Source organism: Cupressus sempervirens, chromosome 11 (genome assembly GCF_028749045.1).
Source record: "Cupressus sempervirens isolate cs-2001-9-10 chromosome 11, ASM2874904v1, whole genome shotgun sequence".
NCBI classification, from domain to species: Eukaryota; Viridiplantae; Streptophyta; class Pinopsida; order Cupressales; family Cupressaceae; genus Cupressus; species Cupressus sempervirens.
Window position 1 is genome coordinate 568,755,072 of NC_143128.1, and position 492,928 is coordinate 569,247,999.

The following is a 492,928-nucleotide window of genomic DNA, read 5'->3' on the forward strand; positions in this document are numbered from 1 at the left end:
AACTCATTCAAGGTAAATTATCTACCTCTATCAGATCTCAAACATTTAATCTTCAATCCAAAATCATTTTTAGCTCTATTCCTAAACAACTTAAACCTCTCAAATGCTTCAAACTTTTCTTTAAGGAACACTACCCACATCATCTTAGTAAAGTCATCAAAATTAATAATCATGATGTACCTCTCACTACAGAATCCTCTTTTCTTTGTATGACAACTCAGATGTGTACAAACAATCTCCAATTTTGTTGTTGTAGTAAACTTCTTTCTAGGAAAAGAACTTTTCTTTTGTTTAGCCATAACACATTCCTTACACAGCACATTAGTAGGATTCACATTTTTTGGTAGATCTCTAACAACAAATGTACTACTTGCTTTGACAATATTATCAAAATTTTAATAGAAAACCATCTATGCCACAACCAACTATTAGCAACTTTAGTAACCAAACATATCATCTTTGTAGGGTTCATCTTAAAAACATTACCTCTAGATCTTGTACTAGTGCCAATCATCTTATCATTCTTGTCCTTGATAACGCATGTCCTCTTTGTGAACTATAATTGATATCCCTTATCAACCAATTGTACAACACTCAATAGGTTGTGTTTTAATCCATCAACAAAGTAAGCATCATATGTGTTAGTTTTCCTATCAAGAGTAATAGATCTTATTCCCTTGATATGACAAGTCGCATTGTTACCAACTCTAATAATTCCTCTAGTATGGTTGTTGAACTTAATAGATTTACTCATATCACCTGGCATATTATGTGAACAACCACTATCTATGATCCAATTATCTTTCTTGTCAACCTATGACACTAGAGCTTTCTCTTATTTTACTTCTTTTTTAGGATTCTCTTCTTTTATATCCACAAGTCCTAACTTGTCATCACTTTCACTCTAAACTCTCTCATCAAACTTCTCATCATCATTTGCATACAAACATTCTCTAGGCCTTCTAGACTTGAAATTATTTGGTATTTTTTCACTCTTCTAGGAATTTTAGAAGTATATTGACTAGATTCATCACAAATCCAATATTTAAAGATTTTCTTACCTTCTAGTTCTCTCCTCACAAGCAAGGCAATTCCTTCTTCAACATTTTTGTCTTCCTTAGATCTAGATCTACTGCTACTAGCATAATCTCCATTGGTGCCTGACTCCTTGATAAGGAAGGGTGAACACAATGTGCTAAAGGCAGACCCTACTCTAGGAAAATCTCCAAACTATTTCAAAGTTACTTTTGTTGCTTCCAATCTTCCAAGAAGAGTCTTTTTAGAAAATTTCTCTATAGAAGGTCTCACTTGCTCAATCATTTGCACTGTCTACTTGAATGGTGATGTCAAAGTCTTCAAGATCTTACATATGATCTCATATTCATCTTTTTCTCCATTACAAGACTTGATTCTTGCAACAATTTTTGATATTTTGCCAATATAACTTCTTACATATTCAACTTCCAACACTTTAGCCTCTTGAAATAAACATATCCAATTTTTCAATTTGATTCTCTTAGCATGCTTATCACCTTCAAAAGTAGATTCCAAAGCTATCCAATTTTCATGAGATAATCTTAGAGATTTTAACTAACTATACTCATTTTCAGGAAGAGTTGACCAAAGTGTTTCTCTGGAAAGCATGTTAGACATGAACAGCTTTCTTTCTTCAACTATTATCTTTCCACTCCTCGTAATCAGCCAATATTCTGGACCCATGCATAGCAAATGTTTCTTCACCTTCTCTTTTTAGCTGTCATAGTTAACTCCATCAAACTTTGGACTATCCTTTCTTAAATGAACCACCATTGATCTCCTTAAGTTGTTAACCTTTTCCTTCAAGGACATGATGCTCTGATACCAATTGTTAGAAAGTAAAGTCCACCAAGATAACTAAGAGGTGGGGGGGGGTTAGTGATTTGATTAATAAAAAATTTTATCAACCTTACTAAACTTTAAACATGTGATCAATAAAAATTGTAACCCTAAGAAGATACACATACACAATAACACCATATATATCAACAAGGAAAACATCAGTAGGGATGGTACCCACAAAATGATGTACTAATATATAAGTTCCTTGTAAGAGGATAGACTCTATTAGGATCTAATTATGAAATACATTCAGTACATATTAGTCCATGTTGGGAGACTTTGAATCCCTATGAGGAGATTCCAACCTTGTTAAGAGTTGTAGAAGGCAGATGGACCCACTATCCAAACAACTTGAGGGGCAAAACTGTTGAACTCACTATCCAACTAGCCTCTATATTATTCATTTTAGGATAATAGAAATGAAATTGATCTCAACAACTTTAACTCTTTCTCTGTCCTCTTATTGTGCCCATGCTATGTCAAATACTTCTTAGATCTCAATACTAGATCTTCAACTCCAATTACAATGATCCCTTTGATTGCTTACTTGCATTTACCAATCTTCACAAATCCAATACAATTTAATTACTACTCATACTATTCATCAAAAGGAAAATAAATTTCCTTTATACTATGTCCTCAAAATAATTCATTGAGTTAGCCTCGAGGCCTTCCCAATTAATTACAATAGGACCTCATTAAGATAATACAATTCATTACGTCCTTTCATAATAACAAACTATTGTCAGCTCACAGTCTTCACAACTTCTCACACGTGCAATCTTGACTTTGCACACTCATTGGCATCATGATCAAGATTCTTATGTCATTGTCTAATTGTACTCATCAAGATTCTATCCCTCTTAGGAGATACAATCCAAACACCAAAAATCACTTCTTAGGCACTCTGTTTGTACATTGTCTTCTTTAAATCACAAATAAATTTCACATGTCTTTGACTTCTTGCACGCACACCTATCCATGTCATTACGATACACTATAGAATATATCCTCAATTGCGCTTGACCTCATCAGCAATACTCGATCCATACAACCTCATTCTCTATCTACTACTTTATCAATCATCTTAGTATGTTGACATCAATGACAAACATAGTCATGAATGCAACACACAATCATGCTAACTATCTCTCCATTACTCCAATAATGCTAGAATACAACCCCCCCCCCCAAATAGGAATATCATTAGCATTCATGCTAATAGATTTTACACACACACACACACATATGTTGATTAGAAAGGAAATATTTCAATGGCAAGAAGAACACTAATGGAGAAGCATTTTTCTTAGGAAGAAAATTTGTCATTAGGGTACACTGCAAAATATATGCTCAATAGCATTTGACCTCATCATCAATACTCCATCTGTACAACCTCATTCTCTATATGCTACTCTTTCAATCATCTCAGTATGTTGACAGACATCAATGACAAACATAGTAAGTAATGCAATCATGCAAACTATCTCTCCATTGCTCCAATAATGCTAGAATACCCCCCATATGAATATCATTAGTATTCATATTAATAGATTTTACACTTCATCTTCTTGCCATTGAAATATTTCTTATCTAAACTATATATGTATGTATGTATGTATGTATGTATGTATGTATGTATGTATGTGTGTATGTATGTATGTATGTATATATGTATATGTATATAGATATATGTATATGTGTATTTATGTATATATATATATATATATATATATATATATATATATATATATATGTATATATATATATATATATACATACACACACACACACATATATGTATATGTATATTTATTTATTTACAGTATATATATATATGCACACACTATTTAGATAGAAAATATTTCAATGAAAGGAGAACACTAATGGAGAAGCATTTTTCTTAGGAAGAAAGTTTGTTTCTCGGTTGAGTAAAAAGTTGAATTATATTTTACAACCTATTGTTTAAGTTGAATATGTTATGTTTCTATTAACTATTAACAAGCTATTTAGATGCAGAAAATATTTAATGATATCAAAGTTGTCTATGTTGAACCTATTGCTATTCATTTTGATAGTTCCAATGTTATAAATATTTCAAATAATCATTTGTTTCATAAAAAATAAACCATATTTCAATCCAATATCATTTATTGAGAGAGAAGGTGAATGGGAAATAAGTGACATTAGAGTATGTGGCTCCTAAGGAACATATCACTGACATCTTTACAGAGCCCCTACTAAAGATTCCTTTGAATATCTCAAAGGTATGTTTTGGGTAATGGCCCCTCATTTCTAGAATTGATTGATGTAAGATGACATTATTCCAATGGTCTTAACTGGCATATCCTATCTATGGAGTTGATGTTTGAGAGTTTCTTCTAAGGGGGAGTAGTTGATGCAGTAAAGCTTGTATGTCTTAGGGTGAGTACTTTTTAGAGGAGCTATGTGAAGTTAAATCTAAACCTTTTCCATATATGTCAAAGGGGAAGAGAGAGCTATGTGAAAAAATAGATGAATTAGAAAGATATATGGGAGATATATTCTAGACAAAGATGTTGAAGACATTTTAGGATAATTATGTTGTTCACATCAAATGTTGTCATCAATGCCAAAGGGGGAGACTGTTGGATGTTGGAATAGATTATGTAAGGATTTTTTGTTGGCTATGGTTTCCATAAATATTTTTTAATTGATGCCAACAAATATATCTATTAGAAAGTGTTCATGTTGATGAACAATCTAGAGAGAGTTTAGGTGAACATACAGTTTGTTGAGCCTAAGGTAGCGAACTTTATGGGATGTTGTTTAGTGAATCTAGAACTATACTTGTCATTGCATGTTTTTCTTATTTTATTTAGAGAATTTACAAAGGTCTTACCAAATATTGGTTACATATAGTATTTATTGTGAAATACTTCAAACAGAGGTGTAATATACTCTTTAGTGAGTTTTGATGGAAGACAATTTTGGTCTACAATTACATATACATCACAAAGATGCTTATTTACATCTAGTTTTGGATTTGTTCATGGTTTAAAGATTCAAGAGTCAGTTTTCTCATTGGATAGTCAAAGGAAAATATTTTTTGGTGGACTCGATCAGGGAACACGTTGATTGGATTATTATGATTAATTGTTGGTTGGTAGTGTGGTATTTGATATTGTAATGTATTATATATGTGTTTTAGTTGGCACTCGTGGAATAACATTGGTTGATGTAATTTAACTTTTAAAATAGGTATCATTTTGATCTGGCCTAATAAGTGTTAGAGACTTGAGAAAAGAAGCAATGTCATTTGTAAATTTGTGTGTATGTGTGTTGATGAAGAGGATAATATAATGCAAAGCTAATTATGTGGATTTAGATTAGAGATAGAGATCAAAGAAAAATATCAGAGGTATGAGTGGAATATAATAATGTACTTCAAAGGAACTATATTGACATAGTTGATGCTTTCAATTGCTTCTTCATAGTAGATTGTAGTCCACTTGTTGAGTTGTTTCCCATCTCAAGGTTGTTAATTTTATTATAATTGGATTATAGTACAATTTGGGATGTTTCACTTGTAATTGAGTAGTGAGTTTTAGGTGAGTGCCTAAATGCATGTGCATTCCCCAATCAAACTTTAATAGGGTTTGATATGTGATAGTACATCATATATATGTTAGAAAGGCTAGGGTTACGTTGCATCAAAAGATTGACCTGTCAATGCCTAATACAACCAATAGCTTATAGAACCACATGAAGTGGTTAAGTCATGTCGTGAATCCTGCAAGAAATGTTGGCCCACTGCCAACACTATAGTGTGTTTGATCCCTACCATAGATTCTCTCGTAATATGGTTTCCACACAAACAAAAAAATCTAGTTTTATGTGTTATGGTGTTGTTTTCTTTGTATTGTACCACGTTCAAGATTTCAAGATCTAATATATAGTGAATGGTTTAATGTTTTAAATCAAACACAATTGGTTCAACACCCCCCCCCTCAATTTTTTTTGTGCATAATTTTTTTGAACATGGCCTTAACACAATTCCAATTGTACAACCAAACTTCTCACCTACAACACTTACACAAAAGCAATCTCTACAACTCTATAACATTGATCATCAACAAAATATTCTTTGATTGTGACACCATAGCTTGATCAAATCATCAAGTCAGTAACTCAAAACTTGGCATGAAGCATGTAGACAACCTCTACATCATCCCATGAGGTGTGCAACTCCTTATCTTCAATAACCTTTTGTCACCATTCATAAGGATATTTTGTGTTACTAGAAAAACAACATATTCGACAACTAAACTTCACAATAGAGATCAAAACCATAGGCTCTCTACATTAGACATCCAAAAAAACACAATATATATGTTGACATCAATGGCAATATATACAAATTTTCTTCAATTATTTCTTGTGGAGAATTTTTTTTTCCCATTGAATTGAGCTTTTGAGTGTTTAGTGCAAGGACATTTATTATCCATTTCATCTTAATCTTTAGACTAAATCATGTAAGAGGAAACAGTCTTTGTTTGATATGTCCATAATTTTGATAGTGATGCATTTTTCCTCTCTCAAGTTTATTGTGTGGCAAGAGGGCATAACCCACCTATTTTTTAGTGCGATCTACTCCTACATTTAAGACAAAATATTATTTCCTCTATTTGAATTTCTTTCTTTTTTCTTTTTTTAGTTTAGGATAAAGCTCTATTTTAATTTCTTAAACCCAAACCCATTTGATATGTTAACCTTATCAAATTTCATATTTCATTTATGAATATGATTTTCATATGCTCATATAATGTCAAATCACACTCTACTCCATATCAATTTCTTGGATTTGACCCAAATTAGTGCTACTATATTCTAAGCATGCCTCCAACCAAAATTGAAATGACATTTTATCATTGATATATATACTAAAACATCAGTATTAGGACTTGTTGGTATAAGTACTATTGCATTATTTAATGAGCTCTTAGTATTAACTAGTCATTAAAATAACTACTCTTCACCAATTCCAATTCAACATATTTTATATTTTTTTATAACTTATGTACTTTCCATAATATAAATGCTACTTTTTTAAGTTTAAAAATTACTTTTCAAGCATTTAATTTGTCAAATTTGTTTGAGCCTTATAAACTAATTTCTAAAAAACTTATACTATCATTTAATTACTTGTTCAATGTTGCATCAAATATGATTGCATAAAACATATTATTATTTGTTTATAACAAAATTCACAAAGCTGGTGATAAAATATTTTTAAAATGATGAACATAGCAAAAAAAAGTAGTCTTTATGAAAAATAAGATAACTATTAAAAAAGTAGATCATCACCCCGTAGTGAACATTCGTGATAAATTTTAGAACCCTATTCAGACTTTTAAACCTAGAAATTAGAGCTTAGTAGTATCCTACCCATTAAAGACCAATAACAACTTTGAAGTATTATCAATAGAATAGGAAGAAAATTAATTTAACAAATTAATAGCAAGAAAAAATGGATTTGAAGCCCTAGTCCGACTCCATGAAGCACAAAACATAGCAATCTCCAATAGCTAGAAGGACAATGGTGATCAAGAGTGAAATGATTGGCAGTAGATAGTAAATTAAAAAATCAAAAGATCAAGCAATACCCAAACAAAGGAAAAGTTAAGAAAACTTAGAAAAATAGAACCGAATCAACTGAAGAACCAAAAATATTTCTTTAGCAAGACAAAATATACAAAAAATGGGGATTGCAAAAAAAGTTATGCCTTACAGGAAAACATCCATATACAAACACTAAATATACAAAACATTCCCTGCCCTATAATCATCTTAGCGGTGAATAATATTCCTTTAGGTCCTCTTAAACCTAATCTCCCTCAACAATTTGATCAATCCAAAGGGAAGATTACTTTACCCTCTAGTTTTGTTAAACCCATTGTCTATTAACCCACCCCCCCCCCCCCAATAGAAAATGACAATTAAATCCTTTAAAAAATGGAGAAAATAGGAATACCCATCCTAAAGAAGAAAGTTATAATGATAAGTGTGACATTTTGATTACAAGTAATGAATCCAGTGAAAATAGATGGCATTGGAATGCTCCGCATTAGGAGTATATGTACTATGGAATGGGCTAGAAAATTGCAAAGCAAAACTAGTAAGAAATCTAGCAAAGATCTATGGTTCCCAGGTAAGTATCACTACTTATGCTAAATATTTAATTGTATCTTCATTGTCTAAATATTAAAATTAGGAATGAATTAGTTGGATTATCAAATTGTTTTTACAAAGGCTACCCAGTTAAATTCATGGCATGGGAACCAAATTTCAACAAAATCATCAACAAGAAATTGCAAATATCAAAGTGGCTTGAATGTGAAAACTTCCCACCAGAATTAAACAACATTGAAATCTTTAAAAAGATAGGGAATTCTTTAGGAAACCTTATAGGAATTGAATCAAACTTTAAAACTTCAAGTAAGATCAAATTCTTAATCAACACAGAGCTAGGTCAAACATAAATCAAATCTTAAAAAAATAGATTAATCTTTACTAATTACGAAGGAGTAATACAAGGAATAGTTGGAGCAAATATCAATTTAGAAAATATTGATAATAACCTCAAAGAAACCCTAAGGAATATCAATATATATGGGAAAAAGGCAGAAGATAGAAAGAAGGAAGGAAACCTAATAAGAAGGAAAAACCCATAAGCAAGACTAGAATTAAAAATGTAGAGGTGGGAAAGATATAAAAAAGTAGCAACACAAGATGATCAAATGGAATATATAAAGTGATCAGAAGAATCAACAATAGGATTGAAGAAAATTTAGGAAAATCAATACAAACTATCAAAATTTTAAAAATGTGAAGGATACAAAAGAGAGAAGGAAAGTCTAGAAGATATGAAAATCAATATGAACAACTTGATAAACTAACTCCTAAAGTCTTGCTTCTACAAAATTACATAGAGGGTCAAATAATAATAGAAGAGCAAAAATATAGGGAGCACAAAGGAAAAAACTAAAGGATCAAGAAGCAAAAAAGATGTTCAAAGAAGAAATAATAGAAGTAGAATGAGACTCATCATAATGTAAAGGTAATGCAGAGGCTGGCATCACAAAGAATCATGACATATCATAAAGGAACTAGGATCCAGAAGCAATCAAAAACAATAGTCTAGAATTAGAAACATATAACTCAGAGGGTAAGAAACAAATAGATATAGAAAAAGGAAAAAATTGAAATACAAGTAAAGCTAACGAAAATTCTGATGGCAACTTCAAAACATTGGAGTAATATCACAATCAAAAAAAAGCCAAAGAAGAAGAGTTATAAATTCTGGCAGACACCAACTAATGGCAAGGATTTATTTGAAATTAGAAGGGAAGAGGAACACCAGATTGAAAAGGATACCACAAAGGAGCCTTTAATACCTTTGGAGATAGAAACAATAATTAAAGAGTCAAATGTAAAGATTAGCCAAATAGGCAACCAAAGAGAAGATCAGGAAGACCAATCAAGCAACAACATGATATGGGAAGAGTTTAGAAGGATGGAGAAGATGAACCAAACCTATGAAGAAGAATAGAACATAGACTACTACAAAGAAGGTAAGGATCTAGAGAATGAAGAAATAGCATTAGCAGATCAAATGATTAGAGAATTACTAGAACAAGAAGAGCGTAAGGAAAAAGATGTAGATTTTACCAAAATAATCAAAGAGCATATATCCTTGGATAACCTAGGAATATCCAATAATTAGGAAGGACTTAAAAATCTGAATGTGGCAAACAAAAATAAAAAAGAGGAAGGAAATTACTAAAAAAATTAAGAGAGGCAGCAGGACAAGCAAAGGAGCAAACAAAGATCAGTGAAATCCTACATGCAGGGAAGGGGAAGATCCTTCCCAAGGACCAATGAGAATCACAACCTGGAATGTCAGGGGATTAAATTCCCCTAACAAGAAATGCTTGTTAAAGTGTAACCTCAAACTATTTGAATATGAAGTCATACTAATTCAAGAAACCAACTTATATACAGAAGAAGGGAACAAGTTAGGACTAAAACTAGGTTAATGGAAAATAGCATTGAAGGAATCAAATGGAGCTTCAGGAGGATTGGGAATTGTTTGGAACCCTTGAAAGACAAATACAAATATAATAACTATAAATAAAAATTGGATAGGGTGCAAATTCTTTAGTCTTAGACACAACCTCCAAATTATACTACTAAACATCTATGGAGCTACCCAAACAATAGACAAGGTCGTAGTTTGGAATGAAATTAGTTCTTTCCTAGGAAATTATCAGAATGAAAACATTTTTATTGGAGGAGATTTCAATGCAATACTAAAAAGAGAAGAAAAATTTGAGGGTGCATAGACAATTTCACAAGCTATTGTGGATTTCAAAAATTGGGCAGGTAAAAATACATTAATAGATATTGCAACCAATAATGAAATATTTGCATGGAAAAATACAAGGAAATATTTCACCTATATAGTAGAGAGACTGGATAGATTCTTCTTTAAAGGATACCTAACCAACAAAAATATGGAAATTAAAGTAGTTATCTTGCCCCTTACTAGATCTGATCACTTTCCCATAAAATTAGACTTAGTTGAACCAATCAAATCGATGAGAAATCCATTTAAATGCAAAAAAGTGTGGTTCTTAGATAAGAAATTTATGGAAAACATTAAAAATTGGTGGCAAGAAGGACAGAGGATAAAAAATGTTTTGTTTTGCTTTCAAACTAAAAATGATTAAAGAACAAATTCTAAAATGGAATAAATCGCATTTTAATAACATTTTCAAAGAAAAACTAAAAATTGAAGAAGATCTTAATACGTTAAACCAAGAAGTTATTAAAAAAGGAATGGACAATGAGAAATACACTAAAGAAAAGAACTGCTCACAAAATAAGAAGATATCTTAGCTAAGGAGGAAATGTTTTGGAAACAAAAATCAAGGGAGAAATGGTTGGTAGAAGGAGATCGAAATACAATTTTTTTCATAGTAGTACTCTACATCATAGAGAAATAAACAAAATCACAAAAATTAAAAATAAAGAGGCTAATATGGAAGAAAATCTTACCAAAATAATTGAGGTATTTGTAGATTATTTTGAGAATATCCTTCATAATTTTGAATCCTCAAATTGAGTAGCTCAAGATAAGATGTTAGAAGCAATTCCAAGAATTATTTCAGTAGAGGATAACAAGTCTCTCAATAAACCCTTTTCACTAATAGAAACTAAAACAACGCTTTTTAATATTAACCCTGACAAATCACTAGGATCAGATGGATTCCAGACTTTCTTCTTTCAAAAATGTTGGGAGATTATAGGGGAAGACTTATCGAAAGTAATAGAAACATCAAGAAATAGAGGTTTACTATTATCAGAAATTTATCATACATTCTTAACCCTAATTCTGAAAAAAAAAATGTGACGTTGAGGAACCTCACGAATTTAGACCGATAGCACTATGTAATACTATATATAAGATATTATCAAAATCTTTAACAAACCAACTTAATTTTTCTTCCCAAACTAATCTTAGAAGAAAAAATAGGGTTTGTGCCAAGTAGATCCATTTTAGATGGTATATCAATCATCCAAGAAACTATTCATTCAACATCAAGGAATAAGGAGACAATTATGTTGATGAAATTAGATATTCAGAAAGCATACGATATGGTGGATTGGAGATTCTTATGTAAATCTTTGGAAGCATTTGGATTTTCACATCAATGGATCAACATCATTCTTTAATGCATATCAACTCCTAAACTCTCACTTCTTATCAATGGAACCCTGAAAGGTTTCTTTAGTATATCTAGAGGCATTCAACAAGGAGACCTTATTTCACCCTTCCTCTTCATAATAATGACAGAAACCTTTAGGAGAACTATCAAACTAGTTCAAAATGATGTAAAAATTAATGGAATAATGGTCATAGAAAATATCACGAACATCACCCATCAACAGTTTGCAGATGACACAATCCTATCAGGGATTATGACAAAAGAAGAAGTTGAAAATTTTAAAAAGATTATAAATAACAACACAAAATCTTTAGGACAACAAATTAATGCTAAAAAATTAGAAATCTTCTTCCTCAATACACCATTAGAAATGGAATATTACATTTGTAATGAATTAGGTTATAAGAAAGGAACCTTTCCATGTAAGTACTTAGGGATCTATCTAGAAAATGGAGCAAAGAAGAATCAAGGTTGGGAAAAAATATTAGAAAGAATAGACTGTAATGCCCCACTCGGAAACCCAAAAGATATAAGCCTAATATGTTACAAAGTTTACTGGACTATTTATTTTTTTTAAGTTTAAACAAAATCATAGTAACAATAATGCAGAAGCAATATATACATACACATCAAATACACATAAGCAATTACAAATACAATTTCAATTCCTCAAGGGTGCCTTCACGCTAAGTCACATTTAAGAAAGTTTTATTAATAAGTTTTAAGTCTCAATTACAATGTCCATAATCATAAAATGAATAAACACATACATAGTCATATAAGCCAATGCATAAGTACAACTAATAATATGAAAGCACATCTAATGAACAGCGTCCACTGCACATGTCATATGGTATGTGAAAATAGATACAAGTACATCAATGTATAATACAATATCTTGTAGGATCTCAAAACACATGATACATAGATACATCAAATGAATAGAAGTCTTCAAGATAAGAGGAAGAATGATAATGGTACCACTAGATCAAGGAGCATCCAACATCTGTCAATCTAAGGTGGACCCAAATGGTAAGAATACACTATCTCCTGATCGCATAGTCACCTAATCAGGCTCCTACTCCCATCGTGCAGGAGAGATAATGTACGATCCATACATAGATAATCAAATCATAAAATAATTCTAGACAAGGAATCTTGATAGCCAAAACTACCTCAAGGGTAACACAAACTACTCAAGAAAAAGATACAATCAAAATCAAAAGGACACTCATTCCAATACTAACATCTCATACCTAGTCAACATACAAATACCAAGAAAAAAATATACAACCACCTTGAAATCAATGTTAAGTGTCACAAGAACAATGACCAACAGATAACAATTGTCATCAATAAAAGTAAACCACCAATCACTAAATCCAACAATAAAAACACCACCAATAAATAATTGATCATATATTAATAAAAGTTAACTGTCAAAAACAAATGACATCCAATAAATGAGTAACAACTCACAATAAATACACCATCAAATGTAGTATCCAACAAGTACAGCACTAGAGGCAAATATTAAAAAAAACCATAAAGGAGACTTAGGCTACATACTATGAAGTGTCATCACATGACCCAACTCTAAGGTTACCTTAGTAGTCTCTCAAGACCCCGGCCCCATAGTGACTATATGCGGAACTAGGATACCCTCTTGTGAAGATGAGGAAACTATGCATACCTCTCAAGGTATCATCTCCATTTCATCATTTTTCTATACAAGCACTCAAGGCATGGATGAGGAGAAATCTTTAACTGATCTTATTAACGTATCTTAAGGAAAAGGGCTAGGCTAGATATTTTAGCCGATAGGCTACGTGTGGGACCTTTGCTCCCTACATTTTAATTTTCCCCCAAAATTTTGTCAATTTCTAATAACTTTTGTTAGTTTCAATCTCCAGCAACTTTTATTAGTGAATTTGTCAATATTTCATAACTTATCAATTTTTGACCACTTATTAAAAGTATTCTTAATTTACATATTAAAAACTAGTAAGAAGTTGAACATGCCTTGAAATCTTGGAAAAAAGGATTACTACCACATGAAAAAATAAAATATCTAAAACTTTATAATTAAAATAACTGAGAGAGCAGAGATAATTCATTCATTTGCATTTCAAAGCTTTATCAAAATGTATGAGATTTAACTAGTTGATCTTTCTGTAATCTGGTAGTAGAGCTTAGGTTGAATAATTTTTCACATTTAATTAGGGTTTCTAATTCATAATAACTCTTAAAGAGGACCTCTTGGGATTTCTTCTTTTCAATCAAACAAAAAGGTCTGGAACACTATTTGTTGAGGTAAGGAAAATTGGGTTTTTCATCTGCATCACTCTGTTTGTTGTATGTTATTTGCTTTCTAAATTATCTCCAAAATTTTGTGTTTGTAGAGAACAATAATGGAATAAACCTTTCTTTGATTGCTTATGTAAAAGATTTGACGGGTTTTTTTGGAGAATCTTCTGAGGCAAGATCATAGATAGAGCACTTCACACCATTCTAGCCATGTTCTAGAACCGCAGGTAGCAATATTGGAATTATCAAATGGGTAGTCTAATTTGAAAAAGATGTATAGAATTATCAAATTAGCCCAAAAAGAAGGAATTAATATTTTAAGTTGACTACCTTGATCATTGTGGTTGATTTTTACAGCTTTAGAGATCCTTATTCTTCTTGCCTTTCCTATCTCCTTGGAGGCAGAGTATTGAGGCTTAAGGTCACTGCCATTCTTGCAATCAACCGTAAAACCATGTGCCAGGAAGCCACCTAACTCATCTTGGTTATTAAAAGAATTCTTCTCTGCAAGGTCATTTTTAGGCATACCCACATAGCCATGTTTAGCACTTAACCTGAACCCAATATCATCATGGATGCCATAACTCAAGAACCTATTCCTAAAGGATTCAATCTCACACTAGAAAGCCTTGATTTCCACATCTTTTCTGAATGCAAATCCTCATAATAGGTTAGAGTGGTCTCCGCGTGACTAATTTTCTCCTTAGCCTCTTTTTTAAATTGAGTCGCTTCTATTGCCAATCTCACCTTCTCATCCTGCAAACAAGAAATCATGAGCAAGGCATCATTGATGGAAGTAGCAGAAACACTTCTTTCAGCTTCCAGTTCGGCATAAACTTCTTGCAATGCATATATTTCTATACAAAATAGATTTAGTCAAATCTATAGTGATCTGATCAATAATAGAAAAGTTGGAAATGTGTTAGGAAACTTTTCTCTGAGGCTGGCCCAACAAAAGGAAAAAGGTTAGTATGTTGTAAGAAGTCAATGTGACAGAATCTCAAGCATGGAGGCAAACCCCTTGCACTGCTTCAGGGGTGCTCGGCTAGGAAGTGGGCTGAAAACGGTATCAATACCTTTCATGATATCTTCCCTCAATCTTCCCTCAATGCAAGCTAATCCCATGTGACAAATTTAATTCGGATCTGGATATCCCAAATTCCCAACGAAGAACATATTCCATCCTTTCAACCTCCCTTAACTGTCTTGGCCTCCATGATGGTTGTTGCTCCCTTGAGAGTTTTTCTTTCCTACAATTTTGGCCTGACAACACTCCTCTCCACCTTGTTAAACCCAGGTACATATAATACTCGCTTACTTTCAACCTAGAGATCATCTCACATGTCAATTTTAAATGGCTCCTTGATGTTCAGCAATCCGACTAGAACAAATATTTTTCCAACATTTGGACCAGACTTGTTGAACCCAAAATTTCTTGTTTCCTATGGAAATTCTTGCTATATAAACTGCCCTTTAAAAAGCTCAGGGGTGATCCTAATCCATGCTCAGTCTACAGATACCCTAAAACAGTGATGCATGTTTTTTAATTACTTAATTGCCTCTGAAATTTGGAAGATGTTCGGTCTCGCCTTCAACAAAAACTTCACAGCTTTAAATATTATCTCTAAACACATTAATAGCAGCAAATTCCACATTTTGGTCTATCCATTATTTACCTATATTGTGGATTATTTGGAAGGCTTAGAAAAATATTGTACTTGCAGGGAAGGCAAGGAACCTTACTGAGTCTCTCAGTAAGCTCGTTCATGTCGATGTTGCCTTGTGGGTTACTATGGTGATTAAGATGAAGGAAGCAAATTCTTGCAGGTCCTTCAGGAAGGAAAGAATACAATTGAGAAGGGGGACATTGCTTACAGATACAGCACAACAAAAGCTAAGGAGGAATTTGAGGTCACACTTGCAGAATTCATTCAGCAGCTGAAACAGCCAGGCCAATGGAGACAAAATGTTGAAACTTCAACTCTAAATACTAAGCAAGGATATAGAGATGATGAAGGCATTGGCTTCAAAACCATTTCTCCTAACTCCAATGATATAGATACTGATCAAAGTTTACCCTCAGATTTTGACGAGAATAATCTAGATGCTGTTGCATTTAAATAGCCTTAAAAATGATAGAATTTTTTAACCCGATATACTGCTTTGGGACAGTGAAACACTCGAAGATGTTATATTTTTTTATCTTTGAACTCTAATGTAACACCTCATAGGTTATTAATTGATATGCAACTGAAGAAGAAAAATGATGTAGAGCTCAGTCATTAGAAAGTAAAAAGTATAAGGCAAGCTGAAATGTATGAAGTAAGTCATCTAGCAATTGGCGCTCCTCTAAACCTTTGTAGAATCCAGAAGAAAATTAAAGCAATGATTGACCTGCATGTAGCTGGTTGGAACAAATCTTAATAGACCAAATCAAATTGTTGGAAGCTGCATGATAAAAATTGTTAACAAATATATATAGGGATAAATCTTGTCTATTTTACATAGTGCTCTATTAAGTTTTTCCTATTAAGTTTTAGGTCACTAAGTTCTAGCCAGACATTCCACTATTTTCTAAAGTAACTCACTAGTGTTGGTATTTATCATAACAATGTTAAGTTGTTAATTAGACCTGTCCTAAAATAATATTTTGATTAAAATGCCTTATGGGTCAACACATTGCTTATAGATTGAAATATTCTGGTGGGATTTATCAATTATGAATGCATTACTGTTACATAGCATGAATGGCTCATTTGGCAACTGGCAATTTGAGGAATTCCTTTCTGTCTTTATGGCTTATGTATCTATTTGCTTGAATATTATTTATTAGATTTAGGAATATGAGTCTTTTAGATAATGGGGAGTGGAAATGTTATGTGTCAAAAATTTTCCAGATGAAATATTTGTGTTATATTCTTTTTTAGAATGAATTTATTCTTTAGTTTCTAGCGGACCACACAAATTCCCAAGTAGACCACATGAATTGCCAGCAAGTTTCAAGTGTTATCATCGCTCCCATTTGACTATATTTTTTTTCCATCAATTTTACATGGAAATAGTCCATTCCATAACCATTGCATGTTCCAGTCATACATTTCTTAAACGACATCCATATTTGTTTCATACAATTGAACATTAAGAAATTAATCTTTTATTGTTCATAACTGTTGGTTTCATAGATTTTTTTAATTTGTAATCTTAAAAATTATATAGAAAATTAATTGATAGGTATTTTACCGTAATGAGATAATTTTTAATCTCATTTCAAATGTTGGCAACTAACTCTGTGATGATCACTTGTTATTTGCAAGTACACATTTTTCAAGTGTGTAATTTGATTGAGGTGGTGCAAGGCTCACTACATACTTATTTGGATGGAGAAAGATTGGTAAAAAAATGAAGCCTCACTTAACTTCTTTACAAATAAAATAAAATAGAAACATCATAATGAAATAACTAAATTTCCTTTTCCTAAAACACACTAGTGGTGGACTCTCTGAGTCATACCTCTATATTTGTTTCTAGAAGGTAAACTAAGAACATATATATCTCTGTTCAAAATTTTAACTTTGTTTAAGTAGAGCTTTATCTGTGGCAAGGTAGCCAAGCCTTTACTCCCACAGTGCCCATTTCCTTAATAGTGTCATCAATCAAGTCCTAAAAATCATTGTTTCAATGTCTACATAGCCCCTGCAATTTCATCTACATTATTAGCCCATGAATCTACATCCTTTAAAAAATCCTTTTTGAAATATTCTCAGTAAGGTTTCTCAAATTACTTCTGAATGAACAACGTGTGGCCTTTGAAACTCATCCCATTCTTCTTTTAAAAGTTGTTTTCCTGTGGGTCTTTTTCTCTGAGTCTTTTTGGCATAACAAATCCATGGATTGTTTTAGTTTGAGAAAGGTATGGAGAGTCTTCATCCAATGCTCAGCTTTAAAAATAATGCTTACATTTGGAGACAGAAACCTAGGTAATGTGAATTGTTGAGATGTAAACCTTACCGTTATCTCATTGTTTCAGTCATTACATTCAGTTCAGAATTTGTATCAATCAAATTTGGAACTACTTAAATTGCATATCTTGCAAGAGGTGATTTGAGGCTCTGAGGAGATATCACATAGGTTTATGCAATAAAACATAGCTATTAAAAGGTGTTATCTTGGCCTTTTTCTTTGATAGGGCAAAGATCATATTCAATCGATAACTAGTGCTAACAGTGTCTGCTCCTGTGCTATAGTGAGATCTGTAGGAGAAGCTAGCACAGAAAGGAGAGATAACTATTTTAGTTCTTTAATAATAAAAAATCTATTAATTATAAATAAATTTGATATAATTTTTAGTTATTTAATTTCTTCTTCATTTCAATAAATGATGAGTTTGAGTTTTATTTAAATAAATTTAGATAAATGTTACTATTAAGAAATTTATTTGATTTTGTGATAGATTGATTTGGTGATTAAACAATATTCTAATACAACTATATTCTCTTTCTTACCAATATGTGTTCCAACTAGAGAGGGGTTATTCTTCTATCAATAGATTTACATGTATTATATGTTATAATGAATCATCTTCCACTTCTACATATTTTAATTGTTTTTGGGGAAAAGCTTGACCTTCATACACCTAGAATACAAAAGGTTGGCAACGGCTAGAATACCAAAGGTTGGGAATGGGTTGGTGATGTTCCTACAGGGTCTTTGATCCTTACTTTATTTTTCCCCATTTATCTTACTGAATTTATTCTTTAGTACTTTGATGTGAAACCTTTGTTCATATTAAATGAATGAATGAAATTACAACTCAATTAACAAAACATTCCAAAATAGTTAGAAAAGAAAGCTGACAAATATTACAGCAATAGTTAGCATACTATATAAAACAATAAGAATAAGAAGGATAAACTTTGGCAATAAAATCAACACACAGCCTCCCCCGCTAGCTCCAGTCAACTTGGAGCATAATTTGTATTTTGAAGTCGTTGTAAGTATAGCTTCAATACAAGGATGACTGACACCCATACTCTGCAACAAGCCTTGATTCATCTCCACCAACTCTTCCAGATTTCCTTCCCATTTACTGTTCACTGATGGATATATCATCTAAAGCAGGTGCTTGAATAATCTCTGCCATCTCCTAATTGATGGCATTAATAGTAGAAAATGTTGCACTAATAGCTTTTGGATGCCTTTCAACAACGTAGACCTTCAACATAATGTTTTGGACTTCACCATCACTTCTTGGCTAAAACAAGGCTTTTGTCTCAAACATGGGCAGGAAGGTGCACAAAATAGGTTAACAACCTTAAAATGGTCTTACACAATTTTCCAACTCCTCAACACAAGTCCAATATATGGTTTCAACAAATTTTTCTCTATAGGCCAACCTTAATTAACCCTTGCTCCAAGAGGGTTATGACACATTACTATTGTACATATGGCATAGGCTCAATATGAGATGTTTTCTTGGCTCAATATGATAGTAAAGTTTGACAATATAGTCAGACCCTATATATAGCTACATTTGATCTTCAATCAATTTGTTATCCTCTATTTTTGAGGTATTTAAATATACATTCAATTGAATGTTCAGTTTGGTGATGAGTGTGTTTCGTTTGAATGTATATATGTTGTAGGCAATTGAGTTTCCCTATACACAATGCTTCCTTCATATGTAAATGAAACTATTACTATTCATTGACTTGTAGTGGTTTGTTACTAATATACATTTACACAGGATACCATGTTGACAAAAACAAGATCCAAAAATTCAAACAATGGACAAACCACAATTTCCAATAATGATGAAGGGATTAGAACTACTGTGAGTTATCACTCATTCCTCCTACAAATCATCATCCAGTTATTTTGAAAAATTATTTTACTACTATTCAAATGCTGGCTTTAATTTTTTTATATAGCATACTCACATACACACATAGATTATATTTAAATATATTTTTCTATTTAAGAAACTTAAATTGCCTATGTAAGTTTGTAACTAACACTCTGTCTGCCCAATTATGTTTCCCAAAATTTGCAGGATACTATGAGAAAGGAAATTAGGTCAACATGTTCAAACCTTGGAGAGAGCACTAATGGAGTAATTTATCATTTGTTACATTTTTTAAATTTCATTTATAAGCCTTCAACAAATATACTTCATGCACACAAAAGTTTTAGTATATCGCAATATATGTATGTATAAGTCTATATTTAGCAATTACCTTCTGTTGTCATTATTCTTCACTATATGCATATGTTTTTACATGCATATAATAATATGAAACTTTATAACAATATAACATGCATATAACAATATGAAATTATATGTAATAATGATTATTTTTATACATTTATTACAGTAATATACTAACAATTTCTCACCTTAACAAAAATTATATAACTCAAATTATTGGTTTTAGGAACCTATACTAGAAGCACTATTGACTACCAATGTGATTTTTTTGATCAATGCTAGAGATCTTGTTACAAATCCAATCTTCCAAATCTTATCATTCAAAAGGATTGTCATCCTTGAAGATCAAGATCGATACAAGATTGTCTTATCTGATGGCAAACACATGCAATCTGCAATTTTGCCACAAAAATCCAATGACTTGTTATTCTTTGGTATGCTGAAAATATAATCTATAGTATCATTGACAAATTATGTTTGTCAGGCAACAAGAGACTCTAGGTAGACATGAAAATTGTCAAACTTAACTTATATACACATTTTCATTTATTTACATATAATATATATAACTAATTCCTATATCATTGTAACCTCTTCAAATAGGACCATAATCATCTTTAGCCTACAAATCATCCAACAAGACAATCAAATCATTGGGAAACCAAGGTATCTATATAAGTCTCAAGAGGAACAAATGGTGGAAGAGAAAACAATTGTCTTGCCCAAGAAAAGAGCAAAACTTGGCATCCATACATCTTGCAAGGAACTACCAATACCTGACTGTATCAGCCCTATAAAGGATTTAAATCCATATCAAACCAGATGGACAATCAAAGGGAGGGTTACAACAAAAAAGAAACTTAGACAATTTAGTAACAACCGAGGTAGTGGCCAAGTTTTTAGCTTTGACATATTGGATAGTGAAGGCACAAAAACAAGAATAGTTTGCTTCAATGACATTACAGAATTGCACTATGAAAGAGTGCAAATAGGTGGCAACTATACAATTTCAAAAGGTTCAGTTGAAGAGCAAACAAGCAATACAACAAACTGAATAGCCACATGGAAATCACTCTTAACCATTCATCGATATTGAAATGTTGTGATGATGAGTTGGTTGTTGGGACTATTGAATACAATTTTAGGCCAATTAATGACATTGCAAACATAAAAAATAATACATTGTTTGATATTATTGGGGTTGTAGTCAATGTTGGAGATATCTCAATAATTCAACGAAAGGATGTAAGTAAGGTTCAATGTAGAAGTGTCACATTAATGGACATGTCACTAGCATCAATGGATGTCAATTTGTGGGAACCCATGTCTAAATGAGGGTGAAATAATAAGAAGTTTGAAAGATTCTATTAAGATTATTATCCTTGCTATAAGGAATGGGTGTATTTCTGAATTCAAGGGAAAGGTCATCCATACTACAGCAACAACCATATTGATAATAGATTTGTTCATACCAGAAGCTAAAGCCCTACGGTCCAAGATGGAAGGAGTAGAATTTGCAATACCATCATTGCCAATATTATTGACAAATAATAATACAACAAGTTCACTCACAATTGCAAGTGTCTTAGAGAACTGCATTCAAATGAAACAACCCTTGGAAACAATGATAAAAGCAATCGTCAAATTTATCAGGCAAGATACATTTTGTTACCCATCTTGCCCAATAATTGTGAATGGAAAAGAATGCAAGAAAAAAGTCATTGAAAATCTAGACAAGATATGGTTTTGTAAATGCGAGAAGATAATTCCAGACTACAAGTACAAATACCTCTTGTAGGTAAAATTCCAAGATCACACAACTAATATTTGGGCAGTTGCTTTTGATGAAGTAGCAGAAACCCTACTGCATATGCCTGCCACAAAGTTGTATATGCTGCAGTATGACACTGAAGTTGATTAAAGTGCTGAAGACATCATCAAAGTTGTGTTTTTTTAAAAGTTCAAATTCACTCTTTCAGTAATAAATGAAGTCTACAATTTTGAATCAAGATTTAAAACTACAATCACAAAGGCTTCAAAATTTGACTTCAAAAGTGAAATCGAATGTTTGGTTTCTGAAATTTCAAATATTGTTGCTTTGAGATAAAGCACATTATGAACTATCCTTGATTTTAGGCTAGAACTATTCATACAAATAACTACTTAAGAAATTTGGTACTCATTTCTTTTATGACCTATATTTGGAGAACAATGTAATCCATTTTTTTATCTTGAATGATATCTAATATAATGAACTTCAATTTTTCAAGGTAGCATTTCTATAATAATTCTATACATAGGGCATATGAGCTAACATTTTAATTTATTAGATGTTTTGTTTTCATTGTCATTTCTTGGAGAATTGATGAGTGAATACTTACATTATGCTTCAAGGGGTCAATGCTCGAGCAATTGTTATCTGAATTATTAACACTTGAATAATTAATTGCTGGTTTATTTAATTGTTTGCTTTATTCCAATTTAAGATTGATTAATAATTGAATACCTTCCTTTTATGGATTCATGACTGATGGTTTACAGATTGATGATTTGATGTATTGGTGGGACATGATTGAATGAATTATTTGGAATAAAGCTATTTTTATAACAAGGATTCATATGTATGTATAATTTTATTTAACACAAGGGAAGCATTAGATAACTGCTATTGGTATCAAGTTAGTCAATATTTAAGTCCAATTAATTTCCACAGTTGTTCTCCACTGTAAATCTTATAAGATAGTATTTGCTTGATGTTAATTTTTGCCTCTTTGTGTATTTTATTTTGTCTTATTGGTTGTTGAGGATATCCCTTACTGTTGGAATTAAAGATAAAGTAACTGAGAGGGGGGGTGAATCGGTTACTTATAAAAATTAATCCACAATTCCCTTAGATGTCTTAATGAACTAGTTACTGCAGGTACTTGGTAAACAAATGTTGTAACTCGGTAAATTAAGCTATTACTTATCTTTAAGCATTCATACATGTAACTAAAAAAAAAATGAACACAAGAGACATCAGATTTAACGTGGAAACCCAATATGAGAAAAACCACCAAGTAAGTAACACCAATTTTCACTCTTCTGAAGTGAGCCCTGTTAGGAGCCAACCCTGTTAAAGGTTACAATACACACTATTAGGTGTGACCTTGTTAGAGGATTTAATCACCCTATTAGGAGTGGCCTTGCTAGAGGTCTTTAGAACAATTCAACTGAACTGTCACCTTGTTAGAGGATTTACAAAATGGTTGTTAAACCAACTCTATTAAGAGATTTGGAATCACTGCTACAATGGTTAGAAAGAAATAATGAATTGACCTGAACAAGATGCAACTGAATTTGCTAGATACAGGTCTCCATTTAGCATCATTAGATCCTCCTTGATCAAATATGACTCTGTTGCTCCTTAATGATCTCTGATCATTCTTCAAATTCGCTTCCACAATAATCAGTCTTCATATCACATCAACTTCTCATATCTCCATTTCATGTTTTGAATTCGCAACTTGACTTCTTACTTATACCATTCAGGTTGTCAAGTCAGCCCATTTACATGTTATATTTACCAATGAACTATTCATCAGTCGGCTACAAATATTATTCTTAAACAAATAAATGTCCTTTACTGGCCGACCCTGCTCGGTAAATACTACTTCCAGGAATTTCCAGAGTTAACCTTCTTGACTCGGTTAATATTAAAAAATCTTAAAATCTTTTGGCTGCTGAGTTTACTCGGTAAGAACTACTTTTACCAAATTACCTTTGATGACCAAGTGAACTCGATAAGAACTGTTTCTGTCATATTTTCTTCAATTATCGAGTGAGCTCGGTAAGAACTGCTCTTATCATATTTTCTTTGATTACCGAGTGAGCTCAATAAGAACTAAATTTCTTTGATTACCTTGAAGGCTCGATAATTAGCTATCTACTCGGTAGACACTGCAAGCTATCTTTACTAACCTTTTGGGCTCAGTAGACACTGTCTATTGCCTTGTTGACCTTCTGAGCTTGGCAGACACTGTCTATTGCCTTGCTAACCTTCTGAGCTCGGTAGGCACTATCTGATGACTGATATGACATTTGTGTGACATCAAAGACAACATACAATTGAACAATTGTATCCAACAATCTCCCTCTTTGGCATTGATGGCAACACAACATGTCATAGCATAATGAAATTTGAAAACAGGTCTTTTTAATGACAAAAATCCCTCTTACATATAATCTCTCCCTCTTATAAAAAATCTTATTATTTGCAAATTTTAGAAATATATGACAAAATATATTCTCCCTCTTTGACAACACATGCTAAAGACAAAACAACTAAATAGCATTGTACCTGATGTACTAATTCATATGCAATCTCTTCATTGGTTTGCTACATCAACTAATAGATCTTCAATTCTGTCCCTGTTGATGCATCACTAAAACTGTATTTTAGTGAGCTTCAGATAGGGGAATGACCACTAACTTACCTCTTAGATACAAGAATGCATCCTTAGGTAAAGGCTTTGTGAATATGTCAGCAATTTGTTCCTTTGTATGCACATATTCCAATCTTATTTCCTTTTCTTGCACCAATTCTCTAAACAAGTGATACTTTATGGAAATATGTTTGGTTCATGAATGCATCACTAGATTCTTGGAGATGTTAATTGCACTGGTGTTATCACAAAACATAACAACTAGTTCTATGATTTATTGCTTCATACCTTTCAATAATTTTTTAAACCACACAATGTTTGAGCAATTTATTACTGCTGCAACATATTCAGCTTATGTTGTGGATTGAGATGTACAATTCTACTTTTTGCTTGTCCAAGAAACCAACCTTTTTTTGAGAAAGAAAGCTCCTCCACTTGTGCTCTTCCTGTCATCAATATTTCCTACCCAATTTGCATCAGTAAACACTTTTAAATCCAATTTTTCTCCGAATTTATACCATAATCCATATTCTTTAGTTCTTTTCAAGTATCTTATGATCCTTTTGATTGCCATCATGTGATTTTTTTTTGGTTTTGCTGAGAATCTTGCTACAATACCTACTGCAAGGGCAATGTTTGTTCTTGTGTGCATTACGTATTGCAACTTTCCAATCATAGATCTATACAATGTCTGATCCACTTCCTTTGATTCATCATCCTTGGTGAGTTTTAATCTAGTACACATAGGAGTCCCAACTGGTTTGCAATCTTCCATACCAAAATTTTCCAGTATCTCCTTGATGTATTTAGATTGAGTGATGTAGATGCCATTCTTATTCTATTGAATTTGAAGACCAACAAAGAATTTTATCTCACCAAACATTGACATTTCAAATTCCTTGTTCATTTGTTCTGAAAATTCTTTGCAAAGATCATCATTTTCTGTGAACAAAGCATCATCTACAAATATTTCTACCAAAACAGTCTTATTATCTAGTCCTTCCTTTATGTACAAACTGTTGTTGTCATTAGTTCTTTGAAAACCAATCTGAATAAGATAGTTATGTAATCTTTCATACCATGCTCTGGGGGCTTGTTTCAGACCATATAATGCTTTATGCAACTTGCAAACCATGTCCTTCTTATCTGGATCAACAAAACCTTCAGGCTGCTCAATGTAAACTTCTTCCTCCAATATGCCATTGAGAAATGCTGACTTGAAATCCATCTAATAAACTTTATATCCTTTGTATGTAGCATATGCAAGTAAGGTTCTGACACCTTCCAATCTTGCAACAAGAGTAAAAGTTTCTCCATAGTCTACACCTTCTTCTTGAGAGCATCCTTTGCATACTGGTTTAGCTTTGTTCCTTGATACCTTACCATTTTCATTTAGTTTATTTCTGAATACCCACTTTGTTCCAATCATATTCTTGTCTTTGGGTCTAGGTACAAGAGTCCATGTTTTGTTTTTCTCTATCTGTTATATCTTTTCATTCATAGCTTCAATCCAACTTTCATTGTCTAGTGCATCTTTGACATTTCTAGGTTCAAAATCAGCAAGTAAACAAGTGCCTTTCAACTTACTTCTTGTCATTGTTCCTTTTGATTTATCACCAATGATCTGATCTGGTGCATGATTCTTTCTGACATATTTGGCCAACACAAGCTCCTTGCCTTTTGAATGACTTGCATTGTTATCCTTCTGTCTCTCAACTTCCAGTTCTGATTCAGGTTGCTCGAGCTCAGTAGATGCTAACTTGGTAGCTTCTATTTGCAACTCGAGTTCTTGCAGCTCGATAGATGTTGACTCGGTTAATGAAGATTCTGGAGTTGAGAATTCCTGATTGATTGGTATACTTGGTATTGTATTAGATTCAATGTAAAAAAATCTTCTATAGTCTTTAGGTTCCTTCTTTCTTTCTTCTTATGTTCTTTCCGCAAACTCATCAACTTTCACATGTGCACTTTCTATGACTTTGTGAGTAGATAAGTTCAAACATTTATATGCTTTGTTTTTGCAAGAGTATCCCAAAAATATTCCTTCATCACCTTTTACATCAAATTTACCTTTTCTAGATTCCTTCAAAATGTAACATTTGCTTCCAAATACTTTTAGATAACTTACATTGGGTTTGTAGCCATACCACAACTCATAGGGTGTTTTGAATGAGTCCTTTTTCAGCTGTACTTGGTTCAAGGTATGAACTACAGTGCTGATAGCTTCCTTCCAGTATTTGATAGAAAAGCCCTTCTCAATCATTAAGATTCTTGCACAATCCATTATAGATTTGTTCCTTCTTTCTACTATTCCATTTTGTTCAGGAGTTCTAGGTTGTGAAACCTATCTTTTGATTCCTCTTTCAATGCAAAAGTTATTGAACTCATGTGAAATGAATTCACCACCTCTGTCAAACCTTAAGAATTTTAGTCTTTTGCCTATTTCTTTTTCTACTCTGGCCAAATACCATTTGAACTTTTCAAATGCTTATGATTTCTCTCTAAGGTACATGACAGTCATCATTCTTGAATAATCATCAACAAATAGAATGAAAAATTTTTCACCAATATAACTTTCAATGCCAATAGGTCCACACGAATCAGTATGCACAATTTCTAGAACTTCTTCAGTCTGATAGTTCTTGCTTTTAAAACTAGTCTTTCCCATTTTACCAATTTGACAATTCTTGAATAGACCAACCTCAAGTTTCTTTATGTCAGGAATACCTCTTACTTTTCTGAATTTACTGATCTTTATTAAGTTGTCAAAGTTTACATGACACAACCTCCTATGCCATAACCAATTTTTTTCAATTTGAGCAATGAAATATGAACATTCACCAAGTTCAAGATAAAATAAGTTACCTTTTGTTTGAGTGTCAGATCCAATTAGCTTTCCTTTGCCATCCAGCAATCTTGCTTTTCCATGCATGAATTCTACCTTGAATCCATTATTGAGTAGCTATACCACAATCAACAAATTATGTTTTAGTCATTCTACCCAATATGCATTATCACACACAAGTTTCTTGGTTAGAGAGATTCTTCCTTTTCCTCTTATACAACAAGGTTCATTGTTACCAAATCTTACACTACCACCATCATAGTTTTCAAAGTATTCAAACTTAGTTTATCACCAGTCATGTGATGAGAATAACCACTATCTATGATCCATGTATCATTTTTTCTCATATGGGAAATTAGTGTCATTTCCTCATCATTATTAGATTCATCTTTTACAGCAATGTAGACAATGTCATCTTCTTCTTCATTATCAGAATCATTTGAATTTTTAGCCATAAAGCATGTTTTCTTACCTTTATCCTTGAATGATTTGAAGTATTTCTTGCCATTTTACTTGTGACCTTTATTCTCATCTTTGTTTTGCTTATTTGGGCACCTAGCAGCAATATGTCCAATTTCTTCACAAGAGAAACAGATTAGAGGAACTTTACCTTTTTATTTTCCTTTGCCTCTTGAATATTTTCTTGCTAGTAGAACTTCAACCACTTCAAGATCATTGTCTAAACTTTTTTCTGATTCTTCATCACTTTCTGATTGTGGTTCCTTCATCTTTTTCCCTTTTTATTTGAGTGAAAGGTTGGCTTCAAATGTTGATTCAACATTCTTGGCAGCTAGAACATAGTTGTCATAGTTGTCTAGCTCAAATGCAGTCAATATTCCAACAATGGCATCTAAATTTATTTTATGATTTGCCTCACATCTCCTTTCTTGAATTACAAAGACTCTGATTGCATAAATGGGAAGTAGAGTTCAAAGAACTTTACTTATGACTGTCTCCTCCTTGATATATCCTCTAGATGCTTTGATTGCACTAACACATGCTTTGAATCTTTCAACATATTTTGCAATGTTTTCATCCTCTCTCATCCTCATTTGATCAAACTGTCCTCTCAGACTTTTTTCTTTGGCTCTTCTTACATTATCATCTCCTCCATAGATTTCTTTTAGCTTTTCCCACATTTCAAAGGTAGATTTGTAGTCCTTGATGTCATCAAATTCTTCATAACTCAAAGCAGATGCTATATCTATCATCATAATGTTGTGGGTCTTCTTTTCAGAAATATCATTGATAGATAGTGTATCAGCTGGTTTTGCATATTTTTCATCAAGGTATTTTAGTCTTGTGTCTCCAATAGAAGCTAGATGAAGTCTCATCAACCCTTGCCATGCTAAGAAGTTGTCCCTGTTAAGTCTTGGAATTTCCCTCTTATAAGACATCCTAATATTTAGCTTAGATCCTTAAAATATTTTCCTGTAAGCACCAAAAACTCTGATACCAATCGTTGGAATTAAAGATGAAGTAACTGAGAGGGGGGGTGAATCAGTTACAAAAATTAATCCACAATTCCCTTAGATGTCTTAATGAACTAGTTACTGTAGATACTTGGTAAACAAATGCTACAACTCGATAAATTAAGCTATTACTTATCTTTAAGCATTCATACATGTAATTGAAATTAAAATGAACACAAGAGACACCAAATTTAACATGAAAACCCAATATGGGAAAAACCACCAATTAACTAGTCACCAATTTTCACTCTTCTGAAGTGAGCCCTGTTAGGAGCCAACCCTGTTAAAGGTTACAATACACACGGTTAGATGTGACCTTGTTAGAGGATTTAATCACCCTGTTAGGAGTGGACTTGCTAGAGGTTTTTAGAACAATTCAACTGAATTGTCACCTTGTTAGAGGATTTACAAAATGGTTGTTAAACCAACTCTGTTAAGAGATTTGGAATCACTGTTACAATGGTTAGAAAGCAACAATGAATTGACCTAAACAAGATGCAACTAAATTTGTTGGATACGGGTCTTTGTTCAGCATCATTAGATCCTCCTTGATCAACTATGACTCTGATGCTCCTTAATGATCTCTGATCATTCTTCAAATTTGCTTCCACAATAATCAGTCTTCATATCACATCAACTTCTCATATCTCCATTTCATGTTTTGAATTCGCAACTTGACTTCTTATTTATACCATTCAGGTTGTTAAGTCAGCCCATTTACATGTTATATTTACCAATAAACTGTTCATCAATCGGCTATAGATATTATTCTGACTGGCCGACCCTGCTCGGTAAATACTGCTTCTAGGAATTTCCAGAGTTAACCTTCTTGACTCGGTTAACATTACAAAATCTTAAAATCTTTTGGCTGTTGAGTTTACTTGGTAAGAACTACTTTTACCAAATTACCTTTGATGACCGAGTGAACTCAGTAAGAATTGTTTCTTTCATATTTTCTTTGATTACCGAGTGAGCTCGGTAAGAACTGCTCTTATCATATTTTCTTCGATTACTAAGTGAGCTCGATAAGAACTAAATTTCTTTGATTACCTTGAAGGCTCGGTAATCAGTTGTCTACTCGATAGACATTGCAAGCTATCTTTACTAACCTTTTGGGCTCGGTAGACACTATCTATTGCCTTGCTGACCTTCTGAGCTTGGTAGACACTGTCTATTGCCTTGCTGACCTTTTGAACTTGGTAGGCACTATCTGATGATTGATATGACATTTGTGTGACATAAAAGACAACACACAATTGAACAATTGTATCCAACACTTACAAATTAAACAATTTAAATTGAATTTACACCAATAAGTTATTGGAGCTAAACCATACATTAAACGATTACAAATTTTACTTTGACCTTCTTTGTTTTTGGAACCTTGTACCCATGCTGTCATTTATCATACTAAATATTAGTGACAAGTATGACACTAAGAAATGAAGTTACATGCAACTCTTTATCCTTCCAATCCACATAACACATTGTACATGATATTCCTTCTTGAATATCATCTTTTGTTTGCAATTTTAGGACTGTTGAAATGCCATAACTACTAAGATTCTATAAATTGGTTTTGTATGAGGAATGTCGCTTCATGCAAACTTGGCATAATTATATAAGGGCAATCATGAACTATAATAACGTGTCTCAACCTGTGATGCCTCGCCCCGACCCATCCTAGCACCAATGATACATTATTATTTTGATACTCATGCCTTGTTATGTCAAAACATTATTTGATACACTGAACATTATTATGTTATTTTACGATGTGTGATGCTTTACTTCAGTTATTTGATTTTGTCATTTAATGCTTATAAATATGTATAATGATGAAGAAAATGTATGCAACACTAACACTTTTGGTTATGCAAGTCGAAGGGTTAGAAATATGAGTGGAATTAGATAAACAACTATTTATTAGAAAATGGATGCTTTAATTTATATAATTCTTCTGATACGTAATTCACATTATGCATGTGGTTTTTGGACCTACTGATGTGTGCAATGAGTGTGTAGGAAAATTAGCCGAGACAACTCAATGGAAAGGCGAAGCTAAATTACTTGTTAATTTTGTGCTAACTTTGTATTGTAATTCTTTAAAGGTTGTAATTTGGTCTTACTATTCTCCTAACTTTTAATTGTTCTTAATAAGACTTTAAAGGCCTAAAAACATTAAATTTAAGTACCCTATGGGTAAGGGTATGGGTGGGGAGTACTTTCCAACCCTTTAGCCTCCTTGGTTGACTTTTAGGGTCACTCAAAAACCCTATTTTAGGTTGATTTCGAAAATGGATTGTTCTTTACTTGAGTTCGTGAAACCAAACCTCCATCTTGAGTTTACTAGAAGTCTAGTTGAGTTAAGGATCATACTTAGAGGCATTTTTGGGTGGTTTTTGGTTTTGTCACCCAATCCTCTAGGTTTAGAGGAAGTTTGAAGATTGAAGGAAGAAAGGGAAGCTCTTCTCAAACCACCATTGCCATAACTCTTCTATGAAGGTAGGAGTTCTTCACTCCTTGAATGGTTCTTTATGTGTGTTCATGTTTGAATCTTGCTTGAATCATGTTTGAGGCATTGTGTAGTCTTACATTTCTTGCTTGTGTGTTGGGGGTGGATCTGGGAGGGATTTTATCTTGTTTTCTTTTGATGTTATTCATATGCTTGCTTGATGTTTTGTTTTGTTTTTTAGAGGTTTTCATGGGGATGGTTTTGGCAACACTCACCCTTGGATAGGGAAGAAGTGGCCATGTTTGGGGAAAGGGCCTTAGTTGGACCTCAATAGTGTAGAGTCTCCTCTCATGGTGAGAGGAAGGAAAAAGGGTGGGGTGTATGGGCCCCTACATGTCATCTCATACCTTGTTGTTATTGAGAATTCTTGAATATGGAAAAGAATGAAAATCTTTATGGATATAGCCTCGAAAGGGCCTTGTAAAAGAATGGAAGTTCTTGAAGTTTTCGTCCCAAAAGGGCTATGTGATGGTATGGTGATTGACTTCTCCTATTGAAAAAATCCACCTTTTCCCTATATTGGTTCATTGTTGGACCTATTGTGCAACCGGGTTGGGAATGCATGCTTAAATTGCTTATCTCCTTGTGTTGTTTACCTCCATGTTGGTTCATGTCTTTTCCATGTTTCCCTTGATGCAATGAAGACATTTGATAAAATTTCTCTTGTGAAAGCCTTGAAGAAGATTCATTGAATTGTAATATTATGTAAGTTGTAATTGAATTTGATGTAGTGGCAAAGACATCGGGTTTTCTTACTGGTTCTTTCTTGATGGAGCTTTGAACCAGGATGAATAATAGAGGAAAGAAAAGATTATGAAATTCTCCTTGCAATGCTCTCATGTGGTTCCAAATTTTGGCATATGTATGTGAGAAATTAGAATGATAGATAATGTCTTGAATTGGGAAATTCTAAGTTTTCAATTATGATAATGAAAGACAATTGATGTGTTGAAGTTTTCAATTTGATGTTTTGAATATTAACATGTAATAATAATCCTACATTGTGATCACCAAGTTAGCACATTCATTGTTAAGCTTCATTAGTAATACAATTAAATTTGATAAGAATTATTCATCACCTTTTTGAATTCTGAATATAGGATCATAATTCTTTGTTAAGTTTCATAAAGAACAAAATCAATTTGATTAAGAGGTTTTGAATTTCCTTGAATTTTAAAAAAAAGAGAGAACACATACCATGTTATATGATGACTATATAAAACATACATCCTTGTCTTAAGATGATTGAATTAACATGAGCTATAGTAGAAAAGAGGATTATAATCCTTTGCATACTTTTGTATTAGTGTGCTTGTTCATGGGAACTCCATATTACCTCTAGAAATGTTTAAACTCATCTTGCATAACAAAGAACTTTAGCAAGAAAACATGCCAGCACTTGGCAAAAAAAAATTGGTTTTCAAAATTGTGCATCTCCAGGTCAAAAAACCCTCTCTGGAAAATGTATGGAGAAGTCTTAAATTTCCCCATGTCATAGAGAATATTCCATGAGATATTCTTCTTTGAATTACAAATCAAAATTATTGCTAATTCTTTAAGCAAGGTAACTTAAATACAATAAAATATATTTATATATCTCCTAATGCATTGTGGGGACATTTCATACTGCCTTCCCTCAACCATATAACTTTATGCATTAACTCTCCTAGCCACCTAGTCTCCACTAAATCTAGTCTTCAAATCAACTCTGCCAATTTGGGCGCAGGTCTTTTACATCAATATTAACTGCTTTTGGCAAAGGGAAGAGTACTTACTTATGGTCTCAAATCTTGTCTCCTAATAAATCTTTTTTTTTTAAAAGGGGGAAGAGAAAATTTATATCTCACCCACTTATAATTTTTCCCACACATCCCCTTTACCCTCATCATGCAAGGGTAGGCATGGCCCCCACCAACCTCCTGCCACTTGCCTTACCAAACTCACGTGGGGTCATGTCTTGGCTTAAGGAAGTGGTGAAGTTTATTAAAACAAAATTTATAAAAAAACAACTCTGCACTTTTCACCGACCCCCCAACGCTTCCCTCTTCCTCAACGCATGATCCAATGCTTGGGGCATAAGGAAGGGACAGGTCTGCGTGCGCAAGCCCTTGGGTAGCGCACAAACTCTTGGGAAGTGGGGTCTAAGTCACGTCCACTTGGCATAGGGGGGGTTGTAGGATAGTTAGTTTAGGTCATTTGTATATTATATTAGTAAGTTTAGTTAGTAATTAGGTTAGTTGTGTAGTTTAGATTATTAGATTTTAGTTAGTTTAAGTTGTTTTAAATTTGAAGTTTAGTTAGAATAGTTTTAATTTTATTCGAATTAATTTAGTTGTTATATCTTTAGTTTAGTACTTTATTATGTTAGCTTAAAATTTAAATGTAAGTTAATTTATTTTAGTAGTATTTAATTAGTCAAGGTTCGTTCTAATTAATTATTATGTTTAGTTAGTTTTAGATGTATGTCTTATTTAAATTAGGATTAGCTTTAATTATTAAGTGGTGTGTGGATGTTAGAATACTAAGCTATTGTTTTTAATTTAAAAAGTTTTAAATATGAAATTAGAATATCTCAATTGGACAATTTTAACATTTTATTAATTTGTGTTATACTATTGTGTGCATATAGATCGATTTTAATAAGGATCTAAATTTATGATGGTTCAAATAAAGTTAGAATAAAATATAGATTTACTAAATTCATTCTTGTCATCAATTATAGTGGTAAACAATTAATTAATTATTTGGATGGTTATAGTATGTTGGACAAAATTTTAAGGCTAAGCTTAAATTTTGGATTAAGTTTTAAAAAGTAATTAGAATGAAATCGCTAGAAGCTAATTAACAAAATTAAGCCTGAAGTAAATCATTAGAATTGTAATGACGTTCAAGTTATCATTTTAATAAGAGGGCCTAGTTAATTAGATCGTCTTTAAGGTTGTAGTTATTTAAGTCATTGTGTCAATCTCTGTCAACCTTATTTTCTTTTGTATCTTAGTTTTTTTTTAAAAAATTGTGCATTTTTGCCCCTTATATTTTGGGCATGACACAACCACTCTATGATATCATCTTTCCTTCTATGGTTATTTGCAGATGGAATCGTAGAGTGAGCTTCTCTCTTTTGAAACTAAGATGCCCATTGAATGCATAATGTAGGACAATTTATTTACTTGATGGGTTTTTGCATATCTTTAATGCTTACCCCTTCTTATTCTATTCATATATTTTAGATTTTATAGTAGGATACTTTCATATTGATATCAGAGCTAGAATTGAGAGAGAGTTTCTGGTGTTCTCTATATTCATGCATTCAAGGGACAGCACTTAAAGAAGAATAGCAAGTGAATGATAGATTGATCTATAGAAAAGTACAGAGGCAAAAGGGTATGCTCAGCTAATATACAGACTAAAGTGAAGGAAATATCAACGGTAATATACTACCCAAAAATGAGAACATTTGTTCAGGAAACATTGAACTAATCTAGATTAGCACATAAATATTAGTTTAATTTTAAATTAAAGTTGGTGTCTCTTTGTGTAGTTTATAAATTGGATAATGCAAACTAGAACAAGAGTATTGCATTATTTCCCAGCTTCTTACTCAAGCTCAAAAATAAGAGTGATTGTAAATTTTTTATGAATTCTACTTCTTCAATGTGAGGCCTCGCCCCGACCCTTCGTAGCCTTAGTTGTTACTTTATCATTTTGATACTCATGAGTCAAGATGTTGAGACATTATCTGATACTTAGAACATATTATATTATTTCAAGCTGTGTGATGTTACTTTCAGATATTTGATGTTTGTCATTTAATGTTTTATGTATATGTATGTTGATGAAATCAGTAAATGTAGGATTGATACTTTGATTAAGAGATTTTAAATGGTTAAAAATTAAGTAGAATGAAGAAAACCTTATTGATGTATGTTTCAATTTATGTAAATTCTGATACGTATACATATATGTACATGTGATTTTACGGGACTACTAATGTGTGCAATGAGTGTGCAGATATTTTAGCCAAGAAACCCTATGGAGGAACATAACTGATCTCTATGTGCTAATTTTTGGAAACCTTGTTGTTCGTAATTCAAGTATTGTATTGTGAGATGTATGTATGTATCTTTCTGTGTTCAGTGAATGTTAGTGTTCATAACTATGTTCTTTTAGTGTCACTTGACACTCATAAATTGTTTATGTTCTTCAGTGTGCTGATTAGGGTTAGTTGTGACCTTTGGACCTAAGTTGGTTTAAGTTAGTGTCAGTTTGCTATTTGGTTCTTAATTGAGGTCAGTCATCCCTTAATCCAAATTAGTGCTTAATTTGCATTGTTAGAGTTGTTAGATTGGTCCTAATTTAATTCCTAGCTTTTGTTTGGCTCTAAACCTTTTTCTAAGGCTTAAAACATGAAATAATTATGCCCAAAGGGTATGGGTATGGGTTGGGGGTCTTTTCCAACCCCTAAGCCCCTTTTATTGACTTTTGAGGCCACTCAAAAAGTCTCTTTTTGCCTTTGTGCGAAAATTGACTATGGCTACCATGAGTTATCTCACCTTACCTCCACTTAGTGGTTAACCGTAGTATGGGTTGAGTTAGGAGCTTCTAGATTTGTAGGTGGGTGGGAGAAGTTATTGATCATTTTGGTGGTTAAGTTTGAGGCTTATTTAGAGGCCCTTCTTGGAGTAGTTTAGGTTGTTACCCAATCTCTACATTTAGAGAGGAGTCTTGGAAGATTGGAGCAAGGAAGGGAAAAGCTCTACTCAAACTTGTTCATTTGCAAATTACCTCTTTATGAAGGTAGGAGTTCTCATCTCCCTTGTTTAGATTTCATGTTTGTTTCATGCTTATGCTACCTTGTTGTTGTTTGAATCTTTGTATGTTTGTGGGTATGTTGGGAAGCTTTGAAAACCATGTTATTTTGAATGATTTCCTTTCATGTTTATGTTTGAATTTTGAGATGTTCTTGCATGGGTTTTTTGGCATTACTCACCCTTGGAGAGGGCAGAAGTGGCCAATTTTGGGAAAGGGCATTTTAGTTGGACTCCAACAATGTAGAGTCTCTTCTCAGGACGAGAAGAGGGAGAGAGGGTAGGGTGTTATGGGCCCCTACCTATCAGCACAAACCACGTATGAGTTTTGGCATGTAAGAATGGAAGAACAGAAGTTCTTGATTTATAACCCCGATTGGGCACCTGTTTTGGTGTTGTGTCTGACATCTCCTATTGGAAAAATCCACCTTTCCCTAGTTTTGATTCATTGTGAATCCTATTGTGAAAGCCTTGTATGAATATGCATGTTTGATTTGTTCTTGGTCATGCTTGTGGTCACCTGATCAGATTATGTTCCCTCCTCAGTTCGTAGAAATGTGTTGCAGAAATTGATATGGAACCCTTGATGAGGGTCATGAAGGAAATTTAATTTAAGTGTTGTAATTTAGGATTGAAATCCTATGTAATTTGTATCTCAAAACCTTGTTGTAATGGCAACGACGCTGGGTTTTCTTCCTGGTTCTTTCCCGGCTGAGCCTTTGAATCAGGTTTGCCAATAAAAATGGTGATTGAGTATAGTTGTTTATCATGTGATTCAATCGTAATTTTAAATTAGATGGATGCACATCAGAAATAAGGTGTTTTGATGATGGTTTAATTGAGCAAAAATTTCAAGTTTCCTTGTATGTTCAAAATGAAAATTTATGTTAAGGAAGGAAAAATGATTATAGTTGATAGTTCAATTCAGGATGTTTAGGAGATAAAATTAATCATGTATTTATGGAACACAAACTATTGTATCAATGTGTTTAATCTATTCAAAATAATAATAATAATAATAATAATACACCTTGAAAAAAAAATACATTGCCTTATAAATCTATACTTAGTAAAATTTTCAAAAAAAAATGTGTTTCAAGAGAGTAAAAACTCTCTGTCTTTTGTATGGGAAACCAAATTAATTTGCAATAGACAACAAAGAATATCCTCAAAAAGATTCTCCAAATATATATATATATATATATATGATATAATTCCCTTTATAGCTTCTTAATAATTTTTTTTAAAAAAAGAAAAGAAAATATAACTAAATATCCTAAACTTACCTAATAAACTTTATGAAATAAAAGTGTCACCATCTCCCCTTGGGCGTTACCTTGGAATTAGTTTTTTTTTTTTAAAGATTTTATAAAATGAGTGTTTGTGCAAAGTCAACAAATGATCATGGGGGGGTGACGTCACCCTGCCCCCATGTCCCATCCCCAGCTTCCTCATCCAATGTGAGTGCTCATCTCTCAAAGGGAGGAAAAAGGTAATTAAATTTTTTTTAAACAAAGTGCAATGACTTTGTTGTCCTCCTTTTATCCCTTGGCTGCAAGTTTTGAGGGGGGGGCTATGCTAGCGTTCCCTCGGGCAAAGCGTTGTCCCAAGGATATCGCTTGGGAAGCGCTTGCCCAAGGTTTAGTGGGGCATAGGGGGGTGTAGGGGGGAGTTAGGGTAGAGTAGAGTGTAGGGATAGTTAGTAGGTAGGTTTAGTTAGTAAGTTAGGTTAGTATATTATGATAGTTAGTTTTTGTGATAAATTTATTTATTAATTATTTTAGTTTGTAAGTTGTTTTAATAGTTAGTTTAATTAATTTAATTTGTAAGTTAGTTTAGATTTAGCATGTTAGTATTTAAGTTAGTTTAATTTATTAAAATTTTAAGTTAGTTATTGTTTTGTTATTTGCTAATTATTAATAATTTTTAGTTAATTGTTAAATAGGTTTGATTTATTGTTCATTGTTTTAAGTATTTGTTTTTAAATTTTATTATATATTTAGTAGTAAATTTGTTTTATACATTTAAAAGTTTTCGTAAATTTATTGTGGGCTATTATCCTGTTTGATTACGTGAGTATATGTTAGATTAATAGAAAACGTTAAAATTGATTTCTTTATCAACTAGTCAGATTTAAGTGTAATTTACATTGTTAATATCTTCATAAATGTTTTATTCTAAATAGTATTATGGGTTAAAATTAAAATTGAAATTTGAGTAAAACTAAATAAGTATATATATTTAGGCTTGGATAGATGTTTAAAAAAATGTTAATTAGTTCTTGATTTGATATACTCAAATTAATTTAAAACGAACTCTTTTAAAATGTTATTTAAATAATTTTCATATATTGTTATAGAGGAAATTTAAATCTATTGTTTTAAGATTAATTTGAAACAATTTAGACGTTGATATCAATCTAATAACAAGAGCTTCAAAATCTTAACAATGTATTCATCCACTAGAGTTTTTAAACTTAAGACGTAATGTAGAGAACCTATACTTAAAACTGTGATCATAACCTTATATTTTCTTAGAACATTTTAATTATAATATTTTTTTTTAAAAAAAAAAAATTGTGTGTTTTTGCCCTTGTAGTTTGGGCATGACATTCAGTTAGTTATTTTTCTTCATTTTTATTTCTCTAACCTATAAATTGAGTTTTTAGAATTTCAAATGATTATTCTTTTGTAGGCATTAACCTTAAACTTATTTGTCACAAACAACTTTCTAAAATTTCAGTTACAGATTTTAAACATTTCAATATTTGAAGTGGTGTTTATTTGTTTGCAGTTAACTTTTGATGTATTATTTTCTTTTGTGATATTCAATTTGATTATACCTTATGAAGTATTTTGATTGATTCTTGATCATTCCTTTTTTGAGCGTACATATTTTTATTCTACTATTTATTGATATATTTTTGTTCAGTTGTTTGATTATATTCCTTACTAGGTAATGCATGTCCTTGATTTTGTCTACCTTGATGCTTATATATTATTGGTGTGTCGTAATATGATTGTATATTTATATTGATGTTTATTATTTATGGCAATCACTGTGGATTTTTGCTGCTCACTACTTCCTTTTTATATCTGCTATATACACACCAAATCTAATATAATGTATTCATGGATTGTGCCTACAACGATTATGAGAAATCTCATATAAATTTTGACGATATGTGCAATGGTTGGGCCTATTTGTTTGGATTCAAACATTGATTATAATGGATAAATTATTTTATATAGGATACTATGTCGACAGAAACAAGATTTGAAAATTCCAACCATGGTCAAACCACAATTTCCAATGATGAAGGGTTCAAACTACTGTGAATTATCACTCATTCCTGCTATAAATTATCATCCAGTTACTTGAAAATTTATTTTACTACTATTCAAATTTTGGCTTTATTGTTTTTATATGGCATACTTGTAACGTCCTGATTTCCTAGGCCTAAATTAACAACTACCATGCTTAAAGAAATACAGTTACTACTTTGTTTCATAGGAAGATAGTTATTTCATTCATGTTCATGTGAATAAGATTTACCGTTAAAAATACTTAGACAAAATTTATTAACTTAAAAACATGAAGTACCATCAAATGAAAATTATTACAGAAATTAAAAACTACATACCTTGGAAAACTGAGATTGAAATCAACTAGGGATGCTTCTACAACCACCTGGGTTAGTCCACAAATACCTCCATAACAATACCACAAATGACTTCTATCCAATATTGTTAAACCAAAATCAAACGATGATTATCATTAAATACCATTATATAAATATTAGGGCATCTCATACCACTGTATCAATTAGAGCATTTTTTACCTTCAATTTATTTAGGGCTTTTGTTACCGCTATCTTACTTAGGGCTTCCAATACCACGAATTCAATTAGGGCTTCTGATACCATGGATTGAATTAGGGCTTCCAATACTACAGATTCAATTAGGGCTTCTAATACCACGGATTCAATTAGGGCTTATGATACCACTGTATCATTTAGGGTTCCAATTGTCACTCAATCAATTAGGGCTTCAAATTCCTTTTCTTCTAATTACTTAACTGTGACAGTAACTCAAGATCAGAAAATATACTTATATTCATTATTCATATGTATGAAAGTAAAATGACAGTAACAATGAAATAATTCAATTTAATCTTACCTCCTCATAAATAAAAATGATAATACCTATTTTCGATAAATAATTGTCTCTATTACTTATCTTTGTCTGACGCACGACTGAAATCTTGGGAAGAGGTGAAACATTGCTAGCAGCTTAACCACCCAACCTCGGACCACAACTTGTCCCCACACAATCTCTAACAAGAAAGGCCCTCCCTACCTAGAATTAGCAAGGATCGTCTCTTTCACCTCATCACCCTTTTTCTTGGCTACACAGTCGGGTGGATCCCAAGTGTTAGGAATTCTCAAAACAACTGGTTCTGTCAATTACACATGCATCCAACATTTCACTAACTGTGATTACATAATTATGTTCTTTAAAGATCTCAAATTTAATGTCTAATTAATTAACTCCACCTCTTCACCATATTGCCTAGTGAGTTCCATGGTGTTCGGATTCATGATAATATTTTCATCTTTGTATGGTATGAATGCATGTATAACATTCTAAGCTAAATTTAATTGTTCACAACTTTCATTGCATTTCAATCTCTTATATACATGATTGATACACTCCTATGAATTAAGATACATCTATGATATAAGAATGATTTCTAATAACAAGAAATCTATTACTATCCATCATGATTCAATCTGTGATTATAATAGTTCCAATACGTTGGATTTTTCATGATTTCATATTCATCACTAGATTGAGTATAAATGGAAGAACTTAAATTGTAAACTTCATTGCAATGATATTGAAAGAAAGTAGTCAACAGACTAGAAACACGACAAACTTCAATGATTAAGACTGGAAATATGCATACATTAATTTGTAACCATAAGGAAAATGACTTACTTGTATTAAAGTACAGTAATCTTATGTACTAAAGCGGGGTTTACTTTCCCATATTAAACAACTGGCTCAAGGATTAAGTTTTTCACAGTCATAACACCAAGGAAGGCATAAAAAAATTTACAAAAGTTAGATCAGCTTACGTGACTTTCTCTAAATCCAAATCCTGAGAAGAGCCCACACTAGTATCAACCTGTCTATCCTGGCTTAGTGATTGGGGGAACAATATCGATTTGATTCAAGGCAGAATTATAATCAGAGCCAAATCCAACCTCTGCAATAGCTATCATTGAATTCAGGAAGCCAAGAGAAAGGAAGCTGATGAATTACAGGAAAAGAATGTTTAAACACCATAAGAAATCCATAACATATAATGGGGCCAAACCTTTCATCTACCATCGATTACAAGATCATATTTGAAAGTTATACAAATTGGCTTAAAAGAAAAAGAAAGAATGGAGGGAAAAGGAAAGAAGATGAAAAGGTTTTAAATAATTAATATTATTTATTATTATTTTATTTTCTCAATTATGTTTATATGTACGTAATGGTAAGGTGGCATCGTTGGATTAGTTTTTTTAATATAATGGTGTCACTTTATTATTATTTAGATATGATCATATTTGAGAGTATAAAATAATATTTAAATGATATTAATATTTGATAATTCTTAAAGGGAAGAACTTATCTTTATTTTACATTTTTTTATTATAATGTTTTTACTTATAGCTCGTGTGGTTCCATAGATGTATCATGTTCCAAGTCGCTAGGTCCTCTACCCATCTGTCCAGTGATGGTGATGCTCCTGCCTAATTCTTTTCTAACAATGTTTCCAACCCACTAATAGGCTCCCTACAAGGAAATTCTCCATCGTATTATCATAATAAATTATTTAATTATAACAGTTAACCTTCATCTCAATTCCATGAATTTGTGATTAACAATCAACTAACATGTCATCTTCACTTGAAATCATAACAACTAACTATCTTAGCATTTTGCCAGATTGTAACAAAATAAACTACCAACTGACTTCATGTGAACCTCAATGGCTATATTTCAAGTTAGGTCAAAAATTGGGATGTAACATACTCACATACACGTCTCTCTCTCTCTCTCTCTCTCTCTCTCTCTCTCTCTCTCTCTCTCTCTCTCTCTCTCTCTCTCTCTCTGTGTGTGTGTGTGTGTGTGTGTGTGTGTGTGTGTGTGTTATTTGAGAAACTTAAACAGCCTATGTGACTTAACACTTTGTATACCCAATTATGTCGACAAAAATTTGCAGGATACTATGAGAAAGGAAATGATGTCAACATGTTCAAACCCTGGAGAGAGCACTAATGGAGTAAGTTATCATTTGTTATATTTTTAAATTTTCATTTATAAGTCTACAACAAATATACTTCATGCACACAAAAGTTTTAGTATATCACAATATATGTATGTATAAGTTTGTATTTCTCAATTACTTTCTCTTATCAATATCCTTCACTATATGCATATGTATCCACATATTAAAATCTACTTTTCTATCTTTTACAGTTATTGTGTTTAATTCTGCACATTATCATAGTTGCCTGTATTAATTTAAGGTTTGCATTATTGAAAGCTTTATAGATCTTGTATACTTATGACAAAAAATTGATATTTTATTATTTTCAAAAACTTTCAACAATGCAGCAACAACTTACAAATTCTAAAATTATCAAACAGAAGATGAGAGAGTATAATAAAAAACATTACTATAAAAAAAAACAAGAAATTTCTGCAAGACGTAGTCACAAAAGAATACATCAAAAGTCAACTACAAATAAAGAAACACCACTTCACATTTCACAAACTATAATAACAGAAAATAATGATATAGACTTCACACAATGCCAAACCACTACCTTTGGACAATATAGTGCCTCTACAATTAACCAACATAGATTAAATGAACTCAAAAGACAAAAAAAAATGGACTACCATTCTCACCACATTTAGACAACATTGAAAACTTCATCAACATGCAACAACCAACAACACCTATTGCTATGCCTAATCAAAAATTCACAGGAGAATTTTACAAATCAATGAGACAATTTCGAGAGCACATTGATGGATTATCAAAAGTTATAACATGTAGCAGTTGTAAGGAAAGGTATACAAGTATGTCAATAAAAAAGAATATTTCAAACAACATATGCTCAAGATGCTTCTCAAAAAAAGATATACATCTTTTCTCTCTAGCAAATAACTTAAACCCTGGAAAACAACCAAATGTCCTAAAAAACCTCACCCAAGTAGAAGAAATGCTAATTTCTAGATTAAACCCTATATAACAAGTTACACATGAAAGAGGAGGACAATATAAATATAGTGGACATACCATAAGTTTCCCCCAAGATATTTCAAGCATTGCACGTCTTCTACCAAGAAGGTTAGATGACCTTGAACTAATAATAATACGCCAAACAAATCTATTGTAAAACAATTATGATTGCTATGTCAAAAAAAAAAATGTTCAAAATGTATTACAATACAAAATAAAAAATGACCCATACTACAAAGACGTAGAAATCGATATTGATGCGCTAAACTTATTGCCTGAAATAACCACTGATATATCTGACAAGTTGCACTCCTATCAGATCGATCCTAAAGCCACTGAAACAACTAATGACATTGAAACAACATTAAACGTTGACATTGAATTACAACTTTCATCATCATTCATTCCACAATTACCTAATGGAGAACGTGAGCTACAAACCATTAAGTCTTTCCTAGGTTTGAACACCAATGCACCCGAAATCATACCATGGCCCACAATATATGTCTCACCAATAAATGAATACAACACTGAGGGCCTATTCAGCATGGCTTTCCCCACACTATTTCCAACTAGATGTGCACTCCCACTTCAACCAAGAACCAAACATATTCACATGCACAAATACACATTGCACCTAGTGAGGTACTACAACAACAAGTTTGGAAGCCATGTCCAATTTCGATATTACCTTTACAATTTAATTATGAGATATCATAGCAAACAAAAATTCATTGTTTTCCTCAAATCAAACATTCTAGAAAAAGTGCCAAAAACAATTGAAATGCTCTGCCACAACCTACAAAACATCCCAGACAATCAATTGGCCAATCAACTAATGCGCTTTGGAACTTCATTAAGAGGAACACAAGCTTATTGGAATAAAATTCAACTAAACAACTATGATACACCAACTAGGAACACTTACACTTTTCTTCACCTTGAGCTCAGCAAACACAAAGTGGGCAAACTTACATACTTTGTTCCCACAAAATACATTACAGATGTCAAGAAAATGCATGATAGAAAATATTGTTCAGAACCCACATATTACATCATTATACCTTCACCAAAGATTCACAATTTTTTGTGAAGTCATAGAAAAACTATTACACGCAACAAATTACTAGTATAGGTACAAGTGGTAACACAGAGGATTAGCTCATATACATGGCTTTATATGGCTTTCAAATGCACCTAACATGGGCATAATTAATTGGAATGATAAATTCAACATTGACCAAGCAAAAGCTTTCTTTGATAACTACTTCTCGGATGGAATCCATGTATACTACTAGAAAGACAAAACAAAACTCATCACGCAGCTAATGATGATCCTTGCCTACTTAACACTCCTCAAATATTATCAATAGATCCTCTCTTCGATTATGAACAGATATTGAATATTGTACAGAGACATACCAAATGGACAAATCAAACATGCTTACACAAACGAGGAAACACGTTAGAATACCGCTACAAAGCTCTGTGGAAAGAGCAACCAACATCTACATTAACATGTGATGATGAAAAAAATATTAATTACAATGCAACAAGAAATGATGATTTCCTAAACATCCACAACCCACAAATGCTTGCAGTTTAGTGAGCAAATGTTGATTGCCAACTTGTCACGTCAAGAAGAGTAGCAAAGGCTGAAAAAATCAAAAACCTACAATACCATATTACAAAACATAGCAAATACAATCGAAAACAAAGACAATGCTTTACTAGCATATCAAAAATTCATGATGGGAATCATTGCGGATCATCATATTGGAGCACAAGAGACATGCCACATGCTACAAAAATTGTCTCTTGTAATTTGTAGCAACTCCTTCATTCCATTGAATGTCAGCAAAACAGTACTACATCGACTCAACAATTTAGATAACAAAGAAGAATTAGGAAACACATATATCCAATTGTACATAGAACACCCCCCTAAAATAGAGTCTTTATCACTCATTCAAATAGCTCAAATGTACACTTACTCTAAGAATCAAAAGAAGAATCAATGGAAAAAGAGGAAAACCAATGCAATTGTCTTTGTATACCCACTTTTCAAGAGCATTCCTGAAGAAAGTTTTGATAACTTTGAAACATTTTTTTGGAGCAAACTGTTGCTTTACAAAAACTTTTGCAACATCCCAACAAACATTGCCATTACAAAAGAGGAAATAATATCAAATTGGAGAACAATAAAAACTAACAATTACTCTCCTTGGCACATTAATAGAATTATAAACATGCCCACAAATGAAGAAAGTGATGACACTGACAATGACAATGTTGAAGTCCAACAAAATATAGACCTATATGAATGGGAGCTACTCTCCCAAATGGGAGCCTCCAAAAACTTAACAATCAACAAACTTGACCTTCTTGGAAAATGAGACATTGATATTAATCACCAATGAAATACAAACAACATTTTTCATGCAATACATGAATCAACCACAAATTTCATATCTACAAGAAAATTACAAACAAATGAAAATACTTTCCATTCTAAAGTAACGCAAACAAACTACCTTCTTGCCCCCAAACAACAATTAGCTTTAGATCATAAAAAAACATTACATGATCCCATTCGAAAAAGAACCACTACAAATGATTATCCAAGGAACATTGAGAACTGGAAAGTCCTAGCTTATTGACTACATTAGGAAAACCATAAACATAACATAAAATAATAACAAGAAAATATTGATTGCACTAGCACCTACAGGAGTTGCAGCTTACAACATACAAGCATCAACAATCCACACATGCCTTTGAATCCCAATAAAAGAAATGCATATGTTACAAGGCCAATCATTAAAAAACCTCCAAGAAGATTTCAAACATATTGAATACATTCTTATAGATGAAATGAGCTTCTTAGGACCAAAACTCCTCATAAAAATTGACAATCGCTTATGTGAGGCCTTTCCACAAAGACAACAACAACCTTTTGGTGGGATTTTTATCATTCTCGTTGGTGACTTAGGCCAACTACCACTAGTAATTGATAACCCAATATATGCTTCAACCTCTATGGCCATAATGCTTTGGCAAATGTTCAATATTGCAATTACATTGGATACAATTTTTCATCAACAAGGGACAACAAAATCAGAACTACAATTTTGAAAAATCCTACATCATATTAGAAATGTTGAATCCCTGCAAGATGATTGGGAGACACTCATGACTCAAACAAAAAAATTCTTAAGCGTCAAACAAAGGGATGAATTTGACCTAGGAACCCATTTATTTGCTACCAATGAATTAGTGAAACTACATAATAAAAAAATGTTGAAACAATTGAACCTCCCAATAGCATTTTGTGTAGCTAGAGTTGTGGCACCGAGGTCAAATGAGCATAACGAAGATGATCAACTTCAGGTGGAGGTTCTCCTATGCATCAGCCAACAAATCATGTTAACAACAAACCTATGGATACAAGTTGGATTGGTAAATGGATCACTTGGAAAAATAATAGCAATGATCTACAACATAAATTCAAAACCTCCAGAACTACCCAAATATGTTATTTTCAATTTTAAAAATTACATTGGGCCACCATGGGATACACATAACTTGATGAATGTACCAATTACACCAATTACTCGAGGGAATCATACACAACTACCGCTGACTATGGCTTGGGAAATAACAATACACAAATCCTAGGGACACCCTAGAAAAGGCTGCAATAGACATTGGAAAAAGAGAACGTCAAGGATTGACATTTACAGCAATATCAAGAGTGAAATCTATTGATGACCTTCGAATACATCCACCATTCACTTTCAAAAGATATTGCAAAATGAAAAATAATTATTACATAGGTACCAGGAAGAAGGAAGAAGCACGGTTGCAGCTATTGTCACCCCTTCAACCATCAACACTAGCCTCCCAATGACAACATCAGCTTGCAAAGGTAACAATTACTTGGGTAAGATCTCATAATTCTTTTAGTTGAATGGTAACATTTTGGATGCAAATATAATCTAATGAAAATTCTTTTCACTTTTTACCAATCAATATGGAGCACCTCAAAATTATTCATCCATCTCAAGAGGAGTGTAGGGACATGTTAGCTTGTCTAGTCAATCACAAATCTAGTCATGGGCTCAAGCTGGTTATTCATCTTCAATGTCAACTTATTCAAACCAAAATGTGGGTGCTACTGGACCTGCATCATATTCAAACTAGAATGTGGGTGGAGCTAGACCTGCATCATATTTGAACCAACAACAACATGCATTTTCTCAAAACCAAGTGACATAATATTGATTATCAAGGGAGGGAGACATATCCATCTTGCCCTAATTATCAAATGATGGAGACATTTCAATCCCTTTCTTACTAAAGGAACAACAATCTACAAATGAAAACATCTCTTCTAGACAATTCAGGGGTCAGTGGACCACCTCTACAAATACACAGGCCCTTTTTTCAAACTCCACAAGGAGGAAATCCTAATCTTCACATGAATGGATATGGAGTAGTAACAACATTTTAGAATTGAGAACCAACTTTTCCAACTTCACAAGGACGGAATCCAAATCATGGTTTGAATGGATATGCACTAGCATCAACATCTAGGCAACATCAATCCACTCTTTGACTTCACAAGGAGGAAATCCAAATCATGGTCTAAATGGATATGTATCAACATCAGCAACTGAGCAAGAACAACCCTATTTTCAAACTTCACAAGGATGAAATCTTGATCTAAAATGTCAATAGATGTGGAGTACTATCAACATATGAGAATATATTGATGCATAGTAAGGGGATAATAATTGTTTTCTGTCCTAGCCTAGGAAGCAGACCTATTTGCCATTTGGAACCCCTTTTGGGTACAAGCATTTCAAGCATACACAAATTTAATTTAATTTCTCCATATCACTAGATCTATGTGTTTGAATTCTTCATGATCCTTGGTACTTGTATAGTGCATTGAGATAAATGCACGGATGAGCATAGCTTGTTATTTAATTTTACAAACTCTCTAGCATTTGGACAAAAGTTTGTAGCTCATCCTCTGTGATTTAGTTAAATATCATTTTACATAAATAGCTTGATATTAAGCTTGCAATACTGAAGTGGTCTATGATATTAGAAAAATATTTGCTTCTATTATATATTTTTAATGAGGATAGGCTCATAATTTATTTTTCTTGTCATCACAAAAGGATGCTTTAACCACATCAGAATTCTGGATAATGGGGTATTCCTAATTTTTCTTTGAAGATTTATGTTTGAAATCATAAAAGTCTCATCAATTGTTTGATTTATATTGGTTATGAAAAAATACTTTAATTTGTTTGGAGTAATCTCTATGAAGAAATGCTTATTAAAGCTCTTCAAAGAGAACATGATCATATTTTCAATCAGTCATCTATAAACTCTTATGAATATGTAGAGGCCATACATTTATAATCACTATCAGAAGAAAATGGAATTCTTCTATTTGTAAAGATGGCCTAATTTTTTAAGTATTGTGAATACCTCAATAGGAATTGGCTATGCAAAGATGCCTTCACTGATGGATTAATGAGCTCATGCTATTTTTATTCATTATCTTCTGATAGTAAGGGGGAAAGTGAAAAATGAAAAATGTGGTCAACATATAGTACATTTTTGGTCAAGTAGTAGCTGCATAATTCCAACACCCTTAATCCACATTGAATGTATGATTTCTAAATTGAACTGCTTCTCCATTTTATGTTAAAAAAATTGCACATTGTACATTTTGCTTAAAGAACTCCATGTTATCACTCGTTCCCTTATGAAATAAGCAGCAAGCAATTGCATGACACCATGAGTCTAGCCAATCTTTATTTCTTCATCGTTCCAAAATTTCAATTTGTTAAATGATTTTTAGTTTTAGCTACTCAAATGATCCAATCAAATTAATACCAAGATACATGATTCTAAAAACCAAGCATTCTCACTCAACATTTCATGAATTTGAATGTTTAAACTATGTATATTTTTCAATTGACATATTTAATCACAGTTATTGATTCATCTTCAAATTAAGAAGTATGCAACTTAAAATAATTTCAATCTGATATATTTAGTTTAATTGTTGCTTGTTCAATGATATGTTAACATAATATTGATGTGCTGATTAAATCAGTGTGTTATGTTCATTTCTTAGAAATTAATTTTATCATTTGTCACAGTTTAATCAAACTACAGTAAAATCAAAGGAGCCACACCTCTGCTCCTGCCAACATTAACACCATATCTAATTCCTCTAATCCTACAACTTGTATCTACAATTTGAAAACTAATTCTCATACTATAGAACATATATATCTTTACTTAGAATAAAATAAATTGCATGCAATCTCATAGCTATCTGATATCTCCATATATAGTAAGGAAAGGATGTACAAAAATATGTTTGCAATGGAACATGCTGCTTCGAATATTAAAACTCAAAAACCACCACCCAATTTTCAGCCAATTGTTTCTGTAAGAAATTCTATAAGAAAGGAGAATTTTTACCAATTTCTAAAATTTCTAAAAATTTAGCCAAAGTTGTTTCATTGGTTTATTTGTAGAATTTTTAATAGCTGATTGATAAAAGTGACAAGCTTGACATCTCTTTTATTTTCCATGGTTTTGAGCAGTGTTAGAAGTTATACCAAAAGTATGGAAGAAGCTATTTAAAATTTGATTAAGTCCAAACAAAATTTTAGTCTCTACCATTCTAAAAACATAGCACCATCTACTTTTTAAGAGACCATTCTTACGATTCCTTTTTTTATGTTTATGATTGAATTATTAGTTGTTGTTATTGTTTATCTTTTTCCTTTGATGTTATAAAGGGGGATGATTCAATGCCTCATGGGCTAAAGCTAACAATTGAAGATTATCCCTTTGCAGTGGATGGACTAAACACTACAAACTTAACTTCTTATCCATACTCAACATGATTAATGTTTCAATCATCTAATAGTTTCTTATATTAAATAAGTTATAAAGATCAGCTTCAGTATTCCATTGCCTTTTAAAGGAATCATGCAAGGAAAATTTTATGTTGAGCTTTATTCTTCTCAAACACTAGACCTATTGTCTATTGCATTTCTTGAACATGAGAGATCAATTAACACAAGCATAAAGTTGTTGCTCTTTTCATATTTATTCAACTATATTATGTTAGAATTCTTTCATGAATGCTCCACTTTAGATTTGGAATTGCTCTGCTCTTATATTATTATCATGATAATCATGCTTCTAAAATCTCATTAATTAATTTACTTCGTTTACTATATGTTATAAAAAAATATAAACATTGAAAATAAAATACTTCAATCACTTTAACAAATACTAACTATCGGCTAATCGTTGCACATACATAAACGTGCAACTACTAGTTTAATTATTATGCTATCACTTGTTACACAACTTGCAATGAGTTACCTTGGCAACCCCTTTGGGCCCTAGCCCCCATTGCAAGCCACTTCCATAGACATGCACCTAGACTACCTTCCCAAAAATCGTAAATCACAATAGTGTCTCATACCACAAAAAATAATATTGATTGAATTTGGTTCCTTAACTGACAATCCAAAAATAATATTGAGTCTCAAAACCCAAATTCTCATAAATGCTCAATAACATAAAGCTCAAAAAACATATATCTCAATTCAAATCATAAATATCATCATGACATCCAGTTCAACAATCATAAAAGAAATCTCAAAAATGCCTCTATTGCACATCCTAACTTGGCCAACTAAACAACCCACAAAGAAAAATCATCACAAAAATAAACATCACAAGACTATAAATAGAATATTATGAAATACATAGTTTTCAGCCATATGATTTAATTCCATCAATTTCTCTTGTTTAGTTTGGGTCATAAGGATGTGTTTAGAAATAAGGTAAGAATATACATGTTAATATAAATTGTTATGCTAATATACTTATTTAAAACAATACGTATTTAAATATCCAATTTTTTTGTGCATATAAAATATCATGCAGTATTATCATATTATTACCGACCAAAAAAATATATTATCATGTTATTAATTTAAATAATCTTAAATCATAAATGATTTAATTAATAACATAAAAGTATATTAATAGATTTAAATATTGATATCAATTTCAATTTCTAAAATATTAATATGACTTCTATTTAAGTCTAATATTAGTATTTACTTTTTCCTTTAATTCATAATACAACTAGAGACAAAATTATAAATTTAATTTAATTATTTACAATTTCTCTCATAAAGTCAAATAATTATTAACTAAATGATTACAAAGTGAACTCTACCACAACTTCTCTTAAAATATAATAAAATTATAAATATTTATTTATTAACTTCCCTTTTGCATTAATAATTATAAAATCATTTATATGTAACTAAGAGTTTAATTAGACTTAAATAATCACTAATACTAACATTCACTTTATAACTAAATGGATAATATTTATTTTATTTAGAAATTAATAAATTATTATTTTTAAAAAAATAAATAAATCTGAAAATTATATTATATTTTTATAAATAAAAATAAACATACAAATATTATTTTTACATGTCTTTGATCTCTCAAATCATGCAAGCATACTATACTTAGTTTTCTATTTTTAGCATAAATGTTTTCACATGCATGTAATCATACTATGCTTAGCTTTCTATTTTTAGCATATTTATTTTCACATGCATGTATGCATTTAGTTACAACGTGCTTTTCTCTCAATTAAACTTTTGCTTTCCAAAAAAAATTGCAATTAAATTATTTTAGATGTAAGAAGAATATTCATCTATATTTAGAAAATTCATGATAATCACATAGTTCTAATGACAAATTTAAAGTTGAAACCCTAATTGTTCAATTTATTATTTTCTTCTAATTTTCAATAATCAAATTTTCGTGATATTAGAAAGGGGCTTATAAGAATACAGTCACAATAAGTTTCTACAATTTTTCTATAATTTTGTTGAGTCAACTTTTCTTGATTAATAGATTTTCTTTTTTTCAAAATCTACAACATAATTCTTTATTCAACAATCAATACAGTAAGTTAATAAGCAATATGCAAACATGCAGGAAGACACGAAGTACACAAATCTTTCTATAAGATTTTACAATGAGTTTTCAAACCCTACCTCTTAACCACAGCTAAAATCTAAGACAATCTATGAATGCATGCAAATTTAAACCCTCTGAAACTTTCAACAATTCTTTTGATCCAATTCTGAATTTTTACTCTCAAAACCTCAAAACCACAGCTAAAATATGAGATAATCTGTGATGCATGCAAATCCCAAACCTTCTGAAACTCTCAACAATTCTTTAGATCCAAGTCTAAATTTTGCTCTCCAAAACTTGGGTGTAATTGCAAAATGAGCTCTAGATCTTTGATAAAGAGTTCTCCCCTAAATTGGGGCTATTGTGTAATCACAAGAGGGAACTCACTGATCAATTATTATTTATTACTTTATTACCTTTTACCTTTTCGTGCACAACTCTTTTAGATATTTTATTACAAAATATCTTAATTTAAATAATTAGTTTTCTCTCTTTAATTAATTTTTGAAGCATTTTTAATAATATATTTATTAATTTAATTAATAACATTATTTAGATTTTATTATTAAAATAAAACTTCTAAATAATTATCACTAAATTAAATAAATAAAACTATGCCATAATTAGAACTATAACTTTATCTTTAAATTTCATTCGTTTATATTTTATTTTTCTCTAGTGCAAGCACTCATTAAAGTATAGTTTATTATTTAAATTAATAATAATAATCAAAGCTCATTGTTTAAATGCAACTCTAATTTAATTATTATTAAATAAATAATTATAATAAAGCAATATTAAATCTTTAATATTTTAATATTTCAAAAAAAATTGTCCAACTTCTTAAATTAAACTTCTAAATTAAATATTTTAAACTGAAGTGTATATTGAATTGATTTATAATTAATTAAATATCATCATATTCTAATTTCTCTTTAACCAATTTTCTAAATTCAGACTTCTAAATTAAAGTACATATTTAATTAGTTTTTTAATTAATTAAATATTCTCATACTTTAATAATTTCTTTTTAATCAAATAATATTTAATAATTCTCAATATTATATGATCAACTAAAATATTATAATTAAATCATTTACCAAATAAATCACATAGCCAAATCCATATAAAAGCAACATTACCAAAACAAATCGAAACTCAAAATTAAACAACATAGACAAAGATAAACTCATAGGTTTTTAAAAAGGTGGAAAGTCAATTACAAGTCCTCCTTGCAAGACAAGTATTTAGGCTATGGCTGGCATTAGACCTAAACATTATCTCCTCATTCTTACCATTGAGTTATTGTGATAGGGCATGCTCATCTTGGCAATTCAGGGAAGTCAATACTCGGTACCTACAATCCTACATAAAAGACAAGCATGTACATGTATATAAATATATCTAAACTAAACAAGCAATGGCAGGAAGTGGTACATCGTGTAGATCCTAACTAGCAGGTGACTACGACTCCCTCTCTTAACCACATCAAACACAACAAATAGAAAGATAATACAAACACACGCACCATACACATGCAAGTATGGGGTAAGTACCATAATAATTATAAGTCAAACTTCAAATGCTCAAATAAAATAATGCATCATTATGGATATGAAGTAATCATCATTAAAGCATCATCTGACATTGCTATAAAAGAAATCACATTTATTAACTATGAATCATTAAAGCATCATTAATGCACTAGTAACCATAATCATTAACCAACACATGAAATATAGTCAACTAAGTAATCATCATTGATATATCTCTAGTCCAAGTTATGAAATAATATCCTTGAAACTAACACATCCATGAAATAGGATAAAAGAGTTTGGTAAATATAATGAAAAAAAAACTATGGATGGGCATTATATAGACAATCAGATGGAGACTTGGAAAGGAAAATGGATGACCAAAGCTGGTAGAAAAACAAAAAGTAAGGCAGTTCTTTTAGCAATACCCACATATCAAATGTCATGTCTCCAAATACTGAAAAATATCAACAAAAAACTAGAAATAAAGCTTAGGGAATTCTTCTGGAAAGAAACAGAAGATAAGAAGAAATCAGCTTTAATCTAATGGGAAAAGATTTGCAGGCCAAGAGAAGTAGGTGGATTAGGAATAAAAAATCTCACTTGGCAAAATGAAGCCCTGGGAGCTAAAAAGGTCTAGTAGATGTATTAAGAAAGCGATAGAAAATGGGATAAAATTCTATATAGTAAATATTTGAATGCAGATGATGCCTCATCACTCTTGAAAACAAAGAACCCCCCAAAAGGGTCAAAGGCTTGGAACTTTTTGCAAAAATGTTGCCCATTGATCTCTAGTTTCATTACTTGGGACCTAGGTAAAGGGGATGAAGCCTTATTCTAGGAAGATTCTTGGAATAGTTACCGCACCCCGCCCCCCCAGCCCCCCCAAATAAGTTGAACTTAACAACCATTACCAAAAACTTACTAACCTTTGAATGGGGAATTAAGGTAGTAGATTACATCCAAAGCACAACAACCAATGGAGAAGTAATTTGGAAATGGAAATCTTTGGACAATATAGAAATTTCACTAGAAGAAAAGGAGAAACTAGAGGCAGCACTAGGAGATCGTCTGATCAATTACATGGATAGGAAAGACAAACTAATTTTGGTAGCTTCAAAAGATGGAATATACAATGTAAAGAAAGGATACAATTTAATAATCAATTCCCAAATATGGGAAAACATAATCATGCCTTTAAATCTTTGCTAGGACCCAATAGGTTTACCAAAGGAAAGGTATCTTCTCATGGGAAGCTAATCAAAATAGAATCCTGACAACATATAGATTTAGGAAAATGGGATTTGAAGGCACCTCAAGATGTAACTTATGAAAAGAAAAATCTAAAACAGTAGAGCACTTATTTTACCAATATAATTATGCCAATGAATGTTGGAATTGGCTTAGGAAGAAACTAAATTAGACTGCTCCCCTTCTTGGGGATTTGAAAGACCATCTATCTAGATGGCCTAGAGGCACCAACAACAAAATTTATGGTAAACTTTGTAACACCACTCCTGTTATACTCATGTGAGAAATTTGGAAAGAAAGGAACAAACGAATATTTAAAGACATAGAACTTAGTGTATCCTCTCTCCTCAATAAGATAGAAGCTAGCATAATAGAAGTAATAAATAGAGAGTTAAGAAAAATAGTTAAAGAAGAAGGGACATTCATAGAATGGGATGCAGATATGAAGAAGAATTGGCAGCACTTAATTAACCAACTACTAACCTACAATAAAAATAAATAGAAAAGTCAGAAATGAATGTAGGTGGGAACCACCACCAATAGGATGGAAGAAACTAAATTTCTATGGAGCCTTAAAAGGAAACTTGGGGAAAGTAGATATTGGTTGCATAATCAAACCAGACTCTAAAGATTGGATCATGAAAAGAGCAAAGCCCTTGTGAATAGAAACAAACAACATTGTGAAACTAGAAGCTCTGCATGAAGGGCTATTACAAAGTCTTTGATTGAATATCAAAAGAATCATCATCGAACGGGATTCTCAAATTATTTTCAATTCTCTAAGAAAATAGAAAAATCCTAACTGGATCATAAATTCTAAACTTGAGAAAGTCCTCAATCTTATGGATAAGTTTGAAGAAGTAAGATTAAAACACATATATAGAGAAGGAAACTCATTAGCAAACCAGCTAGTAAATAGAGGAACAGATGAAGAGGATATATTCCAATTAGCTCTAGAACCTCCTTAAATTGAAATATCTTAACTTAAATTGACATATAGGTATTCCACATCTTTTTGTCAACCTCCTCAAGTATGGCATAATGAAATTTAAATATATAGTTAGTGACATTCTAAATACACTATGTCACATAAATTAGTAGTAATGAGAAAAGAATAAAATGGGTCGTATCGTGTAATAATGTTTCATACTCCTAGTTTTGCTCACATTATGTAATGATTAATAGATCACGTTTTTTCTCCCTTATTTCTACATTATTCCTAAGCCCTGAAATGAATATTTAATACTTGGCTCTAGGTCATTTTCAATCACTCTTGATTTATGGTTGATAGGGTTTAAAGTTGCTTAAGATTAAGTATGGATTCGACCATTTGTCTATATCATGCTCTAGAGGTATACATGATGGCTTTTAGGGGTAATGTCAAGCCGGAGAGATGGAACAGGATATTGAACCTGGTAGATGACATGACCAGGGTTTCCATTAGTCAATTTCTAGGTGAAGGGGTCTTCAATTACGACTACACTTGGAGAACTTATAGCAATATCCTAGGTACATTTTTCAGGTGTCTGGGAAGGGCCAAGATAGGAAAATGGGAGATCATCTGGCTCTGTCAGAACATTTTTGACCCAATATGGTTGGAGGGTTTAGAACATGTAGTCCTTAGTATTGATGATAAATTAAGGATTCCCCTACCTAAAATTTATATGTCCCACCCACCCGAGAGTTTGGAGTTAATTGTTGTTCCTAGGCATCCTTCCTTGATCATTCAGGAAAACATCCATTTCTACCAAGAATGGCTTAAGATGGAAGCAAGCATTCACTTCCTACTTCACTAGAGAGGAATTATGGAGGACCCAAACAAGGGATGGCTCCTTTATTATCTTTGGATTTTTTATGCCTACATTCAACCTGGAGTATTATTTGATAACCTTGATGTTTTGGATTTATGCTTGCCAAATTTGTACAAATCTAGCAAGGAAAAGGCAGTTGTCATCTTTCCACTAGGCTACAGGGAAAAAGATGTGGATGAAGCTACTGAAATCATCATGATGTCTTGGAAAATGGAAGGGGGAATCTGAATCTGGCACACTTCTGAGAAAGTTTCTTTTTGGATATCTAGACCTTGTCTCTATGTTTTGCTTTGTCTTTTGTTAACAACCCTATTTTTGGCAGGTGGGCTCTTCTTTCTTTGGACCACTCGTATTGGGATATTTTTTGGTTATCTTTTATGGCTCCTTGACTAGGTTGAGCCCGTATCTAGTAATGTATATAATATGAAGTATAATAGAAGATCATTTCTCAACACAATTCATGATCTCTATCACTTAATATTGTTTATCTTTTCTTGTTAGCTCTCATTTTAGAGCTTTGTATAAAAGGTTTTCTCTTCTAGTGCTAGGCATTGAAATATTATCTTTTTATTTTATTTTTTCTATCTTGTATGAATTATCTCTTAGGACATTGACAGCTTTAGTCTTTGCTAACAAGCTTGAGTCTTATTTTTGCCCTAGTTTGATCATTTGAATAGTTCATCACCTTTATTTTTTTCTAACATTTTGTGGCTTTGAATCAAGTAGATTCAGTGTTCCCCTATCAATTCAATTTTGACTCTTAAGATGCAATTTTTTTCTTTCGTTGTCTCTCCTTTTCTTTTTTCCCTTAGTTTTTTCATTTCTATTGAGCACTAATCACATGGATTCTTATGCAATTTGTCAAGATCTTTGTTTCTAATTGCTACAATTTTTTAAAAACAAACCCTAAACATTTTATGGACTTTGAGAACTAACCTTCAAAAGGAAGCTTGTTGTGGTTTGGAATGCAGATTATCAGAAAAGGAAACTCTCCCTAAGAATGTCAAACAAGTGCAAGGAGTTAAGGAACGAAAGCTTCTCACTGATCCTAAAAATATAGTAGCTCCAAGCATAAGTTCTTATAATTAGAAGGATAGCATAACATAATGATATATAAAATTAGAATTAAAAAGCTAAAAAGTTAAAACTAGGGTATGCCCATTTTACATTTGTAATTTATATAGGACCTAGGGGGCAAGACTGGAGGTTTTCTTACTCCGTTTTTTCCTGCTAGTGCCTGTTTGAATGAAGACTTTTGTAAGTTTCAATTATTTTATTAATGCAAAATACAAGGATTAGTATATATATATATATAACAATAATAAATAAATTTACAACTACAAAAGACCAATCATATTTATATTAGTTATATATTTATATATATATATATATAAATTAAAAATAGTATTCTATATATCATAACTATAACCTTTTTCTTTACAAATATTATAAGAAAACTAAAAACATATTATAGATAATATAACATTATTATATATTTATTCTTATTCATATATTTAACTTATTTATTTAAAATTTTATTACATCTTAATTATATATTAAAAGTATTTATCTTTAAAAGATATTATGAAATTTTATTTTTCTCACAAATATTATTTTATTTATTACCAAATACTATAATTTAAATTTAAATGTATTAAATAAACATTTAATTTTATTACAGTAATTTTATTTCTGAAAGGTTTTTTAAATTTACCTTAATTATAAAATAAATTATTTTATTAATTTTTAATATAGATTATTTAAGATAATATATATGTAACCTAACGTTTATATAAAAATATTTTAAATACATATTAATTAGTTGATAGGCTTCTATTGTGGGATTGCCCTTGTACTTTTTGATCAAATTTTTTGTCTCACATCGTGAAACTACTTTGAAAGTCACAAAACAACCTTTAGAAATCCATAAAACCATTTTGTAATGGTTGAAAAATTCATTTAATGTCCAATACTATATGTTTTTATTTTATTTGCAAAAACTCTTCTTATCTATTTTTTAATTAGATAATTATTACTAAATATCCTTTTAATTAATCAATTTGAAAATTAATATAAATAATAGCATTGTATAAAATAAAGACATAATGGATAAAATTAATTGTTCAAAACCTAAAAGTTATGTTTTTTTAAATTAAAAATATATATATGTTTTGTTGATAAATTATAGTATAACAAGTTTATTTCTTTTTTAATTTAATTATTCTTTTAGCAATAAAAGTAAAGAAATTAATTAAATTTTTAATTAATTAATATAAGTTTTCTTTTTTATTAATTAAACATAATAATAACCTTGAGTGAATAAAATAAAATAAAAGAGAATAAATGCAATGATAACATTTAAACTAAACAAATTTTAATGATATCTTCAAATTTTTAAATAGTAAATTTGAGATTATTTTTTATATTAAGAATTAATTAAATACTTTTTCTAAATTTTTATTCTTATAAAAAAACTATTATCTTTTTTATTAATTAAAACAAGCTTAGTCTATTAAAGTTGAAACATTTTTTCAATAGTTTTATTATCATAAAAAATAAATATAATGTATTTAATTAATTTTAGAAAACCTCCAAAAAAATGTTGTATTCTTAAAATAATGGTGAACTTCTCAAAAAATGTAAAAAGTCAACTTCCAATGCACATTCATTTCTCAGATTCGATAATAGGGGAAATAACCCTAATAACCTTAATTGTGTAGATATACATGTGCGAATTCTCAGAAGCTCGACGGTTTCATATTAGGGCAGAATACTACTAAAAACCTAACTTTTCAACACAAAAATAGTTTTGTAATTCTATCAACATTACACAAAGAGAAAGGGAATCAACTTGCAAAAGGAAAGAAAGGCAAAGACAACCAACAAGAATTGCCCCAAATCTCCATAAAGAAAGCATTATTTCTAGTAGGGACCAATCAATTGACAAACACCCACAACAATTCCATTTCAACCTTGGTTAGACTCCTTGAAATTAGAGTCAAAGAAGTTACAACTGCCTGAGGAGCAAATGAGGCAAATAACAAGGGCAAGTCACCACAAAAAACTAAAGCCACGAAATCAAAAGGGCTAGAAGAGGGTTGGATTTTGGTTCCTAAGCGAAAGAAAAGGCAAAGAAACTCAGCAAAACCCCAAAAAGCTATAGCAATAGATTGATTATAGAATCGAGCAAAACATTGTAAAAAAGGAGGAAGCTCAAATAAGGAAACAAATGGTGCATTTCTCCAATACTAAATATGAAATTAGACAAAGTTGTTAAATCCCAATCCCATCTAAACCTATCTTAAATAAGTTTTGTAGGAACCCTATTTTTAGTAATAACCATCCAAAAAATCTTGTTGAAACCAATAGCATACTTGTTGGATCCAAGTTGTCCCTTGTTGTTATAGATTGGAAAACCATTGAGGAGCCTAACAACCTTAATACCCTAAGAAGCACTAAGGCCTATGTTCCAACTCATAAGAAATTATTGGGAGTTGGTTTCAATTATCATAATGTAGGTTTAACCCATTGAAACCAAGAAGTAAGCCGGAAGAAGGAATGTTGTTAGCATATCACAATTCCCCTGGAGATATTCAAATTATTAGTAATGAATCTAGCAAGAGAAGGTGGTGGGAATGTCAAGAGCTAGGAGTGTACACTTACTGGAATGGTCATTTGGAAAAGATTCTGAAATTGGTAAGATGGTTAAAGGACATATATAGGGAACAAGTAAGTATTTCTACTTATTCTAATTGTTTGATACATTTACATTATCAAAATAAAAATATTAGGAATGAATTTATTTTAGTTTCCTATTATTTTTACAAGGGTCATTCGCTTAAATTTGTATGTTGGGTATCAAAGTGTAGTGAACAAAAGTTAGAAAATATTATAGCCCCCTCTTGATTTGAATGTAAAAATCTTCCTTTGGAATTGAACCAAATTCATATTATCAATAAAATAGGGAATGATTTATGCAATGTATTAGGCATTAGCTCTAACCACAACTCAACTATTACTATCGAGTTTCTTATAAATTTGAAAGTAGGGTAGAGTGATTTCAAAACTAAAAAGATCATCACAAATAGATAAATCTACAATATCACCTTAAATAGCTATGAAGGAAAATTTAATGGAATCACTGGTATAGATTCTAATAGGATTCCTCATTAGATAAACATAACCAAAAATCCTAAAGAGGTACTCAACAAAACTTATGCCTTGGGAAAGAGGTTAGATCAGGAGAAAGATGGAAAACCAAAAGAGACTAGAAATTCAACGTTAATAAAAAGTAGAAAGCAAGGAAACAACAAAGAAGCATTGGAAGAAGGAGAAATTAGATGCTAGTACTTAGAGGAAAAAATGATATATATAATTAACAAACAACTAGAAAATAGCAAGGAAGATATGGGGGAAAAAGATATTCTAGAAGAGAAAGAAAGGGGTAATAAGGTGTATGAAGATATTCAATAAAAAATAAATAGGTTTTACCAATGCACTCTATGTCAAAAAGAGAATGGATTACTAGAAGACCTAAACTCAGCCTAAAGATTTGTAGTAGACTAACACATGATCTTTCACTTGCTCAAAATGATATTTATGATCAAATTATTATAGGAGAATAGGTGTTTCTATTCAAAATCAAAAGCTTGAGAAAGAATATCTCCAAGTAATTATAGAAAAGGATGCTAGAACAAACGAAGTAAGAGTAACAGAGGGAACAATGCGTGAAATTGTTCACAGAAAGACACCAGAATGAGAAAGAAAATTTATAAATTAGGATAGAAATCTAAAATTCCATTTATATCAAAGGAAACAAACTTAGACTTGAGCTAGAAGCATTGAATCACAGGTTGGGTAAGAATAAAGAGTCAACATCAATTAAAAGAAAAGGACAAGAACAAAAAAAGGAGATAAATTACCACAAGAAGTCAAGCTGGGAAAGTTAAATAGTAAGGAAAAGGATAATGAAGAGGTAAACAAAGCTAAATCAAAATTAACAAACCAAAAAGAAAATAGAGGGGAAGATTGTATGACTGAGAATGACTTACATCAAAGGAAAAATGAGTCAGGAACACCATAAATAGATAATAGGCAAGAGTGGATAGAAACAGTAGCTCAAGCAGAAAGTCAAACACAAGAAACTAATATCCCCTCAGCAACATCCACACATTGGGGAGACATTACTAGTCAAAAAAAGCTAAAAAGAGATCACAAAAATTTTGGCAAACCCCAACAAATGGGGAAAACCCTTTTGAAGAAAGTGATAGTGGAGATGAACTAAAAAAGGTGGGTAAGGATAAGAAAGAGTTTCTCCTTATACAAATAGAAGTAGAAATATTTATAAATGAGATTACAGTTGAAAGGCAAGAAGAACTAGAAACTAGTAAGGAATTAGGAAAAATAAATGGAAAACAATTAGAAAATGGACAATAATGGGAAGATTTGGGAGTATAAAATATTGTAGAACAACTTATCGAGAAGGAAAAGACCAAAGAAATGGATCCTCAACATGAAGAGGAAAAGGAAATAGAAATGGATGGAATAGATATAGGGGATCAAACTATGCAAGAATTGGAAGAAGAAGAGGTGGCATCAGAGGAAGATAGATCATCACTGAGCACTAACAATGCCAAGAAGTACATAGATAAATTAGGTATCTCAATTAATCAAGAGGAATTAAAATCCCCTAGATGTGGCAAAAAAAAGATGGAGAGAGGAAGAAATATGTTGATAGAACTAAGCTATGCTATAGGGCAAGAAAAGAACCAAAAAAAGATTAGCGAAATATTGAATGTAGGGAAGGAGAAGTTCCTTCCCAGAGAACAATGAGGATAACAACCTAGAATGCTCAAGGACTTAATGCCCTTAGAAAAAAGCATTTACTAAAGCACAATTTAACCTTATTTGATTCAAAAATAATATTAATTCAAGAGACTAAATTAAACAAAGAAGGAATTGGATTAGAGAAGAAATTGGGTAGTTGGAAGACATAATTAGTAGAATCTAATGGAGCGTTAGGAGGTATCAGGATTATATGGAATCCCACAAAAATATTTTCAATAAACTAGCTTCAAACAATAACTGGATGGGTCGTAGAGTTCAAAGTTTTAGACATAATCTCCAATTAACCCTCATCAATGTATATGGACCCATCCAAACAAAAAATAAGAAAGAATTGTGGAATGAAATCAATACATATATGGAAGTAAATCATAATGATAATTTTCTCATAGGTGGCAACTTTAATGCGATCTTAAATTTGGAAGAAAAGTATGGTGGATCTTAGATTTTTACACCAATAGTAACATATTTTAGAGAATGGTTTGAAAGAAACAACTTAATGGATATCCCAACAAATAATAGAATATTCACATGGAATAATAGAATATCAGGCTTTTATCACATAGTGGAAAGACTAGATAGGTTTATATTTAAGGGGGGCCTAAGCACCATAGAGCTAGCATTCCATTCTTCTAACCTACCAAATGTTGGATTAGATCAATTCCCTATCAGGATGGAATTTTTTGAAACCAAGAAACCATCAAGATGTTCATTCAAATGTGAAAAAATGTGTTTCTTAGACAACAACTTTATGGAAAATACCTAACTGTGGTGGCAAGAGTGCTCTTTCCAGGGATCTAAGATGTACTGGTTTGTTTCCAAACTAAAAATACTTATAGAAAAATCCTAAAATAGAATAAAACATATTTTAATAATATATTTAAATTAGAAAAACTAGATAATGAAGAAGACCTATAGAAACTTAATGAAGAAATAATCAAAAAAGGCATGGATAATGAGAAATATAGTAAAGATAAGGAGTTATTAACAAAACAAGAAAATATATTAGCAAAAGAGGAAATGTTTTGGACATAAAAATCGAGGGAGGACTGGCTAGCTGAGGGGGACTGAAATATGAAGTATTTTCATAATAGTAAAATAAATAATAGAAACCTTAATAGAATCACCAAAATCATAAATAATGAGGGTCACTTAGAAGAAGACCTTACTAAAGTAGCAAAGGTTTTTGTGGATTATTATAGAAACGTCTTAATTTTGATAGTTCTAACTGGATAGCTCAAAAGAAAATGTTAAACGTAATCCCTAAACTAATCACAACTAATGACAATAAATTGCTAAATAAACCTTTCTCTATAGAAGAAGTCAAAAAAGCCCTTTTAGTATTTATCTGGATAAATCACTAGGACCAGATGGATTCCAAACATTTTTCTTTCAAAAGTGTTGGGATATCCTAGGGGAGGATCTATGGAAGGCAATAGAAGCTACTAGAAATGTAGGATCATTATTGATTGAGATTAATCACACCTTTATTACCTCCATCCCCCAAAAAAGGAATTATGATAAATCCTAGAAGCATTTAGTTTTTCACATCAATTGATAAACCTTGTATTTTGGTGTATCGCAACTCCTAAAATATCATTTCTCATCAATGGTTCACCAAAAGGTTTATTTAGTATATCTAGAGGATCAAACAAGGAGACCCAATTTTGCCTTTACTATTCATCATTATGGGTGAAGCATTTGGGAAATCAATCAAAAAATTCCAAAATAAAGGAAAAATCAAAGGGATAATTGTATCATAAAACATTATGAATGTTACCCATCAACAATTTGTGGATGATACAATTTTACCTAGGGAAAGTACAGTAGAAGAAGCATGAAACTTTTTTTTAAAAATACAAGAATATATGGAAGCATCAAGGAAAAAGGTGAATGCTCAAAAATAAGAAATATTTCATCTCAATACCTCAATATAAATGGAAAATAATATCTACAATAGTGTGGGTTTTAGGAAGGGTACATTTCCTTGTAAGTATCTAGGAATTTGTCTAGAAAAGCGAGTCAAAAATTCTAAAACATGGGATCTTATTTTGAAAAGAGTTGACAAAAAAATATAAAACTGGAAAGGGAAATGGTTAACCAAGGTAGGAAAAACTACAAAAATTAAAATGTTCCTATCAACCATTCCTACATATCAAATGTCATGTTTACCCCTACCCAAAGGGGTAAACAAGAAACTAGAGAGGAAACTAAGAATTTTTTTTGGAAAGGGATAGAAGAAAAAAAGAAATTATCCCCTATCAAATGGGAAAATATAAGTAAACCTAAAGAGCTAGGAAGTTTAGGTATCAAAAACTTTAGTTGACAAAATGAAGCACTAGGAGCAAAACTAGTCTAGAGATAATACCAAGAGAATGATACCAAATGGGCAAACCTTCTTTATCATAAATATTTGAATGAAGCAAATTGGATATCTTTATTTAGAATTAGGAACTCTTGAAAAGGTTCTAACTCTTGGAACTTTGTGTGACATGTGTGACAATGCCGCAATATCATTAGTGATTATGTCACATGGGACTTAGGGAAAGGGGAGGAAGATTTATTCTAGGGAAGAATCTTGGGATGGACTTCCCCCTCCTGATAATTTCAATATGTTTATAAATATGAAAAACACATAAGTTCACTTATGGCACAAAAAGGTAAAATATTATAAATAAGTCAAAAAGGAAAATGGGGAAGATTTCTAGACATGGAAATCATTAGAAGGAACTAAACTATCCACGAAAGAAAAAGAGGTTTTTACTAATTTCCTCAAGCAAAGACAACTCAACCTTAAAAATAGAAAAGATAAACTAATATGGGGGGCATCAAAGGATGGGAAATATAGTGTAAAGAAAGGAAATGAACTAATTATTAATTCACAAAGATGAGAGAAAATTATTATCCCCTTGAAACTTTGTTGGGATCCAGCTTGTCTGTCAAAGGTTGGGATTTTTTTATGGGCAACAATACATAAGAGAATTTTAACATCTAATGGATTCTTGAAGATGGGGTTCGAGGGACCCTCAAGATGTATGTTATGTAAAGAAACTTCAAACACAACCAAACACTTACTATTCCAATGTCCCTTTACAAGGGAATGTTGGTATTGCCTTTGTTAGAAACTAAACTAGGCAACACCCTTCACTGAGAACCTTGAACTTCTTCTAAATAGTTCACCTTATGGTGGAAATTCTAAAATCTATAGTAAATTATGGAATATTTTTCCCTCTATTCTCATGTATTAAATATGGAAGGAAAGGAACAGGCAAATTTTTAACAATTATAAAATGAACATTCCTTCCTTCCTCAACAAAGTAGAAGCTTGTATAATAGAAGTAATGAACAAAAATCTAAGAAGGACAATCAAAGAAGAAGGGTCATTCTCATATTAGGACACAAATATGTGAAAAAATGGACTAAACTTGTAAATCCACCATAGATATACCCTAAGAAAAATCAAAAAGCACGGGAGGAATGTAGATGGGAATCATCATTGAAAGACTAGACTAAATTGAGCTTTGATGGAGCATCCAGAGGTAACTTGAGCAAGGCAGGAATAGGATGTATCATATGTTCAGATAATGGGGACTAGATAGTTCAGTGAGCCAAGCTGATAGACATTACCATGAATAATATAGCAGAACTATAAGATTTAGGGGAATGACTCAAACTAAGTCTACAATTGGGAATAAAGAAACTAATTATTGAAGTAAACTCTCATATTATTTTGAGTGCATTAAGAAAATGGGGCACGCAAAATTGAATCATAAATTGTAAGCTCAAGACGGTATTGATTCTAATAGACAAGTTCAAGGAAATTAGAATCCAACATGTATATATCAAGAGGGGAACAAGGAAGCATATCAACTAGCAAATAGGGGAGTGGAGGGTGAGGATATCATCTTACAAGTATCTTAGACCCAACTCTGTCACGTAGATTTTTTTCCTTCGAACCCCTTACTTTTATCTTTTCATTTTCTTTATTGCAAATTTCTTCTTCAAGACTTCATAATCCATGTCTTAAAGATTTCTTGATTCTAACTTTCTACCCTTTGTCATTCTTCCCTTTTAGCCCCCAAAATGGGAAACTTAAAACTAGAGATTAAGTTATTTCATACAAGTTAACTTTATCGTGATAGATTTTCTTTACTTTAGTATAGGCCCCCCTAAACTCAATTGAGGGAATATACTATTAACATGGGAAATAAAAATATAAAATCAAATTCCCCATAGAACCATAAATAACAAGCATTAAGGTAGGAATAGTGATCCTTAACAAACCTCTATTGTTTTTACTAATCAAGGATTAAGTAGTACTCAACTTGGGATTATGTCCAATGAGTAGTACAATTAGTCTAGGAAGGATTAATTAAAACATTACCGGTGTCTTCCCCCTCACCTACGGTCTGGTATATTAATTTACTTTCCTTTAATTATCTAGGAAATGGTCATTCTAAAAAATAAGAACACTCAATCATGAAGATCCTCATTACTAGGCAACTTTTTTGTACATCTTCGATTAGCAGTCTCTTCCATCTTCTAGATCCTTCTAGAGGTTCTACCTATAAATATCTTCATTTTATTCACATTTGTCACCCTGGTCTTGTATTTTCACCAAGTGTCTTCTGATAACTGTGCTTCATGAACCTGGTATGGAATTTGCGATTAATGTGTTTCATGCTTTTGTAGTAAGAACCATGGCCTTTAGGGGTTCTATTAAACTAGAGCACTGGAATAGGATTCTAAATCTAGTTGATGATATGTCTAGGGTGGTTATTAATAGGCCCTTAGGGGAAAAGGCTTTTAACTATGATTGTGCATGGCATACCAATAGCTCGATAACAAGTTCTTTCATAGCTTATCTAGCTAGGGCTCAAATTGGCCATTGGGATATCTTCCAATTATGTAATAACTTATTTGACCCAACCTAGTTGAATGGGTTAGAGCACGCAGTCCTCAACGTGAATAGAAATCTAGAAATTCCATATGCAGAAGATTACATGTCTAGTGATCTGAGGAGCCTGTTGTAAGAAAATGTCCCTAGACGCCTTATTTTACAAATTAGAGATAATAATTTGTTCAATAGGGAGTGGTTAGAGATGAAGGAAAGTCTTAATTTCCTGCTTAGATGGAGAGACATTGTTGAAGACCAAAGTCAGGAATGGTTACTCAACTATCTCAGGATCTTTGATTCATATATCGAGCTAGGGGTGGAATTTTCTGATTTGAGCAAATTGGATTTTTCGTTACCCAAATTTTAAAAATCTAGCAAGGAGAAAATTGTTAGGATTAAACCATGGATAGAAATAACAATTTCATGCAAATATAACCAATAACAAAAAATAATAGATCACACAAAAAAGAACACAAGACACCAAGATTTAACGTGATTCACCTAATCCTTGGGCTACATCCACCAAACAACAAGTCCAATATTTTTTGATCTAGTGATTACAACTTGATTACAATCTGTAATCCCTTACAGCTCAATATCGCTGCAAGAACCAATTTTTGCATCACAACTATAAAACAATCCCTAACCCTAAGCCCTTTTATAAAAGTATTTTTACCGCTTTAGGGTTATAATTAATAATCACATGTCGGCCCAAAGAATTTATGAAGTATGTACAATACTTACCTGATCAATCACCACAATCCAAAAATCTCCCACGTGGGGACTGATCAGGCTCCACACTAAACAACAATCTTCCACTTGGAGACTGATCCTATAGCTATGTCGCTACTCCATGAGACTCCCACTGGATCAAACCACCCTGGACTCTATTGTTCTTTTATTCATGTTCAGTCTAGAAGACCAACTGAACCTGAAGAGGAATTTAGCTTCTCCCTTGTCACAACCTTTGTAAACATATCCATTGGATTATCATCTGTATGTATCTTGTCCAGCTTTAACTATCCATCATCCAAAACAGACCGAATGAAATGGTACCGCAACTGTATGTGTTTGTTCTTTGAATGCAAAGTTGAATTCTTTGCAAGATGAATGGTACTCTGACTATTTGTAAATGAATAATTATCCTTCTAAGGGTGTCTCAATTCTTCCACAAAAAACTAAAGCCATATCATCTCCTTGGCTACCTCTATAGTAGCAACATACTCTACCTCTGTAGTGGATAAAGCATTAACCTTTTGTAACCTAGAAACCCAGTTCACAGCTGCTCTGCCAATAGTAAAGACATAACCTATAGTACTCCGCCTGGTATCAATATCCCCTGCCAAATCTAAGTCAACATAGCCCTATAAATAAGTAGTAGAGCCCCCAAAGTGTAATCACTTATTGGATGTTCCCCATATATATGAGAATCCATTTGATTGCATTCCAATGCTCAATTCCTGGATGACTCATATACTTGCTAACGACTCCCACTGCACGTGCAATATCTGACCTTATACATACCATAGCATACATCAAACTTCCTATAGCTAAAGCATAGGGTACCTTGGACATCTTATCCTTCTCTTCTTGTGTCTTGGGACACATCTCCTTAGTCAAATTCAAATGACCAGGTAAAGGTGTGCTAACAGCTTTAGAATTCTCCATAGAGAAACATTGCTTCACCTTCTCAACATAATCAACTTGAGATAGCATCAATTTTATGTTCTTCCTATCTCTGCAAATCTTCATACTAAGGATGTTTTTTGCTTCCCCCAAATCCTTCATAGCAAATGCATGTGCTAATTGGCATTTTAGCCCCTTAATGTGATCCATGTTAGACCCAACTGCAAGCATATCATCAACATATAAACATAATATAATTTAGCTATCATCATCCAACCTCTTAAAATAAACACAATGATCTAAATGACACCTATTGTATCCATGCTCATGCATAAAATTGTCGAATTTTAGATACCATTGCCGAGGTGCTTGCTTCAAGCCATATAAACTTTTCTTCAATTTGCACACTAAGTTCTCCTTACCTGTGACCTCAAATCCTTGTGTTTGAGCCATACATATCTCTTCATCCAAATCACCATGAAGGAAGGTTGTTTTAACATCAAGCTACTCTAAATGCAAATCTTCATTAGCCACAATGCTTAAAATAGTACGGATAGAAGTCATCTTAACAACAGGAGAAAATATCTAACCAATTAATTCTTTTTTTTTTGTGCAAATCCTTTTACAACTAACTTGGCTTTAAATCTTTTCTTACCTCCATCCTCTTCTTTTAACCTATAAACCCACTTATTATGTAAAGTTGTTTTACCTGCAGGCAACTTGCATAAATCCTATGTCTTATTCTTTAGTAAAGAGTCCATTTTATTTTTCATTGCAAACTCCCACTAAATCTCACTATCCACCTGCACATCTTCCTCATAACATTTAAGTTCACTAGCATTAGTAAGTAAAATTGAATAAAAAGAGGGAGAAAATCTTTTTGGAGGTCTAATTTTCCTTTTTGACCGTCTAAGATTTACTAGTGTGTGTGGTATCTATTGTTGCAGTTGTTGCACATCATGAGGCATGGCTAGAATATCATCTTTTGGAGTATCATCCAGCACTACATAATCATCTTTTTTCTTCTCATGTTGATGCAATAGATCTTTGTACAACACTTTCTAATTGAATATGACATCCCTGTTTCTTACAATTTTATGATTTTCAAAATCTCAAAGCCTATAACCAAATTAATTAATGCCATATCCAAAAAATACACATTTCTTTGACTTAGCTTCTAGCTTGATTCTATTTTCAGAATCTATGTGAGCAAATGCTTCACAACTGAAGGTTTTGATAAAAGAATAAATCACCTTCTTAACAGTCCATGCTTCCTCTGGAATACCACAACCCAAGGGAGTAGAGGGACCTCTATTAATCAAATATATAATAGTATTGATAGCCTCTGCCCACATGTGTAAGGGCAACCCAGCATGTAGCCTCATGCTCCATTATAGTCCTGTTCATGCGTTCAGCCACTCCATTTTCGTGTGGAGTCCTTGGAATAGTTTTTTGTCTACGAATACCATTAGTGGAGCAATAATATTCAAATTCATGACTGCATACTCACCACCATTATTAGATTTGAGATATTTTAATTTCTTACCAGCCTCATTTTTAACCAAGCATTTCCATTTCTTAAAAGTTTGAAATACATCAGATTTTTGTTTAAGGAAATAAACCCATACCTTTCTAGTTGCATCATCAATAAATGTAACATAATAATGAGAGCCACCAAAGGAAGATACCTGAGCTGATCCACATATATCAATATGCACAAGCTCTAATTTCTCCTTTTTGTTTGTCTTCCCAGTCTTCACAAAACTCACTCTCTTTTGTTTTCCATAAACACAACTTTCACAGAAATCCATATTAACACGTTTCAAACCTAGTAGAATTTTCTTTGAATGAAGTACTTTCATACCTTTCTCACTTATGTGCCCAAGTCTATTGTGCCACAACACTATATTAGAAATTACAACAACTATTTGTTCTCCCTGCTCAACTATAGAAATTGTTCCTGAACAGTCATTTTTCTTTGAAACAATTAAAGTAGAAGAAACAATATGACCTATACAAAAATATAAAGTGCCTACTTTCACACCTTTTGCTACTGCAAGGGAACCTTTTGAAACCTTCCAATTTTTATCATTAAAAGTAATTACACAACCCTCATCACTGAGTTGCCCTGCTAAAATTAAATTCCTACTCAGTCTTGGAACATGTCTTACCTCATGTAGTAGCCAATGATTCCCATTCTACAACTTAAAATCTTAACTTTTCCCTTTCCAACAATCAGACAGGGTTCATTATCCCCCAAATAAACAAGTCCAAAATCCCCTTAGACATAATCAATGAAATAACCTCTATGAGGTGTAGCATGAAATGAAGCACTAGAATCTAAAATCCACGAATCATCAACACTTCCTAAAGACAGAAGTAAAGTATCCTCTTCATATTTGTTGCTTACCACATTTGCCTCCTTGTCTCCATCTAGTTTATCTCCTTCATTTTTCTTTCAATTCCAACAATCTTTATTTTTATGCCCTGGTTTCTCATAGTACCAGCAGTCATTTGGTCCTCTTGATTGAGACCTCCTCCCCTTTGATTTTCCTCTTGATTTTCCATGATTTGTGGAATTACTTTCTCTCTCATTTATTCTGCCTCTACTTTGTGTGTTCAAAGCACTTCCTAATGAAAATCCACCTAAGGATTTTCTACGAGTTTTAACACTGATCACATCATCATATTTTAGGGTACTAGATTCAAGAACAGAATTACTCACACTCATTACCAAGTCATTCCAGCTTTCAGGCAAAGAACACAAAATCAAGAGAGCCTTAATTTCTTCATCAAAATTGATACTCACAGAAGATAACTAACTAGTAATAGTATTAAACTCATTTAAATGATTTGCACAGATCCACCTGCTACCATTTTCATATTAAATAAATGCTTCATGAGAATTACCTTGTTTGAAGTGGAGGGCTTTTCATATAGTTTTGCTAGGGTTTGCATCAACTCTTCTATTGTCTTTGCTTTTGTAATATTAAATGCCACCAATGGTGCCAGGCATAATCAAATGTTTCCAAGTGCCTTTCTATCCAAAAGATCCCAGTAGTCATTTGACATAGATCCCTGATTCTTGGTTTTGCCTTCCAACAACTTCCATAAATCCCTCTGATAAAGATAGTCTTCCATTTGCATCTTCCATAACTGAAAGTTCTGCCCATTAAACTTATTAACCCTCAACTTATGCTCATCTGCCATCACTCCCACTCAACCATGAGACTTTCTTGTAGAGGATAACTAAAAAACAACCTCGCTCTGATACCACTTGTTAGGATTAAACCACAAATAGAAATAACAATTTCATGCAAATATAATGAATAACAGAAAATAATAGATCACACAAAAAAGAACACAAGACACCAAGATTTAACATGGTTCACCCAATTCTTGGGCTACATCCACCAAAAAGCAAGTCCAATATTTTTTGATCCAGTGATTACAACCTAATTACAATCTCTAATCCCTTACAACTCAATACCACTGCAAGAACCAATTTTTGCATCGCAACTATGAAACAATCCCTAACCCTAAGCCCTTTTAGACAAGTAATTTTACCGCTTTAGGGTTATAATTAATAATTACATGTCGACCCAAAGAATTTATGAAGTATGTACAGTACTTACCTGATCAATCACCACAATCTAACAAAAATTTCTTTTGTCTTATCACCGAGCTCGAGAGAAATCGATCTAGAGGAAGTGGAAGATCTCATTGTAGTATTCTAGAAAATAGACACATTAGCTTAAACTTGCAGAATCCTTTGTGTTTCTTTCTATTATGCTCTGTAGTATGGGTCTAGATCTTATGTACTGATTATGCTAGTTGGTTCTTTCGAGGTTTAGATTTTCTAGATTTAGGGACTTTTGTTATTTTTAGCCCTACACCCCCTCTCCCCCCCACCCCCATTTTAATCTTTCTTATGGATATGTTCTTGGTAGTGCTTTGGCTATGTTAATTTTGTCTTGCATGGAGCTAGCCTCTAATTTACCCCCTTGACACTAGGTTTTGTTGGTTATCGATTGTGCATGCCATTTTGACTGGTTTTTGCGTACATTTGATTATGGTGTTTTGGTTGATTAATAGCTATCGTACATTGATAGTATGGAAATATGAATGATATTATAAATTAAGCTAAAGTAATTCTCTATTATTTGCAATTTTTATATGTTCTAATGGTAATTTTATATTTTTTAAAGTAACAATAGACTCACAATATTCTAATTCTAGAAATTAGACCAAAGACAAGAGAGGCTATGATACATAAAGTAAATTTTTTTTTTTTTAAATATAGAATTAACATAGATGAAAAATATATAGTCAAATGGTAAATACTTATAACATTAGTGTTAATAATTCTAGCTACTAGATTGAACGTAGAAATAGTTAACATTCTAATGTACAAGTGGACTTGTGTGGACACTCTGATGTTATGTCATCCGTTAAATTTTATGAACAATTTTCAACAAAAGCTTCAAAGATCCTTTAGTGTTTAGACTATATCCTAGCCTAGTTCTGTCATATTTTTATCCATTATTAGAAGGGTTGAAGATATGTAAATTTTTCTATTAGTATATCTTTGGAAAGATAAACAATATCTTAGTAATCTAAATATGTATTAGTTGAGTTAAAGTACTAATAAGCAAAGTTGATAAATATCAAATAATATTTGCAAGCATGACAACATTCAGCACAGACATACAAAAACCTTTCAAAATGTTACCATTGATCTATTATAATGACTAAGGAACTGGTAGCAACCAATAGAACTTAACTTTGCCCTCTCTTATCTAGTTTCCCCTTTAATTTTGAAATAGTAATTTTCTGTGTATGCCATTGCTCATATTGATCCTTTTCTTAGTTTCCCTTTCTTAGGATAAACAATTTCCTCTTTTATATTTGGCATCTTATAATAATAGATTTGTCTAAAAAAGACTAGCAATCAAAGTAATAAGCAAAGAAGTACTGAAACTAGTAACAAATTACAAATATTTATCAATTATATCTAACCTCCATTGCATCCATCATTTTTTAGAATTTCATTGAGGATAGTAATAATGTGTCACTTATAACACAAGAAATCTCAAACAGTTGCAAATTCCTATAACTTCTTAGAACTAGTCACAACCTAAGAACTTGATGATATTTTATCATCAAATATAGTTTTAACTATTACTACCAACCTTTAGCTTATGCTAGCTTGTTATTAATCAAACTCTCCTTTGAACAACAAATATTCACAAAGCATCCTCATCTTCAGGCATCAAGAGAGGAGATCAAGGCTCCCCATCTTCTGTAGACTCTTCAGATTCCAAAATAGGAAGCTCTAGTAAATTAGGGGTGAAGATTTGATTAGTCTTCCATGCATCCAAATGGTCTTCCTTTATGTATTCTTCCATCCAATTGAGTCTAGTCGTGAGTTGAACATGAAAGAAGACTAGTAGGAAAGCAACATTCCCCCTTATTATTGGGAGCCACCTTATCAGTCTAGCAATGTAACGCCCCACCATGTGACCCAAAAGAAGTTAACCTAAAGTTTTAACAAGTTTGTCAAACATTATTTTATTTTTCTAAAGTTAAAGATAATAACTTAACAACAATAGTTATAACATAGTGGAAGCAATTAACATTCACATAAACACACATCATAAAACAAATTATAATTCTTAAGGGTCCCATGACGTTGGATCACATTTAAGTCTAATTAATAATATATCTAAAATATAATAAATCCATATCAAATAATAATATACTAGTATGAAACCATTTAAATAATATACAATTATATATGATGCCACTTGGCAATAAACAAAATGCACAATCATCATTGTACAAGTCACAGGGTATGAAAGGCTGAAATAATATACATCATGAAATAAATTACATCATCTCTTAAGATCTATGAAATCAAATACAATACACTAATTATAACCATCCATCATAGAAGTACAAGAACAGATACGAAGGAACATCTACACAAACACATCCAATAGCGGCATATGACGCTCAGATCTCAATGGTATAAGAAAAAGCACTACCATCCTACCTCGTGGAACCTAAATGGCCCATTCCCACCGTGTTGAGGAGACGGTCTCAAGTCTCAAATAGGATAACAAACTCAAAAGTCAAAAACCAACATCTAGGTTTAAGGAATCACCTGAAAGCAAACTATCTCAAAGGGTACCAAGACATAAGTATCAACTAATCCCATAGGCAAAATAGACACATAATAAATATACTATGCAAGTGAGCAAGTGTCATTGCATGAATCAATTCTAGAGTTACCCTAGTAGTCTAACTTGACCCTGACCCCCTAGTGACTCTATGCGGCACTAGTATCCTTTCATACTAACAAGGCATACTAACGATGCATGCTCGCAACCAAACATTCTCTCTACTCCCATCCTAGTCTATACTAGCACTCAAAGCATGGGCAAGAACATACAAAGACTCTTATTAGGTTCATTTTATTCTCATTTAGTGTAATGTTTTCACTTATTAAACAACTTACAATGGGTTACCCTGGTAGCCACTTTATGCCTTGGCATCCATTGCAAGCTATTTCTCGACATGACATATAGATAACCTACCCTACGCTCAACAAAATCAAAAGATCACAAAAGACCACATACCATACATTAGTTATTAAAAGAGCAACTGACAAGTATTGAAAAATCACTTATCATAATCACTGATTCTATCACTCCAATCATCCTAACAGGACTAATTGAAAATCAAGTACACATAAACCAATCCATGTCATAACATGACATCACCAAGAACAAATCATACAAAAACCTCAGTCCTATACAAGCGACTGAAAAGAAATCCAAATACAATTGATCGAAGACTCAGAGGTTATATCAAACAGGTCACACCATTCACCTTAGTTTCACATGAGAACACTGGAAAGCAATAACAATCAATGCATAAAAACATCTCATAGAGCATACTAGACACATTACTGTGGTTGAGTATAAAAGATCAAGATCAAAACATCATTATGAAATCACAAAATAGAACTCCTGAGCCTCTGGTAAACATCCTGACTAGCCAAAGCTAAGTCAAACTTGAAAACCCCAACACTAGTAAATCACACGTTACATAAGGTGCATACAAAAATGAATTTCATAATTCATTAGGTTTTGAAAACCCTAAAGTTCAATATTTACTAAAAGTTTTCAGATTTAATCATAGACAATTCTATAATGGAAATCAATTTTCTCAAATAAGAGTTTCAACCCAGAGAACTTCTGAAAATAGAAACAAAACAAACATGAAGAAGACAGGAATTAGAAGAATGAGCAACTATTGCACAAACCTACAAGATCCTACTTGAATCTAATGCTAAAAAATGAACTCACAAACACGCAAGAATCTTCCTTTTCCTTCGAAAAATCTCTTTTCGAAAATTGGCTCCTACAAACCTATGTATTAGAGCTTTAATTTCCTTAATAAAGAGGTTTTCCCCCAAATCAAGGCTTTGATCATGCAATCATGTGAAAAACCTTTGTGTTTAATTACTATATTTTAATTTTTATGCACACACTTTTATGCAATTTAATTAAAATAAACTTTATTAAATTAAATATTTCTCTCCCTTATTAAATCATGCGACATTTTTTATATAATATTTATTAATTTAACTAATAATATTATTTAGATTTTATTAAAAATAAAACTCCTAAATAAGTTATTATTAAATTAAATCAATATAAATATGCCTAAATTGGAACTTTAATCAAATCTTTTAAATTTAATTCTTTCATGCACATTTAAAGAACTTTTTAATTTAAAAAATCCCTTTATATTTTCTTTTCCTCCACTTATTAATTAGTGTAAGCACTATTTAAAGCATAATTTATTATTTAAATTAATAAGAATAATTAAAGCTCATTATTTAAATGCAACTCTAATTTAATAATTATTAACTAAATAATCATAATAAAATAATATTAAATTTTTAATCTTTTAATATTTTAATTCTATTTTTATCCAACTTAAATTAGGCTTTTAAAATAAATATTTTAAACTAAAGTACATATTTAATTAATTTCTAATTAATTAAATATCATATTCTAATCTTTCTTTAACCAATTTTCTAAATTTAGACCTCTAATTTTAGACTTCTAATTTTGGACATTTTATTTAAAGCATAAATTTAATTAGTTTTTAATTAATCAAATATTCACATATTTTAATATTTTCTTTTTAATCAAATAATATTTGTTACTCAACTAATAATATTATTCAGAGTTTATTATTAAAATAAAACTCTTAAATATTTATTATTAAATTAAATTAATATAAATTTACTAAAATTAGAACTTTAATTTAATCTTTTAAATTTAAATATTTTATTTAATTAATTTTTCAATTAATTAAATATAATTAAATATTGAGTTTTCTAAATACAATTTTCATGCAACAACTTTAAACAAATTAAATTAAAATATCTTTATTAAATTAATTTTCTTTCTCACTTTAATTAATCATGAGACATTTTAATATAATTTTTATTAATTTTACTAATAATATTATTTATAGTTTATTAATTAAAATAAAACCCTTAAATAAATTATTATTAAATTAAATAATTATAAATATGCCAAAATCAGAACTATAACTTTATCTTTAAATTTTATTCATTTATTCAAGTAATTCGTGAGAAGTTTTTAATAATATATTTATTAACTTAATTACTAACATTATTTAGAGTTTATTATTAAAATAAAACTCCTAAATAATTATCATTAAATTAAATAAATATAAATATGTCAAAAATAGAACTTTAATAAAATATTTAAATTTAATTCTTTTATTTAATTAATTTCTCAATTAATTAAATATCAAATTTCTTTATAAAATTCTCATTAAATTATCTTTTAATTTGATTTAATTATAACAAAAAATCACCACATACCCACAAAACCAAAATTGACAACTCAACTAAAGGCAAAGAACATAATCAAACTCTAGGGTCAAAATCACAAATTCATGTAACTTGATGAATTTGGATGGGTAAACTAACTCAGATACTTGTCCTATTTTCTAGGACAGTTGGCTTAAGGTTTAAGATTTGGACTCAAGAGTTATCTCCCCACTTATACCATTGAAATACTGCGATAGGGTATGATCATCCTAGCAATTCAGGGAAGTTGATACCCGGTACCTGCAATTTGCATAAAATCCACACATGTACAAACACAATATTCTAAACTAAATAGGTAATGGCAAGAAGTGGTTCATCGTGTATATCCTGACTAGCAGGTGACTATGACTCCCTTCCTCAACCACATCAAAAATGTCAAGCATAAAGAAAACATACGCACACACCATACACATGCAAGTATGGGGTAAGTATCCCCAGAAACCACATAAAATCATTCGTCTAACTAAACTCATTCAATAACTAAAATAACTGGCACTAAGTACCTCAACATATATATATCAACTGAATATGAAATATGACTAATCAATTCTGGTAATCCAACACCGCCAATCATAAAACATAATAATAGAACAGGCCTAAAAGAATTCAGTCAAAACAAATCAGAAACATCAAGTAGGGGTAGGCATTACAAGCAGTGTCAAATGTAGACACTAGAGGATAGAGGGATTGTACTAGCTATCTACTATCTGTGGGTAAGTCATAATGACAAGATCGACAAATATACATATCATTTCAAATATTGAAAAACACCTTATCTATATTTCCCAGATACTCTGGCTTAAATAGCTAGTTGCAAAGAGTATAGAGATTGGATTTACTAGGCTCGGCTAGGCAACTCATGGTTAACAACATTGAAGCAATATCACTAAGAACTATATACCATTCAAAATTATTAACAAATTCCTTGCCCAATATTCAGTATATAGCTCACAAGATCAAATATGGTATTCAAGAGAAAAACAAAGAGATGCAGGCTAGGAATGAGGTCATCAAAGGTCATTTGTGGAACCAATCCATTCAACTTTAAGATAGTGTTTATGTCAGAAGTCTTGTAGCAAGTAGAGCCAGAATATTCATAACAACTAACTATACAAGTTTTAGTAGGTCTTCCTCATGAACAAAGTAAGCCTTGAACATAAGCAGGATTATGACTGCTTTAAATAACCAGCAATCAAAACTTGGGTAGCTGTCGTGGGAACATGGGAGGTGAAAGGCCCCATGACTATTTATTTCCAATACGAAAATCCTCAAGTCTTAGACTATTGATATTTAATAGCTCAATAGGACTTCCTTAGAACCATATATCACTTTCTCAACCCCTCTTCTTTCCCTTATGTTTAAGAATATAGTTTCTCTTATGATATATAGGGTAGATTAGTGATATTTATTCAATTTTTCTTATTTAAGTAAAAGCTAACATGAATATTTCTATAAGAATCCTCAATCTTGGTATAGACAAGACCTAAGTGATATATCTCATATTTCTATAGGGAAATACACTGGAAATTTTTCATGGGTTATTATTATACTAATCTTTACCTAAAATATTTCTTTGAGTTTTGAATGTGTATTAGCATGCAAAACACAAGGGGAAGGAGGATATTAATAAGAAATATCTTAGTAAGCATCACCAAAAATGGATATAGAGATACAAGGGAGTGTATGGAACATTATAGGAAAGATTAAGAGTTAAATGGAACCACATGAGTTCTTGACAGTATGTAAGGGAAGGAATGCCCTCCTAATTTCATTAGTACCATAAAGCATAATGACATATAAGTCCTTCTAGTCAAAACTTATGTAGCAAGATATTAATAAATGTAATATTGGGGTATGCCCCTTTTACTCTTTTAATTTGTATAGGACCAATGTCTTGAGCAGTACTAGAGGTTTTCTTCTCTGTTATTTCCTACCAGTGCCTGTTTGAATGGAGACTAGTGTAAAAAAAATTATATTAATAAAAATGTATATAGCTTTGGCCTATTACCAATATTTTTTTTTAAAACTTCATTAAAAAATCATTTATAAAAAATATTTTTTTTTTTTTTAAATCAGTAAACAGTCGAAGCCTTTCATTATATTATTAAATAAATAAAAGAAATTACAAGTCCTTCGTTCAAATGGGCACTGGTAGGAAAGAACGGGAAAAGAAAACCTCCAATCTTGCCTAGGACATAGTCCTTTACTATATAGAATTTAAAGGGGCATTCTCCAGTTTATTGTTTACAATTTAGAATATCTTTGTGAGCTTGGGCTCATCAATATGTTAATGTTTTACATTGATTACATTATGCATTTCTACAAGTAACATAAATATAGTATTGAGGCCAATCGAAGCGGAGAAAGGGGAGAGAAGATCCTAGCCTCCACTTTGTTCCATTGAAAAATCTCTGCCCTGTACAACACCAAGTTGCCAATGAAAACCAGAACAAATCTTTTGCTGCTAGCACGGTTAGTAACATAAGACTAAAATTGTAGGAATTTGAATCAAAATAATTCTAAATCAAAAAAGCATCACAGACTTCCACTAGAACGTATCTTGATTAGGCCACCCAATCAACAACTAAAACTATTAATATATAATGCACAGTACTAAAAAAATATACAATACCAACATAGCTTATGAAATACTAAGAGTATAATCCAATCTTAAACCATTTAATCACTGGAAGTTAGAAGTGACTTAATTTAAAATTAGTCCACCTTGTGTAAATTAGATGACTCCTGACAAACGATAGATATATATCTAAAAGTTATGATGCAGTTGCAAGAGATAAATGCTAAACCCTTTATTGGCTAAATTATTTGTTAGATATAATTAAGTTATTATGAATAAAAGTTGCATTATCTAGTTTTGATTAATACTTAGACTCTTCAATTTATGCTTAAGTTAATTATGATTATAGATTAGGATATTTTCACCGTTAGCACCTAAAATTGCTAACTTATTTGTTGCTTTACTACCTTCCCAGAAAATATGGAGAATTTGTATATCTTCAAAGAGGTCCATGAGTTTTAGGATTTCTTCCAATTTAGAATTTAAAACCTAGTTTGGTGTTTCCCTATTTCTAATGGCATTCAGGACAATCTGTGAATCTCCTTTAATGATAAGTTTAGAGATACTTAACTTTTGGCACATTTGGAGGCCTTCTTGAAGAGCTTCTAGTTCAACAAGGTTATTAGTGGTTGATCCAATAAAGTTGTCTCTTTTAGCTATCCACTTGCCACAATCATTAGTAATGATGTATCCTTTTCTTGCCATACCAGGATTACCTCTCGAGGCCCCATCAAAATTTAATTTGGCCCACCCACTAGGGGGAGGAATTCATCTACACTTGTCCCTCGCATCTTTATTCTTTTTTATATATACATAAGTGGAGGATTAATAATATTTTCCTAGCTCTATTTCATTAGACCATCCCATTCTAAAAATGTTCCTTCCTCTTTTAGAGATTTCCTAAGGTGAGAGTTTAAGGTTTCCACAATACAGGCATCGATTTTATTAGTAAGCTCAAGAGCACTCAAGTCTTGATCATGAAATATTCTTTTATTTCTTTCTTTCCATATTTCCCAGGCAAGGATGGATGGACAAATATTCTAGAGTTTCCCATATATACTTCCATTCTTAATAGTTGGCCAACCCCTAAGAAGGTCATCCAGAGATTTTGGCAAAGGAGTTGTAGAACCCAACATATGGCACAGCCATTCCCAACAATATTGAGAATATGGGCATTTAAATAAGAGATAACCAACATCTTCACTGTCATGTTTACAAAGCACCATCTAAAAGGAACCTCAATGCCAAACTTTATGAGTCTGTCAGTAGATAAAATCCTATTCTGTGAGGCAATCCACATAAAGAATCCTACCTTTGGCATACAGGAAGAGTCCCAACAAAGTTTAAGGGGGATATTGTTGAGCTGTCATTTTACAGGATGCTAAATGGTAGGAATTCTTGTGAACTCCTCTCTTGAAAAGATGATTTTGTGAATCGACTCCAAGGTTCTAGGCGATCTTGCGACCTATTGGAATCTACTTAGTTGAAGATAAATGTGAATGTTCATGAGGAGGCCTTTGCTGGTTCATTTTGATTTTGGAAGAAATGAAGAATATGCACACTGTTTCAAAAACAATACTAAAAGAACTATGTTTTTGTATTTTTATTCTTTTTTTTTTTTATGAATGCAATCTAATAGTGCAACTAGTATGAAATCCTATTCTAACAAGGGGGTTAATAAAGAAAATAACAAGAACTTTAAAGCAAATAACATGAAATTGAAACCCTAATGGACATAAGCTACAAAAAATAGCATGTCTATGAGTTAAGCTTTCGAAGAGATCGGTAGGTAACCAATGAAAGTAGGAGCAACGCTTCCTCAATTCCACTGATGCAATCGTCGGTGAGAAACTTTAATGATCGTATGATATTTCACTCTTCATCAAATTGCAAGGCCATAGAAAGTGCGCTCATGCGAGACAGAGAGTTATGTAGGCCCAATTCGATGATTTCTTCTCAAGCTAGATACGTTAGTGAAATTCATCAAACTATAGCAAACACCAAAACTAAAAGATTGCACAACCAAAAACAAAGCAATAAACCTTTGGCTCAATCACAACTCCATGAACAAAAATTCAAAAAAATATGACACATTTAGGCAAGAATTACTACACTCCAAATGCGAGCACCAAAAGCATAATTTTATTGCAACATAATGGTGGCCCTCATTACATATTACAATGGGGTATTTATAAGAAATTGTCTCCTCAATTTGTGTCAAGAGTGAGAGATATTCTTCATGCAATAAAATGCTTTTAATCAACAAAATAAACTAATTATATACAAACTACAATCTAATCCGTGCTAAGTAGGACTCCATCCATATTTTCTCCATTGATTGGATGCATGAGCCTTTTACATATTTAAAACAAAGAAATATGAGAGAAGAAAGAATGAGGAAGCTCCGAGTCGAAGTGGAAGTGTCTGGGAATTCCAAAATTGGAAGTTGATCCTTCACAGGGCATTTTTCGGAGTTAAAATACCGTTGGAATGCATTCCCAATGCATGGAAAGCTCTATTTTTGGAACTAGCAATCAACTATCAATGAAACTTTTAAAAATGTGCACATGCAGAGTTGCACACTTGCACACCTCAAAATGGTCCAAAATCTCAAAATTTTATTGAGTGTCAAAATTGAAATTCTGGCATCTAGGTTTTATTCTTCTTCATCCCAAAGCTATGTTTGGATGTTTGCCCTTGAATTTCTCTATGATCTCAATAATTTTGGCTGCATCCAGTAAATCTAAGGCCTCATACTTGTCCTTGACCTTTTTCTTGTAATTGTGTACCTCAATTCGAGTGTCAGCAAAATCTCCGAGCTTGGTATCCAATTCTAATAAATCTTCTTCAATTCTGAAGGCTTGTCGGATATCTTCGTCATCAATTGCTTTCACCAAAATCTTCTTAAAATTCTCCACCACTGCCTCTATAGGTAATAACTTTTCTCATTCATCATCCTCAAAAATATCTAAACAAGCATCGCTATAATGCTTTTTTGCTTCCAAAATTCGCTCTCGGGCTTGGTCCTTGAGCCGATGAATCTTCACGTGTAATGTTTCCATCACTTTGTTACTATCCACAATTTTCTCTATCCAATCATCAATCAAATCTAATTCTTTAGCAATAAAAACATCTACCAAAATCCTATACCTCTGTCATTTTATTGTCTGCAAAATTTGTAAGTCCTTACTCTAGGCCCTTACTTCATCCACAATGCTAAAGTCTTGCTTCAAAATCACTGTCATTTTATTCACATTCTCCTATGTAGCATGCAGTAACTTTAGGTTCCCCTGAATAATCAAAATTCCTTTATCCTCAAAACTTTCCTACCATTGTTGGCAAGCTTTCAAAAATTGATCTGACTGTACACTCCCGCCTTCCTTGAGAAAGGTGTTCAATGTCTCCTCGGGGTGCTTAGGATCAAGAGGACCACCTACTTCAACTAAATATCATTTCATGATCTCATTTTTCCTTCAAAGTGCTTGGAGTTCAACCTCTTCCTGTTCCATGCTTTTGAAGATTTCCTTTATTCCCAAAGTCACCATCAATCAAGTTGTATCCCATGTAGGTCTCCTAATCATGGTCTCTTTCAATTGATAATCTTGGGGACCAAGGCTCTCCGCATCTGTGTCTTTGGGAGGTACAGCCACTTGCATAAACAATTCTTGGTTCCATGTATTGGTAGCAAAGTCTGACGGCCTTGCCTCATGCAATGGAGACTCAAGCTTATTTAAAATCTCTACAATCTCAAAAATGTCTTCTTCAGTAGCTTGAAATTGAGGTCTGGTACTCCTCATTACTTCTTTCTGGAGCCATCTTGGAATGTGATCAGCGAAAGACTTGCCTCTTGATGGTGAAGGAGTATGCTCTACTACCGCCTTTCTCTTATCACTCCTCCTCAGAGTTGTTTCCCTTTGTGAGGTTTCTTCTTTGGCAGTTTCTATTTCTGTAGACCCTACAGTTTGCACCTCAGTGTCTTGGGAAGGTGGTTGAGAATATTTGACCATTTGTCCCTCCCTCAACACTTCATTAGTCACCATTTGTTCTAGCTCTTCCCCATGTGATGGTTCCTGAACATATTCCTCTTCTGAACTTTGAGGCAAAGGAGTAATCGAGCCTTTATCTACCATCGTGACTTGTGGTGGAGATGGGGGAGTAAGATCAAGACCCTATGAATCTGGCAGCATCTACATCCAGTCTTCTTGTTGAGGTTCACCTGTAGGGGTATCCCTAATCTTATCTCTAACTAGCTTTGTACTGACAGACATAAAATCAAAATTTGACATCTTGAAAATGTCATCACCTTCTTCACCCTGCTCATCCACCCATTTTTGTACTTCATCTTCCAAAGAAGAAACTTTCAAGGGTCCTACTAGGGTGGATGGCAATACTCTTATGGTACTTCTTCTCTTTGCTTGCTCGGTGGCTCTAGCTAGCCAAGTTCTTCTCTGCGGGGGTAATTGTTCTTCTATATCTATCTCCTCTTCTTCCTCCTCTTCTTCTTCCTCCTCTCCTTTTGGAATAATCTCGAGAACAAATAGAAAAGGCACCATTCTCTTAGTCACCCTTTGTCTTTTCTTCATTTGGATCTTGATCCTCTTTTGTTCTATAGAGGTAGAAGGAGACACTAGCTCTTCTTGTGAAGGAGGAATAGAAACCTGCTAACTCTCTCCCTCTTCTGATTGGCTAGGCACAAAGGCAGGTAGTTGAGGTTCATCTTGGATTTGGGAAGCACCAGTATCCTCAGAACCTTGTACACTTTCTTCCTATTGTTGGGAAGGTGTTCATGCTTTGCCCTATTCTATTTGAATCCTTTGAGGGGAGGTCCTCTTCCCTTTCTTCTTTCCCTTCCTCTCTGGAGGATGATAGTATCCAATCGGGTGATCAAGTTGGTATACTATCTCTGGCCTGATGGGAGACTGGGCTGCAAAGGTAGGAATTGTGACCTTTCTCAAGGTGGGCTTGAGCATGAAGGACTATAGTATCAAGTATTGGATCAAGCCAAAAAGGCTTCTTGATCCAATCCTTAGTCATTTGGATTACATGCCTTACCTGATGATTAATATCATCACCTTCCTCCCTGTCAACCTCGACATTCATGATGGACCTCTCTCCTATTTTGTTCGAGTTGAACAAGGGATCCAACAGCTCCCGTGAATCTTGTTGCCTTATTTCTTCCAGGATATTCAGCTTGAGAGCCTTCTTTGCTAGATACAAATTCATCCTACAATAGTCCCTTATGCAAACATTGTAGTCATTTGTTGTATTCATCCAATGATCTTCAATGGCATCTTCATGGTGGAACTCCTTGCCAGCCAGACTCTCCACTCTCCTAATTTTATCAAAATAGAGCCTAGATGAATTGTACTCCTCAAGGGAATAATTTTCCCATTCCCACTCAAAGGATAGAATATCTTGCTTCTGTTTGACCTGGTATGCTCCTATGACTAGGGGCCATGTCCAGCAAGGTCTCCTTTGTCTCTTCACTCTCTCATATGTAAACTCAATCTGTTGGGCAATCTCCAATAACACCAGTTTGTCACTTGGATATCTGGGGAGCTTCTTGGGGTTGACAGTGGCACTAGCTACCCACAGATATGTGAATGTCTTGAATTGGATGAAGTAGGCCTCGAGAGTTGTTATCTGTGCTTTTGCCTCATCGAATAACCTCTTTACATAATCCCCCTCTATGAATCGGATGACTGCAAAAATGAATACGTCATTCACGATTCTGTACTCCTTGCTTTGCACTGAAAGCTTCTTCCTCACCAGCTGAGGGTAGACGATGTAGTGCCAGGCATTAGGATCTTGCACACTACCTCTCTTGTACAAACCTAGGTAGTTTGTCACCCTTGCTGCAAGAAGATAAACCATGTAAGAAGTCATATATAACTTCTTCTTCTCCTTAACTACCCCCAATTGCTGACACAAATTTTCACTTAGTGTGGTGGCCCAGTCTAGTGGCAACCTTGTTGTTTTCATCGTCTCAATGAAGTTGACCATGAAAGCACTGAGGTGGCCAGCTGCAGGTAGACCCATGACTTTGCTCAAAAGAATGATGGAATATCTAATGTCATCCTTCATGTATCCCCTAGTCATGTCCACTTTTCCTGTGACCCTGCCCAAAGGAGTTTTCTCAATGAGATATAAGGACTGGATGATTTCTAATGCTTCTTTAGGGCGTTCTTTGTACCATCTCTTTGTTGCTTCATATGAAAGTCTAATGAATTGATCTACCCTCAAGAGGTGAAAGACCCTCTCAATGTTGTTGGGTCAGAGGTTAAGGACCACTTCTCCAGTCACGCTCTTAACCACTCTCTCCTCCGGGACAAAGTATTGTGATAGTGTCATAATCAACCCTATTGACTGCACGAATATTGGATGTGAAGCTGCACTTACCAACCCAAAACATATCAGGGTAGATACCAAACTTGACCTTTAAGTAGGTTTGTTGCAAATTCTAAGGAACTCTCCGTAGTCTGTATCCCCCAAATTGGTATTTTCGATTTCTATATGATCATCATGGAACCTTGACTTCGATGGTATGCCTTGGAACTTGAATATAATAGGCTTGGGTGTTATTTTCTCTCCAAATGTGGATGCCATAATATCTACATGACACGAGAGAAAAAAATTTGTTAGATGAGAATAATAAAAATCTTTTAAAAATGCAAAGAAAAACATTCAATTACTCTAATTAATTATTAACGAGACATAAAGATGAAAAGGTGTCTTTTAGTTATCCTATATAATAATAATAATTATTATTATTATTATTTTTAATACTTTATTATTATTATTATTATTATTATTATTATATAGTGTTTTAGGTCTTGGAGGCAAAAGAGTGTGTGTCTGCATGAAGTGGGCACGAATGCGCGAATGAAGCATACGGTGTGCGCAGGCAGGTGCATGGTGTAGGTCGTGAAGTGGGTGCGCGACGCTTATGAGCATGTGTGTAGCGGTGCAACGCACGGTGCCCTATGTTTGGCATGACATGAATAGGCATGTGCGCAACAGGGTTTGGGTGCACACACATAGCGGTGCTTTATTTTTTGGCACAACGCGAATGGGTGTGTGTATAGTGGCGCTTTTGTTTTTTGGCACGACAAGAATGGGTGCATGAGCAACAGTGCTTTTGTTTTGGATGCTGAGTAGTGCAGTGGATGCAGACCACCAAGAGTGGGTGCAATGTGCGGGATAAAGTTTTGGAAGCGTGTTGTGCTGCATGTGCAATGGTGACAAAGCACGTATGTGCAAGGGCCGCAGGGTATATAAGATGGGGATGCGCACATGTGCAAGGGTCACTGCACGATTTAGGGTTTACCGCTCACCTCATGCAAAGCACTACTTTTGCAAAGTTGAACATAAAAAAGAATGAATGTTTTAGAGGGGCAGGCAGGGGGTTTTATAACCCCACCCACCCGTAGGGTGCGCGGTGCGCCCCTGCACAAGTGTGCGGGTGTGCATTGCGGACCATGCGGGGGGCGCACACCTCACGCCTTATATGTGGTGCACGGGTGTGTTTTAAATTTATTTATTTATTTTTATTTTTATTTTTATTTTTTTAAAATTTATTTATTTATTTTTATTTTATTTTTTATTTTTTATTTTCAATTTTCAAACTTTTCTAAATTTATTTTTTATTTTTTGACTCTAACATTTTCCCAAATCCCAAATCATGAATTTGAGAACTCGAAAAAAAAAAGTAGGGGCCCCCATTCCCTAGTAGGGAATGGGGCGTGTGTTGTGGGACCACAACAGATATTTACTTCTTCCCACCTTGATTACTATATATCCAGATTTAACAGTATATTTGCCATCTTTTGATGTTGCCCATATGAGTTTGTCATTTCTCTCTAATTGCTTAATTATCCTCTTATGAATTATATTTTCATAAACCTTTTTTACTATTGGATCAAGTTCAATCTTGTCATCCAAGGTTTTCCATTCCCAACTAATAACACCATTAATGTCTATTTTAGTTTTATAATTACTAACCTTATACCCCCAAAGTTTGACTAGTTGTTCATTAAGGATAGAAGGAATACCCATGCTATTAATTGGGGGTTGCCCATCCAATGAACCCTCCCAAAAGAGAGCTTCATCACCATTACGAACATCCCAAGGGAGATAATTATTGATCAAGGCTCTGCTTTTAACTATAAAATTTCAGCTTTAGGATCCTTTAGGAAGGGTCCGCATTCTAAACAAGGAGTAAGGGTCGACAACATTTAGATTTTTGTAATACATAATTTTTGCCCATTTTTTTCTCTTTCTAAAAAAAGTCGCCATGTCAATTTGGCCCCTACAGCTTCATTTTGCCAACTTAACTTTTTGATACCTAGGCCTCGTAATTCCTTTAGTTTACATATATTATCCCATTTTATGAGAGCCATTTTTTTCTTATCATCAAAGTCATTCCAAAGGAAGATTCTAAGTTTTGCCTCAAGCTTCTTATTGATATGTTTAGATAGACGTAGGTGGGAAAGAGGGTATGTTGGAAGAGTGAACAACACTGCTTTGATCTTGGTAACTTTACTAGCTTTTGTAAGCCATTTATCTTTCCAACCTCCTATCCTAGCATCCATTTTATCAAGAATACTATGCCAACCCTTGTTAGTTTTACTACCTTTTTCTAACTCTATTCCTAAGTATTTACATGAGAATGTACCTCTTTTATATCCCATAATATTACAGATCCATTTTTCAATTTCAAATTTGGTGTTAACGAAAAATATTTATTATTTTATAGCACTCACTCTTTGACTAGAAGCTTTCATATATTGTTGAATGATAGACTTGATGTTTAGGGCCTCTTTTGTTGTGCTTTCACCTGGCAAAATGGTATCATCTGCATATTGTTGGTGGGTAATATTGGGGACATTTTTAGTTACAGTAATTCCACTTATTTTGTCGTCATTGTGAGCTTTGGTAATTGCTCTCCCAAAGGCTTCTACCATGATAATGTATAGGAAAGGAGATAAGGGATCTCCTTGTCGTATACCTCTTGACGAGTCAAAGAAGCCTTCGGGAGACCCACTAATAAGAATTGAAATTTTAGTTGTTGAAATGCATTGATATATAAAATGAATCCATTGGTGAGAGAATCTAAGTTCTTCTAAGGTTTTGCATAAAAAACCTCCAATCAACCATATTGTATGCTTTTTGAATGTCCAATTTCATGAGCATGCTTGCCATTTTATTCTGATTGGTTGAGTGTAATGTTACTTGTATAATGAGTATCCCATCTAGAATCGATCTTCCTAGTACAAAACTAGTTTGTTCTTCAGATATAAGCATAGGAAGAAGTGGTTTCATTCGATTAGCTAAAATTTTGAATATGATTTTATAAATGGTGTTGCAAAGAGCTATAGGTCTGAAATCTCCCAAATTTTTAGGATTATCATTTTTGGGGATTAAATTAAGAAAGGTATTATTAATTTTTTATAGTAAGGACCCTCCATTTATTGATGCTTCAATGGCTTTCCAATGATCAATTCCAATAATATCCCAACATTTTTATAGAAGAAAGCATGGAATCTATCTAAACCTGAAGAGCTATTAGGGATCATGTTGAATACCACAAATATGACTTCTTCCAGAGATATAGGTGAATTTAATATTTTATTATCTTCTCTTGGAACCACATTTGGTATGGCTTCAAGCATTTTTGCTTGCACAATTAAATTTGAGCTATCGAAATTATTTAATAAGTTATTAAAATGATCTACAAAAGTCTTTTCTATACTGTCAGGTTCTTCAATGATAGAGCTTGAGGCATCTTTAATTTTAATAATTTTGCTTTTAGCTTTGTTATAAAGAGTGTTGTTATGAAAAAAAATCGTATTACGATCACCCTCTTCTAGCCATTTTCCTCTTGATTTTTTCCTTCAAAAAACTTCTCCTTTGCTAGGATGAGTTTCTGCTTGGCTAGTAGTTCTTTTTCTAGAAGGAAGTTCTCATTATTCATACCTTCTTTAATTACTATTGTGTTTAATTTTTTTAAGCTTTCTTCATTGTCTAGTTTTTCTTTAAATATATTGTTGAAATGTTCTTTATTCCATTTAAGTATATTTTCTTTAATCTTTTTCATTTTAGAGACAAATATAAACATTTTGGAACCTTTAAATTTTCCTTAATTCCACCATTCTCTAATGAGCTCCATGAAATTTTTATCTAAAAACCAAATTTTTTCACACTTAAAAGGATTTCTAATATGTTTAATAGGTTCAAAAAATTCAATTCTAATAGGATAGTGGTCTGATCCTGTTATAGGTAGAATTGAAGCTTGAATATCTAAATCTAATCCACTTGGTTCTCCTTTGAGAAAGAACTTGTCCAATTTCTCAGTAATAAATGTAAAGTCCTTCCTTCTATTATTCCATGTGAACTTACCATTATTAATAGGAATATCAAATAGTTTGTTAAGGTCTATCCATTTTTATAATTCTAACAATGCTTGGGAAATTTGTTGGATACCTACGAATTTTTCATCTATACTCGTAATAGTATTAAAATCACCACCTATTAGAATGAGTTCATTGTTGTGATTTTTAATTAAAAAGACTTATTTCTTCCCATAGCAATTTGTAATCTATGTTATGGATCAGTCCATAGATGTTTATTAGAATTAGTTGTAAATTAGTCTTTATGCTTTTAATTCTACTACTCATCCATGAATTGTTTGAATTAAGTATATTTAAATTTACTTTCTTGGGATTCCAAATCATTCCTAATCCCCCTGAGGCTCCTCTAGATTCATGTAAGTTAAAGTTCCAACTACCTAGTTTCTTTTCTAGCTTAATTCCTTCTTCCTTATTTGATTTTATTTCATGTAATATAATAACTTCATATTCAAATTGCTTTAAATTATGCTTTAGTAAACATTTTTTGCTAGGTGCATTTAAGCCCCTAGCATTCCAGATAGTGATCTTCATGTTTCTTTGGGAACGATCTTCCCCTTCCCAGGATTAAGTAACTAGCTTATCTTTTGGTCATTCCAGTCTAAGATAATAATAACTTGGGCAGGTACAACATCAACAATAGATAGAGTTCCCAGTAAGCGTGCATTCCTTCTTGAGGGTAGAGAGAACAAGAAAGAAAGGAAGGAGAAAGAGTAACCAAACTATGAAATCCTCTAAATGACATTCACCTTAAAATCTATGGATTAATATTTGGTTCCTTCTCTAGGCATGAGGAAAAACTCTTGGACTGGTTATCTTCAACATTAAACTACAATAATTGGACCTACGTGGCAGGAGAAGGTATTATTCAAAAAGCACGAATGCATGTGGAGAAGGAAAACTATAAGCATGGCGATTGATATTTTTTGTGAGAAGATATCATTAAAATTTAGGGCCCGGTTAGTGAATTAAGCAGTGAAGGATCATTAACACATCCAATCAACCAATTAATATCCAGGGTGGAATAATCAGAAACAAATAAATATTGGCAGCAGATTAAGTTTCTAACTAGGAGATCCATCTTGAAACTAGATTAGAGTGCACTATTAAAGGCTGTCGATCTTGGAAGTCAGTCGATCTGGTACATTTTGAAATGCCTTACACGTATAAAATATCAAATCGAAGCAAACGATAAACCTTATCAGAACACAAAAGCAAAGTATTCTATGAGAAATCTATAGATCCATAAAATCTCACAAGGTCAGTACTTTAATCTTAAAATCCTTGAGCTTTTCAGTCTGAAACCTCATTTTCTATTGAATCGATTGATGTCTTCTCTGTCAAACTTAGCAAATGAAGGCCTTACCTTTAGCACATTCACATACAATTCCTTCAACCAAATCCAATTTTTTTGCTAGATCTGACAAACTAGATTATATTTATAATGTTAAAGTAAAATTAGGGTTCACCACACTTTATTTGTGCTATTTATTATTGTTTTTTATTTTGATGTGCCGAAGGCTTCCAAGAAGTACTTGCGTAGTGTTCTTTTCCCTGCCATAGCAATTAGTTATACATTTTTAAAAAAAAACCAATAGTTGTAGTATACACCACTTTTGCTAATTCGCGTTGAAGGAAAAATATGGAATGCAAAGCAATTTTAAGTTTTGTGAAATCTTCAAACTTGAAAAATAATGACATACACCATGATTTTATTAAAGGTCATGACAAGAATCTAGGGTTTTTGGAGAAATCTCAAAACCGTAAATCTGTGTCGCATTGTAAGTAGCTAGTGAAACATCCTTTGCCTTCACCACAGAGAACTAGAGGAGAAATGAACAAGTCTAGGAAATTTTGCATTCGCAATCCTCCTACAAAGTTGAGGTATATAGTGAAGATGTCAAATGTGTTTTTGGCTCTTAATGAGCCCATTGGTTTGGAACATGCTAATATCCAATAGACGATCATAAGAGCAGTGTTAAAAATCCAAGTATGACTATTCCAAATAGTGCAGAGAAATCCTTAGAAAGGCTAGGGTTGCAGCCATTGGTAAAATCCAAAAGAAATATATGTGTCAAGGTGACTCTAGATTCGAACTAGGACATTCTAGCCCAATTCTCACTGGGTTGATAAAAGGAAAGTAAGTGTCTGGCAAACCCTCAAACCTTTAAAAGTGACAATTTTCCCCATTTAGTAGATTTTTCTGCCAGGAAAGGATTTCAACCTAATATCATATTTTATACTAAAAGTCTTGACAAACAATTTCACTTTTTAAATCATACGAAATATGCTACCCATTATAGATTTCCAATGTATCCTCAGCATATAGGTTCTCTAATTGAACCCAATGCAATCTTCCACAATACCCATGAAGCACATTTTTGTAATTCTGATACCTCAATTTCCAACGCATCAGATAACCCCCCTAATATATATATCCCCCCTCACCGAAAGAGTTTATTTCCCAAATCTCCTCGGCAACCCCCCTCTCATCGCCAAATGGCTCCTCACTCCAATATTAATATAATGAAGGAAAAGGTCTTGATTATCAACGACCAAGATAGCGAAGATCATTGGTAAGATTGCTAGAATGTTGGTGTATTCGCATTTTGGAATGGGCCAAAACATGAATTGATCAATCTCATTAAATGACTAAAGGATTTCTACCGAAATCAAGTAAGTATCTCTCACCATTCAAATAGACTAGTTTATATTCATTGTAGTGACGAACATGTCAAAAAAAGATTTCCTCTGTCTCTGTATGATATTTTAAAGGTTATGATGTTAAATTTTGAGAATGGACCCCAAATTATAAGAATAGTTAAATTTTTCCATCCCAACCTGGATCTCAATTCAACCCATCCCTCTAGAACTTATGCATGTAAAGATTCTTAGGAATATAGGAGCATCAATTGGTAATCTGATAGGAAAAGATGCTTCATATAAATATTGTAATAATATTAAATTTCTTATCAACCTAGAGACTAATTATCCATAAATTCAACCTATTAAGGTAATAACGAATAAATCTATCTATAACTTAAATTTTGATAGATTTGATGGCAAAATTTTGGAAATAATTAGATTAATTGATGAAAGAAAGATTACTTTCAAAAATTTTCAACTAACTTCAGATCTTAAAGATACCTTCCCTATGATGAATATAAGAAACAAAAAAGAATTTTAGGGGAAGTGCATTCATGTTATAGCAGGAAAAGAAATTTTAGATTTAAAAGAGGGTAAAATAAGAAATGGAAAACCAGGAGTCATATCTCCAATTTCAGAAACCAAAGATAGTTTTCCTTCTATCCTCAAAGATCAGAAGAAAGTGTTAGAGCTATTACAAGCAAAAAAAATCTCATAGCATAGAAAAAGGAAAATCTTCAAAATTTGAGAACACTAAAGAAATTGTTGATCTATTAGATAGGGAAGAAAATAAAGACATTGGCTCATAATTGAAATTTGAAACTACATGCAAAGCTCAAAAATCTAATGATATCAATAGAAGAGAAGGAACAAAAACATATCTCTATTTAGCCAACACTAGGATACAAAAGATAGCAAACAATTGCAAGAGGCTTAAAAAGAAGCCAAAAAAAACACAAGATAAGGCTACAATACAAATGAGTAGGAAAGAAAATGAGTCAGAAAAGGATTCCAAATCTCAGGACAAAAATATCATGGTTGATACTAATAGTACTCTTGAAGAAATTGAAAACAAATGTCTCTTCTCGGTTACATATCGTGAACAAAGCAAGGCTAAATACACAAATGAATTAATGGAAACTCCATTGCAATAAAAAGGAGAGTCTATGAAGGAGACAATACACTCCAATAAAGAGGCAGTCAAGATGTTTACCAAATTTTGGTAGACACCAAATGCCTCATAGGAATCCCCTATGCATAACCTTAGTGGGCACAATTTATGGGAGAAGGAACACAATAAGAATAAGGGAACATTAACACAAGATTTTTAGGACTTCTTAAATAATGATATGTCAAAGATTGATGATCTAGAAAGGTTATCTTTTGATAAGGCTAAGAAAGAGAACTTGGAACTACCAATAGATGAACTAATCCAAGTTTTCAACTTCGACAATATTGACAAAAGCAGTGACTTATAGAAAGAGGAACTAATGTTGTGAGTTCTGAAACTAGGAGGAGATAACTACACCTTTGAAGATTTAAGAAAAGATCTATTAATCATTGAGGATGAAGATAAGAGAAGTAAAGCTTTACAGACAGTCGAAGATAGAACAGGTGCAGGACAAGGTGAGGTTAATAATTGGGATAGAACGTGGAGTACTTTATATGTAGTAGATAATATTCACATAGATGTTCAGATAACCCTCACATATCAGATAATGAAAGAATTAGAAATCAAAGAAAAAGATGTGAATGAAGGTCAGCAATTGGAAAGTGTTGTAAATGCGTAGGAGAACATAGATCAACTGCATATTCTAATGAATCAAGAAAGATTAACTACTCCCAAATATGGCACACGGAAAGCTAAGAGAGGAAGGAAGTCTCTTAAAGAACTTAGAGAAGTAGATGGGCAGGCAAACAACTATATGTTGTTATTTTTAACTTTATCTTTTTTATTAATCATTTCAAAAATTAAAATAAACAATAATATTGTATAAAACTTAAATTTATACTTTTTGGGTTAAAAACATATGTATTAATCAAATAAAGTATTAAAATTGCAACATATTATAATTACCAAAAAAAAATCTCATTCTAATTAAAATAATATCCTTGAATGAATAAAATAGAAAAAATCTAAATGCAATGATAATATCTTCACATTTAAAAAAATAAATTATAATAATATTTCAAAAACTTTATATACTAAATTTAAGATTACTTTTTATATGAACAATTAAATATATAGTTTCTCAATATTTTATTTTCATAAAATAATAATAATCATGTATTTAATTAATTTAAACAAATTTAAATTTAAGATTATTTTACATTAAAAATCAAATAAATATTTTTTTCTTAATATACACATTTTTCTCTTTATTTGTTAATAAATAAAATAATTGAAATAAAGTAGCTATGAGCACAGTAAATAGTGAGCCTCTCATTGAAGAGGTCTTGAATTCAAATATACTCGAGATTAACACATAATAATTAATCTTAACAATAATAATTGTAAGAATTTGGTATAGCTTTGATACCATGTAAGAATTTGCCTAAGGAAACAATTCAACGCCAAGATCAAGAAGCTCAGTAGATAGCACAAGAGAGACAAATGATGATCAAATGAGAATGGATATCAAATGATTGGATATTAGATAATTGGATGATTACATCATAGAAGTGTCTTGGATATGAAGGCAACTAAAATGTCTAGGAGTCATAAAAGAGATAAGCATAACAACTAAGCACATGTCCACCGAGAGTGGATTATCCTCCATTGTGAATGAATGTGCATGTAACAATGAGAGGATAAGAATACAAAGGTGTATCTCATAAAGAGATGTAGTAGACAACATGTGCTCAATTGGAGTGCAAACTACTATGTTGTCTAGATGATAACTCATGTGAATATGCAAACTCCTATGTGTCTACATGACAACTAATATGCTAATGCATTAACCTAAGTAAACTTAAGTAAAGTGTAAATAGTAAATACTTATTTACACCAACACCCCCCCTTAAATGCAACTTAGGGAAATATACTTAAGCTCACAAAAGCTAGATAATAATGCAAGATGGGTCCCAACTACTAGGCCATGTTAGCTACCCATGTACAATATACAAGTGCAAATGATATGCAATGCAATCTCTCATAAAGAGGAGAAAGAGAGAAAAATCACATGGGAAAAACCCTCCCCCAAAAAGTGAGAAGAAAAATAAAGCAAGATGCATGTATGGATGGAGTAATCAAGACCCCATTATGACATACATTATGCATATACAGTAGAGAATCCCTCCATAAGAAGGAAATAAGGAGAAATGAAATTCCCCCATAGTGAATGATCTCCTACAAGAATGATGAGTACTTAAAGACAAAAGAGAATCCAATGCCTACAAACAACATTTCTCCCTTTAGGAAGAAGATACACCAAATACAAATGCAAAAAGGCTTCCCATTGTGGATAGGAAGATGGAAGGGGAATCCATATGAAGTATGTTGTCTCTGAATTCTGAAGATGTGTCACCATGTCCTTGAATAATGAAGATGTCATAAACCAATCAAGATCAAGTCCAAGAGAAGATGGTGATAGACAAGGAATCAATGACAACTACTCCGTATAGGAATATGAATCAAACTCCAAAGACCAAGGTGCCTCCTCAAAAGAAGTAGGAAGAGAAACAAAGAAGCCCGCCCCCCTCCCCCCAATGCAGAATCTATACCCATGAAATATGCTCTTGAATCAATATAGAAGTTGCACCATGAAAACTAAATGATATTTCTCCCTTGAGGAAGAAATAGTGTCATGGGTGTACAAAATAATCCTCCCCAATCAATAGGAAGAATTCTCATAATGTAATCTATATCAAGAAACTACGTAGGAATCGACAACATATGTGTATGATCAACCATGCAATCTAACATCTCAAGTGAAGTTTGAGATTCACGTAAAGCAATGTCCAAAGACTCAAATGTATTCTTTGAAGTGAAAGGGACCTCCTACAAATGTTGTAAGAAAGTATCCACAATTATGTCAAACTCAAAAGAAAGATCAAGTGGAGAATCATGAGGTTCAAAGTGTTCCCTTGCAACAATTGAAGAAGGATCAGCCTCAATAAAGAGAATATGTATATCATCAATAGTGTCTCACATATCCTCAATGTAGGACTCCACAAACAAACTTGCAATGTCTATCAAGAAGTCATCCCAAGGAACTAAACTTGGAAGACAATCAATATCTTGCTTCACTGAATCATGTGAATCCATGACTGTGTGAATATAAGCATCATAAAAAATATTAGATGCAATATCAATAGGAGAATTAGTAGCTACAATTGGAGGTAAAAGATCTTTTGGGAATGGAGGAACATGTGGATCTCCATACATCTCCCAAAGATAGATCCAAATATCATGAAAATCAATTGACCTCATGTCATCAAGTGAATCCATAACCTCCATATCCACATGTAGAAGAGTGCACGACAAATGATTGTAACAGTGTCACCATTGTATGAAAGTTCTTTCACATATGGTGATGCATTATTCTCATTAAGATAAGTGAGAACTAATTCACTCCATTACTTACAGTGTTGTGTTGTCAAGATAATTAAATCTTCCTCATCCATGATGTACTAATCAATGCAACCCCCCTAAATAGATTTTTGGCACTTTATACTAAGTGCGTGTATAATTGTCACTTGTAAAAATGAACCAAAGTGGACTTCTAATTTTGATAGTTATATATGACTCATAAAGATAAGACACAAGATCTCTCAAGGATCTAATTAATTACAAGTGCCAAAATAGGTCAAAAAATGACCAAACACTAAAAGTACTATGTCCACTCGAAATTACTCCAAACTGATACCAGATCTGGAAAGTAGACAAAAAATTATGCACTTTCAAAAAAAATAACACCTAAATATGTGTCCATATGAGTCTGAATGAAGCCTTTGAATTTGTAAAAATTGGGATTGGTAATTTTCAAAAAAAATCAAGGATAGAGATCACAAAAAATCTACACCAATATGTAGATCACAAAATTCTATCCCAAAACAAAAAAAAAATTGCTCGAAAAAAGGAGTTTGTATGAGGGAGATATCATTTTTTTAAAATCACCTCTGTAATTTTTTTCCTAAATCATCGTCGTTGCACCTCCAAAAATAAAATGACTCTAGATTTCACCTTAGATATTTGATTTTGATGAAACAAAAGTCAATTTGGGGGTTTTTTGAGCTTTTGAATGCGATGCTAGTATCTAATTTGCACCAACAAGCTCCAATCTTGACCTGCAAAAAAAAAATCCCTCCAATGGCTATGCAATGAAACTCCTATAGCTTTGATACCATGCAAGAATCTGGTATAGCTCTGATACCATGTAAGAATTTGGTATAGCTTTGATACCATGTAAGAATTTGCCTAAGGTAATAATTCAACGTCAAGATCAAGAAGCTCAGTAGATAGCACAAGAGAGACAAATGGTGATAAGATGAGAATGGATGTCAGATAATTGGATGATTGCATCATAGAAGTGTCTTGTATCTAAAGGAAACTAATATGTCTAGGAGTCATAAAAGAGATAAGCATAACAACTAAGCACATGTCCACCGAGAGTGCATTATCCTCCATTGTGCATGAATGTGGATGCAACAATGAAAGGATAAGAATACAAAGGTGTATCTTGTAAAGAGATGTAGTAGACAACATGTGCTCAATTGGAGTTCAAACTATTGTGTTGTCTACATGATAACTCATGTGAATATGCAAATTCCTAAGTGTCTAAGACACATGACAACTAATATGCTAATGCATTAACCTAAGTAAACTTAAGTAAAGTGTAAATAGTAAATACTTATTTACGCCAACAATAATAATAAATGAATAATAAAAAATCTAGGCTTCAATCGATTACCTATAAAAAAAAAATTAAGATAAAGTATCTTTTTTATTAAATAAAAAAATCAAAATTAAAATAAATAATAATAATATATATAAATCTCTAGAATACTAAATAAAATAGATTTGTATGAAATAAAAAAAGACTTGTATTAATTGAAAATATATTTTTTTAATATTAATTTTAACAATAAATTTTTTTTAAATAATTTAAATAATCGATATAAATTATTTATTTTATTAAATAAAAACACAAAAAATTAGAATAAATAATAAGACTTGTAAATCTTTAAAATAATAAATAAAATGAAAAATCATCCTTTTTATTATTATTCAAATTTTTCCTAAAAGCAATGCATAAATCTTGTCATGTGTTGAACTTATGCCTATAAATATAGGGCTAGAGTATTTCAAATAACTACAAATTTGAAAAGACACACATATTGAAAGGCATTTGACATATTTGTATGAATGAAGTTAAAATTGGGTTTTTAATTGTTAGTATTTTGGTAGTTGTCTAATTTGTATAATGTTAAATATCAATTGTGCATTCAATATATTGATCACAACTAAAATGGAATAACTACTTCAAGCACTGATATTAAGGATTTGTGAGTTTGTGTTTCAAGGCCCTATGAATAGACCCGATATAATTTGTTAGAGACAACTTGTCACCTGGTAATGTCTTCTTGTGTTTTAGATTTTAGATTTACAGTGTGGTATGATTTTAAGTTCAAATCAATCCTTTGAAGAATCTTGCAATTATTTGAATTCAGTTTTAGTAAGTAATTATTACATAGATGGTTGGTTTTTTGGGGTGTATTAACCTTTACTTTCCTTGATTTTCGAACCTTTTGATGAGATTTAATGGCTTTGTATACAAAATATTTCATTAGCATCTCTATGAGTGATATCAAAACTAGATTGTGATAGAAACTTGGTTTATTTTAGCTAACTTTGATAAGAAATTTTTTTTGCAAATGAGATCCTTTAAAAAATGTTACTCTTATTTTCTCTTCTTATTACATATGCAGGTTTGCAATAATGTGGAGATATTATGGAAGTTGGTCATCAAAATGTTTTTCATACCACATTTGAGATGAAGGGGAGTTCTATGTCCAAGGTTGGATCGAAATATGTGGGAAGGGGTCACTTCATAGATCTCAAAATAGGGGTTATGCTCTAAATCAATTTTTTTAACTCAATAGTTTGTTACTTCCAATCATCATATTTCCTATGAACAAAGTAAAGAGTGTTGAAGTTTTAAAAGGAAAATCACTCTTGCCTCAATACAACCATGAAAAATGGAAAGGGAGACAAGAAGGTTTTTTCTTAGAGGCATCTGAGGCATCCTCCAATGTGACAGTGAAGGAGAATAGACTTGATGCTCCCTATAAATTTGAGAAACAAGATAGTGCATGGTGGTTTTCCTTGGAATTTTCACTAGTAGAGGAGGTTGAAATATCTTTCCTTTTCTTGTTTATTGAGTTATTGGGTCCATCTTCCATGTCAAGAATTTATGGTAGAGTAACCTATCTATTAGGCAACTCTATTTTTCATGTCATGACTATAAGAGCTAAGAAAGCTCTTTGATTGAGGCAAATGATGGACGAAGTAGGAATTATCTGGATAATCTATTCAATTTCACATAGTTAGGCATATGGGTAGTTAAGTTAAAATATGTACAAAATTTCCTATTGGTTATTCCCTTGCACAACCTATGGCACAAGTGCTATTTTTATTTATATGCTCAATTTGTTGTCACAACTAATCTAATCTCTCACCTATCTGACTTATATTAAGATAACAATAAAATCGATTACAATGATTAATTAAAAAAATTTAAATTTTTTTAGAGAACTTAAAGTTACAAAAGAAAATTATTTATTGATGTAAAAGTTTAAATATATAATGTTTTATTGTAAAATAATTCTCTACCTAGTGAAAATGATGAAAGCATCGAAAAAAGCAGGGCACCCGGTAAATTTCGTCATTATAAATTTTTTTTTTAAAGGAGAAGAAGTGTCCCCACAAATATTTCCAAAATAGGATTCTTCCAAAAAACTCATCAAACCAACATCAGCTAACAGAGGGGTAGCTCTCTACCAATTAAAAATCATTTTGATGTTCTCTCTGCTATCTAGGAAGAACAACAAAGTTGCAAAACATCTAAAAGGATTAGTGGTTTTGAAACCCTAATCAAGCTTCATGGGAATCAGAGTGTAGTTATTATCAAAAACTAGAAGAGCAAAAAACAAGATGGTTGGAAGCTAGTTAAAAATCAAAAATACAAAAAGCATGGCTATGAAAAGCCAATCTCAAAACCCAACACCAGTAAAGACGTCTTGGATCAATAATTGAAGAACCAAGAAGCCTTTTTCAAGAAAACCAAATATATCAACAACGAGCGTAAACAAGAAAAGCCTACCCCTAGTTTTAATAATCTAAGCACTTACATGTTATCTCAAACCATAAAGATTTCAAAACCTAATAATATACCTATAGGAACCACTAAACTATATCTGATCTAGTCTAAAGCCCTAGCAAAGAAGCAAATACCTCTTCCACCCTTACTGAAAAACCCTATAGATAGATCAACTAAGAATATAATAAGGACACCCCAATCATCTATTTATATTCTCCCACATAATAAAAAGTAGCTTGAAGCAAACAAGCGGATTGAATTTGCAAACCTTCCTCAAAGAAAAACAAACAATGTTGAAAACATTGAAACTATTATCATTAGCAATGAACACAGTGAAGCAGAATGCACTAATCTAGGAATCCATGTGATATGGAATGACCCAACAAAATATAGAGCTAATCTGGAACATAACCTTAAAAAAAATTGTAGAGCAAAGGTAAGTAACATAACTCCTCATGATTATTACTATTGGTATCTACAATGTCAAGATCATAAAATTAGGATCAAACTGATAGAAATATCAAATTATTTTTACAAAGGACATCCTATTAAATTTATAGCATGGCAACCCAATTTTACTGAAAATAGTAATTACAAGATACAGACAATTAAATGGTTGGAATGTGCAAATATTCCATCAGAACTAAATGACATTAATATAATAAAAATAATGATTCTTAGTCTTAATAGAAACATAACAAAATGAATCTATAAGTTTAAAAAATATAGCAAACAAATCAATATATAAATTAACCTTTATTGAATATGTAGGAGAAATAAATGAAATTATTGGAGTAAACTTTAAAAATATAAACATAAAGAATAATCTAAAGGAAGCATTAAGGATCATCAGAAAAAAGAGAGAAAAAGGCACAAGAAAACAAGGAAAAAAGAAAATTAGAGGATAAAGAGAACACAAACAATCAAGAACTAAAGGAAAAAGAGGCAGAGCAAGAAGATTAGATGGAAAACATAAGAAATGTAGAAGATACAAAGTGTAGAAGGAAGACAAAAATGGATTATCAAATTTCAATGGGAAAATATAGAAATTGCAAAGACTACATAATAGAAAAGGAAACGCTAGAAGAAATAGATATCAATATGAAAAAAATTGAACATGCTTTCCCATGAGGTGTTACTCCTACATAATGATCTAGAAGATCAATTTATCACATCAGCTAGCAACCACACAGAACATAAAGGCAAAGCAATCATGAGGTCTGAATCAAAAAAGAATATAGAAAGAGAAAGCAATACAAAGACAAAATTACTAGAAGAAGAGATAGATAAGGATCAGAATGTAGTGGATAGCAATAGAGAGACAACAATAGCTAACAACATAAAAATGGGAATAGTGGAAAATATTAATCAAGAACAAAGCCTTGTAGAAAAGGGAGAAGTATTAATGGAAACAGAAAATCAGAACCCTTGCATCCGGCCAACTGAATCAACACAATGGAGTAATGTTACCATCAGGAAAAAATCAAGGAAAAAAAGTTATAAGTTATGGCAGACACTTAATAGTGGGATGGATATGTTTGATCTGGATAAGGAAGAGATAAACAGGACAAAGGACAAGAGAGTGATAAAGCTATTGATACCAGTAGAGATAGAAACTATAATTAAAGAAGCAAAAAATAGTAGTAGTCAAATAAGAAAACTAGGAGAAGAACAAGAATACCAAATAGAAGACGATTCACCCTAGGAAGAATTTGGACTCTTAAAGGAAAAAACCCTCAGGGAAGAAGGATTAGAAAAATGCAGAATCGAGGGGGAGGGTAAGGCTATAGAAGTAGAAGAAAACCCATTAAATGATCAATTGATTAAAGAACTTTTATCAGAGGATGAATAAGAAGCAGAAGAATCAAAAATCGCAGTAAAGGGAAGAAATCACTTAAATTTGGAAAATCTGGGAATATCCATTAATCAAGAAGGGTTGAAAACACCTAATTATGGAAAACAAAAATTGAAATGAGGACAACAATCACTTAAAGAGCTTAGGGAGGCAATAAGGCAAGTAAAAGAACAAACTAAGATAAGAGAAATATTACAAGGTGAGAAGGGGAAGAACCTTCCCAAGGTTCAATGAGAATAATGACATGGAATGCTAGGGGTCTAAATGCCCCTAGCAAGAAACGCTTGCTGAAGCGTAACCTCACATTATTTGAAATATAAATTTTATTAATTCAAGAAACAAAATTAAACAAAGAAGAAGGAGCAAAGCTAGGACTAAATTTAGGAATTTGGAAATCTGAATTCAAAGAATCATATAGAGCTTTAGGCGGATTGGGAATGGTATGGAATCACCAAAAAATAAATCTAGAAATAATAACCACTGATCCTAATTGGATGGGATGGAGAGTTTCAAGTACAAAAAAAAAATCTCTAGATCATAGTTATAAATGTCTATGGGCCTACTCTAATAGTAGACAAATTAGTAGTATGGAATGAGATCAACACATTCTTAAATCATCTACAGAATGAGAAGATTATCATTGGAGGTGATTTCAACACAATATTAAAAAGGGAAGAAAAATATGGGGGGATTCAAACAATCCCATGAGCAACTAAGGATTTCAAAGAATGGGCAGAGAATAATTCATTCATAGATATTCCAACAAAAAATGGAATATATACATGGAATAATAGAAGAAAATATTTTAGCTACATAGCTGAAAGGTTGGATAGATTCTTTTTTAAAGGAGACTTAAGCAACCTAGAAAGAGAAATCATAGCAGAAATTCTACCAATGGCAAGTTCAGATCATTTTCCTATAGAAATAGAAATCAAGGAACCATCCAAACCTACGAGAAACCTATTTAAATGTGAAAAAATGTGGTAGCTTGACCAAAACTTCATGAATAATATAAACAACTAGTGGCAAGAAGGACAAGTACATGGCTCAAAAATGTTCTACTTTGTATCTAAATTTAAAACGATAAAAGAAAAAATTCTAAAATGGAATAAAGTACAATTCAAAAATATATTTAAAGAAAAATTGGAAAAATTAAATAAATAAGTTATCAAAAAGGGAATGAATAAAGAAACTTATTTGCAAGAAAAAGAATACCTATTAGAACAAGAATAAATTTTAGCTAAAGAAGAGGTGTTTTGGAAACAAAAATCTAGGGAGAAATCATTGGCAGAAGGAGATTGCAATACTAAATAATTCCACACAAGTACCCTACAACATAGAGCTTCTAATAATATATCAAAAATAAAAGATTCACAAGGTAATTCAATAGACAATCCAGCTGAAATAGCAAAAACTTTTGTAGAGTACTTCAAAGATATCCTTAATAATTACAAAACTTCTAACTGAGTAGAACAAGAAGAAATGTTGAAAGCAATTCCTAAGGTTATCACAACATAAGATAATAAATCCCTCAATAAACCTTTCACACTACACAAGATTAAAACAACTATCTTTAATATAAATCCAGACAAATCACCAGGACCAAATGGATTCCAAGCTTTTTACTTCCAAAAATGTTAGAAATCATAGGACTAGATTTGTGGAAAGTAATAGAAGCATCAAGAAATGGGGGGAAACTTCTAGTGAAAATTAATCACACATTCCTAACTCTAATTCCAAAGAAAAGTAAGGTTGAAGAACCAAGAGACTTCAAACCTATCACCCTCTACAATACTATCTATAAAAATTTATCGAAAGCCTTAACAAACCAACTAAAAGAATATCTCACTAAATTAATATCAGAAGAACATACAAGGTTTGTACCTAGGAGATCTATTCTAGCTGGCATCTCGATCATTTAAGAAACAATACATTCAATAACAAAGAATAAAGAAGTGTGCATGTTGTTAAAACTAGATATACAAAAAACTTACAATAAAGTAGATTGGAGATTCCTATGTAAAACATTCGAAGCATTTAGATTTTCACGTCAATGGATAAACATAATTTTTCAATGTATATCTACCCCAAAAATCTTGCTCCTTATAAATGGAACTCCAAAAGGATTCTTCAGTATATCTAGGGGGATCTGACAAGGTGACCCTATCTCTCCCCCCTATTCATCATCATGGTTGAAACCTCTGGGAGATCAATTAAGATAGCACAAACTCAAAACAAAATTAAGGGAATTAAGGTCACTGAAAATGTGGCTAATAACACACATCGGCAATTCGTTGATGACACAATACTAGTTGGAGCCAACACTAAGAGAGAAACAGACTACATTAAAATGATCCTAAACATCTACACAAAAATATCAAGACAAAAAATTAATGCAGAAAAATCTAAAATCTTTTTCTTAAATACAACATTAAATAGAGAAGAATATATCTGCAATGAATTAGAATATAAGAAAGGTACCTTCCCTTGTAAATATCTAGAAATATACCTGGATAAAGGGGCTAAAAAGAATCAAGGTCGGGAGCAAACTTTGGAAAGAATAGATAATCAGATAGGAGCATGGAAAGGAAAATAGCTAACCAAAGCTGGGAAAGCAACAAAAATCAAAGCAATCCTATCAGCTATACCTACTTATCAACTAACATGTTCACAATTACCAAAGAATATCAACCAGAAAATAGAAAAGAAATTAAGAAATTTCTTTTGGAAAGGTATAGAGGATAAGAAGAAGACAACTCTAATAAGATGGGGGAAAAATTTGTAGGCCTAAAGAAGTAGTGGGACTAAGAATAAAAAATTTAGATTGGCAGAATGAAGCATTAGGCACAAAACAAGTTTGGAGAATGTATCAAGATAAAGACAACAAATGGACTAGTATTTTGTATAATAATTATCTAAACACATCATATAGCACATCATTATTAAGAATTAGGAACCCCCCTAGAGGCTTTGCAGCATGGAATTTTATGCTAAAATGTCGCCCCTTAATTACAAAATATACTACATGGGATATAGGTAGAGGAGATAAAGCCATATTCTGGGAAGATTCTTAGAATGGGTATCCCCCTCTTGATCAATTTGACATAACCAATAATGCAAAAATTTGATTAAGAACAATATGGAGAACCAAGGTAGAAGATTATATCCAACTTGATCCATCTAATGAAGAAACCCCTTGGAAATGGAAATCCTTATAAAATAGAGGTCTCAACCCTAAAAACTAGGAGATCTTAGAAACTATTCTTAGAGAGCACCCAAAAAACTATTAAAATAGGGAGGACAAGCTTATTGGGGCTACTGCCAAAGATGGAATTTACAAAGTAAAGGAGTGATACAATCAAATTATAAATTCATAAAGATGGGAAGCAATAAATATTCATGTAAATCTTTGTTGGGATCTAGTAGGTTTCCCAAAGTAGGTATCTTTCTTTGGGCATCCTCCCAAAATTGAATCCTAACAATAGATAGAATCAGGAAAATGGGATTTGAAGGCCCATCAAGATGCATTCTTTGTAAAGAAGAATCAGAAATTGTAGAGTATCTCCTATACCAATGCAAATATGCTAAGGAATGCTGAGGATGGCTCAAATTCAAACTGAATTGGACAACCCCCTTCCCAAAAAAATGGTAAGATCACCTTTTAGGGTGGCCAAAAAATCAAATAATAAAGTTTACGGAAAACTCTAGAATATCACTCCAACAATCCTAGCATGGGAGATATGGAAAGAAAGAAATTGATGAATCTTCAATAATGAAGAACTCAATCTAACATCTCTCCTCAACAAGATTGAAGTTGGTATTATAGAATTCATAAATTACAACCTCAAGAAAGCATCAAAAGAAGAAGGTTCCTTCTCAAATTAGGATGTCAAAATTAAAAAGAATTGGAAACATCTAATTAATCCAACCCTCATCTACAAAATTAAAAATAGCACTACCATAAAAGAATGCAAATGGGAACCCCCACCTAAAGGCTAGAAGAAACTTAACTTTGATGGAGCCTCTAGAGGTAATCCAGGAGTAGCAGGAATAAGGTGTATAATTAGAGAGGAATCTGGAAATTGGCTCATGAAACAAGCTAAGTCCTTGGGAATAGTCTCTAATAATATGGCAGAATTAGAAGCAGTACATGAAGGTCTAAAACAGAGCATAAGCTTAAAAATCAAGAAAATTATAATCGAAGGACATTCACAAATCATCCTTAATGCGCTTAGAAAAGAAAGGACTCCTAATTGGATACTAAATTCTAGACTAGATAAACTATCATACTTTTGGATAAATTTGAAGAAGTAAGGTCGACACATATTCAAAGAAGGTAACATAGAAACAAACCTTTTAGCAAATAAAGGAGCGGATGGAGAAAAAATTCAATTAATTAATCATATTTAGTTAGCGGTGGTAATTAGTTCTCTGTTGGAATCCCCTATGGATCTAGGTCCCATGTTTATCCCAATTGGTGCGAATTCAACTCACTTTTTTCAGCTTATGTAGTTACATCATTCTGAGATCTTGTGATCTTTGGCATTTCTTTTATTATGATTCCAAGTTGTATGAATAATTACCCAATTATATTACGATCATGTCATCACCTAACTTTTTCTAGATCCTTCCTAACTCTGTTGGTGTTCTATAAATACAAGCTAGGTCCCCTCCTCTCTGCATTTTTCCCCAATACATCTAAAATTTTCTAGGGTGGGTGTCTTCATGGATACTAACATTTGTCTGTGTCATGCCTTTGAAGTCCAAATTGTGGCTTTTCGAGGAATACTAAAACCTGATAGATGGAATCGCTTGCTCAAACCCATAGATGACATGAGCAGGGTTTCCATTAGTAGGCTTTTGGGTGAAGGCATCTTCAATTATAATTTATCATGGCATACCAATAGTGACATTCTAGGTACCCAGATTGCATGCCTAGTTAGGGCCAAAGTAGAGAAAAGGGATATAATCAAGCTTTGCTATAACTTATTTGACCCTATTTGGTTGGTAGATCTTGAACAAGTGGCCTTTAGTATTGACGAGAAACTTAAAATCCCTTTGCTAGAAGCTTACATGGTTCATTAGCCAGGAAGCTTAGAGCTTTCAATTGTACCTAGGTGCCCTACTCTAGTTATTCAGGATAATATCCTCTTTTTCTGAGAGTGGCCTAGAATGGAAGCCAGTGCTCAATTTCTGTTGTGATGGAGAGGCATTATAGAGGACCCTAGGACGAAGTGGCTATTGAATTACTAGAAGGCCTTTGATGCATATATTCACCCGGGTGTGGACTTTTTAGACTTGGAAGTCGCAAAATTTTTCTTTCCTAATTTTTATAAGTCTAGCAAAACCATAATTGCTTATGAGTTTCCCCCTAGGTCATGGGCCAAAAACATTGGGGAAGCATCTGAAATCATCATGGTCTTTAGTAAGGAGAATGTTGGAGCGTAGTCTGGTTCGAGGGCCTGGTTGTGGTGGCATTTTTTCCCTCTCTTGGTTGGGCTTTTGGATTTTTCCCTATATGTTTTCTTTGCAAGTTATATACTAGTTAGGCCTTTTGTCCAGCCATTGGTGGCCTTCTTTGTATCTTCTCGATTGTTAAGTTTTCTGCATTTTCCCTAAGCAACATTTAGATTTCTTCTTCTATTAGGGTACCTATAGAGCCCGACGGGCAATAGTTATCTCACTAATGTATACATATCTTACATGAATATATCTTTTGTTTTCTCTACTTTGATTTTGCTCTATTTGTTCTATGAGTGCTTTTGGGCTTGGCCTCATTGGGTGGTGTATCCTTTTGCTACAGTTTTTGGGTATCTATACTAGACCATCAATTATAGTAGGATTAAACACTCAATCTACTATTTCTCTAAGGAATGTGTTAGCTAAGCTAGCTTTAACTTGGATTTCCAGGTCTTGTTTCAACTAAGTAGGTAGCAAATTAATAGTCTTAAAATTGTTCTGATATATCTTTTATGAATAGGTTGAATAAGCAAAAGCTATATTCATTAATCATCTTGCAATCATTAATCTTAATTGTTAAATAATCATAGCAATTCTAAGGATCTCAAGGGATACCAAATTCTGGGTACTCTAAACATAATGTCCAATAATATTAAAATTTATCCATCAAAATTAACAACTATGCCTTAATAATCAGTAAAGAAAACAATATGGTAATAGTATAACAAAGCAAATTCAAAACAAGGATATATTTAAAAATAAGCTAACACATATGACATATATATCATTGTAAAGAAGAATTTTTATTATTATCTCTTTGACTTAAGATTTTTAAGATTTGTAACTAATAAGTAAGATTAACATGGAGCATCGTTATATGATAAAACAATACATGAAGGAAATGGCAACAGTCATTAAGGGCTCTGTTTAGGTCCTTTCAAGTATATTGATTACTTTTGTTTACTCCTTCCTTGGTTTTAATCTCATTAACTCTTGTTACTTATCCCCATTTGGAAGTTAGACATTTTTTATGCAAGCCAGATATCTTCCTCTGGCTCGTCATTTGATTCTTTTGGCTATATTCTCATCTTCTCTCGAGCTCGTTGTTCCCCTCCCCCTAGTAGTTACTCTCTCTTTTGTTGATTCATCAAATGTGTATTATTTGTAAACTTGAATTTAAATTCACACTAGGGTACATGCTCCTTTTAAATTCTATGTAATGCCTACTCCAACTTGACTTTTCTGATTATATTGTTGAATTCTTTTAGGTCAATTTTTTGATTGTGTCTTGTGTTTATCAGTACTTGGTTACCAAATTAGATTAAATGTATTTCATATTCAATTGATATGTGTGTTGAGCTACTAAGTTAATTTAGTTATTTCATGTGTTTATGCTTACACTTTCAATAATGATATAGGTATGTTCAGCTAGTGATTTTAGTTATCTCATGATGTTAGTTAGATGAATGATTTATATGTGTTTTCTATGGATACTTACCCCATACTTGCATGTGTATGGTTTACGTGTATGTTTTTTTTATCTTTGACATTTCTGATATGGTTGAGGAAGGGAGTCGTAGTCACCTGCTAGTTGGGATCTACACGATGCACCACTTCTTGCCATTGCTTGTTTAGTTTAGAATATATGTGTTTGTACATGTGTGAATTTTATGCAGATTATAGGTACCGAGTATCAACTTCCCTTAATTGCCAGGATGAGTGTACCCTATCATAGTATTTCAATGGTATAAGTGGGGAGATAACTGAGTCCAAATCCTAATCTAAGCCAATTTTCCTAGAAAGTAGGACAAGTATCTGAGTTAGTTTCACCTTTCTGAATTCGTCAAGTGATGTGAATTCATGATTTTAACCCTAGAGTTTGACTTTGTTCTTTGACTTTCAGTTGAGTTGTTGTATTTGGTTTTGTAGGTATGTGATGATTTTCTATCATAATTAAATCAAATTAAAAGATAATTTCATGATTTAATTTAATGGAAATTTTATAAAGAAATTTGATATTTAATTATAATTAGTTAATTGAGAAATTAATTAAATAAAATAATTAAATTTAAAAGATTATATTAAAGTTCTAATGTTTGGCATATTTTTATTTATTTAAATTATTTATTATTATTTAGGAGTTTTATTTAAATAATAAACTCTATATAATATTATTAGTTGAATTAATAAATATATTATTAAAGTGTCTCATGATTTAATAAGAGAGAGAAAACATAATTTAATAAATTTTATTTTAATTAAATTGCATGAAATTAAAATATAATAAATTAATTAAAGAGAGAAAACAAATTAATTTAATAAAGACATTTTAAATTACAAAAAGCATGAATGAAAATGTAAAAAGATAATTGAATATTAAGAGAAACTGATCAACAAGTTCCCTCCCATGATTGCACAATCAAAGCCCCAACTTTAGGGGATAACTCTTTATCAAAGATTGAGAGTTCATTTTGCAATAACCAAGTTTTGGAGGAGCAATTTCAGAGAGGAAGGTTTTCAGAAAAAAGGGGGATTGTTTGCATGCTTCGTGCAATTGTCATTTTAACATCAGATCCAAGTAGGATCTTGTAGTTTATTTGTACAGTGGTTTTCATTCTTCAAACTTATGTCTTCTTTGTGTCTGTTGTGTATTCTAGTTTCAGATTGTTATTTGGGTTAAAACCCTGGAATGCGAGTTTATTGTTATTTGGTTGAGAATTATCTGTTTTTGCAATGAATTTGGAATTGAAACCCTTGTCTAGTTTATTTATTGTTCTTCATTTTTGAAGACGTTTGGGAATGAATTTCATCCTTTTGAAATCACTCTTTGTTAATTTAAAATTGAAACCCTTGTTTGATAAGTTGGGGATCTATAATTGGATTATTAGAATTGAGATGAGGGTTTAGGAAAGAGAATCGAGAATGTTTTATACAGATGTGTACTGTTTGTATTTTCTTTTCTATCAGAACTAAAGGATTAATCTTTATATATATATATATATATATATATATATATATATATATATATATATATATATATATATATATATATATACTTGCATAGTTTTGTGATAAACTGTAATTTATAATATTAAAAAAAGATGAAGTACGTTTTGTAGAGGGGGGGTTTGTGCTTTTTTTTTTTAACAAAAATAAATTTAAAAAATAAGGGAAGAGGCAATGACCTCCCCCTCCCCTGCCTTGCTGCATGGTAGTAGCTCACGCTACCATGGTAGCCATGAGTGCTGCTTGACAATGGCTCACGCTACCATAGCAGCATTGAGTGCTACCATAATAGCCTCACGCATAGCATGAGAGCCCTTTTGGGCAAGGTGAGTTTTTTAATTTTTAATTTTAATTTATTTAAATTATTTTATATAAATATTTTATTATTATGTTAATTTAAAATTTTCAAAATTAGTGATTTATTAAATGTTATTAATTTCAACAATTTAAATATTAATGATATTATTATCATTATTAATAATAGTTATTTATATGGCAAGAGAGCGGGAAGCAGATAGCTATGGCATTTGGAAGCAATGGTCATATGCTCACGGTGGAGGAAACCAGAGATGGAATGATGATTTTCGTTCATATTTCCACTGGCACAAAGGAAGGAGTTATGGACAGCAGGCCAGATCAAAATGGCCTTTCAACCGTTATGCAAAAAACTAGAGAGTAATGCCCTATGCCCAATGGAATAAGCAGTTTCATCCTCCACAACGAAGATCCTTTAGGTGGAATGAGAGGAAATGGGGAAATCAATCCCAAGGAAAAATGTCAGTCTATAGAAAATTTGATAGATTTGATTTCCCAAAGATTGTCCACAAGTTCTATAGGCCCAAAATGTAGTAGCAGTAAGGAGAAATGGCGAAGGAGACAACCAGAGAAATGCCTCAAAGCCCTAAGGAGAACATAACTTATGAGGTAATGTTCATTGTGCACATTGATAATGTAAAATGGCTAGAATTAGTTGTAGATTTAAAGGAGAAAGCCTTCTTTTTTAAATGGTTAAGGCCTTGGCCTTCTGTAAGAACCATTACGTTAGGATGTAAATCATTATGGGGGAAAGAATGTAGACTGAAAACCCTAGTGAATGGTTTTTACATGGAAGTGGCACCAAGTAAATCTGATAAATGGGAAATTTTAAATAATTAACCATATCTATTAGAAGGAAAAGGAATATATATGAAAGACTATGAACCAAACTTTGATCCAAGCAAAGAAAAGTTACAAATTTTCGCTTGCTAGCGGAGTATTGGGGGGAGGAAGCCTTGACAAAGATTGGAAATATGATTGGATCTTATGTGAGAATGGAAGAAGTGTTGAACTTGAAGGATTCCTCTACTCACCCAAGAATTCTAGTTAATATGAAAGAGGGGAATCCATGTTTGGATTTTATCACCATTAGCACAAAGCATGGAGTATGGAAACAATCTCTAGAAGTATGGGAAGGAGAGGGGAACTCAATCCAAGAAGAAGCCTTATAGGACAGTTTATTTACAAAAGGAATGGGACTAGCTATGGATAAACTCCTAGAAATCTTGGAATGGAAGGAAGGACAAAGAGAGAAAGAGGCTAGGACTCTTTTAAATTGTGATAACCAACAATAGCCTCTAGCAAAGACAATAGAGCAAGGGGTAGTTTATGAGGAAATAGATGTTAGAATCCTAAAGGATAAAGAGCTTTTGACCCAAGAGGTGAGGGAAACCCCCCTTGAACAATGGGAAGTAAACAGGGAAGAATTGTTGAAGATGGGGGCAGGGGAACAAGGCTTAAAGACACAGGAAATGGTAGCTCCCTCAAAGAGTGCACCAAATTTAGAGAATAGAGATATAATCCAGCCTGAGATTATAATGTCTGAAGGTTGTGAAGAAAATATTAAGGAAACTCCCATGAAGATGCAAGCCCAAAGCAACAAAACCCCAATAGAAGAGGAAGTTCAAATTTTCAAAGATATAGAGATGTCTCCCACAAGGAACTTGATGGACTCCTTTGAGGAAACCATGGAAAGTAGTAGTTTGAAGGAAGATGAAGGTTCATCTTAGGAAAATTTGGAGGATGAAGACATAATGCAGGATCTTGGCCTCTTTGAATGTCCAGGCATCCAAGAGGAAAGATTGATAGAGCAAACAAGCTCAAAAAGAAGAAACCCAATGTGGGAAGCAGAAAGAAGAGAGGCCCAAAACCCATCCAATTAAAGTTGGAGGTAGCTGGAAATGATGCAAATCAATCCAAAATCTTAAGATTGGGAAAAGTTTTAGCCTTTTCCCAAAAATTATGAAAACCTTATCATGGAATGTCAGGGGTTGCAACGCCCTTGACAAGATTCGGTTGATCAAAAGATGTCTTGATCAATCGAAACCAAACTTGGTGCTGTTACAAGAAACAAAGATAAAGGAGGAGGACTTTTCAATGTTTCAAAACAAATTTAGAAGATGGGAGTGCTTATTTTCGGGAGCCCAAGAAGCTTCAGGAGGTATGACTATTTTATGGAAACCAGATATTTTAAAGATTACTGATTTTTTCTTAGATAGTAATTGGCAATGGGTTAGAATAAATGTGAAACAATCACATTGTTCTTTTTTGATTTCAATATTTATGGCCCAAATAATAGTGCTCAGAAAAGGCTATTATGGCAAACTCTATCCACCAAAGTGCAAGAGTTAGAAAATGAAGTGGCAATCCTTGGAGGGGACTTCAATGCTATTTTGAACCCATTTCAGAGGGTCAGAGAGACTTCAATAATTTTTTCAATGATAATGGATTAGTGGATATTCAGTTTAGGAAAGGTGACTTCACGTGGACAAATAGAAGAGAGGGTTTTGTACATATTGTAGAAAAACTGGAGAGATTCCTTGTAGCTGGAAATTGGGTTGAGGCAAATTGGTCTTGTTCAGTGGAAATCCTTCCCTATCAAGGCTCAGACCACTTTCCAATATGTCTACGGACTCACCAGAGAGATGTCCCTTTAAATTCGAAGCTATGTGGATGAAAACAGAAGGGTTTGCTAACCTTATTGCTGAATGTTGGGAAAATGCACTAATTCGGAAAGGAAATAAGGCTTTTATCTTTTTTTTAAAACTACAATATCTTAAAGAGCAACTCAAGATTTGGAACAAAGAACACTTTGGGAACATTTTTAGTAAAAAAGGAAAGTAGAGGAGAAACTTAAATTCTTGAGTCTCAAAGTTATTGAAAATGGAATGTTTGAGGAGGACTTTAAAGAGGAGAAAGTGCTAAGAAAGGAATTAGAAGATTGTTTAAGCAAAGAAGAATTTATTGGAGGCAGAAATCTAGGGAAGTATGGTTAAAGGAGGGGGATAGGAATACTAAATTCTTTCATAACTCAGTAAAAATTTGAAGGGAAAATAATAAAATAAATGAGATTCAAAGTGTGAATGGATCACTTATACAAGACAAAGATGTAATCAATGTTGAAGCAGTAAATTTCTTTTCTCAAAGTGGCCAGCTCAAAGAGTAGAATCAGTGCAAAGTTGATGAAGTGCTAAATGTGATTCCAACAAAGATCAATGTTTCTCAAAATAGAGCTTTAATGGAACCAATCAAAGAAAGCAAAGTGGAGGAAGCTCTAAAAGGCATAGGTGGGGATAAAGCCCTAGGACCATATGGCTTTCCAGCAATGGTCTTCAAAAATTTGAATTTCATTTTTCAAAAGGATTTATGGGAGGTTGTTGAGGAATCTAGGCAAGGTGGCTTTATTCTGAAAGACTTCAACAATACCTTTATAGCCTTAGTGCCAAAGAAGGAAACACTTGCAACCTTTGAAGACTTTAGATGGATTTCTTTGTGTAACATAGTGTATAAGATTATCTCAAAGGTTATGGCTAACAGGCTTAAACAAGTTCTAGGCTCTATTATTTCAGAGGAGCAGAGTGGCTTTTTACGGGGAAGATCTATTTTTGAAGGGGTAGTAATAGCACATGAGACAGTTCACACAATTAGAACCTCCAAAACACAAACTATAATGGTGAAATTAGATATAAAATGAGCCTATGATGAGGTAGATAGAGGCTTCTTGTTGAATGTTCTAAACAAGTTTGGGTTTGATCAAGAATGGCTACGATGGGTAGAGAGTTGCTTATTCACACCACACTTCTCGGTGCTCATCAATGGAAGCCCTCAAGGCTTTTTTGAAAAAGAAAAAGGAATAAGATAAGGCAATCCATTATCCCCTTTCCTTTTCATAATAATGGTGGAAGTTTTAGGGAGACTCATTCTTAAGCAAAGGGAACGAGGTGCTTGGAAAGGCATAAAAATCACAGAGACAATGGAAGCTTTAACCCACTTACAATTTGTTGATGACACTTTTTTAGCAGGAACAACAAGTTTAGAGGAATCTAGAACTATGAAGGAAACTTTAGAACTATATGGCAAAATATTAGGATAGTTTATAAACTGGAACAAATCTAAAATCTTTTTCTTTAACACCCCTTATAATATTCAATCTAGAATATGCAAGATTATGAATATAAGAGCAGGGATGCTTCCAAATAAATATCTAGGTATTCCTCTTTTTGCAGGTAGAAACAAAGTAGAATTTTGGGATAATTTGATTGAAAAATGTCAGAAAAAAATGGAAGGTTGGAAGGGGAGATGGTCATCTTTAGTAGGTAGAATTTTAATGCTACAAACGATAATATCAGCAATGCCCATTTTTTCAATGATGTGTTTGGATCTACCCAAGAAAGTAATTCATATTGTGGAATAGAAAATGAGGAAATTCTTTTGGAATGGATCTAATGAAGGTGATAAAATTCCCCTTTTTGCATGGGAAAAAAATATGTAGACCCAAAGCAGAAGGGGTGCTAGGATTAGAAACTGACAATTAATGAATAAAGCTCTAGGAGCAAAATTAATATGGACAATGTTTGAGAACTCACAACAATATTGGATAAGAATTTTGAAAGGCAAATATCTGGATTCTGAAGAGGCACATATAATTTTAACAATTTGAGATCCACCTAAAGGTTCAACTATCTGGAATTTTATGCTCTCGTGTAGGCCATTAATAGTCAAGCATATATTGTGGCGCCTTAGAGATGGCAAAAAAGAATTTTTTTGGGAAGATTCATGGAATGGGCATAAGATTTTGGAGAAGGAGGATGCTAATGTGGACCTGAAAACATATTTTAAAGATAAATGGGGTAATCATGTAGCTGACTATATGATAGAAAAAGAAGAGCCCATATGGAAGGATTGGTGCTAGGAAAATGTTTCAAATGAGGAACTAACAGAGGCACAAAAACAACGTATGCAATTCATCTTAAAACAAAGAGACATTATGGTAAGTCCAAAACAAGACAAAATTATTTGGTGTGGATCTCAACCAGGTAACTATTTAGTTAAATGTGGTTATATTTTGCTGGCTGAGAAAAATGAGGAGACCTTCACTTCAAAGGATCTATGCTGGAACAAAGAGATTCTCCTTAAAGTAAGGGCCTTTGCATGGCAACCTATAATGGAAGAATCTTAACAACGGAAAGACTAAAGAGAATAGGCATCAATGGCTTATCAAGATGTCCCCTATGCGAGAAGAATGAAGAGGCTATTGATCATCTCTTGGTTCAATGTCAATATGCAAAGAAATGTTGGGATATGAATTCAAATTAGGGTGGTATAGTCCTAGAGATCATAGTGTTAAAGGGGTAATGGATGGTTGGCCAAGAGAGATGGGTAAAACAACACTCTCAAGTACATGGAAAGTAACACCATCTCTTATAATGTGGGAACTTTGGAAGGAGTGGAATAGAAGAATTTTTAGAGGTGAAAAAGAAACTCTAAGATGTTTAAACAGAATAATTAATGCAATTGAAGAGACAGTCAGTGTTTCAGCAATTAATGGACAAGCTATGAATATCCCTTATACAAAAATAGATAGAAGATTGCAAGTATCATGGCCATGGATCAGATTTAAATCATCATCAGGAGCTTTAGTAATAAAAAAGAAAAAGAAGGCAATAGGGAAATGCAATTGGAAAATCCCACAAGAGGGGTGGATGAAGGCAAATTTTGACAATGCAGTAAGTGGCAACCCAGGAATATCAGGGGTTAGTGTTATCCTGAGAGACAATAGAGGTCAAGTCTTTCTAAAAAGTTCCAGAAAATTACCTATAGGCACCAATAACATAGCTGAGTGCCAATTAACACTACTAGCAGTCATGCTGGCTAGGAGAGAAGGGATTAAAAAGTTGCACTTGGAAGGAGATTCTCTCCTGGTTGTGCAAGGAATAACAAAGATGCAAACAAAAGCCTGGCACCTAGAAGTTTTTATTAATTAGATTGTAGCAGAGTTAATTCATTTTGAAGATTTCAAAATTACACATATAAAAAGACAAGGAAATTTAGGAGCAGACTTATTATCAAAATGGGCTCTATCATTGAATGATGAAGAGATTCAAATCCAACATTCAAATAAAGAGAAAAATATTAATGTAAATCCAAATGATGAGGTTTTATAAATAACCATCAAGTAATCTAGTGAAAGGACAGGAGAGCATGTAGGACGGATATGGTAAGCTTTAAAAAATCATTTCAAATCTTTATAAAGTGTGTGTGCATCTCATTAGCACATGTGAAAGGACAAAGATTTTCATAATCGGGTAAAATTATGATGAAGCATTAATTGATCTCGTTCGGCAGATGGAGAGAAGAACTCTTTAAATTTGAAGAATAGGTGCTTTTTTTAATTCAAAGTGGCAAAAACCAGTTGAAAGTAGCAGGTTCAATGGAACTGACTTTCACTTTTAGAACAACCAAACAAAAAAAATCTTTGTTTGGATGTGTAGCAGACCAGTGACTGAAAAAAATGGTGAAGTGCCCATCCGAGGAGGTAATTAAAGCAATGAAAGAAACGCTCAAGTCATTTTTTCAGGAGGCCGAACATCGGTGGAAACTGCAAGTAGACATAACGGCCATGATTATGGCTTGGGGTCTGCATATTAGGGAGCACGAACAAGTAGTTGCCTGGGTGATGAAGGAGTTGTTTGAGGAAGCTTTAATGCCAAACATGGAAGCCCTACTGGAGTGGGCTCACCTGGGTTGGGCTTTTGACTTTAGCGAAGGATATGCAACGGAAGAAGAGGGTGTGGAAAAGGGAATTTTCCCCTTTGTGAATTGGCTGAGAGGACAAATTGATCAAGAAACCTACACTAGTGAATGTTGTCAGGCTTGGCAGACACTGAAATGTGCAATTTTAGACTACAAGGAGTTGCAGACAAGGGTGACGGTTCTAGTAGAATTTCCAAAAGGCAAGCGCTCAGTAAGGAGTAGATGTCAGGTTTGAACTGAAGAATATGCGCTCAAGTTTTTGTAGCAGAAAGGATATGCAAATGTTTTGTAGATAGTGATCAAAATCGGTAGTAAACGATGTAGTTAAAGATAAAGGCAAAGATTTTGAAATGCAAGACGACATGCAAAACATCCATGCAAAAGGTGATTTTGGCTTGATGCAGTTTTCCTTCTCATGGAGTCCAGCCTGTGAAGAAACAAATGATTGGAGTAGAGTGACTTTTTGATCTCGAGTGGAAAATCGAGATGTAAATGAAGGTGGAAAAGTTGATGTTTGTTTTTGCTGGGATGAAAATTATGTAAATGACCTATTAAGAGGTCATTTTGTTTTAGTATGTATAGGTTTTAATATCTAGAAAAGATGGTCCAATAGATAGCAGAAAGGACCTTGGAACTTTGATGTGTTTACTTCTATATTATTAATAAAATCAATCCTATTATCAACCAAAAAAAAAAAAAAAATAGTTATTTATTATTAGATTAATAATTATGTTATTAATAATTCAAAAAAAGTTATTTTATTAATAAATAAATAAATAAAATCTTTGATAATTTAATGTTTATTATTTATTTTAATAATATTATTTTAAATTAAAGATTTAATTGCTAAAATGTATTTGGGGAGTAAAAATGATTATTAAATTTTAATAATAGTGTTTAATTAAATTATTATTGAAATGAATTATAACTGTAAGTTGTGAATGGTTAATGGGCAAACTTGGGTTTACCTTGATGAATTTTATACAAAAATGATTTCTATTGTGATTTGGGAAATATCGGTAAACTATGGTTTTGATTAACAATTCAAGCTCATATTTTATTGACTTTTAATAAGATTTATAAATCTATTATTCTCGTGTACTCAGAAACATTAGCAAATCAACATTAGGGGAATTTTATGATTTAGAAACCTTAGTAGCTATCATACTTTGAAAAGACAAAAACTAAACTCTAATTGTGATTGAGAACTTTAGTGAATTTGTGACTTAATTTTATGAAATGAAAACTAAAAACCTAGTTTTGAATATCAAGTCTCGTGTTTGTAAACTATGAAACTATGTTTAAGCAAATTTATATGATTTGTTGAATCGTTTGGAATTTTAGTGAACTCTAAAAACCTTAGTGAATTTGACAATTAGAGAAATGAAAATTAAAACCTGGATTGAGATCAAAAAACATTATGAACTGATATACTTGATAACAAAACTAAAAACTTGAAAACCTATAAATGAAAATGGGACTAGCGTGTTTTCAAAGCATAATATATTGTGAAAGTAACTTTTGTATGCACTTTTTTATGACATGTGATTTACTGTTGGGTGTGGGGTTGACTTAGTACTTTGACCAAATCAAGATGTTTACCAGAGGCTCGGGAGTTCTAATCTGTGATGTCATGATGATGCTTTGATCACGATCTTTTATACTTAACAATGATAATGTGTCTTGTATTCTCTATGAGGTGTTTTGATCTATTGATTGTTATTGCTTTCCAGTGTTCTTGCGTGAAAATGAGGTGAATGATGTAACCTATCTGATATAACCTTTGAGTCTTCGATCAGTTGTATTTGGATTGCTTTTCAGTCACTTGTATAGGACTGAGGTGTTTGTATGATTTGTTCTTGGTGATGTCATGTTATGACATGGATTGGTTTATGTGTACTTGATTTTCAAGAGATCAATGGTTAGCCTAATTAAACCACCATAGTTAAGATATATTGTCAAAATGCTTAATAAAAGAACCATGGTTAGGATGATTGTAGTGGTGAAATGTGTGATTTTCATTAGTGATATTTCAATGTTTGTCAGATGCTTATTTAAGAACTGATGTATGCTATGTGGTCTTTTGAGATCTTTTTTCTTTACTGAGCTTAGGGTAGGTTATATGTATGTCATGTCGGGAAGTGGCTTGCAGTGGAGGTTGAGGCCCTAAAGAGGCTAATGGGAACCCATTGTAGGTTATGTTAATAAGTGATAATATTTCATTGAATGGGTTTAAAATGAATTAACAAGATATTGGTACTACAAAAAGCCACTAGGGAGTCAAAGGATTAAAAGACTAGTCGGGTAACCTTAGATCCAACTCATTAGTATGCCTTGTCAGTACAAAAGGATACTAATGTCACATAGAGTCACTAGGGGGGCGAAGGATTAAAAGACTAGCCAGGTAACTTTAGAGTTGACTTGTGAGATGACACTTGCCCACATGCATAGTAGATTCCCTACGTGTCATTGTTGCCTCTGGGATACTTGTGTCTTGGTACCCTTTGAGATAGTTTGCTTTCAGGTGATTCCTTGAACTTAGATGGTGGATTTGACTTTTGTGTTTGCTATCCTATTTGGGACTTGATTTTATCTCCTCAACGCAGTGGGAGCAAACCTTTTTGGGTTTCATGAGGTTGGGTGGTAGTGCTTTTTCTTATACCATTAAGATCTGACAGTTCAATGACATTACTGGAATTCCCTATTCTGTACTCTCTTTCATTATATTCTTGTGTACTATGATGGATGGTTATACCTGTTGTATTGTATTTGATTTTGTGAATCTTATGATATGTTGTTGTAATCTATTTTTATGTTGTATATTCTTCCAACCCTTCATACCCTGTGACTTGTACAATGGATGATGGTGCATTGTGATTATTGTCAAGTGGCATTTGAGATGACTATTTATTATTTAAGGGGAATCATACTTGTACATTATTCTTTAATGTGGAGTTTTTGTATATTGGATTTAGTGTTAATTAAATTAAATGGGATTCATCGTCACAGGACCCTTAAGAGTTGTACCTATTTATATGTTGTTGATGTATGAGTGTATGTTAATTGCTTCCACTATATTTGTTAGGATTGAACCACAGACATAAATAACAATTACATACAAATATAAACAATATAAAAAACAATAGATCACACAAAAAAGAAGATAGTAATTGACATTTAACATGGTTCACCCAGTCCCTAAGCTACGTTCACCAAACAACAAGTCCAATATTATTACAATCCAATTATTACAAGCTGATTACAATCCATAATCCCTTATAGCTCAATACCGCCACAAGAACCAATTTTCCCTTGCAACTCAATACCACTACAAGAACCAATTTTCGCATCACCTTACGAAACAATCCCTAACCGTAAGCCCTTTTATACAAGTATTAAAGAATTTATGAAGTATGTATAGTACTTCCTTGATCAGTCACCACAAACTAACAATCTCCCACTTGGGGACTGATCAGGCTCCACACTAGACAACAATATTATATCTGTTGTTGCATCTTTATCTTTTAAAAAAATGTTTGACAAACTTTTTGAAACTTTAGGTTAATTTCATTTGGGTTCCCTGGTGTGGCGTTATACTTTGTATAATATAAGACTTCGATCCTCGGTAGGACTGGAGGTTTTCTTACTTTGTTCTTTCCTACTAGTGCCCGTTTGAATGGACAACTCTATATTCTCTTTTATTTATCTAATATAATACAAGGCTTCGACCGTTTACCAATTAAAAAAAGAAGTTTAAATATATTAATAAAAAGTAAAGGCTTTCACTGTTTATTCATTAAAAAAAAAAATACACTTTTTTTTTTGTGGGGGGGACCTCATCCCCAAATCAAACACCAAGACCTGCAAGCACATAACCTCAACATGGACACCAAGCTTGAGGGGCACAACTAGCACAACCATTGTGGAATCAACACATGGTTTGCGAGCACTTCAAGCTCAATGATGATTTTGAGAGTTTACCAATGTTATCTCTATCTCATTGGCGATTGGCCTAAACATCATCATCTCCATCACCATTACTTTTCCATACACATGTACCTAACCACTACCATACACAATAACCAATGCAAGTCCAACCAACATTCATATTGTTTGAGCCAAATAGAGATTTGAATTTTTATTATACTATTAAAAGTGCAACCCCAAGACCACTACAACACCAAGTGATCAATTTGTTTTTAATAAAATATAATACATTTTATAGTCCCTTCCTGTGTATAGGTAGGGAACTAATGTTTTTGTTAGGCCATTTTAATTTATTAGCATTGCAAATAATATCCACAAGTCTAAGGTTTGGTGATAAAATGTTTAAAATCATTTTGTCATATATAATCCCTTTTTTTCTTATTGGTTGGATCCATTTTAGCTCGGGATTATTTTTATTTTTAAATGCAAAAAAAGGGTAAGATAACAACATATTAATTACATTGTGAGACAACAACAACTCTAGCTACATATTGAAGTTTATTATCACATTTGTAATTGTCAGGACCTAACAACAACATCATCTTTGTAAATCTATTAGGCCATCCCAACCACCATTTTTAAATGACCATAGTAAGCACGTGTCTTAGAATTTTTGATTGTGATAAAAAACAACTAAAATATGAACCGTCTTGGAATCAACTCCATGTAAAGGTTGTGATAAAAACTTTTGGACCTTTTAATAATTGCATTGTTGAAATATGTGTTGAGACATTGTTGTGGTACATGTTATTTTTAACTGAACTCTATGTTAATTGTGTGTTGAATCTTGTTGAAGATAGTCTTTTGGTTGTTAGTTGGATTTCAATTGATGTTACTTCTTCCTCCACCTAAACCTTGTTTACATAATCAATTTGACTTTTTAAGAGTAAAAATCTTTATCATCAAATTTTATTTAATAAAAAAAAATAGTAAATGGATTTAATCAAAAGGCCTTTGTTGCTTCAGAATGAGATAGATGATTTTTGTGTTGCGGCTCTTACTTGGCATGCAACTTAGACACATTTCTTCTACGAGACATGATATGAAAATAATACTCTTTTTCTTAATTGATTCTTCATGTCACAAAAAAGTATTGTCGATTTCAAAATAATATCTTTTAACTTTAGTAAATGGTGAAAGAATAGTCTTTATGTTGACCACTCGACTCCCTTTAATATGATCAAATCACTCGTTGAGAAAAATAAATATGAATAATTTTAATTGTTTATAATACATATTGTCATTGCTTTCTAGTAAATAATCTACAACCATACTTAATTATTGATTTGTTTTTAGAATCTCCTAGAATTTCTTTTCTATTCATTCCACTGAATTGTCTAGTTTAATGTTTTGTTTAAAGTATCGTGCTATAAATGACACTCGTTGAAATTGGATGGGATTAAGAGCAATTATTTTCTATAACCAATTAGAAATTTGTGCTCTTTCCAAAATAACAATTTTTCCGTAGAAATAAACTTGCATTATTTTTCAAAGAAGCAAATATGACCAAGTAAGTGAAAGCTATGGTTATATGAGAAAAATGATTGCATGCAAGCGTATTTACAAATTATGGGCCTCTCTAATGGATTATAATAATTTTAATTTATTTAAAAAAATATTTTACTGATCATAAAAATGTACAATTATTTTTTTGTATCTATTTTGTCAATATGATTTATACTCGTCATTCTTATCTTATCTTTTAAAATTTATAAGCTTTGTCTTTGCGAAATTAATTATAAATTTATTAGATTTTTGATTAATTATAAAATATAGTATATAAATTAATTACTAAGTTAAAGATGAAAAAAATTAAAGGAATGCAAACTTGATTTTACTACAAAAATGGATTGAAGTGGATGTAGGCTTTGATTGTTGTAAAATTATGGAAAAGTTTTGTGAGATAAAATTTGCAATTAAAACAATTATTAGATGCGGTGACAAAATGATTTAAGTTTTTAAGATCTTCAGGATTTGGTTGTCTTGAGAATCTAGTTTGATTATTACAATTTTAATCTAGAGATGCAATTTCACCCACTATATAAATTTCTCTTTGATTTTGGTAGGAATTATTCATTTGCATGATACATGTGCTAAAGAATAGATAATGATATTGTGGATAATAAATCAACTAGCAAAGTCATGGTATGTGTTTGGGCTGAATAAAGATATAAATTACTGTTTTTTATTATTGATAAACAACTTAGAAGCCTTTCTGTTATTTTAAATAAAAATATAAAAGTATTTTGTCCCTGTTCAAGTGTGGGCACATGGGGAAAAGAACGGGGAAGAAAACCCTCAGTGTTGCCTGTGACTTTTTAGTCCTGAAAAAATGCTGTACATTTTACTTTGACACTCTACAAAGGTCTTTGGAGGGGCATACCCCCCACTTACATTTTTTCAATGTACATTTTACATTTATTTCTTGGAAGGTATTTCTTCCTTTACATACTTTATTGATTATTGATTGTTGATTAATTTCTTTCTTCATATTCAACTTCCTTTTTTGCTTTTACACTTCATTTGTAAAGATATGTATTACTTTTACAAGAGTTAGAAGATCAAAATTTCAAGCTTTTCAAATTTCAAGCAATTTGATACAAAGAACTATTAAGCAATGCTTTCATCCCACTATTGTTAAATCTCAACTAGACAACACAAAAAAATATCTTGGGAACCCAACCAAAAACTATAGCATACCATTCCCAAAATAATGACAAATCAACATAAATGTATTCATTCTCCATTGATTAGTTCCTCTATTGTTGAAAGGAAATGGTCCTATCATATAATTGTGCACTGACAAGAAAAACTAAGCTTACCTCTAGGAACACCAAAAACATTGTTTGCTAATGCATTGCATCTTCACTATCAGTATTTAAAAACATGCTTGTGCATTCACTACATCATTGCAGATGCATTCTCAATTTCCCATACCAAAATCAAAGCAATTCCCCATCTAACTTTTATTTTATATAAAAGCATTCTTGTTATCTTTACAATTGAATATGACATCTCTTTCCAATTGAACACTTGTATTGGATTACAATTGACAATCTAATAGCCAAATACTTTTTTTTATAAGTAAAACATTTTACATTCTAAGTTGAAGGAGAAGGACTTGAGATCACTAAGAGCTCTTATATAAATTAGTTATATTTAATATTATAATTAATCTGATAGGCTTATTTATTGTGGAACACAATGGTCAAAAAACTATTAGACGTTGAAAAATTGTCAGATGCTAGAAATGTGTCTAATATTAGGTGGTTGAAAAAGTGTTGCATATTGGAAATTTATTTTACTCAATGATTGCTCAATTTGAGGAACATGTCACACCATTTAGGGCGTGGTTTTTAAAAAAAGGATTGATTAAAACGAGAAACAAGCTCTTCCATGTAATTATTCTTGAATTGAGGGAGTGAAGGACAAATGTGATCATAATTGTTTCCATTTAATTCCTCCAATGAACAATTATTTTTAAGTATTCTACTCACCATCATTCTAGATATGGAGGATTGGTTAACAAGGAAGTTGAGACTCAACAACAAGCTGTAGAAGAACGACTTTATAAAGCAGTGGTGGGACTTATGCCAGTTAGCTGCAAAAGGAAAGGCTGACCAGTTGGTGCTACAAATTCCATTTCCTGGCTCTCATTCTCCTTACTAGCAATGTATTTATCATTTTCCTTACTTGGAATGCAATTTTACTATTTTCAAGTTCTAACATGCTTTTTTGTTTTGTTTTTCCTTTTCTATCTTCTACCATAGATCTCTAGACCCTATTTTTTGGGTGTAGGTAGTGGATGATAGTCATGGATATCGCCAACGGCTCTAGACATTATGCCCATAGAGATGCAACACTTGTTTTGGTGCAAAAGTGTTGTCTTTGCTTGTGTGCAGGTTGTCTGAGCTGTAGAGATGGCATTTTTTTATGTAGAGGTGACATTTTTTGTGGGATCATTTATTTCACAGACACCAACTACAAATGCAGATTGGATATGAATGTAGTAGATATTATCAAGGGTCAACCTCGGGGCCGGTTATTGAAATATGACCCTACAACTAAAACTACTTGTGTCCTCCTCGAAGATCTATATTTCGCCAATGGAGTTATGGTCTCCCCCGAGCAAAATTTCATTGTGTTTTGTGAAACATTGATGTTAGTATTGATAAACTATTTCACAAGTGATTCTTATAGTATTTGAATATTATATTACTAGGTTTCTGTAAAATTATACTTGTGTTTTTTATGGAGATTAGAATTGTCAATTTTAGGTTACAGTGTCAAAAATTATGGCTTGAAGGGCCTGAGAAAGGAAACATGAAATCATTCTTAGAGTTCCTGATAACATCTTGGTAGACAAGAAGCCTTATGGATTGGATGTCTAGTGGTATGGTTAAGATAAATACAATTAATTTGTTTAGTAATTATAAATACTAGGTCTAAGGTTTTGACGTGGGTACAATTGTTATTACTTTTATAGAGTTGGAACATGTTCGGAAGTGTGATGATAAGATACCTTTCTTCAACACAAGTGGTTATAAAAAGAGTATGATGATTGTTTAATTGTAGCATTGTGCTATGTGTGATCAAATACTTGATTAGTGTATACTTTATAGTTTGAGAATGAGTTTTCTAGAACGTGGTGTCACTAACAAGTGTTAATGTTTTGCAAATTCTATCTTTTAGACACATTTGAAGAAACACTTAATCATGAATTAGTTTAATCACCTTAAACCATATAAACTATATGGTATACATATAAATGAGGTCTTAATAGAGTGGGTGGGTTTTCCTATTTATATTTAAAATTTGAAAATTGTAAAACAATAGAAGTGTAAAAACCAACTAAATAAAAGTTCTTATCACACAAAATAATTTAGATCCCCTTCCTATGTCAAATTGAAGATCAAGTGTGAACACATTGCTATAATCTCCATATCTTTCAAAATAATGAATAAAATGATATTGGATATCTCTCATATATTGTTCAATTTAGCTTTGAAAATTTACATTTTAGATACTGTGTATAACATATGCTACTATCGACTTAAGCATTGCTCTTTCTGGTACAAATGCTAGTATAACTAATTACTAAAATAAACTAAAAACAATTACCAATGATTATATGACACTTCTAAATTATATTATCTTCACCATCATTTCTAAAACCATTTTGCTTTACTCTCTATAAATAAATAATAACATTAGTCATTCAATTAATCACACTTAATTTTGACTTTAATTTGTCCTAGCTTGTAGATTTTCTTTGAGTTACTTAGGGTTTGTTTGGCTATGGGAATAGGAATACTTATTTTCGAATAGAAAATGGGGTTACGTACTCCTATTCTTGTTATGTTCACCCAGAATTTGATGCGGAATTCATGGAATCAAAAATTTATGTTTTCTAAAATAAAAAAATTGAAATAAGAATATGTATTCCAATTTCAACTATTTAGGTAGAATAGCAAATCCTCATTTTTGGGCCAAAATTAGAATACATATTCCAATTTTATTACTAGTCCAATTCCAATTTGATGCATCCAAACATTGAAATCAAAATGTTTAGGGTCCGTTTGGTTGCAAGTGTAGGAATTGAGAATTAGAATAGAAATTTTGAATGAGAATAGAGAATGAAGAATAGGAATGGAAAAATGCAATCCAATCTTGTTTATCCCTTGTTTGGTTATGCAAGCTTAAATCGGAATAGGGTTAACTTGCAATTGGCGCCATTGAAAAATCGCTGAAATATTTGAAAATATTGAAAAACAAAGTTCCAGCGCTCACCCCAGGTCAAAGCGGATTTGAAAATTTAATCAAATTTGAAAAAGTTAAAATGAATGTAAGAATAGCAATTCCAATTACAGGTATTTTTTGGAATGGACAAAAGCTCATTTTGGGGCTAAAATGAGAATACGTATTCCTATTCCCTATTCCTATTCCACGCACCAAACAAAGAATACAAATCATGTTCTAATTTCCTATTCCTATTCTGATTGTATTCCAGCAACCAAACGGGTCCTTAGAGTATACATATCCCTATTCCACTTGTATACCCGTAGAAAACACTATTTTGGGGGCTCAATAAGGAGATAGGGTCGATTTTGTCCGAAAGCGCCTATATAAATTTTTAGTGGTCAGCAATCTTGAAAAGAACTCATTTTCCACTGCACTGAAATCTTTAAGCCACAAACCCTAGAACGGCTTCCGCCAGGTTTTTCAGGGTTTTTTCCATCTATCTCCGAAAAACCCATACTACCACATTTCCATTTTAACCCTTACGGAAGGGCTTGTGTTCGAATCCGAAGGGAGCAAGCTTATACTATAACAATGCCGCCGAAAACGGTAAAGAAGTCTCCCGCTGGAGCAGGGGTGAAAAAAGCAGCGACCAAAAATGTCACTAAGTCTACTAAAACCCCGGCCAAAGCCGCCAACACTCCATCTGTCAAAACTGAAGCTGAAACCATAGTGAAGGATCAGACTTCGGCAACACTTGACGCCCCTAAAATCGAAGAAAAACCCTCCGAGACAACTGTTCAGAACACCAACAGTTTGGAAGCGCCTACAATGGATGTAGAAAAACCTGCAGACGACGTTAAGGCCGAAGAGAAGGAGACTGAAGCTGTCAAAGAAAGCACAGGTAAGATTATGACTGGGGTCAGAGTTTTTTATTTCTTATGCTTTTAGGAATACGGCAATGTTTATCTTGATGGCTATCTTTAGCCTAGATGGATCAAAACGATAGCTTTATTGTCAAAGTTAATATTCGATTGCACTAGCTTTTCCGTTGGCTTGTTTTTTAAATTTTTTGTTATCAGTAGTGACATATCCAAAAAAAATAATATATATGCCTAATCACAATAACCATTTTTGTTATGCCCATCTCTGCCCACAATACCCAAGCTCGACAGTTAACATACCTCTTCTCCCCACAATATTGAAGTTCTCTAGATGTCTGTCTTTCACCGATGCCCAATTTGAATAATGAATTATCTGTTCACATGTCTTTCACTTGCATGTATACCCTTGACACCTGAGTTCGATTCTTGTAATATCTCTCTACATAACAGGACTTCTTTTTTGACAAATCAGTTGTTATTTCATAGCTAAAATATTAACACCATCTACAATTTCAATAGTTAATGCGCCCGCAGAATGCCCTATTTTGATATTTACATGTATCCTAACATTTATCAAGCTCACAAATTGCGCAATTGTCAATTTCGTTATTTATATGGGTCTCCAGGATTCATTCTGAACATAAGGTTCAGTTATCAGTCAGCTGATGACTTAGTTCCTAAACACATCTGATTTGATGCAAAATGTTGTTGTACCTATCTGGGCATAGCTTTTAGGGAGCATGGGTTGGATTTTGGACTTTGTCATGGTTGCTAAAAGTTAGGGTGAATACTAAATACTAAATATTGAGACAAGGGACGTGTAGGGACGTATAACAGAATATTGACTGGACTGGAGACCTTCAAATTTGATTAAAAATGTTAGAATTAGCACCGGAGGGAGAATAGAGAACATTAAGTGGTTCAGGGTTCCTAATATGAGTACTGGATACAAGGTTAAAAATTCGGGTACAATTCAGAACCCAAGGCAGGCATGGGTTCTTGGTTTGATTGCAGAGCAGGCATTGAAGTAGAGCTCATATGTAACATGCAATGAGGACAGTTTTATCATACACGTGCATGTTCTAAGGATAAATATTAAGGCAGGACTTCTCATAAATAAGAGTGATTGAACTTTGCTCCTTGACATGATTATGAAATTGTAGGATTGAGATTGGGATGTAATGTGTTGGTATCTTTGGTTCTTAGTGGATCACATATTGTTTTATGCTCATATAAGTTCGATTTGATAGCTGGCCACATGTTCATTTTTAATTTATAAAAAAATCACATTTTTTTCCCTGAAGAGTACTCTATTAAACTCTAGTGATGTAAACAAACTTTCCTTTATACGTTTTCTGTCTTATGTTTCCTGTTTGGGTGTCAGAACCAACTGCTGGTGGCAGTGGGGACTCAAAAGAAGATGACTTAAAGGAAGAAGGCGGCAAGGGCAAGGAATTGGATATAGAGGACACAGATGTTGCACCGCAAGAAGTACAGGAAGATGTGGGTAGTGCTGAAGAGAATCAGGTTACTGATGGTGAGAAGACTGAAATTGACAGAGTAACAACAGAGGAGGGCCAAGGAGGTGATGCTGAGGGAAGAGAGGAATATAGAGAAGAAGTGCTGGTCGATGAAGGAGAAGAAGAACACCCACAGCATGATGAAATGTCAGCACCTATGAAGGAGCGGAGGAAACAGAAAGAGTTTGAAGTTTTTGTTGGTGGTCTTGACAAGGATGCTAATGAAGATGACCTGAAGAAAGTATTTGGTGAAGTGGGTGAAATTATTGAGGTTAGATTGGCCAAGAATCCCCATACACAGAAGAACAAGGGTTTTGCATTCATTCGTTTTGCAACTGTTGAGCAAGCCAAAAAAGCTGTGGCGGAACTTAAGAATCCACAGGTATTAATATTTTTCTTGTGCATCTCAAGTGAGTTCAATTAACTTGGCCAGATTTGTTGAATTTTAGCTTCTGTCTTTAATTCATTTATATGCATATTAGTTTTTTGGGGCACCACTAATAGAGTGGGTTACAGCTCTTTGTTGCGTCTTGTCCACTTTTTTGCTTTGTCTTAAATGTAAGATCTCTAGGTAGATTTTGTCTGTTCCTTTAACTTTTAATTAATTGTATTATTTATTGAGCAATTGTGCTGTGTGTTTTATCTGCATTAAGTTTGAACATCTCATTTCAGATTTGCTTAGTTGTATTTTGAGCAAGGAAGTTTAGTATGCTTGTTTTCCTATTAAAAATGACTGAGTGCTCTTACCAGTCTTCTGTATGGCCAATCTTTTATATTCCACCCGATCCTTATTTTAGTTTTGCCTCAGTTTATAATTCTTCTCCCTCAATGCTTTCTTTAGGTGTCATGGATCAGCATTACATTTTGAAGTTTAATCATCTTTAAGGTTTTCCCGAAGTTGCATTTGTTTTCATTTAGACTTTATTTGGGTATTTCCTGCCTGAAGTCGCATTTGTTTTCATTTAGACTTTATTTGGGTATTTTCCAGTTTAACTGTGCCCTTTTTCAATGTAGTCCTTTCATCATTTTTCATTATAAGTTTTTGCATTAAGGCTTTGTTTGGGCAGTAGTTGGACAAAGTACTGTGCTTGAATGTTTTTCTGTCCTTTGATGGATCTACATTTTTTTTTGTTCTGAAGTTTTGCTTATTTTAGTTTTTTAGTTCAAGCTATATCCTCTGAAGTTATGCTTTTTTTAGTTTTTTCTTTTAAGCTACATGTTCTGAAGTTAATCTTACTTTTGGTTTTCCATTAAGATGGATTTGTTTTCATTAAAACTTAATTCTAGTGATACCTGCGCCTATTTCTTTGGATTTTGAATTTCCCCATTTTTAATTGTTCAGTAAAATAAAGTATAATTCTGTTTGGTTAGTGTTTTGCAATTGCTTTAGTTTTAGATGTTTCTTTTTTGTCTTTTTATAAATCTAGAATTGAATCTGTCAAGAATTTATTTGAGTAGTTGTATGTGCTGTTGACAATCTGTCTTTGATTTTGACTTTTCAAGATACATTCATGTTCTGAAGCTAAACTTGCTTTTAGTTTTTCCGTAAGATAGATTCCTTTTCATTTGAACTTAATTTGAGATTTACTTGGGCTTATTTTAATTAATTTAAATTTCACCACTTTTTATTTTTTGTAAATTAAATTATATTCATGAAGGTTTTTTGGTTGGGTAGTGTTTGACCAATATTGTAAACTAAATTATATTTATTATGCCTCTGTTTGGTTAGTGTTTGGCAAATGCTTAACACTTGGATGTTTGTTTTTTGTCTTTTTATTAGTCTAGAATTGAATCTGTAAAGAATTTTATTTAACCAGTTGTATGTGCTGTTGAAAACCTCTATTTAATTTTACCTCAAGATATATTCATGTTCGAAACTAAATTTGCTTTTAGTTTTTCATTAAGATGGATTCCTTTTCATTTGAGCTTAATTTGAGTAGTACTTGGGCTTATTTTATTTTATTTTAATTTCACCACTTCTAATTTTTTTGTAAATTAAATTATATTTATGAAGGTTTTGAGTTGGGTAGTGTCTGGCCAATATTCAATATTGTAAACTAAATTATATTTATAATTTTATTATGCTTCTGTTTGGTTAGTGTTTGGCAAATGCTTTGCACTTGGATGTTTTTTTTTAAATCTTTTTATAAATCTAGAATTGAATCTGTCAAGAATTTTTTTTGACCAGTTGTATGTGCTGTTGAAAACCTCTCTTTAATTTTTACCTCATGATAAATTCATGTTCAGAAAGGAAACTTGCTTTTAGTTTTTCATTAAGATGGATTCCTTTTCATTTGAACTTAATTTGAGTAGTACTTGGGCTTATTTGATTTTGTTTTAATTTCACCACTTCTAATTTTTTTTGTAAAATTTAAAAATAAATTATATTCATGAAGGTTTCCGGTTGGGTAGTGTTTGGCTAATATTGTACACTTGGATGTTTCTTTTATCTTTTATCTTTTTCTTTTGCCTCTGTATGAATCTACAGTTGTATTTGTCAAGAATTTATTTGAGTGGCAATTGATTTTTGTGATATGTTATGTAGTTGATTTTTCATTTATTTTTGGCTTATTGATACATTTCTCTCATGAAGGCTGTGATTTTTGTACCACTGTTTTGTATATCTCAACGGTTTGGCTAATATTGTACACTTGGATGTTTCTTTTATCTTTTATCTTTTTCTTCTGTCTCTGTATAAATCTACAATTGTATTTGTCAGGAATTTATTTGAGTGGCAATTGGTTTCTGTGACATGTTATGTAGTTTATTTTCATTTATTTTTTGCTTATTGATACGCTTCTTTCATGAAGGCTGTACTTTTTGTACCACTGTTTTGTATATCTCAACGGTTTGGCTAATATTGTACACTTGGATGTTTCTTCTATCTTTTATCTTTTTCTTTTGTCTCTGTATGAATCTACAGTTGTATTTGTCAAGAATTTATTTGAGTGGCAATTGGTTTTTGTGACATGTTATGTAGTTGATTTTTCGTTTATTGTTTCCTTATTGATGCACTTTTTTCATGAAGGCTGTGTTTTTTTGTACCACTGTTTTGTATATCTTAACAAGCTGTTGAACCATGTTGATTAATTAAAGATGTATCCTTGCAATGTAATCTGAAAATTTTAGGTAAAGGGGAAGAGATGTGGAGTGACACGAAGCCAGGATAATGAGACTCTTTATGTACGCAACATTAGCAGGGCTTGGACAAAGGATGATGTAAGACTTTTTAGACACTTCATTTATTTACTTGACAATTTGCTGCAAGATTGCAGTATTTGTATATTTTTGAATTTTAGAACAGCTGACTTATACTTGTTATGTGACTTATTTGCAGCTGAGAAACAAATTGAAGGACTATGGAATAGAAGATGTTGAGGAGCTAACACTGATGGATGATCCAGAGCATGAAGGCATGAATAGAGGATTTGCATTTTTGGAATTTAACACTCATCTTGATGCAACAAATGCATTTAAGCGCTTGCAGAAACGAGATGTTTTCTTTGGTGTTGATGTTTCAGCAAAGGTTGCATTTGCCAAGTCTGGTATTGAGCCAGATGAAGAAATTATGGCCCAGGTAAACAATCTTCTACCCTGTTGATGGTTGGTTAGGCAATGCATTTTGAGCTGTTAATATAAGCTATTTTAAGTTTACTGCAGATTGAATCCTTCATAGTATAAACTGAGATAAACCCATTTCCCGTGAAGTTGAAAACTTGTGTTTAAGGTAGTTCTATATCCTGAGATGCCTTTCTGTGTGAGAAGTCTGAGCAAATGGATTTTCACTTTGTTTCTTTCTAATTCTTATTTGTTGACTTAGAGAATATTACTATTGCAGGTTAAGTCTGTTTTCGTTGATGGCTTGCCAGCTGCTTGGGATGAGGACCATGTGAAGGAGTTGTTTAAAAAATATGGTGAAATTGAGAATGTACAATTGGCACGTAATATGCCATCTGCCAGACGCAAAGATTTTGGGTTTATTAATTATACAACTCGTGAAGCAGCACTGGCATGTATTGAGGGTGTCAACAAGAATGAGCTAGCTGAAGGAGATAAAAAGGTCATTTTGCTTGTGTTTTCTCAATTTGCTGGAGCCTGTATTTGATAGGATATTTTGATACTATTATCTTTAGACTAAATTGTGCCTTTCTCATACACAGGTCAATATCAAGGCTACACTGCGGAAACCTCAGCAAAAGGGACGATCCATCAAGGATCCTGCTCGTGTAGGATATCATACAGGTTATGGGAGTGCTCGCAGTTATGGTGGCAGTCGGGGGAGTCGGGTGCCATGGAGTCGTGGTGCTGGTGTTCAGAGTGGAGGTCGGTTTAATGTTCGTGGAACAAGGGACTTTGTAGGTGGAAGGGATCATTTTCGTGGTTCTCGTGATTTTTCAGATAGAGGCAGGCATTTGCCATCATCTGGGAGGATGTATGATAGGCGACCAACTGGTACTTGAATGCCACATTTTTATGATTATCTCATGAATTATATTATTTAGTTTACATTTTCCAAGCAAACTGAATGCTTTGTTATAATGCATGTTTTATCTCCAGCTGCAAATTATTATGGTGAAGAGGATGAACTTTACATACAGAGACAAGGTCGAACTTCAAGCAGATCTGCTGCAGCAATTCCTAGACGACCTGTATACAGAGATTATGGATATGATGCAGATTACTATTCTGAAGCTATTCCTCAAAGTCATTCAAGAATTCCCTCGCGCAGAAGTTTATATGATGAAGATGGTTATGATTACCATATGGATGAAGTTTCAACCTATCACGATGCACCTGTTCGTAATTATGATGCAGTATCAGCTCCAAAGCGCCCGTATTCAGATCTGGTAGTCATTGTGATTATAATTTGAGCCTTTATCATAGGTTATTTTCTCTATACCATTTTTTCTTTGGTTTGAATTCCATGATTTTGTGATTTTTGTTAGGACCCTGAGCTTTCATATGGAGGACCACCTACAAGGCGCCAAAGGACTCACCTGGATCATGGCATAGGAGCTGGTTAGTATCTCATACACTGGTATAATTGTGTTTGAACTGCCCAGGTTTATATATGCGACTAAGAGATGCACTTGTGGGCTTTGTAGTTTGTTTGTTTGATTTTTTGATGCCTAGGAAGACACCACAAATATTTAGGATGAGAAATGTGCAATTTATTCCTTCAAGTTCTTGTCAGTTAGCTTTACAATTTCTTCTAATTGGAAAAATTCTGCGTAATTTATTTTTATAGGTCCAGTTGGAGGTAGTAGAGCTGGTGGAATGGAAGATGTATCATATCCAACTGTTTATTCAAGCAGAAATGTTGGTAGTTATGGACCAAGAGGTGGTCCAGGATCATATTATTGAAAGGTTAGTTTCTGCCGTTATTGTATTTCTAGAACAAACTACACATTTCCTTGTTTGCAAAAAATGTTTGCCTGCCATGTTTTTCATTGAACTTGTGATGGAGCTGCTTGATATTCATAAGTTTTCAGTCTTGTTATGTGTTATTACTAACTGTGTAAACATTTAAAGTACAGAATGAGATCTATCAGGCAGACAGGCTTGAATGGGTTCAGCTTATGGGATGCTTTTGGCTTGGCTGGTTCTCTGAGAAAGTGAAAGTTCTATGATAAGTCATGTTATGTGCACTAAAATGGTTGCAGCTTTTTGTTGCTTCTTGTAGGACTTCTAGGATGATCATTAGGGAAATAGATAAAACTAGTTAAGTGGTGGGTTATGAGAATAATTCGTGGCCTTGGTGACAGACCAACATTTGATGATAAGGTCCAAGGCAGACAATAGTTGGTTTCTTTATGTGGAGGAGGCTAGCAAATTTGACCAACAGGTTGCCAACATGTAGTAAATGCTGTGACAATTTCTAGTGTTTTTTCAAATTTTGGTATTAGGACTGGCAGATTTTGAGTTTTATCTTCAGATATATGTTGAAACCATTTTTATTGGATGCTTAGGCAACTCTATGGTTCAATACCTACTGGAGTATTGGTCCTATTTGCAAGGCCAAGAGAAACAAATGCACATAATATTGCTGTTCATTTGTTCCCTACATCTTGGATCTGGTCTGGCAGTAATAGAGGATACTGAGGCAAGATTTTTTGAGTTCATGCTGGAAAGTTTTACTTATCTATGACAACCAAGCACCTGACAAATATCATTATTAACTTTGAAGATGGAACTTTTAGTGAAAATCTGCTATCTTTACCCAAATTGGATTTTATAGTAATTTATTACTGATGCAAAATGTTAAACAATTGAGTTGGATTTGAAACTCAACATAAGGTAATAAGTGCGCAATTGCACTGATTTTCAACATTCAATGGTTTGAACTATAAGATAATTGAGAAATATGATGGATGTAATCTAAGACAATTATTATCATTCAGATCCTATGGCAATCATCCATCTATGACTTACGTTAAAGATGGATAACTAGATTACTTATCTTATGCATGATTGAATTTGGATGAATTCAACAAAAAGCTTCCTAGGATGCTGCTTGACTTTGGGATTTTAGTTATGCACGGAACATTTGCAGCCCTCAACATATTACTGCACGTTTGCTTTATAGGGAATGTGAGAAGCCTTCACAGACATGCAACATAATTCTGGAAGTGCATTTTAGATTGGCTATGCAAAGTATGCTTTTATTAATCAACTTTACATAATTTAACACTTTTAAGAGGTATCTGAAAGGAGGCATAGATAAAGATTTGAGGTTTACTCACAATTCACATTCTGTCAGCATGTTCTGCTTTGACGATTATGCCTGCAAGAGGGCAAATTTCAATTAAGGTCTCTGTCTGATGGTAAACAGGACCAAATGACTAATGTTCTCGATCGAAGTTCTTAGTGGGGGTTTGTTGCTGTGAATGTTTTTTTGGCAGGATGCACAAATATATATATATATATTTTTAGAACCTTGTAGAAATCTTGTAGGTTGTGTTCTTGGCTTCCTGAGGAAGGCTCTAAAAAATGTCACATGTTGAAGAAATGCATGGACGGAATTTGTTGTCTATTAGAGTATATGCAATGAACTGTTTTGATTAACAGCCTTACTGAGATTTTTATTGGTTTGCCTGTTTCCTGCACATGCGGAAGAATCTGTTCATTTTGTGATGTCATCCTGGGAATTATTTAGAAGTACTATGAGTTGAATTCACTCATTATAGGTTATATAACAATATAGGGTTCTAGCTATTGTAGACATTTTATTTTGATGATCTCTACAATTATATTGGTGTATGTAAAGATCGTACACGATGCTTGTTCATTGCACTGATCCTAAATTTTTTAAGACAGCTAGCCTGCACCTTGTGGTTGATACACAAACTTGTTTGTAGTTTGGGTTACTTAGTCGGCCACAATTGAAAGCAAGTATGGAAGAGGTTATTTAAAAGGAAAATGATGTCAATAGTTTGTTTGCATTGTTTTTTTTTCTGTAACGAGAAATGTTTCCTTATCTGATTCAAATTATATTTGTTGGGTTATAGTATATCTTGATCGTGATATGGATATGGATCAATTATGTTTGTTGGGCCATCGATCTTTTTAGACAGAGTCTGATGATATGGATGGTTTATGAAGCACTTAATTGCATCTTCTGAATTTCAGACAAAACTTGATGTGCCAGGCATTAATTAAGATTTGCTTTTTGGATGATAGATTTTATCAGTCACAATCTGGATATCTTTCTTAAATCTGTTATAATATTTGATTTATTATTATCTATAACAGATTAACATGCATAGAGTATAATTTTCGTTTAAGAGCTGTTAAAGTTTGAATTGTTTATTACATAACTTGGAGAAATTAGCATTCATTGTTTTCATAATCTTCCTATCTCAGTTCAAACTATAATAAAAAGTATAGTAAAAATGATCTGAACTACTGTGGGTTTTAATAGTTTCACTTGTATATAGTAATATTTTTTAATTTTGTCTATATGATATAAAAGAAAATGTTTAATTTTTTTTTTTCGTTTTGTTAAAATTTCCTTTACATGCACTCCAAATAGGCCTAAGAATAATATTGATTGATTTTAGGTGCAAGTCTTATTTATATAGAGATTTACGTAAGAGATGTGAGTTTATACACGATAAATGTTTTAGATCTATCTATCAATTAAAAGCTAATCAATTAGAAGTTGTCAACATTTATATAGAGATTTACGTAAGAGATGTGAGTTTATACACGATAAATGTTTTAGATCTATCTATCAATTAAAAGCTAATCAATTAGATGTTGTCAACATTTTATTAGAGAGTCAATTAGCTCACTAATATTCAGATTCAGTTTGGTTTGATTGAGTTAATCATGTGAACTCTTTCAGATTGGCTTTATATCTTCTTAAAATGCATATAAAGCTTGAAATGTCAATTAATGGTTATTAGATATAGGTGGGAAGATACAAATGCAAATGCTCAAGGAACTTCCATGATGTATAAAAAATTAGTTGTTTATATTTTGAGCATGTATTCATTATGTTGTTGGCATGTGGATGTTCATTTTATAAGCATTTACCACTAAATCTTGCGTTAATTTTTTTCATGATCTTTTAATATGTTTCTCTCTTCTCCTTTTGAGTTGGAGCACACCTTTGAAAAATCTTCGATTGCAAAGGGAACCACTCCGCACATTGAAAAATCCTTTGACTGTAAAGGGAGCTACTCCGCTCATACAAAGTGATATTTTGATAGTGATATGACCAATTGTTGGAGTATTTATTGCTATTTATTGAAAAGCTAATTTTTTTTAAAAAGTGAAATGTTGCATTGGTAAGTCTCTTTGCTAACGAAGTTAAATTAAAGGAACCATCGAAATGTTGGAGCACCGATGAAATATGATACAAATATAAGATTTTTTTCTTTTCTAAATTTACCTATGAAGTAGATTCATTAACTTGTGTTAATATGTTTTTAAAAAATATAATTATTAAACCTTGTAAAATCAAGTTCTTGTATCCTTGTATGCTTATAATTCAATAGGCCATATATCTAACATGGCATTGAAGCAACTAAGCTGTTTGTATGTTGTTATACATAGATACAATTGATTAATTGATATAATGCACAACCAATTCAATCTAGGGAACTAGAGATTAGCCATAATTTTGAAGGAAAAGGCATTATTTGAATTCATAGATGGCATGGATATTAAACACCCATGTTTGTATATAATAGATAAATGCGTAAGATAGATGAAAGAGCAATATTTGCAATTATTATGAATTGAAGTTTTGATAATAGTACCAATGAGAGAATTGAATTTATCAGAGGAAGTAGTAAATACATCTAAGGATGTATGTAATAAGGATAAATACCAAGTTAATTCTAAATTTTGAAGATGAGGATGGCAAGGTATGAGATGTTGTCTTTTCCAATATTGAAGATTTGAAAGGGGATAATTATATAAATATGGATATTTTAAAATATACAGGGAAAATTGAGATGTTCATATGAATTATGTATGAAGTATGTAAATTGTAACATAGATGCACACGTACATTATAGAATCTTAAACACATTATATTTGTGCCCAAGAATTAATATGCATTCAAAAATTATGTTAAAACATTATTAACAAATAATAATTTATTGTCCCCATTAAGTTATTTGTATCTATGTATGCAACAATTGTACAATCATATACCTTTGTTCATCAAAAAATGATTACAAATTTATTCTCTTATTTGTACATTTTCAATCACCATCCTTTTGCTTTTATGTCTAGTATTCTTTACTTTCTTATTATGGATAATAATTACACTATAGTTCATTTCATAGGGGACAAACTCATTCTTATAATTGTAGTGTCCAAATGATTCCTTTTTTATGTGCAATTTATTATTCTTCTTGGTATAAGTTAGTTATTTAGTTATTTTCCTTCTAAAAAGCTACTTAGTTGAGGATGTCTATCCATCCTAGGGATCTCCTATAGGTTTGTTAACCATTCCAAGGACACTCAAACATCCTCGACATAGGTGGTGTCATCTCCAAATTGTTGAGATTTTTGACAAAATTTTTGAAGATTGCGGATGCCTAGAGGATATCCTTGTCTCATGGAGGCATCTTAAAAATGTCCTTGGTACGGTGACAATGTCCTTAGATAACATTAGATATGTATTACATGTAATTTGTTACCCTATTTGTGTCTTTTTTTTTTAAAACCCTCTTGTAAGAGGATGGAATGTGATTGAAGATTCTTTTTTTTTTTTGGTAATAATTTTTTTGATTGTATTATTAACAGCATAGAGAACACATTGAAAATGCCTCGAATTTGCTTTTAGATATGCATTTAAGATTACGTTACAATCATCTTCAAATCCAACAAAAACCAAAATTTTGATCTAATCCTAACCTTGGTACTTGTTACCAAAAGGAACAAATACAAAAGAGCACATACCAATATTTGTTAAGCTCGCCAATACCATATTGGACAAAACATCAACACATACATTCTATATAGAGATTTTTGCAATTTATCATTTGCCGTTGTCATACATCACTTATGTGTTCACGTGGACAAGTACAAAACCCCCTACTGGCCATTCTTTAAAAAAACTAGCCATTACACCCATATTTTCCATGCTATTACCCTCTCTACAAGTAGACATTACCACAATGTTAAAAAAATGTTGTACCAACCCCAAAAATGAAACCCCAAACACCCTTAAAAATTGATTAGCTTTCAAATGAAAAACCCTCCAACCCCACTAGAGCACTGTGACAGACATCACCAAATATAAACAACACAATAATAAAACCACTAAAGGGCTAGCTAGGAGCTCTTTGCTCACTTTAGGGTTGGGGAATGAAGCCCCCAATTCTTCCAGCCAACAATAAGTTTAAATTGCTCGAGCCTTCAACTTTGACTCATATTCTACATCTTCTAACCTCTAGTTTGCACATTCTTTCATGGCTTTAATCTCTTGATCCAAAATGTGTTGCATTACGAGTAGTTTGAGAGCGTACTAACCCCATTGTGCTTGCTTGAACCTTGTGCGCCTCTTGCTCTTAATGAACCACCAAAATTGTACTTGGAATTTTTTCAATCCCTGTTTCCTTGTCACCTAACAACAAATCCACTGGAATTGAAATTGCCAAAATTTCATCCATGCCTAGAAGGCATTGGGCATAGACAATTTGTTGCATAATAAATCTAACTCTTTCTTTTGTTTCCCCCTCTTGTAGCCTCCATGCCATGAGCATTAGATAGATGTATGTGTTGGTTTTGTGCATGTTTTCAATTTGAAAGAATATTTCTCTAAGCAAAAGCTATTAAAATAAAATTTAATTATTTATTTAATGTTCAATAATGTATTTATGTAAATTTAGGCAATAAGATTGTCTATGACTTGATTTGTAGACAATTTGTTGCATGATAAATCTAACTCTTTCTTTTGTTTCCCCCTCTTGTAGCCTCCATGCCATGAGCATTGATAAATGTATGTGTTGGTTTTCTTCATGTTTTCAATTTGAAAGAATATTTCTCTAAGCAAAAGCTATTAAAATAAAATTTAATTATTTATTTAATGTTCAATAATGTATTTATGTAAATTTAGGTGATAAGATTGTCTATGACTTGATTTGTAGCCTCTTTTTAGAAACTTGTTTATTTTGTAAATTTTGTAAATTGATTTATTAAGTGCTAAATTGTGTTTTTTTATTGCAAATCTACTTCTAAGGGCACCGTCTAGGTTTTGACAAACCTTTGTGCTTTTTTACAACTAGAAGTTGTTGATTCCACCATTTTTTATAGTTAAACTTGTAATTTTTTTTGGTTTTTTAAAAAATAGTTTTTTTACTCAGATGCTTTGTCATTTTCAAGACTAATTGTAAATTCTTGGTGGCTTTTTTGAGATCTCAGTTGGGTCATTGTAAGATTTTTTTGAGTAACTCATTTTTTCATGCTTTGATTTGTGTGTCAACAAATTTTCATTCTAATTTTGGATTCTTTTTGTAATTTTGAGATGTCTTCTAGATCTTCATCAGATTTTTTTGGGTCTTCTAACAATTTTGTCTCAAAATGTGTACCTTGATTTTTGTGCCAGTAGATTTGTATTGAAATCTATACATATCTTAGTGCATTAAAATTTGTGCATAGAATTTCATGCAATAAGAGTCTTTACTCCCTTATTTTTTGTGCCTTGAAAAATGTGAAGATGACTTTATCAACCAACGTCATGTTGGAAGATGGTCAACGTTTTAATCGTAGAAACTAAAACACAAAGTAGTGAATGATGACCATTTTTTAATATTCTCTTCCTTAACAAGATCATCTTGGGCTCCCTTTAGCATCCAGCTACAACATATCTAGATCAAGTAAAGTTGATGAGTATAATCATAAAGTTATTATGCTCATTAAACTTTCTGGTACAAATGATCAACTTTTGTAGGTTCCTTCTATAAAAATAATTGTTGAGCTTTGGAAGCATTTGAAAGCTTTGAATGAAACCTCTAATAAAGGTCATGCATTCATTTCAAAGAAGTGTATTTTACTCATCATGATGGATAAGAGAACATCTTTACAGGAACATATGACAAAGATTAAGGAAATTTGTGATAAGTTGAAGGCGATTGGTCGAAAGATGGAGGAAGAAGAGATGGTGGTTATTACTCTAAAGAGCTTTTGAGGTCTTATGAACATTTTGTTGACACTCAAAATTATTTCCACAAATGTTGATTTAAAGTTTCTATAGCTCTGTACCAAGCTATTGCAGTATGACCATTGGAAACAACTTGGTATTGGTTCTTCTTCGTATTCTACAAAGAAAGCCTTTGCAACACACTCTTAGCTGAAAAAGAAAGGGAAAGGTCATCCTTTGCAATAGAAAGACTTAGGTTAACCTCAAGATAGTTGTAAGAAAAAGAACATACAATGTAGTTACTGTCATATATATGGTCACATGAAGAAGGATTATCATTAGCAATTGGCTTTTGAACAAAAGAAGGTGGGAGGGTCTCAACTGAAAACGCATGTTATTGAGCACACTAAGTAGATAAAATTTGCCTTTTATGCCTTCGTGGCTAAAAGCTTTGCAGATCATGTGAAGTATTTTGCTTGGTACATAATTCGGGTGCTTCATGTCACTTGACTCATCGACGTGACTAGTTCATAGACTACTCTCCATTCATAGAGTCAATTATACTTAGAATATATACCATTGTTGATAAGGACATTGTTCAAGTACATTCTGGTGGTGGGGATCTCATATTACTCAATGTGTACTATGTTCCTGACATGGAACTAAATCTTCTCTTAGTAAGTTAGATCATGCATAATTCTCTTTAGCTGGATGTTATCTTTAGCTCACACAAGTGTTTGATTGTTGATCAGAAGCCTCATCATATTGTAGCTATTGTCATTGAGGTTTAGGATAAATTTTTGTTCTATTGCATTCTCAAACTTCTATGATAGATGGTATAAAAAAATAGTTAGCCACACTCTGCACTCCTCAGTAAAATAGTGTTGCAAAGAAAAATAATTGTACTATTACTGAGATGGTCCATTCCATGTTACACAACATGAGTGTTCCTAATAAGTTTTGGGCAGAAGCAATTTTTCACTACAATCTATCTCCTTAATAAGTCCCTTACATAGGTTGTTAAAGGGAAAGACTCTTGAAGAATTATGGACTGTTTACAAACCTAAGATCAATCATCTCAAAATATTTGGTTGTTTAGCTTATGTATGGACTCTAGATGCCAAGCACTCCAAGTTGGATTCCATGAGTCAATATCTTATGTTCACAGGGTACAGTGACAACCTTAAGGCTTACCTATTGATATATGTAGACACTGATCATCTTGTCTTCAACAAGGATGTTGTCTTTGATAAAAACATGTCGACCTTTTATGCATCCCCATCTATGCATTATTATGAGGATTGTTGGACTTATGTCTTCATGATGACTTAGTTGTAGCATCACGAAGACATAAACATTGTGTAAGTATTGAAGTGTTGTCATTAATTGGCAACTAGCTAACGAGAGTAAGAAGCATTACAAGCTAGTGCAACCAACATTAGACTAGCATTACTGGTGCAATAAGAGATATGATGTAGTCAAGGCTATGACCAACATATAGGAATAGAAGCTAGTTGATCATGGATCATCTAAGCTAAGTCACCAATGATGTGACACAACTATAGGATAGTTTGATAAGAATGTGACATACACATTGTGAGATGCGGCTGATGCAACTAAAGAAATCAACGACACAAGTCTCGATGTAACTTTAGAGGAGGACAAACATGCCTATGTAAATAAGCACCTATGTATAGGTAGTCATAGGTATTTTGTGAGTGGGTTGATTTTGGATTCAAAAATTGAATACACATTTTGAGCGAGATAATTTTAGGGTTTCAATTACTAGACAACATGAGTGTATTTAAGGATGCTTGAACTTCATTGTTAAATTTGTTATTGTTGAGGAGATTGTTTCTCAGAGATCTATGAGAGATCATAAGAGTTGAGAAATGAAAACCAGAAAGCAAAATAGTAGACCGGTGTACTAGCGTGAAAAGAGAAGTGAACAAAAATATAGAATAGCAAAGTGGATCTAAAGAATCGAGAGAAGCAATATTAGAACTCATGGTTGATAATGAGAAGTTAACCTAAAGGATCAGATTAATGAAGAGGGAACAACAGATGACAACTATAAGAATGAGTGGAGCTCAAGATGAGAGAGGAAATGCCATTCTAGCAAGAGATCAAGCAAATAAAGAAGTGAGAATAGTCTAAGAAGAAAAGCAAGAAGCTATGATGGAAGAACACCTGTACATTAGACAAGAGAATAATGTTTTGCATGAACAATGTCATGATAAAACAAGACAGAAGTTTTGATTAAAGAGCGTAAGAAAATGGAAGAACAAGTTTGTTAGCTAATGAATGAACTAAAGGACATAAAGGAAAAGAATGAAATATTGATGAAGTCTAATGAAATTACTAAGAAGCTGGAAGAGCAATGCAATGCTCAAAGGAAGATCAAAAGATCAACTGGTCTAAGATTCAAAGGAATAAACATAATAGAGAAATGAGAGTCTTTGAAAATGAAAGGCTTGAACCTCAGGAGGAGCAAGAAACAACAAAAAAGAGGTAAGCCATCTAAGAAGCCTACTTATTACTTTTGTGGTAAAGTAGGGCATACTTCGAATGTTTGTTGGCACAGGCAAGTAATGTCTGATACTTAACATGCCTACAAAGTCTATTGCAACATTTGCCACCAGTATGAACATGGTGCACATGAGTACAAAGATCATGTGAGTGAGGCAAGAGAAGAAGGCTATTGTTACTTTTGTAATAGATATGGTCCCAAGGAATATAGATCAAATGCTCGATCAAATAAATCATCCCCAAAGACAAGGAGATACATTTGAAACAACAAGTGTGTTGTATAGGTTTTCTCTACCTGTGAGAATAATGGTCATCTTGCATTCCATTGCAAGCTAAGGACCAGTCACATGAAAACAATTGGGTCATGGAACGGTACAAGTATGACATGTTACAGATGTCATAAGATTGGTCATACTCCAAAAATTGTTGGGCCAAATTAACACCTAGACAATGACACCATAGAAAGCAAAAGAAAAGATCATTGACACTGAGGAAGTCGGGAAGGACTCCCCAAGGTATGGACCAAGAATAAATAGGAAGAAACGAAAGCCAAACTTGTAGAGGTTGTGAACTCACCAACAAATGGTGAGACTTTTAATCAAACATAAAAGCTAAGGGGTTATGCAAGAAAGGAAAATCTTACATCAGTCCCCATATTTAAATCAGTAAGTCACGAAGCGTGATGCTTTTGGAAAATGGAAAGTGGTCATCATTTTAATATGCTTTATCTGTGAGGACAAGATAGGTCATCCAAAATCTTGACTGTTCGACAATGTGTCAAAAAGTATGCATTGCACAAAGCTAGAGGTAGGTAGAGATGTGTTTACCATTAGAGCCTCAATGTTACTTTTTTTGGGATCTATAAATAGGCACATCACAAAGTGAATATTACTTTGTAAACTGTAAATCTCTCAAGCTTCCATATTCACAAAACCCTAGCCATCAAAGTGTCATATTAAAATGATATTTTGTGTGAATTTGAGCAAGAAGCAAAATACAACCCAAGAGCTAGATCAGAGAACCCAAGTGTGAGAAGAAATGAACCAATTTATCAATCTAAATATGGAAGAACAATATTCAAAACTATATAAAGTTGAGATGGTTAATGGAAAGGAGGGTGAGCCACCACTCTTAAAACCTATTCCAACAAGAGCTATTGAAAATGACATGTTGAGAGCCCTATTCTCACTCCCAAAAAATGTTCTCCTTGTTGAGAATATAAGTGCATATATGAAGGGTAAGATATGTGAGTTAGGTGACAAGGAAATTTGAGTGATGGGTCATACATTTTGTCATGATAACATACAGAAACTTGTATTTGAAGATTTGGAAGCAACAATCATATACTGTGTTGTAGATATCCCCAAATTCTTTAGGGATGATTGGGTTAGATTTGTGCTCATGACAGAGCGTGATAAGTAAAGGTGGCTTGACAAACCCTACAAAATTACAAAGCAGGTGATCGAGAGAGTTACAGGGTATAGCAAAACTAGAGTAGAGACGACAATAAAGAAGTATTTGCCAGCAGAAGTGGTCAAAATGATAGGATGTCACCATGATGGACATGTTTTAAATAAAGGATATAACTAACGAGAAGGTGAAGTATGCAGAGATAGTGATTGCACAACGGTTCTATCACTCCAATAGGAGTAATAGTGTGCCAAGCATCGATATATGGTGCCCACCAAATTATGAAAGAATACACGCTACTTGACCTGAGTGGATGGATACACATGCAATTACTAGAGAATCTGTAGAAGACAAAGAGGGATGACGACACACATTTTCAAGTATGGTGTCATACTAGTAAGTGTATTGTTTTTCTTCAAAAACTAGTTACCTAGATTTCTAGAATCCTAATAGAAGACCATAAATCACATTACTACACAAATCACTAATATGTTCAACAAGCTAGAAGATGAAGGCCTTGGACTACTTGATGGATACATCAAGAAGTTTCAATTGGAAATGCAACAAAGGAAGATGATACCCTTGAATCTTGTTATGGACTACAAATGAGAAATATGTTTCTTGGGAAGCATAGACAGGTGCATTGTGTAAGTAGGTCAACCCTGAACCCACTGGTTGATAGAGATACCTTATGAGGTTGATGAAGAGTTGACAAGAAAAAATATTGAGTGATTGTTGGCGATGCCTATTGACCTAGAAGGTAAAAGGTTCAAAACGATAGGGGAGAAAATGAAAGAGTTGAGAAAGCAATAAGAGACAATTCTAGAGGGCAAGAAGAAAAAGAAGAAGAAGAAGTAGAAGAAGAGAAAAAGTCAATCCTAAGGATAGCTTGATGAAAAAGAAGCAGGAGGAGAAGAGGAAGAACAAAGAGAAGAGTCCTCACCCGAGCCTAAATTGGAAGGGGAAGCCACTGGGAAAAGGATCTCCACTAGCATTAAACCCCCTATGGTAGATACATACAAAAGGAAGGCTATAGAAAAGGAAAAGAAGAAACCTCCAACCCGACTGGAGGAAGAAGAGTCAGACAAGGGGACAAAAACTAAAAGTCTCAAACTGCCAAAAGAAGGTAATACACTAAAAAATAGATTACAAAGTTCACCAAAGAAAATAAAAATAGGATTGTCAATGTTGTGTTGTTAAGTATGAGAATGCTCAATAGAAATACATCAAACCTCAAACAATCAGTGCTCGATGAATTGGAAAAAAATGACCGATGACATATGGAAGCAATGAATGATTGAGTGCAAGGAAATGTAAATGAATCTTTGGTTCAGATAAGGCCCTATTATAATGACAATGAAAGAAAGACATTGGTAAAATCAAGCAAGAAAGAACATGCTAGTAAATGTGACCCTAGTAACTATAGGCCTAAGAAAGGAAGCATTTCAGAATGTGAGAAAGTTTTGGACAAAATTGGTCAATCAAGGAGAAACAAGCATAAAGAAGCCCAAAGGTCCAAAACGGGTGCCACATGCCTCAAAAGATAAGAAAGGTAAGAAAGCACCAAGTCAACATAGCAATAGAGCTTAAGATAAGGGACAATAGAATAAACTACTATATCAACCAAGAAAAGGTGTCAAATGAGTCAACATCTAAATAAATAACCTAAGGAGAACAAAGAACTGCAATAAGAGAAAACAACAACACCACCATAGGTGGAAGTATTGCATAAAGATGACTCACAAAAAGGTGACAATTATCCCAAAAAAATGATTTTACCACGATGAAGTCAAGTCCAAAGAAGGATATAGAGAAGGAGAAAGGTGATGCACAAGGTCTAAATGTGATCAGTGACATAAAAGAGAAAAATGAAGGTAAAAAAGAAGGAGAAATGGTAGAAAATAAAATTCATGTCATTGATGTCACACCTATGAAACAAAAAATACTTATGATGGAGATTTTTAATTACACGATGGAACAAGCCAAGTCCAAGGGAGAACAAGTAAATGAAACAAAGTAAGAGCTAAGGAAAATTGAGTTGCCATTGTAAGAGAAACAAAATACTTTATCTAAGAAGGGAATGTCTGGTAGCCCATCCAAAGCAGAAAGGAGCGTGGAGAAGACCAACAAAGGAAAGAGAAAGCTTGATATAGAAGAGGAATATGATAACAAAAAGAGACACAAAGGGAGACAAGAGTCCCCTGAATGGGCATCATCATCCACATCTAAGGATGGGAGAGAACTATATAATGCTAATTGTAAAGAAGGCATGAAAGTGAAAGCCATATTTGATAAAGAAAATGAAATGGAGAAGCAACTTGATGATCTTAATGATAAATAATTGCACAAGTAAACAAGGCTTGTGGAAAGTATAAGAAATTAAAGTTGAATAAAAAAAGACACGAGAGCTAAAGCACATTGGTAAAGGCCAAAGATATCACCAAGGGACTAGTACCAAGAGCCTCATATAAGACAAATGATGACCTGACTAGTCAAATCAAAGCTCTCATAGATCATCTCTATGAGAAGGTGGATGATATAGAAAAGGTTGTTGAGAAACACGTTCTAGTGATAAATATAGAGAAGTAAATAAGTTTTTCCAAAACAAGAAAGGGGAGCTAAAAACCTCAAGGATAAGATGTCAGAAGCACTAAATGATATAACCCTTGTGTTCCAAAAGTCATACACAACACAAACCTTAAACAATGACTTGGAATAAGGAAGAGAGAAAGCTCAACATGAGCTCGATGAAGCCATCTAGGCTTATCATCCATTGATTGGATCAGCTCTAGAGTACGCCACCAAAATTCAGAATACCATGTATTGGTAAATTAGTTATGGGAAGAGGAAGATAGGAGGGCAGTTTGATTGATGGAACTACAATGTTTCTTATCCCCACTAGATGATATCACAAAGGAACATGTCAAAGAAGTAGAAGCTCAGATTGCTAAGCCACCAATAGATATAGAGGAAGGTATTGACAAGCAACTGATAGAGATAAGGAGTGAAATAATCGCTTTCACTCATCTAAAGGAGTCATGGGAGACTCACCTCAACACAACTTGAGATAGGTACATGCAAATATTTTAAAAGATGTAAGCCCTTGGAACCCCATACCCTTTTTCATTGGACGACAAAGAGGGGGAGAATAAAAATAAATAAATGGGGGGACATAGAGGAATGGGAGAGTAAGGTCAAAAGCAAAAGATTATTGTTTGACACATGAATTAAAAAAAGGGGAGATACAGAGATAAAGAATACAAAAAGAAGAAATAGAGTTATCAATCCACAATGAGGGATAATAAGACTTGGAGTCAAAGATGGGTAAAGGGGAGAATAAAGTGATGAGACAAGGGGAGTGCAACCTGCGAAAATAAGTAAGCCTTGTTAGCAATAATTTTTTTTGAAAAGGTTTTTCCATCAATGCCAAAGGGGGATATTGTTAGAATTAACAAGTCGCAATGGCATGTTGAATGAACAAAATCGTGATGTCTAAGTTGTAACATCCCAAAGACATAATAATTGTGTAAGTATTGGAGTGTTATTGATTGGATACCTGTTAACAAGGGTAAGAAGCATTGCAAGGAAGTGCAACCACCAATAGAATGGAATATCGGTCACGACAAGGGACAAGAGATATGGTGCAGTCAAGGCTATGATCAGAAAATAAGTATAGAAATTAGTTGATCACAGATGATCTAACCTAAGTCACCAACGATGTGATAGGTCTATAAGGTAGTCTGATAAGGATGTGATAAGAACATAGTGAAATGTGGATAATGTGACTGAAGAAAGAAAGGAAACAAGTCTAAATGTAAAGTTACACAAGGATAGGTTGGCTTGTGTGAATGGACACCTATGTATAGGTAGTCATGGGTATTTTGTGATTAACTCACTTTTGGATTTCAAATTTTGAATACACATTTTGAGTGGGATAATTTTAGGGTTTTGACAACCAGGCAATACAAGTTTATTTAAGGCTGCTTGAAGTTCATCGGTAAAGTTTTTATTCTCAGAAGATTGCTTCTCAGAGATCTGTAGGAGAGAAGAAGAAATTAGAGAGAAGAACAAACTGATGCACTAGGATGAAAAGGGAGAAGTAAATTAAGAATGTTCATAGAACTAATCCATAATAGAGGGAGGAGATCACATAACCTTCAGAGCTAATCATCGAGGATCTATAAGGCAAGGTGTGCCATATTCTTAGATCTAAATTTTTTGTTTACTTTCTTGCCATTGCAACTATTGTAATTCATTAACATGTTAGACTTGTATTAAGTCTTTGAAATCGTCTAAAAAGGCATCTCTTAGAAAGGGTCACAATCCTCTCACAAGTTAACCTTAACAAGATTTTATAATCCTAATAGATTATAATCATTCTTATTAGGATGGTTTCTCAGAAGGGATAGATGTAAGCCTTTAATAGAGCACCCTTTTAATTGCAAGGAAATGGTAGTGGGTATATTACTCCCACTGTGCTTTGCAACCTCACATTGAGGGTTTCCACATATAAATAACTATGTCATTGATATATGCTTTCTTGTGTGATCTTATATGGTTTTATTTTTTTTCATTTTTTATTCTCTTACTAGTTAAGAGACTTGCCACTGGTCTACTTTGTAATATTTTTGTTGTAAAAGGTAGAAAAGTTTGTATCGATTCATTCCCCCTCTTATTACTAGTTGGGGCCAACAAGGATAGGCCTTTGACAACTTATAATTTAGGTGTCCATCTTTTGCTAGGTCTACTTGATGGGAAGGATGATAAAACTTATGAGTTTGAAGATGCTCAATTCGCATTTCCTTTAGATGAGGGTGACCTTCGCCTTATTAAACCTTATTAGGGAGCAATATTAGCTCTAGCTCCTACATCCAATGTTGGTTCTTCTACTCTCTAACCTAAATAGTGTTCTAAGACTATTGGCAATCTTCATCATGATCAGCTCATTGAGTAGATCATCCAGAAATAAGAGAAAAAAACAACATTCAATCAATTTTTCTCATAGTAAACATTCAAAGTGTTTATGAGTCTCAAACATATTCAGAGGCTAAAGGGATTCCTTTGTAGGAAAAGGCTATGGAAGCTGAATTTTAGAGTCTTCAGAAGAATCATACTTGGTCCCTTCTGATATTCCTTTAGGAAAGAAGCCAATTAGCTACAAATTGGTATATACGATGAAATACAAAGCTAACATAACCCTTGAAAAGTCCAAAGTTTGTCTCATTGCTAGCAGGTTCTCACATAAGAAAGATGTTGACTATGAGGAGACTTTTACTCCTACAATCAAGATGAGTACCATTTGTCTTTTCCTTGCCTTAGCAACCTACTTTCATTGCAAAGTCCATCAGATGGATGTTGAGAGCATTTTTCTCAATAGTGAGTTAAAGGAAGAAGCCTATATGAATCAACCTCTTAAGACTCAAGATTGTCAGTCAAGAACACAAGGTGTCTAGATTGGTAAAAGTACTCTATGGCCTAAACTAGGCTCCTCAGGATTGGAACATGAAGATTGGTAAGTAATTGATAGATCATGGCTACCAAAGATGTCTATTTGATCCTAATTTGTATGTCACATTGGTTGATAATGAGATTTTTCTAGTTTTTGTCTATGTTTATGACCTAGTCATTACTAGTCTCTTAGAATAGTTGATTATTGAGTTCAAATAGAGCTTTGGTAACTTGTTTGACATGATAGAATTGGGAATTATCCATTATTTTTTAAGTGTTGAGGTTTCACAAACAAAGACTAGTATCTTCATCTCCTAGTACAAGTGTGCTCCATTGATTCATGGAGGTGTAAACAAGATAAAATAGATATTGAGGGTGGGGGGTGTTAATAAGAATCTTAAGCACTTTAAACTTTTCTCAAATTCATTCACATCTATCAATAAGTTGTGCATGTAAAACTAGTAATATAAATATGCTGCAACATATAAATCGGATCAATCACATGCATGAAAATAAAATACATAACACAATATTTGTTACCGAGAAACCTTCCAAGGTGAAAGTAAAACTAGAATGAGGATGACACCCGCAAATCTTCACTACTATAATAATAAAGTTAACCTATGATGGTTACAATGTTTGATCATGAGATATGATTTACCTTGTGAGGAGTCTACCTTATTAAAGGCTTAATAGACTGGTAGGTCTTAGCTTGTTAGAGGATTTAACACTTACAAAAAAGTAAGGCATTTGTTAGGAGATTTATAATGATTTGTTAAGACCACTCTATTAAGAGATATACCCTAATTCAAGTTGATTAAAATCGATTCAGTACTTGACCCTCAGTTTTCTCTACAAGCTAATTTTGAGTCTTCTCCTTGCTAACTAATCCTCTCCTCTCATCTAATATATATTGTCTTACCCTTTCACTTCACTGCTATGACTAGGTCACTTGTTCTATTAGATGATAACACAACCCTCCGATGAATTATGATCTGATCTCAATCCTTCACTATATATAGCTTTATGTTCCCACATAAACTCTTTTCATCTTCTCTGTTAGCACATGATCTATTTTAAGATCATTGTTAAATAAAGAGTTCCGTGAAGATTTGTCTAGATGATTCCATGTTTTGCCTCTTCATCATGATCATTAAACACACAACATAGGGATCTGTGATCCACGTCATGTAAATGTTCTGTAACAATCTCTATAGGTATTAAATTTTATGTAACAACCTCTTCAAAATTATATATCCCTTCCAAGTCGGCCTGATAATCATTTTGCCTAAAAAATTGTTCCATTCCTGACTTTTATGTGAACTCTATGTTGCTCGGCCTTTATTGTTTCCTAATGCTTGACATTGTTGTTGCTCAACCTTTATTGTGCTCGATACACACTAGGTAACTTGACACTTCTATGTTCAAAACTTGCTTAGTCATTGTTGACCTCAGCTTGTATACAAAAATACTCTGTGACCCAAAAACTTACTCGACTTCTATAGAGTTGGGTGCATACTTATTTATGTACATGACTTGGCCTATATAGAGTACCTTAGTCATAATGATGACCCTCTGACTCTACCTTGCAAATGACTAAGTGGTTGACACTAATAGACAACAATGGTTAGAGATACCAACAATCTCCCCCTTTGACATTAGTGGAAAAAACACTTTGTCATACTTACATCGTTACAATAGAATCTAATAACAAGCTCTCCCCCTAAGTCTTATGACTTATGAACAATGTAAAAACAATACAAAAATGAATAACCACCTTTATTCAAATATGTACATTGTACATTATACTTCTTTCTTTACCTTTCTTTGACATCTTGTTCCCATCACATTACTCTTTCTCTTCTTTATTCCCGCTCATTTCCCAATACATGTCTCTCATTTCCCATCTACGTGTCTCTTTCCCCCTTGTTTTTGAACACTATATGTCACTGCTGCTGGGGTTGAATGGGTGGAAGTAATCCATATGTTTCAATGAATTCCTTATGAACTTTGGTAATCATGTGTAGTGCATGATCCCAAGTGATTCTTGTCACCTCTAAAAATTATTTGTCAACCATAACCTTGCAGCAAAATTAATTAAACTATCAGCCATTGAAAGATTATGATCTTCTATGATAAGATCCTAGGTTGTTTTTAGTTCTCTCTGCATGACCTCTCCAAATGAGGTATCAATATTTCCTAAATAGAGATCAATTTGGATCTCATGTTGTTGTCAGCTACTTGAAACTCAACCAATGTACCTCGAGCATTCAATAGATTTTTATAGTGATCAATACTTGATCCCACTAACTCAGAAATCATGATGTTGGATATCTTCATCTAAGCCTAAATTTTATTTATTTATGCGTGAATAGTATGTGTAAATCTTGGCACATCTAACAAAAATTGTGTAGAAATGTTGCATCTTTTGTATTAGCTCAATCATAACCTGTACTTTCTCCTGTAGTTGCACTTTATGCTCACTACTAGTTATGGAAAATTTGTCCACAACCTTGGTTTCAAACCTTCTAGCTAACCAGTCCATTAGCTTCTCATTTGATTCCATACTTCTAGCCTTCACTTGATCAACGATATTTACAAGTTCTTTTATGATTGGTGCATCTTCTTCAAAATTCTAAATGTCAAAAGCATCGACAAAAATATGCTTTACATCATATAGTACCTATTTCTATTTTAGCTATCTTCTTAGCTCTTCTTGTCTCTTTTTCTTTTTCAAAATTTCTTGTAGGAAAATGTTTTGCTCCAAGGTGAGATTTTCCACATCTGATTGTGGCATCTCAATTAATTCATCCAGACTAATCTCAATATTTGGTGAAACATATTTTATTGCTTTCCTCTTTTTGCTAGGTGAGGGGATGTTGTTGCTTGACATTGCCTTAGGAGTTGGTGAGGGGGTGTCACCACTCAGTCTTGCTTGTACATATGTGCATGAGACAATAATAGTTGCACTCTGTTAAGCTTTATTTGATTCTTTTCCTTCCTCAATATGAGGTGCTAAAACAAGATTATTATTTACACTTGTTTCTCTTTCTTCACCATCTACCTCTGAATTTCTAAGCCTTGGCTGCTCAGCCTTTGGAGTTTCAAGGGGTGTCGACATGTATAGGAGACATGTTGCCTTGTGGACTTAGCACACTTGATCTTTTTCCACTTTGTAATCATCTTTGATGTTTACAGTGTTTATCTTTTCTTTCTTTGTAGATAACCCAAAAATACTCTTCCATAGAAACTCACTTTGCTATTGTACAACTTCCTCTTTATTTATGAATAAAAATGTTCTATATTTTGGAAAAAATATGTTGCTATATTGCTCTAGAAATGTGTTATGTTGCTCTTAGGATAGATCGGGTATAACTCTAACTAATGTGTCAGTCTTTATCTTTTTCTCTACCTTCTTTGCTTGTTCCCATCTTCTCTTTAATCTTTCTGATAGATCTTGGGGTATCTATTTCTCTATTTTACTAGGTGCTAGATTTAAACTTGACATCATTTTTGCCATAGCCTCCTCAATTTTATTCTTATCATCATTATCTAGTGTATCATATTTCACAAATTTAAAATTAGATAAATATGGGGAACTCTTTGAGTCCGCACATACCTCATCAATAGTCTTTGATTTCCTCTAAGGTGGTCCTCTGATCAATCTTATTCTTCTAGTTCTAGGGTCATTGGGCTCAGTAGGCATTGATACTCTGTGCTTTGTAGTCTGCTTAGCACTAGCAGCTACCTTGGTCCTTGGTTTGTTTGGTGATGGAGGTGTCACTATTTGCTTCTTCTTTGTTCCTTGAGCCTTCTTGCTTGGTGGCATGACAAAAACCAGGGCTTTTCCCTTGTCAACTTCTTCTTCTTCTTTCTCATCAGCACTGTCTTGTTCTTCATCTTCATCAAGACCTTGTGTTAATTACAATGGCTCTTTTCCCTTGCCTAGGGTGCCCAACTTAGCTTCTAGGTCTTCAATCATTTTCTTCGTTTTCTTTTCCTTGGAATCTATCTTGATGTTCACAACTATTCTTTCTTTGGTTTCCTCATATCTACTGAAAGGTTCAACCTCAACATCTATCTCTTCTGTCAGTAGTGCATCAATATTTGCACTTACAAGATCACTATTTACTTCATATTCAAAACTTTGTAACAAAGCTTTCCTTGGCTTAACTTATTGTACAAAACTATTGTTCATGTCAACAAGACAACATATGTCACTATAATATCTTCTGACCAATTCTTCAAGAATCCTTATTCTCCTTTTCATCCTTTTCTTAAATTCATTAAAGTAAGCATTCATTATGTTTTCAAAATTTTCTCCCAATTGAGTAATGTATTCATTGATTTGTCTTGTCACTAGCTTGTCTTGTTCCTATGCAACATCTCCAATACCAAGAAAATTCTTCTAGATATAAAAGAAAATACAAACAATGATGGATCCAAACTTACACATTGAATTCTTTGCTTATTGATGAGAAATTATTTGCAAGTTGTAACTTTTGTAGCTCGGCAAGATGATACTCATGATCTTTCATCACAATCTTCCACACTTAGTCTACAACCATACAAGGTACACTATTCAATCTACTTGATTGATAGAATTTGTGAACAGTGACTCTCATAGAAAATTCAACCAATGGATCAGAAATATTTGTAATGGACAAACCACGTCCATTCCACTTGGCTCCCATGTTTGCCTCAACTTCTTCATGACTCAAACATTGTATGGTTTTCTTCTTCTCTAGGGTTGGATACCCTGAAACCCTGTGTATCATTTTCTTTGTGATCTCCACTGGTTCATTCTATAACCAATATTTCATGTCATGAATTATGCTCAAACTAACTTTTATCCATTTAATTATGACATTTATTAGAAATTCTAGGGCATGAGTTAACCCTTTCCTCTCAACAATTTGAAACTTGTCCTTCAAAATTCCTTATTTGCACAGCTTCTCCTAAGCTTTTCTTATTTTATAATGTCCTACTTCTCCAATTTCACACATATAACAGCTTCTAACATCATGGATCATAATGACTTTAGGTGGTATCAAAGATAGCACACTCATTAAGTCTCCTTTCATAGCAATATCTAGAATAACACAAAAATTAGGAGGAGGACAAGTGTCACTCTTCACCAGTTGAATTTTACTAACCTCTTGACTTATTCCAGTGGTTGATGAAGCTACCATGGTCATAGATAGGGTTTGAAGTTCTTTCTTCTTTGTATGCTCGACATAGTTCATATCTTTACTCGTTCAAGATTCTTTGACTAAATCACTTTTGAAATCTTTGATGATTGCTAAAATCACCAAATCGCTCTGTGCTTTTGTAATCTGAATCAAGGTATGAGAATGTCTTCAAAATTTGTCATATACCTTCCTTTTTGACTGATTAGGCTCTCCATTAATGTCAAATACTTAAGTAAGTGGAAGCGAGTTGTCTCAGTTGATATTGATGCCTTTTTAACTAGGTCTTTACATTACAACTTGGTCTATTCCATTACATTTAGTCTCTACCATTTCATATTTAAGTGATTGGTGTATGTTACAATGCTCGGTCAACATAGACAATTTTACTGATACTCGACAACCTTTCAAAAATTTATTCTTATGCATCTTATATATCCAAATATGAATTTTTGGCACATTTTTATGTAAGGAATTGATGTATGATATATCAATTAAGTATACAGTTCCATACATACCTTTCTTGCTTAGTTTGAGATGATGTGATCACCTTCTCCATTAGATTGGGTGACCTTAGCTCCATTAGCTCCACTATTTACATCTTCTATTATCCTTTTCCATTTCTAGTTCATCTCATTCCCGATTTATTCAATGTCTATTTTTCCTTTACCTTTGTCCTTTGTCTAATCTTCTGAATGCACTTGAGTCCTGCGGTTCTTGCTTTGATGTCCAACTTGTGACATTTGGAACATGCATTATTAGGTGCATAATTCTTTCTTTGATTTTTCCAGCAAGGTTATGTCTGTGATCTACATTCATATGCTCTATGCCCATATTTTTGACAATTACAATAGATTCATTCAAATTTAGGTGTAGTGGATGCATTCCTCAGTCTTGACCTACACTATTGTATTTGATGTCCTTATTTCTTGTAGTAAAAATAGTAACCAGTAAACTTAGGTTTAGAATTTTGCATATCATGTTTGCTTGTATAAATATTTGCAATATGACCAAGTTTTCTACAGCGATAGCATGTTGGTTTTCCTTTTGACTTTGCATTTCTGAGTTCTCCATTCCTGGATGATTCTCCTTTCTCAGTACATGAATGTCCTGATCCAATAGAACAACTTGACGAATTCATAAGTTCTTGAAAGTAATTCATTGTCTCCTTTGGCTTGTTGAATCTTTCCATGGATTCTTTCTCAATTTTCATTTCATTCTTCAATATGTCCTTTTGTGATTTGAGATTTTCAATTTCCACATCCTTGTGATTTGCAAGCATTAGTTGATTCATCATGTCTAGTTAAGAGTTTGTGAGCTTTTGCACATCTGATATCCTTTCTTTAAGTCTAGTAGCCATTACCCTTTTGCCTTCTTTAGCCATAGTCATCTCTTCTTCAACTTTTTTCTTTTGTTCAGTCACTTCACATAGTCTTACTGATTAGATTTCATGTTCTCTTTTCAATCCTCTTATTTCTTCATTCAAGAGTTTTTTCTTGTCAAGTAGATCAACAGATGCTTTGTCGTTAGGATTGATTGATTCAAATAGTCCTTTACTCTCAACTTCTTCATAGGAATATTGTTTTATCTAGATGGAAATTTCATTTCTTCTTTTTAGGGAATCCTTTAGATCTTGTCTTGTCTTCTCAAGTTTTTGCAGTATGAGTTAGATGTCTATCACCTGATTGTCAATAACCTTATCTAATTTGAATTCCTCCATCTCCAAGATCTAATCTTCAAGTTGTTAAGCTTCTCTAAGAGAACCAATGCTCTGATACCAATTATTTATTTATAGAGGTGTAAACATGATAAACTAGATACTGAGGGGGGGGGGGGGTGTGAATCAAAATCTTTAGTACTTTAAAATTTTCTTAGATTCATCCACATCTATCAAGAAATTATGCATGTAAAACTAGTAATATGAATCTCTTGCAACAAATAAATTTGATCAATCACATGCATGAAAATAAAACACATAACACAATATTTGTTACCCAAAAACCCTTCAAGGTGAAAGTAAAACTGGGATAGGGATGACACCCACAACCTTCACTACTGCAATAATAAAGTTAGCCTGTGATGGTTACAATGTTTGATCATAAGATATGATCTACCCTGTGAGGAGTCTGCCCTATTAAAGGCTTAAGAGACTGGTGGGTCTCTCCTTTTTAGAGGATTTAACACTTACAACAAAGTAATGACTCTATTAGGAGATTTACAAAGATTTGTTCAGACTACTCTGTTAAGAGATTTTACCCTGATTCAAGTTGATTAAAACTAATTCAGTACCTAACTCTTGATTTTCTCTGCAAGATGATTTTGAGTCTTCTCCTTACTAACTAATCCTCTCATCTGATATGATGTCTCTTGTCTTTCCCTTTCACTTCACTTCTATGACTAGGTCACTTGTTCTACTAGATGATAACATAACCCTTTGATGACTTCTGATTTGATCTCAATCCTTCACTGTATATAGCTTTATGTTCGTACATAAACTCTTTTCATTTACTTTTCTGTTGGCACACGATCTAGGTTAAGACCATTGCTATATAAAGAGTTTCATGAATATTTTTCTAGATGATTCCATGTTTTGCCTCTTCATCCTAATCATTGAACACACAACATAGGGATCTTTGATCCACATCGTGTAAATGTTTTATAACAATATTTGTAGGTATTAAATGTTCTGTAACAATCTCTTATAAAATTAAATATCCCTTCTAAGTTGACCTTATAATCATTTTTCCTAAAACTCTATTCCATTCTTGATTTTTATGTAAACTTTGCATTGCTCAGCCTTTATTATTTCTTGATGCTCAACATTGTTGTTTCTCGACCTTTATTGTGCTCAGTACACACTAAGTAACTCGACACTTGTATGTTCAAAACTTTCTCAGTCATTGTTGACTTTCTCGATTGTTGATGAGCTTAGCTTGTATACAAAGATACTCTGTGACCCAAAAACTTACTCTTCTCCTATAGAGCTAGGTACATACTTATTTATATACATGACTTGACCTAAATAGAGTAGCTTGGTCGCAGTGATTATTGTCTAACTCTGCCTTGTAAATGAATAAGTGGTTGACACTAATAAACAACAATAGTTAGAGATACTAACATGCTTGAAGTCTTCTAGATAGTTTTGAATGCAAGATTACAAATTTGCCTCCACACCCATGGAAAATGGACTTACGTTGCCAGGTAAGTCTGATTCACCTATAGTAGATTAATCATTGTTCAAATAACTAGTGGGTAGTCTCGTCTATCTCATTACCACTAGACCTAACCTCAATTTTGTTGTGATCTACATTTCATGCTTCATGAAAACCCCCAAGGTTGATCATTGGATAGTAGTAAAGAATGTTCTACATTATGTAAAGGGCACTTATAATTTTGGACTCTTATACACTTAGAGTCAAGATCCTAGACTACTTGGTTACACATATTTAAATTGGGCAGGTTCAATTGATGGCAAAGAGTTAACATATGGGTATCTATTCAATATGGGATCTAGTACAATTGCATGGACTAGTGAGAAGTAATAGGTTGTGGCTCTTTGCTTGATAGAAGCATAGCACCATAGAGCTATAAAAGAAACATATGAGGTAGTTTGGCTTCAATAGATAATTGCAGATATGCATTTATCTCTAGCAGGTCTGATTCTTTTGTTTTGTGATAATAGGAAATTCTTAGATTTGTCAAGAATCTAGTCTTCAATGAACGAACCAAGCATGCGGAAACTCATTGTCGCTTCATTCATAAGCTTTTAGAAAATAAATTCATTCAATTGATGTATGCTCCAACAACGTATCAAACAACATATATCATTACCAAGTCCCTCAGTCTAGATAAGTTTATAAAATTCAAGGGCTCTATTGATGTTGTTGAAAGATTGAGCATTAAGGGGCGGTGTTAAAATACAATTTTATTATTATTTTAATTCTCAGTAATGTACTTTATTATAATTATAGGTAATTAGATCATATTTGATCTTATTTGTATTTTCTTTTTAGAAAGTTTCTTATTTTTAAAATATTTTAAACTTATTTATTGAGCATCTTTTCTCATTGTTAATACATCAAATAATTTACCAATTACTCATGTAATAGAAGCTTAGTCACATATGTGAGCCTCTTATGCCTAAACTCAAACATTTGGTCCACCCTAATCTTCTTTGCCACTCTATAGAAGGGGTGTTGTTTGTCGCAAGTAAGAGTGAAGGATGATTCCATGAGAGATTTTCTCTTCACCACTACAAAACTAAACTACAAGGGATTTTCCTTTTAGTACAATTTATTTGTAATGAAGGGTGGCATAACTAGTGTTAATAAAGACTCATCCCATCATGCACTTTATATTGCATCTAACACATATCACAAAAAGAATAACACCTCACACATACTTCAAAGATTTTAGGATGTCGCATATTCCAAAGTCAACTCCAGAGACTTCATTCATCATCCTCATGTGTTATCTAAATCTTTAGAATTATCAGTTACTACTTCATTCAAATTCAGACTTAGTGCCCAATTAGAAATTCGATTAGCTTCAATGTTTCCCATTCTTTTAATGTGTGAAATTATAAAATCCTCTAAAGAGGTTAGCTCTTGAATTATTTTGGATATGAAGTTTTGTAGATCTCATGCTTCCAAAGAGCCCTTAATGATAGCATTGATGATAATAAGGGAGTCCCCTTCCACATGAATTTTAGACACCCTTAACTTTTTAGAGGCTCTTATTGCTAACATGGCAGCCTCTTCTCTAGCGACATTATTGGTCACATATTGTAATCTTTGGCCAGCTAATGCAATGACTTCCCATTTGCATCTCTGACGATAAACCCTGCACTTGAGGGATCTGGATTTCCCTTTGAAGCCCCATCAAAACTACATTTCCACCATCCTTCTTGTGTTTTTTTTCCCACTTAATAGGTTCCCCACGACCACAAGTGACATTAACTTCACTAGACCCATTCATGGGTTGTGATTGAAGATAAGATTCATATTGCAAATAAATATTAATAATAACATGTTGAAAACCTTTAGACATAATCATCAAAATTTGAAAAATATATATGAAAATGAAACAATATTTAACATTGTGAGTACCTAGATGATTAAATCAAATTATAAGTACAAGTTCAAAATACATATTTGTTGGAAATGAAAATAAATTTATGCAACAATTACAATAAGAAAATATAAAGGGTTTCAAAGCCTGGCTCACATCAATACATCACTAAAATGCCATAGTTGGAATTGTTATGCACAAACAACTATAGCCACATCTATAAACTCGTTTTTTGAACTCTCCAAACTTCTTACAATTGTGCCTATAATTCAAATCTATAATATTCACCATTGAAGATTGAGATAATATCTAGCTTGTATCAATCAACGACATGAAGAATGTCACTTGTGAGGGTTATCATCTTTACAAGTTACCAAGAAGAAGCACAATCTCCTTCAAGAATCAAAGCATAAGCAATAACAATATCCAACCTAATATGCTCAAAAAGATCTTTTCAATCTCTTTTATAACATTCTCAAGAGATTTCATTCATTCACCTTGATAGTGTGGGATAAACAAAATTATTTGTTTATTTTTCCTATTTTGGGGGATTTTACTTCTTTCCCTACTTGCTCGTGATTGCTTCTCCTCCCTATTTTATCATGGTTTCTATTTATTTCTTTTCTTCTTTAATCTTAAGTTTATTTTTCACTTAACTATAGGACTTCAACTATTTTTCAATTAACTATAGTTCCACATTAATAAAGTAAATCATTTACATTTGACTTTATAAATTAACTTTTTTAATGCATAAATAAATAATTTTAATGATAATATAATTCTTTTATCAATATTAAACATATATCATTGACATGTCATCATCATTTAAGTTCGCAACCATGCCCAAAATGATTTACAATAAATGGTAAGTATGTTCAAAATTATATCCAAATAGCTCAAATCAACTTGCAACTAAAATTGCCTAGGACATATGGTCTCACAATCCCTTAAATATCTTGGTTAGTGATTTAGAGGTTAAAAGAGATTTAAGGATCTAAGGCCAAGCTTTTGATCAAATAGCAAAATATGATTAATTTTCCTTGCTTGTATCCATGGCACCTTAAACATATATCATGGTAAATTTCAATCTACCACTAGTATATAACTCCCAATGGTTCCAAACACCTCTTCCAACCTAATAAGATTTTATCAAAGTGGTTTCAGTGTTATAGCCACTTATCATGCATACAAACCCCAAATTCATCCTTTTAGGCCTAATAGCCCAATGAGGCCTTGTTGAAACTATAATTAACCATTTTCTCCAAACTTTCCCAAACAACTTTGTAAAAAATTACTATTTTAGACACCCATTTGAGCCCACTATAACTTATAAAAAACATAGGGACTATTTTTTTGGATCATGTCCTTAATGTTCTATTATAGGCTCTATTTTAAGCCCCAAAACACTCACTTTTACAAAGGAAGTACCCAAAAAACCAAACACCAGACCTTGTAACTTTGTAAAGTATTTCAATATGATCCCAATCAAATATTTATTAGGTCAATTTTGTCTTGTGAGTTCATTTAATACAAAATCCCCAAAACCCTCACTATATTGCTCCAAAACCTAGGGCTTTCTAATTGGATGCCCTAAAAACACTTATGGGACAAATTTAATCATCCCACACCTTCTACTTGACCATATAATAGTATTTAAATCATATAAGTGCCACCTCATTAAGGCATAACTCCTACTACTATAAGGTAGCCACCAAAACCATGGGATATCCATTCAACAATCAAATTTTATGAAAATTTAGCATTATAATCATATAATGCATGTTAGATAAGGTTCATTCCTTGAGTACCAAAAAATCATTCATGGAATGGCTCTCATTTCCATTGAAACTACTAAAACTATTATGTAAAATACTCTAAATCCTTAAGGGCAATTATCACAAATGGTGAAACTGATCAATAAAATAACGAAAAGACATCAAATATATAATAAATAATATGTCCAAACCATCCACATAGTTGAATCAATCACCAAAATTAAATCACCATCAAAATTTGTAAGAAATAAATCTTTCTTTATTGTTATTATGTTGATCAATTTGCACATTCATGTGTTGCGATGCCTCTCTCCCATTCCAATTCCTTGGCAAGGATTAAATAGGTGAAATTTAATCCCCAAAAATAATTCCAATTTGTTTGAAATAATTTATAACTAATAAAATCCTAAAACCTAATTTTTGTCTTGATTACAACTAACTATCACATTTTAAATATTTCAATTTGTAACGTTGTTTTAAATGAACTCTACTATCTTCCAACCAATGAAACTTTTATATTTTATTATTTTATGATCCTTTTAAATAAGTGTTATCCTACATATTAAATTTAACCCTTTTCCATTACATCATGACCCTTATAATGCTACTTTCCTTGTCATGGCAAGATTGAACATATTAACTTCATTACATTTTATAGAGGAACTAATGGACCAAATTACAATGAATCAAAATCTTTATGTCCTTATTGCATTCATATATTCAAGGAAATTCAAGTGATCCCTTGGTATCCTTCCATTTTCAAGGTTCTCCTACAACATACTCCCCAATCTTTAAAATTTTCTAATTATGCTTGGAAACTTGCAAACAAACAATGTCAGAAAATAAAAATCCCTCATCTTTACCCTAGTCTTGTAAAGGTAACTCTTCTTGACCCATGGAACCTTTCACTATTGATTTTCCACCCATGGGAAAAATATGGACCTCTTGTTGTTGCTTTTGGTCCTCCATCCAATTTACTAACTGTACCTACACTTGCATTAGATGTACTTCCATGGGTACTGCTCCATCTCTTCATCCTAAAACATCTCCTTTCTTGGAGATAATATCACCATTTTAGCTTCATCTTGTCCCATCCTCTCAATCTCACTCTCTTCTTTGAAGATTGTGTCTTCTTGAGCCTCAACAACACCTCCATATCCTTGTCATTCTTTCTTGATGGCTACAAACTTCTCCGATAATCAAGTTCATTTCTTGGACCTGTTACTACCTCTTCCTTATTCCATTGTCCTTGGAACATACCTCTTCTTCCACCTTCAAGGCTTCCTCATTAGCCTCATTCCTTATTGATGTTGCTACCATTAGCCTTTTAACAAGCCACATCAACCTCTTACTCAATTTTGAATGCCAACTTCTTCTTCTTAAACCACGCCCCCCCACCCCACTCTCTCTCTCTCTCCCTCCTCCTCCTCCTCCTCTTACCATCAATCATAAAATCTTTCAAAAACTTTACCAACTCCTCTAAATTTATAACATCCACCCTAAGTCTCTCTTTCCATACCTTTTACTTTCTTTAATACTGTGTCCCTATTGTTCCATTATAGGCCTTATTTTAAGCCCTAAAATACCTACTTCTAATGTATCAACAAAACTTAATAGTATACCTTGTGGCTTTGTACAATATTCTAATATGATCCCAATCAAAGATTTATCAGGTCAATTTGGTCATGTGAGCTCATTAAATAAAAAATCTCAAAAAACCCTCACCATATTGCTCCAAAAGCTAAGGCTTTTTGATTGAATGACCTAAAAACACTTATGAGATCAATTCAATAATTCTACACCTTCCCCTCGACCATACAAAACTATTTTAATCATAAAAGTACCACCTCATTAGGGTAGTTCTGCTTATATAAGGTAACCACAAAAACCATGGGACATCCCTTCAACAAACAAATTTTCTAAAAAATTGTGTTAGAAGCATATAATACATGTTGGGTCCATTCCTTGAGTACCAAATGTTCATTCATGTAATGGCTCTCATTTCCATTGAAACTGCCAAAACTATTAAGGAAAATACTCTAATTCCTTAAGGACAATCAACACAATTGGTGAATATAATCATAAAATGATCAAACAATGATTGAAGGATGTCAAATATTTAATAAAAAATATTTCAAACCATCCATACATTTGACTCAATCACCACCAAAAGTTACAAGAAATAAGAGTTCTTTATTGCCAAATGTTGATCAATTTGTACATTCACATGTTGCAGTGCCTCTCTCCCATTCCAACACCTTGTACAGACTTAAATAGGTGAAATATTATCCCCACAATTGATTCCAATCGAATGGAAATTAGTTAGAACTAAAACAAGCCTAAAAACTAATTTCTCTCTTAATTAAAACTTGTATGCACCCTAAAATGATTGCCTAGACTATGAGCCCCCATTCTTCAATTTATCAACTTCGTGAATTAATCTATCAATTTCCTAAAACAATGCATCACACTATTTTATTTAAATCAATTCAAATCATTTTCCTTGATCAAATTACAATGTAATTTAATTATTTCAATACTCCCTAAGGTTTGATTATCTTATTCTAAGTCTTATTTAATTAAAAGAAAACTTCTCTTTTAATTAAATAAAATAGCTCCTATTTAATTAAAAGAACTTGATCCCTTTTAATTAAATAAAATCCCCACTTAACTCTCGCCTTACAATGAAAAAAAGGAAATAAATTAAATAAAAATCTTTTTTCTCTACACTTGAATGCACATATTTCTAAGTGGGATTCTTTAATTTCCTCTTCCCACTTTCTTGTCAAACACTCCTCTTTTCTCGTTGGTGGAATTTTGTCTACATGGATCAAGTCTTTTATCCCATATTGGTTGTGAGAACCCTCCCACCTCTATAATTGACTATATAAGGAGCCCTCTCCTTCTCATTCCATGATAAGAAGAATAAGAATAGATGTTAATTGCTATAGTATTGTTATGTTGCATGTTTGGAGAGTGATTTTGGAGAAGTTTGAGCATTAGGGTTTGGACACTGGATCTTCACTTTAACTTCTCTCTTCTTGTATTCTTCTCTCATGCATCCATGGCTTCCATCATCATGCTTCATCCTTGTATTTTCATATCAGCTTAGAGTCATATTTTCTTTCATAGATTAATCTTGCATTGTTATTTCCTTTCATAGATTAGATTTCCTTTCTTGCATTGCTTTGTATTGTTATCATTTAGATTAGCTTGCATCTTCATTTGCATGCATATTTGATGATCATGGAGACTAGCATTCTTGTTTTTCCTCTTTGAATCTCTCGTTCTATGGTGTACTTGCATGGGCACAAACTAGGTAAAACTGAGGGCCTCCATTACAAACCTTTGCACTCCATGAATAGAGAGTTATGGATCGTCATTTGAGACCTCATTATTGAGCAATATTGGATATAATGATTCATAGAAGTGTGTCAATATTTTAGCACACACAACTAACCAGTGCAATTCAAATATTTAAATTTGTAACTTTGTTTTAAATGAATTCTATTATCTTCCAACCTATGAAACTTTGATATTTGATTATTTTATGATCAATTCTCTTCCATTAGATTGTGACCCTTATAGGGATATTTGCCTTATCATGACAACATTGAACATATTAACTTCATTGTATTTTATAGTAATGGACCAAATTTACAATCAATCAAAACCTTTATGTCCTTATTGCATTCATGTATTCAAGGCCATTCAAGTCACCCCTTGGCATCCTTCCATTTTCAAGGTGCTCTTGCACCAGTTAGCTTGTGAGACTATGGAGAAGCAAGCTAATGACAAACTCATACAACTTGTGCTAAAAAGGATATATTACAATAGCTTGTGAGACTATGGAGAAGCAAGCTAATGACAAACTCATACAACTTGTGCTAAAAAGGAGATATTACAATATGTTCTCAAATATTGGGTATCCTCAAGCATTTCTAGTGTAATCTAGAATAAATTTCTTGCTCTTCATTAAACCAAGAAGGATCCTAGGGTCCCAAAACAATCTAGGGAAATTGAAAAATTGTGTACTACAAACAATATCCTGCAAGGTTCTCAAACCAAAGACATCCTATCAATCTCTAGCAAGAAGAGCAATCAAGTACTTCATGAAGGACCAAACAGAAAACCCATAGGAGTGAGTTTCAGAATGTCAACATGGACTATCATATTCCTATCAATTTTTGAGTGACCCAAATAAAGTGATATAAAGGTTCCAAATTAAACTCAAAATATAATTATTCCCTATATTAGCTCCCTTTTTGGCTTCATGTTTGGCTTCCACATACACTTTTAATTTATTTCTTCTCTATTTTTTTGAAATATTTCACTATTCATCGAGTTGTTCCAACTCATGGAGTTCTTTGTAACATGATGAAGAGACTTGCACTAGTAATGGTACTCGTGTTGACACTAAAATGAATGCCACTTAGATGAACATGCACAAAATTAGGCACTATGTTAAAGTATATATTTGTAGGCACAAATATAGGAGGAAAATTGTCATTGTGTCACTACGAGGTTATCAAATTGACATGTTTGCATGTCATAGGTAAGAAAGGTAATTACACCTATAGAAGACATCTAACCTCACATCCTTTCATGCTTAAATAGCAGTTAGGTAAAATGGTGGTAAGCTTGTGACAAAATAATTTTGATAACCCATATTTATTAACCAACAAATAACACAACTTGATTAGAAAAAGAAAAAAGAGAAACATTACACCATACCTCTGTATGCCACATCACAATGAACTCCTCATGTTACAATGTGTCATGTAATATAATAAGACCAAAAGAAGCTCCCAACATGTCACTAGGTGTCATCTTAGATGACATAGTGAAAATTAGTAATGTAGGAAGAAAAAAGAAACTTTACACAATACCTATCATGTGGGACCCACAATGAATTATGCACATGCAATTATAGATGGTTTGCAAGCTTGGGATGAAATGAATTTGGTAACCCATATTAATTGATCGATGAATAATGTTGTTCAATAACACAAGGAGATAAGAGAAACCTTGCACTACACCACTACACACTACATCACAACAAAATCCTTACATTACTTTATGCCACATAACATGTCAAGACTAAGATAATCTGTACCGTGCCAACATATTCCAATCCATATGACATGTTGCAACTCACTAACATAGAAAGACAAAAAAAATTATATACCACACCATTGTGTGGGACCCACAACAAATTATACACATGCATTTGTAAATGGCTTAAGTTGTTTCATCCTCACATGCCTAAATTGCAGTTGAGAAAAATGATTGCAAGCTTGTGGTGAAATGAATTGACAACCTTGGTTGGGTAAGTTGCAACCTTGTTACCTTTTATGTGAGTTACTCCAAATGATTTAAAAACATATAAAGAAAAAAGTGGTGGTAGGAAGAATGTAAGATGTCATGACTAATGAAATATTTCAATTTATAATCCAAAACTCATTCCCTTGCTAGAAAATCAGTCTCTTATGTGCACGACTCAACCCTTTTAGTCTCAAATTTAATTTTTTATAATCCAAGGAAAAGGCCGCAGTGACAAGTGTTGCACCTATTGAGATAATTGTTGCTTCTTTTTTTTGTATTTCAAAAGTGTGGTCAATAGGTTAATTATAGGAAGGGAAAATTGCATAATGAGTTGTGTGTGTTGTTTGAATTTGTGTTTTTTATGATTATAAGAGAGTTTCTTTTTTTTTAAATTGTAAAGAATACTTCTTGTAGCCAGTTTAGAAACCTTGAGACCTTGAATGCTTTAGGCATGTCATTGTTCCAATATGGTGAATGGTGTACCAATATCGAATTCACATGAGTTTAATATGGCCAAGTTAATTGTATCAAATATTTACATGGGTGGAAATTTAGTTAGGAAATTGGCTAGAGATTATTTCCCAATGACAAGGGTGATTAGAAGGAATAGAATGTCTTCCCTATTTACTATCAACATGTTCAGTTTCAATGAATCATTTTAGGCATTAGTAGAAACTTGTAGTAAAATTTAGAGAGAGAGAGAGAGAGAGAGAGAGAGAGAGAGAGAGAGAGAGAGAGAGAGAGAGAGAGAGAGAGAGAGAGAGAGAACTATGACTATTACAAGAAGAGGTTGAAGAAGTACACTATTCCTATTCCTTGATACATGCCCATGATAGGGAAGTATTTAATTTATATTCCTGATAATGTACAAGATCTTTTTGATTTGAGCACTTTCTATTTTTACTTGAAATGTATTGTATATGGTATGTGTAGAATGCTAGGAATGGATGGTTGCGGTAATATTCTGGCTAAAAAAACATTGATGATGGCTATGAACATCCAACACCCAAAGATTAATACAGATTATGATTATATAGGACATTTGTTGCAACAAATACATGAGAGTTTGGAAAATATACAAATGAATGACTCTATCATTGATTTAAAATTTTACTCAATATTGATGCATTTGGTTTTGTTTATAAATGTTGATAGGATGACGGGGAATAGATTTTTATGAAGGAAGAATTGGGCATGCCTTTTCCAATTCAAATATGGACTAGGCTATGGGATAATACATGTAGTCTTTCTTCTTTTTTGTACTTCCAAAATTGGATTGGTATCCCACTTATTGATATATTAGGTGTGAAAAATCATAGGCTTATCCTTGGTATAGAGAGATTGTTAAGGCATGTTGAATTTGTTTAGGGTTAGAAAATTAAGCATATAATTATGATTATGAGGGTATATGGGTGCCTATAGACCCCATGTATTTTACCTAAGTTTGTACCCAATATGTTGGCTATGATTGAGCTCATTTGGTAATTGACCCTTGTTGACAAAGAGTACTTAGCAACCCAAAGGAAGGGCACTTCATTTCCTAGATTATGGGTAGTTGTTAGCTTTATAATAGGGAAGAAATTCCAATAACATGGAAATGATTGGTTGAAATATTATAGGATGATTAATGTTGGAACTAGATCTGACCCTAAATAATTCATTAAAATTACTTTCAATAAAAATTTTCCCATCATCAGTCATTTGAAATTTGGACACAAGTAGGGAGGAAAATCACAAATGACGACACATTTATCATTTATGAGTACCACTAAATTTGATGATATGGAGAGGATACACAATGAGACTTCTCAAGTGTTAATTATCATCACTAAAAAACATGAAGAAAAATTGTTGAAGGGTATAAGGCTTGAGGAACATGTGAAGAAGTTGACATCTGACTTGGAAAATTTTCCAAAGATGCCTCAAGCCGCAAATAAAATTGATACTTTAACTAATGCACTAGATGTTCTTATTCTACAATCTATAAAAGGTAGAGTTTTCCAATAGGTAAGGATCCAATTAAATGAATACATTGAGAGGATTTAGATGTTAGAAGAAGATCAAAATGAAAATATGTTTGTCTTATTGAAAGTTCATCAACATTGACTAGATGCAATGAAAGGAAAAAAATTGTTCTTCTCTCTTGCCATATTTCACTAAAATAGGCTACATAAGTTTTTTTTTTCTTTCATTCTTATTATTGACTATTTATATAGTGTTTGGTCATAAGGAATAGTCTAATGGATAAACTAGGGACAATCCTCATGTATAGAAATGACTTGCTTGAGAAAATAGATCATACACGAGTCATGATAGGCAATGTCAATTCATTGCTTGATTTTTTCAAGGGTATACATCAATTAATAAATGGGAATTTGCAAACATTTGGGGATGGATACAACATGTTTGTTCATATAGCTTTTGATGAGGGTGGAGGCTTGAAGCAGTTAGAATTTGATATGATCACGAAGAGCATTAAAATATTATTGTGTGTGGGTTATGACATGGACATCATAGGTTTTAATAAACTTTTGGATGCATTATATAGGGCATACATTTATTTTTTTAAGTTTATTATAGATGCCCATGTAATCATAAATGTGAGATGGGTAGAAGTAGTTTATCAGTTTGAGGCAATTAAGCAGTTTTCTTGGCCATATGATAGGTGAGTTTCCTGATGGGAGATGAAGATGAATCCAAGTGGATAGGTCCAAACTGACTAAGTTATTGTTAGCATGTTACCTAGAGTAGAATGACCCAACACTTGAGCAATGCTAACAAAGAGGATAAGAGTTGGGAAAATATAACTTGAGTTCATTTTTACAATTGGGGATAGCCTTCATTGATGAAAATATCTTATCCTGAATATCAATGGATAAAGGTGCCACAATTATGTTGCTTCTCCAACTTTCAACTTTATGTTTCTCTAGTTTTTTTGGTTGTTTTAGTTTCTCTCTTGTAGCTTTTCAATATTTTCCTTGAGTTAGTGGTAGTTAGTTGCATTCCTTGTATTATAAAAGGAATATCAGAGTCACTTAGGAAGGGGCTAAGAATTTTTGTGTTTCTTTTAGTTGGCAGTTCTCCCTCAGTAAGATATAAGATATAATATGTTTGTTTCTTTTGAGTAGCTTTTACTTTGTTTAGAATGGGAATACAATGGTCTAGCTAGTATGTTGAGAAAATCTTCTAAGTTGCATACTTTGAATCTCTGAATGATTGCATGGTGAAGTAATTTATAGTTATATTACTACAAATATAATCAAACTTGATTTATCTCTTGGTTTCTAGATTTTGTGAGTTGTGAAAGGTGTAATCAAAAGTCTTTGTGTTATTCATTGCATTTAAATAATGTATATGAATTATTTATAGCTTTGGCTAAAATGGTCAATTAAAACACTGGAAATAATTCATGGATTTACTATTGTGATATCAAGAGTTTCAAAAGGTAGTGTAAATTATGATTATCGAGAAAAAAATGTTGTAATTCAATATTTTACCTAGACCATAAATCATTTAAAGCAAATTCATTTCATAACGGCTTTGAGTTCATGGTGTACACCAAAAGAGGATAAGTGACAGATTAATTCATTGTGACAAATACATAATCTATTTTTTACCTTTTTTGTAAATGTGTTTCCTATTATTTGATATTTTCAATTCTTCAATCAAGTTTTACAAATTTCATATGGTATTTGTATGTGTCTCATGCTCTACTTTAGAAAGTTGGTCAATAAATGTCTAGCCCACATTTAGCAGCTCCCTGGATTGTTGTTCAAGCCTTATTTGAGCACTATTTACTTAAAAATTTACGAAATAAATATGGTGCAAAGGTCATCTAAATGAATTTAGGTCTACCCCCCTTTGTTTTACAAGGCCAAAAGTATAGAGGGAATCAATATCTCTGTCATTTGGTCTAGTCCTCTTAGAAAAATTGATAATTACAGGAGGCTTCTCTTTAAAATTTGTTGAAAAGTGTACTAGTATCTTTCATAGTGTAAAATTGTTTTTGGAACCAACATGTTCTTATATTTTTTATGAATGATATTTATTTTGAAAGAGTCATTGGGTGTTTATTGGAGGGGCGAGACAAAAATGGAGATTGGGACAATATTTTTAAAAATAGGAGGATCTTTAATATGCCAAGAACACATGTGCTATGATTCAAGTTTACTAAGTGAAGCCCCCATGAGGTTGGACCAATTGACCTAATCACAGGAGGTCACCCCAACCAAATGAGTCCAACATAAGTTTTATCTACAAAATCTTTGATCCACTATTTTTTAAAATAACACCATGTTATTTTTTTCTCTTTCATGAATTAAAATAAAATTTGACCAGTTAGAAGAGAGTGACAAATATGGCATTCTCTAGAAAACCATCATAGAAAATGCAAAATAAAACTGCAACTGTTGATTCTTTCCAAACTAAGATTTTTTTTGTATCAACTACTTAGTGTTGTGTTACCATTATCCTCTAACTACTTTAAGAATTTAACTGTCCATTTGGACAATTCCTTTTTTGGTACATTTCCTCCCTTTCCAAGATATTTTACCTTTTGGTGGAGGAGAAGATTTTGATAGGAATGTGATCAATTTTTGTTGAGGTTTTTAGGTAAGATTTTATTGTTATGTTGTTGTGTAAAAACTTCAAAGGTACTTTGACTAATAACAGACATATTTAGTTTGGTATTGCATATTTGTTCTAGCGTAATATTCAATGATGCATTTAGAATTGATGAATTTGGATTCATTTCACAATTTATGTTTTATTAATATATTTTTATAAAAAAATATTTTAGTAGCAAAGATTTATGATGGTGTTTATACATATGAATTTATAAGGATTCTGTTTTGAGATATTTGACTAAGGGGAGAGCATAGATTCTTATTTGTTGTACAATTTTAATATTAGAGCAACACACACTTTATGTTGTTGCACCAGTTTTGGAGAACAAAGGTTCTTATTTGTTGCATCAAAATTAGTCTTAGTATTGATGTGTCTTGATCTTAACCTTTATGCAAAATGTTCATATCGATGTATGTGAGTGTATAGGAAAGAGTTTACTACTATATTGCCATGTGAAAATTTCATAAGTGTTTTGATTAGTAAAAATAATTTTCAAATTGTTATTACTTATTTTCTCCACTAAATAGTCTTCACTTATGTATTTAAGAGTGATAAATAAGGAATATTTCAACATTTTAGGTTTTGGTTAACATATTTATTTATTTTCATATTTTATCGAGGATAACGATTTACATGGTGTTTACACATAGAAATCGACTAGGGTTTTCTTTTAAGGTACTTTCCAAGGAGGAGAACATAATTTCTCATTTGATGTGTCAATTCTTGCATTAGATCAATACACAATGACCCAAAGGGGAGACTATGTGAATTGTAAATAAAAGGGAAGGAGGAATGTAAGCCCTCAAAGGAATCTCATGAATTTATTCAAGAAGTAGAGACCCCTAAGGGAAGATTAAATTTGGTTGATTTAGAAGAAGAACCAAATAAATTGGTGAATGCTACTAGGATATAAGACCTTATGAAGAGACTTATATAGGCATTGACAAAGGAAAGTTAAAATAAGGAGACAAAAGATCCCTCAAATCTAATTAGAAGAGGAAGAAAATCTTTTGAACAAAATGAAAATGTGAAGAAGAAGTGTGCAACGTGATCACATGTGGTAGAGATATTAAAAATCTAGTATGCGTAAAAATGACCGATAAATTACTACTTTTGTGCACTCCAAAAGATAATCCCCCACTTGATTTATTGGCTAAAGAAGAGTCATAGTGTGCTTGTGGAAAAATCATGTCTCATTGCCTTCAAAATTGGTCAATATGAGGATGAAGTACATTTTTATTTGGCACCAATAGATGCATGTCATTTGTTACTAGGAAGGTCATGACAATATGATTAAAGTGTACTCAATCATGGAGATTGAATGCGAAGGAAGAAAAACTATCTTAAAATCCTACCTTGAAATTGTGGAAAGAGTAAGGGGCACTTGAATTGGTAGCTTTTCCTATTCAAACAATATTGATATTTGAGCTCGAAGAAACAAATAAAGTTATCCTACAAGGGAATTGAACAAAAAAATTGGCAAAAGAGAAATTAGCTGGAGATTAAAGTTCAACTAAAACTAGAGGTTGAGTTGTAATGAAATTAAACCAACATAATGATTCGTGAACCCCATAAGGTAGATATTCAAACTTTTAGTTGATTATATTATGGTTAAAGGGAATCAAAAATTGTGTGGACATGGATATTGATCATAAATAATCATCCTTGGATGTTATTAGAAATTTGGTGAAAATGGCAGTTTAACTTAGCGTGATAACAATGGCGTGATGTGTGATTTGGATGTTAGGATTATCCACAGATATAAATAAAAATTACATGCAAACATAATTGATATAAAAAAAAATCACACAGAAGAGAACACAAGACACAAAGATTTAACATGGTTCACCCAATCCCTAGACTACCTCAACCAACAACAAGTCCAATATTATTATCCAGTGATTACAATCTGCTATCCCTTACAACTCAATACTATTGTAAGAAGCTACAATCTCATCATACCTTATGAAATCCCTAAACCTAAGCCATTTTATACAATCCTTTTTCTACTTACAAAATTAGGGCTAGAATAAGTCATCCAATAGAAAAACAACAGTCACCACCTTTTACAACAATAAAGTTATATTTTTCTTCAGACGTGTTGCCCCCCAAAACCCTCATGGGGGTGTTGCCCCTCGACTCCACCCTATACTATGATAGAGAGTACACCTAGGGAACTGCCCCCAAACCCCTAGAGTAATAATCTGGGGGGAAATTGTGCTGAATAAAGTGAGCAAAATTAACCTCCAAGCTTGATTAGGCTCCACATCACAACATTAGATGAGGGAAAAGATTTCAACTCTATTAATGACTATTATGACTATTCTACATTGTGTACTTTGTGTAATTTATCTATCCAACTAAATGGTGGAAATAACACTTGACTCTTCTCCAAAAGAATATTGGGGTTTGAAATTTTAGTAAAGACTCACAATTGTGTCAAATAATTCCATGACAAAAATAAGTGATGATAAGTCTATAGAAATGTTTGTACTCTCACATGGATGAAAACATAGTCCAATTCTTATGAACTAGGAGGTTCAATTTTTTTTAAATATAGGGAAGATGATATAATTAACAATTCTTTTGAAAATAGGAAACCCACTATAATGGTTTCTTAGAGTTGGATTCCTACTATCCTTTAATTGCTTTCTTTCTTCAACTATTTAATATTTCATTTGGACAAATCCTTTTTGAGGAGATATTGACATTTGGCGGAGGATAGGTATATTATAGATTTGTAATTTATTTCTATTGGTCTTTTTAAAGAAAAGTCTACTATTTTGTTGTTGTGTAGACACTTAAGGAGTATTTTGACTATTAAAGAGAATTTTTAGATTTTTATTATTTATCCTCCCTATCATAGTCTTCAATAACACATTTGATGAATATGAGTTTCTACAGCTTTTATTTTGATTAACCAATTTATTCATTTGTTTCTTTTTTTAATGGAAAGGACTTGTGGTTTCATTTACACATAGGAATTAATTTAAGTTTTCTTTTGAGAGATTTTGATAAGGGGGAGAACAAAGGTTCACAAGTAGTATATCAAAAAAATTATCCTCAAATGCTTGTAGTTCTAAGAGAAATAAGTCCAATTTAAAAGATTCGATATATTTTTATTGATAAAGGCAATTGCCATCTTTTATTGATATTTTATAAAACTTTTGCATTGTCTTTTGATCTTCATTTGAATTGCAGGCATCAAGGAAAAAATTGGGGAAGAAAATCCTCGATATTTCCTAGGATGTTAGTGTCTTGTCTTTAAATACATATAGGTGCCTCTTATTGATAAAGGGGACCTTGAGAAGGCATTCCTTCTCTTACATGTAATTCTGAAGAATATGATTGTGTTACATTTGATTCTTATTTGATTACATATAAATAAACCTTAACCCCATGTATGGGTCAAGTTTGCATTTTTAATTGAACATAAACTATTATTACTATACATATTTGTGTATTCTTCTCCTTGACCTTGGAAGAAAGTGGTGAAGCCCTACATGTTGCATTTGGCCAAGATCTATTGTTAGAGTCATAATTACCTTTGTGTTACAACCAAAAAATATAATTGTTACCACATAACCCATAATAGATATGAAATAAATATGCAGTTACAATCTACATGTAAGAGAATAGAAAATACACCCTAAAACATGTGACACAAGCTATATCCCAGGAAACCCTCATTGAGGTAAAAACCCAACCTCCAAAAACATCCATCACAATGTATTATTCAACAAAATACCATTGCAATACAATCGTGGAAGCCTTCAAAGCCATAGCCACAACCAAGAAATCCATGTGAACAAGCATGAATCCACACATTCCATGACATGCTTCCAACCTTCAAAAATGCTCCCTTGTCTAATCTATCAGGCCTTGTCTTGCTCAACTTTCCTTTTTTCCTTTTGTCTTTCTCATGCAACAACTACCCTTATGGTTTCTTATATAGTAGCAAGCTCCCACAAAACCACCAAATGGTATTATATAAACCATGTGCTAAAACCATGTACTACCTAACCATTGACCCCACATTAATATTGGATATTTAATTACGTTCTCCAATATTGAATAATTACATCAAATATTATCCCAATGTTACAATATAATTCATCAAGTATATCCCATGGAAAACTTTACATGTTGCATGTCCATCAAGGTGCTTCTAGGTGAAACATTACATAATAAAATAAAATAATACAATATAAAAATATTATGTAACATGTACAATACGCACTTGTTATATACATTTCTTAGGGTCAATCTACAACCCCATAAATGAAAAGGAAATAATCCCTCCTAGCACATCCACCATCATGGATCAAATTATACCTTTTTCTCCATCCCAGTACCCATAAAAAAATCAAATTATCAAACATCCCAAACATGAATGATGCTACCTCCTATAATGCCACTGCCACCACACATACATAGAAGCCATCCAAACAGAAAGCCACCCAACCTGTTACATAAGAACCATAAAATTCTGTACCAACTAAAATACCAAGCAAAAAGACCTAATCCAAAGGTAATCACATGTATCTATAGCTATTAAAATCCATAGCAGACATAACACCCACAACAACTGTTAACCCATCCAACTATCCATATCTCCAAAGGTATACCAAGTGAATCTCACATTATCAACACATCCAATCCATAACATGCAAGCACAAGCCTCAAGAGCAATACCTTCCATATATACACCAAGAAGATCCCACTGCAAAAGATAATGTTAAATCAATAATCAATCCACTCACAACATCTCAAAGAAGTGAATCCATATAGTATCAAGGATATCCACAACACATAAACCAATAACCTACAAGAACAACTCTCATTACAAGTCTCCAACACTCTCCCGAGTTCTTCACAACTAACAGAAGAAAGAGATAAAGGTATAACCATACCATCTCTCACATAACATACATGAACACAAACCAATGATCACTATCTCCAACTAATCTCAAATCCAATGCAACTGAAATTGAACATCCAGTTATATAACCGAGAACAAAGAGAAACCATGCAAATTATAACTTGTGTCATGTCCTTTTACACACACCTCTAGATGTATTTTTTTTCCAAGCAAGATCTTTTCCATAAAACCCTAACCAAGAAGCTAGAACAACACCCAAAACATACCATATAACTAATCATGGATGTAAGCCTCTCACAAGAAGATCAAACTTATAAACCATTCCTAATCTAAGGAATATGCCCAATATAAAACAATCTCCAAACTCAACCATCATAAAAATAACATATGCACATAGAGATAACCAATGCTAAAGCATCTCTCAAATAAACCATCTAGAACTAATTCATGTACCATAGCTTAGGATCCATATCAATGAAAGACAAGCATTAACATAATGCACCTAAGAGAAATAATGGGATATACCTCTCAAGTAGTAAACCACTAAGTAGATCAAGAGTGGGGAATGAGAATGCTCATCAAGATATACAAGTCTCCAACCATGACTCATCTAAGAACAATCTCCTCTCGAGTCATATTAGGAGAGAATGCCCCTTGAACTTCCTATTGTAACCACCAATTGTCCCAATAAATACATATCTAATCCAAGAACAATCAGTATCACCACTATCTCTGAGTATCCACGAGCACTTATAACCAATCAATCCATGCAAACTCCAAATGCAACATAGCAATATCAAGAAGTATCCAAAAAATGATCAATGTACTCAATACCAATAAACCAAACTAAGATCAATGTCAACGTTCCAACCATGGCCTTAGAAATATAAATATGATGACATGATCTAACCATCTCAACCAAAAGAGATAATAGTCCCCAAATGAACATATCATAACATGTCAAAAAATACGTATCAAGAGTATACAATGACATAACAATGAAATCATCCTAACATCAATGATAACATATCAAATGAAATCATAAATTACATCTTTACCAATAACATCATGAGTCCTCAAGATGCAACTATCTCCACACACCATGACGAACCAAGTACACCATGCAAATTTCAAAGACACTTCTACATCAACAAGATCTAAGACATCCTCCAACATTTGTAACCACTCAATAAATATATCAATTATAATAACTCCCACTCAACCATGGTACCAAGTCACCCATGGCATCATAACATTTATATCCTTTATGATGATCCTCCGGGTCTACACACACAATCAAAAGGTCAATATCAAGTTAACCAAGATCTCCAAACAAAAAAGATACAAAGCAAACCAAGAACTAATCATGCACTACCACCTCATCACTATCAAAAGCTCCCACTAAATTTTGTGTCCAAGCTATCCTGAAATCATAATGAAAAATCATCCTCTAACCATGAGAATCAACTAATGAATCAAACTATCAAAGAAATCAAAGTGCACATTATGAGCTCCTCAAAGGAACCAAATAACCATGATCATCAACCAAGAAGATATATATAATGTCATAACCAAATCAAGAATCCAAACCAATGAAAATTAAGGATGTACCTATATATCCAATCATGTCATGAAAAACCCATGACACCATGATCAAATCCATGAACCAAGCATCTAATTCTCAATGTTTCCAAACTGTTTGCATAAAATAATCAACCACAATTCTCCACCATGATTCTACTTGGTAAACACATCTCATCCCTTCTACATGAATACAAATTAACAAATCATGTGACTAAGTCCATTGACAACCCAAAACCAAGCCACCGATATGAATATCAATAATGAAAGATCAATGGGAAAAGGCAACCCACATGCAAGCCATAAATGCAATTTGTAAGTATAGAATACTTACAACACTGCACAACTTGTAGACTTAATAAGTCATCATACATATTGAAATAAAAAATTGATAACCATATCATCATGAGACAATTCTCAAATTTCAAATCTCTAAAATATACAATTTCATAAACTCACAATGTTACCATAGTCAAGATATATCATAAATTGTTCATATTAATATACCAAGTAAATCATGTTAAACCTGTACCAAATCTAAACCGATGTATACATCTTTCCATTGACTATTTAAAGTCCAAAATCTAACTCTGTATGCCCAAGTTATGCCCAAAATTGTGCTCAAAATAAATAACATCTAATTTTTTTGCTCTTAAAATCTGACAACGTGTCAAAATCATAGAATCAAACCTACACCAAGTTGTAGTTCTTTGAATTAGCTTTCCAATGACTATAAGAAGTATGAAATTTGATAGCCTAAATGAGAGATATGGTCATTTTACGAAGACATTCTTTTTATCGCTTCCCATGTATTTTTTTTTATAAAAATAAAATTGGTGACACAAATTTTGACGGTATTAAATTTGATGGCCTAAAACTAAAAAACTATATTATTTTCTCTCAACATGGCCAAATTATGACATATTTAATCTCAAAATTTATGAAAAAACCAACTTGGATCCACTGGTGAGGTAAACCAACAATTTCACATGCCCAAAATCTACCAACATTCCATCATAATAGCATAACCAAAACCCTTAAAGCTGCAATAAACAACCTACGAAATCCATATATCTTGCCCTTTCTTTTATCCTCCCATGAATTCTTATGGATTTAATATACAGTCACAACAACAAAACCATAGCTCTGATACCACTTGCAAGGAAAATTGCAACAAAAAAATACAATTTTTTTTGCATAACCTATAATAGATCTAAAATAAATATGTAATTACAATCCATGTGAAAGAGAATAGACAATACACCCACAAAAAATTGACATTAAGATATATCTTAGGAAACCCTCATTGAGGGAAAAACCCAACCTCCAAAAGAATCCATCACCATGTTATTCAACAAAATACTATTGTAATACAACTATAGAAGCCTTAAAAGCCATAGCCATAACTAAGAAATTCATGTGAACAAGCATAATCCACACATCCCATGCCATGCTTCCAAGCTTCACAAATGCTCCCTTGGCTAACATACCAAGCCTTTGTTGATCCCTAAGTCATGTTGTCTATTAGTGTTAATCAATTAGTCATTCACAATGTAGGGTTGTTCGGTCATCACATTGACCAAGCCATCCTATATAGGCTGATTCATGTAATGAAGACTTGTATATATTCCAATTTATGTGTCAAGCAATAGTTGTTGTCAAGTAAGCTAGAGGTTTCCAAGTACTTGAGTGATTGTTGAGTTTTGTAGGGAAAGTAACTGAAGTTGAGTGATGCAAAGGCCAAGTAATTTAGTAAATGTCAAGCATGGTTAAGGCCAAGGAACAATAGGGAGGAACAATTTATGTTGAGCGTTAATATGGTATAAGTGTTTTGCAAGATAATTTTACATATTTGTATAGAATGACACATAATGTTATGTAAAGCATTTTTATCAAGTTGGAAACGTATTTTATAGATTGAGAAGGTAATCAAGGAGCTAATTAGGCATCAAATAGAAGATCATTAATTCCTATGTAAGTAAATCTACTCATAAGAAAATTGCAAAGACTAAGTGGCAAAATAAATAATCTAGATCATCAATTAGAATCTAGAAGGTTCACCCAAATAGTTGTTTAAGGAGGGTTTGTGACCTAGTGTGTGTGTGTGTGTGTGTGTGTGTGTGTGTGTGTGTGTGTGGAACATATGTGATTAAGAGTTTTGTTTGCATGAATTTTTTTGGAAGTGAATTAGAGTGTTAAAGATAGAAGAGACCAAGTAGTGCAGTGAACAATTTTAAGTGTAGTGTAGTGCCTGCCCCTAAGTCGCATTTCTGTCATCATTGCCAAACTCTTTTAGGCCAATTTATGTTGGATGATTAGTATTATTATTTTAGAGATTATCAAATGTTGGTTTACACTCAGTTTATTATATGATGAGATTACTTGGTACTCTATATTTCATGCATGTATGATGATTATTCAATGTTTTCAGTTATTGATGATGATTAGTTAGATGGTTTATTATCACATGTGCCTTCTTATGGATACTTACCCCATACTGCATGTGTATGGTGTGCGTGTTTGTTTTATTTATGTATGGTGTTTCTGATGTGGTTAAGGAAGGGAGTTGTAGTCACCTGCTAGTCGGGATCTACACGATGCACCACTTCCTGCCATTGTCTGTTTAGCTTAGAATATTGTGTTTGTACATGCGTGGATTTTATGCAAGTTGCAGGTACCGGGTATCGACTTCCCTGAATTGCCAGGATGAGCGTACCCTATTGCATTGTCTCAATGGTAAGAGAGGGGAGATAAACTCTTAAGTCCAATTCCTAAACCCTTTAGCCAATTGTCCTAATTGATAATTAGGACAAGTATCTGAGTTAAGTACCCTTCGAATGCATCAAATGATGTAATTTTGTGATTATAACCCTTTTGTTTTGATTTAGTATGTGTTTTTCTATGAAGGATTTTCGTATGTTGTTATATGAGTCCTTGATGTGTTTTCTATTAATTAAGTCTAATTAAAAAGATTAATTAATGATTTAATTTAATGGAAAATTAATATGATATCTTTAATATTTAATTAATTGAGAAATTAATTAAATAAAAGAATTAAATTTAGAGGTTAAAGTCAAAGATAAGTTTAGAATAGGATAATATTAATTTAATTTAATAATAATATATATTGGAGTTTATTTTTAAATAAATGCTAAATATTATTGTTAATTAAATTAATTAAATATGTTATCAATTAAGTTTCTAAAATTAATTTAAAAAAAAAGTTGAAAGACATTAAATTATTAAAAGATTTTAGATCGCATGATCTAAGCATGAGTTTAAATTTGAGTAATAAATTAAAGGATTAAATTATAGAAATTAATAATGTTATTTTAATTTCATAAAGTGCACATAAGATTAAAGTAATAAATTAATTTAAAATAGAAGTCAAGTAGAATATTAAATAAAGTTATTTAATAAATCAACTTAATGTGCATGAAAGTTGAATGCAAAATAAAAGAAAAGATAATAAAGGTTAATTTGGAGTTAACTGAGTTGTGCAAAGAGTCTTCTCGGGTGAACACACAATTAGTGCCCCGATTTGAGGAGAAAATTGCTTATCACAACTTTGGGGGGGTTCATTTTGGGGAGACACGAATTTGGACGGGAATTTTTGGGAGACAATTTTTGGAAGCGAATTTCAGAAGGCTGATACCAAGAAATTTTTTCAAAGGAAGGTTATTGAGAGGAGCGAATTCTTTTACAGTTCCTGGAGATTGCATAATAGCATCAGGATCAGGTAGGGTCTTGTGTTATTGATTATCGATTTATTACGCAATTATCCTTTCCTGTCTTCTTCGTGTCTGCGATTTGTAGATCTGATTTCTCTGTGATGAAAGTTTTAACCTTTCAATATTGTGAATTCATTAATTGTTCATCAATAATTTCCGTACTCATGGAGACTGGAAGAGTTGTTAGAACCCTTGTTTCCTAGATTAAGAAATTAAGATTTAATTGAGTAAGGGTTTTGAATGTAAAATTGAAAGTTCTAATTTTTTTTAAAAATATATATATATATATATTTCCTTGAGGATATTGTCTTAATAAAAATTAAATAAAATTAAATTTAAAATAAACATTATTTATATATATATATATATATATATATATATATATATATATATATATATATATATATATATATATATATATATATATATATATATATATATATATATATATATATATATATAGTTTTAATAAAATTAAATAAATCTAATTTAAAATAAAATAAATTTATTTTATAAATTTATTAAAAAAAAACAAATTAGAGATTTGTTTTAATAAAAAAAAATTAAAATTAAAAAAAAAATAATATATATTTAGGGTGGGGCGGGGCCACCACTTCCCACGCCCCACACCCTTCCCCACGCTGCCACAGTAGGTGGTACTGCTGCCTGTGGCAGCAGTAACACCTGCGGCCGCAAGTGGACGGTAGGCCGGCGGGCCTTTAAAAATGCCAAGTTTTTTATTAAACGAAAATATAAATTTTGATTTACTTTTATAAATCGTTTTTTTTTTAAAAAATGTTTTAAATAAAATTGTTTTATTTAAGATTATTATTATTTAATTTAAAATTTATTAAATTTTAAATTATATTGAAATTTTATTATTATTTATTAATAATTTTATAAATAAATAAATTATTAATAAATATAATATAATTTTTATGAATCATTAATTAATCTTATTTAAAGTTTGACTTAATTAAGATTAATTAAATCAAAAATTTGTTTAAGCAAATTTAATATTGTAACATCGATTTTAATGGAAGCGTAGATTATTATAATCAACTAGTATTATTAATAATTTAATTATTACCTTAGATTGTTTTAGGACTTTGACTTAAAATCAATTAAGGGTAATTAGGTGTTTCATTTGGAGATAGGAACGGGATAATTTGTAAAGGTGAACTATGGATTCTATCTGTTTAAAACATACGTTCAACTGGTAATGGAAACCTCACATTAACTCAATAGTATATTATCAATCAAATTGAACTATAAAACTTTTTACTTGAATATAAACAACATAAACCTTACCTTAACTCAATAATATACTTTCAGATCCAATCTCTGAGACTTTGATGTTTTCTTTGTGCTTTGAATGTTATGGGGTTGGTTTAGTGTTGACCAGTTTAGGTTGTTACCAGAGGCTCGGGGTTGTGAATGTGATGTCATGATGATTTGGTCTCGATCTTTCTTAACCCGACCATGGTAATGTGATGAAGTGCTCTATGACATGATTGTATTTACTGTTTGTTATTGCTTTCCAGTTTCCTTGTGTGAAGCTGAGGTGTATGTATTTGAGATACCTAACTTAACCATTTTTGAGTCTCGATCAGTTATATTTGACAACTATTTTTGAGTCTCGATCAGTTATACTTGGATTGCTTTTCGGTCGCTTGAGAGGATTGAAGTGTTTGTTATGTTCTTGATGATGTCATGTTTTGACTTGACCATTTTGGAGTCTTCGATCAGTATTGTAATTTACTATTGGGATACTTTCTGGTTGCTCATTGGAGGACCATTGGATTTTGTGATTTATCATTGATGCCTTCAGTTACTGATAGAGAACTGTCGTGATCATATGATTATTATTTGATGCTTATTTGTTGCTCATGAAGAAATGATGTAATTTTGTGGCTTATCTTTTATGATGTTTTTCAGTTGCTTGTATAGGACTGAGGTGATTTTATTATGATTCTTGATTTGTGATTTCATGAGCCTAGGGTAGGTTATCTATGTGTAGAGTCGAGAAGTGGCTTAGAGGCTGCCTAGAGTAACCCATTGTAAGTTATTTTAATAAGTGAAAACATTTACACTAAATGAGGGAAAATGAACCTAACAAGATAATTGTATGTTCTCTCCCATGCCTTGAGTGCTAGTACAGACTAGGATGGGGTAGAGAGAACACTTGGTTACGACCTTGCATTCCATAGTATGCCTCATCAGTACGAGAGGATACTAGTGGCCGCAGGGATCAGTAGGGACCCGGGATTCCTAAGGGATTGCTCGGGTAACTTCTACGTGACTTTTGCGATGACACTTTCCCGCTTGCATATTAGGTTTCCTACGTGTCTTGTGGTGCCTCTGGGTCTAGATGTCTATCTATGTTGGAACCTTTGCGTTAGTGTACTTTTAGGATTTCCCAGACTTAGAGAGTACTTGTGTTTTGTGTTTTGATACCTTGTTTGGAACTTGAGACTATCTCCTCAGCGTGGTGGGAGTGGACCATTTAGGTTCCACGCGGTTGGGTGGTAGTGCTTTTTACTCTTACCATTGAGATCCGTTCCGTGGTCACCGTGGCTGGAGTTTTCGTGATTGGCATTTACCTTCACATGTAGTTAAAGAAGATCGATCATAATAATGTGATATTACATTGCATAGAGGAGATCTGATATCAACATTGTCGTACAAACCAAAGGATCAGGTACTAAACATTATAACATGTGTTTTTAGGTTTTAAATCTCTTAAAATAGTAGGTTTAATAGAATTTTTCAAATCTCCTAACAGAGTAATCACTTAGTTGTGATGTAAAATAGTTTAATCAAGGTAGAACCTAACAATTATTTTAGCCTTTGATGGGGTAGACCCCTCACAGGTTAGATCATTGGAAGTGATCAAAACATTATAGCCTTAATAGACACACTTTATTACTACAATAGGGAACATTTTTTGGGTGTCATCCCCACTGTAGTTTTAGCTTCATCTTGGAGGGTTTTGCATTACCAAATCTATGTGTTAATGTGTTATGAGTTTATGAGTTTTCAATTCATGCAGTTAGACGTTAGATCTGATGTTGTGTTGATGTGAATGATTACATTGATGTGAGGTTAATGTTAAAATGAGGGTTTACGTGATGATATCAAATATGTTTCATGTTTGAAGTGTGAGAAGTTTTATAGATCCCAATTCATCCCCACCCCCTCCCTCTTAGTATCTCACTTCCCCAAATAGATTTCCAACAGCCTTGTCTTGCTCAACTTTCCTTTTTGTCCTTTTTCCTTCTCAAACAAAAATTACCCTTGTGGTTGCTTATATAGTATCAAACTTCCACAAAACCACCAAGTTATATTACATAAACCATGTGCTACCTAACCCATTGACCCCACATTTAATATTTTCCTCATTATTAAATAATTTCATCAAATACTATCACAATGTTACAATAAAACTCATCAAGTATATCCCATGAGAATATTTATACATTGCATGTCCATCTAGCTACTTTTAGGTGCAATGTTATATAAAAAAATTAAAAAAATACAATATAACAATATTATGCAATTTGTGCAATACACATAATCTCAACACTCTGGAAACCAAAATTCAAATAGACTATTGCAAGTTACTCAAATTTCATAGCTATAGTTGCATATGAGTATTTTAATTTGAATGTTGATTTCCCTTACATGGATATTGTAAGATTTTAAAGCTAATCAAGAAACTCCTGGAATGTTATAGTTTATAACTTTAACTACAAAAAAAGAATATAAGCTCTTCCTTCAATTATCATAAAAATAGATATTGGATGTTTCTTCCACTATAATATTATAAACATATATAAAACATCTCCATATTAGACCATATATGAACTAAATGATTTAACTTTGACTATTATACCCATATATGAGAAACTGATTAGATTCCATATGGTGCATTGATTGGTGTAGTAAGTTCATCAAAGAAAAGTTGCAAGATTTACTATATTTCATATGACTGAAAAAATAGCTAAGATTAGAATAAAATTAAAATTGGTTAAGATTCAAATGCCTAAGATATGTCATATGATAAAGGAGGAATAAAACTAAGATCTCTTTTAAAGAAAAATTAAAAAGTTTCCTCAAATTAAAAAGTTTCCTCAATAATTACCCCATATGTCCCCTGATTAGCTTAGCTATTTGCCAATAGATTACCTTTTCCTAAGAATATCTTGCTAGAAGTTTATTCAAAATGAGAGGGGAAGGTGGGGGTGAATCAAGATATATAAAACTTCTACCCCTTGAAAAAAATATCAAGTCAAATGTATTTGCCTCTAATCCATCTCATATCACAATCATAAACATGAAAGTAAAATGATAAACACATGACACAAAGATTTGGTAACCCATAGACCCTTCAAGGTGAAGGTAAAAATGGGGTGGGGATGACACCCACAATTCTTCACTACTACAACAATAAAGTTCACTTCTTAGGGCTACAAGTTTGATCACTTCTGATGATCTACCCTATAAGGAGCCTACCTTGCTAAGAGCTTACAAACTTATTCAGTCTACCTTGATTAAATGATTTAAACTTATAATTAAGTAAGCACTCTGTGAGGAGATTTACAAAAGTCTATTAGGACCACATTGTTAAGATATTTACCCTGAAACTCTTGCTAGGATGTATTAGTACTTTATCCTTTGGTTTTCAATTCAAAATTTTATAATAGATCTCCTCTTTACAACTTTGATCTAATCTTTAATATGATACAACTCAATTTTTCCCTTCACTTCTCTCTCACTCTCTTTAACTACTATTTGCTTCTAACATCCAATCTCTCTCTCTCTCTCTCTCTCTCTCTCTCTCTCTCTCTATCTCTCTCTCTCTCTCTCTCTCTCTCTCTCTCTCTCTCTCTCTCTCTCTCTCTCTCTCTCTCTCTCTCTCTCTCTCTCTCTCTTTGGGTTTGGATCCTCCTTAAATAGATAAGTGATGAAGCTTCTAGATCAAGATCAATAATCTACATTCATCTCTTTTTTCATTTGTGCATTCCCTTTTTCTGATTGGTTGCATGGATTGCATATGGATTAATGATAAAAAAAAGTATGATCATATCCTTAAATGACTCTACAATCATTAAATCATGCATAGATGTAAGCTCAAATGGTTTACCTAAGTGTTTGTTCCATTCCAAACACATAAAAAAATTGGCTTTCTCAACAATCAAGCACTCTAATGCTTGGTCATAATTGTTATCCATGTGTTGTCACTCAACATTAACTTTGTTTGGCATAAGTTGACTTCTTGGCATACACTATCCTCTACATATACATATCACTTGGCTATCATACTTATCTTGGTACACTTTGGGGTAATTGACGGCCATTGAAATGCTTGCTAGCAACTACTACTTGGTCCCTACATGGCTTTTACACAGGTCAAACACATTTCTTAACCTTAGTAGGATGGCTCAGTCGTAGTGTTGGCCAACCAATTGTGTCTTATAAATGACTAAGTGTTTGACACTAATTGGAAACATGACTTGGAGATCAAAAATATCCCCCTTTAACATTAGTAGCAAAAATATTTTTCCATGGCATTCCATTACATCCAAAACTAAAAATAGTACTCCCCTTAGACTATGACTCGGTCTTCATAAAGACTTCAATATATACATCATATATATATATGCATTACCTTTAACATATTATGACTTCAAAATGATTATACATTATATTAAAAATTGTATACCTTGAGTGCATTCATAGTCATACATTACCATGCTTTCCCCCTTGTGACCATTACAATTCTCCCTTGTTTTTGTCACTTATGTATGTTGGAGTTCTGGGGTCAAATTGTACTTATTAAAAATGATTTGTGAATATGTAGAAACATGGCTAAAGCATTGTCCCAACTTGATCTAATAGATTCCAAAACTTGAATCTTGATTTCTAACTGAGCAGCTTGATCAACCTAACTAGTAGCTATAGAGAGGCGAGGATCTCTCTAGACTAAGTATTTTGTTGTTTCCATTTCTCTACGCATGACATCCAAATGAGATATTAAAATTGTTTGAATAGTGATCAATTTAGCCTTTATTTTACCATCATTATCCATCAACTCAACTAATCTCCCTTGGGCATGAGTCAACTTGTTAAAATGAATGGAGCTTGAACTTGGGTCCATGCTTAAAGAATGTCCTTTTGACTTTAAATCCAACTGTAGCTTCTCTATAAATTGTTGGTTATCCTTTGAAAAATAATTCTACAACATAAAGCTTTTTATCAAAAAATGAACATTTTTTACAACTCCCTCTAAATTATTTACAAGACCAAAAAGTTCAACCTGCCTTATAGCAATCTTTGTAGAAATGTTTTCCAAAAATTTAGTCTCAAATTTCTATTCAGACTAGTTCATCAACTTCACATTTGCCTCTATATCATCATTTTTTTACCTTTTCAACAATGTGAACTAGTTGATCTATAAGAGGTGTCTTCTCATTAATATCTTGAATGTAAAATGCATCAACAAATATATATTTTATGTCATGTAATACCTTCTTCTATTCATGTTCTCTTCTCAATTCTTCTTGCTTGGTCTTCCTTGCCAAAAAATATTGTAAGATTTGTTTATGATCAAGGGTCAAGTTGTCAAGATCAAACTTTGGAATTAATATGACCTCATCAAGTGTCACTGGCTTCCTAGGTGAATTAAACTTCATCTTCAACATTTTCTTCTTTGGTGTGCTGCTACTCGACAAGGTTAGTTGTGATGTCGATACTTCAACACTCAATCTTTTCTCTCCTTGCACTTTACCAATATTAGAACAAACTAAAATAGATTCCTCCTAAGTAGTTATGACCTATTGTTTAGGTGTGTTATATTTATTAGTATCATTTTGTGTAGGGGGTTCTATAGTTAGTAACTAAACTAAGGCTTGAATAACCTCTTTCTCCTTCGGCTCCTGAGTTTCTTTGGTCTGTGTTGGAATAGTCTCCTTTTCTCCCTCTCCATGAGGTCCTAAGGCATCTATTGTAGACTGATCTACTTGATCTTATATGCTCTCATCTCCTTTTTCTTTATCAATTACAAGGTTAGCCTCAGGAGGTGGATGTAAAATAATGATTGTTGTCTTACCTTGTTCCTCAAAATTCTCACCTGGTGCAACTCCTTGAGTCTACTTCAGCTCAATTGTGATTGTGGAAACTGCAAAGCTGTCATGTGTTGTAACTATATTTGGTACACTCTCTACCTTTGGATAACCTTGAGCTTGAATGAAGATTAGATTGGTGCATGGGAGAGGTTTAGATGATGTTGTCTTTGTAAGAGCCTCACTCCTAAGCTTTTCCTCTATTAAAGCATTGACATTCAATGATGTATCTTCAGGTACATCCTCAATTGTAACAACATATTGCTTCTTACTCTCCTCGACCTTCTTCCTTATTGCTTCTTCCATATTTTCTAGTTCATCAAAATCTTCCTTATTTTCCAACTCAATTTTCTTAGAGGTACCTTCATCCTTCTTATCCTTATTAGGAATCATACCAAAAATCATTTTCTAGAGAAATTTTCTTTGTTGTACTACATCTTCAACTTTATTTTTCAATGCAAAGAATGATTTGTATTTAGGAACAAATCTACTCCTATACTACCTCATGAATTTATCAATTTTTTTCTTATTTAATTTTGAAGTTACGAGGGAAGTCCAAGGCACGAACTAACCCTTTGTCAACAATATTTTTATACTCCTTCAATGCTCCATTCTCAAATAATTTTTTATATGCCTCCATCAGCTCATAATATCTAATCTCACTCACTTTGCACATATAGCATGACCTTAAATAATGAATCATTAAAATTTTGGTGAGTTTGATGGCAGGGCACCCGAGGGATCTCACTTTATTGCAATCTTTGGCACAACTCAAAAATTTGTAGATGGACAAGTATCAATTTTAACCAATTGAATGTTTCTTACCTCCTTTTCTTTCTTCTTCACTTCAACTGATGAACTTGTTCTCACTTCTTCAAATTAGGGTTTAAAAATCAAATTATGTGTAACTTGGTAACTACAAACCTTTTCAACACTTCACAATACTTGCTGACAATATGCAATTGAATCTTCACAAAATTTGCATAGATCACTCTTTCAACTGCCTTTGAATTTCTCTATAATTCTATGATCACTAGGTGAATAGAAATGAACAATAAAATTCACTATATAGGCTCAAATGACCAAATTAGGTCTTCATAAAATGCTTTGCACGCTGGTAGGTGCAATATAGTTGGCTCTGTCATTACATAATAACTTGATCAACACATTCCCTTAATTCCATCACTCGGTCATTACTAAAAATTGCATACTTGACTTGGTCATTATATCATATTGGTCTATATTGTCATTCACTCACTACTCGATAGTACTATTGATGCTTGGCACCAACTAGTCAACAACTCGGTTCAAGATTCCTTTGCTCAGTTCACATTTTGAATATGTCCTAATACATCTTATATTGTGCAAATATGGACTTTAACACATCATATGTTAGGAACTGATGTAAGATATAGGATTTAAGTATACAATTCCTTACATACCATCTTTGCTTAGTTAGAAGTAGAGTGATCACCTGATCCATTGGATTGGGTGACCTCAACTTCACTGGTTCCACTATTACTTGATTCTTCTTTCTTCCTGCATGTCTGATCCATTTGATTCCTTGTCTTCTTAGTGGTCTTTTCATCTTTTTTTGTACATTTCTAGGTGGTGGTGCTTGGGTCTTACAGTTTATGCTTACATGTCCCATCTTGTGACAATTATAACAAATCAAACTTCCATTCATCCAACTTTTTGATTTATCTCTAAAGTGTGTCCTTATTCAATTTTATGCAACGTGACCATATTCATCACGATAATGACAATGATATCATGTATTCTAATCCCAATTGATTATGTTACCTTTCTTAGGTGAATTACCTTGTTTCTTAGATGTCCAATTAGATTTTGCATTGGACCTACAATTTTGTGCTCTATGACCATACATTTGACAATTGTAACAATGTCGTTTAAATTTAGGTGCAATGGGTGTATTACTAGCCTTTGACTTGCATTCATGTGTCTTTTGTCCATGCTTGCTATAGTTAAAGCAACATCCATTGAATTTGGGCTTAGGATGGAACTTACCATTCTTACTTCTACAATATTTGATGTATGACCTAGTTTCCTTCAATGATAACATGTAGGTTTGTTATTCTTTGGCTTTGCATTCCTCTATTCTCCACTCTTTGATGATTCTCCTTCCTCAATAGATGATAGGTGCTTGAAATAACCTAGTCTATATGTATCATGGGGTCTTTTATGATCTCATCAACTCTTCATAGTATCTCACAACTTCTTTGGGTTTGTTAAACCTTTAAATGAATTCCTTTTGATATCTTAGTTATTCTTCAGTTGTTCATTATATGATCTCATATTTGTAATTTCCATGTGTTTCCCATCCAGTTCTTAATTTAAAGGTAGTAATTGATTGACCATGTCCAACTTATTGTTTGTAAGCTTTTGTACATTTGCATTCCTTTCATCAATCTTCTGGCCATTGCCACTTTTCTTCATCATCCATTGTCTTATCTTCCTCAACTTTCTTTTTATGTTTAGTCACTTCACATAGTCTTACTGATTGGATTTCATGCTCTCTCTTTAGTCCTCTTATCTCTTCATTTAGTGTATTATTCTTCTACAACATATATGCTATTGTTGCATCACTTTCACTGGAATTTCCATCATCAAGTAGACCTTCATTGTCTTCCTTATATTGTGTATCATTTTTCCAAATTGTCGATTCCTTCCTTCTCTTTAAGGATTTCTTCAATTCCTCTCTTGTTGTTTCAAGCTACTGCAGTGCAACTTGTATACCAAGCTTTTGATTATAAATGATTTTTCCCAACTTATAAGCCTCCATCTCCAAGATCTTAACTCTCGAGTGATTAGACTTCTGCTAAGAGAACTAAGCTCTGATACGAATTGTTGGAAGTCTATTGGGAAAAAAAGACATTGAATCAAGATCTATAAAAATTTTACCCCTTGAAACAAATACTAAGTCAAATGTATTCACCTCTAATCCATCTCATATCAATATCATAAACCACATAGACATAAACTGAAATGATTTATCATATCTAATCTATTAACCACAATCATAAACATGAAAGTAAAATGATAAACACATGACAAAAAGATTTGGAAACCCAAAAACCCTCCAAGATGAAGGTAAAACTAGGGTGGGGATGACACCCACAAATCTTCACTACTGTAGCAATAATTTTTGCTTGTTAGGGCTACAAGTTTGATCACTTCTAGTGATCTACCCTATAAGGGGTCTGCCCTGCCAAGAGCTTAGAAACTTATTCAGTCCAACTTGATTAAACAATTTGAACATACAATGAAGTAAGTGTTGGTAAATAGATTTGTTCTTTTTTTATTATGACTCTTGAATGCCCAAATTAGGAACAATATCTGATCACAAACGGCTGAAAAGCCACTTATGAGTAGACTGGATTTTCTCTAAATTGATAGGTACAACTCCCTATAGTAGATTTGCAATAAATTATGTTTTGTTTCTAAAACTAAAATGAGGGTATGTTCTTTACCTGAGAACAGAAGAGGTAAACCAAGCTAGACCTAAACAAAATCTAACTCAGGTGAAAAGAATTTCTAAAGAATTGATTAAGTTTATGAACCCACACATCTTATGAACTCATAAAGCTTAATAGTATGATTAATAATACTGAACTTAGTTAATTTTAATCTGAACTATAGTTAGCTTAATAGGAAAAACACTTTAAGGATCTCTCTTTGAACATGCAACAACACTACTTATCACATTCATTTGCTGCTTTGAAATAGAGGAGCAAAACTTTGTTCTTCCCTTGCTTCAATCCAGACAAAAGAGAAAGCATAAAACTATAACTAACAGAAATGGAATAGAAAATAATTGATATCAAAATACCATTCAATTATCTCTACAACATCAAGTATTTCAAACCAAAAATTTGTCGACCCTTTCATTAATCTTTCAATTTCATACATATATGATTTTGAGATGACTGTTACAATAGAAGTTCAATCGGTTCATCTTCTCAAAAATGACAAATGGTAAGACACCAGTTTGTCATATTTCAATAATTACATAAGAAAGCAAAAAAAGGGAGGCAAAATGTGAATCACTTCGACTTCTTCCCTTTTTCTGCTTTCGCTCTATAGGTTTTAGCAGCAACTATGATTGGGATGAGTTCTTCAGGCTTACGCATGTGTATGTTGGTGTATCTCAAGAGCCATTTGGAATGTTCTCTGGCCAACTCCTTCACAACATCCAATTGATTTAGTAGCTCCTCTGTGGCCACGTGTATGTATATGCTAAGTGTCTGGAGTTCTGCAACTCTTTTGACTACCGAAAGATACACCAAATAGACTATCCAAGAATTTGTAGAAGTTCTCCTTCATGACATTTATCCCGATGAGTGCTTTCCTTGGCCACTAGTTTATGAATCTGTATGTAGCCCCTTCATGAGTTTGAATCCTCTATCTTGGGTCTTCTTCACTTTATCCTGTATTTCTTTAAGTCCCTTTTCTGCTGACAGGATCATTTCTATCTTGAACTACATGCTCTAAAGCCACTTGAACAGAGGTTCGTCTCCCTTTGGCAATATTTTTGCTTCAACAGCTTCTTTTGCCTTCATTTGAATGATCATCTTCATCATCGCACTTCATCCTTTCTCTGGTCAAAGTATTGCTATTTGATAAGATGTTATCCTTCTCTATTTCTAATCTGAGGATAACATTACCAATTTGCTCTATAATAGTGACTCCTTCTAGTTTGAGCTTCTCAATCCATTCCTTACCAATTTTGCCAAAGTGCCTATCTTCCTGAAGTTGAGAGATGAGGGCCTAAACCTCAGTATCAGTAGGATTTTTGGTTACTAATACTCCAGAGATAACTGCCAATGGAGCAACCAATTGTCTGATGAACCTATTCAATTCTTTTATCTCAGCCTTCATTCTGGTCTTTGACAACTTCAGACTTTCTAATTGTCCCTCAATCACCTCGTTGTTTGACTTCCACGAACCAACCTTGGTGTCATGCCTAGCCTCTCCAAGGTTCACCAAGTGCAAAGTAAAATCATCAGCAATCATATCTTCAATCCCTCCTCCTTTGTTGGGCTTGGCTATATCTATTGTCAAGTTCCCTGTTTCTGGATCTTGCCCAAGGATAGATAAAGTTTTTTGCTTCTTTACCTTGGTTAATGCAGATCTAGAATGAATTGCAAGGGATACAGTGTCTTTGGCAGGAATGCTTTGATCTTTCTTTTTCCTCTTTCTTTGCAGAGTATCCTCCAACCAAGAATCAATGCCTATCACTTTGGAGGTTGTCCCAATTGATTCTATACTAAAAATCTTCTTCTTAGCTGGAGTGATTGTCACCGCAGTTGAAGAGAAGGGATTCTTCAGATCTTGAGAAATGAGCTTTGAAGAGGTCTAGCCTTTATCTACCTCTGGAGTTTTTTTTGTTGCCTCATTAGATTCAGTAGACTCACTACTACTGCTCTTTCCATCTCCGAAATCTACTATCTATATTGGGGAGCCACTTGGTTGTAGAAGCACAACACTTACTGGTGGAACAAGGCTATGATGAGGAGAGGGAACTAGAGTAACATGGGGAGAAGGAACCAAAGAAATATGAGGAGATGGAACTGGTGTGACATGGGGGAATAGAATTGAGTGGTAGCACTAGCCTTTGGCTCCTCTATCTTCTTCTCTTCAGCACCAGTTTGGGTTTCGATGACTGTGAGGGAGCCACCATGACAAGTCTTAGCTATGGGAATGCTATTTTCTGGAGGTTGATCACCTCCTCTTAAAGGTTGAGTTGGTCCTTGAGTGGTAGCTATTGTTACACCTGGTGTAGCACTCTAGGAGGAAGAAGGCGTTACAACTACTAGGGAGGCTTGAGTGGCTATACCTTTAATCCGGCTCCTCTTGGTCGCCCATTCAACCCACTTCCCAGTTCTCTTGATGATTTTGGCCATTATAACATCTAAATCCTCTTCAGCATCCTCATAAGGCTCTGAACTGATAGGAATGCCCCTTATCTTAGTTAAATATGTATTGTTATACATATTTTGTCCATCGTCATCCAATCCTTCAACATTGAAATTGATACCATATATTTTAATTTGCTCCACTGTGAGCCTGGCGAAAGCACGATCTCGACTTCCAAGTTCATCTTTATAGTCTACCTAATAGTCTTCAACAGTGGTAATGTGTTTGATCAAACTTCCATTCTACAACACATCCCTCGCATATCCATTAGGATCAAACATAGGTCTCATGACCTCATATGCCTCTAATTTGTATTTCATATTGAACACTTTGAGCATATTCTTTGCATCAGAGCAAAACTCGCAACTATAAGCTCCAACTTTCGTAGGGAATTCATACCCTTTATTCTTCAAGCTTCCACTTATCACATTCACCTGCACCACCTACCTCACGATCTCTATCAGCACAATCATGTCATTCAGGTACTTGGGCAACTTCAAGGGGAATCCATCAAAAGTTGCAAGATGCAAATATGAGAAAGATGAGAATTCGATAAAATAGTTCCTGAATTGACTAATAGTCACCATTGCCTTCGGGCTAAACCTTCTCTCTAGGCATCCTTGGAGTTCCCTATAAATTCTCATTGTAAATGTGTCATTAACTTTGACATATTCTGCATAACTATTTTGCAATTGCAAACATAGATAGAACTCATAATATTTCACATCATCAAGCAAGTTTTCTATTCTTGGAAGGCCTAGCCACAACTGTAGAGATGCTAGCATATAAATTAGAAAGGAAGACATATAAAAGGTGTTGTAAAACTTTGCAACACTGAGAGCTTTGGACAGATTCTCACTTACCTCATAGGCCCAATCAATATACTGCATATTTGAACAAATAATTTGTACCAAAAATAAATACGATTCAACAAAATTTAGAGCCTCTACCTCACCTTTCAATCTGTGCAGGAGAACTAGAATATGTATAATCTCGGGCTTGAGATTAGTACCAAATAGGGTTTTGGGGACCTTACTCTTGGCGCCCCACAAATTTTGAAACCAGGATCGCATGATTTCTTTCCTCCACACCATCTTCTTGAAGGAGAACTCAGAGACTGCTCCTCCTATTGTCAATTCCAAAAATTCCTCTCATTTTGGGACTCAGAGGAAATTCACCACAGTTTGCCTATCAATGGAGATTAGTACAATACGATCAGGTAGCATAATTTGTTTGGTATCCAGATTATAGTGATTTATGCATTCATAAATCAATTATGGAGCTTGGACTACCATCGAGAAACTAGATGCCTCCACTAGTCCACTTACTCAAAGCTTCTCAGTTATAGGATGAATCAGCTCTAACCTCAGCCTCTTTTGGAAATCTTGCATATCATAAAAGTGGAGTGAAGTATCTATGAAGTTCTACAATGTGGACTTAATCCCATTTAGCCCATCAAACCCCACAAATCTAATTGCCATTCTATTTGAGAATGAAGTAAATTAAAACTTTGAATTTAGATGAGGCACAAAGAATTGAATTCACAAGCACAAAAAATTTGAAAGCGTTGTGCAATTTAACAACATAACAATTCAAGAAGAAGCAGTAGTTTGAAAAATTGTTATGTTTCCCTCTATATAGAAATCCTAGTTCATCCATTAATCTTTAGGATTTGCGCCAAGCAAACGAATTAAAGGATAAATTCATTGAATCAGCACATGCAGGAGCTTCTAACAGACATTTCAGTGTCTTTTGACTATTTCTGTTGGCCCAACAGTAGCTTTCCTTTCTTTCTTACTTACCTTTCCATTTTCCATTTAGTTTCAGAGAATTAAGAATAGAGTACTCCATAAGGAAATATTTGCTTAGCCAAATTCTACTCAGTATACCTTTCCAATACTAGTTAGATTGTTTCCATTAACATCTTAAGATGCCTTGTCTGTAATTCATGAGCTCAATCTGCTTATAAAGTTGATTTCTTTATGAATGCAAAAAATCACCCTCATGGGTTGAAAACCCATCGAGGAGAAGGCAATTTCCATTTTTCTACCCAAGTTTTATTTACACTTTATCTTTTGAGTTAACCTTTCCTCTGGGTTCATAAAATATTGAAAGGACAAAAAAAGTCAAAGGGGGACCCACTTCCTTTTTTCTTTCCTTCACAATTGCCTTTGGTGGAAAATAGACTTCATGGGCCGAAAGCCTACTGAGGAGAAGTCATTTTTGGGTTTTTTGCTAAGGATGATTCTGAGCATCATGATGAATCCCAAATGTTTCCCAAGGCAGAAAACTATAATGAAAATGGAAATTTTCCATAAAGCAATTCATTATCTTCTTACCTTAATGCATAAGCCTCATTTGTTAATCTTTGTGGGAAATCACCTTCATGGGTTGGAAACCCACCGAGGAGAAGGTGATGCTCAATTTTTTGCAACCTTCATTCTTTCACAGGAAAAAACATGATAAGCCATGAATAAGTTCAATGTTGTGAATAAATTTACGAATTGCAAGAATCTCCATCGACCCATAGACTCACGACATCAAGGAAAACCCACCCGGCCATAAAATGTGGGAGAAGGGAAAGATGGAAAATTTGATGGAAACTCTTTTCACGTAAGGGGAAAATCTAGACCCAAACATACCTAGACCAAACTAAGACACAAAAATCTCCACTTTTTCAAAATGGATACAGGGTGAAAAGTGGGGCAACAGTAAGCATTGTTAGGAGATTCACAAAGGTATGTTAGGACCACTCTATTAAGAGATTTACCTTGAAACACTTGCTTCAAATGTTGATAATGGATCTCCTCTTTTCAACTTTGATCTGATCTCAAATCCAATACAACTTTATTTTTCCCTTCACTACTATACTTGGTCGCTTTGCTGCTAACTTCCAAACATAGCGTCTCTTGCACCTCTCTCTCTCTCTCTCAGTTTGTATCCTCCTTAAATAGATAACTGATGAAGCTTCTAGATCAAGGTCAATGATCTAGATTCGTCTCTTTTGTTGTTTATGCATTCTTTTTTTCTAATTGGTTGTATGGTTTGCAAAGGGATTAATGATAAAAAATAAAATGAGTAATAATCTCCTTAGATATCTCTACAATCATTAAATCATGCATTAAAAAATTTCTCAAATAGTTTACCTGAGTGTTTGTGCCATTTTAAACACATATAACAAAATTGGCTTGCTGGGTACTCAAGTACTTTAATGCTCAATCATAACTGTTATTCATGTGTTGTCACTCGGTACTAATTATGTTTGACATAAGTTGAATTCTTAGCATACACTATCCTCAACATATACATATCACTCGGCTATCATACTTAGTTCGGTACACTTTGGAGTACTTGATGATTACTAGCATACTCGGTCCATACATGACATTTACACAAGTCAAACACATTGCTTGTCCTTAGTAGGATGGCTCGGTCACAGTGATGACCAACCAAATCTACCTTAGGAATGACTAAGTGTGACACTAATTAACAACATGAATTAAAGGTCAACATCTCCTTCTATCACTAAATTTTGAAAACCTAATATAAAACATTCTTTAAGGCCTTCCAAAAGAGCTTTTGATTCAACTAAGTTGTTTGTAGTGTCTTCTAGATGTTTCACATATCTCATGATAATCTTGTTATTATGGTCATGTATGATACCCATTATAATAGCGATTTCCAAGTTTCTTCTAGAGGTGCCATCATAATTTAATTAATGTCATCCTAAATCTGGTGGTTGCCATTATATTCCTTTTTGGCTTCTCGACTTTCTTTAACCATATTTTCCATAATAGCTAGGGACAATCAAAGTGTTAATCTTTTTCCTAACTTTATCATCCCATAAGATAAAAAGAACCTTCAAAATGATTAATATTTCTTATTCAATTATTTTCTATTTCAGAGACACTTCCTTCAATCTTGTTAATAACATTCTCCACTTCATCTTCTTATCCTGGAAAATACACATGTTTCTCTCTTTCTAAATTTCACATGCTACAATAAATGAAGAGATTACCCACAATAGTTCACATGTATTATAATGTCTAGAAGAGGACCATAATCTAAGGAAATTAATGAGGTTTGTGATAACCATTGCCAACGTCTTTGAGAAAAGATACATTCCCATGGGAGATGGTTGGCATTTTCTTCACTTTTTTGCACAATGGGCATCTAGAGGGGCCTTCAAAACCTATTCTTTAAAACTATTTAGCTGTTAAGATTATTTCCTGCATGGTTGCCCAATGAAACATACATGCCTTTGAAAGATTTTTTTGTTCCAACTTAGATGGACGAGGAGACTAGTAGGAGGTGCTAAGCGAGTTTTACCGATCACTTAATAACCCTCTTTGACAATATAATCCTCATTTTTAGATTGGCTCTAGATTAATCTATGATGTTTATCCTTAGGATTGATCTTTCTATATAGTAAAATCTTTAACAATTCTTATTTTTTCAATATCCAAAAGAGGGGTGTTTTCTAGGATTATCCATTGCCCTCTCATTCGTAAGATAAATTATGGAAATACAATACAATTCCCATTTTTTTTATAAGAATATCAATAGTTCTTTCATGTGTTATAGATTCTTCAATACTAGGGTAGCCACCCCATGAATCCTCCCACAAGAGAGTTGAACCTCTTGTGCCTGTATCCCAAGTAAGATGTTTTGAGATGATTTCCCTACATGTCAAAATTAAAATCTAGACTCTAAATCCTTTTGGAGGGTTCCTTGTCCTAAATATGCTAGTGTTTTCACCAACTTCTAAATATTTATTAAAAAAAACTCTGGCCTATTTTATATTGTTGTCTTCATATAATTTCCAAACATCTCGCCCCTAATGCTAAATTTTAATTATAAATATTTTTAATACATGTTGCACCATGACCCAAAGGTTGGCAAAGATTATTCTAGTTGATAAGAGATAATTTCATTTTTTCATCTGTTCCTTGCAAAAAATGTCCTTGAATTTCTTCTCTATCTTCTATTTATCACCATTGGACAAGGAAAGACAAGACACATGGTAATTGGGAAGGAACAAATGAGATGATTGATCATCGTAGATCTTCCTGTACTTGTTAGCCATATACCTTTCCAACTTTCCATTTTCTAATCTGTTTTATCTAGAATATGATTCTAAGATTTATAAACCTTGGTTATTTTCTCTATTGGGATACCCGTATGCCGACAAGAAAAGGTTCCAAGTTTGAAACCAAGCACTTGATTGATTCTTAATGCTACATTCTCTTGAGAGTTAAGAAAATGGATTTTATATTTTTTAGCATTTACCTTTTAACTTGAGGCTTTAATTTGGTTGTATTTAATTGCTTCCCAAAAATTACTTTTTCTAGGTAGAATTGTACCATTTGTAAATTGTTGATGAATTACATTTTCCACTCCTTTTGTTATCTTGATACCTAAGATTTGTCCCGCTAAATTAGCTTCCTTCATTCTTCTTCCAAAAGCCTTCAACATAATAACAAGTAAGAATGGAGACAAGGGATCTCCTTGTCTTATCCCCCTTGAAATTTAAAAAGATTCATCAGTAGTTCCATTTATGAGAATTGATATCTTTGGGGTGAAAATAAAATTATATATGAGATTGATCCATCTCCTAGAAAAGACAAATATTTCCATACATTTAAACAGGAATCTCCAATCCAACCTATAATATGCCTTTTGTATATCTACTTTAATAAGTGTGCTTTGATCTTTAGTTTGTTGGACTGTGTGAAATAATTCTTGAATGATTATAATCCCATCCAAAATACATCTACCTTGAATAAAACTTGTTTTCTCCTTTGAGATTGTTTTTCCTAGAAAAAACTTAAGTTTGTTAGCAAGAGCCTTTGCTAGAAATTTTTATATTTGTGTTGCAAAAAGCAATAGGTCTAAAGTCACTTTTTTTTTTCTACCTTCTTCTTTTCAGGAATTATATCCAAATAGGTATTATTATCTCTATAAGTATGTGACCTCCTTTTCTGGTATTTTCAGTCACTTCCCAAAGTTCAAAACCCAAAAAATTCCAACACTTCTGAAAAAATGAGGTCCTGAAAGATGTCTAGGCCTGGGACTTTGCCTTTTTTACTTCTTCTAATGATAGCCATTGATTAAGAACATTATTATCCTCGTAAATAATAATATTGGGAATTTTTTTAGCATCCTATTTCGTACTATTAGATCTAATTTACTTGACTAATTGTGGGAGTATTTGAAAAAAATCCCAATCAAGTGCCTAATTTCTAAAGTATTTTCTATGATTGAGTCATCCTTTTTCTTGATTTTCACTATTTTTATCAATCCTCTTCTTATTTTGGTGTTGTTGTAAAAGAAGTTTGAATTTCCATCACCCTCTAATAGCCAAATTTCTCTATATTTTTGTCTCCAATAGGCTACTTTCTTTGTTAAAAGGTCTTCATGCTTGAGAAGTAATTATTTTTCTTTAAAGTAATTGTCATTATTTATATTTTCTTTTAATTTTTTCCTGTACTTCTTCTTGATCCTTTTTTCATGGTCTCTTTTCCTTCAAGAATATTTTTGAAGGTGGTTCTATTCCATTCCAACACCCTCTAGTTGATGTGTTTCAACTTTGAGACAAATAAAAAGAGTCTTGATCCTTCAAAACATTGTTCCTTCCACCAATCTTCTAGATATGCCATTAAGTTGTTGTCTAAAAACCACATCTTCTCAAATTTTAATGGACATATTGCTAGTTTACATTCTTCTTTTCACTCTAATCTTATAGGTAAGTTATCAGTTTCCCCTAAATTTAGGATTGATGTTGATAGAGTGTAGTTGAACAAGATTGTACCTCCTTAGATAGGAATCTATCTAATTCTTCTTCTATAAAACTTGACCCACTCCTCTTGTTATTCCATGTAAGAATACCATTTTGGAACTTTATATCTATTAGGTTATTGAAATTTACCCAATTCCTAGAATCTAAAAGAGATCATGGTTCATATTATACTCCTCCTTTTTTCTTCTTGAAAAATTTGAGCATTAAAATCCCCTCCTTGAATGAAGTTACAATTTTTCATTTGTTTGAGGAGAGTTCCTATTTCTTGCCAGATTAATTTCATTCCCTTGGTTTGAATTGGGTTGTATATATTAATCAAAAATGTCTTAAAATTGTTTATGGTACTTTGAAGCCATCCACCCATCCAATTGTTATTTTTTGTGTAGAGCTAAAAGTATAGTTTCCTTGGACCCTAAATAGTTAGTAATCCATTTGAATCTCCTTGATCATGAATGAATTCAATTGCCAAAGACCTAATATTTTCTTGAATTTATCCACTTCCTCACTTGAAAGCTTAGTTTCCTAAATTAGAATAACTTTTGACTCCATTATTAATAGGTAGCACTTTAGAAGACATTTCTTGTTAGGGGCATTTAAGCCCCTAACATTCCATGATGATATCTTCATGACTCTATGAGAAGGAAATTCCCCTTCCCATTATTAAAAAAGGTTAACTTTGCCTAATTTTCTACTAGGCCATCTTGTAATCTTAATTCTACTAGAGATTTTCTTCCTCTCTTTTCTAAGGGGTTTTCATGGTTAGGGCCTTCCTTCCCTTCATAGATCTTTGCAATACCTAAACTCTCTATTATTTCCTTTCTATTGTCATCCTTTGTTTTCTTTGAAGCTATAATTCTTACAACTTATTCACGTGACATAATATTTTCAACTATTTAAGCTTGTCTTATTTGGTTTGTGTTTATTATTTATTCCTTTGAAAACATGTCTTCATTGATAGACTTATTTATATTTAGAATATTATAAATGGATTCTAGCTCCATTGGAATATTGTTTGCATCTTCATCTAATTGATTATCTTTTTCAATTTCAACTATTATAGGGCACTTACCCTCATTTGTTGTGGTATATTATTACAACCCATAATCTCTTTGTCTTTATGAGGATGTATTTCTTGATTCCTTAGAGAATGCCATTTCCTTAGTTCTAGCTTAATTTCATCATGTACTTCTAATACTTTGTTGATTAGATTAGATAAACTGTTCATATTTGCTTCTATTTTCCTTATATATTCTTCTTTATTCATTTTATTTTCCTTTGGTGTGGATATATTTTGTAAATTAGTTGCTACTATTGCCAATTCTTGACTTTTTCCAATATTAACTGTTATTTCTTTTGAGTCTTGGAGGCCTTCTATGGTATTTGTTGAATTTTCGATAATTTTAAAACCCCCATTTTTATCAGCCAACCTGATGATAGTGTTGTAAATATCCTTCCTCCTAATATCCACGGGGAAAAATTCACTCATTTTCAAGATTTTAGGAGTACTAAAAGCCTCAAACCATTTAACACTATCATTATCAATTGAGCCTAAATAGGAATAAGGTGTCTCAACCTTGGATAATTCCTATTCTTATTATTTGTTTTGTAAATATTATTTTTTTGCAAATAATGTAAGTGTGAGTGTACATGTCTAGTTGGCATGTTGATGTGTCACCCCACTTGCATGTCTCTGCATCTTGAGTAATGTATCAGGAGATCATGACTGAAATGATTATGACAAATTCCTGTGATGCGTAAGAGCTATCTTTGGAAGATATGATGATGGGTGAAGAAATGAAGACATGTGGAAATTGATCATTGAGTATTGTACACTCGAGTCTCCATCTAGCACATGGGATTTGGGGCATCACCCCAAAAAAAAATTGGGTTCCTACTTTTTTGAAGAATGGTAAAACCCTAATACAGTTCTTCTTTGGAAGTTTCCCTAAAAGGAAAGCACATGATATAAGCGACTTTAGGCTTGTAGATAGGTGAGAGTGAAGGTGTATTGTTGGTAGTGTTTTTTATGATTGAATTTTTCTTCTATGTCTTGAAAGAACTTGCATTGCAAGTGTGTTGTAACCTTTGTGTTGTATGGGTGGGGTTGTTTTAGCGAAAGGTTTTTCCCCACCGACATACCTTTGTGTTTGTGTTTTCTTTCTCTATTCATTTTATGTATTCATGGTTGACTGCAATATTGTTGTTTACATAATATCAAATCTGAAATTGTAAGGATTTAAATAGAATTTGCACAATACTTTCCTTAAGGGATTAGTGTGGGAAGCTATTTCCACACCTAAGTTTCCTTACAAGTGGTATCAAAGCTTGATCAACTTTTGATCCTAGTTGTTGGGTAGGGATTTTTGAGCTAATCTCAAGTTGAGTGGGAGTTTTTTGTGCAGAGCATTCTAAATCTTATTTGCAGATTGAGATGGCTAGTTCATCATACAGAAAAATGGAGGTGGAGAAATTTAATGGAAAAAATTTTGAGTTGTGGAAACTCAAGATGGAAGGCTTGCTTGAAGATTGTGATCTATGGTAGGCAACTTCACTTGATGTAAGACGGGCAAAAATATCTAAAGTGGATTGGGATCTCAAGGATCAAAAAGCTAAGGGTCTCATTAGACTCTATCTAGCTGATTCAATTTTCCTAAATATTCTTGATGAGAAGACTGCAAACAGTTTGTGGACATGGCTTGGGTTTGTGTATCAAGCCAAATCTTTGGTGAACAAGTTGTTCTTTAGGAAGAAGTTGTATTCTCTAAGAATGGAGGAAGGAGGATCTGTTATAGATATATAAATGCTTTTAATTTACTGATTGCACAGTTGACATCATCTGGTGTCAAGATAGAGGAGGAGGATCGATGTATGACCTTGTTATGTTCCTTGTTGGATTCATGGGACCATCTTGTGATGACTCTTGGAAGTACTTTAGCCACTTTCATAATGGATGATGTGGTGTCTTCGCTATTATTTGAGGAGATGCAAAGAAAGTCTTTAGATTTGACTAAGGAAGCTCTTACTGTTTGGGGTAGATCCAACGACAGAGGGAAGCAAAATGGCAACAAGTCTAGAAAGGGTAGATCCACATCCCATGGAAAATCTAAGATTTCTAGAAAGTCCAAGGCAAAATGTTGGAACTGTGATAAGATTGGGTACTTCCGTAAAGACTGTAAAGAGCCAAAGAAGAAGAAGAAGGCCTCAGATTTAGGTTCAAAAAAATCTCAAGAAGATGGTGATGCTTTCATTATAGCCTTGGCAGCGCATGCATCTAATGATATGTGGTTAATAGACTCAGGTGCTTCTTTCCACATAACCTCTCATCAAAGTTGGTTCTCAAAGTATGAATTTTTCAATGGCAAAAAGGTATACTTGGTGATGATTCTCACCTAAAGATAGTTGGACGAGGATGGGTTACTATCAGATTTCTTGATGGATGAGTAAAGGGGATCAATGTCGCAATACACATCCCTAGTCTGGCATGAAACCTATTATCTGTAAGTATGTTGAATGATGTAGGTGTGCAAGTTGTTTTTTTTCTAAAGATGGATATAAGATGACGAGAGGAGTTATGGTGCTTGCTAAGGGTACTAGGAGACGTACTTTGTTTCATCTTGATGCATGCATTTCTTAGAGTAATAGTTCTTCTATTTCAAAGAAGAGAGTAGCTATAACTTCATCCCCACCATCTGAATGAGCAATAAAGAAGACAGTGGTTATTGGTTTCGATGGTAGTGCAACATGTGTACCTAAGGGTGCAAACACATTGGAAGGAAAGCTTCCTACAAAAAAGACAATGTTGTGGCATATGAGATTTGGCCACATTGGTGAGAAGGGTCTCAGAACCCTAAAAAATAAGAACCTCGTTGAGGGGTTAAATGATTGTAATCTTGAGTTTGAATTCTATGAACATTGTGTCTATGGTAAACAAAATTATGTTCAGTTTTACTCTAGTTCTCACAAATCTTCTGGTGTTTTCGATCTTATTCATTCTAATGTATTTGGTCCTATAAAAGCTCCTTCAATCTCCAAGCCTATATTTTTTGTATCTTTTATAGATGATTACAGTAGAAGGACATGTATTTATTTCCTAAAAAAGTAAGACACAAGTCTTTAGTCAGTTCAAGGAATTTAAAGCTCTTGTAGAGAATCAGACTAGTAAGAAGATTAAGTTTGTGAGAACTGACAATGGTGGTGAGTTTTGCTCAGCAGAGTTCAAACAATTCTATAAAGAACAAGGTATCGAGAGGCATAAGACAAATCATTATACCCCACAACAAGATGGAGTTGCAAAAAGAATGAATAGGAAACAAATGGAGAAGGCTAGGAGTATGCTTAGTGGAGCTAGTCTTGAACAAAGGTTTTGGGTTTAAGCAGTCGCCACTGCCTGCTATTTGGTTAATAGATTTCCTACATCAGCTCTTGTTGGTAAGACACCCATGGAGATGTGGTTTGGTAAGAAGCCTTCAATTAGACATCTTCATGTTTTTGGTTGTGAAGCTTATGCACATGTTCCAAAGGAGAAAAGATCTATGTTGGAAAACAAAGCTATCAAATGTATTTTCATCGAATACAGTGTTGGTGTCGAAGGATACAAGATTTGGGATCCTGTGACTAGTAAGGTGTTGTATAGCAAAAATTTTATTTTTTAGAGAGCTAACATCTTCTCCTATTGTGCTAGAACTAGATGTAAAAGAAAAGAAGGAAGATATTGTTTAGTTGCCTCCTACCCCTGAGAAGATTGAACAAAAAGACCATGTGGGTCTAATGATGAGGAGAGCTCTAGTAGCTCTAGTAGTTCAAAAGAAAAGGAAGAACAACCTCAACCTTAACCCTTGAGGAGATCCATGAGAGTAAGAAAGCAACCAGAAAGATTTGGTTATTCTATGTTAGATTCTAGTTGTGCTTTTGCTTTGATTACTAACATTGATGAGCTTAGATCTATGAAAGAGGCTTTGGATATGGAAGATGCAGGTTCCTGGATTGAGGCCATGGATGATGAGATGGCTTCATTGTATAAAAACAAAACTTCGGACCTTGCACCTTTGCCTAAAGGACGAAAACCTATTGGTAGCAAATGGGTGTTCAAGAATAAATTCAGTGCAAATGGCAGTCTTGAAAGGTACAAAGCTAGATTGGTTGCAAAGGGGTACTCATATGTAGAGGGAATAGATTATGGTGAAATATTCTCTCATGTTGCAAAGTTGACATCTATTAGATTTCTTTTATCTCTTGTTGCATCATATGATTTAGAGATAGAACAGATGGATGTAAAGATAAATTTCCTTCATGGTGATTTAGAGGAAGAAATTTATATGTCACAGCCTGAGCACTACATTGTTAAAGGCAACGAATCATTGGTTTACAAATTAAAGAAGTCTGTATATGGTTTGAAACAATCTCTTAGGATGTGGTACCTTAAGTTTGATGCCTTTGTGTTATCAATTGTATTTGTAAGATCGAAATTAGAGCATTGTGTTTATTTCAGAGTTGAAAATGATCACCTTCTTATTGTTGCATTATATATTGATGATGTATTGTTGTTTGGGAAGGGTAAGGGTATGATTTTTGATTTTAAATCTCAATTGTTAGCACAGTTTGAGATGAAAGATCTTAGGGTAGTAAGGTACATCTTGGGTATAGAAATCAGTAGAGATAGGTCTAACAAAAAACTTTGGTGGAGTCAGATTTAGTTTGTGAAGCCTGTGTTGGATAGGTTCAGCATGTCAATTTGCTGACCATTGTGTGTTCCTGTTTCTATGGGAACAAAGTTATCTATATATGATAGTCCAAAATCTCCTAGTGAGGTGGAGGACATGAGTAGAGTACCTTATGCTAGTGCACTTGGCAGTCTTATGAATGCTATGGTCTGTTCTAGACCAGATATTGCCCAAGCAATGGGAGTTCTAAACCGGTTCATGGCTAATCCTAGACAGGTACATTGGGATGCAGTTAAGCGAGTATTCAGATATTTGAGGGGTACATTAGATTACTCCATTTGTTATCATGGTAACTCTTCTAGAGATTCACATTTAGTTTGTATTCACGGGTTTGTGGATCCAAATTAGGCAGGTGATATTAACAACAGGAGAGCCACCAGTGCTTATGTGTTCACTATGTTTGGTGGTGCCATTAGTTGGATGAGTAAGCGACAGCCTATGGTTGTTTTGTCCACTATAGAAGTTAAGTACATGGCTGCTACTCATGCTTGTAAGGAAGCCATTTGGCTTAGGAGATCATGTTCTGATATTGGTGTTGATGTAGAACAAATTAATATTTGATGCAACAGTTAGAGTGTTATTTTCCTTGTAAAGAATCCAACTTTCGATGCCAGAACGAAGCACATTGATGTGTAGTTTCACTTTGTGAGAGATATGGTGGAAGATGGAAAGGTAAATTTGGAGAAGGTAGATACTATAAAGAATGTTGTAAACGCTTTGATGAAACCAGTGGGCACAGATAAGTTCATATGGTGTTCGAAGTCTATGGGCCTTTCGGCCTATAGCAGTTAGTTCTTGTTATGTTCATGTTGCTCTTACAAGGTGTTCGACAAGTGGGAGAATGTTAGGAATAAGGTGTCTCAACCTTGGATAATTCCTATTCTTATTATTTGTTTTGTAAATGTTTTTTTTTTTTTTTTGCGAATAATGTAATTAAGTGTGACTGTACATGTCTACTTGGCATATTGATGTGTCACTCCACTTGCATGTGTCAGCATCTTGAATAGTGTGTAAGGAGATCATGATTGAAATGGTTATTATGGATTCCTATGATATGTAAGAGCTATCTTTGGAAGATATGATGATGGGTGAAAATGTGAAGACATGTAGCAATTGACCATTGAGTACTGTACACTTGAGTCACCATCGAGTGCGCGGGGTTCAAGGCATCACCTTGAAATTTTTTTGGGTTCCTACTTTTCCAGGGAACGATAAACCCTAATACGGTTTTTCTTTGGAAGTTGCCCTAAAATAGAAAGTGCATGATATAAGCAACTTTAGGGTTGCAGATAGGTGAGAGTGAAAGTGTATTGTTGGTAGTGTTTTGTTTTGACTAGATTTGTCTTCTGTGTCCTAAAAGAACTTGCATTGCAAGTGTGTTGTAACCTTGGTGTTAAAAATAATACATTGTGCAGGTTTTGGAGGGGTGGGGTTGTTTTACTGAAAGATTTTTCCCCTCCGACATATCTTTGTGTTTTTGTTTTCTTTCTCTATCTATTTTCTTTATTTATGGTCGACTGTAATATTGTTGTTTACATAATATCGAATCTGAAATTGTAAGGATTTAAATAGAATTTGCACAATACTTTCCTTAAGGCATTAGTGTAGGAAGCTATTTCTGCACCTGAGTTTCCTTACATAAATATGATCTTTGATGAAATTCATAATCACAAAAGTTGGTGGACAAATTAATAACTTTGTTTTTACAGAGTGTGTTTAATTCAACTAAAATCAGACCATACTTGTATCATAACTAGGTTGCTCAAAGCCTAAAAAAGTATCCATACAATCTCTTATCTATTTTAGGCATCCCATTTGATCAAATTCAGAGGGAATATGTCCCAAACTAGGCTGGTTAGGTGTGATCTTAGGGGTAAAGTTTTGAGCATTAAAATTTGGAAACCATTCGAAAAAGAAAGAAAGGGATAACCATTATAATACAATTTAACCTTCTTAAGAAGGGGATCTTTTAAGATCTCATATTTGCATTCTAAGTAAAAAAAACTCATTAAGGTATGAGTGATACTCACCCAATCAAAGAAAGAGACATTCCACCATTTCTGTAGCCCTTCCATACATGAAATAGGTTTGTTCCACATTGTCATCAAACCTACTTTTTTCAAACTTTTGGTAATTGACTCCAAAGTCCTTTGAAACCCTATCTTTATCCTACTCCTTCTAAATGGAAAATTCACCCCTATAAGTGATTGGAGGAGTAGACAGAGGATCTAGATTCATGTTTGTCTAGACATAATTATTTGGCTTGCTCACAATTAGCGACCTAATATTTTGTGGGTATTTCAGTGAATTACTGATACCTTCTTTGTTGTGATTAACATTTCAATTTGAGCTTGATTTTTTAACCTTGTCCCTTACAAAATAGTGGATGCAACCTTATAGTGATTCCATTGGTTGGTCTTCTTGAAGCTTTCTTGCATCTTTTAGAGAATGCAGTTCACTAGGGGTAATTTGTTCATGATGCCCTAAAGGTTACCAATTGGCTCTCGAGGTGAAATCAAGATTTGTTGATGTGAGGGGGATGACCCAACTTTTTTGGTTTTGTGTGTGATGGTTGAGTTCTATCTTCACCTCTAATTTTCCATGAGAAAGAGAATAAACATTTATATCTATCATTCTGGTAAAATGAGGGGCTATGCTTTCTATAAGATTTCCTTTTTTGACTGAATCCGGATTTAAGCACATTAATTTTGCAGCCTTTATATTTTGTCTCCACTATCTTTTGTTAATTACCAAGTTCTATCCTTACTCTAGTACCGGATGAGGGATTGGATTCACTGGGTTAGGGTTCTAAGAGGGATTGATACATATTCGCATTAGCTTTTCAATAGAGATTATATTATCCTCATTTGTAATTAACAACAACAACATTCATAGATGAATTGTAGCAACACACAAGTTTACAGAATAAGCTCCACAAGGAGTCTTGTTTTTGAAAACTCTCGAGATCTTCAACGAATGTCGATAAAGGATTTGGCATTGAGAGTTGTCAAACCTAGTTGCTACTAAAAGTCAGAAGTTTATCAATATTAGTAATATTGATATCTTATGTACCAAGTGCAATATTCAAAAGTGATTATTTTAATTACTGCTAGAAAGATATTATACATAGAAATAGTTTGCAATAATTTGTTCAAATAGTTCGCATTAAACTAAAAGATTCAATATCTTACAATTACTAATTATCTATTAACAAGAACATAATCCTTCCCTAATTACAAATTCCATTAAAAATCCCCCTTAAAATAAAATCTAATATTTCTTTATTTTTGATATAATATTTTATTATATTTACTGATTACTAAATATTTTATTAATATATTTTAAGAATAACATTTTAGTTTGAACCTATTTGTATTAATTTAAATTTAAAAAATTACAATAAAACCAATAATCTCTTAATTAATAACTATTACCATTCAATTAATATAACATTAAAATCACATATAACTTTTATTAAAAACACATACCCTATATGCATGACGTCAAAACAAACTATAAACTCTCCAAGAACCTTTAGCGTAGGTTGGCAAGGAATGGAAACTTTCCTCTAATGAAATACCTACAAAATATGTACTTAAATTTTAAGACCACTTTTACAATTACAATTCCGTGTTATATAACAAGAGACACAATGCGTCATAGTTCCTACCTAACACATAATGGTTGTAGAGGTGTAGATGAGTGAGAATCTAAATTAACATTGTGAATGCATTAATTTTTGCCTAGAAATGCACTTGTGATCTGATAGGATTGCTCATATTTTGTTGTTAAATTCTTGTCCTAAAAATGCACTTGTGATCTGATAGGATGACTCATATTTTGTTGTTAAGTTCTCATGCTGTATTATTATATCTTTGGGCATTTAAGCCCAAAAATAAGAGGCCAAAGTCCCCAATATGGCACTAAGTACTTAATATCATACTACGATCAATACATATGCTTTAGACAGATTTGCACCTTCTACATTGACAACTTAAATGATGTGCAACGAGGAAAGATATCCATAGCAATATTTGAATTATAGAACTTGAAGAAGTGATGAAGCATTTAGAGTATCACATTATATGTTTAAGCATACCATGCATGCTACTAGACAACCATAAGTAGTTGAAATAACTCCCTCAATTATGTATTATTCTCATCTTGATTATCAAATGGAACTCTGAGTATCATATTATATGTTTAAGGATACCATGCATGCTACTAGACAACCATAAGTAGTTGGAATAACTCCCCCAACTATGTATTATTCTTATCTTGATTATCAAATGAAACTCACACTATTTTTAATCATTAGCACTGAACAAAAACTAGGATAGAGATATAGACAGAGATAAATAACAGTATACAACAATAACAACATAAACATATATGCAGAGGAAAAAATGATAGATAACATAGAGGAGGAAGAGGAAGAGAGATAAAATAGTAAGATAGAGTGATACCAACATAAATTGTGTGTGTGAGAGAGAGAATTAAATATAATTATTTTTCTTAATAAATCAAATAGTCAAAATAAAATCATGCTTATAATAAAGAATTAAAATATATTATATTTTATTTAATTAAACTAAGAATTTAATTTTTATATTAAAACTCACATTTCTATAAGAAAAAATGAAATGTATTGAAATATAAAAATATTTTATAAGTAATACTATTTGTTTAATTTTACACAATTAGATAATGCTTACTATTTAATGTTTTGTATTTCCAATTTTTTTTATAAAATTAAGTAATTTTTAATTATGAAATAATATCTATATAATTTAATATGTACATTTGTAAATAATAAATAGATGTAATACATATAAATTTGATGTTGATGAATAAATATGATGTAGTAAATAAGAAATAAAGTATAACAATTAAATTTTAATACATAGTTTATAAAAACCTAATAATAATTTATATATTTTTTAGAATTGAATTATTTCTATTTTGTAGTTATTTCTTTAGTATATTTTTTGATATAAAATATAATTATTAATTTAATATTAAAACATATATTTAAGTTCTAAATGTATTTAAACCAAATGATAAATTGTTCAAATAAAAAATATTAATAATAATAAATAATATAATTTAAAAATTGTAACACTTATCAATTATACATATTACAAACACTATTATAAAATATAATTAAAAAATAATATTGTTTAATTTATTTTTATAAAAGTAAAATAATAGTAATAATTTAACTACTTTTATTAAAAAAACAAAGTTTTTTAAAAATTAGAAAATATAACATATTAAAAATTATATTAAAAAGACATTTATTAGTTATATATATAGAAGTATAATTTGAACTTATGCCTTACATGAAGTTTTAGGAACAAGTTATATCAAATAGTAAAAAATAAACATCAAAATAAAACTAATAATAAATATATTTAAAATAAGAAATTAAGAATATTTAATAGATTGTGATAATTAATGTTGATTAGACATGTTGTGTGAGGTGAAAGATAAAATGATTGAAAAAATAAAATCTTATCAACTTGTCACAAATGTGGAAACGATAAAGTTATAATTAATACATTCATTAATGCAAGATGAAGTTGTTAAATTTTTTTTTGTATTTTTTGTTAAATTAATCTGATATAATGTTTTAAATTCTTGAATTTGATTGGTTAGTGTTAATGAATGCATAAATATCCTGCCTTGGCAGAACTAATAATTATCTAAGGTTTTAAATTTATATCCAAATGATAGATTTGAAATTCAATCAGTATTGCTTTGAACATTAAAATATTTATAATTACAGCATGATTCGGAAGAAAAAATGGCGGCACCAAGTTGTGCATATGTTGGCAGCTTTGTGTTTGGAATTGAAAACGCAGAGTAAAACTTCGAAAAATTAAAATGGCGAAGGTGAAAACGCTGCTAAGAGCATCTTTGCCGTCCTCTCTGCTTTCTCATCCATCTCCTGGAAGCCTTCAGTCTACTCGTCTTGCTGCTCATGTAAGATTTTAAGAACTTCTGCAAGCCCTAGAGATTTATCATATTCTTGAGAAATGTTGTTTAAATTTTAAATTTTCATTTCTGAACTCCTGGAGCTATAGCATTGTTTTTGTCCATGCTTGGGGTCATAAATTAATTCGGAAAACAAGTCCTCCTTGATGATTTTTTCTTAATTGTTCTCTGATTGTTGTCAATGAATGCTGTGGTGTATATCCGTTGCTGAAACAACTTCAGATGGGTGGGGAAGGCTCTTATTGCTGCATATACATAGCATCTGGGGGCAACGTTTACAGAGCTCAGGTTTGTGGCAATTTGTTTATTGATAGCGAAGTCTTTCTCGTTACTAATAATCATATAGACAATGGAAATAAATAATGATGGCTGCAACGACAGATTTTAACATTCCTTAAATCATTTTGGTATGTATAAATTATCAAATTCAAATCGACAAATTTGTTGAACTTGAGTTCTTCTGTCGAAGTCATTTTTGGTGTTGTTCTTATCTTCAAAAAGTCTCACTTTCCTTGTTCTGGTTTCCGTTAGTGCCCAGATTTTAGCATTCCTCAAGTCATTTTGGCGCGTATAAATTATCAAGTTGAATCGACAAATTTATTGAAGTTGAGTTATACTGTTGAAGTCATTCTTGGTGTTGGTCTCATTCAAAAAAAGTCATTCTTGGTGTTGGTCTCATTCAAAAAAAGTCGTACTCTCCTTATTCTTATTTTCTTGTAGAGGTGCTTGCAAATCCAGACACGGGTTTTCATAAGATGTGGAGCTATTTGATTAGTATATGGAAGCATTTCCAAAACAGCCATGGGCAGTTGACTCAATGTAGTTTCCAGGGGAAAACCATATGAAGCGTGTGAAGGAACACACGAAGGGAACCACCAAGGCTAAACTATACTGCTGCTGGAAAAGAGATAAAAAGATGACTTGAAATAAAACCTATAATCCATAGTGGTGGTACACCAAATGACTATGAACTGCTCTGTTGTTTTAAAACGCACACAATATAGGCAATAAGCTAAACTCAGTTGACGCCTCCTTGCTTAAGTGTTTCATACATTTCCAGATCTCTTACAATATACAGTTTCTTTGAAGGTTTTTTTTTTGGCTTTTTCTTGATAGATAGTTTCGTTGAAGGTTAGAACAACTTATCTTATTGATAAAAAGGTACAGAACTAAGTAAAAGTTTGTTTTCTGTTTGTTCTACTCAGAAATCGAGTTTCTTTAATGCTCTACAATCCTCAGGATGAGTTACAATGCTATGATGAACCAGAAAGAGCCCTTTGTAGGTTACAATGCTTTGTTATAAATGGAACAACTTCCCCATTTTCTTATCCTCTGCCTCTGCTTTTAATGATTTCTTTGTAATTAACTGCCTAGAGTAGATTCAAATTTCCTTTCAAGGGCTTAGGAAACACTTCCTTTCGTTTTCTCCCTCAAATTGTTGAATTTTGCAACACAAGCACCTGCAACATTATATAGCAAAAGAAGAAAACCTTCCACAAGGAAAGCAACAAGAAAGATTTGTTATATTTCTCAACAGTAAAGATTACAGAATGTAAATTATCATGCATAAAGAATTGCTTTATGGCAAGAGTCCTAAAATCAGAAAAAAACTAAAAAAAAAACTGGAAAGGCGAACTGAAGTTCAACTAGACTAAACTAGGCTAAATCAGGCTCAACTAAATCTCCACTAAGTGAACATAAGCTAAGCACCTATGTGCAAGCATGTGCTCAATTATGCACGAGTATGTGCACATATATGTAATGCAACAATGTGCTAATATACATGATGCAACAAATATGCAGGTCTAACACAATTCAATAAGGCACATAGATATTGAGCTGTCCCTGTTTGTTGTCAGATTCTAAGGTGGCTACATCACAAAAGCCCTCACAACTACTCATTCTTTTAGAGTCTCCAAACTAGTTTTACATTAAACGAGGACATGTTTTAATCTCTTCCTCAACCAGCTCAATTTCTAGTATGCGTGTGGAGAAAGAATCTTTCTTCAATTATGGCTTCTAACGAATCCACTCCCATCTGCATACACGCTACTAACTTCCATTCCTGAAGAATATCCACGAAGTCTTCTATTTCTACACTTTATTCCATGTTAGACAAGGGCAACCCTTTAAAAGCGATATTCCATGGGCTTGATTTCAGGACTGATCCTGTTTTGATTGCTCATGAGTTTGGTGCTGATGCCAGTGGGAGGATCTGTAGTGACCCGTACCTGCAACCTTTCTTAAAAAATTGATGTGCAAACCTTGAGCTGAGGCCGTACGGAAGACCAAGTGCAAAAAACATTGGTATGGAAGCCAAATAGTGATGTACGGTCAGAATGATAGCCGTACGGTATGCTGTTGGTCGCCTAATATACTGTACAGTGAACAAGAGAGAGGCCATACGGTGGTATGAAGAGACTGTATGGTGTCAAGGGAGGGGAAGTACGGCGGCCAAGTCTTGGCCGTACAGTAGATTGGAGGACAGTCCGTATGGTATTAGATAGTTGGCCATACGGTGAAGGAAAATGCAGTACGAGAATGTTTTTGAAGCCGTACGGTGACCAATATTGGCTGTACGGTGGCAAAAGATGAAGGCCAAATGGCTGTACAGTGGCAGGAAGATGAAGGAGCTGGGCATAGGCCGTACAGTGGGCAATGTAGTCATATGGGAGATGAACTTTGTGTCGGAGGAAGTGGATGGTGTACGGATAGAGAGGAAGTGCTCAGAGACACAAATTCATAAGATAGATTCAACAACGGAGATTAAAACACATAACCTTTCAATAAGATTTGCCAAAAAGATGGTGCTCTGATCCGAGTGAAGTATTACAGGCGACAGAATAGGGTGAGGGTTGATTCCCACCGAAATCGGACAAGCCATATAGGGAAGGTCTTTCACTTCCGAAATGGCGAACAACAGAGAACTCCAACAGGAATTTGCAATACATAGAAAATAATCCAAAAGCATACCAAAAGACTACATCTGAGCCGTGCTTAAATACTCGTCGGGGAAAACTTTTTTAGGGTGTACAAAGATAGCCGATGGCGACACAAACTACGAAAACAAAATAAGAATGGGTCCGAGATACATAAAATCAATCGGTCGGTTACAATAGTTTGATAAATGATTTATTTTATAACGGGAACATTACACTCCCCCTGTCCCAAATTTTGCTTGTCCTCAAGCAAATGTAATGCCAGTTGCTGGAGAATGTGTTCGCTTTACCATGTCGCGTCATCCAATGGCAAGTGTTTCCAACGCACTAGATATTCCTTCACCGTGCAGTTCCGCAGTCTTCTCACGTGCTTCGATGATCTCGGCTAGTTCCAATATGAGCTTTCCTTCTTTATTGAGTGGTGGAAGGTCTATGGCTACCATGACGTTTTGCCCTACGGCCTTCTTCAGGCATGAAACATGGAAAACATTATAAATACGGCTTCCCTTTGGAAGTTCTAGTTCGTATGTGACTTCACTAACGTGATGAACTACACTATAGGGGCCATAAAGTTGTCACTTCAATTTTTCTTTTCCCTTTTCCTTCAATGAAGATTTTCGGTATGGTTGGAGCTGGAGATAGACCAAATCCCCTACTTCAAAACTCCTCTCCATTCTGTGTCTGTTGGCGTACATCTTTTGTTGATTTTGTGCCTGCTATAAGTTTTCCTTCAAGCCTCTCAGTATGTCCTGTCCCTCTTGAAGCCAGTCCTTTGCCCTTGGTGCGCCACTGTCACCCAAAACTATGTCGATGAAGGAGAGGGGTTCATACCCGTACAAAGCTTTGCATGGTGTCATTCTGATGAACACATGGTACGTGGTATTGTAGCAATACTCCCCTAGATGTATCCATTTGACCCACGTCCATTGTTGTGCCGAAACGTAGTTCCGAAGGTAACCTTCGAGCCACTTGTTCACAATCTCCATTTGTCCGTCTATCTGAGGGTGGTAACTAGTACTTGGTGACAATTGTGTCCCTACCAATCGAAATAGTTCTGTCCAGAAGATATTGATGAATCGCCCATCCTGATTATTAATAATGTTTCGGGATAACCCGTGCAGATGAAAAACTTCTCTAAAAAATAGATGGACAACTTGTGTGGCTTGAAAATCTGAGGGGATGGCGAACAAGTGTGCGTACTTTGTCAATCTGTCAACCACCACGAAAATACAATCCTTTCCATTCACCTTGGGAAGCCTGTTATGAAATCCATCGAGATACTTTCCCACTTATGTTTTGGAATTGGCAGAGGTTGCAGTAACCTGTTAGGTAGAGTATGTTGGGATTTGTTCTACTGACAGATTGCACACTCTCTTACATACTACAACACATCCCCTTTGAGTCCGTCCCATGAAAACCTCTCCCGGAGACTTCTGTAAGTTTTGAGGAAACCTGGGTGTCCTACCAAGGGTGAGTCGTGTACTTCCTTCAAGATTTTCTGCTTCAATTTGGATTCTGGCACCAAAAATATCCGATTCTTATAGTAGATGATGTCATCCACCACTCCATACTGATCATCCTGGGCGTTGCCATCCATTAGTTCACAGGGAAATGTGTTTTTGGAGTATTCTACCAACAGATGTGCCTTCTAGTCAGCTGAAATTTGGTTTAGTGAGTAGATGGCGGGTTTCTTGGACAAGGCATCTGCATCCATATTGTTCTTCCCTTTCACATTTTCAATGTCCAAATCAAAAGCCTGAACCTTGCTTACTCTTTATTGTTGCCTTTCTTTAAGTCTCGTTGCTCCAGAAAATATCTCAAATTGTTATGATCTGTACGGACGACAAACTTGGCACCCACCAGATACTGCTAAAACTAGGTTAGTGCATGTACGATGGTCAACATTTCTTTGTCTTAGATGGAATATAAGCGTTCCACTTGTGTAAGCTTCTTGCTCTCATAAGCTATGGCGTGTCTATCTTGCATCAGTACCGCGCCAATGCCTTCTTCGGACGCGTCACACTCCAAAATGAATAGTCGGGTGAAATCGGGCAAATGCAAGTACGGGACAAGTGCTCATTGCCTCTTTTTGTTTATCAAAAGTGATTTGTGCCTTTTCGTTCCACTGGAAAGACCCCTTTCTTGTCAAATCCATTAAGGGTGTGCTAAGCTGAGAGAATTCTTTAACGAACCTTCGATAATAACTACACAGTCCAAAAAATCCTCGCAAATCCATGAGTGATTTTGGGAGAGGCCAATCAAGGATAGCTTGAATCTTCTCTTGATGAACTTGAACTCCATATTTAGTGACAACATGCCCTAGGTACAATATTTTTGTCATACCAAATTCACACTTGGATTGCTTGGCGAACAAAGATTGCTCCTCCATGATCCTTAGGACTTCATTCAGATGCTTCAGGTGCTCCTCCCATGTCCTACTATAAATAAGAAGATCATCAAAAAATACCAATAAGTACTTACGCAATTGCTTGTTGAAGATGCGATTCATGCATGATTGGAATGTAGCAGGTGCATTTTTCAATCCAAACGGCATGACCAAAAATTCAATGTCCGTAGTGGCAATGGAAGGCCGTCTTTTTTACATCTTCCTCCCTCATGCGGATTTGATGGTATTCGGAACAAAGATCTATTTTTGAAAAATAGACCGCGCCATGCAATTCATCCAGCAACTCATCTATCCTTGGAATGAGATATCTATTATTTATTGTTTTTTGTTCAACGCTCGGTGGTCCACACACATGCGCATCGTCCCGTCCTCCTTTTTGACCAATACCACATATGACGCGAAAGGGCTAGAACTGGGACGAATCCATCCTTTCTCTGGCAATTCTTGAATTGTCTTTTCCATCTCATCTTTGAATTTCTGACCGGCTTGGCTCCTGCTTCCAACTTGATAGTATGTTCAAACCCTCGATGAGGCGGTATGCCGAGGAATGTCCATGAAAACTTTATCATTTTTACTCAAAATATCTTGGAGTTCATTATCTTGTGAAGGTGTCTGTTGTCCTTTTATAGGTCCTACCGAGATAAAACAGTGTGCAGCCCACACTTAGTCACCACGCCGAAAAATTGCCTCCATCCGATGTGCAGAAACTTCCTTCGGACCTTCATTTTCCATTCCGCGGAGAACAACCTTCTTTCCATCAACAAAAAAAGTGAAGTCTATCTGTTTGAAACTTTGAGTGTATTCATCAAGTGTCTCCATCCATTGTATGCCTAAAATAACCTCCATGTCATCAAGGTCCACTATGAACAAATCCTTAGTCACCATGTGATTCGCCATTGTGATAGTTAGCTGAGGAACAAGGTGCGTGCAGGGTAGAAGAGTCCCTCCGACAACCTTGACCTGAAAGCTTGTGTGCGTCTCCGTAGGTAGACCTCTTTGCTTCAACAGAGATGAGTTAATGAAGTTTAGAGTGGCTTTGCTATCAAGCATCACCATAACCCTTTGTCCTTGAAGGTTCCCCATACATGAAAAACTGTGCACCTCGGGCTACTGGCTAAGGCAATAGTTCCTCTCCGTCGTATGAAAGCTGCAATTATCTCCATACGGTTTAAGTTGACCATGTTGGTGTCATTGTGAGGTTGGTTGTCTTCGGCCGACATTTCTTCCGGTTCGTCCTCATCATCGGACACGACCTCAATGTAATGGATCTTCCCTTTTCTAAGGCATCTGTGGCCAGGCTCCCAAGGTCCCTTGCAATTGAAACATAGTTTCTTCCTTCGGAGTTCCTATCTAGTAGCTTCGTCCAACGACGGCTTCCTAGGCGGGGGTTTGTCCCTTGGAAATGCCGACGGTTTGGAATGTGAGTAACTTCGAGAGAATGATGCCGATGACGATGGCATACTCCGTGCTTTACTGATTGCCTTCGACAATTGAACCCCTTTACCCAACCTTTCAAAGGTTCTGTCAGTCCGTCCATGAAGAGCACTACCTGTCTTCTTTTAGAAATGTCCATGACCAAAACAAAGAGTTTCTGCAATTTCGCAATGAACTGATCAACCGATCTAGTTTGTCTCAGTTGTGCCAAATCTTTGAAATTGAGTTCCGAATCTTTACCATCAAATCGCTCAATATCTTTGTGAATTTCGCATAAGTATTTATTTGATCATGCCCTAATGTGATGGTGCCGTGATGCCACCATTCATGCGCAACTCCCTCCAAGTGTAGCGCCGCAAAATTGATTGCTTCTTCTGGCATAGGATTCAGCTAGAAGTAAGTATCGGCCTTCATTACCCACACTTGCGCAGATATGGAACCAGATCCTTCAAATGGAGACAGATTTACTTTACTCAACTTTCTTTTGAGATCATCATTAAAATATCCTCTGTTTTCGCCTCCCAAATATCTCATTCTTAGATCTACATAATCTTTGTAAGATATATCTTCCTCAAGATTTGCATTCTTCCAGTCTTCTCTTAGTTGTTCTTGCATCTCTTCAAAGATTGGTTGCTTCCCTCTGTGTTGTGCTTTCATTTGTGGAGGAAAAGTCAGCATGGAAGGTCGAGAGCATGCTGGATGAGGGTTTGATTTACCCGACACCAAGTCCGTGCTGTGACCATTTTGTTCTCCAGATATTTTATTGTCCGCCAACTTTTTGAGAGTCTCTTCCATGAGTCGCTGAGTATTAGTGATTTGTGCCTGATTCCTGGCAAGTTCCCTCAGTAGTGCCACGAGTTTGGCAGCTGTCAATTTCTGTTCAGTAGCCATTCGATCAGTGGAATGTGTCCTCTTCCGGCTATAAACTCTCATTCACTGTCCACAGGCTGGCAGGATCAGAGTGCTCTGATATCGCTGTAGTGACCCATACTTGTAACCTTTCGTAAAAAATCTATTTGCAAACCCTGATCTAAGGCTGTATGGAAGACCAAGTGCAAAAAACACTGGTATGGAAGCCAAATAGTGATGTACGGTTAGAATGATAGCCATATGGTATGCTGCTGGTCGCCTAATATACTATATGGTGAACAAGAGAGAGGTCGTATGGTGGTATGAAGAGACCGTATAGTGTCAAGGGAGGGAAAGTACGATGGCCAAGTCTTGGCCGTACAGTAGACTGGAGGACAGTTAGTACAGTATTAGACAGTTGGCCGTACAGTGAAGGAAAATGCAGTACGAGAATGTTTTTGAAGTTGTACGGTGTGGTATCAAGTAGTACGGTGACCAATATTGGTCGTATGGTGGTAGAAGATGAAGGCCAAATGGCCGTACGATGGCAAGAACATGATGGAGCTGGCCGTAGGCCATACAGTGGGCAATGTAGTCATGTGGGAGATGAACTTCGTGTTTGAGGAAGTGGATGGTGTACGGGTAGAGAGGAAGTGCTTAGACATATAACAATGCAGAGACCCAAATTCATAAGATAGATTCAACAATGGAGATTAAAACACATAACCTTTCAATAAGATTTGTCAAAAAGATGGTGCTTCGATTTGCCAGATTTGAGCGAAGTATTATAGGCGACTGAATAGGGTAAGAGTTGATTCCCACCAAAACCAGACAAGCCAAATAGGGAAGGTCTTTCACTTTGTACTGTTTTTGAACGGTCTTAGAGATGTTCCCGAAAGTTTTAGAAATTTTTTCGAATGGTTTCAAAGATGCTCCTGTGTTGCACGGTCATAACCCGTGCTGCGCGGCCACTTTCCTGAACGGTTTTAGAGATGCTCCTGATAATTTCTGCTCTGATACCATTGTAAAGTTCCAAAGGCAAATTTGGCCCGAAGGGGGATCTCGACTTGAAGGCAATCTTGGCCCGAAAGGAATCTCGACTCGAAGGCAATCTCGGCTCGAAGGGGACCTTGGGCCGAAGACAATCTTGGCCTGAAGGGGATCTCGACCCAAAGGAGATCTCGGCCCGAAGGCAATCTCAACCCAAAAGGCAATCTTGGTTTGAAGGGAATCTTGGCCCGAAGGGAATCTCAACTCGAAGGGGATCTTGACTCGAAGGCAATCTCGGTCGGAAGGTTCTGATACCATTGTAATCTTCGTGTCCACCTTTGAGATAAACAAACAATAAAATAATGGTGTTGCCTTATAGGAGAATGACCGTACGTGTGAATGGGCAATCTGTATTGTGTTGAGGGAGTGTTTTGATGGTATTTGGACAAGCCGTACGGTTGATTCAGCAGGCCTGTACGGAGGACATCAGAGGGCCATACAGTGAGTTCAAGCAGGATTGTATGGACTATTTTAGAGGGTCGTACAGTGAGTATGAGCTGGTTGTATGGATGATTGCAGAAAGCCGTACGGTGCTGGTTGAGCCATGTAGTATTTGGTGGCTAGAGCTGATGAGATGTGATACGAATGAAATCGGGTGAATGAATTCAATACAATCAATATTAAACTTGATCGCCTTTACTAGAGATATCAATAAAACCAGTACACTATAGAATAAGAATTACCGATTGATATAGATGTAAATATGTGCAAACAATAATGGCACTCCAATTTGCTAGATCTGAGTCGAGTAATACACAGGCGGAATAGGGTGAGGGTTGATTCCCACCAAAACTACAAGAGCTAAATAGGGAAGATCTTTCACTTCCAAAATGACGAACAACAGAGAATCCCAACAGGAATTCGCAGTACATAGAAAATAATCCAAAAGCATACCTACTACTACCTACAAGCGGTGCTTAAATACCCTTCAGATAAACATCTCGAGGGTTTACAAAAATAGCCAATGGCCAACACCTACGGAAAATTAAATAAAAATAGGTTCGAGATATACTAAATCAATCGGAACCCCTAAATACAAACATTAATAACTTGGGCCCAAATTAATTAAAATTGGGAACATTACAAATTGTCGCCGCCCAAAAATTGCTTGTCCTCAATCAATTCGCAATTCCAGGATCCCAAACTGTGTGCTGACGCAGATAGCCATATTTGCTGGAAAATCCATGCTTCTTCAGGATCACATGAGCATGATTGAATTCAACTGAGGTTACGGATTCCAATGCACCACTGTGATATAAACGTTGTCGTATCTTGAGTCACCGGGATCCCAAGGATGCCAATCATAACATATATCGATGTCATATGTTCATCAATTTCTTTGGGTATGGTGATACACACAGATGCTAATATTGGTACAGACCCAACAATTCTAGCTGTAGATAAAACCTTGGCAGCACATAGTGTCAGCCGACTGGATTGTCGTCGGTGGGTAAATAGTTTGTAGCGGACATAATGTTTGTGGTCGACGGACTCCTTCGGGAAGGTTCGGCGGATAGTATTTATATCTCGTCTGGGATCATTGTAAATCATCTTCTATTACTATTTCATCTTATGAAGCATAATGTATATTTGGCATATGCAAATATAATTCTGCTATTCTGTTCCATTGTCTGTATGCGTTGATTTCTTTACTAGTACGGTAAACATTTGGAAGAGAGAACCTGTTTTTTTAATCCAACAGTGGCTAATTGAGATTCAAAGTGCTAGGTGTGAGTAAGGTGTGTGGAGGACTGGGAAATTTTAATTGGAGGCATCGGAGGATTGGAATACAGGAGGGGGAAAGAGGTGTGTGTCAGGCTGGAAGCTGCATGAGAAGACAATGGAAGCAATCAGAAGTGACCAAAAAAAAAAAAAAAAAACGACAGCAGATTCAAATTGTTTAGAATGAGTTACAGATGATGCCAAAGGAAAGGGGACGCATCAGTGGTTGCTAGAAAGAGTGTAGAATCGGTAGAAAATGACAGAAATGATGTGCTCCGTGCATTTTTGTGTGGGTTGCGAAGTGCTAATTTGGTCTTGGCGAGGGTGTTGCCCCCTGGACCCCCAGTCATTGCGGATATTAGTCGTGGGAGTCTGACCAGTTGAGAAGAGTTGAAGTTGCTGCAGGCATGGACTTTCTGTGTACCAGAGGCACTGGGAGTAGGTGTTGGCCGGGAGGCTGTCTTGGTGGATGCGTAGAGAGCTCAGGAGGAGCTAATCATCCAGTTGGAGGCAGTGCAGCAACACTTGGCTCAAGTTACCGAGGAATTGGAAACAGAGAAAGCAGCACAGGTGGCTATCAAGGTCAGCTTCATTGAGGAGGCAGTATTGTGTTAGCAGAGGCTACAGATGTAACGGGATGAATGTGGAAGTGATGTGACAAGCAGATTTTTCTTGTTGTAGTCACTCTGTTAATGTATTTTGTTTGTTAATTTGTCTCAGATATTTTGTTAGTCGTCAGGAGACGACTTTTCTTTTTGGGGGGGATAGTGTCAGCCGACTGGATTGTCGTCGGTGTTTCTGTAGCCGACGGGGTGATTGTCGTTGGTGGGTAAATAGTTTGTAGCAGACATAATGTTTGTGGCCGACGGACTCCTTCGGGAAGGTTTGGCGGATAGTATTTATATCCCGTCTAGGATCATTGTAAATCATCTTCTATCATTAATCTTATTAAGTATAATGTAATGTTCTGGCATATGCGAATAATCTAAAGAGTTTTGCTATTCATGTTCCATTGTCCGTATGCATTGATTTATTTACCAGTACGGTAAACACATAGAACCCTGGTTGAAACCTTGACAATGGATAGAGCCTCGACAATGAGCAATGTCTCAACGATTGTAGCTATATTGGTGGACACACAATGATGACATGGATGACCACGACGACGACGACGGGCACAAGCTCGACAACGGACACAGACTCAGTGTTGGTGACAAAAACAAACTTGGTTTCGGTGACAAGCACAGACTCGACATCGGTGACAGACATAAATTCGACGATGGACACAAACTCGGTGTCGGTAACGGACACAAAGATGGTGACTGACACAATGATGGTGACAAACGCAATGACGACAACGAATAGAACAACGGTAATGATGGTGATGGATACAACGACGACGAATACAAACTTGACGACGGTGATGAACACAACAAAAAAGACAGACACGATGGTGGTGGACATAACGGTGACTGACATAAACTCGACGACAATGATAGACACAACAACGTTGATAGACATGATGACGGACATGGCGATGGACTTTGCAATAAACATGGTGACAATGATAAACATGGCGACGACCACGGTGACGGTGACGAAAACAAACGCAACTATGGTGACGAATACAACCATAATGACGGACATACAACCTTGGCGATGAACATGATGATGGACATAGCTTCGGTGAAAGACACAGTTTCGGCAACAACCTTGGTGACCGGCATAACTTGATCTGTACATGTCTTCACAAGATCCATGCGAGCAACTTTTTTAGTTTTTTGGTGTTCTCCTCCCCTAGATGGTGTAGAAGAAAGTTTTAGAAATTCCTCTTGGAGTGGCCTTGTAATAATGTCTTCCTTTTGGTGTAATGCATCGTCCTTATTGCTGCCATCTATTTTCTCCCACTTGTGCAAATGAGATATTAGTTTTTCTTCACAATGCTCGCAAATATGACTGACCAATTTACATGCGGCTATAGAGGGGACACATTTAAGATTACGAACAACCCATAACATCGATGTGATGGGTTGAGATATTTCATCCATCTCCTCAATGCACGAAATCATAAGACTTTCCATAGCAATTGGAATCTTAGTATCATGATCTTCCTTGATGGTGACCAAGAAGTGATGAAACATATCATGGACCAAATTTTGCAATTCGAGATCTAAGAAAAGATTACTTACTTTGATATTTGCACAATTCTCCAATATTGTAGATCTCTTATGAGAAGGGTCACTACTGAAGTCATCAAGACTCTGAAAGCCGTCAACTATCAATTGCAATATCTCTATCATGGTGTTATCATCATGCAGTGCTTTAGGAGCTGAAATTTTCAAGACCTCGCTGAGACATGCTGCGACTCCCAATCTTTTATCCTTGTCATGGTGTCTCAAAAGCCTGGGTTGACTTAAGGCATCCTTAATCGGCGAGAGGGTTCTTTGTATAAATCTTGAAGGTAATTGGTCCACCTGACACAAACATACTTCCAATATATCTAATGGAAGATTAACACCCTCACTGAGCTCTTTGCCAATCCTTTGTAGTGCCTTCAACCACCACTCTCCATCGCTGTTCGGGGCCATAGTGTGATCCAAGTACCAAAATCTCTCAATCATCTCAGTAGGCTGGCAAGATCACTAGCTTTGATACCACTGTAATGTTCCCTAACGGTTTTGGAGATGTTCCTGAAAGTTTCAAAAAATTTTTCGAACGATTTCGAAGATGCTCCCGTGTTGCGCAGTCACAGCCCATGCTGCACAACCACTTTCCTGAATGGTTTCGGAGATGCTCCCAATGATTTTTGCTCTAATACCATTGTAAAGTTCCAAAGGAAAACTTGGCTCGAAGGGGGATCTCGACTTGAAGGCAATCTCGACTCGAAGGGGATCTCAACTTGAAGGGGATCTCGATCCGAAGGCAATCTCGGCCCGAAGGGGATCTTGACCCGAAGGCAATCTCGGCCCGAAGGGGATCTCAAACCGAAGGCAATCTCGGTCCAAAGGGGATCTCGGCCCGAAGGCAATCTCGACCCGAAGTGGATCTCGACCCAAAGGCAATCTAGGCCCGAAGTGGATCTCAACCTGAAGGCAATCTCGGCTTGAAGGGAAACTTGGCCCGAAGGGAAACTTGGCCTGAAGGGGATATCAAACCGAAGGGAATCTTGGCCCGAAGGGGATCTCGACCTGAAGGCAATGTCGGCCTGAAGTGGATCTCGACTCAAAGGCAATATCGACCCGAAGGCAATGTTGGCCCGAAGTGAATCTCGGCTCGAAGGGGATCTCGGCCTGAAGGGGCAATCTCGGCCTGAAGGGGATCTCTACTCGAAGGCAATCTCGGCCCGAAGGCTCTGATACCACTGTAATCTTCTTGTCCACCTCTGAGATAAACAAACAATGAAATAATGGTGTTGCCTTACAGGAGAATGGCTGTACGTGTGAATGGGCAGTCCGTACTGTGCTGAGGGAGTGTTTTGATGGCCGTACTGATGGTATTTGAACAAGCCATACAGTTGATTCAGCAGGCCCGTACAGAGGACATTAGAGGGCCGTACAGTGAGTTCAAGTAGGATTGTACGAATTATTTCAGAGTGTCGTACGGTGAGTATGAGCCAGTTGTACGGATGATTGCAGAGAGCTGTACGATGCTGGTTGAGCCGTGTAGTATTTGGTGGGTAGAGCTGATGAGATGTGGTACAAATGAAATCGGGTGAATGAATTCAATACAATCAATATTAAACTCGATCGCCTTTGCTAGAGATATCAATAAAACCAATGCACGTATAGAATAAGAATTACCGATTGATATAGATGTAAATATTTGCAAACAATAATGACACTCCAATTTGCCAGATCTAAGTTGAGTAATACACAGGCGGAATAGGGTGAGGGTTGATTCCCACCGAGACCGCAAGAGCCAAATAGGGAAGACCTTTCACTTCCGAAATGGTGAACAACAGAGAATCCCAACAGGAATTCGCAGTACATAGAAAATAATCCAAAAGCATACCTACTACTACCTATAAGCCGTGCTTAAATACCCTTCGGATAAACATCTCGAGAGTTTACAAAAATAGCCGACGGCCAACACCTACAGAACAATTAAATAAAAATAGGTCCGAGATATACTAAATCAATGGGAACCCCTAAATACAAACATTAATAACTTGGGCCCAAATTAATTAAAATTGGGAACATTACACACTTCCGAAATGGCGAACAATAGAGAACTCCAACAGGAATTCGTAGTACATAGAAAATAATCCAAAAGCATACCTAAAGACTACCTCTAAGCTGTGCTTGAATAGCCATTGGGGAAAACTTTCCGAGGGTGTACAAAGATAGCTGACTGCGACACAAACTATGGAGACAAAATAAGAATGGGTCCGAGATACATAAAATCAATCGACCCGTTATAATAGTTTGATAAATGATTTATTTTAAACCGGGAACATTATAGGATCCTTCACCAACTTCAAACTCTTGAACTCTATGTATGATCAACGAGAACTTGAAACATAATTGCGACTCGAAGTACACCAGGTCATTTCTTTCTTTCCTCTTAATTTTGAAAATTTTGAAAGTTATTGTTTTGATTATGGAGATCTAGGGAAGAAAACTTGCATTTGGATTGACCATGGCCCATATGGATTGCCCCAACTATTGATATTGCATGATATCTTTCTTGAGTATGAAAATGAGGCAGAATTTTTTTTTTCGGAGTGCAAGGATAGATTTGCAAGATTGGGAACTGACACCTGTATGTCAAAAATGTGGACACACTTCTCTAAGAGATTCTATCCAAAGGATCCAATAGATTAGTAACCTTGAATGACGACTTAGAGCTCTCTATCTATGATGTGCAAGAATGCAAATAATAGTATGGTGGCTCTCAAATGAACCAAACTATGCAACCCTTGCAAGGTGCACCATAGAATGAGAGATTCAAAGACGAGCAAGTATGCTAGTATCCAAGAATCAAAGATGAAATGAAATGCAAGATGTAAGCTAAATGAGGGATGCAAATTCAAGCTGAACTAACAAGAATACAAGTATTACAAATCCTTCCTAACTGAACTATGTGATCTATTCTAGAGCATAAAGGAAACCTAAGCTAATGCAATTATGAGAATGCAAGTGCAAGATGAATGCTCCAAGTCCTTCAAAACTCCAAAGTCACCAAGAGAACTTGCATCATAACGATAGCTTAAGAGTGTTAGATTGAGAGATTGAGGAGAGATACTCCTTTTCAAGATAAATGGATGATAGAGATTAAGAGGCAAAAGAGGCAATGTACAAGTGTTGGGCAATGTGAACACTAAGCATAGAACTTCTTCAAATGAAGTATGTTAATGGGCTTGGAGAGCTGTTCTCCCTCAGTTGTAGAGAGGTGATAAGTACTGGATCCAAAAGCAGTAGTAACAATGTAGGAACCCAGCCAATTAGGTTCGAACTTGCCCTTCTGTTCTCTATTTCTGTTGATTTTTTGGATTCTCTCTAAGGACACGGTTTGTAATATCCTTTATCTGATCCTCAGATAGTTGACACTTAATTCTTTAGACTCAAATGTCTTTCTCTCTATAAATCAAAAGATTTATATGCTATTATACATTCCCCTCTTAATAAATAATAATCTTACTGATTTTGTAATGTCCCCATTTCGTGAATTGGATAATGAGTTTATAACCTCTGAGATATCTCTTATTAGTTTTGCATTAATAGTCCCTTGAATCAGATCTGCTATTGTTTGTTGTCGATATAATGATTGCAACCTCATCTTATTTTTGTGTCCTCGGTCTTTTATACTGTTGATGTGTATTTTGATTACTGTATAACTTTGTTATTGTCCTCTTTAAACTAGCTACTTAACATCTGCATATCATCTATCCCTTATATGTTATAGATCACTCTTATCTTCTTACAATCCATGTTGTTTTTTTTTTTTTGTATGTAGGTTACCTTCCTTGTCTGTTCCTGATTGGCAATCATTGCTGGCACTGTAGTATTTTTAGTGTTACTGTTGAGTAGCTTAAGATAATACTTCAGCCTTTATTATCCCTGACTTGGTGTATCCTGAATTGCTTCAGCTGTAGGGATAGATTACTAACCCCCAGTTCCTCCAAGCCAAATCTGGAAACCGCGAATCTTATATATATCAACTGCATCATGTCCAACTTGCCGGTTTGCTGGAATATGACAGAATCTGTGCAACACCTTCAATAGCACCGTAAAGGAGTATTTCCATACCCCTGTTTTAATAAATATCTGTCTCATGTGATTTGTGGCAAACATTAGACTGTATTGGTCGCTTTAATATTCCTCTTGTACGTCTGATATTGCTGAGAATTTCTACCCAAGAGATATGCAATAGAACTATTCAATCAACCTTCAAAGCTGATCCCTATGTTTGTCTCCCTACCAATTGTGCTCGATACTCTTTACCCATGGCTTGTATTGCTGATGTGTTCCACACTCTCTTCCGCATCTGTATTTTCTATAACCTCCAATTCATTTTGGTTATCTTTGTTGTTTGCTTGTTTCCTCGATATCTCCATATTGGATGTTTAAATAAGATCGTAGATATTCTGATGTGTCTTCCCAATACCTCCGCGTTGGATAATATATCATGCTTCCTGAGTCTTTTGTTGCGTCTAATATCTTGATAATATTCATATTGTTTCCACTCTATCGATTTTCCTCTTCCTCCTGAGTTGATGTCTGTAACTGAATACTCTTATTATGATCTTTCCCGTCAATTCCCCATCATCTAACTTGGTTGCTGATTGATTGCTATTCCTTTGCCGAGTGTTGAATAATATTGTTGATTCCCTTCTATTGGTGCTTGGTGGTAATGACGTCTTGCCTCAAACTCAGAAGCCGGCTCTTGTCTGATGGTGACAATGCCCGTAGGCTCTTCTGGATATGATTTCCAAGTATCTCTTCCTTGCTGTGTCCGTTGTTATGCTGGAGTCAGGGCCTTGATCGATATTGCAATAGTATGAACGTTCCCGCAATGCTCGTCTTGTCGGTAGTAATCTTGACTGTCTCTTCTTCCTGTTACTGTGATGTATACACTTATTCCTTTCCTTCGATACTTGGACTGTGGCTTTCTTTCCCTTCCTTCCCCCTATTCCCCTCGAGTTCCTATCCTTCCCTATTTTATATTTCTGACTCCAACCATCGTGCCTTTTGGTAGGAAAATTTCTATTTTAATATTTTATATTTAAATTATATTATTTTATTTAGTCTTATTATAATTATTACATCCTGATAATAACATTTTTTTGTCAATGATTATATAATATCATCTTGTGCTATAATATTATATTAAATCATATTATAATTTATTTATTTTATTATTATTTTACTATTATATATATATATATATATATATATATTGCTAAATTCTACAGGAGGAAAATAAGGGACATGACACGGTCACCAACTTGAAATTCTCTAGGATGAACTTTCTTATTGTAGCTAGTAGACATTCTTTTCTGATATGCTCTCATATGATAAAAAACACCCTTACGACATTCATCTAGAACTTCAAGCTCATGCATCCTCATAGTTCTATAATCTTTATCAATGATTAGCCCTTTCAAGGAGAGTCGCAAGGAAGAAATCTCAACCTCTAAAGGTAGAACAATCTTATAACCATAAACTAGGGCAAAAGGTTTAGCCCTAGTAGGCGTGCGTATGCTAGTCCTATAAGCCCATAATGCAAGATTAATCTGCAAATGCCACTCTCCTAGACTTATGTATAGTTCTATGCAAAATTATTTGCAATGTCTTGTTTGAAGCCTTAGCTTGACCATTCCCCTGAGGGTAGTAGATCGAGGACCAATGTTGTTTATTCTTGAACTTCGTGCAAAGCTATCTAAGGTCCTTAATCTTGAATTGTCCTCCATTATTAGTGACTATAGAGGAGGGAATGCCATAGCGACAAATGATGTGGTTTAGTATGAACAAAGCAACATGTTTCCTAGTAGCCGCAGATAGAGTGACAACTTCAACCCATTTAGTGAAGTATTCAATTGTAGTGATAACAAACCTGTGTTCACTCGAAGAGCTAGGATGTATTTTTCCAACTAGATCAAAGGCCCACTGCTCAAAAGGCTAGTGCGTGATAGAGGGTGTCAATTCACGTCCAAGAGTATGAATCAAATCACCATGTAGCTAACACTTTTTGCAAGACTTAACATCACGCATGACATCTGCTTGCACAGTAGTCTAATAATAACCAACCCTAAGTAGTTTTTGAGCAAGCGCAAGGCAATTACAGTGAGACCTGCAAATGTCATCGTGGACTTCAGCTAATGCTCGTTCAGACTCATCTGTCTCTAAGCACCTAAGAAGCATTCCATCTAGACCCTTCTTATACAAGTCACCATAGACAAGGGTATAATGGGAGGTGTTACAAATGAGTTGGCGTTTTTCATTGCGTGTTAGGTTATCAGGAATATTTTGGTCATAGAGGTAGGAGTAAATGGTAGCATAGCGAGAAGAGTCATGTCTACAAATGACTTGGTTACTAGGGGAATCATAAGCAGGATAGCGTAGCTCTTCCGCCAAGAATTCAAACTGAGATTCATGTTCTTGCAAGTGTAGAATGGATGCCAAGGTAGCCATAACATTTGCAGCCTTATTTTCAGTCTTAGTTTTTGTTTGAGTATTGTTGATTTAAATAATATGGGATATTTTATCAATTGGGTGGTTAATATTTTGTGAAAATACTCAATATCTAAGTTGATATTAAAATCTGGAATTTTTGGCTGTATATTCCCTATGTAATATCCAAATGTTTGAGCTGAAATAATTGTTGTAATATCTTCTATTTTTCTGCTATATTATTGTATCATAAATTGCAAAACCTCAAAAACTAAAAAAAAAAGAAATCATTTTTTTGGCATAGACTTTGAGAGACAACGGGGCTCATTATAGTGGTATCAAAGCTTGCTTGCAAAGTGTTTGATGAAATGTCAAACAACTGATTATAAAAGAATTTGGTGTTTAATGAAGTTATAACCGGTTGGGGTTATTACAGTGGTATCAGAGCGGTTTCCTGCCATCCTGTGGGGTAGGAAAGTTAATTTATTTTTCAGATTTGTTGTTGCATTTGGAGTGACCAGCACTCTAGCGTTTTCTAGCCATGGACAAACATAGGAGGAAAGACAGTTCTAGAAGTTGGTGGAGTATTGAGGAAGTTAGCGCAAAAATGAATGCTTTGTAGGAGAGTATGGAGAAATTTAAGCTTCATCAACAGAGGTTGGCAGAGAGTTTGTTGGATCCAGAGAGAGTTGAGATGGCAGTGAGGCATATGGTTTCCGCCTTTAGAAGGTCGAGATCAAGGTTTCAGGGAAGGAAGCTTGAGTTATCCCAGACAGGTGTCCATGATGTAGATGTACTTGTATTTAGTATGACACTTGCTAGTCCAAGCTGCAGTGTTGATGATGGACTCATTTCATAGAGATTAGTAGATGTGTCAGTACCCTTGGTGGATAGCGGCATTTAGCTTCAGCAGGTCGAGGCTCTTAGAGTTGTTGCTGTAGTTAGCGCAGAGACAGTTGATGCAATTGTTACTACTGCCACTTTTGGCTCTCACGAGGAGGGGATTATTATTGGAGATTTGTATGTGAGCTATCATAAAGTTGCTCCAATGTAGGAGGTAGTTGCTTCTTTAGGCGGGACCGATGCATGTATGGAGTCACCCAACTGTGATATTGGTGATTTGTGTGTCAAGAACTTGTAATGCAGTTGCTTCCTTAGGCAAGACTGATGCAAGTGGAATGTCAAGAACTTGTAATGCCACATTTTTTTCCACAGGACCAACCCGAATAAGTAGCATAATGAGACCTTTTCGAGGAGCATTCAACTTCATCATAAGCTTTTAAAGTGATCTTGTGTCTAGGATCAATAGCAAATTCAGAGAGACCCAATTGTTGAACGACATTGAAGGAAATAATATTTAGCCTAACACCATTGTCTATTGACACTCGTTTGACTTGGGTATGATAGATTTGGACTTCAATATGCAATGCAAGATTATGGGGGTGACTGAGTGCTTTATCATCTTCTTCAGAAAATGTTAGGTAATGTGGAGTAGAGATGTGATTAACCATAGCTTGGAACTTATCCGCACCAATGTTAGTAGGGACACTAGCTGCGCGTAAAGCCTTCTCTAGGATCTCCTTGTACAAAGGAGATAACTCTAGCAACTTGAAAATGGAAATTTGAGCGGTGGTGCATTTTAATAGGTTCACAAGTTTATAAGTGGGCTTAGTAATGGTAGCAGTTTGCCTAGACAAAGAGGACCCACTTGTTTAGCATTAGCTTGTTTGGGATTATCTACAACTTTAAAGACAACCTTGGGTTGACCCCTAGTAACATCGTTTAGTCTTTCACCATAAATAGAAGAGGAATCCACAACCCTAAGTGAAACCATAGATCTATTGTTATTAAAACATTGGGAAGAATCAAGAGTTCTCAAGATCACTTTAGGCCTTTCATCATCAGTATCATTGTTAGGTTCCTCATCAAACTTAGTCCTCATCATGGCAACGCTCTCGTCATTAACGGGTTAAAGCATGTGTATAACATTGTCAGCATTTGTGTATGTGTAATTGATCTTTGCATCATTGTTCTTGTTCATGTTGGACATCTCGCCTTGTTCATACTTAGGAAGAGGTTGTTTGAAAGTTTTGTGATCCTAGTTCTTAACCAACCCACCTAGGCTAACCTTTTTTTCATCAATGAGATCTTGTATGATGTCCCTAAGCTTAAGACAATTATGAGTATTACCGTTGTTCCTATGATAGTTGCAAAAGTGATTGTCCCTCCACCATGAAGGCTTAACAATGTGGTCATAGGATCTCGAATAATTTGGTAAAGCAATGATCTTGTTATCGAGCAATGTCTATAAGATCACATCATATGAATCAGCTAATGGAGTGAAGCTATGGTTAGGCTTAGAGGGTCGTGTGAACTTAGGTTTGTCATGAGCTTGAGTTTTGTTTGAATCATTCATTTTTGTAACCTCTTGTTGCTTGATAGCTAGGATAGCATTAGCTAAGTTGAAAGCGGGTTCCTTGATCTTAGGTGCATCACCAACCCCATCATTAACAACATACTTGTTTTTATTCCAAAGTTTTCCTTTGTCCTTACCATTTCCATTGCCTTTTTAATCTATGTTTAGGACTATTTCACCCTTCTTAACAACAACATCCTCAATACAATACACACTCTCAATCATGTTATTGGATGTAAGGAACACTTGTTTCCTAAGATCATAATGCAACTCAGGCACACGAGTGCTGACAAAGATATCAATTTTCTCATTTTCAGGTAACTGCCGAGGATACCTAAAGTGCAACCTTCTTCATCTTTGCAAATATGTGACAATAGGTTCCCCTTGTTTTTGCTTGATTTTGCATAAGTATAGCATAGTAACGAGGTGTTGTATGTTTTATGAGTAGTGTTGAATAAACCTTTGCACAAGCTCATCAAACGACTTAAGAGGAAGGGAGATTTTTGTGAACCACTCCATGGCTTACCCATTTAAACTTCTTGGAAAGAGCCTCATGAGGTATGTGTCTTCATGCATAATGCCCATACTAAGTGCATAGAATTGTCTAACATGATCATGTGGATCACCATTGCTATCGTGCTTGTCATACTTAGGAATTTCCACATCCCTTAGGAAAGGCATCATGTAAAGACCTTTGTCAAAAGGGAGCAATAGTTCCAATAAATGAAGTTTTAGGTTTTTCCTTTTCCATGTCCATGCGTGCAAATTCACTTTGTAATTCTGGGACTATTTTCTCAAAGTCTCATTTTTAGTTGGTTCTATCTTTTGGATGATTCTTTGGACATCATAGTCATGGGGTAACTTCCATCCTCTAGAAGTCGTGTATTAGAAATATTGGTCCCCATCTTGTTCTAAGCCTTAAGCATAAGCCTTTTAAGACGATCATCTTGTTGAAATCTTATGAGGTCTTCACTAGTAATCTCATTGTCCACCTCACTCCCATGTTGTGAAGGTTGTCCTTGGTGGGAGTGTCTAGGTGCAGATACATATCCCTCAACATGAGACCTTGGAATCCTTGGAGGGTATTGTTGCCATTGTTGCCAAAGTTTGCATAGTGGCATAGGGATTGCTAAAAGTGACATTAGCATTTTGATTCTCAAAAGTTGTTGTGTGATGACATCCAAAACCACAAGCATTATTAGCTTGAGCATTGTTTTTATCATAGATATGAGCAGCCACCCTAGAAGCTATGTGTCCTGCTTGTTTGAGTCTCTCTTGTTCTTATCTTGCTTGTTCATCTTGGTAAGCTTTCTTTCCTCTTTCAATTTTTTCTCTACTATATGCAAAGAAGTCATTTAAGCAATAGTTACTCGCTTTCGGATTCATGGTGAAAGACACGACATTCTCAACTTTAGGAGTATTGGGCGGGGTATCAAAAGAACTACCAAAATTGCTAAGAGGGTTGTACCAAGTGGCGGTTTTGTCTTTCTCAACCTTGTCAAAGTTAGGTTCACCTTCAAACTTTTGCTTACGTGGATGCCTAGTTGGAGAGGTTAATTGTTCAAAGCTAAAAGGATGACTACCTTAACCATATTGAAGCCTAGTTGTAACTAGCATGTAATAGCTTAGCTTTTAGCCTAGTAAGATTATGCAAAGCGCTTAGAGTTCAAACTTACAGCATTGAGATGCTCACTTGTCAAAATAGGGGGTAGCAATGAAAGTAGCTTGTCAAAAGTGTCCAAGCAGCTTACGACTCTAGTGACTCGAGTGAGGAGCTAGGCAAGAAGCCAAATAGGAAAGTAGGTAGAATGAGCAGAAGTGACAAGTCAACAATCTATCAAATCAAGTTTGTATCCAAGGAACCAAGGTGATTGTTTTTAGTCTAATGCAGAGCCAAACATGTAGATTTCAGCCTAGAGACGCAATATGAGCAAGTATGGACACCCCTAAATCAGCAAAGGATGCAATCAAAGTCAAATTGAGCAAGCAATAGGACCAGGTGACAAAGTCCAAGAAGTAGTTGGACATAAGTTTAGCAACAAGTTTCATACGATAGTTAATAGTAAGCAATACATTAGTCTATGCCAATATGATAGTTTCTGTGAAGCAGTACAATAAAGTGCAGTATAGCAATACGACTAAATCTATAAGGAAGAATAACACTTTGCAGAGTCCAGAACTATTGTACGATACTTCTCAGATAGACAATACGACAGTTGTTCAACAGAGACAATTTTAGTGACTTCGTGCCTAAGAGACTTATGTTTTGACTGAATTTTTGACCAATTTGAGCAAAGCTGTTGTAGCAGAGTAAGTTTCATTTTTTAACAGCAAGACAATGTTTTTGAAAGCAATTGTGGTGCAAACACACGTCTTCAAACAATTGGACAAGGGACAAAGCAACCTTGCCAATACAAGCACTCGTGGAGTTTTAAAGCAAAAACCCTATGAAGACTATGATCATGTGCATGTTCAAAAGATTTCCATGGATCTAGCACATTCGAAGAACCATCAAGCACATTCTACCTAAACGACACGGTTCATTACTCAATACCTTGGCCCACAACTTGATGCCCCCTCGCCTTACACAAAGTGGTTGCCAATAATAGATATTGGCTTTGTCGTGGAAGTTTTGTTAACATAGCCAAAGGGACACATACAATGAGTGTAAATCTTGGGGTGATCTGGGTAGTCCACTAGGATCGATCCTTGCACCAAGATATTGAGTGGTAAAAAAGGGTGTCCTCTAAATTCTATAGTGTCTAGTAAGGGTTCCATTCACAACACCCCTCTTGTTCCCGATGCGGTACTTAATAACGGTCCTCACGACCACAAGAGTACCTTAAGCATACCCATCTAGTGATTTCCTCATGGTCTCAATCCTACAAGTAATTTCACCAAGTGAAGTCAACTCTTATGCCCCCCAAGGCTTTCTCCTTTGTCAAGAGGTTTTGATTATAGTGGGTCGAATTAGCTGGGTTTTGCTTCTTCCCACTTTGGGCCGCTCCTATTGGTATTTTTCCACCAACAATAGGCCCTGTAAAGGTAAAATCTCTACACTGAGATTAACAAAATGGATCCACGCCAAGGAGGTCAAGAGTTCTAACTCACCAAGAGGTGAAGAACATACTTTCCTACTCCCCAATGCTTTACCCTAAACACACCAAACAAGGTTAATTAAGACCGCTAAATAGTGGAATATCCCACCCACTTTCTTGATTCAATGAAGGGTCAAGATTTCTGATTCACCTAAAGCTGAAGAGCATACTCTCCTACCAACAATAAACCCCTACTAATGGGGAACAACTATTATTTGCTGCACATGAAATAAAATAACATGAAGACAATTTTTAAAAACCTTTTTAGCTTGGGCAGGCTTGCAACAATGTTAGTAGCCCTTTTTGTTTTAGCAATTTCCTTTAGCAAGCAAGCAAGCAATAAGCCCCTACAAAACAAACAAGGGTTAGGACATCAAATGATTAGCAAAAGCTGAAAATAACCCTGCAAAATCATTGTTAGGAGTTGTTAGAAAACTAGAAAACCAAAATGCGAAAACTTAGAAATGAAAAATGCAAACTAGAAGTTAGATTAAGCAACTGAAACAAGCAAGACGATAGTGTTGCCTGCACCAGTATTGTACGATACTTCCCAATATGTACAAGCAATAGTTCTGCCTGATATGATACTTTGTATCAAACAGTATGACTGAGTCTGCAACTAAAATACGACAAAGTATAGGAACCAATACGATAGTGAAAACTAGCCCTGTATCATATGCCCTTACATAAAGTATCGTATGATCATTGAGAATGTATCGTACGATATTTCTGTCTACAAAACAAAAATCTGAACCTGCGAACGGAAGAAGTGACAAAGAATGCAAAAATGGAGATAGACAAGGCTGTCCAGCCCTACGATGGATGCCAAAAATGTATGTCAAAAATGTGGACACGCTTGTTTAAGACACTATCCTGGAGATCCAATAGATTAGGAACCTTGAATGGTGACTTAGAGCTCTCTATCCATGACGTGCAAGAATACAAATAGTAGTATGGTGGCTCTCAAACGAACCAAATTGTGCAACCTTGCAAGGTGCACCATAGAACGAGAGATTCAAAGACAATAGCAAGTATGCTAGTATCCAGGAATCAAAGATGAAATGAAATGCAATATGTTGTCAGCCCATTGGATTGTCGTCGGTATTTCTGTAGCCGACGGAGTTGATTGTCGTCGGTAGTTTTGTATTTTGTGGCCGATGGGCAAATAGTTTGTAGCGGACATAATGTTTGTGGCCGATGGACTCCTTCGGGAAGGTTCAGCGGATAGTATTTATATCCCGTCCGGAATCATTGTAAAGCATCTTCTATCATTCATCTTATGAAGCATAATGTATGTCTGGCATATGCGAATATAATTCTGCTATTCTGTTCCATTGTCTGTATGCGTTGATTTCTTTACCAGTACGGTAAACATTTGGCGCCGTTGCCTTATGAACCTGGAAGGTGGAAGGAATGAAGATTAATGCCAAATCAGCTTAAAAAGGATCGGAATAAGGTCAACGGAAAAGATGGAATCCGTACTGTGCAAGAGAATTTAATTCTGGCACAGCAAGTCGAATGTCGATGGAGATTTCAAAAGATTGCCGACGGAAACTGGAGCGCCGAAGAATTGTTGGAGGAGACTCGGCAGCGGGTGGAATTGGTGGAAGAAGCACGGGAGGAGTTTTTGAATTTGTGTTCGCCGAGGGAAGAGAATCCAGACGGAAGAGCATCGACTCGCATGGCTTGGAGTGCCAACAGAGCAAGAGCGTGGAGTGAACTCTTCGTTCGAGATATATTTCCACAGGGGAAGACTTCAGAAAACCCTTCTTCACCAAGGTTCGCAGCTGTTGAGTTCGTCGGTGTGGGAGACCAGTCTGCCGGTTTGGGAGTGCAGTCTGCCAATGTTGCAGGATCGAGCAACGCTTGTTTACAGAAACCAATCGTGATGGCGTTACCAAAAGAGAAATTGCCCAAGTTTGATGGCGATGGTACGGCTGATCCCATTCGACACTGTAAAACATGTGAAACAATCTGGAGGGCAAATGGCATAACTGATGAAGACGACTCGATGAGACAATTTCCGGCAACCCTATGAGGCATGGCAATTGATTGGTTTACTAGTACAGATCCACAGAAGCTAGGCAGTTGGAATAAAATCAAAAAGGAGTTTCTGGTTGAATTTCAACTGTTGTGTGACGATAATGAAATCGTTGCAGAAATCTTCAATACCAAGTAGGTGAAGAATGAAACTATCCGCGTTTACGCCAGGAAATTGAAAGATTTGATAAACAAAATGGAAAATAAGCTGGCGGACAAACTTCAGAAACGGTGGTTCGTGGAAGGCCTACGCCCTAACCTGCGGAAGAAAATGAAAATTATGCCGCCGTCGTCATACACGGAAGCTTATAACAGAGCATTGAATCTCAAAAGTAAGCACAAGACAAGGAAGAAAAAAGATGACTAGTTCCTCTGATTCTGATGACGACGAGCCTTTCGGCAAAGATAGCAGCGACGATGAAGTAGCAAGAAGGTCCGCGCCCTGCAGAAGGACATGATCCGCATGATGAAGGACTTTAAAGCCATGCAGAAGGAGCCAAAAAGCAGTGAGCTATGGTGCACGGAGTGCAAGATCGACGGTCATACTAAAGGATCCTGTCCAAAGAATCAATTCTGTGACATTTGTCAGATCATGGGCCACTCGACAAAGGAATGCCCCTTTAACATGAAAACCAGAGGATCTCCGTAGGTGCTTCTTGCACAGGGAAGCCTCCCCATCGGGTGGTGGCGGAAACACGAATATCGCCGGTGCTACATCCGGAGGATACAAGAATAATCGGCGTGGACAGAACAACAACAATAACAATAACAATACGAATAGAAGCCAGATCCAGTATGATGCAAATGGACGGCTGATTATTTAGTGCCGTGCATGTAACTTGTGGGAGCATTTTGCGCGGGAGTGTCCAACGGCGAATACACCTCAACTATTGTGCTGATGGTGCGGACCCGGTGATCATAATGACTCAAAGTGTCCAAAATCCGGAGTGAACTTGATCACTGTCGGGGCGGATGAGGAAGAAGTTCTGGCAATTACGTGGAAACAAGCAAGAGAATACTCGGACCTTGCCGAAGAAAAGAGGAAATTTGCGGAAGCACGGGCGGAGGTTGAAAAAGTATCCCAAGCAGCAACACCTCCGGACACCGCCGACACTTCAGCGAGGAATTCCGCAGAACAAAACATAGTACGGCAAATTTTGCAGACGGAGGTGCGAGTAAAGGTAAATGATTTGCTTCTCATCATGCCTCAACTTCGATCTGCTCTTTCAAATATTACGGGAGAATCAAGTCAAGGGAAGGAAAAGTCACCGGGAGAACCAAGTTGAGGGAAGGAAAAGGAAATTGTTGTAGGCGGAGAAGATCAGATGTTGCTGGCGTTGACATCTGGACGACACCCTGCAGTCGTCGAGATGGGGATCCTTGGACATGTTCTCACGGACATAATCGTTGACAGAGGGTCTGGTGTAAATGTATTGCCGGAAGAAACCTGGAGGAAACTTGGACAGCCGACATTGTGGCCTCCGAGATTTCAGCTGCTGACCGCCGATCAACATGGCATTAAACTGCTGGGTATTCTCATGGCACAGCCGATAACCATTGGCACTCAGCCGTTCCTGATGGATTTCGTGGTGATTCCATTAAAAAGAAAAGGATACGACGCCATCCTCGGCCGCGGATGGCTTATCGAAGCAAGAGCTCGACATGATTGGAAGAAGAACACCTTATCTCTGGAAAGTAAAGGCCGCTGATTTGTCATTGATCTGCATACCCAAATGGTAGGAGAAGAGGCCCTGTCATCAGATTCTGAGGAAGAGGAGGATGAAGGTAGACAACGGATGGAACCGGATCAGGAGGGAGTCCTGTGATTGGACGGATCCACGGATGATGACTTGGATTCGGTCAATGGTCTCTCCCACTGGAAAATGGAGGACTATGAATTATTTCACAGCTGCGATGTTCTGTCGATTGAGAACAAATATTCGAAGGAGTTTACTGAAGTAAAGGAGGGGGAGGCACCGTTGGATGTTACACCTGCCCATGCATTCAGTGAAGGGGAGACAATTAAGTATAATGAAGCTACGTTGCAAACAATGAATTTGGGGGACGAGGTAGAGCCGAAGAACATACTAGTCGGAGATAACTGGGATCTAGTACTCAAAGCCGCGACATTCAAGATATTTTTGGAGTACAAGGATGTGTTTGCATGGACACACAAGGACCTCAAGGGAGTACCGCCGGAATTATGTGTGCACCGCATACCGCTGATGGAAGGAGCCGTACCTGTACGGAAGCGACCCTACAGGATGAACAAGAACTATGCGGCACGGGTTATGGAGGAAATCAACCGGATGCTGGAGGCTGGCATTATCTTCAAGGTGCAAACCAGCAAATGGGTGTTGCCGATAGTCATCTCATTGAAGAAGGATACTTCTCAAATTCAGATATGCGTCGATTTTAGATGCCTGAATGGAGTGACGATCAAGGATCCCTTTCCGATTCCATTCATAGACAACATTCTGTAGGTCGCGGGACATGAAATTTACTCCTTTATGGACGGATTCTCTGGATACAATCAGATCTCTATATCGGAGGAAGATAAGTTGAAGACAACGTTTGTCATCGAAGATGGGGTCTACGCGTACAATCGGATGCCATTTGGGTTGTGTAATGCGCCGGCCACATTCCAACGGATTATACTGCATATCTTCGACAGGATGTCCGTGGGAAACTTCAAAGCCTTCTTGGATGATTGGTGAATATTTAGCACGGAGGATGGACACCTGGCAGCACTTGGTGAATGCATGGAGAGATGTCGTAGAGCACGGCTAGCGTTGAATACCAAGAAGTGCAGATTCATGGTTCTGCACGAAAGACTACTCGGACACATTGTCTGTAAGGAAGGGTTAAAGACGGACCTCGACAACGTAAGAGTCATTCTTGAAATGTAGCCATCTACTAATGTGATGGAGGTAAAGTCTTTTCTCGGGCATATAGGTTATTATAGGAGATTTATTAAAATTTTTGCCAAGGTCTCCCACCCGTTAGATAAGTTAACCTGCAAGGAAGAATCATTTAGATGGGATAAAGAGCAGGACGAGGCATTTGAAGGGCTAAAGGTACGATTGGCTATGACACCCATCCTGGCATATCCGGACTGGAATAAAGAGTTTCATGTTCATGTGGATGCCTCCAACTATGCGATCGGCGCGACCCTGGCACAGACTGGGAACCACGGATTGGATCACCTGATATACTTTGCTAGCCGGTTGTTATCAAAGGCCGAGTAGAACTACAGCACGACTGAAAGAGAAGCGTTGGGAATGGTCTATGCTGTGCAAAAATTCTGTCATTATTTGCTCGCTACACCGTTTGTGTTCTATGTTGATCACCAGGCCCTGTTGTACATGATTAATAAACTTGTCATCCAAGGGAGGATCAGCAGATGGCTACTCCTGTTGCAGGAATTTACTTTCAAAATCATTGTCCGGCCAGGAAAGAAACATGTCAGTGCTGACCACCTGTCATGGATCAAAACAGGGGAACCAGCGGAGGGTGTGAATGACGACTTTCCTGACGCGTAGCTGTTTCAGATTGGGGTACTATCGAAATGTTACAGGAGTATCGGCGAGTACCTGTCAACAGGACAGTTTACCATTGGGATGTCACGAAATGATAGGCGCAAGTTGATAATTAGGAGTCGCACGTTTCAATTGATCAATGGATTGCTCTACAAAATGGGGCCGGATCATATTCTTCGTGTGTGTTGGAAGAGGAGATACTGCAGGTGTTAAAAGAAGCACATGAGGGTCTCGCTGGAGGACACATGGGGCCCGACACCACTGCACGGAAGATATTGCTCGCAGGTCTCTGGTGGCCGACGGTGTACAACGATGCGCGAGAATGGTTCGTCGGTTGTGACACTTGCCAATGGACTGGGAAACCACTGAAGAGAGATTTCATGCCACTTAATCCCTCCTATGCGCAGGAACTTTTTGAGCGGTGGGGATTAGATTTTATTGGACCACTGAGGGTGAGCAAGACTCGACGGTGCCGGTACATCATCGTTGCAACAGAGTACCTGACCAAGTGGGCGGAGGAATGTGCGTTACCAGATAACTCAGCCGTCAGCACCGAAATTTATTTATGAACAGATCATTACCAGGTATGGAATCTTGTTGCAATTAACAAGTGATAGGGGAGGGCATTTTGTGAATCATGTTATCCGATTGCTCACCACTCAGTTTAAGATTTATCATTCACTGTCGAGTCCGTACTATCCAAGAGCAAACGGACAGGCGGAGGCCACCAATAAAATCTTGGTATCCATCATCTACAAATCTTGCGCGGTTGAAGGTGCTGATTGGGAGGAAAACTTACCTGCCGCGCTGTGGGCTTACTGCACGACGTACAAAGTGACGACAGGGCACACACCATTTCAGTTAATGTTTGGATAGGAAGCAGTAGTTCCAGCGGAATTCATGATCCCGAGTGTGCGAATAGTGTTGGAAAACAAGTTGGATGACGACGAAAGCTTACAAGAGCGGTTAAACAATCTGAATAAGCTGGAGGAGAAGTGATTATTGGCACAATGGGCGACGGAAGTGGCACAGAACAGACGCAAGGTCTAGCATGATAAGCATCTGAAATGTAGCAGATTTCAGTTGGGACAGTTCGTATTGAAATACGACAGTCGCAATGAAATAGAACTAGGGAAGTTCAAGGTACGATGCGTTCGACCATACCAGATTCGGGAGGTTGGCGACAATGGAGCAATCAAACTATCGACGTTGGACGGACAGGAGGTGCCTTAGTCGGTTAATGGATCCAAGTTGAAAATATACCACGCTCGGAAGGTATTGTCGCTATCACCATCTCCCAATGATGACATGAGTTCCTGGTCAGCAGTAAACAACTGTGAGGCTTTTGCTCCAATTTGAGGAGATATGTATTTTAAAAACATATTTAAAAAAAAAAAAAAAAAAAAAAAAAAAAAAGCAGCCGTGGGAGAATGCCCCGTGGGCAACTCTCCGCGGGAGATGGCCTGCGGGCACATCTCCGTAGGAGATTGCCCCACGGCCATTCTCCTGTCTGTGGAAGCACTCCGCGGGGCTGTAAAACAAAAAACAAAAAGCGGCGTTCTTTTTCCTTTTACTGGTTATTCGCTGCCAGCCAACTTCGCAGGGAAGACAATTGAATAATGCAGGGGAAAGGTTGCCCGGTAGCAGTTCGCAATGAAAGGAGCAAGGAAGTTTGCGTCGGCGACAGGGGGAGTGAAGATACCGCACAGATTCAGGCCGGGCATAGTTGCCTTGAGGGAGATCGCACAGGACTTCAAGACGGATCTGCGCTCCCAGAGCTCTGCCGTGGCTGCACTGCAGGAGGCATCAGAGGCCTACCTGGTGGGGCTCTTTGAGGACACCAACCTCTGTGACATCCATGCCAAGAGGGTCACCATCTTGCCCAAGGAAGCTTAAAGGGCCGGGTTAGCTGAGAGTTCATGAACTCTTCGCTATGCTGCATTCTCTCTAAATGCATTCAGTTCTTTTCTTGAAGGATCTCACTCGGCCATGCCCATGAGATGTAATAGCTGAAGAAACGGGATTGGAGGTTTTGATATTGCATGTCGAGATAGTATCGTGGTTGCAGGGAGGAAATTCGAAGGAAGAGACGGTTTGATTGTTTTCACTACCCCAAGAATTGCCTGAGTTTCTCATTTGAGGTCGGATTCCTCCAATAGTTATCTGCTGCCGTAACGGTCCGTGGGAAAGGTGAGTTCGAGGCATTGGGGGTGAGATTTTTTGTAACGGACGGAGGAAACATATAAGGAGAAATAAGCCATTTTTGCATGGAGTCAGCAGGCAAGCAAAAGCCGTGGAAGAGTCAGTTGGCAGCAAATATGGAAAAGAATTCAAGAGTTTTGGCATCGGGGATTCGAGTTGCAGGCCCATTGAGTTCTAGTAGCAAGAAGCAGAAGACCAAGGAGGAATTCACTTATCTCACCATCCAGTTTGAGAGTCTTAGTGGGAGCGAATGCCGGAGGTGGTGGCAAGAGACCTCGGAGGCAGACCAGATTAAGTAGATTCTGATGCGGGCATAGGTACATTGGGCCATCTAGCTTCCCATCTTCTCTATCCGGTTGTTCGAATCAGTATTGCGCACCATGATAAAGACATATAGCGCCCGGAGCAAAACAAGTACATTCTTGTACAAGAAGCAGCAGATGACGGTGTCCTTTAAACTTAGAGATTTCACTAGGGTTTTCGGCAACTCTGGCCCCGAGGGGAGGAAAGTGGAAATCAAGAATCATAAACTCTCACGGGAACGGAAGGAGCATTGGATAGATCTAGTGTACCGGGATCTTACACCCGTGGAGAGGGATGCAGCAGTTCAGGGGTCAAAGTGCAGAGGGCTTCGTAGGGACTTTATTCGGGAGGGTCACTGGCAATGCATCATGGACGTCATCAAGAGCAGGTTGACAGGTGCCACTCAAGCTTCAGATATAGCATTGCCGCAGGTTGTGTTTATGAATGGTATCATGCAGGGAGTGGTATATGATTGGGCCTCAGTCCTGGCTGATAGGATGGAGGAATTTATGACCCTTCAGCAGCGAACATTTTTTATGCCGCTCCATCCCATTGGGCTGTTTTTGGAGGTTGGAGCTAGCCAGATTCCACTGGATGATTTTGAGGGTCCTCCAAGGGGCAAGTTGGCAGACGGGGAGCCTCCCATATTCTATTGGCGACACTTGGATACGGGAGGATTAGCAGCAGACCACAAGAAAGTATTCCGTGAACTGGATGCTTCCGGAGAGATAGATAGTGGACGGGAGGGCACTTCGGTGAGTGACGGGGCTGAGTCCGTGGAAGAGGAGGAGAGCACTTTGGCGGAAGTTGGCAGTGAGGCAGCGGGTAGTGGGCCCACATTCTTTACCCCTCCTCAGCTATCAACTTCAACGCACTTGACTACCTTTCCGACAGTCATTCTGCCGTTTGGCCAGCGCCATGCCCCGGTCCTCATGACTCCTCTAGCGGAGGCAGATGTCCCACGAATAATGACGGAGATGGTCCCACGGACAGCGACAAAAGTTCTCCCACAAATAGTGACAAATGTTGTCCCGCGGATAGTCGCCAAGATATTGCCGACAGTTGTAGCGGAGGTGATTCTAGTTGTACTAGCGGAGCAAGTTTCACAACCAGATGTCGTTACTGTCGCAGTCTCACAGAGAGCACAGTTGCCACCGCCGAAGCTTGAGCCTCAGGTTCGGTTGGATGTCATTGATTGTGATGCAGTTGTCACTGTTTTGCATCTTTTTTTAGCAGAGGCCGAGTCAGCCCAGCCCGTACCGGAGGAGAACATGGAGCTCGTGCAGTCAGACCAACCGGAGGTGATGGATAGAGCTAGTGTGTTTTTGAGGCAGTAGTTCCGACTCACTCCTGCCAAGCGGGGTCCGTCCATTCAGTCTCCTAGGTGTTCAGGAACATCACCGACAGTACCAGAGTCTCAGCTTCAGGACGAGTGAATGCCACATGTCGTGGTTGCGCTGATAGCAGAGGAGGCGGCACCGGATGTGGGCATGGCTCCCGCTGATGAGGAGGAGAAGAGTGATGCGGAATGGTTATTGGAGGACTTCGCCAAGGAGGATTACGGGTCGGATGAGGATAGGTGCCGGGATTACCTCAGCACTATGAAGTTTGCGTTGAAGAAGGGACACGATGTGGCAATTCAGGCTCTGACTCAGCGGAGAGCGTGGCATTTGATTCGAGCATATATTTGTGGGGTTTGTCCTCGACGATTTCAGACTTGTTTTGTAGATAGGGGTTGGCCGGTGGTGGAGACAACTAGGATGTTGGCAGATTGGGCTACTGAGCCGGAGTTTGGACCCAGTAACACCCCTCTGATGAAGCTGGCACATGAGATTGTGGCATTGTACAAGGAGGTTTACTATGCTCGGCGGCACGCGGAGGCGGACAGGGCAGCGGACAGTATTGCATCTCAAAAATCTCTGGCGGTGGAGAGGGAGGCAAGAGAAAAGTTAGCCATGGACTTGGCCGACCAACAGGCAGCATGGGCAGCGGAGTGGGCAGCACTATTGAGGGATATGGCAGTAGTTGTGCAGGATAAGGACGTGGCTATCCGAGATTTGGAAGCGGCTGTATGGGATAAGGATGCGGTTGAGCACGAGTTGCAGTTAGCCAGGAGGCAGGCTATGGATGCTGCGCTTCTTCTAAAGGAGGCCGTCGAGGTTAATTCACAGATTCAAACAGATTTGCGCATCAGGACAGAGCAGGTGTATGAGTTACGTTGTCAGCAACACTCTTCTGGGACGCCTCCTCCTTCTCTCTAGTGTTTCTTTTGTTGTCTACACGTTGTCTCCTAATTTTGTTAGTCGTCAGGATACGGCTTTTCTTTTTGGGGGGGATGATGTCAGCCGACTGGATTGTCGTCGGTATTTCTGTAGCCGACGGAGTTGATTGTCGTCAGTAGTTTTGTATTCTGTGGCCGACGGGCAAATAGTTTGTAGCGGACATAATGTTTGTGGCAGACGGACTCCTTCGGGAAGGTTCAGCGGATAGTATTTATATCGCGTCCGGAATCATTGTAAAGCATCTTCTATCATTCATCTTATGAAGCATAATGTATGTCTGGCATATGCGAATATAATTCTGCTATTTTGTTCCATTGTCTGTATGCGTTGATTTCTTTACCAGTACGGTAAACATATGTAAGCTAAATGAGAGATGCAAATGCAAGCTAAACTAACAAGAATGCAAGTATTACAAAGCGTTCCTGATTAAGCTATGTGATCTGTTCTAGAGCATAAGTGTCATGTCCCCATTTTAAGATATATTTTTAATAATAATTAAATAAATAATGATAATAAAATCTTATTCAAGTATAGAAATAAGAAATAAAAATAACATATATAATATATTACCAATAAAATAATATTTAGTATAATATTTAAAATAATTAAATAATACTAAATTTACAATGAATAAATAAATAAAATTAAATACAAGAGAATATTGTAGAAAGTATGTTATCTTTCTAAATAAGATTTAATAATAAATGATAATAAATATAAAATAGATCAGTAAATAAATAATATAATGTAAATTAACTAAATCTAATAAAAATTCAAGAGATGTAATAAAAAGACGTGACTCTTTAAAATTAAGATATAAAAGGGAGGAGAGTTCATTTTAAAGAGGAGGGAAGAGGAGAAGAAGAGAAGAGTTAAAGAAGGATTATTAGAAGAGAAATGAGAAGAAAACAAATGGCTTTTTTCAAATATTTTCATGATGAAAGGATGTGACTCTTTGAAAGGGTTGTAATTATGATTGGTTGTGACTCTTCAAAAATATTTTGACTAAGAAGAGTTATGACTTTTCAAAAGGGTTCTGATTATTAAAGGTTGTGACTTTTTGATAGTATTGTGATTATGAAGTGTTGTAACTTTTTGGTAGTATTGCGATTATAAAGTGTTGTGACTTTTCAAAGGACTTTGATTATGAAGTGTTGTGACTTTTCGAAGCATTTAAAAGATTATGAAGGGTTGTGACTTTTCAAAAGGATTGTGATAATGAAGGTTTGCAACTCTTTGAAAAGGACAGATGATAAATACAATATGGGAAGATTAAAAAATAATTATTTCTAAGAGAGTTGAACTACATTAGAATAAAGAAAGTAAAGAAACTAAACTAGTATATATTGAATGTTAGAAATTGAAGTAATATATATTCTATGAAGGATTATAAAATGAAAAACTAAAGGGAACTAGAGGCATGCTCATTTGATATGTTTATTTCTTAAATAAATATGAATCATTTGGTAGATAAAATTATCAAGATCAAGGATTGGGATTGGAACTTTATAGTTCTCATAGAGATCAAGTAAGAACTTGGTAGAGGGCATTCATTAGAAACTTGAGTTTCTTTTAAGAGAACTCAAAGATTAGAGGACATTCTTGATTGAATGTCGGGATTCCAAATTGTAACCTAGAGAGAGATTTGTAGAGTCTTTTAGAGACAATATATATTGTTGTGGTCAAACATATGCATATGACACAAAGGCTTAAGGAAAACATTCTTTATGTGATAATTACCTAATCGAGATACAATTCTCACCAGAGGGTTAGGTGGTTTCAAAAGGATCTCTTCCAAAGGATCAGGAAGGGTTGTATGGGTAGTATTTAGATTAATATTTACTTAATCCAATATTTTTAATGTGTTTCACATACAATTTTTCTACATTATACTGACGAATGGTTGCAAGTTATAGCATTCAAATTTAATCCGGAAGAGGGGACATTACAATAAGGAAACATAAGCTAATGCAAGTATGAGAATGCAAGTTCAAGATGAATGCTTTTTGTCCTTCAGAGCTCCAAAGTCACCAAGAAAACCTGTAGCATAACAATAGCATGAGAGTGTAAGATTGAGAGAATAAGGAGAGAGGCTCCTTTTAAAGATAAATGGACGGTAGAAATTTAGAGGCCAAAGAGACATACTTTTAGGGTGGAGAATGCATCTTGAGTGATCCACGTGCACAAGCATCTCACGTAAGCAAGATCAACGATGATGCTTAAGAGGCAAAAGATGTGTTGAGGAGAATTAAAGCTATTTTAAAAATAAAGATCCCTCTCAAATAGAAAAGTGTGCCCTTCATGATACAAAAGGTTTTTTATTTTATTTAAAAAATAAGAATAATGCTTTTCATGTGCACACTTAGGATAAGTGGGGATTTTATTTAATTAAAACGGAGCAAGTTCTTTTCAATTAAATAAAATACTTAGGACAAAGTGGTCAAACCATAGGTTATAATCGAATAAATAGAAAAGTGATGATTTGATCAAGAATAAGCAAGGGATAAATTAAGCAAAAATGCTAGAAAGGGGGCTCAAAGTCAGGATGACCATTTTTGGGTGATTACAACACCCAAACCTTGCCACTCTTGAACATTTTGAAAAACCACATTTGGTCAAGTGTATATTTCAGCCTTTTGAGTGTCATCCATTTAGCCTCTTGTACATAGCTTAGAGTAGGTTTGTCTTGAGCGAGGGATAATGTAGATATCCTTTTTGCCAGTTAATTTAGTTGTTTAAAGAGCTAGGAAGCTAATTTGCCTTGAGATTTGTTTAGTGGCTCAGCTAGTTGGTTTGGTCAGTCTTTAGTTGTCTAGCTTTCCTTAGAGAGTTAGTTTGTAGGTTTGCCTTGAGCTGTTTGATCCAAGTGGTCATCTGCTTTGTTGTTTTGTTTGCTTTAGTCTAGGTGTTTGGTTTGGGTAGATTAGTTTGTGGATTCCAATTTGTGCGAAGGGCAAGGCGTCATACAACACATTGGTATTTTTCTAGTAGATTTGTTTGGTTTATTTCTTGATATCTCTTTGTGAGGTTCCTTTGAATTGGAGATTGTTCCTAATAGGCTTATCTTTCAAAAAGATTTTTTTCTAAATTTGGATTGGGTCGTAGTTGTGTTTTTGGGTATTTGTGGTTTTTGATTACAACATTTACTCATACTTAATTGCTCGGAGTTTTTTGGGCGTTTTCGAAGTGAAGTTAGAATCTATGAAATTCATTCACTATAATATCCCCATTTTTAGCAGGTTCCAGTTGGCTAGATCAGTTCAACATCATGACCCTCGTGAGCTGATAGTGGGATTTGAGGGTCTTAGTGATGTGGTTATAGGCTTTCTAGTAGCCTATGGTGTGTTTGGCTTTGTTTGAGGGACTTACTATCTATTGTAAGTCAATTTGTTGGTTCCGATGAGCTCAGTTGAGTTAGAGGAGTTGGAGGATGCTCTCAATTTTTATTTTGAGCTTCCAGTTTGAACTCCAAGAATCTTGGAGGGTATTAGCCGATTGGATGGTTCCGGCGGTGTTTCTGTAGTCGACGGAATGATGGTCGTCGGTGTTTTATATTCTGTAGCCGACGGGGTGATGTCCGACGGTGTTTTGTATTCTGTAGCTGACGGGGTGATGTCCGACGGTGTTTCTGTATTCTGTAGCCGACGGGGTGATGTCCGACGGTGTTTCTGTATTCTGTAGCCGACGGGGTGATGTCCGGCGGTGTTTCTGTATTTTGTAGCCGACGTCGTCGATAAATAGTTTGTAGCGGATAGAATATTTGTGGCCGACAGACTCCTTCGGGAAGGTTCAGCGGTAGTATTTATATCCCGTCTGGGATCATTGTAAAGCATCATTCATCTACTATTGCGAATATAATTCTGCTGTTCATGTTCATTGTCTGTATGCATTCATTTTATTTACCTGTAAGGTAAACATTTGGCACCGTTGCCTTATGAATCTGGAAGGTGGGAGGAATGAAGATTAATGCCAAATCAGCTTAACAAGGATCGGAATAAGGAGAAGGGAAAAGATGGAATCCGTACTGCATAGGAGAATTTAATTCTGGCACAGCAAGCCGAACGCCGACGAAGATTTCAGAAGATTGCCGACGGAAACAGAAGCGCAGAGGAATTGTTGGAAGAGACTCGGCAGCAGGTGGAATTGGTGGAAGAAGCACGGGAGGAGTTCTTGAATTTGTGTTCGCCGAGGGAAGAAAATTCCGACGGGAGAGCATCAACTTGCACGGCTCGCAGTACCGAGGGAGCACGAGCGTGGAGTGACCTCTTTGTCCGAGATAGACTTTCGCGGGAAACAATTTCAGAGGATCCTTCTTCACCAAAGTTCGCAGCTGTCGACACCTCCGGTGCGGGAGTTCAAACTGTCGGTGTGGGAGTTCAGACTGCCGGTGTGGGAGTGCCGACCGCCGGTGTGGGAGTTCAGACTGTCGGTGTAGGAGTGCAGACCTCCGGTGTGACAGTGCAGACCTCCGGTGCGACCGTGCAGACCTCCAGTGTGGTGATGGCGGGACCCAAAGAGAAGCTGCCAAAATTTGAAGGCGATGGTACAGTCGACCCCATCCGACATTGTAAGACATGTGAGACGATCTGGCGGGCAAATGGAATCACAGATGCCAACGAATGGGTCAGGCAATTTCCGGCAACCCTACGGGGTGTGGCGATTGATTGGTTTTCGGATATGGATCCACAAAAGCTAAATAGCTGGGATAACATTAAAAAGGAGTTCCTGGCGGAATTTAAACTCTTGCGGGATGATAATGAGATCGTAGCAGAGATTTTCAATACCAAACAGGGGAAGCACGAAACTGTCCGTGTCTATGCCAGGAGATTAAAAGACTTAATAAACAAAATGGAAAGCAAGCCGGTGGACGGATTGCAGAAAAGATGGTTCGTGGACGGCCTACGATCGGAATTGCGGAGGAAAATGAAAATTGTGCCACCGTCGTCGTATGTGGACGCGTATAACAGAGCACTGAATCGTGAAAGTGAACAGAAGACAAAGAAGAAGAAAACTAGCTCATCTGATTCTGATGACGATGAGCCTGCCGGAGATGATAGCAGCGATGACGAAGGCAGCAGCAAGAAAGTTCGGGCCTTACAGAAGGATATGATTCGCATGATGAAGAAGTTTAAAAATATGCAGAAGGAGCCAAAAGGAAGTGAACTGTGGTGCACAGAATGTAAGACCGACGGCCATACTAAAGAATCATGTCCAAAAAACCAATTCTGTGACATCTGTCAGATCATGGGACATTCGACAAAAGACTGCCCCTTTAACATGAAGACAAGAGGATCTCCGAAGGTGCTTCTCACACAGGAGGCTTCCCCGTCGGGTAGTAGCAGAAACACGAATACCGCCGGTGCTACATCTGGAGGATACAGGAATAATAGCAGAGGGCATAATAACAATGTGAACAATAACAATAATAATGGGAGCCGAAGTCGAACTCAGTATGATGCAAACGGACGACCGATCGTTCAATGCCGAGCATGTAATTTGTGGGGTCATTTTGCGCGGGATTGTACAGCGGCAAACACACTGAAATTATTATGCAGATGGTGCGGACCCGGCGATCACGAAGATTCCAAGTGTCCAAAGGTTGGAGTAAACTTGATCACTGTTGGCACGGATGTGGAGGAGGTTCTGGCAATTACATGGAGGCAAGCAGAGGAAAAGAGAAAAGTGGGGGAAGTGCAGGCGGACATTGCAAAGGCATTGTCGGTAGGGACATCTCAGTTGAAGGATATCATCGGCACCTTGGCAAGGAACTTCGCATAACAAAACATTGTACGACAGATCTTACAAACGGAGATACCTGTCAAGATAAGTGACCTCCTCATAATCCCCCAGTTACGGACGACCATTCTGAATCATACACCGTTCCTGAAAGCACCGAAGGACACAGGAAGGGATAGTAGGGAAGTGATGACAACAGACCCAATGCTACTGGCACTCACATCCGGACGGCATCCAGCGGTCGTCGAGATGGGGATTTTGGGAAATGTTTTGACAGAGACAATTGTTGATGGAGGGTCCGGCGTGAATGTCTTACCGGAGGATACCTGGAAGAAGTTGGGGAAGCCGACGCTGTGGCCACCTACATTTCAATTGCTCATGGCAGACCAGCACGGGATCAAACCGTTGGGAATCTTGAAAGCGCAACCGGTAACAATTGGTACGTAACCATTTTTATTGGATTTTGTGGTCATTCCATTAAAAAGAAAAGGATATGATGCTATTCGGGGACGGGATTGGTTGGTGCAAGCAAGAGTAAAACATGATTGGAAACGAAATACCCTATCAATGGAGCACGGAGGCAAAAGATTCACAATTGACCTGCATACACAAATGGTCGGTGAGGAGGCATCATCGTCAGATTCAGAGAGTGACGTCGAAAGTGACGACGAAGCAAAGAGGAGAATGGAACCAGACGAAGAGGGAGTATTGAGACTTGATGGAGGATCGAATGACGACGACTTGGACTCGGTGAAAGGCCTGTTCCATTGGCAGATAGAAGACTACGAACTGTTTTCGAGTTGCAATATGTTAACGGTCGACGAACGTGACAAAACATAGGAAAATGAATGTCCGGAGGAATGCAGGGAAGCAGAAGAAGGAAAAGCTGCCATGGCTGAAGCTGAGGGGAAGAACATACAGTTTGAACACAGAAAAACGAAAGATCCCACTGTCCGGTACATGGTGAATAGATCGTGCGGAAAGAAAAGGTTACACTGCAGCATAAAACTAGTGGAAGGGCACCGACAGCAATGAAATAATCTAGTTGCGTGACGACTGTAGGCACAGTAGGCAACGGAGGTGGCACAAAACAAATGTAAGGCGTACGACGGTCAGAATGAAATGAAAGTGGAAAAGTTTAAGGGCAGATGGGTTGGACCATATCAGATTCGGAAGGTCAGCGACAATGGAGTGATCAGATTATCAACTTTGAATGGGCAGAAGGTACCTCCGGCAGTCAACAGACCCAAATTCAAAATATATGGTGCCAGGAAGACTCCGTCGCTGTCACAGGATGGCCAGTTGACTCCGTTGTTGTTGCAGAATGGCGACGCCTGGAGGCGAAATGGAGGTACCTCTGTTATTTGATTTCTTTAAAAAAAAAAAAAAATATTTGAAAAAAAAATTTATATAAAAAAAAAAAAAAAAAAAAAAAAAAAAATTTTTGGGGGCCCTGTGGACAGAAAGGCCTGCGGACTGAAAAGCCCTGCGGGCAACAGCCTGTCCGCGGGCAGAGTTAGACACCCCGCGGACAATGGCCGTCCACGGGAGTAACAAAAGAATGTCCCCGCGGACAGACTGTCCGCGGGTTGTTAAAAGCCCCATGGGCAGCTGTCCGTGGGCATAAAGTTGGGATAGTCCTCTGCCGAAGAAAGCCCCGCGGGCAGCTGTCCGCGGGCATAAAGTTGGGATAGTCCTCCGCTGAAGAAAGCCCTGCGGGCTTATAATCATTTCTTCCAAACTTATAACTCCCTCCGCCGGTGAAAGGAAAGGTCTGCGGGCTTGGAACTTGGTCGTGCCAGACTTCTACGTGGGGAAGCAGAGCCAAATAAAAGAAGAAGCGTGCTTTTTCTGCCATTCGCTGCGAGAAGGAGATAGAATCGTGCAAAGACTTCAAGCATTTCTTCACTGCTAACAGTGAGATTCAAGAAAGGGGCTTCAAATTTCGGTTTTTGACTGTTTCATACGGCTTGCCGCCTAATCATGGCCGAATTTTTGACATGGGTGAGCTCCAAATAGCGACAGTTTGGCAACTGCTGAAGAGTTGCAATCTGTCTCGAGTTGTACAGATGCTCTGTAACATGAATTGAATTTAGTTTGATGGCTATAATTTAAAAAAAAAAAAAAAACGACGACAGATTCAAGTTGCTTGGAATGAGTTATAGATGATGCCAAAGGAAAGGGGACGCATCCGTGGTTGCCAGAAAGAGTGCAGAATCGGCAGAAAATGATAGAAGTGGCTGCAGGCATGGACTTTCTGTGTACCGGAGGCACTAGGAGTAGGTGTTGGCTGGGAGACTGTCTTGGTGGATGCATAGAGAGCTCAGGAGGAGCTAATCATTTAGTTGGAGGCAGTGTAGCGACACTTAGCTTAGTGGACCCAGTGTTGGAAGCAGAGAAAGCAGCACAGGTGGCTATCAAGGTCAGCTTCAGGAGACACTATTGTGTTAGCAGAGGCTATAGGCACGAGACGAAGTGAAGCGATGTGACAGAAGCAGATTTTTCTTGTTGTAGTCACTCTGCTGATATATTTTGTTTGTTAATTTGTCTCAGATATTTTGTAATTGTCGTCCGGAGACGACTTTTCTTTTTGGGGGGATGGTGTCAGCCGACTGGATGGTTCCGGCGGTGTTTCTGTAGTCGACAGAATGATGGTCGTCGGTGTTTTATATTCTGTAGCCGACGGGGTGATGTCTGGTGGTGTTTTGTATTCTGTAGCCGACGGGGTGATGTCCGGCGGTGTTTCTGTATTCTGTAGCCGACGGGGTGATGTCCGGCGGTGTTTTTGTATTCTGTAGCCGACGTCGTCGGTAAATAGTTTGTAGCGGATAGAATATTTGTGGCCGACGGACTCTTTCGGGAAGGTTCAGCGGTAGTATTTATATCCCGTTTGGGATCATTGTAAAGCATCATTCATCTACTATTGCGAATATAATTCTGCTGTTCGTGTTTATTGTCTGTATGCATTCATTTTCTTTACCTGTATGGTAAACAGAGGGAGCGTCTATTTATAGTAAGTCACCCTGTTAGGTTCATGCATCATCTTTCATCATCAAGATCTCTTTGGTGTTGTCACATTTCGATTCTAATGCTTCTTCAGTTGTTTTCGCAAGAGGGGTGAATTATTATTATTCATCTAAATACGCCGAGGTTGCCATTTTTTGTTGTTGTTGGTTGGTCACCTCAGTATCATAGCTCATTGGAACTGGGACGAAAAGTTTTAAATCGTAGGAACAAGAAAACAGTGGCCTTACGTGTTAGAATATTAAGTTATGGTGGAAAAGGTCATTTTCGGAGCCAAAAGCAATTAATAAATTAGTTGTAATGACACTTTATTATATTTTAATGTTGTGTGTGGGAAGCTTCTTAAGTGAGGTTCATTTGGGAAACTTTGTGCCACTTGGAAATTGTAAATATGAGCCCATTCGATGAGTAAGGCATCCGATCTAATATTATTTTTCTCTTGTTGTCTTTGTGACACTTTTGAGTTCTAAAATTTTGTGCCCTTGCTGAAGTATAAGGGTTTGAGATCTACAACTAAAGTATTGTAGATTCAATTTTGAGGATTGCATTTGCAATTGTGCTAAGGTATACAATTGCATTTTTCTCCTTCTATATTAACTGTTGCTAAGGAGAAGTTTAATTTTTCTTGTTGTTGGAGATTGTTTTGGAATTTGTGAAGGCATTCGCTGGAATTGTTATATCAAATTGTGTGCTGGTTAATTTGGAGTTGGTTGGGCACCGTTTATATCTGTTGTCGGGCATTATTTGCTATTTGCACTTTGGGAGCAACATAGCTGCAGTTGCATTTGTTTGTTGGAGAATTCTTTTGCTGCTGCTAGTCTTCATTTTAGAGGGTCTTCAAAGCATGTCTACATGTAAGTTCATGGACTGTAACTTCTATTTTTAATGGGTATTGTTGATTTAGATAATAAGGGATATTTTATTAACTGAGTTGTTGATATTTTGTAAAAAGACTCAATATCTAAATTGGTATTAAAATCTGGAATTTTCAGTTGTATATTCCCTATGTAATATCCAAACATTTGAGTTCAAATTATTATTGCAATATCTTCTATCTTGCTGCTATATTATTGTATCAAAAATTGCAAAACATCAAAAACAAAAAAAAGAATCAATTCTTCATCACAAATTGTTTGACAGCCAGCAAGGCTCATTACAGAGGTATCAAAGCTTGTTTGCAAAGTGTTTGACAAAATGTCAAACAACTGAATTATAAAAGAATTTGGTGTTTGTTGAAGTTATAATTGGTTGGGGTTATTACATACATTTGCTTTAGCATCACTATGGTTTTCCAAACCCTATATAAGCTTCATTGCTTCTAAGCCAAACAAAAGATTGAAATGAAAGAAAAGCAATATCAAGAGTTGAAGAAGGAAATACAAGAAAGAAAGAAAGACAATTTGGTTCGAGGTGTACAAATACCTCTATTGGTGCTTCCCAATGAAAATCACTAAAGGTAGGGCAATGTTCATGGTGAACCACAACTATAACCTTGCCGGGGCTATGGATGCCTGGCTGGCAGTGAGACTCTATACAAGATGCTTTTGGAGTAAGGATATCAAAATATCAAAGTTCAATTCATCTAAGAAGCTTTCTAGGTTCTTGTTGAGTGAGGAATGAATCATTTGCACACATACGTAATCAAGATGAAGGATCTTAGCTCAATTTGTGGTTTCTTCCATCTTGAGTGCATTTCCTAGTTGCTTGATAGGTGAAAATGGAGTTGATTAAAGTTTCTTGGTACAAAATGAGTTTTATCCTTGAAATGTTCAGAGACGTTTCTTTGAGTGGGTGCTAGATGTTGTGAGGTTCTCACACCATAGCCCCATTGCAAATGGGGACCCCCTATTTTTTGTTTTCTTGTAGGTATAGATGGTCTTTGGGGTCTAGATTACAGCAATTTTCAAGTTTTCACACCCTCGGGGAATGACTTGAGTCGGAGTCTAGGGTATTTTTTAGTTCATCAAGTCCTTCAGCTATGAATTGGATCTCCTTCAAGCCTAGTATAGATTGATTTTGAACAGTCTCAAGATGGTGAAGATAGACAAGATGCTGCTCCAAGTGATGTCTCTAACTGAAAATCACATGCTACAAGCTTGATTCCAACTTCCATCCTCTTGGGCGTCATGTTCATAGGCGTGTCATTGATTTTAGCTGTCGCAAAGTGTCTACCCACCAAAAACCATCCGCCTCATGGATATCAACTGAAGTGCTGCTGTCCACAATTAGAATTCCTAATTTATGAGTTTAGGGCAGCATCAAGTTCAATCAAGAAATCATTGTCAACAATTAGAAAATCTGAACTTCTGGTTTTAGGGCAGTATGACACCCAATCAAGAAATCACCCTCCTCATAATGAGATGTCAAAACACAATATCTCTTTCATTTTGGATCATTGCTAGCATCCAACTGAAAATTACATGTACCTTCTAAATGATTGCAAACTAAATACCATTTGCTTAATGTCTACCATTCTTGCATTATTTCCCCCTTCCGTAGGCACGGCTGCAAAAGATGTTTGTATGATTGAAGAATGTGTTTAGCTCAACTCCAAACTAAGCTCGTTAGCATTATTTTCAGATTTTAGAGAGGCCATTTGAGTATCCTTCAAGGAGTCCAAGGAAACTTTAAGCTTAAAGATAAGCTTATGTACTTAAGCTTCTTTTCTTCTCAACACATTGGGATCTTATTGCATTGAAGGAGATGTTCTTTAGCTGCAAGTAACTGTAGGAATCTGATTTCATCATAACCATAGCTTCTCTAAGAACTTGTAGGTGTGAAATAGTTTTCCTTCTTGCCCTTTCCACAAATAATCTGACATTATTCGATGGGTATAATGTCTTCATCTAGCCTGAATTGTCCTTTCAAGGGATGCGACTTCTCATGACCAGCCAGTGGGCAATTCACATTTCCAACTTTCACCACATGTTTATTAATTCACTCCTTTCCGTCCTCAATCTAATGCTCATTTGATGACAAGGGACTGCTGGTTAATTTATGAAATCAGAATTATGTCCCCTTGAAAATGTCTTTGTCACCCCTTATTGTATTTTTAACAAGTGCCAGTTTATGAGGCTGAAAGTCACAGCTTCGGGCTGCCTTAGCTATTCTAGGACTGATCCAATCTTGCATCTCCATGGCAGATATGATCTTTGCCTCAAATCGATTCCATGGTGAAGTATTGATGACAAAGGAAACATTATCAAATTGTAGGATCTTATTGTTAGACAGCCTCGTGGTTCCTGCAATCAGCTCACTAAGACACAACATATCTCATATTATCTTAGCAAGTACTCTTCCAATGTAATCATGTATATGAAACAAGAGAAATCAATCTCACTAAATGACGATTTTTTATATATCTTCCATGTGGATGAACACCCTCACTATCCAAATCACAAATAGATTACCACCAATAAGATGCAAATGAACATTAGTAGAACTCATACCTCTTAGCTGGTCACCCAATGCTGTTTTCGGAAACTCCATGTGAACATTTTCTTCATGTGTTCTCCACATGAAGGTGCAATAGTTGGTTCTTGCTTGTTCATGTCTTCATATGGCTGAAATGAACTTGTGAACATGGCTTCACCTTTCTTAGAGCTCGTTATGTTATGTAGCCTATCAATTTCCTTATCCTTATGCAAGTAAGGCTCCAATTTCTATTCACATTGTTCACTTACATTATTGATCAATCCATGAGTAGCAGTAGAAGGGACACATTCTTGCTTACAAAGAATCCATAGGATGAATGAGATACGTTGGGATGTAATAGCCACCTCCTCAATTCACAAGATTGTAATGTTCTTTGTGGTCACAATCATCTCTCTATCATGAGACCCTCTAATTGTGACCAAGAAATGATGAAACATGTTATACATCTGCTCTTGCAATCGCAAGTCCAACAATAGGTAAGCTTGCTCTGACTTTTGTTAAGATTGGTGATATCAAGTTTCCACAATTCATAGATATTATTGCAATTGTTTTCTCGGTAGATTGGGTTAGTGTTTTTTCCATCAACATTTTGAATCACACTCTATGATCCATCATGAGGGTAAGGAGAGTAAAATGATAAGACACAGATGAAGTACCAACATTAAGGGAGAGCAAAAGGGGGGTGGGGGTGGTGGTGTACACAAAATCGAAGTAACAACCACTGTCTATCACTAGGTGCTAGGCTTCAATACAAATTCTGAATCTTCTTGACAGGCTGACAAGATCACCAGCTTTTCTACCACAGCAATATCCCCAAGTAGGGATACAGGAAAGAGTAACAATATCTTCCTCAAATAACAATAATGCTTGCAAACCCAAAGTGATTAAATTTCAAACAACAATTTAAAATTATAGAGCTATGAATTTCAGCTTGATATCAACTTCAATGTCTTTGTAATCAGTACTTTTAGAAAATACATAGAAGACATAAAGAATAGGAAAATATTTGCACCTCTTCTAGCAACAGTCTGAAAATTAAATCAATGATGATTGATGTTTGTGTTTGAAGGTACTAGACATAATACAACTGAGCAAGCTTCTCATTCCATACCAACTCTCTGCCTGTAGCGATATTGAGGGATGACAATAGACTCAATTGCTTAATGTCTTAGTGACGAGTTTTCCACACATATAGAACACTGATGAATGTTCCAAGCTAGTCCTACTGGAAATATCGATGAACAATCACTGATTATCTTTTGTGTCAGCTTCAACAACCACAAAAGCCAAATATTGATAATCATATCACGATAACTTACACTGTTGATGAATACTCAGAAGTAAACAAGCTGATATATTCTTTATGTCAATAGTTTTGGCTAAATAATATCGAGCTTTGAATTAATTACTCAAGCCACCCAGGGATCAAGTACTATAGTCACCCTTATGATATCTACCAACAATATCTGCACATACCAGCAGATATAAGCTCTGCTCACACTTGCGATATAGGCTAAAAATATTAATCATCTACTCCTAACAATATGTCTGCAAACCCTTGCATATTATTGAAATCATACCAGTTTAATCACCAAATAAGAAAGTCTGCTGAATATTAATGCTAGTGAAGAATAATAAACACTCAATTGGAAGTTGCTGTGCTTAATTTATCACTCACATTACAAAATTGAACATTCACTCAATACAATCGCCAAAGCTTCATATTTCATGTAGGCAGATATAATCAATATAGTTGCTGACACAACAATAAAAGGTTTGGTCCAATTGTAAATGTATGCACCTCCTGGCATCAGCAATATAATTTATTGATTACTGATAATGAAGAGTCAATGGAGCCCAATATGTATTATTGGCACCACAAAAGTGAAATTGATTAATGTCATTGAAAAGAGTCAGCCAATATTATTAGTGAGCCCAAAGTCAGAGAGTAGTAATGAACTTCACATCATCAATATTGACAATTTCCAAAACTTAGTTGCAAATTTGTTTCTTGTAGAGACTATACAATTTCCAAAGCATGTATCTTTATAAGCCAGAAAGTTAGAAAGAGGCATTTATGGTGATAAATAGTTATTGAACCATGTGTAGCGCTGAATTGTATCGTCTTGTGATAACTTTGAGTCCCATCAAAGCTGTCTAGTTGTGTGAGTAAAATTGGTTTTTTATTTTCAAGAACACTTTTTCTTTTCCCTTTTCAAATCTTCTTTTAGAAAATGAGACATTTCAAAAAGAAAGGCTCATTACATTATTAATTTATATTTTCATGCAAATGCTGTTTCACTTGTTCATAGAGTTCCCCTAATAACTCCACTGTCTTCCTGTGCCATAAAATGATACAAACCCAAGAATAAATATAATTGCACTTTTATATTGCTTTTATTCCATTATTGATTTGTTCAAAATGAGAGGGATATTAAAGACCTCTCCCATTCATAAACCAGGGCACTTTATTAATTTTTTTTTTCTATTTTTTAGACATATATGCTAACATTTGTTCTTGTCCAGTCAGATGTTGTAGCGTATGTTAGATTTGTTTTGGTGCCTTTTGTCAATCTCTTTTATGTCAATATTTATGGTTTTTAAGAGCTTCTTTAAACAATCATACTACAAGACAGGATTTCCAGTCATGAAATAAAACAAAAGCATCTTGCAAAACCTTTTTAGAAGTTTTTCATTGAATTTCCTGGATTAATAATAGTCTGCACAAATTTTAAGAAACTTCTTTCTTCCTAATTTTAATTGGAATGTGACCTTGTTTTTGTTCTTGCAGATATCAATGGCAGGCAATTTGGTTCTGCAAGGAAAGGAGAGCTTATTAATTCCTATTCATACTCAGGTTTGTGACATCACATTCTCCATAGGTGATATATGAAATGTGAAGCAGCTAACGGAAAGGTGCACATGTGTTCTCAATAGAGAAAGGGCATAAATATATTAGAGTAACCTCTTTTGATATGCCTTTGAAGATTCTACGTTTCTGATAATTATGGATTTTATTGTAATACTATAGCTGGCTAGGATGCGGTCTTTTCATAAGATGAGGTACTTCTTACAATAATAACCAAGTTCAAAACTTGGAGGTTGTACCTTGTTAAACTGGAATCTGTTTTAATGATGTTGGAATTAGCAATTAGGGAATTCTAGATTGTGATGGAAGCATGAAAAGTTGGCCTGCTTTATTAGTTTGTGGTGACTGATCAGGGAAGTGCTATACATTCGCCATAATTCCTCAGCATGGTTTGGGGCCGGGTCAAGCCCTGAGCGGGGTTTTGAAGCGTAGCCCCCAAGATTTTTTTTTTTTTTTTGTGGGGCTATTTTTCCAGGGGCCGACATATAATTATTCTAGCCCAAATTTTCTAAGCGGCAAAAAAATTTGTATAAAATGTGTTGTCTTGCATTTTGTCACCACAAAATGTAGGTAATAGTACAAAACTTTTTCAACTAGTTTCACATTTCTTTGAGATAGTTCATTATTCAATTGGTGAATTTTGATCAATCTATCAAGTCCAATTCATATAATGATCCCTTTTACTGAAGCCTTTCGTAAAGTCTTTTTCATTTTTCATTTTATTAAGGTTTGTTTGATTTTTGAAGCCTTCAATGTCATTTTTTGCATTTTCAAGTCTATGTTGTAATGCTGTTGGTCTTTCAGTTTTGCTCAAACCCTTGCATTCGGTTCACCCTTTGTTTTGGTATATCTTAGGGCTTAATCCGGTTTGACGGTCAAAAGATTTGACCTCTTAAGTGCCCAAAAAATGTTACCTTGAGATGCAATTGCATATTTTAAAATATCATGTTATATTTTAATGTTGACATTCATTTTTTGTAAAATATAATATAAATTGACTTTATGTTATGTTTTTAAGTTACTTTATCACTTAAGTGACTATAGTGCACTTCATGTTATATTTTCATGTTAAGTTGCTTATTAAATTTTTCACTTAAGTGATTTTATTAACTATATAGTTTGATTTAATTTTTTAGTTACTTTATGTTTTAATTTAAAACATCTCATTGTATATTACTTTTTGAATGATATTTTCACATAGTAATTAAACTATATAGTGTAAATATTGCTTTTGACCCAATTAAGTGATATTCATAAAAGATCAATTAAACATGTGCTTAATTGATCATTTAAGTTATGTAAAGGCAACTTTTAACCCATTTACATGTAAATATGTAATGGACCCCCAAGAGTGTGTTTTACACTAAAAATGCATGCAATGGACTTCCTAGAGTCCATTTTGCATTAAAAACCTCATTTACATGTAATCCACTTTACATGTAATTGCATTTTGAGTCCACTTTCTAGCTTTCTAAAGTCAAAATTGTCAAAAACATATTACATATTGCATGTTTTCAAAATATGTAATGCCTTCCCAAGAGTACATTTATGAAGGATTGACATTTAGATGCAAGTTTTAAAATATGTAAATAGCCTTTGGGAGTGTGTTTTAACTTTTTACTCTATTTGTATCATTTTGACAAATTTTAAAACATGTAAAGGCACTCCAAGAGTGTGTTTTGCATCTTGACTCCAAAAGCAAGTTTTAAAATATGTAATGAGGCTTGGAGAGTACATTTTGCCTCTTACATGCTATTTAAAATATGCAAAGGCACTCTAAGAGTGTTTTGCATAAAAGATTAACATAAATACATTTTAAAACATGTAAACTCTCTTAAAGAATACGTTTGGACTCCCAATACATACATTTTCCTTTCGAGATCACGTTTTTGCTTCAAAGAGCAAAACATCCATGCTCATTCCCTTGAGGAACATGTTTTTGCTTGAAAACTCTAGATTTGCCCTTTCCATGGTGTGAAATCTCTCGGAATAGGGTCATTTTTGCATCTTCATGCATTCCCATGCATTAGGCATTTGATTCCTTGTAAAAAACGATCCATTTCATGGTGTTTTGAGAGCAGGTTTTAGCAAAACACGCCCAGATTTGGATTGTTAAAGCTCATGTTTTTCCTCAAGGAGAGGTCGTTTTGGGGTTTTCATCCTTGTTATTGTTGTTGGTGATCATGTTTTTGCCTCTTAATGCCAAAACCGATTCATCTAATGGCAGATTGAGACCACGTTTTTGGTGAAAAATGACCCAAATACTTGGTTTCTTTCAAAAATGTCTTGTGTATTGGAGTTTAAAGACCACAGTTTTGACATATCCATGCCAAAACAACCATTCAATGCTCATCAATATCCATTACTTGCAAAGTTGAAGGAGTCTATATAGTTGTTTGTGGATTCGAATTTGGAGGACTTTTCTTCAAACCTATCAATCCTCCTCTTTTGGCTCTTTGAATAACAAGTAGATGTTTTCAATTTTGCTTGTCGATTCATGCTTATCTTGCTATTTTGTTGCATTTTATGGCTTGTTATTGCAGACTTGTTCAAGACATGCCGTGTATCCTGCAAAATTCCTTTAAATAAGATAAAAACCTTCATTTTCACACACTTAGATTTTTCCCAAAATCCAAATTCAAATCTTTGACAAGAAGCAATTGTGATAGAGTAAATTAGAAGCTTTGGCTGTAATTTGTGCCTATTGTCTGTAGTTCATGTTAGTATTGTGTTTTCAATAATAGAGTATAGTGAATTAAGAAGCAATCGGAGCCTAAACTTTCACTGGGAGCAGTTGTGGTAATACATAGACTAGAAGCTTTGACTATAGCTTGTGTTACCTTCTCAAATCCATGAAAAATAGTTAGAATTTCCCTACTTTTGGAAGTCTTTGCGTCCTAATGGTAGAGGTTTTTCTTATAGAATAGATTAAAAGTAAAACTAAAAATAAGTTATAGAATAGAGATCATCTACTTTTGGAAGTCTTTGTGCCTCAATAATAGTGGTTTTTCTTATAAATTAGATAAACAAGACTTAGAGCCAAACCGGTACACTTTCAATCAGCCATTGAGTTGGTATTGGTTTATTGGTATCACCGTTTCCAACTACTAGATAGAACAACCCTTTATTGTTAGGCCCAAGTTTGGAAAGGGTATCAACCACTCTATTTGCTTCTCTTAGTCTCCGATATTTGTCTAGTTGTTGATTTATCTCCGATATAATTTGATTTCAAGGTTATTTTGAGGAATATCAAAGTCTTTTTTATGTATTGCTAACTTATATTGCCATTCTTGTAACAAGTATGCCAGTTGCAATTTAAAATCTTAGATATTTGTTCTCATCTGGTTGATAAAATTTTGAGCATGTTTGAGTCGTCATTTAGATTTGTTATGTGGTGAAGCAATGTTAGACAATGATAAAATATGTTATATGACTTTGGAATAGCACAACAAAGATAATATAATTGGAGTAAAATCTGTATTAATTTGTACATATTTTACGTGTTATTCTCTTGAGGAAGATTTATGGGTGTCTGACTTTCACTAGCTACAATTCTCTTCTTATTTTTGGCTCTTATGAATTTTGATATTTATACATAATCATACTGTGAAGGCTAAAGAATAATTATGAAAGACAAAAAAGTTACTCTTCCATCTACGTCTCTTTATATTTTGGTGGTTTGATTGCATTGTGCTAAAATCTAATGGCTATATTTGGGGTCATGCCCTCTAGTAAGGACATAGTGAAACTATCAGTAAGCTACACTTCTATAGTATCATTCATTGTGAGTTGGCATTAGTGGTTTGAAATTTCGGTATATGGATCCTTGACAAAATCGATGATGAAGTTTGTTTATATTGAAGCACACTGTTGAAGGGTGCCACATTTAACCTACCTTGATTCCTTTTGCCATTGAGAGCATGTGGCAAATATGGAACAATATAATCTTAGAGGTGGTTGAGCTTTACTACAGATTATAAAACACAAGTTGGCATTACCAGAGGCCATGAGAATGGCCTTGCTGGTGTAATTGGAGTTGTATTTAAAGAATCCTTTCAGATTTATGAGAGCTATATCCATGCTGGACAAATCTTAGGTTAAATATTGTGTTTTCTTGAGACACGATTCGTAAACTTTTTGATCAAATCTTCTATTAAATTTAGAGGGCTATGGATCAATTCCATGGTATTCATTTTTTTTCTATATTGCTAGCAAGATTTATATAGTATTAATTTTCCATTTATATAGTTATCCAAGATTTAGGTTTTATTTTTCTCTATACTTGCTTTGGTTTGATGTTTCATGAAAAAAAGCATTGTATGGATTGCTTACGAAATAAGATTTACAAGAGAACAATGTTAATCAACACAGGGGAATTGGGTAGGTCTTTCTACATTTTATTTTTGTTTGTCTTTGAGCTGGCATACAAGTTTGACCAAGATTTAGTTTTTGTAGGTTATGGCAGCATCAGGGGTTCGTCGTTGTCCCCATCATGCAGAAATTCAAAGTGTTGCACTTTCCAATGCTTGTGAGTATTACTCTAATAGATTTTTGCTAAGATATTTTTCTTTGTTTGATTTTAATTGGGTAATATAGACAGATGGATTTGTGATGATAAAATTCATTTAGATGTAAAAGTTATGATAATTTATTGTATAACAAGTCTAATGTCCATAAACTGCTTACTAGGGGCAAACATGTAACTATCCCTTATATGGAATATTTATAAGGACCAATTGACTTTACACTGGGGTATTTTTTGTTTTTTGTTTTTTACCCCAAGAGAATATTGGTCTTATATTACATACGCAACAATATAAATGTAAAGAAAGATTATTGCGAAGTATCACCTTCTTTTTGTACATAGCTAAAATGGTTAAGTCCTTCACCAAGTTTCAATATAGGTAGGATAATACCAACTGTAAATGATTGCTGAAGTTTTGCCAGATTAGCCAAAAAATATAAAAAGTTCAAACTATTTAAGGCTTTCTCGAAATCTTCAAAATAAAAAAATCACTTTAGGAGTAGTAATTGTCACCAAAAACTTAATTTTAATGTTTTTAGAGCCTACTATAGACGTGCTTGAGATGCTTGAGCTGAATGCTAGCCAAGTATTTAATCCCTGTCCCAGGTACTGTAGCTTTATTTTAAGGACGAGGTCATAGAGGGTTCCAAAATTTGCAGAACCAAAGTTGACAAGCCCAACAAGATAGTCCATGTTTGGGGATGTGATTACTGATAGAGGTGATGTTATAAGCAAGTTTGTTCCCTTTAGAATGTCTATGAAGTACTAGATGTAATATCTAAAGTCTCTAGAGCTACTAGTATCTTTCTAGGTTGCTGATTTGGGTTTGGGTTTTGATTTTGTTTCCAGAACCTAGTTTGCCAGTACGACAAAATTTAAAAATGGGGTTACGGGTTTGTTAGTACAAAAACAATGTAAAAATTACACAAAAAAGGGGACACACACACATGTGCATCTTAAAAGCATAAACTGATATTATATTGTCACATGGTATCATATGAACAACAAATTCACCATAAAATTGTAATTAGTTTATTAGAGCATCGCGATTATGCCATCACAACATGATATACTTAGAGTTCAATATCAAAATATGGAAATAATAATATTGAGTTCGAGTATCACTGTTTCAACAATTGGAACTTTAGTTTTAAGTTTTAATTATTAAATGAATTTTCTCAATCATCAACATGATGATGATGATGATCATCATTGGCATTCGATGAACTACTCGAAATGCAAATGACAACACTAGTTTCACATGCACTAATAGTGTTCTTGCTATTCAAGTCCTCAAATGTAGCAAGTTGAGAAGTGGCTAAGTTTGTATGCTCTGGCTCTATATCCCATATCTTCGACTCCCCTTCTTTGTATTCTTTATTTCTTGTGCACATATACTAAGTTCTCTACTCTTTTAATTCCAGTTTATTGTGCTTTACAAAGTGCATGAAAGAATATGTGCTTTGGTTCTTTCTCATGCAGATGAACTAACATCATATGAAGACAAGAAAAAGTAAACAATTAAAGTCTATAATATTACTAACAACCTATGAAGAGACAATAAATCATAAATATAACTTGTGATAAGATATATATATATAATTAATTTGTTTAACTTGTGATAACATTTTTTAATGGTAAATTGATGTTGTTATTATTAAACAAAGGAGATGAAAGCTCCTTATATAGATTTACAAAGATGATGTTTCTAAAAGAAACCATCATGAACTAAAGACAAAAATAGAAACTACGTGATAAACTAAAGGCTATCTAAGATGATCATTAAAGAAACATTTATAATATTCTAACACCCTCCCTTAATCGTCATTGTCTAATTGTCGTCTTTTCATTGCAAATTCTGCAAACTATTCTGCTATTGCTGAGACCATTTTTGGATTCGCAAAATATTAATGACCATGAAGCCAAAAGATGTCCAAAAAAGAAAGAGAAGGGTGCCCCCTTCTTCAGAAAGTTTTACAACAAGAGGCATGAGCTTTCCATTGAGATGAGTTTGCCACTAACCCTCCTATAATCAAAAAAACATTTGACCATAAATCATCACACAACATCCAACTTGATGTTGGATAAGAAAGCTGCTCTTCCCTAGAGACAGAGACAGACACTAAGATCAACTAACATGATTTTGAGGAAAAATTGACAAACCCTCCAAACTTTGCAGATAAGCATGATGCCCCAAAACTGACTACAAAAAGCCACAATTTTTTAGAACAATTGGACAAAACTAGACACGATTTTTGGGGTGAAAAATCAACCAAAACTAGACATTAGATTTTGAGACACAAAATAGAGAATACAAAGCTTTGCTTTTGACGAAAAAATGGTAAAACCCAACAAATAATTTTTGAGGGAAAAATTATAAACATACTAGATTTTTTTTTTAGGGAAAAATAAAAAATGCAAGGAGAACTTTTTAAGCATAAAAAATTATGAAAACCTGTTAGAATGTTTTTATGGGAAAAACTTCTGAAAACCTATCAAAAGTTTTAAAGGGGAAAAATTATGAAAACCCAGCAAAGAACCCTTCATGCGGCAAAACACGAGACTTCGTGTGGTAAAACAACACATGCAGGCAACATACAACAATCATGCATGTACATGCAATCCTCGAAATTCAGAGACTTTTGCTCAAACCGGGAAATCCCACAATCAAAACTCTCAACTAGGCTTGTGATTTTTTGCAAAAATCTTCAAAGGCAAACTGCACATTTCATAAAATACCTCAAAAGATTTTTATTCAAAAAATCAGAAAACAAATTTCTAGGAAAAAATTCCAAATCAGAAGAGACTTGCTTTATTATTAAAAAATTTGCGAAATTTTATGAAATACCATCGACTCGATCTAATAACATGTTATGGTAATCGATGTGGTTATTATTAAATTGAGGAGATGAAAGCTCCTTATATAGATTTACAAAGACTATGTTTCTAAAAGAAATAATCGTAAACTATAAACACGAAAATAGAAACCACATAATAAACTAAAGACTAAGATGACCATTAAAGAAATACTATAATATTCTTGTAGTTTTGTGTAACATCCAATTTATCCCTAACCATAAGTTCCCTTATTTTATAACAATCAAATAGCTATAAGTCATGTTCACATGCATGGGTTAACGGTTATAACAGATTAAATGATTCTCATGAAATGTCTTAACTAACTAATGAAGATTATTTTATTTGATTACAAATACAAATATATAGTGCAAAAGAGAGATAATTAACTAATTGAAACATTAACTATCACTACATATAGCTGAAAGGAGTAAATGAGACTGCATATCTATATTTACATTTATCTAGCTGATCTTGAAATGAAGTATAAAGGAAAAGTAAATATCAACTAAGTCTGAACCATATCAAAATAAGAAAATGCAACCCGAACTATCTTGTACAAGTCTTGGCTTTGGAGGAGAGGAGAAGCATTGTTTAGGCTTATCCTTCCAACCACGGACCTAGTTTATCCCCTTTCATTCTCAGCTGAGAATGGCCCTACCATGCATGAGATAAGGCACGGGAGCACCATCTCCTCTTGCCACCTGAGTGTCTTGGTGTTAGTGTCAATTGTACAACTGGCTAGACTATGGAATACATCCATCAGCCCATCCATTTGTTTGTAAGCTATCCTGACCTCTAGTGATCACAACAACAAGATTTGCCACTAAACCTACCCTGACTCGGGATTTACATGGACACTATGTGCCAAATCACCCACCGCTGGACTCGATAACAAGACCATACCCTATTACCCACCATAATCTGACTTGGTTTACAAATTTAATTCCTAAGTTTTCTTTAATGCTTAATTGGTCGCTGATTTCACTTCTCGACTTGCAGGGATATTCCACATTTCATTGTTCTTAGCCTACACCTTTCATCTTGACCTTGCTTGGTCATCCTTGATGATACTTGGTGCGACTGTCAATTTTTTATGAATAGTTCTTCATAGTAGTAAGTTCTCTGCCCAACCAGGGTCTTACATTGATATTAATGAAATAACATTGCTTACAAGTATTACATAATTATACTTGTACTTCATCTTGTCTCAGAGGCATATAATGTTACACCTATGTACAAGAGCGCACAACTTGTGCCATTCTCAAATTGTTTAAAATATGGAAAGAGATGTTTGTATTATTTAGATCGACATAAAACATCTATTTGAATTCTGTACCAAACAGATCGCATGGATTCTCAATCATTCAAGTTTGGCCTTGAAATCCATTAGGCTGAAATGCTTATGAAAACATTTGGAAATTAAACATTCATGGATTTAATTGCGACTAGCAGTGATTTCAAATATATTTAAATATTATGATTCATAATTGGCTTGATTTAGAGCTATATAATCATGAGATTGAAATGGGAAATGCATTGTAGAATACGACTTAGCAAGCTGTTGGTGTAAGCAGGTGCGTCGAAATCCCCAAATTGCAGGCTACAATTGCTGGTTACTGGCCTTGGATGACACGTCTTAGAGTATGTTGCAGAATATTTACTGTCGCTGATTATGTCCATTGAGCATAGAAGGAAAAAAATGTAGATCCTTGAGTGGCTGTATCTATTTTCTTTTTCGAGGAATGATTGTTCTAAAGTTAAAATGTCATTCAAGAGGAGTCATGTGCATGGGTGACTTGAAAGGTTGTGGCATGAGTTACAATCCTGATTTGTAAATGCAAGGGTCGAAAACGAGAGGATGATGGACTCTATAATAATTCATTTTTGACATAAGGAAAAAGAATATAAAGTCCTTCCCATGATTCATTATAGTAATGCTTATATTATTATACATACTTGTACGTGTTAATTGTATATATACATATGCATTATATTTGAAATATGCATATTTTGCACATATGTTATAATTAAATATACACATACATACATATACATAGATGTAACAAGTACAAAAGTGCTTAAATAATTATGACCATCATTATAGTAAATCATGTCCATGCACTAAGAAGAATCGCTGAGTTGTCCAATTCGCAATCAAGGTAACTATTGTTTCTACTTCGCTTTAATGTTCAAGTGAATATTTATGTATTTTATTGAACTTGACGACCAAGTTTGCTCATGGTCGACACTTGGTATACTCTTGCTTGCCTAGCTTGCTTTCCCATGACCATGGTGGTTTGAACTCATACCTATTGGCTTAGTGGTAGCTTGGTGCCCTATTCCCTCTCTTGTAATGCTTGCCCTCTCTGCTGCGCTCTTGCAAGAAGAATTAACATGGTGAAAGCATGCATCGTTCAAAGAAAATCTAGTTATCATAGCTAATAACCAGTTTGATTAACTATTTCCAAATCTTGTAATAGCATATTGTCTAACCACATTTTCCATTTCACATGAGCATAACAAATAATGTCCTTCAAAAGAATGGAAAGATTGATGAGGCATGATTAAGTGAAGTGTGTAGCAGTGTGTTATCGTACCGATTAATTTGGGACAGCAAAAGAGAAGCTTTGAATTTGGTGTTAAGGTGTTGTTGGATAAGTACAACAAGGTATTTAGTGACATTCCACATGGTATCCCACCAGATAGAGGTATTGAACACATGGTAGAAATAGAAGAAAGGGCTAAACCGGTTATTAAGTCCTTACAAGCATTCAAAAAGATATAAAGATGAGATAGAAAGGGCTATCAAAGAGTTGTTGGAAATGGGACACATTAGACCAATCAAGAGTCCTTTTGCCTCTTTAATAGTCTTGGTGAAGAAAAAAGATAGAACCATCAGCATGTGCATTGATTATAGTGCCTTGAATAGAAGAACAATCAAGAGTAGGTATCTCATAGCTCACATTTGATGAATTGCATGGAGTTTGCTTCTTTTCGCAGAAGGACTTGAGATTAGGATATCATCAAATCAAGGTTCGAGATAAGGATGTGGAGAAGACGACCTTTAGATGTTATTTTGGGTATTATGATTTCCTAGTCATGCCTTTTGGGTTGACTAATGCACCAACTACCTTCCAATTTTGTATGAACCAGATTTTCAACAAGCAGCTCCGTAAGTTTGTTTTAATATTTTTTGGCGACATTTTGATATATGGTAAAACTTGAGAAGAGCATTCGGAAGAAGTGCTTAGCATTCTTGAGAGTGAATCTTTATATGCAAAGGAGTCTAAATGTGAATGTGATTTAACAAAACTGCCGTACCTTGATTATATTATTAGCTCTAAAGGAGTTAGTGTTGTTCCTTAAAGATTTAAGACAATCATAGATTGGCCTCCTCCAACAAATTTGTCACAGCTGAAAGGTTTTTTTTAGGTTATGCGGATTTTATAGAAGATTTGTTAAAGGTTTCTCATAGGTTGTTGCCCCTTTAACTGATTTAACTAAAAATGGGGCTTTTGGATGGTCTGTTAAGGCATAAAAATGTTTTGATCAGTTCAAAGGCTTAGTGAATTCATGTCCCGTGTTGGTTATACCTGATTTTATGAAACCTTTTGAGTTGGAATGTGACACATTAGGTGAAGGGATGGGTGCTGTCCTAACACAGAATACACATCTTGTTGCTTTTGAAAGTAGGAAACTGAGAGGCGTTGAAAAGAGCTATTCGATTTATGACAAGGAAATGCCAGCAATAATGCATGCTCTTGCCAAGTTCAGAGACTATCTTGTTGGAAGTGAGCTTACTGTCAAACTGATTACAATAGCCTCAAATTTTTTTGAACTAGCAAGGTTTAAGTGAGACAACAAAAGTGGGCGAGTAAATTGAAAACCTATGATTTTGATATAGGTTATGTCAAGGGAAAAAAACGTAGTAACTGATGCTTTATCAAGGAGACCACATTTATATTCAATTGTGGAGATCAGAGCTGATTGCAAGAAGGATATAATGGTTGAATATGCAAAGAATGTTTGGACTTTAAACCTCTTGGAGGGTATTACACATAATGACAGGTACAAGGTGCAAAATGAATTTATTCTTTACAACGATAGAGTTTCCTTAGTACCTATTTCCCAGTTCAAGCTAAAGGTTCTAAAAAACTTCCATAATGTTCCTATGGCTGGTCACCCTGGTTTTTTAAAACATATTTGGATACCAGAGAGTGGTTTGGTTGGAAAGAGCTCAAACTTGAAGTTTAGAAGCTTGTATAGGATTCTCCTATATTCCAACAAAACAACACATACCCTACTTGTTTTTTAAAGCCTTTGCCTATTGTTTACCGCATGGGGTAAATAGATTAACGCACACAGACAATAGACAAGAACAGCAACAGCAGTACTCCTTTTATTATTCGCATATGCCAAGAGATTACATACTGCTTTCAATGATGATTTAGAATGATCTCAGATGGGGTATAAATATTTCCTGCCAAACCTTCCCAAAGGGGTCTGTCGGCTACATAACAATACTAATCTACCCGTCGGCTACAAAATCTTTACCGACGACATGAACCTGTTGGCTAGACAGTTTCTACCGATGACACCTATACCCAATAAAAAATTGGCGAGTATTTCTTTGGGTTTAATAACTGGTCTACCTGCTTATTAAGGAAGGAATTGTATCTATTTTGTGGTTGATAGGCTGACTAAATTTGCACATTGTTTTTCCATTTCAGCTACATACACAGCTGGACAAGTTGCAGATTTGTTTTCCAAGGAAAATGTTAGACTTCATGGGCTGCCTTGGAACATTGTAACTGATAGGGACAGGAAATTAATGAGTTTGTTTTGGCAAAAAAGTTTCAAATTGTATGGAACTGAACTTACTCCTAGCGCAAATTATCATCCACAAATTGGTGACCAAACTGAAATTCTTAATAAATGGCTGGAAGGCGATTTAAAGAATTATGTTTCAGGGCAACATAAAGCATGGGTGAAGTGGTTCCATTTGAGCGAGTACTGCTACAATTCAGCTTTTCATATGTCTATTAATTCATAGCTCTCTATATTATAAATTGCCAATTTTTTTGGATCTTCTTTGATGGATAGTAGAGTGCCTAAAGCCAAAAATGTATTTTAGCAAAGCTAGGATATACTGAATTCTCTGAAGGAGCATATTTGACAAGCTTAGAATCAACAAAAACAATATGCAAATCAGCATAGGGTGGAAATGCAGTTCGATTTTAATGATTTGGTATACTTCAAATTGCAACCTTATAGGCAATTTACCCTTAAAATAAGCAGAGTAGAAAAGCTTAAATTGAGATATTATGGACCCTATTGAATTGTTAGATGGGTTGGGGAAGTAGCTTATGAGCTAAGGGCCCGTTTGGTTGCTGGAATTAAAATGAAATTAGCATACCGAATTCTAAAAAAATTATAATCCGCTGTTTGGGTTTGTAAAATCGGAATGGGAATTGTAAAAAAATAGAATTCGGTGTGCCCATTTTCCCCCAAAAACTTGAATTTGGTATTCCATCTAAATAGGTGGAATTGGTGTAATGATCGTTTTAATTCCAATTTGGCCAAAATGAGGATTACTCAATAATTAAAATGAATGATTTTTTTGACGTCCGCATGACCTAATTTTTTTCCCGCTCACTTGCTCTTGCTCACATGTTGATCTCATCAGTTTTTTTTGCCTCTCGAGTTGTTTCTTTGCACACAGGTATGCATTTTGGGTTTTTTGGTGCCTTGGTACAGGTATGTAGGTACTTGCAGTTGTTAGAGTGCTGTCATATTAACCAGCACAAAATTGATGACACATGTGAGCAACAAATGCCGAGATTTTCCTTGCCCAGTGTTCAATTACAGCCGCTAGTGAGCAAGGCATGCGATTTTCTTGGGAAGAACATCATGAATCTCAACCATGTTGCTTCGCTATGGAGAGGTTGGAAATGTAAAAACATGTTGGAGGCAACCAGACAATAGGAAGACCCAGCTCATTCTACTTTTGGCTCTGTAACAAATATACATGTAATATAATACTTTTGGGAATTAACAAATTTTGCAAATTTTTTTCTTCAACTGGACTTCATTTTCGAGTGGAAAATATTTCTTTTTCATGAGTATGTTGCTGTACAACAGATGGATTTCCAAATGATTGACCTGATTAATGGATTGTTCAATCCAAATGACACTGACTTCCTCCTTTTGTTGATTGTTGTGTATCAGTATAACAGCTGCTTTCAAACTGAAGTTGTGAGATCTTCTTTGATATGGCCTAGAAGATATGTCTTCATCAGAACTTATAATGTCTTGAAGTTTCGGTTCTTCCATATATATACAGTTGGCCTCATGATGATTAAGCAAGATGTGATCTGTCACATGCAAAAATGTGCTGGAAAACATGCTTATTCACATTCATATTCCAATTCCAAACACGTGCTTGCAAACGGAGAAACTGTGTATTCTGTAATGAATTCTTGGTGAAACAAACGGTCCCAAATCGAATTCTCAATATTGTAATTTGGATTTCAAGTCCCAGAATCCCAAATCAAGGATTCCGAATGCCAATTTTGAAATCATATTCCAGCAACCAAACGGACCCTAAAGCTACCTCCGAGTAGCAAGATACACAATGTCTTTCATGTTTCTTGACTCAAGAAAACATTGGGTCACAATGTAATTCCATCAACAATATTGCTACCGCTAGATGATGAAGGAAAGTTGATTCTAATACCAGAGGCTGTCATTGAGACAAGAGAGAGGACTCTCAAAAAGCGTGTGATCAAGGAATACTTAATGAAATGGAAACATCCATCGATTGAGGACGCAACTTGGGAGAATGAGAACATCTGGTCACATCCAACATTGAAATCGCTCTAGGGAAGGCAATTTTGGGGAGGGAGGACTGTATTGTCCCTTCTTAACCTCTAGAAAATTTAAAATTCTATTTATTAAATGCTTTACCCCCTTTTTTGCATTTAATAAATAGGTTATAAAGGATATATATTATTTACAATAGACGAAAATTGTATTTTTACAGACACAATATATATGTATATATATTTTTATATATTTCATTAAAAAACGAGATAAAGACAAACACGACCACGTGGGCAGAGGTGGAAGACAAGGAGGCGATATGTTATGCCATTACAGGGAATAAGAGGCTAGAGGTCAGCTTGGAATGAAGGGTGAATTTGACAGAGTATTTCAGAGACTCGAAAAAACCATTGTATTGGCTCGACTATTGTGGAATACAAAGTCTTGTCAGAATTATACCTATCTTTAGTATTAGGAACGATTTGCAAGTTAGGTGGTTGTTTAGAAGAGAATATCATCGACCTAGAATTACATAAGGCTTGGGGGGGTTGGGAAGAATAACAAGTGTTTAGAGGCATTTGCATTACTAGTACAACAAGCATTTGCAAAGAAAGACAAAACAAGCTGAAAATTGCTGATTAGGTATGAGGGAGGCATCTCAGGGATATGTTTGAGGTAGAGCTAACATATAAGCATTTCAAACATTTTTTTCAGCGAGAGTAAAATCTCTCCATAATGATTATTAGAAGGTATTAGGAAGGGACTGTGTATCGTGCATTAGCCCTTTGGCTAGAGCTTCATGAGCTTGTTGAGAAAATGTCCATAGTTAGAAGTTTATCAAGAGAGTGGTTGTCGAAGACAATAACGTCGAAGGAGTAGAGGAGATAGGTGGTTTCAAAACTAGCTAGCAAATGTTAGAAACTTTGGCAACTCTAACCACATAGGCAAAGGCAGAGTTTGCAAGTTTGTGGGTTAGATAGAGCTACAAATACGTTAAGGATGAATTGTTAATTGAAATGCTAACAAACTAAAGGGAAGGTATTCATAGGAGCTTGAATGGGTATTGTGATTCTGTAGAGCAGTTATCTCATACAAGGCAACATTACTGTGGTGAAGGGAGTTTAAGTAACTTGGGACATATTTCTTCATGCATTGGGTTGCTCATTCAAACCGTAAGTGTCGTGGTTGTGTGAAACTAGTGGATTCAAGTTCATGCATCGAATTATGACAGTACATATAAGTGTGGTTTGTGGAATAGAAATTGCTGTGTTATATCTTAAATGTTGTTCTTTTATCACAAATGGGTATCGAGGAGATTGAGTATAGAATTGCCTATGTTTAATGTAATTTTTGGAATCAATATCTATTTTCATATATGTTGTACAGTTTCTAGAGCAGCGAGCCTCATGGAACTTAGAGAGTTTTTTTTCAAGTCTTGGCTGAGTAAATTGAGATCAACACATTAGCATGTATCATTGTGTAAATTGATAGACATGGGTAGGTTGTTTTATTATCATTGATGTCTACAAAGTGTTGCATTAATGTCAACATGCTTTCTGTGCAATGCCAACGAGGATTTTGCTCACATATTCTTAATGTTGTAATTATGGTGAGATCTTGATATGTTTTTAATACAGTTTGGAAATGTTGGATCCAAAATTTTGTTGTTTGGAGGGCGGTAAATTTGGTATTTGTTTATATTTGTGATTGATAGTATTCTAGTTGTGAAATTCATGGTTCGAATTTGTCCTCGTAATAGTTTTTGATTGTGCGATTTTGGAAATGAATTGTAATATACTTAGCTTCATTTATTTAGTTGCATGAGATTTTGGGCTTCAAAGATGTGGTTTCAAAATTCTATAGTATTCTTCTCTAGATTTGGCAGGCCTCGGGTGTTTACACTTCAATTACTTGTCTCATTGAATGCTGTCAAGTTTTGATAGGATTGTTTTTCTGCAAAGGTAATAACACTACCATTTATTTGTGTATTCCGAATGCATATTTGAATGTCATATAAATATGAGAAGATGAGACATGCCTATGTATGGTAAATTATAAGTTAATCATCATTAGACAATATATTAACAATAATATATATACATATATATATACATATACATATATATATATATATATATATATGTATATACATATATATATGTATATACATATATATATATCTATATATATAAACATAATTATTTGTAACACACACACACACATATAAGTAGATATAGGAGAGTTTGTCTAGTTGATGATTAACCAATGACCATAGAAGGATTATCTCTGGGTCCATTCAAGCGGACTGAAGCTACAGCATTGACACTCCCTCTTTGCTAGGGAGGATTGTTATAGAACACATTATGCCCTCAAGCATATAGAGATATATCATCTCAATATGATATTCTTGGAATGTCATTTTATAAGGATATAAAAATATATCCATCAACTTAGATGTTATCTTTCGATATCATCCGAAGTATGATTCAACAAGAAATATCAATCACACTTATAATCTCTTGGTATGTGCATTGGCATCATGTTCATGATGCCTACCAAAAAAATATGTTATATCCTAGAAGGATATGAGTTATTTGATTTCTGACACACTCCGGGACAACAACAAAATGTAGTCTATTAGATAACAAGTAATCAACATGTCACGATCTCCATCATGGCAAGTATTGTGATCTTCAGTGCTTTGGGACAACAACTTAATGTAGTCTATCATGATACGTTCGTTATCATGATATCCGACACTCCGGGACAACTTAATGTAGTCAATCATGATAACAAGTTAAACCATTGTTAAGATCGTCACCTTACAATTGCGAGTTGACAAATACATCAATGAAGATCGTCACCTTTCATGACATAATCCACACATGCAAAATATTAACTCATGATATTCAGCATGAACCAAGTCATACGGTAGATCCACCATAGCTGCTCCTAGAGGGTGGAACAAGAGTTTTCACCTTAATCTTCTCTCTCATGAAGAATGTATTACAATAAATCTCAGCTAGAACTTGTCCCTCTCAATCTGTTGACCCTTTTTTCTGTTCAAGGTTACTTCTAATTGGAATGTCAGACTCCCTTTGAATCTAATATCAATCTTCTAACTTCCTCATACAAGTGTTAGACTCCCTCTTTATATAAAAGGATACTTATAATCTCAATCATCAAGGGTACTTGCTTCAAGAGCCTCACTTGTATCCAACATGATCATTAGATGACTATTGAATTCTTAATCACAACTTCTTTGAAGATATTGTAATAAGATTGAGTCTGCACAATATTTGATAGCATGTGTAAAGTACCAACCTTCTTTTCCTGCAAGAACATCCTCAAAGGCAAAGGAAAAGATCAAGGCGATTAACTTTTATAGTACATACATATAACAAGAGACTCAATAAATGTGTTACTCAAAGATATTAAATGCTTATCTACACACCATCATCCTTGATACCTGTTGCTCCAATGGAGGTCCATGTGCATCAAATCAAATGATGGTTCATATCTCTTCTCTCCTCTGAAGATGGTTCAAAATGGGAATGAAACATTGGTTATTAACTAAGTTACCGGATTCGCACCCTGGAGCTCGGGTCCGCGACCGGTCCGGGCAGGGTCCGCATTTTGGCCTGCGGGTCCTCCCGGGTCCATGCTTGCACGGACCCGGGAGGACCCGCAGGCCAAAATGCGAACCCTGCCCGGACCGGTCGCGGATCCGGGTGAATCCGGGCAGACCCACGGCAAGTGGGGCCAAAAAGTGGCCCAAAAAAGCAATAAAATTATGTTTTTTTCATTATTATTTTTGCCAAACCCTAAAGTAAGGCCTATTAGATGCATTTCATTCATCTAATCTCTCATTTGCTTTGTCATTTTGCTCTCTCATTTTGGTGTGGCCATTTTGCAAGTTTGAAGAGAAGGTTGTAGAGATTGTTTGTGGAGTCTCAAATCTTTCAAATAATCAATGTTGAGTGTTCCAGGTATGCATTTGATCCTTTCTTTTGCTTCTTTCATAGTTTGTTTTTAGTTTTTTAAATTTTTTATATTTATTGTTCTAAATTTTTATCAAGTTTTGTATAAGTTTTGAAATATTTTTTTAAATTTGTTTTTATAGATTGCAAGAATCCAAGAATGAGTAGTTAGGGTTCAGTGGGTGGGGTGGGATCCCAAAGATTTAAAATTGATAAAGGCTCTCCTTTGTGGAAGTATACAACAAAAATTGAGCAATGTGCTGGTGGGGAGGGTATATATGGAAATGCAATTTTTGCCAAAACCAATATAGAAGCTCCTATTTCCGGGTTAAACATCATTTGATAGGTCCACCAGGTCAAGGGATTTCCATGTGTGAGGGGCCCCCAGAGGGAGGTAAAAAAGGGTTGTCTGCTCCTCAAATAGCAGGCATGTTAAAAGAACAAGAAGAGGCTGATAGGTTAGTGTCAAAGGCAAAAAAAGATAAATCAAAGCAAATACCACCAACACCACCCTCTCAAACAATTAGTAAACCACATCCCTTCCTACCTACCCCATCTATGGATGAAGATGAAATAGAAACACCCGCATCCCGCAAGAGAGGCCCATTAGATACGACATTTGAAAATGACAAGAGAGAAATTGCTGACATAAAGGTTGGGCGTTGCCTCATTACAAATGGTGTTTCATTCAATCTAGTGAGATCCCCTTATTGGAGAGAGATGGTGAAAGCAATAAATGATGCACCTCATGGTTACCAATCTCCTGGATATGAAAAGTTGAGAACCACCATATTGCATAAGGAGAGAAAGAATGTAGAAAACCTCCTCAAACCAATAAGAGATTCTTGGATCCAAACGGGGGTGAGCATTGTCTCTGATGGATGGAAAGATTGCAAAAACCGTCCATTAATAAATGTGATTGCTGTTTGCCCCAAGGGGGCAATGTTTTTGAAGGCGGTTGATTGTGAAGGGCAAGTAAAGGATGCAAATTTTATTGCCCAACTTCTCATTGAATCCATAGAGTCCGTGGGAGTTGACAATGTTGTCCAAGTAATAACGGACAATGCTAAAGTTTGTAAGGCTGCAGGTGCTTTGGTAGAAGCACGATATGAGCATATCTTTTGGACACCATGCACTGTCCACACCTTGAACTTGGTGATGAAAACAATGGGCAGCCAAATTGAATGGATGAAAAGTGTGTATGAGGAGGGTGAGCAGATCCAAATGTTTGTGACAAACCACCATATGTCACAAGCAATTTTCAGAACTTTCTCCCGCTTGGAATTATTGAAGGTAGATTTTAAACTTTATTTAGCTTCATTTATCATATTAATTTTTGTGTCATACTTTACAACATTTTATTCATATTCTTAAATTTTTGTGTTATCAACTTATCATATTAACTTACAATTCGAATTAACATGGTAATAGGTTGCTGAAACAAGGTTTGCTTCACACACAATCGTCCTTAGACGACTTGTGAGGGTGAAAGAGGCATTGGGTCAAATGGTTATTAGCGACAAATGGGGTGGATGGAAGCAAGCTGATACAAAAAAGGCCAAAACTATAAAGGATTTGATCTTGAGTGATAATTTTTGGAATAGAGTGGAATATGCATTAGAACTCACCGAGCCCATCATGTCTATGCTTTGGTATGCCGACACGAATGAGCCTTGTTTGGGGAACATATATGATGCCATGGACTCTATGCTAGAAAGAATGAAATCAGTAAGTTTAAATTTTTATACAATATTTTATCCTTGTTTATTGAGAGATTTTGATATTTGATTTTAATTAAGTTATTAACACTATATCAAGATAACTTACATGTACATCATTTGACATCCCAGGTCATTCAGAGGAGAGAGCAGGATCCTGATACCTTGTACACTAAGGTGGAGAAAATTGTTCTACATCGTTGGAACAAGATGACTACACCTTTACACCTCTTGGCATATGCACTTTCTCCTAGATATTATAGCAGTGAGATACTTGCTATTTCTGGTAGAGTGGCACCATATAGAGATCCTGAAGTTGCTGTTGGGTATAAGAGGGCACTTAACAGGCTCTTTAGTGATCCTGATGTGGCATCAAATGTTAGGAGAGAGTTTGTTGATTTTGTCTCAAGCAAAAATGTAGAGCCTGATGCAATCAATGACCAAAGTAGATTGGATGCCATTGGATGGTGGTACTTACATGGGGAAAGTTACATGTACCTCCAACCTCTTGCCATTAAGATCTTGTCACAAGTATGTATTTAAGTTTTTTTCCTTTTCTTATGGCCACTTAGCTTTTCGAATTAGCACTCTTAAATTCCTATTGTATTGTAAAATTACTTAGCTAATTTTTTAAAATTTGTTGGTTATCTCTCTAGGTCGCAAGCTCTTCTGCTTCTGAGCGGAATTGGAGTACATACTCCTTTATCCACTCAGTGAAGCGTAACCGGTTGGGTTCAAAGAAAGCAGAGGACTTGGTATTTATTCACAACAACTGGCGCCTCTTATCACGCAAGGATCCAGGATATAAGAAGGGACTAGAGAAGTTGTGGGATGTACTACCTGAGACTTCTAACTTGGATATGACTGTCCAAGATATATCTAGAATTGCCTTGCTAGATGTTGAGGAGGACGAGGAGAAGGATGTGGCTGCATCTGGGGCTAGTGGAACCGGTTTGGGTTCCAATGATGTGGAAAATGTCAATGATATAGATGAGAATGAAGCCATTGATCCCTCATATTTTGATGACCCATTTGACCCTTGAAGGGCATTTGTATCTTTGATAAACTATGTTTAAACATTTGTCATTGACTCATTGAGTCATTTATGATTTATCACTATGTTTCACAGTTTCAAACTTTATTAAGTCATAATTTATTATCTATCAATCTGATGAAGTAGTCTATGTTTTGAAATTCCATTTTGCATTTTAGTAATTCAATGTATGATTTTATTTACAACATTAGCATAGATTAATGAGTGAGTATTTAATGTTTATCTTTGACATTTGGCATTGATCAATAATCAAGTAACATTGATATATTCATACTATGGAATGACTTAGTTTTACTTTTACAACTATATGAGTTTATATTTTTTTTGCATATATATATATATATATATATATATATATATACACACTAACGAACCCACCCACGAACCCAAATGGGGAAAAAAAAATTGCTCGAACCCATGAACCGAACCCCGAACCCGAACCCGTCCTCGAACCCGAATCGGCAACTTAGGTTATTAACTTATTATTATTATTCCTCCCCACAATGTAAAATTCCCATTCTTATATCATTGAACAGTTTTACATTTGATTAAACATGGTCCCATATATGGAAGATATCTTGCTCTAAAATGCAATCTAATGACGAGTGAATTAGCCTACTTCACTACAGCTGCTAAGAGCTAAGAACTTTCCATCATGAACTTAGAAAACTTTATTTAATTCATCTTGTAGATTCATGGGCAAGGTACTAGATTGAGGCCTAGTCCATTTTGTTTCAAATTCTTTCCAAAACCGAGCATCCTCTTCTCAATTCCTTTTGTACCAAATCTTCAGTTTGGATGATAATTATGCAACAAGATGCATTAGAGTTGACTTTGAATGGCTCTAATACTGTGAATCATATAACATTCAAATATTATATTGATACAATGTATATCACTTCTGCAATATGCAAGCTTCATTAACTCAATCATCTCACAATTTTGGATATAGGTTTTATACTAAAGATCTCCTTATCTCCTTATATGGCACAATCGGACAAGATGCCTACAAGAGATATGCCCAAGATCTATTTCAAAGCACATATTATATTACTTAATAATCTATCATTATATTTGTTACCACTTTTATCGATTATTATTGTTCTCTTAACAGTTTATCATATCATAACTAATCTTCTTGCAAATAATAGGTGATTATTAGCTTTGACGAGTCATCACATGTAATATAGACACTGAGTGTATAATATAGAACTAGTGTCGATATGTCTAGTTCGCTGTGGTCTTATATTGATTTGCTCTATAATCACTCTCCAATTTGTGTTTGACGTCTTGCTTAATGTTTGCAATAACCACTGCATTCTTTGATATGGTCCTTATGATGCTATAACTAACTTATAATTGATATCAAATTGATCAGTTTCTTGATGATTGAATTACGAATAGTATTTTTTCACTTGCCCAAAAAATTACAATAGATGGTTGCTCAATTCTTAACTCATAATCAATATTTTTGGTAAACCCTTTTTCACCATGTCTTTAGTTATACGATGATATTCTTCCTTGTAATTGTTAGACCTTGTTATCATTCCCTATTAAACTTTGTGTGATATATTCTCAATCTTGATGGCCATTTCTGAGTATATGATGACCTTTGTTTTGATTATTGCATTCTCTGGCTCATATGTATTTAGACATCAGATGACCTTCATTTTGTAACTATATCCTCTATCTCATGCGTTTTTCATATGTCCGATGACCTTCGTCTATAGTTTGAACTAATGAGACCCACTTTCTGTAATAGCAATAAAGATACAATACTCGAGTTCCTCCAAGTAATATGATTACTTTTCTTGGGGTGCAAATCTGTATATTGCTTAGCCCGCGATCTGAGCTAGCAATACCTGATTGAGTTATCACTAGATCTGTATATTGTAGCAGTGTTTTTCAAGGTAATTTTCGCAGTACAAGGATCTTAATTAGATCTAACTCATTCTCATGCACTCCGAAAGGTATTCTAGATTGAGTCTCCATTCTCCAAACACGTTGGTTCCCTATTTGTCAGATGTGATCTTCACAAGTCATAGAACAACTTGTCTTGTTCAATGCTAAGTATGTATGGTCCGTTTACTAGATGTTTCATCTTGTCTCCTCTTTTTGTTGATGCTCGTCAACAGTAGCTTATATTAATGGTCACCTGGATTATGATCGCAGAGTATACCTTATACTTGCCGCCAGATATTAACAGTCTGAATTAATAGCTTTGGAATATAATGTCTTTGCTTTCAAATATGAGAATGCTACGTTTTGACTGCACTTGTATTTTCCTTGAATTTCATTCTTTTTATTGTTATTGTTAGCTTTCAACAATCTATGTTTTCCAACTAGAATGCTATCATAGATCCATTAACACGTGTTGACTTGGATTATCACATGTAAATTTTGAGTTTGTTCCTTCTTATGTTTTTGGCATGCTAGGACCACTGTTTTTAATTTGCAATCTTTATTTCTCTTCAATGCTATCCAGTTATCGCAATTATATACCACGGGTGTCAAGTTATTATTAGCAAGAGTGTTGCTATTGCATAAGATATTGTTCTTTTCCACCCATCATGAGGAATTTCACGGAATCAAACCTACTGCCATCTTTAATTGTATACGAAGTCTATATCAGCATTTGCTCCTTCAGAAATATTTGATGTCAATATCTTTGTATATCAATGAACAATCGCAGCCTTTTTAAAATGAGGATGTCTAATGCTGAATTCTGTATATATCGCACCAATATTCAGTTTCTTTCTCCAGTGCCAAGCACCATATTATATTTGTCCAGTACGAGTAGTCAATTCAGTCATATAAACATAATGGTAAGCCCAATCAATGTGACTCATTGCTTCTACATTGGTTTTCTTGATGTATAATATCTTGTTGTGTCCATTATGTTGAGATAATTTATAACCACTAAATATGATATAACCCCGTCATTTGCAACATTTAAATTTTGTTTTGAATCGTTCGTTATTTCTTCTTCGCACATCAATGCATCTCGATGGAGGAACACTATTGATCACTATTGATTTGAGTTGTAATTATTACCAAATCTCTCTTGAAGAGCGGTTTTAGTTGTTCAGAGTTTTGCCTCAAATCTCACCATCACTCTTCAGTTAGAACTACCTTATTAATTTTCTATGTCAAGTTCTTAATAAATGAATCAATTGCTATTGTATATTTATAACGTGCGAAATTCATGCCGCTATTGTTTCTTCTATCCTTTATTCCTTATCTTACACTTGCAGTCTGACTTTGATACCATGTTGAGTTTTATAGAATCGTTTTTCTGCAAATGTAATAACACTACCATTTAATTCTGTGTATTCCAAATGCATATTTGAATGTCATATAAATATGAGAAGATGAGACATATCTCTATATGGTAAATTATAAGTTAATCATCATTAGACAATATATTAACAATAATATACATAAATATAATTATTGATTAACCAATGACCTAGAAGAATTATTTCTAGGTCAATTTGATCCTACTGAAGCTACAAAATTAACAAATGCAGGAAGATATGTAATGTGTATGGTGCTATTTTTAGTCTTAGTTAAGGCATCTTGTGGTCCACTTTTTAATTCCTCCCCATCATGGTAATGTTTACTACCCCACCTGACTTAAATATTGTTTGGCCCTTGCCTGGGTGTCTGTGGGATATTTTATTAATGCAAACTCGGTATAAACAAAGAATGAACCATTTGTGGAATGGTGCAACATATGTGTATATTTGTGCTAATGTTATGCCATGTGTATGTGCTATGTAGATGTATGAAAGAGGATCTATTTCCCTGATTACATAAGTGTGAAGTGTGGTGCAGAGTTGTGTGAACTTTAATGTGTTAGCTACGGGAAGTAGTGAACCGAAGGTGACTATAAATCTTTTAGATATGTTACATTTGTATATCAGTGGTGGATCTATTCTATCTTATATTTCTTCATTTGGGTAATGCCCTCCAATAGTGACCCTTCTTCGGGTAGAGTGAGGCTTTATTGTAGTTCACCTTAACATGTGTTCAATTATTTGAGTGTGATTTTCATGGTAATATCTTTCAGTTATTGAAATTTTAAATTAAGCAGAGTAGAACTGACTAGAAGGTTTTAAATTTATGATTTCGTGGACAACTGATTCAACACCTAGTCGTCCTGTGCATTCAATAATTGGTATGAGTTATGGTCCCTTGGAGAAGAGCATAACCAGTCAAGGAGATCTTGATGACACACAAACTGATGTGACTTCCTTTTAATGGATCTGACTATGCTTACTAGAAAGTGCAGATGCGAGGTTACATTCTCTCTCTTAGTTATAAGACCTAGAAGGCTGTTTTAAATCATTATGTGAAACCTGCAAATGGCTTGAATGCTTCAGATGAAATTGAAGCTTCCAAAGTTAGTGAAGGGCTATTACTATAATAGATAGCTTCTATTATTCTCTATTATTAGGTAATGGTTATCTATTTGTAATCTATTGTAAATATTGGAATGTTTCTGATATTTAGTTAGCATATAGATAACTAATAGTTTTATATTAGCTAGAATAAAATGTTTCTATTCTTTATCATAATTTCCTAAGGAAACATCGTTCATTCTTCTTGTATATACTGATGTATTGATCATTGTTAATAACAAGCAAGTATTTTACCAATTACTGCATAATATGATATTAGAGCCAATACTTCAAATTTTTTTGAAAAATTTATAAATTCTTTCAAACTTGTTTGCTATAATTTTTCGAAATTATTTTAAACATCATTTATTCTTCTTGTATATACTGATCTATTGATCATTGTTAATAACAAGCAAGTATTTTACCATTTACTTCATAATATGCTATCAGAGCCAATACTTTAAATTTTTTCGAAAAATTTATAAATTCTTTCAAACTTGTTTGCTATAATTTTTCGAAATTATTTTTGTGATTTTCTCTACAACCTATCTAGGGTTTCCGTTTTTGAGAAATTCATCTATACAAGTAAATCATGTCTTTTTGAAAAATCTGGACGTTGTCTGCAAAACGCAACCTGTTGGAGCTTTTTTTAGCTTCAAACGTGAGGTGTTCCTTGGTTGCCAATGTTTTTTTCCTGTTCCTTAGTTGCACCCATAAAGAAAGGTCTTAAGTTATTAGCAAAGTCTGATTCTCCTCCCGTTAATGATTGTAATGTCCCCTTTTTGACAGGCACCAGCTACTTATTTTATTTTAGCTTTTATTTTCCCCGGAGGCTAAAAAGGAAGAAATAAGGGGGAAAAGATAAATTAAATTAATTACTTATAAGGTTACTAAACAATGAAATATTAAAAAGTAACTTTATATTTAATTGATTTAATATTAAAGTGACTAACATAATAAAATATCAAAAAGTCACTTAAAAGAATAAAGTGCTGGATTCCTCTATAAGCTTCTTGGAGTTGCTTGTGAAATCTTGATAAGGAGCCTTGGGGGGGTCATTTTACACATCTTGAGTTGCATATTCATCTATTGTGCTAAGAGCCTTATGCTTGCATACTTGCCTAAGGGTTTGAAGACTTTAAGGTGCCAATTTCGGTTGTGAGATATCAACCCTAGTTGGGAGTGGAGGAATTGGTATTCAGCCAATTTATTTGTGATTAATTGGGAGATAATATTTAGTGATTTTTGTTCAGCCCGCGCATCTAATTTTTGACATCAGTTGGCAAGGAGAAAGGTTTCAGTTTTTGCAGCAAATCCAAAAAAACAATCCGAAAAAGCAGTCCAAAAAAGTAAATCCAAAAAAAAGCAAAGCCAAAATGTATGTCATCTCAGCTACTTATTCCAAGTTCTTTTGGTATTTACATTTGGCAATTGTAGATGGATACATTTGACAAGTAATATATGTCTTTTTGTTACCAAAGTATTTAGTCATTGTGAACATTGAAGTATTGAAGGGAAATCAACTTAATTCAGCTATTCAGTTTGTATGCCAAATGTTTGTAAAAACGTCTCATTGCATAGTCATTCATAGGATGCATGCCAAGTGTTTGTGAAAATACCTCTTGGCTGTAGGTGTGCATTTTACATTAGAATTTCATGTACTTGCATTTGGAAAATAATAAAAAGAAGTTGCATATCACTTTGATTTCCAATTAGTTATTTTGCAATCATTTGTATTCATCAATAACATTGGCATTCAAAAATCATAGCAAAACAACAAATATCAGCAAACTGAGGCTGCAAGGGAAGTGTTTGACAAAAACTCCTAAGGCAGAAAAACAGAGAGAAAACTTCAAAAATTGTCAAGGCACTTTACAATGATACTACATACAAACAACTATTAGGCAACCTCATCTACTGCTCTTCTACTAGGCTTGATATTAGCTTCGCAATCAACTACATCTCACACTTTATGACAGCTCCCAAGGCTGATCATTAGATGACAAAAAAGCATGTGCTTCAATATGTAAAGGGCACTACAGATTATGGACTTCTTTACTCGCAGAGTTCTAATCCTAGACTCAATGGGTTCACAGATTCAGATTGGGATAGAAAGTCAACTTCCGGATATGTGTTCAGTTTGGGATTTGGTGTTATCACATGGACCAGTAAGAAGTAGTCGATAGTTTCTTTCTCTTCTACAGAGGTTGAATACAAAAGGATAGTCAAGGTAGGATGTGAAGTTGTTTGGCTTCGTCGGATGCTTGGGGATATGCAGATGTCATTAGAATGACCGACCACTTTGTTTATTGATAATGAAGGCATTATCAAATTAGCACGGAATCCAGTCTTCCATGAGCGAACCAAGCATGTGGATGTTCGCTGTCACTACATACGACAATTGGTTGAAGATGAGACAATAGACTGATAGTATGTTTCTACATCGGATCAGATTGCAGACATTCTCACCAAGTCTCTTGGTCTTGATAAGTTTGTCAAATTTAGAGGACAACTTGGTGTTGTGGATAGACTAACCATTAAGGGAGGGAATTACGATAATAGATAGCTTCTATTATTAGCTATTATTAGTTAATGGTTATCTTCTTGTATTCTATTGTAAATATTAGAATGTTTCTAATATATAGTTAGCCTGTAGATAACGTTTAGTTTTCAATTAGCTAGAACAAAATGTTTCTATTCTTCATGATCATTTCCTAAGGAAACATCGTTCATTCTTCTTGTATATATTGATCTATTTATCATTGTTAATAACAAGCAAGTATTTTACCAATTACATCGTAATACGGGCTGGGAATGCAATCTCTAGTGTCGTATCAAAAGTCGAATTAACTAAAGTTATATTTTTGGAAACTTCTCGTGATGTTGGGGAAAATTAAGAAGTTACGAAGGAAATGATATAGTCAAATAAGGAATGCTGCAAAATGTTCAAGCTAGGTTTGAAGGCCTGCAAATATGAGATGACAACATAATTACCTGCAAAATATTGATATTGTGATGAATGAGATCAGCAGTCTTGGTGGCAATCTAGAAGAAAATGATGTTGTGCAAAAGGTTCTCAGAATTCTTACCAAACCCTATATTTCTAAAGTCTTTGATATAGAAGTATCCTAAAATTTGAATCAGTATACTTGAGAACAGATGCATGGATCTTTACTTACTTTTTAGATGAGAAAATTCAACTCTGCCAAGTTGAGAATGGAAAACTGCATTTAAGGCTACTAAATCAGGAAATGATCAAGATTTAGAAGAAGAGGATTTTGATCAGCTTGAGGCAAACTTTGTGAGAAGATTGAACATATTAACCGGGAAATACAAAGGTAAGTTGCCTTTCAAATATTTCAGTTACGGAAAAGTAGGTCATCATGCTTCTGGGCATCTTTACAGAATTGCAAGTCAAAAGAGTAAGAGAAGCAAAGGAAAATTTGATAGGAAAACCTATTATGTTAGAGAAGATGCTAGTATTTCTGATGATGAATCTAATTACGAAGAAGATGATCAATGTTTATTTCTGGCAATTAAAGATGAATATTTTCCTACTCTTGACAAAATGTTGGAAGTGAATATTGAGGTTGTAGATATTGTAACTTCTTCTATACACATTAGAAGAGATAGAGATAAATGGCTTATGAATAGTGGATGTTCTAATTACACGACGGGCAGCAAAAGTATGTTTGCAAAACAAGATAAAAATATGGAGGTATAGTTAGATTTGGAGGTGATGAAGCAAGTAGGATAGTTTGAATGGTTTTACCAGTTTTGATGGCAAGCATAATACTGACGATGTCCACTATGTGAAGGGCTTGAATCATAATCTCTTGAGAGTTGGAGATACGTATTAAAATGCATAACCTTGTTTTCAAAGAAGATGGTTGTGAGAAGAGAAATAAATTACGAAATTATGATTGCTGCTCAAAAGAAAACTGAAGGAAACATGTTTTAGGTGAAGACTGCTAGTGTATACTGCTTAATGTCTCGTATCAATGAGATTTGGCTATGACATTGGAGGACTTGTCCATTAATTTTGACAACTTGATAAAGATCAGTTCAATAAAAGTTGAGAGATTCTCCAAGGCTCACAAGACCTGTCAACAATATTTGCAGAGAATTTCAAGTTGGGAAATAGACAAGGTGGACTTTCAATTGTAAGGAACAACTTACTACTAAACTGTTGGAGTTGGTGCACACAGATTTGTACAGTCTTACCAGAATATGGAGCCTGTAAGGTGACAAGTACTTCAAGCTTTTAATTGATGATAACTCTAGATTGACATGGGTTATTTTTTAAAAAGAAAAATCACACGCTTTGGAGAAGTTAAGATATTCCAAGGCTATGGCTGAAAAGAGATGGATAGAAGAATCAGATGCTTGAGATTTGACAGAGGAAGAGAATTTACTTCTGAGGGTTTAACATTATTTGTGAGAATCACGAGTTTAGGAGACATTTGTTTGCTCCTAGAACATCACATCAAAACAGTGTGGTTGAAAGAATGAACATAGCATTTTAGAGAGCTAGTAGAACAATGATAAAGGAAGCCAATCTAACATAAATCTATTGGAAAGAGGCAATCTTGATTGCAATATACACACGGAACAAAATTCAGATTAGGAAGAAGCTTGGGAAGACATCTTATAGGGTATGGTCTATAAGAATCCCTTCTATAAAGTATTTCAAAATATTTGGTAGCAAATGTTATATGAGAAGAAATGAAGAAAACCTTAGAAAGTTTGATACTAAAGTAGATGAAGACATATTCCTTAGGTGTTCCACTAAAAGAAAAGCTTACAAATGCTAAAACAAGAGGCTGAGAAGAACAATTGAAAGTGCAAATCTGAAGATGAAGACATTCCAAAGGACATGAAAAATGAAGTTGGATGAATCAATTGGAAATAGGAGGATGAGAAGGTTGAAGAAAATGAAGAACAAATGATTTTGAGTTTGCTTCGACAAATGCATTCAAGACTTCTTGATATGTGCAGAGGAATCACTCAGAAAATCAGATTATTGGAGATAAAAACAGTGTCAATACAAGAAGTAAAGCAGCTAAACAAGCTAATATATGCTTAATCTCAGAAATTGAACTAAAGACTGTGAAAGAAGCATGCATTGATTAGCAGTGTTCCACGGGGACGCGTCCCCTATGATTTTGGGCTCGTACCCATCTCGGGCACATAGGGACGGATTTTTGTTGTCCCCAAAGCTGTCCCCTTTTTGCCAAATTTGGAAACATCCTCGAAACGGAAATTTTTTTTGGGAAGGAAACTTGGGCCGTCCCCTAGCCATCCTCAAAAGTTCTAGCCGTCCCCTCCGACAATCCCCAAAACTGCTGGCCGTCCCCTTTTTTCCAGCTAGTTGGGTTAAGGAAAAGCACTAAATTTTTTATTTTTGTGCTAGCCCGTAGTTGTCTTAACGACATAATGAAAATATGCAAACCATATTTGTCCATTAAACACTAAAACACTAACTCTTCTACTCATTTTAAGATATGACGTAATTGCTAGGAGGAAGATTAAAAACATAGAGCAATAGTAACAACAACAGTGAGGAAAGATTGCATATAGTATATACTATCTATTTTAGTTGGACTTTTCTTTATTCCATTATGATTTCATGCATAATTCTTGGAGCCTTTAGGCATTTTTGATTTTTGCTATATATGTATGTGATATTGTTATAATGGAAGTACTTAGTATTTGTCATTTGATAGTTTTCCATGTATTAATCTTCTAAAATGGCTATGGTGAATGGTTTATCAATGTTATGATATGCATACTTGAGTTCTGTTTCTCTATATAAAAAAATCCCCCATGTTTTTAATCACCGTCCCCAAATTTTCGTTTTGATCTGTCCCTATACCAGAAACACATCCCCATCTTGGAAACTCTATGGAGCATAGATGATTAGAGTTCAATGAAGGTATGAAAGAAGAAGTATATCAAATCATGAAGAATCTAACTTGGGAATTGGTTTAAAGATTGGTAAACAAAAATGTAATTGGAACAAATGGGTATTTAGGAACAAAATGAATGAAGATGGACACATAGTGAGGAATAAGGCTAGATTTGTATGCAAAAGATGCACACAGGTGGAAGGAATTGACTTTGAGGAGAGTTATGCTCTTGTAGCAAGAATAAAGTCAATCATAATGTTTTTTCCTTTTGTGCTACACAAAATCTTCAAGGTATACAGATGGATGTGAAATTCACATTTCTGAATGAAAAATTAAAGAAAGATTTATCCATAGAACAATTAGAAAGTGTAATGTTTCGTTTGTCTTGTGTGCCTAATAGCTAGTTACAGAATGCTTGATTGTAATGTTCCGTTGGTCTTGTGTGCCTGGTAGCAGTTACCCGTTGGTCCTGTGTGCCTGATAGCCAATTACCCGTTGGTCTTGTGTGCCTGATAGCCAGTTACCCGTTGGTCCCATGTGCCTGATAGTCAGTTACTTGTTGGTCTCGTGTGCTTGATGGCTAGTTATCCATTGGTCCCATGTGCTTGATGGCCAGTTACCTGTTGGTCCCGTGTGCTTGATGGCCAGTTACCTGTTGGTCCCTTGTGCCTGATGGCCAGTTAGCCATTGGTCCCATGTGCCTGATGGCCAGTTACTTGTTGGTCCCATGTGCTTGATCGCCAAGTACCCGTTGGTCCTGTGTGCCTGATAGGCAGTTACTTGATGGTCATACAATATAGTTGAATGGAGTGAACAATGATATACAGACTGTTTGGGGTAGGCCGTATGGTAGCTTGGAATGGAGTACGAATGGTGGTGTTGATTGGTCGTATGGTAGCGTGGAGAGTCGTATGGTATGGAGATGTTGTAGTACGGATAGAGATGGCCGTACGGTATGGTAATGTTGTAGCACAGACAATGATGGCTGTACGGAATGGTAGTGTTGCTGCGTGGACAGATACACTGTGTGTTGTGCCAAACCAAGGGTAGTGGATGGTGTACCGATAGAAGGTGGATTCAATCATGCAACAAAAACTTATAGATTCGAATTCATGAAATAAAGGCAAACAAGAGATTGAACACGGATAATCCTTCAATTAATAATTGCCAAAAGATGGTGCTTCGATTTGCCAGATCCGAGCAAAGTATTACATGCAACAGAATATGGTGAGGGTTGAATCCCACCGAAACTGAACAAGCCAAGTAGGGAAGATCTTTCACTTTCGAAATGGTGAACAACAAAGAATCCCAATGAGAATTCATATACAAAGAAATAATCCAAATTACATACCTACAACAACCTACAAGCCGTGCTTAAATACCCGTCGAGGAAGACCTTTTCGAGGGTGTACAAAGATAGCCGATGGAAACACTTACCAATGGAAACTAAAATAAAAATAGGTCTGAGGTATATTAAGTCATTCGGAACCACAAATACAAATATTAACTTGGGCCCCATATTAATTAATTAAAGTAACTAATTAAAGGCCCTTTTATTATATTATTTAAATTCTGGGACTAGTTAATAAATAAATTAAATTAAATTATTACATTAAAAATTGGGGACATTACAGAAAGCTTCAAGCTATTAGATGATCCGAACCTGTTTTGCAAGTTGAAAAAAACATTATATGGCTTGAGGCAAGCTCCTAGACCTTGGTATGCAAGACTTGATAAGTATTTGTTGAAGTTAGGATTACAAAAAGGTACGGTTGATAGTGATCTCTACTCTAAGGTTGAATCAAATGATATTCTGGTTGTAATTGTGTATGTGGATAATATAATCTTTGGATGATGCTGGTATGTGCAAGAAATTTGTAGATGAAATGCAAAAAGAGTTTGAGATGTCCATGATTGGGGAAATGAATTTCTTTTTGGGCTTACAAGTTAATCTTTTCACATTATTTAGCTAAAGATTTCAATTTCACTACTCTTCAGTACAGTTGTCAATAAGTAATATTGATTGATGCCGATATTTATAATCTGACGTAACTTTCTATAGGGAATGGTGCCAAATGTTCAAGTTAAAACTATTACATTACTCATTGCATTATAAACAGAACATAGTGAGAGATTGTAGATGAAGAATATTGATTGCTTTATTCTAAGGTAGTGGTTGTAAGATGAAAATGTAGACCAAGTTCGCCATACACAAATTCAGGCTGCCTTATGTAAATTGATTTACAGTTTCTAGTTAGACCACAACTATAGGCAACTATTTTAAAATGGTTCTAAGCAACTACCTATAAGCCAGAAAAACTAAAAAAATTGTCTGCAACACAAATATGAACAAATTATGAAGTTCAAAACGGACTAACCACAGAAATAATATGTGCTTATGACTCAATTTGATTGCCAAATTGGAAGAACAGTGGCATTTCCTTTTGTTGAATGTCAGATCATGTCTTCGGCTCCTTGTCAAGACAATAATATAGAACATTATGAGGAATTGGTGCAGCACATAGCAAAATCACTTTTCACGTTCTTTTCAATTTGACCTCGTTATATTTACTGTCAACCATGGAGACTGAGAAGATCCATGAATTTGTAATAAATTTGTACTAGTGTGAGAACGAGAGGTCTTGTAGCTTTAGATTGGCATATAGAATCATCTATGGAAGTTATGTGAACCTAATTCAGATTAGGAAGCCATTTGGCAATGCGACTTGTCCTATCCAAATGCAACCATGGCCCATTCATACAAAAGTTATAACTTCTGTAATATTTCTTATCCTTCCTTACTTGTTGGATTGCATTACAACATATTGCATTGTTTTCAGGTGATGGACAGATTTTGTTGGGCACAGTGGACTCTTATGGCAACATCATTGTGTCTGCACTGGAGTCCGACGCTGAAGGTGAGTCCCCTATAAATTCTCAAACTTTGAAATGTGAAAGCTATTCATTTGCCACTTAGGCCAAAAATCATGAATTTGCTTGTCTGATTTATCAGATTGTGATTAAAACAAGGAAAAGCAGTCCTTTCTCTTGAATGTTATTAAATTAGTAAGGAAGAGCTGAAAAGGAGCTATCTTCTTCTTTTTGTTTGTGCATTTCTATTTTATCTGATCCATTTGATAGAATTGCATATTGTATTGGTTCGAAAATGCATGGAAGTCTTTTAGTTTTTGCAATCCATTGTTGCTCCTAGCTTTTCAGACCTTTTATGCTATAGGTTTTTGTGACTTCACAAAATAGTCATAGCTGGCACCAGAATGCTGGCAGCTATCAGGTAGAAAGATGATTTTCATCTCAATGTTTATTTTTGAATAAATTAGAACTAATGATAGCGATTTTTTTCCTATTGTATTTTCACAAATAGCATAGCCAGAACCAGGTGATGAGAGCTGCAATATATAAAGAAAGTCACCATCTTAATTTAGAAGTTCCATTATTTGGGTTTGTTATGTCACAAGTCAAATATTAGATCTTCTGTATTGGAATTCAAACTTAATTGAAGCAAAACCTCGACAGATGCTGAACGAATAACATATACAGCCTCACCTCAGGATTCTGGAGTTGGTGAAGGTGGTTGGGCAGGGATCAACTTCAATCCTAGTCAGAATTCTATGGTGATTATTCTCTTTCCTTGATGTCTGATTAATGAATTTGTAGGTTGACCACCTGGATTACAAATTATATTCACCAGATTGTTGATTATGCACATAGGGATTTATTTGCATTGCTTGAAGGCTTTTTGAAATATAGAGGAAATTTCATCTCATTAGCATAAAATGCTGTTGAAGTTTGTCTCTGCATGGGGATTAGACTACTCATATTTTTCTCGTGTCTTTATTTGAGGTTTGAATTATGTAACTTATATGAAGCTAGTATCAAATTTTCTGATTTTCAGTAAGATTATATGTAAAGGGATTTTTAATATTTACTTTTATAGAGAACTGAGATATTTAAAAAATTGATGTTGATGTTGAAAGAAATTGAAAGATTAATTTTATAACAAAAAGAAGTTAATGAAATGAAACTGATTTAGAGATGGTTTTTTTAAACTAGATACAGAAAAATGCATTTTCATATTAATTATGGAAATGAAGTTGCAGTTGGTCTTCTTCCGTTGTATTTTTTCTAACTACTGTAAGTATTTGAAATGTTTAGGTGGCAGTTGCACGCAGTCTTTGTAAGAGCATTGATCTCTATGATAGGGATATACACATACGTACTCTACATACGTAAGTTGAAGGGGTGCTTCTTGAATGTATATCCATAATTATGTATCATTTTTTATAAAGAATATAATTAATCATTTATGAAGTAGGACATATTGTGTTAATGCTTTTCATATTTTGTTGTGATATTGGCTTAATTTCTATAGCAGGAAATCATCAATTTGTTATTAGTCTTTTTGGCTTTTGATCAATATGTCAGTGGCGCATGTGTTTAGGATTTCTACGGTTACAAGAGGGACAGATATCTAGAATATGACTAGCTAAAAACACTTTAATGTTCTTTTAATTATGTTCCTCACAGATTGCACTCTCATCCCCACCAATTTCAATCCACAAGTTCATCCTGGCGCAGATTTTGGTTATTTCTTAACATTCTTAATATTAAGAATGAACCAGAATTTGCACAAAGTGTACAGAGTTAAATGTTGAGAACACATCCTGATAATAATTCAATGTGAAATTTCAAATTATAATTTTTATTGAGAAGCCATAATTAGTTTATATCATAGCAGCACTTGTGAGAGGAAGATGAGAAGTTTAGAGGAATATAAGAGGATAGAGTGAACTATGTGAGGAAACAGCAGTGTTTCTTCTGTAATTTTCTTGTTACATTCCTTTATAATCTGATTTCAATAAGCATGCCTTTCCCTACTTCAATTGGCCGAAACACAACCTCACCTTGGTTCATCTGGTTACTCCCTTCTTTCAGTATGTCTCGATATTCAGAAATAATTCTTATCAATCTTGCATTAGCTCTTTATTCCTAGATATATCTGGATGATTAGAGTTTGCATCCTCATGCAATTGCCTATATCTCTTGTTTTGATTCTCTCCAATTTTTCATGCATGAAGTACCATAGGAAATCTTTACCTATTTTGTATATCTCCATGCAACTCCCGCTTTGACTTTTCCATATTTCTGGCCCATTTAATCATCTTGCATGCCAAAAATAACAACTAAATTAAAATTGTAAAGCAATAGAATTTATGGTAGGAATTGAGAAGAAGCTAAAATAATTAAATCAAACAATATGGCGCTCTTCTCTTTAACACTCAATACATGGCTAATATATAGCCACTCACATAGCCAAACAACTTGCTATTTAACAGGAAGGTGTTATAACAAATATCTTGAAATACCATTCACGAGTATAATAAATTAGCCACTAACTATAGTTTATATTGTTATTTCAGCAATATATATAACCAACCATCCAAATCTATATTAGTGAGTAGTTTATTAACATCACTATTGCGATAGTAATTACATTCTACATTTACACCTCAAATATAATGTAAACATTAATTTTTCTTACATTCCCCCCCTTAATGTTTACATGGTATAGAAACATTCATTTACTCTTTTAGAGTATGCTTGCCCTTGTTCCATGTCCAACTATGTGACTCATGACCTTGATCCAAAAGAAAGGCTCCCTCCTCCCATGATTTCAAACACAATTACCACAAACCTTGACATAAACAAGAATCTCCACTCATTTGTTCATCGTGTGTGCTTTTTTGGATCCTCCCAGATACTCTTTCAAGATCCATGAACTGACTTCCTCTCGTTCTTTTGTTTGCCACTATGCTTGCACATCAGGGAATGGAAATCACCATACATATTGCAAAAATGGGAATGGAACATTGATTATATTCCCCCCATAATATGAAATTCCACTTATTCACACAACTAGGAACACTGAAAATCAAAGAATGTCAGGCTACATAATAGAAAATAAAGTGCCACCAAATCTGACAAGCAACCTTGTTGTTGGTGACTAATGAGAGGACATTGAGTGTCCTCCAACCCCTGATGCCCGCAACCTACATTTTTGAAGTTATCTAAAGTGCCTATTCTTCATCACTAGGACATGACAAATCTTCGTCCTTCACATGGCTTTCCAGTTTCTTTTGCCAGGGAAGTATGAGGATCCAGTTTATCATCTGATAGATCTTGTGCCTTCTTCTTGCAATTCAAGATTACATGTCCCATTTCACTACACTAGAAGCATCTAATTTTTCCCTTTGAAGAAATAATCTGACATTTGTATTTTATTTTTCTCTCATTGTTTCATACAAAGAAGACCTCTTCAGATTCCGAGTCTTCACTATGATCAAGTAGAGTAGATATTACTCCTTCAAGACTAATGGTTACCTTGCTTAATATGAACACCATTCCAGACGTATGTTTAGGAAAACTATTCAGAAATATTGCTTTGGCATCATAATTTTTCACTTTTTCATTAGTCCTAGCTGGCTGATTTAGGAGAGAGTGAAACTTAATGATACGGTCTGCCATTTTTCATACCTGTTTCCATTTTTGATCCATACAATCTCTGCTTCAACATTGTCTTCACATTGTCTGTTTCAGATCCAAAGAGTTTGTTTAATGATTCCCAAATCTCTTTAGCTGTTTTAGCAAAATCCACATGGTGTAAATATGCTTTTGGTAAGCCAAGACCAATAATTCCCAAAGCTTTTTGATCTTTGATTTTCCACTTTGCAAGTTCATTAACATCAGTGGGAATGGCTGAGTTTGGTTTGACATCCCAAAGGTCTTTTTCAAACAAGTGTAACTGCATTTGTATCTGCCAAGCATGAAAGTCTCTTCGTTCAAATTTTTCAATAAGAGTTAATTTGTCTATGATTACTCTTTTACTGAAAGGTGTCGGGTTGTATGGAAAATGCACCTTCAATACGATTGAAGTAATTTTAAATAGAGTGATGGACACTAATGTCAATAAAATAATACAACTTGACCTTGAGTTGCATACAATACTTTTATGCTAGAGCCTAGTACACTAAAAACCGATACTTGCAAACATTTTAAAATTAAGCTAAATAATACATTTTTCTCATAGAATTTAATCCACATTCCAAACCAAAAATGAAAAAATAAATCAATGATACAACAGAAAAACAAAATAGCATGGTTTTGTTCGATATTTGTCTGGTTTGTCACAATACTCTGGGACCTTATGAATGGGATTCCACAAACTTGGGTTTGTTTGCACTTCTACAATTCTAAGCCTTGCGTGTCTTTATTAGAAACATCAGTCAGAATGAACTCCCAATGCTACTGCTGTCATTTTAAAGCCTTGCAATGAATGTTGTATATGAACAGATCAATTTTTAGCATCGTGTAAGTCTCCAGCAACATACGACTCAGAATGGAGTCGTTTCACTGTCAGGAAAGCATTACTTTTCACAAGCAACCACAATAATTCTCCAACACTCAGATGCAATGCTTATACCCGTGACACTCGTCTGCAGCAATAAAGATAATCAATACCATGCAAGATCCAATGATGTGTGCTTCTGCAATAATTTGCCAGTGTCTTCGAATCAACTTGACTTAAACTGCAAATTATCAAAACCTCACCATTGGTGAAGGGCCATCGTTAGGAACCTTCCATTAGCAGTAACATACACATTATATAAGATCAGATCTTTAAACCATTGCCTTAAGGCTATACGCTCTACATTCTCCTTGATCGCAAAATTATCACAGGCACACAACCTCTATTTGCTTTGATACCATAATAAAATATATGGTCATAATTGAGAAGAAGCTAAAATAATTAAATCAAACAATATGGTGCTCTTCCCTTCAACACTCAATACATGGCTAATATATAGCCACTTAGGCAGGCGTCCCATGGGAGGGGCTTGGGTTTTATTTTTGTGGAGCCGGTGGCTCCATGGTAATATTTCAGAGGGGGCTAAAGCTTTAATTGGAATCTTTCTTACAAAATTGGATCCCCGGATTTTTAGCCCTCTTAATTTGAATAGGTGAAAATGGGGTGGGGCTGGATTTAGCCCCACCGGCTTAGGGAAGATTTCTGCCATTTGTCAATCCTACTCTTCATTTTCCCACCAAAAATGAAATAATCCCACTAAACAAATTTATGAAGAAATATATTTTCTTTATTTTCAAAATTCATGAGACAATCATCTTCCTTGAATTTAGGGGGTAATTTTTAAAGTAGATTCACATATAAATTCATAGGACCGCTTCCCTTATTAAATATGCCTAAAAAATCTCAGTGGCATCCGCTTTACTTTTATGGAAGCGGGTGCCCATGGGACCCCAGCCTTACATTGCCAAACAACTTGCTATTTAATAGGGAGGTGTTATGATGAACACCCATAGGCCCTGAACCGTGTGTGTGTACACATTGGGTTCATGTTTAGGTTCGTTTGTGTGTACATGCTAGGTGTGCACAGGGTGCATGCCAAACACTGTGGGTGCATCAGGCTTCACATACCTGTGAACCCATACACACCCACGATGTTAGGCACCCACTACAGACGAACTCATTCGCACTTACTACAAACCTGCAACCGTACTTTATAAAAAAAACATATTTTATATATATATATATATATATATTTACAATAATAACATTGAGCAAAAGGAGAACTTAACACATCATTTATGTAAGAAAATGTTCATTCAAAGCACATTCTTCAAACCTACAGATTACTCTTTCAACTTAATACCAAGGAGTGCTCCTTGAATGTGTCAATCATAACATACATGGACATCCACCATGAAGATGTGTCAATCCAGCAAATGTCTAATGATCACTCATAACAAACACAGTAATGACTATGACCAATCGCAAAGGTTAAATATCACTTGGACAAACAAATAGACATGCTTGGAAACACAAAGTATCATAATGCTAAGTGGCTAAAGCATGCTAAGGCAATGCCCAACAAAACTTTGTTTATTCTGAATAATAAGTTCAATGCCTAAATAAATTGATAGATGGTAATTAATAATTTATAATTGACAACATAAGAATTGCGTTAAGCCACCTTCAATCACTTTTGCATCAAAGGACTCTGAGTCAAAGTGAAAAGTAAGAAAAAAATATTGTTTTGAAGAATAGTTTTTAGCTATCATTTGGCCTTTAAATAATTATCTTTGGCATTTGGCATTGACCAATGATCAAGTATCATACTATGAAATGATTTAGTTTTACAATTCTATATATATATGCAGACACAAACGTAACGTTACGCACCCAAACACCGACTTTTTTTTTCACACATCCATACACCAAGTTTGCGTACGCGCATATGAACTAGTAACTTTCTGGACCAAATCTATCCCAGTGAGTTGTTTATTAACAACATCACCATCCTTTCTACATTCACACTTCAAATATAACGTAAACATTTATTTTCCTAACATAAAGTTATAGAACAATTAGTTGTGTGATAACTTATTCTTGCTCAATGTCATTATTGAGCTGGGTTTGACCATAAATTATTAGCTTAATTATCGGATAGCATGTGCCAAAATATGATTGTAATATCTTTTTAGACATGGTTAACTTATTTGAAAGTTTGAAGACATAAATGATTTTAAATATTAGCATGAGAGATCGTATGAAACCTTTTAATTGATACATTGATATGCACAAATCAATTAGGGACTGACACTTGTCACATATTAGGAAAACTGTCATTTTATTTTATGACTATTCCTTTATTAGAAACTCTTGATTGTGTTTCATAGATGCCTTAGTCCAAATGCAGATCTGAATTAAATATGCCCTTGCTTTTAATTTTTGAATTTATTAAAATTTAATTATAATAATGAAAACAAAATATTGCATTAAATTTAAATCTATTATAGTACATCTGAAAATTGTAAAATACAAATAATTTCAAAAAACAATTCAAATATTATTATATTATAGACATTATTTTTTTTATTGGTAATAATTTTTAGTTTTATTTAATGAAATTAAGATCAAATACTATAAGTTCCATAACTGATCATAAAAACTTCCCAAAAGTCATCGACTACCCATTGCAGCCTAAGGATCTGTAGAACTAGTTATCACTAAACCCCTAAACCTGACCCACACTTCTTGAAATTTGCATAAATGCAATTTGTTCTGCATAACAAATTTGCAGGAAGTATGCCCAAAACCCAAAGACCACTTACAATTGCATTTGCAATACATCATAAGTGTTATAGGTATCAAAATCACAACAATGTAAAAAATGGAAGTTTGTCTTTGAATCTATAACACCTCGTCAAGTTGTAACTTTAAATGCCAAACCATCAACCACAACATCCCTCAAAAAACTTCAAAACCCCAAATTGCATGTCACTAGTGTAATGTTCCAAAGGCAAACTTGGCCTGAAGGCGATTTTGACCCGAATGCAATATCAACCCAAAGGGGATTTCATTCCGAAGGGGATCTTTGTCTGGAGGCAATCTTGACCCGGAGCAAATCTCTATTTGGAGGCAATCTTGACCTGGAGTGAATCTCTATCCGGAGGCAATCTTAATTCGAAGGGGACCTCAATCCAAAGGGGACCTTGATCCGAAGGGAATCTTGGTTCGAAGGGGAATTTACTCCAAAGGGAAATTTGGTCTGAAGGGAATCTTGACCCGATGGGGAACTCGATCCGAAGGGAATCTTGACCAAAAGGCAATGATTTCCTAAAGGGGATCTCAACCCGAAGGCAATGACTTCCTGAACGGGATCTCAACTTGAAGGCGATTGCTCTGTAATGTTCTATTCTCGGTGTCACTTCCAGGAAGATAAGTTGACTGTACGGTAGTGTGTTGTGCACAATAAGGAGGCCGTACGATATTGTGGGAGAAGACAATGCACAATGAGAAAGGGGGCCGCATGGTTTTTGGTGGAGGAAAGGCTGTACGGTGAGGGCTGAAGGGCCATATAGTTGTCACTGGAAGGGCTGTAGTTGTCATTGGAAGGGCTGTACGGTTATGATTGATTGGCTGTACGGTGGTGGGAAAGACGCTGTACGGTGAGGGGCTGAAGGTGTGCAGTGGATGTAGCCATATGGTTTCAAGATTGGAATGGTGATCGTACAGTAGATAAGAGTTGTTTGTACGATGAGTGTAGAAAGTGGAAATGTATGATTCACTCTTCTGAGGGAGTTCACCAATGACAAAAGGTATGTGATGAAATTTGATGATGCCAACACGTAGTGAATTGTATATGATAAATTGAACACAGAAAAATTAGTTCACAAGAGAGAGAGATTGCGTATATATGCAATTAATCCCCGAATAGTAATTATATTTGCAAACAAAGATGGTGCGCAAATTTGCCAGATCCGAGCAAGTAATATAGAGACGAAATAGGGTGAGGGTTGAATCCTTTCGAAACCGGAATAGCCAAGTACGGAAGATTTTTCACTTCCGAAATGGCTAACAATATTGAACTCCAACAGGAATTCATAGCACAAAGAAATAATCCAAATCACATACTAACAACTACCTACATGCCGCACATAAATACCCCTCTGGAGAAAACACTCAAGGGTTTACAAAAGAGTGCCGACATGGCAAACAGGTACAAATAATTAATAAAAATAAAAATTGGGCCCCATTATTAAACAATTAAAGGTCCAACTAATATTTGTATTCTCTTTTCAATTTATGTACAATACCCTGCGTACTCCTCTCTCCATCCACTTCTCTCCATACTCCCTCGGCCTCTTCGTACTTCTTCCTCCATCTCTCCCTACTCCTCCCTCCATCCACCTAGTTAACTCCTCCATCCCTCTACACTCCCTCTGTTTTCCATTTGCTATCTTCCATCTTCCATTACCCTCTGTGCACTTTCTAACACTATCGTACGACCAACCCAGGTTTTCATTCCTTTCCCTCCCCTCCTTGCATACCGTACAACCCTCACCTCTCCCCACATACATGGTACGATTGCCTCCACGCCCACCACACTGCATTTCCCTGTCACCCTATGGCGACAAATCCACCCTACCATATGGTCTTCTATGTCGACTATACGACACTCCAACAGTTGACCGCACGACCCCCTATACATACCGCACGACCCCTCACTCATAACGTGCGGTCTTTGTAATTCAACCATTGTGAGCGGGAACATTACAATTGGCTACCCATTGTTGAAACTAACCAAAAGATTTAACAATTTGGTGCCATTCACATTCCTCCGCACTAGTAAAAACTAGAGTTCAAATTTGTAGTATGCAACATCAAAAACTCTTTTGTATTTTCCATGCTCATCCAGATGCATGGTAATCAAAGCAAACCCTGTCCAAAAAGGCCGAAGAGGAAACAAGTGCCCAAAAACATCAAAAGAAAGATGTCAAAATCCTTGGAGAAGACTATGGAAGAGAGGCATGGTACAATTGGAGGTTGCCATTAGTGTTGACCCCGCACCACAATTCCACCAATTTGTTTTTATTGTTGAGCATTTATTTTTGCCTCTGGGAAATCTTCTTCACTATTTCCAGCCTCCTTTGTCTTCGTTTTTCCTAGAGTTTAGCCTTATGCTCTATCCATCCAACAGTCTGATTCATCCTTTCAGTATCAACATCTAGAAAGTGGATCATTGCCACCAATTTCAAAATGAACCATCATTTCCTAGCCATTCTAAACGTTCGGTTTCTCAGCCGTTGATCCAAGTGCCATTCAAAGGGTGTAGTTTGTGCCACTCTATTTCTCACCAAGTTAATTCCTATTCCCAGAAGACAAATAACCAAAATCTCCTCCAAACCTCCAAGAGCCTTCCAGGAAACAATTGTTTTCATGATCAATATAACAATAGCCTTGTTTTCTCCTAGTTTCAGTGCTTAAGCCACGATCATGGAGTAGATGTTCGTGTTCGTCTAGTGACGATTTTCTACATGATAGAGCATTTCTCCCAAAATAATTGAAACACTCTATTTGAGCCTTTTGTCAATGAAATTAAACATTTTTTCTAACCTTATTTTTTCTCTTTTTTGATGAAAAGGGTTTCGTTTTTGTGTAGGTCAGAGTAAAAGAGGTCTCCATCCCTTACACTTATAGAGGAATTCGATGGAGAAAATGAAATGTCCAAAAGGGATACTCACCAAATTTTTACTTGCAGGCACAAACCCAACCTTGCCCATCATAATCATTTTGGTTAAACGCATTCCTAGCTAAATTCACCATGTACCCTCATCATGTCTCAGTCGTTACCTACATGTGGTATTAAATGGTTGCAGTTGTTTGTGGCCAAAAATGAGGTTTTATTATTATGATTTATTTCCACATCCATCCTAATGTCTTGGAGAACTTTAAGTGTGATTTCATGTACATTTAAGAGTTAATGCCCAATTTGACAGTGTGTTGGCTTCTTTATTTCCCCACCTTCTTACATGTGTTAATTTGAATTTCTCCAATGAAGTTAAAACTATCATAATTTGGTTAATGTAATTCTATAGGTGCCAGGCTTCCATGTCACCTTTGATATTTGCATTTACAATGATTTGTGTGTAATAAATTGAACTAGCTTCTTACTGGAATGCTGAAGAGCAAATTGATGTTTTTGTATTTTGGTATTTTTTTGGTTTTTTTGATATAATAGAATTGCATATGTAAATAATAAAAATAAATAAAGCTCACACAAAAGATTTCCAATTCCAAAATAAATTGATTTGTTAGATTAGCATGAAAGGATAATTTACAAAACTCAGATTAGAACCTGATTGCAGAGCATCACCAAGTGACGTTCAAGCTAAACATAGTTCTTCCTAGCCTGGGAATGAAAAATCAGCACCAAATAAAAATCGCAGAGCCTTCTATTTGCCAACGCCAACCTCCAAATTGTTTGCGGCTCTTTCTAGACAATGGAATACTAAAAATGCAAGCTTAGGTAATGTAATGCAGGCCTTGAAATGTTTATCGCAGGGCTGATATAGCCGTGGGCCAATTAAAATATGCCAGGAGTCCCTCAATCTGCAATTGTGTATGCAGGGAATTGAATCACCTTGCTTCTTCCACGTCAAAGACTTCTTCAGACCCTCACCTGGATTACCAGGAACTCATCATTTATTTCAGAGATTGCACCCTTTAGATAATTTCAAGAATTTGCAAATAATAGAATGGAATCCTTCACCAATTTTGAGTGCCAGAAACAATGCTCCTATCTCCGTAATCACAACATTTTAACTAGGAGAGCTGTAGCCGATGGAATGACTGTCGTCGGTGTTTTGTATTCTGTAGCTGACGGGTAAATAGTTTGTAGCGGACATAATGTTTGTGGCCGACGGACTCCTTCGGGAAGGTTCGGCAGATAGTATTTATATCCCGTCTGGGATCATTGTAAAGGATCATCTTCTATTACTCATCTTATGAAGCATAATGTATGTCTGGCATATGCGAATATAATTCTGCTATTCTGTTCCATTGTCTGTATGCGTTGATTTCTTTACCAGTACGGTAAACATTTGGCGCCGTTGCCTTATAAACCTGGAAGGTGGGAGGAATGAAGATTAATGCCAAATCAACATAACAAGGATCGGAATAAGTTCAAGGGAAAAGATGGAATCCGTACTGCGCAAGAGAATTTAATTCTGGCACAACAAGCCGAACGCCAACGGAGATTTCAAAAGATTGCCGACGGAAACCGGAGCACTGAAGAATTGTTGGAGGAGATTCGGTAGCGGGTGGAATTGGTGGAAGAAGCACGGGAGGAGTTTTTGAATTTGTGTTCGCCGAGGGAAGAGAATCCAGACAGAAGAGCATTGACTCGCACGGCTCGGAGTGCCGACAGAGCAAGAGCATGGAGTGAACTCTTCGTCCGGGATATACTTCCGCAAGGGACAACTTCAGAACAGCCTTCTTCACCAAGGTTCGCAGTTGTTGAGTCTGACGGTGTGGGAAAACAGTCCGCCGGTGTAGGAGTGCAGTCCGCCGGTGTGGGAGAGCAGTCCACCGGTGTGGGAGTGCAGTCCGCTAGTGTGGGAGAGTAATCCGCCGGTGTAGGAGTGCAGTCCGCTAGTGTGAGAGTGCAGACCGCCGGTGTGGGAGACCAGTCCATCGGTGTGGGAGTACAGACTGTCGGTATGGGAGTGAAGAGCGCCAGTGTTGCAGGACTGAGCAACGCTTGTTTACATAAACCAATTGTGATGGCGGGACCAAAAGAGAAACTGCCGAAGTTCAATGGCGATGGTATGGCCGATCCCATTTGACATTGCAAAACATGTGAAACGATCTGGAAGGCAAATGGGATAACTGATGAAGACGATTGGATGAGGCAATTTCCGGCCACCCTACGAGGCATAGCAATTGATTGGTTCACTGATACAGATCCACAAAAGCTAAACAGTTGGGATAACATTAAAAAGAAGTTTCTGGCAGAATTTAAATTGTTGCGGGATGATAATGAAATTGTAGTAGAGATCTTCAATACTAAGCAGGGGAAGAACGAAACTGTCCGCGTTTACGCCAAGAAATTAAAAGACTTGATAAACAAAATGGAAAGTAAGCCGGCGGACGGACTTCAGAAAAGATGGTTCGTGGAATGCCTACGATCGAAGTTGCAAAGGAAAATGAAAATTGTGCCACCGTCGTCATACACGGAAGCTTATAACAGAGCATTGGACCTCGAAAGTGAGCAGAAAACAAAGAAGAAGAAGAACACTAGCTCATCTGATTCTGATGACGACAACCCTGCCGGAGAAGATAGCAACGACGATGAAGGAAGTAGCAAGAAGGTCCACGCTTTACAAAAGGACATGATCCGCATGATGGAGTTTAAAAACATGCAGAAGGAGCCAAAAGGCAGTGAGCTGTGGTGCACGGAGTGTAAGACTGATGGTCATACTAAAGGATCGTGTCCAAAGAACCAATTTTGTGACATTTGTCCGATCATGGGCCATTCGACAAGAGATTGCCCCTTTAAGATGAAGACAAGAGGATCTCCGTAGGTGCTTCTCACACAGGAGGCTTCGTCGTCGCGCAGTAGCGGGAATACGAATAGTGCAGGTGCCACATCCGGAGGATACAGGAATAATAGCAGACGTCAAAATAACAACAATACAAATAATAACAACAATAATGGGAGCCGAAGTCAAACTTAGTATGATGCAAATGGACAGCCGATTGTTCAATGCCGAGCATGTAATTTGTGGGGTCATTTTGCGCGGGATTGTACAACGGCAAACATGCTGAAATTATTATGCAGATGGTGCGGACCTGGCGATCACGAAGATTCCAAATGTCCAAAGTTTGGAGTAAACTTGATCACTGTTGGCACGGATGTAGAGGAGGTTCTGGCAATTACACGGAGGCAAGCGGAGGAAAAGAGAAAATTGGGGGAAGTGCAGGCGAAAATTGGAAAGGCATTGTCGGCAGGGACATCTCAGTTGAAGGACATCACCGACACCTTGGCAAGGAACTTCGCAGAGCAAAACATTGTATGGCAGATCTTACAAACGGAGATACCGATCAAGATAAGTGACCTTCTCGCAATGCCCCAGTCACGGACAGCCATTCTAAATCATACGCCGTTTTCAAAAGCACCAGAGGACACAGGAAGGGATAGTAGGGAAGTGATGACAACAGACCCAATGCTGCTGGCACTCACATCCAGACGGCATTTGGTGGTCGTTGAGATGGGGATTTTGAGAAATGTTCTGACAGACACAATTGTCGACGGAGGGTCCGGTGTGAATGTGTTGCTGGAGGATACTTGGAAGAAGTTGGGAAAGCCGACGCTGTGGCCACCTACATTCCAGTTGCTTACGGCGGACTAGCACGGGATCAAACCGTTAGGAACCTTGAGGGCGCAACCAGTAGCCATTGGTACGCAACCATTTTTATTGGATTTCGTAGTCATTCCATTGAAAAGAAAAGGATATGATGCTATTCTGGGACGGAATTGGTTGGTACAAGCAAAAGTAAAACATGATTGGAAATGAAATACCCTATCAATGGAGTGCAGAGGCAAAAGATTCATAATTGACCTACACACACAAATGGTAGGTGAGGAGGCAGCATCGTCAGACTCAAAAGGTGAAGGCGACAGTGACGATGAAAGAAATCACGATGAAGGAAAAAGGAGAATGGAACCGAACGACGAAAGAGTATTGACACTAGAAGGAGGATCAAATGATGACGACCTAGACTCGGTGAATGGCCTTTACCACTGGTAGATAGAAGACTACAAATTGTTTCCAAGTTGTAATATGCTAAGGGTCGACGAAGGTGAGAAAAAAGAGGAAAATGAGTGTCTGAAGGAATACAGAACAGCGGAAGAAGGAAAGGTGGTTACGCCTTAAGCTGAGGGGAAGAACATACAGTCCAAACCTAGAAAAAAGAAAGATCCCACCATTCGGTACACGGTGAACGGACCGCACAAGAAGAAAAGAAGGCATCACACCATAAAATTACTTGAAGGGTACCGACAGCAAAGAAATAAGCTAGATGCGCGACTATCGCAGGCACAATGGGCGACGGAGGTGACACAAAATAGACGTAAGGTGTGGCATGAAAAACCTCTCAGACTCAACAAGTTTCCGCTGGGGCAGTTGGTACTCAAGTACGACGGACAGAATGAAGTCAAACCGCAAAGGTTTAAGGCCAAATGGGTTGGACTATATCAGATCCGAGAGGTCGGCGATAATGGAGCGATCAAATTGTCAACCTCGCACGGCGAAGAGATACTTCACGTAGTTAACGGATCTTACCATGCTAGGAAGAGGCCGTCGCCGTCATTGTCACAAAATGATCAGATGATTCCCTTGTCGTCGTCGTTGCAGAATGGTGACGCCTGGAGGCAAAATTGAGGTGCTATTTTTTATTTATTTTATTTCTTTCAAAAACAAAAAAAAAATGAAAAAAAAAAAACGATGCCAGATTCAAGTTGTTCGGAATGAGTAGCAGATGATGCCACAGGGAAGGGGAAGCATTAGTGGTTGCCAGAAAGAGTGTAGAATCAGTAGAAAATGACAGAAATGGTGTGTTCCGTGCAATTTTGTGTGGGTTGCAAAGTGCTAATTTGGTCTTGCCGGCGAGGGGTGCTGCCCCTCGACCCCGCCGAGGGCGTTGCCCCTTGGACCTCCAGTCATTGCGGATATTAGTCGTGGGAGTCTGACCAATTGAGAAGAGTTGAAGTTGCTGTAGGCATGGACTTTCTGTGTACCAGAGGCACTAGGAGTAGGTGTTGGCCGGGAGGTTGTCTTGGTGGATGCGTATAGAGCTAATCATCCAGTTGGAGGCAGTGCAGCGACACTTGGCTCAGGGTATTGAGGAATTGAAAACAGAGAAAGTAGCACAGGTGGCTATCAAAGTCAGCTTGAGGAGACAGTATTGTGTTAGTAGAGGCTACAGATGTAATGGGATGAATGTGGAAGTGGTGTGACAGAACCAGATTTCTCTTGTTGTAGTCACTCTGTTAATGTAATTGGTTTTTTAATTTGTTTTAGATATTTTGTAATTGTCGTCCGGAGACGACTTTTCTTTTTGGGGGGGGATGGTATCAGCCGACTGGATGGTCCTGGCAGTGTTTCTGTAGCCGACGGAATGACTGTCGTCGATGTTTTGTATTCTGTAGCCGACGGGTAAATAGTTTGTAGCGGACATAATGTTTGTGGCCGACGGACTCCTTCGGGAAGGTTCGGCGGATAGTATTTATATCCCGTCTGAGATCATTGTAAAGGATCATCTTCTATTACTCATCTTATGAAGCATAATGTATGTCTGGCATATGCGAATATAATTCTGCTATTCTGTTCCATTGTCTGTATATGTTGATTTCTTTACCAGTATGGTAAACATTTACAGTAGGAGAGAATTGCAAATTATATACCTCAGCATAATTTATAGACACCAAACTTCAGAAATCTCAGAAATCTTCAAAAACCCTCATCTAGATAATCATAAGAAATATAATATTTAAGATGCTTTTCTTTTCGAATGAAGTCATATTTATAAGATTTTGTGCAACCTGGTTTCACCTTGACACTTCTCACTTAAACATCCCTTTATAATATAAGTCTACTTACGCTATATTATAAAGTGCATTAAATAATCATTAACTTTTGAATTAATTGCAATAACCATGACTTCATTAGATTAATTTGCCCAGAGCTTGAAAGCAGAATGATAAGTACCCAACAATGTTAGAACTGCCTGGACCAAAATAGGAACTGGCCAGAAGTTACTAAAAATAGTAAGCCCAAAAATAGCATATCCATATCAAAGACCCCCAAAACCGAACGTCAACTCATAGGGATTGCGTTGATGAGCTAACAAATCAAAAATCCAAGAACCTGCTAAATCGGGGATATTACAGTCCTCCCACCCCAAGATTGCTTTTCTTGAAGCAAGCGAAATTCGGGATGTTGTAAGATATCTTCAGGCTCCCAAGTGGCGTCTTCATCTGAAAGGTTCTGCTACTTAATCAGAAACTCACAAATGGTCCTCCGTCGCAATTGTCTTTCTTTGGTATCAAGTATTGCTTCCGAAATCAACTCCAATCTTCCTTCATCATCCAATGGAGGTAATATAGGAGAAGGTATCACATGATGACCCAAAGCCCCTTTGAGGAGTGAAACGTGAAACACATTATGAACTTTGCTATCATCAGACAACTACAACTCATATGCTACCTCACCAACCCGCTGCACAATCCGAAAGGGTCCATAATATCGTGGTTTAAGTTTCTTAACTCCACTCTTTTTGATCGAAGATTGCTGATATGGCTGCAACATCAATTAGACCATGTCCCCTACCTGATACATTGAGCTGTTCTCTTCTGATCAACATACTACTTTTGCTGATTTTGTGCCCTCTGTATATTATCTTTCAAGGTCCTTACTACATCTTGGCTGTCCTGTAGCAGCTCCCCAGCACTCGGTACCCTGCTATCACCACATAACAAATCTAGAAAAATAAGTGGATCATAAACATATAGAGCTCTGAAAGGTGACATCTGTATAGACATGTGATGAGTGGAATTATAACAATATTCACATAAGTGAATCCATTTTACCCATGCCTTTTGCTAAGAAGAGATAATTCTGCAAATAACCCTCAACCCACTTGTTCACTATTTCCGTCTGGCCATTAGTCTGCGGATGGTAGTTGGTGCTAGGAGTCAACTCAGTCCCACACAACCTAAAAATTTTCTGCCAAAATGGCTCATAAATCTACCGTCATGGTCACCCACAATGGTTTTAGGAAAACTATGCAACCTGAAGATCTCTCTGAAAAATAATTCAGCCAACTGCACAGCTGAATAGGTAGTGGTAATAGGGAAGAAATGAGTATACTTTGTGAGTCTATCTACTACCACATATATACAATCTTGCCCTTGGGCCTTAGGCAAGCCCACAATGAAGTCCATGGAGATCCCCTCCCACTTCCCTTTAGGAATAGGAAGTGGCTGTAATAAACCAGCAGGATATGTGTGTTCATATTTGATCTGCTGACAAACCGAACATTCTCAAACATAGTGATGAACACCATCCCTCAACCCCTTCCATGTAAATCTTTCCCGAACTTGTCTTTAAGTCTTGAAAAACCCTAGATGACTAGCCATAGGAGAATCATGGAATATCCATAAAATAATCTTATGCACCACTGACTCTGGAATCAAATAAATCCGCCTCTTGTAGATAATCAATTCACAATTGAATATTTGACACCCTGAATACTACCATCCACAATACCTATCGCCCACTGATCCTTGGCATATTTAGCTACAATTAAATGCCTCCAATCCTCTGAAATATCAGAAACTACACAAAGGTGAGGTCTCCTTGAAGGAGCATCTGCTACTACAATTTGAGTCCCCTTGATATAGGAGATATCAAAATCATAAGACTGTAGCTTGCTGACCACTGCCTTTCATTCAAATCTCTTTGACCAGTGAAATGTCTCAAGCTATTATGATTAGTTTTAATGTAGAACTTGCTTCCTACCAAATACTGCCTGAATTTAGCCAAAGCATGCATGATAGCTACATTTCCTTATCATAAACGCTGAAAGTTCTCTCAGGGCCTTGCAATTTGCTGCTCTCAAAAATGATAGAATGTTGATCCTGGGATAAAACGACACCGATACCCTCTCCGAAAGCATCATAATGCAAATCGAAAGGCTTGGAGAAGTCAGGCAAAGCCAACACTGGACATGAAGTCATAATAGTCTTAAACTTCTCAAAACATTCTCGTGCCTACGTTGACCACTGGAAAGCACCCTTATGGGTCAAATCTGTAAGAGGTTTAGCTTGTCGTGAGAAACTGGCCACAAAGCTACAATAAAAAGCACAAAGACCAATAAATCCTCTTAATTGTGTCAAGGTCTCTGGTGTAGGCCACTCCACAATAGCATAGATCTTATCTGGATCCATATGAACTCCATCGGAACTGATAATATGTCCTAGATAAAGTAACTTGGTCATACCAAGAGCACACTTAGACTTTTTGGCATACAAGGAATCTTGATCCAAAATACCCAAAACTGTATCCAGATGAACCACATGATCATCCCAAATCTTACTATAAATCAGAATGTCGTCAAAGAAAACTAACACAAACCTATGGAGCTGACTGTGGAACACCGTGTTCATAGTAGACTGAAAGGTGGCAGGAGCATTGGTGAGACCAAGGGGCATGACCAATAATTCAAAATGCCCACAGTGACACCTGAATGCTGTCTTCTCAATGTCTCGCTCTCTAACCCGGATTTGATGATAGCCAGACCTCAAATCAATCTTCGAGAAATACTTTGCCCCATGCAATTCATCAATGAGCTCATCAATCCATGGAATGGGATATCGGTTTTTAATGGTCCTCTTATTCAGCATCCGGTAATCAATGCACATCTGGAGGGTACCATCCTTCTTCTTTACTAGAACAACTGAAGAAGCGAATGGGGACTTACTTGCCCTGATATGCCCTTGATCAAGTAGCCCCTGAATGGTCTTATCAATTTCATCTTTGAACCTCTTCGGATGGCGGTAAGGAGTAATCATAATAGGAGTAGTGCCTTCTTCTAGCTCAATAATATGCTCAATCCCGCGATTTGGTGGCCTACCAGGAGGTAAATCATTAAACACTTTCGAGTGTTTAATCCTCGATTGTTGGATATCAGGATGATATTTTGGCTCCTCAGTATTCTTTTGTGTTGGCATGATTCTGTACTCTACTGCCCAGTCAACAATATCCTCATGACGAACCAAGTGCTGCATTTGCCGGAGTGAAATCTGCTTCAGCTCATTATTACGAATTGCTTTAAGAACTTGGGGCTACCCGTCCTTAATGAACCTCATCTCCATATTCTTACTGCTCAGGTAGATAGTCTTAAGTAAGTGTAATAATGCCATACCAAGAACTATATTTGTCCCCTCAATGTCCACCACATAAAAATCTGCAGCGAAAGTATATGTATTAAGCTTCATAGGAAGATTTGTAATCATCTTGTTACACTTCAAGGTGTAACCATCAGCTACCTGTACTCTTAGGCCCTCGAAATCCTCAGTTTGCATACCCCTCCTGATAACCAAACGAGCATCGATGAAATTACGGGTAGCTCCAGTATCAAATAAAGCAACACTACTTAGTCCAACTATGAGCCCACGCATCTGGAAAGCTCCCTCCTTGCTCATACTAGATAAGTAAGCTACCTTGAGGTTGGAGTCATCCACCTCATCATCAACATCATCATTCCTATGCTGATTTTGATCACTATCTCCAAATGGCTCCTGAATATCAGTATTGCCATCATCATCGTAGAACCATTCTATCATCCTATTTTTACCATTAGGCTTCATGCGACAGTCATGGTTGACATCATAGGGACCCTTGCAATGGAAACACAACTTTTTAATCCTCAAATCATTAATTGTTTCCCGGTCGAATGGTGCTGTAGCAGTATGCTTACCCTCAGTCTTCTCCTCTCTCCGGGGAGGTGTCCTATCATAGGAGGACATAGTAGGCTTTGAGGCAAACTTGGCTTTAGGTGTAGAGGCCTCTAAATTACAAGCCTTTTTCATTGCCTTTTGTAATGACGGGGGGTCTAATGACTTAACCCACCCTTTGAGTGGCTCAACAAGGCCCTCAATGAAAAGCATAACCCTCCTTCGCTCAAGTATGTCATACACCATCACTGACAACCTCTGAAACTCACTAATGAATGCCTCCAAACTAGTTGTCTATCGTAATTGAGCCAACTCCCTAAAATAAACCTCAAGGTCCTTGTCAAAACGTTTTATTAATTTGTCAACAAACTCCTGATATGAAATGATCTGATCATGATGGAGAGATACAAACCATGATACCAGCAATCGTGCACAAATCCATCAAGGTGTAGCACAATAAACCTAATGGTATCCTTCTCAGTCATAGGACGCAAAGCAAGGTAGGTGTCAAGCTTGTGGATGCAAGCTCCAACAGTCACTCTACCGCTCCCATCAAAATGAGCCAATGTCATCTTACCAGCTGCTTGCTGGAGCTCAGTATGCCTGGTCCATTGTTTGTCGGTAGAAGGCCTACCCCTATAATGCTCACGCTTCTGTGTCAAATATCTGTCAAAACTCAAGTTTTCTTTTAATGCTTGAGGAAGAGCATCCCACTCATGAAAATGAGTCAACACATCATCAACAAATGGAGTAGCGTTAGAAGTAGTGCTGACTATATCTAATTCAAGTCTCAAAAAAGTGGGTCTTTGTGGCTTGTCTTGAGCACCAATATAAATTGTCTTGTCCACCTTGTCATCCATCCTGACATGATCCTCGGTCCTGTGCCTGTCATCAGCCGTGGGCCCCACATCCACACGTGACCTATAGGAATTAATAAAACATCTTGGTCTCGTTCTCTACGCCTATCCTAAGGCATAGCTAATTGCTGCAAGGTGTTAGACAATTGTTGGAGAACACCTGTCATTTGCTGTTGCTCGGCTGCGATATTTCGAAATGCTTGCAAGGTATCTCTGTCAACTTAAGCATCCGTAGCACATTGTCCGAAACCATTAGAACGACCCAGACTACCCACCGTGCCAAACTGAATCTCCAACTCTCCCTCTTTGGGAGGTACATTCTGATCCCGTCAGGGGTAGTGCATTCCAGGCACAAACCTTTGATCACCATCCATATCTCAAGATGCAAGCAAACAAAATATTTCTTTGAAAATTCTGAGCCCAATTTTTGCAGACTGGTAGGAAACCGCTCTAATACCACTGTAATAAACTAAACTAGCTTCTTACTGGAATGCTGAAGAGCAAACTGATGTTTTTGTATTTTGGTATTTTTTGGATTTTTTTTTTGGTTTTTTTGATATAATAGAATTGCATATGTAAATAATAAAAATAAATAAAGCTCACACAAAGGATTTCTAGTTCCAAAATAAATCAATTTGCTAAATTAGCATGAAAGGATAATTTACAAAACTCAGATTAGAACCTGATTGCAGAGCATCACCAAGTGATGTCCAAGTTGAAAATAATTCTTCCTAGCCTGGGAATGAAAAATCAGCACCAAATAAAAATCGCAGAGCCTTCTATTTGCCAACGCCAACCTCCAAATTGTTTGCAGCTCTTTCTAGACAATGGAAGACTGAAAATGCAAGCTTAGGTAATATAATGCAGGCCTGAAATGTTAATAGCAGGGCTGATAATGTAGCCGTCAGCCAAGAAAAATGCGCTAGGAGTCCCTCGATCTGCAATTGTATATGTAGGGAACTGAATCGCCTTGCTTCTTCCACGCCAAAGACTTCCTCAGACCCTCACTTGGATTACCAAGAACTCATCATTTATTTCAGAAATCACACCCTTTAGATAATTTCCAGAATTTGCAAATAATATAATGGAATCCTTCACCAATTTCGAGTGCCAGAAACGATACTCCTATCCCTTTAATCATAGGGCTTTATTTGTTCGGAGGTGGTATATCAATTTATGACTACTTGTCCGGGCAGCCTTTGACTGGTGAATCAGGCTTTCTTTCTACCGCTTGACACTAATATGAAGGGGGGCACGTCTGCAGGCTCCGGGACTATTAATGAAAGGGTGGGAGGTAGGCCCTACTATTTGGGGTTGGTTGGACCGCAACAACTATATCTCTTGAAGATAGAAGGCCGACAGCCTATGCCTGCTCCATATAGAAATAGCTGGGAGATTATATACCTCAGCATAATTTGCAGACACCAAACTTCAAAAATCTCAGAAATCTTCAGAAACTCTCAACCAAATAATCATAAGAAATATAATGTTCAAGATGCTTTTCTTTTTGAATGAAGTCATATTTATAAGATTTTGTGCAACCTGGCTTCACCTTGACACTTCTCACTTAAACATCCCTTTATAATATAAGTCCACTTACTTTATAATATAAAGCGCGTTAAATAATCATTAAGTTTTGAATTAACTGCAATAACCATGACTTCATTAGATTAATTCGCTTAGAGCCTGAAAGCAGAATGATAAGTACCCAACAATGTTAGAACTACCTTGACCAAAATAGGAACTGGCTAGAAGTGACTTACTAAAAATAGTAAGTCCAAAAATAGCATATCCATATCAAAGACCTCCAAAAGCGAACTTCAACTCATGGGGATCGCGCTGATGAGTTGACAAATTAAAAATCTAGGAATCAGCTAAATCGGGGGTATTATATTGTGAATTACCTTCCACATGTAGTTTCCTGGCACCAAGCTTCTTTGTAGCTCAAATTGCTTGTAAGGCCGCTTTTGTTTCTTCAACATTATTAGTTCCATCCAATAAGAGTTTCCTGCCATAAGTAATAAGATCACCATTTGTAGCTCAGATGATAAAACCTACTCTTGAAGGTCCAGGGTTACCTTTTGAAGCACCGTCAAAATTATATTTCCACCATTCTTCAAAAGGTTTTTCCAAGACGTCATCATTAGGCAAAACAATAGAAGGGTAATCCTAGCTCCGCTCATTCATGGGTCTTAAGAGTTCGTGGTGACAAGGTGAGAATCAAACCTAAGTGGGAACATTAGCCCAACATTGTACCTCACATCTCGCATTCACACCAACTTGGCTATTCATGCACCCTTAAAAGGGTTTTGATGACCAGGTGATAATCAAATTGGAGTTGATGTGTCACACTGAGATCATTAGCCTAAAACACTACGATTGGTGACTCACCTCAACCCCAACTTGACTAGGCATGCACCCTTAAAAGTGTTTGTGGTGACCAAGTGAGAATCGAACTAGAGTTGTTGCATAGCTCCGAGATCATTAGCCTAATGCTATGGCTCACGACTCGCCTTCCCACCAATTTGTACACTAACACGCACTTAAGTAAGACAAACATTATTTAATCGATATATACAAATAATATTAATACCTGAAATCTAAATGAGACATTAGGAAAGATGAAACTTAAATGCATTAAATTTAATAATATACTTATAGAAAAAGATAAAAGCAAAAGAAAACAATTGTGACATTAATTCAAAGGTTACAAATGAAATACAAAACATTAATAGTAATGCAATGCCCCTCTCTATCTCTTGCAATTGTGTTTTGTAGACCTCCAACTATCTTGCCTCAAGCTGAATACTATATTCTTAAGAAAGCCTTGCTTGGAAACGAGTGGCCATAATATCGCCACGTTTGCCACAATGATCAATCACCAAACTCAACACTGCATTTGTGAATATCAATCATGATTTGTAGATATGGTCATCAAGAAGCATGCACTGTAAACACTTGTAAATTGGCAACTCTTGCTAATTGTGAAGCTTGTGATGTCAAGAAGAATCTAGTCAAAATATGTTTTAAAAACATAGTTTAATTCAAAAAATCCCTAAGCCCTTTTCTATACAAATTTTGTGGGTAACAAAAATGATCTATGCTAGTCTTTCTTTAAGCTCACTGCATTTGGAGCTTTTAGGATTAAATACAACGTATCTCATGAGTTAGCTAATGGCTTTTCTATATAGGGTTGGTTACTTTGTAGTAATCATCTAAGGAAGCTCGCATAGCACACTTGTCTTCATTAGTTAGTTCCTTTCCATTTTTACTCTTCAGACTATAGCATATGTTTGGTATTTTTGTTCCATCACAATAATGGTATTTTGTATGAAAGGAAGGAGGGTGTGTCTAGGCAATGGGTTGTAGGGAGGAATTTTTTGAGAGGTGCACTACTATGGTTGGAGTTTGAGTGTCCATAATGGCTCATTGAAGGCATGACCTATAAAAAGAAGTAAGAACAACGGAAAAACCCTACCCATCTAGGGTTTTGGGGGAAGGATTTCAGTTGCACTTCTATCTATTCATTCCTCTAGTTGCTGACTACCTTTCGCCAACTCCCTGTGTTATCGAGGATTGCAGAAACAAGCTTTAACCCTTACTACATTTATTGCAATTTCTGCAAATCATAGATAATAGTGGAAAGCCTAAAGACACTAGGATTGCCTTGACTAGAGTCATTTGATCCATATGCTTTTATGACCAACATGTGAGTTTGCTTGATGGGTGATTTTGAAGTTTGGTTGGTGGATGACGCAGTGGATTATATAGTTCGAGTTCAAGCATTTAGCAATTCGAGTTCAAGCATTTAGCAAAGATTGGGAGTAGATCTATTACACCCCGATTTTTGGCTCAATTTTAAATGTTCCTTTATAGTCGTCGAGGCTTCATGTGAATTTGAGTGATTGGTTAAATTAGTTATTCGTTATGGTTTCATGTGAAAATGGAATATTGGTCAATTGTTATGACGATATATGAATTGGAAATGGATGGCTAATATTATCGTATGCTATGATAATTTCGACTTCGTAAAATGATGAGCAATATGTTGTTACCATGATAAATTTTTACTTACAAAAATGCTGTGGGGGGGGAGCATTGCCAGAGAAGGAATTGGGCATGGGGGCACCACCTATCATTGGGCAAATAGGTATGAGTCCTAAACCACCATGGGTAATGGTAAATGGCTAGGCAAGCAGGAGTATACTTTGAATGACCATGAGCTAACCTGATCAATGTATTTGTATTACAAAAGAAAAGATCACTACGCATTAAATTAAAAAACTAAGAATAATATGTTACCTTATCAGAGCTTCTTGTGATATTTTTTTAATATTAACTCATTTAGTTTGAGTTATTATTACTCCTTGGCAATATTTTTATTATTTTTTGTGAGCAACCATATTCTATATTATTTCATCACACCTTATAATGTTCAGTGGCCATTTTAATATTATTGCCACAGTTGTGCCAATGGCTTTTGTTTGTAACTCCTTGCCACCTTCACATTCTTGCTCGTAGGTGAGTATGCAGCCGAGAAGGCAAAGATTTATGGAACAATAGCTCATTTGGTAACAAGGTTCTTACCTCCGACAACGTGAATACCACGACATGCGATTCTGAAATACTTTTCATTACATTCTTGTTTCACATTCTTTTTTGCGAGTTGCACTCAACTCTTCAACAGACGCATACCATCCACTATTTCTACTTTGCATTAGATAGTGCATCCGCAGATACAGGTGTTGTTTTTGTTCTTATTCATTATTTTAGTGCCAAGCTCTTCCTGTTCCAAGCGACAATAGTTGATTGCTACAATCCTTGCATTTCACATAGCAACTAGTGAACGTGATCACCGACATTGCTCAAGAACCATTTGAGCATTCAAGAGGCAACCTACAGACAGGTCATGAAAATACCTTTGCTGAACTTTACATTTTGAACTCGATATAGGGACGTTGTAGTTGAAGCTTGGATTGGAATGTAATATTGATATTGTTGGAGCTCGATCAAGATATGATCTGATGTTTTCGTTCTTTGTATAAATTATAGTAAGACTGCTCCATACTGAGTAGGACTGTGACATTTTTCATATAAGTAATTTCCTTTCAGAATCTTAGATAGCTAAAGTGCGAACTTATACAGAGATATTTGAAATATATTCTCTAAGATAAGAGACCACACCATTATGAATCGAGCATAGATTTCAAGAATTTTTTATCTTTTATAATGCCATGGCCTAGTTCGGTCCGATGCAGTGACTGTGATTTTAAATGCTTCTACATCCACCCGGTGTTTCATGAAGGAAGACCAGCATGGTCGAGATGAAGTGTGTGGAATAACAATCATTGAACTATAATTTATTCTTGCATGATAAAGAAAAGAGCAATTAGTAACAAATAAGCAAGTAATAAAAGTGATTTAAACTGAGTCAGCTCATGGTAGTCCATTGTATAGGTCTTGTTGTCAAGTTGAGCGGTGGGTTGATATTCTAACACGATGATGCTCAGTGGCTGGACAGTGATGTCTCAAGCCTTATTCCATGGTAGGGAGGGCCTTTCTAAGTGGAGATTGTGGGGGGATACTTAAGAGTCCACAATTGGGAAGTTAAGCCCTTGGCAATGCTTCTCCTCTCCACTAGATGCCAAGACTTGCACAAGATATGACCTGCATTCAGATATCTTCTAGTAACGGGTATTTCACATTTATGAATTTGCAATTTCAAGTTGAAGATATGTTAAATGGTTATTATCGTTTAATATGTAAGGTAGTTGTAAAACATTCTTCATAAGAAAAGTTAACATATCTTATTAGAAGAAAATAATCTCTTTTCCCATTAAGTAATGGTTGTTTCGTTTTTGTCATTGATGTCATTGGCTGATCATCTATGTTCTGGTGTCCATCAGTGTTTGTTTTAAAAGTGTTGGCTAATTGCCTAAGAATACCTGTATGCGCATGATGACAAGATCGTATCGTGGCAATATTTGTTTGTGGATTGATATTGAATCTGTTGGTTTATCAGTTGCTTGTAATGCTTGCCAACTGTTCAGTTGGAATCTGAAGTCTTTGTCCACGTTGCCTTGATTTCCTACAGAAGTTCTTGTTTTTTCTGCACACCCGTGTATAATCATCAACCAATCTGCTCTCTGCAATGAATTCTGTATATGCTGCAGACAATATGCAGCGTCAGGTTTGTCAGTAGCAGGTCTGCTTCAGAGAATTTGCAGCAGGTCTGCTACAGAGAATATGAGGCAGATAATATGTAACAGGTCTGCTATGTGGCAGGAGGTTTAGAAGATTGGAAAGAAATTGCATGCATTAGAGTTATTTGTGAAAAACAGAGGTGATAAGAAAGGTGTTTTTTGGTAAGGTGGGTGTCCTTCAGATACGGTTGTCATTTTTGTTTTACTGTTTTGGAGAACATATATAGTGAATCGTGATGTGCTGTGAACAATTTTTACAAAGAAAAGCATTTATGTTGATGTGAATTTCAAAGGCTTGTAGAGATGATGTTAGTGGGTGATCAAACTCAGAGAGGAAGTTTTTAAAGTGGTGAGGCTGACAGTGTGCACATATTTTGTTCATTCCTATGTTCTGAAGGTGAAAGGAGCTCTGCTCTAAAGCGACGGGAATGTGTGTGTTGTGGAAGGAGGTCTGCTGTAAAGGCGTGAAGAACGTATCATTGTTGCGGTGAGGTTTGATACAGGAAGTTCATCTTATATTCGGCTACAGGAAGAACACAAGAGGATCTCATATTCAGCTACGGGAAGTTCATTTGCTGCACTTGTGAACTCATTTATGTCTAAGAATGTTTGTGTTGCTGCATCTATATTTCTGTCTACAGTATTTTATCACTTCGTGATAAAACAAGAATTAAACTTGTTGTAATACTATTACTTCTTCAATTAGCTGTAGGTAGTGGCTTCTAGAGGTAATTGCCTCAGTCTGTTCAGGTTGAAGCCTGCATTTTGTTGAGAAGGTTGGAGCCTTGGATGTACTGGGTTGTAGCCCACATTTGCAGTGATTAGTGGTACTGTGGTTTTTACCCAAAAGGTTTTCCATGAGATAAATCCCTGTGTCCTTGTTCTTTTTGCATTCATTCTATTGCCTTCACTGTTTTAATTTTTTGAAATACTGATTCACCCCCTTCCCCTCCCAACATTTCTTAAGTTTTTCAATTGGTATCAGAGCCGAGTCTCTCCTTCAAGGCTCAAAAGCCTGAGAGTAGATCTGTCTTGTGTCACCATGAGTGGTTTAGAATGTCTTGCTACAAACCATGCACCCTTATTTGATGGAACCAACTATGCCTTTTGGGTTGTGTGTATGAATACACACATTATGTCAAAACATTGCGATGTTTATCTTAGTATGGTCAATGACTACATTGTTCCAGCTCAACCTCCTACCGATCCGGATGATGAAAAAGACTTTGAGAATAATGCTAAGGCTATGGATGCCTTGTTATGTGGACTCATTGAATCTGAATTTAACAAGGTCATGCACTGTATCTCTGCCAAAGAAGTTTGGGACAAGTTGTTTAATGCTTATCATGGGGTCGTCAAAGTTAGGAATGCCAAGGTTCAAACACATAGAGTTGTTTTCGAAAGTCTTCACATGAAAGAAGATGAGAGCATTGCTGCCTATTTTCTTCGGGCTGATGAGGTCATCAATTCATTGAAAGGCTTGGGAGACAACATTGTGGAGAAAACAGTGGTTCAAAAGATTCTTCACTCTCTTACTATGAATTTTAATGCTATGGTATCCATCATTGAAGAAATGTCTGATTTGGATACTCTCACCATTGATAAGTTGCATGGTATTGTAACCGCCTATGAGATGAGAACCAATGTTACAGGCACTTCTAAAAGTGAGATAACATTCAAAGCCTCCAATACTAGTAAGGACAAAAAGAATAAACAAGGTGAAAGTTCAGATGAAGCTCAAATGACGAAATCGCAAACCTTGTAAGGAAGCTAAAAAATGGTCTCAGCAAGAACAAAGGCAAAATCTAATTGAAGTGTTTCAATTGTGGGAGACAAGGCCATTTTGCATCTAAATTTCCTTTTGAAAGAGATAAGATAAGATAAGATGAGATAAGATAATAATATTAATATCCACGAAAAAACCAACAAGGTTTATGAGACTGAGCATACAAACCGAAGAGCCGACCAAATCAGAAGCACCAAACGTTGACTGAGAAGAAAGAAGACAGAAGAAGATTATAGTCAAGATGAAATGAACTCAAAGATGAGGAGAACAAGAAGACTTTCCAAACGTTATTGGAGAGTTGATAGATAGAAAGGGGTATTATACTCTAAAGATGATTGCAATAATTCTTCTAGTAGCGAGAATGGTCCTCAAAATGATGAGCTTATGTTCATGGCTATTGATGACTTGAATCTGGAACAACATGCAAATTGTGGAGTTCTCAAGTTTGATTGCTGAAATTTCACAATTTGGAGCTTTAGAATCATCACCTTCATCAAGGCTCTTGGTCTTAAGGTTTGGGAATGTGTTTCAGCTGAATATGTTCCACCCCTTAATCCTCCGAGTTCTAAGAAAAGGGTGACTGCAAATATAAGCTGTCTCGCTGATTCCCTACATTACAATGCTCTTCACCTCAATTCAGCCAAAGAGATTTGGGAGCAATTATATAAAACCTATGGCAAATATCTTCAAGAAGATATGGCTCGCATAGCTATCAAAGAAGCTCAGCTTGAAGACCAAGATTTCTTTGAAGACGAGGTTATGGATGATGATGAGGTGGACTTAGAGCTTGAATTGGTTGCACCATTGGTAGAAATTAAGAAGCTCAATAAAAAAAATCAGAATCTTGTTGATTTGCTGCAAGTTGAGAGTGAAGAAAAAATGAAGATTGGTATGACTCTTAGTGAAGGTGAAAAGCCCTTGACTGATCTGAAAATTCTGAATGAGGAGGGCAAGATAAGTAAAAATCATGAGCACCAGATTCAGCTAAAAGAAGACAACATAGCCAAGCTTGAAGCTGAGATTGTCTCATTTAGAAACATTGGTAAATCTACTACCTTATACAGTTTTAAGTTCTCAAGCATCAACAACAACATGTGTTTGGATGACATTCTTGCCTCACAAAGACTTACTCTTGACAGGAAGGGAACTGGTCGGGATGAAGATGAATGCTCTTTGTTAAAAGGTAAGGAGAAGCTGGACTCTAATTGTAATGGTCCCATTATAAAATAAATCATTTATCAAACTATTGTAACGGGCTGATTGATTTTTTGTATCTCAGACCCATTCTTATTTTGTTTCCGTAGTTTCTGTTGCTATCAGCTATCTTTGTACATCCTCGGAAATTTTTCCTCGATGGGTATTTAAGCACGGCTTAGAGGTAGTCTTTAGGTATGCTTTTGGATTATTTTCTGTGTACTGCGAATTCCTGTTGGAGTTCGCTATTGTTCGCCATTTCGGAAGTGAAAGACCTTCCCTATTTGACTTGTTCGGTTTCAGTGGGAATCAACCCTCACCTTATTCCGTCGCTTGTAATACTTTGCTCGGATCTGGCAAATTAGAGCACCATTGTTTTGGCAAATCTTATTGAAAGCTTATGTGTTTTAATCTCCATTGTTGAATCTATCTTATGAATTTGGGTCTCTGCATTGTTATATGTTTGAACACTTCCTCTCTACCCATACACCATCCACTTCCTCTGACACGAAGTTCATCTTCTGTGTGACTACATTGCCCACTCTACGACCCATGCCCAACTCCATCTTCCTGCTACTGTATGACCATTTGGCCTTCATCTTCTACCATCGTACAACCAATATTGGTCACTGTACTGCTTGATACCACATTGTATGGCTTCAAAAACATTCTTGTACTGCATTTTCCTTCACCGTACGGCCAACTATCTAATACCGTACGGACTGTGCTCTAGTCTACTCTATGGCCAAGACTTCGCCGTCGTACTTCCCCTCCCTTGACACCATACGGTCTCTTCATACCACCATACGACCTCTCTCTTGTTCACCGTACAGTATATTAGGCAACCAACAACATATTGTACAACTATTGTTCTAACTGTACATCACTATTTGGCCTCCATACCAGTGTTTTTTGCACTTGGTCTTCCATACGGCCTCAGCTCAGGTACGTGTCACTACACTAATGGTGTATAGCATATTGCTACTCAACAAAATCAAGCCTTCAAGGTGAAAAAACCGTTTTTCTATGGGTACTATTTTTCATGTAATCACTTTGTTGTAAGGCTATGGATTTCAAGGCTAGTCCTAGGAGAAAGTCTTATAGTTTTGAAAGGAATGGTTTCAATTCTTTTAGAAGATTTATTTTAATATGCTACAGCTGTAACAAGTTTGGTCATACTTCATGGTTTTGCAAAAATAACAGTGACCTCACTCTCTAAGGCTGAACCCTAAAATGTGGAAAGGATTGTTAAGGTATAGAAGAAGAAGAATCAAGAGGCTTCCCTCAAGGCTTTAGTTGTCTTAACTGTTCTTCTAGCTAAGAATGAAAATGATATATGGTATATTGACAGCGGCTGTTCAAGACATATTACGGATGATTTAAGTAAATTTCATTCATTAAACCCATGAAGAGTGGAAAAGTAAGATTTATTGGTAGTGCTTCTGCTAGAGTTGCTGGTATAGGTTCTCTCTTGTTGAATAATGGTCAAATTGTTGTTGAAAATGTGCTCTATGTTAAAGGGCTGAAGCATAATCTATTAAGCGTGAGTCAACTATGTAATCAAGGGTATGATCTTGGTTTTAATTCAAACTCTTGCATTATTAAGAAAGGGGGAGATGTCATAGCAAATGCAACTAGGGCAGCTAACAATCTTTACATTCTTGAAGATTCTAATGCTGAAACTTGTTGCTTGAGTAATATGGATGATGCTTGGATTTGACGTAAGCGTCTTGGGCACATCAATTTTGACAATCTGGTCAAGATCAGCAAGAAGGAAGTGGTTAGAGACATACCAAATATAGAGAAGCCAACTGATATTGTTTGCAAGAACTGTCAAGAATGCAAACAAACAAGAGCTTCCTTCAAACCAAAGGAATATACTAGCAACAAGCCACTTGAGCTAGTGCACACGGATCTTTGTGGACCAATTAGGACAACAAGCCTTTAGGGTGATAAGTATTTTATGTTGCTGATTGATGATTATATATGCATGACATGGGTTACTTTTCTAAAAGAAAAATCAGAAGTTTTAGATAAATTCAAATTGTTTAATGCTCTAGTTGAGAATGAAATTGATTTGAAGATCAAATGTTTGCATTCTGATAATGGTGGAGAATTAACATCTAATGAGTTTGAGCTTCTATGAACTTCATGGTATTAGAAGATAGGTTTCAGCCCGAAGAACACCACAACAAAATGGTGTTGTGGAAAGAAAATCTAGAACAATACAAGAGATGGTACGTTGCTTAATGATTGAAACGAAGGTGAGTAATACCTTTTAGAGTGAAGCTGTTCATACAACTGTCTATATTCAGAATAAGACCTTGTTGAGATCCAAGTTCAATAAGACTCCATATGAACTTTGGAAAGGTAAACCAACAACAGTCAAGTACTCAAAATTTTTTGATAGTTCATGTTATATTAGAAGAGATGAAGATAGTTGGGTAAGTTTGATTCTAGAGTTGATGAAGGGATCTTTCTTGGCTGCTCCTCATAGAGTAAGACGTTTAAGTGTTACAGCAAAAGGCTCCATAAAATTGTTGAAAGCGCTAATGTTAAAATTCATGAAGTCACTAACGTTTCTAGTGAGAATGTAGATAGTCAAAGTGAAGAAAAGGTTCGGACCAACACTACTGTGCCTTTTTCATCTCAAAGATGGTGACGATGCCAAAGGAAAGACTCAATCAGGGAGTGGAAGTGAAAGTTCTTCACATGATGAAGCTGAAACCTCACATGGGCATTCGAAGCATGATACTCAAGGTGAAATTGATGATTCGTCTTCTTTTAAAACTCCTTGTAAGTTTGTGCAAAAGAATCATCCCAAAGATCAAGTAATAGCTGGAAGGAGATCAAGATCTACTAGAAGAGATATTAATTACTTTGAGGGTGATGATTTTTCATTAATGTCTTTGTATGAGCCTAATTACTTTGCATGGATGAGAATTGGATTGCAGCCATGAAGGAAGCATTAGAGAAGATCCACAAGAGAAATACTTGGGCGCTTTTGCCCAGACCCAAGGACAAGAACATAATGGGAAGAAAATGGGTATTTTGTAATAAGGTAAATGAAGAAGATAAAATCATAAGAAATAAGGCACACTTGGTTTGCAAAGAATATTCACAAGTTGAAGGTGTAGATTTTGATGAGACCTTTTCTCTAGTTGCTAGATTAAAGGCAATTAGAATGTTTCTTGCATTTGCTTCCTTCAAAGGTTTTAAAGTATTTCAAATGGATGTCAAATTTGCATTCTTAAATGGTGACTTGAATGAAGAAGTCTATGTTGAACAGCTGGATGGTTTTGTGTTGACCAATAGCTTGGACTATGTGTGCAAGTTGACAAAGGCACTTTATGGCTTAAGAAAATCTCCTAGAGCTTGGTATGATAGGTTGGACAACTACTTACAACAGCATGGATTCAAGAAAGAGTATGTGGATAGCAATTTGTATGTCAAAAATGAAGGTAACAACATTCTTATAGTTGTTATTTATGTCAATGATTTGATTTTTGGTAGTGATAACTCCAATATGAACAAGAAGTTTGCAGAGTGCATGAAAAGTGAATTCGAAATGTCTATGATGGGGATTTATCTTATTTTCTTGGATTGCAAATCAATCAAACAACTGATGGCATTTTTATTTCGCAAGCTAAATATGTCAGAGGGCTGCTCAAAAGGTTTAAGATGGAAGATTGCAATCCGGTTAGCACACCCATAGAAACCGGATGCAAATTAAGTAAGGATGATGTATCTCCTATTGTTGACCAAACTTTCTACATGTTCATGGTAGGAAGTTTGTTGTTTGTTACAACTACTAGACTGGATATTATGCAAGTTGTTGGTTACGTTGATAGATTTCAAGCATCTCCTAAATAAACACATGTTAAAGCTGTTATGAGAATTTTCAAATACTTGAAAAGCACTATTAAGTATGATCTTTGGTTTCCTAAGAGTTCTGATTTCTCTCTTACAGCCTATATAGATGTAGACTAGGGTGGCTTGGTGGATGGCTAAAAGAGCACAAGTGGCTGTGCTTTCTTTCTAGGCAACTGTTTGGCTTCATGGGTTAGTAAGAAATAGTCTTGCACTTCCTTATCTACTACTGAACCAGAGTATATTACTGCAGTTTCATGTTGCACTTAGGTAATTTGGATGTAGAACACTTTGATGGATTACAAGATTCAGTTTAATAACCACATCTGCATATATTGTGATAAAACACTTTGATGGATTACAAGATTCAGTTTAAATAACCATGTCTGCATATATTGTGATAATACAAGTGCAATTGATATTTCTAAGAATCCTGCTATGCACCCCCGCACAAAGCTTATTTCTATTATCACTTTTTGAAAGAGCAAGTTGCTAACTGTTGCTTAATTTTAACACATGTTAAAATTCTGACATGAAAATTTTATTTTGATAAAATCACATTTTCATTTTGATATTTGAAAGAATATAAATGTCCTTGTATTATTCGTCTCTTGAATATACAATTGATATTTTACAAAAATAATGAAATGTTGGAGGCAAAGTATTTCACACAAGTCGTGAAAACAATTGCTATCTTTCATATGTACTCAAAACAAAAAAAATGAAACATATGGGAGAAAGTCAGAGATAACCAGTCATTGCCTTTCAGACTTTGACTGGTTAGATGTTCTGTTGTTGCATTGTCGCCCGTGGTACAGCTCTCGATCTGGTAAAGCTCCTGGTTCATCATTCCCCTGCAGGTGAAAAAGGTGGGGTTAGATCTTTTTGATCTAAGCAATGACTAGTTACCTACAGCTACATTCCTGCACATGTTACATTTTTCTTATTCTGAATACATACAAAAAATGCAAAGTATAATGTAAAAGGGACGATCATTTTGATACGAAACCTTTCATTATAATCAAACACAGACATGTTCAGTTCATAAGAAATAGCTGCAAATTTTAAGATATGTTTTATGACTGTCACGAGCCCGTGCTCGAACATCATAAAATATTCTATTTGTTTATGGTTACATCTGTTCCATCAAAACAAAGTTTGTGCATGTGCTGAATAAGTAAATAAAAGCGACTCTCCAAGGAAATGCAGAGAGCGGCAGTTGCAGAGAAAGTCCTGACGTATCTAGGTAATAGATACAAGAAACTATTTTGCAGACAGTGATATCTCCCAGAAAATCCAACACAACAGTTATAAGCAATTACAGGAAAACAACAGAAGAATCCGAATATACTGAAGCTGTCTAAACTGAGAAAAGGAATAACAAACTGAGAAAATAAGATGATTTCTATTTGGGAAAAGAAATCTCAGTTAATGTACAGGCATTCTATGGCATTTCTCTCAAAAACCCACAGCAGAAGCAACAGATTAGATATTCTTAGAAATAAGGGAAATTAGTGAAATATTTTTAATGGTGGCTAGAATATGTGTAAAATCTATGCATCTATTCTGAATATTCAGAACTGTTGACAACTCAATATGGGCGTTGTGGTGGAAGACCTACACCATGTAAGAATTTCTTGAAGATCCTTTTAACTAGTTCTGAGCCTGAGCTAGATTGCTAAAACTGGAGTTACAAACCCATCATGGAAAACAATCAGCAATGAAAGTCAAAAAGGTTAAAACTGAAAACACATGATTACATAACAAGCAGCTACAGGCGAAATTTACAGAGCATGTTTCCAGAAAAGTGCAAAATAAAGTGAGAAAGCCCAGTTTTTTAATTCTCGAGCAATGATTCAATGTTGGTCCCCAAAGATCTAGTTTGGGTTTTTTGTAATATGTAACTTTCTGTAAAAAACGACATTCCTCACAGAAGAAGCCTGTAAAAAACGACATTCAGCAAAGGAGGATTAAAATGCCCATAGACTGTTATGTAATTTCAGAAAAAATCGCACAGCAGGTTCAAAAGCAGAAGCATCAGTGATATCACAATAGCGGCTACACTTACGCAGAAACTCTTATGCCATGATGACCTTTCATTCGAACAACAGAAAACAGTAATATCACAATGGCCTTTCAAAGCAAGATTACCTCTTTAACAAACGACTTCAGCCGGCGCGGTTCCAGCACAGAAATACCTCCATTCATGGCGGCCAAATGAAGTTCAAAGAATTGCAAACCCCAGCCGACTTTTTGTATAAATGAAACGCAATTGGAAAGATATTTTAGGGCATATAAACCGACACAACATATATTCCATATTGCATGAGATTTGAAATCCGATGGGATATATCGGCATCACTATAATGTTTTGTGATTAAATAAAGTCTTTTGTTTTATTAAATAGTATAGTAATGTATTACTTTAGCCAAGTAATATATTATTATATTATTTAACTTTTACCATGAATAGATATGTAATTTAAATTTGCAAAGTAAAATGTAATAATAACAAATCAAATTGATAATATTATAAATCAATCGATTGTTGTTAATTTGAGCAAATTTGATTCAAATAAATCCATTTTCGGATTTAGAGGGGAAAGAGAATCTGAGTTAATCTTATGATTAACAAGTCATTATGACATGTGTCTTTTAGACTAAGTCCTAGAGTCTTGTTTTTTAGAGACTTAGTAGCTTCTTTTAAAGTCTATTTAAAGTTTTTTTGAGTCTTTCCAGGACTGTGGGTCGAATCTTGACTTTGTCCTAGCTTTTTTGGGCCATGTGTTGTTTTTTTGAGTCTTTTAAGGGCAGTTAAAAGTGACTCATAGGTTCTGTTATGACTTGGTGCAGTTGTTAAGCTGTGAGTCAGCTTTTTTGATAGGTTTTGACTCCCTTATTGTAGCCTTTTTTCCTGATTTCGACCAGGAGTTTTGGTATTTAGTTTTCTAAAACTGTAATACCATGGATGGATGGATAGAGTTCTGGAGAGAGAATAGATCATTGTGACATCTTACTGTCCTTTGTATACTCATTTTTCCTGGAGTTGTATCTTTGAAGTGATGTTTTTCGACCTTTGAAGGCATAATACAGTTGACAGAATCTATTTTGGGACTCGTTGTGTGCAATACAGGTGATTTGATGTTATTTTTCTGTGTTCTATCAAGAACCTCTAAAAGTATGTCTCATTTTCGCACCTATATGTCTTAGTAAAACCTCTATGCATAGGTCATAAGTCGTGCATTTTAATGAAATTATATTGATTATGATCTATGTCTTTTTTGATATTTTTCGTTAAAGCCCTCTCCTGAAACACTTTTATGCAGAGATTTTCATCAAAATAGTATTCTTAACTACATGTTATTTCATTGTGCTTTTAGACATAAAATCATTTCGTCTTGGTGTATCACTTTCCTAGTTCAGATAGTTATTTTCCATTTTTCATACTTTCTCTTTCCCTTTCCCTCACAAGTTCATACTATAGGTGAAATATCATAACATCATACAGGAACCGGCCTAGAATCCGGAGGTTCAGTCACCTGAATAGTTTACCCACAAACTCGTGATTGTTCCAATGTTTCACTAGAATTAATAAGTGTTTAAACACTTATTTTGAGGGTGCAAATTCTGGTGATAACACTAACAACATGGTCAACCTGGAATATGTTTTCTCAAAAGAACAGGTGGCTGACATCTTTACAAAACCTTTAATTGGGGATTTGTTGATGCGGGTTTTGTATCACTTACATAACATATTAGCAATTGAACATTTGATATGGAGTATCAAACATACAATTGCTCTCTTGAAAAGTTATTGCTCATGGGATATGAGAATAACTCCAATGTTCCTTACTCTTGTGGATACTTGCTTAGTTTTATCGATGTGATTTGCTGGTAATCATGTAGGTGGCCTTACGCTATTCATTCAAGGATGACTTGGACTTTGGTGGAATGATGGTGATGGTGATGGGTTTATGAAAGCTAAATGATGTTGATGGAAAGTGATGGTGGTGGAGGGTGAATGGATGTGCTCTGATACTTAACTTACTCCTCTAACTTCCTTCTCTAAACTTCGACTACCCAGCTACTCGCTATTCTACTCCTACTCCTATGAATGAAAGGTTAGCAAATAGACAGGGATCGAACCTAATGAGAGCTAATCAGTGGCCTCACTTCCACAGGTGCAATGATTCGAAGGAATAATAAACTAGTTTACCACACAAGGCTTCCCAACCAGCTGCTAGGATGCTAGTGGTCTAGTATTGATTCCTATCAAACATTTACCAATGCTACCATACAACTATCCATCTACTTTAACCTCACTTAAACAATTTGAAATGAAACCAACTTTAGCAACTTGAAAGGAAATCTAAGTGGAAGTTGAAAACATGTAATAATACCCAATGTTCTTAATCAACATGCAAATTGCAACAATGAAAAAGAGAGCAATTTTGGTATTATCTTCGCAACAATTTCTCCAACAACTTTACAAATGAGAGCAAATGGCCTTTTATAGGGGCCAAAAATACAATGGACGATGGAGATCAAAACAAGATCAACAATCCAAATTGGATCCTCAAAACCCTAATTAGGGTTGCCACCCCATCGGCCAATGAGAAGCTGCCACCTCATCAATGGACCAATGAAAAAAGTGGCAACCAATGAGAAGGCACCAAAATGGTGGCCAATCAGAAATAGACACTTGTCCTATTGTAGAAGAAAAAGAAATTGCCACTTGGGCTTACATTAAATTATCTTCTAATATAAATCTTCCCTTTTCTTTCACTTTCTTAGCTAAGGCAATGAACTTAGCTAGCCTTTCGTTAACTTCTTCCATAGAAGGACAAGGTGTGTGCTTTGCCCTAAGTTCCACTGACTTCACCACGCTGCTTGCTGCTTGTAGCATCCTTTCATGATCCTTCTCATATTCCTTTGCAAATCCAATAAAAGCATTGAGAGAGGAAAGGGTGCCCAAATGCCTTTTTTTGATAGCAACCTTTCCTAACTCATCCAACCTCGATCCAAAATTCGTCTCGTTGACATCCTCTTCTTTGATATCCTCAAAATCAAGTGCCACCCCAATGTCGCTCATCATGGTTGAAATAGAAGTGTCAACACTTGGGCTGTGATGTGCAACTGCCTCTTGTATATCCTTTTATGGTGCCGCCATTGGTATTGGTTATTCGCCTCATTTTCGGGAAGAAGGGTGTTTTGGGCATCATATCCTCTTTGTTTTTCTTAGTGTTTGTCCCTTTAGGATTCTTACTTGCACTAACATCCTCCATGCTTGCCGCTGTATTACGGGATGGTAGAGTGGTGGACCAAAAGGCAAGTAGAACCAAGTGAAGCAATCCTTAGACTAGAACGAAAGAGAGAAATTCGCTTAAGGACCCCTTTCAGCTCTAAATGATTTGAAATTACCTTTACTAATAGCCAAGGGGGATTGTCCTTCCTTTAGTCTGTCCTTCCTCCATATCATGTCCACTGTATCGATATTGGTGTCGGTTATTCTCTTCATTTTCGAAAAGGGTGTTTTGGGCATCGTATCCTCTTTGTCTTTCTTAGTGTTTGTCCGCTTGGGATTCTTACTTGCACTAACATCCTCCATACTCGTCGCCTTATTATGGGATGGTAGAGTGGTGGACCAGAGGGCAAGTAGAACCAAGGGAAGCAATCCTTAGACTAGAACGAAAGAGAGAAATCCGCTTAAGGACCCCTTGCAACTCTAGATGATGAAAATTCACTTTAACCAATAATCAAACGACTTTTCGGAATTAGGAGTAGACCTCAAGAACTTCAAATCCACTTGCAAATCATAAATTTATCATGTAATTCACCTCCAAATAAAATTACCCAACCTAGGGCAAAAATCACAGCTTCTTGCAAAAATAAGAATTTTATCTTCCACAAAATTCGGCTCCCACAAATTTCAGCCCCCACAAAATACGCCAAGCAAGAAGAGTGCAGATTTACTCTTGTAAAATTGCCAACACCATGAGAAGGAGAAGTGAGAAGTGAGGAGGAAATGGGAGAGAGGCCTCCTCTTATACCCAACTTTCTTACTCCCCTCAAGCTAGCCGACTTGGACCCTGGGAACAAGAAAAACAATAATTAATGCAAAATTATGGCCCACAATTAAATACTTAGCTAAATATTAATTTTGCCAAAATGAAAATTGCCAATTAGTTCTAAATTGCAACAAAAAATTAAATGGTGCCTTGGAGATGTTAAATATTTCCATTTAATGAGGATTTAGTAATTCATACGTCATTAAAATTGGATTTTGGTTAACTAATAAGCCATTTTTCAATATTAAATTACCAATTTCATTAAAGGAAAAAAGTTTTCAAGGCAATTTTAATCTATTAAAGCCAATTTTTTGCAATTTTTATCCAAATCGATTTAGCTAAGCAATTTTAGCTTTTTAACACAAATAAAATTATTTCTTTAGAGCCTAAAATCGATTTTGCAATTTTTATTTCTCCATCACAAAAATATAATCTTTTTCACCAAAAATAATCAAGATTTTCCAAAAGACCAAATTTAACAAAATTTTCATTTTTTGAAAATTATCCAAATTAACACAATTATATCCAAATTTTCAAAAGAAATCGTCTAAAGTACAAATTTACAATTTTATCCTGCCAAGTTGGAATTAACTTTGAAATTTGTTCGGCCTAAGGATGAAATTGGTGGCTCTGGAAAATCAAGTTGAAACCGGGTGAAAATAAGCTAAGTCTCTCCCATTGGCTTGAAAGTGTCCAAGGCTCAAAATTCTTGAAAAATCAAAATTGTTGGACAATTCAAAAATTTGCCGAGGCGATCAAAAAAAGGGGGGTCCCCAAAATTTTGGGGCGATGGTGTGAAAACCTCACAACAGGATCACTCTAAGTATCTTCGAATCAAGCTTGGTTTTGTTCTACCTGATTAGATGGCATGTATTCAGGGGGAGAGCTTCAATGCTGTATCTTTCTCAAACAAATGTTTCACTTGTAGATTTCTGGTCATTGATGTCAAAGGGGGAATAGAATAACCATCACTTGAGCCATTTGTTTGTCATTGATTTTACATGGATTTCCATCAATGACAAAGATGGGGGAGATTGTATTTTTTTTGTCATTGGTGTCATTGGCTGATTATCTATGTTCTTGTGTCCATCATTGTTTGTTTTAAAACTGTTGGCTGATTGCCTAAGAATGTGTATGTGCATGTTGATGACAAGATCATATCGTGGCAATATTTGTCAGTTGCTTTTATACTTGTCAAGTGTTCAGTTAGGATCTGAAGTCTTGCAACCGACAATTTGTATAACTTCTATCACAAAATAGGACTCCAACCACAACGTGTGAGACAAGGTCTCTTTAACTCAAGCTAAGCAAGAAGCTTAGAGAAACTAAAATGAGTTTACCAATATTCTTCCCTCTTTTTTCAGGAAAGAATCCAATTACTCACAAAGTGCGTAATGGGCAAGATGGATCTCTAATTACACTTCTATCTTTAATTGAAACGGTGATATCAACAAACTAAAATCAATTCACACGTTGATTATAAGCATAGTGACTTAAATCTATGTCTATTTTCTATGCTAGAAGGATGAAATAGGGAGCTCATAGATTCCTACATGATTCTTCAAAGATAAACTTCCACGAATAGAGAATTTCCTAATCCTAATTCCACCACCTCCTATGGAGATCACAAACTTTGACAAATAGTGCCTTCTAGAGTTAATCTAAGTTGTTTCAGTTCACAGACATGAAAGTAACTATTTTAAGAATACTTTGAATATAAACAAGTGATAATGAATTCAAGAAAGCTATACAAATTATAGATACAGCTTACAACTTGGATTACCACAATTGTTCCCAGACACAACTTCGAAACAAATCGCTTCTTTTATTCACTTCTCTTCCAAACTTACACAAACAAATCATAGTTCTATAAAGTTTTCTTGCATATAATAAGATGAATATTGACAATGAAGACCACTTCATTATATAGGCAAAGGAGTGAGAGAAAAGAGGACAAAATGTGGTAGAAACTCAGCCATCTTGACTAAGTCAAAGAAAGAAAGAAGACTTGGTCAATTTCATGACTGAAGGTGTGTGTAATTCAATTGCATGGAAGTCAATTCTACACAACATGTCTTCTGAACTATAAAGCTGAAAAACACACTTAAACAAAAATGAAGAAAATGCTGAAATGGTTGAATCGGTCTTGTAGATTGTCAGGAAAGGCCTTGTATTTGGTGATGCAATCACAGATACTTGAAGGGTCTGGAGTTCCTGTATTCCATGTCACTGCATGCACCTTGATCATTAGGGCATTACTTCTTTTGACAACCTCGTGATCATCTCCTATGAACTGCTATAGGCACTTTGTTGAGAGTTTGTAGGTTGAGAATTTGTTCATCACATGAACCCCAAAATCATCCGCTTCAAATTCCGTATTGATCTTGTTGGTGATTTCTAAGGTTATGGTTTCCTTTGCCAACCGATTATTGTCATCTGTAAACATTTTGCATCCCAGTTGATCAGGTCATTTGTTATATCAGTCCCTTGTTGACCATAAACTCTTGATAATGATATCATAAGTGGTCAAAACATCCAAGTCCATTTCTAGCATTTTGTTCCAGATGCTCAAGTCTTTATCCAAGGTTTTTAATCCTTGGTTGAAGGAAGAGTGTGTACTCTTGAGCTTTGAGACAATACCCTTGAGGCGTTCAAGGACTTTATGTGCATCCCTTATGGCTTGAACTCCCTTTATGACAATTTGCTGTTCGAACCAATCCTTTGCTGCTCCAACTCTTCGGTTCATTTGTTTTGAATGAGGTCTGGCGACAATGGATTGTGAAGGCGAGTATTCTCCAACTTGAGCTGATTCTTTTTCTGTTAGAATTCATCATTGCGTCTGGACAAGCTAGAAGCTACATCCGCATCCTTCTGACATCCCAATCATGACTATTTGCCAAGTTCAATTTTTGTGAACTTGTAGTTTGAGCGATGAAGGTCCTCAAGCTTTTTGTCTACCAAGGGTTCTGTGATCTCAGCATATTTGATTTTCTCAGAATCAACAAGGACTCGCGAGAATTTTTTTTCTTTGTGTATTGGAAGTTTAGATTTATTCTTTTTTTGGAAAACGATCATTAGGTGGCAACTTGATCTTCCTCTCCATAGTTTGCTGCTCCACCTCTCCGGTTCATTTGTTTTGAATGAGGTTTGGCGACAATGGATTGTGAAGAGTGGTGGCAAATAAGATTGTGAAGGCGAGTATTCTCCAACTTGAGCTGATTCCTTTTCTGCCAGAGTTCATCATTGTGTCTGGACAAGGTAGAAACTACATCTTGTGCATCCTTCTGACATCCCAACCACAACTATTTATCAAGTTTAATTTTTGTGAACTTGTAGTCTGAGCGATGAATGTCCTCAAGCGATTTGTCTACCAAGGGTTCAGTGATCTCAGCATATTTGATTTTCTTAGAATCGACAAAGACTCGCGAGAAATATTTTTCTTTGTGTATTGGAAGTTTAGATTTATTCTTTTTATGGAAAATGATCATCAGGTGGCAACTCGATCTTCCTCCTCTCCATAGTAACGTTGCTTAACCATACTGGTAAACTAAGATCTTCGTTAGTGGAGATTGGGATGGTTGATATTGCAAACATTAATCCTGGATCTATTTTTGTTGTTTTTTGGTATCATGGGTGCTTTCTAAGCTGACTCCGTGATAAACTTTTTGAATCCGACAGTTGATGTATCAAGTTGGGAAACTTGCCCCTCTATGAGAGTAGGAAAAGTGGAGGTCTCAAAAACATTTTCCAAACTTGCATTGCTCTATTGTGAGGGCAAAAGGGTCCTCAAAAGAGATAGGCATCACTGAGATGGGAATGGTAGGTACAAAAATTATAGAAAAGGAATCCACATTGGTATCCAATGTAGACGAGAACGCCTCACCCGGAATGGATGATTCTTTGATACTTGGTTGTTGTGGAGGTTAAAGGATAACCACTTGTTCTTTCTCTTTTGAATCCTGTGCCTTTGGTGAAGTTGGAGAAGAATGCGATGTTTGAAAAATGCCCTTTCCTCCTTTTATCTTCAGTTTAAGCCCCTTTTTGGTTATGAGGTAGAGGAACCATCTTTCTTTTTACCTACAACCTTTAATTTTCTGCCCACTGGGGCAAATTGGTTGCAATGAATGTCGACTTTCAGTTTTATTGTCTTTAGATCACTTCCTTGCAGCCATGCATTAGTGTTCATGAGAATGGCCTAAAATTTGTGAAATATGGAAGTGGATTCCTTTTGTTGCCACCGGATTGGGATAGGAGAAAGCTTTGCAACCTGACTATTGTGGTACTCATGGTCTACGATTAGATCATCATCTTCAACTCCGTCTGGAATAGGGACTAAGTTTAGATCTATGATCTGTTGTAATGTGAGTTGACAATAGTCTATTCTGATCACTTTTGTTTCGCTTTGAGGATCTATCAGACATCCTCCATGAGATCAACATGGGTGAATGTTCTCTTCATCTTGGAGTTCATGCCTTTGTAGTCAAAATCTGCCCTAGAGTTGAACTTTGTTGATGTGATTAACTGAAGTTCACTTTCCATTCAGTTGACCTTGGGCACCGTGGTTAATGCATATGTACCAACCTGTAGAGGATTTTGTGAGGAGATCTTGAATCTTGGCCTATACTAAGTAGTTTGGTATGCCTGCACAACCATTAGCTATCTACTCAATTCCACAAGGATGATCCTGTTAGTAAAATACCTCGGTAGAGTATAGGGTTCTTCAAAACAACCAACTCACATAGGATGGTTGTGTCAGTAGAATACCTCGGTAGAGTATAGGGTTCTTCAAAACAATCAACTCTCATGTATGTGAAAGTGGGGAATTCTAGAAACAAACACCCATATTGATTCACCTTCTTCTATGCCTCATCAGATACTCTTTTCTTTGCCAACACTTTATCAAAGCGACAATTGGAATGTACATAGAAGGCATCTTTTACCCTTTAAAATGGTACTTACTTTGTGTAAGAGTGAGTTGTTCATAATAGTCCCAAATTGAAACTGAGGTTCTTTCTCCCTTGGTAGAGAGTCCTAAGGAAGTCCCCATAGTTGCAGCAATGTAGACAAGGTAGGAATTCATGTAAAAAGAGAGGAAGCTCTTCACATGAACTAACTTCTCGCATATTGGTGTGCTTATGATTTCTCCCCAATAGATGTGCTCCCTTCTTTGCAGAATCTGATAGATGAACTTATACATCAATGGTTCAAAATGATTGGACTCCTTGAGGCTACAAATGCGACCGAGAAGTGTAATTAAGTCATTGATTTCTTGACAGAAATCGGTCCTATGCATCACCTTTGTCATCTAGAGAAATTAATTCTCTTATCGATTAACCAATTTTCATTAGAAAACTTATGTAATCAAGTTTGTTTTCATTTCACATTTGGTGAGAGTTCTGCCTTGTTAAGTTTACACATTCTAGATTCTTTGACACTTAAAAGTTTTTTGTTATAATATCAAGGTGTAAACTGAGGACGACTTTCCCATCTGCATCCTTGATTGATTTTGTTTTTGCATCAAAATGCTTGGTGCATTCCCACACAAGATCGGGTTCCAAGGTTGCCATTGGAAAAGTAGAAACCAAGTGAATGTTACTTCTCTTCATTTGTAGTATATCCTCTTCACTGGATGTCTTTATCCTCTGTAGAAAATCTGCCATATCAACATGAGCAATTTTTGTGTTTTTGACTCCATTAGATGAAGACAAAACCTAAGAAGTAGTATATGCCAATTCTTTGTCATATTGGTATTTGATTTTGCCTTTTCTTTTTAAAGGTGAAGATTCCTTGGACATGTGACTTGGAGGATTTGCTGCAACATGAAAATTCTGAAGGGTGAAAACATCGTCTAATGGGATTGGATCCATGAGGGCTTTTGAGATTTGAACAATGATGGATCTTTGGAGGACAAGTGCTCAAGGTATGATTTAGATGATTTTTGAACGCTTAGATAGGCTGAAAATGATTTGAATGGCTTCTATTTTGGGCAAAAATGGCCAAAATTGGATTTTTACAGGTGGATTACATGTGGGAAAAATTATGGCCTCTTGGTTCAAATGGCTAACAATGCAAGTAGATATGGCATGAGAGCATGTGGATAGGAGTTTTTATGTTTTAAAAATGAGTCTTTTCGAATCGAGTTTTAGAAATGCATTTGCACATGATAAAAACTCAATATTTAAAACTTATATAAATGTGTAATTGGGTTTTAAAAGTCTGATAACATATTTGGGAAAATTTGGAAATGGAATGAAAATGAAGGCTGGAAATGAGAATGGATACTTGTGTTCTTTGGGAGAAACTTCATCATTTCCTTCACATACAAACCAAAAAACAAATAAAAACAAGCACACAATATTTCAAAACAAAGAAAAGAAAAGAACATACGTCTTGCTTTGATAGAAATTGATGACTTTCAATACTTCATTCTTGTAAGCAATTTCGTTTTTGAGAGGAAGAACCTTTTTGTATAAAAAAGAATGAGATTTTTGAATTCATTTGGGTTTTAGAAGAAAAATCTAGGACTGCAAATGAACAAATGGGAAGCAAAGAGCCAAAGAGTGCATCAAATGTGCAACAAAAAGAAGAAATGCAAACAAAACGAAAGATCTACACTTACTTGGAGAGCAAAGACTAAATCTTGGATCAAAGAGGAAGTTGGAGTGAAATTCTCTTCTCCAAATTGGGTCTTTCAAATGCATTTACACATAGCATTCAAAAGCTTTTGAATGTCTTTCATTTTGCCCTAAAATTACACTTTTTCAGCTCTAATACACATTTAAATGATATGGAAATGAGCTCCTCTAGTACAGATCACAATTCTCATTCCTCATTACACATTGCATTTGGGTCTTTGATGGAAATTGGGGTTTTCCAGCTCCTTCACACGTTGAGGTTGGATGCCTAAGTGCAAATTAGGTTTTTAAAGAGTATTAGCACGTTGGAAGGGAGAGACTAAGTGCTGATCACACTTTTTCAGCCTATTTGTGTATTTAAAAATGTGTAAATTGTTAAGTTTGTAGTTACAATCAGATTGATATGATCATGAGCTTCTTTATTGATGATAATATAAATATTCCTTTATATATATATATAATGTATATATTATACATATGGTTAGTCATATTATTTTTATACTAATTAATGATGTTTAAACCTTGTAGACATGTCTCCTCTCATACTTATGTGACATCCAAATCTGCATTTGGAATATATATAACACTGACAATATAATTACATTTGCAGACACGATCCATGTTACTTAACATGTTATAAGAGCCTAGATACAAATGTAAAAATAAAAGGATCAGAAATAAATAATGACAAATCACTGCAATGGAGACACGAAGAACATCATGGATTCAAATTGTTCAAACAGTTCAGATCATCAGGCATCATCGAAACAAAAGATGAGTGGAAAAGGCAGAAGAGAAAATTCTCAGCAAAGAAAAGGAAAGACTAGTCGACTGTAGGATTATAAACATGCTTAAAGTGCTTTGTTTGATATGGCAATAATAAGAAAGAAAAGGCACAACAAATTATTAAACTCTTAGAGTAAGTAAATACGATTGCACCAAAGAATGACTTGGTTTCGGCTAAAGAATGACATCAGTCAAAGATTTTTAAATCGGGAAATAGGATATGAAAAATGAGATAGATAATAAATAAACAATGAAAATTTCTCACCTTGATCGTGGAAGTCAACACACATCGAGCCAATCAAAATTGAAATTCACTCCACATTGATTGGATGGAGGCACAGGCCGAGCATATCATCAATTGGGGATTATCAATAGTAGAAGCGAATAGGATTGTTTAATAGCACTCGAATGAATGTTTTAGAGGGTTCAAGGATATTTCCGCATGGATAAGGTAAGAATGAGAAGAAAAAGACATGAACATGCCTTCATTAGGTGAAATTAGCCATCGAACAATGAAACACTAAATACATCGAAGTATAAGCGTGGCTAGAGTATTATATGGAGCAATACCTAGTCAAAGAAAGATCACCCTTGGGCCAAACTAAGGTCGGGCAAGTACAGGGGACCCACCGCTAATCAGGTAGGAAATCAATGACGTTGATCTAATATAATAAGGGATCACCAGGATACATTTGAAAAGTGTAAAGACAGGCTTAACAACCTTTGTGGATACATTCCCTGTCAATGTGCAATAGGGGCCTTGAAAAGCATTAAAGCATAATATAAGCATGATTTTTCGCAAACATTATAGCTGGAAATTATCTAGTAGGAAAGTATGTGATCCGGGTAAGCATAGACAAGGTATGTGAACTACTTGATCGAATGCCTCAAAGAGACGTCGTCACTCGGAAGAACCTTGGTGCTGTTACAATAGCCATGTTGATATCACAATGAATGCTTTCATTGTACTAAGAGTGAAAATGAATATAATTGTCATTGTGGAAGTGTAATTCTGTAGTGAAATACAAACTGCACTAGTGCGATCTACAATAGGTGTGATGTGATATGACATTGCTCAATTTGGGATTACAATTGATTTGAGATGTCAAGTTTTTAGCCTTCAATCTGAATTTTACAATCATGTTCGCTGAAAATTCAGTTGCTAGAATAGAATATCATTGATGACAAAAAAAAGATGGTGGTAGTATCTGAATCAAGCGGTAACTCTTTGGTTAACAACAATGTTCATCTTTAATGAGGTGTGGTCCACTACTAATCATCAGAAAACAGCATTCATGTTCAAAATAGATCCTTTGTGAGGATGGGTGTTGTTGGCTGGCTTGGAGATACGAAGTAGTAAATATATTTATCAACTACTTAAAGTTAGAGCGCTGGAGTTTCATAAATGCATCAGATTATGTATGATGGCTTACTGGAGAAAGGTGGAGACCATTGATTCTATGCACCAACTGACGTATAAGGTGCTTCGTGTTCCTTGAGGTAACAACAAGGAGAATACATTCCCTTCTTGACCGAATGTTTATTGAGGAGTATTTATTTCATATTTGTGCTGGAAATAGTATTATCATGACATTATAAAGTAAGGTGAGTGTTGGTGTAATTAAATATTCACTAATTACACTTACTTAAGCTTACTTCGGATAATGCATTGCATAGTAGTTTGTGATTGAGACACTTAGGAGTTTGTACTTCAATTAAACACATGGTGTAGGAGAATTCCACTCTAGGTGGTCATAGTTGTTATCTCATTCCACCTTTAGTGTACTTATCACATTATCATCCTCATCATTGCACATACTTCATTGCATAATGGAGGATGATGCACCTTTGGTGGACATGTGATTCCACCTTGTGTGGGTGATAGCTTATCTTCTCCTTATCATTGTCTCTTATCACCTCTCCTATATAAGGAGGCCTATTATGTACATTTTAAATCAATCCATTGTATGTCAATCAAGTGCATTATCAATAATAGCATTTTTGCATCTTCATGCAATTGTCTTGCCAATTTCTTGTGGAAGTTAAATTGGTCATTCATTTGATCCTGGGGGTGTTGTAGAGTCACCTAAAACTCTAACATGGTATCAAAGCTCTCATGGTGTGAAGACCTCTTCTCACGAAGTTCAATCTTGGCTTGACTCATTGTTGGTGCAGCATTGACAATTTGGACATTACAATTTGGAGGAGATTTTGGGAGTCTTATTTTGTGACCTTCTATTACATGTGAAAATTGGAGTTTGCTGGTGCAAATCAGAGGTTGGCATCATATAGAGGAGGTCCAAAAATCCCTAAATTGTATTTTGTTTCATCTAAATTAGACATCTGAGGCCAAATCTACAACCATTTGATTTTTGAAGGTGCAGTGGCGACAATTCAGAAAAAATAATTTTAGAGGCGATTTTCAAACAGCGATATCTCCCTCATACGGACTCCTTTTTCCAAGCAATTTTTTTTTGTTTTGGGGTAGAATTTCACAATCTACACAGTGGTGTAGGTGATTTTGGATCTCTGTCTCTGAATTTTTCTAAAAATTGCAAATCCCATTTTTTGCAACTTTCAAGGCTCTATTTGGGCACATTTGGTAACATTTTTAGGTGCAATTTTTTTTGAAAGCGCATGATTTTTCCTCTACTTTCTAGATCTGTAATTTGATTTCAGTGATTTGGAGTGGGCATATCACTTTCAGAAATCGGTCTTTTTTGGCTATATTTGCACTTGGTGAATACTTGGATTTCAATTTTCTTAATTGAATCAGTAATTTGAAGGAGTTATCAGTTGATTTCAGTCATTCTTTGATTTATTATGGATTTTTCAAAAGTTCCATTACTCACTCCATATAATTATCATGAATGGGAACAGGCAGTTTCTAATCAGTTGATGAGTATTGGATTGCTTAGAATGATTCTTGGATCGGATCTAGAACCAGCTATAGGTGTTGCAGAAAGAAGGAAATGGTTTGATAGAAGGGATAAAGCACTTGGCTCTCTGAGATCTACCATCTCCAGTGATTTGTTATATCATATTGCATCCTTTACACATCCTCATGATGCCTGGACTACATTGAAAGGAATCTTTGGTAAACTTGATAGAATAAGAAAATTCAATTTGGAGAATGAGCTTAAATGTCCGAGTCTATGTGATTTTGACAATATTCAAGACTTTTTCTCTAATTTCAATTTCATAAGATTGGAGCTTTCGAATTGTGGTATTACTAAAGATGATGACCAATTTATATTATCTATTCTTTCAAAGCTAAGTCCTGAATATTTAATCTTTGTTTCCACATTCTATGCTACTATGGATGCTCTTGGTAGTGCATACAAAATGCCTTCTCTTGATGAATTTGCAGCTTAGCTCACAAGGGAACAAGCAAAGTTAGCACACATGGGTCAATTAAAGCCTTCAAAGCATCAATCATTGGGTGCAAATGACTCCTCTCCAAAGGCTCCCAAAGGAAAGGGAAACCACCAACACAAGGATCCTAAGCAACATGTAAAAGGTGATGACTCTCCTTCACAACATAATATTGAATCCAAGTCCTCTTCAAGAGAGGAATCATCTAGAAGAAAGAGGGATAAATGTGCTTATTGCAAAAAGTTAGGACATTATGAGCATAAATGCTTCCATAAGAAGATTGATGAGCTTACTCACATTCTTCAAAAGAACAATATCCAGTTGCCCTCATCAGTGTCTTCTCCTTCTTCTCAATATCAAACAGTTGCTACATCTACATCATCATCCAGAGGCAAAGGACAAGCACTCATTGCTTCCACACATCCTGAGTAAGGTAAATGGCTTCTTGATTCAGGTGCAGTACATCATATGACATCTTCTATGGATATGTTTTCTTCTATTGAGCCTTGTAATTTTCCACCTATATTGATGGGTAATAATACAAACATGAAGGTTTGTGGGAAAGGTTCTATTCCTATGGGAGAGGGTACATTTAATGATGTTCTTTGTGTACCATCCTTGACCACTAATCTCCTTTCCATTTACCAAATTACTCATGGGGCACAAGGTAAAATTGTTGAGTTCACTCTTAATTATGTCTATATTAGGGACATGGAGACTAGAGATGTCATAGGTATGGGAGTTGTTGATCATACATCACGCTTGTACTCTTTTACACATTTTGTTGGTAATGATGATGATATGCATGATGTACCTAAACCTTTATCAAGGGTGAATAATTCATGTGAGGAGAACATTGGACACTTGAATCATTTTGTTCTTGAGACAAGTGTTGAACTTCCTACTCCTCCACCTCCTGCTTCTTTAGACATGAGTTTTACTGTTCAACAGGATGATCTTTATGCTTCAGATCTTGCAGCGTGGGATGAATTCCTAGATACTCTTTTAGATGAGTCTCATAATGCAGATTTGGTTAATACATCTGAGGAGGTTTCTCTTCGAGATACTTCTTCACCTTCTTTTGAGATTGGATTTCCTAACTCTTCAAGTTCTCTTGGTTTTTCAATCTCATAGGTCAGCTTGATGGCGTGACAGAATCTTTGAGCTTGGAGACACCTATTCAGTCTTCAAAGATGCATACATGGAAACCTTCTTCCTCCTTCCTCACTTTTTACATGGAGTGGCTTCTTCATCATTTGATGTATTTATCTCTTCCTAAGGGGAAACATGTTTCTTGTAGGCATTGGATTATATTTTGCTTGTAGGTACTCTTCATCTACATTGGAGCTTCTTCATTATGGGGGGGATATCATGTCTCCTTATTTCCTTCCTATGGGGGGATCATTCTTTGTATATACATGATGTATGCAATTTTTGGGGGGTCTTGAATACTCCATCCGTCCATGCATCTTGTTTTCATCTCTCTTTTTGGAGGAGAGTTTTTCCCATGAGGTTTTCTCTCTTTCTCCACTTTATGAGAGATTACATTTCATGTATTGCATTGCATATTGTACATGGGTACCTAAAATGGCCTAGTAGCCGGGACCCATCTTGCATTGTGAGTTTAAGTGCATTCCCCTAAGTTGCACTTAAGGGGGGGTGTTGGTGTAATTAAATATTCACTAATTACACTTAAGCTTACTTAGGATAATGCATTGCATAGTAGTTTGTGATTGAGGCACTTAGGAGTTTGTACTTCAATTAAACTCATGGTGTAAGAGAATTCCACTCTAGGTGGTCATAGTCATTATCTCATTCCACCTTTAGTGTACTTATCACATTATCATCCTCATCATTGCACATACTTCATTGCATACTGGAGGATGATCCACCTTGTGTGGGTGATAGCTTATCTTCTCCTTACCATTGTCTCTTATCGCCTCTCCTATATAAGGAGGCCTATTGTGTACATTTTAAATCAATCCATTGTATGTCAATCAAGTCCATTATTAATAATAGCATTTTTGCATCTTCTTGCATTTTCTTGCCAATCTGTTGTGGAAGTTATCTTGGTCTTTCATTTGATCTTGGAGGTGCTGTAGAGTCACCTAAAACTCTAATAGTGAGAAACACAAGTAAAATGGTATTGTTGTTTTGGAGGATACATGTTGATCTCCAACATTCAACATAAATAATATGTTCGAAATATAGATTATAGTATGCATATTGAAGATGTAATATATGCATGTATAAAATTAATTAGATATTTACTATATTGGAATGGTAGGGATCACTCTAGAAATAATAGAGTATCACATTAGTTTCTAACTATCCACATTTTGTTGGAAAGATCTTATATTGAATATAATCTAAGTCTCTCTTATTTTTCAATATGTACTATAAGAGCTATGTGCCTTGATTTTTTCCTCTGAGAATGTTATTACGGGAAGAGGGAGTCGAACATTTGACATTTCATCAGCTATAACCCTAAAAGAGAGGGAGCAAATAGAGGATATGGTTTCCTCAACTTTCAGTGATCTTGATCATATTGATTCAGAGGGAGTAAACCATGTAGTGATGGAATCTCAGTGATCAATAAATTCTAACAGTGAAGAGGACTGTATTTCATGCATCTATGTGATTTTAATGAGCCTACGCCTCGTGTACATCATAAGAAAGTGGTGACTTCAATTGAAGCATCTACGATAAATGATAATGAAATTTGACATATGAGTTGTAGAGTCATTCAAGTGGCACAATCATACTTAATTAAGATATTGGCGTATTGTGGACGGGTTTGTGTCCGCTTATACTATTAAGCTAAAATGGACGAAAAGAGCAAGTTGGAGTGTAGAAAGGAGGTCTCATATTTGATACAAAATTGTTCAACAATATAAGAATGAGTGGAAATTTTACATTGTGGGGGGAATAGCAGTCAATGTTCCATTCCTACTTGAACCTTGTTTAGTGGGGAGATATTCCATTCTCAAACAATCTAAAAGACAATTGGTGAATCTTCATGTGCAGATAAGTATTCTTATTTTTGACATTTATCTCTCTTATTTGTAATTTCTATACATACTATAAAGGTTATTTGCCTTGATATTTTCCTTAATGTTTGAGGATGTTTTTACAGGAAAAGAAAGTTGGTACTTTACATATGCTACCTAATATTGTGCAAACTCAATCTAATGATAGTAGCTCAAAAGACCTTGATGATCAAGATGGATAAAAAGAGGCTCTTGAAGCAAACATCTTTGATAATTGAGATTTTGAGATTTTTCTACATTAAGAGGGAGTATGACACTTCTTCTAAATAAATGCATGAGCTTAGAGGATTGATACTTAGAGGAAGTCTAGAAAGAAATGTGTGTGACTGCATGATTTTGATGGGCCTACTCCTATGTATATTATGAGGAAGTATTGACTTATCATTAGAAAATCTAAAGATTGATATCTGATTTAGAGTTGAGTTTGACAGGCATCCTTGGGTGAAGAGAGTTTCTAAGGAAGTAACTAGAGGACCTAACTTCCCAAGATCGATGTTTAGAGGGAGAAATTTTGAGATGCAATCCTTTGTAGATGATATCTTTTTCTATGAGAAGTTCTAAAAGAAATTCTTTGTAATACACTTTCTCTATGAGAGAGAAGTATGAGGTGAAAACCCTTTGTTCCACCCTTTAGTAGCAGTTATGGTGGGTCCCACCCTTTCACTTGGTTCATGGTGGATATCATGTAAGTTACTACATGATGCTGTTGTAATTATGTCATGAAAGATGATGATCTTTCATTGATGTATATATTTAGAGGGGAATTATTGAAAGGTGATGATCTTATCGATAACTGGATTTGTTATCATAACAAATTACATTAAGTTGTTGTCCCAGTGTGCCGGAAGTCATGATAGTGAATAGAAGGTAACTATTGTAAGGTGGTGATCTTATCAATAGTAGACCTATCTCCTAACACCAAAATGTGTTGGAGCAAGTGTTAGCTTGGTTCTTCGGGCCGAATTTTGCTGGACACCATGAAAGTTGTTATGGATCTTCAGGCCGGATGTTGTAGGACACCATAACTTAATTCTATTATAGACCACACTTAAGGTGGTATTTAAAATTATATTGAAGTTATAGTAATTGCTTAATTTCGCTCCTTGCCAAAAGAAAAAATGTTGAGAAATTTAGTCTCATTATGAATCGTAGCAAATTCCATATATAATATATGTGTGTGTTGATTTCTATATCAATCCTTCCTAACTAAGAGGTTGTGTTAAGTTTGTAGTTACAGTCACATTGATATGATTATGCATTTCTTTATTGTTGATAATATAAATATTCCTTTATATATATATAATAATAATAATAATGTATGTATTATACATATGGTTAGTCATATTATTTTTATACTAAATAATGATGTTTAAACCTTGGAGACATGTCTCCTTCTCTCATACTTGTGAGATCCAAATCTGCATTTGGAATATATCTATAACAATGGCAATATAATCACATTTGCAGACATGATTCATGTTACTTAACATAAATGACAAACCTTAAGACAAATTCGCCTTTTTAAGTTGCTTTACATGTTGCATTTGGATGTCTAAGTGCTTAGTTGCAGCTTTGGGAAGCATTTACATGTTGATATTTTGCAACCAATTGCAAATCCCACATTTTACGAGGCATTACACATTGCATAAATGCCTAGATTGCCCAATCATGATTTTTAAATGCATTTACATGTTTGTTTTTGCATGAAAAATGTAAGTGTAAAGCCAATCGCACTTTTGGGGTGTGATCAATGATTGTATATCATATTTACATGCTAATAGGAAAATTGTGGTTTTCAAAATGAAATGCATATTTATAAAGCAAGTGAAAAAAATGCCCAACCAAGTAGTTTTGAGGAAAACAAGTGTTTTTGTAAGCCAATCATTGTTTTGAGAGTGAAATACACGTTGCATATTGAATAAATGTTAGATGTAATATGCAGTTGGTGTCAAAATGTGCGATTCGCCTCTTGAAATGGAGCAAATAAAGATAAATCAGACTTTTCATGTGCAAATGCATATTTAAAATGTTGCAAATCTCACTTTTCAAGTGCATTTACATATTTCGTCAAATGCATATGCAAATCACTTATAACACTTGTTCTTTTTACTTGACTTCTATTTTGCACATGTCTAATTGATTTACTTAAGTGAAATCAGACTTTTTGGGGTCCATTGGATATTGCACATGAAATTTTATGTGTCATGTGTTAATGGGTTGAAAAAGTGCAATTTTCACTTATGTGATATAAGTTATAAGTTAAAGTACATGTGTAATGTGTAAATAGGATGAAAAAGATTTTACTTTATAACTTAAGTGACTTAATTTATAGCTTAAAAGATCAAAATGTGCACTTTATAACTTAAGTGACTTAATTTATAACTTAAAAGATCAAAAAGTGCAACTTTATAAGTTATAAATACATTTAAAAGTGATTTTAAGTTTTAAACATAAAAAAGTGTAACATAACGACAATATATAGTGTTTAATATTTAAAATTTGCAATCAGGGTTCTAAAGTCCGATTACACATGCACTTAAACTTTAATATATTTTGACTGATAACTTCAATTAAGCCCTAAGATAGTTTGGAATGAGCTTGTGACCAAAAGAGAGATTGAAGGAAACAAAAAGACTATAACAATCCAAACAAACATGCTAAAATGCAAAAAAGGACTTTGAAGGCCTTAAGGATCAAGTATATGTTATTAGATTCAAAAAATTCTAATCAAGCTTTGAAAACCAAAGGTAACTTGATGATAACCTTCACTAAAAAGATTCCTACTATGAATTGGGAAGGATTAATTGACCAATTCTCGCAAACCATATAGTGGGTTATCTTAGAGAAATTGAAACTCTAATGGCAAAGTTTTGTAGTGTTGCCTCCATTTTGTGATTACAAAATGAAGGACAACAAATTACACTATTAGCCCTTGAAGTCTTAGGCTAGTTATGGGGTTTGAATGACAATGGGGCTTCACTTTTGTCCTAGTCTACAAATTGAACCGATTTCCACTTACTTGGATCAAAACAACTCAACTAGATCATACAAGACCAAACATACGAATTTATTGACACCCTTCTAGACAAAATAAAAAACCAATCTAGACACCCTTTCAGGAGTTACGATTATTATTGTAAAACCAGACTCTAGTCACAAAACTAGATGAGAAAATGTAGATTGATCACATTAGGCAGTTAGCCCTATTAGGTCTCCCTACAAACAATGACTTCACTATCAGAGTTAACTCATTTCAATCTCTGATTGAGATCACTTCCTTTCACTCATACATCATCTACCACAACTTTACAACACATTCAAATGCTTTCCACCACGTTGCAAGTCTCCCAATTGCAAACTGTCATGCTAAACTAGGTCTATCACATGAAGATGCCAGGCCTAGGGCTTCTTGCAATAATTAGCCATTGGGGCAAAGAAATTTGAGACCTTCAAAATCTTAAAGTACATCTTGTGACCCTATCTTTCCCCAAGGTTTTAGGATTTTTTTGTAGGAGTAAGATGGGTCAAATCCCATGTCAAATTGTAGGCGAATGATTGTTTCAGACAACCTAACTTAGTTACCCGGGTTCATCCTTTTGCCTAGAGAAGCATACTTGGGTTCAAACCAGTTTGAAATACTAGTTCGGTTCGAGTTCCAATTCGTTGGGGGTGGTTTGAACTCGGGTTCTAGAAAATTGAACTTGGGCGAATTTCATTGCCCAGATTGAATTTCAGGCGAACCCTAGGCGAATTTGCAGCATTGGACGGCTTTATGTTGTCTTTTATAAAAAAATTGATAATGTTTAATGTTCCGCTGCCCTTAAAAGTGAATGTAAATAGGTTATTTTGGATGCTTTTGCTTCTCGGCTTACAATTGAAGACTTCAAAGATTTTGATGCCTATACTATTATTGTTGGTGCTGATCCCATTGGCCTTAGCTCTATTGCTGAGTCAACTAATGTGGAAGGACTACGAGAAGAAGACGAAGAAGAAGAAGAAGAAGAAAATGATGATGAAGAAGATGAATATTAAAATTTCATACGTTATGATTAGTTGAAGCTTGAACTTGAAACAGTGATACTTGAACTTGCTGTTATGATTCCATGGATCATGATTTATTTTTAATGTTTTGAATCTTTGATGTTGAACTTGAAAATTTTAAATTGAAATATATGATGGTATGATCTTGATTCATGATGCTATTATTTTTACTTACATGTTTAAAGTTTATGCCTATGGTGTTTTTGTTGTTTAAATGATTAAGATTAAATCATATATTTTTATGATACTTTATGCTTCTAGGCTTCATATATATATATCATATATTTTTATGATACTTTATGCTTCTAGGCTTCATAAATATGTATATATATACATTTTTAGTAATTTTTACATGTTTTTGTATGAACAAACCCAAAACGCTTTCCAAAATTCTGTGGAATTGGCAAATTAGTTCTTTGAACCCATCTTTCAAATCGAACTCGAACGAGTAACTAAGCAACCCGAGAGAAAATCGCTTTCTGAATTCACCTAAGTTAACACTAGATCTTCAAACCAACTTCAACGCAAATGTAATTAAGGGGGTTTTAAGAATCCACAATCAGATCATGCCATCCAGTCCGTTAAGAGAATCAAAATTTGCAAAAACAACGAAAATGCTCAGAAAAAACCAACATATTTCTTCAATTCATTGGTCAAGTCTTCCATACAATGCTCTCCTCAACCCTATGAGACATCTATAGACTTAAGCCAACGGCTACAACCACCTTCAACTAAGTTTTGAACCATATGACCACCAGTTAAGAAAATTCACATTGTCGGCCAAAATTGCAAAGTTGTTATATCAACGTTTGCAACTTTTGGCATTTCGTAATACTTGACTACCCTATGACCCTAATTTGATTACATTTAGATGTATACATCTAAAATGACTCAATTACATCATTTTTCTTCGTCTTACCAATGTTGACCAATTACCCTACTAGCCCTAATTGATCCTGTAAGACAATTTTGTCCCAAATTGGGCTTACAATTTACATTTAGCTTGTTACATCTTGAACCTCCATGACCCCTTTGGCCTTATTAGATTTTTTCTACTTTGCTTGGATGTCAAACCCAGTTTGGCTTACATTTCATTATTAGGTGCTCCTGCACCAGCTAGTAGGGTCTCTTCATTGCCTCGTGGCCTTCTTTGATCCTTAGTCCCCATTTGGATTAGATTGTTTAACCTCTTCTAATTAAGGAAATGCCAATGCTCATTAAAAACACGATCGTGTAAGTTGGCTTCTTTGGGAAGTTGGACATTATTTCAATTGCTCCTCAATGTCAATACACTTGGGTTTGTGCCATCATTGATATCTCTAGACCGGTGCATCATCTGGTTCTGATCCATATTTCTCGTGTCACATGGACCCAATTCCTTAATTATTCTGGTCTCCCCTTTAGGTGCTTCTGCTGCAAAAAGATTGGACAGAAGGTTGCTGGCTGCTTGTCTTCATGGATAGCCACTTCAAAGTTTCAACTTTTAAAAATGGGACAAGAAGTCTGGTAATCCAGATGGTAATTTCATATGGTGTAATTATGGGAAGTTTATGGCTTCTCATTGTGATCCTTAACTTGCTTCTGAGGCCTCTATTGTGGATGCCTCTCTTTTGGAGCAGCTCTCTTCTATGCCAAATGGAGATCTATGTTTGCCACCTTCCTCTTAGCTCTTAGCAGATCTTCATGGTCATTTCCACTCTTCGAAGGTGGCTGGAAATGGTTTTGACTTTGAGGACCCCTTCCCTTCATGAGTGATTTGGATGAGGATTTTTCAGATTTCTTTCATTTAGATGATGTGGTTGTTCTAGGTAGAAAATGCATCATCTACCAAATGATTAGTGCCATCTCAAAACCAAACTTCTCAATCGAAAGGAAGATCCAAAGAAATGATGCAATTCTAAAGAAGAAAAGCTCTATAACAAAGGCACAAATGCAATTGGTGAAGGAATCAATGAACCATGGACGCCCTCCTCACAAGAAGCATGAGGAAAGGGAAAGCCAACAAAGCTAAATGAGATTCTCATTCTGGAGAGTTGTTTTTAAGCCTTTGTAATTGTAGTTTCATAGTTCTCTTTGCCTTGAGTGCTCGTTTTTCCTTTTGACCTCTCTTTAGGACTCTTTTGTTCGTTCATCATTTTTGTGTTCCTCATTTGAGGGTCTAAAGCAGTCTTCAGTATTTAATTTGTTTATATATTGGGAGTGGGCCTGAACATTACATTGTGCCAATATAAAAAATGTTAAAAGTAACCATTTTGAATAAGGGTTGTGAGGTGAATTCTTGTAGGCTTCATTGATGATTTTTTAGTCAATTGTTAGATTAAGCCTTCATTTTCCAAATAGCAGAATACCTTTGTTGTATTTGGTGCTTTTTCTTAATAACAAAGATTATAGTAGCATGAAACTCCAAAAACTCATAGTTATTCCCTAATAATCATGAATGATAACATTTGTTTGTGTTGTATCTCGAGTTTTCAAAAGATGGTTCCAAAATGTTTTTGTTTAGACTTATTCTTGTTTTGGCTCAGTGTCTCCTTGCATGCAGGAAAATTAAATCATAAGGAAATTCAAAATTTTCGTCTAGGATCAAGGATAGAATATAAAAAATTTCTTTAGAAATTTGACTTTATATACTTGTTTTTAAATTAAAGTGGTAAACACTGATATGTGTCTTTCTTTTGAGCTAAGTTGTCCATGGAAGGTTGTGCTCAATGGAAGTATACTTTTAAACAGCATGGTAATTTTTCTTTTGAGCTAAGTTGCCCCTTCTAGTATGGGATCAGATTCGGGTAAATCAGCATGACAAAAATTTCTTGGGTATTGTTGGGTTAGGTATGGCTGCATACTGATACTAGATATTTAAAAATGATAATGCTCATGATTGCCAAAAATTAGAATATTTAAATACCTCATATATGGAGAAAAGAAAAGAATCATAAATTCATAATTCAGAAACTTCTGCAATGTCAAACTGTCAATGCACAATGAAAATTTTGATCGATATCTGATAGTCATCATATTGCTGTTCGGTCAAACCATCAAAGTTTACATTTATTTCAATTTCATTTGAACCAGAATGTGTTATAGTTCCACTTCCACTAGACATGTCATATGCAAATGTTACCACATCTAAAGAGATTTTTGGCAACTTTGCAACAGTAATGTCTATGTTAGCACAGTCAAGAATTAGATTCCAATTTATCATCACTTGCTCATTATAATCGGTTTTCTTATGTGTTTAAGAGGTTCTAATAACTATTGAGGGTTTGGGAGACAATAGGATAGAGGGGCAGCGCCTCTCATGGGAGTTTTAGGTTAGTGCCCCTGTTGGAGTCAAGGTGCTGCTACCAAAACCAAATTGAGGTCTTTGAAAACACAAAAACCATAATTGGCCTGAATAGGGTTTTGGCACTTTTTTGTTTATAAAGATGTTTAATAAAAGGGTTTTTGTTTTCTTTGGGAAACCCTGGGGTTCCCTTCGATTCGCTCAGGTTTGGCTCTTGTTTGCCCAAGGTGCTGGGGCAGAACCATAGGCAAACCCAAGCTGCTCTTGTCACAGGACTGGTTCAGTATGTGAATGGGACCTATGAGGCATACCCTGCAACTTAGCTGTTTACTTATAACCTTATGAAGGGAACACTTACTATTTTGCAGATCTCTTAGATGGAAGTAAAATAATTGTTTTAATAAACCGTACATTTTTTTAACAATTGGATATTTTAGTTTAGAACATTTATGTCCAATCTCTATGCACAGTTTTTGATATGAAATAACAAAGTCAAGATTCTTACGTTTTTATGAATATAATTTTGTTTTTTAGTTTCTTGAGTTTTTGCGATGTATTTCTTGTTTTAAATCAAGGTAATTGATTTCAATTTACACTTATGCCAAGTGAGCAGAATGCTACTATGATGAAGACTCCCACATATCTGGCGGGGATCTTATTTTACCTGATTGAACAATGTGTAATAGTCTCAATCTTTTTGAGGAAACTGACCTAAATGTTGCCAAAAGGAAATATTTCTTTTTGGGTCCATGTAATGTCCCTGTTTTTGGTGAGTTTGTGTAGTTGATGGACTTAAGCAACCCTCGTGAGCTGACAGGGTGATTTGGGGGTCCCAGTTGTGGACTTATTATTTTTAGTAAGTTTATTTTTGGTAGTGGAGTGGGTGGCTCTAGCAGTTGGTCATCACTTGCAGTGGATGAGGTTATTAACTACTTGATCTCTTATTGTTAACAAATTAATTATGTTGCATTATTATAATAATATTTATGTTATTATAATAATGACATTAAGAGATATTTTTAAAAGAGTGTTGGAAAGTATAAGTGTTGAGTTCTTTTGGAAAACTTGTGCAATTACTGAAATGAAGTTCTTTGGGAAACTTTCGCCAACAAGGGATTATAAATAGGAGCTCATTTCGTTGGAAAAAACACGCTTGGATATTTTATTTGCTTTTGTTGCCTTTGTGGCTTTTCTGAGGTTCTGAAGTTTGTGCCCTTGTTGAGGTATAAGGGTTGAGTTTGAGATTCTGTGAAGTGCATTCAACCACTGCAGAGGTAAAGTGAGTTGAATTGTCTGCAATCTGTTTTAAGAGGGCTTTCGTTCGCTGTGTTCTCTGTGGTTGGAAGTCTTTGTGAATGAAGAAGGTTGATAGCATTAATATCTGCATATTGAAGGATAGTTTGAATTGTCAACCTGGGAATAGCTGAGTGTCTCCCACTGAATTATTTTTTGGTGATTACATTTGTTATTCTGAAGCTGCATTCTGGAGGCTTGTGATGTCAAGTCTGGAGGTTGGAAGGTGCATGTACAGTGCCTGCGATTTGTTGTATGAAGTCTGCAAGCCTTTCTATTGAGCTGCGTGACAAATTTTTGACCTGCGATTCCCATGTTGTGATGCACAAGCAGTAATTTTGCCTGTGATTGAAAAATAGAGGGACGGCTGTGAGTAATCTGGCCTCCGTGTAGTGTTTAGAGGCAGCTGGAACCTTCACCAGGTAGCTGCGATCTGGGATGGATGCTTGGAACTAACGTCCGATGACCTGCAGAGTTTATCAAGCTATGCATTTGGAGGTTATTGGTGGCTGCAATCCAGTTCAGAAGTTTATTTTTAGAGCTGGAGATGTCCATGACAACTGGATATTTGGTGTAATTACAATTTGAATAAGTATGTTGGCATTTTCCAATAGAATAAATAGGTTCATTTGAATTCAGTTTGTGATAGAAATCATTACATTCTCTATAGAGGTTGGAACAACAATAACAGTTTCTTTCTGATTTGCATAAATTAGTTGTTGCTTGTAGTCGCATTGATATATGAATGAACTGTTTTAAAGACAGAACTAGTACTGGAAAAATTTGTTTGGCATTAGTATTTATCGTAGTTAAAAAATTCAGTTTCAGCAATATCTCGGCCGGCCCAAAACCTTTGAAAATTTCAGTATTGGCAAAAATTTGGCAAAAAATTCGGCAAAAAATTGGCACTTTTATTGAACATTTAAAAATATACAATACCTTAAAATATGCTTACAGTTTCTTACAGTATTGAATATATATTATTTTGATAATTATTATATATAGTTAATTACTGTCATACAGTATTAAATAATAAATACACTATAATAGTATATAAATTATAAAGTATTATTACTTAATAATAATACTGAATTTTCATAATATGTATTTACTCTTTTATATATATTTAAAGTGTATTTAATTGATTAGTACAGTTAATATATTATTTAATTTATAATAATAAAGTTACATATAGTATTACATAGATTAGAATTATATTGTTATATACTATAAATTAAATTATACAGTATTTAATTATATAAATTAATACCAATAAAATTCAAATCTATTTAATAGTGAAACAAAAATGGCTGAATATGAAAATGCCTTTACTAATAAGTTAATACTAGACTCCAGTCTGCCGATTCTGCTAGTGCCTACAACGGTGCAAACTGCAACCAATCATCTATTCAACCAGTGCCTGCAAGTCTACAACCCTATCAATATTGCCTTCTGCAACCCTGTTGATATTGCCTCCTGTTGCTTACTGTTGCTCGCCTTTGACAGTAGAAGTGGTCAACAAGAATATCCGTAGCGGCATGCACATATAAGCCAAAAACCCAAAAAGAGGTTGATATTTTTTAATATATAAAATGGTCAACGAAAAGAAACATTTTTAACTATGTTTCTTCGTGCGTTTTGGTGATGTCTTCCACTAAAATCACAGGAATTTTTTCAAAATAACGCTGTCGACATTGTGGTTGTTAATATCGTTTGGTAGGATGATCGGTGAAATATCGCGGGATTGGCAATTTTTTGCCATATTTTAAAACTACGGTATTTATAATTTGAAGCAAAGAAGCAAAGAAATCCTGATCATCTTATTAAATGTAGTAACGAAGTTGCTAGACAAGTGTTTAATGTAATGTCTAACCAATGAATCAAGGAAGAAATGACTAACTGGCCAACCAAACTAGGGGTTCTTACAGTCCAGATTGTTTAACATCTTGTTCCCAGATAAGTTGGGGTGCTATTAAATGTCATGTTTGTCATTCTTGTGTTCCGAGGGAAGTTGGAGTTCTATAATATATTATGTTTTTATCATACTTGTGTTCTCAGCCAGGGTTGAATGGTATTTAATCTTATTCGTTTATCATTCTTGTGTTTCATATACCAACTCTGTGTGTATGTGCATAATAATTTCTGTAAATAATTTGACGCGTGAGCGACTTAAGAAATCTGGTGGAAAATGCAGCAATGAAGATTGAGTATGCTTATAATTTTTAAGCTGAGCTTGAAAATTTGAATATATAGTGTTTTTTTCCATGTAATAGGCAATAGAAATAACCTCTTTGTTATTTGTATTAAGTATAAAACATAAAGGTCAGTTAGTGTCCTTCATGAGGTGTGCTGACATTTCTGAAGGTTTGTGAAATTATGTGCAGATTGTGGCACCCGACATCTTTGTGCTTTTTGACCAGTTCCTTTTTTGGTGAGGGCAACTCTTCTGTTTTAGCTGTCACAGAGGGATCTCATGTATGTTTTCAGAACAATTTCAAATTATACCAATTTATAAGTGATGTGTAAAATTTTTGGGAAGGAAAGTTATTTATGTTAAGAGAAATTTATGTTAGGAAACTTTGGTCTCTTGCCTGACTTCAAACTTCATGATTCATGCCTTCTGTCTGTGTTTAATCCTTTTTTTGAAAACAATTGCAGGTGAGCATCTGGGATTTGAGAACAAATGAACAAGGAGGCTGTGTACAACGAGTGTCAGGATCTTCTGGTGTTCCCCTCTATGCAGTCTGTAGTTCCTCTAATGGATTTCTAGGAACTGGTGGAGCTGAGCGATCTGCTGTTATCTTTGATCACCGTAGGTTGGTATTTTGACTTAATGTAACTGAATATACTTCTGTGTCCCATTAATTTACTTTGTTCTTTTGTGACCATTAATATTATCTCCCATTCTTAAGCTCATTAGTATAGTTGGTATGTACTGCTTGGTTTGATGTTGACATGGATTTTAAAAGTTGAAAATTAGATAGTTATATGAGTGCTTAGATGATATAATGATGTTGTCACCAATAATCATTTTCCCAGTAATTGAGGTGGGGATGAATGAGACCATATGGATGATACACAGAGAATGATCTCCAATTTGATCCAAGAAGGGAGAGAGTGAATAAACAGTTGAGTGCACAGATGCCCTCTATCTTGTAGGTTTCAAGGAATTTTCGTCAATCATGAGAAGCATACTGTGAGTGAGATGAGGATCTATTCCTATCATGTTTAAATGCTGGTAATCGTCTCACATGTAGTCAATCTTTCTAATTATTACAATATTCACCAGTTTCCTGTAAGGTACTTGAGTCTTGTTTTGTTATTGCCAAGATGTATTTTGTGTAAACCTGCCAAAGCAAATGTTACAAGTAAGATGACAAAAATTTATTGAATTAATGTTTACATATGACTGATATATAATTGAATATATGTATTTAATATCTCAAAAATAAGCAATCCTTTTTCAAGTACTGTTAATCCTGTCTGAAGGTAATTCCCTCATAAGTAAATTTTAGCTTTGATTTATATATTAACTGATTTACATCCATCAAGGATTATAACACATATCAAGTCACAAATGGTGACTTATGGTGACTTGCCAATTACATAATATAAAATTTTGAAGTTAATTTTTTAATTTTTAGCTGTTCCACTGTGGTGATTATGATCTTCAATCCTTGCACATGCCTTTCAGAGAGATCTTAGCAAGGGAATCTCAATCAACTTGACCCATCCATCCCATTTATTCAACTGAGGTAGAAGCAGCTATGCAGCTAGATTGTTGATTCAGAAGTTTTGATTTGGGATAGGAACGAGTTCACTATTTATTTATGTAATGTCCTATTCCTCGTAGTTGCTTTAGGAGGTTTTGTTATCCTCTCTTATTCTTGTAGGATATATTAAGGATCAAGGGAATCACTTAGTTTTAATGTTCACTATTATCTGTCAAAAGTATATTATAACGGTAATATTATTTAATTAATATAGTAAAGTTTTAAAGTGTATTTTAATGGTTATTTAAGTGAGATTTTTAACAAAGCCACTTTATTATTGATCTTAAGTCAAATTTAAATTAAAAAGGGAGGGAAAATTTATAGGTGTTTAGGAGCTTCCCCAATGGGATACATCTCTAGTGCAACTTGGGCCTCAATTGGGATATGGTTGGTTATTTTCTGATTGATTTGGAGAGCTTGGAACTTGTAATCCTAGGACAAAAACTTTAAGGGATTGCTGGTTTCAGTAGTGGAACTATTTGTCCTAGCCAAAGTTGGAATTATTATCCAAGTTTTTCATGGTGCATCTACAATTAAATGCTCAAATTTGCGAAGTTTCCTATGGAGACAAATTCATAGAGTTTGGTATTTATTATTAATCTTGCATGGAAGTCGACATTGTTAATTATTGGAAATCAAAGAGAAATATTGATGATTGCTTGGGGTGAGATTTTCGGGAAAATTGATGGCATCTTTTATTCCTTGGTTTGGTATGGCTTTGTGGTTTGGCATCAACTCCTTAGTATAGATCAAAGTCCTCTTGTTATGGCATGAAAACTAGTAACTTTGTCATGGAATCGTGGATTTTGTATATTCATTAACAAGTTTGGAATTGTGAGTTTATGATATGGTGTGGCCTTCTTCCTCGATGCTACAGGCGTTCTCTCACTAAAGTATGAACTCTGCAACTAGCCTCCTTTGAATGGTTAATTTGAGTCGCTAAATGCATGACATTTAGAAAGATTTTTGTAAGTTGTGACATGGGGTGTTGAAGATTGTAGCTGCGATAGAGATTTTTACCTTTGATTTTATGAAATAGAAATATGATTGTTATGACCATTATGGTCATCTTTGTAATGTTTTGAAGGCGGACTCGGTCTTAAGGCGGACTCGGCCTTAAGGTGATCTTGGCCCGAATGGGATCTTGTCTTGAAGGGGATCTTTGCCCATAGGCAATCTCGACCCGAAGGGGATCTTTGTCCAGAGGCAATCTCAAGCCGAAGGGGATCTTTGTCCAAAGGCAATCATGACCCAAAGGGGATCTCTGTCTGGAGGCAATCTCGATCCGAAGGTAATCTCGGCCTAAAGAGGAACTCAACCCGAGGGGGATCTCAACCCGAAGACAATTGCTCTAATACCACTATAATGCTTCGTATTTACAAGAGAGGGAAGGAAACATGCAGGATTGACTTGGAGTTGTGGCATAGTGACGAAACAATGGAAGTTGTTTGTCATATGGTGATGACCAAGAGGTCGTATGGTGATAACAAGCAAGCTGTATGGTGAGAGATAGGGAAGCTGTATGAAGTTGCTAGCCATCCGTACGGTGATAGTGTGGATAGTTTACTGTACGGGGTGAGGGGAGGTGACTGTACAGATTATTAATCGTATGAGATGGAGGGACTGATGGCATATGGGAGTGCAAGACCATATGAAATGGAGGATTGAAAGAAGGTTGGCTGGAGGGATTATTCTTCCTTCGTTCATAATGCAGGGGTTGTCCAATCACCAAGATGTCAATTTTAAACACAAAAAAAACATGATATATTGAAATCAATAAATATTCCAGGCAACAATGATATTTGCAATAGAAATAATGCTCCGACTTGCCAGATCCGAGCCAAGAATACACAATAGAATAGGGTGAGGGTTGAATTTCACCGAAACTAGAAAGTCAAGTAGGGAAGATCTTTCAGTTCCGAAATGGCGGACAATTCTGAACTCCAATAGGAATTCGCAATACAAGGAAATAATCCAAAATTGCATGACAACTACTACCTATATGTCGTACTTAAATACCCTTTGGAGGAACTCCTGAGGTTTTACAAAGATCGCCGACAACAACACCTACATAAACAAAAAATAAAAATGGGTCCGAGGTATACTAAATCAATTGGCCCATAAACAATGCTTTGATTATCTATGTATTTTATGACGGGAAAATTATAATCTTCAACTAAGAGAGACATTTATGATAATATTATATAAAGTGACATGTAACCTGTGTCATGCAAAGAGGCATGTAAATGGAAATATGATGAGGTTTATATTTGGAATTGAAAAGATCTTCTATTGGGTAATGAATGGTCTCTATTCTTTATATGTACTGTATCAAGTGAAAAGCATTGTACTCCAACATTTTATTATCAATAATAAAAGTGATATTTTTTTGGTATAGCTGGGTTTTTCCAGGATAAATGTCTTGTGCTCTTTGTGCCTTTGTGCTCTTTCATATTGTTGTTTATCACTATTTTTTGGGCTAAATATTAACATTGTATCAGAGTGAGGTTTGATAATAGCAATAGAAAAGAATGTATAAGGCCTTGTGATTCTTAATGTTCTGGTAGCTGTGTGAGTTCACTTCTGTGATTATCTTATTCCTAGGAAATTTTCAAGGTTGAGTACGTATTCATCGGCCTACGACATTCTTTATGTCTTAGCGATATTCTAAAAGTAGTTGGGGTGTTATAAAATTATTTTGATCTTTAGTTATGCAAGAAACAAGTTAGTGGATTTAGATTTATTCATTTGTACAAGCATTCGCTTCATTAGGAATACTTGGTCTAGTAATCTTCTTGAGAAGGATATTGATTGACAACAATCCATTTAAAAGTATTGGAATTTTTGATTAAATATTTCTAATTGTTGTGTATTAACATTCATTTTCTGTAATACTTCAAACTACAATGCTTTGTTATGTATCATGAAAGACTACTGTGAAGGGTGATTAATTTGAGTACGGAGAGGGGCTCTACATAAGTTTGGTTAAAACATTTACCTTATTAGGCTTGTACTTTAATAGAGTTCAAATGAAAACTTTAATATTGTCGTCTATCTTGCTGCAAATTTATGTCCATTTGAAGTGTGGATAATGTGTTTTGTATGATTTGGTACATGCATCAGTCTAAATCACCATGGCGATGTGCATGTGAAGTTCAGTATCCTTTTTAGTATTTGAAGGGATGGCATAAAACACGACGTCATATTTATGGGAGGACTGCATGAATATGTTGTAATTTGCAATTGCCATGTGTTGTATCCGTCATGATAGTGTTTTCGAAAGGATTAGCAATGGTAGTTAGCATTGATTAAACAATAGCTCATTGTTTATTGTATTCTTAGCTCAGTTGTACTCAACGGTTATGTTTTCTTAGCATTGCATATGATTAGCTATTTTGGTGGAGGTTATTAGAAAGTAATAATAGTGACTATGCTTTTCTAGAATCGTGGTTTTCTTGGCCAAGAAGTGTGATGACTTGGGATTGTGAGCTTGCTATATTCTTAATACGACAATCTATCAATATTATTCATGTGTGTCAGTTTCTTCGGAGGCATTTGATTAATCCTCCTAACTGTCTTGGAGGTCTCTTAACTCCCGATAGTTGAGTTGTTGGGCTCTCTTGCTTACTGGCATTTTATTATAGAATGCAAAAGTTGCATGCACGTTGGTGATGGTCAAATAAGTTTCAGCATAAATTTTCTGTGATATTCTGTCAATTTTCTTATCTAATGTGTGTTCTGGTTGTCGAGAGGATTGTCCGACTTGTCGCATTTTTTGTGACTTACAGAGATGAAAAGCTCGAGGAAGAACGTGATGCACTCTTGAAAGAAGTTTTGCGTGATTTTTTTGTTGAATGTCTCTCACAATGCCATACAATTTAAATGGTGCTAGATTCTGTCCAAGATGATTATGTAGTTGCCAAATAATGCAGAAGTGAGTGATGAAGTTGAGATAAGGTCTTCGACTGCATGCAAAGAAAATGTAGAGCTAGACCCTACTGTCAGGGTTTATTATATTCATGCCTTGGCATGCTTTGTAAATGGTGTTGATAATGCAAACATTGTCAAGAAAGCTTCATGCGTATGTGGTTTTGTCATCTTTAAGCATGAGAAAGTTTTGTTGAGTTTTTATGAATTTGGACTAGAAAGAGATAAGTATTCTATGATAGATCATAACTTTTTGTCATAAAAATGAGAATAGTGTATGCTTTTAACATTGATCTTTATATATCTTTTATGATAGATTGAATTTCTTTATCTCTCTTGGTTGCAGGGTGCAACAAGAAGCAATGAGATGAGGATGTTGCTTTAATGATACATATTCAGATGGAGATGTTTTAGCTTCAGAGGGAGGTTTCATCTCTTGTCTTCTTGTTATGATCAAAGTTGTTCTTGTTAAGAGGGAGTCTCTATGGAATCCCAACCATTCTTGTACATGTTAATTAGTTAATTGTATTGAAAATTTGGGACTCTTGCTGGAAGCAAGTCTCAGTTGTGATTTTCTTTATTGTTGATTATGAGTTCTTATTCATATGAAATTAATAAAGTTGTAAGGACAACTATGGTAACTCTTTCACTTATGGGGAAATCATAGTGAACATCATGTAGAGAGAGTCGATGGTGTCACTATGTTGAGAGATTTTGTGATGGGAGTAGGATGTCATGTTGAGAGATTCCATGACAACATCACGTTGAGAGAGTCCATGACGTAAGCTAGTTGTGTTTCTTCCAGACCTGTTATGTTCAGAGATTCCATGACAACATCTTGTTAAGAGAGTTTGTGTTGTAAGATGGTTGTGATTCTTGCAGGCCTATAATGTTGAGAGATTCCATGACAACATCACATTGAGAGAGTTCGTGATATAAGCCAACTGTGATCCTTGCAAGCCTATCATGTTGAGTGATTCCATGGTTTTTTGAATATTAATAAGTTTCTTGTTCTTTTATTGTTACGTTGAGAGTGTCCATGACTGATAAATCAGTAAATTTCATATTTGCTAAGAGCAAAAGCCCTTGGACCACCCTTTACGAGTGGGCATGGTGGAAGTCATGACTTTAATTTAATATAGTAACTATGGTGAATTATGTTATGCTGAGATTACATATTTTAATGAGAATCTACATGATGAAAACAAATCTATCATTAACATCTTTGATTGTGGCTATGTGTGTGTGCCTTACTAAAGATCTATCTCTTTCTAAGATAGTGTGTTGAAGATTGTAGTTGTGATAGAGATCTTTATCTTTGATTTTATGAAATAGAAATATGACTATTATGACCATTATGATCATCTTCAACTGAAAGAGACATTTATGTAATATTTGAAATAATATTATATAAAGTGACATGTGTCATGCGTCATGCAAAGAGGCATGCGTATGGAAGTATGAAGAGTTTTATATTTAGAAATTGAAGAGACCTTCAGTTGGGTAATAAAGTGTCTTTCTATTCTTTATATACATTGTATAAAGTGTAAAACATTGTACTAAAACATTTTATTATCAATAGAAGTGATATTTTTTGTTATCCTACATTCCATATATTGTTTTCTGAAGAGTTGATGAGATTTAAAGTTCCTCTTCATTCTTGACATGTGCTTTCTCTAATGTGACTCAATTTTCTACAATCATAAATATTTCTTGAAACATGAAAACCACCAAAAATTTGAAACCCACATATAAAAAAATGTTGTTTAAAGGATTACTACTATAAATAGGATATTCTCTTTCATAAACCATGACTCAAATTTGGGGCAAAAATTGAAACGGGTTTTCGTAGTTTTATTAGAGTTGATATTCCTGCTAGATTGTGACTAGGAGTGGAAGATGTTTAGAAACAATTGCCTCTGTCAGAATTCAGTGAAATATCAATTAGCAGAACATATGTGTCTGTGCGTGCATGCATATGCATTCACACACATATACATTGATATGATCCACTCTGTAATAAAACTCTGTGATTTTCCTTGAAATAAATCTGATTGAACCAAGGATGAATATTCGATTATCTTTCTCTTCGAATCAGGTTGCAAACTCCTGATTATTTCGATCTTGAATGCGTTGAGCAAATGATGCTGTTTACTCATCAGATCGGGGGACTTAATGTTTGTTGCACATTAACATGCCCGTTAAACATAGGGCTTGATGGTTAATCACACCCGATCATAATTGGGTCATTTAATTAGTTAACTTCAGACATTGTGTCTCTTCAATGAGACTTTTCACCAAAGTGTCATGTCTGTTCGTGCATAAGCCCTTTGAGTTCTATATTTATATTGACCGATTGAATGAGAAAAGACATCAAAATAAAATAAATGTTCTCATGCTGCAGATTGGCAATAGGCTAGCAGTCAACCTCTATTCGGACACTTGGATCGGAATCTTGAATATTAGAATTCCTTCAGTACTTGATACAAGGATCTGCATTAATTATAATAAGAGTCAATAATTCTGTTCTTCATATTTGTTCATACCATTTTCACAGTCTGATCGTGAGTTTGCAAACATTTACAAAAGAGAGCAAAGATATTGTAACATAAAACTAAGGAAACCTGAGAGGGCAAAAGGCTACTCAAGCTTCTAAAGGCAAATTATTTTTGGAATATTAGGAATTTATCCTTAATCAATGGTACAAGTAGCACAAATTCTATCCTGCGTGGTGGTGAACAAAGATATCTGACTATGGGAGATTGATGGAAATATTGTCATTCATGTCAAAAGCATTCAAGACATTGATGACATGTTATTGATGTCAATGGTCAAAAGACATTTCAAATAAGAACATGATTGTATTCTAAAGAATGAGTTGTAAAAGGCATTTGGAGTTAATGATCAACAACAATACAATGACACTAGATTATCATTGCAACTTAGTAATAGATTATATTGGATCACATGGCAACATGCTGAGTGTTATATGCTTTAGGAGTTTAGGACATATATCCTATTTGTGATATCCCCAATCTCAGAGGTCAAATTAATTATAACAATGACACAATGATCAATATAATATTTAAATAATAAATAATACAATATAATCAATTATTACTATAATAATATATAATAAATGAACATAATTGCCAAATAATAAATAATAATATTGCTACATAATTATATAATATCATATGTTGTTAAATCAATATAATATAATCTATTATTAATATAATATTATATTAAACATTTATCTACCTAATAATATATTAAATAAGTGTTATTATAATATTATAATAAATAAATACTATTGTAATAAACATTACAATTATCAAAATAATTAAAATAATCTTCAATTATAAAACATATAAATAACCCCAAAATAAGCATATGTAATTCTCTAAATAAAGAATATTTTCCTTTATTACTAAAATGAATTGTTAAATAATAGAACAATTTTCTTTATTACTAAGTAAATACTTAATATATTATTATAATATAATACAATAAAGACTTAAATAAATAAATATCAATAATTATTAAATTATAACATATTATAATATATTATTATATTATAATAAACATCTTTCATTTGAATGAAGGGATGATCTAAAACAAATACTCCAATAGCCACGACCGTCCACATTTAACAAATATAAATATAAAAGGAAGAATCAATGAAGGATGGAAGGATATTAAATCGGATTTCCTCCTAACGTCTGATCAACAAACTTACTTATCCATCAACAAGGGCATTAAAACAGTAATAATAGGAATACTGTTAACAGTGAATGTATTGGCTTTACACCATACGCAGGAGAGCTTTGGAGCAGACACAATTTTTCTATTTTAAAACAAACCATTAATGCACGAGAGTAGATAGGAAATCGCTGGTCAAAGAGATCAACGTCAGGAAGAAAGTAGAGCATCGAAGGAAGGAAGTCACTGCTATTTTTTGATACAGTTGGAATCTGCCATTCCAAGAGAGGCATCGTGTGAATGAATAAGAGAGGACCTCGCAGCCGGGAGTACTAGTGACGGAGAGCCATCTTGGGTAGTTGGCGGATAATTATGTAAACGGAAGACACTACAAATTACATAAGTCTAACTTCAGCGATATACAGATTACATTAGGAGCAATTTGGTCATCACGTAATTTGAGCTAAGGCAAACATCTGAATAAGTGTTAGGCTGGGGTACAAGTATTATAAGAACCACCATACATACATAAGCATTTATATAATCGATGATATCGATACACATAATCATACCAGACCTAGAAGTCCTATTGGATCATAAACAAGTGCCAATGTCTCACTCATATCAAAAGAATATAGTTGATGATTGAAATATATATACTAACCTAAATATACTTATCCCTTTTTGTATAAAAGATTGATACAGAAAGATCATCCGATATCTTGTGTCTTGGACTTCATGAAATATATTAGTTCTGCAATTGTAAATATTTCAAGAGAAATAAGTTTCTTACCATAGAAAAATTTAGTAGATAATTCCCAGCTTCAAGGGGCAAAGCTAGGGGACATTACACTATAAAATATGAAATATGCAGTTTATAAACAGTGACAAACTTGAGATTTGAATAGATTTGAATTAGATGCATAGCAGATTTGAATATACATTTGCAACAAGACATAATATAGAAAAGCCAAATGATGAACGGAGATAATAAAGTTTAAATTGAATATTTAAACTTCAATCATGATATGAAAGAACAAAGAAAAAGAATATATGGAGGAGCAAGAGAAGTAATATTAAAACTATTAAACAATAACCAGGGATCATATAAGGAAAACTCCAGTAGATCTGATTTCCTTAAATGAATAGTTTGGACAATACCAGTGGCACGTTAAATGAATAGTTTGATTTCAGAATTGAAGCAGATGGAACCGACAGCAATTATGGTTGATATGTGTTCAGATTAACAATGGTCAAATTTAGAGCAGTGATACTAATGAATATTACAAGACCTGCATTGTAGGATAAGATAAGATAAGATAATAATATTAATGTCCACAAAAAACCAACACGGTTTATACGACTGGGCATACAAAAAGAAGAGCCGGCCAAAGCAGAAGCACCAAACGGTGACTGAGAAGAAACAAAAGCAAGAGAGAAAACAAGAAATAAGACAATGTAAGAACTAAGGGTCCTTCCTTGCCACAAAGAAATCAGTAATAGAGGGGTAAACCTGTGTACGATCCACAGTCTTAGAATGCCGTGTAGAACCATTGTAGGACTGTCGTTGCTTGGAGAGACTAGTGCAGAGTCTGACTGATCTAGAATGAGAAGTACTGGAAGACCTTTTCAAACCTCGTGGAGGAGACAAGGGAGAGATGAAGGCAGTAATGAGCTGATCTGAAGTATGCCCTTGAGGTATAAAAGATTGCAGGGTAATCTCTTGAAGATGGGTGGCCTCCTGAAGATAAAGTGCAAGACATCACTGATCAATATAGCTGAAGAACATCGCAAGAGAAGAACAATCTCTAAAAAGGTAGTAAAATCTCCTTCTGATCTCATACTAAAGAGGACATCGAAATATGAAGTGGATCTTAGTCTCCACCTTTGCCAAAGTACACAACTGATATATCCGATTAGCCCGAGCCATATGGTGGTCGGTCCAAGCCTTGAGGCGGTGAGAACCAACTCTGAAAGAACCTAAAGAAAATTGTAAGGCATGATTCCAGCGTTGATAGATAAGCAGGGCGAATAATAATACCATCTTGAATCTCAAGAAAATGCTCAGCATAGAAGGCCATACTCGGTTGCAAACCCCCTGGGGGATTACTCCAGGTAGTGGTAATGTACTATTGATAAATATCCAATTTGACATGCTCATTCAACTCCTGGCGTAAGGGGAGAAGATGAGTAGGAGCATCTAGCAAGAATTGGTAAGCAAGAAGATGATCGATCTCAATTCCGATCGAACCCAATATAGAGGTGACCTGGGTGTACCAACAACGAGATCTAGTAGAAGTGTCAGATCTCATAATCTCCACAGAAGAACAATATGCCAGATGAGTGTTTACCGTACTGGTAAAGAAATCAATGCATACAGACAATGGAACAGAATAGCAGAATTATATTTGCATATGCCAGACATTACATTATGCTTCATAAGATGAATGATAGAAGATGATTTACAATGATCCCAGACGGGATATAAATACTATCTGCCGAACCTTCCCGAAGGAGTCCGTTGGTCACAAACATTATGTTCGCTACAAACTATTTACCCTTCGGCTACAGAATACAGAAACACTGACAACAATCATCCCGTCGGCTACAGAAACACTGACGACAATCCAGTCGGCTGACACCATCCCCCCCAAAAAGAAAAGTCGTCTCCGGACGACAATTACAAAATATCTAAAACAAATTAACAAACAAAATACATTAACAGAGTGACTACAACAAGAGAAATCTGGTTCTGTCACATCACTTCCACATTCATCCCGTTACATCTGTAGCCTCTGCTAACACAATACTGTCTCCTCAAGCTGACCTTGATAGCCACCTGTGCTGCTTTCTCTGTTTTCAACTCCTCGGTACCCAATTGGATGATCAGCTCCTCCCGAGCTCTCTACGCATCCACCAATACAGCCTCCCGGCCAACACCTACTCCCAATGCCTCTGGTACACAGACAGTCCATGCCTGCAACAACTTCAACTCTTCTCAATTGGTCAGACTCCCACGACTGATATCCGCAATGACTGGAGGTCTAGGGGGCAATGCCCCCGGCAAAGTTGAGGGGTAGCGCCCTCGTGGGGTCCTGGGGCAGCGCCCCAAGTGCGCTCCCTGTCGCAGTATAGGGCGGGGTCGAAGGGGTAGCACCCGTCGCTGCCAAGACCAAATCCGCACTCTGAAACCCACACAAAACTGCATGAAACACACCATTTCAGTCACTTTTTGCCGATTCTACACTCTTTCTGGCAACCACTGATGCTTCCCCTTCTCTTTGGGATCATCTGCTACTCATTCCGAACAACTTGAATTTGTCGTCGTCTTTTTTTTGAAAGAAAACCCCTCACACCCATCTTCTACACAGACTCGAATACTCTCTCCTTCGCAAATGAGAAACAGAACTCCAACAATCTTTCACTGAAACATCTCCTCCGGCAATGAGAAACACAAAATTCTGAGAATCACAGTGGATGTATTCTAATACTGCTCCTTAGATGGCGCCCTCAAAAACAGAGGAAAGCTTCCTCGGCAGGAACAACCCGAATGTCACAGCCGAATTCCAAAATCCTTCCTCCGGGAGCCCATGGCTAAGCACATAAGCCGTAGTGAAGAGAATAATGGGCCAAGCTCGTCCGAGGGTGTTGCCAAATCTTTTCGTCTGCCGGAGACTGGTTTACATCCGTGGGAGGTTGTTGCATCTAATAAACAATAGAATTGCCGCGTGAATACAGTAGGAAGAGAACCCCACGGACAACCTGCTACGGACAGGTGCTCGTGGAGCACCTCCCGCGGACAGGTGCCTGCGGAGCACCTTTCGTGGATAGGTGCCCGCGGAAAGATGCTCGCGGAACACCTCCTGCAGATAGGTGCCCGCGAAGCGCCTCTCGCAATTTTTTTTTTTTCAAATTTTTATTTTTTTACAAATTTTTTTTTTCAAATTTTTTTTTCAATTTTTTTGTTTTTTTTTTGTTTTGCAAAAATAAAAATACAAAAAAATACAGAGGTACCTCAATTTTGCCTCTAGGGGTCGCCATTCTGCAACAACGACAACGAGGGAATCATTTGATCATTCTGTGACGGTGACAGTGACGACATCTTCTTGGCACGGTAGGATTCGTTGACTACGTGAGGTATATCTTGCTCGTTCAACATCCCCAAATTTATCACTTGATTGTCGCTGACCTCCCGGATCTGATATGGTCCAACCCATCTTGCCTTAAACCTTTCCTGTTTGCTTTCATCCCGACCGTCGTACTTGAGTACCAATTGCCCCGGTTGAAACCTATTGAGATTATCATGCCAGGCCTTATGTCTGTTCTGTGTTACCTCCGTCGCCCACTGTGCCTGCGATCGTCGTGCATCTAGCTTATTTCCTTGCCGTCGGTACCCTTCAAGTAATTTTATGGTGTGATGCATTCTTTTCCTCCTGTGCAGTCCGTTCGCCGTGTACCGGACGGTGGATTTTTTTTTTTCTGGGTTTGTATTGTATGTCCTTCCCCTCAGCTTTAGGCGTAACCGCCTTTCCTTCTTCCGCTCCTCTGTATTCCTTCAGACACTCATTTTCCTCTTTTTTCTCACCTTCGTCGACCCTTAGCATATTACAACTCGGAAACAATTCGTAGTCTTCTATCTGCTAGTGGTAAAGGGCATTCACTGAGTCTAGGTCGTCGTCATTCGATCCTCCTTCTAGTGTCAATACTCCTTCGTCCGGTTCCATTCTCCTCTTTCCTTCGTCGTCACTATCGCCTTCACCTTCTGAGTCTGACGATGCTGCCTCCTGAACTACCATTTGTGTGTGCAGGTCAATTATGAATCTTTTGCCTCCGCGCTCCATTGATAGGGTATTTCGTTTCCAATCATGTTTTACTTTTGCTTGCACCAACCAATTCCATCCCAAAATAGCATCATATCCTTTTCTTTTCAATGGAATGACTATGAAATCCAATAAAAATGGTTGCGTACCAATGGTTACCAGTTGCGTCTTCAAGGTTCCTAACAGTTTGATCCCGTGCTGGTCCGCCGTGAGCAACTAGAATGTAGGTGGCCACAGCGTCGGCTTTCTCAACTTCTTCCAGGTATCCTTTGGTAAGACATTCACGCCGGACCCTCCGTCCACAATTGTGTTTGTCAAAACATTTCCCAAAATCTCCATCTCGACGAGCGTCGGATGCTGTCCAGATGTGAGTGCCAGCAGCATTGGGTCTGTTGCCGTCGTTGGACTACTGTCCCTTCCTGTGTCCTCTGTTGCTTTCGAAAATGGTGTATGATTTAGAAGGGCCGTCTGTAACTGGGGCATTGTGAGGAGGAGGTCACTTATCTTGACTGGTATCTCCGTTTGTAAGATCTGCCGTACAATGTTTTGTTCTGCGAAGTTCCTTGCCAAGGTGCCGGTGATGTCCTTCAACTGAGATGTCCCTGTCAACGATGCCTTTCCAATTTTCGCTTGCGCTTCCCCCAATTTTCTTTTTCTCTCCGTTGGCAGTTTTGCTTGCCTCCTCATAATTGTCAGAACCTCCTCTTCATTCGTGCCAACGATGATCAAGTTTATTCCAGACTTTGAGCACTTGGCATCTTCATGGTCGTCGGGTCCGCACCATTTGCATAATAATTTCGGTGTTTGCCGCTGTACAATCCCGCGCAAAATGAGCCCACAAATTACATGCTCGGCATTGAACGATCGGCCGTCCGTTTGTACCATACTGGGTTTGACTTTGGCTCTGATTATTATTGTTATTGTTCGCATTGTTGTTGTTTTGCCTTTTATTATTATTCCTGTACCCTCCGGATGTGGCACCTGTGCTATTCGTATTTTCGCTACTGCTCGATGGGGAAGCCTCCTGTGTAAGAAGCACTTGTGGAGATCCTCTTGTCTTCATGTTAAAGGGGCATTCTTTTGTTGAATGGTCCATGATCTGACAAATGTCACAAAATTGGTTCTTTGGACACAATCCTTTAGTATGACCGTCGGTCTTACACTCCGTGCACCATAGCTCACTGCCTTTTGGCTCCTTCTACATGTTTTTAAACTCCTTCATCATGCGGATCATGTCCTTCTGTAGGGCACAAACCTTCTTACTGTTGCCTTCATCGTCGCTGCTATCACCTCCGGCAGGCTCATCGTCGCTGCTATCACCTCCGGCAGGCTCATCGTCATCTGAATCAGATGAGCTAGTCTTCGTCTTCTTCTTTGTCTTCAACTCACTTTCGAGGTCCAATGCTCTATTATAAGCTTCTGTATATGACGACGGTGGCACAATTTTCATTTTCCTCCGCAATTTCGAGCGTAGGCCTTCCACGAACCATCTCTTCTGAAGTCCGTTTGTCGGCTTACTTTCCATTTTGTTTATCAAGTCTTTTAATTTCTTGACGTAAATGCGGACGGTTTCGTTCTTCCCCTGCTTAGTATTGAAGATCTCTGCTACAATTTCATTATCATCCCGCAACAGTATAAATTCTGCCAAAAACTCCTTTTTAATGTTATCCCAACTGTTTAGCTTTTGTGGATCTGTATCAGTGAACCAATCAATTGCTACGCCTCATAGGGTGGCCGAAAATTGCCTCATCCAGTCGTCTTCATTAGTTATCCCATTTGCCTTCCAGATCGTTTCACATGTTTTGCAATGTCGAATGGGATCGGCCGTACCATCGCCATTGAACTTCGACAGTTTCTCTTTTGGTCCCGCCATCATGATTGGTTTCTGTAAAAAGGCATTGCTTGGTCTTGCAACACTGGCGCTCTTCACTCCCACACCGGCGGTCTGCACTCCCACACTGACGGACTGGTCTCAAACACCGGTGGACTGCACTCCCACACCGGTGGACTGGTCTCCCACAGCGGCGGATTGCACTCCCACACCGGCGGTTTGCACTCCCATACTGGCGGACTGGTCTCCTACACCGGCGGACTGCACTCCCACACCGACGGACTGTTCTCCCACACCGACAGACTGTTCTCCCACACCGACGGATTGTTTTCCTACACCGTCAGACTCAACAGTTGCGAACCTTAGTGAAGAAGGGTGTTCTGAAGTTGTCCTCTGTGGAAGTATATCCCGGACGAAGAGTTCACTCCACGCTCTTGCTCCGTCGGCACTCCGAGCCATGCGAGTCGATGCTTTTCCATCTGAATTCTCTTCCCTCGGCGAACACAAATTCAAGAACTCCTCTCGTGCTTCTTCCACCAACTCCACCCGCTGTCGAGTCTCCTCCAACAATTCCTCTGCGCTTCTGTTTCCGTCGGCAATCTTCTGGAATCTCTGTTGGCATTCGGCTTGTTGTGCCAAAATTAAATTCTCTTGCGTAGTACGGATTCCATCTTTTCCCTTGATCTTATTCCGATCCTTGTTAGGCTGATTTGGCATTAATCTTCATTCTTCCCACCTTCCAGGTTCATAAGGCAATGGCGCCAAATGTTTACCGTACTGGTAAAGAAATCAACGCATACAGACAATGGAACAGAATAGCAAAATTATATTCGCATATGCCAGACATTACATTATGCTTCATAAGATGAATGATAGAAGATGATTTACAATGATCCCAGATGGGATATAAATACTATCCGCGGAACCTTCCCAAAGGAGTCCGTCGGCCACAAACATTATGTCGTTTACAAACTATTTACCTGTTGGCTACAGAATACAGAAACACCGACAACAATCATCCCGTCGGCTATAGAAACATCGACGACAATCCAGTCGGCTGAGAATGAGAGTATCTGTGTTGGTTCACACTCGTCTCCATAAAACCAAAAAGCTGATGAAGAAACCAAATCAAGTCAAAAATGGCGGCAAGTTTGAGAGGATGAGCTCCAAACTCAGCCAAGACAATGTTGTGGGGGGTGAGTCTTTTACATCTTATGATACGCCGTAACAACAATGTCTGAACCTGCTCAATATAAGCTCAATTAGAAGCAATAGGAGATGGCCCCCAAACAACCGAGCCATAGAGAACTGTTGAGCGAACCAAGGAGTCAAAAAGGGACAAACTGGATGAAATATCTTGGAAATGATGCTTGAAACATTGTTTTTCTAGCAAAGCCAGGGAACTCATGCCCTTACTAACTCTAGATTGAATAGCTAGTCTCAAGCTGAAGCACAGCCCCGAGAACTTCACACCGAGATACATATTAGAGGGAGTAAGCTCAACCTCCTGACCCTGAAAGAAGAAATGAAGATGAGAGGTCTTTATACAGTCAAAGACCATAACTCAAGTCTTAGACAAATTGACCACAAGCTACCGCTGATCACAAAAAGAAGCCATACCATCAAGGAGTCTCTGTAAGCTGTCGGGAGAAGAGGCTAAGAGAACCACATCATCAGCAAAGAGGAGAATGGAGATCAAGACTTGATGCAAATAACACCCATCTCCTGGTTGGGAGGAGTTTTGAAGGAAATCCTCCAACTCATCAATATACAAACCAAACAGTGTAGGAGAAAGAGGACAACCCTGCTTCACTCTGATGGTGCTCTGAATCGGAACAGAAAAATTCTCTAGAGTCTTGAGCCTACTGGTTAGCCTCTTATAAAGTCATAATAACAGTTTGCAACGTATCTGAAACCCCAATCTCATGAAGCTGCTGAAATAAGGCCAACCTAGGAACAAAATCGAAAACCTTATGGAAGTCCACAAAACAATAATAGACCTTCTGAGAGCGGTGTCTAGCCTCCTCAATGATAGCCCACAGTGTGAAAACATGATCCATAGTCTGATAGTTTGCCCGAAAACTAACTTGCTCTTTAGCTCCACAACATCTTCCATCAAGCTCACTAGATAACATGGTGTTCAGAGCAGTGGCATAAAGTTTGGCAAAAGTATGTCTGATCATAATAGTTCTATAGTTACTTGGATCAGAAGCAAGCCCAAACTTGTGAATAGGGTAAGCCACATGTTTAGACCAAGATTTAGGAAACCCAGTGCAAACCACTCTGTTGAAGAATATAGGAAGGTAAGATCCAAGAACCGAAGCACCAAGTTTGAAAAGTTCCGCCTAGAAACCCTCTTCATCTGTTGCTCTGCTACATCTCAAAGATGTGATGGCCTCAATAATACTGGAGTAGGTGAACAAGCAGTAGTAAGGAGGTGGAGTGGAGTAGAGAGGTGGCTGCCCCAGGAATGTCGTAAAGCATAATGATATGGGAGGTCAGAGAGTGGTAGTCGAGAGTGGAGGACAGGTGGGAGCAACGAGGGAAAAGGGTACGCTAAAAGATTTGGGGATTCTAAATAAGTGTGGAGCATAGGGTTCTGCACTGTAAGGAGGCAAAAGAACGTTTCTTGTGGCGAAGAAAATGGAGGTATGAAAGGCACAGATGGGTGAAGGCAAGAGATTGAGTCTCAAAGGCGACGTGAATGGAGCGATTGAAATCTTTACAATCAACATCAAACCATTTATTCATAGGACAAGTATTCTGACGCTTAGTTCTGAGAAAGGGAGAGCAGAATCCCAGATGGCAGAGGCAAGTGAATCAAACATGTCAGAGGCCACAAGCGACTCATTAAAGCTAGCAGGTGTCAAAAGTCTCCTAAGGTGATAAGTAAAAAGCTCACCATCACTCTCAGGGTAATGAAAGCGAGTAGGAAGTGAGACAGTGTCAGCCAGGCAGTGAGAGGATTGAGGTTGGGGTGAAATGCAAATAGAAATTCTAAGAAGAGCATGATCAACTAAGGGGAGATGCAAAATGGTGAAACTGCGAGTGGAAGAAGTGAAAGAATGAGAGGAAATGACATAGTCAACAACACTCGCACCACCATAGTGCGGCCAACAGGTAAAGAGGTCCGATCCAAGAAGGATACATCGTTCAGAATCAACAACCTAGAAGACTCACAAAGCTGGAGGAGGTGATGGCCATAACCTGAGAGCAGTCCAAAAACATCCTCTAAGGTGCACTGCAGGCCCATAGTAGTCGGATCTAAATCAGAAGTGCAGATCGAATCAGAGCCATGGTCATGCAAAAGAATTTGAAGATCCTTGGTTTGAACGAAGTCTCCAAGAATAATAATATCACCCAAAGCCTCAAACTGTGAAATACTTTCTTGAAGATCACAATAAGGATCTCCATTCTCTGGGTCATGAATGGTATAAGGAGAGGAGGTCAGAGGAAAATAACAAACAACAATAAAAGTATCTCTCTGTCGATATTTCTGCCGACCAATCCAGACCCACATAAATTTGGCATAGGTGTCAAAGTGAACAATTGAAGTGAAACTAAAAATATCATCTCGAACCAAGCAAGCAACACCCCCAGACCCGCGGACCCCACCACAAATCCAGACCTCATCCTTGCAAACTAACAACCACTGATAACCAAGATAACCTAGAAGAGGGCGCACAGGGCTCTCATAAGTCTCAGTAACGGCCAAAATATCTTAGGACCCCACCGCATCCTGAAAAAGACTGAGTAATGACTATAAAGAGCCATTACCATTCCAGCAGTTGACAAGAAGAAAAGGGAGCTTCCTCTTGTCAGATTGCTGTTGGGACCATCATGTCGATTTGGAGGTTGTCCTCTCTACCCAACCAGTAGGAGGAGAACCACAAACCACTGCTCTAAGATTCCTAATAACAACCCATTTCCTAGCATGCCTAGCATCTGCCACAATTCCTCGAGCATGTTTGAATTTTGTAACCTTTGCCTTAGTAAGATCTTCATCCAGATAAATTTTAGAGAGGAGAGAAAATAACTTTCTCTTTTTTCTAAGGGCATAGAGCCTATCTGGAAAAGAGAAGAATCTGATGAAAAGGGTGTCCCCCATTCCAAACCAGCATCTATCCAAGGTAATATCCGAGATACCAAGTTGATCAGAGAGAAAGGAATGTCTAGCAGCAGCAGGGTCAGAAGTGAGTGTAAGACCACGAACACGCAAGTTGAGCTCACATGCACGCTGCACCCGCTCATCATCAATCTTACTTTGGACAATCTTGTCTATGCTCAGCATCGGGGTAGTTGTATCTGTATTGGTGCAAAGTGAAGCCCATGATTTCACCTTTTGTTCCGTTTTTGCAATCAGAGAAGAGTGTATTGTTGCCATTTCGGTTTGTTCTTTGATTTTGTCTAGCCCGTCTAGCTGTTCAATGACAACCTCTATGTTGGATTTTAACTTAGTTGTTTTAGAGATGAAAGTATCTGAAAAAAATGTTGAATAATCAAGGTGTTCGCTTCCATGGACTGTTTGAGGTTCGCAATTTCTGCTTTCAATTTAGACACTTGTTCTTTCAACAAGATGTTACCATTCTCCAACTTCAAAACACAATCACATAAATGGTGGTATGTGATGGTTTGATTATCAGAATTGCACCTCTACAACTGACTTTACCGGAACCATCTTTTGTGCATCTGCGTAGAATATTCTCATACTATAGTTATGTAGTTTTTTATTTCTCAAGTCTCTTGGGGAAGTAACCATTTTATATTTCTGTAAAATGGAAAACACTTGCGAGAGCCTTAATGTCCTCTATTTCGAAGACTAATTCCAAAGTAGATACGAATAATTAAATAAATGGTTATTACAAAATAAATATAGTAGATTATTAATATAATAATAAAATCAGAATATAAATAATATGATAAGATTGCAATTCTAAAATACATGATTATATAATTACAATAATATGATAACTATGTAATGAAGTGATGAGAGTACTAAAGCGATATTTTTGAGGATCTAACAAGAAAGAAGAAAAGAAAAAAGAAAACATAAAATAGTATAATATTATAAAATTGATACTAGGCGGAAATAATGCAAAGCAGCTACTCATTCTAAATGCTTGGGTTGACTAAATGTCAACGACAACTTCCCAAAGACCAATACTGTTGCATGGGAGAAGCATACAAGTTACAATCAAAATAACTATCATAATACATAGTAGACAATGAACATTAGGACCAACGTCATATATAAGCGAGTGACCGATGGGGGAAGATGCCACTGCAGACCCCAAACAAATTGCCAAGTGTCCTCACATCCATTTTCCACTAGGTGACAAGAAGATTTAATAACTCCTAAAGTGATAGACTTCCTCTACCCAAAACAAATATCGTGTATGAATATTAGTGCAGGAGGAAAGTCGATGATATGTCAGAGAACCACACACATCGATAACTTATAACTCTATAGAGAGAAAGGTTAGTGGTGCGTTCAGTGTAGTGACTAAAGAGGATAATAATAATAAGATCAACAAGATACTATGGCTTCAAATTGTGTTTTCTATATAAACCACTATAACAAATTGAGAAGTGACGGGTTGCGTACTATCAAATTGTGTTTTCTACATAAACCACTATAACAAATATGAGAAGTGACGGGTTGCGTACTATCAAGAGTAGCGATCTATGTGAAGATTCTCTTGAATGGGCATTGAAGTGGAATTCAGGGAAAACAAGGATAAAAAGGAAAAGCTACTCCATAGAGAAGTGTCTAGTTGGCTTTAACTAGTGGCAAGAAATTGCATCCATATACATCAGAGGGACTGGAAAAATTAGAAGAAAATATGAAATAAAGCTATCAGGTTGGAGCAGAGATTGGATTAATATAGCAAAAGGCAAGAGGCTCGAAATTTCAACATGTAGACCGATATACATTCATAAGATACTAGAGATCTTGATTTATATATATTATCTAACATTGTTCTTGATGCAAATTGCCTCTGTCCAAATCTCTGACATGTAATAAGAAGAAATTTTTCAAATCAAATATATCATTCATTGTAGAAGTACAAGCTCAGCGATCTTGTTAATGCATTATCTCCATATTCTTCAATTTTAGACATCACAGTCTAATTACTATATTAAATCATAAACAATAAGACCATAGCACCTATAATCATTAAACATCAGAGATTGCTATCTTTTTATATCAAAATCTATAGACATATTTGATAAATAACAATTGGTATCTTTATATATCCTATTGACCGAGTTTTAATTGGAAACATTTGTGAAATAAGAAATCTGAAATTGGTAATTGTCTTAATTTTTTGGATTGAGCAATGAAGGGACATTACAGAGCTACACATTCTAGGTGAAGAAACAATCTAAAGCATTTTCCCCTTTCTTTGATCAGATACATTGAGATGAGATTTCGAGCATGAATTCATCACGAGCTCAGATTAATTCCTTTTCAGTGTCACACCTGGGTTTTGTTAATGCATTAAAACTTTGAATGGAGCATTGGCCATGCTGGTTTTGGAAACAGAACATAACTGTAACAAATGGTTTTTCATAACAAAAACAAGAAAGTTTGTAAAGAGATTTTCCAATCATTCATTGAATAGATAACTGAATTCCTTTTCATATGACATTAATTGTTTTAAATATCAACGATAATCTGAAATAACCATGTTCATTTGTGATAACTATATCAATGATCAATTGAAATAAAATAACTGTATCAATGATCAACAGACATAACTAGATTAATGAATAACTGAAAATAACTGTATCAATAATCAACTGAAATAACTAGATGTAACGATTATCTGAAAATAACTGTATTTAACAACAACTATAATAATGATTAACTATCTTTTTCTACATACAAGTAAGGTAAATGCATATCAAGGAAAGATGATAAAAGAAAACATACAATTATTATCCGTTGAGTCTTTAGTTAGTTGTGCAAGCCTTGGATTTTGGTAAGAGGAGGAGCATTCACTTAGGCTTAACCTCCCAACCTTGGACCATACTTATCCCCACACAATCTATTGAATTAGAAAGGCCCTCGCTACCTCGAGATTGAGCTAGGGATACTCTTAGTCCGACCGCTTGAGCATTTTGAGATTTAGAACGTTCGCACAGTTATGGACGGACATGTTTGCATAATTGATGCCACTTACATCAGGTGATCAATAGATGACAAACATGCCTTTAAATGACCTTGGCTTAGGTTTTCTGATGGGTTCAATGACTCGATCACGATCGCTTGACTTGACAACAGGAAACAATAATAGGGATGAGCATGAGCTATTAATAAAATGATTTTAGTTTTTAATTCATCATATCTGACTTTTATTTCTATGTCACTACAGATTCCATTTCACCTCTTCACCTTTTCTAGGGCTATATAGCCAGTGAGTCTTAGGTGCCCAAATCTCAGAGCAATCGGGTCTGTCCGTTGATTCTCAACTAATTCATGATTGGTATATATGTTCCAGCTTATCACAATCTATGATTTGAGAAAAATATTCTTAAAGATTTGCAGAAAATATTGTTTAACTCTAATCTCCAATGGCATAATGATCCATGGATTCATAACATGGTTACTTGGCTTTTACTTGCCATAAACAAATCTAATTTTAAGAGGATTAATCCTATAATATCAAACAAGATATCATCATGATAAAAGTTGCAGCTTACTGCTATGTAATTCGATTCTATTGTAACATTTGATAAAAAAAAAATTGTATTTGCAATGTTGGATTAATTTGGAAATGATGTCTTGTTGGACGCTCAACTACTTGCCTGATCTTTGGTTGCAAGATTTCTAATGCAATCCAAGTATAAGGTTGCTCATGATTTTTGGCAGAATAACTGAACGGGCAAGCAAATCGTGGGAAGGAATAATGTAATGGTATAGACTGATAACAACAAGGATATTGACACTAAGAAGAAGGTAGTCGGTAATGTGGAAGAAAGCGGAAATGATCACAAAAGTCGTATGCATGAACAATGTAGTCGAGTGTTGTAAGAAAATAAGAATAGTGTTGCTTTCCATCTCGTTCGACTTCAAAATATATGAAGAGTGACGCGACTCCTTGGCTTCCAAGAAGCCGTAACATAAAGGAAATGTATTGGCTCTTGGACGCCAAATAAATGTGCCAACTGTTCAATCGATTTCAAACAAGAAAAGGAATAAAAAGGATGGAAGAAGATTTGAAGTTTATAATTCAAAAAATGTTATGGTTTATATCTATGTATGTACACGTAGATATATTGGTGAGGTGGCACTATTTTATTATAAAGAAAATAAATATTATGTTGTCACTTTATTTTTATATCTGTGTACGTACATAGGTATATATTATAATAATATGGTGAAAGATCATTCAAAATCCTTTGAGGTATGCATTATATTTTAATTAAATTGTTTATTTAATAGCTCATGCGGGTCCTTCAGTTGTATCTTGAAGTTCAAGTCACTAGTCCTTGCGAAGGCAATTTAAGATCATACCTGTGAATCCTGTTGACTAGACTTAAGCTAGTATTCCATTCCGTTGATCCCGTTTAGCAATGCTTCCCCTCTTCATCTTGTCCTACAATCACCCGTGAAATACTTCCACCATAATAACAAGTTCCATAATAATTTCCAAATAAAGATTTAAAAGAACTTAATTATTAACCATAATTCCAAAGTCAAGCAATTGCTAAACATCACATAACAAGTAATGGTTAACGACCATCTTCATTAACAGTTAATACAACCGATATAAATAACTACCTACTTGACATGATTATGAAAGAAAAACCTGTTCAATCTAACGATTATGAGCAAATTTAAAATTAGGTCAAAATTTGGGATGTAACAAGAACGCTTTCATTTCCGTCAACAAGCAACTGAAAACCCGCAGACCCGCTTCTCTCGATAGAAATGGATTTTTTCCTCAGAACTTTGACTGGAGACCTTCTTATCTCTGACTTGCACTTTTCTAGATCTTTCCATCATAAGTCAAGTGAGTGTACATTTGTGAATACTATTGTGGCTTTGTTCTTTGGGCTCATGATTGATGGAATTCGCCAAGTTGAATATCTAGCCAGATTAATTAGAATTCGAAGGAAATGAGGATGTTGGAGGAAGAAAGAAGATACATAAACGAGGACTCACTTCTCATTGTGAAGATGCTTAAAACATATCCCAATCAAGCCTAAATCAACAAAGCCCCAAATACAGTGAAATAACAAAAATCCCTTATGGAGGAAGTAAGGAAGATAAAGCGAGACTCGGAAAAAGATGCAAAGTGGGAGTCTTGGGAAGTAGTGGAGAAGTGAGTCACCTAAGGGCTACCTCGACAAGCAATTTGAACAAAATTGCAAGGGATACCAACAATTACAAATTTACAAGGGATAGACTAAAAGTTGGCAACATCTTGGCATGGTGCAAAGACATACTAGTTCGGAGCTTGACTATTATTCGGGAATTGATAAGAGCCATATTGTTTTTTGAGAGTATAAAATATTTCCAATTTTTTGCATAGCGCTGAAAGTATGGGGAGACATTGGTGAAGACTTGTATCTGTTTAGTTGAATATTCCTCTTAGCAGAGAAAACGTCATTCTAGAAATCACAAAGCTTCAAGGAAGCATTGTTGATTTATTGTTTTGTCCCAATCAAGACAATCATCGCAATTCAGTTCCAATTTCAAACAAAAGCATAGTCTAATTGTTATTAAGAATAGTCCAAATCAGAACTTGGGAAGGGAGTTTAGATTGCAGAATGACACAACAAGTCCATTGACTGTCATAAAATTGTTCCTGTGTTAGTTTTGAATAAGTTACACAAAGATTCTAAACAAGTAGAGGATTGCTGTAATGTCCCCTTTTTTGGCAAGTTCATGCAGTTGATTGATATATCTCGTCATAGCGATCCTTGTGAGTTGACAGAGTGTTTTGGGGGTCTTAATTGTGAACTTACTATTTTTACTAAGTCTATTGGGAAAAACACGCTTGAATATATATTTTCTTTTTGTGCCTTTCGGGTTTTTCTTGAGTTTGGAATTGTGTGCCCTTGTTGAAGTACAAGGGTTGCTGAGTTTCTGAAGATTGTTTGAAGTCACTGCTAATCTATGGTGGTTTCATCGGTTAAATCTCCTATGCATGATTTTCTGTGATTGGGAGATTGAATTTATAATTCTAAGAATTCTGAGTTTTTAGCAATTTCATTGCAAGTTGTGTTGAAGTATGCAATTTCTTCTATTTCCTCCTACTGTATTATTGTGTTTAAGAGGGATTTAGTGCTGAGATTATTGATTAAGCAAGTGAAGGATAGTTATGCTATTGCTAAAGATCTATAGGAGTCATTGACATTACAAGGAGTCAAAATCTGGAAGTGAATTTGTATGAATAAAGCCTGAGACTTACAAGAGACCCATTGAATTTCAATTGGGCAAAATATCTGCCATTACTGAACCTTCATTTGCAATATACATCTACCGTTTCATATTTTGGACATTGTGGCTGAATACTGGGTACGTGATTGAATTGCTGATCTGTGTTGAGGCATATGTGGGTCACGTACTTCACCCAGTCCACTGCGTGTGGTGATCCAAGGATTATAAGAGGCAACTGGGACACCATTAATCACCTGCGGTTAGTATTCTTGTTGTGGTTTAATAACAGAGGGTACCAAATTAGTCAAGGAGTTGTTGTTGGCTTGGGAATTTGATCGGCAATAATAGGAATTTTAGAACAAATTGTTCTGGATCTGTTGTTTATGGTTTTGGGGTCAAGAGCACCAATTTGCTGGCATCTATTCACCAGTCTAGGAGAATAGTTTGCAAACAAGTCGGGCTGTGATTTGAAGTGTATTACCAGGTTCCTCTTAATCTAAAAATTAGTCATTGTTGCAGCAATAAATTGCAGGTTGGTTAATATATTAGAACTTAGCTTATGAGTGGCAATTGTTTTAAAAAATAAAGGAAAGAGATTTGATATCATTATTATTCAAAATTTTAGTAATTTCAATTGTTATAAAATATTATGATAATTGAATTGCTTACCAACTGTTTGACAAAATGTCAAACTTCTAATTAGTTAAGGTAATTGATGTGTTAAGGCTTAATTGTTGAACTATATTAGCTAGGGGTTTTTACAGTGGTATTAGAGTGGTTTCCTGCCAGCCTGCAGGAATTGGGCTTTGGAAAAGTTGTTAGTGGTCAGTATCTGATCCATTATTTTTTATCATGGCTAGTGATAGGATATTTGTGTTGGGTATGCACTATACTCAAAGGGGATGTAATTCTCCTCCCAGAGAAGGAGAGCCTAAGATTCGGTTTGGTTTGGTCGGTAGTCCGGGTGGTTGTATTGGCATTGGACTATGATCCATAGATGCTGAGGTTGATAGAGATGCCCTACAGGCATTTAGGAATATTGCAGCTGAGCAACATCAGATGACAGGTGTACTGTAGCAATTGTCTAATACTCTACAGCAGATAGCACTTCCTTGAGGACTGAATAGGGAGAGAGCTTGAGATGTTTCTATTTTTTCTCATATAGCTCAAGTTGAGGATATAACCCAAGATAGTGTTAGGCACATAGATTCAGATCGTGTTCGAGTTGATGATCGTGGTGGATAAGTTGACAGAGCTGACATACATATTGGCGCTCACGATAGGCTGCAGAGGCCTATGTCTCTGAGACTTGAGGTGGATGCGGTCGGTATTGAGTCTGAGGCTGCTCCTTTTGCTGATGACGTGCTGGTGTACTTTACGGAGTGGGATGCTTTACTAGAGGTTGTTAAAGATCATTTGAATTTTTATGAGTTCCTGACTAAGAAATGGTAGCATTCCAGAGCAAGGTCGGCACCTGAGAGACAATGACCTTGACAAACTTGTTGCGTGGATATTTTGCAATCGACAGTTTTGGGTAAAAATTCAGTCGCAAAATAGGATGACCAGCCATAGCGTGTGAGACAGAGTCTCTCCTACCTTAAAGGGAAGGCTCCCCCTTCTCACCGTTCCTTGGATCAACTCAAGGTAAGCAAGAAGTCGGGAGATCTTAAACAAGGTGTTACTAATATCCTTTCTTCTTAACTTTCAAGAAAGGATCCACTTACTCGTAGAGCGAATAATGGGCAAGGTAAATCTCTAACTACACTTCTATCAAGAGCTAGAAACAGTGATACCGATAAATCTTCACTAACTCAAAGGCTAGCTAAAACATACCGGTTTGGCTCTTAGTCCGGTCGTACTTCTATATGGTAAAAGTTTTACAATCAGGGCACAAAGACTCCTAAAAGTAAGAACAATCTAACTATTTTGCGAATTAAGATGAAAATACAAGCCACAAACAAAGCTTCTAGCTATGGATTTTCACAATTGTTCCTGGTCAAAGCTCAGGCTTCAATTTTTTCTTAACTCTCTATGCTCTTTTATTGAACACACAATAATAACATGAATCAAAACAATAGGCACAAATTATAGTCAAAGCTTCTAATTTGTTCTATCACAATTGCTTTCAGTCAAAGCTTCGAATCCAATTGCTTATTTTATTCACTTTTTTCCCAAATTCGTACTACACAATCAAAGTTATGCTTGCACAAATGTGGCAGAGCTTTCTTGCATACAACAAAAAATAATTTTTACAATGAGGGGGCACTCCTTTATATAGGCAAAGAAGTTGAGAAAAAGGGGGAGGAAAAAGTGGGAGCAACTCAACCAACTTTGACCAAGTCTAACTACAAGAGAAAATATAGGGTTACATGCAACTACACGTGCAACTCACATTACATCTTTTACATACACATGTAACTCGCATTACATGTAATTACGCTTTTTCATGTAATGCATCTTCTCCAACTACAAACATGAAAGAAGAAGAAAGAAGACGGAAGAGAAAAGAACAATTCTGAAAGGCCTTGTACTTGACGATACAATCTTAGATGATAACAGGATTGGGAGTTCCTATACCTTGTACTGTTGCATTCATGTTGATAACCATAGTGTTGCGTTTTAACCTCTAGCTCTCTTTGATGAATTGTCCATTATAATTTGAAAACTTGATGTGATCCATCTTTTCTGGCTCAAGTTGTCGTGAATTCTCCTTTGTAGATCAGCACAAACTGGAGTCTTTGACACTTTGAAAACCTTCTTGATGATGTTCGGATGTACACTCGAAACAACTTTCCATCAGCACCTTTAACTCCCCCCCCTTTTTTTTTTTGAAGTAAAGTGCTTGGCGCATGGGAATGCGTGTAAATGGAGGTTGCCAATTTTCAAAAAGTGACTTGGACTTTCAAGATGTCACTGCACGGAAAATGGATTACATTTAAATGCAACATGTAATGGAAGGTAGAGGGTGAAATGAGATGCAAGTGTGAGTGAAAGATACGCTTTACATGCATATGCGGATGAAGGCTAAGATGGAAAGTATGGAAAGATACGGAAACATGTATTTACTCATGGAGGTGTGAATGCATATGGAGAGGAGAAAATGACATCTTTTTGATTTTTCAAAAAGTCACTTTTAGTCAAAATTGGACATTTTAGATGCAATTACACGTAAGACATTTCGTGTAATCGCGTCGTGCGAATGAAAGCGAAAAATGAGATGGATGAAAGTGGAAGTGAAAAATGAGATTACATGCATGTGTGAATGGCAAATGAGGTGAAAAACATGTAATCACATTTGTCGGATGAGATGTGAGGTGTAATGACATGGAAATGAAATGTGAAAAATGATAACGCTTTCGCATGTAATGAAGGAAAAACAAGTTTTTGGGAAAAAACTTGCAACTTCTCCAAATGGAGAAAAACCGGCAACCAAAAACACAAAACCAAAACAAAAGAAAAGCAATATACCTTTGAAAACAATTTAAAACATGCCAAGATGCAATGCACTCCAAAGATAAAATTGGAATTTGGAACTTGGGGAAGAACCAAAAACATCAAAATGAAGGAGAAGTTCTTATTTAAAGGAAAAATGCACATTCTAAGGCAAAGATTCTTACAAATGGCATCCATTCAACGATTTCATGCATAAAATCAGCAAAGATAACCATGAATGAAAATGCATGAAAGAAGAGGTCTACTTACATGAAGATTAATTGTCAAAAATGAAGGAGAAAGAGCTAAAATAACAAATTTTATAGTCTTAAGACCAATTCTCCCTTAAATCTGGATTTTCAAACAACCTTTTGACTTTTTTCGCACTTGCATGTAATGGACATTCAATAGTCGGATTTGACATGAAAGTGTGAAATAAATGGTCTCCCAAAACAATATCATGCATTTAAAACTCAAAAACAATCCCTTTTGATCAAATGTATGGGTTGAAAATGCAATTTTTTTAGCTTTTTGAACAAAAACATGATTTTTTTATTCAAAAATCTGGGCCGTTTTTGCAAAAACGTGGCCAAAAACTGCATGTTTTTGAGTCATTTTTGAGTTGTGAATGCAAAAACTTCCCCAAATGGATATACATGGATCCAAATACAAAAAAGTTGTTTTAAAACACATAAAAGTGAATTAAAACTCCAATTTTTCGGGCATTCTATGCAAAAACGTGTTTCTCCAAGTGAAAACGATTTGGTGTTTTAACACCAAAATAATGATCACAATGTAATGGAATCAGCAAATAAGGTCAAAACAATTTGATTCCAAACAAAAACATGTTTCAAATTTGAAGATCTATGGAGTTTTTTCCAAAATTGTGCCCTAGCTTGGGAGTTTTGAACACATTTTTGGGTGCAATAAACTGATTTTTGATGAGGGCAAAATGATCACCTCTCCAAAACGTTTTGAATGCAACTGATTTCATCCAAATCCATGTAGAAGTTAAAAGTTATGATCAAAATAGGAGGTTTTTGGAGCAAGAACATGTCTTTTTCACATAATAGGACTTTTTATGTTCATTATATATTTTAAAACATGTTGGAAGGCAAAAGAGGACTTTTTTTAGTCCAATGCATGTTTTAAAATATGTCTTGAGATATAATCTCACTTTTTGAAGCCCATTACATATTTTAAAATGTGTAAGACTCTAAAATCTCACTTTTTGGATCACTTACATATTTTAAAATGTCTCACCTTTTTGATGCACAAGCATAAAAATTCAAATTTTCATGTCATTGCATCAAAAAGGTCCACTTTTACAAGCTTTTGATGTAATGGCATGAAAAGTATCCTCAAAGTGAATTTTTAGGTGCAATAGCATGAAAAGTTTTGACTTTTTATAGATTTTTATATGCATTTGCACATAAAAAGTCCACTTTGAGGCATTTAAGTTATGTATTTCACTTAATTTTATAAAAATGTCATCAATATGGGTCAAAAATAACATTTATGCATCATATTAATCAATATAATACATAAACATTATATTAAAGTGACATTTATATAAGTATTTGATTTAAAAATCAAAAAATTAAAAAGTAACTATATAGTTCTATAGTCACTTTAAGTGAAAAATTAAAAAGTAACTGAACTTAAAATTATAACATAAAGTGCACTATAGTCACTTTAAGTTATAAATTTAAATGAAAAGTAATTTCAAAACATAACAAAAAGTGAGTAAAATGTTATATTTTCAAAAAGTGAATGTCAAAATGAAAATATAACATCATATTTTTAATTTGTGCTGTTGCACTTAAAATGTCCACTTTTGAGGCACTAAAATGACCATATCTCTTGACTGACAACTCCGATTGACTTCTAGGTTAGATCAAATCGAAGGGAAAAACGAAAGGCATGACATGAGCAAATCCAAAGGACCAAAAACAAGCAAACAAAAACTCAAAAGCAAAGAACGAACTGTGAAGGCTTCAAAAATCAAGCAAAGGCTCGATAGAAAGCAAAACAAAAAGACTTGACGAAGGCCTTCAATAAAAAGATTCATTGTATCAATTGGTACCGATTGGTTGATCAATACCAACCAATTAAATAATGAAATAAGCTCAGAGAAATGCGAAACTGTTACGTACATTTTGTGGTGACAAAATGCAAGACAAGAACACTGAGTTATAACAAGTTGCCAGTAAGATGATGTTAGAGCACTTTGATGGTATTGGGAGATAAGCTTGACACATATTTGGCTTTGCATCCTATGTTGGAGGTGGACGCTATTAGATTTGGAGTGTTGCATTTGGATGGAGCTGCCCATGACTTGTGGTACCATGGGTTAGTTTCTTTGCGATATGGTCAGATCACTTTTTATTACGAGTTCGTGGATTTCTTGATCGAGAGATTTGATAGGAAGGATTTGGATGTGTACTTCCATGAGTTGGCTCAGCTGAAGCAGTTTGGTGGATTGGAGAGTTACATCAGTTAGGTCCAGAGGCTTTTAGTAATGGTTTATGATTTTTCAGAGTGCAGACGAGTGATGTTATTTATGGAGGGATTGACTCAGCCACTCTGTGGACGGGTGAAGTCATTGGATACATCTTCTCTATAAGTAACAATGTGGAAGGCACGAGACTTGGAGTCCTCTTCTTGAAGCAAGGTTGCTTCGAAATTTTTTGCTCTTCCGCCTGATGATGAGGAATCCACACCAGCTGTTGAGGACAAGGGTAAGTCAGTGGGGAGATCTGATGTCACTTCGAGAGAGGATTTGAGGAGGCATCAACTTTGCTTTTGTTGCAAGGGGCCTTTCTTTAAAGGTCATACTTGTGCATTGAGGCTAAAGGGAGCAACGAATCGTGGTATGTGGGTTTACACTAATGTGATTAAGGATGAATCATCACCACAACTTGAGGATGTTGATGAAGATGATCATACTAATGATAGAGTTCATATAGTGATGAGTATTTATTGTTTGGTATTTGACTCACATGTTCAGGATTTGCATCAGGTTCAGAGTTGGTTTGAGCCTAAGCTAGATTGTCTGCAAGATGATTCGGTAGGTATAATGAAGGAGAGTGTGTTGAGATCTCCTATGGATTTATCAGTTAGTGATGTTCCAACTTTTACATCATCAACATAGATATTTGATGCTATGTTGCAGGTCATGTTATTGGTTTTGATGATGGTATTGGCATTCAGTTAGTTCATTGAAGACGGGGACATCACTCACTTCTTGTGGGATCACGGTGGAGGTTTTTGTATCATGTCGGATTGCTTGAGGACAAGCAATTCCGAGGAGGGAGGATTGTAATGTCCCTGTTTTCGGTAAGTCCATATAGTTGATGCAATTAGCTCATCATAGTGACCCTCGGAGCTAATAGGGTGTTTTGGGGGTCTTAGTTGTGAAAATACTTTTTTTAGTAAGTCTATTATTGGCAATTGCTATTTTTGGCAGTTAGTGGGTGGCTTGGCAGTTGGTCGTCACCTGCAGTTAATTAGGTTAATAATTGCATGAGCTGTTATTTATTCAATAATTATTAAGTTGCATTATTATAATAATATTTATATTATTATAATAATGACATTAAGAGATATTTCTAAAAAGTATGTTGGGAAGTTTCTAGTGTTGAGTTGTTTTGGGAATCTTCCACAATTTCTGAAGTGAAGTTTTTTAGGAAACTTTGGCTAACAAAAGATTATAAATGAAAGCTTATTTCATTGGGTAAAGCACACTTGAATATATATTTTCTTTTTGTGACTTTTTGGCTTTTTCCCGAGTTCGGAATTGTGTGCCCTTGTTGATGTATAAGGGTTACTGAGTTTTTGAAGATTGTTTGAAGTCATTGCTGATGTATAATGGTTTCATTGGTTATATCTCCTATCTATGATTTTCTGTGACTGGGAGATTGGATTTATAATTCTGAGAATTCTGAGTTTTTGGTAATTTCATTGCAAGTTGTGCTGAAGTATGCAATTTGTTCTAATTCGTTCAACTGTATTACTATGTCTAAGAGGGATTTAGTGCTGAGATTATTGACTAAGCAAGTGAAGGATAGTTATGCTATTGCTAAAGATCTACAGGAGTCATTGACATTGCAAGGAGTCAAAATCTGGAAGTGAAGTTGTGAGAATAAAGCCTGAGACTTACAAGAGACCCATCGAATTTCAGAGGGAAAATATCTGGCATTACTCAACCTTCATCTGCAATATACATCTGCCATTTCATATTCTGGACATTGCGGCTGAATACTGGGCACGTGATTGAATTGCTGATCTGTGTTGAAGCATCTGTGGGTCACGTACTTCACCCAGTCCATTGTGTGTGGTGATCCAAGGATTGTAGGAGGCAGCTGGGACACCATTAACCACCTGCGGTTAGTATTCTTGCTGTTGTTTAATAATAGCTGGTACCGAATCAATCAAGGAGTTGCTGTTGGCTTGGGAATTTGATTGGCAATCACAGGAAGTTTATAACAGATTGTTGTGGATCTGCCATTTATGGTTTTGGGGCCAAGAGCACCAATTTGCTGACATCTATTCACCAGTCTGGGAGTATAGTTTACAAACAAGTCGGGCTGTGATTTGAGGTGTATTACCAGGTTTCTCTTAATCTAAAAATTAGTTATTGTTGCAGCAATAAATTGTAAGTTGGTTCATATATCAGAACTTAGCTTGTGAGTGGCAATTATTTTAGAAAATAAAGGAAAGAGATTTGATATTGTTATTATTGAAAATTTTAGTAATTTCAATTGTGATAAAATATTATGATAACTGAATTGCTTGCCAACTGTTTGACAAAATGTCAAACTTTTGATTAGTTAAGGTAATTGATGTGTTATGGCTCAATTGCTAAACTATAAACGGCTAGGGGTTTGTACAATTGCATCCACGACATACAACAATGTTGACAACAAATACACATTTGCAGGTGTGAGTAATATCTAAGCTATTAAGCCCTTAGGGATATTATAGTATTAACCAATGCAAGCTATTCTACATTATTATGTTTGAACTGTTAAGAACAAGAAAAGACTTTTGAAAATGATTTCAGGACTGTGATTAATCAATGAACAACAACAGATCAAATAGTAACCAGATTGCCGCATGAAGGTCCTATTATTCAAAGTTTTTTGGAAGTGAACAGAATAGTAGCCAGATTGCCACATGAAGGTTCTATTATTCGAAGTTTTCTGGAAGTGAACAGAATAATGATTGATGTGCTGAGAAGGTTACACAGTCATCAGGCATATTATTGTTCTTTTCAGATTGTTATTGGAGGAAGAAAGACATACAGGGATTGGTTTTACTATTGTACTGTATAATCTTTGCTAAACTTAGACAAAGGAGTGTTCATGCAAACTGTTTATTGAATTGACACAGTGTGGAGGGGTTCAAATTCAATTTGGCATAATGGAAAACCTAAAGACAAAGTTTTCTCTATATAGCTCAATAAGACATTAATGGCAAGCAACTTCGGGACTTAGAGAAAGAAATGGAAATGGGCAACTGGCTGTGTATGTTTGTTTACAACTGAAGTCCACAAAAATCCAATAAGGTATTTTGTCGAAGTTAGAAGAATTGGAAACATATATATCTAAAGTAGAGCAGGCAGATTGTAGGCTTCTTAATTGGGTCTCACAACCCTCAATGATTGCTTTGGTTCAGCAAAGGTTTATGCAATATCCAAATACAAATGTTAGACTTTTAGCAGCTTCATGTCCCAGTAAAATTACATGTATAACTGCACCTATGGTAGCCTATAATGATGATGTTTTGAGGAAAGCTTTGTAGCTATTTGTGAAAATCTTTCACTGGTTACATGATGACAAAAGTTCTGCCGTTGTCAAGGTGATCAAGATCTTAGATATTATGACAAAGGTCAGATTGTTTTCCATCATGATGGACCTTGAAAGTAATGATTTGATTCATCAATTATTTCAATGCTTCTTGGCTGAAATTACGGAGTATCATCCTGATAATGTGAAAGCTTACATGCACGCCACAATATCCTTAATCCTTGATGAAGGTGAAATATCCAAACAGTTCTAATCTGAATTGTTGGTCACTTGGAGGAAGAAGTATATTGTATCACCAACTGTACATGAGTTCTCTAGAAAATTGATTGAGTAGAAAACTGAAAGGTTCAAGGAGTTTATGATTGAAGATTGTTAAAAGTAAATGATCTCTGATAGATAAACAATAACAACTATATTTCTATAATTCAGAATCAATATGAGCAGAATAACTTTACTTATCTTCACGTATTTGTAGCAGGTATTGGAACTCTTCCTTCTTCAGCTTTTGATTGCTTTTACTGTATCTCTGTAAAACAAATGTGGTGAAATAGTAATAGCAATTGATATACTGATGTGAATATAATACTGCAGGTACTTGTATTGCCTTTTTTTGTAATATGTTCACTGCAGTTGAAGGAACACAAATATATTGGCACCCGAACAGCCATGAATCTGAAGAGTCATGCCTCTACGTGGCCCTTGGGCCACGTAGGGACATGGCCCTTCGAAGCCATGTTATAACTGTTCTTTGATTATTATTATTTTGTTGCCCAATAACACAAGGTGTAATCTCCATATCATTATGAGTGCCAAGTCGCAGTTTGTAAACCCGACACAAGATGCAATACATATTACGCGGGTTATAGCATCCCGATTGAACATCCGCCAAAGATAACAATAAGCCGAGCTATAATCATCAATCATAAATAATACAAAGTTCGATAGTGATATCTATCGTGATTCATAATACAAAGTTTTGATAGCAAGGTCTATCAAGAGTAATGTGAATCTTGACCACTTAAGTTGGTCAATAATGCATATAAATACTGTCACAATATATATACATAACAGGGATGTATGTATATGTACATGTATGCATACATCAGTATGAATACATGTACGTACATATAGGTCTCTGTCATGTATATCAGACAGTGATGCATAGATACTTCTCTGCAATATAAGACAAATATCAAAGTTAGAACAAAAGTTGCTTATATCTCTGAAATATAATTACAAGTAATAACATCATGGAAGATTCAGATTTACTTCTCCTGACGCTAAACATCAACAAAGATGAGCTAATTTCAGCAGGAATACAAGTTGCAGGATCTCCAAATTCGAGCAAGAATCAAATGACAAGCAGATCTATTTCACATGTCACCAAACATGGAAACCTAATCATGTATGTGGTGATGGCATAACCAAAGAAATACAGATCAGTTTTGTAGATGATACAAATTTCACCATTTTGCCCCAACATAGTAACTCAATTAGTGGTGATGACATAAATTCAACTATTGCCAGAGGTATGAAACATTCAAAACTTTACATTGGTAATTTAGAGATTGAAATTGATTCTTTTCTCAATAATCCTACTCAATGTGAAAGCATGATGGATGTCTGTAAAGAAGTTTACAAAACTTCATGTCATGAGGAATATTTAATGGCATAGCAGCACACTTCCCTTTACACACAAAACAATCAAATAGGGAGTTTGGGACATATGATGAATCAAGTATTTCGTATATCAGCAGTTCACATGTATATGATAGCGATTCAAAGGACCACACAAAGAAGACATTCAAGGATGATAGCATTTTGGACGACCTAGCAAAAAATGCTCTTCAGAATAACAATGATGAGAACAATTCTTGAAGGAACAGTTGGGAGTGGCTGAAAACATTATTGTTGCAGCCTTAGTGAGCTATGATGACACTCACAGGATTGTTGAGGATCTTCATATGAAGACACAAATGGAAAAGAGACAAATGAGAATTGAAAGAGTCTCTTATGTTGGTGATTTACAGGGGGTTAAAGTAGCCTTCGAATCTTTGAAATTAGATTTTTTTATGCTTTCTTTTACACGGGAATTACATCTTAAAGATTGCTGAAAATTATGTTGCTTGTTTAAGGGAAGAAGAGGTTGAGGTTAATAAGCTCAACATGGAACTTAAGGATGCTTGGGAGGCCATGGATAATACACAAGTTGCTTTTCATGAAATAGAAAATTTTATTGTTGTCAATAATCAATCCACGGAACATGAGGATAAAGAAAGGCATGAGTTTTTCCAGGAAGTGATTAACGAATTGGATAGCATTCAATAGATCTTGACTTGGATAGCTGCCCCAAGAAATCAAGTAACAAAATTTTGGATCAGTTTCAGTTGGTAAACAATTCCTTATTTGAGGTTGATGCAGATTGCACATTTGATAACCAACTTTTTGAATTGGAGGAGGAAGATGCTACTTATTTACATGATGAGAATGATATTGATTGTAGGATTCGGGAACTAGGATTTCGGACCTATGTGTGCACACAAGTGTTGAGGCAAACTATAGTGATGTGGTTATTTCTAGAGAAAATGGACGGGTGATATGCATCTATTCCCAGGATTAGGTGGATAGATCGGTTTGGGATTTGGGAGTTGATAGGAGGTGTACTTTACCTTTTGATAATTATGATGAGTTGTTATAAAGTCTTGGGCTTGGAGCAATTTTAATTAGAGTAGCACAACAAATAGGTGTAGTAGTAATTTTCAGATTGGGGTACAAGGCCACTTGCAGATTTATATGGGATCTTGGTACCAATTGCTTGAGGACAAGCATTCTCGAGAAGTGAAGACTTGTAAAGTCCCTTTTCAGGAACATTAGGAATTCTTAAGTCAAATTCATAAAATATTAATTTTGGCTTAGGGGAGCTTAATGAAAATTTATAAAATGGCTCAAATTAATATTATAAAGTTGGGTAAAGGTGACAAGAAGGAAAAAGAGGAAAGGATAGTAAAAAGAAACTAAAGGGTCACCATTTTGAGCATAAAAGAAGGATGAGGAGTTCATTTTGAGCAAGCTTGGATATTGATTTGATTTGAGATTTCTCTTGGAGAAATAAAGGAAGTTCAACTTCTATTTAGGATTCGAGGATGCAAAACCTCGGGTTCTTCTTGTGTAGATTAGACGTAGCCTCGATTCATCTTCTATGGTGAATTCGTGATGGAGTTCATAGTGCATTTCAAGTTTATTTCTAATTATCCGGTCTGACTGTTATCTCTGTTTATACAATTGAATTATTATTGTATTGTTCGTTTATAATGCAATAACGAATTTTAGAGTATTTGTTGGCTATTTACTAGTTAATGTTGCTGATTATTTACTGATTATTTGTTGGATATTATTGTATATATTCTTGTTTATAATTCTGATATTTGTTTGAGAAAAAAATGGAAGAGAATATTCGGGAAGGCTATTACAATAGATTGACAAGGATGAAAGTCTTGCCCCGTTTGTACCTCTAGGGAGGCGGAGATATAGACGTATTTTATTTATTGTTGCCCCATCTACTATGAGATCAAGGGTAGGTTCTACTATTTGTTCAGAGAGTGTAGGTCCCTTTTTCCATTCTTCAAGTACACTGATCAGTGGTGTCTTGCCTTCTATCCCAAGAGGTCATGTGGCTTTGTGATCACACCTTATAGATTCAATTCTCATCAAGACAACCTTCAAACCAACTCATCCTCTCCTTCACTCCAGGGTCTCTTACTTGGTGAACAAAGCAATTGCTTGACCTTTCTTTGGCTCACACCAGATCTATGAGCCCTCGCAAAGGGTACACTCAACAACATCACCCTATTTCTAGTAGTTCTCTGAGATGGTTTGGGGTTCCCCGTCACCCCAGACCATATCTTTTGGTTTTGGACTACTTCTCACCTATGAGGAGTCTAGGCTTTTCTTGTTTTGTTCTCTATTCTTTTTTGTTTGTTCTTTCCGCAGACACCTTTTGGTGCTCCCATTGCTGGTTATTACCTTGTTGTACGTTTTTCAGTCCTTTAGACCCTTGTGCTCTCTTGTTGGATATTAATAAATTTATTATCTTATCTTTATCATTAAAAAAACAAAGAAAATAATGTAATTTTCTTGAACATGAACATCCAAATAATTTTTCTTCTCAACCCAATAATTCTAGTTTAATATGTGTGTGTGTGTGTTGTGTAAGGAAGGGGTATTTGGAAGAGGAAGAACACAGGTGGGGCTGAGAGTGGGTTATGTGGTCAAGGAGGGTGCATTTAGGGTGTGTGTGGGTGGGTGAGGACTAGGGTGAGGGTGTGTGGGTGGTTGTATGCATGTGTAGTCCAAATCAAAAGGCCAAGTACAACTTATTCAAGCATTGCTAGGTCTATTATTTTAGTTTTTACCATGTGTGCCTTCCTTATGGTCATTGGATGTGTCCTCAAAGTTCTATTATAATGTATTGTTGTATTTAATTTTAAATCAGAAATGTGATTTGACTTTACAAAATAATGATTAAGCTTTAAAAAAATTTAAGCTAGGCATTTTGTCTATTTTCTTACATTATTGTAAAGGAATGTTAAATTATATGTTCTATTTTACATTAAGACAATTTAGATATGATTTGAATGAGTTTCTTGCATTCTATCCCCTAAAATTAATTATTATTTATAGCTATCACTAAAAATCTTCCTTGCCATCCATTATCCTTGTTTGCCTAAAATTTGTTGGATCATTGGTTTATTTTATTTTATTTTATTGGATCATTGGTTTTTAGGTGGATGTTAGGAACTTAGGATAGAGTACTTACCAATGGGAATAACAGAAAGGATAGTTGCTTACATCTATTTATTCGTTAGTTTTTTTGTTGTCATTTGGTCTCTATCAGAATATCTTTCTTTATAGAGAGATGTTTTTGGTAATTCAAGTTGATTAACTTTGAAATCTTTAAACTTCATATGCAGGTGGTCAATTTTATCTAGGTGGACTGGTTGTCTTAAATATGAGGTTTGTTCTCTCTAGTTGCTTTTATCCCCTTTTAGTTAACTTGGTTGAAGTCCAATTTCATCATAACAGGTCATTAGCTTGTGTTGAAACTGAAAGTATTTTCCTTCCAAGGAATTATTTATCCTTTTCTCAGTCATAGGAAAGATTAACTATGTATAATTTCTATTATTATTTTTGCTTTTCATAATTTTAAGTTGGTTTTACAATGAACTAAAATCTCTCCTTCGTTGCATGTGAAATCTTTTCTCTTTGTATCCACCATTTTTGAGTTGATTAAGGTTTTCAGTGATGAAGATCCAAGTTCCAACTGACCACTTTTGGTACTTTTGTTGATAAAGTAGTATACATTGTGAATACAAAACCTTTCACTATAGATGTTACTTGTTTATATAAATAATATTATCATTTTCGAGTTTTAGTACCCTGTGATATATGTTGTTGCCTCTCCTATTTCCGTGCTGATTGGCGACATTTGGATAGATGAATAGTCTTAGGTATTCAATATAAGTGTTTTAAAAGGATGTGATCTTTTATACCCCCTATGCATGGCATTTTGGGTTTTATATTGATTATTTTGCAAGATACTCATACTTTTGGAAACTTGGGAAGTGCATGGGTTGAGTAAATTTTACAAGTTGAATTTTGGGATTTGACCATGAATTGCCCAAAATATTGACAAAATTGTTTAGTTTTTAGTTCTTGGGCATGGGCACAAGGTATATCAACGCTTTTACCAAGGTTGCAACTAGATAGGTTGCTTGGAGACTCCAAATACTGATACCAATACTAGTACAATTGCTTTTCAAAATAACAAATGAGGCTACTTGGAGACGCCAAATTATCTCTTAATATAATTTAATAATTTGTAGAAAATCTGAAAATATAATTACATTAAACTATTGAAACAAAAACAATGAACAGGCTACATGTCTAACATCAACATTGAAGTTTAAATACACAAATTGACAATCTAATGTCATAAAACTTTGGTGAAATAAACTAACTAAATTAATTGTTTTGAAATTGTCCAAATAAATTAAATATTAAAAGGATTGCTTTATTTTAATCAATTTAATTAAAAGTGACTAAAATAAAATAAGTAATATTAAAATTCAAATTAATAAAGTTTGCCAGCTTCCTGGAGGTGCTACATTACAAGGTGATAATTAATATCTAGGTGAAAAGCTAAAGTGAAATTGAAATACAATTTTAGTTGTTTATTGGGGCCACTTTAAGTCATAACTTATCATCTAACTAGGCCAACACCATGAATAAAAGGGAGTTTGAATTAATAAAGTGACTTTATTATAATGTCAACTATAAATTATAACATAAAGTTCATTTCTAGAAATGCTCTCAAAATATAGAAGATGCTATAACAGGAGGAAAAAGGGAATTGTGAAGGCATCTTGGAGATTGTTATTTTATTTTCATTCTTTTCTTTGTGAGCTTTAAGCTTTACTTGAAGAACCAGAAAAATTCTAGGTAGAAACCTCCTTGGTTTTACTTTAGGATTTACATGTGCATTACATTGTTCAATTGTTTAGACAACTATCCTATCCTTGGCAATGGCTCGGAGATATTCACAATGTCATTGTGAGGGCTGCTTTTGTAATGTCCTCTCCTTAGGTAGGACAATTGACAATTGGGGTTGGCCTATTATATAGTGCCTATAGGCCAACTAATTATATATGGGACTTGTTCTTGGGCTTATGGAGACATATAAGGGCTTTGTAAGCTAGTATGGCTAGATTGATAGTCTCCTAGATTTTAGGAGGAATCCCTAATTTTTAGGGATAGAATAGAGTTGAGCAGCACACATTTTAGATATGTGGAATCAGCCTAGACACTTTTGGTGCAATTTATTTTTTACAAGAACTCCTAAATTTTAAAAGTTCACCAGTGAGCATGTAGTAGTCGAATGGTAGCAGTGAACAGGTTGCATTAGATAGAATTTAGATAGGGGTCCAAATGAGTAAGTTATGAATAAATTGGAAATAATTTGATAGCATAGGTTTGGTAGGGAGAATTTAAGGGAAATGCTCCAAACCAAGTCACTAGAAACACATGGAAGCACAATACCACAGATTTAGGAAACAACAAAATTCAATTGATTTTATGCAGATCCAATGGAGTTTGATTACAATTTGCCGGGCATAATGCCTACCCGGTTGCAGCCTCCAGTTACAATGAAAATTTAACATAGAAGTTGGGATGCTCAAGAGCTTAACCTCCAAATCTTATCTTCTCAGAGTTCTCTCAAAATGTCTAACCTCTAAACATTGTCTACATTACTATATAATAATCTAGACACATAAGTCAGTTGACAAATTACAAAATAGGAAACGTATTACAAAGAATAGGTCTTGCCCCAAATGGAATCAACGACCACTCAAATATGATATGAAGAGTCTTGGGCTTATGATTAGGTATACACATGATCCAAAAAGCCACATGCAAAGCCACAAAAGATTGCAAGAAGAGACAAACTTCACCAAAGAAAATTTCCACACTCTACGCGAAGTGCCAACAAAGAACATGCCTCGAGAAAGGATAAAAAATAACTCGCCAGTGACAAAACATTAAGATCCGCAATCAAAGGCATGGGATCCATGATAGGTCCACATTTGAAGCAGTGTGCTCGCAGATGAAGCAAACACGAACATCGAGACCGTTCACACAATCAACACACTAGAAACAAAGTGAAATCTATTTAGTTGATGCAAGATTGCCAATGAACCCAAGATGCTCTTGCATCAAACACCTGGGGTAAATAAGAAAAATGATGTCCACAACAAGAAACATGCACACTCTGAGCAAAATCATAATGATCTAACGTAGACTAAGCAAAGCATGTATTGTCTTCCGCTGGTTTGTTCTGCCATTGAACTAGATGCTCCATCTAATCCTTTCATCTGGTGCTTTTACCAACTCTTGTATCTAAGTGCCATATTCCTTATTTTCCTCTAGTAGAATTTAACAAAACAAAATAAAATAAAAATAATAAAATGAATAAATAAATTATAATATGATTTATTATTCAATTAACATTGATATACTAATTAATATAATATAATATTATATAAATAGCACAATATGATATTATATAATCATGGATAAAAATATGATATTATTATCTCATCGTAATAGTAATAATGATAGAAGAAGAATATAGTTAACAAGTATTTAATGAATAGATGAATATAATTTTATAAATGATACAAATAGTAATAACTATAATAATAAATGATAAGAAATAGACTAAATAAAATAATATTACATATAACAAATATATAAATGTTAAAATAGAATTTTTACTACCAAAAGACGTGATGATTGAAATCAGAAATATAAAATAGAGGAAAAAGTATATATATGAGGGGAAGGGATAAGACTAAAGGGGGAAGAAAAAAGATGGAGGAAAAAAAGGAACTCGGGAAGGAAGAGGGCTATTAATATCAATCACATACATTGCATTCGTGAGTTGGATGATTGAATTTTATCCATTATCACATCCAAGTCTGAACATAAGGTTGAGGACTTCAAGAAACTCCTACGTAGCCATCTAGCTGGTCTGTAGGCAATGCTACCAACTGCAATCATAGAGTTTTATGCTTGTGGTCTCCATACTCATCATTCACAAGTATGTCGCTAATTCCCAAAATGCAGATAGGAATGGGAAATGGACAGAAGCAACAGTGAGAAACAAAGGGAATAATCATTACAATTAGCGCATGTAAATACCTTCACTGTACGACATACACTCACCAAATCATGAGGGAGACTTCATGTGGAATATATTAGGTGACGAAGATAAGCTTCAAGCATCAACTTGGAATGGACAAGAACATTAACACTAGAGATCACGTATATTTATATGGTTCACCATCCTTATGGTCCAAGCGTGACATATTTGGGCTTTCTAGAATGTAGTTGACAGTCGGGAACACTCAAGAAGAAATAAGGGGACCTCTGCCAATTCAATTGGAAGAAAGAAAAATACTATGTAGCCCAAGGACGCGTCCCCAGCCAAAAGAGCCATGTTTTCGTGATGGGGACGAGGTGACGGGTATGGGACATCTCCTAGCCATCCCCAACATTTGCAAATCACCAGGGGATGTCTTTGAAACTTGGGGATGCTTGGGAAAGAGATGATATAGAAAGGGGACACCTAGACGTCCCCTGAAAAAATCAAGTACAACTGACTGTCCCTAATTGTTTGCATGCATAAGATAAAAAAGTGAACATTAAATAATAATTTTAAGGCTCCCAACTTGCGCCCATGTGGGCCCGACCCTTCCAAATGCCCTAAAAGGTTTAAAGACACCACATTTTAGTTGTTTTGTCATTTGTTTGGTTTTCATTTTGTGTTGCAGCTGCTGAAGTTTTCATTTTGCAAGAAGAGAAGGTGATATTTTTGCTTCCAACGGCTTGACTGAGCGTTTGAGCTTCCATTTTGTGAACCAAGTAAGTATGAAACTCTTTATGCTTCCTTTTTTCAAATTTAAAATAGATTTGCAGTTTGAAAAATCTGATTTTTTTCATCGTTTTAGCTAATATTTGTATTGCATATTTAAATCTCAAAACAAAACATAATGAGCAGCAGTGGGAGCACTAGTAGTGGTGTTGATGAGGAAGAAAATGTTGTTGGGGCTGATATTGCTAGTAGTCGGACTAGGAAAAGAGCCGATCCTAAATCTTATTTGTTTAAATGCCCTTCCACCATTATGAAGAATTTTGTCAAGGGTCCTTTCAATAGGAAAAAACTACCTCTTCTCCAATATGTCACACCTAGGCCAAAATATAAAAAGAATTCAAGAGGGACTAGGGTGTGGGATTGCCATGTTTGTCTTGATGATTTTAGGGGCAGCTATACAAGGGTGAAGTCAACACTTTTTTGATGTTACATGTCATGGAGTCAAAGCTTGTCCTAACTTGATTGATGAACAAAGATTAGAATGCCAAAAATTGCACTTAGAGGTTGAAATGGAGGGGCAAAATTTGACAATGGCATCACCATCTATTCCCTCACAATCATCTAGGCATATGTCATCCACCATTGGTACTAGTGGCAGCCCTACTGAGTCTTAAGGGAAGAGAAATATGAGTAGTGGTGAGAGGGGTTTTGTGGAAAGTAGGTTTAATGCACAGACAAAGGAAAAGTGTGAGGCATTCGTTGGTAGATTCCTTGTTGCTAATGGTACCCCATATCATGCAACCCGTTCCACTTATTTTAAGAAAATGGTGAAAGATATATTGAACATGAATCCCTCATTTGTACCCCCTGGTGAGCATAAGCTACAAACCACCATCCTAGATGAAGAGTACTCAAAGGTTACTTTGTTATTTGAGGATACGAAACACACTTGGGTTAGGACGGGCTGCTCTATTGTGATGGATGGGTGGACCAATGTTAGACATCGACCACTCATCAATATCATTGTCACATCCCTTGCTAGCTCTTATTTTTCGAAAGCCATAGATTTCTTGGGAAAGAAGGATGCAAAAATCCAGTTCACCATTTTGAGAGATACCATAGAGGAGGTTGGGTTGTCTAGTTTTGTATAGGTTAGCACAGATCCTGCACCTGCGTGCAAATTAGCTGCTATGATGATAGAGGGCGCTTATAGGCATATCTTTTGGACCCCTCGTTGTGTTCATTCCTTATACAATGTATTGAAGGACATAGGGAAGATTGAATGGGTGAAACAGGTGGTGCTAGAAGCTAGAGAAGTGCAAATGTTTATTTGCAACCACCACACTTCACTTGCTCTATTAGTTTACTTTTGGTTTGTTATAACTTTAAGTTATTTAAATTTTATATTTATAAGTGTTACAAACTTATATGTGATGTTTGTAATCATTAATGTTTAAAATTATTAATATTTTAAATTTAAATTTATATTTGTTGCTATAGGTATTGCACATATTTCATCTTGATGGAGGGGATGATTGAGGTGTATGAGGCCCTTCAATTGATGGTGGTGGATCCAAAGTGGGGATGATGGTCTCATTCTAAGTCCTCTGAAGGAAAAACAATGAAGCAAAGGATCCTTGTTAAGAGTTGGTGGTCCGTAATGAGGTAAGTTGCTGATTTTTAAATTTAATGTTATTCTCTGGTTTGCTGATTTTCCTACTAACAGTCTTAAAATTCATAAATTTCTAATTTTGATTTTAACTTTTGTTTGCATCTTGCAAATACATTTTCTTTGTCATAACACCCATTGTAGATGTCATTAGATATGTTGATACTGGCACTCCTAGTTTGGGAGGGATCTATGAGGTTATTGACAACATGTTGGGGGAAATAAAGAGAATTGTTGCAGCAAAGGATCCTACGTTGGGGTTTTATGAGGAGCATATTACGCCTATTTTGACGCGGAGGTGGAACATGATGAATGCCCTGCTGCATATGGCAGCCTTCGCTCTAAATCCCAAATGTTATGCACAGTTGGGTGGAAGGGGCCTCCCATGTGATGATTCCGAGGTATTGGATGGCTTCACAAGAGCAATTGATAAGATATAGTGAGCTCAAGATGCTTCTACTCTTTGTGCACAGTTCGTTGACTTCACCAACCTTTTGTAATGTTCCTGACCTCTGTGTGCATGCAACAAACAAGAATATGGTTCTTGATTTTTGTTTGGTATGTAACATGAAGTACGGATACTAAAATTGGGGCCGTACAATAATACTGGAGGGGAGTCGAGACGATGTTGGAGGCCATTCAGTAATGTTGAAGGGAAGTAGGGACGATGCTGGAGGTCGTATGGTAATGCTGGAGGGGAGTAGGGACGATGCTGGAGGTTGTTAGAGATGATGCCAGAGGCCCTACGGTAATACTGGAGGGGAGTAGGGATGATGCTGGAGGCCGTATGGTAATGTTGGAGGGTAGTAGGGACGATGCTGGAGGCTGTTCGATAATGTTGGAGGGGAGTAAGGACAATGCTGGAGGCTGTACGTAATGCTGGTGGGGAGTAGGGACGATGTTGGAGGTTGCACGGTAATGTTGGAGGGGAGTAGGGATGATGTTGGAGGTTGTACAGTAATGCTAGAGGGGAGTAGGGACGATGTTGGAGGTTGTACAGTAATGCTAGAGGGGAGTAAGGAAGCCGTACGGGTAAAGAGAAAGTCGTACGAAAATGTCTAGATGCCATACGTTACAACAATGAATGCGAAATTCGTTCATACACAAGACAAATAGATCAGATACAAGATTAGAAACTTGAATACAAATAATTTCTTCAATATATGTTGAAAGATGGTGCTCCGATTTGCTAGATCTGAGCGAAGTGCAACACGTGATGGTATAGGGTGAGGATTGAATCCCATCGAAACTGGGAGAGCCAAATAGGGAAGATCTTTCACTTCTGAAATGGCGAACAAGAGAGAATCCTACTGGAATTCGCAGTACAAAAGAAATAATCCAAATCACATACCAACTACAACCTACAAGCCATGCTTAAATACCTGTCGGAAAATTTTTCGAAGGTGTACAAAGATAGCCGACAACGACACAAACTACAGAAACAAAAATAAAAATGGGTCCGAGATACATTAAATCAATCGGCTTGTTACAAAAGTTTGATTTATTATTTATTTTATAATGGGAACATTACAATCCTCTCGTCCCAACATTTGCTTGTCCTCAAGCAAATGCAAACCCGGTTCTAAGAAACCTTCCGTCATCAGTTCCTTTAGTTCCAAGTCAGGCTCTAAGTAGATCTTCCCATTGAAGTAAATGATGTCATCAATAACCTTGTATTTTTTATCGTGTACATAACCATCCATCAACTCACATGCAAAAGTGTTCTTGGAATACTTGGCCAATAGATGAGCCTACTACTTATCCAAGGAATGTGGTGAGGTGTTGACTATCTTGTTTTGATCTGTAGCGTCTGGAGCAAAATCCTGTTTAAAAATTGTCTCTATTTTCTTGATTGTGACTGCTCTCGATCCTTTATTTGTCATTCCTCTTAGCAACACCTTCTTGCCATCTATCTCGAATGAAAAGTCCATCCTTTTGAAACTTTGTGTGTACTGGTCAAGAGTTTCCAACCACTGGATGCCCAAATGATATCAGTATCAATCAAATCTATGACAAAGGAATCATTTGCCAGGGTATAGTTTCCCATGGAAATTTGTAGCCGTGGGATCACATGAGTGCAAGGTAACAAGGTTCCTCCTGCAACCTTAACCTCAAATCCTCCGTGCTCAACTGCTTGCAGGGCTTTACTAGTGACCAAAAATGAATTGATGAAATTGAGTGTGGCACCACTATCAATCATGATTGGGACTCGTTTTCCATGAAGTGTGCCGCGAACTCTGAAGATACCACCTCCAATTAGTGTAGTGAGGGTAGCAATGGAACCCCCTTTTTGTATTAGGGCATTTATTCTCTCCTGCTGGGTAATTTCTTTATTAGTCGCTACAGGTATTTGTTCTTCATCGTCATCAGGCATCACCTCAATGTAATGAAACTTTCCCTTCCCGAGGCAGCAATGACCAGGACCCCATGGTTCTTTGCACGTGAAATAGAGCTTTTTCCTTTGGAGTTCTTGCCGAGATTCTTCATCTAACTGAGGTTTTTTTCTGAATTGGCTCCTTGTCTTTGTCTTCTTGTGAGGATGGTGTTGGTGTAACTACGTGAGTTTTGGAGGAAGATGCAACCATGTCACTCACCTTCGTAATAGCTTTGTTGAGTGTACCCAGGTTGAACCCTTTGATCCAGCCTCTCAAAGGCTCTCTCAGCCCATCCATGAATAACACAATTTGACGTCTTTCACAGATGTCTGTGACTAATACGGACAACGTTTGGAACTCAGTGACAGTTGTCTATCGTGCCCGTTTGCTTTAACTGAGCTAGATCTTTGAAGTTTAGCTCAGGATCCTTCCCATCGAAACAATCAATGAGTCTCTCAGTAAACTCAACATAAGAGGTCACTTGGTCGTGACTGAGAGTGACCATTCCATGATGCCACCACTCATGTGCCACTCCTTCCAGATGAAGTGCTGCAAACTTGATTGCTTCCTCTTCGGGCATTGGATTGAGTTGGAAATAGGTATCTGCCTTTAGGACCCATGACTATGCAGTAATGACTTCAGATCCATCAAATGGCGAAAAGTTCACCTTTCCGATCTTTCTCCTAACATCATCATTAAAATTATTGCGATTTCCTCCGCCAGAATATCTCATTCTTAGATCAACACAGTCTCTATAAGTTATATCTCCTTTCATATTTGCGTTTTGCCAATCATTCCGAAATTTTTCTTGCATTTCCTCAAAAGTGGCCTCTCTTCCTTTGTGTGGTGCTTCCGTCCTTGAAAGGAAGATGGGTATTGAGAGTTGAGAGCGAGAGGGTTGAAAGTTTGTCCTTCCGGAAACAGAATCATCGCTATGCCCATTTTGTTCTCCTGTAGTCTTTCTCTCGGCCAATTTTTGTAGAGTTTCTTGCATAAGCCTTTGGGTTTCGTTGATTTGCATTTGATTTCTATTCAACTCTCTTAAAAGATTCATGAGTTCTGTCGTAGGATCCTGATGATCTGCCATTCTATCAATAGGGTTATTTTGTTTTCTCCTCCGAGTATAAACTTGCATTCACTTCCACTAGGCAGGCAAGATCAAAAGCTCTGATACCACTGTAATGTTCTCGAAGGTTTCGGAAAATTTCCCAAACGGTTTCGGAGATGCTCCCATGTTGTGCGGTCACAGCTCAACACGAGAGCATGTCCAAAACTGTTTGGGAAATTTTTCGAAACCTTCGGGAACATCTCCAAAACTGTTCGGGAACATTACAATGGTATCAGAGCTTTTGATCTTGCTTGCCTGGTGGAAGTGAATGCAAGTTTATACTCGGAGGAGAAAACGAAATAACCTTATTGATAGAATGACAGATCATCAGGATCCTACGATAGAACTCATGAATCTTTTAAGAGAGCTAAATAGAAATCAAATGCAAATCAACGAAGGGCTCATCTATTGGCCAAGTACTCCAAGAACTCTTTTGCATGTGAGTTGATGGATGGTTATGTACACGATGAAAAATACAAGGTTATTGATGACATCATTTACTTCAATGGGAAGATCTACTTAGTGCCTGACTCGAAAGTAAAGGAATTGATGATAGAAGGTTTCTTAGAACTGGGTTTGCATTTGCTTGAGGACAAGCAAATTTTGGGACGGGAGGACTGTAATGTTCCCGTTATAAAATAAATAATAAATCAAACTTTTGTAACGGGCCAATTGATTTAATGTATCTTAGACCCATTTTTATTGGTACAAGAGAAATAATCCAAATTGCATACCAACCACAACCTACAAGTCGTGCTTAAATACCCATCGGAAAACTTTCCGAGGGTGTACAAAGATAGCAAAGGGTGACACAAACTAGGGAAACAAAAATGAAAATGGGTCTGGGATACATTAAATCAATCGGCCTATTAAAAAAGTTTGATTTATTATTTATTTTATAACGGAACATTACACCTTCGCGGTGGAAACTTGGGTAAGCCACAAGCAATGTTGGATAGAGTTGTTTTGGCATAGAGAGATCCTATTGGATGGTGGACCTGACATGGGAGAGATACACTTGAGTTAAAAATACTTGTCACTCGCCTCCTTGCAAAGGTTGTTAGTTCCTTAGTTGCAGAGAGGAATTGGTCCACATATTCATAGATCCACTCTATCAAGAGGAACAAACTTACCTCTAAAACAATAGAGAAGCTAGTGGCAGTGCATCATGCTCTTCGACTTGTGGATCGTTAGACTCCAGAGTATAGGCAAACACCAGCTTTTCAGTAGGATGTTGAGCCTGAGGATATAGCCCAGATAGATGAGGATCGCATAGCACCAGAATTGGTTAGGGTTCCATTAGATGAGACTACGCTTCCTGTGGAGGATGATAGTGAGGAGGACTTTGATTTTGATGCCATGGTGGTAGAGGCAGAATAGGAGCAGCAATCTGCTTCATTTTTCTTTTTTTTCTTTTTTATGTTGAACTTGAACATGATTATGATACATTGATACTTATTACTTTATGGCAGCCCCATAGCCTTTGGGCCTATAGTTTGGGTATATTTAGATTTAGATATTCAGATTTATCATTATGATATTATTCACTGATATTGATATGCATTTTGACAATTAAGTACTAAAATTGGATATTATTTCCTAGATGACATTCAAATGTTGTACTAAAATAATGTTGTATATTATTTCCGGCTGTCCCCATCTCAGAAATTCGGGGGAACATAGTATATTACATATAGTCAGATCTTTTCAAAGAGAGGAAATATCATGGACAAGTAAGGAAGGCATCCAACATGGTGCAACATATAACTGTAATATAATCGGGACATACTTGTAGCTAAGTAATTTGAAATATACCCAGGAGCATTTGATTGATGTTATTTGTCATTATCATCATTGTAAGTGTAGATTTTCCCAATGAAGCACTCTTTCAACCATGTCCTCTCTCTCACCTTCTTAATGTTCTTGAAGCAATATGTGTGCAAGGGAAGATGGTATGGAATGTCTATGCCCAACAACTTTGATCTAAACAAATGCTCCTTGAATTGTGAATCCTCTGTCATCAATCCATTGGGATAATCATCCTTCAGTATTTCTTGGTGTTGACTAGTTGAAGACTCGAAATGCTATCACTAGTTCTATATATCAATTGCAAGCCCTTCTGCTATTGATACGATAGTCATTAATATCAGGGATGCATATCCATTGCCTACTGATATATATGGGAAGCCATTGGACATTGTTTCAAGACATATTCACTCATTATAGTAGTTAACAAATACAAGCGATAAATGATCTTAGAGAGGTATCTATTACTATGGATTTCTTGTTGTTGATTGGAGAACTAAAGATATATATGTAGATGGTTGCTGAAATATAGTAAGAGTTGATGTGCTATGATGGTTACTAAAACAATGGTTAATATGTATAAAGTTGACCATAAAGTCTAATTGCAATCACAAATAGATATTGGGCCTTATTTATTTGTAAAAGAATTCTCTTCATAGAGGTAAGTAAGTTCTACAAATATCATTGGCTGAGAATTCTAAATGGCAAATCATAGCTTGCCAAAGAAGGAGCAAATTGAATTTTGGAAGAAAGACAAATACTCAAAAGACAGAAATAGATTACATTCGCAAGGATGTGTAGGGTGCCATTAACAGATTTCATTTGACACTCTATATGCCCATCTCTTCTGTTTTCAGTAACATGATTGCATTAAATCTTGAAGGCTGATAGGATTGGATAAAGAAATGGAGACAAATAAAAGATTGAGGACACCATGCACTTACACAATCCTTATGTGGAGGAGATCGATGAGTTCATAAAGTGTTTAGATGCATACCTTCTTGGCACAAAGTTACAAGAGATAATGTTGCAAGCGTTAAGGAAGGGAAGTTGAAGCTGCATATAACGGGCTTATCATGAATGCAAGTCTTGTAGTATATTCGAAGGATTCCATTAAACACATACACATATGGTATGATGGAATGTCCCCCTATTTGGGTCCTGAATGGAATGTTGGAACCTACAACAAATTGTCAGTACAATAGACAAAAAAAAAAAGTATAAATCTATGTTAGAAATATTGAGCTAATAATATAAATACTATCCTCTCTAACCATTCGTAATCCTTCGAAAGAAACTCTTCTCAAATCACCTAACCCTCTAGTGAGAATTGCTTCCCAATTAGGTAACCATCAAATAAAGAGCATATTCTTAAGGCCTCTTTCGGGATCTCTAATGAATCACTTGGCAGAGATTCCACCTCGACCAAGTCTCTTGTCTCTGACATATGCATATGTTTGACCACTACAATATATATATTGCCCCTAAGGGATTCTCTATAAAACCCTCGCTGGAATCAAATTTGAGATTATGACGTTCGATTTACGAATGTCCTCTTTCTCTATAAGAGATTTGACATTCATTATAATGTCCTCTACCAAGGTCTACTTGGTCTTTAATAATATGAGCTCTTATTAAAGTTATATGTCATACCTCTATTTGGAAAGACTTATTCAAAACTTTACTTTGATCACCCGATACTAGTCTTAAGTGTTTGCTCTGCTATTGAATTGATTGTGATTCCCCTGATATGTGCAGTGTCTATCTTTGAGTGTTGTTTTTATAAAATGATAGTCACTAACTATCTCTTGATATGTGCAGTGTCTATCTTTGGGTGTTATTTTTATCAAATGACAGTCATTAAGTATTATCCCTGTCTTATGTATTAATGTCTGGATTTATCTTTTGTTCTTATATGGTGTTGGTGTTTGAGATTTATCTCTGAGTATGCATGAATGTGAGAAATGTTTTGAAGACACTAGATATATACATCAAGGAAATGAGGAAGAACATTGATGAAGGTAAGAAGTTGTATGGAGAATGCACCTTGTCATACAATTACCTATCAGATTTTGAGAATAAGATCAAAGGCCAAATGAGTGAGCTTCAAACACTCACTACTAGATTGTAACGACCTGAGGCAAGCATTGAAGATCTTGAAACCGAAGTGGAGAAAATTCACAATGCTATCAGAGGCATTGAAATTGATAAGGAACTGGTAATCATAAGGTTTCCTACTCTTAGAGAAATTGTCACCTAAAATCAGTATTTTACAAAGGCAATTGGAGGAGTGTCTTGCAGCTAAGGCCTCCTATGACAAGATTGCCTATACTAACTTGAGCACGGTAGAAGTGGCATCCTATGCACTTTGCGCACTCATCAGCATATTTGACACAATCAAGGAGAACTTGAAGAAAGATCTAGAGCAACTGAAACTTAGTTTTGTAGATTGTTTCCTAGAATGACAAGTTGATCAACAAGAGGAAACACAGTTTTTGACACCTTTGCTATTGATGTCAAAGGGGGAGAAGTATATGTAAAGAAAATTGTATATGTATAAAGGAGAAGTATATATGTATATGTAAGGGGGAGTACACCTACGTAGCATTGTAAAGAGTGATAAGGAATGTAATGATCCATCAAAACATAAATAAAATATTTCTTGTTTTGAAGGCAATTTTTGTGTAGTAACTTTTTGTATTCATTTTTGATGACATCATTTTGGGACTTAGCCAATTTTTCCAAATGTTGCCATCAATGCCAAAAGGGGAGATTGTTGGCAATATGGCTAGCTAGATGTCTAGAGCATAGTTTTAAAAAATTGCGATATATCGCTAATATCACGAGATATTGCGAGCAAAATTGCCAGTCGATATAATCGCCAAATAAATCGTTGACGATATTTTGAAAAAATTGCACTGCATTTGGGATAAAAAAATCATGGTTTTTACTATTTTTGGGTCAAAAAACTGTTGATTAAGTCAACTTGAAAAACAATAAAGTTTTCAAAAAAATGTTTGGAGTTTTTTCATTTTCCTGCATGCTGCAATGGCTAAGAAAAGTGCTGCGATTGCTGCCAAGGAAAGGTGCGATTGTTGAGGACTATTAAGGCACATAGATTCAGACTGTTGAGAAAATATAGAAGCACAGATTTAGACACAGGAACTATTTCGACGATATGCCTCAAAGACGCCATCACATGGAGTGCTGATTGTAGGATACACACATAATGATTTTTCTCTTCAACATGTTATAGTAAACATATTTGGAAATTTAATGTATATTTGTCTAAGTATGCTAGATTTCATCCCGAATGAATGACTTGGAAAGTCAACGCATAGTAGTCAAATCTCCTCATTAACACATCACTATTATGCTCTGATATACACAACAACATCACTATATATATTTTTATAGAGCTATAAGATGTAAATTTATATAAGTTATGCATTGATGATCTTGAGTTTATAGATAAGTTTATAATATACAAATTTTAATTTATTTGAATTGGTTTTGTGAATTTATAATACTGTATAATACATATTTATATTACTATCATACTATATATTAATACTAAAGTAGTATAATATTGTATATTAAGAAATTCATTATAGAGAGTTATAAATTAATAACTGTATATCCAATAAATTATAAAACTGTACATTTGTTCTTAATGCTAATATGCATATGCATTGTTTATTGATAGCATTTATAAGTTTATAGTGTTTTTTAATTATAAATTCATTATAGAGAACAAATTTATTTATTTATAGTCTTCATAATTATTTATTAATATATATCTATATAAAAACTATATATTTTCAAATGTTTGATAAAAGTGTCGATTTATTGCCGATTATTTTATTGAAGTTTTGGCGATTCCGAGTTTTTCAAAAAATTTGAGCTAGCCGAGATATTGCTGAAACCGAGTTTTTCAACTATGGTCTGGAGTATTGTCATTTATGGCAACATGTATCTAGTATTTCATTTATACAATCACAGTTAGAAAATTGTCTAAGTGTTAGACAGATTGCTGCAGTACAGAGACAAATACGACATGTATGGATGACTGAGTTCGAGTTAGGACATGCGTAGTTAAGAATCGTCAGATGACAACATGATGATGACGTATGTAAGTGCGTAGACCTATACAGACGGTATGATGCAAGTTGCAGACAAGATACCACTTCGGTTATTTAACATAACGAAACATTGAATATCAGAGAATTGGATCATATGACTTAAGTAATTATTTTGGTGACAAAATAATTACTAAGTCATTATGGGCCAACATCGTAGATGTTTACCTAAGTCATTTTAATATTTGATCAAGTGTGTGAAAGCATTAAGGCCGACTGAGCAGAGATTTATTAGTTTGCAAGATATAAGTAAAGATCATATCTTGCACAGATGAGATGTGATTGATATGAAGAATGAATGTGATGCGAACTATTGTGAAGAAAGCCTATATGATATATGAGACTTTTGTAATGCGAGATTTGATGTATGATCAGGGCATGTGTGAGATAGAACAGTAAGATAGTATTGTATGTATACTTACTTTTGTGAAGAAACTATATTGTATAATTGCATGTTATGGCAGTGGGCTCTTCTTGTATACATTGTATTTGTTCTACCAACTCCTAACTGGGTTGAGGCTTCTAACAAGGCCTAGTCCTCTAACAAGGACTCGAGACACTATATGTATTTCATAGACTCCTAATAGGCTCAATATCCTTAATAGGATTCTATTGTTTAGTGAATCATCTTGTGGGTACCATCCCCATCGGGGTTTTCCTTTGGCTAGGGTTTCACTAGTTAACAAATAATGATGTTATGAGTTCTCTTTGTGCATGGTTATATTTACTGTTTAATTTTGTTGGTTTACTTTCATATGCAAGTTATAAAGTAATTAACAATATTTAGTTTTGGGCAAAAGTTTGTAGAATACTGATTCAACCACTCCTTCAGTATTATCTATTTCTAACAATTGGTTACAGAGCCCAATCACTCAGAGGAGGCTTAATAGCTTGAGTAAGATCCCTATAGATATGGAACAGTTGAAAAGGAACCTTGAAGAAACTCTTGAACAAATTGATCTTCTTACAGAAGAAAGAGACAACCTGAAAAATAGGTATGAAGATACAAAAGTCTCCATTAGTAAACCGAAAGACAAGATTGATGATCTGAAATCTGGTAAGGAATAAATTTGCAGACTAGTAACAATGAGGAAGTAGGAGTTCTCAAGAAAGAAAGTGAGATTTTGAAACATGAGTTGAAAATTGTTGAGCTTAAGTTGAGTCTTAAGAAAGACGACAGTAAGAATGAACCTAATATGAAATCTGAGAATGCAAACCGTAGATACCAATTGAGTAGTAACATCTGAATTAGATTCTATCAAGATGGAGCATGCAGAATTAGAAAAGTATAATGCCACTGTGAAAGGAGAATCGACACAAGCTAAGCAACAATTAGAAAAACTTTATTCCTATAGTGAGAAAATTGATGCACAGATATTCCACTAGAGACCTTTATATGACAAGACAGGTCTTGGATATCTTATTGGAGAAAAGTCAGCAAAGAAAATTGAAATTTAGGAAAGAACCAGCTCCGGTTTTCCCTAAAGAATCTGATATGAGTAAGATTGAATCAAGCACAACTACTGAAGTATCTAAAGAGATTGAACTAGTTGATTTGTCTATGAAACATGGTGAACCAAAGAAAATAGAGCAAGTTAATAAACCTCAACAAGATGAACCATCCAAGGAAGTTAAACATAAATTCAGAGGTAGATGTTTCATATGCAATTAAGTTGGTTATATGAAAAGAGATTGCATAGGTAAGTCTTTTAAACCTATTACTAATTTCTATTGTTATAATTGTCATGGTTATGGACATAAAGCAATAGATTGCAAGAAACCTGAGTTTGATAGTAATAATGGGAATAGTAGAATGTTTAGGAATACTAACCCTGCAAGTAATGTAAGAGGAAGATCACAAAACGGATCTAATGATCTCAAAAGATCTAATAGCGAAAGGAAACATGTTGTATGTTACAAGTGTAACGATCCTGGACATATTGCAAGGAATTGCAGAGCACTTGAAAATCAGAATGGAACTAATCAAAGAAGAAATGCATCTGTATGTTAGTTATGTAATAACTTTGGACACACATCAGGATTCTATAGAATGGACAGAAGGAACTTCAACAGGAATCCCAATTATAGAAGGAACAATAATAGGAATGATAGAATGAATGATAATAATAATGATAACAATCCGAAAGAAATAGTAAAAGAGCATGTTGAGGAATTTAAAGTAAGTATTTGTGAAAGCTAATGATCCAGAACGATCTTATACAATTTTGGAGGAATAGTATTTTGATGCACCTGATGAGAAATTGAAGCTTGAAATTGTTTGACCCATCCTATTTGAATTAAGCATTTCTAGTAGAAGTAGAACGTTAGTTGATCAAAATTGATGAGAGATTGTGAATTAGGAGTTGCGCAATCAATATAAGGTAGAGGACATAGAGTGGAAGCTATGGTCAAGTGTGCAAGCATTTGTGCAATCACAGTAAGCCGTACAGAAGAAAACAAGTTCACTGGTAAGCAGTGACAATTTTTAGAAGTAGTAGCAGATGCGCATTCTATGTGGATTAAGATTTAAAGCAATTTAAGGATTGCAAGTAAGATTGTGAGTACCATTTGATCGTGCTAAGAGTTTGGAGCAATTAGTCAACGATTTGACAACGAATTCAAGTGCGAAGAAAGGCGTTTGAAGTGCGAATTGTAGAAGCCCTAAAACACGACGTTAAAGGTATTTTACGAAACTTTTGTTGGAATTTCTAGTATATTCTGTAAGCAACATGGCAAGCCAATGAATGTGTGATATAAGTGATAGACCCATATATAAGTTCAAGCAACACGCATTTGTTTCTCTCATAGATGATCCGTTAGGAGTGTTTTCTCAAATCTCACCAAATGTACTTCATGTAGAGGACATTAGAAGTTACATTGACTATAAATTTGAGAGCATTGGTGATGGGGATATCCATAAGGGTTTAGGAGTTATGTGTAATGGTGACCTAAACCTAAATCCTGAATGTGCATACCTGAATGGGCTAAACTTGATTAAGTACATGTTCTACACAGAATTTGATAATCATGAATGGACTAGAATCATTTTGAGTAGAGTTCATGAAGAGATGTTTTGAATAGGTGATGTACTAGTCACAATTGACAATGACCTAATTCATAACATCACAGGTCTAAGTAATGAAGGATGCAATCCAGTGAACAACAAGAATGTAAGAAACATAGTTGAAACAAACTCATATACTAGGTTTGATGGAAGGAACATGAAGGTTGACATGATTCAGGAGAGAGGAGTCAAAGTGTTGAGCAAAATTTTAGGATATAAGTTGAATCACAGTTCTAGAGGGAACTCTGTGCCAGCAAGATTCATGCATGCAACTTATGTTATGGCAGTTGAGAAAAGGAAGGTAAACTTGTGTGAGATAGTCGGATTACAGTTGTTAGACAACATTGTGAAGCTAAAGAAGACTAAGAATGCAGTCTCTACATTTGAATCTTTGTTAACACATCTATTCTTCTATGCATCCAAGCAATTCCCTGGCATGACAAGTTGGGAAAGTGATGAATGTTCTATGAAGCTAGTAACACAATGTTATAGGGCCAGATTGGAGAATGGCAGTGACATTGATAGATTGATGAAGAAATTTCAATTTGAAATGAAAAAGAGATACAAAATCCCTCCCTCTATGGTGGAGAAGTACAAAGATGAGAAATGTTTCACGGTGGAAATTGATACTACTTGTATGGAAGTAGTAGAACCTAGGGTGAAGTTCATTGAACCCATGGGATATGAAATGAATGAAGAACTCATTGAAGGTTACGCACATATCATATTGCAGTTGGAGGACGCATAATGCCCTAGATGGGGTACATGAGGAAAACATGAAGGAAGTTCATTCTGAAATTCATAGCAAGGAGATTAAAAGGAATGTGGAGAAGAAGATAGATTCCATTCTCAAGGAATCTGGTACGACAAAAGAAGAATTTAATGAAATCAATGGGATAGCAATAAAGACAAAAGCTAATTGGCAGTCTGAGGTGTTAGTAGCTACACCTATTTCTATTGTAGCACCATCTGAAGGGTAATAGTTACATCACCTATGGTGTGGACACCTACTGCAACTTATGCAACAGTTGCATAAGTGCAACCAGTTAGAGTACAACGTGACATAATTCCTTAGGTACCCCTCTATTCCTTAGATCCTCCCTTTGTAGAAAATAATGTCATTTGAGGCTTTAAAATCTTTTTTATATACCTTCCCTTCGAATATTTCAGTCATAGTTTGATCCTTAGCATAATCTGCTATTATTTCATCTTTCCAATTTCTGGATATGCAAGAAATAGTGTTAACGTGGGGTCTCCTGAACAAGGCGTTTGTTGCTCTATTTGTCACTCCTTTAACATACTCTATGTAAAAATCATATGCTTGAATTTTGCTTACCCATTTTTGTTGCCTATCGTTTACGTCCCTCTGATTTAGGAAGAAGCGTAGGCTATTATGATCTATTTTGACTATAAATTTTCCACAAACTAAATATTGACGAAATTTTGCCAAGGTGTGCATTATTGCCAACATATCTTTGTCATAAATAGAATAATTTTTTAAACTCTTGTGAGTTTGTGGCTTTCAAAAGTTATAGGATGTATCCTTTGCTTTAGTACTGCCCCTATGCCATCTCATGAGGCATCACATTGTAATTCAAATGGTATGGAGGAATCTAGTATGGCTAATACTGGTCATGGGCTCATAACAACTTTTGTCTATACGAAAGCTTGTTGTGCTCTTTCATCCCAAGTGAAGGCTCCTTTCTTGGTCAAATCTGTAAGAGGGGTTGCAATTTTTGAGAATCCTTCAACAATTCTTTGATGGTAACTGTATAGTCGTGCAAATCCTCTAAGCTGTGTAAGGCTTCTAGATTTCACCCATGCCTTGATAGCTTTGATCTTTTCTTCGTCCACACTTTTTCTATTGATTTTGTGTGCAATGTAAAGTATTTCCTCAAGTCCGAATTCACACTTCGAGATTTTAGCATATCTAATTTCTTTCTCTAAAATGCTTAGGACTTCCTTGATGTATTCTAGGTGTTCCTCCCAGGTCTTACTATAAATGAGAATGTCATCAAAGAATATGAGGAGGAATTTCTGTAGCTGTTTTTTGAAGGTATGGTTCATATAGGATTGAAAAGTTGCTGGTGCATTCGTGAGTCCAAAGGGAAGTACAAGGAATTCGAAATGTCCATAATGGCATCTGAATGTTGTTTTTGGTATATCCTCTTCTTTCATTTTGATTTGATGATATCCTAATATTATATCAATTTTTGAGAAATAACAAGCTCCATGTAATTCATCCATTAGTTGATCAATTCTAGGGATAGGGTATCTATTTTTAATAGTTTTCTTATTTAATGCCTGATAGTCGATACACATTTTTCATAGTTCCATCTTTCTTTTGACTAATACTATTGATGATGCAAACGGGCTGCTACTAGGTTGTATATGTCCCATTTCTAAGAGTTCCTTGATAGTTTTGTCTATTTCTTCTTTATATTTTTGAGGATGTCTGTATGGGGTAGTGATTACAGGTTTTGCGCCTTCCAATTCAGTGGTGTGTTCAAAACCTCTTTTAGGGGGAAGTCTTGGAGGTACATCTTCAAATACCTTTTTATACTTCTTAAGGGTGGGCTGAATCTCTACATGGAATGTTCTCTCTTTAGTGAGATTATTATCCAAAATCATACATTGGGCTATCATCTCTCCTTTGTCATGTTTTAGTATATTCTCCATTTACATTTTTGAAGCATATTTCTAGATTTGGTCCATCCATGATAAAATGTCCAAGGGAGTTTATCCATGGCATTCCCAAGATGATATCATTTTGTATGTTTGCTACATAAAAGTTTCTTTTAATTATATGGCCGTTAATGATGATTTCCACTTGTGTAACCATCTTTCTACTACTATTTAGGGTGTCATTTGCCAATTTGACCCTAAACCCTTCAAAATCTTGAGTTTGTAGCCTTCTTTTTGCTACCAAGTGTTTGCTGATAAAGTCATGAGAAGCTCTTCTATCCACTAGCGCAATCACCTTCTGCCCCTTAAGCACGCCTTTGATGCAGAAGAGGCTGTTCTCTTCTTGGGATATGACTGTCAAATTGCCTTGTTCTGATTTCTCTACCCTAGCCTTCTTGTTTGTTTCTTCAATTTAATTTATGTGTCCTTTTTTACGTCGATGACCTCGTCCCCAGGGTTCCCTACATTTAAAGCAGATTTTTTTTGGATTAACTCTTCCTGTTGAGGGCATTTATGTCCAGTGCTCCAAGGTTTGTTACAGAAGTAGCATGGTTTATCTTGGTTATCCCTACTGGTTCCCTCATTCTAGGGTAATGTTTTGGAGGGAAGGTTTCCAGGTCTCTCATTATTAGATTCAATCATTTTGTCCTTTCTTATGGCTTCTTCTAGGTTTTGTGGCTCATGAGGTTTCACCATGGTTTTTGTGGATTCTTTAAGGCCTTGGAGAAACATACATGTGAGTCTCTTTTGGGACAAATTGGGAATCATGACTGAAATTTCATGGAATTGTTTGACATATTGATGTAATGACCCTATTTACTTAAGATGTGTTAACTCTTGGAAGTACCACTCAGTATCTTTCTCATCAAATCTATTCATGAGATTTTGGGAGAATTCTTCATAAGACTTTACATTTTTATGCCCTAATGAGATATGCCCTTAGGACCTCCAATCATGTGCTGCTCCCCCTGAAAGAATGATGGCAAATTGGAGTGCTTCTTCTTTTATCATGGGATTTAGGATAAAGAATGTATTCAGTTTTTCTAACCATTGATGAGCTGTCATCTCCCTTGATCCATTAAAGGTTGGGATTGCAACTTTGTTTAGTTTGTGTTTGAGTTCTTCATTCACATAACCTTTGGACCTTTCTCTTCTTTTATCTGCACAAAATTCCTTAAAACAAACTACTTGTCAGATGTGTGGTTCTAAGACTGCATAAGCTCTTGCAATATCTTTGGTGCTTGTTAAAGGTTGCTCTACCCCTTCCTCGTCTCTTTGGTTTTTTCTTCTAGGTAGGAATGTAGGTTGTGGAAGACTTGAAGTTATATTATTATTTTCAGAATGGATTGAACTAGTTTTCCTCCCTAGGTTTTGTTGATTTCTTAAATTATTGATTGAGTCTCCCATGTTTTGTAAGGCTTGTAGGAGGGCCTGATTTGATTTCTCCATCTAGTTTAATAGAGTTTGATTGGTTTGGTTAGTTTGCTCCATATATGATCTTACTTCATTTGCTAAGTTGTTCATTGTAGTTTTTGTTCTCCTCTCGTAAGTCTGTGTAAGCCTTTACCCACAGGGTGACAGGATTATGCTCTAATACCACTGTGATGTCCACGGGGCTATTACATATCATAACCATCACCATAATTTTACTAAAGATACCTAGATGAGACACAAGATTGAAATGGATCTTATGGGTCAACAATATAAGAGTGAGAATATTACATTGTAGCGGGAATAATAATCAATGTTAGATTCCCACTTGAACCCTCTTTAGAAGGGAGATGTTCCATTCTCAAATAATCTAAGAAGGAAATTTTTAATTTAATATCTATGGACCTTGTTCTACAGATAACGTATTTCTAATCCTTGATTATTACATTTATCTATCTATTGTAGTCTCACTCTTAATTGTATTTCTGTATGTACTGTAATGTTCCCGTTATAAAATAAATTATTAATCAAATATTGTTAATGAGTCAATTGATTTAGTATATCTCGGACCCATTTTGTTTTTGTTTGCGTAGGTAGGTGTTGGCATCAGCTATGTTTGTACACTCTCGGAAAGGTTTCCCCGACAGGTATTTAAGCATGGCTTGTAGGTAGTTGTTGGTATGTGATTTGGATTATTTCTTTGTATTGTGAATTCCTGTTGGGATTCTCTGTTGTTCGCCATTTTGGAAGTGAAAGATCTTCTCGACTAGACTATTGTGTTTTCGGTGGGATTCAACCCTCACCTTATTCAGTTGCATGTAATACTTCGTTCCAATTTGGCAAATCCACACACCATCTTTGTTACAGATTCATAGATACATAGATACATACATACATACATACATACACATATATATATCTAGTGTTGGTCTATACTATTTGCACTGCCATTATTTTGGCGAATATATGTTTTAACAACTGGTTTATGACCTGTTCTACACCCACTGTATGAACTGTGTATTTTCTATTGCTTCTCCATACATACCGTATGGCTTAGACAACTCCACAACCGTATGGTTGCCCTCATCTCACTATACGGCTTTGCTATTCCTCACCGTACGGTTGCCCCATCAACTAGTACGACCACTGCTCCATCCAACCTGTACGACCATACCTATATTCCATCGTACGGACAACAGTTGTATCCCCTCAAACATGTGCGACCCTCACATACCTATCAAGCATCTACCGTATGGCCCCAAGTTGTCTATACACCATCCGTACACCATTCCCCAATACCGTATGGCCAATTCCTAACTGCATTTCATTGTCACTGTACAACGGGTTTCTACCATTAGATACTGACGTACTGTCATCCCAACTAGCATCTTTGGCAAACAATTGACAGAAGTGAAATGGATCATTACATGTACTTCAGAGTTATCTGTCTTGATCTTTTCCTTTATGTCTGGGGAAGTTCTTGCAAGAAAAGAAGGTTGGTACTTTACACATGCTACCAAATATTGTGTAGATTCATTCTTATGATAGTAGCTACAAAGAAGTTGTGACTTAGAATTAATTAGTCATTTGTTGATTAGGCTGGATAAAGTGAGGCTTTTGAAGCGAATATCTTTGATAATTGAGGTTATGAGTATCCTTCTATATTAAGAGGGAGTCTAAAGATACATGTGTGTGACTGTTGATGGGCCTACCCCTGCGTATATCATGAGGAAGTGATGACTTCTCTCTATAAAGTTGAAAGTTTGATATCAACATTTATGTAATTGCATGATTTTGATGGGCCTACCCATGTGTATATCATGAGGAAGCGATGACTTGTCTCTAGAAAGTTGAAAGATTGATATCAGATTTAGAGGGAGTTCGACAATTTATCTCAGGCATCCTTGGACGAAGAGAGCTTTTAAGGGAGCTGCAAGAGGATATGACTTCCTAGAATCTTTGTTTTGACGGAGAATTTCAAGGTGAAATTCCTTGTTAATGAATTCTTCTCTACAAAAGAAAAGTTCGAGGTGAAATTCCTTGTAATGCATTCTTTACTGTAAGTAAGAAGTTTAAGGTGAAAGCCCTTTGTTTCACCCTCTAGGAGCAACTATGGTGGATCCACCCTTTGACATGGTTCATGGTGGATATCATGTGAGTTTCTACATGGTTTTATTGGAAAACATTATGAGAGGTGATGATCTTTCATCGATGTTTGTGTTGTGAGTTCACTATTGTAAGGAGACGATCTTTAGAATGATTCGACCTATTATCATGATGGACTACATTAAGTTGTCCTGGAATGTGTTGGAGATCATGATAATGAACATATGATGATAGAATTTATTAACTTGTTGCTTCGAAATGTGTCAGAGATCATGATACTACATTTTTTGTTCTTGAGTTCTTGATCTATTATCATGATAGACTTCATTCACTTGTCCTAGAATGTGTCAGAGAGCATTATAACTAATGTATCACAATAGACTACGTTAAGTTGATGTTTCAGAGTGTGCTGAAGATAGTGATACTTGTTATAATGGAGACTACTTTGTTGTCCCTGAGATCAAGGTTTTTATGTGATAGACTACATTCAGTATTGTCCTAGAGTGTGTGGTAAATCAAATAACTCATATCTTTCTAGGATATGATATTCTTGTCGATAGGCATCTTTGTGTTGATGGTAGTGCTCTTATCACAAGGATGTGAGATTGATATGATTGTTCAAAAATAGATCACCATTTTGTCAAATAGTGGTTTTGTTTAAATCCTCCCTTGCTAAGAGGGAGTGTTGCTGAAATAGCATCCCTCGAATTATATCTGATTTTATGGATATATATTGATATGCTTAAATATGTAATTCCAAGAATATCATGTTGAAATGATATCACTCTATGTGCTTGAGACCATAATGTGTTCTACAAGAATCCTCCCTAGCTAAGAGGGAGTTTTAATGTTGTAGCTTCAGACAGATTGAATAGGCTAGAGTTAATCTCCAATGGTTATTGGTTAAAATTATTGCATTTGATTAAACATCAATTATATATATATATATATATATATATATATATATATATATTGCTGTTAATAATGTCTGATGGTTATTAGCTTATCATAACCAATATTGATTAACATAGAGACATATCTCTTCATGAGAGATGTCTATTTTTTTCCTATATATATGCATTTGGATCTGCACTTGGAACACACAGAAATAATTGGAAGTGTTATTACATTTGCAGTGTTCCTTACCCTTAACAACAAGTTCTATAAACCCAAGAAGAATATTGTATTAATATTGAGCTCTAGACAGCAATTCACTAGAGGAAAATAGGGGACATGACACTAAAATCCTCTCAATTCCATTTGTTTTGTCTTAGGATATGTTGGGTGGATATTGTAACAGTTTTGGGTAAAATCCAGTCGCAAAATAGGATGACCGGCCATAGCTTGTTAGACATAGTTTCTTCTTTAAAGGGAAGGCTCCCCTTCTCACCATTCCTTGGATCAACTGAAGGTAAGCAAGAAGTCGAGAGATTTTGTAAAAAGGTGTTACCAAATATTTTTTCCTTTTAACTTTCAAGAAAGAATCCACTTACTTGTGGAGCAAGTAATGGGCAGGGTGAAATCTCTAACTACAGTTCTATCTAAAAGCTAAAAACAGTGATATTGATAAACCAACACTAACTCAAAGGCTAGCTGAAAGTGTACTGATTTGGCTCTAAGTCTAATTGTAATTCTATATGAATAATCTTTACTAATAGGGCACAAAAGCTTCTAAAAGTAAAGATATTCTAATTATTTTGTGAATCAAAAAAAAGATATAAGCTACAAACAAAGCTTTTAGTCTATATATCTCTACAATTGCTCCTAGTCAAAGCTCTGTCTTTAATTGCTTCTTAACTCTTTTTACACTCAATTATCAAGAACACAAGATCACATGAATCAAAGATAACATATGTAAATCATAGACAAAGCTTCTAATTCGCGCAAGAAACAATCACACTAAATCAAAGTTCAATTTCAATTGTTCCTTTGTATTCACTTTTCTATCAAAATAGTGCTACACAATCAAAGTTCTACTAGTACAATTTCTCCAGAGCTCTCTTGCATACAATAAAAGATGTTTTTTACAATGAGGGGGGCACTCCTTATATAGGCAAAGGAGTTGAGAAAAAGATGGAGGAAAAACTGGGAGCAATTGAACCAACTTTGACCCAGTCCAACTGACAAGAGAAATTATTGAGTTACATGTCATTACACATGTAAATCGTATTACATATAATTGCAGATTTACATCCTCTTCAATTACAAACATGAAATAAGAAGAAGAAAGATGGAAGTGGATTAAAACTGTTGATTCTAAATGAATGAATGCTATAAATGGTCGGCAAAGGCCTTGTACTTGATGCAATCCTGGATGATAACAGGATTGGGAGTTCCTGTATTTTGTGCTACTAAATTCATCTTGATAATCATAGTGTTCTGTCTTTTGATTCCCCTATCTCTCTTTGATGAATTGCCCGTTGTCATTTGAAATCTTGATGTGATCAAACTTTTTCTCGTTTGAGTTGTCATGAATTCTCTATAGATTGGAACATTATGGAGTCTTTGACACTTTGAAGACCTTGATGATGTCCGAATGTAAGCTCGGAACAACTTTTCACAACATGTGAGACAGAGTCTCTCCTACCTTAAAGGGAGGGCTCCCCCTTCTTACCATTCCTTGGATCAACTCAAGGTAAGCAAGAAGTCGAGAGATTTTGTAAAAGGGTGTTACCAATATTCTTTTCTCTTAACTTTCAGGAAGGAATCCACTTACCCATGGAGCAAGTAATGGGCAGAGTGAAATGTCTAACTACACTTATATCTAAAAGCTGAAAACCATGATACTGATAAATCAACACTAACTCAAAGGCTAGTTGAAAGTGTACCTATTTGGCTCTAAGTCCAGTCGTAATTCTATATGAATAATCTTTACTAATAGGGCACAAAGACTTCCAAAAGTAAAGATATCCTAATTATATTGTGAATCAAGAAAAAGATATAAGGTACACATGAAGCTTTTAGTTTATATATTTCTACAATTGCTCCTAGTCAAAGCTCTGGCTCCAATTGCTTCTTAACTCTTTTTACACTCAATTATCAAGAACACAAGATCAGATAAATCAAAGATAGCATATGCAAATCACAAAAAAAGCTTCTAATTTGCACAAGTATTAATCACACTAAATCAAAGTTTAGTTTTAATTGCTCCTTTGTATTCACTTTTCTATCAAAATAGTGCTACACAATAAAAGTACTGATGACACAATTTCTCTAGAGCTCTCTTGCATACAATAAAAGATGATTTTTACAATGAAGAGGGCACTCCTTATATAGGCAAAGGAGTTGAGAAAAAGATGGAGGAAAAATTGGGAGTAACTCAACCAACTTTGACCCAGTCCAACTAACAAGAGAAATTATTGGGTTACATGTCATTTCAAATGTAAATTGTATTACATGTAATACATCCTCTTTAATTACAAACATGAAATAAGAAGAAAGACAGAAGTGGATTAAAAGTGTTGATTTTGAATGAATCAATCTTGTAAATTGTTGGCAAAGGCTTTGTATTTGATGCAATCCCAGATGGTAACAAGATTGGGAGTTCCTGTATTTTGTGTTACTGCATTCATCTTGATAATCATGGTGTTGCTTCTTTGATAGCCTCTTACTCTTTTTGATAAATTGTCATTGTCATTTGAAATCTTGATGTGATCAAACTTTTTCTTGTTTGAGTTGTAATGAATTCTCCTTTGTAGATTGGCACATTATGGAGTCTCTGACACTTTGAAGACCTCGATAATATTCGAATATAAACTCAAAACAACTTTCCACCAACACTTTTAACTCTTTTTTTTTGAAGTAAAGTGCTTGATGCATTCCCACACAAACTTAGGTTCTCAGACAACCATTGGGAAAATGGAGACCAAATGAATTACCACTTCTTTAATTTAAAGAACATCTTCTTTTTAGGATGTCACCGATTTTGAAGAAATTTTGACATATCTCGAAAAGTGCGTTGCAACATAACGACAAAATAATCTTCCAATTAGATTAGATCCATGAAAAGCTTTGGATTTGAGTTACAATGACTAATCCATGAGAAGTGGGTATTCAAAGTATGGATTAGATACTTATGAAACACATGTGGTGGCTGGAAATGAACCAGAAAGCATATGCATTTGGGTGAAAAGAGCCAATATCAGACTTGGAAAGATGGATTGCATGTGGGCAATTATGGGTTTTTGTGGGTATGGCTGAGAATGCAAGTTAGGATGCATATGGATGTGTGCAAATGACAATTTTGGTGTTTTAAAAGGTGACCTTTACCAAAATCGGGTTCTCAAGATGCAATTGCATGTGTAAGTTCTTTACATGCAATCATGACTTGATGCAAACATGCAATGAGGTTCGAAGAATGAGATTACGTGTAAACGCATATGAAGGATGAGATTACATGTAAATATGGGTGGAGAATGGAATTACATATAAGTGGGAAAGAAGAATGAGATTACATGTAAGTGCAAATGGAGGGTGAGATTACATGTAATCGCATGTAGAAGTGTAATTGCATATGAAAGGAATGGATGCAATCTACCTTGGCATGTAATGGCGAATATGGAATGAAACAATGCACTTGCACGAAGAGGTGGAAGGTGGAGTGAAGTGAAACGTGCTCAAGTTCTTCGGAAAACACTTGCAATGTCTTCCAAAAGAAGAAAAACAAGAAAGCAAGCAAACAAGCAACGAAAACAAGCACAAAAGAAACACATACCTTTGGTTTTAGACTATAACATGTCAAGAATAAAGTTGCTTTCAAGTACAATTTGGAATTTGGAATTTGAGAAAATTCCAAACACTTAAAAATGTATATTTTCATCCTATTTAAAGAGAATTTGCACTTTAAATGGTATATATTTGGACAAATGTGCAATAACAAATCATAATATGTATGGAAATAGAAAGATAAGCATGAATTGATGAGCGAGTCTAAAAATGTCCACTTGGAGGTTATGAGCCAAAATAGCAAGATTTATAGATTTTGAAGACCAATTCTCTCTCAAATCCAGATTTTCAAACAACTTTTTGACTTCTTTCGTACTTGCATTCAACAAATCTTAACAAGCAATGAAGAGTTGAATTTGACATGAGAATGCCAAAAACGTGGTCTCCAAAGGCAATGACATGCATTAAAACTTAAAAGCAACCCCTCTTGATCCAAATGTATGGGCTGAACTGCCATTTTAAAAGTTTTTTATAACAAAAATGTGGTTTTTTTGTGCAAAAGTTTGGGCCGTTTTTGCAGAAACGTGGCAAAAAATGCATGTTTTTGAGTCATTTTTGACTTGTGAATGCAAAAATGACTTTCCCAAATGCATATACATAGATCCAAATGCAAAAATGTACATCAAAATGTAAAAAAGTGGATAATAACTCCAATTTTTTGGGCGCTTTTAGCAAACACGTGATTCATAAAAGGCATGAAATGAATTCTTTTTGCCATTTGAAGGCAAAAATAAGTTCTCCAATAGTATATATATGGATTAAAACCTCACAACAACTTATATTTGAGCCAAAAAGTGATCAAAACTGCCCCAAATTTGGACATTTTAAACAAAAACGTGGCTAAAATATATTAAAATATGAGTCATTTTTGTCATGGATCATGATCCCCAAATGCACATATATGCTTTAGAACTCAAAAATGCCCCTCGTGATGGATATCAAGCCACTATATGCGTAGATCTAAGCATTTTTTATGAAAAATGTGTTCTTGGAGGAGGAAAACATCAAGTTTTTTGCCCTTGAATCTTCAAAAACGGGTTTTTGGGATGCAAATGCATGTGTTATGAGCAAAACACACTTTAGAGATGTATACACATGTTTTAAAACATGTTTTGAGCTTCTTTTTACACAAACGCTCCTTTTGGGTGCATTGACATGTTTTAAAAATATGCATTTTGGTCAAATATGGGTTTCACAAGATGCATATGCATGTTTTTAAAGCCAAACACACATTTTTGGGTGCATTGATATGTTCTAAAAATATGCATTTTGGTAAAACACACTGTTTTGGTGCTTTTGCATATTTTTGCAATATGCATCTCACCTTTTAGGTGTGATTGCATGTTTTAGCAATATGCATTTGCATCTTTGTTATGCACTTGCATGCATTTTTATTCAAAATCTCACCTTTTAGATGCAATGGCATATTTTGAATTGAAGTGTGTTTGTAGACATGTTTTGCACAACTTAAGTGATTAATCAAGCACATGTCAATTTAATTTATGATGAAATATTAGTTAAATGGGTCATAAATAACATTTACACTATCATATTTAAAATATAATGTGCAAATAGCATTTTAAAAGTAATATTTACTAAAGGATTTGGTTTTAATTTTTTTAATTTAAATCAAACGACATAGTTAATATAGTCACTTAAGTAAAAAATGAAGAAGTAACTCAACTTAAAAATATAACATAAAGTGCACTATAGTTACTTTAAGTGAAAAATCAAAATGATAAAATAACTTAAAAACATAACATAAAGTGAACTTATGTTATATTTTTTCTAAAAGTGAATGTAAACTTAAAAATATAACATGACATTTTTAATTTGTGCAGTTGTACCTAAAAGGTCCACTTTTTAGGTACTAAATTGGTCATATCTTTTGATTTTCAACTCCGATTAATCCCTAACATAGATCAAATTGAAAGGAAAATCGAAAGCAATGACTTAAACAAAACCAAAGGACTAAAAGCCAAGAAACACACATTCAAAAACAAACAAAAAGGACTTTGAAGGCCTTAAAAATCAAGCATAGGCTTGACAAACAAAATAACAAAAAAGACTTGACAAAAACCTTTAGTATAAGGATTCATTATATCAATTGGTACTGATTGATTGATCAATACTAACTAATTAAATACCAAACTAAACTCAAGAGAAATGCGAAACTATGTTGAAATAGTTTTGTATTGGTTACCTGCATTTTGTGGTGACAAAATCCAAGACAATAGGATAATCAAGATTGCCAACTGATTCATCATCTGATTCATAATACTCATAAATATTAAAGATATTGAGTATAGGTGAAATATCCATATCATCAAGCAATCCAACTTCAAAAGCATTACCATTGTTAGATTTCTTCTATATCTTATAAGGCCTAAACTTTCTCATCTTCAACTTGTTATAAGTTCCAACAAGAAATCTTTTCTTCTTGAAATGAACCATCACTTCATCATGAACTTCAAAATCCATATTTCGCTTTCTTTTATTTGCTTTGTCATTGTACTTCTGACTACTATGCTCCAAGTTATATTCTGCCTTATCATGCAAAGCCCTCATAAAATTTGTATATCCTCCTACTTCAACACTTCTTCCTTCTTCCTGATCAAGCGTCCTCAATTCAATTGCTTTGCTAGGGTGTATGCCAGTAACAATTTCAAGAGGTGTCTTCTTAGTACTCTTGTTTATAGAATTATTATATGCAAAATCTGCTTATGCTAAAGTCTAATCCCAATTTCTAGGCTTATCTCCAACTAAACTTCTCATTAAATTACCCAAACTTCTCTTCACAACTTCAGCTCGTCCATTAGTCTGTGGATGAAATGTAGAACTAAATTTCAATTCAATATTCACATTCTTCCAGAGTGTTTTCCAGATATAACTTGTAAATTTAACATCTTTGTCAGAAACAATTGCTTTAGGCAATCCAAGCGAATCTTACAATCTACATCTATTGCATCTTGTTGTCTTGCATTTGGTCACCACAAAATGCAAGTAACAACACGAAAATTTTTCAAGCTAGTTTCACGTCTCTCTAAGTTAAATTTGATATTCAATTACTTAATGTTGATCGATCAATCAATTCCAATTTGTTTATCAAATTCTTTTACTGAAGGCTTTTGTCAAGTCCTTTTTGTTTTTCTATTTGTCAAGCCAATGTTTGACTTTTGATGCCTTCATCATCATTTTCTTTGCTTTTGACTTTGTATTTGTTGGCTTTTAGTCCTTTGGTTTTGCTCATTTCATGGCTTTCGGTTTTTCCTTCGATTTGGTCTAACCTAGAGCTCAATCAGAGTTGTCAGTCAAGAGATATGCCTGTTCTAGTGTCTCAAAAGTGGACTTTTTGGTGCAATAGCACGAATTAAAAATACTATGTTATATTTTAAATTTGACTTTCACTTTTTGAAAAATATAACTTAAATTCACTTTATGTTATGTTTTTAAGTTACTTTATCATTTAAATTTTCACTTAAAGTAACTATAGTGCACTTTATGTTATATTTTTAAGTTGAGTTATTTTTGGATTTTTCACTTAAGTGACTATATTAACTATATAGTTCAATTTAATTTTTAGCATTTAAATCAAATGCTCTAATAAATATTACTTTTTAAATGGTATTTACATGTTTTATATATATATATATATATAAACGACCGAAGCCTAGATTAATTATTGTTATTGATTATAATTAATTATTTTTTGTGTTAAGTGAATTCGAACTCAAGACCTTCCACGTGAGAGGCTCACAAGTTACCGTTGTGTTGTAGTCTCTTGCCTTTACATGTTATATTTTTAATATGATATGTAAATATAATTTATGTCTCACTTAAGTAATATTTTAATGAATTTAAATTGACATGTGCTTATTTAATCACTTAAAGTCATCAAAAGTGGACTTTTAACATGTCATTGCATATAATTTTCAATTTAAAAGTATTAATCTATCAAAAGTGGACCTTTTCCATGTCTTTGCATATTTAAGTCATCAAAAGTGGACATTTTATATGCCATTACATGTAAATTCCATCAAAAGTGAACCTTTTAACTTGAAAACATAAGTGGACCTTTTTTATGTCATTACATCAAAAGGTGAGTTTTTGTGCCATTGCTTTTAAAGGTGAGTTTTATGACTTAAAATGTGCTATTGCATCCAAAACATGAGATTTCACTTAAAATATGCAATCCATCCCAAAAGGTCCGATTTTGAGCATATGCATGTTTTGAAATTTGTAATGCCTCCTAAAAGGTCCGATTTTGGAAGAACACATGTAATGGGCCTCCAAGAACATGATTTTGGAGATTGTGAGATATTTACTTGATAGTTTTTCATAAGATTTTCTCCAATAGGGTTGTTTTTGTTTGGCAATGGATTTTCTAACATCAAAAATGGATTTAACTTGCTAAAAAAAAGTTTTTTCAAACTCCTTCCAAGTGCACGTTTTTGGAAAAATCTTCATATAAATCCATTTAGAGTGATTCAAATCACATTTTTGCAAGGAAAAGAGGCATTTTGGCATCTTTCATCATTTGCAATACATCTTGGCTCACGTTTTTGTACGTGGAAGCCAAAAATGAATTCATTTCATGTCTTTTATGAATCACGTTTTTGCTAAAAACGCTCAGAAAATTGGGCTTTTATACACTTTTTTGCATTTTGGAGCCACGTTTTTTGCATTTTGATCCACGTATATGCATTTGGGGAAGTTTCTTTTGCATTCACAAGTAAAAAATGATTCAAAAACATGTAGTTTTTGGCCACGTTTTTGCAAAACAGGCCCAGATATTTGCATAAAATAGTCATGTTTTTGTTCAAAAAACTCAGAAAATGGCATTTCAGCTCATACATTTGGATCAAGAGGGGTTTTTTTTGAGTTTTAATGTGTGCTATTGTCTTTGGAAACCACATTTTTGGCCTTCTCATGTCAAATTCGACCATTAAATGTCCATTACATGCAAGTAAGGAAAAAGTCAAAAAGTTGTTTGAAAATTTGGATTTGAGGAAGAATTAGTCTTCAAGTCTATAAAACTTTCTATTTTGACTTTTTAACCTCTAAGTAAGTGGACGTTTTCAAACTTGCTCATCAATTCATGCTTATCTTGCTATTTCCATGCATATTATGGCTTGTTATTGCACACTTGTCCATATATATGCCATGAAAAGTGCATTTTGCCTTTGAAAATGATGAAAACTCTCATTTTTACACTTTTGGAATTTCCCCAAATTCCAAATTCGAATTTGCATGTTGAAGTGGCTTGCTTGTTCACATGTTTGAGTCTTTTGCCAAAGGCATGTGTTTGTTTTGTCCTTGTTTTTGTGTTTTGTTTGTTTGCATTTTGGTTTTTCTCCATTTTGAAAGAAATTGCAAGTTCTTTCCCAAGAACTTGAGCACGTTTCACTTCACTCCACTTTTCATTTCATGCGAGAGCATCGTCACATTCCATTTCCATCTTTACATGCCACAACACTTTGCATCTCATTCGACAAATGCAATTATATGTTTTCCATCTCATTCACCATCCACATATGCATGTAATCCCATTTTCTGCTTCCATTTTCACTCATCTCACTTTCCGCATTTACTTGCACGACATGATTACACTAAAAGCCTTACATGTGGTTACATCCAAAAGGTCTGATTTTGATTAAAAGTTACTTTTTGAAAAGTCAAAAAGATGTCATTTTCATCTTCCATGTACTTGGACTTCACCTTTTCACAAAGACGACTATAAAGTTCATTCCTCCTCAAGTTACATTTCATTTTCATCTTTCAATATGCACTCATGCCTCCAGGAACAAATACATGTTTTTGCATCTTTCCATGCTTTTCATCTCCTGTTACATGTTGCACTTACATGTAGCCATTTCCATGTAATAACGTTTTGAAAACCTTAAGTCACATTTGAAAATCAGCAATCTCCATTTGCACGCATTCCCATGAGCCCAACACTTTATTTCGAAAAAAAAGAGAGTTAAAGCTGCTAATGGAAAGTTATTCAGAGTTTACATGCGGACATCATGAAGAAGGCTTTTAAGTGTCAGAGAATCTAGAATGTGTTAATCTACAAAGGAGAATTCACAACAATTTGAGTGAGAAAAGCTTGATCACATTAAATTTTCAAATGACAACAGACAATTCAGCAAAGAGAGTCAAGCTATCAAAAGACGTAACACCGTGATTATCAAGGTGAATGCAATGGCACAAAATATAAGAACTCGCAATCTTGTTATTATCGGGGATAGCATCGCCAAGTGCAAGGCCCTTCAGAACAATCCTTAGGATTGTTTCCTTCTTTTCCTTCTTCTTATTTCATGCTTGTAATTGAAGAGGATACATTGCATGAAAATGTGTAATTACATGTAATGTGAGTTACATGTGTATGTAAAAGATGTAATGCAAGTTACATGTAACCCTATATTTTTACTTTTAGTTAGACGAGGTCAAAGTTGGTTGAGTTGCTCCCACTTTTTTCTCCACCTTTTTTCTCGACTCTTGTGCCTATATAAAGGAGTTCCCCGTCATTGTAAAAATCATCTTTTTTTGTATGCAAGAGAGCTTTGCCACATTTGTGCTAGCATAACTTTGATTGTGTAGTATGAATTTTGGAGAAAAATGAATAAAAGAAGCAATTGAATTCAAAGCTTTGTCTGGAAGCAATTGTGATAGAGCAAATTAGAAGTTTTGACTATAATTTGTGCCTATTGTCTTTGATTTATGTTATTATTGTGTGTTCAATAATAGAGCATAGTGATTTAAGAAGCAATCGGAGCCGAAGCTTTAACTAGGGGCAGTTGTGGAAATAAATAGCTAGAAGTTTTGTCTATAGCTTATACTTCTTTCTTAATTCGTAAAATAGTTAAGTTATTTTTAGTTTTAGGAGTCTTTGTGCACTAATTGTAAAGTTTTTCCATATAGAAGTATGACCGGACTTAGAGCCAAACTGGTATATTTTCAGCTAGCCTTTGAGTTAGTGAAGGTTTATTGATATCACTATTTCCAGCTCTTGATAGAAATGTAGTTAGGGATTCACCTTGCCCATTACTTGCTTTACAAGTAAGTGGATTCTTTCTTGAAAGATAAGAAGAAAGGATATTGGTAACACCCTTTTTATAAAATTTCTTGACTTCTTGCTTACCTTAGTTGATTCAAGGAACGGTGAGAAGGGAGAGCCTTCCCTTTAAGATAGGAGAGACTCTGTCTCACACACTGAGGCTGGTCATCCTATTTTGCAACTAGACTTTTACCCAAAATTGTCCATTGCAAAATATCCACCCAACACATTTGATGTCTTTCTACATGGTATAAAATGATTCCTTTTAGAAAATCAATCAACTACAACAAAGATAGTCATTACCCTTTTGAGTTCTAGGTAATCCAATAACAAAATCCATATTGATGTCTTCCCAAGGTTTACAAAGGAAAGGCAAAGGTTTATACAATGCAACATTCGGACTTGTTCCTTTTGCAACTCAACAAATTCTGCATCTTCTCACACATTTCTAAAAATCTTTATACATTTGTGCCAAAAGTATCTTTCAGAGATTGAACTTATTGTCTTGTCAATTCCAAAATGTTCTACAAGTCCTTCACTGTGCTTCTCCTTTATGAAGTTATCCCTCATTGATCCTTTAGGTATACACAACTAAATCCCTTTGAACAACATGTCTTCTTGAATGAAATTGTCAACCCACTAATTCTGATTACCTATTAAAAGTGTCGTACAAGCTTCCCAAGGTTTTGCAAAATCAAGATCAGTTTTCTACAAGTTCTTCAAATCATCAAAATGAAGTAGCTCAACCTTCATCTCTGTTAGCAAGTTTCTTCTTTTACTCAATGCATGTACAACTCAGTTGGATTGTCAACTCCTATGTTTCAACACAAATGTATAATCTTGCAAGTACCCAACCCATTTCATGTGTCTTTGATTCAACTTATTCTAACTACCCAAGTATTGCAATGCTTTATGATCAACATACAACAAAGATTCTTTAGGCATCAAGTCATGTCTTTGTTTCTTCAAGGCCTGAACAATAGCATAAAATTCTTGGTCATAAACTGAATATTTCTTCTTAGCATAAAACTGCTTCTCTGAAAGATTCTCAATTCTGGTGATCGTAGAAATTACTATTTGTTTCAAAATCTAAATCTATGACTAGCATTTGTTACCACTGAATGATCTTAGCTGAATTCTTTTTTCTTTTTTTCTTTTCTTTTTTTTTGTTCAGTTTTTTTGAGTTTTTCAGAAATAAAATAATTGCATAACAAATAGGAAATAAATAGCACTTAAGAAATGTAAACATATGTTGCAAATTTTATCATTTTTGAATTCTGAAATAGTACATACCCGAACCAACCAGCAACCTGATATATTAACTTCAAAGAGATCACTGCCAATATACAATATTGTCGTAAACAAGGATCAACACCAGCTACAGGGAGATGCTTTGAGAATGATTCATCCCCAAAGAAATAGCTGCAATGAACTGTCCAATGCCAAAGGGAAGCTATGGCATCCAGTAATGAAGAAAAGACCTTCTCCAACCCCTATGTGAGCTGCTGCAATGAAATGTCTGTTGCCAAAAGCTGGCCGCCCAGCTGCAAGTGCCCTACTACACTCAAATGATAATGCCAAGGTAAATCGACCACCTCCTTTGTCAATTTGAATGCAATGAAATACAACTCCAATCACCAGGACTTGTTGAGGTTTGCGTCCCAACAGTCTAGAGTTGAGGGTTTTGTCCCAAGCCACAAAACTAGTCTTCTAGAGCAATTTCACGAGTCATAAGATTCAAAATGCCAAAAGATAATGAACAATTAGATCTTTATCTCCTTATAAGTCCTCCCAAGTGCAAATCGAACCCTAAATGAGAAATACACTGTGCACTTTATAATAAAATAACATTTTTCCAAACAAAGGCGTCCAGGCTATAGAGAAACATTATTTTATTAAAATGTTATAACTTATACATCAAAGTGCTAAAAGTCTTCGGATAGTAAAAATAGTTTATAATAATTCAAGACCTTTCCAACGAGTTATAACACAAGGGCACATCTGACCAAACGAAGCCATATTCCCCTTATTACTCTGAAATGGCTATATAAATAGCCTTATAAATAACTTAAATACTAACTTAGGAAATATTTAAATATATTAAAATATTCCCCATTTTGCCTCTGAAAGCCCAAACCAACCAAATAAACGTGAAACTAACCATGTCACCTATCTGTGACTGATACTAGATGAGATGGGTCAACTGACAGTCCCTTCCCTATAGTCTAGGGATGCAAATAGAAACTAGGCAACACACCCTATCATACTAAAATTGAAACCATGGAATGGTCCTGTGGAACCTCACATCTGGAAACTGCCACATCCTCCTAAAATGTAGGGATACCCCCTAAAACAAGGAATTGTACCCAACTAGCTCCAAACTGCCTGTAAAATCAAGCCCGATCACTAAAAATCCTATATGAGTCACTACCCAGTATCCACAATTGCTAGCCTACGAGGCCCCCATGATAGGCTAACTCACATAACTCTACTTGTCAAACTAAAGAGAGGACATGACATTCTCACTATAAAAAGCAACAGGTTCATGTTCTTGGCTGGAAACAACTCCAATTGTGTTTCCACTAGCATCCCAGTCAACTTAAAAAGCTTCAATAAAATTAGATGAAGTTAACATAGGAAACCCTGCAACTTTTTATTTCATTGTCTCAAAGCTCTTATCTGCTCCATGTGTCCAGTTAAATTCTTTTTTATGACCTCTCATTGTCTTTGTTATCACATTGCAAATTGAACTAAAGTTTTTGATGAACTTTTTGTACAAACTAGCAAATCCATGAAAAGATCTAACTTCAACATTCTGAGGTGTAGGCTAATCCAAAATAACCTTTATCTTCCTAGGATCCATTTTCAAACCATCAGTAAAAATAACAAAATGTAGATACACAATCTCTTCCTCAAAGCTAGATCAACAAAAGATAATGCATCATAGTCATAAAGAGCTTTGAAAAGAGACATACCAATGCACACATGCCTTTTGCTGCCCCGACACAATTACGCAGATACCCCTCAATCCACTTATTAACTATCTCCATCTACCCCGTTTGAGGGTGGTAGTTGGTATTGGGTGTCAACTTTGTGCCTGCGTGCCTAAAAAGATCTTTCCAAAAGGAACTCAAGAATCTGCTCTCCTTGTCACTCACTATGGTCTTAGGGTGACTATGGAGTTTGAACAACTCCCTGAAAAATAGCTCAGCTACTCAGGTTGCTATGAAATCAATTGCAATTGGAAAAAAGTAGGCATATTTAGTCAACCTATCCACCACAACGTAAATACAATCCTTCCCCTGCACTCGAGGAAGATCTGTAATGAAGTCCATAGAGAGTCCTGTCCACTTCTATTCTGGTATAGGCAAGGACTGCAATAAACCAACCAAGAAAGTATGCTCTGTCTTGTTTTGCTGACAATTCATGCATTCACGAAAATGGCGTAAGACATCATCCTTGAGACTTGTTCAAGAGAATCTCTCCTATACATCTCTATAGATCTTACCATAACCGGGGTGCCCTACAGTAGGATTATCATGAAGGCATGCAAAATCTGTCCCTTTAACTGTAATTTAGGAACAAGGTAGACCCTGTTTTTGTAGTAGATGATATTATCAATCACCCTGTATTTATTATCCTGTACGAATCCATCCATGATCTCACAAGCATGCTGATTTTTGGAATACTCAGCTAAAAGTTGAGCCTTCCAATTTGCTGAAATCTCACTCAATGAACATAGAGCAGCAAGTGAAGGTTTCCTAGAAAGTGCATCAACAACAGTATTCTTATTCCCCTTAATAAATTCAATGTCAAAATCATAGGATTGAATCTTGCTTACCCACTTTTGTTGATGATCATTGAACTCTTTTTTATCAAGGAATATTTTTGAGTATTGTGGTCAGTTCTTATGACAAATTTGTTGCCAACAAGATATTGTTTGAATTTGATAAATGCATGCATAATAGCCAACATTTCCTTATCATAAGTAGAATACAACCTCTCATTATCACGCAACTTCCTACTCTCATAGGCAATGGGACATCTATTCTACATCAAAACATTCTCTTTACCCTCACTTGAAGCATCACACTCAAGTACAAAAGGCTGTGAGAAATCAGGGACTGCTAAATTCGGACATGTTCTCATAACGTCTTTGAGTCTATCAAGGACTCCATATGCCTGCTTTGTCCATTCGAAGGCTCCCTTCTTCATGAGATTTGTCAAGGGAGCTGCTAAATAAGAGAATCCCCTCATGAACCTCCATTAATATGCACATAAACCAAGGAATCCACGTAATGATCTTGGGATAGGGCCAATCCTGAATTGCCTAGATATTCTCCTCACACACCTTCACTCCATTAGTACTAATTACATGACCCAAATATAAAATCTCACCGAGTCCAAACTCACATTTGGATAGCTTAGCAAATAGAGATTGATTCTTCATGATGCTAAGTACCTCCTCTAGGTGTCTAAGATGATCTCCCCAAGTACAACTATAAATCAAGATCATTGAAAAACACTAGAACCAATTTCCTCAACTGCTTGTTTAAGATATAGTTCATACAGGACTGGAAAGTAGCCAATGCATTTGCGAGACAAAAAGGCATCACCAAGAACTCATAATGCCCACAGTGACAACGGAATGTAGACTTATGTACATCCTCATCCCACACACGTATCTGATGATAGTCTAAATGAAGATCAATCTTATAGAAGTAGATAGCTCCATGAAGCTCATCCAATAACTCAATGCGTAGAATGGGATATCTATTTTTTATCGTCTTCTTGTTCAAGGCCTTGTAATCTATACAAATCCGTAGAGTCCATCCTTCTTCTTAACCAGTAACAAAGAAGAAGCAATAGGACTAGAGCTAGGGTGAATGAACCCCATGTCTAACAACTCATGAATGGTCTTCTTAATCTCATTCTTGTATGCTCTAGGATGACGATATAGAGTGGTGCTTACTAGCTTAGCTCCATCCTCCATCTCTATCCCATGCATAAATCCTTTATCAGGAGGTACACCCGGGGGTATATCACCAAACACCCGACCATGTCGATCCATCACTGACTGTATATCAACATGAAATGCCCTGCCATCCTAAGGTGTAGGTGTCTTGGACTTCACATAATAATGTGTAGCCCAAATCATGTCATCATGTCTAATGATAGCCTCCACCCTGCAAGAAGACACCTCCCTAGGTTCATCATCTAATGCTGCCCTCGAGATAGTCTTCTTCCCTCCAGAAAGGAACTCTAACTACATACGACGGTGGTCAATAGTGTACCATCCAATACCCTATAACCACTACATGCCCAAAACCACATCATAATCCTTCAGTGGGAGTACATAGAAATCATTTGTCAAGGTACAATCCCCCACGTGAATGCTAAGCTGAGGAATCCTCCTAGTACAGCCCAATACTGTGCCATCTACAACCTTCACCTCAAAACCAACAAAGACCTCATACTACAACCCGTGCCTATCCACTAATTTCTGATCAATAAAATTGTGTGTGGCGCTTGTCTCTACCAAGCTCATAACCTATTGGCCCTAAAGTTTTTCTTTCAAACAAAAGGCTTGAAATCTAGGATAACTTGATAGAGTAGCCATAGTAACCTTAACTGATGCCAAGGGCTTAGAAGTGTCCAACTCCAACTATGAATGCTCTTGCTCAATCTCCTCCAGACTATCTTCATTATCAATGGCTGGAATCTCCTCATCTCCCATCTTGGATGTCACCTAAATCAAATGAACTTTACCTTTACCAAGGCAACGGTGTCCGGGCTCCCATGGCTCCTTAGAGGGGAAGCATAGCTTCCTCCTCAAATCATTCCTCGTCTCTTGGTCTATCCTAGGAGGTCTAGCCGATGGTCCACCTCTATTATGTGAGGTATTGGCCTTCTGTGGAGGTTGTGAGTCCTTGAATGGCTTCTTATTTGTCTGATAAGAAGTAGGGTTGGTGTCCAAGCTCAATGTCACATCAAGGGCATCCTTGAGAGTGTCCGGCTTGAAAGCACGTACCAATCCCTTAAGCCTATCCTACAATCTCTTAATAAATAACATCACACTCTACCTCTGAGGCATATTAGGTACCATAACTACAATACATTGGAACTCATTAACACATGCCTCCGTGTGTCTAGTCTAGCTAAGATGCGCTAACTTCCTATAGTAGAGTTTTGTATCCTTACGGTCAAATCGGGTAATGAGATGCTCAGTGAACTCTCAATAGGAGTGAACCATAGCATGATCCTAGGTGATCAATCCATAGTGCCACCAGTTACAGTAAATCTTGTCTAAATGCAAGATTGCAAACTGAATAGCATCACAATCAGGCAAGGGCCTCAAAGATAGATATATATCTAGCTTCTGCACCCAAGCTCATGCACTTGTACCACTAGTACCGTCATATGTAGCCAATATGATCTTCCTAGTAGCTCTACTAAAGCCATTGTTTTGTTGTGGCCTATGGCCCCTGTCTCCTTTGAACCTGGCAGCATCTCTCTGCTGTACACAATACTGGGGAAGAGGAAAAATGTCCCTAACCTTGGAGGTAGGGCTATCCACATTTGTGCCTACCATAATTGAATCCTAGAATCTCATCTTGGGTGGCTCTACCTGTGTCGACTGCTCACTTGGTACAAACCGCAAAAGTAGGGGTCTATCCTTAACTGGTCTACGAGGGCGTGCCTGTCTATTGGAATGAAGGGTGCTCCCAATTGATGTTTGGTATCTATGACTATGCTGACTTCCTATAACTAAAACTGATCTGCTCCACCCCTGTCTCTCATGCTTGCCTCCCTGTCTATCCAACTCCATCCGTTCCAAGGTACCCTGTAACCTTTCCAAGGTCTGAACTATTATGGGTTGTGTAGTGATGAGAGTTTGCATCATCTCCCTTTCTTCCTCCTCTGTTTGATTCAATCTGGCACCTCTCTATTCATCTACCATAATAGTTTCTTATTCAATAGCAAACCCTTTCTCGAGTTGAGCTCTCCTGGGTGAGTAAAATTTGTTTATCTCAGCTCTACAGATGCATAGAAGTGTCAATAAAATTCATAGGCTGGCAAGATCAAGGCTTTGATACTACTGAAAGATTCCCAATTCCGGTGATCGTAGAAATTACCATTTGTTTCAAAATCTAAATCTATGATTAGCGTTTGTTACCATTGAATGATCTAATCTGAATTTATATTTCTTTTTTTTAGTATTTTTAGGGTTTTTCGGAAATAAAATAATTGCATAACAAATAGGAAATGAATAGCACTAAAGAAATGTAAACTTATCCTGCAAACTTTATCATTACTAAATTTTGAAATAGTATATACTCGGACCAACTGGCAACCTGATATATTAACTTCAAAGAGATCACTACCAATATACAATATTGTCTTAAACAAGGATCAAAACCAGCGACAGGGTATGCTTTGAGAATGATTCAACCCTAAAGAAATTGCTGCAATGAACCGTCCAATGCCAAAGGGAAGCTATGATATCCAGTAATGAAGAAAATACCTTCTCCAACCCCTATGTCAGTTGTTGTAATGAAATGTCTATTGCCAAAAGCTAGCTGCCCAGCTGCAAGTACCCTACTCCACTCAAACGATAATGCCAAGGTAAATCGACCACCTCCTCTATCAATTTGAATGCCATGAAATACAACTCCAATCACCAAGACCTCTTGAGGTTTGCGTCCCAATAGTCCAGACTTGAGGGTTTTGTCCCAAGCCACAAAATCACCCTTCCAGAGCAATTTCACAATTCATAAGTTTCAAAATGCCAAAAGTTAATGAACAATTAGGTTTTCATCTCCTTATAACTCCTCCCAAGTGCAAATTGAACCCTAATTGAGAAATACACTTTGCACTTTATAATAAAATAAAATTTTCCCAAATAAAGGTGTCCAAGCTATAGGAAAAACATTACTTTATTAAAATGTCATAACTCAAAGTGCCAAAAAGTCTCCAAATAGTGAAAATAGTTTATAATAATTCAAGACTTTTGCAATGAGCTATAACACAAGGGCACATCTAGCCAAACGAAGCCATGTTCCCTATGCTCCATCGAGTTTTTGGGATGGGGACATTTCGGGGGACAAGGACGTGTTTCCGGTACAGGTATGTTCGAAGCCAAAATTTAGGAGACGGGACCTCAGAGGACGGCAATTAAAAATATAGAGGATTTTTCTATATATAGAGACAAAATTCAAATATACATATCATAACATTGATAAACCATTCACCATAGACATTTCAGAAGATCAATACATGGAATATTATCAAATGGCAAATACTAAGTACTTCCATTATAGCAATATCACATACATATATAACAAAAATCAAAATGCCTAAAGGCTCCAAGTATCATGCTGAAATCATAATGAAATAAAGAGAAGTGAAACTAAAATAGTTAGTAAATACTAAACGCAATCTTTCCTCACTGCTGCTACTACACTTATGTTTTTTTTCTTGCTTGTAGCAAGTATATCAAATCTAAAAATGATTAGAAGAGTTAGTGTTTTAATAGACCAAACATGGGTTGCATATTTTTATTATGTCTTCAAGATGACTAGGGGCTGCTTGGACAACAAAAATTAGGAAAAAATGATTTTTGGGGGATGTTTTTCCTTTACTAGATTGTCTTGAAAAAAGAGGACGGCTAGCAGTTTCGGGGATAGAGAGGGGACGGAAAAACCATCCCCAGTACTACTGGTCGTCCCCAAGTTTTTTGTTAAAAAAAAGGTTGTTTCGGGGATGTTTCCAAATTTGCGAAAAAGGGGATGAGCCAAGGGATGACCAAAATCCGTCCCCGCATCCCCGTTTTGTCCCCAGTACGGGTACAACCTCAAAACCATAGGGGACATGTCCCCAAAGAACACAACATATTCCCATTATTACTCCGAAATGGCTATATAAATAGCCTTTTATAAATTATTTAAATGCTAACTTAGGAAATATTTAAATATATTAAAATATTCCCTGTTTTGCCTCTAAAAGGCCAAGCCAACCAAATAAAAGTGAAACTGACCATGTCACTTGGCTATGACCGATATCCGACGAGATGGGTCAACTGGCAGTCCCTTCCCTATAATCTAGGGATGCACCTAGAAACTAGGGAACACACCCTATCATTTTGAAATTGAAACCATGGAATGGTCCCGTGGAACCTCACATCTGGAAACTACCACATACTCCTAAAATGTAGGGATACCCCCTTAAATCAAGGAACTGCATCCAATTAGCTCCCATTTGCCTGTAAAGTCAAGTCCAGTCACTGAATATCCTGTATGAGTCTCTATCCCCAACTGCTAGCCTACGAGACACCCATGATAGCCTAACTCACATAACTCTGCTAGTTAGACTAAAGAGGGGACATGACCTTCTCAATGTAAAAAGCAACAGGTTTATGTTCTTGACTCAAAACAACTCCAATTGCATTTCCACCAGCATTACAATCAACTTAAAAAACTTCAATAAAGTCAAACAAAGCTAACATAGGAAACTCTGCAACCTTTTGTTTCATTGTCTGAAAGCTCTTATCTGCTCCATGTGTCCATTTAAATTCCTTTTTATCACCTCTCATTGTCTTCGTTATCATATTGTAGACTGAACTAAAGTTTCTGATGATGAAGTTTTTGTACAAACTAGCAAATCCATGAAAAGATCCAACTTCAACATTCTCAATAGGCTAATCCAAAATAACATTTATCTTCTTAGGATCCATTTTCAAACTATCAACAGAAATAACAAAACCCGAATAGACAATCTCTTCCTTAATAAAAGAATATTTCTTCAAATAAATTAGCTACTCTTCCTTCAACCTCTGTAACACTCGTTTTTGTAACACTTGTCTTATATGCATCAAATGATCTTTAGTCTTATTGAATATCAAAATATCATCAAGGTAAACAATTCTAAACTTACCCTAGAATTTCTTCAAATTCTCATTCATCAACCTCATAAAGAACTGGGTGCATTGATCAGACCAAAAGGCATAATTAATCACTCATGCAAACCTTTGTTTGTTTTAAAAGCAGTCTTCCATTCATCTCCTTCTTTGATTTTTATATGATGATATCTACTATTCAAGTCAATCTTTGTGAAATACTTCGCTCCACTCAAACAATTCATAATGTCATCCATCCTAGGAAATGGAAATTTATACTCTACTGTTATTTTGTTTATAGCTTTGGAATCAATGCACATTCTCCATTCTCCATTCTTCTTAGGTGCCAATATTGCAGGTATTGCATAGGGATTCAAACTCTCTCTGATCAAATATTTTTGCAACAATTCTTGAATTTGTCTAGTCAATTCTTCATTCGTTGTAGGTGTTAATCTATGCGGTGCTTTATTCAGCAAACTAGCTCCAAGAATAAGATCCATACAATTATCTATACTCCTAACCAGTGTTAATCCATTAGGCACATTATCTGAAGTAATATCTTGAAATTTTGACAACAAAGATTCAAGCTCAGGTGCATGTTCATTCTCATCTTTCTTTTTTGTCTTTCTAGGAATCAAAGAAAACATACATTCTCCTTCTTCAAATCTCTGATTAACTAACTTCCTTTAATTAATAAAACTCTAATAGTAGTACAATGATCATCCTCAGGTTTCTGAATCAAGGTAACAAAACTTGTCTCTTTTCATTAGCCCAAATAGTATATTGATTCAATCTATCATTACGCAAAGCTTGCCTATCTTACTGCCAAGGTCTACTTAACAAGTTGTGACAACAATTCATAGGCATAATATTATCCAAGACTTAATCACCTATATGTTCCAATCTTGAATTTCACTAAGGGATTTTTCACTTAGTAACAATTTATGTTCATCCTTGATCCAAGCAATGTGATAAGGCTTAGGGTGATTCAATCTCTGTAACTATAACTTTGTAACCAATTCTTTAGATGCCAAATTATCTGAACTTCTACTATCAATAATTACCTTGCGACATTTACCTGCAATCTTACATCCGGTCTTGAGAAGGCTTTTCCTCAAAACAAGATCTTTATCCATCTCTTCATTCAACAAAGTTCTCCTAACAATTAGATTCTCTCTTTCTTTAGGTCCATTAGGTGAATTAGATGTATCTTCCCAAATTCAAGCAATTTTGCTACTGCTACCTATCTTCTTGTTACAATTAGGACATTCAAAAGCTTTATGACCTTGTCCACCCTAAAAGCAAGTACCCCTAAACCAAGATCTGACTTCCCTCTTATTGTTATTATTGTTCCTAGAGTAACTAGTGTAATTATCTCTAGAAAAATTACTTTTACCTCTGTATGAACTTTTATCTTTCCACTCTGATTTACATTTGTCAAGACTTGCATTGCCCGATTGAGATCTGCTACTTTCACCATTAGATCTACCTCTACTCCTCTGCAATCTACTCCCTCTCCCTCTCTGTCTTTGTTCATGTCTTTTTGCTAAATTTCCTCAGCTTTCAAGGTGAACTGATATGCTTCTTCCAAACTATTTATCTGTACCAAACTAATCTCATCTTGTTCAAAAGTCCCTGAACCATTCAGGTGCCTCAAAATCTTTTCCACTTCATCATCAGCATGTCTAGATCCAATATCTAACTGGTAAAACTCTCCAGTGTACTCTTTGACAGCCATATCCTTTTGCTTCAAATTTTGTATTTTATTCAACAAACTAACTTGATAATCACTAGGAAGAAATTTACCTTTCAGCTTACCAAACATCTTATCCCGAGTCTTAATCTTTTCTTTTCCTCTTCTTTCTCTATCAGTTTGCAAATGTTCCCACCAAAGAGATGTCCTCTCAATTTGGTAGCTTCTATATTCACCTTCTTATCCGCTGATGTACTCTCATATTGAAAATATTTTCCCATCTCAGGGATCCAATCCAACAATTCATCAGTATCTAGCTTACCATGATAATAAAAAAGATTGAGGTGTGGTCTAGCTTTCACTCTTCTCAAAGCTCTCAAGAATCTTTCATCACCTTGTTCCAAGTTAGGGACTTGTTCTGCTACATCTTTGGCTTCATCTTCACTAAAATCTTCAATAGGTCTACCTCTACTTTGGGCTGTCTCAATAGCTTGAAGTCTAGCTGCAATTTGCCTTAACATTTCCATAATAGAAGGATCTGCATTTCGTCTTCCATGAACCATCTTGAATTGTAACCCTAAGCAAGTTATAGGTCAGAAAAGAAGTCTGCCACCCTACAACTAATCCAAATCAGGGTTGCACATGATTCCAAGATTCCATGATGAGAGAACCTCACTCTGATACCACCTAATGCAAGGCTCGTATGGAAATTTTTAGGGAAGTGCTCCAAACCAAGCTGCTAGAGTAAACACACAGAAGCCCAACACAACAAATATAGGAAACAACAACAATTAGCCTTTCAAGTCTGAGGCAAGTCCAAATCTTGTAACTATGGTTCAATATTGTCCTATAATCATTTTGGGGGATGTTTGCCTATTTTGTTAGAATGGTTTAGCATTATAATTGTTTACATTTAAGATTCAAAACTTGGTTATCTGCATTGTTCCAATGTTGATTATCTAAGTTTTTGAAGGAGGTGATGGACACTTTTCGTGCTTTTTGTAAGACTTGTTATGTAAGGCCCATGTGTGGAAGCTGTAATGATTGGTGAATCTTAATAAATTTGTAAATTCTAGTAGAACATCAAATGATTAATATACCTCCATTCTTAAAGGAACATCCAATTTCATACTTTCAAACGTTAGGATGGTCATTTTCAGGTCACAGGAATATATGCTTTAGTTTTCAGTTATTGTTTTAGCTATGTTTGGACCTGTATCGGAACTTAAGAATGCCTTTTGATTATTCTTGGCTGATGTAACTTTTCTTATGGTGAGCTGGTAGATGTAAGCAAAGTTATAGAAATTGTTTCTTGGTGAACAGATCTACTTGTTTTATTAAAAAATAAAACCACATCATAATTAAAAGAATCTTGTAATACTTGGGTAATTGTCTTGAACCATTGTGCCTAGCTTGTTTGTGTTCTTTATGTTTCTCTTTGATGCGGGACTCACCTAAATGAAGTTCTTATGATACTTGGAGATTATTTAAACTTCAATTTTTTTCGTATAAAATGAAAGCTTTATTCCTTGTCTTGTGGGGGATGTTCTTGTTGTAGTTAAGTATAAAAGTGGCATATTTCATGTACTCTATGGGTGCTACAATTAAGTGTAATGAAGAACATGTAGGCATCTCCAATTTTGATTAATCAAGTTTCTAATCCTGTATTTTTTAGGAGTTTGTTTCATTGTTCTATTTCCATTGTACTAGTTTCCTTTGTTGATTTGACAAGGATCGCTGCAAATTTAATAGCACTGCCTTCTTGGTATATGTTTTTCAAATGCATCAATCTCTTGAAATCTGTATGAGGAATAAACCGAGAAGAGACATGTCCCTTCATGGGACATGTCTAGTCATTAAAATAATTAATACAATGGCAAACTTAATTACATACGTACATACATACATACATACATATATATGAATCATTGTAATTATATTAATTTCTCTTTGATCTCTCAGGTTTATCCTACTAAAGCTACCAAAACATCAACATCCTTTGTAAAATATTCATATTCTATATCTTCCAGTCTATTGATATCATTTGTAGTAATAGAAGCTACTGATACTTATAATTTTCTATGCAGTTTATGTCAAAGGTGCACATTGTAAGTTTTTTCTTTCAGTGAGTTGTTCATATCATATAACTAACTTTTCCTTTCCTTTTTTCTTGGCACAGATTACTGGCCTTATGTTTTCAGATGTTAATCCTGATTTCCTTTATGTTCATGGGTTGGATTACGAGGTAAAGTTGATGCTTATGATGCATAAGCTGTTGTTTTTCATTAACTTTGATATATATCAACTTCTAATATGTGTTGGGCTAAAAGTATGCAAATACAAACCAAACTGGTATCAACTGTAAACTTGAAGAGAATTACTGAATCTCACAAGGCAACTACATCCATGTGCAGTTTTACAGACCAATAGACCCTGATTTATCAAAAATCTCTCTAGAGACATTTTAATGTTTGGCTGATTGCCCATGATGGTTTGCCTATCATGTTCTTTCGTTTGATCTTCCTTCCAACAATCCCATTTACAGTGCATATTTGTTTTACAGTTCCTGTTCATCTGAGCTTCAAAGGAAAGAATAATTGGCCACATAGGATGATCACTTGCTCACATGGAAGCTTTTTGGATATCAATGTTTTTCTGTTCGACATTTTTCATTTGAAAGGTTACATATGATTGGAGCTGCTGCGATTCTTATGGTGAGTATCACAAGTGTTATAAAATGATTATAGGCCATTTCCAGGCAGTTCAATGATTATCAGACTTTACTGGAACTATTGGGGAGGAATAAGGATGTCTGTTGTCTTCTCCGTGGCTTGAAATCTATATGGATGAGCTAAAACAGGCTACAAAAAAGGCAAAATGATGATAATGGTTTTTTGCTTTTCATCCTAGTGATGTAGTTCTTCTTGCCTTTTCTCTGGAAGGATTTTGGAAAGAAGTGCACTTTTTTTGAGCTCGCCTTCGCAGATACAGGGTAATTGTTGGAAACACTTTACACAATCCCTTTATGCTAGTGCTGTTGAAACATTAACTACTGTTTTTAGTGGGTTGTGTATCATTGGATAGAGGTTGGCCTGTTTTACTGATCCAGAGTAAATTCCATCTCAAGGGATATACAGAGAAAGTTGTGTGAGCCAACATTGTGATCAATAGAATTCAGATAGTCCTAAAATAATGCAGGAGCATCTAGTTCCACGAGCAATATCCACCACACAAAAAATTATATGTTTGTCTGTCTTTCAAAGTATTGTGTGCTTTGGTGTTCTAGGCATCTCCTTCCTATTGGAATCTTTTGACCTGGTCAAAATTTTTAAAATGGAGTTTTCGCTTGAATACAGTTTTAAAGCTTTGTGGGTAGTTTTATGAAAACAATCAATTTTTTTAAAATCCATAAAATTGAGAGCAAAATTCTTTAACAAAGATGTTCATGGTTGTAGTTTGCCAAATTTGGCAAATTTTCTTTGCTGGATTCTTCACTTGTTGGGAGAATTTAACTTGCGGGATTCTTCAAAAGTTCTGCAAAAATTAATTTCTTATATAACCAACGTAACTTCAGGTTATTGAAATTGCAAATTTATTTTCACAAAGAGAAAATCATAAAAATTAACATGTGGAGCAGTTGTTGTATGCTAAGTTGCTGGTTCGGGTTGAGGTTTAGATGGGGTTCAAGATTCAGGTTCGGCATTCACTCAAAACAAATTTATGGAGGGTTCAGGTTTGTTTGTACAAGTTTAAACTTGTATTTTATTATAATATATATGTAAAAATATGCTGCAGCAAATAAGTGCATACACCACTATGCTAATATTAAAGCAATTTAGCAAAATACACCAACACGTATATTAACGATATAGTTTAAATGACATAACAAACGTCAAAATACACCACCATATTAATGTTTCAGTTCAAAAATAATGTCAACATTACTAATCTATCATATGTGATCAAATATCATCAAACAAATCATCAACATTCTTCAAGTTGCAGATTAGAAGCACAAATAGTGCCGCTAGCATCAATATTAGCAACCTTGAGATCAACTTTGACCTATGTTACTGGGTTCAGATCCTAGAGCTTGGGTCTGGATCTAGATTCGTTTGGGTTCAGATTTGAGGCTGGGTCCGCTACGGCCGCGGACCCGGGCAGACCCACAATCCCAATTAGGGACCCTACCCTGACCCGCTGCGGACCCGAGCGAATCTAGGTGGACCAGTGGTGCGTGGGGCCATAAAGTGTTCGGTTCCAAATAACATTAAAATATGATTTTTTAATTTTATTTTTTTTGTTTCTAACCCTAAAGGAAAGCAAATAAGATACTTTTCATTCATCTAATCTCTCATTTTGGTGTGGCCATTTTGCAAGTTTGAAAAGAAGGTTGTAGAGATTGTTTGTGGAGTCTCAAATCCTTCCAATAATTAGTGTTGAGTGTTCCAAGTATGCATTTGATCCTTTCTTTTGCTTCTTTCATAGTTTGTTTTTAGTTTTTTTATTGTTCTAAAATTTTATCAAGTTTTGTATAAGTTCTAAAATAATTTTTATTTTATTTTTGTTATAGATTGCAAGCATCATAATAAGTAGTTAGAGTTCAGTGGGTGGGAAGGGATCCCAAAGATTTAAAGTTGATAAAGTTTCTCCTTTGTGGAAGTATCCAACATTGAGCAATGTGTTGGAGGGGGAGGGTATATATGGAAATCCAATTTTTGCCAAACCCAATATAGAAGCTCATATTACAGGGTTAAACATCATTTCATAGGCCCACAAGGTCAAGGGATTAGCATGTGTGAGGGGCCCCAGATGGAGGTAAAAAGGGGTTGTCAACTTCTCAAATAGTAGGCATGTTAAAAGAACAACAAGAGGCTGATAGGTTAGTGTCAAAGGGGAAAAATGATAGATCAAAGAAAAAACCACCAATACCACCCTCTCAAACAACCACTAGACATCCCTTCCTACCTACCCCATCTACGGATGAAGATGAAATAGAAACACCCCCATCCCGCAAGAGAGGTCCATTAGATAATGCATTTCAAAATGAATTGAGAGAAATTGCTGTTATAAAGGTTGGGCATTGCCTCATTACAAATGTGTTTCATTCAATCTAGTGACATCGCCTTATTGGAGAGAGATGATGCAAGCAATAAGTGAAACACCTCGTGGCTACTGACCCCTTGGATATGAAAAGTTGAGAATTAACATATTGCATAATGAGAGAAAGAATGTAGAAAACCTTCTCAAACCAATAAGAGATTCCTGGATCCAAATGGGGTTGACCATTGTCTCTGATGGATGGAAAGATTGTGAAAATTGTCCATTAGTAAATATGATTGTTGTCTCCCCCAAGGGGGCAATGTTTTTGAGGGCTGTTGATTGTGAAGGTAAGGTAAAGGATGTAAATTTTATTGCCCATCTTCTCATTGAATCCATAGAGTCCATGGGAGTTGACAATGTTGTCCAAGTAATAATGGACAATGCTAAAGTTTGTAGGGTTGCAAGTGCATTGGTAGAAGCACGATATGATCATATCTTTTAGACACCATGCACCGTCGACTCCTTTTACTTGGTGATGACACCCAAATTGAATGGGTGAAAAAAGTATACGAGGAGGGTAAGGAGATCCAAATGTTTGTGACAAACCACCATATGTCACAAGTAGGGTATTTTTAGTGGTGAATATTTGTAATTTTGCGAATTTTAGAATTTTTTTGCTAGTAATTTGGCTAATAATTTAAGGTTTAATGCAACCTAAATCGCCACATTTTTATTAAATTTAGTTCTAAGATATTTTAAATCGCTCAATAATTTATTTTATTAAAAACTTTAAACTCAAAGATTCGCCACAATATTTGATACATGATTAGATTTGATTCACCTAAATATTATATATTATAGAAGGAATTAAAATTAATTCACCAATAATTATCATAATTATTAGTTACTTTAGGGATATATTACCAATATTTAATTTTTACTATTGATTAAAAATATAATGTAATCATCCTCATAATTTCCATGAGATAAAACATGTTCAATTTTGATTTGTAATATTCCATGATGATTAGCGAACTTCCTATTATTATTGACATTCGCCAATATTTTCTACTGAAAATTTATGATTTCAAAATAATCGCCAATGTAAATTATTTTTAAAATAAAAAGTTTGAGAGATTCGCCGATAAAATATTTTGGTTTTTCAAAATAACGAAAGATTCACCAATAATTTATATCTTTTCTGGGAGCGGGGTTTCTTAAAGTTTACCCTGGTCAAAAGCAATTTTCAAAGATTTCTCTTGCTTGGATTTATTGAAGGTAAATTTTAAACTCTAATTAGTTTCATTTATCATTTTGTGTCATACTTTACATAATTGAATAAAATGTTTTTAACTTTTTAGTTTTTTGTGTTGCTTACATATTTGATATTTTAAATGTGTTATTATATTAACTTACAATTTGAATTAACATGGTAATATGTTGTTGAAACAAGGTTTGCTTCACACACAATCATCTGTAGACGACTTGTGATGGTGAAATGAGAATTGTCCCAAATGGTTATTAGTAACCGATGGGGTGGATGAAAGCAAGCCGATATAGAAAGGGGTAAAATTGTAAAGGATATGATCTTGAGTGATGATTTTTTGAATAGGGTGGAATATGTATTAAAATTCACTGAGCCTATCATGTCTATGCTTTGGTTTGCCGACACTGGTGAGCCTTGTTTGGGGGACATATATGATGCCATGGACTTTATGCTAGAAAGAGTGAAATCGGTAAGTTCAAATTTTTATACAATACTTTATCCCTATTTATTGAGAGATTTCGATTTTTAATTTTAATTAAGTGATTAACACTACATTAAGATAACTTACATGAACATCATTTGACATCCCAGGTCATTTAGAGGAGAGAGTGGGATCTTGAGGAAACCATGCACAATTAGGTGAAGAAAATTGTTCTACATTGCTAGAACAAGATGACTACACCTTTACACCTCCTAGCAAATGCACATTCTCCTAGGTATTATAGTGGTGAGATACTTTCTATTCCTGGTAGAGTGGCACCATTTAGAGATCCTAAGGTTGCTAGTGGGTATCAGAGGGCATTTAGTAGGCTCTTTAGCGATCTTGATGTGGCAGAAAATGTTAGGAGAGTGTTTGCAGATTTTGTCTTAGGCAAAAATGCAAACCTTGAAGCAATCAATGACCAATGTAGAATGGATGCCATTAGATGGTGGTACTTACATGGGCAATATTACATGTACCTCCAACCTCTTGTCAGAGGTAAGTATTTAAGTTTTTGTTTTCCTTTTCTTATGGCCACTTAGCTTGTAGAATTAGCACTCTTAAATTCCTATTGTATTGTACAATTTCTAATTTTTTAAAATTGTATTGGCTGTCCCTATAGGTTGCGAGCTCATTTGCTAGTAGGCGGAATTGGAGTATATACTCATTTATCCACTCAATGAAGCGTAATCAATTGAATTCGAAGATAGCAGAGGACTTGGTATTTATTCACAACAACTGACGCATCCTATCACGCAAGGATCCAAGATATAAGACAGGGTCAGAGAAGTTGTGGGATGTTTTACCCGAGATTGCTGTCTTGGATATGACCGTTTAGGATCTATCGAGAATTTCATTGGTAGATGTTGAGAAGGACGAGGAGGATGTGATGGCATTTGGGGCTAATGGAACCAGTTTGGGTTCCAATGGTGAGGATGTTGATATAGATGGGGATGAAGCCATTGATCCCTCATTTTTTTATGACCCATTTGACTCTTGAAGGGCATTTGCATCTTCGATACTATGAGTCTATGGTCATTCATAATCTATTAAACATTTTTCATTTGTCATTATGTTTCAAACTTTATTATCTATCAATCTGATGAACTAGTCTATGTTTTGAAATTTCATTTTGCATTTTAGTAATTCAATGTATGATTTTCTTTATAACATTTACATAGATTAATGAGCGACTATTTAATGTTTATCTTTGACATTTGGCATTGATCAATGATCAAGTAACATTAGTATATTCATACTATGAAATGACTTAGTATGTTAGTTTTACAACTATGCATGTTTCTCCTTTTTTTGTGTATATATATATACCCATGAACCCACCCACGAACCCACCCACGAACCCAAATGGGGAAAAAATAATTTGCGGAACCCACAAACCCGAACCCTGAACTTGAATCCATCCTCGAACCCAAATCAGCAACTTAGACTTTAACATCACTAAGTATTTGGCGAGCACCATCATCAATTGGAAGTGCAACAAAGTGGGCTTCCAACTCCACGGGCTCTAGTTCAACATCCCAATGCTTTGCCTCATCTTTTTTGTAAGTATTCTCTTTGTCTATTGTAAGCCTCAAGTTTGAATGCACAAAGACCAAGTTATCCACCTTTTTGGAATGTAAATAATTAGAATCTTAAGATTAACAAACTTACTCGTTATAAAATTCTGATGGGAATGGGTTGCAGGTGTTGGTACATTTGTCTATGGAAGTACCACCATTTATAAGCATCAACATTGTTTTTCTCTGCAAGAGCTTCAAAACCACAATCATTGGTGCTCTTGAAACTCATAAGTTCAAATCTCACTGCAGGTTGTAGGGCTTGGGAAAGAGTCTTTGAAGGGATGCCTTGTACCCTTGAGCAACTTCAAGATCTCTAAATGGGGCAACTCTCGAGGCTCGATTGTAACGTCTCCATTTTAGCAAGCTCTTGCAGCTAGGCTTAGTTCATCATTGCGACCCTTGTGAGTTGATAGTGTGTTTTGAGGGTCTCTATTGATTAACTTTCTGTTTATAGTAATTCAATTGTGGGCAATCCCTATTTTTTAGGAATGCAGTCAAGGCACCATGTGTTGGCTTCTTTAGTGTTTTAATTGGGTAAATTAATAGAGCTCTATATTATAAGTTATTTATTAGGATTATCTTAATAAACAACTTTAAGTGTTATAATTTGATAGTGTGTTGAAGAAGCCTCTTATATGAAAGGTGTCTTCATGAAGCTATGTGTTTGAGAGTAATTTATTTAAAATAATTGATGGAAGCTTCTAATTAAAAGGTGTATTGATGAAGCATCTTTAATGGCAGGTGTATTGGGGAAGTCAAGTTGCATTATAAAAGAGGCTTCATGAAAGAAATAGATTCATTCTTGCCTATTGCTTTTTTATATTTTCTTGTGAGGGTTTGAAGTTGTGAATTCTCTTGAGGACTGATTCCTCTTGATTTGAGAATCAATTTTCTGTTGTTGTATAGCAAATTGGATTAGCATTCTGAATCTAAGTGTGTTGCATTCAATTCGTTGTTGAGGTATAGCGAATTCAATTATTTCTTCAATCTAATTTTGGCCATCTTCCTCTACTGTGTCACTGTTTCTAGGCTGGTGATTATGTGCTGAAGATTCATCTGGGGTTTGTAAGAGGAACTGTGCAAGGAATTGTATTCATATTGTGGCTACATTATTGGTTTTGAGATAACTATTAGACTTGGGGTTAAATCTGCCATTGGAAGCCACATTGGATGCTTCTATGTTTGCCATGGTGACTTATAATTGAATTGGGTGAGGCTGTGATTCATGCTTGGGGATTTAGAAGGTCTGTGTGTTTCATCATTTCTAAGTAATGTTGGTTCATAACAGACCTGCGATTATTTTTAGAAAGGCCATGTCCAAGTTTTAAGCTTGCAAATTGATTGTAGAAGGGCCATGTGCAAGCACTAAATGCTGCAACCACTTTTCTCCAATTGGCGTTGGACTTGGAAATGTTTGTCCATCATTTTTGGGACTTCTTTCAATAGCCTTCAGCGTTACCAGGCTCAATAATAATTTTGAAACTTAAAAGTGTGTGCATCATTGTTATTTTGGTATTTTGAACATTGCAAATCTTACATAGTAAATAAAGTTGGTTGTTGGTGTAATGTCATAATTGAACTGCTCTAATCAGTTAATTAGACTGCATATCAAGTGTTTGTGAAAAAGTCTATTGGTTGTAGATGTGCATTGTACATATAGAAATCATATGTATGCATCTGAAAGGGATAAAAAGGATTGCATTGTAATTTGGTTCTTTGCCTAGACTTCTTGGTAAATTTTGGAAGCATGATGACATTATTCAAAACAACTCCAAAGAAGCAAACAGAATCTGAAAATAAAATACAATGAGATAGAGCTTGCATGTAAAGTGTTTGACGAAATGTCAAACTTTTAAAAAGTTAAATGGTTGAGGGTTTGTTAGAGTTAGGACTGGTTGGAGTTCTTACACCAATGCAAAGGCAAGTAGATGTAAAGGGGTAGTCATTTTGCTCCATCTCTCTACCATGATTAGTTGTAGCTGTTTGAAGAACTTTTGATTAGAATCTTCCTCCCTCTCATTTATGATATTTCTAATATCCTCAATCATGGAGTCACTGCCATCATATACCTCACCCAAGCAAGGCCTATCCATGCCAGTGTATTAGATCATGCTCAATATAGGCTCGGTGACCTTCAAAAGGTACTTAACACAATCCCACCAAGAGGCATCTAATATCAATGCCTTAATGGTAGTTGCCTTGGGACAATTACGTTACCTCCATATGCTTGAATTAGCATTGATTTCCATTCTAGCTAATGCCATTTTAACCTTGACAAGGCATCTCAAAACAATAGTGCAGGAGGCAAAGCGGGTCCTAACAAGCTATTTCAAGATTAAAAACAATAATAAAGCAAAATTAAGATTTTAGTAAAACATTTGTGGGGACAGAGTGATGGGCGAGAGAGTGGGAAATTACAGAGGATTTCGACAGGGTCCGTTTTTGGGCACCAAATCAGACGGGTTGGATCATGGAGCAAAGCAAACAGTAGTAGGCATAGAGACAAGTAGGGAAGATCAGGTTGCATCAAACGCAAAGGACAAACAATTTCAATCTATGAGATTTGCAGAAAAATACAGAGGGTTGTATGAACGGGATTGTAACAATGGGCAGGACGTTCTTTATTAACCCACGGTTCTGTTTGAAACAAAAAGGCAAGCAAAAATGACAGGAACCTTTTGATATCTGCGAAAGAGATACACCTTTCAATAGTAAGATCTGTAGTGATTTCATAGATCAAGATAGTCTGTCAAAGACGGATCGATTGACAAATTCAAAAGAGGGAGAATGCTCACATTCAGTGAAGAATGTCAATAAGATCACGGATTCATCCTAGCGAGCTGCCTTTAATCCAAATTTTGTCTCTGGCAATGGCAAGGGAACATAAAGGTCAAATATTTTTGGAGGAAAAAACAACCTGAAGCTATGGTGCAGAAGAATAGTGCTATCATCTATCAAGAAACTCTTGAAATCAATATCCCAGAAAGACTTTTAGCACCGCATGTGGATTTTATGAGAAACACAACATTGCATGTGCAAATTCAAGAGAACAGATTAAGTAGACAAGAAATTCAAGATTGGACAAAAGAAAGCTGGGAAGGTATGAAAGAAATATTGTTTCATGAATCAGCCTTAAATTGTTTTACTGTTCTATTTCATTCAGCTTTGTATAGGGATAGAGTACACAAGTTCAAAGGCTGGTTTTGTAAGGGTTATGGTTTATCTACATTTCATTTTTCACCAAATTTTGTTCCAAAGCTAGATGATGTGATCTTCTTTCCACACTGGGTAGAATTCCCAGATTTACCTTTGGAATATAGAGATCCTGAGATTATTGAACTCATAGCAAACAGGATGGGAATTTTCATTAAACATGATTTGATCCCCTATGAGCAAGTCTTTAGGTCGGTAAGGGTCTGTATTCTGATAAGTAATAAAAAACCAATACCCAACAATTTAATCTTTCACTCAAAATGGGGAGATTGGTATCAAAAGATTCTCTGTCGCTAAGACATTTTAATTCTGCATGCCGGGGTAACAATGTTGATAAAATTATGGTATGTGAAGATCACTCTACTATGGCTGTAAATTGTAAATTTTGGAAAGAAGCAGAAACACTTATAGATGGAAGCACAGAGGTATATTCAAGTTGGACTGAGAATGAAGATGATATTGAGACAAATTAGGAGATTCCTAAGTTACTAGCATCTTCAATTCAACAAGTTAATATGCAAGAAATTTTGCAAAAACAAGATTCCAGTTGTGATAAGGCTATAGCTAATAAGTTGGATGTTACAAGGGATCTCGCTACAGTAGTTAGTGAAAATAGTGGGAAGAGGGACTCGCTGTTCAAGTCAATCATTGAAGATTTGCGATTAAACCAGCAAGAAGGATTTTTAACGAATTGTAATCAGGACTCCCCCTTTTTCAAGCAATTGCATTCAGTTTCAGAGGTAATGTCACATAGTCAAATGTTATATTGTCAAAGGAAGAATTCTAAATGTCACTTTGCTTTGCATTTCCCTATTTACATAATAGCTTTTAGTTTTAAGGACCAATTTAAATTTATGGAATACGCTATTACAGTCCTTCATTGAACACTCACATATCCCTTATGTAAAGAGATCTTTATCAGAGTTTATCCTAAGGTATCCAGAGATAATTATGATTGGAATTATGAAGATATTATCACTCAACAAGTCATGTTTAATAACTCATCATTGGCTGAGTTTATACCACAATTTCAACAAGTTATGAAAAATGTTAAGCTGGGCCATAATGTATATAAGGATATGCAAAATTTGGCAAATGAGATATCTGATTTCATTGTCTCTGAGCAATTTCAATTGTTAGTAGATGAAATAAATAGAGAAGATAATATTCAGGAATTAAATTTCTTTTGTGAGGAGAATGAATTGTATCAGGGATCAGCAAACAAAATTTGTGTAACAACCTGCCTTGTTCTATTATTTTTTTATGTTTATTTCTTCCTGTAATTTTGTCAAACAATTGTCTTGCAACCAAATTTCTTATAGTTTTCAGCTTGATGTTGATCAATGGTTTCTCAAGATTGTTTGTATTTCATATGAGATGCAAATAGGAGGCAACATAGAACCATATGCAACTAATAACAATGACCATTCATTTATTTCTTGTTTCAGATTATCAGGAAATTACAACTACCATAACAATAATATCTTCTCATTAAACTCAACACATTATATCAACTATAAAGTTTAATGATGGTCCATACCCATTGCGGTTACGGCAGTGTTAATAGCTCTAAAATTGCTACAGTAACTTGCAGCTACAGTGATCCAGACTGCGAAAGTAACTTGCTGCTACAGTAACTCGCTGCTACAACACTGTGCTACAGTGATTCGGGCTGCTACAGTACCGCGCTACAATGATTCGGGCTGCTACAGTAACTTGCTGCTATAGTGATTCGGACTGCTATAGTAACTCGCTGCTACAGTGATTCCGACTGCTACAGTAACTCACTGCTACAGTACCGCGTGACAGGAGCTTGTTGTTACCATGTTGAATCTCAAGACCATATCTTTCAATGGCGTCAAGATTTCCAACTTGAAGGGATTTCGTCCTTCAAACTATTGAGATATAATCTCTAGAATATTACCCAATTTTTTTGATATTTCCGAGCATATTTAAAAGAAGCTCTTCCATTTCTTTTATAGTGTTCTCACAAGGGCTCCATCCTTCGTTTTCTCAATGTGGGATAAAACATAACTCCCTTTATGTAACTTATGTCTCCAATGTGTTATAAAATAAAGGGGACTCTTTTAATTTAAATATTTCCCACAAACTATAGTCTATGCATTAATAAAGTTAAATATTTAAATTTAACTTTATAAAATAGCTTTATCAATGCATAACAAATCTTATCAATGATAAACAAGTCTTCTTGTCGATTTTAAACAATTACCATCGACATACCGTTGCCATTGGATGTCCGACCATGTCTAAGATGACTTACTATAAATAGTAAGTATGCCTAAAGTTGCCTCAAAACCTCTCAGAAAGACTTGCAACTGAAACTATCTAGGCCAAATGGCCTCTAAGCCCCTTTAATGTCCTGGTTAGCCTACGGGACCGTGGGGAAATAGGCTAACGACAACATCATGCTATGAATGCTAAAAAGGAGACATTACAATTTGGCAAGAAGTTTGTGATCACGATGAACAATACTCATGTAAAAACCTGGAGGTTGAGGAGGGCAAATTTGATTTTTCATAGACCTTATCAATTATGCAAACCCCTAGTGAAAAACATAATGTTGTTCAGACTCCTAAAACTCATGGTAGGAAAAGCAAAAGTGTGGAAGCAAAAGAGGAAATTGTTGTGGGGACTCAATCTACATTGGAAGACTAATTCAAAATAGTCAAAAGAGTTACCAGGAGGACCAGAGGTTCCTTGGCTGTATTATGAGGATCATTACATGGAATATCAGGGGCATTAATGCCATTGACAAAAGGAGTAGAATTAAAGATATATTAGATAATTCAAAGAGTGACATCATTTTATTGCAAGAATCAAAATTGTCAGACAGTAAATATCATGATACAATTTCTAAGTGGAAAAATTGGAAATTGGTTCATGTTTCAAGCAATGGGGCGTCAGGAGAATTAATAACTTTATGGAACCCTAGATCAATATCAGGTCATTTACTTGATAAAGGAATGAGTTGGTTATGTTGTCTTTTTGAGCATTTTGATATTTCCATGACGATATTTAATGTATATGGGCCAATGAGTGGAGCTGAGAAGGTAAAGCTTTAGGATGATATCTCCAACAAACTCAGAGATTTAGGGGATCAGAATTGTATTATAGGAGGTGATTTTAATGCTATCAGAGACATTAAGGAAAAACAAGGGGGGATTTTCCCTTCTATAAAAATGCTGGAGGAATTTGATAAATTTATCTGTGATAATGATTTGTCTGAAGTAAGGTCTTCAAGTGGAATTTTTTCTTGGTTTAATAAAAGAGACGGATTTTTGTAAATTGCAGAGAAGCTTGATAAATTTTTGATTGCTAAAGCTTGGAATTTAACTACAATACGCTTCACTTCGGAAATTTTATCTTTTCCAGGTTTTGACCATTTTCCAGTAGCCTTAAATTTAAACAAGAATACACTTAAGTCTTTGGATAAGAAAAATCCTCTTTTAAGTTTGAGAGAATGTGGTTCAGACATCCTCATTTTTTACCATTAATTAGACAATGGCGGACTAGTGCACCAGCAGTAAAGGGGAATCACATGTTTCGATTTTTCAAAAAGATGCAGTATCTTAAAGATAAGATTAGGAACTGGAATAAGCAAGTTTATAAAAACATTTTTGAAGAAAAGAAATTTGTTTTTCAGAAATTGATAGAGATTAATGAAGAAATTATCAAGTCTGGGCTGAACTCAAAGTTATTTTCAATGCAGAAGGAAAAACAAGTCGAGTGGATGGAGTTATGTAGTAGAGAAGAAGAGTATTGGAGGCAAAAATCTAGGGAACTTTGGCTTAGTGAGGGAGATCGAAACACGAAATATTTTCATGCTGCAGCAAATCAGAGGAAAGCAAATAATGTCATTTTTTCTATTCTAGATCATAATTCTGGCAAGATTATTAAAGAGGAATCAGAAATCAAGAAGGTAGGGGTTAATTTCTTTAAAGATCTACTTGATCCGGGGAATAAAGTAGATTCTTGTGATGATTAGCTTGCCGTATTTCTTGATGCTATCCCAAATATAATTTCAGAGGAGGATAATAAAGGACTTATGAAACCATTTTCCATGGTGGAAATTTGGGAAGTGGTGAAATCTTTCCCTCCTGATAAAGCTCCTGGACCTTATGGTTTTACAGCCTTATTCTTTCAAAAGTGTTGGGATGTTCTTGGTTGGGAGCTATTATTAGTATTAGAGGTTTCCAGGAAGACAGGTAGTATGTTGAAAGAATTTAATGCTACAAATGTTGCTATTATTCCTAAGAAAGGAGATACACAATCATTCTCAGACTTTAGGCCCATATCATTATGTAATACCATATATAAGATTTTCACTAAAGCCATTTATTTTAGACTTAAAGCCATTTTACCATATATTATTTCTTCAGAACAAGGGGGACTTGTACTTGGTAGAGAGACATCAGAGGGTGCAATTGTGGCACATGAAACTTTGCATTTCATTAAAGAACATCAAATACCCTCTTTTGTGATAAAGTTGGACATGATGAAAGCCTACGACCGAGTTAATTGGTTTTTTCTTTTTAAAGTTTTGGAAAAGATGGGCTTTGGGAAAAAATGGTGTAAATGGATCAAAGCGTGTGTTTCAAGGGCACACTTCTCAGTTCTCATCAATGGTTCTCCAGAAGGCTACTTCCAATCCTCTCAGGGTATCAGGCAGGGAGATCCACTATCTCCGGCCTTATTCATTTTAATGGCAGAAGCTCTTAGTAGAGCTATTAGTAATTCCCAACAGTCTGATTAGTGGCAAGGCATTCAATTTGGTAGTAAGGAGCTAGCTTTTACTCATTCTTTGTTTGCAGACGATACCTTGTTGTTTGGATTATCAAGTATTAAAGAAGCTAAATACATAAAGGCAATATTGGACTTATATACTAAGTTTTCTGGGCAAAAGGTTAGCAATGCAAAATCTAAAATTTTCCTATTTAACACAGGGTCTGAAGTGGGAAGAAGAATTTGTAAGATTTTAGAGTTTGAACAGGATCATTTGCCCTCTTCGTATTTGGGAGTTCCTTTTATTATGGGAAGTAATAAATCTTCTTATTGGATCAATATTATTAGGAGGATCAAGGCTAGAACTATGTCTTGGAAAGTGAGGTGGTTAACTTTATCGGGCCGTATTATGTTAGTCAAGTCTGTGCTTGCTGCTATTCCGAACTACTTTTTCTCTGTATTATCAGCGCCTATGAATGTTATTATGTAGATTCAGAGCATAATCAGAGGCTTCTTATGGTCTGATAACATGATAGGAGCAAAGAAAATCCCATTAATCTCATTCAATGAAATGGCAATTGACAAAAGCAGTGGGGGTGTTAATTTGCCAAACTTGCAATCAAGAAATAAAGCTTTTGGTGCTAAGTTAGTTTGGTTTATGTATGAAAGAGCAGATGCAAAATGGTGTAAAATTATGCAATGGAAATATTTAGATTCAACTGCTCCTTCTAGGATTTTTACACTAGAAAATTTACCTAAGGGCTTTGCAATTTGGAATTTTATGGCAGATTCACGGACTCTAATTACTAAATATCTTTCGTGGAAAGTCAATAATGGGTCCACAGTGTTATTCTGGGAGGACTCTTGGAATGGACTCCCAGCCTTAACTACGATGTATTCTTTCAGGCTTTGGAAACATATCTTTTGTAAGTATTGGGGTGTGCATGTTGAAGATTATTTTGAAGAGGTGGATCTAACTTCAAGTTTAGTTATTTGGAAGAACCCAGATGATTTCCCCATACCAGAGGAGATTAAGAATGATTTTGTTAATGAATGTAAATCAAGAATTGTGTTGGTGTCTTCGAAAAATGATGAGTTAATTTGGGCTCCTAGTCAGGAGGGGAAATATTTGGTCAAAATGGATTGTTTGGCAGCTTCACATCAGCTTTCAGGTAGGAAGAAATCTAGAGCTTATATGTTTTGTTGGAATTCAGTTGTTTTACCAAAAGCTGGTTCTTTCGCTTGGCTGGCACTTAGGACGAGAATTCTGACAGGGGACTGATTGCAAAAGTTAAAAATAGTTCAGAATTTTAAATCTGTGTTATGTCTAGAGGAATCAGAATCAGTTGATCATCTATTTGTTCAATGTAAAGTGGCCCAGGAATGCTGGTCATTTGTGTTACAGAAGTTAAATGTGATGTTTCGTTTGCCAAACACACTTTGGGATTTATTCAATGATTGGCCATCTCCAAATAATCACTCTTTTTATGCTTGTTTATGAAAATTTATTCCAGCCTTAGTTATTTGGGCCTTATGGTGGGAGAGGAATAAACGTATCTTCAAATAACTTCATTTAGATTTAGGAAGTATGTTGAAAGGTTTAGAGAGTTCAATAGTTATGTTGGGTGGATATTTTGCAACTGACAGTTTTGGGTAAAAATTCAGTCGCAAAATAGGATGACCAGCCACAGCGTGTGAGACAGAGTCTCTCCTATCTTAAAGGGAAGGCTCCCCCTTCTCACTGTACCTTGGATCAACTCAAGGTAAGCAAGAAATTGAGAGATTTATAAATTGGGTGTTACTATTATCCTTTCTTCTTAACTTTCAAGAAAGGATCCACTTATTCGTAAGGCGAATAATGGGCAAGGTGAATCTCTAATTACACTTCTATCACGAGCTGGAAACAGTGATACCGATAAATTTTAACAAACTCAAAGGCTAGCCAAAACGTACCGGTTTGGCTCTAAGTCCTATTGTACTTCTATGTGGTAAGACGTTTACAATTAGGGCACAAAGACTCCTAAAAGTAATAACAATCTAACTATTTTGCAAATTAAGATGAAAATACAAGCTACAGACAAAGTTTCTAGCTATGGATTCTCACAGTTGTTCCTGGTCAAAGCTCAGGATTCAATTGTTTCTTAACTCTTTTCTATCAATCACAAGATACAATAACAATAACAAAAGATAGTACGAATCAAAGGTAACTTGAATGAATTATAGACACAGCTTACAATTCACACAAATAACAATTTCACTTAATCAAAGTTAAGTCTCAAATGCTCCTTTGTATTCACTTTCTCTCAAAATAGTGCTACACAAACAAAGTTTTGCTAGCACAATTTCTCCAGAGCTCTCTTTTATAAAGATAATGATGATTTTACAATGAGGGGGACACTCCTTTATATAGGCAAAGAAGTTGAGAAAAAGGGGGAGGAAAAAGTGGGAGCAACTCAACCAACTTTGACCAAGTCTAACTACAGAAATTAAAGGCTTACATGCAACTGCACATGCAACTTGCATTATATCTTTTACATGCACATGTAACTCGCATTACATGTAATTACATTTTTTCATGTAATGCATCTTCTCCAACTACAAACATGAAAGAAGAAGAAAGAAAACGAAAGAGAAAAGAACAATTCTGAAAGGCCTTGTACTTGATGATGCAATCTTAGATGATAACAAGATTGGGAGTTCATGTATCTTGTACTGCTGCATTCACGTTGATAACCATAGTGTTGCGTCTTTTGACAACCTCTAGCTCTCTTTGATGAATTGTCCATTATCATGTGGAAACTTTATGTGATCCATCTTTTCTCGCTCAAGTTGTCGTGAATTCTCCTTTGTAGATCAGCACAAACTGAAGTCTTTGACACTTTGGAAACCTTCTTGACTATGTTTGGATGTACACTCGGAACAACTTTCCATCAGCACCTTTAACTTATTATTTTTTTTTTTTTGAAGTAAAGTGCTTGGCGCATGGGAATGCTTGTAAATGGGGATTGCCGATTTTCAAAAATGACTTGAATGTTTTCAAAGCTTTATTGAATGAAGCATGCATATATGTAAATGCAATATGTAACGGAAGGTGAAAAAATGAGGCGTAAATGCGAATGTGTATACTTTACATGCATATACGGATGTAGATGGAGGGTAACATGTAAAATATGTTATGAGGTGGAAACATGTATTTATTCATGTAAGTGCGAATGCGTATATGAAGATGGAAATGAAACAATGGAGGTGAGATAATGAATTATATAGTCACTTTTGGAGGAAGAAAGAAGTCAAAATTCACGGAAAGTGAAAATAACATCGTTTTTGTCTTTTCAAAATATGACTTTTGATCAAAATCGGACCTTTTAGATGCAATTACACGTAAAGCATTTCATGTAATCGTGTCATGCGAATGAAAGCGAAAAATGAGATGGATGAAAATGGAAACGGAAAATGGGATTACATGCATGTGCGGATGGCGAATGAAGTGAAAAACATGTAATCGCATTTGTCGGATGAAATGTGAAATGAAATGATAATGCTTTCGCATGTAGTGAAGGAAAAACAAGTTTTTGGGAAAAAACTTGCAACTTCTCCAAAATGGAGAAAAACCGGCAACAAGCACACAAAAACAAAACAAGAGAAAAACATACCTTTGAAAATAACTCAAAACATGCCAAGATGTAATGCATTCCCAAAGATGAAATTCGAATTTGGAACTTGGGGAAGAACCAAAGACATCAAAATGAAGAAAAATTTAATATTTAAAGAAAAAATGCACATTCTAAGGCAAAGATTTTCACAAATGGCATCCATCCAACGATTTCAAGCATCAAATCAGCAAGGATAAGCATGAATTAAAACATAAGAAAGAAGAAGTCCACTTACTTGATGAATATGTGCCAAAAATGAAGGAAAAGATGCTCTTTTTTTGAAATTTTCTTCAAAAATGATGAGAATTTGTCAAATCTTCAAAATTTGAATGATAGAGGGCAGCAAACAAGGAGATTATTATGCAAGATCACAAAACGTGCCCTAAATTAGCTGCTCATTGCCACCTTTTAAAGATTTGAAAGTTCTTGAGCCGTTTTTATCAAAACAAGCAAAAAACATGATCTTCAAAGTAAAGTATTTTGATGATTTAACACCAAAATAATGATCCTCAACCAATGTAATCACCTAAAAAGGTAAAAACGACTTGATCTCATGCAAAAACGTGATCAAACTTGGCGGATTTATGGATTTTTATGCAAAAAACGTGCCTTAGCTTGAAGTTTGAAACATGCTTTTGGGTGCAATAACTTGATTTTTGATGAGGGCAAAATGATCACCTCTCCAAAACATGATGAATGCAATTGATTTCATTCAAATCCATGAAGAGAATCAAAAGTTATGATCAAAATAGGAGGTTTTTGGAGCAAGAACATGTTTTCTTCACATAATAGGACATTTTTGTGTTCATTGCATATTTTAAAACATGTAATAAGGTAAAATATGACCTTTTTGATGCAATTGCATGTTTTAAAATATGTCTTTGGTTATAATCTCACTTTTTGAAGCCCATTACATATTTTGAAATGTGTAAGTCTCCAAAATCTCACTTTTTGGAGTCACTTACATATTTTATAAACATATCTCACCTTTTTCATGCATAAGCATGAAAACTCAACTTTTCATGTCATTGCATCAAAAAGGTCCACTTTAAGAAGCCTTTGATGTAATGACTTGAAAAAGGTCCTCAAAATGAATTTTTATATGCATTAGCATGAAAAGTTTTCACTTTTTATAATTTTTTTACATGCATATGCATATAAAATGTCCACTTTTAGACTTTTAAGTTATGCATTTCACTTATTTTTATAAAAATGTCAACAATATCGGTCAAAAGTAATATTTATGTATTATATTAATCAATATAAGTCATAAACATTAAGTTAAAGTGACATTTATATAAGTATTTGATTTAAAAATTTAAAATTTAAAAAGTAACTATAGTCACTTTAAGTGAAAAATTTAAAAGTATCTTAACTTAAAATTATAACATAAAGTGCACTATAGTCACTTTAAGTTATAAATTTAAATGAAAAGTAACTTCAAAACATAACAGAAAGTGAATAAAATGTTATATCTTCAAAAAGTGAATGTCAAAATGAAAATATAACATCATATTTTTAATTCGTGCTGTTGCGCCTAAAATGTCCACTTTTGAGGCACTAAAACGACCATATCTCTTGACTGACGACTCCGATTGACCTCTAGGTTAGACCGAATCGAAGGGGAAAACGGAAGGCATAAGATGAGCGAATTCAAAGGACCAAAAACAAGCAAACACAAACTCAAAAGCAAAGAATGGACTCTGAAGGCTTCAAAAATCAAACAAAGGCTCGACAGAAAGAAAAACAAAAACGACTTGACGAAGGCTTTCAATAAAACAATTTGATATTCGAATTGAAATGGATCAATCGATCAACATTAAGAAATTGAATATCAAATTCAAGCTTAGAGAGACACGAAACTAGCTTGGAAAAGTTTCGTGCTATTACCAACATTTTGTGGTGACAAAATGCAGGACAACAAGTTGAAGTGGTATTGGCCTATGTGAAGAAAACTAATGAGCATTTAACTGTAACTGGTTGGGATATCTTAATGTCAAACAGATGGTTCAACTTAATTTCCCCTAGTTATAACTTTATTATCTCTGGGCCAAGTGTTAAATCAAATAGACAAAAAGTGAAATGGATTCCCCCGAAGAATGGTTTCTTGAAATTAAATTTTGATGGTTGTTCAAGAGGTAATCTAGGAGCTTCAAGAATAGGGGTGTGTATCAGAGATAATGAAGGCAGGGTGATTGACTTATTAGCAAAAAAAATTCCATCAGGTACTAATAACTATGCAGAAGCAATGGCTCTTTTATTTGGAGTTGAAATGGCTTTAAAAAAGAATTATGCACAGATTGACATAGAGGGTGATTCAACATTAGTGATTAATGCTTGTTTATAGTGACAAGTGGGTAACTGGAAATTTGGGTACATCTTACATCAAGCTTGGAATCTAATAGATAGATTTAACTCTATGATATTTTCCCATTCTCTAAGAGAAGGGAATCAGGTAGCAGATATTTTATCCAATTTGGGGTGTGATTTACAAATACCACACATGGTAGTGAGTACATTTGATGTCATTCTATTTCCTAATCTTTTTAAGGCAATCGAGAAGGATAAAATTAGTATTTCATAATCCTTGATATGTATTGCAAATATGAGGGATTTCAAGTAAAAGGACATTGACATCATTCGGGCATATGGTTTGTTAATTATTATTGAATCATTTGTGAAAAGTGAGATAGGTTTGGTACAATGCATGTTAAAAACAAGTTGATGCATAATCATATTAACGACTTGCCTGCGCATTTAGTATGTTGAGTACGAATTAATGTCAGTTTTGAGCTGGGCTAATTGATGATAATGGATACTCTCATGTGCGAGGAGATTGATTTAAGAAAGTCGAGTTTTGTATTTTTTCACTTCTTCCCCAAGAAATCTGAAAGTGAAATCGGCAGTGATTTCTCTTTTCTTCAGGGTGATGGAAGGGAACGCTTTGTTCTTCAGGGTGATTGGGAAATGCTATGACAGGGAAATCCTGTTTTTTGGTTGGCTGTCCACTATCGATTTGGAGGAGGTTTTCAAATTTGGGTGTCCAAAATGTCGTGAAGATGTCATGGGTATCTTGGGATCCGATTTTCTTTATCCAACTCTACTGAGAATGATTATGCCATCGCATGTGGTCTCCTTGTTCTTAACGTATATCATGGATATCATTTCTGATTGTGAAGTTGCTGTTTGTATTTTGGATAGGGTAATTTGATACAATGCATTTGACAAACCAGTGATTATAGAGGAGTTAAAGGAAATATGATTTGATGTTGGGTTTAGTACTAGTCGGGGGTGTCTTCCCAAATTTGCTGCTTAGAAGGGATATAAGATTTCTTAGTTTCCTGTTAAATTTGAAAAGTATAGTATTAAACAAGGATCTTGGCCTATTAGATGACATTCTGTGCAAACACAAAGAACTAATGTCATCAGAAGAAGCATATTTGATTCGCGAGAAAGTGATGTTCATCAGTGACTTATTTCTTCATGGGCATGATATTCCATGCTCTCTATAGATTCGGGAACGAGTTGGTTTTCCTGTGGCCTTTCATGAACAGGGTCAGGTAATTTGTTTCAAATTGGTAATCCAATAGCTCGCCTGCATTTGATTGATGATGACAATCCGACCGTAATAGATTGGGAACCAGTAGTATAGTTCGAATTGGAGTGCTCTCTGCATTTTTTCAATGGTCTCAAATTTTTGAAGCGGATTGACTATTTTTAGTTGCAGGGTGGAGTGGCTACATTGTGTTAACTTGTAGATTACTCTTTTTTGGGACCCTTAGGGGTAATTTTTTGACTTTTGATACTTGTAAATTTGCGAATATTTTTGCGTTGTTTTTGTAGCAATGAAGGGTTGATGTAATGGGTTGGGTAACAACTTGTGTACAAATATGATGTAAATAGCTCAAATATTATAGGGGCTTTTGTTGATGGATACTTTGAGATGGGTTAATTGTATAGTACTTCAAATTGCTTTGTATCTAGTGACGATTGAAGGGTTTCTCACTGGTTCTTCCCTTCATGAACCATTGAACTAGGTTTTATATATATATATATACATATCAAAGTGGTATACCACTTTTTCGCCAAAAAAAAAAAAAAAATTTAAAAACGTAGAAAGTTTACTAAACTAAAGTGACTAGATGTCTAAAACATATTTAAATTATAAAAAAACTAATTTACCTTCAAGAGCTCCAATTTCGAGAATTGTCTAAATATGGCTTGTGCCATATGGTAGTTCACGACGAACATTTGGATCTCTTATACCTCTTCATACATTTTTTTAATCCACTCAATCCTAGTACCAATTTTTTGCAGCATTAAGTTGATTGAGTTCACAACACAAGGTGTCCAAAAATTGTTTAGAGCGCTCCTCAACCAATAAACTTGCAACCTTGTAATTCTTGGCATTGTCGATTACTACTTGAACAACATTTTGAGGGCCAATTTGCTCAATGGCTTGGATGAGAATGTTTGCAATGAAAGGACCATCCTTCACCTCTCCTTCACAATCCACAACTTTCAAAAATATTGCACCTCTTGTAGACATTGTAATAACATTCACCGAAGGATGATTTCTCGCATCCTTTCATCCATCGGATACTATTCTCACACCTATTTTGATCCATAAATCCTTGATGGGATGCATGGAAGTTTCTATACTAGAGACTTCTCTATCCAATAAAGTGGGGTGCACCTTTTCTTAACTAGGGCGCTTGAACCCCTTTGGAGCCTTATTAACTGCTCTCACCATTTGTTGCGGATCGGTGAGAAAACAAAATGAAACACCAATCCATTTGTATAGACACGACTCACTATGGCTTGCCAGGCAATGTTTTTAGCTTCATTTTGAAATGATGTTTCCAAGGGCCCCATTACTCCCTTAAATACAACTAGTTGTTGAGGTGCACACAAGAATCAATGACCCTTTGTGGGTGGTTCATTTGGGAGTGGAAGTTGAACATATAGATGATGCTCTTGGTTTTTTAAAAGCCTAGGATCTTTGCAATGGATGAGAAAAATTTGCCCTCCCAGCAGTTTCATCTGCTTGTATTTGTTCACAATGTGTTTGGAATGAGGGTTTTAGGTAGCACTCCATCAGCTCTTGAGTTCCATGTACAAAATTTAATGTCTTTTTGAAGAATAAAGCACAAATGTGCTTTCACTCTACTATAAGAGCTACTACTTTCCTCTTTGCAGTGGCTGTAAATCTGCACATAACCTCCTCCACCTAACATTGGTCACAGCATTTCCACATATTTCCATAATGGGAGCATTTGTCTATTTTGAAGTGGGGGTTTCTACCGCTAGAACCACTTGCACCCATTCTTTGAGTTTAGAAAAAAGACAACAAATAAAACAAAAATGAAAAAAGCTCATTTCATTTTGTAAAGATATCACATTAACAATGTGAAAAAGGATATGGGAAGCTACAGATGAGAAAAAGTACCACCATTTATGTAGACAGTTTTAAACTAGACTTAGAAAAATCCATTTTATTTTGTAATAAAAATGTTAAAATGCAAGAAAACTTTTTAAAACAATCAACAATGAATACAAACAATTTCAAAACCCTGCCTCTTTTTCTTATCTCTGTTATTTTCATAGGAAAGGCTTCAGCACGATGAGAACCTCAGATTTGCAGACCCAGAAAATGAGTTTCTTAAGCAATGATAATCGCTGCCTACAGTCATTGCCCAACCTTGAAGTTCGAAACCGGTCAAAGGGAAAACCGGAAAAGCCAAAGGGAATACTGTCTACTGCATACATAATTTGCTGCCTACATAAAAATGTCACTGCTGTCCACACAATTCATTGCAAACTTCCATTTGACAATCCCATCCGTCGTTTTAGGCCTTGGGAGGTCGAATAGACCAAAAAGTCCAAAAAGAATTTTATAAGAAGTAAACAAAATTTGGCAATTTCCCCCAAATTCGCTCTGAAGTCAGTGTGATTCTGTCCAGGCTCGTGCATCGATTTGAAAAGTCTTCTGAATTCCATCCAACTTCAGCCAGGGTTTGAAATAACGAATATGCACTGAATTTGTCAGAACAAAAATGACTTGTACGCATACGAACTGAATTCGAATTTCAAGCAAATCGAATTTTGACTTCGGCCTGTGTAGAATGAATATGGTAACTTAGGTTGGATGCAATAATTCTGAATAAGGTGAAAGGATTATTTCAAATTAAAAAATAATATTAAAGCCTTGCCTATTTTTAAGGCACTCTGGCAACCAAATTGTCAATTTGGAGGAAGAATCTTGCATGTGAAACTTGGTAGCAGCTGTTTAAATTAAAAAAGAATTTGAAAGTCTTGCCTATTTCTAAGCCATACCGGCAACCAAATTTATTTGTATTAAGAATCTTGCATTTGAAACTTGGTAGCAGCAGTTTAATTTTCTGCCTTCATAGGAGTTATTGAGAAACACTTGGGCACCCTCCCTTAATGAGGAATCTTGCCCTTCCTATAAAGAAGGGACACTGAAGGTGGGGAGCATAAAAAAGAGCAGTAATTTTTTGAATTTTAAAACAGAAAATGAAAAAAATGAGGCTGTTTGAGGAGTGGGATGTTGGGCATCCATTCTTGGGCCTTTAAACAGAAAATTAATATAAATAAAAGAATGAAGAATAGCATGAATAAATGGGAAAGAGTGGGAATGAAAAGAGAAGAGGTGGCTGTAGGAGGTGACAAAGCTGTGGAAGGTGTAAGTAGTCAGCCATTTTGGGCTTTTGCAAAACAAGCAAGCAATTAAATGAAATTGTAGACAGCAACGGAAACCTTATAAGTGATGTGTAAATGACAGAGAGGGCTGCGTGGAGTTTTAGGTGATAGGAAAAGTAGTATGAGTTTGAAGTAGTTTGTAATTTTCAATAGAGAAACAAAAGAAAAGAAGATGCCATGTATAATGCTTGAGGGGTTTGCAGGTTATAGAGATATAGGAGCATACATTATTTTCTTTGAAATTATTTTCTAATAAGATGCAGGAAGATCAGTTTTTTTATTTATTAAGTTGGTCTTTTAAAATTTTCTTTCATCTTTTTTTGGTGTGAGATGTGTAGTTGGCTCTTAGGGTTGACTTATTTTTAGTGGGTACTTGGTCTTTGATCTGTACCAGAAAATCACATTAGATTGAAGCCTTGGGAATTTATCCTAGCTGATACATCGTATATCTGATGTCTTTAGGTATTTTTACATGTAAATCCTTTGGACTCTCAGGTTGCCATCGTACAAGCAGCAGTAGAAGTAAGCTTGGGTATTATGGGGGCTTAGAGGTGTATCTGCACCAGGGAACTTCGATGAGAATTGATTGATGACCCAGGGTCTAATCAAAGATTCCCAGAAAAAGTGGAGATATTTCCACATGAAGAAGCGTGTTAAGTGGATCAATGTGAAACTAGGTATGCTGGTTCTTGAGGGTATTGTCAAATCTAGCATGATGTTGGGCAAGTGAAGGCTCTTTTGATTTCCTCCACTTGCTAATGTTGCTGTCAACCTCCATCCCTGGATCAGTTCATGAATTTTTTTCAATGCATTTGCATTTAAAATTATAATTTTAAGGTCTCTTGAATTTTATGAGAACATAGATGTAGATCCATCTTTACTTTGTGTAACCAGATACTCCAAAATCTGCATATCATCCATTTTGTCCACATTGATGAGCTGCATGGTTGAGTTTGATTTGAATATTATTTGAGAGGTCTGACATACTAATTTTGTGGCTTATAACAACCAATAGATATGAAGCTTCATTTTATAGAACTTGTTAAAAAGCATACGGTCAGAGTCACTACTTGTGTATCTCATAAACATTCTTTTGTTTAGCATTAATTATTTGTGATCTATTTTTAGAATATGAAATATTAATAGGACATGCTTTATATTCAGGTCGTTTGTGGGAGATGGAGAGGAAAACCTCAACGCAACTTTTCCTTTCGTGGCGACTCCAGTTGGTTAGGCTTCAATAAAGTATGTTATAATACTTGATTTTGACTTTCATGCATTATGACTATTGATCTCAATAACATCTAAGTGCTAAGAGAGATGAGAAGTAATGCTATAAAGTTTCAATGATGTTTAACATGATTTGCTTTTTATTGCAGTGTTCAAATTTGGATGTAATTGCAGGCTGGTGTGAGTCGGGTAGCATCTTTGTAGCTGAAGTTGTTCAAGAAAAAGAAACGGACCAAGATGAAACCTCCAATGCTGGGGATGTGCCAGCGGTTGTTGCCTCCCAACTATCTGTGCCTTAACTTCCCAGACACCCTTAGTGTAGAGATTGACGCTCTTTATATTTAGCCATTTAGTACATGAAACAAGTCTAAAGAAAATTACAAGACTTAGCAAATGGTATTATAAAATTTGTGTGTTTTCCATTTTGCTTGAAAGAGATGCTTGCCATTTCTATATAAAACACCTTTATCATTGATTTCAATTAATTGTTGCTGAGCTTTACTACCAAGGAAAATATGACAAATGTAAATTAAAACTTTTCGTAGTATGAAAGGTTAAAATTCACATGTTCTTTGACTAGCTTCCTTTCAAACACCTCTCTCTCTCTCTCTCTCTCTATATATATATATGTGTGTGTGTGTGTGTATTCTTGTTGAAAAGAGTGAAACTAACATCAAAAATTTTAAGATATGTTTGACCTATGAAGTTTTGTGTCCTTTTTCACATTGAGTTGAATCAGAAGGACCCATAAACCATCTTCATTCTTTGGGATGAAGCTATCCTCCCTACAAATTGCACCATTGACTAAATTTCAAAAAAATGAAAACACGATGAATTTTTTTGAAATTTTCAGCATTTGATTTTCATGATTTGTATATTTTGTGATAAAAAACGACAATTTTTTTGAGAAAAATTTGATGTGTTTTTGTGAATTTGTTAAAGAATCATGTTTGGATATTAGCCAGTGCCAATTCTTTGTAGGTGGAAGGAAGGATTTGTTAGAAATAATAATTTTTTTAAAAAAGGAAAAAAAAAACAAAAGAAAAACTTAATAAGTTAGATATTTAAATAAAATAAATATTAATTATATAAAAGGTAACAAATTATTTGGAAGAAAAAAGCAATGAATGTTCAAAATAGAATAAAAAGTAATTTTTTTTATAGGGTTAGGAAATGCATTCAAGTAAAACACGAGGCAACAAATCTATCACATCATTTGTCAAAATGTAATAGGTTGACCATATCAACATATTTATGAGTTTGGAGAATGACAAGGGTGGGCAAAGCCTAAAGACGAGGTAGCAATCAAATCTATAGATTTTAAGTTGGTGTTGGGAAAGTTGGTTCCTCACAATTTTTTACAAATCAAATGTGTGCATTATATACTCCTAGATTAAAAAATTGGACATTTTTTTATTGTTGAGGCAAATGACAAAGGACAGGGCCATCAAATCTATCACGCATCTTGAGAGTGGCACATGGGTGGTGGTGCCACTTGAGGACATAATAATATAAGTTAATTATTCTAAATATCGAGTTCTACCAAATGGTATCTTCAATTTTTCTTGTAAATGCCCTTGATTGGAAAAATGAGGAGTTGGGGTCTATAGTTTAGTTTACACCAAAAGTTAGGTCTTAAGCTATCATATGGACTATATATAATTAGTTTTGGTTGATTTTTTTTCAAAATGGACAATGATAATTAGTTTTGGTTGATTTCTTTTTCCTTGAACTCCATTGTGTATAAAGTTTTTGGTCAAACACACCCAATTGAATATAATATACGTTATAATATAAAATTAGGTCAAGTTAATATTTTCAAGTGAACGTTTCTACTAAAACTCTTTGTACCACTTAGGTGCTAAGTAATGTTGGGTGTGTAAAGTCCTAAAAAATTAGTACCAATTTCATTGGAAACTCTAGGACCTATTAAAACTCATTTAAGTGATTTCAAGATTTAAGTGTCTTTATGATTGATTTCCCACATTTTTCATTTTTCCTCTTTAAAACTTGTCGCACTTTCCAAGACCAAGATCCATTTTGACATTAACATTATTAGGACTAGGTCATTCCAAGTCAACCTTGTCCTTAGACATTGCTTTGTAGTAGGCTCTAGGCCCAATGGAAAGGTTTTTCTTCTCGACCTTTATTTGTGGTCGGCTTGACAATATTGAATCTCAAAATGAGTAGAAAAGGTGATCAACTACTCTCAATTTGACATCTATTATTGTTCGCAATCATATGCAATTGATCTCATTATTTGTGAATTCAAGAGCAAGCGCATTCAAGTTAATTGTGGATTTTGATTTAAGATTTGAAGGCAAGCACAAATTTAAGATCTCCATGTCTTCCCTTTTTCAAAATCTATTCAAGCAAAGGTAATCTTCTCTCATTGATTCAAGTTTATTTCTCCCATAAAGACCAAGTAGAGGAATTCTCCAATAAGTAAGAAGATCTACAACCATTCTTCTCCTCTCTCCTATATTGAAGTGATGAAACATACATATTCAAGATCTAGGATTTGGCATTTGGAGATCAATACATTCGTAAAGACATCATTGATGCTATAACACATTTCAAGTAAGCACATAAGTATCTTCATGGGTTTATTAGATCCTCTCATCTATCCATGAGGTTTTCTCACACAAGGTGAGTAATTACATTTATCTTGTTTATGTGTAATCCTTTTTTCACAATGTTAATTCCTATATAGGGATTTGACCAAGGAAAGACCCTTCCCACAACAATTTCTCCTTTTATGCTTATAGGAGCAAGTGGCCTAGTTTTCGATTAAGATTTGCACAGTTATAGAACATGTGATAGGTCATCAATAGATTTCACCAGTTGTAGGTCTCGAGGACTAGATCAACTTTTTAGGACAAGGTGAACTTTGGTCTACATGGTCCTTTAATTCTGGATTTTTCACAACTGGAAGTTATAGGCATCTAGGATCTTGATCTAGAACCATTTCTGATTTTGGCAGCGTTGCAATGATTAAATATAATTCTGAAGCTCACTTGTCCTTTCCTAGTTTCAAGGTGAGTTAATTCTTTCCATTTCTAGCATTTACTTTTATAGATCAGATTTGATATGACATATTGTTAATACTCATTTACTTCATCAGAGGATAAGTATCTTTCATGCATTTGCATGTTATAATGACACTGTATTCAATAAGGAATGCCCAAATCTCTTTTTTACCTAGGTTGCATTAGCACCCTTTCATCCTTTTTGAGTTATACTAATCAAATTTTGTCTAAGGGAGGGTTCGTATTCTAATTAATAATAATGAAACCCCTTAGTGAGTGACCTATCTCTTTTGGCATTGATCACCATTTCTTATTGTGCATTTTGGTGAACTTGACTCTTTGGAGCATTATACTTTTTGAGTTTGTAGTTAGATCTTGTTTGTGTGATCTTTTTTGCATGCATTGTGGACTTGTAACATTGTTAAATCTGATTCGGTATCTAGATCTCATTGTTTGCATTGTACTAGATCTTACCTTTGTTGCATTGTATGTATGTCATGCCCTAATTTTAAGACAAATTTTTAATAATAATTAATTAAGGTGATATTAATAAATAAATAATGATAATAAAAACATGTATTGCAATTAGTATTAATCTATATAAAAGGAAATATTAATAATAATACAATATTCTTATAACAAATAAAAATAAATAATAATCTAATCTAATTATCAACAAAATAATATCTAAAATTACAATGGATGAATATTGATCAAATTATTTTTACAATTGATGAATAAATAAATAAAATTGACTACAAGAGATAATACTGCAGTAAGTAAATAAACAAATACATAATATAAGTTAACTAAATCTAATGTAAAGTTAAGATATATGTAATAAAGAAGTGTGACTCCTTCGAAATAGATATGAAAGATAGGAGATTTTATTTCAAAAGAAGGAAGAAGGAAAAAATAGAGGACTTAAAGAATGACTAATAAAAGAGGAAAGGAATGTGAGCAAATTAAGTAATTTTTTCAAAAGACAACAATGATGAAAAAATGTGACTCTTTGAAAAGGTTTTAATTATGAAAGGTTCTAACTTTTCAAATGGATTGTAATTATGGATGGTTGTGACTTTCTACATGGATTATGATTTGAAAGATTGTGACTTTTTAAAATGATTCTAACAATGAATGGTTGTGACTTTATAAAAAGGACTATGATTATGAAGTATTGTGATTTTTTGAAAGAGAGTCAATCATTCTATAAATATGAAGGTGAATTATGTGTATAATAAGAAGTGTACATTCAACAAGAATAAGGGATTATATATATAAACATGTTAATAATGATGAAATCATAAACATATATATTATATATTATATAAATATATACAATAGGTGTTGGTATATGTATAACTTATGCATTATTCTCTTTCTATAGTCATAGGAGTTGATGGTGTTGTATAGGGAGGAGAAGAGTAAATTTAGAGAGTATATTGGTGTGAAGTGTCATATGCAAGGTAAATCCACACCCTCCCTAGGGTTGAGTTTAGGAGGTGTGAAGATCCAAAGCTTTAATATGTTAATTGTTGATTGTATTTGGATGTTTACTCGGATGTATTACATCCAACATACATTTATAATAATATATACTAAGTTAATTCTTTAATTACTCATTAACATAACCAAGCCAATAGGGAGTTTGTACAAGGGAAGGAGTAATTTGGTCACATTGAGCTAAAGATTCTCAATATGAGCTTTGTTCATGAGAGAGCCTCAAGTAGATTGTGCAACAATTATACCATCTTCCTTAACATTGGTGATTAAGAGAGGATTAAAGAATCTATGCTTAAGTATGTATTGTTTCTAAATATGATGGCATATGACAATTAGTGAGAATTGACACTTTCCTATCTTGAAACAATAGAAATTACCATTCCTAAGTGAAATTCAAAGTCTAAAAGATGGATTTCAAAACAACTAAGCATGACCTTATTAGGGGTCATTAGATGCATTATTAGTGCATGATCCTACCATCCTAAAGTGTAAGAGGCTACACAAGGAAATGTTTTAATTAAGTAATAAAGAATCTAACAATATGTGCATTATGTGTATACTTGTCTTCATGCATCTATGCGTATACTTTGTGTTTTCTTTTTATCCTCATATATTCATATATTATTAAATCATATTTTTTTGTGTACTAAATGATAGCATTTTATAGGAAAAGTTGACCAAAGATTCAAAATCAAAATTGATAACCTCACAAGGAAGATTATTTAGTAGACTCAATGAACATTCAATTTGTTTAAAGGCAAGCAAATTGGGAAGGGGAGACTCTCATGTCCCAATTTTAAGATAGAATTTTCATAAAAAAGTAAATAAGATATTATTAATAAATAAATAAAATTGACTACAAGAGATAATATTGAAGAAAGTAAACAAGTAAATAAATTATATAAATATCAAATTATATAAGTTAACTAAATCTAATGAAAAGTCAGGATATATATAATAAAGAGACATATAGAGGAGGTGTAGAAGGTGTAGGGAGATTTCTAGGTCTACAACAAGGGGATGGAACAATCTTAGGATTACTAAGATAAAAAAAAAATTAGGATTTTGAATTTTTGATAGGATCGTAAGAGATTGTCTTTGTGAAATTGAATTGGTTAAGGCATGGAAGGCCTAAAAAGGTCAAGGTGCTAAAGGAGGATAGATACTAGGGTTAAAAGTGATTATTTCTCCATCATGGATAAATTTCAACCACTTATGAATAGGAGAGACTATGACTTCCATGAAGGTGAGCTAAGGAAGACCAAGTCTAAATTGAAGCTGACTGAAAGTTGGGATGACAAAAAAGGTAATATCTAGAGTTTTAGCACAACTTTTGTGGGAAAAGTAATGGAACCATGAGTAGGATAAGTGGAACCATTGAATTTTTTTATCATCACATCAATTTTTTTAATAGAAATATTGTTGCAATTATCTAGTGTAAAGATATTCTTTAGTTATAGCATTCACCATGCAAGGAGGATTTATAAGGAAAACACAAAAAATAAGACCTTTTACTTTTTCTATGATGTAAAGAGGACCATCAGATGCTTTAATTATTTTTGTAGGATCAAATGTAACAAAAATTTTAGGTTTAGGTTCATGTTTGGGTTGATCAATAAGCTTGACAAGTTTTTTTTCTTAAGTACACTCAATGGCATAGTTAACAATATGTGTGGAACAAGATAAAGGCATAGCGGACTCATCAAGATTAATTAAATGAGAAGGCAAAGGGTATGAATTTGCAAGTTTTGGTTGTGAGGTGTTATGGATTTTCTTCTTTGATCATTAACACTCTCAATAGTTTTAGCATTGGAATCAATGAGGTATTGAATATCATTTTTTTAAACAAAAACACTTATTGATATGATGGTTAGGTTGACTATGGTATTGACAAAAAGTTTTGTGATCAAAGGATTTAGGAAAAAGTTTAGATGTTTCAATGTGTTTAATGGGAGGAAATTTTAAAATATTAGTGTTTATCAACTTCAACGTCACATTAATCCAAGATTGAGAAAGAGGTCTAAAATTATAAGGTGGTCTAAAAACATATGACAAAGGAGCCATAGCTTTGGGTGTTGTTGTCACTTTATCAAAATTGTTTGATGAATTAGTTATCCTAGTAAAGCTCTTAGGCTTCTAATTTTTTTGAAAGGATTCAAATGTAGCATTACTCTTATCAACTAGAGCCATTATAGGAGTACTCTCAAATTGGCTCACTTAAATATGATAATTACAAAGTACTGCAAACAATTGGGTACAAGAAGAGAATTTAGAAAGCAATACCTTATTTTAAAGTATCGTTTTGTAAATTAAAAATGAAAATATGTTGAATATCAACATCAAGAGCAAGATATCTAAAGGGAACCCACAAGCCAGGAACTAAGGGGAAATCTTAATATTGTATTTTTTCCATTGTGAGGCAATCCCATGATTGATTGGCTTATTGTTTTTTGATTGCCAGATTGTGCTTGTGGTGTATGTGTGTTGTTGTCATGTTTTGTCCATGTTCCATTTATCTTAGTAGAGCTTATTGCATATCTTACGATATAGGTTTCAGGTCCCTTGAAAATCTTCCTTGTATTTGGTTCCGGGGTCCCTTTAGAACTTGTCATTTAATCAAAAACACCAGGCACAAGATAAGAAATCTATGCATGCAAGTCTTAAACATGCCAATGGAATCAATTTATTTTTCTTAAACGTCTTATTATAATGCATCAAATTAGTCAAATAAATCTCAACATGAGTATTATTTTGAAATTGTTGAATGAAAGAATTAGAAATTTCTTTGAAATGAACCAATAGAATAAGGGGTTAAAGAACGATATCATTGCAATACTTTATCTTAAAAGATTCTAGTAAGTAGTTTAGTCATAAACATATAATCATGATAACTATATTTTTTTAGGAAGTAAGTCTATAAATGGTGCTTCTTGGTTTGGATATTTGCAAAAGACTACTTTGAGGAGGTTGAGGATGAAGTTCATAAAGAATATAAGTATTTTATGGAATAGGATGACATGATTTAACACAATTCAATTAAAAATCAAGGAAACATACAATGATAAAAAAAATCAAAGCACCATGATGGTAATATTGATAAGGATTTTAGAAGGGTTGTTGGTACTAATAGAGATTTTAGAATGCTTTAGTGCACCTAGAGGTTTTTTGGTAGTTTCTAAATAAATTCAAACTATAAGGTTGTTATACTATTGTAGTCAATCCAACTTTATGAAGCCAATATTGTCTGCATGCAAAATAACCTATCACTGGGAAGAATGGAATAACAAAGCAAAGGTTTGGGCTCAAAAAATATGCTAGATTTATATAATTAGATCAAATGAATTACAAATGGATGAATAAAGTATACAATGATCAATCCTTATAAAGGAGATTGCGAGTTCTAAAATAAGAAACCCTGAAAAGAAAACATTTAATAATTAATATAATTATTAAATGTTACTAATGCATAAAGTGTTATCATAAGAAAGAAGTAAAGGTAACTTAATGATCAAGTCAAGATGACTTAATAATTAAGTTATTGTTTTAATTTAACAATGATCATGTTATTTAATAATAAGGGTACTTGTAGAATAATTTGTGAAAGAAAAATAGACAATTTTCATGCAGATTATAATGCCCCACCAAGGAATTAGGGTACAACATACATAAGATTACATGGATTTTTTAAAAATTTATTAGCATTGACCATGCACATCACGCAAAAATTGAGCTCAAACCTCAAGATTAGGTTAAACATTCACTACATGACTCTACATAAGTGAAATTATAAGACTATAAAACTCAAAAAATTGAGGTTTCGGGTCTTGCAACATGTTAAGAAAGGTATATAAGATTGTTAGACTTGCCCAAGAGCCTCACTAGTTTTTTTAAGCCTAACTCAAAAAACTAAATTGTTCCCTAGGTCCCAAGCATGACATATGAGCTTTGTTAGGAATTCACTTGCATGTAAGGAAACTTGCAATGAAGAATATAACTATTTCCACATAGCCTATAATATATTTGAAATAAATATGCAACTAAAATCCACCTGCAAGAGAATAGACAACATACCCACAAAAATTGTGACACAAGATACACCTTGGGAAACCCTCATTGAGAGAAAAAATCAACCTCCAAAAGTATCCATCACCATGTATTATTCATCAAAAATACTATTGCAATACAACCATGGAAGCCTTCAATGCCATACCCACAACCAAGCAATCCATGTGAACAAGCATGAATCCACACATCTCATGCCATGCTTCCAACCTTCACAAAGGCTCCCTTGGCTAACCTGTCAAGCGTTGTCTTGCTTGAACTTGTCTTTTTGCCTTCTACCTGGTCACATAACAATAACTACCCTTGTGGCTACTTCTATAGTACCAAGTCACACAAAACCACCAAGTGGTATTACATAAACCATGTGCTACCTAACCCATTGACCCCACATTTAATATTGAAATTTTAATTCTTTTTCCCAATATTAAATAATTACATGAAATATTATCACAATGTTACAATATAACTCATCAAGTATATCCCATGTAATCTTTACATGTTGCACATCCATCTAGGTATAACATTACATAATAAAATAAAATAATACAATATAAAAATATTATGCAATGTGTGCAACACCCATTATCTTAGCATTGCATTCTAATGATCTAAATTAAAATTGTAGTGCCTACCCCTAGTTCACATTTTGCTAACATTGTTGAACTCTTTGAGGGCTAGTTTTATGTTGATGGTTAGCAACATTGTTTTGGGATCATCAGATATTGTGCTATGGATTCAGTTTATTATGTGATGAGATCAATTAGACTTTATATTTCATGTATGCATGATGATTATTTTCAGTGTTAGCAGTTATTAATGATGATTAGTAAGATGGTTTATTATCATGTGTGTTTTATTATGGATACTTACCCCATACTTGCATGTGTATGGTGTGTGTGTTTTCTTTGCGTGTTTACTTTTGTATGGCGTGTTTGATGTGGTTAAGGAAGGGAGTCGTAGTCACCTGCTAGACAGGATCTACACGATGTACCACTTCTTGCCATTGCCTGTTTAGTTTAGTATATATTGTGCTTGTACATGCATGGTTTTTATGCAGGTTGCAGGTATCGGGTATCGACTTCCCTGAATTGCCAGGATGAGCGTACCCTATCACACTATCTCAATGATAAGAGAGGGGAGATAAATTCTCAAATTCCAAATCCCAACCCTTTAAGCCATTTGTTCTAATTGAAAAATTAGGACAAGTATCTGAGTTGAGTACCCTCCGAATACGTTGGATGACGTAAT

At 35.0% G+C, this 492,928-nt stretch overlaps 3 protein-coding genes across 3 annotated transcripts; all 3 read left to right on the forward strand.

Moving 5' to 3' along the window:
* The first annotated feature begins 129,984 nt into the window (after positions 1-129,984).
* LOC149530902 (uncharacterized) lies at positions 129,985-138,300 on the forward strand. Its single transcript, XM_089809048.1, has 10 exons — positions 129,985-130,470; positions 131,835-132,352; positions 135,100-135,189; positions 135,308-135,547; positions 135,809-136,030; positions 136,131-136,422; positions 136,528-136,817; positions 136,917-136,989; positions 137,219-137,337; positions 137,508-138,300. Exons 1-9 carry the CDS (start codon positions 130,161-130,163, stop codon positions 137,332-137,334), a joined length of 2,151 nt encoding a protein of 716 aa, XP_089665174.1. The 5' UTR covers positions 129,985-130,160; the 3' UTR covers positions 137,335-137,337; positions 137,508-138,300.
* Positions 138,301-217,420: 79,120 nt separating this feature from the next.
* On the forward strand, positions 217,421-483,665 carry LOC149530903 (uncharacterized). The gene is made up of 13 exons (XM_089810481.1): positions 217,421-217,702; positions 217,937-218,002; positions 267,594-267,659; positions 272,127-272,199; positions 301,782-301,859; positions 302,476-302,573; positions 303,115-303,188; positions 366,664-366,754; positions 366,938-367,095; positions 406,938-406,980; positions 457,333-457,398; positions 483,021-483,101; positions 483,236-483,665. The coding sequence occupies exons 1-13, from the start codon at positions 217,604-217,606 to the stop codon at positions 483,383-483,385; spliced, it is 1,143 nt and encodes a 380-aa protein (XP_089666607.1). The 5' UTR covers positions 217,421-217,603; the 3' UTR covers positions 483,386-483,665.
* Positions 285,426-299,991, forward strand: LOC149530904 (uncharacterized). The gene is made up of 5 exons (XM_089811158.1): positions 285,426-285,633; positions 286,213-287,150; positions 287,289-287,385; positions 299,590-299,659; positions 299,769-299,991. The coding sequence occupies exons 1-5, from the start codon at positions 285,426-285,428 to the stop codon at positions 299,989-299,991; spliced, it is 1,536 nt and encodes a 511-aa protein (XP_089667284.1).
* Positions 483,666-492,928: the final 9,263 nt, after the last annotated feature.

Bases quoted from the DNA above. Each gene is read 5' to 3' on its own strand.
- LOC149530902 (XM_089809048.1), top strand. From the start codon at position 130,161: ATGCCGCCGAAAACGGTAAAGAAGTCTCCCGCTGGAGCAGGGGTGAAA. The intron at 130,471-131,834 runs GTAAGATTATGA...TTTGGGTGTCAG, and splicing joins AGCTGTCAAAGAAAGCACAG to AACCAACTGCTGGTGGCAGT. The intron at 136,423-136,527 runs GTACTTGAATGC...TTTTATCTCCAG, and splicing joins GTATGATAGGCGACCAACTG to CTGCAAATTATTATGGTGAA.
- LOC149530904 (XM_089811158.1), top strand. From the start codon at position 285,426: ATGGGAATGAAACATTGGTTATTAACTAAGTTACCGGATTCGCACCCT. The intron at 285,634-286,212 runs GTGGGGCCAAAA...TAGGTCCACCAG, and splicing joins TCCGGGCAGACCCACGGCAA to GTCAAGGGATTTCCATGTGT. The intron at 287,151-287,288 runs GTAGATTTTAAA...ACATGGTAATAG, and splicing joins CCCGCTTGGAATTATTGAAG to GTTGCTGAAACAAGGTTTGC.
- LOC149530903 (XM_089810481.1), top strand. From the start codon at position 217,604: ATGGCGAAGGTGAAAACGCTGCTAAGAGCATCTTTGCCGTCCTCTCTG. The intron at 217,703-217,936 runs GTAAGATTTTAA...AAACAACTTCAG, and splicing joins CTACTCGTCTTGCTGCTCAT to ATGGGTGGGGAAGGCTCTTA. The intron at 303,189-366,663 runs GTAAGTTGAAGG...AATTATGTGCAG, and splicing joins CACATACGTACTCTACATAC to ATTGTGGCACCCGACATCTT.